General features: G+C 41.2%; 5 protein-coding genes and 6 long non-coding RNA genes across 49 annotated transcripts in view; 4 read left to right on the top strand and 7 right to left on the bottom strand.

Moving 5' to 3' along the window:
* SLC16A9 (solute carrier family 16 member 9) overlaps positions 1 to 19,300 on the bottom strand; it is a 20,464-nt gene extending 1,164 nt beyond the window's left edge. Inside the window, exons 1-6 of one of the 3 annotated variants that reach the window (XM_064430034.1) lie at positions 19,206 to 19,300; positions 12,431 to 12,486; positions 10,767 to 10,998; positions 3,408 to 3,551; positions 2,489 to 2,584; positions 67 to 975 (exon numbers count right to left, since the gene is read on the bottom strand). In XM_064430034.1, coding sequence (XP_064286104.1) covers positions 67 to 975; positions 2,489 to 2,584; positions 3,408 to 3,551; positions 10,767 to 10,962 — 1,345 coding nt within the window. In that variant the 5' untranslated portion in view covers positions 10,963 to 10,998; positions 12,431 to 12,486; positions 19,206 to 19,300. Of the gene's footprint in view, positions 1 to 66; positions 976 to 2,488; positions 2,585 to 3,407; positions 3,552 to 10,766; positions 10,999 to 12,430; positions 12,487 to 15,585; positions 15,866 to 16,513; positions 16,645 to 19,205 lie in introns of those variants that run through there. The other 2 variants (XM_064430032.1, XM_064430033.1) reach the window with 2 other exon arrangements.
* Positions 19,301 to 35,873: 16,573 nt separating this feature from the next.
* Positions 35,874 to 83,212, bottom strand: CCDC6 (coiled-coil domain containing 6). Its single transcript, XM_064430035.1, has 9 exons — positions 82,851 to 83,212; positions 63,426 to 63,575; positions 57,505 to 57,633; positions 52,392 to 52,495; positions 50,566 to 50,726; positions 47,920 to 48,076; positions 44,661 to 44,761; positions 40,816 to 40,940; positions 35,874 to 38,563 (listed from the first exon to the last, which is right to left on the bottom strand). The coding sequence occupies exons 1-9, from the start codon at positions 83,160 to 83,162 to the stop codon at positions 38,372 to 38,374; spliced, it is 1,431 nt and encodes a 476-aa protein (XP_064286105.1). The 5' UTR covers positions 83,163 to 83,212; the 3' UTR covers positions 35,874 to 38,371.
* A 7,641-nt stretch (positions 83,213 to 90,853) lies between these two features.
* ANK3 (ankyrin 3) lies at positions 90,854 to 429,105 on the bottom strand. Of its 14 annotated transcripts, none has more exons than XM_064430021.1 (44): positions 429,028 to 429,105; positions 228,407 to 228,508; positions 227,864 to 227,962; positions 227,388 to 227,486; positions 223,916 to 224,014; positions 220,500 to 220,685; positions 218,620 to 218,718; positions 208,631 to 208,729; positions 200,774 to 200,872; positions 196,079 to 196,276; positions 194,248 to 194,346; positions 192,492 to 192,590; positions 191,154 to 191,252; positions 188,943 to 189,140; positions 188,341 to 188,439; positions 187,518 to 187,616; positions 183,665 to 183,862; positions 180,742 to 180,840; positions 173,311 to 173,409; positions 173,127 to 173,225; positions 172,744 to 172,839; positions 169,503 to 169,575; positions 169,249 to 169,311; positions 161,846 to 161,969; positions 158,855 to 158,957; positions 153,498 to 153,604; positions 146,499 to 146,723; positions 143,251 to 143,405; positions 136,809 to 137,020; positions 135,053 to 135,260; positions 134,421 to 134,517; positions 133,057 to 133,285; positions 132,344 to 132,469; positions 131,395 to 131,517; positions 130,872 to 130,898; positions 129,103 to 129,184; positions 118,145 to 125,830; positions 117,432 to 117,506; positions 116,453 to 116,584; positions 115,303 to 115,446; positions 111,857 to 112,529; positions 109,630 to 110,008; positions 95,230 to 95,322; positions 90,854 to 92,265 (listed from the first exon to the last, which is right to left on the bottom strand). In XM_064430021.1, exons 1-43 carry the CDS (start codon positions 429,088 to 429,090, stop codon positions 95,254 to 95,256), a joined length of 13,539 nt encoding a protein of 4,512 aa, XP_064286091.1. In that variant the 5' UTR covers positions 429,091 to 429,105; the 3' UTR covers positions 90,854 to 92,265; positions 95,230 to 95,253. The 14 variants fall into 14 exon arrangements, with proteins under 14 accessions (XP_064286091.1, XP_064286090.1, XP_064286088.1 ...); XM_064430020.1 differs by lacking the exon at positions 429,028 to 429,105 and adding an exon at positions 376,124 to 376,971; XM_064430018.1 differs by lacking the exon at positions 429,028 to 429,105 and adding an exon at positions 282,714 to 283,201 and having other exon boundaries at positions 95,230 to 95,319.
* Positions 429,106 to 431,785: 2,680 nt separating this feature from the next.
* LOC135306333 (uncharacterized) lies at positions 431,786 to 435,764 on the bottom strand. Its single transcript, XR_010367138.1, has 3 exons — positions 435,670 to 435,764; positions 434,015 to 434,127; positions 431,786 to 432,237 (listed from the first exon to the last, which is right to left on the bottom strand). It is a non-coding gene; the product is annotated as an uncharacterized LOC135306333 (long non-coding RNA).
* A 252-nt stretch (positions 435,765 to 436,016) lies between these two features.
* Positions 436,017 to 444,944, top strand: CDK1 (cyclin dependent kinase 1). 3 transcript variants are annotated; one of them, XM_064430010.1, is made up of 8 exons: positions 436,017 to 436,100; positions 436,806 to 436,856; positions 438,214 to 438,370; positions 439,425 to 439,548; positions 439,935 to 440,105; positions 440,654 to 440,817; positions 440,934 to 441,075; positions 444,076 to 444,944. In XM_064430010.1, exons 2-8 carry the CDS (start codon positions 436,820 to 436,822, stop codon positions 444,187 to 444,189), a joined length of 909 nt encoding a protein of 302 aa, XP_064286080.1. In that variant the 5' UTR covers positions 436,017 to 436,100; positions 436,806 to 436,819; the 3' UTR covers positions 444,190 to 444,944. The 3 variants fall into 3 exon arrangements, with proteins under 3 accessions (XP_064286080.1, XP_064286079.1, XP_064286082.1); XM_064430009.1 differs by lacking the exon at positions 436,017 to 436,100 and adding an exon at positions 436,394 to 436,497; XM_064430012.1 differs by lacking the exon at positions 436,017 to 436,100 and adding an exon at positions 436,647 to 436,666.
* Positions 439,962 to 512,581, bottom strand: RHOBTB1 (Rho related BTB domain containing 1). 20 transcript variants are annotated; one of them, XR_010367121.1, is made up of 18 exons: positions 512,447 to 512,581; positions 508,036 to 508,131; positions 483,495 to 483,696; positions 483,047 to 483,150; positions 474,844 to 475,029; positions 472,154 to 473,121; positions 471,608 to 471,726; positions 469,565 to 469,715; positions 467,925 to 468,013; positions 466,715 to 466,820; positions 464,191 to 466,228; positions 463,329 to 463,435; positions 462,787 to 462,995; positions 461,150 to 461,253; positions 455,202 to 456,350; positions 454,893 to 455,106; positions 453,666 to 453,787; positions 439,962 to 445,085 (listed from the first exon to the last, which is right to left on the bottom strand). XR_010367121.1 is itself a non-coding variant. In XM_064430004.1 (11 exons), exons 3-11 carry the CDS (start codon positions 483,684 to 483,686, stop codon positions 466,059 to 466,061), a joined length of 2,085 nt encoding a protein of 694 aa, XP_064286074.1. In that variant the 5' UTR covers positions 483,687 to 483,696; positions 508,036 to 508,131; positions 512,447 to 512,581; the 3' UTR covers positions 463,946 to 466,058. The 20 variants fall into 20 exon arrangements, 3 of the variants coding, with proteins under 3 accessions (XP_064286074.1, XP_064286076.1, XP_064286077.1); XR_010367125.1 differs by lacking the exon at positions 455,202 to 456,350 and adding an exon at positions 454,246 to 454,386; XR_010367119.1 differs by lacking the exon at positions 455,202 to 456,350 and having other exon boundaries at positions 439,962 to 440,846; positions 444,970 to 445,085.
* On the top strand, positions 445,962 to 459,338 carry LOC135306334 (uncharacterized). Of its 3 annotated transcripts, none has more exons than XR_010367141.1 (3): positions 445,962 to 446,165; positions 447,002 to 447,118; positions 459,038 to 459,338. It is a non-coding gene; the product is annotated as an uncharacterized LOC135306334 (long non-coding RNA). The 3 variants fall into 3 exon arrangements; XR_010367140.1 differs by lacking the exon at positions 459,038 to 459,338 and adding an exon at positions 452,201 to 452,350; XR_010367139.1 differs by lacking the exon at positions 459,038 to 459,338 and adding an exon at positions 448,408 to 449,196 and having other exon boundaries at positions 445,989 to 446,165.
* On the top strand, positions 460,067 to 461,344 carry LOC135306338 (uncharacterized). Its single transcript, XR_010367144.1, has 3 exons — positions 460,067 to 460,395; positions 460,772 to 460,840; positions 461,142 to 461,344. It is a non-coding gene; the product is annotated as an uncharacterized LOC135306338 (long non-coding RNA).
* A 175-nt stretch (positions 512,582 to 512,756) lies between the features above and the next one.
* Positions 512,757 to 551,660, top strand: LOC135306332 (uncharacterized). Its single transcript, XR_010367137.1, has 4 exons — positions 512,757 to 513,020; positions 515,085 to 515,158; positions 549,955 to 550,052; positions 551,510 to 551,660. It is a non-coding gene; the product is annotated as an uncharacterized LOC135306332 (long non-coding RNA).
* Positions 515,827 to 525,424, bottom strand: LOC135306336 (uncharacterized). The gene is made up of 3 exons (XR_010367142.1): positions 525,221 to 525,424; positions 516,620 to 516,684; positions 515,827 to 516,098 (listed from the first exon to the last, which is right to left on the bottom strand). It is a non-coding gene; the product is annotated as an uncharacterized LOC135306336 (long non-coding RNA).
* Positions 540,447 to 542,590, bottom strand: LOC135306339 (uncharacterized). The gene is made up of 3 exons (XR_010367145.1): positions 542,258 to 542,590; positions 541,911 to 542,001; positions 540,447 to 540,563 (listed from the first exon to the last, which is right to left on the bottom strand). It is a non-coding gene; the product is annotated as an uncharacterized LOC135306339 (long non-coding RNA).
* Positions 551,661 to 576,716: the final 25,056 nt, after the last annotated feature.

Raw genomic sequence — 576,716 nt, 5'->3', positions numbered from 1 at the left:
ACGCAAAAGCATTGTGTCTGGTTGTGACAAGCTCATGTTCAGTTTATATCTACACCTGGTCCTTACCTACAATTGGTGGCCCGAGGCTGTTCCCAAGTCCAGCGAAGAACATCAATATCCCATAGGCATGAGTCAGTTTCTCAATCCCCACAGTCTTTGTTGTTACATACGGAAAAATTGACCAGTTCCCAGTCAGAAAACCCAAAATCCCAGAAAGCATCGCTAATGTAAGGTAACTTTTGGCGAATGGAATTGCAAACAAGGCCACTCCTGTCATTAATAAGGTAGTTACGTAGAGATATAAAGTGTTAACCCACTTGAAATCTGCCAGGATTCCTAAAATAAGTTTGCCAACAGTCGTCATAATGCCAATAATGGAAATAAGGGGCATGTAATAGTCATCTTCACTAATATTTGCACTTCTTGCTACATCTTCCATGAGCAGAGAAGGAGGAAATCCACCAATATCAAAGAGCAAGATGGCAACAAAGAGAGCTGAAAATACTTTGTTCTTGAAAAGAACCATGGTTTCCTTCCAGTAGGTCAAATAGAGCTGCCACTTCCTCTTGGCCAGTTGCTTGCAGAAGTTTGTCTGTTCTACAACTTTCTTTTTGTAAGTGTCTTTCTCATTTACATTTATTGAACTCAATGTATTCTTATTCAAAATGCTATCCTGTTTGCAATCAGGCACATTGTTCACAGGTTTTTCATCAATATAGCCCTTTTCAAGGATGCTAATGTTTTCTTCAACCGTCTTTTCCTTTTCGTGGTAAACAAAATATTGATCTGGGACTTTGTCTACAAACATTTTCTCTGGTGGAGGAGAACTGGACGATTCCAAAGGTCTCATTAGGCTGCCACATGCTAATATATTTAGAGACAGGGCACCAACTATTAGCAGACACCCATCCAGTCCATACAGCTCAATAAGCTCTCTCTGCAGTGCTGCATATATAAACAGTCCAACACTTGAGCCTATAAAAGAAAAATAAGTTTGGTTTAAACTGAAGAACCAAGATCATTCTTCAACTCTGGCAAAATTCAGCAGCTATGAATACACTGCCACAGGAATGGCAATTCATTTGTGTTCCTCTCTCCCAAGTTTAATGAACCAATAAGTCATCATCCCTCCTGAAGTTAGTTTCTTTGTTGAGTAGCCACAACATAAAAAAAGTCTCAAAATATCTGAACACTTTGTGACAAATAACCCTAGCAGACACTTCATAAACAAGTAGGATCAATAGTGTATCTGATTAAAAACATCAACTAATAAGCCAGCCGCTGCCCTGCGTTCATATACATGTATCCCTTCAGGTACCATTTTGGGTTAGCACAGTTAGGGGAAAATGCTGGAGTGGGAAATTCTTTCTTCTCTTTGCTGCCACATTCCTCTGCCCAGGCAGAAAAACAGACCAGGAGTTCACCAAGCAGCCCTTGACTGCCTGGTGTTTAAGGAGCAGGGTTTGCCTGGTGGGAGTTTACTCCAAAGTGATTTCTAAAGCTCTACAGGACTAAACATGCATTTGAGAAATGTGGCCATTCAGAAGAAAACACTGAAGAGGGAGAAATTACTAGGAGCACAAGCATTTAATGCAACCCCAGTCATTTAAAGAAAAGGCTCTTGATTGAAGTGAGCACATATCCATTTTAACTAGTGGGTGTCCTCTCACAAACACAGAACATTGGTTTTCAAGTCAATTTATATGAAAAACTTTAAAATTATTTGCTGAAGACTGTCTGGTGCTAAACAGAGGAAAAATCAATTACAAAATGCAAGCTTGTTTTGCCTTCCAGGTACTAAAATTAACCAGGGCACAATAAGATCAGGCTTTAAGGCAACCTACCTGGAATGCAAAACAAAGCCACTGTAAATGATCCCAAGGAACATTTCTGCAGAAGCTCCTGTTCACCCAGCTTGTGTGGATGTGGTATTAGTATCTCACACCACTGACTGTACTGATCCTGTGTCTCCTCACTGACAGCTACTCGAGAAAAGAGGTCAGAGCAGATGCTCCATGGCACACAGAAAGCAAGGCATGGCACAAGAGCCACCTGTAACCATTCTACCCGGGCCATTAAAAAGGGTAGAGGGACAGCTAATGTGAGGTAGTGGTGATGCAGCATTTATATCCTGTATCTCCAATCTCTTTCTCACCTCTGATCCTGGGTAAGAACAAAGAGGAAAAAGAGTTCTCTATGGAATGTTTCCCCTCTTTATCCCTGGCACGCAGCCCAAGCTACACGAGTCTGTTTTCAGTGAATATCCTTTCCTCATCTATATTGATGGCCCATTGAATAAACCTGCAAGTGTAGTTACTATTTTATCTGAAGCCTCAGTTTTTCCCTTCATTGCTACCGATATTTTGATCTAAGAAAGTAGTAACTTTCAGTTACTGAGAAAAACATAATCTTCTGGTTTTTATTGCCAGGGTAATGGTGACTGTATCAGAGTTGAAAAGCTGGAGAGAATGACAATAAAAAGTCCTACCTGTTGAAATCAGACCGAGTGCAAGGCCTCTGCGTTTGTCAAAATACTGGCACGTGATGGTAACTGTTGCAGTATACAAAAGGCCACATCCAAGACCTGGATGAAAAGAGTTAGTTATAAAAAATGCTATATCCTCTAGGAAACAAATCCCCCAGGTAATGCTGAGGCACCCTTTAACCCTGGCTCAGCACTGTGCCACCTCCCTTCCCCTGGCCATCCCTGCTGCTGATCCTGGGTGGAGCAGGCTGGATTGAGGAGCTCCAGCCGAGCTCTGTGCTCCGTGGAAGGGCAGGACTGCAGGGCTCTGAGCCCAGGGCTGGCCCCAGAGCTGGGCAGAGCTGCCTGGCCGTGGCCCCGTGCCCGGCCAGCACGGTGCTGGGTCCTGCTGGCCAGAGAGGGGCCCAGATGCCTGACACAGTTAATTTGATCAGCCACCCACGGCAGCACAGAGGGCAGGTCAGCACCTGCCAGGAGAGCAGCGCTTCCATGCCTCCAGCACAGCATTTTATGTTCAATCCAGTTCTGTGGAGAACAGCGCTGCTCCCTAATTATCCCTAATTTATCAAATTAGAATGAGTATGTGACAAAATTCCAGAAGAGATATTATTCCTTTAAGGTTGGCATTTCATGCCAGCAGAAGATCTGCTTGATTTCACCCCTTAGGTAAAACCTCAGCTACTCCATTTCTAACAATTATGTCAACAGAGGACAAACTGTTTTCAAACAGTGAACATTTACATTGTTTTTATCTATTACTGCATGGTAACAGCCTGCCCGTGCCCAAAAGTGAAGTATTCCTTGATAAACCAAGTCCCAGACTACCACTGCCTCTGTGAATCAGTTTCCCATTTCATATTCATAAACCAACACTCAAAATAATGAAGACCGAGTCTCAAAATGAAGCGAAGGTGTTTCTTACCAACAACTATCCCATATGAAACATATAGGAAGTATATGTTAGGTGCAAAACTGCTCATCATGAGGCCCCCAGCCACCATAAAGCCACTGAAGATAGCTACTGGTCTTGCTCCAAAAGATGATACACATATACTGCAGACAGGACCTAGAAGGAAAAAACAGGAAAAACATTCCAAGTAAACACCAGCACCTATCTCTGCTTCTCCTGTAAAACTATAGAAAATAAAAGTCACCTACTGGGAGCAGCCAGAACAACATTCAGGTTTATTCCCCTGTATTTCTTGGTTCTTAGCTCTCTTAGTTTTTCAAAACAAGAACAAAGTGAGGCAGAATTCACACCCTGCCTCTATTCAGCCAGTTCTCTCCTCACAGAAATTGTAGAACAAGCCCTTATTCTCAGCTGTGTGACCTGGAATACACCTTTTAGTCCTAAGTAGCGTGCAAGCTTGGTGCCCTGCATAAATAATCAACTCGTGAGGACTTGGCTTGCAAAGACAACTTATCTGAAACCCTGCAGTTCCAAACCTTCATACATAAACTTAGGTGTTAGCCTCATTTCTAAACTCGGCAACTTTGAGATTAGAAGTCAGATACACAGATGAACGCCATTATTTGAATACAAACAAACAAAACCACCTTACAACATCTGCATCTCGTTTGAAGTGATACACATACACACCATGGTGGACTCAATCTGCAAAAGCAGTAACTTTGGAGTCTGCCATTTGTCAAGGTTAGTGCTCCCTGACTCACGTAACAGACTCCCAGCAGATGGGAGGTGAGCCCAGAAAGGTGATACGAGGTAAACAGTTGGAGCCTGGGCACGGTGCTTGCCTAGGTTTGTAGACAGGAGAGAGCAGCTGGGAATGCAGGCAAGGCTTTCCTGTGGTTGCCAGCCACGGGACAAGCAGCTCAGGCAGGCAGGAGCAGAGACTCGTCAGCAGGTGAAATGATCCTCAAAGACAAGGCAGGCCAGAACTTTTGCCCTACATTAGAGCTATCTGCCCAGGGAACATGAAGGGGGGTGAGTCTGAGCTGGGGCTTATCCAGGGAAAGAGTCAGAGTTACAGAGGAATCAAGAAAATATTCCAGGAAAGAAAGGTTTAATTGGATTTTGGAAGCAATGTAAAAGGAAGATCTAAGCACTTACTGCTTCTCAAGAGTCAGCACACTGTGGGAATGAAAGCTGGCCAGCATAACCTGGGCAGAGTAACATGCTGAGAACAAAAGCTAAGAACATTAGATTGTTGCTGATTCTTAGAATTAATTACTAGAACTGGCACATTAAGATTGGTATGTTTCCTAAAACCACAGGATTTAAAAATGAACAAAGGATTGACTCTGTATTATATAAAGAATTCCTCTACACTAAAAGAACATAAGGCAGTGTTAACATAATACAATTAAGCAGAGGAATTTGCACTCTTTCTATTCTTTATTTCTGACCTACTACCTTGCTAAAACAAACAGCAATTCCCTTCCACCTGCTCTCTGTGTTTTATTCTGAGACCACTCTCAGAAGGTCTCTGTCCAGTCTGGTGGGGTATTGCTGGTACAGACATCACTGACCCCTACTAGAGCATCCCAGGTGAAACTGGACCCTCTGACCCCAAGCCAGAACAAGAGAGGCACAGAGCTGAAGGATGTGGCTTCATAACCTGACATGGACATCTCCACTGGAAAATGATCAAAAGCATCCCTGACAAGGCCCAAGGAGAGCCTCTTCCAGCCTCTCCACTTACAAAATCTAATCCCAAAGGAGAACAAAGAGTACAAAGAGATCTTTTTGCTCTAACATGGAAAAACAGCCTGCACAAAACTGAAGAACCTGCTCCAGTGAGCTCAGTATTAATCTGCCATCTCACACAGCAAGACATCTGGCAACTCAGCAACAGCCCTGCTTATAAGAAGGAGAGCCAGTGTAAACATTAAAATAATTATTATAGGTCTCTGAGCTGAGCAGAAAAACAGCTTCATCTTCCCATTCACACTAGGCATGACTTTCACACTCATCAGACTGCTAGAAAATGAGTCACAAAAGAAAATCCCCCAGATAACCAGCATCTTTGTCCTTTCCTGCCTCCTTGCACTGCTGCCCCTTCTCTGTTTCCCATAGCACTGGAATTTTTTTTTCCACCAGGCACAGCACCTTCAGTTATTGCCATGGTATTTGCCCAGGAGTTGACTGTACACAAACTTGTCATTCTTTACAAATGTTTGAAGCACACTGGGTTCAAGGCAGTAAATTCCAGTAAAAATCCAACTTTCGCAGAATAGGACTGAGACCTGCCCTGTGGATTTTGCTCAAAGTGGGCATTCTGAGGAAGGCAGGAGTCTGCATACAGCCACACAGGAAACAAATCTTCAGGCAGCACAAAGGTTTTCATTAGCTGACTCCCACCATAATATGAACAACATAAAAAAACCCCAGTGGCAATCCTCACTAGTAAGCATGAAAAATAGCTTTTAAGCCAGCATTTTGTTCAGTTTGCCAGCAGCTCCAGGGGTTAGCACTGGAACTAGTACAATATTTTATGACATTGATAAATATTTACCTCTTTTACAAATAAAATCCTCAGGGCTTTTTCCTTCCCAAATGATGTATCTTAAAACTAGACCAAACTCAATCAAAAAAAGATAGCACAGTTTATTGGAATGACAGCTAACTCTAGGAAGAAAGACTCAGCACAGGAACAGGCACTGCTCTTCTGCACACGACCTGTCACAGCTTGCAGTCAGCATCACAATTATCAGGGGATCAGTCAACAAGATCCCCAGACAAAATGGGAAGGAGAAACAGAAGGAAGATTGGTTTTCACAGGAGATCTTCATACAGAGGGACTAAGGAGGAAGAACACCTAGGAGGGATCATTTATACATTGGTATTTTTATTATTATTTTGAATTAAATATTTTACCCTCTGTGAGATCAGAATGTGTCAGTGAGTCCTTCCTGAACTATAAAAACAAGCCACCTGCTGCACTCAGAAACTTAAATCTACAGAAATATGCTGATCTCCTGACAAATAAAAAGTCGTTTTGTGGACGTCAGGAACTATCACTTTCTTCCTCAATATCTTCACATAAAGTAAAAAAAAAAAACCCTGCAAAACAACACTCCCTCCCCTCCACTCACTAATCTCAAGGGTCCTCCCTCCTTCACCTCATGCACGAAACCTTTTGCTAAACAAACTGTATTGGACAACTGAGTTATTTTTCTTATCATCTGCATTAATCTGACCCACCCTACCTGGGCATCTGTCCGAGCCTGTTGAAACTGCAGAGTACAAAAAATGCTCATGGACTGCATGTAAAATCCACTGGACAGAATACAAGAATATGTTTTGCATATTAAGCACATTTCTAAAACCTGGTTATAATAAATATAATATTCTCCAAATGCCTGTATTTTGTATATGAATACAGATCAGAAAAAAAGCTTTTCACACTGGGCAGCAACCCACCCCCAGCTGATTGGAAAGACAGCTCCCTTCTAAAAAAAGTTGTTCTATGAACTGGGCTTCTTTTCAGAGGAATCTTGGGGACACCCTTCTCCCCTGTGCACAAGCCATTTACAGCATCCATACCTTACAGTGGGGGCTATGTCTGTGTGAGGTTTGTGTTCAAAAGTATGTAGATGCTGCAAAAGCAGTTATAGAGTAGTAAAATTGTTGCTTGAAAACACAAAATTAAGCTTTTTAAGCAGCTAGCACTGAATGCCTCAGATCAGCAGAAACATCCCATCAAATTACCAAGGTGTGCCTTCCAAGAGAGAATCCTCCCTTTGCTCTCCCCCTCCATTATTGAAGGGAAGTGGGAATGGAGACATTGCTGATGTCTCCTCCTATGCCAAGGACTGTGAAGTCAACTCTTACTATAAACAGCTGTGGTGCCAACTACAGGCGCCAAGGTCTTTGTTTTGCTTTTAACAAGTGGAACACAGATTAAATTTAATTTCAGGCTCCAAATGGACGCAAAATTAAGAACATTTGGTGCAGAAGAAACACATGATGTTCAAGAGTACATATAATATCCTCCTCTGGCCTGTTTTAGTAAGGGAAATCTACTAAACTTTTTCAATATCTTCCTGTTGAACAAGCCCCAGGGCCATGTGCCCCATTTGCCACAGCCTGACCAGTCATAACACCTAATTCTGCAGAGCACAACAACACTCTGCCTTCCACAACAACACTGATGCTTGTCTTTCACTCTTCTAGGCACACTTCTTGCACTGCTCTGTAGGGTTTCATCACAGAAAGTCACGACCCAAGCCATCCTGTGAGGAGGAGCTCAGCCAGATCCCTGCCCCATTCCCTTCCCAGATGAAGAGGGGAACAGTCCAGCTCAGGCTGGGCACTGGCCTCAGCAACACCGTCTGTGCTGCGAGCAAAAGGACAGAAATCGAACACCAGGTGCCCAGGAAATGAATCCAAATAAACAAGGTGCTGTACTGGGTTTCTATGTCTGCAGTCTAAGTTTAGCTCTCACAGAAGTCAGAAGTAAACATTTTACAAAGGATACCAATGCAGCAAACGTGAAAGTGCTCACCAGCATCAGCGGCTTAAAAAGAAGTTTCAGACTGCATGTGCAGAAGAAAGGGAAGACAGAGAACCTTTTTCTGTGCCAGATGCCTTATATATCTTCTTGAGTTTGGTGAAATTACAGCACTAATACAGCAGAGTCACTGGTCCTAACTTTCTCTGGTACAGAAGCTGGTGAATGTGATTGCCAGTACTATCAATTGGAAAAGTCTTCCTAAGAAAACAGACTCTGATTTATCTCCTGTCTGTTGGCTGCTAATCTACCATGATTGTCATTCCTTTTCCAGTCTGGCATCTACAGCTTCAGAAAGGTGATGTTAAATTGAAAAAAACTCACAGAAGAGCCTTTGAAGAAAGCTCTCCAGTAGAGCCCTAGTTAAAAGTGTGGGAGTCTTGGCAAAATGACTGTATCAAGTTACAGGCTTTAAAGAAAATTTAGAAGTAATTTGGTTACATTCTCTAAACATCCATCACACTAATCAAGGGCCCCTTCAAAATGTACCACTTAAAGATAACATTATTCATCAGCTGAAAACTAAAACTAAACAACTTGTATCATAAGGCTGCATACTTTTAAGGAGGAAATTTAGTAGATTTATCATTAGGGTCAGATCCCAGCTTGACAAACAGCGGGATCTTTCATTTTAGGTAAAGCTGGGAACATAGGCTTTGTTTTCAGTCAACTCTGATAACATCAATGTAATTAAAAGACCCTCCCTGTACTTTCTTTTGAAGGCATAAGGGGTAGGAATTAAGCTTCTGAATGCCAAACTGAAAGAATAAAATCACATGGACAGACAGCACTCCTCCTAACCTGTCAAACTTGCATTTAATCATTCCATACCAAAATCAGTCACAAGAGCACCTTTGATTTGTATTATTCATCACAGGAGTTTCCATTTGCTGCTGTCATGGTTTAACCCCAGGCACAACCAAGCCCACACAGCCACGATCTCACTCCCCTACCAGCAGGAATGGGGAGACTCAAAGCGTAAAAGCTGGGAAACTCCTGGGCTGACATAAAGGCAGTTTAACAGGGAAGCAAAGCACACTTTGCATGCAGGCAAAGCAAACCAAGGAATTCATTCACTGCTTCCCATGGCAGGGCAAGTTCAGCCATCTCCAGGACAGCAGGGCCCCATCACATGTGATGGCGACTCGGGAAGACAAATGCCATCTCTTAGAAGATCCCCCTTCCTCCTTCTCCCCCCAGTTTATACACTGAGTGTGCTGTCACATGGCCTGGAACATCCCTTTGGTCAGCTGGGGTCACCTGTCCTGGGTTATCTCCTCCTGACTTCCTGTGCAGCCCCAGTTTCCTCATCAGCCTGGCAGCAGGAACAGCAGGAAAGACCTTGGCTCTGTTAGCCCTGCTCACCAAGAAGAAAAACATCTCTACATTATCAACCCTGCATTCAGCACATATCCAAAACACAGCCACTGAGAAGGAACTGAACTCTACCCCAGCCAAAAACCAGCCAGCTACAAAGCACACTGCTGAGAATTGCTCACAGTAGCAAGACAAAGGGCACTAAAATCTGGAAACTAGCACGATGTTGACATAAGGGAAAGGGAACTGAGGCAGAGACATCTGGTCTCCTAAAAGGGGGTTCTCTTGAAATTTCCTTCTGCCTAGTTTTTCCTTCAGTAATTACCTTGTTTATCATTATTTTTCTCCCACTTCACTCTTTCACTCAAGCATATTGAGGTCTTGTTGAATAGCAGGAGTAAATACCCATAACACAGGAAAATGAAAGAAGGATGATGGAAGAACAATCTACAGTCCTTTATCCAATAACACCCTGAGACTGAATACAGTCTTATTGTGGTTAGTGATCCACCTGCCTTTGCCCATTTCTCTTCTGCCTGGTGGTAAAAAACCCAGGTGTGACACCAGTATTTGGTCAGTTCCAGGGCCACACAAAGCAGTGCTCTTTATTCAGGTCTGTATTGCTATTGAATCAACTTTCCTTTGAGGAGGAGTTTCCTCAGGATCCTGAGCTGCATTTTGTCCATTAAACCACATTACTGCTTTTGCCTGTAGCAGCTGCCCTGCTGACAAGAAATTTTTTCCAGATCCAGTAGATAATAGTTCCCATGGTAAATCTTTGAAAGACGCAAGTTAGTGATATGACCCAGTAAATACCCGTGCCTGATCTTAAAACAACAACCTAGGAATTTTCAAGGTGGGGTTTTATTTTCCTAAAATTCTACTGTTACCCTCCAAGTGACAATGTCTTACTAGAGAAAATCTCCCAGTAAAGTTGCTTTATATAATGCTACTGTTTCCCATAACTTTCCAGCTTTCAAAGGAGCTTTTTCTCAAATAAAGAATGCAAAGGAGCCCTCACACACCCCTCACTGGTAGGATTACTGCTAGAGCTGAAAAATTGGTAAGAAGTTTATTGACTTTTTTCCATAAAGCACTTGAACCATTTCAGACTAACAGACTTGCTCTGATTTTAAGACAATAATGTAAATGTTAGTCTTAAAATCTCATTTAAAAAAAAAAAATTGCATCAACAAAATTGCTGTTCAGCTTCCCAGAGTGTGGCTTTTCTAGTTTATTCAAATACAATCAGTTTGAATTTTCTAAAGGGAATATTTTTCTTGCTCTTTTATCATTATATTCCTCTGGTTTATGCATAAATGTAACTATAAATGAAACCATAAATGTAATCTTCTTACCCATCCTGACCTAAAACAAAAATGCAGCACCCTCATTTGCAGCTATCTTTGATTCAATTCCAAAAGCACACACAGACAAAAGCACCAATTGGAAACTTTTCAATTTAAAACAGATCCTGCTTCTGCACTTACTGGCAAGCAATCCAATTCCATTGGCTAGCGACCCAACCCAAGCAGTCTTGCCCTTCCCTTCTCCAAAAGCATCCAGCCACTCCAGGTACAGGACTCCCACGGCCAGCGGCGATCCGTAGCACAGGAACTGGGTGAAGAAGGACACGAGAACAATCACCCAGCCCCAGCCCCCGTCCGGCGGCTTGCGGAACACCATCCTGGCAGCTGGGTGGGCGCAGAGGCAGGGCAGCACCTGTGCAGACAGAACCCCGAGAGAGCCGTGTCAGAGCAGTGCCTGCCCAAGGGCTGTGGGCACAGGGGAGCCGTGCAGAGATGGCACCTTCAGCCAGGGCTGGGTTCAGCCACTCTGCACGAGCAGCACAGCACACAGGGAGAGGGAACTGGAACTGCCACGCTGCACCTCTGCTGCTAACAGGACAGCAGCACCTAAAGCACCATGAGTTGTACATACACCTGCACTGCATGACAGAAAAGCATTTCATTTGCTGAGTGCTAAACAGGCTTTGTGAAAACTTCAGGCAATAATATCTGCCACGCTTCAGCAAAAGAGCCCCACGGTCACCTGCTGTTAAAGCCATGAATATCAAAAAAGGAGCAATAAATCTATACTCAGTACCTTTCCATTCACTAAGGTGTTTGCCACCAGATAGTGCACTCTGAGAGGGGCAGATCAAGAGGAAGACTGACATTTTGGCAGTAGTAACAGTTAAGTACTCTGCTCTGTCAACAAAGCAATGTGTAGAGCTGCATCCAAAAATCACTTCAAATATATTAGTGAAGTGAGCTCTAAGACTGTGTACAGGCGTGGCTCATATGCCAAGACATGACAGCAGCAAACACGCGTACAAAAATCTGCTATAACCTGTTAGAGTGTCTTCCCTCTGTGCAATTGGCACACATCAGCCTTCCCCAAACTGGCAATCACCGCCTGGACTCCAGAAATACCACCTTGCTCCTGGGCATGGCTCAATCCATCCCCTGTGTACCTATGGCTGCAAATAACCCACCAGCCTCACATCTTCTCAAGACTAGCGAGTGAATGTAGGGATCAATACTTCCAAAATCTAGCAGATTTAGAGGTTTTCCAGGCTACATTGCTCTGGAGTCTCCCTGTGCACACAGCCAGTCTGCCTTCCCTCTCTACAGGAAGAAATCTGCCCAGGTGATGAACACAAAACACATGCTCTGCCCCTGGCTCTGCCACTAACCAGATATATGATTCTCAATAGTTTTATTTCCTTCACCCTGGAAGATAGAAAGAGGTAAGATCTTACCCTGTTTTCTTCATGAAATATACCCAAAGACCATCTCCACACTGCAGCTTAAGCATTAAGACTGCTGCAGTAACAGCTCTGCTCTGGGAGACTCCCAAGAGGCAAAGCAGAAAAATAAATGCATTGCACTGCCTTTCTGACTTAGGAACCCAGAGGAAATGGAAAAAAAAAATTACTGCTGTACAAAAGCAATGGGGAAAACAAGCAGACAATAACAGAATTCCCGTTTGAGATCCTCACACCCTTTTCTTGGGCAATTTTTAAGAATATGCATGGAAAACTTAACAAAACCACTATAGTATAAAATTTTGAGGAATTGTATAGAGACATGAAAAGGCCAGTTCTAGTTTACAAATGCAGTTAAATGTTACTTTGAGAGTAGATACTCACAGATGATGGCAAAAATCCGTCAGCTTCCTATAAAGGTACCTTCATGTGACAACCACCTGCAGAAAAGAACAAAGCAAGTTTTCAGCCAACATATCACTGCAATAGTTAACACAACTCTGAAAAAATGGTGGCTTCACATGACATTTCTTCTTTTTAAAATCTTCTCAGAGGAACTTCAGAAGCAAACAAGTTATCTCAGTGGAGAAGTACTGATCTCCTGCAATTAATTAACATCTGACAGCAGCCTTGAGCCCTCAAATAACAAAAACATCGCCTACTAATGTAAAAAACATTTTGACGTCCTGGGTCCTTTGGGAGTGATTTACCATTTTAATATACTGACTGTCCTTGAAGATACAACATTCCCAGTTACAAATGCTACAAAGTTATTTGTTTCAGTTTATAAATATAAGCTGTAACTCACTGCAATGCCTGGCGAGTGTCCCTTGATCCTGAGAGATACAAGAGTGGCAGCTGGGATAGCCAGAATTCATAGGCATTTTCCTATAACAATACCCTTTACACAAAAAGGGATCCCTGCATTTCCACACCAAATATTTGAGTTATTTGAATGCAGTCCCCAAGAGCTGACCTATGCATCTGTCCAGGAATTAAGTGATTTTCACTTGGCTTGTTTTGTCCCTGCCTAGAGGAAAAAAATAGTGGAAATAAGTAACAGCTTTGTAAGCAGACAATGAGACAAAGCAAGGAAGTTTTCAGAAAAACTCTACAATAATGGAGGTAGACAGTGAATAGCCCCAACTCATATTTGTTTAAAAATAAACTTTAGAAAACAAACACATTTTGGCTGTTACATTGATTTCCATTATATTGGTGCCCTAAAATTTAGCACAAAGACAACTCTTGAGTTCAGTTCTGCTATTCTAAACATTTCATGGGAAGGAAGCAAGGACTGGGCAGGAGAGGAAAAAAGTTTTTCTAGTCTTTGGTCACGTAGTCTCTTCTAATAGAAAGACTAAAGCTCTGGATTAGTTTGTCACCTGCTGCAATGCTGCAGAGTGTAATTGAATTTAACCAACTGTACCCAATTTACAGCAGTAGAAGTGCTGACCTTCTACATGCTGACAACTCTGCATCACAGATCTTTTTTGCATCTTTTAGCTAAATAACAAAACTTTAGGTATCAACCATCTCTATTCTCTGAATGTTCCAAGCCATTCACAGTCCACAACTGTCAAGTAAAAAGTAACAACTACCATCATTTCCCCCCTAGAAATCATCCTCTGGGGTATAACAGGTCTATGAAATCCCAGGGTCAGTTTCTAATGACCTGGCTTTCCCTTCCCTTCTCCTCCCTTTCCTTCCCTTGCTGTTTTTGCAGGTAATTCCTTCACCTCACACTGCTGTGTGCCTGATACCTAAACTGGGGTATTTTCTAACTCCCCTGAAGGCTGAAAGCCACAGACAGCAGGGAGCTGCCAGACCTGCATGAGCAGCCTGTTCCCCAGAGCCCTTGGCTATGATAGTGAAAGATGTCCTGCACAACCAAGCCACTGCTGGGACCATGGAGGTCAGCTTTCTACTGGCACATTGTTTAATGCTTCTCCAAAAGGGGCAAGCTGTACTGTAACAGCTTGGTAGCAGGGAAAAGAACTGACAGGCAGAATTAAACCTTCATTTGCATGGACATCAAATCTGTGCATCGACTTGGGAGGGATCCAAAGTGCCTTTCACTATTTTCTGTCTGTGTAGAAGGAGGACACAAACTGTAAAGACAAATGTGGACACCAAAAATGAAGAAGCAGAAGCTCACACAGAAGGGAGTGAGGGGAGTCAACAGTTTTGGGTTTTTTTCTCAGAACCAACCAGGAAGTCTTGTGTGATCCTGGTAACAGATAAACAACTGTTTAAGATTCAGGATTCAGGTGGGAACAGTTCCACAAACCTTTCTGTTCTCTAAGCCTAGGGATATTGTTTTAAACTCCAGGAAACCAAATTAAATTAAAAATACTGAAAAAGAGACATGAAGCATAAAGAACTGAATAGTAACTTGAAATTTGGTGAGAAAAAGCTTTTCAGTGAGTTGTACTCACTGCGAATAAGAATCAGAGGAAGAGAGCTGCTTGATGAAAGCCTTTACCAACCACAACAAAAAGAAACCCTAGAGAACAAACTGAACAACAGCTCCAATGTGGAAAGAGAGAAGTGTCTGGCTGCAACTATTTGCTTTGCTCTGAGCACCATTATCACAACACTGAACTCCCTTCCTATAAATCTTAGAATTTGGCTTAAAGATGACAGATGAGCACAAAAAAAGAACATGAGCACCACTGAAACATTAGCCCTCAGCACAGCAACTTGTATTAATCTGTGGCAAAGGGAATCTTGAGAAAGACAGTAGCAATGTGATTGTTTCCAGTTTGTTCTTTGTGCAGCCAGAGCCGGGGTGAGCGTGTTGCTTTCTGCAAGCAGCACATGGCTGTGAAGAAAGCTGATGTCAGCAGACACCCTGCGTGATTAACACCGGGCTCCTCGAGTTTTGCAAGGCACTGGTGCAAATCAAGACAGTACCAGCCAGAAAAGTAACATCCCTCATTTTCAGCTGAATCAGACTTCTTGTAAATTTCTGTTTATTTTTCAGGCAAGTTCTTGCAATTACCATCTGAAATTTCTGCTACCCCTAGCTTGCAAGTAACATCTAGAGCAGGAGACTAGCTCATTATAGGTGCTTTTAAACACACTGATCATTTCCAAACACCTGCAAGTGTACTGACACACAAGCATTGTAATTAATTCTCTGGAAGATGCATCTGTACTTCCACGACATCAGACTTAAACTGGTGTTTAACTACAGTAGCTTCCTGTGTGACACTGAAGATATATATATATATATATATATATATATTTCTCTTCTAGTTCTCAGTTATTCAGGTCTGCCTATTTCTCTCACTTCTCTACCTGCCCTTCTGTGAGTTAAGTAAGAGAGGTGTCAATATCAATGTTTCCTCCTATTTCTCACAGATGACAGAAGTGTGAAATTTTAAACAAAACAAAACACCAGGACAAAATTTACCAACAAGATAATAACGTTTTTCTATTGTGCAAAATTAGTTTACATTAAGAAGCATCAGTGGGGCAGCACACAAACCAGCCAGCTTTGTACAAATCTGTCAGCTCAGCAGAACCAGTCCTACCTGTTTCCAGAGCCTCACTGCTCTAGAGCGGATGGAAACCCCCCGAAAGCACAACTTTGGTCCCTGTCGGCCACTAGCACGCATCCATGCAGGCAGATGTGAGCCGGCGCTGCTAGAAACCAGCAGCCAACATGATTTACCAGCGATCCCCTCTGCAAATCGAGAGCACGACGCGCGCCGCCTTACGCATCGCAACCTGCGAGGCTTCCCTGCAGCATCTCTGTCCGTCCGTGGGGATGGACGGCCCTTGGCCGGGGTCTCCGTGGGGACGGACGGGCTCTTATAGCCCCCTGCTCGCCTGGCCTCTCCCCACGCCCTCGGGGCCAGCCCACAGCCCCGCGTTACACATTGACGCTTCCAGCTGCGGGCCGGCTCCGACGGGGAGCGCTCACCCGCGCAGTGACGCGCACCGGGAGGCGGCTGAAGGTCGCGCTGCCGTCCCCATGCCACGCACGGCCGGGCCGCAGTGCCCCGCTCCGGGGCAGCCGCCGAGGTGCCCGCAGTGGGCACGGCCGGGGTCGGCGGACTCCCGCAGTGGGCGAGCCCCGATGGCGACGGGCGAGCACCGCTGCCGTGTGCCCGCGGCAGGTGCCGGTGCCCACACCGCCCGGTGCCCACAGGGCACCCCGGGAGGCACCACAGACAGCCAGCACCGAGGGGCGGCCGGCGACGGGCACCGCAAGCGATGCGCTCGCCCGGGCCGGCAGCACGATCCGCTCCGGCTCCTTTTCCCGAAGCCGCTCCCGGGGACCCCGGCCCGGCCCTGCCGCCGCCCGCCCCAGCCCCCGGGGCAGCTCCCGCCGCAGAGCGGAGCCGGGCCGGGCCGGGCCGAACCGGGGCAGCGGCCCCTGCGGGGGCTCCGTCTGTCCGTCCGTCCGGCCGCGCCCGCCCCGCTCCCCACCCCGAATGGGGGTCCCGGCCGCGTTACCTGCGGGCGGGGGGCGCGTGGGGCGGGGGCCCGGAGCCGCCCCCGGGGAGCCGGGGCAGCCCCGCATCGCGGCGCGGCGGGCGGGCCGCGGCCGGCACGAACCGGTTGTAACTCGGGCGGGGGAGGAGCTGCCGGGGGCCGCCGCCGCCTCCGCCCGCAGCCCCGGCGCGGGGGGACCGCCCCGACCCCCGCCCCTCCGGGCAGGCGGGGCCGCCGCTCCGCTCGGCCTCGCCTCCGCCACGGAGCACTGCCCTGCCCCGCGGGCCGACCCCCGCCCGGCCAGGCGGACACGCGTCCCTGGCCGAGCGTCCGTGCGGGAGCCGCCCCCGAGCCCCGGGCAGCGGCGCTCACCGCGCTGTCCCGCCCGGTGCCCCTGCCCGTCCCCAGAGCAGCCCCCCATTCTCCGGCCCCGGGCTCCGTGACCCCGCACCGCCACCCCCCGGCTCCCCCGGGCACTCCGCCGCGCCCCGGAACCTGCGCGGGTCCCCAGGGTCCCCATCCCCATCTCCGCCACCAGCTGCGCCAAAAGCCGCAAAGTTGCGCTGCAGACAGCGATGCGGGCAGCGCACACGCGGCACTGCGAGCCCAGGCTGCCCGGCCAGGGGAGAGAACTCACTCGTGTATCAGCGCAGCCTTCCGAGGCCGGCTCATGCCAGCCCCGGCCCGGATCCGGGTGCATGGCACGGCCAGCGCTGTCAGACATGCGGCAGGGCAGTTCTCAAGTTCAGCCACCTGCGATAGTCACCCTCCAGGCTGCAAAGGCTGTCGCAGAAGCTGACTGAACACTCAGCAAGTATCAGCCCCTACCTCGGGCGTGTTCAGCGTGACAGCTCTGCTGCTACCTCTGCCCAATTAGAGCTCGTGTAGCCACACACTGCAGGTGGAAATACAAACATTCCCAGAGCTGGGTGAAATTTTGAGAGCTGAAATATTCCTAGACCTGAAATTCTGATGTAACCTCAGATGTTCACAGCCTCTGCAGTTTCCGCAGGTATGGCATCACTCCCCTTTTCAGACCTGCAGTCCAGACTTACTCCTTCATGCAATGTTTGCGAGCTTCAAATGTCTTTGAAAATGTCTTGATCCACACCTCACAGTAAATAGCAAAATCAATAGTTGCTACTGGAAGGACTGACAGAAGAATGACAAACTCAAGCCTCATTTCTAAGACATCTCAGCTGGTGTTGGGTTGTGTCATGTATCCCATGTCGAAAAGGGCAGCCAGCTGAAGGGGGTGGGGGGGAAGAAAGGAGAACAGGAACTCCGAGAGCTCTAGAAAACTGTTCCAGGGAGGAGAACTGAAATAAATGGCATTTAACCTAGAGAGAAGGAAACACCATAGAACTTCAACAACTGTAAGAGGTTACTGTGAAGCAAAAGGAATGAAGTGTTCTGCATATGCATTAGACAAGTAAAAGAGGTGAGTAGGCTTACATTCCATCCCCAGGTAACTGCTACAGATATTAAGAAAAGCTAGGCTAGCTTGTGCTTGTACAGATTTGTTTGGGAAGCACAGAATTTTGGGAACACCTGCACTGGAGCTGCTGAAACAAATGACTGAAGACAGCTGCCCAGACAGTAAACAGCCACTGTTTACTTTGATTGCTTCTTGGGCTTCAGGACACAGGCTGAAATTGAAAGGGAAAGGAAATCTTTCCATAGCCACACAAGAGATGGCTGGGAAGCAACAATTCTGAATTAACTGTCCAAGATGTGCTGTCTCCTACAATTCAACACAAAACCTTTTTGCAAACATGTACATCTAGAGCTCCTGTTCCCATTACAGTGCTTGATACAGAAGCTTAAAAAACCATCCTGTGGGCTAAAATAAAATACTTCACTCTAGCAAAATTTGTTATGAGCATCTGAAAAAATCGGTGTATTCACAAGTTCATAGTGGTTTAGCTGTACAGAAATGTCCAGAAGAGTTAAGGCACACCAGTGACAGCAGGACATTAATACACACTGGATCCTTATGCAGAGGAAGCAAGGCCAGTCAGATGTAAACCAAACCAAGTTCAGATCACAGGCAGCTTTGGACCTGAACAAGAAACCCCACTTGAGAATAACTATGCACTTTAAGTGAATGCATATTGACCCTAATTGCTTTACTCTAACTTCTCTGGATGTCCTCCCGATGACAAGTCCCCTGTTTTAATCAAACTCGTTCTTAATAAGAACATGCCAGTCAAGTACATACCATAATTTTGAGAGGTCAACCTTGCTGGCAAGAAACAGAGCTGGGAAAACAAGCTACAGAAAAACAAGGTTAGAGGAAACAGACCCTCCTCCATGTCTCCTTTGTCCCTGGTTTCATAACAAGCAACGCAGCTCTGTTCAACTCTAGGTTTCTGCTCACTTGCCCTACAGTATTTTGGCAACTGCCATTTGGCTTAGATTTCACATCACTGGTTAACCTTCTCATTTCTTTCCTTCAGAAACCCTTCCTACATGCCCTTCCAAGGACTGGTGAATTGTACCAGTGCCATAGCTGCACCGTTTATAACCACACTTTCACCCCACACATCACCAGATTTCTTAAATCCTCATTTAAAATAGAAAATGAAGTAAAACACTGAGTAATTTCTATAAACCACTTTTTGCCTCAGCCTATGGGGGTCTAAGAATCCAAAGGATAAAGGTACTTGTGTAGCATGACCAGGGATGAGAGCAGCACCTAGTTAAATTTTACCTGCTTTTTGGTACACCATGGTTGCAGGATGTGCTGTTCTGGGTCACTCGCAGCTGTACCAGCGAGCAGATGATCGATGATCAGATGATCACTTCTCTACTTCACAGAGTGCGCACTAGCAGCAGCTCCTGAAGGTACAGAGAGGAAAATTAGAGGGTACTCGAACAGCCATCCTGAAAGGGGCCCTTCCCAGCAAGGAAGGAGCAGCTGGTGCTGAGCACCCTAAATCTGATCAAAAGGATTATCACCCTGGGTAGAGGCAGCAGGTTTGGAGGGTTTTGGTTGGGGTTTTTCTGTTTGTTTGTTTCCTTTTTTGACTTTAAAGAAGGTCCGGATTCTGCAGTGGAGGAAAATCTCAAAACATAACCCAATTCCAAATATTTGATCAACTATTGTCCTTTAAACTGTGGTCCAGGCTGGGGAGTATCCTTTTGTATCTTTGCAGTCAGTCCTTACGCAATCAGCGTAGGAGGAGAGAGTCTGGAGTGAAAGGGTAAGGATAACATGTGCAAAGTCCATTTTAGGTGTTTTGTTAACTTGCTTGTGGAAAATGTCCATTAATGATTGAAGGGGGAACAAGGTGAGGAGAATAATCAGTAGTTTGACTGGAGTTTAATTTAAGCAGACATATTAAATATTGATGCACTCACAGAGTCTAAAGGACACTCATTTGTCTTCAGCAGCCGCAGAAGACAACGCTTCCGAAGTTATAAATTAACCCTTCATGTGAGAAGCATGAGGCTTGTCAAGGGCTATTTGACCACTTTAAACAGGGTCACTACACCTTCTCTCAGATTTGTGTGAAAGGGAACAAGACTGTTTCAGCTGCAAGAACACAGATTCCTTAGGAGATGCCAGTAACGTACCACAAAGTTCCCTGGTGCCATCACAGCTGCGCTGACAGGGAATATTTCCTACTTTGTCTGGGAGAACGCAGATGTAGTAGCAGAGTTGTCCCTCCCACAGTGTCTGGCTGTCACTGATAACACTAAATCCAAGGTTTGCACAGCACCATCCTCTGCAGAGCTCCCCTAACAGGGGCAAGACCTGAAGTGTGTGCTCAGATGAACTGTGTCCCCACTCTGTGTCCCCAGTCTGACAAACCGGTCAGCTGCACACCAGCGAGATGGAGAGGAACTTTGTACAGCAGCATGTGGTGACAAGACAAGGGGGAATGACTTAAAACTGAAAGAGGGGAGGTGTATAATAGATAATAGGAAAAAAGTCTTTACTGTGAAGGTGGTGAGGCCCTGGAACAGGCTGCCCTGGGAAGTTGTGGATGCCTCATCCCTGGAAGTGTTCAAGGCCAGTCTGGATGGAGCCCTGAAAAACCTGGTGGGGTGGAAGGTGTCCCTGCCCACAGCAGGGGAGCTGGAACAAGATGATTTACGAGGTTCCTCCCAATCTGAGCCATCTTAGGATTCAAATGCTGCTTTGTAAATCAGTTTCCCATGTTAGTCTTCAAGTCTACATATGTGAAAAATAAACACCACATGCCATCCTGCAAAGCTTGTAACAAAAGAAAAGCAGCAGTCATCTAGCTTTAGAAAACTGCAGTCTGTAATTTCTCCTTTTTTGTTTCTTTACTTTTACATGACTGAATGGGTGAAGGTCTTTTAGGTTCTTACACTACCCATGTAGGTAATAAGGACATCACCTGTATGTTCTCATGAGGGTATTACCAAATGAGGGAAAAGCTATTTAATCAAAGTAATTTTAACTTGCTTATCACTTCAATGCTCTTGGTACACAACACAACCAACCAATGCAGCTGCAAGGAGTGTTTTTTGAAGATGTCTGAGGTACAGTTTCTTAGTAAAAGTTCATTGCAACAAACTAGAGAACTGCGAAAATTTTTACGCAACATAATCTTCTGAATCTGTTGCATATATTTGCGTTCTCTAAACTGATAAAGGAACTATTTGGGTTTGGCAAATAATGAAGTTTTCTATATTTAGAACATTAGGGAAAATCACAATATTTTAAGCTATTTTAAAACTCACATACACTTCAACTAAAACACAAAAGTACACAATGTAATGACAAGTAAGTGCTGACAGCATGAATCACATCTGCTAAGAGTGTAAAATGGAAATAAAATTAGCCCTGTATCTCTAAGCAAAGGGATTTATCAGTTCTATTTTCTTCCAGGAAATATCTAGCAGGATATTTTTATTATGGCATCGGTCCCTCATGACCTTCAGGTTTGCCATAAATTCACAAAGATCAATGCCAGTACAAACCACAAATGCTGTTTTTTACTGAGATACAAATTTTATGTTGTTCAACCCCAACTTCCCTTTCCTGATCCTGTTAACATGCCCCTCACAGTAAAGCTAATGCCCATTTAGGAAGGTGCATTATCATACTGGGAGAGTTCAAGAAAGCACTCACTGTTGTAGGAAAAAGATTCCATCTTCTTTAGAGATCAGAAGATTCATTACAGAGAAAGGCAAGAGTCAGAGCTGTCTCTTATAGCAGCAAATCTTGTATGTATGAGTATGTATGGTTACATTAGAGAACCAGATGACAGTGAAAATACCAGCATATTAAAGAAACCACAATACATAGATAAATCACTTTTTCCAAAAACAACTCAGTTACTCTTCCTTTCCCCCCATCACACAAGCACTTTATGTGCCCTAAATACAGTAGCTTTCTGAGGTATTGTATTTAGGGGACATAAAGTGCTTGTTTAACTAGAGGGAGGCAGACTTATTTATGCTATCTCTGCTTTTTTGTTCTTAATCTGGAATATCAAATCTTTTCTGAGTTCTATTTTGTATTAGCTTCATGCTTTAATGGGCTAGAATAACCACCTCTATAGAAGAATACCCTTCAAAATGGTTAAACATATTTTCACTTTCAGCAGTGGATGGACAGAAAATAGAGAACTGATCCTTGTTGCTGTTGAAAAGCACTGTGATCAGGAATGAGGCAAATCCCAAATGTCCCAAGCTCCAGTGAAGGCTGCAGTAACCAGAGCTGTGGCAGAGGGCCCGGTGAGGTGGCTGAAAGGCATTAAAGAGCATCCTAGAGGAAAATAACAACTCGTTTGTTTTACCCAGCATTATCTCCCACTCTCCCTGCTGGCACATGACAAGGAGGGGGCTGTTACCAACATCACACGCTGCTGCTGCTCCAGTGGGACTCAAACCATTCACTGCTGCTCCAGAAATCCCCAGTTCTCCCCCCATGGACAGCTTTTAGTCTTTGTAAAGATATACACAAAATACTTTGACATCTTTTTGCTCTGGATCTGAAGTCATCTGTTTGGCTCACGTTTGCAACCTCAACAAAATCAAAGGCAAGTGTTTCTGGTGAAGTGGGCACCAGGTAGGGCATCAGTCCTCGAGACAGCTCCTCAGAAGCAGTGTTTGCTTATTCCCTGCAGGAAATTCATCTATTTCTTGCCAACAGAGGGTACTGAAGTTTAATGGCACACATTTACCAGGGCAGGAAGCAGCACAATGCATTCCTGTGAGACTCTGCAGAGTACAGACATGCTCTGTTCGTCTTGCTTGAGTACTAAGTTCATTTAATAGACCTGAGTTAGCTTTTCCCTCTCTTATTCAACCATACTAAAGTATCAAGGAAGGGATTTATTTTCTGTCAATCAAATGGAGAGGATAACAGCAGCAGTATGAAACAGCCAGAAACACAAACTTATTTCATTGCTATCTCTTTCAATGCAAATGCTGTTAGTTTTTTTTTCTGTATAATGCAGTCCTGCTACTTCAGATGCAGCATTATTTCTAATGCTGCCCTTAGCCTAGTGTTGGGTCCTCACAGGCTGAGACCAGGATCCCAAATTACACTCCATTTTTCTGGTTATGCTCATGCATTGATCTGTTGGCAATACAGCATGTGCTGAAATAGTCCACAATTAATCACTCCAAATGCCTGTAAAGACGCCCCAAAAACCCACATCCTTTAACTTTGACTGCCAAGGCAAACTTGGTGAGTGCAGAGACCAAAGGGAAAGCAAGATCCCACAATGGGAGAAGGTTATTTTGAGCTGATGTCAAGCTGACACCCAGGGCTTGTCTAAATATAGATCTGTCCACTGTAAACACCCTTAGTCTGCATTTAGTGCAGACACATGCAGAGTTACTCAGCAATGACAGACAAGATTTGCATCCACACCCAGGCCCACAATAGCAATCAATCATAACCAGTTCCCAAAAAAATAGTTTGTAAGTGGGTTTCTGCTTCCAAAGAAAAGCATTAATCAGGAAAAGCTTATCTCCTGCTATTGGCAGCACACTTTTGCCATCTAAGCTCTCAAGGAGAGAAGCAAGCTCACCAAAGGGCTGTAGCTTTCAGTCTCAGCTCTTTTACTTACCATGGTTTGCAAAGAACAGGCAAGGAGGGGCTGTGCAGACACGTTCCTTGAGCCTCACATGTGGCAATGCAGGAAACAGCCTGTGCTGGGCAGGTGTGGGGCATTGTTCTGCCACTCAGAAATCCTGGCTTTCACACCGTGGTTTCCTGCTTCTTCCTGTCCTCCCCTTGTTAATGCTTGCTCTGCTTCTGAGCTGTCAATCCTTTTAGTCTGCAGCATAAACTCTGTGCTGTGCTGGACCCTCTGTCTCGAGCTCTGGGAAACTCACTGCATTTGCAAAGAGCTTGGACAACTTACAATCAGTAAATTAGCTGAAAACGTGCTTGATCTGACAACTACAATGTAAACATATCCAGTGTGTCCTACACTGCAACGTGATACTCTCTCCAAGTTTATGTGAATCATCTCCCCAGTGACTGTGAAGAGAACTGGAAACCATTGTCTGTTTACTGGTTATTAGAGCTTCCTTACCAAAAAAGTACAAACACAAAAAACCTGTCTTCACTGAAACAACTTGGGAACTCCTCTGTAATTTTACTGTAAACCAGACATAAACGTTTAACTGTGCCGATGTAAAACTTCCTTTGGATTTTGGGCTGTGCTACTTGAAGAGCTTACAGCAAAGATTGCCAGAAGAAAGGCTTGGAATGCTGTATTACAGTAGGTTTGCAGCCCAAGTGCCAATGCTGTGCTCCTGTGCTGATCCAGAGGCAGAGTTGTGCAGGGTCAGCATTTGGGATGGCTCCAAACCTCAGGGTAATAGCTGAACCTAGAGGGGCTTTCAACTCTGACATACAGCCTCCATCAACTGCCTTATGTAACAAGATCTGTCTTCAAAACCCTTGCAGTCTACTTCAAAATGAAGTATTACAGCTTATCCAATAGTCATCACAACAAGTAATGGAACGACTAGAAAAATCAGAAAACCAAATGTTCAGTAGGTAAACGTGTGTTACATCCCTGACCTGAAAACAGGACAAGGAAGGTTCCTTATTCTCACGTGACACTTCTAATGCCACATATCTACACAGCAGGTCATGCACAAGGCCCACAGAGTCCCTCTACCATCCTGAGAGCATAAGGATTTACTTTTGATTGCCACTGTCTGTGGCTTTTCCCCTATTTGAGGAAGACTCCAGAAACTTATCACAAACAACACTCCTTACCCAACATGGCCATGGCATTTTAACAGTCTTGCAGAGCACCTGCAGCTGAGCACAAATCAGGCATCAGATGTGTCCTGCTAGCAGCAGCCAGAGTCATGAGGAAGCACCGTGGTCATTAGCATGAACAGCTATTCACAACTGCTGTCAATATTCAGAAACATTAATTCCACATTTGAACAAGGCAGAAAGAGTTTCTTTCCAGCATTTGAGCCTTGGACAGCTGGTGTTATCCTTATTTCACAAGGGGTGCTCGTAACACTTCCCAGTACAACAGGCAAAAAAGACATATAAGGCAAGGAGAACCCTCTTCCTCTGCCAAATGCATCTATTGTGCACTGGTTTCCTTTAACCCACAGAATTCCTGGGCTCAGGAACAGTGGATGAAAAGGTCTGTGCATCACACATCCAAGCACGGCAGCAAATGGCAGATTCCTACCAGTCTGTTTCAGTCAATGCAATCATGAAATCGTTAAGGCTGGAAAAGACTTCCAAAAGTGACTCCAAGCTTTGACCAAACACCACCATGTCAGCTAAACCACAGCACTAAGTGCCACATCCAGTCATTTTTTGAGCACTTCCATGGATGGCAGCTCTAACACATCCCTGGTCAGCACAGGGTTCCAATGCTTAACCAACCTCCTGACACCAAACCTGGATCTGCCCTGGCACAGCTTGGGTTTATGTTCTCTCATTCTATTGCTGGCTGTCTGGGAGAAGAGGCTGACCCCCACCTGGCTACATCATCCTTTCAGGAAGTTCAGAGCAATGTGGCTTCCCTGGGCCTCCTTTTCTCCAGGCTAAAAACACCCCATGACAGCAAGAGCAGAAGAGAGAGGCTGAACCACCAGCCCAGTGACTTCAGTCTTAAAAAGCCCAGTGCTCTCTCACACATAAATAGAGCCCCAAGTGACTGATTTAGATGGCATTTAGACAATGTCACTGGAGAACTTGCAAGTAGCTCATTCTAATAGGCACAGACAGGTCTGCTTTAGAAATTTTGTAGTATGTGTGTGTCCAGTCTAAACTCATTTGGACAGTTTCTAGCTAGGGGTTGCTTTGATCCTCCTGCCCCTTACAACAGCTGAACCTCAAAAACTTTTGCTTTTTGGTTAGCAATTAGCCCACTTACCACATCTAATGTAGAGAGTAAAGCCTTGTCCTTGGATTCACAAGGCTTTGGAGAAGCCTTTTGTTGTTATAGCTGCTTAGTTTGGTGTCTTCCCCGAGCTAACTCATGTATTACAGACAAATACTGACACTTTCAGCAGGAACTCAGGGTGCTTCCTGAAAGGAAGCAGTCCTGCCTTGAACTGTGGGATTGCACAAGTCACAGAGTGACATGAGACCGAAGGCCAAGGTTCAGCAATGGGGTGGGATTTTCAGAGGGTTATGGCAGGGCTTGCAGTGAGCTTTTCAAATTCTTCTCTTAGGGATGAGCCTGCCCCAGAGAAAGGTTATTCCCTCACTGACTCATGGGGATTACTCTTAGGTAATGGAAAGTCCCTCAAATGAGGCATAGGATCTGCAAGCATATTAAAATGATTTGAGAGTCTTTGAGGCAAAGAAAATAGTGTTCATTTGAACAAAAAAAAAAATAGAACCTTCCTTACTTGATGATACTTACCTGCACATTGCATAAGCAGTTGAAACACTGGAGAAAGTTTGTTTTAAATATCTCTTAACAGCTTGCAATTAATTTTAACACACAGAGCATTCCTATACCGTTAATACTTGTGCAAACTGACACTTGAATTTCCTCTTCCACTTATTGCTGTTTTCTCCTCTCTCACCTCCCCATATGGTCATTAAAGGAAGTCACTAGAATTTGACCAAGAATCCAACTGGCACAGACTTCAGATGCAATAAGATGACATCCTAAACATCAGGTTAAGGTTTCATAGGAAATGCCATTGCTTCAAGTTGCAGAGATGTTTTTTCTTAAATATTATTTTCTATATCCACCACTAAGGAGAATAATCTTAGAGGAGATGTACCCTAGTCAACAGAGTTGAAGTAAAACAGATTTAAAAAGATGAATTGCAAATTTGAATATGTCAATAGTGAATTAAAGCTGCATTTGCAGAAGACAATTATTTTCCTCCAAGGGAAGTTTTCTTCTTTAGGCTGACAAACCACCTTAAGTTTCTACAGTCCAGAGATGGAAAACATCCTTAATGGCTTCCGCTAACCTATCTTTGAAATTGTGCAGTAATTATGTAACTGCTCTGGAAACAGGAGAGGAGCAGCCAGGAACCCTGCCTCTGAGCAGAGCACTTGGGAGGGAGGAGAAAGACAAACAAAAAAAGTCTTTGCCGAGTCCTTGATCTTTGTTGAGACTTCCCCCACCTCAGCCTTAGGCCAGCTTGGATTATAAAGCTGTAGCAAGCGTCAGGCTTTCAGTGTCTGTTCTATTTTTGGGGATTTGTTGTGGAAGAAGAAAGCGCAGCCTGAGCGCCATGTGAGCAACTTGAATATGAGGGCATAACTGCCAGGAAAAGAGTTCCCAAACAGTTCCCTGGCTCCTTCTGCCCCTGTGGGAATAAGGTTGCTGTGCCTTTCATTGAACTCTGAGATCTGAGGCTTGGAGGAAACATTCACTTTAGAAACCACTGTGACATTTTCAAAAAGGTGTAGATGTCATAGCTAATTTCACAGCCTACTCATCCATTTGGAATTTGCAGCCAAACTCGGTCCTCATTTCTGCCCTTCTAAGTCCAAAACAACTTCATTGTAGATATTTCATCCATGGGAACAAGAACAACAGCTGACCTGCAATGTCTAGGTAAGTGCCAATTTCAGCCCTCAACAAATCCAAGTGCCTTGGAAAACTTACCAAAGGTTGACTGATGTTTGCTGAATCACATCATAACAGATTCCTTGCAATAATAAATGTTAAGTAATATCAGGTGACAATTAATAAATGCAAGTGGCAGTGCTGTTAAAGCATAAAAACATTACAAGTTTTTTCTTTCTTTTTTCCCCCTCTTTTTTTCAAAACAGGTTTTAAACCAGGAATTTGGAAGAAAGGAAATAGCTGAAAAGTATCTGCAAGTAAGGAAGTTGTACTGTCAGCAGCAGATGACAGTAGAATCTTCTCAAGGTCATTATCACCTGTAAATTACAGGATGTTTGCACCATTAAAGTTAAAACTATGAAACATAATTCTGCACTGGTAAAGGAAAGATTTTACAACATTGCTAAAATGCAGTAGAGACCAAAGAACAAAATTTGTAAGAGAAGCAAGTAGTAAGAAAATAAAACTGGCACCATGTTAGCAAAAAACCCCAAACAGCCAAAACCCACCAAAAAAAAACCCAACCAACCCAATGAAACATCCAAATTAAATAAGAAAGGCAAGAGGATTAAATATATTTTCATGCCAGTATAAACTGTTCAAGATGTGAATTCTGTAGCCTGAAAGACTATCTCAGTCACAACCAGTCCTAACAGTGTAGTTTATTCAACATTCAATGGCTTGACCTTGTAAATCTTTATCAAATCTTGAGCAAACATTTCACTATCATGAGGCATCCTGACTCTAATCAATTAAACATTAGCACTTTGGGGGAAAGAAACTGGTTTCCTTTAAAGTTGCCTTCCAAAAGGTAACCTGGGAAAACAGAAACCTTTTTATGATTAACAGAAACACGAAACTGAGAAATAGTTTCAGCATCAGGATGAGAGTTTTGTAATGACTGAGTAAAGTAAAAGTATTTGGAAAACCCAAGGTCTTTAACTGTAGCCAAAGTACTGCAATCTGGCTCCTTTTCTGCTAGAAAACAAGCTCAGCTTCCCCCTCACTCCAGGCCATGCAAAGACAAGGATTCTGCTCACTGTGTGTTCTCATCACCCTTGTTATCCCTCTGGTGCACACAAACTGCCTTCATGTATTGCCATAATGATCCATTTCATTATCTGAACTAACTGGTAGGACATTAATGGCATTTCTAACCCCACTTGCACGTGCATGTAGATTTCCCTAGAGGGGAAAAAAATGCCTAGGAAAGAAAATAAGATTATGCTCCAGACAAGCTTAGCAAGGTTATTGCTGTCAAGAGACTATGTGCTCCCATGAATACAGGTAAGATTTGAGCTAGAATTATAGTTAGCATAAATTTTAATGCAAAGAGCCACCATTTCAGTTAGGTGGATTCCTAAAATACACCATAAAAGAGAAGCCAAAGCTTTATGGTGCAATCTTGATTCACACAAACTCCTCTTGCAATAAATTGTCCCTTAAGTCAGGGAGTCTGCTAGGACAAAGGCACAGCATTCCTGGGAGTAACTCTGGGAAGTTCTTGGAAAGTTTAATCTAAAAAGATAGGTTCCCCTCTGAATTCAGACATTAATTTCAATTGCATGGTGTCAATATGTATATATAATGGCATGAGATGCTTTAGTCCAGATAAAATTTTTGAAAAGAAACTGAATGTCTTTTCAAAATATGAAAGAGTTAACTTGAAACCCCTCAATTACCTTCAGAAACGAACAGCATAAGAAATGTATTTAATGAATACTCAAGACAACAGCCAGACTAATCCTAGAGGGCCTTAATAGTGTGAGGAATGCAGTAATTTTTAACAGGTTTAATTCATTGGTATGTTGTCGCAGCTAACACTTGTTTTGGACAGAAAACCCAGGCAAATAATTTAAATAAAACTTAGGGCTCTTACTGGTTTCTAAGTCTGTTGTATAAATATCTGTGTGCAGGAAAAGTGACTAAACAATTTTAAAATTATACAGAACTATGTCCTGATGACCAAAAGCAACACATAGTACATTAAGTTTAAAAGCCTTAATCACTCTAATCATTCATCCACAGAAACTCACTTCTACTGAGAGTTTCTGTGGAAATACAGATTTTGCAAATATATACCACTGCAGCTGGGGATTTCATCATACTTAGGAACTTTAATTTCTATTGCCAAGTCTGCTCCAGTTTCCACTTATCCCCACTGAGCTCCAAGGGTGGATGGTGGAGGGCCCCACTGCACAGCTCCCCACAGATCCCACAGCTTGGGATCCACCCTGGGGGTACCTGAGCTTGGTGCCACCAGCCCAGGGCAGGCAGCTACCCTGAAAGGGGAACAACACCCAGGGGGCAGTTATTAAAAAAATAAATTAGAATCATAGGATATTCTGAGTTGGAAGGGACCCACAAGCATCCTCAAGTCCAACTCCAAGCCCAGCACCCCAGAAATCATACCCTGTGCCCAAGAGCATTGTTCAAATGCTCCTTGAGCTCTGTCAGCCTTGGGGCCGTGACCACTGCCCAAACACCCTCTGGGAGAAGAGCCTTTTCCTGACATCCAACCTAAACCTGCCCTGACACTAAACTTTAGTGCCCTAAACTCCAGGCCACTCCTGTCAGTGTCAGCACAGAGCAGAGATCAGTGCCTGCCCCTCCTCTTCCCCTCAGGAGGAAGCTGTGACTGCAGTGAGGTCTCCCCTGAGCCTCCTCCTCCCCAGGCTGAACTGACCAAGACACTTGAGCCCTGCTCCTGGCACAGCTTTCCCTCTAGGACCCCCTCCACATCCCTCTCTTGGACACTTTCCAATGGGTTTTGTATCTTTCCAAACCATCCAATGTTTTTCATATCAAACTGGAAAAATTCACATACAAGTGACCCAAAACAATTTGCCTAATTTGGTGATGCAGATGAGCAATCTGAATATTCCAAAGAAAGTCAGGGACCAATCACAGCTGAAATGAAAACTGCTTCATATTATCAGCCTTAATTCTTTCCCCTGCTAGAAAATAAGCAGAAGTAGGTACCAGTGTTGAACAGGTATAGAAAAATCAGGTTGAAATTTAGGAAGTGTGGAAAAAGTCACAGCAGACTTAAAACTCCCATCTCAAGGCAGAAAGATAGAAGCATTTATTCTTGACTTCTTCGACATTTAATATTTGCTGTTGACAGCCAAGGTAGTGTTAAAATTCACTACAAAAGTAGTGAAATTCACACCCTGTTTCATTCAGCACTGTCAAAAAGCACCCAGATCCAGCATGGCAAGAGCCCAGCTCACAACACTGCTTTTTCACAGCAGATCAAGGGGGCCTCCAGTGACAGGAGGGAAGCCAGTGTTCCTACAGGGACTGAGGGAGAAAGGAGGTAACAGTGCACACTTCTCAAGTTCAGCCCCAAAAATGCCAGATGGTCACACCACAGATACCTGAGACTCCCACAGATCACTCTTCTGGTTTCATTAAATTCACATGCTGGGCTACGTTCAAGACTTAAGAGAATAAACTATGGGACAGGTGTAGAGCATTTTCACTGATACACAGAATTTGGAACACAGATGACTCTCATCAACAGCCCTGAGGCTCAAAAGCCTCAAGGTTCCAATTTTTTGCATCCAAGTGAACTAATAATCTTTATGAGTCTTTATACATACCTTCAGTCTCCATCTGGGAAATGCAGGACTGACCTCAACCTCTTCTTGCTGCTGTAGAAGGCTGTGCTGTGTACTTTGAAAGGTACAGAACAGTCTCAGAAGCATGTGAAACAGACTGAAATCCAAGCCAGCACCTTTACATTCAGGAAGGATTAGGCTTATTAAAATTGCTTGCTGTGCAATGCATCATTCTTTCTCTCACCCTCAGCAGTCTACCAGGATTTATAAATTAACCCCTGTAATGCTGGGAACTTGCTTTCCTTTATAAAGGGGTACAAGCACTGGAAGAAATAAAAAAGAACCATCTAAAGGGGTGATCACCTGGACGAGGCAACCTGAACTTAAACCAGCAATGTGTCACCTCTCCCTCTTTTTCTGCGACTCTGAAACTGCTCCAGTGGCTCATTTCTGTCCAGACAAATGCCAGAAAACAAAGGACATGCACAAAGGGAGCATCAGCTCGTTCCCCCAGTCCCCAGACCCACCAGCCATGGCAGTCAGGGACAGGCAGAACAACGGCTCGCTCAGCATGGCAGCAGGGCCCTGAGGAGAATAAAGGCTTTTAAGAAACACTGCCTGTGTTCCAAGGGCAGAGTAACACGGATCAGCTAGGTTAGCATTGGCTGAAATACACCCAGGGCCTGGTGCCCAGGAATTCACAGCCATCAGAACCCAAGGATTTCACAGAATGGAAGGGACACTTCCATTGCAGGCACAGGCAGAGCAGCAGCTGAACAGGACAGAAACAAGTGGATTCAACCAACAAGTTCAGCAACACTCAAGGCATTGAATACAGGATAAGGTTAAGAACCTCTGGGACTTTCAGATCTAAACCCAGAATCTTGGCAAACAGCCAGACACAGCAAGTAACACTTAGACAAGCTACTGAGTATGACAAATGACTGCACACAAAAAAAAAGGGACAAAATCAGAAACATCAAAAGAGATGGCACAACAAAGTACTCACAGAATTTACACAAATACACACAATCTATAGTTTACACTGGCTCATGGTCTAAAATAATTAAATATATAATAACTGGTTATGGTTTTAGTAAGAAAATGTCAAAACAGCAAAAATTATGGTGGATTCCTAAGACAGTTCTCCATTACAAAATAACTGAATCCATCAATCATAGAATGACTTAATTGAACCATCAGGTGTGACTACAAGACAATAAAAAAAAGCTGAAAGCCAGCACCTGATACTGCAAAGAAATAGCAAAAGCACTCTTTTCTGACCTACAGAATATACAGCACATCCCTTAGCATAGGCAAGGAAACATTTTTTGCCTTCTCTCCTCACATTTGATACCAGATTAGAGAAACAGCTGTCCTGCCATGTACAGCTTTTGACTCAGAACACGTAGGATGTTTTTCTGTAACTTTGTACAAATACGCCCCTCTGTTCCTATGAACTGAGAAAAAATGGTAAGATGAAACTCTATTATTTTCCTATTCCGCTCCACCCTCCCAAGGAAAAGTAGCCTCAAGGTAAGGAGGTCAACTAAGACCAAAAATACTGCAGCTTTTGCTGTGGCAAAAAAAAGCCTGAATTCCCATGGAAGGCAGCTGTGAGAAGTTAAACAGACATGTTTAATTCAGAAAGGCACTCTGGAATTTCCCTACAATAATAACTCAAGAAATGTAGCTACATTCTTCCAAGACAGAAACAAAACTGATGGAGTCAAGCATGCTTTGTACTTTGAATATCTACTTATGCAAAGTGAAGAGCACCTCCTATGCAAACTTTATTATGTGCACAGGTTATTCCCCAGGTTACACACTCAGAATTTAACACAAGAAATGGCCCAATGAGAATCAAAGACAGCAAAAACAAATACAAACGTGCAACTTTCTCTGAACCCTAGTTCTCATTTTTCTTCCTCTTTTTCCCAGTGATGACAGAGAAGAGAATATACATCCATCCAGTAGTCTTCCATACAAGTAAATACAAAAAAATCAAGTGTTTATTGGAAGTCTGCATGAAGGCACAGATGAGCTTGATTACAGACACATCATAACAATTACAAGAATATGTAAACACCTTGAGATATACAAAAAAGCAATAGTACAGCTAGTACAGGAATAGGATGTAACCTGCTAAAAAATCCAAACTTCTTTATATCTGAGGTTCTTACAATAAGCTCTGTTCCACACCAACACAGTGAGTGTTCTTAAAGTCACCACTTGGATTCATGCTCAACAAATCTGCACTTTGGCCATCGTTTGATCCAAATTGGAACAGGCTTCCTTCACTAGGATCAGAAAAACACAGGAACAATCAGCTAGACACCCAACCAACCTACAATGAGGCTCCATTGATTCTTTAAATATACAAGAGCAATCACCAAGGTACTGAAATTAAACATAAGCTTCAGAAAAGCTCAAGGATGCTTGTTCCACTTGCATTTGAGGAAATTGCTGTATTTCTGCAGGAAAGGAACAGTCTACAGCTGTCAGGTGATTTTTTTCTTCCTCCACAGGAGGCTTAGATTTCATCTGAAACACCTGCCAAAACAAAAGTCAGCAATCACAAACTAAAGTGCCTTGGAGAGCTTGGGTTTTACCACTAAAATAGAACATCTCAGTTTATAGACACAGAACTGTTTTATCATGAGTAAACCCACCTTTGCACACAGAAGACTGCTTCCAAATTCTGTGGAAAGGGGAATTGCTTTTTGTGATTTTTTGTTGTTATTTTTCAATTAGGTATCAACACCATAAACTTGAAGAACTGCAACACAGCATTTTTTCAATGGAAATCACAAAAAAAAAGCCCTCCCCAACCTCACCCCAAATAGTTTTAATACAGGCAATCTCCAGATCTAGAAAAAGAGCACTCTGAGCAGCAATTTTACTACAGGGACACAATTTTCAAACTCAATCTTCAACCATCTGTCCTAACTCTTCACTCCTCCTTTGCAAAAGCTTTATAACCTCTGGAGCCCCATTCCAGTGAGGAAAGACTCCCACCCAGGTAACACATGCAGAACAAAACCTAACACAGCCATGACATTTCTCCCACCCTGTGGCCACATCATCCCAGCTGAAAGATGAGGTAGAACTTTTCTTTGGAGCCCAGCTAGTGGAACAGGCACAAGCACTCTTCTCCCTAAAGTAGCAGCAGCTGCCTGTAATGCAGTGCCAAACTCCACAGTTTATCTCCTCTTCAGGGAGAGATAAACACACCTAAAATCCAAGACCAGCTGCTTAGAAAAACAAACCATTATATGAGCACACACTCCCATTTAACTGCACCATAAAGGCCATGGTCTGCCATGGTCAGTGACTTCCTCCTGTCACACAGTGGCATTGACTCAAACTCTGCTTCTACTGGGACTGATGGTTGTTACCCAAAATTAACATGAAGGTATCCTGAGTATTTATTATAGCGAGATGTGGAATTTAAAGTAGTTTAAAATTTTAAGAACCTTGATCCAAATAATAAATAGAAAAAAAAGAAAGGCTGGGAGTGGAATTCAGCTCCTCAGGGAACTGAGGAAACCAGATTGTCTCTATGCATACAGTCCATTTGGTATTTAGGGGCTCTGTTTGCCCCCTCTTCAAGAGGGGAGATCTTTCCTCTCAAGAAGGTTGTTGTAACATATGCATGTATTATAATTTCATAGCTTACACTCATAAACCTTCTGGTTTCTTATGAGATGGCTTGAACTGGAGAAATATGCTCTGCATAGTCCATGCTCTGTAGACTCCCAAGGATCAAAAAGAAATAGACTGCCATGACTGAAAAAAAGGAAACATCAGAAAGAGTTGAACAGTATTAGAATTTGTACTGCTTGTAAAACTAAGCATTAGGCTCAGGAAAAACACCGTAAAATTCAATCAAGGTCCCTGGCTGCATCTTCTTAGCAAAGCAATAATTGACACTGAGGATGAGAAACTGTTTCTTTGACTGACATACTATTTAAGGCTCTTTTACTCGTCTCCATGATCAGTTTCCATTTATTTAACAGAGTCAGCAGTGCAACTTGCACAGATCCCAGGAAGCTTTCTCATTTTCATTGCTTCCAAGACTTCATTTTTCATTCAGCTCAAGTGTACAGGGATTCCACCCAGGCAGCTGGATTCCTAAATGAAAACATTTTAACAGGAAAGGAATCCTGCTCTGCCCAGCTCCAGAACAGCAATTGCCAATAGAACAGCACTAACATTTTCTGGAAAAACTCTGATGTACTTTCTGCCCTTGGGAATATGCTCTCAGAAGAGTACATGTAATTAAAACAGTCTTATCTGGCTTTTAGCTGGAAGTCTACCTCTGAACAGTCCCACCTCTTCTTCCAAAGAACTTCTGTGGAACAAATCGTGGATAAAATAAACCCTTAATGCTCTACAGAGTATCAGCTGCATTCCAGTGCCCAAGCCAGATCCCTTGAGAGAAAACACAAAAAGAAAGCTGCTTGATTGTCAGAGAGGAAAGCACTGCTGAAAGAGCTGAAAAGGAGATTTTATTTTTTTCAATCTTTAGCTGTGAAGGGGTATGCTCACAAAATGCTCCACAGCATGAGAAATTGCTTCTGTGGATTTACACAGCCAGTGACAATGCAGTGTGCAACTGAGAGGCATCAGTGATGAAAAGGATGTCAGAAATGTCAGAAAACCACCCAGGTGCTTCTGAGAGAAACAAAGCACTTAAGTGAGCTGGACCTCACTGTCAAGTGAGTTTCTCCAGTCTATAGATCTGATAAAATCACAGCTGTAGAATCATAATTCATGACTATAATTCACAAGGAAAACTGAAAATCCATTTACATTTATTAGGAGATGGTTGTGCACAATTTCTCATCTTATTCAAAAAGTCTACAAATAGAGTTTAACACTTCTGATTGCAAGCAAATGTTTGTTCAACGTTCTTAGTTCGATAAGGCCAATTTAGTGCCTTTTTACACTTTCAAGGTTTAGTATACATTTGTCAGTTCTTTACTTTCTTCTGGTAACAGTCCCACTGGAACAGTAAGGAAAGTTGACTAAGACACTTTATAACAGCAGCTGAACTTGGGTTACACAAATTCAGTTTTGGAATATGCTTCAAATGTAAATTATTCTAGGCAATTTTCCATTTTGAGATCTTAAAACACCATCAAAGGCTCTTCCCTTTCCACCCACATTTGTGCTACCACCACCATGAGACTGCCCTCCACAGAGCCGTACATCCAAGGATCTCAAAGCACTTCAGAAAGGAGGACACCATTTCAAATTCTGGGACACTTGAGCTGAAATCCTACTTAATAAAGAGTATATTTTTTTCTTTGTCTTATGTTTACAAAAGGACAAGTGTCAAAGTAAGTTGATCCTGTCTTGACCCTAGTCCCACCTCTGACTATGTCACTTTCTCCCATTCAATCCTATCACTTATTCAGGAGCTTTGTTTAATTATAATGCTCAGAGCTGAGTTTCCTCTATGGAAAGCTGAGCATCTGCTATGGTCAATTATTTTCAGCTGGAAGCAGTGGTCAAATTTTAGGTCTGCCACAATCTTGAGAATCGTTTGACTGGAGAGTAACTACCATAATTAATGTAATGTAATTTGATAATGCACTTGATCCCATATTGGTTTAAGAAGTGTAATAGACTATATATGCATTTCTCTAAATTCTCTCAGAGCTGAAACTACATTGCTACGGTGAAGAAATTCTAATTTTGCCTTAAGCGGAACATTTTACAACATTATTTTAACTTACAACTTTGATTTAGAGCACTATTTTCATAAGGATTTTCAGTTTGCAATTCTGACTGAATAGGTGAGCGGCAAACATGACATTATATGTACAAGTGTTAGTATACTACCAGAATGCTGTACTTCCTTCCTAAAAATGTCCTTAATAAAGCATTAAGCATGTCAAACAAACTTTTGTAAACAAAAGATAAATTACTCATGTTCTGCTCTGATTATAGCCAGATACATATTCTCATAAAATAAACATTCTCTTGTCATTTTCCATGGCCCACATATCCATATATATGAGGTAAACCATTTAAAATTATCAATAATATATAAACCCCAGTACTCAACAGGAACCTCAGGAAAAATGTAACCGAGTAGGATGGCAATATCAAGAAGTGACACTTTGTTCCACTGCAAAGTGAAACCAATTTATTTGTGCTAAATGAATGGAAAGAATGTATTTGGAATACATTTCTTTATACATTGTACCGGCTTAGGCTGCTAAATAAGCATTCATTAGTGCCATGTTGTGCTACTTTCTTGTACTCTGTTTCTACCAAGCAATACAAAGTTTTGGCTGTTACGCCATTATATTCCTCTAGGCTCATCTCGTTTTCTAACAGACTTTTGAACATTTAAAATACCTGTTCAAACTTTGCTTCAGGGGAATCACAATGAATATATTTTTAACAAGAAAGAAATGATCATCAGCTGTTCTCTACAATCACGTCGCCTTCTGCAGCAAAAAAATCCAAGAGCACACACTTGAATCAGCTCTCAGTAACCTGCGGGCAGGACCACACTCCCCTACAGTCACTGTGACAGGGCACACGGTATGGGCAGCTTACAGGTTAGCAGAAATGTCAAGTGACATCATCAAATCTTAAGGTCCACGAATTGTACATTCCACAGACTCCAACAAGCCAGTTCCCTCAGTGTAAAGTTCTGACTGTACCATATGTTTGAGGTGCTTTTAAACAGGAGAAGTATGGATGTGTCCTCTGTGAATAAAGCTTATTTGCTATGAAATACCAGAGAGCTTGTGTCTTGGGCACTGATTAGGGTGTCTGACTCACCTTTGCACTAGAAGCTGATATTTTAAATGACTGAAACATAGTGCTGATCTTCCATAAGCTTGGTAAACACTGTAATATTTCAGAATTTATCACGTAGCCCATCATGCCTTTCATTTTCTGCAAATTGTCATGAAAAAATATAAAAAGGTATCCCTTTAATTTTACAAACCTAAAAGCCAGGAAAATGAAGCTTTGGAGCCAAGCAAAACGACATAATGCCGTATTACCAAACAGAGTAGCAAATGTTCCAGCCAGAGAATGGACATACATGTAGTTCAAGTAAACACTGATGGAAAACTTTGTTAAGTTAGTGTTGTAGACCCACAACACTGGCTGCATTTTATACAAACGTTTACAACACAATTAACAGTGAAGCCTATATAACCTCAGTGCAAATAAGTCAAATCCAAATATGCCAAGTAAGCCTTTGGCTTTTAGTAAACTGCTCCGTGTTATGAGTCCACTTCTGACATAGAGACTGCAGAGCACATGCACTAAGGCTGAGAGGAGGGATGCACTGAGTGTTGGAAATTGGCTGCCTGCGACGCCGCGGCGGGGCCCGGAGGTTGCACGGGTGGCGGAGGTGGTGGCGGAGGTGGCTGCACTGGGGTCTGCGTGTTTGGAGAAGGAGGAGGAGTGGGACGTTTAAATTTGTCGGGGCTGTTACTTCTTCGTGGTGAAGGCCTCTGCAGAACAAATAGTGAAATCATGTTTAACACACTCCTGAACAATGTTAGGTGCAAGTCCTCTAATCTTGGCAAAGGAAAAAAAAACATCACACAAAAAGTCTGAAATTTCAAAACATTGCAGGAGTCACAATACAACTTTTACATAAAATAAATGTTCCTCTGAAATGGAGTAGCAAAGGGGAAGTACTCTTGACATCAAAGAGAACATGCATTCCTTCCTGTCAGCTTGCAGGAAGTGAACACAAGACATGTCCTGCAGATATGTTTACCCATGATGACCAGGAACCTAAAAAGAAATGAGATGTTGCAGGCACAGCAGATCCCAGCTGTGCCTGCCCGACCAGCAGGTGCTGAGGAAACCTTGACTTCATGCTGCTGGCACCTGAGGTACCTGAGCATGGGTGGGAAAGTTGTGAGTATCAGAGTCTGCACAGAATTTCTAGCTCTCTGAAAGACTCTTAGCCCACACACTGGAGTAAAACCAGAGCATAATACAAGTTGGTCTTTGGAGAACAAAAAAATATTACAATGCTTTGAGCTGTAGGAGTGAAGCAGTTGTTAGAGAGACCCCCTCAACAGAAACCACAGATTTTCAACAACGGGTACATTTTAACAAAGATTGAAACCCCACTTTATCTTTACAAACTGAGGAGCAGGAGGGGAAGGATGACCTTTAATGTTAGCAATGCAAAAATATAAATTACACTCCACAACACTAACTTCTGCACTTTTGAAACAAAAATGCTCATTACTTACCAATCTGGTTAGCATTAATCAACAGCCTCATGGCATGACAAACCACCTACCCATAACTATTAATCAATCACAGGTGGTCAGCTCTGGGGAGAAGCATGATTACAGTTCTATACCAAATGTACTACAAGTAAAATCAAATTTATTTTGTAATGGAGACCAAAAATGAGGAGTCAAGAATGCAACTGCAGTTTAGTCAAATCAAATATATTGTATCCATTTTTCTGCACAACTATGTACAATAGATTAAAATTATATGTGAAACCCAAGAGATTCTTGAAAACTGACTGATGCTTCTGAAACATTTAATATCATATATTGCATTTGTATACATGTAATAAAAGGGACCTGATATCAGTATTGAGACAAAGCCATGAGCTGCTCGTCAATACCTTAGTATTTTGTCCTCAAGATGATCTTTCTCACAGTGACTCAATTCATTTAGTTTCAGAAAAAGTAGTATTTCACAGAGACTGAACAGAGGAAGTTCCTTGACAAACTCATTTATAAAATTAGTTTTCATGCTTTCCAGAAGCACAAAGATCTTCTTGTGACTAACTCATGGGCTAAGCCCCAACCAGAATTCTACTTTCCTGCTGAGCTCCAGCTTCCATTCTGTTCTACCTACCATTGCAGCATTCCCACCCACCATAGCTCAGTGAAATTTTAACAATTACCTTTGCACACCCATCTAAACCAGATGCAGCCATATTTCAGCATTGTACTAAAAATTCTATTTTACATCTGAGAATGACAAGTATAAGCAAAAACCTTGATGAATATTTACATACTACCATACCTGCTGAGAAAAATCAAAATGGTCTTGATACAAAAACCATAAGGGGTATTTTGCCATATGGTTAATATTTAGGCTTTGTTTGCTCATTAAACTCCACAAATATTTAGAAGAAACACAATGAAGTGGAAATGCATCAAACATCGCAGGTAAAAGGGAAATAAATCCAGTTGAAAGATATGAGAAATTTCCCTAATAAATGTTTATATTAACTTTCTTCTTTGCCAATGACAATAGAAAATAAGAGTTAACTGCCTGTTACAGTGACATGATGGTAGCATTGTGTGTCATCCTGAAGAAAACCTGAGCTTGAAGCAACCTCAGATGACTCATCCGTCAGATGGTGGAGACTAGGAGAAAAATGAAAGCAATGTTTTTACTTCCTGGGATAGGCTTAGTAGCTTAGCACATCACTTTTCACACCCTGCCTGCTGATCCATAAGATGATACCTATTACTGTCCTTAAGATGACAATACATCCTATTCTTTTGCAGAAAACAAGGTTCTCCAAAAAGAATCAGTTTCTGAGGGGTGAAGAGGAAAATCAGGGTTGAAGAAAGCAGCAATAGGTATCTTGGAGTAAGGAGACAAAAACAAACATTTACAAAAATGTTTTGTAAAAAAGCTTAAGGACAACCAATCATAACTTCCACAAACCAAACTATATTTGTAACAAGTATTTACTAATTTAAATACTTACTGTAATACCATGGGATGGTCCCATATGTTGCACATGAAGGCCTGGGGAATTGTAGTAAGACATTCCAGCTCTAGTCAGTGAAGTTGGTGGTGTGAAACCAACTGTGTGACTTGCATATGACAGACCTAAAATTGTTAAAACAAGGTAACATCAACATTCTTGGTTGGTATTAAAAACTTAAGTGCGAGGGTTTTTTAAAAATTTTTGGTTCTGAATCAATGATAGCCTAAAAACTGGTAAATGCTACAGATTAGCCATCTAGAAACTACTAATTGTACTGAGAAGTCTGATGCAAATTTATTTTCTTTTCCTGTAGCATGCTACCATATGTTTAAAACATATATTGTACAATGTTAAACATAACTTTTCACTTAAGATAAATGGTCTAAGACTTCCATAGTAGCTTAGTTCTAGTCCATAAGCATTTCCATTCAGCATTCCATTTCTCCATGGAGGAAATGACTCCCTGAACTACATACAGTCTGAAGAAGCAGAGAGGTTGTGCCTGGAGAAGCCATCTAGCACTGGGTCACAAAAAAGATGTTCCACAAAAAAACTGGATGCAGGTGGCTCCTCCAAGGCATACCAGATCTGCACTGAGCTTCCTTCTCTTTTTTTTCCCAGCATTTTAAAAGACCTTCAGGGCTGGAAAATTAAAACATGCTGGGAAATGTTACTAGCTGGACTAGGCTAGCAAATAACATTTAAAATTGCAACTTGTTTTATCTACGTTAAGGAAAACCCAATATTCAAAACTGCAAATATCTAATTCTTTCATCCAAATATTTCCTTTTTGTAAGAACTCAGTTATAAAAATGCAGAGTTCCTGTATAGCTCTATTTAACCGAGGAAAACAGAAACAGCAACTGCCAAATGCTTCAAGTTCACACCTAAAGTGTTCTCAACAGCTTGAGTTTCTCAAAAGAGCACATTTTCCAAAACCTTTTGCTCCCTTCTGCTTTTTGACAAAAATATCATAAGGAAGGAGACAGGACTTCTCAACTGTTTACAAACAGACTCAAGCAACTGCTTTGGAGAATAATGACTGAAGAACATTTCTGAAGGACTATTAAACTTTTATAACCACACTGGATTTAGCAGTTTTCACACTTCAACACCAAACCAATACAGAACAATGTCCCTGCAGAAACACCCAGCACCATCCCTGTCTGCATGCACCTGTGTTTCTGACTACAAGAGATGAGACAAGATCTGGATGAGAATACAGAACAAGCCCCAGATCACTAATGAAGTCATATAAACAAAAACTCCCTGTGCTTCCTTCAATTCTATTTGATTCTGTTACATTGTTAATGTATGTCTGGTGCAAATTACAAGATACTCCCATGGAATCCCTGCCATTACAGAGTAACAACAAAATTAATCTGCCTTTTGACTACAAAATCTAATTATCTGTAGAGCACCTGTGTTATATTTAAGTGCTTTTGTAAGCAATAAGGATAGAAACAAGTCAATGTTCAGGGAGGTGACAAGGCAGCCAGTCAGAGGTAAGAGCCTAGAAATAATGGGCAAAACAGAGCCACCTTTGTAATGTGGCAGTTCTGAACTGCTTTGGAGTAATCCAGCTCCACAAGCTTGACAAATACAAGTCTACATGGCAGCCAAAGAAACAAAACCAGAGCAGTGCACATACACTCAGGATAGCTCATCTCTGCAGCCCCACACATCTATCTAGCAGCAGCAAAGCACAGAACAGTAGCTACACTGAAGACTAACTGGTAATTAGAGCTAATCCCCAGCTGCCTAGGAGCAGCAGTAATTACACTATCTTCAAAGTTCTAGAAGATTTCTAGCACAGATCACTGTGCTAGAAATCTCAGCAACATGTCAGCTTCAAAGAGTCTTCAAAAGTAGTGTCCCAAGCCACGCAGGCACAAAAGACTCAGGGATTCAGAAGCCAGAATCTGATCCATTCAATCAGCTATCCACGTGAAATTATAGCATTTCTAACTGGTTACAAATTCTGCTTCCACATATTCAAGGCACGTCATTTCCCAAATGAAATATGCCAAGTCATACAAATACTTGATGTAACATACAGCTGTTTTATTATTCTGTGCTGATACTTCTGGCATCATCTTACTGTACTATTTTAGATACAAAATACTCTCAAAACCTATTTGTTTTCATCCATTACTGCATTAATTTATCCCAGACAGCTCTACAAAATTCCCTATTGATCTCATTAGTTCTTTAACAAACTGCAGCTTCTATTTTTCTGAAGCCTGACACTTCCCAACTGCTGATACTAATTTATCAGATGAAAAGGAGATTAATGCAGCTGCCTGTGCAGACAAGCTAGCCTGGAACATTTACCACACCAAAATTTCCAAACTCCTAAACTCTGTTAGAAACAGTAATTTCAGCTGTGCTTCAGAGTGTGTTTCAGTATCTCTGTCTGTGGGATAAAATTTTCACTCTTTTATCAACTACTGATGGGAAATCAAGTCCACAGGGAACAAGGAATGCACTTCAGTCTCAGTGTAGGAATAAACTGACAGAGTTCTCCTGCACTGACACATCAGCACCTAAACAGGGAGCGTTGCTAAACAATGTAAGATGCAAGCCTGTAAGTTAGCAGGTTCTCTGTCCCACAGAGCTGTAGTTACTGTGTGACTGCACATCCATCTGCAGCTGACACTGTACTGCTATAAACGCTGCACACGCAGAACATGAACAGAGCTGTTCCTCCAGAGCACAACTACACTTCTGTACACCCAGTTACAGGAAAGGGGTAAGAAAATGTGTATCATTTTCTTGGTAACACACCTAGACACCTTGAATGTCAAGTCATTTGGCTCATTTTAGAAATGCAAAAACCTTGTGAAAACTCATAGCCACACTGCTCATCTCTAATACCATAACATGTCTTACGGCCAGAGCTGGTTTTCACACATGCAACACCTGGATGAAAACTATTTATAGTCCTTTGAGAAACCACAGTCAACCATGAAAATTCAAGGAACTAAAGACATTTTATATGTTCTAGCAGACCTGTGTAACAAAACGTCTCATTCCCATCTTGTGTCTCACCTGCCTGGCAGGTTCTAGAGGTGAACATGGGAAAGCCAGGCATGCACAATTCACTTCTTTATGTACAAGGTGCTTGTGAGCACCAGGAAATACCCACTGCCGACAACTTGTAATCAATGTCCAAGTGCAATTTGAAGGGATTTTAAATTTCAGTCAATAAATGTGTTAGTAACACAAATGCATTTCATTTGACTTAAAATATATTCAATAATTAGAAACTCAGAAAAGGTTTGTTTGCCTCTGTAATACAAAGTATGTGAGATAGGAATTATTAATTTTACAGTTATTGTTTAATAATAGAAAATAGCAGAAGTACAAAAGCCATTTCTCTACTGAAGAGAAATGAAAATTGACTTTTTTTCCAATATGTTCAAGATTAATCTCCTCTAAGAAGTTTTGATTCAAAGCACAATATCAATCTCATTATTAGTTCTTCATCAGACTCTAGAAATCCATTTGAATTTTGTGTCCTGTTGAGCAACTTGTGTGGGAAGGAAGAGGGGGGAAAGACAGCAAGAGAGAAAAAAAGAGCAAAAAAGAAATAAAGTTCAAGTGATAGCTACTTAACTGATCTTCAATATCTGTCCACAGATCTGAAATATAGAATATCTGGTCATCATCCAAGAACATGCTGCACTAGAAGACACCTAAGGCAAAACTATTCTTGCATTTATGATGCAGGATTTTTTTTCTCCAAACTAGCTTTGAAAGGCTACGGACCTAAATATATTAATAGGGCACGTTACTATGTGATGCATACAATAATTTTAGAAACTGGGTTAAATATTTACCAGGTGATATAGGTCTGCTAGAACTTGGTGAGGGTGTATAAGGGATAGGACTGGACACAGTGCGAGGTCTTAATCCTTGTGCAGACATCTCATTAAAATATCTAACAAAAAAAGGCAAAGAATAATTAGATCAAACCTTTTGAAATGTGCCATGTTTTAAATGTTTCACTGTGATTTTTTCAATTCCCATAAGAATCACATTAGGAAGTCATGACAGGAACTCTTGTCATTGCTGACATTGGCTTAACTTTCCATGGAAACAGCTGGACTTCTCTTAGGCATTTGCAGTTAAAACCATATAATTTGTGTATTATTCAATAGTATATATTAAGGTCAGAGGTGTAAACCATGTCATCCAATCTGACCCATTCTACATTCTTGCACTTCACACATCATTTCTACATTGAACTTAAAAGCTTGGTTGGCTGGAGTGTATCTTCCAGAAAGGCATTCAGCACTAATCTGAAATCATGAAAAAGGGTGAAGAAATCATTAAAGCACTAACAATTTGTTCCAACAGCTCACCAGCCATAGCATAAAAACATGTCCTGTTTCCTACTTGAATCCCTCTGGTCCCAACATTCAAACATTTGCTCATCCCATCTTCTGTCACTGTAAGAGAGAGACCCTTTGAACCCAGGACCATCCCACTAAAGGCACTCCAGGCTGTGTTGCAAGACACATCCCACACTTCACTATGATAAAGTGAACAGTTCAGAACCTGAGGCATTTTTCCCCAGCTGTAATAATTTTATGATATTTATTTGTCCTTCATTCACTGACTCCAGTGAAGCCTCTTCACAGACATCAAGTGCTACATAAAAGAATAAAAATAACACCAATTGCTCCTAATTGCCACTCTCTGTTTTCACCTCAAGAAATTTTGTGGGTTTTTTCCCCACAGCACTAGGCTGGCAGTCTCAGGTTGAGTTGCTTAGGCACTCTCCACTTAGATTGTTCAGTCACTCTCTAAATTAGATGCCCCCCCTGCTCACCTTCTCCAGGTGGATGTATAAAAAAGTGCACATGGGTTTATATTGTTGGACCCAGCTGTGTTTCTTTACTGGACACAGCAGAGCAGCAGGCCAAATTTGCCACCTAACAGCCCTTTGACTTAATTGTCTCCTCTTCTACCAGTGTGTTCTCAGGAATTCTTAGAAGCTGCATTTATTTCCCCATCATAATAAAAAAGCCAGTAACATGGAACAGCATTAAAATTACTCCTATTTGATGGAACTACAATGACTACTTTGAAGTCTGTCCATAGACTATTTGAAACATATTTTGATACTGCATCTTGCTGGTTTTTAACCAGAATATTCAGAGTTAACAAGCCACATGCCCTAGCACAGGCAGTACACTGTAGTGATACCAAAGTTGGTTTGAATTTGGTTAGACCAGGTAATAAAAGTAGCTGCAATAGAGAGCAACAGAAAACTAACAAACTAATAAAATAGGGTTTAATTAAATATGCAAGTTTTTAAAAGAGCTACCAGTGGCAAGGTTAGTGAAACTGAGCTAAGCTACCTCTGCAACACACAGCAGGTTCCAATGCAGAGCAGTGTGTAAGATCTAATAAGGCAGCATCTCTGATTTAATCCCCTTGCATTCTACACAAATAGAATTTCCTTGAAGTCATGCCACTACCTGGCTCAGGTGATGTGGAACAGCAGCACCCCATTAGCATGTGTCCTGAATTACCCTGCTACTCCAAAGAACAGGATGGAGGGTTAAGACAAAGCTATTGCTGGTCTGGAGAAAGAGGCTTTGTGTCCTTTACATTCAGGGGATCATCTTCAGCTACAAGCAATAATTATCATCAGCTAAGAGAATGCAACTGAACGAAATTGATAGCTGACCCATCACCGCCACCATTTTTAGGAAGACTTAAGCTGACAAAAATTGACATTTTAAAATCATTATTGCACATAGCTCTGCAAGAATTTTGCATCTTCTCAGGCTAACTACTAATGCCTGCTTTGTCCTTCACTTTGCTTTCTATTACTTACACTGCAAATACTTGGAGTTATTCTTTGTAGTACCAAAAAAATCAAACATGACAATTTCTTAAAAGTACAGAACAGTTAATCAAATTTTCTTGCATTTTCCTGGTTACCAAGACTAACAAGTGGGCAATAAAAAATTATCAGGATACTCTAAAATTTTGGATTCATGCTGGTAATTCTCACAGATTTGGATTTTGACTGTACTTTCATTACACTGTAAGTAGTGGAAGAAAAGGTAAGGCTAATAAGAAAACATTCCAACCTCAGAATCCCCTATTTCTAACAATTTAATTTGTATAGCATTTTCTATGTCTTAATACCAGATGCTAATGCAATATAGGTCAAGTTGCCTTGGTGTTTCATTAGAATGAACACACAACTTTGAGCTTTAAGAGTACTCCTTAGCACAAAATATCTGGTACTTTGTTTCTGGTAAATTACATCTTATAACAAATATATTAAGGACCCAAGAGGAAACAGAAATCTCTCAGTATCAGAAAAAATACATAGCACAGAGTAACTCTTTTATCTATTCTAAAGGACCACTGTAAATCAAAAATAATAAACAACAATACAACCAAATAATGAGCATTTGATAAGAACTAAGTTTATCCAAAATGTACTTAAAATCCTCTTTCAAGATATAACACTGTCATGTTTCTATGACATGAGAAAGCACTAAAAGGCACGACATAAACCATGGAAGATTCAAGATTATCTGTAAGGTCAGGGCAAGCAAAGTAGCTTGCAATAAAGAAAAAAATAATCAAGGATGTTATGGTTTGGACATCAAGGACAACCCAACAGTTCTGGAAATGCATCCTCTCTCAAAGGTTTTACACAGTATCCCTCTGCTTTTGGCTGAACATACTTTACTTTCTGCAAAGGACAAATCAGGCCCAAGTGAAAATGCTGTCCCTACCTCACAGAATTCCTTGTATTTACCAAGTTGGGGGCAAAACAAAAGTGTTGTGATCAAATTATCCTGATTTTCAACTCCACAGCTGTATTTATTTCAATATATATTATCAAACCCCAAAACAATCTTCAGATATAAATATTTTCTGATACAAATTTACTCACTGATACAAATTGTGTACAACATCAATACATTTCCTGGACTATGCTGGAATTTGATATGCATATTACACCCACATACAAGTTACTTCTGAAATTATTCTATGATATTCAAAAAGTAGTATAAATACTGATAAATAAGTCCAACACATCTGGGTGGCCAAAAAAATACAAACCTTTCATCATCCATTTCTAAGCTGGATTCACTTTCTGACAGTTGTCTGCAGAGAGCTTCCCTACGTTCCATTTCCCTCTGCAATTTTCTTTGAAGTCTCAAGTTTTCTTCTCTCATATGTCGCTCCTCTTCTAAGTATTGTGCCATCTTCTCTGAATCTGAAATTCATCGTTTTGTTAAAAGTTGATTAAAATTCAATTTCTCAGGCAGCCAAGTATGTTGTGCCTAATTTTACTCCAACACTTCAAGATGAAGTGTAGAAAATGCTGAGGATAGATCACTGAAAATTTTCACCTCTAAGTCATTGGTTCAAAGCCTAATTCAGAATAGTAACTCCCAAAATAAACTATTGTTTGACATCAAGTTTGAAAATAAAATGTAAGAAAAACAAACAAAACTCACCACCACGAACCAAAAGGATTTTCAAAAATAAATTTAAAAAGAAAGAAAAATTTTATTAAGAAAACATTACTGAACCCATTAAGAAAAAATACTGATTCTTGCTCTATTAAAATAATCCTATTTAACATTTACAAAAATTTTCCTTCAACATATGGAAGAAATTATTTTAAAGGTATATTTTAATTTTGAAGGAGGAAGCACAACTGAAACTCTAAACTCAAACTTGTATTAAAATTACTACCTTATATATTACTCTATAGCACTCTTTCAATTACACGTTATCATAGAAACTGTCCAACAGAACATGTGCCAATATTAAAATACTAATATTAAAACAGTATTCAATTTTAATGTTAAAAGCCAACAAGATGTCTACTCTACATCAAAGGGCAATTTGAGTTGTCAGTTCTAAACAAGTACAGCAAACATCACTTAAATGGTCTGGTACCACAGATTATTTAAGGTGATAAAAGTCAAATTATGAAAAGTTACAAAGCTTTGTGACAGATTACTTGAATAAAATGGATTATGTGATGAAGACTTATGAGACACACAATGTATTTTGTGAGATTGTGTAACATGTAGGCAACCTTGCAGTTAAATCCCTGACATTAAGAAAACCCAAAACAATTCATCATGCTTTGTCATCACTCCTTTATGCAACAACCTTCAAGGTAAAGAATATTCCTGCTTTAGAAACCTGTTCCCAAACTATTAACAACATGTGATTTATCTCTCTTCTGTGGAAATATCACTATTAAATGTAACAGTGTCACTTGTACATTATTATCACACCAAACCAGTTCCTAGAAGTGCTTCAGAAATAAAAAATGTAATACAAGTATCAGAATTTCATAAGCAGATTCCATGAAGTACTTAAAACTACTGCTGGAGGTTCTCTAATGACCCTGTATTACAAACACCAATCTGAAAACTGCATTTCAGTTTCATCTTCTGCTTGCAGGCTGGCACATCCACCATTCCTACCAGCTCTGCTATTTGTACTGCAGTTCTGTTTAACCTGTTCACAAAGGGAGAGAGTCCTTTTAAACCAAGCTCTTATTTTCAATGTAAATTTGACATTAATGCTTTCAATTTTTTACTCTAAATCACAGTAGTTCAAAAAGAAACCACTTAAAAAATAGAGGATACTTGAAATGAAATTAATTAGGCTGGATTTGCACAAAGAGTACTTTTCATCTAAGGCCTTGCTCTTGTTCTGAACTTCAGTCAGTGAAGGCTGCAGTGCAGAATTTGCAAGTACAAAGATTAGCTGTCCTTATCTTCTTTTAACAGCCACAAATTATTAATGCCACAAACTTGTGCACAAGGTCTCTGCAAAAGAGCACTCTTGAACCATCATCTCTGTCTTGAAGGAAGGCTGCTGCCTTCAGCAAGCTCCTTCTGTAAATGGAGGTTGAAATATTCCAGCTAGCCTGGCTGGCCAGAGGGGGGCTGATCCTGACTGTTGTGCATTAGCCCAGATTTTTCTGCCCATGTGCTGAGCTATCTCCTCACTCACCAGCCGCACTGCAACGCTCCTGACTCAGAACCAGGCACAACTGCTGCCTCTCAGGCAGGAATTTCAGATCCAGCAGGAAGGAATGAAGGACTGGCACTGCCCACGTGCTCAGTGCACAGTCCCTTCCTGGGCAGGCAGGGCAAAATGCAGCTCCCACTGCTGGGCAAGGGGCCCCAGTCCTGAACAGGAACGTGATGACTGCTACACAGCTCCTTATGCTTCCAAGCCATCTTACACAGGAAAGGACACAGCAAATTAATGCTGCTATACTCTGCAACAGCTGCCTCAGGTTGCCACAATCATTAACAAGTGAAATTCTTATAGACAGCTGACCTTTATGTCACTAGCTGTTAATTCTTTTGAGTAATTCTTCATTTGCAACATGACACCTATAAAGTAGGCCATAAATATGTTTTGAAAAATTTGTATGCTGAAATACTGAGAAGTTTCTGACAAAACAAGATAGATACATATTTTTCTGGCATAAAATAGTCAAGGATTTTTTTTGTATTCTTTCAGAGAGCCTTTCAGTAAAACTAAAGAACCCCCCAAACTACAGTATAAATACATCAACAAGCAATAACACTGCAATTATAACAATGTTGTAATCCAAACCTGCCCCAGGTTTTCCCACTTCTACCTTAAATTCAAACTCAAGAAAGCAAATATAAAAATCTTACAATGCAAAAACTTCAGAAGATTTGAAACAAGTTGTTTACTCACGCTGTAACTGTGCAGCTCTCAGTTGTTTCTTTAACCTCTCCACTTCATTCTTTAAAAACCTGATATGTCTCATCATATTTTCTGGAGAGTCTATCTCCATTGATATGTCTCTGGGTGATGGTGGAGCAGACACCGGCTGGTCTAACTTCTCCTGCAAAATTCTGTATGAAAAATAGTGCAAACTTTACCTTCCATTCTAATGAAAACCTCTTGTACTCCCCAGAAAGTAATTGCAAGGATTCTGAAAGGTGTGCAGGGTTTATTTAAACTACTGTTTGAGGGGAGATAATTTGAGGGAGAAGTTATAATGCTTAGCTTTTAACTCAAAATAAAAAAGGTAAAATTTGTTGTCCTTGTAGAGAAGAATTTTCTAACATATTCAGACATCAACATTCCAAAATATATCAACATATAGTTCAGGAGAAACAAATTTTAGACTATAAATAGCTACCTCAGTTTTGTCCTCAAATGCTACTTATTACACAAAATTTTTGCTAAGAAAATTCCTTTAATCGCATACTAGTTTTTATATTTATGTTCTTGTAAAAAGGACACATAGTGAAGATTAATGACGAGTAAAGTATGTCTATCTTGAAACACAGGCTTTTCTGCATTTCACCACTATCAAAAGAATTTCACAAACATTTTCTGAAGGACAGTATAAAAGGCTTTTTTTTTTTTAAACTTCCAAACAGAAACGTATTGAAGTGTTCTGTATAATCAAGGTTTCAAACACTTCAAATAAATGATAGTAAATTCAGGAGTAATGAACTTGTTATGAAATAATCACACAGTAGATTAATTGAAGGCTCTAAATGCTGATTTTTGGAGGTAACATAGGAGTATGTTCTACCCTGAAAGCATGAAACTTTAGAAGGAACAAGCTGATAGGCCAACCCTGAAGAGCAGATTTGTGCCTCTTGCACAGTGCAGTATTCATGTGTACCACACAAAGTACTAAGGCAGGGGCTGACTCCAGCACAGCTCCTGACAGGCAGCAGCACAGTCTGAGATAAATCACACCATAAATGGATTGTCTTAAAGGCAGCTTTAAATCTAAGATATGCAAAAATCCTACCAAAGGCTCATCCTGCTATGGATTTACCACTGCTGAATATCACATGTAGCTCTTCAGAGCACCTTCCACACAGCAGGGCTCTGTAAAATAAAACTACAAAACCTGCAGTTCACTCAGGCTCAGGTGTTTTCTGAGGTCCCAGCCAAGATTCAGAGGGTCACATTAACATAACAATATACACATAAAAATATCAGGTATTAATAATCATTAATCATTATTCTCTCCTATTTCCTCCTCAAACTGAGTTCTTGTTATTATAACATTTAAAATATGATTGTTTTCATATGTATTTTTAATTTTAGCTGTTCCAATAATATAAAGAGTCGGTGTCTTAACTTCTACTAAAGAAGCATTGGGAGGTCTCAATGACATGAGTGCATACCTCTGAGAAAAAGCTTCAGTTTTCTTTAAGCAGACAGAAAAAAACCAAGAGCTTCTCATATAACAAACAAAGTAAAATACCATGAATATAAAGCTGACCACAAAGCAGCAGCTTTAAAAAGAGGCTATCAGCAGTTGAAAAAAATCAATAAATTCCTTTAAGCTTTCCCAGGTAATTTCTTATACTAGTTAGTTTTAGCTACTTTAAGCAACCAATGATGCTAACAAAGAACTTTACAACTGCTTCATCTTCCAGGTTTTCACAGATTAGACAACTCTTGTGGGACAGAGATGAGCATATTTAATCCAGAACATGATCTATTATAAACCTCTCCCACAGTAAGGAGTGCACTGTAACAAGACAAACCTTTTTTCTGCTTCAAGCTTATCCATCCTCTTCCAGAGACGATTCACTAGTGCTTCTTGTTCCTGTTCCAAAGTGTTCTCAAGATCAATCTTCTCACGCCTTAGCTGGAGAGGAAAAACAATTTGTGAGAATTATGGGCATGGATATTTTGCAAGGAACTGGTATTAGGAAAGCTCCAACAACACCATTTTACATAATGCTTCACCGGAGCAAGAAGAAGGGGAAGAAGAGACACAATCAGGTACAATGTGCTAGAAAAAAAATTCAGATTCAATTGTTGCACAGTTGTCATCTCCTTAAGACAAACTCTTCTCAGAGAACTTGCTCCAATAAGCAAGAGCATGAACCCTGCACATGCAGGCACTGATGACATGATAAACCTATTTAAAGGCATCTCCTAGTCCATGAATTTACTGTTCACTACAGCAGTGTTTATTCTTTTAAAAGTTTTATATGTTTTTTAGTGGAAGAACCAGAGTTAAGTAATCCAGAAATAGAAGAAAAGCCACGTGTGCCTAGTGTTAGGTAAAGGACATAACCAAGATCTAAAAAAAAAGTTACATGAACTGCCTGAAGTGTTACTGTATCAATCCTTACTAGGAAAACAAATGTAATTCTATCTTAGCAATGGCTTTATAAAATTAAGAGCTTAACCTGACATTAATCACATTCATTTACTGTGTGAACAAGCATTCTTGAGTCTACTAAAGTTAATAAAACATACAATGCAGAACCTTCTACTCTAAAGCTAATAAAAGGAGATATAATGTAGACCCACGCATGAAGAAACCTATTATTAGTGTTTAAGTAGAAATATAATGCAAGTATTATTAATCAAGGAGAATATTAAGAGGCACAGCTGATCTTACTCTGTAGCAATACAGCTGAAATCAAGAAGTTGTCAATAACAAAATACTTGAGAACAGATCAACACCTTTACAGGTAGAAAATAGCATAAAACCATTTTTCCAAGCCAAGCTTAGTTAACAACACCTTTCTACTGGGCAAATAATCTCACATTAGAAAATGGAAGGACTGAAAACAGAAATAAGCTTATTCCATTTATTATATTCCATTTATTACAGTATTACATTACTAGCTGAAGGGCTATTGCAGCATCTAAATCTGTAAACTATTAGTGCTAACCACCAAATTAATACTGAGGAACCCAAACAAAATATAAACTTACACACTTCAGGTACCAGCGCAAGTTTAATGAATGTACAACTTTCTCCTTTAAAGGTTAGAGGAATTAGTTACTGGGAGCAGAAGCAGACATATGTTGATGAGTAATAAGGAACATACTTAGAAACACTGTCTAGCAAATCTTTCCATGTTTGAGTTTCCAGATGTACATTAACAGCTCAGGGAACCTACATCTCAATAAAAGAAAAGTCAGGAGCAACACGCCTCAGCCTCCCCATGAGGATAAGAATTTGGATCCTGAGCAGCACTTTGCTCCCAGTGCTGGAGGTGGAGTGGTAGGACAGCAAAGGGCTCAGCCCCAAGAGCACAGAGCACTCTGCCTCAGGGCTCCTCAGCCAGCCTGGCCAGTGCCTGGGGCTGGGAATGTGCAAAGGGAAGAAAATACAGAAAACGTCCTGGCAATGTGCACACTGTGCTTCTACTTCAGTAAAACCCAGATCGCCACTATGTTTGCTCATCTATCTAGATAATCACATGATGAAAAAAGTGTTAATGCATAATAATGTTATGATCTCCGCAGCAATGGTTTTTACATCATTTCAATGCAGCATGGATTAGACTCACCTACTCTTAGTCTTTTTACAACTATTTTTTGATCTAGCAACAAACAAACCCACAAGAACATACAGGTGAAAAGAAATCCGTATCCTTTAATGGTAGGAAGAAGAGCACTCTGGAATTTAAAAACAGAGTGAATTATTTATAAGCCTGGATTTGAAAAATCTAAGATTACATTTAGTATTATAGCAACCATCACCAAGGCAGTGGAGTCCATTAATTATAAATCTGCTTGTAGGTGAGCATGCACAATGGCAAAGTCAAACCACCAGCAACAATACACAAATAAGCCTTGTGTTGTGCCCTGAAGCTGCTCTGACAAAACACCAAAGAAACCAGGTGAAACAGAACTAGAACTCCACATTTCCAGCAATACAAAAGCACACTGGAAACAAGGATCTTCTTTTCCTTGTCCTGAGTGTTGTGCCAGTTTCTCCCACTGTCAGGATTTTAAAGCTTGGAGGAAGAACACCTTGAATGGCACCTACAGCAGAAACAATGCAGTATCCTGTTGAGAGCTGTGAATTCAAAGAATCGGTGTATTTGGCTTGGTACTTGATATTTTCAGGTGTACTTTGAAACGTACTCCAATCAATGACTTTTTTAGTAATGTGGTAATATTCTGAAATAAAATAAGCAGGATGGGATTATGCTCAGAACCAAGGCAGTGGCTCTGTCATACTAGTGTCACTCCACAGGGGTTCAGAGCTACACTCTCATCAAGCATCACCTGATTTTGACCATTGAAACAAGAAAACAAGGATGTATTGCTTGCTTTTCAGACCTTAAACTTCCCTTCAGAGGACGAGTAAAATTCCTTTTAACCTTCCTCACCACCCACTTGTGTTTCTTCTTACTCTCACTCACTCTCTCTCACATGCACTTAATTTACTTCAAAATGCAACTAAAATATCCATTTTATCCGTATTCCTGTATTATTGATTTCTCAAATGTCTTGCCAACTTATTAAAAAGCACAACTGTTCGCTCCTGAAATGGAGGTCTTCCAAATCAAAGTTGAATATGCTCATCTGTGCCTAAGCCCACTATCCCAAATTTTACTTCTCTGCTTCTCATCTCCACCTTGCCCTTTGTAGCTTTAATTCTCGGCTGCTTTTCAAGAAAATTTTTCCCAAAGATTTTACCATCTCATATTCTTCTTTCAAAGCAGACATAGGAGATGATTATTAGCACTTTAGCTGTTATTTCTCATCTCCTAACTGCATCAATTCTACTTTCTCACTACACTGCATAAAACAGAAAAGCAATTAAAAATAGTAACAGCAAGAGCACACACACTTGGCCTCTCTAGGGCAATCCTGACAGCTATTTATTTCCTATCAAACCACTGAACTGGAACACAGAACATTATTGCTCGTTTTAACTGAGTCATTCAGTTAATGAAATAGTCACATGCTGTAAATTTCATCACCATTTGCCTTCAGAGAAGAATGCTTTGCTGAATTCAAGCTGACTTAAGAAATTATTTCAGGTCACATTTGAACCCTAAGATCCAATTTAATTTTTATTAAGGAATTATATTCTATGGAACCAGAAATCAGCCACCTTCTGATCACCTGTAATATAAGCAGTTCAGATGAAAAAAAGGAAAGGAGAAAGAAAGAACACAAAGCATAGATAATTCACGCTCTCTATTTTAGAAACAACATTTTAGTGAACATATGCTGTAATTATCTGCTCACTGATTAGTGACAGCTCTCAATGTAGCCCAGCTCAAAGCATTGTTGGAGTTCTCCTTGCAGGCCCTGTTTAACAGGTGTTCTGAAGGTTGTGCTGCAGATTGTGACAATCCCTCTTCCTTAATTCTCTCTGTGTGCAATAAAGGTAACATGACTCTCCTCACAATTTTGGGCTGCTTCTTGCTAGGAACAGCACATGCCCCAAGGCTGCTGCTTCAGCTGGTTAATTAGCACAATCAGCACTTTTAATTTGTGTGAGGAAAGAAAGTGTGCTGAAGCCCTAAGTAACCTGACATTTACTCTGCCTTACTGTGAGAGAAAACAAAGGCACACAGTGAATTACACTAAATTCACATGGCATTTCTAAGCAAGACCTGACAGCCAAATTTTAACATCTTCACAAACAAAGTTTTCAAAACCAGATACTAAAGACCTTTGTGCATCTATGCTTTTTGAACAGTGTAGCACTGACAATTAGATGCAGCAACAAGTTTCAATTTTATGATTTCACGAATCAGTCCATCTGTCCAGAACAATGAGACAAAAATAACACCATGAAGATTTCAACCATGGCTCATGATAACATTTCAAAGACTACAACAGCTCAGTATGTTAAGCTTACTTTGCATTTTGATTAAGTGGCAGCCACCACCACCTTGTGGCTAAGAGAGTTATTTCAACCTCATGCTAATTTCCATGCTGGGTTAGGATTTGTTGGCAACTACATATTCCTACCTTTTCATTTGTCAGTTTGTTCCATAGGTCTCTCCATATAGAATGTTACCATGAGAATCAAGAGAACTCACTTGATCATTTAGATAGCCATTAACTAATTTATCCATGTCAACAGGAAAAGGAGACTCATATAAAACTGGTAACAATTCAGATTACCAGCAACAAAAAAGTCACACAGCAGAAGAAATCACAGAGAACACACACTATATTTACACCACCTGAAATATTGCACCTGCACGTGCCAGAAAATCTGAAGTCCTTTAACAAGCCTAAAGATTTCACCAGTTTGCCATTTAAATCAGACATGAGCACTCCCAATGTCTAAACATCCTGTGGAAACACAGCCAAACAAGTGATGTTTTATCTCTGCAATCTTCATGACTGTCTAGGGAGGAAAGGGAGCTGGATTTAGTTGAACTTCAAGGCTTCTGAAGGATACACACCGCTGACAACTCACAGTTCCAGGCTGCCCTATCCAAGCTGCCACCAAAAGGTGACCTAGAGCACAACTAGACCACAAACAGATCATTTACTACTGTGCTAAACACCATCAGAAGTGACAGTCTTTTCTCACCAACAGCATGAGTGGAAGCTGATGAACAGCAACAAGCAGCATTATTTACAAAAAGCTGCATTTGCAAAAGTCACTGCTGTCCAGCAGACACAAAGGCCCACAAAAAAGCTATTATAATAGATATAATTATAGATACTAATAGATATAATGGCCAAGAAAAAAACGAATCCAAGTTTCTCATAATAAACTATGTTACTTTTCTATTGCTTTGGAAGCTGAATTGACTTTTCTATATTTTCAATACTGCCCAGTTTCTTACACACTTAAAACATTAAGTCAAATCTAAGACAAAAGAAGGACTTGTTTTTTTCTGCCATATAATTGTGCAATGAAAGAGTTACCTGCTCCAGGGTGAGCTGCTTCGAAATTGTATCATTTTCCAGTTTTTTAATCTTCTTCATCAGTTTGTTCACTTGAAATTCCTGCTCCTGTTCTAGATGCTGCTCCAGTTCAGCTTTCTCATGTTGCAGCTAAAAATTTAGGAGACATGTAAGTATTTTAAACAAATAAAAGCATGAACTTAGGCACCTTTTATACATTTATTCCTCCTGCATGTTAAATGCCCTACTGATGCTTCTCAAAAAACTTCAGAATGCACAACCCACCCAACAGCCCTTCAAAAAGGAGCATTTTAACCTGTGCTGCATATTTACAATGCAGAGAAAAGTAATTTCCAACTATTGAATATAGTCAAATTAAAATAGGTTATTTTATATACTATATTTAATGTATTATAGACATTCCCAAAGTAAAAATCTATCATAATGTTCACAAAAGCATTGATTTTAATCTAAATGCATCATCTCAAGAGCACCAAAAGCACAAAATCTTAGCACTTCCTTCTCCAGGCAGCTGAAAATCGTGACTGAAGTCATTGAAATTGCTGTGCAACTAGTTTAGAAACAAAAAAAGTATTTTCTAATTTACATTCCTACCCTATCAAAATCAAACTGTCCTGACGATATAAAAATACTGGTTATTTCAAATCAATGTTATACATTTTCTTGATACTGAAATGATTTATTTTAATTTAGGGTGTTCAATGGAGAAGAAAAATTTAACTCTCAAGCAGATGGAAACAAAAACCCCCACTCATTTTAATAAAAAGTATGGCTTGGAGTAGTCCCTCTGAGACAGGGATCTAAATCTTCCTGTGGCTAGAACAGTGTGACTGGCACTATGATACAAACAGGTGAACGTGACTCAGGAAAAAGCAAATGTCACCAACAGACAATGGTGTAATTACATTGTGTGCTCACCATCCACTGACAATTGCAAGCACCTTTTTTTTCCACCTGCTGATTTTTTCTATGCCAGCTCTTCTGGTTAGCACACAACAATCTGTAAGATCACAGTGTAAAATGCGTGAGGAAAACATGAGGAAATTGAGAGACACCTGCAGCCACAAACACAAATCAAGGTCGCTGGATAGCCACAATGAAGGGATAGACTTTGATTTTGAAACAAGCTGAAATTGCTCATTTGTTAATTCAGCTCCTTTTGCTCCTAGTTAGAGACAAAATGGTCTGTGAAGTGCAGCCTGCCACAGAGATCAAGGCAAAAGGCTCACAGAGGAAGAGCACCAGGCAGACAGCAACTACTTGGCAATATACATATGGGAAAAGTTTGGGGTTTGTGTTTTCAGGGCTTGTCAATGCTGAGATTTGATTTTTCACCATTTAAAACAAATACCAGAATAGCAAACTCTTGGAATAGGAAATACTGACTTCATTTTATAAAGAAAGAAAAATATTACTAACACCCCTAAAATATATGGGTGGTGTCTGCCACTCATATAGGGTAAAATGATTTTTCCCTTTTATTTCCTTTGATCACAGAAACAAACCCAATCAATCAAAATCCAGTTACTGATGAAACCTTAATGCTGAAGAATAGAATTTCTAACAATGAGAAAATATCACCTGGTACAATACAGGTGAATAGTGTTTATTTTACTTAGTAAAGAGTTTTTCCCAACTGTTTTCAATTATATGCAATTATAGTAACAATGATCTACAGATACACCTGCCAGCTAAAGAGGAAGAAAAATGTGTTAGAAAATGTCACCTTGATGTCAGAGTCTTAACAGACCTTGAATTGCATATGAAAACTGAAGGAGAATTTTCAGCTCTGCAAGATTAGAGATGGGTTTGGTGCAAGAGACAGGGGCTAGTTTGAAGTGAAAATGGGGCTATCAAACACAAAGCTCAGCAGCAGGACTGTGTGCCCCAGCTCCCTTCAGCTCTAAACAACTGCAGCAATACTCTCTCTCTGCAGAAACAAGTGTCCTCATACAATGTAGGACCATGTTTACCTTCCTTACTGTACTGGCTTACTTCTGGGAGAGTGGGAAGTGTTTTAGGAATTAATGGAGCCAATGGATGAAGTTCCCCCTCGGAAAACAAACCCTCATTTATCCTCCAGACTATGACCTTGTACAGTCTTTTTTTGGGTATTCCAGGCCCTCAAAAGCTGTTCACTTCTTCCCTTGCTGCATCCTGCAAGTCCTAAATATTAACAATTTTGTATCAGCAGTTTGCCTCCTCTTTATGTCCAGATGTTCATCAAATAATTGATAGATGAGCTAGCTCTGTTTATTCAGCACAATCCCATTAGCATCCCTGAGCTGATGCATGGTATTTTGAGAGCAGGAAGAGTAATAGCTTATGTTTACAGACTTACAATTTTTCAAAGAATTGTCAAGAATCAGACTTACATAAGATTAATTACTTAACTTGTCTAACTACACATGCTATTATCTTGGTATGTGGTAACATCTTACTTTCAAGGACAGCTACTTGGACCAATCTGCACTTCCAAAAATATAAGGGTGTTGAAAAAAAAATCTGAATTTGATTTTGAAAAGGACTAATGCACAATTTACAGTAACTGACTTTGTAAGATTAAGCAACATTAAAAATAAATTCTTCTTTGGAGCAGCCTTGCTTCACAAATGGTAAATTTTCTAGATTTACTACTTTAAGTTTCAAAACAGTAACTCAACACGTCCATGTCCACTGCTGCAAGAACAGAGTCTGTATCACAACACTTCTCATTATATTCTGCAATATACTGCTACCATTCTATAATGACTAAGGATTGAGCAGGCTATAAAAATTTGTTTCCATGCTTTTTAGAAATTTTATCAGGTAAACAAAAATATAATTACATGAAGTACATAGGAAAATATAGTAAATGTGTATAAGGCTTATAAGAACTTTATCAGGGATGCATGTGATAAAAATCTTCTGTTTACTGTAAGATCTCTGTTGAGATGCATGTGCCCCTTCATTCCTGCAACACTCAACCTAGAAAATTAATAATTATGCAAAAAAGGAAAGCTTTCTAATAAAATTGTACCCTCATTCATTTGGCTTGTAGAGACAGTGAAAGTTACAGTTATAAAAAGATATTATTAAGCAATGGCATGGCACCAGAAAGACAGTATTATTCCAGTGGAAACACCTTCCTTTATGGGCTACCATGCCTGTTTAGACTCTTGCATACAGTAAAAGGTTTCAAAATTAATTTCTCCTGATATTGCAAACCTGATGTCAGCCTGTGTTTTATAACAGTGATGCACATGGTGCTGAACTGGGGGATCCTTGCTGGCTGTCAGGAGGAGCACTGCAGTTCTGGTAGGCAGCTCTACATTTAGAATGTTTTAACGTTCTGGGAGCTCATTCCAGAGGCCAGGCTGAATGAGAGGCATAAGCCCCTACAATTGTGACAAACAAAGGTCTGACAAAGCAACAAACACACAGGCACTGTGGAAAAAAGCCCCTCTGCTAGGTGCCTTTCAACAGAGTACCATGGCAGTAATTTTGAAACAGGCACAGAGCTGCAAATACTTGAAAAATTGAGAGAGTGCAAATCATATGCAGTTTAGCAGAAGTACCTCTCCTCAGTTCCAAAATGCAAAGTTTTAGACAAAACAACAGATTTATATGCAATTTTTTCCCTTACTCATCCTAAAGGCAGGAAGCCATTTCATGTACAACGTCTGACAGCATGAATGCTGTAAGTCTAGTTCCAGGTCAGACCAACATTGCCTGGCAAACCCAGAGATTATGAGTTAATCCCAAAGAACAGTGGAGCAACAACTGGAGACTACTGTATTCCTGGGTAAGTCATTATCCAAAGTCTGCATCTAATTTAGCTAGAATTCCCTGCAGAGCAAAGATGCCAAAATAGGAAGTGGGCATTTATGACTTCATTATTCTCCTAATAAAGACAGAATTGCTACACTCTAGTGAGTAATGGTAAGTATTGGCACCCACAAATTTCAGGAAATTAAAAAAAAAGGAAATTATATTACCTTCCTGGTCTAAAAAAGCATTAGCCAAGAATGTAGCCCTACATCTGTATAATGGGAAGACTATCCAACTACAGAAAAGATACTCTAATAAACTAAACCGACCATGTGATGTGTGCCAATAATGCCCTCTTTCCAAAAAAATGAGTTTGTTTGTAATATCAGGAGTTTCTCTTCTCCAATTTTTTAACCTGCTGTTCGATGTGGGTATAGTTTCCAGGATTCAACACTGAAGAATCAAAACCTTCAGACAACAGATAAACTTTCAGAAAACAAAACCCATCAAGTATTATTTTCAGTTCTTTGCTGCTTAAAAAAGTTGCCTGCTACTCATCAATATTCTAATGCCAATTTACTAAGTGTATGATCTCTGAAGAGTTGAAAAATTACTTTCATGGAATCCTGTGGTAATACTGAAACGTTCCCTAATTCTACAGGTAAGCTTTTTAGTGGAAGGGACCATTTCTTCTGTATCATTTATAACCTGCTAACCACATTACTGATGTTTAGGAGAATGTATTAATATTCTGGTTTTGTATTTCACAGCAATTTTATCACATCAAAGACATAATCAAGCCATGAAATAAGATCTGCATTCACACATACAGCATACACACAAACAGAAAAACAGTTTTAATATTAAACTGTGTGCTTTAAAACAAATCAGATGTAATCCATGCTTTCACATTTAAAGTAAGTTTTAGTTTCCTCTTTATAATGTATAATACAACCCCACGTAACCTGGTTCTGTAACAGAACATCTCCCTTTCAATTAAACAACATTGTTCAATGTACCATTTCTCCCTTTACTGCAAAAGACTTCAGTGGAAAGCTTTTTCTATAGTGATATCCACATCTTACTTCAATTAGAAAAGAACAGTTGATACCCCTATTTTACTGCCATCTGCTCCTCTGTTTTTAATGAAAATGTATGGCTTAGAAACCAAACATGTCTCTTACTCAGAAACATCCTTGTCACTCCTCAAGAACAGCAAGGGGAAATAGTAATACCAAGTAAGGGATATTTTATCTTGCTACTGAGCTTCCTGTGTGATAACAGGCACCAAAGAGACAAAGTGAGAGAAGGCCCAGTTTTCAGGGACAAAAGCGCCAGATGGGATTAGCTCTGCTGGTGTTTCCAAACACTGTATTTCCTAACTGCAGGGTGAAACATGCCTTCAGTCTCCAGCTGCAGAACACAGCAATGCTTACAACATACAAATTAGCTTCTTTTGAAGTGCCTCGTTTCTCATGACAAAGCTTAGAACTGATGAAAAAAGCTCAGGCAGATCGCGTTAAACACCCCCCTAACTCAGCACCCTGTCTCCTACAGGGGCCAAAAGCAGGTATTTAGGCAAGACTGAGAACAGAGCAACCATGTAGACCACTTCCAACAAATAACCACTTTCTAAAAATTAGCAACTTGGTTAATGGGGAAAAGTTTCTCTGCCACAAGTTGTCCCAGCATCTTCAACTTTTTACTTTTACCATCAAACTGATGTGTTTTAATTCAATAGAAGCAAGGGTTGTTACAAATATGGGCAAACTTGCAAAAACATTTTCCTTCGAGCATCACTGCACATTCTTGTATATAAAGTTTAATACTTCATGACTTGTGTTAAGTATCAAATACTCCAGAAAAGAAAGTGTGTTTCACTAACATTTTAAATTAATCAGTAACTCTTGTCTGGAAGGCAGCTGACATTTACTGCAAGCTATACCCATTTTTTGCATCATTATACAAACGTTCAGGTTCTCAAAGCTGAGTTCACAGATGCAAACTTCAAAGCAAAAGAAAGGTCACTCACTACACTTTTTGTACTTTGCTTTTATCAGGAGTCAGTTTTCCAACCTGACCACTTCCCTGAGAGTGCAGCCACACAAACAGTTCAGTCACCAGTCAGTCCTGAGGCTCCTGGGAGAAACATCAGTAAAGGCACCAATTACCTGCATCAGTTTTCTTGAGAGCTCATTAGTGAGAAATTCCTCTTCCTTTTCATAGTTTACTGCAAGTGTTTCTTTTTCTTTCTGCAGAGCTTGAATCTTCTTAAATAGAGTATTACTGATGAATTCTTCTTCTTGCTCTGCCCTTGCTTGCTGTGAAATAAAGACATAGTTTTGAGAAAAAAGGGAGCAAGTTTCCTTTCAAAACAGCTGCAATTATTCCATTCCCCTTTAAATGCCCATCATCCTGGAGGCCTGTAGGCTGGACCTAAGTGCTGTTACCAGCCCCTTTTATAATGTTATAGCACCTTTTTTTGGTTTTTGTTTTCAACCTTTTGACTTGAAAAACTGCACTGGTGCTTTAAAGTGGCCTCCTCCCAGCCAAATGCACAAACTCCTCAACATTACAGACTTGTAAAAGCATTACAGATTCAGACAACCATTTTTACCTACTCTATGCCTGCAAAGGAACTCCCATCTAAATGTTCTCCATTACAAGCTGAAGCACAGCTCAGACTGCTGCATGCACCACTGTGCCTCCTTTTCAGATCCCTTAGACTGAGCTCTGCTTTCCAGGAGTCAAATAATGCTCCTCTTCTTTCAGCCCAACATGCAGAGCCACAGGCAGCACAGTTCTTCTCACAGGAGTTCCTACCCCACCACCAGGAAAACAGCTGTGGTACTCCTCACAACTGCTACTCCACTACACACAACAGCAACTCACAAAAATGCCATGGGCTAGCTTTACCCCAAGGTATTCTGGAAATCTTCTCCATGCAGAATTACTAGAAGTGACAATTTCCATTTCAGCTTACTGCTAGCACCCTGCACTGCTCCACAGAGAGCCAGCCTGGGACACTGCTCTCCAGAATTCCCTCCAGTTCAGATGTTGGTATGGTTTTTAAGCATAAAGTTCATAAATGGAACATAAAAGTGATCTTTTGAAAGCCTACTCTGAAAGGCCATGAAGGGTATTTCGTACGGGGAAATGAATGATCACAGCTACAAATTGATAGAGCCAACTCTTAATGCCACAGTTCAAAGCCTAGAACAACTAAATGACAGAAATACTGCATTTAATCAATGAGGCAAGTTAGTGTTAGGAGTGATTTTATTCCCTGCAATAAAACCCATTACTTGAACTGCACATATGTGACTGGCCCTGATTTTAATAAAATTACACCAGCTTACAGCTTATGCAAACATTCTGCAAGCTTTATTTCAGTAAACTTAGAGAGAGGAAAATTTAAGAACTGAAACAGACACATTACTGAAAGCTTATCTTCCATAATCTTTTGCCCCAAATATGCAAAAATAACAATCTCTTTATACTTATTGCACACTGGAAAATGCCTGAAATATTTCATTATGTCAGTGATCTTTTAACTGGAATAATACATTCCCTAGTGGTCCAAGAGCCAATTACTAAGACACCTTCAACATCTAGGAGAAAAGTTAATTAAAGAACATAACTGTCTTTCAATCTGGTGAAACAATAGGACAATTACAAATTTTCCTCATGGTATCACCAATATCATAAAATCTAAAGCAGTGGTTTGGAAACTTCTCAGTGGAGTCCTCCTTCCATCAAGTCCTTCTCTTCACGTCTTTGTCTCTGCCTTCTTGTGTCTTCTCCCATCTCTACCACTGCTTTCTTTTCATGGCCCTTTCCTACTATCTATCTGCCACAGCTCCCTTCTCCCTGTCACCACCAGAGATGGTACAAACCCAACCAGAAAAAAAACAAAAACAACCCAAAACAAAACAAACAAAAAACCAAACAAAAACCAACCAAAAACAAACAAAAAGCCAGGTCAGGCAGTTTGCTGGCTTAGCAACTTAGGTCCTGCACAACACCTCCTCTCTAATATATTGCATCTCCATAGCAGAGAGCAGCTACTCCAGCATCTTCAGTAGTGGTATTATTATCTGTCACATCAAGAAAATAGAGATTTGTCCAAGAGGTCTGAAGAAATGTTACATTGTCAGCTCACATCTCAATGGATTAAAACTCCTGGAATCTAACTGATCTGAATAACATCATCTAACAGCTTCTAAATGTGGCTTTACTTAGAGCTACTAACCATCTTATGTCTTCAGAGACATTCCAGAACAGAGTAAACAAGTGAAATTGCAAGGGCTCATTGTCCTCAAATCATTAAAATTCATGCATACTGTTCCAAAATCAACTCCTCCACTGCCTTCACTACATAGGATTTCTACTTGTGTCTGTTTTTCAATGGTTTAGACAACAGAAGACAGTAACACAGACCAAGCTTACCTAAAATTAAATTAGAAAGCACTTGGTTCTGAAAAACAAAAGAATGAGGGTGTTTCTGCTTCGATTTCTATTCATCTGTAACTTGCACAGATTTGTTCTGTTCATGCTTTGCACCAGTCAAAAGCTCTAAAATCACATTATTACAGCACCGAGCCTGCACAAGACTCTGTGCCAGATCCTGGTGTCACATTAACGCTGGTGCTCGGGCCAGCAGGAGCGCAGGCTGCCAACATCCCTGGCCTGGCCAATGCCCCTCCTTTGTGCCCATGAGGCCAGGCAGCAGGCCAGCACAGGCTGAGGAGACACCCAGGAACCAAGGCTGTCCTTCCTCCTCCTTTCCTGCCCTGCATCTGCCTCCCCAGCTGGCGTGGCACACGCAGGGACAGCGGCGAGCAGCCCCAGTGTGGACAGCCCCTGTGCCCACAGCGTGCAGCCAGGGCTGGGCAGGGTTAAACCTGCCTCCCTTGCACAGAAAATGCATTTCTCAACTGAACACCAGCGACCCTGCACATCTACACAGCAACTGTGAGCCCCACACAGCACACTGAATATAATGAATGTCCATTTAATTGCCCAAGGGTCAGCACTTTCAACACGTCTGAAAAACATCAGACATTAATTAGGCTAGGTACAAAACATGTAATTTATTACCATACTTCTTCTAAATTTCATACTGAAACTTGCCCTTTATCTTGTTACTCATTAATTGCTGATAGTTAAATTATCTCAAGTAATAGGATAATTCATGTTTACCTTAATATTGCCTAAAGCCTTGAAATCTGTTACTCATTTAGCAAATAATCAAACTGATTTTTCTGGATGTGAATACACTGTTTTTCCAAAGGGATAATTTGTCTTTTTATTAAGTAATTGTATTTGAAAAGAGGCCTGATATCATCACCAAAAAAAAGAGAAACAAAATACAGAAATCAAAAGTACTAGGTCTTCCACAAGGGTATGGAGTTCTTGGTTTCCCTCTACTATCCATATCACACTCGACATGCAAAAATACTAACAGCCATTTACTCTATGTACCATATTACAAAATAAATTGCCAAGGCACTGAGTGATACAAAATGATAACACCTGATCAGTCAATCTCTGGAAACCTGAAACAAGCAATCTACTTACACCACGGATTTTCTGCATAACAACAGACATATCCACCTGTCTCCCGTGTCTCAGAACTCCATGCACAGCTAACTTGGAGCATTCCATGGATGCATCCACTAAGGAAAATCTCTAATTATTGTGGTCAAGACTATAAATGCAAGAGCTATCATGTTACTTTGCAGGAAATAAAGAATAAAGAGGGAGATAAAAAGCACCTCATGCATATAAACCACAAAAAGGAAGAAAAATCCTATTATTTTTATTGCAGAAACTTGTGAAATTCTGATCACTAGTAGAGCTGATGCATGAAGTGTCATAAAAATATGTCCTTGTGAGCTTAGATTTCAAGTAATTTTAAAAGAACTAAGAAATGTATTTTCCTAAACTTTATGTTGTAACTAAGTATCATATTAGGAAGTGAGCTGCACTGAAGTTCTTTTTCCACCTGTTGCACATACTACCATAAAAGGTTTGCCATTAAAATATTTTCCTTCTCTCAGTTCCTCTTGCAAATACACCTTTAGCAGACCAGGTTCACACTGCTGAATCTCCCTCTGCTCTCCTGGTTCTAGCACCAGCAGCAGCTTCTGTTTCTGGTGGGATGCTCTTTTTCTGTACCACTGCCCCATGCACTGACCACACTGCCCTAGTGGCACTGGCACTGTATTATATGAAGCAGCAAAATCCAGTACTTCTGATGAGGCATCACCTTATACACACTCACATAAAAAAATAAACTGTAACCAAAAAAAAACTTTCAAAAAATCCCTTCCCCCCCACCACCATCTTCTAAACAAGCCTTCCTGATACTGCATAATGAGCAAGTTCAGCAATGCAATTAATACCTACCCTGTAGTCAGTATCAGCACATTATCAATGACCTGACATGAACATGTTCTTGCATTTTAGTGTCAGGTGTCATTTCAGACAGTTCAGTAGTAAACATTTCACAAACTGCTCCAGGCACCTGCACTCGAGCACCTGCAAGGCAGCTGCCAGGCATGCCCAGCCTGCATCACCCGTCTCCAGCAGCATCCAGGGTAAAGGGATTCAAGATTTCAGGGGATCTTGTTGGAAACAGCCTACCAAGCATTGCTTTGATCTAATCCACCCTTGAAGGTCTTTCATCTTTCTGTCAAGAGCCACCATGACCTCTTTACCTTTCATCCAACTTTTCCTGGTGCAGTTTGTAACCCTGTAGATGGAGCTGAAGAGCAGTTTAACCTGACACAAGAAACTCAATCTTTGCTACTGAATATAGACTGCAGGGTTGGGACGGCTTCGGGAAGAGATGATCTCAGTTGCTGCACATGTTACACTGAACTTAAGCTGTCACTTCAGAAAGCAGCCCTCCTGAAAGTCCTCCTCAATAGGATGAGGTAAACAGGGTAAGAAGTGCAGGAAGCTACAATGACACGATTTTTGAATATGCAGTTCTTGCATAAAATAAAACCTAAGCTTCCCAAACCTCCTGAAGTACACACTCCTCCTCTAGCAGTACTAACTCAAGTGATTGCTCTGGCCATACTTCCTGGCACAAGGTTAAAATGATCTACTGATCTACAAATGCATTAAACATTCCAGTGACCTGATACTGTTCCCTTACAGAAGAAACTTCTACAATGCAGCTATTTTTTCCTATAAACTTTCCAGCTGCATCTGAAATGACCACAGTGCATGCAATGCACCTTACAGACCTTGCAGAACCAGCACAAGAACAAAAGTCAACAGCAACTCAGAGAACTCCCACCACTGCCCAGCAGCACATTCCTGCCTGTAAGGGCTGAAGGACAAGGAATTCCCACCCAAGTCCCAGTAATGACGTGGGCACGGCTTTCCCCTCACCCAAGGAAAGGTATTTCAGCTGGGTGGCCTGTCTGAGAGAAAAAAAGTGAATGCTCTTGTGGTTGAAGTGGTGAACTGGAATTCAAGTTCTGGGGTCAATTTGTAGTGTGATTTCCTGTCTAATTGTGACAAACCCCCAGGGTAATTTCCTCTGTTCTGACATAAAAGTACCTTTTTCTTTTTCTTCTCCCTTCTTTAAGATGAGTTTTCAGGAGTAAGAGAGCAACAGAAAGAACCATGCATTTTTATCTTTGGGCACACAGTATTTCCTAGAAGCCCCAAACAAGCATTAATACCTTTGAATGGTTCCTTCAGGACCCCAAGCTGCAGGGCTGATTTTTTTATTTTTTTAAACACAGACCTGGTAGTGTAGGAGGAAAACATTTTTTTGGTTGGCTTCTAAAAACAAACAAACAAATAAATAGACACCACCCTCCACCAGAAAAATCACAAACTTCCAGGCTTACCAAAAGTTATTTTCCAAATATACTAAAGAAGAAAGAAATTCACTATTGAAACTCATCCTGAGAACTTCAACTACTTTAAACATTACCTATTGTGCAACATTAAAGCTGCTGAAGCAGAATTGCTTCAAAGAACAAGTCCTATTGTATTACAGCTATTCAGTAGATGAGTTCTGCTGCAAGAGGAGACAAAAAATATATCTTTTAAAAATTATAATAATACTACAATTTATTATTGTAATAATAAAGGAATAACTCTATGATAAACTACCATTTAAAGTATTAAAATACAGTTCCTGTTAATCTCCATTTATAGTAGGAAATTCCCTGTCCCCTTCATCCCCCACCCCTCTCCTTTTTAAAAGGTCAATCAGGTTTTGGCCAGACATGTCAAAATGCCTCTGTCACAGCACTCCTGCTGCCAGCTCCAGGCACAGCAAGCTTTTCCCTTGATGCCTACCAAGTGATCCAACATATGGCCTCACAAATCCACAGTGGATGCAGACTGACTACAGAAACAGCTGACTCAACGTAAGAAATGCATTTTTCTCCCAAGTCAGTTTTAACCACAGTCAAATGTTTACAGTTCATCATCACTCGTGCAGCCTGCTGGGACCTTCTCTCAAAAATTCAGGTGGATACATCTTGTGGTTTGGGAAGAGCACTTGAGAAAAGCCCTCAGAACTGAGCAGCTTCCCAAACACAAAAGTCACTGGTATTCTTTCATGCTGAATGATCTCATAGCATCAGCAATGAAGTAAATTGTTTGATGGTATTCAATCCCATTTTACACACTTCCTTCTCTGCATTTTGATGTTGACCTGAAAGTCTTGCACAACTGAAACATACAAGTGGTAAAAATGAAATAAGCAAGTTATGAAAACAAGCTCATTTGACAAGCATAAATATTTATAAAATGAATGCATTTGGCTAATTACAAACTAAGTGTAACAAGCTATATGAATTTCATAATTAATACAATCAATTCCTGAATTTACTTACATAATTGAAAAATAATTTAAACAGCTTTCTTCAAAACAGAAAAAAAAATTAGTATACTCCCTTCAAGAGTTTTTATTACATCAAAATACAGGCACATTAAGCAGTTAGTAAAAATGCAGAATGTGAAAAAGCCACATTTTCTGTGACTGACAACGTGTCAAGATAGAGCCTAGAAAAATGTATCAATAACTTTTACTGAGCACTTTAACCATGACCACATATTGCTATGCAATCTTAATGTAACTAAAGATTACATAGTAATAAAGCACCATAAAGGAAAAAGTATCAGGGTTGTACAGGCACATGGTAAACACTTCCTGTTCCGAACACTGAACACGACAACCTTAAGAATCTGACTATTCATTAGATACATGCTTTATAGCTCTTTATTTTTCATCCCCTTAAACATCATCATGTAGAACAAGCTCCCAGACGGTTATCAGGGCTGGAGTCTCTGCTGCCAGCACACAAGAGCTGTAACCTGAGCCAACAGAAGTCACAGGCCAAGGCAGGAATGACCCAGCAGGAAAATTAAATCTAGCCTGCAGACCTTTCCAAATGGCTCTATTTCATGAGGCCCTTCCTCTGTCCCTGGCTGCACAGGCTCCACACACTTCCTACACTTGCTGCATTTTCAGCAGCACTGATTTCCAGAGCACGTGTAAAGTAAGTATAATGTACATAAGCACAAACAAACCCACTGGCCTTAAGTCCTCAGGTTCATTGCATACAAGCAAATCCTGCTTCAAAGTGCACATGAAATGTTCCTCAGATGGGCTGTAATGACTGCACATGCAAACACAGCCAGGAAGGGACCCAGAATGGCACCCTGTGAGACAACTCCATCAGCCCAGCACAGGCAAGGGACCATTCCAGCACAAAGCTTCCCAGCACACCTCTTCCAGAGATGGTGCTTTGCCAGGGACCTCCCCATCTTTGCTAGCTTGTGCCCAGCTGTATTTGCATTGCCAAAGACAGCCAATATGGAAAATACAGCTACATCGTCACATCAAACTCTGAACCAGAGTTTGAAATACCTCTCTCTATTAATCCTTTACTGATGACTCCTAGAAAGAAATTTTTGCTTTATTCTTTGACTTCTAACCTGTTTTACTGCTGTTTTACTGCTGCATTTTTTTGTACTGGAAAGTTTCCTAGTTAATCAATAGTGTAAAACAAATGGAAAAGAGAAGCACATGGAACAAGTTTTGCTTTTGCTCAACTTCAGTACAAAAAATGCTGAAAAACATCACAGAGATGCACATGTACACATAACAAGATTTGTAGTTTTATGTTCAGTTTGTCTGAATTTTCAACTGCACAGACTTGTCAACATGAAAGACAGAAAAGGTATAATTTTGCTCTAATCTTGTGGCGCACACTGTTTTGTTGGAGGTGGTGTGTGTTAATAATTTTCCACAGCCTATGTGATCATTGGAATAACCATACATCTTAAAATGCTGTGGTTTATTTGACCTGCATCTACAATACTCAAATTTAATGAAATCTGGTTGTTATGCTATTTAGAAAATAGTAACAACAACTTAAATCTCAGCAACACCACCATTAGCTCTAGGAGCTACAAGCAATGTAGCACCCCAGTACAAATTATTCTGATATCAGATGTCGCATGCATAAACACTTCTTAAATTAACATATTTTAAATGGGTTTTAGTCTATTTTCTGATAAATCAACATTTATCTTCAATGTAACCACACATTAACTAATTCATTTTGCTGAACTGACCAATTAGGAAACTCAAAACTGCACACTCTCAAAATTTCAGAGCAGGAACAGCAGAAGATTTAGCAGAAGAATGGGCTATTAGGGACTAAATTAATGCCCAGCTTCTGTTCAGAGGTATGCTCAGAGGTATATTCAGCTAACAGGTACTGAATTATGTTCTAAAATAACAAACTTCTGCTCAAAATGCAACCACAGCAAACTCCTGTTACAAGCAGCTCTGCAGCCACAACTGTTTCTCTACTCAAAGGCAAAAGAGCACAAGTGAAAGCAGTGAACAGATTTAACAGTCACCCCCCCAAAAAACCTCCACAAAAATCCTACTTTGCTTCATGCAGTCCAGCTAACTCACTGCAAGCATGAAAAGATGAAAAACATGTTTTTCTTCATCAGAGTACACAATGAGATTGAAGTGTAATTCTGTTATACCCAGTTTTTTCCAGCTGCATGGCATGTGCCATGGAGTGCCACCTGCATGCCACAGGTATTGGCAGTGACTGTCCCTGCTCCCAGGCACAGACTGCACATTGTCTCATTTCAACTGGGTGCTGAGCACCAAGTGCCTTGTATTCATCATCCTTCCCTTCCAGGTAAAAATGGCTTTCAGCACTTGCAGATCTTTCTTTCAAGTGTGTATAACCTCTGGTACCATCTACATCAATCAGCCTGTTCTCCTTTAAGTTTTTTAAAACTAGGGAAAAAGACCACCAGATAAAGATCCATTAATGGGGGTTTTCAAACTGTAGATGCTCACCATGTAATTTCTTAATTGTCTTTAAAACTCTTAAACCCTTTTTATTTGCTGGTGGAGAGGCAGGAAATGGGACTGTTGTTGGCATTTTGTTTGTTTGTTTGATATGACAAATTCAAATGCAGCTTAGGTAATCATTAAGGATGACAACGTTTTTCCCCACAATAGCAAGGTGTCCTTAGCCACTCAACACAAACAACCTCTTAAGAGGGTTTAAATCTCCCCCAGTTTCCTCTTACACAAACTGACTTTCCAGAGAAGCACTTTCACAGTGATTAACAAGAGCGGGAGATGAAACTTGTTATTAATTATAATCATACCTTTTCCTAAACCAAACCAGCAAATTCACAAAGCGAACACAACACCAACTCACTGTTGAGGCACATTACCTTCAGCTCCATTACAGAAAAAGAAACGTTTCTGCTTACCTATCCTAGGAACGAATGAGTAGTTTTTTTTTGATTTTTTCCCTTCTCTACAGTTTGGATATCTTACAATACCTATCACAGTATTCCAAAGAGCAATCTCTTTCCAGGCTTTCGAGGCAAGACACAAGTTTATCAATGTGTAGGGTATGAAAGTATGATGAGGAATATGAAAAAATACATCCCTGGCCTTTGTAGTCTCTGTCTCTGGCCCCTACAAACAGAGATTTGCAGGATGTGGGGGAATGCAATCATCCTTGAATATTCCTCCTATCCAGAACTGGAGAAATCGGTCTGACACAGAGAAAGTTTTAGGAAATGCCTACCCACCTTTCCACTCACAGAGCAAGGACAATCCAGTTACAAGGATCAATATTCAGAGAAAAGAGATTTTCTGCATATCTAGATTTCAGGTTAAATTTACTCTGTGAAACTGACTTTGGGAGTGTCCCTCTTCTCAACCCAACCAAGATTTCATGGCCTGTGAGGGCAGAGGTTTTGCCTAGTTAATAATTCCTGGCAACCCAAGCTACGACAAAATGTCTACTGTTCATTTTTAACAGATGTGAGAAACACATACCCTTTAAAGCTCTTGCAAAAGTGGTGGTTAAAACACTACATTTTGCAAATTTCATAATAGTGGCTTTTGCTGTTTATTTGAAAATGAAGCAAAACAAAGTGGAAATCTCACCACCTGGTGAAAGTAGAAATTAAACTGTAAGTTACAGAAAGAAGCATAACTTTGTATTGTGGCATGCTAAACATTGCTGGGTTTTATCATGTCTGACTTGTTAAGAAACATTTATACTTTCACTCAGGACCAAAGGATATCATTGTGGGAATTATTTATATATGTGGTAGGAGTTTTAAGTATGATTAGCACCACCACCACCACCAAGGGAACTAAAAAGGCCTTAGCTTTACAGTAATAAGCAGAAACATCACATTTTAGGCAGTTGAAAGAATTAAAGCATTTGAGGAAACTTTACAGCCAGCTGGAACACTGCTAGGCTGTTTCCACCTACAGCAGGGTTGAACAGATGCTCATCCACCTCACTAAGCCCTCCCCAAACTAAGACCAGACTGCGTGTAATATTAGAAATTTCAAACTAAGTAAAATTCAGAGTTGAGAGAGGAAGAGAAGCCTTATCTGAAGAGTTTCTCCATCACTTAGACTATCGGCTGAGCTGAGGAAATACCTACTTTTCCAGGAAAAAAACTGCTGCAAGGGAATGCATGAATGGATAGAGGACTCTCAGGAGCTGAAAGGATCGTCCCCATAGACACCAATTAGCCTACAATGCCTGTATTTTAACTGAATAATTGAAATAATTACAACTGAAGTGCCAGGATTAGAAACTGCTTCAATATTTCTGTAAAAATTGCTTCAGCTTTTATCAAGTAACCCTTGCACTCCACAGAAAGAGATGTGAAACCCACACATCTGTAATTCGGAGTTCCCCACTTAAGATACATTTTTACTGTGGAGTACTTCACCTCAACTGTCTTGCCTGTCATTTTCACTTTGTTCTCCATCCCATACATTGAAATGGGACACTAACAGACTACCTAATTAAAGGTCAAGACACATCTTCAGTCAGACAGAAGGACCTGACTGGAGAACAAGAACTTGAGATGTTCCCTTCTGGCCATCCCCAGGCTGCTATGTTGGAAGCAAGACATCACAAGAATATTTCCTGTTACACATCCAGGGGAGCATGCTTTATACTGTATTTTTGCCTCTCTTCTAGAGCATGGCTTTGTCTCTTTTCCATTTATTCTGTCTGAATCCCAAACCCTGTGCATAATTCAATTTGTACATTTTGTCCCCATTCTCCTACTTTATTTTATGGGCTTTTTTTTTCTTTAAGAGGAAGACTGAAAGGATTCACCTCTTGCTCTCCTGCTAAATTCAGCAACTTCCTCCTACCCCCTGCCCAAAAAAGAGCAGCAAAGCAACTGTTTCTCTCACTGTTTTTACAAGACTATGCTGAGATACATCAAATGTCTACTGCTGACAATTTTCATTCCAGTGAAGGACAGCACTGTCTCATTTCTTCATTTCAATCACATTTCAAGGTCTGTTTGTGAGACACTGGCATTCCATTGTCCTGCAGCACCCCACAAGCCCAGCTGTGTGATCATCTTGTTTGCAGCTGCCACAGAGTCACCATTTCAAAGGCTTCCAATGCTCCCAGTCCCCACCTGGGACCCCACCCGAGCACTTTATGAGGGGCAGTGGGAAAAAAACCTTTTGTGAAGTCTCCAGCAGATGCATAAGCTTGCTCATCACAGATCAGTATTATTTGCTCAATTACTACAAGGAGCTTTGGCACTAAGAGCCTGTAGCTGAAAATACACCCCATATATACCAACACTTAAAACCAACGACTTGGAAAACACAACAGCTTCAACATTAAAGTCAGTATCAGCAGCAGGAGGAAACAAGCAATGGGAACAAGTAAACAGCATTAACAAGTGCAAGAAAACCACAGACGACCATGTACCCACCCTGGAAAAAGAAAGAGTTTAATGAAGTGAAATAATTTTCCTTCATCCTTTGAAATCAGTGTTAAAATTCAAACTCCATTAAAGTCAAAACCACAACTAAAATGAAATACAGAACTTCCAGGATTTGAAAACTATTCTAAAATCTTGTCTATACCAGCTTTCTATTACTGGGATCAGCAACAGCACTAGAAGCTCTAAAAATCTCAATACTGATTACTAAATCAGCTGATGTGAATAATGCAAAACTCAAGAGTCATTAGGGCAAGTGACTAAAAAGAAGGTTAAAAATGTGTGACAGATATACAGCAGGAGCACATATGACAATTTTTTTCTTCAACTGAAAGCAAACCTGTTGTTAGGTGAAAAATGCAGCGCTTTTAAGTCACTGGAGATACACCAAGCAAGAATGGCCCTTAGTCTCAGTAAATGTTCAAACCTGACAATAAGGAGCATTCTTAAAATAAAAGCTGATTAGAAACCAGTTCTAACACAGAATTCATGATACAACCTCAATGAGAAAGTTCATTAAGAAGTAAAATTACTTTCTATGCAGAATAGCAAGCCCACAGAAATACCAAGAACTTTGCCTTATTAAAAATTCCCAAATGTACTCTACAATTTCAGTTCTTATTTCACTTTCATCCCCAAAGTAATTCAGAGCAGTATACCAGTATGCCTACTGACTGAAGGCATTCCACCATTATTAAATATGGGAACGTCACATAAAGTAACTGATAAAAAAGTATAGTTGTTGTATAATATTTAAAGGCAAGCAAAACTAGGTGGTTATCAGAGTTTGGTATCAACCCAATGGCAACACTGCAAACAAATTAATTTACAGTATAAAGGACAGAAACATTAAACAGGCCATTCAGCCTGGTTTTATAGAGAACAAGTTGTGGCAGATAAGCAAATATTCATCTTTCAGCCAAGGACTATTTGTAATAAAGATAACCACAAAGGTGTAGGGTGTGTATAAGACACCCATATGAGTTTTTGATTTAGTAATACGTGCCAAACATTATTTTAAAATGGGTATAAAATAAAGTATACATCAGGATTTCCAAAGTGGCTTGCTGACCTCAAAAATACTCATCAGTGGGAAATTCCATTTCACCAACATGTACTAAGCAGAATATTGTTTAAAATATTCCCTTCACAATTAATTAATTCTCTGCTCTAAATCAAGCACTAGTGGACAACCCAGCAGTACAAATCAGACCTGAACAGGGCACAGGTGTGCAACTCTATTTCTGCCAAAATAGCCAAAACGCACAGCAGCAAGCTCATTAAAGACAACTGACCACACTGGATGAAGAAAAAAATAACATAAGTAAAGTTCCAAATTAAGCTATCAGAAATATTTGTGCTAATTTGAAGCAGGAAAGATGTTTAGACTAGACCAGTGCATCGTGTATAATTCAACACTTTGGATTTCCAGTATCTCAGAGCCTGAGAGCTTAGTTTAGCTTGTCAATGTAAACTAAAGTTGCCTGTTACAGCCTGTATCTTCATGAGGAGAAAGAAGAGGATTCTGAACACTCATTAACCCAGCCAAAAGGCACAGCAGGAACCAGCAGCTCAGCCTTGATGAAATTGATGGGAAGAACAGGAGGCAGGACACCAAAGCCTTTCCAAGCACAGTGATTCTTCAAGAGTCTTCAAATTAAAACTGGATACCCTTCTCAAAGACACATTTCAAGGTTAGTTACAAGGTTCAGTGTGGAAAAAAATCAAAAAACCATGTGACAAAAATTAAAGCAGATGATTAAGTAAACCTCTGAAGCTTTAAAGTACAAGCATTCCTGTTGATTAATATTTGAATTAAGTTCAGAAACATTGACTTTTTCTGTGGTTTTTGTTTGTATTTTAAACAGCATTCAAGAAGGCCTACAACACACCCCAGTGACATTCTGTTCATAGCACATGGACGATGTTTTTGATGTTTTTGTCTGGGAATTGGATATGCCAGTGGCTGTGTGTAACTACCAAAGGGAAGCAGATGCTGTTACACCTTCCTACTACTCACTCACCAGCCACGCAGCAAAAGCAGCAGTGCTCTGACCATGCCACCCCAAGGGCCAAGGCAGATAACACCAAAGGGCATTACTAAACTTCCTTTTTCTCTTACAGACATTTGTAGAAGTTCAACAGAAACTTCTTGAGAATCAGAAGTGAATGTAAAACCGAAATACCAGACAGTCATTTCCTACATGCCTGCTCTTGGAAAAAAGGTGCCTGAAAAATTTCGGATGGACTTTCACAGTGCATGAGTTTGGTAATCTTAGCAACGGTGCTGTCTTTACTCTAAAAAGCAGGTAAACAAAGCAATTCTAAAATCAGTTTCTGAGCCACTTTCAGCTTAGTCCAGCTACAAACTGGAATGATAAATGACACAGCAGGATACAAAAGCCCCAAGCAGGTTTCTTACACCTACAAAAGACATCACAGAACTGAGACTATTTTTCACACAAGCAAGACCTACTTTAAAATCAAGAGAAAATAACAGATTCACAGATACATTTTGTAAAAATATTTTCGCTTTCTTGCTTTGCTTTTTACCTCTCTCTGCTACTAATTGATTTCATGCCCTTATCAGCACCTTTTAAAGGCTCCTATTTCAGTTCAGACAGACTATCCTGCCCTTTTTCTTCCACTATTAATAGACACATTCTGTACTGGAACAGGTGTTCTGCCTTGAAATTCTGGTGCAAACTCCAGAAAAGAAAAAAGCATTTTTGCAGGAGATTTTTGACAATGCAGCACACCATTCACTTCTCCAAACTATCTGTCTAGGCTGACATTTTCCATGAAGACCCACAACAGCAGATCTCAGGCACACACACAGATCCCTCTGCACACTTCACTGAGAAAAAAATGCAAAATTTAAATTATTTCCAGCATCCAAATCTGGTTGGGAAAACTCTAACAGGTCACAATAGCACACAGGATTTTTCTGATCAGAAAGCCTGTTTGCTTTCAGGAGATGGCTGTTATTGAAAGCAACGACTTTGTTCAGGATTTAAGTAGGGGGTGAGGAAATAGGAGCTGAGTAAGGCTTTTTTTTCTATTGTTCCTCTCAACAGGTGGGAGGCTGTTCACACAGCTCTGCAGAATGGCAGAGGAGGCCAAAAAGCCAGGAAATGCAACTGCCCTCTGCCAGCTCTCCAGGAATGAGCAGAGTTAAGCTGGGAGCCAAGGTGCAGAGGCAGGTTTAGCTACAGAAACAAGGGTAGCAGAGGTCTCACAGTAAAATACTGCCACTCACAACCTGCAGCAGCCCCGTGTCCCAGGGTTCCCTGGCAGCAAGTGCTGCAAGCAGGCACTACCAGACAGTGATAACTCATGGCAAGCTCACAAAAGCCAGCATATGCCATCAGCACTTTGGATCAGAATGGCTCATCTGAATTGATGATCCTGTTGGGGATCCACACAGCACCACACATCGGGATTTCTAGGATAATTCTCACCCCTACAAAGCAAAATTGGGGAAAATTTAAGAGATATGTTCTTGTAAAACGTTAGAATCCATTAAAACTGCTACATCAGGCATTTTGGAGTGGGAACATTTTTAAATTAATGCTTCTCAAATACTCTAGCTTCACCTTAATTAAAGAACTAAGTAACAGAATAAGGCTTATTATTTTTTAATTCTCTAACTCTACAGAAAATGTCTTGGTGTAGTAGGTAAATTTACAGGAGATAAATTACCAAATCTAACATCCTAGAGAAAGTATGTAGCAGCCAGAGACTAAAACTCCTCTTGTTCTTAGAAGCATTCCCTTCCTATGAGGCCTGTCAGTTCAAAACAATAACAAAGAAAACCAAAATGCTTCCAGTATCAGCTAAAGGTTACACGGCTTTCACTGAAACAGGATGGCTTGGTTACATTAAATACTGAAGAGTAGAATAAAAGGAGCTAAGAATCCAAATTCTACCAACTTCAAAAGAAACTTCCTGACCATGACATACCTACACGCAACTGAAGTATTTCAGCTTTTATTACATGCAGCAATTCATTATTTTGAAAAGCAGTCACCCCACCACTCAGGTTTGAAGGTACTCTTATTTAACTAGAGAAGTTGTGCTGTCCCAGGCTCAGCCTTTTAAATATGACATCTCCTTGGCAGACCTTTTTGACCAAAAACCTAAGGAAATTCACACAGGAAATCCACTTCAGCACTATAACCAAAACTCACTGCTTCTCATCTCAAACACCCAGCATCTCAGATCTTCAGGCGCCTGTTTTTTCCCAACCTAGGCACCAGCCGTTCCATTTCCTAAAAAAGACCTTGCAGAAATACACCATGAGATCATACAATTGAGATTGCTAAATACATATAAATGAACCTTCTGCAAATGGCTCGAGTGATCTTAGTCATTTCTTCTTAATATCTGATCTGAAACTGCACCTTCTGAGGTAATGCTCCTGCACTGCCAGAGAACACTTGAAATATCCCCAGCTTTCTCCCTCTCTCACCGTTTGTTACCAATAATAGCAGGTGAGATAAAGTTATCACATATATTTACTTACTTTCACAGTCTTGCACATGAACAGCAGCATAACTTCATTTGCATTTCAGGCTACTGGAAGGAGTACAGCTCACACATATTTTTGGGCGTACGCTTAGTCCAAGCTGGCTTCACCAATTTCAGCTTGAAAGCAGCATTTGTTTTCACATGTTTCAGATGAGAGCACATATGAAGTTAGTGAGCCTACAAGCCTGCCAAGCCAACACCTTTCTCAGTCAGTTTTCTAAGTGCAAGTACTTAATGTAGGTCTCCTACGCTTAATTAACACTTTATTTTCAACTCTATGACACAAAGGTGAAAATACAAATAGAATAAGATCCTATGTGCAAGGAATTTAGGTAATTCCTAAACTGACTATATCCATGCTGACACCAACAATACTGCAAGCACAAAGAGATGTCATATTAACACTTACACCAGCATGGACACAAGAGGTCGGAGGAAGACCATCACCTTTTAATTGGCAAACTTTAAAGGGAAAATTTTCACAATCATTAGAGACAATGGTGGGAGCTGCAGAAAGCAAAGAGCCTCTGTGGCCTTGCACAAAAAAGCTCAAACAGGATCAGTGAAAGGTTTGCAGATGAAGAGCAGTGTGGTTCAAGGAGTCACCTTCACCTACAGCACACAGGTTTAGTCATTCACCTGCTATTCTGGCTACCTGTCAGGTCCACTTGTGCTTCACAGCTTGTCCTCAACACTTGATAAAAATCAAAGCTGATTTGTGTCACTACAATGCCCGCAACAGGAAACATACAAAGCGCCCGTCTGTCAGCACAGCAACGCTGCGAGGAGCTGGAGGGTGGAGGAGCAAATTGACAAAGGTTTAGAATCACAGTGGGGACAATCAGAAAATTTTCTATTCCTCTGACGTTTACATGCGAATGACACATATTTCAGCATTCCAAAAAAGCTCATCTCCAGTCACCTGCACACTAGAGCCTCACAACAAAGTATTCTGACTGCAAATGTGTTTACATTATGGACTATGTAAACCACAGCACAAGGTCTCACTGGCCTGAAAAAAAGTTATGTTTTGCATTCATTTTTTTGCTGCTTGCTGGATTAGAAGTGGTTTACTCAGTTGTGCACACAGTTTAGCATACCAAAGCCACAGCACCAGCTAAAGATGTCGGTTTTCCAGACAGCCTACAGGTTGCCATTAAAGTCTAACACCTCTCCTCTCTTTATCCAAGATGTCAAAAGCAGGCAGAGTTTCAAATTTAAGGAAAATACCTCCTCTTAATAAATTAAAATCTGATGAAAATGTAAGATGATCAGCCCCTAGAGACACTGCCAGAACTGTAATGCACACAAGCACTTTTTCCAAGTTGTTTACAAACAATACACCTACCAGGGGTTCAGAAAGATGCTGTGCCTTTCTAAGAGGCAGAGAGAAAATGTCTGACTGACAAGGCGCCTTAGCCCCTTTCAACATTAGAAGGCACTCCGCCGCTACCTAATTAAGGCACATTCTCTTCTCGTAAAGTATTAACAAAGCACACATCTCCCCGACTAGCACTATATTTGTCATCCTTGAATAAATTACTTCTGTATTGTATTTCATGCACTCTTCCGGCCCACATCCTGCTAGACACTGAATGCTTACTACCAGGAGAGGTATGCCTAGGCAAGCTCCATTTCTTGGCTAGATGTATTGACAATGGAAAAGCTGAGTATCAATAAAACACACATTATGCTCAGGGCGAAGTACCCCCCGTGAAAAATCAGATGAGATGAGAGTGCACACACACACACACACAGATGGGGTTGGTCTCTCCTACAACATCTCCACCTGCACCTCCACCTGATATCAGAGTTACCTTTAGTATCAGAGTTACCTTTAACAGGTCTTTGGCAAGTTACCTACTCTGCATGCAGGCCATGACCACTACAACACCTAAACAATCCCTTTAGCCCCTGAATTAGCAAAAATCCCTCGAATTTAAACTCCTAACAACTCCCAAGCTCATAGAGAACAGAACAATACTTTTGTAGTATTTTGATATGCACTTTTCTGAGGAATCATGCTTAACAGCATCACATAAAATGGTGTTAAACTCCAAGTTATCCTCACAGTGCTCATAAACCAGGAGCTGAGCTCTTGCCGGGACAGAGTGCTGCTCTACTCGCACTATTTTTAAGAGTCTTATTTAAATGAGTTTTCAAATCACCCGAAATACAACAGTTAACGAAACATTACAAACAAATCAGACTCTTCCTCATGAGCAAGACGCTATTCCTGCAGCTCGCCGCTTCTGCACAGCGGCTGAAGAGGTGACGGCTGGCGAGATAATCCGTAATCTCCGCAGATTCCTTAAACTCCAGGGAAATCTCCACTTTGAGAAACTTCAGGGGAGCGGAGAGCATCGCCCTTCCCCTCGCCCCTCCCCGAGCCGCCGCCGCCGCTCGGACCCCGGGCAGGGCGGGCCGGCGGGGCCGCTCCCCGCGGGGAGCCGGGCGGCCACGCGGGTCCGGGCGGCGGAACCGCCTCGGCTGCTCGCCGGTTCCGCCGCCGGTGCCCTCCCGGCGCCGGAGGGGGCGCGGGGTGACCCCACCTGTGCGCGTCCCCCGCGGCCGGGCCGCGCTGACAGCCGGGCCCTGCCGCCCGAGGTGGCCGGTCCCGGCGGGCCGGGAGGCGGCCGGGGGCCGGCGGGGAGGCCGCGGCCGGGGCCGGGCCCGCCCAGCGCGGACACCCCGCGGCGGGGACACCCCCGCTCCCCGCCCGCCGGGCCCGGCGCGGCGCCGCCCGCACTCACGATGGTGACGCTGGCCTTGCGCAGGTCGCGGTTCTCCTCCTGCAGCGCCTTGCACTTGAGCTTGTAGGTCTCCAGCTCGATCTTCAGCACCTTGTTCTCCTGCTGCAGCGAGGCCAGGCGGTTCGTCAGCTCCTCCAGCCGGAACGGCGAGATCACGATCCCGCCCGCTTTGCCGCCCCCCGAGGAGCCGCCGCTGCCGCCCGCCGGGCCGCAGCCGGGCCCCGCGCCCGGGCCGCCCCCCGACAGCGGCCCCGCGGTGCCGCCGCTGCCGCCGCCGCCGTCGGTGTCGCTCTCGCTGGCGCTGTCCGCCATCGCCCCGCGCGCGCCGCCGCCGCCGCCGCCCGAGCAGGGGGCGGCGCCCGCCGCGCGCCGGCGCCGAGACGGGCCGCGCGCCCGCCCACAGCGCCGCCTGGCGGCCCGCGCCGGCACCGCGCCCGCCGCCGCGCGCCGGGATCCGGGACACACTGGGATGTGCCGGGACACACCGGGATGTGCCGGGACACACCGGGATGTGCCGGGATCCGGGACACACCGGGACACACCGGGATGTGCCGGGAACCGGGACACACCGGGACACACCGGGATGTGCCGGGAACCGGGACACACCGGGACACACCGGGATGTGCCGGGATGTGCCGGGATCCGGGACACACCGGGATGTGCCGGGAACCGGGACACACCGGGACGTGCCAGGATCCGGGACACACCGGGATGTGCCGGGATCCGGGACACACCGGGACACACCGGGATGTGCCGGGATGTGCCGGGATCCGGGACACACTGGGACACACCGGGATGTGCCGGGATGTGCCGGGATCCGGGACACACCGGGATGTGCCGGGAACCGGGACACACCGGGACGTGCCAGGATCCGGGACACACCGGGATGTGCCGGGATCCGGGACACACCGGGATGTGCCGGGATGTGCCGGGATGTGCCGGGATCCGGGACACACTGGGACACACCGGGATGTGCCGGCAGCGGGGGTCCGGGACACTCCGAGCCCGGGACCGCAATGTGCCAGGAGAGGGGATCCCGCACAGAACCCGGGATATTCCCCGGGAGGGCTCCCTACACACCGAATGCTGCACCCGGGACGTGCCCGGAGGGTCCCTTCCGCACCGAGCCCGATGTGGGGATGTGCCCCGCCGGGGTCCGGGGAACAGCCCCGAATTACACACAGCACACAGACCCGCTAACTGGCATGTTAAATCAGCCCTCCATACATCGGCAAAGCTGCCTGAATTAAGATAGATGGACACTCATCTCTCATTACTGATAATGTATTTCCTGATTAGTAGGCGCATTGGTGTCTTTAATTTTTTTTTTTCTTTTGCCTTTTTACTATTTCTTAGCAGAGCAGCAGCAAGCTATAGCGGAGAATTTGTGCCACTCATTCTATGGCAAAACATGGTCTGTATTGCTCCTGGATAAATTAGTCCCCAAGACTGTATAATTGGTTTCTCAATTATTTATGAAGGGGTCTTTAACAACAGCAATTCTTCCATTAGTGGCAAGTAAGGATTTCATTATCTCTAACTGCATTGCCTTTTTGTTCCATGCCATAGTAAATTTCAAATTTTACCCTTTTTAATGGCTAGAATATATGGAGGAATTCCATCTCTGTAAAGTAATTATTCTTTTCACCTGCCTGGGAATATAAGTGCAGGTCGTTTTATTTTTGGTCTCTTAATCACAAGAAAAGGGCTGTTCCCAGTTCTGAGCTTTGGAAACTGTTTCCTCTGATCTCTGTCTGTGTGTCTGTCCCTGGCACATGATGCTGCTCCAAACAGGGCTCAGAATGGAGAAGGGGGGGAGTGGGAGTCCCCACCCAGCACCAGCAGAGACCCACAGCTCTTCCTCAGCCCCATCAGGAGGCGTCAGTTCAGGGCTTTTCAGGCTAGAAAAGGTCCTGCATCACTTTCCCAGCCCTGTGGAAATTGAGGCACGCTCCTGCACCCCATTACCTCCACATGATGGAGGTAATGTCATCCTGGTGATGACATTATCATGTAATAAAGACACCAAGCAACCCTCATGACCACCCTGGCAGCTGCTGCCCCTCATCTGGATTTCCCATCTCTGGGCTTAGTTAAGGGGGGATTTCTCCCAAACATAAGAGCATTGTCCTTGAGAGATCCTGCCATGGATGCCCAGAGCAGTTGAGGACGTCCATGAGGTCTCCTGAGACCTTTTCCAGTGCTGTCCTAAAATGGCCCTGCAGCAACCCCTGGCTCTGCAGGGGCACACAAGCCTGACCACCTGGGCAGCTGCCAGCCCCTCTGCCCTGAGGCTGAGCCTTTCCACCAGCATGGACTGTGGGATAAAAACCTTGAGGGAATAAAATAGGATCCAAAAAATAGCAAGCGCTCTTTAGGACAGGTAGTTGCATCTCACCAGAATTTCTTTCAAATGGGTCTGCTTGGGAAGCTCTCTGGACACCACAGGATCACGAGGAAATGTTCTTTCATGCACAGCCTCCACAGCACAGGTGACAGCTGGAAAGCTGATTTGTCCCTGTGCACATGCACATGTGCTCCTCAAATCAAACGAATTTCTAAACTAGCAGGTTTATACCTCAGTGTTCTTTCTCCATCCTGCCCAGCTTTGATCAGCCAGTTATCTCCACTGCTTTCAGCAGGGCTGCTCACATTTGAGCGTCTTGCTGAATCCAGGCCTAAATATTTTGAAAGCCTGAATCAGCAGAACTCGCATCTGCTCCAGGCTAATCTTACCCAGCAAGCCCCACGGCGTGCTTAACCTTAAGCCACTCTTCAGACCTATCAATGTTAATCTTAAGTGCTTTGCTGATTTGGAGCACTGTAATTTTTCAGAGGACATGTCCTCTGCTCCTTCAGACACTAAAATTAGCCTGGAAGCAGACAGGGAGGTGCAGGCACATCCTCAAGGCAGCAGCTGGGCTGGATTGGCTCAGCCAGGGGCTGCATCCCTGGGATCACACCAGGCAGCTGCTGGTGCTGTTGGAGTGGTGCAGCCAGCAGCTACAGGGATGAGGGATCTCGATGCAAGAGGGGAGCTTTGCCCTGGACACTTTCTCTCTGCTGGGCTGGCATCAGAGGTCTCACTCCCAGCCAGCACGCTGACTTTCGTAACAGTGAATTATAACTTGGCACTTCTGTGGCTCTCTCTAGTTCAAAGCCATGCTGAAACATTATCTAATTAATTCACACAATAGCCCTGGAAGGCAAGAAAGGGAGGTAGGAAGCTGAGTTACTTGCCCAATGACAAACACTGAGTCAGTGGAGGAGTGGGAGGAAAACTCAAGGGCCCTGGATGTTTAGAAGTGAGATGGCATCCTTCTTGTCGCAACAGCAGCTCTGTCATTTAAAAAATAGCACCTGTATATTTAATTACAATTACAGCCAACTACTCCTAATTAATAGATTAAAAAGGGAGAGAAAATGTTATCCTAATTAGCACCCCCAAAAAATTAAAAATCACACGCTTTTCACATCTGTAAGATGTTAACCAAATCAATTGCAAAGTATAAATATATGGTATAAGCAAAATTAGCAAAACTCCCTTTTGAAGACACGTACAGCAGAGGCTGCCCCAATGCCACTGGTCCTGGTCCCCACTGCAGGCAGCGAGGGGCTTGGCATCACAGAAAAGGCCACCACAACCAGCCTGCCACCACCACAGCACCTGCAGGACAAGGTCCCCACCCTCCTTGCCTCAGTATCTTTTTATTGCATGAAAAATTAATGCAGAAATGTAAGGGGGAAAGGAAAGGTGTTTGTAGAAATAAAGAACATGAAAATGTCACCAGCACCGTTATAGTAGGAGAGCAGACCAATCAAGAAGAAGAAATAAAAAATAAAAGAGGGATTTATTCACAGAAACTATCATTACAGAAGGTAATGGGCAATTAGAAACAGTGTTCCATAAACTCACATCAACAGCAGAAATATTGTATGAAATACATTTCTAGGTGTGAGGTATGTTCAGAGATTTAAGGTAATCCTTAATGTAATTCCAGAGGTCCATTAATCGGCTTGAAGACCTTCTATAAGAATACAATTTCATTTAAATATTCAGTAGTTATAGACTGAAGCGGAAAAGGCCAGCTGAAGCTAATTAACCTAAGGAAAAAGAGTCTGCATAGTACTCAGAGTACCTGACTGAAATGGGGGAATGGGGGAAAGAGGGAATGGAAAGACAAAGTTACAGGAAAATGCAATTAATGAAATATACTGCTAGGAAAATAAACTGAAGCAGCATTAAAAAGAACATGAACTGTACATATGGGAATATTGAAAGGGGGAAATGGAGTGCATATGTGGAGAGGTTGTAGAAGAGGAGAAAACTTGATTTAAAAGATACTTGTATGAGCAGAAGAAACCCAAATCACTACTACTGTGGATAAAGGCATCTATTGATGCAAGTTAAAACATGTTTTCTAACAAGCAATTCAAATTAAAATAATGTCATGCTGCTTTGCTTTTCTGACCAGCAATTATTTAATCAGAAAGCTGTATTAGGAAAGTCTTTTAGTAGGATAGAGTATCTGACTATGAAAATGTGCTGCGTGGTAGCCAGCCAGTAGCTAACGCATCTTCAGCTCTGGGGCTTTGCTTTTGTGTCCCTGTTCTCCTCAGGGAATTCTTTTTAGAGTTCATACTAGGTTGGTTCTGTTGGTCTGGCCATGTCATAATGACACCCAGCCCCTGGAAGCCTTCCAAGGGAGTTGGTGAACAGGGGATTGCTGTACTTTGCTGTTTTATAGCCCAAAGAGCTCTCAATAATTGAACATTAGCATGGTGGGAAAAGTACCAACAAAACTTTTATGATAAATCTTCACCATCCTCCAGAACTTAGGTCAAATAAATAAAGACATGCACAATTCACATGCTGTTTTTAGCATCAGCAGTTATGAAAAATGTGGCACATACATAGATTTTCCTTGAGCAGCTCGTTTTTCTGTCCTTCACTAACCTTTTCCTCTCCCAGTAATGGACTATTTTTTACATCAAGCATTTTGTGGCAGGCTGAGCCTAAAGGATCCCCATCTAAATCAGAAAACTGCTGTACTTTCTGCTTTCAACCAAGCAAGAATATTTTCTTTTGTACTAGGAGACCATTTTCCCCTCCCTTGCTCACTTGGGGGTTAGAGGCAAGCTGAGCCAGGAGCTCCTCCTCCTCCTCCTGCCCCAGTTTGGTAGGATCTGCCCTGAATACAGGGGTCCTGTTTGCATTCCCCAGACATGACCCCAAGGCCAAGAATGCAATGGGTCAGCAGCAGCTTTTTCATCCATCATGCACGTGGCTAGGACAACAACCAAGCCCCTTGCCTGCCCCTGCCCAGCATCCCTGGGCCAGCCTCAGCCAGGCAAGTCCCAGCCCTCTGGATTGCACCCCCTCCCCAGGGAGAGGGCTGGCAGGGGCAGGAGGGCTGCCCCAAAGCCATCGTGCTGCCCCTCCAACCTGGCACAGCTCCCCCAGGCCAAGCTGCTTGTGCTGAGCTTGTATAAAAAATGTTATAAAATTGCCACTGATGGACTTCATGGAGCTTCACCAAATATTATCGACTTGGTCCTGCTCAAAGAAGCCCCAGTTATAAACTCCTCCTCTAGAGGGCACGGAGAGGTTTTTGGGAGCGTGTGCCTCACATCCCAGGCTGCAGTGGCCGCCCCAGCAGAGCACCTCGATTTCCTACACACTATGTGCTACAGACAAAGCCTGTGTTAAACAACCCCTCAGGAAATTAGCATTAATTAGCAGGGTGCTGCAATCCTGCAAGTGACTGCCACTTATCCCACTAATGTTGGCTCCACACTACGGGAGCTCTTAGAATTTCTGACATTAAAATTGTTATTGGCCACAAAATGTAATTGATATTCTTTCAGAAATGGAAAAAGTACAGTAGGATACTCTGTGGCATTATTAATTAGTGCTAAATCAAATATCAAAGGATGAAAATAACGCTGTATTTAGCAATCAAGTTTATTTTAATAGATGCAATCAGAGTCTCATGACTTACAATTTTGCCTCTAAGGGAAACGCTCTCACTGAGGAAAATGTGAAAAAAAAAAAAAGACAAAAGTGCACATTTAGGTAGGGTCCTGTCTCACTCCAGAGCTATCTGTGCCATTTGCTAGTTCTGGCAAGATTTCTGTTTTCCTTCTCATATGACCATTTACACTTCAACCTTGTTTTTTCCCAAATATCCCGAGCCACTGTTGGAACCACTCAGTGCAAAACAAAACCAACACCCAGAAAATCCTGTTTGTGCAGCATTTAGTATGAAATCTTAAACTCTGTGAATTTAGCTGGAGAGTTCCCGTTCTCTGTTGTCCCTTTGTGTTTAAGGGGGAAGCAAACTGTGACACAGGCGTGCCCGTGCAGCAGCAGCTGGGGACTGGCACCTGCAGCAGAGGGACCTGTGCTGCTGGGCAGGGGCAGGGCTGGCTCAGGAGAGGCTGTGGGGCACCCCTGTGACAGGGCTGTGCCACAGGAGCACCCTTGGAGCCCCAAGCCGAGCTGGCAGCTCCTCAGCTGTGCTGTCTCAGGTGAGAGCCACTCCCGAGCTGCCGCACAAAGCAGCGGCAGGAGAGCTGTGAGACTCACCCCTGCCACCTGCACAGGCAGCCTCGCTTCTCTGTCTGCACAAAGAGCTCTCCTGCCTGCCAGAGCTGCCACTCCAGCTACAGGCACAGCTTCTTTCCACACCAGCACCAGGCACTAACAGGGAACCAGGCAGAGGAAGAGATGAGTCAAACAAAACACTGCCTTTTGGATGCTGTTAAGAGATTGAAACGAAGCTCTTCTACAGTACAGCTCCTGCCTTCCTGCTGGTTGTCACCATGGCCTTTGCTTCCAGCTGTACAATCATGGTATAATATTGTATATGTATACATCTCACAGCATTTCCTGAACACACTCATTCTCATTCAGCTGGTCTGGATGCTGGAGGGGAGGGAGGGAGGCGTCTGGATGGCGAGGCTGGATGGCAGGATGATCACTGCTGTCGGACTGTGAACTGCAGGAAGGTGCACTTGTTCTCCCATGGAGTAAGTGGCATTTGTCCTCCAAACCTTGGCATAAGGACCTGAACCACCAGCACTGTACCAGCAGTATCCCGACCTTGGTAAAACGTACATTGCAACACACACTGGCTGCTCAAACAAAAACTTAATTTAACATCACTGCTTCAAAAGCCAGTGGCCCTAATAACTCAGAGACACTGACAAACCAACCTGTTACATTCTGCAAGTGCTGTTCATCACAGTCAGGAGAGCTTTGCTGACTAACCCAGCTGAGGACAGGTCCTGTGGGGCTCACCAGATAACAGCAAGCAGACTGAGGTGGATCTGTAGAAGAGGCACTTCCTCAGGTGCCAGAGCTGGGGTGAAGTACCTCATCTTCATGTTGCCTTAAAAGCCAGGTAAAACCAATCCCTGAGTAATAAACTGTGTTTACTGCACCTGAGCAGAAGCCTGCAGCTCAGAGAAGTGTGTGTACTGATGCTGCCTAGAAACCTCTGTTTTGGCCACATTCTTTATACAGTGCTCCATCACCCATAATATACAGGAAGTGCATGCAACACAGGGGATGCACATTTTAATGTCCTCATGGGCTGTGGGTCTGTTATTGATCTGACTGGCACTGGGGAGAAAATTGCTTTTGGTAGTGCTCTTCCTGGTTCTTGACAGGGCAAAAGAATTTCCAGGAGGTGCAGAGCTCACACACGTTGGAGAAAGGGCTGCACACACCCCTGCTGCACCGTCCCTTTCCCCACATCTCCAAGACAGGGAGAGGGTTTTCCTTAGCCTTGCTGGGTGTGCTGCTGGCTGCTGTGTTTTCCTCCTGCCACCCCGACCTGGGAGAGCCTGCCAAGTGATGGCCTGTCACACTGAGAAGATGAAGAGGGGGATTAGACAAAAGAAACAGAGAGGAAAAGCAGCTGAAAGCCAGGGGCAGATAACTGCTGGCCTTGTGAAGCCTCACATCTGTGGGGTACAAGAACACTGCCAAATACACGTTATCCAAGAGTTTTAACACAATTTATTTTATGCTTAAATAATCAACTAGATCATCCAGTGTTTGTTGTTTTCATACATATGTAATTAGAGCTATTATCAATGAATGCTGTTTCCATATGAATATAATCAACAAATTAAAAGTATTTCACCAAAAACCAAATAAAAATGCCCTTTAAAACACAGCAGCCTTAACAACCTAATATTACACTGCTAGGATGATTACAGATGATTGGCTTACTGAAAGATTCTACATCTTATAGCCAGTACACAATACAGTAATAATTTTACAGCGTGCTGCCAGTCTATTAGCTAATAATTTCTCTTCAGTTCATTTAAAAATATCCCAAACTCGTGCTCCTTAGAGCACCAACCCACTTCTAAAGCTGCAAGCATTACCCCCATTATAAAGCAAGAACAGATAGCACCCCCCTCCCCATAATGCAACTACTGTATATGTTATGGGTCTTAGGTCATTTCATTGAAAAATTGGCAACAGCAACAAATATTAGATGAAGGGCTTTGTGTTTACAGATAAAATCTTATTTTTCATGTTGCGGAATAGTGTTTGCAAAACTGGAAAAGATTTAATCAAAATAAGGTGAAACACATGCATCAAAATATTAGTACTCTGAAGAAAAATTTTCACAGAACTACAGAATTCCTCATTTTGGGAATCATTTAAATTTGCAGCAGATTTTAAAGATTTTTTTAAAATCAAGCTAGCGATTTTGCATATACAAACATTATAATTGCTAATATACAAGAATCTGTGAAGATACACCCAGAATATCCCTGTAGGTGCAGCCATTTGAGACACCTAGCCTGCTCAATGCATTTGCAATATTCTGTTTGTGATCGAAAAGGCAGTGCCTTATCAACACTTATTCTATTTTGTTAGAATTTATACAGTGTTATTTATTTACAGCAAAACTATTGATGTTTAAAAAAGAAACAAATAGTGTTTTATACCCTGACAGTTTGGGTCCAAGAAAAATAAGGCGAGCTGTTGTGGATTTTAGTATTTTTAGTGTCTTTCCATGGTTTAACCATTTCGTCTTCGCACATCCTCTCTGGCCACAGGAATTTATTTCTTTTGAGATGACATCAAACTGCTTGAGAGAAGCTGTTAACAGCATGGCATCTTGTATATACACTGCATTGGTAACTGAGCACCCTCCAATCCTGTGAATGAACGTGAATTTCCATGCTCTGTAAATTGGCTCATGCTAAATTAATTTTTTTGTTTGGGATTTTTTTTTGTTTGTTTTTTTTTTTTTTTCTTTTTGCATAAAAACCATGCGGTTAATGTGGGGAAGCAGCAAACACACGCACACTTTTATAGGTGAATGTTTAATTCCTGTTGATTTTTCTTCCGTGAGTGTCCCTCTAGAATACTGGCAGTAAAAGCACACTGTGGAGAGAAAACAGAGAACAAATCATTTCAGAAATATCTTGTTAGAATCAGTTTCATGCCTTTCCCTGAGTAAGCAGAAAGGTAACTGGCACGATGGAATGCTGCAATAGGCTAAATCACACAGTTTCTAGGTAGGCAACGACATTAGCTGAGCTCCAACGTGAGGGGAAAATGCAGCTGCAGATGTCCACACTGCTCACAAAGTGATTTATAATTATGTTTGCAGCACACTGCATTTCATCACCCTGGACATGCCACCAGCTCATCTGATCCAATGATGATAAGGAATAGATTCTTTTGTTGTGGAAGGAACAGCATCATCTCCAGATGGAGAGAGCTTCTGCTTCCACAGCATGTTTTTCTTCATTGTGTGCAAGCATCCCCACAGTGATGGAAAACCTGCTCTCCTTGCACATCCACCTTTGCCAGTTGCTCAGGGAACATTGCTACAGAGCCAGGAATGCAGTGCCCAGCCTTTAGGAGCCTTGGTGAAGGACAAAAGCATGGAAAAGGAGCAGCACCATCCATCTCCCTCCAGCCTGGCTTGCATGAGTGGCACCGAGGAGAGACAGTCCAGCTCCTGCTCTCTCGCCCCTCCAACCAGAGCCATGCACATAAGGACAGCAAGTTTGTGGCATTTGTTGTACAACAGCAGCAGAGAGGGCAGGGAGCAGAAACACAGACAGAGCAGTGAGCAGGAGCTGGAAGCCCCGCAGCTCCCCAGCACCTGGGAGCAGGGCAGCCTGCTCGGGAGCAGGGCTGGCACGGACATGCCTGCTCACTAATCAGGTCACAGGTCCACACACATTCCCCAGGAGTGCTCGCAGGCTCTTCCACGCTACAGCAAGCTGTCCTTGCCCACATGTACAGTTGTCATAAATCTGTCCTGCTGCTGAGAGCCGCCTGCTCCCGCTGCAGCAGTCACGCAGCTCACACCGAGCTGTCCTGCAGAGCTGCACGCAAGGGGTCTTGGCTGCTCCTTTGCTAATAACCTGTGCTTATCTGCAATGGTCACAGGGACGTTTTCACAGCAAATCCTCGCTAACATCGTGATTTTTTTTCCAACACACCACCTCTGCCTGCCCAACAGGATTTTTTTTGTCTTTCGTGATTACAAAACAAACAGTTTTTCTATAAAATCCCCTGCCTGTGCAGACGCATCCACTTCTGCATCCAAATGAAATGTTTTTAATGGGCTCTTGACCAGACTCACAGTTACGTAGTGCACATTTGGTCACGCTTATTATATCAAAGTTTGGAGCACAGAGATTCATCTTACAGGACAAAGTTCCCCCCAGAGCAAAGGTTCATTATCTAAGGCAGACTCCCTGAGTTCCTCAGGGGCTCTAGCATGGAAGACGTGCCTACTGGAAATCACAGGAGAAATGCATCCGCAGTCATGGGAGCAGGTCTGATTCTGAGGAACTCAAACTCTGGCTTCCTGAAGGTCAGACTGTTTCATATATTAGGCAAAGACTGCCTAATTTATGTAATTTTATTTTAAAATGAAATGCATATCCCTGGTGTCTTTTGCATCAAACTCATATGCTGGCAGGCTCTTTAGCTGCATTGCGTATGGGGTTCAATGCCTCATCTTGCCTTCAATGCCTGAATTTACACATTTCTGCTGTTCTGCCCCTGCAGATTGAAGCAGCACAGGACCCAACATGGGACGCAATTTCATACAAACAGTGCCATTGCTTTGGCTTGCTTTCCTTCCACATCCTTGAGCTCCATAAAGGGGAAAGCTGTGCCAGAAGAATCACCTCCCTTTTCCAAACAATAAATATTTTATGAGTGTGTTGAGCACCAAGCCACGTGAAGCTGTACTATTCTATTAGCACACACAGGAGGACTCAGTAAAAGCAGGAATTCAGGTGGATGCAGCAGGTGCTTACCAGATACTGAAATCACACCAGTCACCTCACAGACCTTGCTCCTTAGGGTTTGATCCCATAAATCCCTCAGCCAGATCCCACACAGTGAGTGCTGTTTGTCTAAATGGCTCTACTCACATGCACAGAGCACCTGTAGGGCCAGGGGGCTGCATGAGCTACCTTACATTGCATCAGTTAGAAGGGACTGGTGACTCAAGACAGACTCTGCTTCTGTCTGTCCTTTTCCTCACTATCGGGTCTATTTGCCAGGTTTATCCTGTTCTTACAGTCAATCCTATACCATATGTACAGCAAAAGGATAATGCACAGCATTGCACTTCATAAACTATTCCTCTGTCCAATTCCTGAAACCCAGCAAATCTAAGAGAGAAGAGCAGAAAAAAGACATGTCCACCTACACACTTGGAGCTGTGACTGATGGACCAGCACTGAAAGACACCCAGGCACATCTCTGTGTGCAGCTGTGTCAGTGAGGCAAAGCAGCCTCTGGCTTCTTTTCTTCATATCTTTACAGAGTCCCCTGCAAGGGTGTCTTAGCCTGTGCATACAGGTTTAGCTTACACCATCAGCTGCTGGCTTGCTACAGTCGTTAAGGCTGGATCAATAAAATTCACAAGGAACAGTTGGTAGGGATTATTTGTTGGCAAATATTGAGACACTTCACTTACAAGGACTTTGACTTGCATAACTGCCCTCAAATCACATGTCTGACAGTGGAAGAAGCATTTCACTCCTAGGTTTATTTGTGTGCAGTTCCTTTACTATTTGTGTTTAACTTTTAGGGGTAGAAAGTTCTATGGATTACAAACACTAGACACTGTAAAACTCCCAGAAATCTTACACATGCCTGAGTATTGCTTTGCTTTATTTTCCAAGAAGTAAAAATTAATTTTTATATGTGAACACAAGGTCATTTTCTGCTTACAAGATCAAGGGCCAGCTATTCTTGTCTGCAGCTGGAAAGCAAAGGCAGGGTAGCAGAGGCAAGCCTTTGTGCAGCCCAGGTGCTGTTCCCCATGCTGGCAAAAGCTTTCAACAAGGGAAGAAAATTGATCACACTGACCGTTCAGTGGTTGGCTTTCAGCTTTCATGAGTAACTCTTCTTCTCCACATGTCTGACTTCTTTCTTTGTCTTAACCTTATATGCTTCTCCCTGCTTTAAAGGAAAAGTATAAACATTAACACAAGTCTGCAGAGAGCACTTGTAATTGTAAACCAGCTTCCAAAACAGGATACACATTTTGCTGCAACAGGATAAGTAAAAAGCAGTTAAATCACATTAACACTTCATTTCAAAGATACACACAATCTATTTATCCACTCTGCGGAGCTGCAAAAGCACAGGTCTGAAATATCATCTTCAAGTAGAAAACACAGCTCTACAATTTCAGCCTGACCCCTGGGCTGGCGTGCCCGGCTGGCAGTCAGTCCTTGGCAGAGCCCCTGCTGCCAACTGCAGCGGGAGCCAGTGCCACTGAGAGGGAAAAATCCCCTTTCCCAGCTGTCCCCCTGGGTCAGCCAAACTGGGGGGCATTCCCAACAGCAGAGGCTGTGGCTGCTCTTATGATGTTTCACAACGTCTGTGCTTCAAAGTGAGCAGGTTAGTAATGGAATAAAGGGGAGAGGAAGAAAGCCAGCAAAAACCACCACTGAAGCAGCACAGAAGTAAAACCAATGACAGTGACAAGCAGCGCAGGTTTCAGCACCTTTAAAACAGCAAACCCCAAAATAAAGTTCATCTTTGCTCATTTAAAAGTAGCTCAATAATAATCTAAAAATAAATTCTCCAGTAATCACAAGCCTCATTCACATCAGAGAAAAGCATCTGTTTATATGTGGCTATGGGCAGAATTTACCCCTCAGGTGATCTGCATTGATGTATTTGTAACTATTTGTAGTTTCCAACTAATCTAATCTGGTGCAGCAAATTGAAAATGTTTACCCCTTGCTGGGCAGGATTTTTTTACCTTCAAAAACAACCAGGAAAGAATGGAATGGAAATAAGTTTTTTTCCATTCTCTTATTTCTGTGACTTATGTGTCCCCAGCTTTTTTTTTCTTTTTTCATTTTAATTGCCAGAAAAGAAAGGGTATTTGTTATCTTCCTTTCTGAATCTGTTTTCACTCAGACAAGAATTTCATTAGCCCCAGTGACAGTTTTACTTGAGCAGAGATATCTGAGGGCCATGTGCTGGGGTAGAAGGCAGGAACTCCTCTGAAGCCTTTAAGTCCAGAGGCAATGCCCATTTTCCCAAGGCCTCCTGGGGACAGAGGACAGCTGAGGCACAGCCTGCCCACTCCTGCCCCTGTCACTGAAGCCCTCCCCCAGAGGGGCTGGGGAGTGCTGGCACACAATAGTCCTACTCTTCCCACTGTCAGGGTGATAAAGCTGGGCATAGTCCAGGCCTGCAGAAGGCTTCCAGTTTTGATCACCAGGGACAAAATCCTGTCTTGCTGCTTGCTTGTACAGGATACCATTACTTGGGTATGTTCTCACTGAGCTGAATCCTGCAAACCCTCAGTCACCAGCACCAGGGGGATCACACCAAGGTGAGTGAGAGGCCACTGGGATCAGACTGCAGCTCATTCCTTTGGGCTGCTGGAAAAGCCACACAATTCACCTACAGCTGCGAGGCACAGATTCTGCAAGAGCTTAACCAAACACATGGACATGGCTCAACTTGATGGCACAAAGCACTCCCCAAACCCACAGCTTAGACCTGCTGCCTGTTTCACAGAAACAGCCCTTGATGCCCTGTGCTGACAGAATTCAGCCAGGCCCCACTGATGCTGGCCCTGCCCCGTGATCCCAACGCACAACTTGCCAATAACTGCAAGCACCGCACTTTTTGCCAAGGCTTCTTGTCAAATGCAAACCTCCAGCCCTTTAGCAGCACTTTCTAGCAGTCAACACAACCCTCTGCTCCTACTGTTATTTCCTGGTAGTCCCCGTTGCATTACCATTTCAGCAACTTTCCTCTCATGGGGGATAACAACACGTCTTACTACCTTCCGGGTGATCTGTGGGGAGCAATACATGAAAAGTATTGATTTTTTTTTCCCCTAGATTCTAAAGGGAAAAAATATGTTAAAAGAAGTTACTTGAATGCAAAGACTCAGAGCAGTGATGCAATTCATGATTACTTTTCTCGTGATGACGTTGCCTTCTTCATCGGTAAACTGTTCCTCTGTTACAGATTCACCAGGAATGTTTTTTGCTTCCTCACCCTAAAGAACGTGTTATAAGATTAGCAATAGAGCCTATATTCTGTCAAACCCACACATATTTCCACACCAATCCAAGCAACAAGCACATGCTAGCTTCAACTTTATGTAACAGTTTGCTTTATGTCACACAAACCGTATGAAAGCCTTGTTCATTTAGCAATGCTGATACCTGTGCATTAATCCTACAAGATGTTTCCTTAAAGCCTGTAGGGAGCTTCTAGCACACTGCTCTTATTAACTAATGCATGTCAGGAACTCTCTGGGTAACAAAATCAGTCTGAGCCCTATGAGACACCCCTAAGCTTTTCACAGCTTCTCAGTGAAACTCAGCAGTGTTTCTGCTTTGGCACATGCAAAAACATGGTCTAAAAAAGGGGAAATTTGGGACTTAAAAAGACAGCTCTGCCCACAGCTTGCTAAACACAGGGTCTTAAACACAACACAGAAGAGAGACAGGACTTCTCAGCACTTACAAAATGAAGGAAGTTATCTTACGTGACACTTTGCCTGGCATGGTGCCACCGTGGCGAGGAGCCTCGGCAGCCCGGTCCGTGACTTACTGAGATCAGCAGCACTCCAGCCATCACTTCTTGTAGCACCAGCAATTTATAGCACCAGTGCAAATAAATGTAAAAGCAGTTTCCTAGCTGCTATGCCAGTGGACTTAATTCCACTTAAAGGAATTATTTCTCAAATCATAAATAAATGACATTAGTTTCGAGTCTGAGCCCAGCTGGCAGTCATGAACTTATGTTCCAAAAGAACTTTGCTATCTTTACCTCACAAAGTCATATTTCCAAACCTGGGTGCTGAAGCAAGCACTGCTTTTGTTGCTTCAAAAATATCCAATTGTTTGTGCTTATAACTTTCATATAAGAAAGGCAAACATAATGATGCTGTAGCTGGCCTACATATGAAAAATTTCCCTTGTAAATGAATAACCCAAACAAACAAAAAAATTCCTTACAACTTTTCTTCTCCCCTCACCCCCAACCCACTATGGAAAAATTACAAGTAGAGGGAAGAAGCAGAAAGAAAACATTGTATAAAACACACTATAACAATATTAACTACAAAACAATATTTGAACAGAGACTATTACAGCTTTTGTAGTGCTTCGATGTACTGAACAGCACAGGGCAAATATATTTTCTGTTTACTGTGGTCTGTACACTACATAGTTGTCTGCATAAGCTCCTGGCACTGCTTTATAATAAAAAAATACAGTGATGTCATGTGTATTTTTAAAAACAGTATTCCCTACTAATGCAGCTTTTTCAAGATGTACAATGTAATGTTGGGATTGCATGCTATTTCTAAGCTCTAAGCAAAACAAACCTTTCCTTTTGTTTACAAGCCATTTGTGGTCTTTTCTAGCCAAGCTTTTCCATTTTCCTTGCCTGGGAAGAATGGCAGCAGGCAGGAGCCAGGGGGGAGTACTGCAGAGCAGAGCCCCTGGCCATGTTTGTGTTCTTCACAAGTACAGAATTTCTGCTGGTTTCCCGTTGAAATCTGTACTGAAGTCACCACTCAAGCAACAGAATTCAGATATTTTACACATCTTTTTCCCCAGGCTTTCACAGACTGTTAGCAAGCTGTACAACTTGCTGAACTCGGGTGCTGCAGGAAGCACTGCCAAGAGAAGGAGAGGCTCCACAGCCAGGTGGATTCCACTGCACAGGGACATAAGGATGAGGTCCTGTGCCTCGGACACACCTAGCTGAGGGTCAGGGAATGTTGGTGTCCCCACAAAAGCTCAGCAGAACAAACTGAGGCCTTCAGATGGAGCCTGAAAAACTCATTCCCCAGGAGGAGAAAAGGCACACCTGCCCCAGCCCAGGCTCAGTGCAGGAGGAGGGAAGTGCGAGGCTGGTCCCTGCGGCAGCCGGCTGCTTCCTTTCTCACGAGAAAGGGACAGGACTGCTGCCAGGCAGGGCAGGGGCTGGGCAAAGGCTTTGGGAACTGAAACCTGTGGGGTTTCCTACTCACAAAGAGATGGGAGGGGGAAAGACTGACTCTGGAGACTTCACACTTTAATCAGATGCAGAGCAGATGGGGAACCAGACGCACAGTTTCTTTCCACGGGTGGGTTCAGAGACTCCCCAGTGGGCTCCAACACAGTACCCCAAGGAGCAGGAGGGAACCCTGGCACAGACATGGAGCACAGAGGTATGGAAAGGTTCCCTCTCATGAGCAGGGTCTCCAAAGCCACTACAATAAAACCCATGAAAACCAGAAATAAAACAGCATGGCCAGTAGCAAGGTCACCAGACTACTTGTGACACCAACACCACTTTCATGTGCTGGTTCTTTGACCCTTTACTGCAGCTTTGAGCAAGTGAACAACCTTAAAACAACCTAGAGAGAATTACTGTGTTCTGCTTCAAATGAAATAAAAAGTGTACTGCTGCACTGAAAGATGTCTCCTGGAAGAAAAAGCAGTTTTAAAGGTGTGGTGAACCTTGGGTTTTAATTAGCTACATGCTCCTTTAAGCACAATTTAAGGATAAATGCTGTAAATACTCAGCAGTCAGCGTGCATGAAATCCAGCTTTCACAATTCTCTTGCTGGTGGGTAGTTAAATTGCAGGAGGGCTCACAACTGGCAGGAGGTAGATCTGATTTACTGACTTTTCTAATCCTATGCAGTTATAAAGATGGATGTTTGCTAGGGAAAAAAACCCTACCCACTGGCAGTTTTAGTTGCAAGAGCTCAAACCAACATTGGGCTAGAATGGCACATTAGATGACCTTGTCAACAAAAGCTGTTTTTAAACACAAAGCTGGTGCATCTGCGTCACAGCTAGAGAATAAAATTCTTTCCACTGCATCATACTTATGTGGGCTTCATTTTACCCTTGACCAGTCAAAATCGCTGTCACAATACCAAAAGCTTTAGAAAGACAGGGAGAAAAGTTAATACTGTGATTACTGGAAGCCCAGTTATATCCCTGGGACTAAAGCACACAAAGGCTGCAGCCTGCAAGCCTCAGCTCCAGAACATGCCAGGAAGCTTTGCAAAGCAGAGTGCTTTAATGTCACCCTGCTCGCTGGAGTGTAGTCCTGCCAAAACCAGCTGGTATCCTCTCTCTGCTGCTCTCTAGGGCAGGAGAAGCAAAGAGCAGTTTCCTCAAAGTCTTCTGCCAGCTCCACTGATTTTGTTAACAGTTATTTGCAGATTATGGGTGTTCCCAGGGACCTTCAGATAAATGGAGTTATACAGTCAGTGCTGCAGTGCTGTGCCAAAGTTCACTGCAGATTTGTCAGAGCTCTGGTTTTCTTTCATGTTTGTTTTGTTACTACAGGGATAATAGTCCCTTTTATTCCTTCCATACATCTAGTGTTGTTGAAACAGCGAAGAAAAAAGGTGCAGCTGGATGCATCTTACTGACACGGATAAAAAGGAATTTAAAAGCAGGAGGAAATAAGCAAGATGGAAAGATCCTAAATATTTAATTTTGCCAAAGACCAGAGGCGATGCCGCAACGGGAACAGAAGCTGCACAGAGTGCTCAGACCTCTTCCCTCACTGGCCTAAGCCAGCATCAGGACGTAATCCCTTCAGTCCCGAGATCACATTCTTGTAATGCATGAGCAGCAGCTGCGCCTCAGTCTCCTTGGGGTCTCGAGCCTCTGTGGCAGCAGCAGGAGAAACAAACATCTTTCATTAAGGTCATTTTCATTAGCGAGTTCTGCCTACTCAGGGAGACCTTGTTAATCAGATGCCACAACTCTCCGCCTGCGCCCATGCTGAGTCTGTAGTTGCTTGTTTGCAGATGTACTGCTGAAGCCACAGGAGGGGGAGAAAAATCCCAACAAAACAGGCAAGGCAAGGAGACCTGAGAGCAAACACTGCTGCAAATGGGGCAGAGTGTATCCCACTGCTGGGAGCTGGTGCATGTGGCACAGAGGACATACCTCAGAACAGCACTTGAGGTCTGGGGATTGATTTACTCCAGGTTATCTTACTGGGGCAGCTCCAACCCTCATGGGCAGGACAGGGCGAGGGCACTTACCTGCAGCTCCCCCAGCCAGACAGACTGCAGTGGAGACACTGTGCCCAGCTGAATACACAAAAGGAAATGCTTCCCATTTTCCTCACACAGGGCACAGGCACTTAATTCTTATCACCTACAGGATGGCCACATTTTATTTTCCATAAATGTGCTTCCCCTGAATAGCAAGATCATGGAAGCTGCTGGCTCTAGCTCTGGCTAACTGCTGCTCAGGCCACTTCTCCCGTGCAGGCTGAACCAAAGCCTCCACGATCAGTAAAGGGGCATTTCATGGGAAAAAATGCAAAGAAAGGGACAGATCTTCAATAAAAATTGTCAAGAAACAGCAGAAGTACAAGATACTAAATTATCTCAGATGTGAATAACCACTGCTTAGAAATATATTTTATTTTCCACTACATTCTACCATAAACCTTTTGGCATGAATCTTACTCAAACAGCTTTAGCCAAAAACTTGTATCCATGAAAGATTTAACAACCTCTGAAAAAGCATGAAAAATTGGACACTGATTCCTGCCATGGCTGAATAACAGGAGCTTTGGATCAGGCTTTGAATGTCTGCATTGTGGCAAGCACTCTTATTTTCCCCTTGTGTGCTAATTGCTCACATTCCTGCACTACCATAAACCCATTTCTTTTGCAACGCCCCATCCCATCAATCCACCATGTGAATACAAGAGGGGAAAGGAAGAAAAACAAAAACATCTGCACTACCTTGAGGTTAGAATAGGATCCTATTACATGTGGAAATGGGCATCAGTCCTTGCTTGTCTGGTTTTATGGGCTCAGCCCTCTGAAGTGCTAAATCCCATGGGAATGTGCTCTAGAGTACTGAGCACTTGACAGGACTCAGCTCTTGGACTGCTGGGAAAACACCTCAGTGGGAGAGGAAAGTCTTTCCCCATATTTGGGCCAGGGCAGAGAATTAAGGTAGCAGTTAAGCGGAAGTAATGGTGTTAGCAAGACTGCAGAATGGCAAGGAGAGGAAAAACAAGTTGGGAAAGAAGAGCAAAGGTGATGAAGCAATTCAGCCCTGACTGTACCTGTGGTGGCACATGGCAAAGCCTTTTTTTCACAGGACTCAATTTATCCTCAAGGTTTTGGTGCCAGCAAATTTATGCCTGCTGGCTGTGTGAGTACCTCTGCTGCTTTAAATACTAGGAAGAGCAATTAACATTAGGAAAAAATTCTTTACTGTGAGGGTGGTGAGAGACTGGCAGAGGTTGCCCAAAGAAGCTGTGGATGACCCATCTGTGGAATGTTCAAGGCCAGGCTGGACGGGGCTCTGAACACCCTGGTCCACTGGTGGGTGTCCCTGCCCATGGCACGGGGTTGGAACTGGACAATCTTTAATGTCCCTTCCAGCTGTGGTAAATAGGTATGATTTGTGCTGACAAAATTGAAACAGTAATCATTATTGGTACGGTAATTAATATTTGGAAATAATAAAACAGTTAAAGGTGTAATGCCAAAAAAGAAAGGGAGAGGAGGGGTTCTCCCCCCACCCCCATCTCCTGCAGATGTTCAGAACAGGAAGAAGCAAGAGATAACTATTACTAAATTTAGTTGGAACAGAGGAAAATTTGGTTGGACACCAAGGAAATGTTAATTATATGAGATTTATTGCTTTGATGCTAGAACATAATATTGGCTTATATTATATTAGCTTTGGCTTACATTGTACCAGCTTGGTGCAGAAGTATAATCCAAAAGGTGAACTACAGGACACTGAGGAAGAGGAGAGGCCTTCATCAGGGACAAAGAGTGGGGGGACCCCCTAAAAATGGTGGAGCATGCGTGGTAAAGGTGATGATGAGGGCGGTGATACAAATGTGACAAATCGAAAATGGGAGGAGATGGTAATGACATACAGCACAAAAGAGGGAATTTTGGATTGGCAAGCTCCTACGTGAGGTGACGGGGGTCAAGCCCTGCCCTCCGTACCCCACATGGTTATTTTTGCTTATGTGCTATTATTAGAACCAAATTATCCCTTATTTTAACCAAATTATATTGTCAATATTTCAAGTGTATTCAATTTTATATATATTAAGTTACTTAATTAAAATTGCTGCTACATTTAATTTTGTTTGGGGTTTTTTTGAAGGGATGATTGGGCAAATATAACACAACCCAAGCCATTTCTATGACCCTATTAATAAAGGCTACAGTAACACAGCTCCCACATTTGGTTCTGCTCAGTGGAGGCTCCAGGCACACCTCATTCCCTGCCCACTGCTGCTGGACATGAGCTGGCTGTGGGGTTGGGCACAGCACCCACTGTGCCAGGCATTGAAGGTGAGACCCTGCTGCTCCTGGTCGCTGCTGGGGGCCCTGCAGCAGCAGAGTCAGCTCTTTTCCCTCTGCAGCCTGCGAGCATTGCTCCAGGCCTCTACATCCTGAGAGCTCTTCCCTGATGGAGGAGCTCTACCTCAGCTGGTGCATACTCTCACTATAATTTCAGTTTACCCAAAGTGAACCTCTGCTCTCGGGAACGTGCAGAAAAAAGGCCAGGTCCCTACCAATGTTAAATCTTGATTTTTCCATGTCATACCACCATTTCATGAACTTCACATGATCAAAATGGTTGCTTCCACTCTCAAATTCTTTCTCTAAGAGGCCTGATGATTGTTGCTTTCAAACTTTCTCTTCTTCTGTTTTGAGCTTGTCTTAAGATGAAGAGTGGGGAGATAAAAAAAGAAGCTATAAATGATCAGAAAATAACCAAAGAATCACGTGTATTTTCTAATCAAGAGACAGGTACAGCTCCAATGCAGCTGGGATCAGACACGTTCCCAACAGCGCGGGTTCAGCCGCCTCCACTCGCCACGTACGCCCTTCCCACTGGGTCTGCACTAGCTGCAGATTCCAGCACTAAATATGCTGCTTTACCACGGCTCTGTTAAAAGTTCTACCCCAAATTATACCACCGCGTTTAAAACCAATTTTCTGTGCCTTTCTCTAAACACAGGGGCTGTCAGAGCGAGAGCAAGAGAAAGCTGCCTTTGACACGCTTTCCTCTTTCCTACTCCAACACTTCCTGACTGCAAACCAGCGGACACCAAAATAGTTCAGGCATAAATTGGGTGGGGGCCCTTAGCCACAGGCCAACTGTGCAGCCTTTGAATCTGCAGCACACTTACACTCTGTGTGTTACCAGAGGCTCCTGCAGCACTGGAGGGGCCTGCCCTGTTTGAAAACAGAAACCACATTCCTAAGCCTGAGCTGTCGGGGCTTATCTGCAGGGGGAATGACTGAGGAAGGGTTATAGCCTGACAGGCCCTTCAGGAAGGCAGCAGGTTCTGCCTGGGGACACGGGGGATCAGACAAAACATTCATTTCTGCTGAGCTCAGTTTTGCCATTCCTGTCCTGAAGGAATTCGTGGTGAAGGCAGCCAGGAAAGTCACCCTTCCTCTTCCAAAAGCATCTGCACCTTGGACTCTTTGGCAGCTGTGCAGAGCAGCCTATCTGCCATCCACATTACACTAAAGGTGCAGTGCCTTTTGTGGTGTGCAGACTCCTCTACACAAAGCATGCAAGCAACAGTGATATAGATACGTGCAATTGAAATGTCACAATTTATTCCTAAAGTAACAATTACAGCTTAGGCAAACTGCACTAGTGCTGAAATAGCACTAAGGTGCCCTCCTGCTTTTTGTCAGGGCTTGACTGCATGATTTTCTAATAAGAATCTAATAAATCCTGTAAGTTACTGAGGAATTACATAATGGTTTATGTTAGAGACTTATTTTCTCATGCTGTATGCTGCAGGAAAATAATGTCATACTGTATGATCACACAAAAAATATTATAAGGGCAAATAAAATTACTTCAATGATTACACCATTGTTTTGTCAGTATATATAGAATACTGTACTGTAAGTAAAGGCTATCTGTAAATAAATATACTAAATGGAGTCTACTGAAGGCAATGCAAGGACTTTTATTAACTTCAGTAGACTTAAAATCAGGATCATCTGCTGCAGTGAGAAAGTTTTCCAGAACATATTAAGCGCTTAGGACCACAAGTTTCAACCAGAGCATGTGCCTCATATATTCCTATATCCCACTCATATATTCCTGCAAATGTTTAACTTGTAACCCAGAATTTTTTGAAGACAACAGGAAAAAAAAAAGGAAATATTGTTACTCATCTTTCTCGGTGGCTCATATTTGCTCTACAGGAGACCAACATGCTGCATCTAGCTGCAGCTTTTAAGATGCCATGCACAACAGTGGCAGTGAAGGACACAGCACTCCATGCAGCACAGTTTTTTTCCAACAAAGAAACCCATAAATCTGTGTTAAAGCAAGGAAAGGCAACCTAGCACTGGGTTATCAATCCATACTGGCCATGGAAAGCACACTGCCACAGGGGCTCCAGTATGCCAAAACTGACATTGTGACACAGCAGACCAAACCCACGTTCATGCCAACGTCACCTCAAGAAAGCAAATCACAAAGTACCTTCAGAATCAACCGCCGCCGGTAAACTCTTGTGGTAATTCTCTGCTCTTCACCTGAGCTTGAATCACTCTCAATCTCACTGTCACTGTCACTACATTCCTAATAAATGCAGTTTTAGTACATTTGAACAGCACGTTTGCAAGACAGAACATGCTGATCAGGACTAGGAGAAGAAAACAGAGGTTATCACGGACAGTGTTTTCCCTGTCCCTGCTGTGTACACAATGACTCGCAGTTTCTCTGCTGAAGTACATGATGGGAGGAGGCCTTTTTGCTCCTTGGCATGCTGTAACCTGATAATTACACCAGCCTTGGAATATCTCAGCAGCACTCAAGTCTCAGAAAATGCTATTTGGAATGCATCTGACCTGTGAAATTTCAAGATCTTACATAATGCTTTGAAATTTTATGTAAAAAACCCCATAACCTTGTCATAGCTTATTGATTTTTTTTTCCCCCTAAAAATTGTTCTTTCAAACAGGTTTTATTGTTTCAAAAGGTATGGGAAGCGAATTTCCTAATAAAAAAAAATGAAGACAGACACACAGATTCAGTGGAGGACCTCCACACAGAACATTACAAAAAGGCCTTCTGAAGAACTTCTCCATGTAAATGGCTTTCCTGCTCAGTATTTATCTGCTTTTTTAAGTGGTAAAACTGCAGTGTGAAGCAGAATCATTCTGCATTTTCCCAAGGAGGAGCTGTTGGAGCTCAGCTGGATGGGCACAGCCCGGAGCTGGGCTCAGCCTGGCAGGTACTGCAACTACACACAGGTGTTACTCTGTCCTGGCACCCTCTGCCAGCCCCGGTGCTTTCCCCTCCAAAACCCAAGGAGCTCAGCTTTGGGGCTGAGCAGCTGTGTGTGCACATGCTGGACAGAGGGCTTCCCACCTCTGTGTGTGACAGATGTAGGACACAGACCCTCTTCCCATGATATTCAGCTGAACCAAGCCTTTCCTGAACAGAGAAATTTGAAAATTCCCTCAATGTTTTGCACAATGATAGGCCCAAACTGATTTTAAAATAATGGATATTGTGAACTGCATATCTATTTCTCTTTCTGAATCTGCCCAAGACATCCTAAACAAGAAGCAATTCTCAGAATTAATGTGCAAAATAAGAGTGGGCATAGGTGGGTGGAGGAGAAAAAGAACTATATAACAAAAAGCATTTAGGGCAGGATGACAGAATTCATCTGCAGTCCTCTGGCACTAGTCAAATATAGATACAAAAAATTATAAGCAAATTTTCTCCTGAAGAAGTAACAATAAAGCAGAAGATTTCCAGAGGGCATGAAAGCTTTAGAGGAGGAGTTATTTTTAATAAACAGCTTTAAGTGGTTTATTTGTGATGGAGTTCTGACACTGAGAGTCACCTTGACCATGTGCTGGACATCATCCTCTTTGGAACAACAGAGCAACAGTGCTGTGTTCTTCTCATTTAAAAACATCACTGGAATCTGATGCTTGAGCATTTGTAGAGAATTATATGACCTACACCATTACTGCAATGCTTTTGGAAATGTTTATGTGGACTTGGAAGGAGGCCAAGGATTTGTTTCATCCACGTCACCAGGCGTCAGACCAGTACCAGTCTGAGTTTCAACTCTTGGTGCAAACTCTGTGCCAAAACACTGCTGCAGCCCCTTCTCCTGCAGATGGGTGACTATTGCTTCCTGGCTCTTTCCAAATGGGTCACAGATAAAAATATCTTACTTTGGCAAGTAGTTTTAGTTTGTTCCCACTTTCTCTCCACAGAAGTAAATCTGTTTCTTCCATACTTTTCTCTTTATGGAGCATTTCTGAAGAATGCCATGCAGAGACTGCAGTTGAAATTTTCTTTCTACTTTCATGATAACATGTGAAGTGTCTCACCATGAATTAGAGTGCACTAGTAATTAAACTTAGTGAATTCAAATTAGATTACAATGCATATTGAAGAAATATCAACAAGATAATAGAAGCAGTTCATGTCATTCTAACAGATGCTAGTTTCTTACCCATTCAGGCTTTGTGAGAGACCCACATTTTGAAATGACATTATTTTCTGATACCAGTTTATTCAAAGATCATGCCTATAAAAAAACTTGTTATTTAGTAAATAAGATTATCAGACTTTACCAATAAAGAAAAGCAGAGCAGAGAGCACGCCTAAGAAAAGCACTTGCTTATTCTTCTCAATCCAGATGGGATATCCAACAGTAAAGAGCACACAAAAGTGGGTGACAACTTCTCTTCCCACAGATGGGAATGCAGAGGGGGAAGTGCAGCATTCAGCACACCCTCAGCACATTACAGTGCATCTACACTCACTCCTGCATTTAATCAGAGCATGGCACCACAGACTGAGCTCTGCCCCAAAGCCTGCAAACACTGAGGAACTCTGCCATCTGCCTTTAGCTGCCTTTGAGGAAGGCGAGGGCTTTCACATTTTTAAAGTATTCCAGTAATTAGCAAACATTAGGAAAGATCTTACTGTGTCACGAACTAATAACAAGATAATAACAATCATATGCTGCATAACTGCTGAAACTGATTATGTTACCAGCTAATAAAAGAACTCTTGGTTGTATAATCAAAAGAATAGCTTTAAACGAACTAATTTAAACCTGAATGATTTACTGCAGCCCACCACAGCCAACATTTTTATTGTGCTACAATAAAAGAAAATCTATATCATGTAGAAACAATTCTACTGAAATATCTTGCTTCCAAAAGTTATAATCTCTTCCTGTATTTTACCCAAGAAAAGACAATCTCAGGAGAGAGAGGAATGTAAAAGAAACTCTGCAATTCCCTTTTTCAGCCTGGTTCCCTGCTGGCCCTGAGGTTTATTCTGTGGCAATCCTCCCACTGCTGGGGTGTGAGGTTCATGCAGCTACTGGACTACAAGCCATTCTTTGAGTCAACCTTCCTTCTCAGCTCCTGGTAAATAAATAGAAGCAACTGAGAAAGCTATCAAAATCTTTATTTTCAGAAAGCAACTTATAACTGGGGTTCTGCAGTTAAGGGTGTATGAGTCAGGCAAGGTAGAAAAGAAGGGGAGCCCCTCGGCAGCATTTTAAGGAGAAAGAATCACCACCTGGAAAAATGCTTTACACATTTAGAATCTTTTGATTTGTCTTGGCTGGGTGGACTCAGAAGTTTGGATGAACAAGGCCATGAAAAAGAAATTACCCAAAATCAAACTTTCTGAAATTAACAGAGTGAAAAAAAATGCAGGTAGTTTTGGGGGGAAAGAGCAGGATAGAGCCTGAAGGGTCCCTATATTTCTTTGCTCCTATAATTTGCTTCAATGTCACAGGAAGAGTGGGAAACCAGTGGCAACACCTTAGTGGGAACAGATGGAGGACAGCTGAGCTGTTTGGCACTGTTTGCATAGGTGGTCTGTCATGGCAGGGAAGGGGCTGTTCCCCAGCCACGTGGGACAGTGCTCCCAAAAGCTGCTCCAACCTCTTCCAGGGCTCAGGGCCAGGCAGGGAGGGGATTATGCAGCCCTTCTTGGCTCCCCTGCCTATCCTGACTCCACCCCATTCTATCCACAGCACAAATAAAATTTTCCAGTATTTTTCTCTACTTCATTTTTCTCAATTCAGTAATAAACTGAAAAGGCATAAAGCAGGATAAGAAAAAAAACCCAAAAAAACCTAACCCTGTCACGAACAACACTGCAAGTTGCACAAAAAAATTTGTCAACCAATATGTCAAGCAACAGGGACTCCTCACACTGTTAATTATTACAGGACATACTGTACCTTCTGTTCAGACATTACTGCTCCCTCCTCCTCTTGGATGCCTGTTCTTGGCTTGCCATCCTCAGAAGTACTCCAGCCCATCTTCTTCACACTGACAGGCACAGATGTTTTGCTGCCTTCTGTTGTTGGCTTGCTGGTCTCTTCCAAAGATTTCTGATATGCTGTTGATGATAATGTTTGCTCATCAGTACCAGTTGAGATCTGGGACTTTGTTTTCAGGGCTTCTTTGTCACTGTGTTTTCCCACATCATTTAAAGCTTCCTGGATGTAGGATTTAGTTTTTGCCTCTGACGTGGACTCGGATAGGCTTCCATTTGTTTCTGGCTTCCCTGCTTCTCCTTTGCCATATGAGGTAACAGAATCCCGACATTGGTCCGAACTACAAGGAAAAGAGAAAGGAATAGACAGCTGTTCAGGGCTTAAATCACAGGCACAAGGGCAGAGAACCAAGCCTCTTACTGAGCCTTCAGCCTGAGCCCATACATTTCACACAGAGAACAGTAAAATTTTAGACTCCACTTGCAGACATCAATCTATTTAACAACCTTGTCTTCTGCATCATGGCATCATTTCAGAAGCAATGAAAATACGGTGGACACTGGAAACAAGACCAAATGTTTTATGTTAATCTCCTTCCATTTGGTGGAGGGAAGCAAAATGAGAAAAAAATAGACAAAACCTACCAATTCTCTTGTATAATCATGAGCTAAAGCCTCGAGGCACTTATTTTTAAACTGTTCTCTAATCAAAGACGTGATGAAAGTATCTGGTGCCATGCAATTACCAGTTATTTTTCCCCCAAAGTACAGTATCTGTACTCCAGATAGGTCTTGCCTTTTAAAAAATCTGCAAATAAGTCCCTAGATACTGCAGAGTCTCAATAGTATGCAGAGCCAAAGGCAAGGAAGGCTACTAAGAGATGGAAAGCTGACCAGAATTTTGTGTCAAATTACTTATGTTTATCTGCACTTCTGATAAACAGTTTTCTTTTCCTTTGTATTTTTGCTCACTTTCTGTTAAAAACCATGACTGTGTAATGCTGACAGATGAATATATGCCAGGTGTTTGCAGGCAAAACTCTTACAAAAGACAGCAAAATGAATTCATCTAGCTAGAAATGGATATCTTCTTAAGGAAGCCCTTTTACTTCCAGAAGTGATCTATTTCACTAATTTAACACAATATAAAATGCAGAATACCAACACTTGTTTAACAACAGGAACTACATTGGTAGCAGTTCAAGTGCTTTACAGTGCTGAAAGACAATGAATTTGCTGAAATCAATGACCAAATTCCCACTAGACTTGATGAGAAAGTATCTAATGCTACCTTGAACCTTAAAACATCCTGAGTCAAAGATGCAGAGGATGTAAACTGCTGGCAGACAAATGATCACTGTGCAGATAATCATTCTGTGCTGATTTATAGTCCTGCAGACCTGGCTCCTTCAATTGGTGATCACAGGAACCCCTTGCCCAGTGGGCACCAGTAGGGCTGAACAGCACAACACATCAATTCAATGCTGGAAAAGCTTGTACAAGACAAATGCACTGAGGATAAATATATAAAAAGCATCCCTCTCAGCAGGTCATTATGCCACAGATAAGTGGAGCTTGGGAGAGTGCAGCACACAGATTCCCTCTCCTTCCTTGCAGCCACTGCTGGGAGACACCACCCAGGACTGGGCGGGTTTGGTACCACCATCCTTACCTTCTTATGCCTCATAACTTGTATTTTGAAAAGTCTAGTAAATTAGTATGAGGCAATACGCTTGAAGCAAGTGTTATAAAAAGTGACAATTCAAAAATTGGCTTATGGGAAAAGTAACAAAGAGAAGGCAAAGAGATGCAAATGGAAAGGATGACTGCTATAAAGGTGCTCAAAAATAAGAGTGATGTAGTATCTTGGTTTCAGATAATGTTCTTGATTCCAGTGACATCTATGCACCACTGAGATGAATTGCAAATAGAAATGCACAAGATAAAGAACATGAAAATAAACACTACCTGCCAAAGAAAATACTAAATACTTCCCAAATGCCTATATTGAGAATGAAACCTGACAAATACACATTTTTAAAGACATACATCTGAGGCCAAGTCAAACTTTTCTTTTAAATGCATATACAAGCACACAGCGATGTTCTCAGAGAGAACAGCAGCCCATGCAGTGCTGCTGGTGGCCGTGGGCAGCTGCTGACAGCACACTGCAGCCCAGGGGTGCTCACCTCTCGTCCAAGCGATCCAGCAAGCTGCCGCCTATCCTGCGCCCCGACGTCGGAGCCTCGGAGACGCTGGAGGAGTCAGGCTGCCAACCTGTAATTGAAGACATTTCGCGTTCTGCTTGTTGAACACCTTTAAGAATTGACCATACTCTTTCTTCCGTCATCTCCTCAGACTCAGCTCCTTCTTCCAGGTGAATGTCCTCAAACAGAGACTTAAATTTTTCTGCCGTCATCTCCTCATCAGTACCAGACTTTTCTCTCTCAGGCTGTTCAGTCCTCACTCCTCTTTTACTAGTCTCTTCACTCTGCCTTTGTTTAGCATCTTTGGATATCCCGCCATAACTACCGAGATACCGCGGAAAATCTTTAAGGTCCACTTCCTCCAACTGGCTCTCGCCTACGGAAATATCTTTAGGTGTTCCTTCTCTAGGCACTGAGAAATCAACTTTGCTGTCATCCAGGGAAGTGTCCTCTTCAGTCACCACTGGCGGTGCTGCTGCTGTACCATCTACGTGTCCCTGGGAGGTCACTAACACGTCACTCAGTCTACTGGGAGTTCTAAGGGGTGACTCTAGGCTAGAGGTGTCGCTAAGGAAATCGTCCTGGTGCAAAGGGCTGGGCGGCACGAAGCGCAACCCAGTGGGAGTTTCCAGTTCCACTTGGATGGAGGGATAACCTAAGGAAGACAGCACATTTGGACTGACTGGGATGAAACGTGGAGCAACAAATAAGCAAATGCCAAATGATTCATGGGTTACGTAAAGGATGAAATATATAAGGAGGTGCAGGTGTATAAGAACCAATGCAGTTCTGATAGATTTTGTTACTTTGTCCTAAAGAGATGGAACAAAGAATGAGTACTGCCAGTGAACGTTACAGTGAAGCCAGTACTTCTGACTATTTTTTAAATAGTCTGTAAAGTTTTCAGCAATTGCTTGTGCAGCCATTTTAAACATTTTCAAGCTATAGCAGATTGTCTTATGGGCATGCAGTAAATCAAATGTGGACAAGGGTGGTTGTCCCTTTACACACAAGACAATCTCTTGCAGTCATATTGTGTAAATCTTTATTTCCAAGTTTTTATTTATTTTTTTTTAAATTTGGATGTTTAATGAACAGATTTTAAAGACAGCAGTAGATCATAACATAGGACAGCCACTTTTTGGTCCATAGGTATTCTTTCTAAAACAGGTCCACGTTTTTAATATGCTTTTATATAAAAATACACAATACCAGAAATACAGTGTTACTAGCATATACCCCCAATTTAACCACAGAGTACAAGAATGGACTAGTTGAGGAATGAAGAACAGAAATGGATCCTAATGAGGATACTAAAAGATAGTAGATCTAAATACACAGCAGGATAAAAAAACTAAAGGAAGGAAGTTAACAAGGGGATAAAAGAACAAACAAGGGAGAGCTATATGAATATTTCAGGTACAGTGAAGTTATTCGGATGAGAGGACTGTGGTGAGTAAGGAGATCTTGGTGATCTTGAAGATTGAGGTGATCTTGGTGACATTGGTACAATCAGATACACTGATCAAATAAAGAGAAAAGAAAAATTGATGAAAACATTTAAAAGAAAAACATACAGAAGGATTAAACTGAATATACGCATAAAAAAAATGGCAACAAAACCTTAAGTTCGCATTCTGGCAAATGAGGTTGGGCAACCTAGGAAAGGAAAAAACACATGCTGTGGGGTTAACTGGACATTGTGCTGCCTGCCAGGGGAGGTGCATCAACAGGGCTTGGGGCTTTGTTTCCTGAACCAGCCGAGAGAAAGGCAAAGGAGGTCTGGTCTTGGTGAGGAAAGGAAGCTTGAGGAAGGTTCAGAGGAGAGGAGAGACACAAAGCAGCTGCAAAGAAGCGCTTTTTCATAAAAACATTGATGCTACTATTAAAAGGCTCAAGCAACATTTCAAGAGCAACTTTCTTAAAATGTCAACAGAAAACTATTTCTGTAGTGCAATGATTCAATGACCAGCAATGCTGCTCAATAATGGAGGTACACTGAGCTCATATGCTCTGAAGGAAAAAAAAAAGTCTTACTAAAATACAGAGAAAGCCAAAATATAATTGAACAAATTACAAAAACCAAAAGAAATGCTACTTACAAAAAAATCTTATTTAAAGAGCTATTTATAACACAAGTCAATAAAATCCAAGTAATAATCCAGTGTCTGTTATTTAACATTTTAAACAAGAAAAATTCAACATTTAGCATCTTCAATATATGGATAAATAATAAGCACTTTCATGGAAATTTTGTTTTACAAGGAGAATTTCATTTTTGGTTTTAATCTGACACAAATTTAACCTGCACAGTTCTGCTTTCAGTTGATACAGCTTCCATGAGGAAATTATTACACAACTTTATCTGTTAGCAGACTGAAAAAGATATTCACTCATGCACTAAAGAACCATTTTTCTTATTTTTCTGCTGTAATTGGAGAAATGGTCCAAGCGAAAATCATAAAGCAATTGATGTTCACAGGTCTCAAAGAAGCTTGGTAGTAAATTGCACATTAATTTATTCCATACAAATACTATGCACTTTTCCCCCCTTGTTGTTCCGTATCTAAACAAGAAGCCAAAGAACACACATATTTCCAGGTAAATTCTCAAGAATTAAATACCAAGTACATAAAAAATAGACATGGGCAAGCCTCAAAGGACAAGTGTTGCAGGAGAAAAGCTTGGTCTTGTGAGGTGACACCAAAGCTGGTGGGAACCAGTGTTTACTCAGGCACACATCTGTGGGACTCTGCACTTGGTGTTTGAGATATTAATGTGCAAGCTGCCTATCCCCATAAATGAAGGTGTACTAAGGAAGTGTGCTGATGATAGGAAACTGGGAGCAGCTGTGGACACCTCCAAGGCAGGGAGGGCTGGGCAATCAGCAGCCCTACAAGTTTAACAAAGACAAGTGCTGGGCTCTGCACCTGGCATGGGGCAACCCTGGCTGTATGTACAGGCTGGGGAATGAGAGGCTGGAGCAGCCCCGTGGAAAGGGACCTGGGGGCCCTGGTGATGGGAAGCTGAACATGAGCCAGCAGGAAGCTGTGTCAGGGGAGGTTTAGGCTGGATATTGGGAAGATTTTCACCCAGAGGGTGGTGAGGCATGGGAACAGAGGAGTGGTCACAGCACCAAGCCTGCCAGAGTTCAAGACGTGTTTGGACAACGCTCTCAGGCACACGGTGTGATTCCTGGGGCTGTCCTGTGCAGGGCCAGGAGCTGGACTTGATCTTCATGGGTCCCATCCAACTGAGGATATTCTGTGATTCTATTGTATCATGCTTTAGGAGAGGAAAACCCCTTTACACATTTTAAATTATTGTTCCTGTAGAACTTACAATCTTTCTTTAAAGTTTAGTTTATACAACATTATTGGATTATTGGACATGTCACTGAATTAAATATGACTACAGAATTCAATTACCATCAATGGGATCATGAAATACGTTATTTTCATCTGCAAAACTTCTGGTGCCTGAAATATTTCCATAATCAAATATTGGTCCTTCCAACAGGGTCACGATATCTATTCGATTAATTTTTGTCAATACAGAAGTTAAGGCATCAGCTGAAAAAAAAACAAACAAACCACATCAGAAAAAGGTTCAGCATTGCAGATCTGCGTGATCATTTTTCTCAATTATATTCACACTGCATTACTTACAAATTGCTGTCATGTCCCAATGCCTTTGGTTCTAGCAAACCCTAGCATTTGTCTGAGCAGTCATTCAGCTGCCTACTTATTCAAGATACACATCTATTAAGAGTCTACACTTTTTCCAGGTATAATTATATTACAACACAAAAGGCACAAAGAATAAGGTCAGATAGTTCTTAAAGAACATATTTACTTACTACTGATACAAAATATCCTTTTACTGGAGTGTAAAGGGAGAGTAAAAAATCCTTTTACCATTCTGTTTTGAGGAAGAATAGGCGGTCATGTAGGTAATAATGCATATAAGGCTATTCATGAAATCTCATTTACAATAATCCTGTTGTGAGAGCACAGTAATACTGGAAATCACTTCTACAGTGAAAGAGATCAAAGGAGACTCAAATGGTGTGTGGGAGTTTGTGGCTCAGAGAAGGGTAACAAGCACCATTCACCCCTCAAAAAAAAAAAATCAACCCCTCTCTTTCAGTTTGAGCAATTCAAGTGAAATGTACAGATAAATCCAGAATCATCAGCACAGAATCAGGGTCTCCATCATGTCTCACAGGAAGAAGTTCAGTCTTTTCCTATGATCTGCAATACTGTGAGACTACCTACGTTTTCCAGGCAGTCATTTCCATGTTCTACATTCCTTGCTATTGGAAAATTTTCCCTATTATTTTCTTTACTGGAGCTCAAGTTCATTACCTGTCCCATCAATTATAGATGTGGAGAACAGATAATTTCCTTCTGCATATATAATGAATAAATATGACATATTTCTGACTCCTGGTAAAAATGTAACTGAAACTTGTTTTTTCATTCATGGTTTGTGAAGGACATTGATGTTTTCTTCAACTTGGCAATAGATGAAATGAGCTATAACTTATAAACAACAAAAGTAACTACTTGAACTTACTTGTAGCATTTTTCCCATCTCTGGTAACCCATTTTTTTAATAACATGAAGCTTTGAGCAATAAGAGAATTTGGGTTTTCTACTCGGATTTGATTTATTTCATCCACAGAAAAATTCAGTTCTCTTGCCAGTTCTATAAAGACAAAAAAAGCAAGCGAGAAAAGAAAACAAACCCAAAAACACCAAAGAAAGCACAAATCCCTCAGTTGTCTTGTCAAGCTTAAAAAAACTAACTTTCATAGGTCACAGAGACATCAACAAAACTCCCTGACACAAACTTTACAGATAACAATGAATATGGCATTATATCCTCACACTTTAATTTCCTAAGACATCATTCTGAATTTCAATTACCTCTGGGAGCGAGTATCACACTTCTACTCAGTAAGCCACTCAAACATGATGAAAAAGCCCTCCCTGGAGATTGCCTCATCGCTGCTAATTGATAAACTCTGTTAATTTCCTCTGATTGTTATTCCCCTGGGAGCACCCTGTGCAGCTCAGCACTGGTGCTGTCGTCACCTGAGCCCGGGCAGAGCTGGCTGCAGCTGTGAGGCCAGGAAGGGCAGCTCTGCCCACCAACACAGGGGGACACAGGTGGGCAGAGCCTCCAGCAGTGACTTGCCTGGCTGCTGGGCTCCCTGCAACCAGGGCTTGGGGAAAACTGCAATCCAGGGACAGCAAATACCCCAGGAGCAGCCCTGAGCCCAGGCAGGTAGAGCCTCTCAGCTCCTTGGGAGAACATCCTGAGAGGAAAGCCATTTAGCTATTCTCTCTGCCTTTCTCTCTGATTTACTGAAAGATCAAGGAATAATTTCATATTAGGCATCTTTGCCCAGCAATACATTGCATGTTTTGGGAAGCTGGCCTGGCTGTGAATTTGGGAGAGCCTGATGCAGTCTTGCTGCGTCTTTTGGTAAAAGAATATCTAAAAATGTAATAGCATAAACTGATTTCAATATTAAAGCAGAAAAACTTACCTGTCCAGCTAAGTCCTAGGTGATCAGCTACAATTGCCATCCTTATATCTGTCCGTTCACATGGACTCTGTGGACCTGTGATTTACAATTTCTCAATTAAAAAGGTTTTGCACAGAAAACCACAATACCGGATAATAGTTTATTATAAAGAATAGCTTTAATTGACTAAGTTGACAGTGCTTATATTGTTTACTAGAATGGTTGTGTGACCTAATAACCTACAAAACAAAATTTTTCCACAGCTTTTAGATTTTCACCTGTGTAAAGCCAAAATGTAAAACTACATGATGTCGTGTAATGAAACCAAACATGCTGACAATCTAGCTGTCAAGACTTAGACAAGTTGTTCAATTACTGGTGAAAACCACCAAGGCCAGATTATCGTCTATTTTCTCTACTTTGACAGAACAAATACACTGTCACAAAAGACATCTTTCAATTTCTGCGTTACATCAATTTCTGAGTTACATGAATGTCTTTGGCATGCTTCACTAGCTTTCTACAGTACAGAATTTGTTTGAAGGAAGAAAAAAGAGAATAAGACAGCACATACAGATGACAATGACAGAATGAAAACTACAGTTAAGTCACTCCACAGGCAATCACAACAGTTCATGCACTAGGATCAACAAGTTGAAAGTTTTACAAACTAGGCTTGATCTCCACGAGGTGAGCCATGAGAGCTCCAGAAACCTGACTGCCTTCATTCTCACCAGTCCTCTTACTCCTCCTCCTCTCACTGTCGGCCTTTTCAATCTTTGATTTTATAGATGCTGCCTCTGTTCTCATGTCTCTAGCAGACTTCGGTGTAATGGAAGGCAGGTAAACTTGAGTAGCTTCTGATAAGGATGTGTTCCTTGATGTACTGTCTTCTTCATCATCAGAGACCTCTGACTGCATCTTTTTCTCTTCATCAGAAAGACGATCCACAAGCTTTAATGTCTCACCACTAATTCCCTTAAAATATTCAATAGAATGTTTACATACCTCCCTAAGCTGGTTTTTCTTTACTTTAACTGTTGTCATGGTGACGGAGGTAGATCTTACCTTTACTGGTAATTTAGAAGGAAGTTGTTTTGGTTTTTCTTTCTCTACCTGCTCTTGTTTTGGCAGGGCTGGAGTTCTTTTAGCTAGATTACTCCTATGTGTGTTTTTTACAGGAATCCTAGACCTTGCTTCTATACAGGGAGAAGAATTATTTTGTTTTGCTTTGTCAGGCTTACTAGCCTCTTTCGCTTTACTCCCTGTATTGCTTTGGAGATTATTTTGGGAAAAGACTTGTTTTACTGAGCTGGCCTTTACAGGAAGCTTTGATTTTCCTCTAGCTCCTACCAACTCTGTTGACTTTTGCTGCTCTCCGTGTGGCTTTTGCTTATCTCTTACTCTGTGTCCTTGTGTTGTCCCTGTACCTTTTCCTGAAGTGCTTTTCGCTTGATTAGCTTTCTGGAGGGAACATTTCGGTTCCAAATGTTCTTTTAGCACTACATTAAAGGTAATATCATCTGTAGGGACAGCAGATGAATCCAAATTGTTGTTGTTATTAAAATTATCTTTTGGAAAATCAGTGTTTTCTGTTTGCCTACAGCTCGTCTGGCTAGAAGCTGAACTCGCAATCACTGCTACAGTTTCATTTTCTAATCCCTCACCACTTGGCATCACAGCTTCTATCTTATCTGTCACTTCGCCAGGGCCATCTTTCTTCAGAGTCATGGTGGAAGCAGAAATTCCCATTTTAATTGGTGTGCGCAATTTGGGATCAACTTTGGAAGCGTTTACTGCTGCCGATGATTTCTCCAGTGAGTTACTACCAAGTGTTTGCTCCATGCAATCTCCACTGGCCTGGGTGCCGGGCTTATTTTCAACTGCTGTTGTTTCTATTGGTATCTCTAGGTTTGTTTCTACAGTGCTGTCCCCTGCCTGTGGCTGTGTGATGGCAGTGACTGTACTTTTATCCCCTTCCCCCTTGTCCCCTGACTTCCCTTCAGAAGTATGCTCACCAATCTGAAAAAATTGGAGTCTTTCTTCAACAAAATCCCTCTTGCTCATGTCAATTGCACCACTGCGAGTCATCTCAAACATCTTCCCCTCATGAAATGGGAAGGGGTTGGGCTCGCTAGTTGGCGTACTCTCATCTGTTGGAGTTCTGGCTGGTGTTGTGTCAGGTGTTGTTGCTTGAGATCTGTCTTCCACTGCCAGACCAAATGGCTTAGCCTCATCATCCCTTGATTTAGTCTCAAACACTTCATCGTCACCTCGGTTATTCGACCACGGGTCAAAATCTAGACTCTTGGTGGCCACAGTTTTGAAAGGTGTTGCGAATTCTTCGTCTACTTTGTAACTGAAATACGAGTCAGGAAATACAGTCCTGTCAGGGTGTCTGCCTTCCAAAGAGAAAAACTGTGCCCCTGACTTCTTATCGCTCTTATCTCCAGCTTTGTCCGAAGATGGACCTTTTGAAGGTGTCTTGTCTTCTTCAGGGCCTACCTTGCCTTCCTCCTCAATGACTTCAAGCTTACTCTGGCTAAAGCAGCGATCAGTCTGCTTTAGAATGCCTTCTGTAGTCCATACGTCCTTTTTGGTTTCAACTGCCGGACCTGCAAGTTTAGAATCACTCTCAGTTAAACCATCATCTTCATCTTGCAAATCATAACCGTCAAGAGAGTCAATCTCTGTCGCATCGGTATCATGGGAGAATTCTGCAGTGGTTGCTATGGAACACTCTGTGACAGACTGGTCATTGTTACTCCCATTTTGCACTACATCATTCTGGGGTGAATCAAGCCCAGTGTCAAACTCATTGGGTTTCCCAGAAGTGGGATGTCCTAACTCTTTCTGTTTCTCAATCTTTTCAGGGGCCTTGGGTTTTGAGGTCTCTTTCTGGTCATCTTCCAGCTCTTTCAGTTTGAATGTATACTTTTTAAGTGGAACAGGTTGATAGAGGGATTCATCATCACTGGAGTCACTGACATCTGCTCCCGGTGGCACAGGAGAAGGTGGCTGTACTCTGATGACAGGTTCAGCCAGCTGGCACTTGTCATGTTCATCCTGCAAGTTCACTTCAGTCATCTCCATTTCACTCTCAGTGGAATAATGAGGCTTCTTTTCTGATTCGCCTTGATCTGCATCCAGTGGTGGAGGAGGAGGGAATTCAATATAGGCAACCCTGTTACCTTTGGGTCTTTTGTTAGAGTCCTTATTTATAAGATTAGGTAATGTTTTGTCAATCTGTGGTTCCTCAACCTCTGCCTGTTTCACAGAGGTTGACTTAGCCTCTGCTTCCTCCTCTGACTCCTCAGACACCTCAGGTATAGGGCTGGGCTTGCCTGGGATATAAGCTATTAGTGAGTCAGGTGTTTTAGATGTAAACTCGTAACTCACTTCCTCTGAACTCGGTGTTTCTGGTGTTAAGGGGCTTTTACCAGAGCTGTCTATAAAGGACACTTGTTCTAGTGTGTCATCTTCTGGACTACCTTGTGGAGAAGGAGGTTGTTTTTGCTGCCTAGCTGTGTAAAATGTCCCCCTCGTCTCTTGTACTGTCTTACTTTCCTGACTGACAATTTTTTTAATACTGCCTTGTTGCACCTCTTTCTCATATTGCTTTCCTACTTGAACAAAACTGACATAAACAGGTAAGGTCTTAATTTCTTTTACTCCCTCAGTGCTCACTAGCGGTGCAACTTTATTCAAATAATCACTGGCACCGGGGTCAGCTATGTCACTTGAAGGAAAATCCTTTCCTGGGCTACATTCTAAAGAATCTGGTGATTTGCTAGGGGATAGCTCTGTTTCCTCAGCAGGAGGACTTAGACCTATTGAGCTCTGCTGCTTGGTAACTTTTCTGATTTCTGAATGCTTTATTTTTTCATCTTCCACATAATCAATCTGTCTTTCAACTTTCTCCTGAATCACAGCTGATTGGGATACTTTAGCTGAAAGTTCATAGACACCATCAAGCATGGCTCTCTTCTCCTCAACAATTCTGACTGGAATATGGGACACAGCAATTTCTTCTTTCCTTTTGGATATTTTATCAGCCACTTCACCATTACGTTCCCCCTCCCTGACAACAAATTCTCTGTACAAAACCCTTTTTGAGGGGGATTTTACAGTCAGTTCCTTCACTTCTTCTGAATGGATTCCATTTGAGGCCACTTTGTGCTCTGTCACAGTGATAAATTCACTTTTTTGGTCAGTTTTAGATTCAGCATGATCAACATGGTTTTCTTTTACTGTATCTGGAACCAGCACATGTGAAAGCTTTTCCTTCTGTGTTTTATGGTTAGAAGTTCCAGGACTTTCCCACGTCCTATAGATTTTTTTGTCCCAGTGTCCCTTCGTTGTTGAGTCTGAGCCATACGCCAGGTCTTTTGCCCGTGGTTCTGAAATGCATTCTTGCACGCCTTTCCTTATCTCAGCTCTTTGTGTGTCCGAAGCACGAGAATCTTCCACAGCTTTCCCTTTACCTGGAACAAGGTCTTCCTGTATTTTCACCTCTTTCTGTAAAGCTGTGCTCCCATCAATGACCTCTATTTGCTTTGCGTGTTTCTCTCTTGAATAGGACTGATACACTGGTAACTTACTTTCTTGCAATTTTTTTACCGGAATTTTGGACTGACCATCCAGCTTTTTTTCTTCTTGAGTTACGTCCTTACTTCTGGGACTTATACCTTGCTCAAATTTAAGCCTAATGGAACTGAGCTTTGATTGCTTCAGCTGAAACCCAGTCTCAGGCACTCCAGTCTGCTGAGCACTTCCTTTGTGTTCCATAGTTCGTTTAGAGTCCTCTGCAGGTTGCACATATATCCTTTTTTCGGGACTGCTGGGCAAACTGGATGCTTTCCTCTCATCCACCTTGGGAAAGCACTTCCCATCCTGTGCATACTGCTTCACCTTACTCCATTCATCCCCAGATGATGGCAATTCAGAGAGCAGAACTTTCTCGGGGCTGCTGCTGGCAGAGCTCTGGCTAGAATGTATTTCCTTGCCATTTTTTTTATGCTGCTTTTTCTCTGGAGACTGTAGCTCATCATTCAACTTCTCTGTTTTATCCCGAAAAAACTGGGATACTTCAGTCAGTTTTTCTTCTGCCTCTTTAACAGTCCTGTCCACCCTGTCTTCATATATCAACTTTTCTCTACCTCTGTCTAATCTGTCCTCAGTAAAGCGCATCCACATTGTATGTTTGTGACTACTAACATCTCCAGTGTAGTGTAACACTGTCACTTTATCAAAATGATCCTCCTTAGACATTTTACCTACACCATTTTCAGATACATCCTTATAGATTTTGGAGAGAATCTCTTTTTTGGGGGCAGTAGCTACTTTTTCTCTGCATCGTTTATCAGTCCCCTGTAACTCTGCACTAAGGGGTAGAGCATGGTCAGTAACTGACTCCTCAGTATCAGAATGAGACACATCTAGCTTTTCTGAAAGAAGCATTTTCTCAGCAAACCTGTAAGACTCCCCTCTTAGTTCTGACAACTCATCATCATGGTATTCTATTGAGTGCTGACTCAAAAGCTTCAGTGTTTTGTAAGAGTCATCAGACATGAGTTGAGCAGAACTAGGGCGACTGTCTTCTTCCTGGGACACGGGAGTGTTAACTCTAGAGGATTCCAGATAAGAAGGAAGTGACTCTTCGGCCGTGAGCTCCTCTTCTTCTTGCTGACCTTGTTCGTCTGAACAAGGAAAAGCATCATGTTTTTCCAACTCTTTTAAGTTAATATCTCCCCGAGGTAAGTCTTTCTGATATACATACATTTCTTTTTCTGGATGCTTTTTTGTTTCTCTAATAATGACTTCAGTAGGTTCAGCCTGATTACCTTGTTCAATATGGACCTCTATTATTCGCTCCAGTTTGGGTTTCATTTTGCTGTCCTTCTCTGCATGTTGTGGTGAAGTTTCAGCAGACTTGCTAACATCGGACGTTACTGATGATTTATGTTCAAACAGACCTGCCAGTTCTTTGGAAGGGTCACGTCCAGACTGAAAGGCTTTCATTATGTCATGAACAGACATTGTTTCCTCAATTCTTTCAGAGGTACTTTCTGTGCATGGAGGTTTATGATAAACCATCCTAGTTGTGGTAGTGATATGAGTTTCTTCTTTTACTCGGACACCTTTACTAAGGACGCACTTATGGTCGTCCTCTTCACTGCCACTGGCTTTCATTTGAAAAGCTTTAACCTTCTCTTTAATGGACCCAGAAGGTTTTTGCTCCAGCTCCATAAATGTAGGGGAAGGTTTTGAGGCTGGTAGCTCCTCTGCCTTCTGCTCTGGGATATCTTCCGAAGACGGTTCATAGCTGCGGATGACATGAACTACTTCAGTTCTTGTTTCTGTAATGACGGGAGGGATGGGCACATCGTGGAAAAGTGGTTTTGGCCCTGTGCTTTCAGCACTTTGTGGGGCAGAAGGTGTCTTTTCACTCCTCGTTTCAAAGCCACTGTCAGACAAGGGACTTTTATCTTGATCATGTTGAGAAAAGTCATCTGGAGACTCTAAAATAGTGTCTGTTCCAAAAAAGGAGTCTGCAATTTTACATAACTCCTTTTCCGATGTTGAAGGCCTCATGGAGGCTGGAGGCATTTTAAGTTTATGTTCCTGCAAAGCGATGGCTGGTTTTAAAATGCGCTTTTGTCTCTCTTCACCTTCTTTTTTCCCCTCTTCAAACTTGTACTTTATGTTTGTTAATGAACTGCTACCGATATCATTTGCTAAGTAATCAATAACTTTTGACAAGCTATAATCCTTTTCCGACATGGTTTTAGTTTTAATTTGGACCTTCTCTGGAACAGATATAGGAGGGCTTGTCAAAGCTTGCTGTCTCGCTTCATCAATCTCCTCTGTACTGAACTCTACCCAGTCATCCTCAGACAGGTGTCCTTGATCACTTTTGGGTACTTTAGCCGACCCTTTACTTTCTAAACACACATCCTTTTTCAGAATCTCACTAACTTTTACTAAGTCCTCTTTTACTTTCTCAACAATTTTAAAGGGCTCTTCATCATCAATTCTACCCTCTTTTGGTATGTCAGGTTGGAACGGCTTGTCCTCTGCAACATCTGTCTGCAATATTGCAGTCATTCTTATCAGATCCTCTTTCATTTCAGCAACATCTTTCAGTATCTCCTGACTGGAGGATAAGGAAGATGGTGTGGACAATTTGAGAGCAGAGGGTGCTAAAAACAAGGATGATTTTATTGGAGATGAAGTTCGAGTAAAGGTAGGCTGCGTGCGCGCCTCTGTAGTCAATGTTTTAATAGGTGACAGTAGCGCAGCGGCTGATTTTGTAAGCGAAGACGACTCTGGGAGCTTCTTTAATGCTGGTTCAGACAAAACATTGACTACAGAATATACTGGCACTGTTATTGTTGATGAAGTTACTGATGAGGTAGTTGCAGATATTGACCCAAGGGCTGTGTACAAAGCACCTGCAGGAGGAGTTCTCATTGACTGGAAAGCTGATGGTGCTGAAGACACAAATGACCTGAGTGGAGAAAATGGCATTGTTGTAGCTGTTGAAAACACTCTCTCAGCCGTGTCAGCAACTGCGTTAGCAGCACAAGTTGCAGAATGTGCAGCTGCAGAGATCTTGTCTTGAAAAACACCTGCAGCTTTGGATCCATTTATTAAGTTGGCAGAAGATGGGTATTTCAGAGGTGACACAGACCCATTGAGCAATGGTACATCTGTGTGCCCAGCTACATGTTTTGCTGGCGACGAGAGAGACGAGGCCATCATGACTTTAGTGGATGAAACGGCATCAACTGCTGACTTAGCAGGTGACACCACTGACTTTAGAGGGGACGATAAAAGTGAAGATGCTGATGTGATGACCGATTTAAGTGGCAAGCTTGAAGAGTACATGTTAATGTTGGATTTGGGGGATGCTGGAGGCGTCATGGTTATGGATGATCTCTCCAAGAGAGATCCTGCTGTAGTCACTGGAGATGTCCGAGAGGGGAATGTGGTAGTGGAGGCCAGCCCTTTGAGGCTGGCAGCTTCTGTGACTGTGGGAGCTCTGATGAAAGAGCCTGAAGTAACCTGCATGTTGTAGGGAGGCTGCGAGACCACAGTTTTTATTGGCGAAGAGATTGTCCGAAAGGATCTAATCGGAGATGCTACATCACTAACAGATTTAACTGAAGACGTGGTAGAAGCTCCTAACGTGGATTTGATTGGAGAAGTAGAAGAAACAGACCATATTGATTTTAATGGGGAAGCTGTAGGAGTGTTAGAGGAAGAGCTTGATAAGGAAGTGAAGCCTGATTTGGTTTGCCCAGGCACTGTAATTGGAGCTGTTGTCCATGACTGATATGGCCGTGTTGAAAAGAATGGCTTGTATGAGTAAGTAGCAGGTAGGGATCTTGTTGCTCCTGCACTCCGTTCAACTGTTTCTTAAATTGTTAAATTAAAATCAAACGTAAAAATCAACAAAAATGGTTGAAAAACAGAGAGACCAGAGAAGAAAATTGGTCAGTAAACGTTGTAATATTACAAAAAGCAAGTACAATTGTTTGCATGAGTTGGGATGAAAGAGGCAAAAGAAGATTTAAAAAAGAAAAGAAAAAAATTAGGAACGAGCCATATACTGATAACTGGTCCAAACCAAAAAGCAACATGAAATGGAAGACAGGAAGCACATAGCAACCAAATCTGCAAACAATGGAGAACAGAAAACACACAAAAGGAATCCATAAGGTAAAAATAAAGCCACATCAAAATTTCTTCTCTTACTTCCTATTGACTTTCTGATGTGCTACTTCTGAAATACTCATAACAGCTTTATTTTGCCTGTTTAGGTATGTCTCTGCTTTGTGCAACTATTAGAATTATCTGTTTAATAATTTCTATTGTTGTTCTGTTCAGATTTGATCCTATAAAAAATATAAACTTGCGTAAAATGACATTATGTAGCTAAAATATTTTTTTAAACCGCTTCATAACTATTTCATGCAGAAACCAAAATTCCTTTAAGTGACAGGCAATTGATGTGCAAACTGTGAAGCAACTGGAATAAATTCAAATCTATATCTCCCATGCACAATTCGGATATGCTTCACACTCACAAAGCCAATAAGAGCAAGAGCTTTTCTGAGTCAATAGTAAAAATAAAATAAAAAAAGAAGAAAGAAAGAAAGGAAGGAACATATGCATTTGTTTCTCATGCAATATTCCTTTTGTCTGGTAAAATTTAAAGTAAAACTTTTCATGAAATGATTTTAAGAAGCATATGTCGTAAATGAAATATGGCAAGTATGATGTATGATAGTTGTGAGCAGGCAAAGCAACTGAATCAGTTTTTATTCATGCACAAATGTCATGTCAGAACGAGCACACAGATTAATACATTTCATATGGTGTATTAAGCACAAATACGTAAACCTTACAAAATAATTTCACGAGAGGTCATTAAAAGAAGAGTACACTTTTTCTACAAGATGTAGTGTCTTGGTACCTTTTGAGGAGATTTCTTGTATCAGCTCAAAGACAGACCTGTTCAACTTTACAGTTCTCAAAAGGTAACATTAGAAAGGCAGTCAAAGAAAAATAGATTATGAAATGATTTCCTAGCAAGGACAAACCTGTTAAATGTTATCATCCCCCAGAACTCTCAGCTTATTCATAGGCATTTTGAACAGAATCATCATCAACCACATTTTGCATCACAGGAGGCACTCATGTCAGAAAGTATTTCTGGGAATCCCATTACACAAACATATCCTCTGATACAGCAATAACATTCAGAGAGTTGACACTGAAAGCAACTTTGAGGAATTTTTTTTTTCTTTAAAGTTGGAATTAGAAATGGAGCTAAAATATCCAAAGAACTTATTAAACATACCTTTCTCTGAAGTTACACTAATAATTTGTCAAACCTTCTTGATCTGTCTTATAGACAGACAGTAACTCACAGTGAAAGAAGCTCAACAAGGCTAACACTGAACTGTTGCAGCACACACACTCCTACAGAAGAGTGAATATTCAGTGCACCACAGGTCCATATCTTTCCAGGAGAAATGTGCTGGTCCTATAGAGGCCAATCAAAGCCCAGAAGTCAGTGTGGATGGCTGGTGATACTTCATAAAAACATTTATGTTGAAGAGAGCTTGAGTACTAGGCCTGACTGGCACAAACTAAATCAAGAAATGCTCATTTTCCTTACTACAATATTTTAAAGTGGAAATACACTTCTCTCTCCCCACCCGAACAAAAACCCCAAAATGTACTTCATTAAATCAACTATTATGAAGATATTATAAATACTATTATTTATTATGAAGATTTAATTAGCAGTAGCTACTAACATTCACCAGAAGTTCATAGAGTCTTGAGTTCAAGAAAGAAACCCCAAAATGATTCTGAAAAGAGCTAATAACTGTTCAGCAGTTAGTGTTAGGATGTGTCTTCACTGGAACCCCACTGCACCATCACGAGCTGGTCTGTCACAACAAACCCACAGGCTGCCCTCCTCACTTCTTTTTTTGCCTGTCAAATCACAGATTCAGGGACATTTAAGATGCTGCTGCTGTGCTCCTTTCTGCAGCTGAAGAGCTAAAAAATCTGCCATTTTTTTTCAAATGAGACTTAATGGACCTTTGGTGAATAAATAAGACTTTTTTCTTCCTTCCTAGTGAGGGGGGGGGGAAATTAATTGTGAGTGATATACACAGTCATCAATCTTCTTTCCAGCAATTTAATTTTCCCTCTCTCTCAGTTCCCATCAAGCCTGTGACAATACCTTAACAGTCCATCAAGATGTCTCAGCAGATCTGATAGCTTCTTCAGATGTTATATGCTTGGAGTCTTCTTCCCGGCCTGAGAAGTGTAACACATTCTGGAGCACATCTGATCCAAAGAAGCCACAGATCTTACAGGATAATTAGGCAGCAGCCATCCAGTGGGAACTCCCAAGACCCGATGAAGTTTGTCTATGGATTTTATGGAATTATATCAAAGGGTCTGTTGCAGGGTAGCAACTGAGGAGTCAAAAGGGGGGCGAAAAAAAGGCAAGAACAAGCCTGGAAATGGGGAAAAATAGCAGTTGACCTTAGAGAGGAGAAGTGAGGAAGAAAAGCTAAGCCAAATACATTATTGTATTTAACTGGGGAGGAAAGGAATGGCACAGGTCTGATCAAGGGGAACACATGTTTAGGAAGAAGCAATGTGTGGTGCCAGGGAGTAAAAAGCATCTGCAGGGAACAGAGGAAAAAGGGAAGGGGAGGAGAAAGAAGAGGGAAAATATAAAATATGAGAGAGTCTATTTTGGCTATGCATCTAAACATTTAAGTGCTTATTCGAGTGGCTTTCTGAATTTTTGTGTAACATTCCGTTCTACAGCACCTTACTCTAATGTCTCAAAGGGGAGAGGAAGAAACTCTTTTCAAAAGCAATTTGCAATCCTCCTACTCTGGAACTACATTGCATTTTTAAAAACTATTATGTTTTTCTTAACTAACACAGATAATTTGCCAGTCAGGATTCTTCAAGCTCTCACAACACATGAGTTCACAGACCATCCAAGAATTTTGTTTTAGACCGCTTTTATTTTTTCCTTTTCTATTTTTTTTTCCCAGAATGACACCAAATACAACGTTTATAGAAAAAATGTCTCTTCTTATGCACAATCACATCTACATGGTTTAGTACTTTGGTAAGAGCAACTCACTCATTCCAGGCTCAGTCAGATAGCTGTAGCGCTTACGTAAAGCAAGGGAGACGAAGTTCTGGCGCCGGTCGGCTTTCTCCGTCTGCAACAAAACACAGCAGCATTCAGGGCCCTGGCAATCTGAACACACCACTCCTCAAACCTCAGCAGGATGGGCCGCTTTTCGTGGCACACAACCCCACCAGGGAGAATGGGTGCTTCCATTCAGCTTCAGGATGGCATGCTGAAGCCGAATTTGGGCGAGCAGGCAGGGAGGGGGCAGAGCCAGCCTCTGCTCCTGGTGCTGTGTGATGAGTGCCAGGCACTGCCGAGCAGGGAGCGGGGCTGCACAGAAACCTGCTGTGAGTGACCACCCTCCTGGAGCAAGCAGGGAGGGACTGCCACCCTAAAGTGAGCCCTCAGGTTCATTCCGCTGCTTGTGAGGTGGAAGAGCTGAGGCAGCAGAAGCAGCTCATTATCCTGCCTTAAAGTATCTCCATACTGTCTTATTGCACTATCACTTAATAAACTGCTTCACACTACTAGAAATGGTGTGATACTGTTCATTCTCTGTAAAATAAACCGCCTTTGGCTAGAAACAGGAGGTCAACACAAAAGACTACAGACAAGACATTCATAAGAGTGAGTGACCGATTATTCCCCCCAGATTAGCTCGTCCCGAAAGCACACACACCACGATGTACAACTGGCTTTAAAGTGAATACATTAAGGACAAAAAAAGGCATGGGAGGGGATTTTTTAATATGCACAAAATGCAAAGATGTGGATTAGAAAGCAGACTACTCTTGTCAGCTAATAAATTGCCTCACAAGTTGCTGCGTTCAGCGGGATAGCTGCTGGTGTGGTGTCTTTAATATCAATAGTCCTTCAGAGATAAACTCACTTGAATATGTGGCTAAAAATGCAGTTTGTTTAGAAAGAGAACTATTATTTTAGCCATATAATAGCTCATTGGGAACAAATTCTGTGGAGGTAAAGTGATGTTTTTTCTATTGTTATTTTTTAACTTGTAAGGAATGTTCTGGGTTGCATTGTTTGGGGGTTTTTTTAGCTACTCTAACCAGCAGGTGACAACTGCTATTTATTTGCCACCAGGAAGAGGAAAAAAAGTTGCTGCTAGGTAAATTGGAAACACTTGTATAGTTTCCTTTACAAGATGATCTCATCTCTACCTCTAATGAGTAAAACCCACTCAGTTTTCTGACAATCTAATGTTGCAGTTTCCATGAAACAGTGGGTTTTTATGCTGCAAATATCTGAGGTAATTTGAAAATAGATTTGAACACAATATTTAGAAATTGCTCTTGGCTGGTTTACTTTTTTTTTTTATTTACAGAAGTAAGATATTAAAGGCCACTACTGTGGCCTCAGCAGTACCTTTTTCCTTCTCAGAAATACAAGTTACTATAACAGTGTCAGTGTCACTCCAAGAATTAAAATATTATCCACTAAGCTCTTCTTGGCTTTGCCAAAATTTGACTTGGTCTGATAGTCATAAATATATCCTTTTTCAAAAGAAAATTAGTTAAATATTAGACTGCTTTTATTCAGTGCTTAATTTAATTTTATAATTTATAATCATGGGATTTCCCATATTTGTGCAGCCCTACTGTTTTACAACAGCTTATCAGAAATTGAGCATATGGTTATTTTTCTGTAGGTATCATTTCAACGCCACCATAAAAAATAGTTTGTTTTTTTTCTAGAACATACTACTTTTCTTCACTAAATCTGAAGGAAATAAAAACAGAAGACAGTGTGTATATTACCTCATCATCTTGATCTGACTCTGTTTCCTTTTGGTCCCAAGATGCATTGCAGAGACAAGGAATATTATAATGGACAGCAGGGAAAAGAATATCAGGATATGAAAAGGACCAAATTGGGAGCACAAAATGCAAGCTGATTTATAAGGCAAAGCAAATCCAAAATGTCAACACAAAAGAAAAAAAAAATCTTACATCCAATGCAAATAAACACGTGACATTACTGAAAGCATAAATCTATGACTTGCAGGCTGAAGCATGAGCTGTAAACAGAATTGTAAAAAATATAGGAACTTGACACCACAGTAACAAGAGACTTTAAAAGCGTTCTACATACAAGAAACCAATAAAACATACATTTTAAAAGCCTTTATCATATTCCAAAGCATTCTCATTACTGACAGTTCACAAGGTTTCTTTATGACTAGCAGGAAATAAAAAAAAAAAAAAGAGAGACAAAAACTAAAGGAACAAAACCAAATCCAACCCAACCCTAAGGAAAATGTTTACTTTTCCAAACAAATACCTTTTTGTGTGCTGGCAGAGTGATATTCAAGTTGCAGACAGCTGTTTGTGGCAGTCCTTTTGTAGTCTTTGGTTCTTTCAAAAATGATAATCGACCGCAGGGTTCCTGGCTGGTGTCTCTTACCTGGAAAAGAAAATTTGCTTCAGCATAGCAATACATAGTAATTGAGACATTAATAAGATGTAGTAATAGTAATATAGTAGTAATAGTAATATAGTAGTCATTCAGAGTCCTAGAGGAGATTTCTGGAACAGTTCTCAGAATTTCTTTCTACAAGGAGCTTTCTAGTGGGTGAAGACTAATAACACAAAGCTGGAGCTCAGCCTGAGGTGCTGAAGGAGAAAATGTGTTACTGTGAAAGAGTTTCAGGTCAGCCTGAAGTTCCCTGATGGCAAATCCAAGCAAGGTAAGGTGCTGAGTGAGTCCAGCCTGAGAGTTTTGTACTGGGATGTCACTGACAGGCACTGTCTGCTCACTTCATTTTATTCTGCCATGTTTTGCTCTTGTGTTTACCAAAATGCTTAACAACCTCTCTAGCAGCAGGGCAGCTGTGACAAGGCTGAGGAAAGTGAGCACCATTCCTGGCCATTTAGAGATGAACAGCCTGCACACACCTTCTGAAGGCTGCTCTGCAGTGCAGGATGCTATTGAATGCATCTCCTCTGCTTAATCCCCCAGAAATTGTGACCTACTGGTAAGTGTGTGGGGGCTCCAATTTGAGATATGGTTTTGGGAAGAGGTTTCGAATCCATATTGTGGGTATTCTGTTCCCAGATCTGCCAGCAGCTCTGCAGTGGCTTCAAGCAAAGCCCCCTCTCCATGTTATTCACATATTAAAGAACTACACTTACATCCCAGGGGCAAGTTAGTCCCATAGGGCTGGAAAAGGGAAGAGGGACTGTGGGAAGGGAGGAAAGCAACTAGATTATTTATTTAGTTTTTCTTTTACCTTGATAGAGAATGGCAGTCTATTTTCTTTGAAAGCATAAAAATTAAAAACAAGCTGCTGTCCTCCTTTAGTCAAAGGGGCCAGATTTCCATAGCAATCAACATAAATAGGTTTTCCTTCAAGAACCTACCAAAGAAAGAAATAAAAGTCAATAAAACCTCTTTTAATAGTAGATTCATGTATATAAACATCATTATTTCCTCCAGCTTCATTCCTGAGTTTAACCTAAGTCCCCACTTGGTTACATACAATAACAAATTAGAATATCACTGTGCATTATGGCAAGGTATTATGAGTGCAGGCAGTTTGGAAAACCACAAAGCACTTGACTGGATTTTCTAAAGTAAGAGCATGTAATTTTCTTCAAGAAATATTAAGTCAGTGACTGTGATTTCACCACAAGCCAGTCCTACTCATGACTGTGTGCCTGCAGAGCCAGTGAGAAGGAATTCCTTCCCTCTGTCTGCAAAGCCCAGCCAGGGCTACCTGACAGCAGCGAGGACAAACGCCACTGCAGACTGCACTGGGGCACCCACAAGTCCTCATGCTCCTCCAGTCTCATCCTGTTTTGTTCTTCTTTTGAAAAGTTTCATGCCACGGCCTTGCTGTGAACCTTTAATTAACAGGGCCTGTCGTGGCTTTTGCAGGAGCTGCTGCTACTTGGAAAACATGCTGCCCACCTACAAGGAGGAAGCCAGCTGCAAGGAATGTACCTCAATGTCTTTGCTTCTGGCAACTTCCTCAAAGTTCTCTTGTTGCTCCAAGGTTTTGTCCACTTTGTCGTCAGTCATGCAGAAGCAGCGCAAATTGGATTCCACGGGGTCATTCATTTTGGCAAATATCACAAACTTTGCCATATAAGGAACGCATATTAATTCTCTATAGAGCTGTGTTGCCAGCCCAACAGTCTCTAGTACTTGGTGGCAGTCTGCGAGCCAGAATCTGAGTGGGAAAAAGTAAACCATTAAATCAACTTTTCATTGTGCTCCAACAATTGCTTAAGGCTTAAAGATAAACTGTGTCCTGTATCCTTGGTCATTTTGCATGTGTACTGTCCTTGCAGAATTGCTGTAATTTCCCCTCTACTCTCAATACAGGTTTAACCATCCAGACATGGGAATACCTGGCAATGAAATGCAGACATCTAACCCTTTTCACACTGGTGCCTCATAAAACTATCATAAACTATCATAACTAAGGCTCATTTGAAGCCAAAGTGAGGAAATTGAATTTCATGTGATCTTTAATTTCCTGTAGTGTGCTGATGCTTCACTATACATTTGATTTGCTAAAACAAACACCTTTATAACACACAGAAAGCAAAATCAGATCTCCCATTCAGGCTGAAACAAACATGCCCATGGTGAAGCCTCCAGAAACATGTGCTATATTGTTATTTTCTCATCCTATGATTAAGAGTTTGAAGACAAGTGTGATACAAATTACAAATATTTTATACTTTGTATCAGTCTTTCCCACATCTATTTGGTTTTCCAGCAATTCTCTCTCTTCTCATAAAGATTTTTATAGTTGCAATGTCATTTACTGATGGATAAACTCTCTACCTTCTATACCATGAATTTTCTTTGGTAGGATATGTGATTTGTACAGATCCTGTTAAATGCCTCCGACCAGCATGTAAGTCCATGAAGTCCATCAAGATTAACTTCAACTCATCATTTTTTGTGGATTATATTTTTATGAGAGCAATTTAATATAAACCCACAGCCAGAAATGAAACATCTTTAAATTTTTAATTTTTAAAAAAACACATTTTTGTTAATCCCCCCCCCTTTTTTTTTGTGATGGAATGAACATTTTAAGCCTTCCCTTTCTGTTGCCATTTACAGAAAAACCAAAGCCCTGTGTGGCATGGCCTCCTTCAGAGGAGCCCCTATCAGAGTCAGGCCAGAGCGGTGTGTAGCCCTGGGTGCGTGGGATGCTGATGGACAAAGCAGCACCTGAGCCATCACTGCTTCACCAGCCTCATAAAAGGCTTCCAGAAAGCCAGAACACAACCTCCCAGCCAGGCATGGTGCTGGTCAAGGGAAGGCAGCTGGCAGGTCTGCTCCCATACCTGGCAGAAACATTGGTGGTGAAGGAGACACAGTCGTTGGAAAAGGTCAGCGGCGTGGTGCCCGTGATGTCCTCCCACTGCGCGGGCGAAGTGCCTCCTGTGCAAACACACACCAGGGAGAGCTCCTTTCAAACACCAAGCATGCACAGACTGCATAAAGAGTATCTCTGTCTCCACACACAGAAAGAGAACCCAGACATTACTGTTCTCCAGCAGCTGAGCTCCATGTTATCATGGCGCATCAACAACGCCTCACGGCATCACACGTCACACAACAAAAAACAAAGAGGTAAGCAAAGAGCATACCTAAAAGTCAACAGCAACCCCCCCTCAATATAAGCTAGAACAGAATAACTTCTGCAAGCTACTTTTACTGACAAGCATGTTTAATAACCAAGACTGAAATTTAACATGTTTTGGGAGAGCTCTTTTACAATGGGACCAGATACAAAGCTCAGGAACTGGTGGGAGCCCTGGAAATAACCTCAATAAACTGGCTTTGCTCAGGAGAGCTGATCTGAGCCCCAGTGGCCCAGCACACCAAGGTTCCTTTACTGGAATGCAGGAGTAGTGAGAGCGAGCACAGAGCTGCTGCCACAGAAACCTGGGCAAAAAGCAGGATTTTCTCTCACCTGTAATGCTACATAGGAGTCGAAGGCTGGGAGTTGTATCTCCTTTGTACCCGTTGGTTACTCCTTCCCCTGATGGAGGTGGCACAGGAATTGTCATGGTTATTGGCTTATGGAATTTCCTTCTTCTTGGCTCCACAGTGACAATGGGACTGAATGTTGCTTTGTTTCCAAGGATTTTTTTGACAATCTCTTCTGGAACTGGTTGAGCCTGTCAACATGGGGAACATACTTAAACTAGAGCTGCAAACTCTTTATAGACATGCAGAATTATTTTCCAAATGGTAATTCCATTTTCTTTATATTTTCTGTAGATTTTTTTTTCCTCCCCAGGAAACCTTCTCAAAGGTGATCATTAGTGAAATTCATGTTTAGTTCTTATTCAAAAACTTATTTCTGATTTCCTAATCACTAAATGGTAAAGCTAAACTATGAATCTCAGAAGGTTCTCTGCAGTATTTGCTGAGTTTTTCAGAGCATGTTTGGTTTTGTTCTTAATTTACAGTGATTAATGACATTATGTACAATTTCAAAATGCAAAGACAGGCCTGTTTTGCACTTGAGAAGAGAGGAGTAGACACTGTCTACTGGAGGTAATAGACAATTCTTGCATCTCTGCAAACACAGATTCATGCTCTTGAGGAACACTGCACTCCAGCTGACTTCTGCACTCAGTGCTTCCTGTGATTATTAGAAATACTTGTTTGGGTCAAAATCACAAAGAATGCATGAGGATACAAAAGACTTATAGGTAAATTTCACATTTGCTACAGTCAAAAGTGACAGACATGGTAATGGGAGTTTGCATCCATTTGCCTTTTTTTTTTTTTTTTTTAATTTTCAAGTCTGTGTCAATCAGGGTGACCCATGACTTGCTAATATTCAAATTTCAGAGTGCACTGATATGCAGAGAACACACAGTTACACTGCAGTCTCAGCAGTCACAACACTGCATACAGAGCTGTCACTCACACTGGAGAGCTCTGGGAAGGCAACTATATAACCAGAACAGCACAACTTCCATTTTCTCAAGATTAATCATTTTGAGATGTGAAATATCTTTAAGAGAAATTAATTTCAAGCACTGCAATTCAAACCAGCATCTCTTTTTTCATGAACCCATCAGACTTGTCATACTATTAAGGGAATTTTAAGTGATAACTAACTGAACTCAAAGATGCCTCCTATTCCTACAAAATATTTCTTTCTGTGCAGTTAGTTTAAGTAGAATTTAAGCTATATGCTCTTCCCAGATTTCACCCCTAGAAATGCCAGTGGTGAATGTCCTAAGACACAGCAGATGTACATGGGAGGTTTTTGACCCAGTAACAGCTGGCAAACAGCTGCATGTAATCCCTCCCAAACACATTCCTGTGGCAGAGGGCAGCCCAGTGACCCCGTTCACAAGCTGCTGCTTTGCCACAGCAGACAGGGACTGCACCGTGGCTGGAGCTGTGATGGCTCCCGGTCTTTGCTTTCCTCTCTCCATTCCTGGGATGCTAAGCAATGACCATGGAGGTGATCCAAGGGGAGCTGGGCTTGTGCCACAGGGAGGAGAGCCGTGCACTGAGGGACACTGAGCGAGCCCAGACAGACCCATGCCAACTCAGAGCTCAGGTGTGAAGAAGCCCCTTGTCACACTCAGGTGTGACAAAGCCCCACTGCTAAGGAGCAGTGGAAGCTCCTGGAGGCTCCGTAGCTTCCCGGCTCACGCACCAAGACAGGTGCACGGAGAGGAGCTGCACTAAAGCACCTTTACCTGGAGCCCCACGCGGATCCTCTTGGTCAGAGCCCCCTCGGGGAAGGAGGCCTGGACCCGAGGCACCGTGGTGCTGCTCAGCACCCCGCCCTCGGGGCCGATCTGGTTGCTCTCCTGCTTGATCCGGGAAACTACGGCGAAGTACTGCGGGAAATCCTTGGTGACGATCCTGCAGATCCGCTTCTTCTCCAGCTCCTCCACGCTGTCCAGCTCTGCGGGCACAAGACAGGTCAAATGTTCAGCCATGCCCTGCCCACGTTCATCCCACACAGTCCTGGGCTTTGAATAAGCCTTAAAATGCCTAAGAAGGTTGGTTTATTATTATTTATTTACTACAGCAGCAAGAAAAAGCCATTCAGTACTATCAATTATCAAGCTTTGTTTTTTCCGTGAACTTCTGTGTAAATCTTGACAATTGGGCCAACAGCAATAGACAAAAACACCTGCTAGGACACCTAAGTAGTCAGGTGTGACAGTCTGCAGTAGCAGCTACCACAGAATGACAGGTTTGTCACACAGCATAGAAGTCCAAGGAGAGCTGAAGAATGGTCAAGCTTCTTCCCTCTCTTATTTCTATTTGATCTTTCCGTGCATAGCTCCACATTATTCCCAGCCCCTTCCCCCATACAGTTCTGACATAAGGAAAACCACAGGAGATCACAGCCAGTTCATGACCTATCTCCCTTCGTGCCAGGTGTGCAATCCAGAGCTTGGCCACCTGAGACACTTGAGACAGTTGAGACTGGCATCCAAAAAATTCACACCAGACACCGAGCTCTCGACGAACTGTGGAAGCAACAGAGCTGTCTCCCAGCACCACCAGTGAACCGAGAGCAGCTTCCCTTCCACATCAGGATTCCAGCCATCTGCTCATCTGTCCCAAAATAATTGCAGCGTGCCCCTCAGTTCCTAGAGAACCTTAGACAGCCTCATATACAACCGCAACACAGTCAGGTCTCCTAATAATTAGTTAAGCACATGACACCATTTTCCCCATATATGCACTGGGGAAAACACTGTGATACAAAAAAATATTACTTTTGCAACTATATATATGTGTGTGTATTTATATTTGCATAGGTGCCCTTTGCCTTTTTATCTCTTGTAATTGGATTTCATTGCAGCACTCCACAAATTTCAGCACTTATTTTCCTCCTTAAAAAGGGAATTTCTAAATAAAGTTTGTTCCTCAAAAGATGACATTTTTATCAGATCCAGCAAGAGAAAGCAGCAAGACCAGAAGTAATACTAAGGCAAAAGACACTTTTAAATACTTTATGACTGAAACATTTTCCTCCTCTAAACATGTAAGCTCAATTACAGTTCCAAAAGAATTAGAATGCAAATTTGGTAAAATGTCAGTTTTCCATGCAAAAACATTCAGCAGAAAGTTCGGATTAATCTCACTGTGTTGCTGTGCATCATATGTACCTACCAGAAGTGGATAATTTCTTATCATAATGTCAGCTTCCATTTACTTTGACTCAGAGATTGATATCTGAAGCCCTCTAATGAATTAGTCACTGCCTGCAGCCTCTGGAGGCAATGGCTTGTGCAGGAGACAAACTGGATTCCTAAACTCTCAGGCAGGTATCATCTTGACTAGTAAATCCTCATCATCTCCTGCTTGTTGCTAGAGAAAAGCCCCACTGTAAAATGCTCAGAGAGGTGAAGGATAATTAAAATTCTCCTGAAGTAGAAAAATAGTGATTTGTACAAGAACATTTCAAAGTCCTTTGAACCTGGCAGGCACCCTCCTTCAGAGGAGGAAGATGAGAAGACAGGACTGGCAGAGCAGCAGTCAGGCATAGACAGGAGTTGGACTACATATAGGGAGGTTATGTTTGGATAATATATATGTAAGCTTCTATATAAAGTTGCCCTCTAACAGAAAAAAAAAAAAAAAGATGATGAGCAATCAAACCATCTCTCTCACAGCCCTGAGAAATGCAGTGTTAGCATGACAGAATCAATGAAACAGGGAAAACTAGTCCTGGGAGAGGTCACGTTTCCCAAACACACCTCATGCATTTTACAGAGGGAGATATCATCATTACTATTTCCCTCAGCTGCTGACACTTCAGTGCTGGGCAGAGTGTTTCAATGATAAACCTTGAAGCATTTTTTGGTTAGGTGGCTGGGTTTTGGAGGGAAGGGGGTTTCAGCCACAGAGCAGTATGCTGTGCACCCCATCATGCAGACAGGGACAGCAAAGCATGGAGAGGCAAAGCAGAAAGGTCAGTGGCAGAAGTGGGAAGAATCTCCCAACGTCACTGTCTTCCAGGCTTGTGCCAACAGCCCAGGAGCTCGTACAGCCACGCAGCTTTAGTGAGTCAAGAGAAAGGTATTGTGAATATAATTGTGCAGAAGTCTTCTCCTGCCACCCAGGAGTGTGGTACACTTATCCTGCAGTGGTTTGGTGTCTGATCTTCCACAGGAGTGATGGAGGAGATGGACAGAGGGGAAGGAGGCAGGAAAAGAACACAACAGCATACGGTACACGCTGCCACATGAACATTAGAGCTCCAGGAGAGGAGAAGAGAAACCCAGCCATGTCCTCCAAGGTCAAGAGGGACCTCACACAGGCTGTCTCAGATCAAGGAAAGCAATCACACCATTCTCTCTGGTGAGAGGTAGTTGTGGATCAAGTTCATCCATGTCTAATACCTTTCTTTTTTTTACTTTCAGATAAGGTAACACAGAGCAAGAATCTTCTGATTCGAAATAGAGCAAGACAAGTCACAGAACACCTGGCTGTTTCATGAGCTTCAAGGTGTCTTTGTGTGGATCTGGTTTCCCTTGCCAGGGCCTCAAAAGAATGTTGCCAGCACTGAAAAAGCAGATCTCACCTGACTGAACAGCTCTCTGAGTTGTGCAACCCTCCCTCAGCCCTGTCTGGAGCAGAGCTGACCTTGTCACGGCGCCCAGACCACAGGGTGGGGTGAGCACAGGATCCCAGTTCTCCCCCATACAGAGGAGTGCCCATTAAGGAATCGCTGCACTAAAAGCATGGCATGCAGGAGGCAGCTTCCACATGGAGAAAAATCCAGGAGGGGGATGGAGGCAGGGAGAGCACATGGGAAGGGGCAAGGAGAAAGTGAGGGCAGGAGGATGCTGGTAACCAGAGCCAGCCTCCCAGCCTCAGCGTTTCACACACATAACCAGACACTCCCAGTGCCACCAGGATGTTTCACCCTCAAATAAGGCAATGTCCTTTACAGCTATTTTTGTGTAGTCTTTTATCCTGCTATTCACAACACACAGTTTAACAGCAATATGTTTAAAAAATTTTCTTGGAAAGGTGGCAAAATCACTGCAGAGTGACTTATGGTGGTATTTTAAACTTCAAGCATAAACAAGGTCACACTCTGGTTTGATCTGTCGATTCAGTAATGTAAAAACTCCTGCTTCCCATCTGAAACCACACTGCAGCTGCAAGCTTACTGTAGCCACAAGCATTTGCATTTCTAGGCTCACTCACCCAGTTTGCAAGTAACTTTTAAAAGATTGGCTACCCCAGTGTGTGCATTTGTGCCCACAATTTGTCTACAGGTACCTCTAAAGGGTGAAGGAATGTTAAAAGCAAACAGAGGTTATCTATAAAAGGAGCCTGTCTGAAAACATGTTGTATTTACCAATTACAAGGCAGAGAGCTTCTTCCTAAAAAAATAATAAATTCCAAAAATACATATATTTAATTTGATTCATAAATAAATAAATGTAACATGGCCACGGGCTGTGAATTGCTACCCTTGTGTTTGGAGCCACACTCCTCCTACTCCTAAAAATGCCAAGTTCCCCATATTTGCCTAAGTACAGCACCATCCTTTAAATAAAACCTATTTAAGCGGAAACCTGACTGCACCAAAAAAACCCAGGCTCTTTACATCATGGTTCATTGTTCTCTCATGATAATAACACAAAAGTTCTGCTGTTATTTAATGGTGCAGCAGCCCTGCAGCAGTGCCTCCTGCCCGGGATGATCTGGGATCCAGGACGCGGTTTCCCAGCAGATGGTGCTGCTTCCAGCACAGAGCAGGTTTTGGTGCTTGACAGAGGGATGTCTTTGCTCTCATCCCTGCTGGATGAGGGGGAGAGCAGAACAGGAACAACCAAACAGAGAGCAAACTGCACGGCTAAAACTCAGCCTATTAAGGAGCTGCAATAAAGGGCTGATTGCCCTCCTTCAGGGCACGGGTAGGAAAGGACTTGGGGTCACAGCAGGCTTGACAGAGAAACTGCTTTAACAGAAAATGGGCACTCCTGCAGCACCTCCTGGCACTCAGAGATGATTATGCAGATGAGTTCTCTTGCAAAGACACACTAAATTTCTCTAAATGACTGTGTGGCTGCTTTTTATTTAAATTAAAGCTTGCTTCTGCCTCCAGAGCTCATACCTGGAATAAAACTTCTTCCAAAGTTATGCCTTCTGAGATGCAAGAAACTCCCCCTGAGCTAAGTCTGACTGTGGTATTTTGCAACAAAACACCAAAAGTTCAGATGCAAAAACTCCAAACCCACTCAGGTCTACAAACTCATAATTTTTTTGGTCATTGCTTGGAAGACCTTTTATATTGCAAAGGTGTCATTTAACTAGAGTGGAATTTTGTCAAAACCTTCACACTATTTTAATGCAGGGTGGGTTTTTGGTTTTTTTGGTTTTTTTTTTCTTTCCCAGCTACAGAAGGATTAAGCTAAAACAAACTGAACAAATAATCACTACAGTGAATGTGTCTGCAGTATTTTTCACCTTTTCCTCTCACAAACAGATCGCATGGATTTGTAAAAGCCATTCCTGAGGTTTGGCTTTTAAGGTGTCAAATGTTTTCACTCTAACAGAATATTGTCCATCATACTTTGTGTGATTATTTGGCTGCATTTACACCCACCAACCTCAGACAGCAGTTCCCCAGAAGGAAACAGCCACCTGAAACCCTCAGTAGACCAGAAAATTGTCCTGTGGCTCCATATTGTGAAGCTTATTATTTTAGGCTCTAAGTACTGAGGGCTTCATGATCACCCCTCTCAAAGTATTTCTTATTAATTGATCTCTTCTCTGTAAATTGTCAATTTATCTATATGTGAGCTCTTCTGTAAATATTGCAAGCTGCAGCACTTCAGAAAAATATTTCTGTGCCCACATTTCCTATCCCCAAATCAAATTAAGCTCAGTTTGAAAAGCACATGAAACAAATAAGCAAGCTGCTAATCAGTGCTGACCACCTCACCCCTGTCAAGGCACCACTGCTTCACCCAAACACCAAATCATCACTTCTGATCCCATGCCAGTGTGCAGAGAAGGAGGGACAGTGGTGAGATTTTTCTTTTTCAAAGGCTGCAACTCCTGCATTCAATCCTGCAGCAATCATAATTCCTCAAGCCATACTATCCTGGACCATGTCCATCTTTTGCCTGTTCCACTGCTTTTAGGTACCCTTCAGTGATGAGGTTTATTTCATTTTTTCAAACCCACTGGCAAAACATTCGCAGTGTCTCCGCCCTCCTGTCTGGTTGGTTCTATTACATTTATTTTGAAATAAATAGCTACAGTAGATCATCACAAAGCAAGCAGATCTTTGCTGTTGCTTTGTGTTTGTACAAGCTCAGGTGCAGTTCAAATACTTCAAAATGAAGCGTTTCCTGTTGCCCCCATGTGGATATGTTTATCCTGTGGATAAACCCTTCCAGAAAACCAAAGCTGACACCACAAACTGTTTCATTCACACTCAGATGCAGAGAGCTCGAGCAATGGTTTATCAGCACAAGTTTTGGAAAATGCTTCCTAGGAAAAGAGAGCAGTGCTGCCAAGGAATCACTGCAGCCCCACAGCCAGGCTTTGCCCACAATTTGTCTTCAGGGACCATCTGTGACAGCATCTTCTGATGGATTTGTACAGCTGGGTCCCCTCATCTTGAGGGACTCTCACACCAACAGCAATGCTCAAGCTGAACAAGGGAGCCAGACTTCCCAGATGGGCATCAGCAAGGCAGGTTGTGTACTTGTGGGAGGCAATCTCCAACAATGCCACTTGAAATAAGAATGCTCTAGGGGCCAAGCTCTGTGTCCATGGGAACGCCCCATGGAGCTGATATTTACACTTCATCCTTGGTTTGGAATGACCTTCCCGTGGCCCTGCCCGAGCAGCAGAGACACGGGTACCTCCAGCTGGGTGTTATTCTCAATTCATGCTGGAAAGCAACTGTGCAAACTCTGCTTAAGCTTGGCAAGACTTCAGACCAAAATTCACCACTCATTCCAGGATGTCTCCAGGCCACTGCAGAACAGTTTCTCCTTCCTCTCTTTCCAGCAGTTTAATATGGAACACACACTGTACTCCCTGAAGTCAGACATCCCCTGCACTGTTTCAGTTTAGTTTGCTTTAGTCAGCCCACGTTAGCAAGCCTTCACAAAGGCAAGGCCAAAGCTTTGAGAAAATATTTACCTTCATCCATGCCATTAAGTATCTCAGTTAAGTCTTCATGCTTGCTGTCATACTGGTGCTCTTTCCACGTTTCACCGTTCTCGCTCCGCAGTACGATCAGCTCCCGTTCCTTGCCTCGCATTGATCCAAAATGTGGGATTTCCACTATGACAGGGCTAGGGGAAAAGGAATCGTGTTATTTTTAACCCTATAGTTCCTCACTGCCCTCAATTTCCTATGGGTCCTTAAGAAAACTACAGTCATTTTAAATAGTTAACACTGTTACGGTAAAAATGCTTTTAAAATTGCCAAAGCTGCACAATCCTTTATAATTTAAACTATATTAATGGATAAATCAAGAATACTAATATATAGCTTGTTTTTAGTGCAAATATTTTGAAATATCTGCCTCCATGAAAAAAATAGTGACAACTTTTAGTAAGGAGAGTTCTCCTTGCTCATTCATCCTAGGGTGTAGGTGACCCAACCTGCCTCCAGCACACACAGCACTGTTGACTTTTAACTGGCATTAGCATAGTCAAAGTTTGGATTTGGCTCAGAGAGTTTGAAGGGACAAAGTCAGTTCAGAAGCAGCCTGTCTATCCCAGTGCATGCAGCAGCCATTGACTGTAACAGGAACCATGCATTTATGCAGATTTTGAACTTCAAACTAAGTCCCACAGTTTTCAAAGCTCTCCCTGGCTCTCTGTTGATGCAGCTCCTGTGAAATAAAAGTGACTGTTTTTCTTTAGCTCCACTTTCTGGTTCTCATGCCCAGCATCACAGCTGCAACCTCTGCACAGCAAACATCACGGGGAATCATTAGATCCTTTCAGAATGGACTTCTCTGGGTTGAACAACATGACAACCACATTTATATTAGTTACTGTCAAACATTTTGGGGGGAAGGAAAGGGAATGAGAAGGTGGTTAATAATACACCTATGTCACCAGACAATGTACCTTCAACAGAGGACTGCAAGTGCATTACTGAACAGTTTGTATGAACAACCAACAGAAACCACCATTCACTTCATGTGCCATTCCTCAACAAAACAGACACTGTTGCCAAACACTTCACAGGCAGGATATGCATTTTAAAGTATGCTAAGACAAACCGACTGAAATCACACAGTAAGTGAACATTTATGGATTATGCAGCTTTAAGACATTTAAATAGACAGTATCATTATTTTCCTACAGAGGTTGTAAAGGGTTTAACTGCTTTGTAACAACTTGGTTAAAAGCAGTGTCACATGATGGGAGAAGGGTGCAGCATTTCTGTGGTACTGTAGTGTATTAAAATGTATTTAATGCAGTAGAAACACTTCAAATTTAACCAATCTAGCACTTGAGCATGAAATCATAACAGCCATCATGGGGAAAAACAAACTAGCTTGAGGCCCAGTTTGCACATTAAATTCCCAGGGAGAAAAGTTAGCCTTTTTTCCCCCATGAAAATGAGTTTAATTAATATATATTTTAGATGCTTTTAGGAACACCCAGTTTATTTTTCAAGTCTCAAGTCTTTTAACAAAAAAACAGGAATGTAGTTGCTCTCTCCCATTGTGCACAGCAAGAAAATACAAAAAGTTTAAATACATTGCTTAAGATATTTATTCTCTAGTTCAAAAAGAGCACAAGCTGAAAACTAAAGCTGTAGTACAATCTTTGCAGGCTAATATTTCAGATACTGTCTCTGTAAATATTTAGAAACTACACAATTTTGTGCATGACATTTAACGAGAATACTCAGTGAGAAGGTATTGAACAGGTTTGGAACACCAAACACTCACCAATATTTTGAAAACCCAATGCAATAAATTTCACAATATGGTTTGAAAACAACAGTCAAAAACATATGGAAACATCCTTACATGTTTAGACTATACACAGCAGTCCCTTTGGGTAGCATACTTGGCTCTGTAAATTTATTTTAACAAGATGCTTCTAGCAGGTTGAAAATATTAGTATTTCTCCAATCTTGCTGAATCAATTCATTCACTTGATTCACATTTTTTTCTGAATAATCTTTCATAAGTAATGGACTTTATGTGATCACATTTTACAAATGCTCTTCCCAAAACAGTCTCACTTGAGGCCTGTAAATACCTTCTCTACCACAGGGTTGAACTTAAAGGACTGCCACTGTGTATTAAAATGTATTTAATGCAGTAGAAACACTTCAAATTTAAAAAATTACAAAAGCACAGAAGTTATGAAAGCAGAATGCTGGCAGTGAATTTTACATGCCTATAAGCACAAGGTAGTAGCAGAGCTATATTAAATCAAGCCACTATGATTTTCTTTCAGTGACATAAATCAACTGAAAGTTTTAGGAAACTTAAAGAAAATAATGGGATTAACAAAAAATTGGAAACAAAAGAAAAACTGTAGACATTCTGTATCTTTTCCGTACATATCCTACCCAATAAATTTTGTTCCTTGTGGACCAAGCTGCAGGATTCGGCTAACCATGCTCTCGCCCTCATTTAGAGGGGGAGGACTTTTAGGAAGATGCAGTTTACTGAATAACATCCATGCAGCAGGAAGAGAAACGAGAAGGGGAAATTAGGAACAAGCTGTCATTCCCGACAGAACCAGCAGTTTACACCAGGGTGCCACTCACGGTAATGAACAAAATTTATAATTAGGAAAAAAATGGCCACATCATAGTGGATTGTTTCCCCTGTTTTAAGCTTTAAAAACAGTTCAGTTTCAGTGCTTCAGTTCCTAGCACTGGTACTACTTGTACCACCACTCCACAGCAGGAGCTCCACCGTCACTCCAAGTGGCTTTGCTCCACAAGACGGAGACAGGCAGCTCCCATCAACTCCACAGGGAGCCGTGCACATGTTGGGAACAGAGCTCAGTAGCTGGGTCTCTGTGGGTGCCCTAGACAATTCTTTGTGATAGTGCTCTTTCTCTACATACTCTGCAAGCAAGAGGGTCAAAACCATCTCTGGGTTTTCAGTGTGTGACTCCTCCTGACTTCCACGGCAGGGCTGCATGGGGGTGGGACCTGGCCTTCCCTGGCTTTCCTTACCTTCACCTCCATCCTGCAGTCATCAGAGAGGCAAGACTCTCCTTAAAACGCAAGGGTTCTTTACAGAAGGAATGGCAGGTTAGCATTTTTAATGTTTAAATTAAGTTGCCTGTGCTACATGTTCAGATGAGGTAGAATCAACGTTTAACTAGTTAGATCCACAGGATAAAGGGAATGAAAGGTGCGACATGAGCATAAACAGTTAAACTCACAGAACAACTCACCCTAAAAACTGTGCCCCTGCTGGCCCCATTTCTACAAGCCGACTTGCCAATCCTTCTCCTTCAACCATGGGTGGTGGGCTGGCCAGCTTGTGCCTCTTGACCAGGCGGCAGGTGATGCGGGTGGGCGCCGTGCACTTCCGCGGTGGGATGATGATCCTCATGCCATGGTGCCGACTGCCCCTCATGGAACCCCCGCGTGCATCCACCATGAAACTAACCAGGAAACTGCCCAGAAAAGAAAACAGTTCAATGAAAGGTGTCTCGAAACAAGCAGATCAGCAAAAAGTCAGCAGACACAGACTCCAAAACATTAGAAAAGTCATCCCGATCCCAGCTAAACTAAAAAGAACACAAAGATCCTTTTAAAACTTGTACTTGCATGTTAACTACTGGTTATCAAAAGCAGGAATTGCTAAAGCTCTGGCAACACTATGGTGAAATGACCATGTTTTACTGAGCAATTTGGATTAAAAGTGTACACAGGAAGTGTATTAGTAGTGGTTTGTTAGAATTTTAAAACAACCCTTTGTTGCTGTTAGCTCTATTGTCCACAAATGAGAGCAATTAGCCTCACATGCATAAAGCAACCAGACAGTGTCGAAAAAGGAGAATCAAAAATGCTTATTATTTTAGGAACCTCAGTGTTTAAAACCTTCCCACTGCCTCATTTGCAAATACTCTTGATGGCTGCCAGAGCAAGTGCCAGCACCATGGGTGAGAGTCCAGGCTACCAAGGGCTTCCACTGATGGGGTAGATATGTGATGACTACCAAGTACATAACTTCCTTCAGGCTGGTGGCTCCCTGGAGGAAATCATGCCATTACTTCTCTTTGAAGATCAGATTCATTAGCAAAAAAAAGAGACATTAAAGAAAAATCTCACTTGCTAGTGTCATTCCAATGCATAATATTCCATTTTTTCATAAGGGGGTAAGAAATGATATTTGTAAATGATGAGTGGTATATTTTTTAATAAAATCATTTCTATTAGCATGGGAATGATTAAAATTAACAATTCATATTAGAATAGCTTCAGGTAGAAGATGCAATAACAGGCTGGTATCAAGAGGGACACAAGTTACCAGCTCATTCCTGACACCAGCACAGATTTTGTTTGTTCCTTCAGTATGACAGACACTGACATAGCTGACACATCTGTCATGTAGCTTCACTATTTTCAAGGCTGTTGCCAAAACTTCCAGCTTTTAATAACTAAATCTTCACATGACTAACAGGTGAATCCATTCAATTTCCTGGCTCCTGATAGAAAAGTGAACTAAGGGTGTCAGCCAGTAATCCAGGGGATTGTGATGGCTCTTGGAAAAAAGCCCCCAAGTGCTCTGAAGTATGACTGGGAATTTGTGCAACACAGTTCCATTTGCTTTGAGACCAGCAGGACATCAACAGCAGCAGCTGACAGGCACTGGCCAGGCCTGAAAATAAACTGTATTCAGAAGTCTGACCAACATGGGTGGGAAAAATCTGCACAAAAGCAGGAGAGAAATCACCATTTGGAGTGATTTCTGCAGTCTGCAGGAGAGAAGTGAGTAGGGACACAAGCTATAAATATTGGAAGTATGATGAAAATATTGTCCAGCTGAATTCCAGATCAAGAAGTTGCTACATTGCCTTTCTTCAAATTAAAATCCATCAGTAAAGATGGGGAGCTAAAACTGCCCTCTGAGATGACCCTAGCCCAAATTTATAATTTCTCACTTGCCAGAATTTGTAATTCTCATCCCAAATTTATAATCTCTCATTTTACAATACTGAGGCATGATGTTTCACAGTAGTTCTCATACAGAAAAATTGCATCCACATTCCATGTTTGTCTCCCAGATAAATGCACTGTACACTCCAACAAATCCAAATGTTGCCACTAGGGTATCCCAGCTCCTCACAAGAGGAATTGTTTCAGCAGGACAGGATCTTGGCTAACCAAACACTTTCCAGAAATACTAGACCTGTGTCAGAACCAGTATGCTTGATCTTTAAATTATATACCCTATAAGTGATTATAATCTCAGCATTTATGGATGCTTAGCTGGCCTTTTAGAAACGTGCATGGTTTCTGTCTGCAGAGGAGCTGGGGCCCTTTCAGACTGGAAGTTTGTGGGGTGGAGGAATGCCTGGCTGGAGCATCCCCAGGGCTGAAGCTGCAGCAGCTGCAGGGAGGCACAGCTGGTCAGAGCACCATGGAGGAGCCTGGCAAGGCTGGGCTTGGCTGTTGGCTCAGCACAAAGCAAGGTTTTGGACAGCTGCCTATCATGTACATGGTTACTGGCTTGTTAAGCCACCTCAGAATTAATAATGAAAAGGAGGCTTTCATCTAGTTCAAAAATGCCAAAACTTACACTCAAATAAGATGCTGTCTTCTGCACCCAAACTACTTAAATGACAGAAAGTATGTAAGAATCTAGGCACCTAAATCAACTGTCTTAAATTCATAATGAAAAAAATAAATCAATAGAAGTCAAAACTAAGTGCCTACAAAAATCAGTCCCTGAGTTACCAGGGATGTTCAGGTTGTAGATTTCAAGGTTGGTCCAACCTCAGCAACCTGGTTCCTGCCCCTTCCAGCTTCGTGTCTGCACCAACTGCAGCCTCCGGTGCAGACAAAACCTGCAGCACACCAGCCTTTGTGCACATTGCTCCCAGAGAAAGGCAGTCACTGTCAGCAGCTCAGTAATGAATTATTTCCTTGTTTAATTTTCCGATTAGTAACTTACCGTGTAAAACAGTAACAACAATTCCAAACAGTATTTCATGCACTTTCTAGCTAAAAACATTAGTAGCTGATGCTTACCTAAATTAATGTTGCACTAACAATGGAAACTACAGTATGACCTCTAAAACACAATGCTAAAGGCTAATGAGCATTTCTACTTGGATACATGGAAGGGATGAGGATGTGGTTGGATGCACTACAAACATCTACACACACTCTGTGGGAAAAAAAGTTTAAAAAACAAAACAAAATGAGGATTCACAGAAAGCACCGAGTTATCACCTTGAATCATACTGGGGGAGTGGAGAGGAATAGCTGCAAAATAATTTAGAAAGCAAATGGGAAAATTAATGTAAGATAATTAGAGGCAAGCAACAGAAAATATCAATAATAAGTGCAAAGAAAAAGTAACAATCACAAAAATAACAAAAGCAACATGTTTGAAGGCCAGCTTTAGAAATTATTTGGCTTTTGCTTCACATATTGTGACATATGTAATATAAAATATGCTACACATGGAAAAAAAATCTGTAAGGGAGGGTTCATTTAATTAGCCAGCACAACTCTACAAGTTCTCTGGAAAATGCAGAAGCACAAGGAGAAAAGCATTTGCTGTTTACTTAATCAGCAGAGAATTTATTGCAACACAACTTCTTCATTAAATTCCAAAACCATGTTCCTGTGTGCCATGGAAAACCAGTTCTTGCACTTCTCTAAAGCAGTTTATTTTCCAAAGCATAATGTGCAAACATATGTGTGGCAGGATGCTTGAAAGGAGTATCAGTCCATGCCATCCACTGCACTGCTGTCAAAAATGAGTTCTGTGTGTACAGCAGATAAATTATACACAGTTAATATACTTATTATATCATGTAATATTTAATAATACTACTTATTAAATTATGTAGTTAATAGAATTTAAAATGCAGTAAACTATAAAGAATCTGATTTATTCCATTCTGCAAGACTGGATTCATTATTTCTGAGTTTTTCAATATTGGAAGGCAGTGTGGCACACTCCTTTCTTTCAGCTAAGAAAAGGAAGGAGTTAAAGGCAACATGAAGAGACAACACCCACATTTTACTTAGGGAAAGCTGCAGGAGTAAGCTCACATCTGACAGCTGGAGGTCATTTTGGTGAGGGTCTCTACCCTTCCAGAGGCCTCAAGATTCATGATGCATTTCAATGTACTGCTTACAATGGACCCTGTTCAAAACATATGCTGGCAAAACAACTTATCTGAACTCAAGAAGAAAAACATAAAACATTCTCTTGGCTTGAAAAAAGGAAAAACCAGAAGAGTTGAAATCACTGCCAACAATTTCTACTTTCTCCTCCTTTCACTGATACACTGCTGGATCTCCACATCCTGCTCCCAGAGCTCCCCTTCTGCCTGGGTGAGGAAATAAGAACAAACAGTGATGTTTTTTCTCCTGACAGTGGGCAAACAGGGGAAGAGTGACCCGAGGCAGCAGCGCTGCTCCTGGCATGGCACAAGGGGAGCCCTGGGATGATGGAGATGGCCAGGAGCAGTGGGGGCAGAGCCTGGCCACACCACGGGGGCTGGCAGCCCCTGCCACAGACAGAACTGGGGACAAAGACAGGGATGAAGCACCCCAAACAAGCAGAAAGGACCTGCTGTTCAGGAAAAGACTGGCAGAAGAGATGTGAAAAGTCATGGTCCTCTGCATATCAGATGGAAGATTAGAACATCTGTTGATTGCCTCCAGGTGAAGATAACCAGGAAAATCAAACAGGATATTATAATATGGGGACACAACTGAAAAGTAAATAAGCAACAAGTGAGATTTGTTTGGGTTGTTTTTTCCTGACAAAGGAACTGTATCCTCAGAACATCATTTCTGATGGATTTTCTATGTCAAATAAGAAATGTAATGGGCCAGAAAAGCTATACATGTTTGGAGAATATTTTGGTTTATGCCTATTTGGAGAGCTATACCTGTTTGGAGGATATCTGTCCCCTCCCTGCCATGCAGCCCCAGAGTTTGCTCCCCTCTGGGCAGCAGCTTTACCACCTCTGCCTCTGAGAGGGCCCATGTACCAAGGGAGCAGATCTCGTGTGAAAGCCCCCATGTCCACAGAACATATGTTTTGGAGGGCTGGAACCACTGGTGACCATGCTGAAGACCTAAGGGCAGGCAAGTATTGTCCCAGAGGACTGGCAGGATGAAAACATCAGACCTATCTTCTATCAGGATGAGAAGAAACCAGAAAATTTTAGACCAGTCTAACCCAAATTACCAGGAAATATTCAGGAATAAATTATTTAATCATCACTCTATAAGGGCCTAAAGGATCAAGGTAATTAGTCAAGATATTACACCTTTCCTACCACCAGTCTCAAAATAAAAACAAACCAAAGATATCAGTGGCAAGAGCAATTAATGCCAAATGAATTTGAATTCCTTCTTTGATATGTGGAAGTACTGCCTTGGTACCTCAGCAAGCAATAGAGGTAGAGTACAGATAAGGTAAGTGCAGGATCACCTGAGAAGTTACCTCAAAAAAGATATCATCAGTGCTTTCCTGGTACACTGACAGGGAACTGCAAGGGCATATTTCACTGTGCTGTCCTGGCACAGGTACTAGCCTAAACGTCATTAGAAAAAAGGTCTGAAAAGTCTTTGGAAATAGGATCAGAATTAAAAGCTCTCTTGCAAAAAAATGGAAAAAGGGGCTGGAATCAGCAAACTGAAATACCATAGAGACAAATGCAAGCAGAGGGGAAAAACCAAACACTTAAACACAACACCAGTAAAAATTAACCAAACTTCAGGGTTTCAAGAGGGAGCCAAGAAATTCTAGCAGATCACAAACATTCACCAGCACAAACTGAAATTGTCAAATGGATAACTCTCATTGCATACGTGTGCTATGTGTCAGACCAAGGAGGTGGCAATCCTGGCCTGCAAACAGGGCATGGGGAAAGCACCACCTAGGAGGGTCTGGGACATTTTAGTCTAAAAGGCAGAATTACATGTCTTCAGACATAGAAAACAATTGTTAAGAGACCAGTAAGATCTTGTTCTCCACGCCCACTATGGACATAATAATGGATACCCACCATGGGTAAGAAACAGGCTCAGTCTGCAGCAATGAAATGTTAAGCTCAGCATTAGGGGAAGAAATAGTAAAACAAAAGATAGTGGAATCCTGAAGCTGGGGGCCTATAGAATCTCTTCTTTTTAGTGATTATTAGGACATTAAATGTCTTTCAGGAATGGTTTGGCTACTTTTTATCCTACAGCAAAGGAAAGGGTTGGGCTACCAGCTCTCTGAGGTCCTTTGCTGATGCACCATTCCATGATAACCAACAGTCCTCACCTTTTCATGCTGCAAATCTTGACATTTTAATGCTAGCACTGACCATGTGCAGTGTTTTATCAGCTTGGGACCTAAAAATCCACTGCTGCATAGATCTGTTCAGCAGATGCAGGTGCAGATGTGCAGTGTGGGACTGTAGCTTTAGATTTGTGGGGCTTGCTGTATTGGAAATGAAATATTTTGGTATGAGCCACACTCATTTTTATGGTAAGAATGTAATTAGTCACAAAATGGGGAAGTAAATTAGAGCGGATATGAGATTTTATGTCCCGATCTCAAAAACTAAACAACAAATATTTACACTAGGCAATCTAATAATATGCAAAGATTACTTACACATTCATTTGCAAATTTTTACAATATGCATTCAGACATCACTACTACTGCATTTAAATCAAGTCTGTATGGCACTGTCAAGAAGCACCTAAATTACAGTGATGACTCACAAGTAAACAAATAGCACCACCAAAATCAAACTGCAGATATTGGAGACTAGGCAGGAGCTTGAAGTATAAATAAAATAACAGACCAAATTAAAGCCCCCCCATTTTTTTCCTCTATGAAAGAACAGAAAACATAACATGCTATCTCTGATTTCATATTCCAAATAATTTAACACAATGCAAACAAAAGCAAAGCATAAGCAAAAGAAAAAGCAAAACAGGACTCTGAAAGAGAAGCCTGCAGGATTACAGTGTTTAGGCATTCGGAAAACTAAGTTCAGAAGCAAGTTTTTGGTTTGATATTCAAGAATTCAGACTGCCTCCTGTTATTAAGCACCCTCCTTGAAGTCAGTGTGAACTTTGCCACTGGCTTCCAGTGGAGCAGGACCAGACATGTTATCAGCCATTACAGCAGGCTCTATTCTGCAGCTAACAATGCAGTTCCACATCTACAGATAAAGGAAAACTGTTAAGTGACCTACCCAGAATGGATGGGACTGGAAACAAGGTTAACATTGTCCAACGTGTCTGGAGCCCAGCTATAGTGCCTGAGAGAATCAGAATCAAACTCCCTTTGAAACGTCAGGTGCTTCAAAACAAAACAGAGAAATGGAAAATTAAAATTAACATTAGAAACATTTGTCTTAAATACAAGCTTGTTAATATAATTACATTATATTTAGATCTGGTCCTCTCCATTTAACAGTGCTGATACCTCCAGGGTTAAATTACAGGAAATCCCATAACAGAAACATGAAATACCCACTCAAACTCTTGTCTCTTCAAACATTCCTTTTGCCCATTTTTTGCACTTCCTCTAGTTTCAGGAATGTCTCTCCCCAGTCTTTACTTACTTTAATGTGCCAGGTTAAAAAGATTGGAAAAAAAAAAAAAAAAGAAATTACCATTTGTACTGCAGTCATACACCATATAGACAGGCAGTGTAATACCACCCCTCAGAGGATGCCATTGGATAGATCCTTATTCAAGCAGAACCTGGGAATAACTTCCCTGGGAGTTTCAGTGAGGCTGTGAAAGCAGGAGGAGGTTGGTTTTGCACAGCCAACATGAGCACTGTTTGTGGAGTGCCACTGCCCCTACTCATGTGGACAGAAATAGCTTTAACCCTGTGAGGCTATAATTAACTCCCTGAGGTGTGACTTGTTCCTCCTGCTGCCCACACACATGGACATTCACACATCCTCTGCCCCACAACATCCCTCACACTATGAATCCTCCTACTGGGCAGCAAAGCTATTCCAGCAAAATACTTGTTTTCCTTTCTTCCTCTTGTCTTAGGAAATTCAACCAACTAAACTTCAAATACTGTTTGCCCCTATTTCCAGCGTGATATGAAAGCATCTCCCCAGTTTAAGAATCATAAATAACATCAATACAAGAAAGTCGAGAAGCAACACAATCTTCACCCAAGATGGTGTTAAAAATGTCAGTGTTTCCTGTAAGTAGGTTGTTTGCTGCTTAGAGGCAAATGCAGCTAGAGAGAGCAGCCTGTTTGGAATGAAACCTCACGGGCTGTTTTCAAATCACTTTCAATGGGTTCAAGTCAAACCGAGCCAAGCACACTCTTCTAAAATCTTACTACTCCTACCTGGGGTTTTTTATATGTTGACATAGACTGGTAGTGGAAATTAATTATTCTCAATAGAAATATCAGCATTAGAAGTAAATGTGGCAAATTCAGTCATCAACACACAAAAGTACTCTTGAGAAGCTTCCACAAGGTAAGCAGGCAGATAGCTGCTGTGTTGCTGGCCAGAACGCGCAACACTCCCATCACTCTGGGGTTTCCAAAAAACTGCACTCTTCAGGCATTTCTTTCATTAGAAATGAGGATCCCAGGTTTCATTCCAAAAACTATTGACACTGTAATTTAGTGTTCTTTGACAGAAACCCCTGCAGAGTGCAGCTTTGCTCTGTCACTCCTGGCTCGGTGCCTCTTCCCCAGCTCAACACTTCTATGAAGCATCTTTTGTTAAACTTTGTGCTGTAACAGATGTACTTGAGGCCTGAGGCTCAAGCACAGACAACAACAATAGAGAGCAAACTTGAATATGCTAAACAGCAAAATACACCATCAGACATAAAAGGTAAAATGAATGCTGTCAAAACAATGACAATTAAGCATCCAAAGTGGACTTAATTAGTGCCATTTCAAATATGTGTTGTAATTTAGTTTAATTAAGATAGTTTTCTTAGTCTTTCCAATAAGATACTAGGGATTCTCCAACATTTTCTGGAGAGCCTGTGGTTCAGGCAGAAAGCCAACACTGTGGAATTCTGCTATTCCAAATGACTGGTAAGAGCTCACACTGAGCATGTTATTACTTTTGATACCAAACAGTGTAAGAGTCAGACAGGTTGTCCCAGGCATTGTAAAGATTTATATAAGTAAATATAAATGTATTGTTTTTGCTCAAGTGATAAACTTTATCATCAAAAATAGGTCAAAGCAAACAAACACAAGAAATGGGCCAAAAGGAGCAACACAATTTGGTGTTTGTCCCTGAAAGGCCTGCTAAGCTGTACAGCATCACTGCACTGAGGCCCAGGACACACATCAACAAATAAATGTGGGGTCAGGTTCCCTGTAACAGATGAAAAATGCTTATGTTCCCTTAGCAGTGGAATATGGAAAGCTAAACACAGAGCTATATAAATTCCAAGGAAACACCATCACTCCAAAATAATCTGTGCTAGACAGAGGTGCTCCTGCACCCATGGATGTGCTCTAGGTTTGCCTACACACCTGGGTGGGGTTCCTCAGTCCAGCTCCATGTCCTGAGACATGGTCTGTACACCAGGTGACTGGGTTTGTTTAAAGCATTCCTTTCTGACCAAGTGAAATCAAACAGATCTTTTGGACACGTGTAGAGCAAGCAAAAGCCCAAAGTCTGCAGCTAATAATTTTGGTGGAGAAACAGCGTAGGAAAAGCTGATAGCTGGACCCACTCATCTTACACACAGCACACATCTGTGAATCTCATTTTTTCAGCCTGTTGAGGTGCTGGATTTTCCATGCAGGAAAAAAAAAATCTTCCTGTATAAGTTGCAATATAAGCAGTCCAGAAGATAGTACATGGTCAGTGACACTAAATCACAGGAGCCATTCTGTGTTTGGTCAGGTCCAGTGTTCCCTCCCTGGACTGAAGGAGATTAAAAATGCATTGCTAAAGGGTGTGGCAGCCTTAGATGCAAATGTGTGTATAAAAATACTGAGGGTTCTGCTGGCAAGGATCCTGCTGGTTGCATAACTGAATATCCAGGCTGTGTAATATCAAAATTCAGCAAACAGAAAAATTTATGCTTCCTCCCAGATGAATTTATCCAGACTGAAGTGATTCAGCAAGCTGCTATTTAATGGACAGCCCGAGTCATCCTGCCTTTGGCTGACTAAATTCAGAGGTTGATGTAAATTATTCCATGGAGAAGTCATTTGGATTTAGTCTGAGTTGCTGCATCCAAGGTAACACGCCAGAACGCAGAAATTTTAACTTTGCTCCAGCCAGGTTATGAGGTACAGTGTGGCCTGGATTCAGAGTTCCCTGTGAACAGGGTCAGCAATAAACCACCAAATGCAAACAACAGAGAAGATAATGGCTTCTAAAGAATGATTAGAAACTCTTCTCTAACATTCCATGTGTTATGCTGGCAGTGAGGTTCGGTAAAGAATGGTTTCAAATCTTCTTCATTTGACCCTTTCCAGTCTCCCAAGTCTACCAGGGATCCTGGGAAAGGTGATGGGATCTGCTATCTTAACCAGACCAAGAGGCTGGCAAATGTTCCTTACTCTTTTGCATACTGATGTTTGTGATAAAATTAATTCCCAATAATTGACTTTGCTGCTGCCATGAACTCCAGACAGGTCTGAGCTGTACAAAAGGAGAGAAAATAGCATATACAGACAGGCAATGATCACTCTGCTTCAAAGTAGTGTGACTCCCAAAATAGCCTTAACTCCTCTCAGTTCCCAGACAGACATTTAGAATATTGATTTCAAACCACAAAGATCTTTGTTCCTGTGAATCCCATTGGTGGAACACAAATTGGTGCTTTTTTCCCCCTGCTCTCTACTGCCATAGCAGAGATTATCTAGGAGCCCATTAAAGTACAAAGGGATGAGAAAGTGGGGCAGGGATATTCTCCATCTCCCCAAACGCACTTCTCCTGTTCAGCCAAAAGCTAGGGCTGAGGCTGGGCAGAAAACCACAGGAATTCCAGAGGATGGATATATTTTTTGTCAGGACATGGAAGTTTGGAAAAGCCATGGCAGAAAGAGAAACCAGCTAAAACTTTCTCATGAACATAGTTTGTTGTTTTCCTATTAGTTTTGCACAGAATCATGGCTTTACCAATCTCTCAAGACAGGACTGGTATTTTTCCCAGTACCACATTCTTTGAGAGCTGGTTTTACGCCCTGTTATGTGTACCCTAGCTGCTCTTCCATGCCATCGACTTTAATGGGAATCACAAACATAGCCAGAATCATAAAACAATGCAATATATTCTCAGACTGAAGAGTCTTCCTCTGCTCTGAAAGTTACATCATACCAAGAACATTTAATGAAGTCCTAGTATTAGAAGTCATCAAAGCAGCTTTAGGTACTCAGCCCTGACCTAGGATTTCCAGTGCCAGTAGTTGCAGATTTTGTTTTATGACTTCAAACCAAGCAAAACCACAAAATCACTGCTATGCAAGCTTTGGAAACTCTCCTTAGACGGCTGTTGCAAATTAAGGTTATTGGAGGTTTACAGCATTTCACTTTAAAAGTAACAAGTTAATAACAAACATTCTGTTGCTAAACAGAATCCAATTTCTGCCATTCCCATAATACTACCAGAACTGTGTGTAAAAGCTGTAGTAAAACTGGATGGCTTATCCCACAATAGAATTTACAGACTAATACAATTAAGGTTTAAAATGTACAAGTCGTGTTCTGTGAACCCTTTTCCCCATGAAAATATCCTCTGAGATCAATAACCCCCCAGTGCAGGAATGCTCAGTGAAAACAGCAGCAGAAAAGCTCTATTTCATTACAATCCACCTTATGCTCTTCCAGGGCATAAACAACAGTTCCACTCCACAGTCCTTCCCAAGTAAGGGTTTTTACATGAATTTTTATCCAGCTTCCTAGCAGGTCTTTGACTTCTGTGTATCAAGAAACTCTTGAGTAATACAGTTAGATTTAGAAATCTGAAGCAAGTCCACCAAGGAAAATGCTGGGGAACTCAAAAACAAAGCATACTGTACTCAATCACCCCCAGCTTTTGGAAAGGCTTTCCCACGCTATCATCAGGTCAAAAGATGCTGCTTTTGTTGCATTAGTCATTGCACAAGTGTTTGGAAGATATATAAACTGAAGAGTCCATAATAGCTTAATCTTTACAAGGCCAAATTCTTCCCAAGAGTGACAAAACAAGGACAGCAGTTGGAGTCCCCTCCATGCAGACAGAGCAGGCAAAGTAATTCCCAGCCTGTGCAGTACAAAGGTTGCTTAGTGGAAAACTCATTGCTCCCAGCTTATCAAAGCACTCTGAAGACACATGTAAGAGGAGCCTCGCTGACCTCAGCCAGTAACCAACCCCACACTCAGAGACACAACTTTAAGAGTCCCTTAAAGACTCTTCTGGTTTGGGACCCCACCGCCTGCCCCTGGCAGGATCAAACCCAGCAAATGGTAACCCCACCACCTCTTGCTGACAGCTCCTCTCACCAGCTAAGAGAGCAGCCAGGGTCTCTGGAGGCACAGCGCAGCCTCCACACTGCAATGCCCTGCAAGCACGAAGCACAGCTGCCTGGTGGCAGAGACACAGCACGTACCTGGTCCTTGGTGGGCACCAGCAGCTCCTCAATCATCATGCTGTCCCGGGCATAGGAGCTCCTGTTCAGCGTGTAGGACCTATCCGAACTGAAGGAGCGGAGGCTGTTGTATTTACCATTTATCAGAGAAAGCGCGGGTGACAATGAGGTGAACAGAAAATAAAAACAAAAAAATTAATACATGCAACTTCCAGGGATAGCATCAAACGGCAAAATATACATAATCTGTGAAATAAATACAAGGAGGAAAATGGAATAAAAAGTATTTGACTAGAGTTAAATATTCCCTTCCCTACAATATGCATAAGCAAAATCTCAGCAGATGCTTACTGCTTTGCCAGTAATGTTGTGGCTTTAGAATAAATCTAGAAAGGTGTATTCAAGTATTTAGATGAACTTTGATAAATATCTCCATGCCCTAACCCTGAAGGCGACCCACAGGGCAGGTCCCAGGGGAGCTGTGGGTAGGTCACAGTGCCTGCCCACAGAGCTCAGGTTGCTGAAGCAGGTTTAACTAGGAGCAAGTTTTATGTGATGTCACTCTTTGTGGCTGAACCACTTCTGACATTGTTACAAATACCGTAGTTATCCCTGTAGTTAGAAAGGAAAGGGTAATAAGTTTGAAATGAAAGGAGAAATAAATTTGCTTAATGACAACTAAGTACAGATTATGATGTTTGGGAATTATTTTGTGCATGTTAAACTATTCAGAAATAACTATGATCACTCTTAACGTGTGTTGCAATTAAACCAACGTAGGAGTGTTTTACATTTAACCCTGGAAGGTACATTATGGTATGTGCTAAAAACATGCTGCAGGCCTAGACATGCTTGCTACGTGACAAAAAATAAAGTAGTAAAAAACGTGAATTAATACAAAGCAACATCCACCAACATACTACACTTTTGAACTAGCAACACTTTTCACACTCAGAACTCTACAACGTGTTTCATGCATTTAGTAGTTGCTAATTGAATTTCTCTAATCCCTTAGCACACGTTTCCTTCTTGTGCTGGAAGCAGAACAGGGATCTTAATTACACACTGTAGGCATATGTTAAGCAGACTTTTACATGATAAAGGGCATAAAGAATTTAAGTTGTATATGTTATAACAGAGGGATGTTTTCTAGGGCTGAACCCCCTGCTCCCCAAAATAAAAGCATGTCACTTTCCAATGCTAAATAAAATGAAGATGAGCAATGGCAGCAGCAGAAAGATGAGAGAGATGTAACACGATGCCATGCCTTCTTACCTGACTTTTGGACTAAAGCAATTTACATTGGAAAAGAAACAGGAGAAATAGAAAGCAAAGAATCAGACAAGAAAAGCAAGATGTTATGGCTGGATGGCTTATATACTTAATGTGTTCATTTCTTAATGTTACACTCAGAATCAGCAGTAAGATACATCCACAGAATACTTTTTTTTGTTTTTTTGCTAAATTAAATACTTCACAGAAAGAAAACCTCTGTATTTGTCTCCTCTGAGCATAACATGGGCAACACAAAAAATGAGCTACGCAGCAACAGATAGTAATGGCACTGCTAAAACCAGAAGCATGGGAATATTAGATTCCTCTCAAAGAAAAGATAACATGGGGTTGAACCTCAGATCTCCCTAACAGATGGTGACTGTGGAATCTGCTCTCCCACCTGTTCAGGGAGCACTCTGTGCAGGAAGAGAGCTCTGAGGAGTGAAAGGTGTCAGGTAAATCAGTGTGGGGCTCTGCATAGAGAGCATGTTCCCTCTGCATCCCCAGTGCCCTGCTCCAGCCCTGTGTGACCACCCTGCTCACACCAGACTGGAAAGCAGCATGTCAACTTTGTTAATTCAGTTTACTATGACACGAGATGCTCCCTTCAGATCTAATTTGCTGATTTTCTGGCTAATGGACTATTTAAAGCACCTTGGCGTTTCTCATGAATGTATTATCTCATAAATACTTATTAACTTCCCTAAAAATTGTAAATCAAGTACAACAGGGCTGGGGACTACTGAATAGCAACTTTCCACTGCATGCTTGCATTTCTAATACGACCATAAGAAACAAGACTGAAGGGTAGACATCTCAGCTTTACCTTATGGGAGTTGCCATTTGCTGTTAGACAATGAACTCACTTTTTAAAACAGATCTTTAAACTACAGCATAGGAAAAAGCCCTCAGGGCTCCAGCTTATGAGGTTTAATTATTAGCTTCAGTACAATTCACTGTCAGTAACTACACTGCAAATCCACAACTATGGAAGCAATCTCTGCTCACACAGTTTTAACTGTTTTGAGCAACACACACTGAAGGCTTTAGCCACATTCAAAAATAAAATCTAAAATGTTGATCTAGAAATACCTGCACTGAAATTAACATTAGTCAGACAGCACATTACTTTTACAACGTTTTATCAGGTTCACAGGAACTTTGGCCTGTTTTTAGTAACACGTAATCCATTCCCTGTCAAAATAAATCCTCCAACAAATTTAGGGGGAACCTGCCTTTTTTTTTTTAATGTTGTCTTTCTCAGTTGGATTACTCACTAGCACCTTTAAAAGAAATAAAAGCACCAAACAGCAAATGACTTGTCATTCAGTTTTTCTGGCATTTACATTCTTCAGCACAACACACCCATTAAGGAGCCCTCTACTGTGAGCATCAGTCTGGCCAGTAGTAGTCGAAAGAAACCAGGCTTTGCTGGCTGCTCTAGCTCAGTTTCTAGAGCAGCTGCAGACCACTAGCAAAGAGGTACCTTGGAGATGTTCAGAGCACGAACACAGACCAGAAAAAGTGAATAGCTTCAGTTTTGTGTATCACTGCCATACGAAGCCGACATGAATAAAGAATATGAAACAAAACTGCAATGAACATATGCTTCAAAGGATGTACACCCCCTCTACTCCATTCAAAACAGACTCCAGCGCTGTGTGGAAGAGCTCGCTTGGTTTGTAGGAACTCGTTCCTGGGGCGGCACACGAACACGAGAAGCAGCAAACACAGTACCTGGCGGAGCGCGCTCCCAGGCTGAAGCCCATGTATCCTTCAGCAGGCAGAGAATCATCGCCCAGCTCTTTCAGGTCCTGGGGTCCGAGGTATTTGTCTGTATCGCCTGTCATTGCATCCTCACCTGCCGGTACAAAAGCCAGGCTGGAATCAGAGCTACACGTAGGGCAGATGTTTGTGCGCTTAGTAAGTCATAACGCCCTTCCCTGCTCGCCAATAAGGAATCAATCCAGTCACCCCCACTTTCCCTAAGGCTCTTTCCACGCTGGATGTTAATTATCCACCCTCTGAGTGAGCCTGAGAAAATAATTTTATTGGGGGACAAACGAAAGAAGCAAAATTCCACCTTGACGTAAGCCCAATAAAGTTATACGAGGGATGACTTTTGCCCAATCGTCTCAGCAAGCTAAAGAGTTCCTCTGTACTTTGCATCATTGCGCTCACTTTTACTTTCCTTATGGAAAAAAAGAAAAAAGCCCGAACTGACAAAGCTGGGTCGTTCCGTGTGAAGGAAAAAAAAACCCAACAAAGCAACAAACCAATCGACAAAACCAAACCAAGCCCCGGCTGTGAGAGCCAGCTTGTTTGCCCACCAGCCCTGAAAAGTGCAGCAAGCTTGAATGGAGCCTGAGGAGGGAAGAAAGAGGCCCGCCTTCCACCTTGGGTACTTCTCAATGCCTTCTGGAAGTTTGAATGTAAGACGGGACTTTTTAAAAAGCTGGTTTTTTCCCTTTTTAATGACCAGGCTGGTTTCCGAAGCCCGCTCTGCCCGGGGGCCGTGCAGCCCCATCCCCACAAAGCCCGGGCACCGCCGGGACACGTGGGACACGCCATCCGCACGGAAGGACACCCTGAGCTGTTTTATCCAAAAAAAACAAACCCAAGAGCAAGGAAAGCTAGATGGTGGGAGAGGCGGGCAGGCGCCACAAAGGGTTAAGGGAGCAGCTGCCCTGCGGGGAGCATTTGCATGCCATTACATCATGCAAACCCACATTCCTGCATTGACAGAGCAAGTCCAAAATGTGCCTTTTGCGGCTGGAGGGTCCCCCCGGCCCCCGCCCCGTTCCCCAGGAGCAGAGAGCGCTCCCCGCAAACTCGCGGCTTGCCGACATTCGCTCTCCCCCTTTGTTGTGAACGCGTTCTAGGTGTGCTGCCTTTAAACTGCACGACACAGAAGTTTTAACAACAGCGCGATCCCGAAGGTAAGTGACTCCCAAGCCCAGACTCACGTTTCCCGCTTTCATTCAAGGAGTTTAGACTAGTTTCCATTCACTAAACTCAGGAAACCACAGGCGAGCTCTGGTTTTAAACTAACAATCAAGTCTAAAAATACCCCTCGGCTACTGCTTTGCTAACGGCAAACAAACAGACCAACTTTCTCCTCCAGCCCAGCAACAACCAGTATTTTAAGCAGCAGTTTAAAAGCCAAAATGTTCACAACACACCAGAAAGCATTCAAAAACCCGAAACAGAAACATCATACATCAAGTGAAACTTTAAAAAGTCTTACTGTTTTGGAAAGCCATTTTCATCGGCCTGGTCTATAAGATTTTTTCCCCTGGTGTTTCCAAGAATTCCTATTAGTCCTATTAGTCCTTAAGCAGTGATTTAGCCTTAATCTCCAAACCAGCACAAGCAAACTAATCCCTGTGGGTCATATTCGCTTTCCACACAACAACTGAGATCTTCTTAACATCTTGATCTCTTCGTATGTATTTTAGGACATGTGCATCTTTGTCCTCTCAACTCAGATTAAAGTTCTTTGCAAATATGAAACAAAACGAAAAGTAGTAAGTTTAAAAAAAAAAATAAAAATCCCCTTTTAATCACTCTGCAGACATCCCTTTAAAGCTTCTGCTGATTGGATTACAGCCTCCCTTGGCAAGCCTCTCGAATGGTGACATAAACGCAGGCACTCCAGTTATTTGTATGTAAATAGGGGTGCTGCGAGGGTGTAGTTTTTCTGTAACTTGATGCCGGGGCTGCGGGCAGGCGCTGCCTCCGCCCGCCCTCCCTCCCCGGGCCCGGGGGAGCCCACCCTCGGCACACCCCCTCCCCGGCGGGGGCTGCTGGCCTGGGAGGGAACCGGAGCGAAGCCTGGGAGCGTCCCGGGGTGCGGGAGAGATCCTCAATCCTCGCAACTTTCAGCGACTACCAACTGAGCCACTACATTTGGAAAGTTCTGCCCTTGCGATACCTGAAGACAAGCGCCACGCCACCGCAGAGGATGCATTTTCTTTAAGAGCATCGTTTGTCAAAGGCAAGCAGAATGACTAAAAAAGCCCCCCATTCAGTCGAGCTGTAAAATACATCAGATGTTATCCTGGTCTGCGGCTAATCCAGCCGGGGCAGGATGACTCTGATGAAATGCTCTCATCAAAGGAAAAGCTGCATCTAGGAGTGGTAATTTCAAAGAATTCCACACATTGTTTTGTGATCGTGGGAGGCTGGAGCAGAATGGGTGGTGCACGTTTCAGCAATCCCACACTGTTTAATTAGGTGCTGCAGCCTAATCCTCTGCGCTCCAGGTAACACTGAGCACCGTGTTTGCTCACAGCACACGGAATTCCTGCGGAGAAGGTCCCAGGGAAGAGTGAAGACAAAACTGAACACAAACAATAGAGAAATGCCCAACAATGAGGCAGCCATGAAAAACCACCAACAGATACCGCACTGCTTTGCTGCCTCTGCCATTCTTCCCTTCCCAACAGACTACATGTTGAAGAAAGGTGATGTCCCTGCTAGCAGTGGGTAAACACAGCTATCACAAGTAGAGGAGACAGCTCAAAGTCCAGGGAAAAACCACGGCAGTAGGTCACAGCAAGGCCCATCAGTTCTAGGGCACCCTGTCTCAGACAGCAGCCACATTTCACAGCAGAGCATGGGAACATGGACCCACAGAAGTACTCCAGGACATTTTTCTAGCTGGCACTGACTTGAGCACGTTTTCTAAACCTGAAAGAAGTTCATGTAGTCATGAACACGTTTTTGGTTTTTTGTTTGTTTGGTTTTTTTCAAATTCTTCCAGCTACACTTTGAACTCATGTAAATTTTTTATGCTCCCCACACCAAGGACCCTTGCAAGGAGTCATAAAAGTCAACTACCTCCTGCAGGAGGAGCAGCCCTTTCAAGCTGGATCTGCCTCTTGTGGTTTCACTGATGCCCCATATTTTTAAACTTCTGGAGAGCAGCAAGCACTGCTGCTCACTTTGCCACCCGTTTTATTTTCCAGCCTATCCCTCACACAGTTTGTTTGGTTTTATTTTTCTGGGATAGAAGGTTCTACTGGTTTTAGTCTTTTCTCCCCAATAATATTTTTCTTACCTCTTATCTTTCTCATCCCAAGTTTTCCCTGTTTCTCTGGTCCCCCAGCATGTCTCCTACAGCTGGGAATTGCAGGAGCACATGGGAGGTGTTCTTTTTAGAGGCCAGTGAGAAATACAGGCTCTCTGGCAGCAGGAGAGAAGGCATCATGTGGCTTGGGAAAAGTCCCAGACAAAATTTAATCATAGGCTGGGATCCAGATGAGCATTTGTCATTTGGCTCTGCTAAAGATACCTGAGGATTTTGCCACTCCTTCATCATAGCCTGTCCAGAGCTGTCTTGATGGCAGAAGAGGGAGAGCCACACGGAAAAGGAGCATGTTTCAAGTTGTAGCCAAGGTTTTGGTTTCACAAAGTATGGAGAAAAGCCAGTACCAAACCACTGAAACTTTTAAGAACCTGTGAAATTTTAGGGAGCCAAAGAAACTCTGAAAACTGAGCTTAAAAATATAATAAATCAACCCCTCTCAAAAGGACCAATAACAGATTTTCATGCATGGTGATGTTCTGACCTGTCTTAAATGCACTTAAAGTGTTGTATCTTACTCAAGGATCAGGCAGTGTGCATTCATGTTTTGTTAGGACATCTGTCTAATCTTCCAGGGATTGATTAGCATGATACTTATTCTTACTGAGGCAGGCATCTCCATTAAATGGGTTTAAAACTGTGTCCTGGTTTACACCCAAAAGTTTATTATCTACTGAAGGCCAAATAAAAATAAAATAAATTCAAAGCTCAAGAATAACTGGTTTTGGACAATGTCTGAACTCTCCACACCTGATCGGGTTTATGGATTGAATTCTTTTTTTGCCCTTCACTGCTCACAGTCTCTCTCCTCTTGGTATCAGCTCCCTTGGCTTGCTGGGACAGCAGCAGCAGCTTCAGGGGGGCTGTAGTGACAGGGCTCATGGCAGGGCTGTGGCAGGCACAGCGGGGCTCCAGCTCCCTGCACCAGATTAAAGCTCCTGCAGCTGCCCAGAGGGATGCTGAGAGGATGAGCACGGCTGCAGAGGAGGGGATTCCTCCCAGGCCTCCTGCAGACAGCTGGGTTGAGCTTTACCGTGGCTGAGCCCTGTTCCCCCCAAGGACACAGGGCTGGGACCCCCAGCTGCACGGGGAGCCAGCTCACAGCTGGAGATGGTGAAAGACCCAGCTCTCCCAGTCTCAGGTTTACATTCGTAAGATTTGCAATCTCTTCAAAAATAAAAGCACAGCACACACGCTCAGTGTGCATTACAATTGCTCTTCTACAAACTCTCTGCTGTGTATGAAGGTGAGCTCTCATTTCTTTTCCCCACAAAATCATGTTCACATCTTTCAAAAACACCATTTCTTTTCTGCGGTGTAGCAGTTTCCCAACACTTAACCTCATTTGGGCAGACTTGCCAGAACAGTCTAGGAAAAAGAATAAAAAAATCTCTCTTCTCAACCAGTTTGACTCCAAACCAAACTGTCCTCAGCAGGGAAGACAAATTACACAATTCCCATGTAAATACTTATTTAGTGGGCACAGCAAGACATAAAACACAAGGAAATGGTTTCCTGACATTTGTCCCCGAGCTCCGAGTCTCTACTTTCCAAGTATTCAGTTTCTCTTATGAGAGAAACCTTGAGGGTTGTGGCTCATTGAGAAGCCATTCAACAAGTCTGTCTCACTGAAGAGTTTTGGCTGATGATATGAACACCAGCCAAGCCAGGGAGAGCTTGGATTTGTTTGCTAAATTTGTGCCTTTCTCCCACTTGGAAATCAGCTCCGTGGCTCTGAGATTTGTCAGAGTGCCTTACCATCTTGAACAGATTTGTTTCGACTGGTGTGAGTGGATGCACTGTATATAAATACCCCACTAACACTGAGGGGCTGCGGGGATGGGCGCCAGTGACAGATCTTGTCTTTACAGATCTGCAGGTCAGGGGAGAGACACAGGCCAGTGGTTATCACCTCAAAGCCTGCAATTCATCACAAGCCTCGAAAAACACCTGTTATCTGATTTGTGAGCTCCCTTTCAGTGCTGGGTTTGAAAAAGACCCTGTCATCTCAGTGTCATAGCCTGGGTTGTAAGGCATCTTAAAGATCATCTTGTTCTAACTCTGCTGCCATGGGCAGGGACATCTTCCACTAGACCAGGTTGCTCAAAGCCACATCCAGCCTGGCCTTGAACATTTTCAGGGATGGAGCACCCACATCTTCGCTGGGAAACCTGCTCTAGCTCCTCACCACCCTCAAAGTGAAGAATTTCTTCCTAATTTTGAAAATAAATCTACCCTCTTTCAGCTTAAATCCACTCCCCTTGTCCTGTCACAACATGCCCTTGTAAAAAGTCTCTCTCAAACTTTCCTGTAAGTCCCATTTAGGTACTGCAAAGTGCTCTGAGGTCTCCCTGGAATTTTCTCCAGGATGAACAATCACAACTACCTCAGCTTGGCTTCACAGGAGAGGTGCTCCAGCCCTCTGATCATCTTTGTGGCCTCTTCTGGACTTGCTGCAACAGCTCCATGTCCTTCTCACGCTGGGAACCCAGAGCTGGATGCAGCACTCCAGGTGGAGGGAGCTGTGAGAGCTGCCCATGGTGCTTTGGATGCAGCCCAGGACACGGCTGGACATTTCTGGGTTGCAAGGGTACATTGCCAGGTCATGTTGAACTTCTCTTTCACCAACAGCTTCAAGTCCTCCTCCTCAGGACTGGTCCCAATCCATTTTCCACCCAGCCTGTATTATGCTTGGGATTGGCCCAGTCTGGATGCAGGACCTTGCACCTGGCCCTGCTGAGCATCATGAGTTTCACACAGTCCCACCTCTCCAGCCTGCCCAGGTCCCTTGGGTGGCATCCCTTCCCTCCACACAGCGGGGTGTCACCAGCAAACCTGCAGAGGGTGCACTGATCCCACTGTCCACATCGCCAACAAAACTGAAATGGCACCAGCTCCAACACCAGCCCCTGAGGAATGGCACAAACCACTGGTCTCCCCTTGGACACTGAGCCTTTGAACACAACTCTGAGTCCCCATCCAGGCAATTCCTTAGCCACAGAGCTGTCCCTCCATCAAATCTCTCTCTCCAGTTCAGGCACAAGGATGCAGAGCAGGGCTGTTTATGTATAAATGACTCTCTCAGCTCCCCTGGCAACAACAAGGGTGCAGAATACAGTCTGCAACATGCAAGGAACCAACTGTACTACCTGCATTCCTAATTGTTGTTTGGTCTTTGTTATACTGAGAGTTAGAAAAAACCTCCACAGATTTGGCTTTAGAAAGGATCCCAAATGTTACAATTGACATCTTTAGCTCCAGCACCCAGGCTCCCCACAGGGTGTTTCTGGTCTGTACCTCCTGTGCAGTGGGACAACAGCAAGTTCCTGCCCTGTTCACTCACACTGTTATGCATCAGCATTCCTGTCAGCTGAAACAATGCAGCATTTTGAGCAGGACAATGGCCTAGGAGAGCTATTTGGAAAACAGGTATGTATGGTAAGAACATGATCCATTTGGAACTGCACAATGACAGATGGGGAACAAACCAAAAGCCTCAATGCATGAATTAAACAGGAGCTGTGCACAAAGAACTGAAATATCTTTTACACCTTGCTGCTTGAATGCTATGAAAATTAGAAGTAAATACATCAATAGGGATGAAGAAAGAAAGATTGACTAAAGAAAAACAAGAAAATTGAACACAGTCATTTGTTTTTAAAAAAAACCAAGAACTTTGTTCTTTCTGCCATTGACTTTGACTATCAGCCATTTCTTCCAAAGTGTTTTGATATTTTACCCTCTTGTCCAGTATTTCATTTTTCAATTAAAACAATAAAACATTTATTCACTTTATAAAAGCATCAGAAAAATTATTATTCCAGGAAAGTGAAGGTAATTTAATAAAAAAATCGTAAGAAATTCAGAAAAAAAGTTAGAGGATTATCAGCAATAGCTCAAAGAATTTTTGAAAGCGCTCTTAATTGTAAAGCAGAATTTATTGTTAGTGGGATAATAAGAAAATTATCTGAAAGGATTAGTTTTCAGACAGATGAAATAAAAGGAAGAGGATTAAGTTAAATATCAGTGCAATACAAAAATGCACAAATACCTTCTTCAACATCTGACAAATATTCAGCATCACTGAGTATTTCAGGGGCATTGGCTTTACGAACTGCATGATTTAAATAAACAAAACAATTAAAGAAAAGCACATACTATTGATGTGTCAACAAAAATCAATGTACAACAATAACAGATGTGCAATGACCATATCCAGCTAATAATGTGTGTTAGTCTTGGGTTTTTTAAACAGACATTTCTTAAAACCACAAAGAGTGAAAAAAAAGTTTAAAGTTTTAATACCTTCATCATCAGACATATCAAGAACTTCATTCATGGTTTCTGGTACATTCATTTTGTGCTTTTCTGTAACAGTCTGTAAAATAAAAAGAGTAATTTTAGAGTGAAAGCATAATTTTTCTTAAAATTCTGGTTATTTTTAAAATTAAAATGTAAGATAATATTTTTATCTGCAGTTAGAAAAACAAGACTTAATTTTTAGCTTCTCAGTCACTTTCTATTTTAAAGACACATTGAACTATAAATTTAAAAGACTGCAGAAATAGGCAATATTGGATTTGTTTTTTAAACTATGTTCATATTGTCATAGCGGAAAAGGCACGAGCAGAAAGCTTAGATGATGATATCAAAAGAAGAATCACATATACTGAAATGAACTTTATTTTAGGGGGCTTAACTCTAGGAAGTCATCTAAATTTTGAGCAAGGAGCATGTCATCTCTAATAAAACCAAACTTTCCGAGGGAAGTATTTCTCCTTTGACATCAGAAGAATTCTGCAATTTGGGAGTGGCTGAACCTATGTGAATTTCTTTCAGAGGTGCCTCAGCATGAATTGTGCGTTTTTCCCACAAAAAAGAACAATTGTAACCACATGCAGGCTAAATGATACCCCCAAAGGGCTTTGTGCATGAAAGACACTCAGGAGTGGTTGCTTGGTTTTTATCCCAATGTTTATATTGATTCAGATTCAAAGACCAATATAAAGAAAAACAAAAGCAGGGGGAAAAGTTCTGAATGCACCTGAAATCTGTTCCTAGAATACCTGTATCCCAAGAATGACATACACATGCACTTTTTACTTCTCCAGCACAACAACCACTGGTAGAGGAGGTCTGGGTCAAACCAAACCAGAGATACCATTCATGGAGTGCAGTAGAATAAAAAAAAACCAAAACAAAACAAAAAAAAAAAACCCAAAAAACCAAAAACAGAACAACACCACAAAAAAAAACCCCAAAAAACCCCAAAACACAACACCCCAACAAAAACAAAACCACACACACAAAAAAATCCCACAAAAAAACCCAAACAACAAACAAACCCCCCCAACCCCCCCAAAACAAAACTAAACAAACAAACAAACCCCCCCCCCCAAAAAAAAAAAAACCAACCAACCCCAAACAAAAACCCACTCCCATCTTTATGGGGGTTTTAGTTTGTATTTTTTTAACCACCATTACTTCTCATGATTCATATGCAAATAAGAAATCATTAAGAAGTTCAGGAGGGCAAAAGAGCCTTTCCATTTTCACTTATTTTAAAAGATTTCAGTTTTTCTCTGGCCTTATGAATACCCACTTGGCATTTCATGATTTTTAGGCTACTGCCATCACTTGATATGGGCAGAAGAGCTCCTCCATGCTCAAACATTACAAAACCTACAAAAAAAGCCTCATGCAATTCATTTTGTGGGGATTACTTACAAAGCTTTTAAAAATATTGTTAAACCAGCAAAATCACTGGACTTTTTTCCAGGTACTACTGGATTTTTTTTTAAATTAGTATTTGAGTATAAATTATAGTAAAATTAGCTATGTTAATCCCTGCTGCCTTTAAATTTAGCTTTGGGAGTTGTTTTGCCGCAAGCCTCAAAATATAAGTCTCAGCAATCAATCTGAATTTTTAACACCCTCAATTGTAAATCAGATTTCATGTCTAGAATTCCAAGGTCTCAAAATAACACACTGATAAGTAGCATTTTCTGATTTTAATAGAAACGATTTCTGGGTTTCTCTTGAGAGTAGATATTTGAGGTTGTATATGTCTTTCAACATCTAACATTTCCTCCAGCACAATTCAGAGCCTGACCCACCATCTCTCCACTCTTCATCTACAGAAGATAAATGGTCAGTCATTTTATGCAGCACAAACATTCCCAGCTTCTTGGTTTTAAAAGCCAAGAACAGCCTTGTGATATGGAGAGATTTTAGCATAAATATGTGGTTTTCCTGCAGCTACCTAACTGAACAACAGGTAGTCATTCAAGTTTTGCTATCCTGTATAGTATTTTCCATCAATTTTTTTTCTGTGTGGAAAATGTTTTGGATTCTTCCTAAAGGGAAATTTATCCCTGAGAAAATATAGAGAAAATGTGTAAGGAAAAAAAAAATCAGCAGTACTTTCTAGCATATTCCTTTATATCTTATTGTTCTGAAATTTATCTTTTGTGTGGTGGATTTTCTGTAAACTACTGACAACCACAGGCAGCAAAGTCATAGGAAGGAAAGGTACAGCAGTAACAGAACTAAACCCTGCCTGTCACCCCAAAAGCTCATCATATTGCAGCCACCTGCTTGCAGAGAGACCACACAAAGGGCCGGTGACAAAACATGGAACACACACAGCAACTCTTTTCCACCCCTGATATGTCTAAAAACACATACATGTGCATTTTATCTTTTTAATCAGAAAAAGAAAAATAGCTGCTGAAAGCCAATATTCTGAATTTATGTTCTTCAGACCCAATTTGGGCTTTATTACTGTGGTAATGCATGGTGGTACCTTGCCTCAGAAAACTTCCTCAGAGAGCAATTTGGCAAAACATGAGTGAACAAAAGATCCTTCTGAGAAATATTTTGGATTCTGTGAATGTTTCTGACAGCAGGTAATGTTTGACCACTGGTAGTCCCTTCAACGTCTCCTGGCTGATGCTTCCTGAGAGGCAGGACAGAAAAACTGGAGTTCACATCCACATCAGGGAATGGGTGTTTGGGGTTGCAAGGGCTGGCTGTGGCTGCTTGCGGAATACAGCCTTTCACCATCCCATGGAAGGGGCCAGAAACCACACCAGGAGGAGCTTTTAAGTAAATTCCAACATTTTTTTTCATATTGGAATAGGTTCTCTTAGGTCAAATTCAAGCCATTAAGCATCAGATTGTTGGGAAATGCTCTCAAGCAGCTTCTGTTTACACAAGCCTGTAGGAGCATCTTTTCGGCTGCAAAATTGTTCCCTAAACAAAAAGATGTGTGGACAAACATTGTGTGGAGAAACAGTGCAGTTGTGACCAGTCCTTTACACTGGCCATTTTCTGCTCAGCTGGTGCTCTTTCTGTGCACATCCTCACAGTGTCTACTGCCTTAAAAATAGACAGTTTATGTTGCACTTAATATCAAGTTTATACTGCTAAAAGGAAATAGGTGACTGGAATCTTGGTAGTCACATAAATAAACAAATTTTAATTATACTCATAGTCTGGCTTTGGAAAAATTCTTCCATTCCCTGCTGAAGTGAGCTGTACTTACAATTGTAGTCATGGTCTCTTCTGTCACCACCTTCAGCGTGTCAACAACTGAAATGTAGCCAAGTCGCTTAGCAATGGCGAGGGCAGTGTTTCCATTCTAGCAATTGAAAGTTGAACGTTAGCAAGGGGAAGCGTCAGAGCTGCTGATTAATTACAGAAGAATGTAAAATAAAATAAAGAAATTTACATTTTCTGATGGAAATAAACATTTGGGTAGTAGGATATATGAGTGGGATGAAACGGGATGAAAACGAAGAGGTCGCCAGAAGTTTGTCGCTCTCGTTCTGGGAGAGATGATGGTACAGAGGATGTGGGGCTGATGGAAACAGGCTTCCTCTGCTCTTTTCCTGTCCCACCAGGACCACTTTGCAGGCCAGCACTTACCACAGTGAGCTCGTTGGGCGCGGCGCCGTGCTGCAGCAGGACGTTGATGATGTGGGTGTGCCCCTGCTGCGCCGCCTGGTGCAGCGGCGTGTACCCGTTCTGCAGGCACAAGCACAGAGCAAGGGCTGAGGTGGGCACAGCACACACAGCAGGGCACCCCCGCGGGGACAGCTGCGACACTCACCTTCGTTTTGGCGTTGACTTTTGCAGAATGCTGCAGGAGGAAGTTCACGACTTTTATGTTTCCGTAGTGGCAGCCAACGTGCAAAGGAGTGTATCCCATCTAGAATGAACAGCAGCGGTTATTAAATGTGGGCATCCCACACATGCCCTGACTTAAAAAAAAAAAAAAAAAATCAAAAAAAGCATACAGGCATGAAACAGGAAAAATGCCATTAAGCTTTATTTCTTAGGACTATGTGAAAAATCCTCCAGCCTTGGAAAAAAGCACATTTCTCACAACAGCAAATTAAAGTGGGTACTCCAAAGCTCAGTGGGTACTTCCACCAGCTCTCCCAGTACCTTCAGGTGGATCCCATCTAAACCCATAGACGTGTGTGTGTCTCTAGGTGTGTTGCAGGTTGCTGACCATTTCCCTTGGATTATGGAGTAGTTCACACAAGGCTACCTAATTTCAGTTGTATTAACACAGGCTAAATAATGGTACCTGTGGCAGTTACTTTAAATCCGGCTGTGCCATTAATTTCCAGTTAATGATATACCCTTTGCCATCTAAAGAAACTACTAACTTTGACAACCAGGATGAGTTAATCAGTGCCAGAAACAGCACTGGATTGAAATTCCATTGGCATCAGCAGAATGAAACTTTCTGCTGACTACTTATGTGAACATTGGATCAGATGCCAAATGACTACAAGGAACTTTTCCTGCACAGAATAATAGCCCACAGTGGTAAGAGCTGGAGCAGTAGCTTAAATGTAATCAAGAACTGAACACATGGACCTCATCTTACAGATATTGTTAGTTTAGGGTTGGCCAAATAACTTCCTGTTCCCTAGGAGTGCCTGGAGTCTGACTCTCTGACAGGGCTCCCTGGGCTGTCCAGAGCCTTGATTCTTCAGCAGAATGATGACTCACAGTCATGTACCTCAAACACAGCTTCTACAGCCCCTGCCTCTACATGGGCCAAAGAAAAACTCAGATTAAAGGATGCCCAAGCTATCAAAACAGTTCAAAAAGCAGTAAAAAAAATAAGGCTGTGAGACCTTGTCCTACAAAATCTTAATTCCCTTCTCCTTCTTCAAAATGCAGGCCTCTTAACATGACCAGCAAGGTCAAAAAAAAAAAAAGAAAAAAGTCAGCATAAAACCAACTGGAGAGATGAAATCCAAAGTCTAGGACCACCTGCCAAGAACCCCCTGTGAATAACCCTAAAACATTAAAATCTGGAGCATATCAGAGAGCCAAGACCAGCTGATCTCAGCTTTCCCTTTGAAGTGATCTGTAAAGGCTCCTCTCCAGGCTGTAACAATGAATACTGAAAAAGGAGCTCTCAAACCCCCATATTTACTGCAGTGCAATGACAGTTTCCTTCTAGAAATGGTACACACAGAGACTTACACACAAAAATGGCTGGAGGAGCAATTACTGATGCTCTTTGTCACTCCTGACCAGTCTGCTGTTTAAATCAGAGACCAAGTGAAAGCTTTTCCTCCTTCTCCTCCAACTAACAGTGGAAATCATGACATCTCCAGGGCCACAATTCAGCTGAATCTGATGGAGGCCTCCTCTGAAGCTGTGGTTGTGTGTGGCAGCTGGAGGGGTGTGCATTGAAAGGAGCTGGTTGTGAGAGGCAGCTCCAGCCACGGGCACCACACGTGTCCCCAGCAGCCGTGTGGGCACCTGCTGAGCCTGGTGGCACAGCACCAGTCCCCTCCTGAGGTCCTTGGAGGGTCCTGGGAGCTTCCTTTTAAGTTTTCTGTAGCCTGTGGTCACCCCGTGTCAGGTCCTGTTTGGCGCAGCCGCTGACAGCAGAGGGACAGAGATGTGACACCGCATCACGGCTGGCTGGCCCTCGGCACGAAGCACGGGACATCCTCCTGCTCCCAGCCTGCAGCACAAGCACTGCTCAAGGTAAAACTGCTTAGCAAAATGCTCTCAGTGCCTGAAACCCGGGGAGGATGTCCTTAACTGCTCAGTCAGAGCTCAGGTTCCTGCACTCAGCTCAGGAAGGCACAGCAATTGTATCCCAAGATCCCCACGTGAACCAAGGTATTCTATTGACTGCTCTGAAACACTCCAACTGGCAGATTCTGCCATTACACAATTAAATTAACAATAAAAGCAGCAATTCTCAAGGCTACTTGAGCTTGCTACTTTCATTGGCTATAGAAAGGTGCCTGGGAGGCTAAAATATTTTGCTTCAAAAGATATTAATAATTAACCCATCCACAAACAGACAAAACCCCAAAACAACAAAAACCCCATTAAAAAAACCAAAAACAAAAACGAAACATCAAAACCCAGCTCACAATTCTATACATTTCTACATAGCTGTTCAGGCTTAGTTATAATTACTGGCAAAGCACTAAGGGATTTAGGAGGCAGCCTAATATTGAAAAAGTTACTTCCAAGAAAACCAGGGCTTTTGTTTAACACAGCTCTAACAGACATCACCTTCTGGCTGTTTGAAAGAATGAGCAGCACCAGGGGAGTTAGCAGCTGGGAAGGGTTTATCAAAAGCTACAAGAATAAGTGCCAAGGCAAAAGAAGATCAGAATACTGAACTTTTCATTTCTAATGGAACACATAAAGAATCCCTTGTTCTCTTGCCCTTCAATTTTTACTTTTGAGGGGAATTATCACAAGTCTTGTATATCATGTCAGTGAATTACTTTAATATCCTCCACTGGCAATAACCATAAATCTTAACAGCTTGAATTACTGCATCTTTCTAGTCATGCTGACTCTCAAGCTGCTCAGCTTTTGTTTTTCTGCTGTAAATGTCAGACAATGAAGCTACAGTATTGTTGTTTACAGGGCTAGAAACTGCTTTAGATCCAAAGATCACAAAGGCCTGACTGAATGAAACAGGCAAACCTAGGTGCACACACAGAGACACTTCCCTGCTTTGCTGAATCAGGACCTAACATGCTGCAGTACCTTGCAAAGGTTCATTATTGCATATTATCAGGCTGGAAAGTTCCACAGAAATGCCTTGATAATGACTGAGCACATAGAGCCAAGGAGAGACAGTTAATGCACCATGAAGATATACTGAAGACACCTGTATTTGAGTGCTTGTTCTGTATGAAAGTCATTTTTCTCAATAGTACTTCCCTCCCTCCCTGCCTCCTTCTTATCTCTTCCTGCATCTGAAAATGAGATATTCCAGTGGAAAAGCTGGATCACTGTTATGATCTCAGGCTGCTATGGGGCTCCTGTCAGAACAAAGCAGGCAGATCTGAATTAAACTGAAATAAAAATCCCAGCTCAACCTGCAAAAGAACATCATGACCCCTCAGCCACCATCATCTCCTACCAAAACTACAGTTTTAGAAACAAAAGGCAGTTTAATACTGGCTTTGTTCCCCAGACAGTCATCAGCCACGGGAAGCCCAACACCAAGAGCAGTGTAGTGACTGTGTGACTGAAAAAACCTGCACTGAAATAAAAACTCCAAACCCTGCCTTTCATCCTTGACTGAACCAGCACTTTTCTCTCAGTCTTCCTTTGCCAGTCCATGACAGTACTGCTGGATCCTACAACTACACTCTCCAATGGGATAAACAGTGGAAAAATGACATGTGGAGACCTGCTGAGCCATGAAACAATATTTACTCGTGCCAACTACCAGCACAAAAGCCCTGAAACAAAAGCAACATCACATGTACCAGGACAGCTTTTCACACTCAGCATGACCACCAGAGAAGGGATATCTGCTCACAGCCATGGCTCCAGACTGATTTTCAACTCCCAGTATTATTGTGAATGGATGAACATGCCTTGTGTTAAGCATGACACTGCACAGTTTGTGGTTCAGCACCAAAAACTCTTTAGCATACCTAAATTCAGGCAAACAGATGCAATGTCAGAATGGACAAGAGCTGCTGCTTTTGCTGCAGGACACTAACATGCCTTCTGCAAACACCAAATTCAATTATTAAAGCTCTCTAAATATGAAGGATTTTGTAAAAGCTCAAACTTTACCACCTGAAGTGTGTTTTCTTACGTGGCTGAGTTTAAACCACATAACAAAATTTTGTTTTCAAGTGTAGGAGCAGCTTTATGGCCTCTCAGGCACTAGTTCTGGCCTGCTGCACCAGTGTTGTTTACATTTCAGCATTGATTTAGACTCCTGCAGCTCTGGGATTGGATGCTATTTAGTTAATTGATGCAGCAAAACCAGAAGGATCCCACAACACTATTAATAAATGCACTTCATAACCAGAAGCTATTCTTCCTTTCATGCCTTTTTCTACTACAAAGGTCAGGAAAAAAATTTCTTCGGAGGGAAACCACCCCAAGAGAGACCCACAGATGCAATTGTTCACTTGTGAGAGCAATTCTGAAAATGATAATAGCCAGAACTGATCCTAGTCATACAGACGAATCCCCTGTACAAGTGATTTTCTACAATACTGGATTTTTCTTTTTCCCTGATACAGCTTCAAGAGGCAAAATGTGTTTCTGCCCCATCTTCTCCTTTAACCTGAAAACTCCCCAGACTGTGAGCAGCGTCAGAACTCCCAGAACTGCAGACTCTAGATGTTTTCACAGGGAGGGTAAGTTATATATAAATGATGACTAAAGACCAGGAAGATGATAGTTCATTGGTCCCTACTCAGGAGTTCAGTGACCTATAGATATTAAGTTAAATGATATGGAGTGTTCTCCCCCTATTGACAGGTACTGTGCTGGAGTGACACAACCTATGCTTGCTTATCCTGGGAAAATGAGAAATAGGATAAGGAGGGAAAAAAAATAAATAAAAGCAACAACAACCAAAAAAAAAGCCCCAAAATCTGAGTTAAGAGAAGCACATGGCTGTGAAATGGAGGGAGGAAAACAGAAGGTTAGTGGTGACACTGCTGGTAGCAGAGATCCCCAACAGAATGTCACTCTGAGCTGTGCTGCTTCACTGACTTCTAAGGCATGGATGGCCACATCTCTGCTGCTGTATGTCCAAAGGAATGAATCCCAACTGGACATGCTGGACAGGATTGTGCAAACATGCAAGCATAGCAACAGTGCCTCCGAAGCCAACTCAGCTGTTGCTTATCTTGTCCCCCAATGCCTGTGGTTTTAGAGGCAGAACGTACAGTTAATCCATCTAAATGGGAGAGCTTGTAACTGCAGGGCTGCTCTTTTACAAGGCAATCATCTCACCTTCATCTGTATAGAGCATGAGGTCAAAGCATGGCTATTCTTATAGCATAGCATTTTCCCTTCACTGTAGAAATTCAGGGTTTTTCAGGAAGGAACTCGGGGTGATCATCAGTTTATCCAGAAACAATTCCCTGCTAAAACACCCAGTACGGCATTGGCCCTTTCCTTATATCACAGGAGATAAAAGAATATCTGGCAGACAGCTCCAAGTGGCTGACTGTGGAGCCTGCAGGGCTCACTGCTGCACAAACCCAGTAGATGGGACCCTGCAGAAGCCCGTGGAAAAGCACCAAGCACATGCCAGTGCATAAGCATCGAGCTCATTCCACTCTAACAGATTCCTGCTAGGCATATCCTCTCTTCCCAAGGACTAACTAGTAGGGGAAACAGGACAAGATGTTGTGGGTGTTCTTCCCTACAGCAGCCTACAGCATGGAGAATTTCCCAGACAGGTGACTTCTTACAGCCCAAAGCAGTCCTGCTTGAATACAACCTGACTTCACCTGACTTGTGAGTCCCTGAGCCACTTCCTAACAATTACAGGGCAGCAAAAAAGAGTGTACTGGGAAACTATTCTTTATTCACACTAGTTACACATACAACTGAGGAACAGGGGTGAACAACAAGAGATTTACTTCTATCTTCTTTAAAATTACATGACTATTACTGGTCATGTTGCACACATGGCTGCATTTTCTGGAGCTGAATGCAGAGCTGCTGCAGCTGCACCACGCTGTCCCTGGGACTCAGCAGACATGCCCTGCTGCCTCTCAGCTGTGGCAGTAGCTCAGATGTTTCCACCACCTTAATGTGACTAAAAGGCCACTGCAGCCCAGAATGGGATCCTGTTTGGACACTGGAGAGCCAGCAAAGCAAACACGTGTGTCTGCCTGCACCTGTCAATATAAATGTCTCCTCAGACTGTTTGCTATTTGTGGGATGGCCAAGAGCACTGCACACAGGGGCAAAGGCAAACACTCAGATGAGCTGCATGGCTTGGGAGGTGATTCAGCTCTGGCCAAGTTAAAAGAACAGGTTCTGCAATGTCCTGCTACTGAAACCAACACCAGGTAGAAACTACTTCTAGGAAAGCAACCACATTCATCTGAGGAAATTGTGCAAAGAATGAACCAGAGCAGATCTCAGCTCCTACTGGGTGATCTGGCAGATAAGAGCCCTGACTGATTCTTCTTTAAAATACAGACTGAGGATATGTTACAAAAGCATAAACCTGGAGCAGCTCCTGGGATTTTAGCAAAACTCTTTCAGGTTTACATCAGGATAATGTTATTGAAATCAGCAACTGGTACAGTTGGAATTACACTGTAGAGAAATCAGACAACAATGACTTTTCCCTCTGCCACAGATTATAATCAACTGAGCTGCAGCCAGACAGGATGATGGACTCAGCCCTTTCTGAGCTGTGATATGATAATATTGCTGGACAGTCTGACACACCTGGACATTCCTGGCATGCAAGCACAGCACCTAACTTGTGGCATACACCCAGCAGAGAGCTGTGAAAGCTACTGCTCTGCAAAAGAGTGCAGGTCAGATTGTGAGACCTGCTTCATTCAGCTGATTTAATCCACTACAGTCCAACTATTTGATCTCAACTGTTTTCTTGCCCAGCTAAAGGAATGCCTCCAAGATCTAGACAAAGCATGAGGAATGTAAGTGCAATCAACACAGAGATCATTATCATTAAATTCTGAGCACTGTACACTGTTAGGGAGCATAAAATCCCTTCTGCAAAGGGTCTTTGCTTCAGGACATGGATCTTAAAAAGCAATACGGTGAAGTGAGAGGTGTCATTTCTGGGGGTCTCAAAAGCCATCCCCAAGCACCTTGAAAATCCAGGTCTCTTACTTAGGAGTTCAAATATTTAGGCAAAACTATTTTTAGGCAAGTAAGTTTGAAATAGACCACCACTGCATATATGTATTTTACATTAGATAACAGTTTCCTTACTCAAAAAGTCGATCAATCCCACTTACCTTCAGTGAAGCACAATAATAGGATACAATCTAAACCTCTATTGATCTAAATATTTGGCAAGAAATAGGCTTACTGCTCAAAGGCTGAGCTTGACATTAAACACCCAAGCTTATATATCTTCAGCTTTCAGAATATATTCTGCAATAATTTATTACAAGGAATGTTTCCCTGCTGTGATTTCAGTTTCACCCTGAAATCAATTCCTAGCCTGTCTAGAGGCTGATGGCTCCCTGGATGGAAATGTTTCATGTGACAGTGGTGTTCATACCTTTGTCTGTGCATCAACAGCAGCTCCCTGGTTAGCCAGAACCTCTGCTACATTGACCCTGTCCTCTTGGGCAGCCAGGTGGAGGGGCGTCAGTCCACTCTGCAAATCAGAAACAACAGGTAACAATCTCCAGAGCAGGCACACGACCACCAAAATGCCTATTCAGGCATCAGCAAGACTCTAAACATCCGACTGAACTTAAAGAAGTTACACATTCCACTTTCACTGTGTAGGTGCTTTGTATTCACTGTTGATCAGCAGGAAAGTATAATTTAAAAGCCAGAAAGATGAGGTTTCTTTAAGACAAGGAACATTTCTCCATGCAGTGTTACATGTGGGATAGCAAATTATTGCTCTTTAAGGAAAAAACACGCAGTATTTTTTACCTCCTAATTTACTTCCCTATAATGAGTCAGACTTTCAAAGCAATATTGAATCATTGTTTACACTTCTGCAAGTTTTTTACAATCACTCAGTTTTATCCTTACCTTTTACACCTCTACTTGATCATTTTCAGACACAAACACAAAAGAATAAAACTGCATTTCTCTGAGATCAGGCCCATTTCTCTCTGCTCAGGGAGTATACAGACTTGAAAGCAATATAAACTGATAGTAATTTTTCTTATTTAAAACTCAAGATCTAAATATTTTTAGAACCTCAGAAAACTATACAACTTTCTGCCACAAAAAAGGGGTGGAAGATAAAAGGGGAAGGAGAGAGAAGCTGCTGAGGACATGTTGTTAGGAATGAGAAAGAATATCCTTTCCTTGCAAATTATGGTTAATTTTCTCTCCAGTTCCTACAGGAACAGCACCAAGGACAGAAGAGCAAGTGGTAGCAGTTGTCACGTCAGGCAGAAACACTCACTGCTTCCCACCCTTGAACCCAAATCCAAATCCACAGTGCACTCCCTACCAAGGCCAGTTATTTTGAGATGGCCCCACTGCATTTCACTCCAAGATGCAATCCTGATGATAACACAGCTTAGGTGTGACACTAACACAAATATGTAACAGTAACCAACCATAAATTACCTAATGGAGCCTGGATATTAATGGCCAAACCTCCTAAGAAGATTTAGTAATGGGGAATCTGAGTATGCAGCTCCAAACCATTCTGTGGGTCCTGAAGAAATAAATGCTCTTTTTACTCCCATTGCAAAGCTGCAAAACTCAGAAATCAGTGGGCTTTAAACATCTGGCTTTGAATGTAAAGGTGCTGTTCTCTGAGGAAATGTGCATCCCTAAGAGTGTGGAGGGGAATTACTCCCCCAAAGGTGGTGTTATCAGCACAATGAGAAAGTGGAGATTACAACTGAACAGATTGCTGGATGCTGCAGGTAATTAACCTCTGGTGGCACTGAATCAATGTGCCAAGCACTTCAATCATGCTCCCTGTGTCAGCCTCAGCAGCAAAATGGGATAGCCAATGGATGGAGAACACGTATATGGCAAATTTCCCTGTGGGGATACAAAGTCCTTCCTGCACTGCATAAGCCCACACACGATTGAGACTTGTGGGGGAAAAAAAAATAATCCACATCTGCAAGAGAAGCTTTCTGAAGGAGGACTCACAACTAATCAAATTGGAAAGTTAGAAGCAGGAAAACACAGCAGCCCTGTGCAGAACACCCACTGCCTCAGAGGATACTGACTCTTCCTACCTGCTGAGAATAAGAAATATTTTCCATGAATAAAAATTTCTATAGCCTCATCTAGCCACACAAATCCATTCTGAAACTGCACTTGACAATGTCAAATAAGAATGTCTAGTGGGGCATTTAAAGAATTAAGGCTGAACATTTGCTAGAAACATTACTATAGAGCAGACTTAATGGCCTATGAATTCACACATAAACTAAAATACATCAACTTTCCTTTTCTTCCACCACAAGAAATGATACCAAAAGTTACTGTGGGCTAAGGAACATACCCTGGGGAGGAAGAATCAGTTGTATTAAGGAACAAAATCTCAAAAATTTGCTGTTATTATCCCATTAAAAAAGTCACCATCCCTGAACAAGTCAGCTGTTACCATGAGGTGGTAATATTTGTTATCATTTGCTGGTACATGTTACATTTTTTGTCATAAAATATTATAGTGCTAAAAATGTTACAAATAAAAAAATACAAAAAAATAAAACAAATGTTACAATTACACATGTAACAATTGAAAAATGGGCAGGCATATGTGGCATTCACCTTCTCTGGAAAAATCCCTTTGAGCAGGATTTTCCTCCTGGGAAGCTGAGAAGCCTCAGAGAAAAGGAAAACAATTCTTATCTCATTTGCTTCTCCTGTGTTTTGCTCATGTGGAATGTGTTTGGAGATTGTTTCACTAGATTCTGCTGTGAGTTGTTTTGACTCTTTGGCCAATCATTGCAAAGCTGTGTCAGGACTCTGGAGAGAGTCACGAGTTTTCATTATTATCTTTTAGCATTCAGTAACTATCCTTTCTGCATTATTTAGTGTAGTATTCTTTAATATAACATAGTATCCTAAAATAATAAATTAGCCTTCTGAGAGCATGGAGTCAGATGCATCATTCCTCCCTGCCACGATGGACCCTGCAATAGGCATATTCCTAGAGGCTGATAAATGACAGGTGCCAGCCCCAGCAGCCCCTGTGGGGAAGAAGATATTTTCTTTCTGGCCAGGTTTTGGCAGACTAGCATAAATTAATGCTGGATTAATAAATTCCACTGCAGCACGTGTTATCACCAAACCTTGTGTACTACAAAGGTTCCTTCAGTGTGACATGGCACACTGCTCTTTGCTAGCAGAGATGACGATGTGTGTTCAGACATCAGCAGTGGTTTCCAGCACGTGCAGAATCCCAGGGAGCAAAATTTAACTGCAGGGCCCTCTCCTCCTCACCCTGTTTCCACACAGCCTTATCCCCAGGCAGGGGGGACGCCCACCTTGTTGCTGAGGTTGACGTTGGCGTTTCTGGAGAGCAGCAGTGACACCATGTCCACGTGGCCGTCCTGGGAGGCGAGGTGCAGCGGGGCGATGCCCTGCCGGGTGACGGCGTTGGCGTCGGCGCCGTACTCCAGCAGCGTGGTGGCGATGTCCATCTGGTTCTTCTTGGCAGCTATGTGCAGGGGCGTGTAACCATTCTGCCAACAGAAAGCGCTTCATTGCCAGCTGCTCATTCAGCCACTTTTCTGTACCCCCCCCAACTCTGTGAATAATTATGCCGTTAGTTCTAAAAATTCAAACACAGTCAAATACAATGTTAACAAGCTGCATGAACCAATGTACCTGACCTTTAAGCAATCTTTTTTTTCTAATGTACTGATAAAAAGAGGAGGATTCTGAAGTAAATTTTCAAATTTAGGAAAAGATATCTTTTCAGGAAAGGACAATCTATAGAAATAGGAGTTTGAATTTTGTTTCATAGACATTTGCTCCTTTTCCTTAAATGTACATAAAATCTTTAACCAACAGAAGAGCAGGATGTGTGTTCATAACTCAGAACAGCTGTTATTGTTTGGGGTTTTTTTCCCATTTCCCAGTGTGAACGAAAGCATCATGCACATGAAATATGGCCTTTGTTGCAGCATTTACCCTAAACCTTACTGACAAGCTGCTTTTTCTCAGATCAAGGGAAAACTGAAGCATATAACTTTAGAGTCATGCATTCCTTATCTTTTTATTCCTTCCAATATGTGTACCCAGGGAGCCCACTACTAAAAATAAAAATGCAGTATCTATTGCCTGATACAATTTTGTAACTCTAAAAAAGGACAGATAGGCAGAAAATAGATAAATGGATATAAAGAATAACTGATCAGCACACAAATACTAAAACTCTGATGGAGGTATGACCAGCTTTTGGTACAGATTGCAATGACTGTTTAGTCAAGAACTTCCTGTCTTTCAGAAATGTATTAGCCCTCATTTTCAAGTAAATGACAAATGTGCACACATTTGCACTTGAATAAGAGACAAGGTCAGGGGGGATGTGACCCAAGCTGCATAAATTTTGTATTTTTGTATGGCATCACAAGTACCATTTGCATCTCAGATTACCCAGCCCACTAAAATCTACCTAAAGGCACAAAGCATTCACCTGGCTGGGCTCCTCCCTGCCCCCACAGGGCAGCAGGGCTGGTCTGAAAAGGGAGAGATGCAGAGCAATGCAGCTGTGAGCAGGGAATAAATACATGGGGGCTCAGAAACGATTACAAGAGAGGTTTAATAGGAACCTGGCAGCAAGAGATGCACAGCACTAGTTTCATGTGGAAAAGGTTCTGTAACCTCCACATTCAATTCAGATTCAGTTCAGACGTTGGATACCAGGTAGTTGAAAATGACACTCAGGAAACAGCGCCACAATCAATAAAGGAAGCACATGGCCACTGAATTTTCACTTTGAAGATAAAGTGCTTCAGGAAAAACAAACATAATCCTCTCCATTAGACTTCCTGCATGATACTGCCATGTAAAACAACCACTGCCACACGAGCACCTAATAAATCCTAAATACTGCATGCTAAATCCTGCATATCTTCTACAACACAACTCCTTGAAATGGAGCTCATATTACATTATATAAAATAACAAATGCAGTCTCCAAGGCTCTTCCTCAGAAATATTTTGCTTTCATATATTGCTTTCAGTGGAATGGACAGCAGCATGTTGCCAAGAGAAGGCAAAAAGAGAGCTGAAAAATAAAAGCTGAAATTCAGCTCAGTCCCAGTCTGCATCTTCTCCTCATAAGGGCAGCACTCTGTCACTATGCACAGATGGAGAAAGCAACAGAGAAGTTTAGAAGGAAGGGGATTGGGTTATTCTGCTTGCCAGAGAAATGAGTGGAAAAAGCGAAAATGGTTAAAGATGAAGGGAAAGAGGAAAACTGAAGTTTTGGGGATGGCATGACAAGGAAAAAAGGCACTGTGAAGTGGATGCTAAATTCAAATTAGGGATAAGCCACACATGAAATTAGGCACAAGTTTTGCCTATGAGAGAGAATAATGGTTCATCAGAATAACTGTACCACAGCACCAGACTCTGACATGCTCATTTGCCATACCCTGTCACTTACCCCTCTTCAAGGCAAATTTTGCTGTGCTTGGCTAATGAACCACTCTTAAGTTAAGATCAGTGTTAAAAACAGTAGTGTCACAGGAAATGCAACCACTGATGAAACTAACTGTGGAGCCAGTGATGAGATATGACATAACATTTATTTACTGGACCACACTTACAAAAAAGCACAGGAAATCATCTGCTGTTACCAACATCATCTTTTGGCTGAGTGCACAGTGGGTGCCCGAAGCAACAAACATGTTCTGGTTAATTTTATTTAGTATTGATGCCCTGCTGGCTGCTGCCGTGGCTCACTCGCTGCAGAACACTAACAAATGCTTTCTTTTAGGCACACTTACAGCTGGCACTTGCAGGCCTGAAGTGGCAGCTGCAGAAGTGCTCTGTTACAGATGGGGAAGCTGAGGTGACCTGACACGTGGGTTTGTACCACACTCTGTAGGGCTTCCACCTTGCTTTGGACTTCCCAAGCCCTCGGCAGGGGCTGCTGCAATGCCTGCCCCTACAGAATGCACAGCTCCCACTGGCAGTTCTTTCAGTGAAAACTGGGTCAGTGCCTTCTCATCCTCTTCAGAAGGTCCTTCCTTCCCCCAGTGGCATTTGAGAGAGCTGTGCTGCAGTAGTGAGAGATCAGAGATGGCTCTGGTTGCCCCCCTGGGGCACTGCTCTGGCAGATCGCCACTATCGACAGCATTGATTCTAAACTGCGCCTGGCTGCGGGCAGGCCGTGTTTATTTAACTTTCCCCTCCTTGCACCACAAACTCTGGGACCCACCACTCCATCCTCTCCTGCGGCCATGCAGAAGGGCTCCAGTGTATGGCTGCGCTCAGCCATGTGTGAGAGGAAGGCAATCAAGGAGCACAGCCCATCTAACTACAATACTGGCTTTTCCATTAGCTCTCCTTTCTCCACATCACTTACTTTTGCAGTGATTTAAAAAAATTGTCTGGGTTGTTTCAAATTAGGTATTTACACTGCACTTTAACCTACATATGTTTCCATCCTGCTTTACCTAATGTTCCTGCCCAAATATCAATTACATTCTGATCGATTATAGTATTTATCCATCCCATACTTAAAACTAGGATCCACAAAAGAAATAGTTTAAGCTTCTCTAGATTCTCTTTGTTTTATGCACTACCAGAATAAATTTACATATTTATTCTTTCATATCCTCTGAAACCTTACACTAGGCATTGTCTTGCCTACAGTAAATTACAATCAAAGCAGGCCTGTGGCTAGTTGTATTTCTTGCCAGTCCATTTATGCTGGGCTAGAAATATTTTTGTGAAGCACATGAATAATTACATATATTGTGCTGACCAACTCATCTGGCCTCAGATGTCATCCTGTGGCACAAACAGAAGTACCCCTGCATAGCTGGGCTTCAACCCAAGCCTGGCCTGCACATATCTTAAGGCAAAGCTACAAACTTGTCTAGCTTGGAGAAGTTAATGAGGAGGCTGGACAAATGAAAGCAAGGCTCAGCATTTTCTGGGACTGAAACTGGTGATTTAAAGTGCTTCTGCATCTTTATTTGCTTTTTGCTGTTCTATTCACCTGCAGGATTATTCCTAGCAGCTTTATGTGGATGTGAGACATTAACAAACAAGGTCACTGAGCCTCCTGTAACTGCAAACACACACAGCCTAGAAAGAACAGGGAATAAAGTGACATAAAAAGCCTGAGCATTGCTCCCCCAGAGTGGCCAGTACTTGTACCTTGGCAGAGGCGTGAGGTGAAGCTCCCTGGTCCAACAGGAGGAGGGCCACTTTTTGATTATCGTAGTGTGCAGCTACATGCAGTGGTGTTAAACCGCTCTAAAACACATGCAGAACAAACAAGTGCTGTTACAGACCCTCCCCAGGGCAAACTCAGGAGTTTGGAAAATTCCAGTAGATAAGGTGAAAAAACACATTTGTTACTCATTCATGTATCCAGAGTCTTTGGGAACTTTTAGAATCAAAAAGTAAAACAAATTTAGAAATCCTTCCCGAGCTGTGAAAGCCCCATTCACTTTTCCCAGGGAAGATGAACAGAGAAGCACAAATCTGTGCTGCTCCCAGGGTAAGGAGGTCACACCCTTGGCAATGTTTTCATTTTACTGCAGTGGATAAGTCAACTGCCCCTTGGATCTGTAAAAATCCAAGCTGGGCTGCTTTAAAAAGCTTGAGGTCCTATTGGCCTTTGCTCCCCACCCCCATCATGAGACCTGGGGAAGCAGAGCCAGCTACCCAAATACTCTGATAAGAACTGTAAATAGTCTGGGGAGGAACACGGGGGAATGGTTTGTCTCCATCCCCCTGGATGTGAACGCAGAGCACATCACTTTGTTGTCAATTAATGACAATAAAAGTCACTTTGTCCAGAGTTTGCTGGCTCTTGGCAACCCCAGCAGGGACTGGAGTACCACATGAAACCAATTCCAGCTAAACCCAGGCTGTGGATACTAGTGTGATGGTAAGTAAGTAGGAGGGCATTAATAAATTATTATCTGGTTTGAGATATTTGCTGTGCAAGTGGCAGTGGTTTCTTCTGTCCTACCTTTCCAGAAGCATCAGGAGATGCATTCTTCTGAAGCAGGAGGTTGGCTACCTCAATTTTCCCGTACTTTGCCGCCACATGTAGTGGAGTGAATCCTTTCTGTAAGGGAAAGCAGGAATATATTAATATCCTTCTGTAAGAGAAAGCAGCCCTGGGCACACTTTCTGAGGACAAAGAAGGTTTGTCTCTGATCTGCAAGGATGCAGCTGCTTCCATCCACCCCCTTACATAGTCCTGAGACCAGGCAGCAAGTCTGCAGATTCCCAACTGCCCTGTGGGGTCTGGAGGCCCTTCCCTTGCAAGGTAAAGCACTATCTACTTTAAACAAGGGACAAGTCTGTTCCTTTCTTCACACTAGGAAAGACCCAAGGGCAAGCCTATCAACACCCGCCTGGAATTTCTGCCCTGCATTCCTTCCATTCCAAGAAAATGCTTGTCTGGTCATTGGGGTGTGTTAAACATCAGGGCCTGAGGTACAAGTGTGAAGCTTTGTACCCTTTTAACAAAACATAGCTCACACACTGCTTCTGCAGCATTTCATTCACAAGCAGCCCTTGCTGCAGGTGTGCCCAATGATTCTGCTTCTCCTGCAGCTTGCTCACCTTGGTGATGATGGACAGAGATGCACCATGATCCAGAAGAACAGAAGCCACATCCTCGTGCCCTTCCCGAGCAGAGAGGTGCAGGGGCGTGTAGCCCGACGTGGTGGCTGCATTGGGGGATGCTCCCTGCTGCAGCAGCTGCTGCACAATGTCTGCCTTTCCCAGGCGGGCAGAAATGTGCAGTGGGGTTTGGTCATCCTAAACACACAGGGAACAACACAGGCCTGCATGAGAAAACTGCCCCTCACAGTGGGACATGAGATATCTGCCCACATTCTGTCACTTTTCAAATTTGCAGACGAGCATTAATTCTGCTGAGGTCTTAGCTAGGGAATGTGGCACACTGGCTTTCATACCATAAAGATACCTATCTCTTTGTTAGTTCATCACAAAATATTCCAGACAGTGACATAATCCATAAAAGTTAATAAATTGATCCATTTTCTTCCTTATCTGGATTTGCCTCACTTTGCTTTGAAGACCTTTCCTAAAACAGAGCTAGTGCATAATTCTATTCCTCACATCTTGATCTTTTTTATATTTCACAGCAACACTTACTAGCTTAATCAATTATTGGCTGGAAACTTGCATAAACTATCATAATTTTTGTGTTTTTTTAACTGGTGAATGATTGTTTGGTATTTTGCAGTTAAATTTTCCATAAGTGTAACTGATTATAGAGCATGGTGTGGAAATTATTTGTCACTTTCTACCTCTCATTCAGAAGACAATAATCTGAATAGTTTTAAGTATGGTGTTTCCCTGTCATGAATCTCATGGTTTATTTCTTTTCTTTCTGAAATACTGAAAATATTAGGTGTTGTGATCTTGTTCTGAGCATTTAAGAGGTAATTTCTCACCTCTTCATTATCTTGGTTTTGTGTTTTTGTCCTCCCCCTTCTTTGTTGCTTTGTTGCTAATCTTTGGATTAAGCACGCTATCACACCAGTGTGGCCAAGCATCTTTCTCTCCCCCATTTTCCCCTGCTGAATTTCCTGCCTTTGGAGAACTATCTTGCAGTTCTGGGCTGCTCTCTGCAAGGGAGACTTCTGCCCATGCCCATCCTACAAGAGTGATTTTACACCTCTGGTGTAAATGTTGCTCCTCTGCAGGGCAACTCTCTGACTGGGGGAGCATATTTGTGGTTCTTAAATGATTCCAGTTTGTGCCTCTTTCCCACAAATTTCTCACAGCTGATGTTAGCACTGGTGTATAATCTACTGCTTGCATTTAGTTGTTATTTATGATAACAAACTGATCACAGGCAATGGCCGTTTGCACAAATTAAATAATTCTGTGAATTTACTAAGAAAATATTTGCATGACTGCTTCTGAGCATGAGCTCTTCACTCTCAAGACTGTCTTTGGAGATTTACAAACCACATCAGTCAGTTCTATTGTCAGGCTCCTTGCAGATAATAAAGTGTATCAGCTAGAAATATTTAGTCAGAGTTCCTTATAAATAGATAAACTTAACAGCAAACTTACTTGTGACCTAATTCACAGATAATTTCACAATGAAAAATAGTTTGTTTTTTTTAGGTTATATCCATTTAATGACCATTTGGGTAAAAAATATTTCCTGAGTTTACCTATTAAGACTGCTATTTATTGCACCCATTTATCTCCTTGCCCTGCCTGTTTCCTGGAACTCTGATTTCCATAATTTTGCATGTTCCTTCATGCCTCTTGACCATTTCTTTTTCCTCCACCCTTACCTTCCCCAAATGAAATTGTTTCTATAGGATCTGTTCCTTCTTTCCAGCCCTCTGCTACATCCCCTCACTGTGCCTCCTTCCTTTAGGTGGTGTTCTTTAGAAGTCTAAGTATTTTTAAATACATAGAGGCTGTTGCTTTAGGGACATGACAGGAGACACCAGAAGCCAAGGGTTTCTGATTCTGCTGAAATAAAAGCAGATTGAGGAATGATTGGGGAACTCCCTCCTTAAATCCCACTTCAAAACAAAACTCTTCAAAGACATGATAGTTCATATTAAAAACTGGGATGGTATCAACCTGACATCTTCTGCCTTGTCTCTTACAGATCACTCACGGCTACAGTAAGAGGGTACATAACAAAATATCAGTGGGCACCACAAAGGCTTGGCTTCACCTCTTCCTCATCCTGAAGGGCACACCAGGATGAAAGCGAGTCCCTGCTTTGCCCAGCAGGGATCACCCAGCTTTGTTCCACCCGGGCCATCTCCTCACCTTGGCTTTTGCCTCCACCTGGGCTCCGTTTTGCACCAGGTACCGCACGACCTCTGTCTGGCCAGCCCTGGCTGCCATGTGCAGCGCCGTCTCTCCTCTCTGCACACAGCAGCAAAAACAGAACACAATTAAAGGCACACTGCAGGGAGAACAAACACCAGCGTGTTTCACAAACACAGAAACACCGGCGGCCTAGCTCAGAATGATCTCCACTAGAAAACTCTGCTGTAGCTGTCTGTAAGATGTAAGATTAAATCAATATCTGACCTGACACTGTGTGCTGCAAAGCAATTTATTGCAGGGTCAGTTTCCCAACTCAGTAGTGCCTTTGTCATTATTTTTTGATGAAAAGAGACAGTGCAATTTTTATATTACTAGCACTTTATTAGCAATGTTAACAATTATATCCTGAATTTAGTAAAAAAATGTATTTCAAATTTTGTGTATTCAGGCACACATATATTTGGCTTTCCTTCTCTAATGCCTTATCCCTCTCCTATCATTTGTTATCTGACAAGCACTGAGGCGACTGAACAAGAAGGAGGAAAAAATCATTACTGAGTACATTCATCTAAGGTTTCATGGACTTAATGAAAGATAAATCCAATGAAACCAGAAAAATTCAGGAGGGAAAGTGATTTCTACCTTTTTGGGTGTCAATGTGACTTTAGGTACAAACATCTGCAAATTAACAAAAGGTGTTGTATTTTTACGTCATTTAATAGAATTAGCAGGTGAAGACTTTTATAAAATATTGTCTTCTTGCTGTACCTGTGTATGGAAAGCGAAAAGGAGGCCAAACTGATAAAGAGGATCAACATGCTTCTGCTTCTCTTCCATTTCCCAACTTTCAAATACCCATCTAAGAGCAAGTTCAGTTTTCACACATGGCCCGGGAGCCTTGGGGCACGCAGCACACAGCCAGCAGAGGAGAGCACTGGATGGACACAGGCAATATGTCCCCACAATCTGCTGCAATCTGTTGAACTTTCCTTAAATGGCAGACCCCCAGGGTCTTGGGAAAAGAGTGCTCAACAGTCAAGCACAGATCTCAAAAATCACATCTGAGAAGCCACGGTATGTTCTCATTCTTTACTTCAGAAAATCAAGAGATAGAGCCTGCTTAGGGTCAGCCCCTTTGGACATTTCCTCAAGCTGCCAAGCATCTCCCAGGTAGGAGTCAGCAGGCTGCACTTTGTCACGACTCCAGCACAGCTACAGGTGCTGTGGAGGTGGGTGGTGGACAGCAGAATCAGGCACTCCATCCCAGTGCTGCTCCCAGATATTATCACACACTCATTCCCAGTGCTGCCCTGCTGAAAGGAAACCCTGACTCACCACATTGGTAGTGTTGGGGGATGCTCCATGATGCATTAGCTGTGATACAATATTTACATGTCCCATGAAGGCAGCAACATGGATTGGAGTTAGGCCCGACTGAAAAAGACCAAAGTCCAATTAAAAAACTTATTTTCACCCACCTTTTCAAGAATGCCATGAGGAAAACATAAATTTTTTTAAAGCGAGTAAATCGAGCTGCTTGCTCTTCTGAGAGGGTTGTATCTTCTTAAAACCATATACATGTGCTTAAATGAAAGGGCACACAGGATTGGGAACACCTGTGAGTGTGGTTCATGAGCAAATACATAAATGTTCTAGGAATTCTGTAGTTCTTCATCAACAAAATCAACCATAGCTAAGCAAGATTAAGATTAGGCATATGCTAAATATTGTCTTGGAACATGGAAAAAAATTATATAGAAGCATTCCTGGTATAAAGACAAGGCTTTCTGAAACATTTAGTTTGTGCAAAAAAGATCACCATCATGAACCTGCACCACTGCCCTTACACAGGACAAGAAAGGCCAACTGGAGAGAAAGAAGAGAGGAGGAGAGTGGAAAAAAGGGAGCAGTCATTCAGCAGGGCATGACCTCAAGTATTTTGCTTTAAAAATTCAATCAGTAGTTAATATTTCCCCACGTAGAACCACCCTAAAGCCTCCTCACAGCTGCTTCTGCACAGCTGTACCAACAGTCAGCTACAGCCTTCAGAAGGGCCTTCTGCTACCAAGAGCAGGAGAAAGCTCAGTGGATCCCTGGAAATCCCCATGATTTCGGCAGCTTCCCCACAGACATATTCAAGTCCCAGAGGGCAGAAGTGAGGAAAGCACTTATCTTCCCTTCTCATGCAGAACAGCAAACACGAGCAGGAAGGCAGAATAACTGGCTGAGTGTATAAATTGTTTTACCTGTTTCAAACAATTTAGTAAATGCTTTTTAGAGTTTTTAAACACTAGTCTGGAACTACATGAACTGTAACCAGGGCAGACTCTTCTTCCTCAAGCAAGCCAGGAAGGGACCTGTACGGTTTGCTGCTGAATAGTTAGAACAACCCCACACACATTAAATCAAACTCCCTTTTGTGGAGGTGAACTATTCCCCTTTCCACTTTGTTTAATCCATGGAATTCCCTGTCATTTTCTAACATAGCCCATTCCACTGTGGTCATGCATTCATATATGTGATCTTTGCTCCTCTCCTAACTTGGTACAATATACATACATGGAAATAAAAATTCCCATAGGTACTTAAATAATCCCAGAATTGTTCCAAGAACTGGGTGCAGACTATCTCATGCTGACTGAAGTGACAGCATATTGATTTCTATCTAACTGATTTGTGATGTCCCATGATCGTGGGAGAACAGAACTTCTTTTTGGAAAGCCAAAAACAGTTCTGAATTAAACCACCTTTTAAAACAGGACTTGAGTGAAGCATAATCTTCACATCAATGTCTGTAAAAGAGCAAATTTCATCCTTTAGGCCTTAAATTACAGAAAGAAAATTGGCAGAAATGGTAGATTTTTAGGAAGTGCTTTTTGTTACATTTCACTTGTTATTCTCACTGTAATCCCAACATATATCAGTTGTTTGTGATTTATTGTTCAGTTTTATTATTTCATAATATGTGGTTGAAAATAATTGTTGACTTAATTGGTCCATGCTCTTTCAGCAATACTGAAATATTAATCAATACAGAGGCAATGAATTTTGTAAGAAAAGCAAAGACAAGCATGGAAAGACCATTTCTTACCTCAGTTACAGCTTGAATTGATGCACCGTGCTTTAAAAGAAGTTCCATTACTTTTATTCTGTTCTTCTTGCAGGCAATGTGAAGAGGTGTGAAACCATTCTGGAAATGACAAAAAACAAACTTTTTCATGCCTTTATGTAATTAAAAAAATAGAACTGAGTATGGAATTCACGAAATAGATTTTTCCATTTTAAATGAACAACTCCCAAATTTATTTCAGCATTACTACATTTTTCATGTAATAGAAAGTAGAAATTTATAAGAAGATAAAGATCTATTTAATATATCCAGTTTTAATTATGAAATATATTGCCCACTCCAATACTTAATTTATTTTAAAAAATCTCCATTCACACAGAACTGTCAAACCCTTCTTTTTTTGCTTACCATATTCACTTTTACCTGGCTAGGGTTTTCTGGTAGAGTTTTTGGGAAATTTGGGGTGGGGTTTTTTTTGGTTAGTTTTCCTTCAACCTTTTAGAACTTCTGGTAAAAAAAAAAAAGCATTTTACATTTTACAGGCTCTGGAATTGATATCTTCTAAACTATTTTTACTACTTGTTTTTTTTATTTTTATTTTTCCATTCATTTCCTGTCAGCTTACTGCAACTAGAAGTATTTCACCTCTTCCTTTAAAAAAGATGTGTGGGGTGAACATTAGAACTATCATCTTATTTAGTGTAGATAATACCACAGAAAAAAAGTAAACCAGGAAAACAGGCTGCCCAGAGCACCCACGATTGGTACAGCAACATCAGAGCACTGAATGCTGATGCTGCTCAGTACAAAAGAGCCTTTGCAGAACATTCTGAAAACAACTGGCAGAGCTGGTCCCTCAGATCTGATCAAAATGATCCTTTTTTGCCTGCCATATAGTAAAGAATATTGAATGTTTTCATGATGTGAGGTCCATGTCATTGTTCCAGTGTAGCAGCTCTCACCCCACTCATGGGCAGTGGACAATGTCCAGGGTTTGATGTGTTTCATACATCATGAAAGCTTGATCACAGACACCTGAATGCAGGCTGGTCTGCCACAAAAAGTTGAGAGAAGGAAATCTGTAGAGCCTGTGCTGCCTTCCAGAGAGTCAATCCCACCTGGCTGTGAGGGTTTCAGGAGCTCACATAATATTTCAGGAGTTGAATGAGCTAGCATCAGGCTGTGAAACCAATCAACCCAATTCATGGCAGAATGTAATTTGTTTCGAACAGTTCTTGAAGAACAAACCAAAGAGACATTTTAAACAGAATGGACTGAGATTGCAATTTGAACATAAAGACATTAATGTATTCTGTTTGTATGCAGTTTAACTGCACTAATGTATTTTGCTGCTGAATTTGTTTCTGAAGTAGAAAGGCAGAGGACTCCACTGAGATAGAATACCACAAATACTCATTAAGTAACTCATTCCTACCTTTTACTGTTTCACACCACTGAGAACTTAGAAAAATTCCCTCAGTTTTAATGGTCACTGGTTATTTTCTGCGTACAAACACTTGGTAAATAAGGATTCTCTCCATACCAAAAACTACTGCAGTTACGTCTGCAGCTCTTTCATCTACTCATAATCATAAAACCCTACCAGGAGGCAAAGGTGCTCTAGTTACACTAGAAATTCATAAATCACTGCTGACTGCCTGCAAGCAAAGGTCTTCTCTGATTGCAGGGCACATTATTAACACTTTGAACCCCGAGCGTTTGCTCTTGAGCCGTGGCAATAACAGCACATCCTCTCTGTCAGCCATCAGCAGGCAGAAAACAACTCCCAGGAGGTCCCAGCAGAACTTTGCAGGAATGTCTGGCTGTGGACAGCGCCCTGCTGTGTACTCACCAGTGCTTTGGCATTAGGATTAGCTTTCTTGTCCAAGAGAACCTTGGCGACTTTGTAGTGGCCGCAGTGGGCAGCGACGTGCAGCGCAGTCAGGTAGTCATTGGTGACATCGTCCACAGGCACGTTGTGCTGAATCAGGAGCTGAACACAGTTGAGGTGATCCCCTTGTGTTGCCATGTGCAACGGAGACAAACCATTCTGCCAACACAGAGACCCAGCACGGATGGGTTAGAGGATGCTCAGAGAAGGGAAACTCCTCCACGTCATTCCTGGAGTGTTTGAAGAACTTTACAAGGCCAGAGAGAATCCAAAATAAACTTAACATGCTCGGTGTAAGGATGGGGGTTGTTACTCCAGAATTTGGGGCTTGTTTGGTTAGAGTTTGTAGGCAGCCCCACATTGAAAAACCGTCATAACATACCAGAGATGCTCTAAATGCAGCTTCCTTCCGCCAGCATGTCTCAGACAAGCTGCTCAATTTACATGAACAACACTTGGTGACTTTTAACACTCCAGCCAGGGAATTTGCTGGTTTTTAAAGCTGAGTTAAACTCACCACTCTAAACACGGCCTGTATAAACCAGGCATGACAGCACAGGTCAGAGCATCACTCTGTGAGCTCTACAGCCTTCCTTCATCCCTCCACTCATGTTTTCCTGAATTTGGGTTGTACATGTGCTTACACCACATTATCCAGCTCTGGAGACCACTCTACCCAGTCCACATTGGTAAAACACCAGAAGTTTCAACTAAAAAAAGAGATTTTTGGGCTAAAAATCTCTGAATAAAACCTCCATGCTGTGACCTACCTGCAGCAGTGGTAAAGCTGTTCCACCAGGAAAACACCTGAGATTCATGCACCAGTGAATTGTGTCTTGCCATGTTTAAAATAGTGAACAAGCTGCCAAAATACATTATATTTCCAGAATAAAACCATGAGAGAAAATTCTCAAAAATTGAAAAGGACTGACACTATTTCATGATGAAAGATTAAAAATATACGGCAGAACGAAAGAGCCTTTGTTAGCAGCGGTACATAGCTCCTCCTTCCAGCTGCAGGGGCTTTTTTTACTCGATTCTTCTGATGCCAAAATTAGTTTTGAGTGCAGAATCTATTCTTGTAGCAGCACACAATAGTTTATAAGCTGTAAGTGACTGCCAGTACACTGTGTCTGCATGGGGAAACACAAACCTTTGCTCACAGACGCAGTGCCCTCGTGTGACCGCAGCCAGCAAAGGCAAAGGAGCGAGGCAAAGGCAGCCGAGACCTCGGGCTCTCACACAGACCCTTCCCTCGGCCGTGTGACAACAGCCAGAACTCGAGAAAAGGTGGAAATACGCGGTGGAACAATACTTTAAATCGAGATGGAAGCAGGATGGTGAAAGCGAACAGGCACGTCCCGTCAGAGCTGGAGAGCAGTTTACTTGCAGAGCTGAGACACAGATACTCTCAGACACAGTCATACTTTCAAGTAAGATTATCTCATGGGCATCTCACTGGTGATTTATGTTGGCTTGGATAAGCCTCTCTCCCATTCCCAAAGGCTACTACAGCAATTATCTGCATGGAAGCTTCATACCAGCAAGGCATTTTAAATGTTCTCACTGTCTTCTAGTGTAGTTAACAGTAGAACAAAAAAAGATTAATTTCCCTTGGTCACCAAATCCTCCTGGTAACAGTTTATAACTGATGATGCTTTAGAGGTGAGAGTAAAAAAATCATGAAACTTTAAACACCATCCTGCTCTATTTTTATAAGAATGATCTTTTGGGTGAAAAGCATCATTCTTCACAGTAACAGTCAATAAACCATGCTTACTAATGGAGTAAGAGATTGAGAAGATGATATGGGACTCCCTCATAGGAGAGACTTGTACCAAAGACTGACATGGAGGGAAAAGAAAGGAAGAAACAGAACCAATTTGAAAAATCAGCAAAAATACTTGATAAAAATCTGCCATGGACAAGAGAAGTGCAGCATCTAACCAGACCTCATGCAGAAAAGTAGAATATAAGACTGGATGCTAAAGAAGATAAAAAAGACAAATATAAAATTGGAAAATTGTATTTTGTTATACCCTAAACCAGGCTTAGTTCTGCTGTAGTTGATATTACTCTATAACCTTACACAAGTCAATATTTCAATGCCACATTCAAAATAAAAATATAACATGTAAGAGTGTTCTCCAGGCCCATATCCTTCTTGTGAGAGAAAACCCAACAATGGCCCTAAGAAGTGATCTGGAACTTTATGATGGAGACATTTCAAAAATACTCTTACATTACTGTTTTTTTAAAGATTGCCAAGAAAATATTAAAAGGGAAAGAAGCTCAAGATTAATCAAAGATATTGACCATTAAGGACCATAAGGTCACACCATACCTTAAAACAACCAAATAAAAAAACCTCAAAACAAAACAGGACCATAGAGAGGAAACAAAGTATCAGCTGTCTGACCAGATAAACATAAAATTACTGAGCTCAGTTTGTAGCTGTGTGCCATTAACTTTAGGGCAAGAAAAAAGACAAAGAGCAAAAGAAGTCTGGAAAATCAGTAATTAAAAAAAAGATGGATGTTTATTGACAGGGATGTAATTTCTTACATCCAAAATCATGTTCAGGACTAGAATTCCCTTTTCATTTTCCCCATATAATCCATTAGGTCACCACCTTCCCTGAAAATAAATCTAAGGTTCTTCCAGTACAAAAAAGGGTCAGCACTACACTAAACCCTCTCCAGCAGGAAATAGCTATCAAACTGGAGCCTGGTTATTATTCTGAAAGAGTTTTATATAACATGAGAAAACTTTGTGAAGTTCAAATTCTTTCAAAGATGTGTCCTATTTCCAATAATATATGACTTAATTTGAAGAGAATGGAGCCACTTATTTTTGCAGAGGACAGTACTGCGGTTTAGTGCCAAATGAATGAATTCATTTATGCCATTCAGAGGTACAGCTACTTCCTAGCTCACCTTCTGAAAGTGGAGAAATTAACACATCAGAAGGAAATGCAGGAAGCTCTGCACTTTCCTCTGTTCACTTTTTAACATGTAACAGCTCTCCCTCTTCCAGAGGAGGCTCTTATTTTGCAGAAGTTGTTTATATAAGCCTCTGCAGATCAACATCCAGTCTGTCTCTCAGCCTTAGGCAATTTCTAACCCACTATCCCATGTAATCTGCCTGATTTTGTCTAGTGAACTCTGGGCTAGGCTCTGTGAGTCTGCTTAGGAGGAGCAACAAATTCAAAACTTACAGTCCTTGAACAGCAGCTTCAGCTTAGGGGTAGCACCTGAAAATGCAGCATCCACTCAACAAAGAAATGTGGCTCCTTAGGAGAGGTTTTCATTTACAGTGTGGAAATGGAAGAAATAGGGTGTGTGTTTATGTGGGTGTCCTTTGGTTTGGTTTGTTGTTGTGAGGTTTTTTGTTTGGTTGGGGGTTTTGTGGTTTTGTTTTGGTGGTGGTTTGGGTTCGTGGTTTTGTTTTTTGGGGGGGTTTTTTGTGGTTTTTTTTTTTTTTCCTTTAAGTGATAAAAACAGCTTTCCAAGAGGGTGGCAGAGTCTTTCTCCCTGGAAAATGAGCTCCAGGCTCCAAGAGTGGCAGATGTGGCCCAAGGTCCTAGACAGCCCCTTGTGGTTTTCCTGTGCTCATGGAGTTTGCCAGCTAGGGCTGTGGGTGCCCATGGAAATTCCACATGCAGAGGATGGGTGAAAACTGTCTGTCAGATTACCCATGACAGCCCTTGCCAGTGACTCACTGAGCAGAGGAAAGCTGGTGCCAACCTCCCCAAACAAATGCCAAATATAATCCAGTAAAGGGGGAAAAAAAAGCAGAGAGGAGAAAAGCAGAATATAGAAGGGTGCTGAGACAGAATAGGACAGGATGACAGAGAGAGAAAAGAAATAACAACGGAACAGAAATGTTGCTGAAACACATTGGTTGCAGACTAAGGAAAAAAAAACATGTAGTGGAAGGTTATCTTTGGAAAGAACCTCAACAAACTGCACAGCCCAAATGTCACCCCTGAATGGGGAAGCCATGGATTGCAGTGGTGCAAAGCAGGCTGCTGCTCTGAGATTTGAAATCAGCAGTAACAGCACAGCAGAGACCACTGCCAGGAGGGTTCTGGCAAGCGCTTCCTTTAATGCCAGCCCTTGGGTCTAAAGCAATCTGTGCACCCTGGCGCAGGTGATTTGAAATTATCAGGAAGAATTTTGCATTATAAACTGTAGAAAGACAGAAAGGAGAGAATCTGATAATCAGGCTAAGTCCTCAGGAAATATGAGCTGTCTCTGCAAAGGGACATTGCTCTATTTTTATCTCTTGTCTCCTCTCTAGCCTTAGGGTAAATTGGTACAAGCTGAAGATTTATTGTAATCACCGTGTATTTATTCCAGGATAGACACAGAGTTCTTCAGCTACTGAAATTCTGAGGGATAGGGTTACCACACCAGCCTTTTTGGTTGGCACAGAAATCTTTTCTTGTATATCTCGATTTAACACATTTTACATATGCAGACGTGCTCTACATACGGCATTCACTTTGGAGAGCTCCCACACAGTTACTTTAAATAACTAAGAAATAGGAAAGTTATTGCCAAACCCTTAAATATATGAGACATACAGAATTACTTTAGGAAAAATAAAAAAAAAGGTACAAGGATTATCCCACCAGGAAAGAGTATCAGTTACCTTGGTTTTGGAAAGAATAGGGGCACCACGATCCAGCAGCATTTCTACAACCTGTTCATGGCCACTTCTTGCTCCACAGTGGAGGGGGGTCAGCCCATCCTGTGGGATACAGAGTTATAACTGATTAGTGTCAGACATGCTGAAGCCTTGCACACTTTTGTAGAGGCCCGTGATGTCCCAGGAGGCTCATTAATTCCTGCAAGGCACTGCTCTTCTGCAAATGAACGCTTGAGCCTGTTTGTTCAAACCAACAGAGCACATTCTGGCTCTGATTTTAGCCTGGCACTGATTTATACTCATATCACATTGGTGTTCATGCAATGGGCTCCATCCAGGCCCTCACTGCACATGCAAGAAAAAGATGGGATTGCACTTCAGGTGCTTTTTGCCTGCATGCCTTGGAGAAAACTGGGTCTCACATTTGTCAGTATGCATTGGAGTCAGTGGACAGCCAGTTAGTCTGGGAGGAAAAAAACCCTCCTCAGACTTTTTTATTACACTGAATTTGACAAGTGTACAGCAGATGAGAAAAGCATCTTAATCCCAGGTGATGGAAGTATGTTGGACTCACTTCTGTCTCGCTGTGCAGACTGTGCTTGTGTGACCCCCAGCTGAATGACGGGCCAGAGTCAAGGCAGACTGCCCACACCCCTTTTGGAATAGTTTCCTTGGTAATAGTCAACATCCTATTGCTTGTTGCAAATGATGATGTCAAAGTTTTCAGAAACTTTGGTTTTTCCATTTACAAATCACAAAGGAAGGGGCTTTTCTCTGGTGTCTTCCACTACTCTTAAAACACATATGATGTATTGTCTAGGATATGTATGTCACATCATTTTTATACAGGGGACTATCTAAAATTCCTTCTCACATACTCTCTTCACACACGTGCACTCCCGCCCTCAATTGCTGTAAGATAGCAAGTATTATTAGGTACCCCCTTAAAAATATTTTTCATGTGGAATTATAAAATTCTTCCTTGGTAATTCCTAAACCACACTCTACTGGAATATCAGCTTAAGCCCCATGGAGTGTAGAGGGCAGCCAGGGAGAGGGAGGACGTGGTTCAGAGAGCCTTACATTCTCCTGCTTCTACATTTTTGTCTGCTCCTGATAAACCTATGAAAGATAACAGGTAGAACTTTTAATGATAAACTTTTCCTGCTACTTTCATTTAAAACTTGTATGGTTCTCATTGTGCATGTCCTTGCATTTAAAGTAAGGCATATATTTTTGACATAGATGAAAAAAGTATTTTGGTTCAGACTTAACTCTCTTAACTCAGGGAGAGTCATTTGTTCTCACAAGATGAATGCAGCTTGGCCCACAATGTTCTTACTGACGTCTCTCAAGTCAATTCTATTGCAATTTCTGCTTCTTCCTGCTATTTCAGCCCATAAAGTACAGGGAAGATGTATTGCTCAAAACACTTAAGTAAAGACAAAGAGAAAAGATACCAAAACCCACAAATTATGTATTTTTCAGCTGAGTTGCAAATGTTTTGCCATAGCTTCACAAGTGTTTAAAATGAGTAATGCACATTTCTTATACCAGTAGCTCCCACAGGTGAGGGCATCTCATGTACTGAGCAGACATAAACATTTGATATGAAAATATCACTTCCAAAGAAAAGAAAACTTGTATGGGAAGGAAAATCAAACCCAGCAAGACTAGGTAACTACAGAGCTGTAGGCAAGAGCTGAAGATCACCATGTACATTAGACTGTTCACTCTTTTTACTTCCTATAATTATCACATTCTGCAGGTACATCAAAGCCAGCTGCTCAAGGAGATCAGGCACCAAAGTTAGAGACCATTTTCCAGATTTAACACTTCCCCAAGTCATTTCACCAACATACCATGGTTAGCTCACATAGAATGATGCACATTTGATCATCTTCCTCTACCAGGCAAAACACACAGACCCTTCCAGTGCTCCCAGAGCACAGCACCCACCCCTCTGCGGGTATTTCTGGCTGAAAAGGCTTCTGTGGCTCAGGAGGAGCAAGCAGTCGTGCTTGGCCAGCTGGACTTCATTCTGGGCCACAGAGCTGGACCTCAGCCTGGGCCACAGAGCAGTCACTACCAGCAGGGGCATCACGTGTGCCACAACAGGACAATGCACACGGGTGCTTGTTGGGACAGCTGATCTACAGCTACTGTTCACATGATGTCAGGTCTCCCTCTGCAAGGAGCAAATACACTCCAAGACAGATAATTTAGCTGCACTGATTTTTTTTTTTGGTAGTTTCAAAAGACACTATTCACTGGTTTAGTTAATTGGTACATGACACTCAGAGTAGGTAAAGAAATGTGCAGGGGCAATCTGAGATGCAGATCAGAAAGACTTCTTTTTAAAAAAGAGATTCTGAGATTGAAACAGATTGTTATGAGCTGAGCAAGACTTCACTGCCTTTGTCAGGAGATTTTCTAGTTGCTTATTTACTGTTCGCATAGACTATACTATGTGAAGCGTAAAATATTTTACATGTATTAGGAAGCAAACTTGCCTTAATATGAGTCTGCAATGGCTCAGAAAAACCATTACAAACGATTATGACAATAATCTGCAGATTAAGGACTCTGTAAGTATGCACTGACATGATAAATCATATCATCTGTATTATCTATCCCTCCAGAGAGCCGCTTCAGCAAAGCCAAGAGGACAATAGGAGGAGCTATGATTAGGTACAAGCTTCCCATTAGCATTGCACACCCATCTCTGGGGCTGCTGCCTGCTTTAGCTTTTCTTTCAAACACACACACACACAAATGAGACCTAAGCATTGTTTCTGGTCCCTACTGACACTCAGGTACCTGTGTAGCTCCCTGATCTTGTTACACTGGGGTCAAAACTGTCCTGAGACTGAGCCTTCCTGCTGCTGTGTGTTTCCTCTCCCCCATGCACGGCGTTAAGGGACCCCTGAGCAGTGTGGGGTCAGCACAGAGCAGCCTCCTTGTGCTCCTCAGCTACCTCTTCCCTGTCAATGCTCACCCAGGATTCCCCTTGCATCACAGCATCCTCTGGGCTGTCTCCCAAAGCCACAGCAGCCTCAGGACCACAGCTCTCACATCAGTGAGCATCACCTTCTAACCAGGTCTAAGATGAAACCAAGCCTAATATCCAGTAAAAACTGCAATGTGATGCAAATATTCAGCAAGAGCTTGTCAGAGTTGGAGCCAGCTCCCAGAGCCTGTCCACAGCCTTGGCAGGAGCAGCAGGCACTCCTGTCCCCTGGGCCAGAGGAAGCAGCACACATTCCCAGGGGAAGCATTACTGCAGCCTCCAGGGTTTGTCTGCTGAGTGACTCCATGCACAGCCTCAGCCCAGCAGGGCTCTGTCCCACTGCCCCTCCCTGCTCCAGGTCTCCTGAATTCCTCACTCCACTGGCAAACTACTGCAATCTGCCCCTTCTGGGCAACAAAGGAGGTTTGCTCTCCCTGCACGTGCAAAGCACACTCAGAGTGCCAAGGCAGTGCTGCTGCAGTTATTTCATATCTTAATGCACGTGGTTTTCCTGGAGCAGCTTATGCATGATCTGATGCATCTTCAAAGAGCATATCCCACATGTTTTCATGTAGATATCAGTGCTGGGACTGTTGTTTAGCTGCAAAATCAGTAGAATGATGATTATAAACACTTACTGTTAATCCAGGCTAAAACTTGCTTGCTGCCTGCAAAATTCACTTTGGCATATACAGTATTAGACAGCCAAAGCAAATCAAGCTAATTTAATCAACCTCTCTAATTAAATTTTACTTTTTTAAGTCTTTTCTGGAAGACAGAAAAAACATAATTAGGGCAACATTCAGTAAACATGTTACATGAGGCATTAACAGGCCTTTGCCCAGAATCTTGGCTAAAAACCAGAATGATTAAAGCTGCCCTGGCAGCACATAGTTCTTGAGGGGTACCCTTAAGAATTCAGTACCCAGCCCCAAATACCAGTTTCTAGACATCTCTCACACAAAAAGAAAACAGAGAAAAGATGAACAGCTGGTTAAAATAAACAATGCAACATAGCATGAACTAAAATGGGAAAAAAAAAAGGCATGTCTGAATCTCAAAGTAGTTTTAACATCATTTTTGGGATGTGTTTCACATGTTCTCTCAAGTCCCAACTACAGTGTGCAGGTGTGTAAGAATGTAATGGTGCTCATCAGATCCCAGCCCTAATGAATCCAGAGAAAGTGGGAGCTCCTGGATTACTTTTACAGTAATTGAAACAGGATAAGGATTTAGCCCTTCATGTTAACCTTTTGTGCAGTACTTCAGTACTGCAGTTTCCTGGACCATCTGTCAGCAGCAAACACAAATGTTCATGTAAATGACTAAGGAAAAGAAATCATTACCTCAACTTACTTATTACTCAGGAAAGGCTTTTTCTTAATTTATCTGAAAAACTATTCTTTTTGTGGCCAATTAAAAAAAAAACCAAAAAAAACATTATGTGGGGAGTATTCCAGTATCCCATACAGAGGATGGATTGCAGGAACAGACCACAAAATGCCAGCTGAATAGATAAATCTGTCCCATCTAAGAGTCAGAGCAGCAAATCCTGGCTCTGTTAGTGTTTGGTCAACAGCACAAAACAGCATGTTCTGCATTCTCATTTAAAGGTGAGATACAGACATGAAACAGGAGAAACAAAGGTCTAAGAGTTTCTCCCCGTGAGCAGTAGACACCAGAAATTTCAAGATTTTTTTTCCTTTCATAAGGGTACACAGAGCCTTTGCCATTTGTCTTTAAGGAGATATTTTGTCTTCAATAATCAATCTTTGAAATAAATAGCATCATAATGCCCAAGATAAAGAAAAATCCTAACAGAAAAAAAAAAATCTGCTTATCTCTTACATACAAAAATTCTGTTAATCTCTTAGAAAAAATGGGAAAAAAAGGAGAGATCTCACATTTATAAATATGGCACTAGGAGACTCACTTATTTTCACATGCAAATCCCACCTGTTATCAAGCTGTGTGTGCATTCAGCACCTGCCCCTCATAGAGCACACAAGGCTGGGCTCTGCTGGGGCATCCAGCTGATAAGCAGGGCTTGACACATGTATCAGAAAAGACAGCCTCAGCTGCTCTTTGCCTTTCAATGCATTCAGCAGTGGTGATGCTGTTGTAAAGGATATGACCAGAGCCTTTGTCATCCTGTATTTTTGTAGGCCCATTCTATATCTGGGACATTGAAAAGAAAAATAGTGATTAAAAAAAAAAAAAGAAATATCTGCAAAGTTGACCTATCTTAATTGTTCAGCCTTGGAATACAACACGGGGTCAGGTTGGAACAACAGGAGAGATTTAGCAGGAACATGTGTTGTGCCTGCTCAGAGCAATTAATCTTTGCTATTGAGTATGAGAACCAGGCAGGCAACCTGAAACAATGCCCTTCCCACCCAGCACCACGCTCCCCTCAGCCTTCTCTTGCTTTTGGTGGCCTGGAGCAGCCTCACCCAGCCCCTGTCAGAACCCAGGACAGCCCTCAGAATGCCCTGGATGGCTCAAAATCCCACCAGGGGCTCGGAGACCCTGGCAGGAAGCCAAAAACACCTGGGAATTCGATCTCAACCCACGGAGCAAATTACCAACTTTATATGAAGAATTACAAGTCACAAAAGTTTAAGTAGCATAACAGAAGTTGTCACAGGGTGAAAGGTGGAATTGTGAAGAATTTTACTATAGGGGTCTAGGAGGCAAAATGGAGGGATTTGGGCATTGTCCTGTCCTCCTTCCTTCTTCTTCCTAGCCTCCATCTTCTTGGTGATGGTGGCACTTCGGGATTGGTTTAGAGTAGCAAGTCACTGTCTAACGTAGATGATAGGTATTGGAACATAATTGTAAATATCAAATACATAGTTTATAGTATAAAAGACAACACCAGCTCCATGGCGGGGAGTGTGCCTCAGACTGACCTGCAGAACAGACCTTGGCAGGCCAGACAGAGAATGTTTTAGATAAGAAATAATAAACAACCTTGAGAATGACAGCTGAAGACTTCTGACTCCTTCGACAGCTGGGTTGGGGAAAAGAGATTTTTAACACACCTTGGGATCAACACAACCAGAGAGAAAAATCCCGAGAAGCCCCGACTGCCAGGAGCCCTGCCAGGAACCCTGCCTGTGCTAATGCCAGAGTGGCACACGTACAGCACGAGCAGGAGGAGCTGTGCACATCCCTCCTAACCTCTGGAGAGGATGGGAGCCTGGGGAAGCAGGCAGTCTCTGGGGGGAGCCAGAAAAACAAACCAGCTTCGTGAGCCACATTCATTGCAGCCTTTTGCCTCAGTGGGAAGCTGTGCCAGACTCAGGAGCTGTTAATGCTTCTGCCCTCTTCCTAGATCCTGTTTCCGTCCCAGCCTGTATTTTTAGTTACATAAATTATCCCAGCGTCTGACCCCGAGCTTGTGACAGAGGAAATGAAGCAGAGCACGAATTTTCCTAACTTAAAGAACTAACTTGGCTCCAACTATTTAAAGTACTGGTCCCTAATGATTTGGACCGCAGTGGGCCATACAAATACTTGCAGAGGGAAACAACTAATCCCCCACCAAGTCCCTTTCTCCCTGCTCTGACCAAATGCACATCTGTTACACCACCAAACAGTGTCCCTCCCCAGCACAAGGCAGAAGCACACCCCTCAGCCTGGTACCCCGTGTGGCACAGAGGAGGCTGGAATTTCAGTCCAGGAACTGCACCCACTGTCCACATTACCCATGAGAAGTCACCTCTTCCATGTTGCCCAACTAGAAAAAAGCTTAAGCATTTTAGAAATAAACCATCAGCTACTAAAGGTAAAATAGAAGCAATAAGGAAGAACATGTGGAGAGAAGGAAGAGATGACAAAATAAATTGACCCAGTTTCTGAATTGGACAGAAAACAAAACCACAAATGCGCCTAACAAGCACTGCAGGAAATCTGAGAGACTACAGTAACCAAACAAAAACCTGTGAATACAGGAACAACTGCGGAAAAACTATTCTTAGGTTACTCATTTCTTTTGCTTAGAATGATTCTGAATGGTAGAACTTATACAGATGAATTCAAAATGGAAAAGGTAGAGGTGATAAATTAGTATGTCAAGGGAATTAAAATTGTCAGAAAGTTACTGGGACAGTTCTTGAGAGTTACCTCTCACACACAGGAGTGTGTTGCAAAGACTGCCCTGACATCCCACAGCACCACTAGTTCCAGATATACTTCCAAACATTTGAACTTTTTCCTTCTCTCTCTCTCTTTTTTTTTTTTCTGCTGTATAAGTAAATAAAATATCCCTGGCTTGGCTGGGTTTTAACTACAGCAGTCAGACATAACCATATGCACTGAGTTTCTAAGTCACTGAGGGCACTGAGTTTGGTGTCAGCCTGATGGAAACCATCCCTGTGCCCAACACATGTGCTGACAAATCCCACACAGAGCCTGAGCTGCAGGAGGCTCTCCAGCCACACCACACTCTGTGACACTGCCTGTGGACAGTGAAAGGCAAAGACACACTGCAGCTCAAAGTTACCCTGCTAGCATTCCAATTCTGAAATATCTGACTTGAATTCTCGTCTTTAGCATCCTCCTGTACATTCACCTCTACTCCCAAGTAGATAAAAGCAGCTCCTAATGAAATACTGGAAAGGGAACATGGAAAATGGTTGGGACTGAGCTTTGCCATCCTTGGTGCTTCACACGCTGCTGTAAGAGATGTAAAATGTTAGTATCCTACTGCAATAATTTCATTAAAAATAAATGCAGTGCAGCTGTAGTAGCTGCTGGGAAGATGAATGATTTAAGCTCTACAGCAACACACAGGTCAGAGGCAATCACTCCACACAGTCACTTGCAGCACTCACACTTGAGCTTACCCTTGTTTTGGCATCAATTTTAGCTCCTCGATCAAGTAGGAGTTTGACCATATTTGCGTTTCCCCTTTTTGATGCAACGTGCAACGGTGTGATATCATTCTGTGGAAGAAAACAACATGAAAAATAAATATGCATATGTCTGTCTTTCATGAATTCCATTTTTGGTTTGCTCTCAGAGTGAATTATGCCCAATTTGCTAAATCATAACACAGCTTGTTTCCCTGGGAGCATGAAAGCAAAGGGAAGCTGTGTTCAGCCTCACATGTGAATTACTGGCCTGCATCTCAACATACACATGGTGAAGACAAAAGTCAAATTGTTGTTAGGGTTGTAAGATGACATGATTGTGCCTCAGCTCACAACTTCTGCTAAATAGTTGAACTTATGGAATTTTACTGAATCTTAGCAATTTAATCCAGCTGTGGCTGTTTAGGAGCCTGTAGTGATAAGGATTCATACCTCAACTTCACCGGCCTTGTAGGAGCCATAGAAAAATAAACAAAACCATTATATCTGCAGATCTCATACAAAAATTATGAGAGGCCAGCATAACTTATTTCTGAACATCATCAGCAAACTCTGAAAGCCTGGCAAGCACCTTCATTTCAGTTCCACCATTAATTTTGCCTACTCAATTTGCTCCTCTAATGGGTGCAACACCGTGCTGGAAGTGGGGCTGCAGAGAAGTGTGTGTGCTTCCCTGAGTGCTGCCTGGCAGGCTGGCACAGGCAGGGATGCTGCACATCCAGGACAGTTACATAACCCACGCTGAGCACACACAGGCAGCACTTCCTAACAAGATGCAGCCAGGACGTCTCTTCATGCTCTGCTGAATCCTTCATCTCGTGGCGTATGAAGGCCACGTCCTGTATGTATTTGATCATATGGAGCCAAGGAAAAACAAAAAGCTCTAAACAGAGCATGCAGCTGGTGTATGCAGACACAGAATTGTAAAGGATGTGTTCCTGAGAGCTGGGGGCAGCACAAACAGCTGGCTGTGTAAAGCAGCAACCCTGGGACCCAGCAGAAAGCAGCACACACGGTGTCCTGTGGCTGGCTGAACCAGAAAGGCACCCTGAGCAGCAGGGAGGGAGGGGTGAAGCTGTCTGACCTGGCTAACAGAGCCCCCAGCAGCACTGCCTCACAACCACAGGTGAGTGCAGTGATGGAGGGCCAGCACCAAGAAAAGATCCCCTCTCAGGTGTGACAAGCTGACTCACAGCCTAATGACAACACCAAGTACCTCAGGCAGTAACTACATTTTCATTTACGCCAAAGTTCACTACAAAGCAAACTCACAGCTACTAGAAAGTACTAATTAACATTATCACAAATGTAAAATACATGTTAGCAAGGTTAAATGACAGAGATCCTTTCTACAATATTCATGATCATTAGAGGATCAAAGTGATGACTGTGCTAGGCAGCTTCTCATTCCTTTAAAAAGCAAAGTAAAACAAGAAGATGCTTAGCACGTTAATCAGAAAGTGCAGCATGTCTAGTCCTTTCAGGGAGGTAAAATTATGTGATCACTTAAGTTTTCTGTGAGATGGTTTTGAAAAAAAGAGTTCTATTTGACTGGGAGCTGACACTGGATATAATATGGTGTCACTACATTACTGTACCAGTCACAAAGAGGACAGGAAAAAAAAAGGAGAAAAACAATTATGTGGAGATACTTTCTTTTTTTCTCTTCCCAGGAGGAAAGATGTTACTGAGGTCAGAGGGAGAGAGAGAAATGAATTCTACTTTCCCAAGAAAAAAATTGTAAAGGAAATAACTTTTGTGTCTTCAAGTAAAGAGTACTGCAGGTTATTTAGATTTAAGAAACACCTTTTTCTACTTGCTGATGTTAAGGGCTAAAGAGATTAACTCAGCCTAACAGACCCTAGTGCCCTGTTAATACATCAAAATAATGTAGTACTAATAATTTACTGCCTCATACACAGACAGGAAGAAAAGCATTTTCCAAGCATCAAGAAAGAAATGGAGGAGGAAGGGACAGCATTACAAAAGGCAAGACAAACACCTGTTAGAAGTCTGGTACTCATTCATCTCAACACTAAGCTGAATCTAGTGCAGCACAAGGGAGGGCATAACCACACTTTGGATCTATTTGCCAGTCAAAGCTCCTGCTGCCATGAATGAAGGAGAGTTGATTCTGAAACAGAGGGATGAGTGCTGGCAAATACACAGCTCAAAAATAGATGACTTCCCCTTAGCAATTAAGGGTTAGGTGACACTGTTTGCTTGCAATGGGGAAAAAATGAAAAATATCCACTTTCATGTTCAAAACCAAGTCCTGTTCAAATGACATTCAGACTTCTGGACTGCTACCAAAACTATTAGGACAGCATATTTCTCTCCCAGCTTCTGACAGGGGCGATCACGCTGGCTGGAAATGTGAGGAAATTCTCCAGCACCAAATAAGGGCTGAGCTTGGGAGCCAGCAATCCATCTTTGCTCTATCTGATCATCTGTCTTTACAAAAAACATATAAATTTAATGTCTTTAGCCTCTTGAAACCTGGAGTTACTTTTGGTTGAAAATAGGCAGCAAGCTCACATTACAAAGAGATGGATAGAGAAAGGATGTGATTGCACCAAAAATTTTTGTGTGGAAAACCAACTACACACAGCTTCTCTGAAATAATTAATGGAGCAGGAGGAATCAAGCAAATTAAACTCTGCATGTCCAGTGCAATATCTGTCCTTATGGATGACCAAAGAGCTTCTCTTTCCTTGGAAAAGGCACTAATTCCCTTGGAAGGAGTTTGCAGTTTTTGTGTACTTTACTAACCTGATCAGACAGTTCATAAAAAAATTAAGGGATGAAGAATTAAAAACACTTTTAACCTTTTTCACCTTTAACATCTCAGGAAAATACTGTGAGGAAAAGAAGGGGGGAAAAGAGAGGGGGCAAGTCTCTATTCAGAATTTAATTTTGCTGCTTAGCTATTTTTTAAGCTTTTACTGGTAGCAAACAATGCTAAGTAATAATTCAGCTGGCTGAGAGTTCTGACTCCAAACAGATGAAGGAAGAGATGCATTATTTGAATGCTTGAATAATTGCACACTGATGTTGAGGCCAAGAAACTTGGCTTTGGTCAATACTCTGTTGTATCAAGTCTTAAAGAATCACAGCTAGAAGTTTCATACGTACGGTCCTTCCCCATCTCTCATCTCACAATTAAGAACTCAATCCGAGAAGTGAAAAAACCTCAGACAACACCATCATTAATTCTTCTGATGACAAAACGTAAAAAAAGGAACTCAAAATGGAGTTATTTGTACTTGTCACAAGAAACAAGAGATAAAAAAAGCTTCATAATATGTGCAACTTTGTGTTGTTTATTAACACTAAAACTGTGGTATCAGCAAACAAAATAGCCACCAAATTTAAGGTTCTGAATTCTTCAGTGTACCAACAGCATCTGCTGTCTTTTCAGTCTATTTTTATCTGTTTGATCTTCTATAAATTCCTCCCTTTGTTCTTAAGATAGAATAGTAAATCAGGAAATTTTTGAAGATGTTTTCCCGCAGTAATAAAGCTGAAATGCCTTCCAAAAGTTGCCATCAAAATATGTGGTTCAGATGTAGAGTTCCTGCTGGAGTGCTGCATGCCCTTGCTGTTGAAATATCCAGTGTTGGGTAATGTCTCAGGCAGACCCCTTCACACTGAGGTCCGATTTGTGAGTGAATAAATACTACAAGGAATATGAAACATCATTGTGAGAACAGCAATTTAAAACTATGGAGAAAATGGCCATAGGGTAATCAACTAGAACACAGCCTTGCCTCTCCTTCTTGGCAGATTTCCTGGGACAAGTGACCTGAAGTCCTCTGAGACTGTACACAGCTCAAATACTGTACACAGCTGAAATGCCATAGATTAGGTGCATGCAGCTTCTTCTACACTTCACAGCTTGGTGGATGGTGGTTTCCCCTTTGTCTCCATCCACTGCCTGCTGCAGCCACCACCCCCTCACACAGGGCTCGTGCCTTCCTCCAGAGCCACACAACACCCACAAATGCCATGGGAGAGGAGTGACCTGCTTTTACAGTCAGTGGCCTGTGCTTGTTCCTGATCAGAGGGAACACCAAGCCTTTCCAGCTGCAGCTCTCTATCTGTAGCTTCACAAGAAAACTGAAAAACTTTTGGGTTATCTTGTGTTGAGAAACGAGCCACCAAACATGTCCCAGCTGAAATGAGATCAGCTGCCCTCTGACACACAGTATTACCCACCACAGCTGTCAGAATGGCTCCTTTCTGCTCTAATTTAGCCACATGAATGGCTAGGAAGTCAAGGAAAAAAACAGGGTTAAAATCATCACCGTGCAAAATAGATCTTCTATGGTTCCATTTGAATGCATTTAGAAAACCAGGAACTCCCCTTGAGCTTCTGGTGTGCTATGCTGTCCTACGAGATTGCCTCTTTCTCCCATCACAGCTGGAGTCTCACTAGCATAAGGATGCTAATAATAACCAAGAAAAGTAAATGTTTGCACTTACAGCTTCATATTGGGCTCTGAAATGACCTTAAAGGAAGGCACAAAACAAAGGGGAAACCTTTCCTAGTCATATGCTGCATTGATTTAAATGCTGACTGAGCAGCTGATCACATCAGGACTGTGAAAACTCACTGCCAGTCACATGGACTTGGCATTTCTTCTTGCTGCCAATTGGGAGAACTTACCTCCACCTCTGAGCTCTCCCAGCCTCTCACTGGAGTGCAGTTTTAATCAGAAAAATTACACTTATCTGATTTCAAATTTCACTTCTTTGATTTAAAACAAACCAGAACAGTCTCTTACCAAAATGTTCAGATTAACTTGGAGTTTAGTAAGACAGTTCTTCTCAATCCTCAAATGAGAGCAAACTCTAGGAAGAGCTTAATATTGACACGGATTGTGTGAGTAAAACAGAAGCTGAAAACAGCCAGACTGCTATAACAGAAATTTCTTAAACAACCTGGAAAATCCCTCCAGCATTAGAGGTTTTTAAGGAAATAGCATAATCGTAGTTTTTGCATACTGGAATTATCAGCAGCACCACTGCATTGTTATTACCACTATTACCAGATCCTGGAGGTATGGGAATATTGTGGTGTGCATTTGAAGATTCTCATATGCAATTATGCATCAACATCAACATGTTGAATGTTAAAACACTCAATATCCTCCCCTGTATTTTTCTGCAATTCAGACCTGGAGCTACAACACAGCAGAAATCCTGCAGAGAAAAGTCTTATATTCTAGTAGCAGTTACTGGGATCACTGAGGCTTGTATAGATGTTTCAGAAATTAAAGATAAAAATGCACAATCAAATGCTTTCCAGGAAACTCTCAACAGTACACAATTTTCCAGCTCTTTTCCCGTCTCTTCTTAATGGTAGTAAGTCTTATATTGTGCTATTTTAGTTCTTGTGTACTTATACACTTAACTTTCTTCAGGGTTGAGATGTATAAAATGAATCCTGGAAGAAAACAAGGAAGACTATAGAAAGGGGCTATTATGGCAAACTACCACTGGGGAAACAAAGATGTTTTCCTCTTATGCCACTGTCACTTAGATATTGCCTGCTCTTTTTGATGGGCTAATGGTGTTCTGCTTCCCAGCCTCAGGGTCATCATTAATGCATGTTGTCCTCACACCACCCTCAAAACTACCAAATCCTTTCCTAACCTTCCAGCAAGCAAACTTTCTGCAGGCAAAGCCCACTCCCAGTGGAACTGAGATCTCCTCTAGGATAAGGAGTGCTGTGGATCAGGAAGGCTTTCCCAGGGCTGGATGCAGTTTTGTGGCACAGAGACGAGCTCCTCCCATCTCCATTGGCAAGAAAGACCCAGGGAGAGGTCATCTTCACATACAGGATTCCCTGGCTACCTCCATCTTCCCACTTGCTCAAGCACAGAGTGATGTGGGGGTCACAGAGGTTTCTCTCAGCTGCTGCTCTGGAAGCTGCAGAGAATTTCATCCTTCCTTCCTTTCTAAGCACTGTTTTCCTCAGACAGGTGGAGCTTCCAAGGCATTTCCTCACCTGGGCTAAACAGATCTTTCCACTGGATCATCTCAGACAGAAAAAGGCTATCTGAAGACTGTGTGAACCCCCAAAAGATAACTTTTACCTAAATATAATTCCCAGTTTATTCAAAAAACACCTTCAAAATCATTAAAACTCTAGGTAAGACATCTGTTACAGTTTGATTTGAAGGCACAAGTGGCTGATAAACAATAGTTTTTAAATGACAGGAATTCGTTTTTCCTGTTGAAAAATTTGATAAAATAGATTCACTTAAGGTATCTGGCTATCTTTCAGTTTGTAACTAGGATTCATCACATTGTCAGCTAAGAGAAGGGTACCTGGAGGTGTTGTAATCCTTCAAAGCCCAAGCAGTGATTGCTTTAAAGTGTTAATCTGGCCAAGAAAGGAGGCCGACTTCACCCTCAATTACCCTTTATTCTCCTCCTCCACTTCTTTATTTTCTGTGTGATTGTCTCCCAGTTAAGCAAGAGGGAAATATGGTGAGGCAACCACGTATCTGAAGTATTTTGGAGAAGCTGGACACACGATAATGTACTACAGAAAAAGGATGATGATTAGTCATAAAATGCCTGTTACCCTGCAATGCATACCCTGCCAGTAATTGTGACAGGTCTTCTGTTGAGTTTGAGCCCAAGAAGTCGAGCAATTTGGAATGATTGTTTTTGCTTTGTTACAAAATGGCAAACATCCAGCTGAATAAGGAGATTTTGTTTCATTTGGAATGAGGTTAGGATGGCTCCCAGAGCTTCCTCCTTGTTTATAGGTGGAATAAACAAGCTGATTTACTGAAATTATTTCCATCCACCCCAATGGGGAGTTTGCTGTGCCACCTTCCCTGCACTTACAGCAAGGCAAGAGCAGAAAGCAGACACAAAATTGCTAATGCAGCTCATGGGAAGAGCTGACTTGACACCAATGACTTGGCTGCAGGAGTGCAAACCTGTAAAAGTAGGTACATTTCCATCCCCCCAGCCTCTACAGTCAGCAGGTACACGGGCTGGCAGGCACGGTGGCACCTGTAAGAGCTCCTGGAGCTGTGCCTGTCCCCTGGCTGCAGTGGAAGAAGGGACCAGGGGAATATGTGACAGCTGAGAGGTAGGCAGGTGTGTACCAGTGGGGCTGAGGGAGCAGCTGCTACTGAATATCACTGGGGACATCATTTACTGACAGTACAGCGCCACTGCTCATCCTGCCCACACACTGAGAGCCATCAGCAAGCTCATCTCTTTCCTTGCCGTCGCTGCTGGAGCCTCTTCCTTCCCTCAGGCTTCTTGGAAGCTCTCTGGAACCAGCAGCTGAGGAGATCTCCTTTGCCACAGGCCTGCCCTCCTTTTCCTTGTATTCTCTCACCAGCTCTTCATTTCACCACACTTGCCCTTGGCCTTACAGCTCTGCCTTCATCCTACACATCCATTCACATTCCTCCACCTTTCCCCAGCCTGACTGCACTGATGGCGGCAGATGGCTGTTTGTCACACATTTGTCTTCACATTACCCTGCTCACACAAGCTTCTTTTGTTACCATAATCCTCTTCTCTTCTTCAAACCCCTCCCTAGAATTCGTGCTTTCCTGAAGAGTTTGAACATAAACTGAGAGATAAACTAGTAGCGTTAGTTTGTATTTATTTAGTAAGAACAAAGCAAAAATGCAAAAAGTGCATTTGACACCCCGTCTTAAAAGTTTGCTCTTTGCACTTCTGAAAGCTACAGTACATATGGTAATATTTTATTTGGGTTACAGCCCTTCCATGTCTTTGCTCTGTTGCTCGTCTCACATTGTCAGCAACTCAAGTAAGGGCCTTTCCAGCAGAGGGAAGGCAGCAGACTGTGGATGGAATTACAGAAATTAAAACAAGAGGCAATGAGGTGGCAAGGAGCAGGCTGTACCTGTGGGTCATTTTCAATACCTGTTTTGCAATTTGGGTAATCAAGGATCAAGCAAAGGCTCTGCTACTCGGTGCTGATAATTGGAAGTGCTCTGTTAGCCTATGAATCCACTGCTCTGCCAGAACCTAACCCACCCTCCTGCGCAGTGCTTTCATCCCCTGCAGCCTGATAAGCACCAAGAACAAAATTCAACTCCATATTACTGTTATTTATGCTACAGTTCTTTCTGTCACAACAGCTTTATCTTGATTTGCAACTGCCAGAGATGGAGATGAGCTCTCTCTCTCTGGATGCCCCCACCCTGTATCACAAGCACAAACAAGAGCTCAATGCTCCTTGAGTCACAGCCTCAGCCCACTGCTCCTTCAGGCTGATGCCACTGCATCCCCACACTTCCCCAGACATCCCAGAACTCTGTCTGCTGATGACAACAATGGAGGCAGAATTTAGAATGTCCAGATCTTGAAGAGGAGGTAAGAATGGCCTTTTTACTCTGGATGTGCTCTCCACAAGTGCCCTTAATCCAAAACAGAGCTGCTGAAGCCTAAGACTTATTATTCTATTAAAACAAGCATAGGCAGATGGTATTTAGAGCACTGGTACTAAAAGCTGCTAATTGCTAATGTAGTAGCATTGCTAATCCCTAATCTTGTTTCTGAGTGGGAAAGGGTTGACCCAAGACCCCTTTTGTCTTCCCTGCTTCTGTGATTAGGGCTTATCAAATACGCAATGCCAAAGCTCAGGATGGTATGAAATGCCTTAATGCTCTAATTAGGTCAGCTAAAGGACTTGGAAATCAGAGGTCAATGCTATCAGTGAAAGCAAAGCAAGGGGTTTGCAATGCTTGTCATAAAAACTTTGCTGCATGTAAACACGTGCCTTAACTACAAAAGCATTCAAGTTTTTAGCCATACAAACTATCCAAAGTAGAATACTGCAAATTCACTTTTCCCTTTGTGCAAATGCTCTAAGCAGTGTTGTAGTACTTTTCCTCTTGCAAAAGTAATGAACATAACACATGATCAAAATCTCAGAAGAGGAGCTGCTGGATTAGCCACGTGACATAATTCCCCTCATAAATATAATCTTGAATTTACATTGGATTTTTTTTGCTTTTTCTAATTTAATTGAAAAATTGTTCCAGAAACTCATTAGTTATATTTAATATTCATTATTAAGCAGTTATTAATTAAATATCATTAATTACTAAGATTTAATAGGAAACATCTAAATTTCTATACAGCATTTATTCATGACAAATTTATGCATATTTACTCTTACATTAGCATTTGCCTTGACTTTGAATGACTCTTTTCCCCTTGATTTTTTCTCCCTATTGTCCTAGCTCACCACCACATCTCTTCCCTGGCTTTGTTTGGGTAAGGCTTGGTGAGCCAAAGCCTTGCAGAGCCTCAGTTTGTTTTGTTTTGGGATTTATTTATTTATCTGGTCTCATGCCTGGCACCACCACCTTTCCTTGCTCTTCATATTGTACCCCTATCCTTCCTGCTGTGCCCCTATCCATACACGTTTGGGTTTTTCTCCTTCTGTTCCAGCTCTAACTTCCCTCTATTGTTTCCTTTCTTCTGCTTACACTGTGGACTCCATTCCTAGTTCTCACTTCATTTCCTGCTCATCCAGTTTCTCAGATTTCCTTTATGAATCACCTGGCTTTGTGCATGCAGTGGAAGCACAGATGCTTCCTCCACCACTACACCTGATGTTCACTGGAAGCAACAGCACGGTGAGGAGAATCCAGCAGGGACACATCCCTCCTGCCATATGTCACAGCTACAGGTGGAAGCACTCGTGCCACTGGATCCCAGCCCACCTTTGGCAAGGCTGGAACCACGAAAACAGCCGCTCCTTTTGATGAAAGCAGAAGTTTTGGGAGGTGAGGTCTTGAGCAGCCCAGGGAAAGCCCCTTTACACCAGCTGGAAACAACAGCTCAGCCAGGTCGGGTCCCTAGGCTGGGGAGGCAGATGTGCCCCTCACACCTCTGTGCAGAAGCTGTTGCCACAAAGCAAAATTGAGCATAACTGGCTCCACACTCACCCTTGCAGTGAAGTCCACGGCAGCACCCCGATTTAACAACAACGTGGCTACATTGATGTTCCCATAGTGAGCAGCTATGTGGAGGGGAGTGAACCCACTCTGCAAAACAACAAAACAAAACACAAACCAATAGATACTTTTTAAAAAATATCGCACTAGCACTCCACAATTGGTGGCACATCACTGACAAAAGCTAGTAACAGGAGCCTGATGCAAGTCACCACTCCAATTCTGTACTAGTTTTCACTCACTGATGTTTATTTATAGTATCTCAGAGAATCAAAATAAAATCACATTGCTATGCAGGAGGGAAAAAATTAACATAATTATTCTAGAAGAAAAGAAGTTGAATAAAACTTTCAGTTATTCCAGGAAAACAGCAGCAAAACATTTAAGTATTAAAGCAATGATCTGACTTTTATAAGAAATTAGCTTCTAACTAGAAAAATATAGTTATTGGTATTATGTCAATCTTGCAAGTTAAATCTTTTATAGATTCTTTGCAGAAGTTCAAATACGAGTCATTTAATGATATTTGCTAACTGATTTTTATAAATTCAAAGTAGATGCAAATGAAAATAACATCAAAGACTATTTTAAATTATTAATATGGGGTTTTTTTTCCAAGGGTTAGCACCATAAGGACCAGTCTCCCACTGTGGGCAATCACACTGGGTTATGTTCAGACACCATGAGTTACCACCCTAATTAAAAGACATCTTACTGATAAAATTACTTCAGCAATTGATTTTCATATTTTAGTTTTACTTCCTTTTAAAATAATGCTAAAACATGCAGCAATTCCATCAGTCCTGCAAAGTATGAAACCTTATGGGAACTAGATGCATTTCTAAATTGTTAGCAAGCCATGCTAGCTGCCACTGCCTTGCTTTGGGAGTTTTGCAGCTGTAAAACCACTCTCAGATCATTCTGTTTGCTGACACCATCGAGGTAAGTGTCATGCAGAAGCCTAGAATCAGACCTGGATGCACAACAGGACAGGGTTGTCTGCAGCTCTTAGAACATCCCATAAATCCATGAGAATCCCTGAAAACTCCATCTCTCGTAATACAGCCCTTTTATGATGGCAGTTAGTTCCCAAGAATGCTTCACTCTCGCTTTTAAACCCTAAGTTCCAGCTGCAGAAAGCCCTGGTCTCTACACTACAGTCTTCTCTAGCACATGCTACTTCATTTCGTCTAAAGCAGGTGTCTATCCTATAATATGCGATGCAGACAGGAGGGAGAAATGATGCAGCAGCACTAAGTCATGGAGGAGGAGTGATGATGCATATATATATTTATATATACCTCTGTTGTTCTATTCACCATCATCTAGGTTAACACATTTGGAAGCAAAGAGGGGGGAAAAAATGAACGGTTAGTCCACCACCGGTGACATGGGTGCGGAAAGCTTCATGATGGCTGTGGGGCACGGCAGCTCGGGGGGCAGCACGCCCGGCACACACGGGAAGCTCCACAGGGTGGAAGCAGAACCAGCCAGTACTTTGAGTGCTAATTGTTACATGTTTACCAAAGTTCTCCGAGTAGCAATTGCACAGACAGCTGATCAAATGGCAGCTGCGCAGTACCTACAGCTGACCACTGCCTTCAGGAGTGGCTTTCATTTCCAAAAGAGTAATTCAGATAATATTTTGTTTATTATTTTCCATTTGCAAGGTTTCTACAAGAGAAATTAACCCTGATTTAAACAGAAGGGGAATGGGGGAGAAAGAGGCAGAGGAGGCAAATCAAACATTATTCTTTATCAGGGGTTAGAGGAGAAAGTTCTGTGTAACTGCAGCAGAACAGTTCGCACCGAGGGAGATCTCCCTGGTCAGCACCTGAGAGCATCAGAGCTCCTTGCTTTTCCCCACTGACCTTGGACTCCACATCAGCGTTGTGGTCGTTCTGCAGGAGCAGAGCCGCCGCCTTGGTGTCGTCCTTGCGGGCCGCGATGTGCAGGGCGGGCAGGCGGACCTTCCCCTTGGTGTCGTTTTCCAGCAGCAGGGAAACCACCTGGTCATGGCCTTGCTGCAGAGCTACTGCCAGAGGTGTGAAACCATCCTGCAACACACAACGGGCACCGTCAAGGCGTGCTCCAAACCTCCCACAGGGCGGGAATGGGGAGCCAAGAGACCTCAGCCTTGCGAACAGAGCTGGCCCAAATTCAACCCCATGTAATATGGTGCAAGTTAAAAGTGCCCTGCAATGACCCTGAAACTGGAGTAAAGTGTTGGTGAACAAGGTTCCAAATCCTCAAAAACACCTTTCTGGCACTCCAGACACAACATAAAATAGTAAGACAAAAATGACTGAGACTGGAGGAAAAAAAGTGTGAAATTACGCACAGATTTACAGTTAATTATACAGATACTTATTTATGTAAGTGCTTTATTATATAAAAAGCTGGAATATCAAAATTATACTTGCTAATGATGCCTCAATAGTAAATTATCATCCATTCCTGACAGATTATAATCTACATTTTTATGATTATCTTAAAAAATGTCAAACAACTAAACAAACAAAACCAAACAAAACAATCTCTATCCTCTAACAAAATTTATATGTACATTTAAAATAATTGATCAAGAACACCACGTTCTCCTAATATACTGATGTTTTACTACAATTTCCCTTTATGAAAATTTATATAATTTGATAGACAATCCTGTTACAAAAAAAAGTTATTTCCTTTCAGATTTGCAAATAACCAAATTAGTGTAGAATAAGAAACCTGAAAAACAGAAGGTTTTTATTTAACAGATTTTGGAGCAGATTCCTCCAACACATAAAAAGTACAGTCTGGGATTTATAGCTTTATATCTTAATTTTAATTTTATGTTATGGATTCTTAGAAAACTGAAGAATGAAGGAGTTGTCATTTACATTCTGCTCCATCCCAAACGTCTGTCATTGCAACCCAGGAGCACATCCAGCTTTGCCCAAGACACTACCCATAAATCACCTAAAAAATCACAAAGGCAAATTACTTTGGGTATTTATTTATTCAGTGTATCTCCTGAATATATCCAAAACCTGTATTACCAAACCTCATTCCATCTTAGCAAGCAAATATGTTCTCTCACTTTTCAACTACTGCTATCATGGTGAAACTGTGTAACTATGAAATAAAAGTGCAGCAGTGACAGAGAAAGAGGTAGATCCTCACTCCATGTCAACAGTGCAGAGTTGAAGTGTTAACTTTTTAAATTTTGGCATGAAAATTGATGTTTTCAAAATGGAATTTCTCCCTCTAGCTTCAAACCAAGAACACCTCAATCTAGGATGAGAAACAGGAGGGGTCCTGAAAAAGAGAGCTTTTTCAAAATTTTTGAGGGGAAGAAAATCCAAGAAAACCACTGAAATTCCTGGGTCCTAACAAGCAAGTTCCACCTCACCCTCCTCACCCCCCGAGGAGTTTCATGCTGATTTAACCAGGTTTCCCTGCTGCCTGCAGCTCCCCATGCTCCAGCAGCAAGGGCAGGCACTGGGCTGCAGTCCTGGGGTGACACGGCCACAGGTGTGAAAGATGCTCTGAAGGCCAAAAACCTCCCTGAGCATCCCCCAAGAGGGCTCTGGCAATATTGCTCTACTGTACGTGCAGAAATGCCTGGAGAAACCCTGGAGACCTTGGCTTCCTGCGCTATTTACACATCCCAAAAATCAGCCCCTTCACAGAAATGTGGCGTAGACACCCACAACACCTTTTCTTGTAGGGAAATAGAACCAATTATTTCCTTTAATTAGATTAAAACACCATGATTTGACAGTTACTTTTAAAGAATATTTTGCTAAGTGGCAATTCTTTAGTCACAAAAGTCTTTGCACTTTGAATGATAAAGAGAAATGAGATTTATAAGAAAACTTGGACCAAGAGAAAATGGGAAAGAACCCATAAGTAATTATCTCAAACAAGGAAGGCAATAAAGGTGCCACTGTTTTGTAGCCTGCTATCTTAAAATAAATACTCCATTGATAAAATTAGATTGCACCTTATCATCAAGCTGAGATGGAAAAAAGCTCAGCCTAAACTGACATACAGTGCTCAGAGGAAAAACAATACCAAACAAAAAAAAACCTAGTACCCCTTCAAAATTTTTTCTAAAATCTCTTTTCAGAAGATCATACAGAGGTAAGTGACAATTTTCAATTAATTTTCCAGATGTAAAGTATTTTATTTTGGTATATCCTGACTTTCATATCCTTGAGCATTTCCAGAAAGTAGTTCTGATGCACACTTCAAGTTATTACTAACTTCTAGTGACTTTGCAAACACTGTTTTGATCCATTAGCAATTCATTTTTCACAGTGGAACATGGAATAAGATTTTCTTTCTACACCATTATACAGTGACACTATCAGGTATAGGTGGCAATAAACTAATTGTGCATTTCATAATTTTCAAAAACTAGGCCTTTTCCAAATAAGCATTATATCCTTCAAGGAAGCAGTACTGGGAGTATTCAATAAATTCAATAAGTATTAAAGAGAGCACATACTAAAGTACCTTTCTGTATTTTGGTAGCAAAATCTTGCTAATAAGACAACTGAAAATTCACCAGATTCAACACCTTTCTCAATGCCATACGTTTACAACTATTAATATATTTGTTATTTATTTTCCTCTCGGGTTTTCTTTGAGTTAGAACTAATTCTGTATTTGAGTTAGAATTAAAGAAATTTCTTTTTAAAGAAAGAAATAGGAAGTGTTCTTCTAGAAAGATCACAGAACACCTTCAAGGATGGATCCTGCATCTTTCCGTCAGCTTGAAGTTCTCCCGGCAGCACCAGGTGGGATAAGTGGGTGCCACAGAGAGGGAACCACCATGGTAATGAAGCAGTTCAGGAAATTCCCAAGCCCCCAGTAACCCTGGGTTTTCTCTGATATCCCAGGGCTAGTCCAAAGCACAGGTGAACAGTTGTTCTTGCCTTATGGCTGCCACCCTTCTCATTGCTCACTATTTTTAATAAAAGCACAGAGAACTTTTATATTATACACACAGCTTCCCTGTGTGAGCACTTAACCTGAAAGATTAGCAGTTATGACTAAGAACACATCTATATTTAGAACTGTCTCTAGTTAAAGCAATTTTTTTTTTATTTTAGAAATGGCAAGAGACAGTTTAAATTGCTGAAAAGCCTATAACTCTATTCATTAGCACACTTCACAGAGACAGCTTTTTATTCGTCTTTAATTTTGTGTTTAAAAGACTAGTTTGATATAAGCTGGCAGAAATCACTGCTGAAACACATTTTGCTTTGTTCATAAAGTGCCAAATTCAAACTTTTACCTCTGTGGCAAGGCTTTGACTGGCACCATTGTCAAGAAGAAACTTAACAACCTCCAGGTGGTTTTCTTGGGCTGCCATGTACAATGGAGTGAAGCCATTCTGAAATATGAAAACAAGAGTGTAAACACCCCAGAAACATTTTATACATGAAACAGATTCTGCCAAACGAGGGAAGATTAGGTGAAAAGCAAAAAAAAACTTTGTTCAGAGATGAATTAATGGCATGATCTACACTGGCTTAAGTGAAGATGGGAGAAGGGTAATATTATTTAAAAGGACACAGAAGAATTTTTCAGCTGACCAGGTACAATTCCCACAGCTAAGCGAGAACAATTCCTTTCGCATCTTCTCACATCAACATCTGTTGAGAAGTTAAGCTAAAAATCAATCTGGACAGATGATTTGGTGACAATGAGTTATGATTCCTGATAAATACAGCCACAGCACTGGAAACACTAAACAGGACAGGGAAATACAATACAAGTCTGTGGTGAAAGCAAGAGCAGTGACTCTTCAGAGTAATTGACATTTTTTTTCTCTTCTTTCCATTAGCTTTGACTTCTCTTTCACTTGTGCCAGCTACTTCTGCCTCCCACCTCCTCACAGAGCTGCCTTCTGAGCACACTCTGCATCTGGGCACCGAGCTACATCATATTTCAGGCACCAGGAGATGTGAAGATCATTGGTCCTCAGCAGTTTGAGACAGAGGTTTATGAGTGTTTCTGAACACATTAGACCATCTCTCAAATTATGCTTAGGTGACTGATTTCAATCAATGCAATACAAGTATTAGAGGCTGCAGAGCTTAACTCGTTCATTGGTGAATGCCTTTGCCTTACAGTCAATGCTTTTGTCTTTGCCTTAACCGCAAACAGCCTGTGAGAAACTGAATTTTTTGGGATCAATATTAAGGCAATGTATATTTTACCTTTTGTTCTAAGAATTTTTGAAATCTCTCCTACAGTTACACAGGACAGATTTTGCAGAAAACCAATGGGGCTGAAAACAGATGAGCTGAGAGGAGTCTGCCCACATGTTTACAACGAAGGATAAACACCCACATTCGGGGCCCTGGAGAGATGCAGAGGGACACCACAGGCCCAGACCCGTGGCAGTGAAATTGGGCTGGGCTGCAGTGGGACAGCTGAGGGACACCTGAGTGTGCCAGCAGCGGGCAGAGGGGCAGGGCACAGCTCCAGCACCGAGCACAGGTGACCTGAGGCCAGGCACGCGGCCGCGCCAGCAGCAGGGACACGGAGGAGGTCACAACAAAGGACAGCTGGGGAGGAAGTGGATGTTTGACCCAAGAGGAACTTCACCAGCAGCAAGGCACCGAGCAGCTGTGAAGCCACATGTTTACAAGGCCTGCACAGGTGGCAGGGCCTGCTGCTCTTCCAGGATTTTGGTAATTTGGTCTCTATTCAGGCAAGCACAAAGCAGGTGCTGAAGGGCTCACAGAGCCCAAGCCCAAAGTCAGGAATGTGTTTAATGCACTCTCCAGAACAGAGGTTCAACAGCTCAGTCACCATACAGTCAAAAGTCTACTTAATTAAAAAACAGAGAAGCCAGGAAGCACTTGCTAAGGTACCTCATGCGTCACGCTAGAAGTTATTACAGTGAACAGTGGTCTGGTATTGAGTCTGGTATTCTATCATTTCATGGCATATTCTATATCCACTTACTAACTCAGCTGGGAACAAAGATCAATTTTTTAGTTTCAAACGTTTGCAATTAGAAAGGAAGCAGGAAACTCTACCAAATAGCTTCATGAAATAATTAACAGGCAAAAATTCTCAAAACCAAATATTGGAGGCAGAGCAGAACTGTTTCTCCTATGTTAAGTTTCTGTAGGGTTTTAAATATCTTTCCACACTTTACACTTGCTTCTCTCTTTAAAAAGGGGCTGGAATTGCCAGACAAACACAAGTCTGAAAAAAAAAAACATTTTGCCTTGAATAGTAATAAACAGCCCTTAGAAGAGGTGTAATATTCAGCCCCAGCACAAATTTCTGGCTTGTTTTTTGGCTTTTTTACAGACAGGAAGATTTGGTTAAAGAAGGTCTAACACTGAAACTGTCAGCATGGGAGAGCTGTCACTGTCAAGGAAAGAGGAGACAAAGCTCAGGTGAAGCTCAGCACCACAGACCAAGGTGATCCAGGGCAGTTTGGCCACAGAAAGCACCAGGGACCTCCTCAAAAGCTGAATCACTGCCTGGTATTGGTCTGGAATGGCCAATAAAGGTGTTACATGGGTGTTCCAAGTAAAGACATCAAAGGCCTCCACAGTGGGATGGGGGAGAAATAAATCTTTAATTCTGGCATGTTAACAAAGTAAGAGTAACATATGGCAAAACCTTAGGGTATATGGACAATGCAGTTATATAAGATGTTTACAATCTCAGATTATTTTTAGTTTCAGGGCTGAATACACAAGTTCTCAAACACAAGCTGAAAAGATCCTCTCAATCCCATGTTAAGTTCTTTAACAGGAAAACTATGGCAAATATTTCTGCTTTGTTTTACTTCATAACAGTCATGGGAGGTTTTACCTAAAAATAATGTATGTTGTGTTGTTTTCTTTAAATTTAAGTTATATAGTTCCTAGAATTAAATATTGCTGTATTGAGCTAGTATAAAAGAGTAAGAAAGAAGAACTGAGTAATTTATTTCTTCTGTTCAGGTGAAAAAAAAAAAAAGAAATATAGACCACAAATAACTAACATTTTCAAAATAGATCCTGTTAAGTGTTTTGTTCCTATTATTTGAAAGACCAATTAAAAAAAACACCCTCCTTCTTTAAAATGTATTTTTTTTAAACAAACATTTATCTTAATGCCCACATCTTTATAATACAGCAAAATTATAATCCTGGGCCAGATGAGAAGACTGTCTCTTCTCTGACACTGCCTGCCAGCCCCTGAGCAGGGAGAGCAGGAATGGGGTGGCATGCAGGACACTGCTGGCACAGCCACATGACTTTCAACAATCTGTAGTTTATGCATTTTTCGAGCCAGAGTTTTTCTGTTTTGTTCTACTGCTTTGCTTGTAGCACCAGTGCTGTTTTCTCTCATTTCAAATTCTCTATAATTGACCCAAACATTTATTCTAAGGACTTGAACCAAGCTTACAAACTCTGCATATGCCTGGAGTACCTCCCTGTACAAGGAAAGGGGATGGGCTCAGCTAAGCCTGAGACAGTGAATGATGTGAAACAGGATCCCTTCGAACACGTTCTCTCCCACTCTCCTCCTGTTCTATCCTTGTCTCTTCCAGCTCTAACAAGCAGCAGCTCATAGGGCACTCCTGGGGCAGATCTGAGGTTCATCTTGCTGACTGTCAACGCTATTTTCAAGAACCAACATTAACACAGTAAGATCTACCAAACACATTTGCTAAAATCAGAGTTCCTAAGAGAAGAACTTTAGTGTTAGCAGAGTTGTTGGCAGCAGCAAACAGGGACATGTGGCTTTACCTGAGACTGTGCATTGACGTTGGCCCGATTTGTAACCAACACTTTGACAACTTCTGCTTGTCCAGCGAGGGATGCTATGTGCAGTGCTGTGTTTCCTTTCTGCAATTAGAGACAGAGACATTTGAAAAGAGTACAAAACCTCAGCCTCAAAACATAACAATACAAACAAGAATATCTTCCACTTCAGAATATAGTACTTCTTGCTGAATACTTCTAATGAGTGTGTTATTCTAGAAGACATGGCATGGACAGAAACCAAAACAGGAATCTACAATTTGTTCAGTAAATCTCCTCCCTAGCAATGTGACATTTTACTATCATCTGCTGAATTGTTTCTATTAAGCAATTATTGAGACCCCACCCCCAACAGTGGAAAATGGACAATTACTGCTGCAGCAGTCTGTAATCACTTGGCCAACACCTCGTGGCCAGGCCAGCAGGGTGAACAAGGGAACAACCAGATAGGCCTGACTGACCTTTGTGGCTGCATCCACACTGGCACCTCGCTGGATCAGCTCAGAGACAACTTCTACATGCCCTTCTTTGGAAGCGAGATGGAGAGCATTCAACCCATTCTGGTTTAAAAAAGGGAGGGGAAAGAGAAAAGCAATTAGAAGGATTGTCATGTGTTTTCCAGCTTACCAAGCATGTGAGGAGACAAGTTATTACCATCCCACTGAGAGGACTGCTTACAAAAACTAAGGCAAACTTCACAAGAATTAGATTATAAGGACAGAGTAGGAATTAAATCAAGATATACTGGCTCTTGGGTTTCAAATTTTATGTGCTGTTCCATGATCTAATGCAATAGAAATGGAATGAAAGATAAGGTAGCACATTCTCCAAGTGCAAATGAAATGGTGTCTGGGTAAAGGGTTTAAAAAAAAAATTAATTGGATAAAATATGTAAATATGGTTCATCAAAAAACACGTAAACTATCTTTGACATGAAGTGCAAATATAATGAGAAATCTGAGAAATGGCAAGAAAGGTATTTATCAAGAAAATGTGACCACAACCTGATTTGAAATGTTGATGTCCACTCCATTTTTTAAGTAGTCAAGAGCCTTTTCCAAGTTGCCAGCTCGAGCTGCTCTCAGGTAACTTGCATTTGTGTCAGACTACAAGAAAAAAAGGAGAAGTCCCGTGAGAAATTATGGCACAGTATAAAAACACATTTCAGTGGCAAAGAAATTATTAATGATACAGCACATTGTACATCCACTTAACTAGACATGAAAGGATCCCAAACCACCTTATGAAATGTGGGTCAAATCCTGAGCAGGCAGCAGGAGGCTTGGCTTCACACATGAACATGAATTATGGAGCAGAGGCTCACACGCAAGGCCAGCGCCAGGGACACTTCTGGCACCCAGAGGGGCACACAGCCATGGGGGAGCTTGGGACTGGACTGCAGGGAAACCATGCAGCTCTTCCCAAAGGTGCCACACCACTTCCGATGCCCCGGCTGAACAGACCCAACCTGCACTGTGAGAACTAATCTGAGAGATTAAAAAAAAAATTCAGAATACTCAACCTCGAAGGACTAAGTTGGTGGAATTAAAAAACCCATGGTCCTACAAACATATTATAAAATCTCACATCTGCTAACATTTTGGATTATATTCCCCATTGTCCTTCATTTTATGGCACATTTTTATTGACAATGCCTGTTCACATTCAATGAAGAAGCCAGAAATCTCTAGGTACAAGGTCATTATATAAACTGCATTTTCCTTTTTTTCAGACCTTGCATTAAAGATAGTTACACAAATTTACTTTATGATGACTTCAGCTTGAATATAAGGACAGCAGAAATGTTGGTTAAGTCATGACAGAATCACTGAGAGGAAGTCCCATCCCCAGAGGGTTTTAACAAGTTATGCAAATATCCAGGGAGGACAGTTTAGATAATGCTGATCCTGCCTTGGAGCAAATGCAATGAACTGGGTTAGCTTTCAAGAGGGACAAATCACACAATCTTTGATTTTATCTGTGCCACAGCTTTCCCTGGCATCTTGGGCAGTCAACATATTTTTTGTGCCCTCTTCTAGACTGGTAAAGCAGGAGTTGTCTGGGTTCTTTCCTTCTCAGTACAATTTCCTCCCAGCCTTACATCACTGCAGCTACCAGTGCACTGAGATGTTTTAACATTTTGAAAGAGTGCAACAACTACTTTTACACTACACAATAAAGGCAGTTAGTGCTAAGAGAAATACAAACCACCCTGGCACCAAAGCAGTTATCTATCTGTTGCTCAAATAATTTTCTTTTTTTTTTAATATAAAATTTCAGGATTTGCTATACAGTTTTCTCCTCTCCTGTCTACACAGCCACTGCAAGCTGGATGTTTTGCTCATGAATTGCTCCAAGCCCACCAGAAGCCTCACTCACAGGCAGGATTGAAGCAGTCTTGGGCATGACGACAGCAAAATTATAAGTGAGTAGGAAATCTGCTTTTCTCCTTGTCCCCACAGAAGCTACAAGACCATTTTACTTCTAATAAAACAAGCTCTCCCCTCTAAGGGGAGAACCATTACTCATGAACTCCTCATTTTCTCCCGAGTTTTGCACACCTTGCATTCCACTTTGCAGTGGTAAGTCACCAGCTTACAGCCTTCCCTGCTCTTTATCATTCTTTTCCAAGCATGCCACGCTGATCATTACAAACCAGGTTCTGCAATGTCCTTCCCAACAGAACAGCCCCCCAATACAGCCCCCAAATACTGGTGTTCAGTTAGGCTTTCTCAAAAATAAGGTGCTGCTGCAAAGTTAGCAGTCATAACTGTGAAGATCACGGGGAAGAAAAGCTGCCTTGAGAGCTGCTTTCATTTGGGAGATCATCTGAGTTGTGCAATGCAGATTATTACAGGAGACAGGTCATATTCTCAGTGCTTAGCAACAGCAGTCACTGGGGTAAAAAAACAGGTCAGCATTTTATCAGCATTACTAAAGGTATGAGGGAGGGCTCAACAGAGCGGGAGCCTTTTTGTCAGAGGGCAATGGCATCCCTGTTTGGCACAGTCAGCAGGGGGACCAGAATTAACATCAGCTGTTTACAGCTGCTCCTGGGTGGGGAAGGGATGCGCCGGAGCCGCTCGCTCTGGAAAATCAGATTCCAGCAGTGGCATTAATGCACGCCAGACCAGGAACACTGCTTGTCTGCAGACACGTCCCAGCCTGTTTGCTCAAACAAAATGGAGGGGCAGAGGCAGAAGCAGCAATAAATATTTGATAATCACATTAATCTCTAACTGCGATTTCTCTGTGGAGGGAGAGCAATGCCTGTGTCTCTTACAGGCTTGGGCATGACTTTTGGACTTAGGGGTTCTGAAGACTTAACAACTCTTGGAAGTACTCGCTAACAGGAGGAAGGATAAAGTTCAGGTCACAGTCCCAGCCTGAGGCCGTATAAAAATGTCTCAAACCAAACTATCTCAGGTGCTGCTAAGTGACGCACAAATCCACTCCTGAAATCCCTCAAGCTAACAGCATGTCCTCCTTTGCCAGTCATCCCTCAAAACTCATTCCATGACAGCTACAAGTGTCCAGACACACCAGCAGCCATCCAAGCAGTGGGGCTGGTGAGGTGCTGGGCCCAGCATCCTGCTCACCTGTCAGCAGGCACTCCCAGGGCTCACACAGGCTCCCAGCACGAGGGCACTGTGCGGGAAAAGCTGGCATGACAACAGCAAGTGGGAAGCACCCAGAGGAGCTGCCTTTAAGAGGATCACCCAAACCCTCAGTCCGTTCAGCTGGTCTGAGTTGGCACTTGCAGTTTCCACCTTACTGGTTTCCAGTTACCTGAACGTGATGTGAGCCAGTGTGCAAGTGCACGGGCTGCCTTAGCACACAGGGTGTAACACATCCCTGTGCTCTGAGAAAAGGGAAAACCTTTCTTGTCTGATCTTGGCTGATGCTCCCAGGCCCACAGATGGGGTTAGCTCACCCTTTCTGGGCCACCATGCACAGGAGCTTTGAGATTTGCACAGAGGGATAACAAACCGAGGGTGTATAGCTGTACAAGAAGGTCAGCAGGGTTTCTGGGAGTCTCTCCATCCATTTCCACCTCTGCCATAAGCAGAAACAAGCAGTAACATTAGAGAGAAAACAGGGACAACCTTGTTGGAAGCCAAAAGCAGTTTCAGCCTCCTTAAAAGTAGCATTGCCAGCTTCCATGTCCCCTATAACTAAGGCATGACTTCAGACCTACCCACACAGAGGAGAGACTTTCAAGCTTTTTTCTGTCTCACAAAATGTCTTGAATATCCTTGTTAAGACACATCACTTCCAAAACCACGAGAACCAATGAACACTCTCCATCCAAAACATAAGGAATTGATCAAAAACACCAATCCAAAACTTCTACATATCTGAACCCGAAATTTCCCAAATTTACATTTGTATTTTAAGCCTAAATTTGTCTTTTTTTTTTTTTAAATATATCTCAGTAGTGTAGAAAAATGTTACTTGCAATTGGCACTGTTTTGTTTTAAAAAGAGCCTCTTAGAGTCCCCGTTAGAGCCTGTAAATTGCCTCAGTATTACAGACAGAAACAGCACCAGAGCCTAGGCTCAAACCAGTGCAGGATTTTAAAGATCACAAAAGTGCAATAATAATGTTAATAATTATTTATCTGGATTGCCATCATTCCTGGAAGCCCATCTCATAAACTGATAAAGGACCTGCTATACGAAATGCATTAAATCCACAGTGGGGGAAAAAGGATTTTGGGTTTCCAGCCATCACCCAGGACACCCATGTGCTCCTCTCTGTGGGCAGTTCTTCTGCATATGCCCATTCCCACCTTTCACACTAGCTGGCATCAGAAAATAAGAACCCCACACAGACAGAATAGACATAGACACTGTCTACAGGACATTCTCCCACCAGAACTAACAGATTTATTCCTCACTAATTAAACCTCAGCATTCCTGAGAAGCATTCTGGATGCTTGTGGCCATCTCAGATGAAGATGAAAATTGGCTTTTGATTTTCCAAGGCCTGGACAAATATTATGAGAACAACAGGTATGGGACACACATTAAAGCACCCTGAATCTCAGATGCTCTTGCAGTCAGCCACAAAGATTGCAGCCCTTCCTGTGCATTTGCACTGGATCCCTGTTGTCAGGCTGTGTCCCCAAAGCCCTTCCCAGCTCCCTCCTGGGCTTCCTGTGGCTGCTACCTTTTCAAACTCTACATGTAGATTAAAACTAAAAATCAAGATTTTTACAAGTGTTTTGATTCTTGGAGAGACAAACTTCAGGTCCTGTGCACAGCACTTAGCTCTGAAATGGCTATTCAGAGAATATTTAATGAACAGTGGATTTATGGGAGTACCAGTACTGGTGAATGCATAATACCAAGCTTTTTCTTCACAGATGACATGGTTTCTCCCCTCTCACCCCTTACCTTCTTGGAAGAAAAAGGGACTGTGTGTCTAGCTTTAAGAAATGTGCAAATGTGCTCAACTGGCTAACGAAGGGAGGTTTTAGATTCGTGTATTTGCCTTTAACGCACAATGCTATAAAAAAATCCCTTCTCTAATGCACAGCAGGCTGATGAGCTTGCAGACTGCCTGCAGCACACAACAGGTTTTCCAGTCTGGAGCTCATTTCCAACACTCATCCCAGGGACATCTCAGGAAAGGGCTGAGGCTGTATAAGCTGTGCTGGCAGCAGCACTCCATTTGCCAACTCTTCTTTACCTTATGGTCCCCCAGTCCTGCCACAAGATGAAGGGACCTGAGAACTGTTTCCCCATTCTGAGGAAAAGCTACATGAATTAAAAATATTTCTATTACAGCAAAGAGTAATGCCTAAGCCACTTGGATATTACCTTAAGCCTCCAGAAAATGCTGATGCTGACTCATGCTAGCAAATACATATTCACTGCTTCCAGTGAAGTAAGAGATTAAATTATCATGGCTAAAGAGAAAAAACTATTAGCAAATTTTCACTGACTGTCTGTCCAGGGTCTGGCCTGATTTTCCATGGCACTAGAGAGGGTCTCTGAAGAAAACAGAGACTCTGTATTATTGAGTGAACCCTCTAAAGTGCAAAGCCATTATTTTTAACATGCACAGGCCTCCTCCCATGCTGGTGGTATTTTATTATGCTCATCTCTCTTTCCTTTGTGTTCTGCTTACAGTGGCCTCTTTTTCAGATTAAAAATCCAGTCTTTTTTTCACATTGGGTTTTGTTTTTCACTCCATCTTTAACAGTAGCTGTTGTGAAGGGAAACCCCCAGCAGGTTCCCATTGTGCCAGAGCAGGATGCATTCTGGCTTGAGTCCCAACAGAAAGATGCTAACCATGCCTAACATTTGTTGTAGGGAGAGGCAATGACCTCATTTTAAGGGATGAACTTATGTTACTTCCATTTGGAAATGTGCTCAACAAAGAGAGTCTTTGCAGCAGCATGAGGTGACCTGAGGAAATGGATGATAACATTTTTGCTTATTTTGATAAGGGTGGGCTTACTGCAGCCATTGGCAATTTTTTTGCAGGAAGGCTTAACTCTGATGGGCACTAAGCATGACACCAGAAGTGGCAGGGCCTTGGCATTTCTTAGATTTTGCTCCTATGCTAATTTAGAATTTTCTTCCATGCAAATGTGTTACCCTCACTTGGTAAGCAATGAGATTTTATTCCAAATAAACTACAGTGCCAATTAACAGCAGTGTCTGAGGCACATGAAATAAACCAGCAACAACACTGTCAAGGGGAGACTCATCATTCATCCTCCAAGAGGCTCTAATCCCTTGTATCTCTCTGCTGCTACCTTTTAACTGTATCACTATTAAAATTTTCCCATTGTACCCTCTTTATTAGAAAGGGGGCTGATTGCACTGGGTGAATGATGTTCTCTGTGCAAACAAGTACTCACACTTTACATACCATGCCACCATATGTGTTCTCTTGTGATAAGGATGTACCAGCCTGGGGCCAACAGCTATCTGCACTTGTGCTGTTAATTACCCTCCAGAGACATGCTTTTGGGATCACAGCTCTAAACACAACCTCAGGGCAACAGGAAAAGCTCCACTCCTAGGGCCTGGCAATTCAGAGGACACATCTTTTGGCTAGGGAAGGCCAGCTGTTTTGAATATGATTGCAAAAAGAGAAACAATATAATTACTAGTCAAAAACCAAATTAATCCCTTTAATTGTTTGCCCTATCACACGGTTTAATCATCAACTTTCTTTGATCATATTATTGTATTGTGCATGACAAAGCAGACAAAGATATGATGCTGTTTGCAATGTCCCCATAAAGGGCTCTATTCCAACTAGGTAACTACAGTATGTTTTCCACAGGTTAAAAACCACACTGGTATTAGGCTGCACTAAACTTTCTTCTTGGTCACACTACTGGAGACTAAACTTCTTGTATTTCTGCAAAATATGCATAAGAATGTACAACCAGCTGCATTTTCAACTACTGAGGCTCCATCCCTGTACAGTGGTCAATCTTATCATGCTTGTAGAGAAAAATGAAATATTTCCTGAAAAATCACACATCTAAGGAATTAAAAACAAAAGTGGAAAATGCACTTTAGATGCAGGTCCTTCCTTCTAGAAATCTTTGGCCAAACTAGGAACACATTCATGCAAACAAGCCTCTTTCCTTACTAGACCACAGGACAAAGTGCAGGTTTAGTAAAAACCATTTTCAAGATGCCTCGGAGCTTTCTCAGAGTGTGTCTTGGCAAAATGCTGAATATGCACCCTGCTCCCACGACAAATGAACCACTTGGAGTGGAAGGTGGTTCCAAAGGACCCAGAGCCTGAGATGTCAAGGCTGCTAGATCCAAGAACATTTCACAGCTCCCAATCAGTAAAAGAGGTGTTTGTGACTGCCCTGAACAGCACAGGGAGCTCTAGAGAGCATTGTTTGCTTGCAGTGAAAAACACCTGCTGTGAAGCTGTGATGCAGCTTTCTCACTGTGAAAGTTGCTTAGACTTTGTGTATGCAGCCTCCTTCACTCAGTCCTGAGATTTGTGACACCACTAATCCCACCTGGATTTAAATACCTGAATGCTTGCTTCTTAAGAAAGCTCAAGCACAACATAGAAAGGAAAACCAGTTGTTATTCCTTTGATTTTCTAAGAATAGCAAAGGGGTTGTGATTTCCAAGGCACAAAAGACACAGAGTGATGGCAAGTTCTTGTCTAACATCCACATATAATATCTATAATATTATGAACATACCATTCAAAGTGAAAATGCCCCTTAAGATGTCATCTCCACATTATTTACTTGCCAACATAGATACTCAACAAATACAGAATAACTGAACTGCAATTCTATACAAAATTACGATCTGACAACCCAACCAAAACCATCTGAACTGAGATCAGATGCCCACAGGGACAAAGTTCAGACAGGAGGTGAAGGTCTACACTGTTTCCATATGCTTTGCCAGTCTGCACAGAGGAAGTTTTGAGATTTTGAAGCACAGGTTTGACGTGCCAGGTTCAGCTGAAGAATTTATGAAAACAATTACTGGTATGAATGTGTTAAACTAGTAACACCAAAAAGCAAGATTGAGGACTACAAAAATCAATGTACATCTGCAAAACACACACAATCTTTGTAAATATGCAAGACTAAACAATTAAAAGATTAATTTTAATGGGAAAACAACAAGAAGTCGTCTATAAAAAGACAATAAAGGTCTTTAATAGTGAGTTTTCAGATATCAGACTACACTGGATGAAAAGATGAATGACAAGGTAAACTGGGACACATTCTGTTCAAGCCCCTAAAACTGGGATAATCCCTGGTTTCATCAGTGAATCACTGTACTCCATTAAAAGTGACAACCAGTGTAAGAACCAGGCCCTTTGTGACCAACTCACACATACAAGTAATGAAAAGGATCTGATGCATTAAAAGGCAAAAGATTTTGGCATTTCAAATTCAAGATTCATTTTCCAGGCTGAAGGTCTCAGCAGCTAGAAGTTTTTTTTTTCAAATTCTGGGAAGAAACTCCTGAATCCATAATGACTCATCTCTCCCTCTCTTAAGTTTTCCTATCATACATTTACAAGTGAAAAATAAATCAGCGGCTTTCAAAACTGCTACCACAGTCACAAAGAGCCAGAGAAGAGCTGGATGTGCTTCCAGGGTTTCTTCTCATGTTTATATTCACCTGAAGATAATAACTCTCTCATATGCCAAGCTTGATGAGGTGCCATTGATCTCTTCCCTGCAGTTTTCCTCTCAGGAGCTGACTTTCCAAAGAGCAAGCAGATAATTTCAGCACATCTCAGGCCCAAGTTTAAAGCCACTTCCATGTTAAAGTCACTTTCTTCAGATCACTGCATGAATAACATCAGGCAGTCCACCTCCTCTTCTCTTTGTGAATACCATTTTGACCCAAAAAAGAGAGGAAAAGAGTTCTGCAACTCTTGTCAAAATATTTTGTAAACTGCTTTTATTCATCTATAATGTTAGAGGTGGGGGGAGTGTTTATAAACCTAAATGAGATAATACCATTGATTTTAGTGGAAGAGATTTTATTGACTATAAAAATATCATGTAAATATGCTTCAATCAGATGTGGTGAAATTAGTGGTAATAACATGGAGACAACTCCATGTCAGGGGAAATGTCATGCACGTAAGTTTTCCCTAAAAATACTGTAAGCAAATAAACCATAGAACTATAGACAAGCTACATAATCTATTAAGAGCTTTCAGTATCATAAATTTATAAGTTTCTACTTGATACCTGTTTTTGAATTCAACCCTCATTTAAAACCAAATTGATTCTGCCTTGGAACTTTGAAATTCTAACTATCGTTAAACAGAAAGATTTTGATGATAACTGGTCAAGCCATTTCAGAGATGGCAAAAATAGATGCAGATACACCAATTTACACTGCAAGCCTTTATAAACCCCACATAAAATTACAATCTATGCCTTCCTATGTTTTAAAGGCATTTGAATGGGTAGTTGTAAAGCTATCTACTAGAGAGGTAATTATTTTTCTTTTTGGGGTGGGGGATCATATGGTTTAGGATTCTTACAAGAATTACAAACATTCATCAGTTTGTGAGTGCCAGTGCATAGGTTTCCATAGCAGGGATTATGACCCCTATCAGGAGGAAAGAACCTCTTCCTTAACACACTTGAACACTTTGTTGAAAGGTTTCTATCTGAAGAACTCCACATGGCTGATGTGACAGAGAACCTGAAGGGCCAGTGGAAATTATCTAAAGAGCTTCTGAGTACTAAGAGGACTCAAGATTTGCAAAACAGTCAAACTTGCCACCACTAAGTTCTGCAGGGGCAGTCAGAGATATCACATAAGGTCTGTCATAGCAGCTCACCTCAGGAGTGCTTGTGACATTTACAGAACCAGCTGTCCTGACACTTCCTCATGAAATAGATAGATCCTGGTACAATGGCAAAGAATCAATGAAATCAAGAAACTAAAGTATTCAAACGTCCTCCTGGAGCTAAAGACTGACTGAGGTAATTTGGTGGTTGAGGAGGAAAAATACCCACCCAGCACTTCCCAATCTCATGAGGGCAATTTCACACAGCAGAGTTACCAGTCCCCCAGTGCAGGAGCTGAGTAACCTGCCAGGAAACAATTTCAATCTTGGCCTGGGGATGCATGAGACCTACTGGGGAATACCATCAGGGAACACTTCAGGCTGTGCTGGCTTAGCCACCTCCTTCTACAGGAGCTGCAATTCCCTGCTGACCACAGCCTGCTGCAGCTCGTTCTCCATTTGAGTCTGCTGCTGTGGACCTGACCCAGTAACTCCAGCCCCACTTTGTAGCCCACCACACCTCTGTATAAACCACAAAGGCATTGCAGAGCAAGCCAGAGCAGGTGTCACACACACTGTTAGTGCTGCAAACACAGAGGAGAATCCTTTCCCCCAGGCGTGGTGCCAGGGGATGTGGTCTGCACGGAGCTGTGGGGCTGAGCACAGGAGAGCCACCAGCCTCCACCCCTCCCTGCACACCCTTCCCCTCCTCTGCCATGATTAAACACTGGCATTCACTGCTGGGAATCTGTGCAGTGGCATGGAAAGCTCTGTCATAGCATTTGTTGGGGCTGCCTGGATGAAATGTACTCAGTGGGGTGCACAGCAAACGTAAATCAGTTTACCAAGTTTCTCACTCCACGTGTTCAGGGTTTGAGGATGAGCTCAGATTCCAATAGGAAAAGTGCTTTTTCCAGCCCAAGCACCAAAATCTGTGAGCAAAAATCAGAGCCCTGCATGTTATCTAAATTTTAAACTCTAGTTTAAAACTCTTAAGTCCTGTCCTAACTTTAAATACAAAATTCTGTTCTAAAGGAGAAGGAGGAATCTAAATTCCCTGTTGGGGCAAGGGCAGGACCAGCATTTACAGACAAAAACAGACTGAAAACAGTGACAGTGAGAACAACCTTGGCTGTATGGGATCTTTGAGATCAATGCAGAGAGAAAGAAAACAAGAGTTCAGTTTCATTCTGAGAGAGAGTTACCAAATATACAGATAAATCACTGCAGATCGGGTGATGCCATTTTCACATGGTGACTTTTCAGTTCAGAGCTGAACTAATATTTTTCTGGCTTTCAAAGCCATTGTGCATTAGACAGCCAGGATTTGGCAGAACCATCATGAGGAATTGAATATCTCAGGAGAGATTTCAATTTTTTAAACAAAAATACAAACAGAACTATTTTAATATTTTACTTCACCTTAACCAGATTTGCTAGTTTATTTTAATCCAAAATTATCACTTCCTCTTAGCATCAGAATGAAGTATGTTTGAAAAACACATAACAGTTTAATCAAGTATAATGGTATAATACTAATGAATTTAAAGTTTCCAAAGTGGCCAAAAAGACTTTTTTCCTACTGTATTTAACAGACACAGATTTACAACTTGTTGTTAGTGCTACCATTAAAGTGAAGATCAGTTTATCCCAGAAATAAGCTATAACCAACCATACCAGCCCTACAGAGTGAATCTCCCCTGGCATTTGATGGTAGAATGGGCCATTAGTGTACAGTGCTAAAGTATCACTCCTGAACAGCAAATCTACAGCATAAACACACAGTGAAATAGAGCTTGTTTATCTCTTGCATCTCAAATATGCAGGGCAGTCTATGTAAGATTTACATGAGGGATGAAAACAAAACTTACCATAAAGCAAAAAAAAAACTTATCAGCAAGGAAAATCTTAACACATGTACACTCTGCCCCTTCTTCACTGCTAAACCCCATTTCTAGTGCTGCTACACCTTCCCCAAACAACATACAAAATTAACAGAAATAGCAGTTTCTATATAGTTGGCAACAAACCCCTGGAAAGAAGAGTAAATACCATTCTGGTGCAGCAGAGAGGGGCAGAGCATCCTGCAGACCAGCACATTGCCAGGGCCGAGGCACGGCGCGCAGCTCGCTCTGCTCGCCCAGCTGTTGCACACAGAAGCTGGAGGGACCGTGCCTGCCCCGTTCTGAGCTGCTGAGGCTCACAGGAAGCATCAGCAAAGATGTTTATCGCCATGAAAATGGATACTGTTGTGCTGCAAAAGGCAGGAGAGAGTAAATAAAGTTCTCAGGACTGGACAATAGAGAGTTTAATCAAGCACCGTGAGATATCTGAATAATAAGAGCTTCTTCAAAAAATTACTTTATAAAAAGAAATATCCCAGTTTTGAAATTACTGGTGGAAATAAGCTTATGGAAAGAACATCTTAACTAGAAAACAGCCAAAGTTTTCAAAGATGCTTTTTAGCAGAGAACAACATCCAGTCCTGTGCTGGCAGCACGTAAACAACAACATACACATTTAAGAGGACTCACTGCAGCATTTTTTTTGAGAGCACAAAGCTATTGCTGACGTGGAAATTAGCCAGTAAACGGCTCTGTTCTGGCATCAGTAGTATCTCTAACTAAAAAAATATTGCCGCTAATTGACATTTCCACAAAGCTTGGCACTCATCAGTACTAAAAACACAAATCCACTTTCCTGGGAACCTGTTGGGTTTTTTTAAAATACTGCAGTAGAGTAGCCCAGAGAACTGTTTTGGCTTTGTGGTTTTTAACTGATGTGAATCACCCAAGCTACTGAAGACCCTCTGAACAAGTTCATGGAGTACAGGGATGTCCTTTCACAGCAGCTTCCTCACTTGAGGAATTTTGAAATCTCACAGGGAGCACCTTGAAGGTCACTGGGACTCTCTCGGAGTAAGAGTGGTACGGGTGCCTCCTCACAGATCACCACTAGCACACTACTAGCACTACAGCTGGCTCCTCTGCAAGTTTAATTGACCTGTGGATTGTCAGTAGAAGAGGTGTGCTATTTGAAAAACACATCTTTAAAGCACAGATTTTAAACTTTTTTCAAAATATACAAGATTGGCTAAAATACTTCAAGTGTTAGAAATATCTATGTTACTTAAGGCCCTGATCACAGAACTCAATGTTACAAAATGTTTGTGCAATTTTCATCAGAGTCTTCTACAAAGTGTTCTGAACACAATGTAGCCACTGGCAAGACAGAGAGAACAAATAATTGCAATATTCTACTTGTCTGCCACCTCAGCCTATACCATAATCCAGCCATCAGAAAACAAAACACACCAAACAATCCAAAACGTACCTCTTCCTACATCCAGCTTTGCCTCAAACAACCAAAGACTTAAAACACTAATACAAGAAACTCGATATGCAGATTTCACTCATTTCAGAATCCACAAATGCTTACTTGTTCTGGAAAGCATTCTCCCTCTTCCACTGCCATTTTCTGTGGCCAGATATGAAACCTGATGACTCAATTAGTTAACACTTTGGACACTGCACCATTGCTAAAAATAGCAGCCTCAGGAAGTGCTTTTCTTTTTTTCTTTTTTTTTTTTTAAAGGAACTAAGCACGGTCACTTGTTACACTTCCCTTGGCGATTGAAATGGCAAAGGACAAGAGAACACAAGACTATTAAGTTAGTAACAGAGCATGTCCCAGGATTCCTGGCTCACTTACCATATTTGCTGCCTCCAATCATTCCCCGTGTATGTAATCATGATCTGTGGAATACCCAAAATAGCTGCAGCATCAGCTGATCAGAAAACCACTGCTGCTTGGAATCACTCATGAAACAAGCTTTTGTCATTCTGCTTATCAGCTCTTTCTAATGCAGACTACTTTGAACTATTTCTAAAGGCAACAATAACATCATTTTACACTCCGTGTGTTTTGAATACCACATATGCCTGCCTCCCACTCCACGGTAATTTTATATTTATTCAGATTTTCTGATGACTAATTATGATAGGTTTGTGCTGCTGGTTCCAGAGGCTGTTTTCCTGAAGTAAAAGGCTGTTCTCAATGCACTTCAAGTTCCTAAACTATAGAGATTAAAAGCAACACCAGGGCAAAACAATTTTGCTTCAGAGGGAAGCCCAGAGAGAGGTTCCTGATTTTAGTAAAGCAGACTTCTCCCTTTTCAATGGAAGCTATCATCAGAAACAGGAATTTTCTTCATGCTTCCCCACAGTTTCTTACATCAGGAGAGGCTTTGAAGAATGCCCACCTTATGAGAAAGGGAATATTGAAATCTTCAATTCACAACGAGCTCCTGCACTGCACTTGCCTGTCACACGTCTCATCTCATACCTGTGAGCTGGGAACAGATATTCACTGGCAAAGAAGAACAGCAAAGAGGAAGAGGAGGAAAAGAATCATGGCCTAATATTTGGGTCAGACAAGATAGGCCTAATGTCTCATTTGAGACATATTGATGAAAAGGAATGAGCAGTATGTAAAACACTACTGGGATAATTTAAATTTTCCAGAAATACATCTCCATGTTTGCATCAACCTGAGCACAGCCACCAGGGAGGAGCTCTGTGCTCTTGAGTTTAAACACCAAATTTTTATTACACCAGTTCCCTATGTAGACATCTCTGTATTCAGAAGGTGCAAAATCTGAGGTCCTGGTGCACCAGCCATGCACTCAGGTGGACCTGGCTTGAAAATACTTCATTAATGTCACTGATGATGCATTCCATTAACAGCTACCCTGTGTTCCTGCACATTTTGCTGAGGGCATTATAGGATTCATGAGTAAGACCCACTTCTGCCACTGACTGAATACAGAGAAGCCAACAGCTGTCTGCAGGGTGGAGGAGCCTCCCACCTCAATTTAAGTACAGAAGGATGGCCAAGCCAGTTTAGATTAATTTACTTCACTGACATATCTGCACAGAGCTCCCCGTAGCAGAGGTTTCAATCATTCCCCCACAGCTGCCTCAGCAATGCTGTTACTGCAAGCCAGCACACAAAACAAAGAACCCTGAATATTCAATTTATAAAACTGAATTTTGATTTAGCATTGCTGTTAGTTTTGAGAGCTGCGAACTGTGATTTCAAAACAATAAATGCAAACATCCCATTTCTAGAAAGCCAAGACCACAGGGTTACTAATCAGTGTCTGAATCTTTGTTTCTAACTGAAGAAAAGTTAGCTCTGAATAAAGCCCAGGTTCCTAAATAGCTTTCTTCTGCCTTTGTAAAGGTGCTTGAGAACTCCTTTACAAAGGAGAAAGGAAATATGATAATTTCTCTAATAGGATTCAAGGGAATCACATGAAATTCAAAACTTGCCAAATAGCTCTCTTTAGCAGTTGAAAGGATTAAATGGGGCAGTTTCACAGAAAGTCACAAGTCCCTGCAGAAGACCAAGGCTGCTGTGGGGTGGTGCCCCACACCCCTGGGCTGCAGCCTCCTGGCACGGGCTGGGGACACAGAGCTGGCAATCCCAAAGCTAAGCTGGCAGAGGAGCAATAAACATTTTTAGGGACCAGGACTCCATACAGTCTCTCCTGTTTTGCTGGAGGGCTGTGGCCCCTGTTCCTCAGGCAGCCCACGGCTGTGGCCAGGGCCAGCTTGGTCTGGGTGCCAGCCTGCTCCTCCAGGAGCTCCTGACACCTCTCTCCCCACACTCTGCCTGCTCATTTCTTCTGCCACGGCTGCTTTGCCTTTCCAGACCCTGGCTCTTGGCTTTTTGAGTTCACAGCAGTGCAATGACACCAGTGCATGACTGACCCAGGCCACTGCCTATTAACCTCCACAAAACCAGCCTGGTTTAGGCTGTGACATTCCCACAAGAGCAGTTGTCCAATTCTCTCTCCATTAATTTTACAAGAGCAATGATCAGAATTACAAAAGAAAAGCACAAAGAAAAATTAAAATCTGCCAGCACCAAAAAATCATCTCAGCACATTCACATCCATCAATTCAGCTCTGATTACTGACTGCCATAAATCATAGTGACACTGTATTTTCTTTTTTAACCTTGTGAATCCATTTTAGAGCATTCAGTACGATTTCTCAACGCATACTATTAACAAAGGGTAGTAAGAGAAAGGCTGAATACTAATGGCAAAATCAATGACTTATAGATTTTGGGTAAAATTTCCAGGATCCCTTTATTCCTTTGCATCCTGAATTACATGATCTGCAAATTCCTATAGTAATTCTTAGCTTAGGAAAAAGAAAGGGCCCTGGATACAATCATGTAATTAGTAGATACGCAAGGAAAAAAACATCCCAACAATCAATCTCCTCCCCTCCAGAAAAGAAGCAACAATACCCCTTTACAATCTCATTAAAATGGCAGATTTGGTACAGATGGAGAATTCTTTTAAACAGAATAGTGGAAATGTCCTTTTACATTATCACTACGCTGCTCCCCAAGCAGATGGAGTGCTTATGATTACTGGCTTGGAAGCGACTTGCAAACAAAGCAACACATGGCAGAATTCAGCAGAAAGAAAAACATGGTTTGACATGAGATGCAAAACAATATAAATATCTCTACAAGAAAGGGAAAGGCAGGCTGCAATAGTTTAAACCATAATCTGGATTTACTGGTCCAGATTTTTCAGGTAGAATTTTTTTTTTTTCCTGAATGAGTAGTGGATGACATTTCAGACAGTTCAGGAAGATGAAGAGTCAGCTGAAGCCCACCAGTGCAGGGGATTTCTATCTCTGTGATATTTCAGAAACCCTTTACAGAGAGAAAATGGTTGACAAATAGGATCAGTACAGATGTATGTTCATGCAACTTACATCTATGAAGGGCCCTTAGTTTTAAAAACTTCTTATATCAGAGAAACCAGTGATAGCATCTGAGATATTTATTTATATAAATATTTTTCTAGTCATTAAAATAATGGGAAATGTGTGTCCCAGATGAGACTTTTGAACACGAGTTCAAGTGCACACCTCTGTGCACATCGAACAGGCTTTTACTACCAAGATAACATTTGCTTACATTTACATCACATTTACTCATTTATACTGCTAACTGTTGAAATTGTGGGCATGCAGAATGTGCAGCCACAGGAACAAAATTCAGAGTTATAAAATGCCAAAAGGATCTGTGCAAACTGTATATGTCTTTTTTTTTTTTAAATCTGCTCAACCACCATCCCTCATGTAAATACTTTGTTTGCTATATTGCCATTTAAATTATGCCAGCTCAGATAATCTGCTAAAACATCCACAGAATTAGAATTCTATAGCCAGAAGCATACATTCTCTTTCATTAATGCAAAAAAAAAAAAAATTAAACATAAAATGAGGATAGGAAAACAGTACTCCAAACATTAAATAAGTCGAAGTCACCGAGCCCAACACTTCATCCCCAAAAAATCTGCCATATGCTCCTCTGTAGTCCATTGCTCTTGAATAGAAGATATCTACCAAATCTGTAAATCCTTTAGTTAACTTTTTTCCTTTACTTTGACAAGGATATCAGCTGTCATACAAAATTTAAAACAGCAAATTCTGTAACTTCTGCTAGAAGATAGTTGAAACTTCTCTTTAAAAGCTTTCCAAATGAGTGCACAGGACAGCCTGTGGTCCAATCCTATTCTTTAGCAGCACATAAGATCAAACCTCAAAGACTGAAATGCAATCACTATAAAAGGATAGCCTGCAGTAATTTTTCAGAAGTCTCCAAACCCTTGCAAACAGCAGAGCTCAAAGCCAGCCCTGCTGTGACCTGTGAAATCCAGCCCTTTACAGACATTCCAAAAGCCTGTGGAGGACACACGGAGGTACTGCAGTGTTTACTCTGCCAGGATCCCTGGCAGCTCCCCTCACCTCACCCTCAGCACTCCCCAGGGCATGCCTGTGTTTTCAACAGCAAGGCAAAGGGCTCTTGGGATGAAGGACTAAAATAAATGATACATGCAAGGTATGAGTGGTATGCCCACAGCATCTGATCCACAGATCCGCTCCAAGTTCCTTTTTTTAACCCTGCATTGTTCCCTTAAGATATCAGAGTAGAATGTAGGTTTCCAGTCGGCCCTCATCAACTCCAGCTTTCTGAAAGAGCAATTTTTGTTTCATTTTCATCCATTAGCGGCAGTTTTCATGCCCAAGTTCTAAAGCTCCTTTAACTTCCAGTGACCCTGGGACTAAAACATAACCCTGTTCCTTGGGAATAGGAAAAAATTGTGACCAACTAGAAAATAAACTGTTAGCTAAACCCAAAAAAGGGACCATAAGTCAGTCACAGCTTCCACCCCTGAGACTTCAGCAATTTCTCTTCCCCATCAATGCATCGACTCAACGTGGAAAAGCCTCTTCCACCTGTTCTGTTGAGAAGTGTGTGATTACTGTGGCAAAACCACTGCCACAGTATTACAGAAATCCCACAACTGTATTATCTTAGCCTCTATCTTCATTAATGTGTGAAAATAGAGGTTAAGATAATACTCATCAAGGCTGTCAAGACCACTCTACAATCTTCAGATCATGAAGAACTAAAAAGTGCAGCAGAGCTTCATGACATTATCCTGTAAGCACCAGGAGAAGCAGCTTCAGTGAAGCCAACCAAAAGCCCGTGGCTTTATTAAGATTTCTTTCCCTCCCACTGATCACCCTAGAGGACATCCCTGTCATTGATTTGCTCTGGACAGCACCTTTGGAAAATACCGAGGTAATAAAGCTGCAAACTGGAAGAAGTGTTTACATAAGCATCATGATGTCACATGATTGACTCCTGAGCAAATTGACTTGACACCATCATGCTTGAAAAATAACCAGGAAAAGCCAATTAGGAAGGCAAAAAACAAAAGGCAGAGACTCCAGGCAGCAGCCCTGTGTTCAGCCAAACTACAAACCTCACATGAACTCTCACGGAGATGAGGGGAAGAGCAAGGGCAAAGATCTATATATGGAAAGCACAAGGAGACACAGTATCAGATCTTCCTATATCATCTTGAAACATTGCTGATGTGTGCAATTTCTCTGCTGATTAATCAGATGGCTTGTTGCATGCCATGCATCTTGTTCCACGTCCTACTGAAAACTGGGATTTTGTAAAATTGTGTGCAGCAGCTGCCTTGCTCCTTCTCTGAGATACCTCACTGAGGCACAGGATTCCAAAAAGTAGAGATTCCCTGGATATGAACAGCAGACCTCAGCATTTTCAGTAAATATAGAACTTCTATTTGTTAACAGAATATAATTCTGGTGCACTTGGGAAATTGGTGGCTGTTGATTGGTCTCCATAGGCGTGTGAACACATAAATAGGCACATAAAAACCACATGCAAATCTTATGATTTCACCACAGCACCGGAGAACAATGAACAGCTCAGAAATTAATGTTTCATTTTTTAAAGAATATTAAAAAAAACCCCTTGCTGAAGTGTTAGGGGAATGTTATATAAAATATACCATCCATTTGTATATGGCATCCATGTGACAAGAAGTTGGCTCAGGCTCACCCTTTGTCTGGATCGTATTTCTAGCAATTTTCAATATTCCATGACTGCCAGAAGCAAAGAATTAATCATTAAGATTCATGGTGACAACAGCAAAGTATTTCATCGTGAAGTTGAGCTAAGCACCAGAAATGTGACTGCTGCCAAGTTACCCCTTCCAAACACTCCCTGTCTCTGTTGTCTATCTTTTAGTCTTATTCATAACACAGGCATGATATGAAACCACCAAACTGCCAGATGGCTTCAAAATGTTCAGACATGACTTTTGCACAGAAAAAGAAATTTCTAGCATGTAATATGTTCCAAAAGCAGCAGTTTTTGGGACACTGACAAATTGACTGTCTGCAAGACCTTGGCCAAAAAACCCCCAACCCACAATTAAGATATTTGACTATGCACCTTGATTCTGTTCATTCCTCAAGGACCTCTAAAGGAACAATTCAAATGAAAACAGAAGGAGGCTTCGTTAAAAGATAAATACAGTAACAACAGACAAGTATATCCACTCAGCACAGGCACGTGTCCAAAGCCCTGGGAAATGAGCACAGCTCTCATTTAGTGTCTAAGTTTCATTTCTAGATGGAATAGGGCAGTATTCAATAAAAAGAAAAAAGAAAACACTAAACTAACTATAACTAATCCCATGAGTCTATTCCCAAATTCAATGGAGACAATTCAGTGGAGCAATATTATGACCAAGGCTTTTGAACAACATTTAAGCTGTAACTCCAATGAACAGACTATGGAAAAATTATTACAGTGTAAAAATTACCTTGTGTGCAGACACAAGGTAAAAATTTCATGAGAAGACTAACATGAGAACAGCTTGCCCAGGATTTCTATTATGTGCAGAGTTAAATTTAAAAAAAAATAGAAAAAAAATAAGAAATTTCAAAGTACTCTCAAATTTCCTCATACTTTGGAAGGACTTTCCAGGAAAAGTGCAACTTTAAAATTTTAATTTCTCATGATCATTGCAAAGATGCAAACCCAAGATGTTACAATGCAATAAACACAAAGAAAAATAAATGAATGTAACTGTGGTTGATTTCAGCACCACTCACAAGTTATCCCCAGTCTCAGTAGTAACACAACCCAGTTGCTGAGGCGCCAACTGGTCACCAATAGCCAGAAGATTGCTGTAGGTTAACCACTCAAAGTTACATGGTGTTGTTCCCTGTTAAAAATTAACCTGCATTTCTTCTGCAGAATGACTAAAATCTAGTTTTAACTTAATCCAGTTAAATTCTCTGGTCAGTAGGTTCCTCCCTATCAACTTCCTTTCCAAAGGCACTATCATTTTCAAAGAATCAAGGGGAAAGCTCCACGAGTTACACATTCTGAAGTTGAACTGTTGCCCTTAAACACAGTCACAGCAAAATCTCAAATTATTTCCTCTTACTGAACCTGTACTTCGACCTCTCCAATGGCATAGAATTGAGGCATGGAAAATTTATAAAGCAATCTATATAAACTCACTGAATTTTCATCTTCTTACAGGTTCAGTGTTCTGAGCTGGTACAAAACTATCTCAGGAATTCCACACTGAAAGGTCTGGGGAGCAAACACAAGCAACTTCCACAACCTTTTCCTCCCAAATATTAGGTATAGCAATAACACTGGGCTCATACTGCCTCAACTTTGTTATTGCAGCAGGGCTAACACTGTGAACAGAGCTTTCCAAGAACACTGGGAGCATTCAGATGCAATAACCTCAAGATATCTTAGACCAAGAAGGAGTAAACATTCTTCTGCATTGGGGTGATGTAGGAATTTCCCTAAAACAGAGGAAAATTAGTAAAATGAATATAAAAATGATCTCATCAAGATCATTTCTGACATGCTGCTGGGGAATGAGGACAGCTGCGCAAACTGCATTCCAAACAGGACTTCTATTTGTCAGCACAGATGTATAAAAACATCTCTCAGCTCTCACTGGAGTGCTGGCAGCTTGGCTAAATATTAATGCTGTCCCTGGAGCGCTGCTACTGCTTCTGTGTGTCTCACACACATGAGAGGCTGGCCACAGCTAAGACAGATGCTTTCTGATGTTGCATTAGAGCTACAAAAGAACAGAAGATGGCAGCTTCAGAGACTGCATCAGCCCTCCTATGGCTCCCCAGGAATTAGGGATGGGAGGGTAAGAGGGAGCTGCAGAATGGGTCACTCCTGAAGTTAGGCTGAGCTTTCCAGGTGCACGGGAATTCAACGCTGGGTTATGCTGGGGTGTAGTGCAATTCTTTCCTGCTACACAGCAGGTATTTCAAGCCACAAAACAGTAAAGCAGTTCTAATTCAGAAATGTAGGGCTACTTTTCCATCTGCATAGAGAAATACAAGAGCCACAGCTGTTGAAGATCTTCCTAAAGGAGTTCTGTAGCTCTCTTTCCATCACACTCCATCATACCTGGCAGTCATGCTGCACTTACCCAAATGCATTTCAAACTGCATGAGGTCAGAATAATACTGGGATTTTCTCAGTGCTACATTAGTGAAAGGGGTTAATGAAGCTTTTGTCTCTTAATTTCACATCAAACATTTTGAGCAGATCCAGAAATACACCTTGGAACGACTGCATGAATAATGCAGTCCATTACAACAGCACACATGGCCATAATCTGTTTCTTCCTAACCTGCTTAGTTAGCACTGCATTTCTTTTCCTTGGGAGAACCTTTAAGCCTGTAGCTATTATTGCAGCTAGCTCTCACGTTTCCTTTCTCTCTGTGAACTGTTTTTTTTTAATCTGATGTTAAATAGCTTTCAAAAGGCTTCTAAAATTACTGTATAGCAGTAGTATTCTTATATCTGTATTATCTCTACAATGCTTCATGAAAAAGCAGTCCCTTGGCAGGACAAGCTAGCTAGTGTTCACACTGCATAATGGAGGAGGCAGCAGCTGCTATTTTTAGGGTGCTGAATGCTATCCTCCATTGTAAATCTATTTATTTTACAGATATTTTACCGTTACAGCTATGCCTTTTTCGATTGATGAAAATCCTATTTATAAATCCCAGCTTCAATTAACAACCCAATAAATTGGTATTTTCCCTTAGTTACCTATCAGCCTAAAATAAAAATTCTACAGAGAAGCAGCCAGAGGAGCTGGTGCCTCACTGAACAGCATCCCTGGCTCGCTGTGCTGCGGATTCACGAGCAGCCATCAGAGGGAGGAGGGCATCTTGCACCCTGCACAGACAAGAGCTTTCTCCTTTTCCATAAAACCCTTTCATTTCTGAACAAGACACGAACAATTAAAACTTCACAAATAACACAGAGAAGGCACTTCCTAATCCTCTCCTCCCCACCCCAGCAGGCACTGGTATTTAGCATAAATTTAGTATTCAGTATCTCATGTTGCAGCCCAGAGCTTTCTCCAAAATTATTAATGCATCCAAATAGCATGCTGGATTTGCTAACTGCAAATGTAGTTATCTCTCATGAACTGCCAGGACAAACCATCAATCCTGTAGTTACACCTTCTGTGAATAATCCCAGACTCCATAAGTTTTTTGACTTTTCCCAACTTTTCTCCCCGTGCCAGTGGCTAATGAGGCCATGTCAGATGAGCCAAGGCTTTAATGTGCTTTTTAGAAGACATCTAAAGCACATTATAAATGTGAACCCACATAATGTTGACCACTCTGGCTAAAGTAATCTCTCCAATAACTCACCTATGTTTTTGTACTGGTAGGAAAGGTGACAGATCTTCTCAAAGATCATTTCCATGTTTAGACAAGCAATACTCTGCACACACACAGAATTTCTGTTTTTTAGATACTCATAAAGGCATTCCCCAGTCCAACACATTGGAACAGGCAGATGGCTGCTGAAAACCACAGAGAATGGTGTGATCCTGGATGTAAAACAAAAGGAAGCTGTGGACCTCATCAACTGGATTTTACTGACTTTAGCAAAGAGGAAAATGTAAGTAACATGCTCTAGAGACTCCAAGCAGTATAACCACTAAGTAAAACCCATCTTTTTTCCCACTAATAATGAAAGACTGCTTAGATTTGCACATGTTCCACTCCAGCTCAAAGTTAGGACATGGCACTTCTGAATCTGAATTCAAAATTTGACCCAGCTCCTGCATAGTTTATTAAGGAATCGTTTTTAATTACCAGGCATCATAAATTGACTGTATAAATTAATGTGACAAACACCATGAAAAGGGTAAATGAGTGCATCAGAAACTGTACTTTATTAATGTTCTTTAGTACCTGTGCTTCAAATTCAACTGGATTTATTACATACTGTCTAACCAATATGATGCAGTTTGGAGCATGCAAGTAGTCTCTACAGTAACAATGGATCCCATTTCAGGTTTAACAGAAGAGGAGGAGAAATACTTCCATTTTGATTTGGATTGTAAGCACCATCTTGTGGAAATCTGCAGATTAGTAAAAAATTAGTTTGGTTTATAAATTCCTCTCATGAACTGGCTGGGAATGCCACCTGGACATGACACAAAGAATAAAACTATTTCTCTCATCTCTTCCAGACCCACAATAAAAACAAAAAAAGAAGCTCTCATTCAACCCAAAGCATTAAGGCAATCTTGCCCCCACTTTCATACAAAGCCCTGTGGGCAGCAGAGCTGATACTCATTGGCAAAGAATTGTAGATCAGGATTCCTGGGGCTGTAATGAGAAACTACAGTCCCTCCATAATGTAGAGTTCAGCTCCATTTCCCTCTCCTCCCTTCCCCATCTCTCAGCACTGTTATAAACTGTCATTTCTGATTTACAGACCAAACCTCTTTCTCCAGAGAAGAGGGTGCTCATCACAAAAGATCCAGCACTCAGTAAAATATTACTCTGGCAAGATGAACCTGCACTGTGGGAGCACAAAGCTGACCTTCACCTGGGGATAATTGGTGCCTGGGCCATGGGGGATGCCAATGCAGAGTGCATGGGAGGGCTTTACTACTTCAGAATAAATAGCAATAAACATCTCGTAAATTAGGGAAAAATACACAGCTGCAGGACTTAATAGAATAAGGAACATGCAAATTTCTGTGATTTACTTATTTCCTTACCACTACTAATGATATTATTACTATTAATATTACTGCATCCATCAGCATTCAGCAGACAATTCTCTTGCTCCCACACAATTCCATGGAATTATTTGAAATGCAAATAGAAAAAAAAAAAGCAGAAAAGCTCTTCTAAAAGGGCTAGTTCATCTATGAATATTAAACTAAAATGAACCCTCCTGAGAGCCCTGACAGACTGCTCCAGGATGGAAAACCATGTCATTACTGACATTAATCATATTTCCTAAAAATTAGTGGCAAAAGAGTGCTCTTTTAAATAAGCACCATCCACACATCTAATACCCCATCAGTATATGTATGACTCGAGTAAAAATTCATTATTCTTGTCCTTATGATTAAGATTGTTAATAGAGATACATGTGGCACATAAATAACCAGTCTCCTGTATTTTTGTTATTGACTACATTAGTGCTTGGATCTAACCTTACCATATGCATATAAAACTGAAAGATTCCTTTTAAAAGCCTACAAAAGAAGCAAAAGAGGCAGGCAGCAGCCTTGCTTTTTGTGACAATAGTGATGGTGGATGTGCTGCTCCTGGTGATGTCCTCCTGCTTAATTCAGCACATCATGTAAATCTGTAATGTGTGAGAGCACTGTGATAGCTGGAAAATATCACTGGACTGAGAACAAATGATGAAAACACAAAGAGGGGGAGTACTAGGATGAAACATCAGCAAGATTTGGGAGTTAAGTGTGTATTTATTTGGGAAAAAAATCACTGGACAGGGATACACAGAGTACATGGCTCTCACTCTACCACAGAATCATTTGGGTTGGAAAGGAGCTTAGATCCTCAAGCCCAACCATTAACCCAGCACTGCCAAGTCCTCCACTAAACCATGCCCCTAAGTGCTACATCTGCACATCTTTAAACACCTCCAAGGATGGTGACTCCACCACTTCCCTGGGCAGTTTGTCCAGTGCTCACACACCTGTACGACTGCACAAATTTACATCAAAAAGCTCCCCCATGTGTTTACACTGCTATAGTTCACTTATTTATTACCACTCAGGGCTTGGATGAAGCACAGTCCCCCTCTGAAGTGTACAGTCTGCAAAGATCCCACGGTGCCTTCTGCAAACTTGGAGGTAAATGGATGTCATGACAAAATTTCAGCTCAGGGATTTAAGCTGTCCCTAGCCCAGCTCCCAGAGCAGTGGCAATTACCTACATTAGGAGCCTTTATCTGCTGGCCTCAGCTCCTGGCTGCATTTCCTACTTTTTGAATGCCAACATTAGAGATTTCTTACACTACTTTTTTCCCCTCTTACTTTTCACACACAGAAACATATTGGATATACAAAAACATATTAATTATTCAGTTTGCAAAGCCCTTCAGGATTCTGAAAATTAAAATAAATGTCCTTTTTTCATTAAAAATACAATACAATAGATAATGATAAAAACCACAAAGGAAAGATGCAAATAATAGCAACAAGTCAAGGCCACTAAACACTCAGTATCAGGTATGCCTGCAAAATTAATGCAAACAGCCCCAGTTTGACTAACATTTTCCACTGCTTTTTCAACTCACTCAGCCCATCTTGACTACAGCCAGTATTAACAGAAATTATGGTTGTGCAATTTCAGTTAGAACAATTAGCCAGTAAACTAGATACTAACCCTAAATGGCTTAGATTTCCAACAATAGGGAACAATGTACTCAATATTTTTTGAAAGACACCTTTAAAGCTATGTAATATATGGAGGCCAAGGGAGAATATGGAAAACCTGGGAGGATTAAATGCAAAAATAGTGTACCCTCTTCTTTTGGGACAGTTTTATTAACAAGGTTCAAGAACTGCAGAGTAAAATACAGCTTAATAAGAGAGATTTGGTTTCTTCAGACATACTCTGCAGATAAGTGCAAACTGGAAATTCCAGCATGTATTTATGTAGATATTTTATTTAGTTAAACACAGTCAGGTGACAGCAGTTTAAAGAGCATCCCTGCCAAGCAGAATTTAGAGCCCTCCTGCACAGGTGTTCACTTCCGCTACACTGAACAACAAACTCACAGCCATAGATCACAGCATTCTGATAAGCTCCCTCCTAGGCCAGCAAGGCCATCAAATACCCACTGGCAGACAGGATTTGACCTCATGGGTATGAGCTGGCACAGCTTGTGCACGGGGAAGTTGAATACCAACACACAAAAGAACAAGGTCTGGCCAGGCAGACAGAGCCAAGTGTGCCCTGGCTGACCCCAGGGGTGCAGGCAGGGTCACTCAGGGAGGTGAGGGACAGCCACGGGCATGGAGACAGGTCACCTGAGCTTCTCTCAAGTGGTGCCCACTCAGCTTCTGGAGGTGTCACTCTCTTCCCATGGACTATTGAGGGACACGAGGATCCTAATTCAGGTGCCATCAACCTGATCCCAGAGACAGCTGAAAGCTGGGACAACCTTCTCATTTTAGCATCAAAGATGTTCAAAACAGCCCCTTTCCTCATTTCTTTCATGTGCAGGTCATGGACATCTGACCCAAGCTTTCTCTCCATTTATGTTTTACCACCACCATAACAGCAGCAAATAACAAGTGCTGAACTGAAATATCTCATAGGGATTTACACATTACATTTAACAGTCCCTTTTAACTGTTAAATGGCTAATGGGTTAATTCCTGCTTTGGCACAAAGCCTTCACTCAGGGAGTATGTGAGTCTTTGCAAGCTGTTTTCAACAAAAAACATATGGGAAATAGTAAACTCATCCAGGTTAAGTTTAAAATAGGATATTCCGTTGGAGTAATATTTTATATAGTCCCTTTAGAAAACAAAAATCAATCATGATGGGTTTTAATGTTCCATTGTGGACAGCAGCTGAGCACATAGCATAATGATTCTCTTTCCTTTCCACTTAATCCTGCTGCCTTCCCAACCACTGAATCATTGCTCTCCTCGTTACTAAAATGCATAACTGAGATGCTGATTAGTGTCCCAGATGCTTGATAACAGAGACAGTAATCAATACCACTTCTTTAATCTGTCTGTGGAGGACGTTTTGTCCCTTTGCTTTTGGACACAGGCTCTGTCACCGTGATCCACGGCTTTAATATCGCCTCTAGATTGGATTAGTGCAGGGCACTCTTCTTTAGCTGTTCCTTATCTCCCCTCAAAACTTAACATCAGTGTGCCACAGCTGTTGCCTGTTTGCTGAGTTTGAAAGCTTGGAAAAACTAAAGCTCTGAGTAGTTTTGGATCGTTCTGCCTGAGAGACTTGTGCAGCCATCCCACATGCCACAGGGAGCGAGCAGAGCTGCAGCCCTCTACCACTGACACTCAGCTTCATCAGCTGCTCTGGAGTTTTGGTGGGGGCTTCTTGTATTTATTTAAGAGCCACAGTGGAAAAAATACTTCCTTTCAGCAAATGCAAAGCTGCAGCTGGACTTCCCTTTGGGCAACTGCAATGTGGATTTTGGCCTCAGTTTTGCCAATAACACCATGCAAATTCTGAGCCCTAAAGACAGGAGCCATCTCTCTGAAGACAAACAGACAAATGCAGGCACAACTCCTATTATTTACTTCCCAGATGCTCATTTTAAACATATTCTTTTGCATGTGCTCTGTAAAAAAGCCACGTCTCTTTAAAAATATCTTTTGTGTACCTCTTAAAAAAATACTGCACAGTGATATCACAATGTGACTACAGCTAAATATATCACATACAATGCAGCTTTTACTGCACTATAAGGCAGCCCATTTTAAGACAATATCAATAATTTAGAAACTCAGCTATGGCAGCCATCTAATTGGATTATCTTTGCTTGGCAATTTTTTCAGTATGATATTAGCTTTTACAGGAATTCATTGATGGAGATCTTTCAGCAAACTCATGTAACACACAATCAATACACATAAAACTACATGCAATTATAAAATATTTTTTCACCAAGTACTTCCATCTTCTCACAGGTCTGGCAAGAGGAATACGCTGTTCCAAATTAAGCTAACAGCATAAATATGATTTTGACACAAAGCATCTCTGGAGACTGAGATTCAGAGAGCCTTCTCTAGAGAACAGCAGAGCAGCTGCCACAGCCACCACCTGCAGACACCAGAGAGCTGCCAGGACCCCATTTCTGTGGTAGCACTTCCTCACAATGCTTCCCTCCAGGAAAATGCACTTTTACCTCCTGCTGGCTGAAAAGGTTCCTTTCCACTGGTGAGCAACTGGGCAAGAACAAAGGAAAACATCATTTCTTCCCATGCTACATTCTGTATGCTGTAAGGGATAGAAGCAACATGACTTCAGACTTAGGTCACTCCTTGGTGACTCCACAAAAGGCAGCAGAGGCAGTAAGTCCCTGCCCCTTGTGTCAGCCCAGAGCCAGCAGCAAGCACCAGGATCAGAGATTTAGGTGGGATACAAACTGCCCAAATAGAGCTCAAAGCAGCCAAGAGGATCTTCTGCCCACAGAAAAGATGTGTGGAGGTTTAGGGAGTTTTTGCTTGCATGCTTGTTTGGTTTGTTGGTTTTTTTTGCTTCGGTTTTGGGGTTTTAATTTTTTTTTTCTCTCTATTTGGTTTGGGGTTTTAATTTTTTTTTCCTTATTTGGTTTGGGGTTTTTTGTGATCTGCAGCTATGACTATATCTCAAGTGCCTCTGAAATATCTGATTCAACCAGTTAGAGCATTTTTGAGGCCAAGTTGTCTATACCAAGACTTTAAACAAAAATCATATGAAAAAATTAAAAACTACCCAAAATCCAACCAAAGAACAAAAAAATCCAAAACATGCACGAAAACTCCTGGCTTAAAATGAAGCTGCCCTGTTTTTAGGGCCCAGAAAAGGACAGATATGAGACTGAGATGTTTCCTTTTATGCACAAGCACTACTGCCCTATCCTGACATTTTCATCCGACGGAAACTGCACCATGCAGAAAGGATCACCACCATCACTGTGTGAGTCCACACTGTCCACCTGGTTCACTTCTTCTTGAGATGGGAGGTGACCCCAAAGTCCCTGTATGTTCTGTGATTCCATAAAGAAAACTGTCAGACCCAAGGGTTATCCCACCAGGCCGCACTGATTCCCTCCAGAGCCAAGGACACACCCTGCTCACGCGGGCTGCAAGCCAAGGACATTTGCCACACTGGGGGGCATGAAGCTGTGCTTTTCTGGGGGCTGACAATCTCTTCAGCAGGGACAGGGGGAAGGCACACAGTCCCTCTGTTGCCTGAATCCAGAAAGGATTATTTAGGCTGAAGACTTTAATTACAGCTGACAGCGCTGGCGTCCTGCTGATGGCAGCCATTTTACTGATGCCACGGCATCATCCCTGGTGACACCAGCAGCAAGGAAGAGCTGCCAAATGACCCACATTTGTAGGCAGGACCTACTGACCCTGAGGGAGACTGCAAAAGCCCAGCATCAACTGAGGCAAGGAGCCACTGTGGAGGGGGGATTCCAGTGAATGCACCATCCTGCAGCTCCCCAGCACAGGTGGCAGGATCAATAGTGGCTGCTGCACAGAGCAGCAGGTTGGGAGCCTGGCAAGGGAACCACTCGTGCTGCCAGGTCTGCAGTTCCACAGCCCATGTGTCTGGGGCTGAATGGAGCTTTCAGCAAGGCCTGGCTTCCAAGGCACAATCTGCCCTGTGCAATCCATCCTTTTCAAGCTCAGCGCCATGCAATGGCAATCCCTCACTTAAAACAATATTGTGGACCTTCTTTTATTGCTCAGATATTCCTTGTCTTCCTGTGTGTGACCCAGCTCGCTCTACAGCATCTCCCAGATATCAGGTATTTTCCACTTATTTTCTTTTAAAGCAGCAACAAAAGGGGAAGATCACCTCAGCAGCAAATACTCTGTGGGCCTCTAATGGTCACAGATGAGTGAGTGAGAGCCATTAACCTGCAGACTCAGTGTGAATCCTGGGTAAAGGCAGGGAGGCATCAGTAGAAGTTTCCAATACGGACTATTTGCAGACTTGGCCTTGAGACTTCGACTTGTGAGAGACTGCAGTGAAATGAAAGGAGGGAGTTCATGCGACAAGAAAAAGCCTGGTTTTGACAGATGCACAGCCAGCACACAAAGATGTGTCTTAACAGCAGACTCCTACCTTACAAAATGCCCTCAGGGGCACACAGTGCACACACTTTGCTCCTCAAAATGTCCAGGGAAGTATTCTCAGTATCCTCTCTGAGTGCCTCCCTCAAGCTTAGGGGCTCACGTGGAAGCTGACATATAAGCAGTGTTACCAGAAGTGCCTAAAGACCCACTGGCAGAGAAAGGGGCTCTTTTTTTTGGGTCCACTTCCACCCGCATTTTTTTTAAAAACAATTAATCTATTTTTAGGAACATGGTTCACTTTGAAAGGTTGCATCTCAATGCTGTTTTCTTGCACAAAAGTTAACAGAGAAGCGTGTACCCGAGAGCTATATGTTGCTGCTATGTCTGTTGTCTTGCATCAAACCCTAATGGCCCCCTAGAAAATTTAAACTATTTCTTGGAAAGAAACAGCAGAGGAAAATTATCACAAATGACATTCACAGCCACGCTGTAAGATTAACAAGCCCCAAGACATTTTTGAAGACTGGAAATAAATTCATATTCAAAATGACAAACTCTATTATGACTAGTAGAATATCTGTAGTTAAGCTGTTTAGAGGTGAAATTACAGATTTTTTTTTTAATAGTATTATTTTAAAAACAAAATTAAGCCAAAAGCATCTTTAAAAATATTCAACTAGTGATGACACCAAAGCTCACAACTATCACAAAGATAAGAAGCAATCACTACAGAAATTGAATGTTTTTGTATGTGCTTCTAGGATTCCAGTCCCTTGCTAAGCATTTTCTTTTGGCCTCACCTCAATATGGAAAATGCCAATGATATACCAAGTGTGACAGCCTACCACAAAACCAGGTATGTTCTCATAAGCCTATTAGAAGAGCTTTTCTATGAGCATTTGACTTGGCATATATTTTACTCTATAACTGTTGTACTTTACATATAAAATACAACATACAGCAAGTGTGTAGAGGGAATAAGATCATGCACAGCTAAAGAAATTACCCTGGTATTTGCTTTCCCATTAAAGATGAATACACTCCATGAACGGAAGTGGATACTGCAAACCCTGTCTCTGACATTGCCCAAGGAAGTCAGAGAGATTCAATTCCAATGCCATGAAGACTCACAATTGAAATACTAACACATGGAGCAAAATGCTCCATATCATAAGAAACATGCTCTTCCCTAGACTAAGTCCATATTAAAATTGAATCTCTATAAATTTCAGCAAGAGGAAATTCTGAGCCCAAAGATATTCATGCCTTATTGCATGTTTAATGGCCTGAAATCATCCCTCTTTTCACCTCGGGCATGAAGGCAAAAAAACCACAAATCCAAATGCCATCTTTTTGACCTGTCCTAATTACAACTGGAAATCTCCTTCTCAGAAGAAAGCCATTAAGGGGAAAAAAAAGAAAAAAGAAAGAAACAACGGAAGACAGGAGGAATGAGAATAAGCAGACAGAAGAGAGTATCAAATAGTCCCCATGCTGGAACAAGCTTTGGATGAAAGAAACAAAAAGAAATCTAGATAAAAAACATCTTGTCATTGAGGTAGTAAAATCCTCAAGATGAGCATAAAGCAGGTGTTTGTCCCCATTTTGTTACTGCTTAGTTTTGAAATCAGGAATAATTGCACACTTACATTTGCAAAACAGCAAAAATCAGCAAGGGTTCCCTTATATCCTGGAGCAATATTTTATTTACCCTCCCCAAAATTTCAGGGGGGCTGTAATTTGTTGGTGCCTGCCAGGTGAGCTGAGGCCCTGCACCAGCCCAGGAGAGCAGGTGTATTAAGGGCACACGGCAATTGTACCTGGCTCCACCACAAACCTTGGTTTATTCATGCAGATTACAGAAAATCTCCAGGCATTTGACAGATCCAATTTCACTTTTCAACTACCCTAAAAATTCTCTCTAACTTTTAGTCACACTCAGCACAGTAAGAATAACGAGCTAAGAATCCTTTGCAAGGATTTCTTATTTTTCTTCAAATAAATTAAGAGGTTGCTGCTCTAAGTGGTTTCAGATACAAATCTCCAAGAAGCAGGGCCTGCACAACATTCTACAAGGCTACTACTTTGGAAGACAACTAAATATTTGAGAGATGTCAAGGGTTGTTTCTAACATGGCAAATCTGAGGAAGGAATGTTGTGGAGCACCTCAGAAAATTAAATTAAAATTAGAAGAGGCAGCATCTTTTCTTTTTCCCTTCCAGTCCAGTATTTTCAGTAACTAGTAAATAAATTCCCAGATGCACTAATGGCTGCCATCCAGGAAATGCATCTGCTGTATTTATGAGAGCTGCAGTTAATAAATAATTGCCAAATATAGAATTATTCACTTCAGTGCTATCAGAGATTGTTTTATAAGAAGAGAGAACATACCGGAATCACACTTATGAGGTGGATCAATCAGATTGATTCAGAATTCACATGTGTGAGTGCCAAAGCTCAGCTTTTGTGGAACAAGACCATTTACAATTTTTACATGTACTGGTAACCGAAGCCTTCTGAGCCTGCCATGCTGCCATTGGTACCCCTTGTGTAGTTGGGTCTGTGTGGATACTCTTTAGTCCCTCAGGACATGAAAACCCTAACTGCACTTTGTCAGTGATTTCTTACATCCATGTGCTGCGTAACAAAGGAGCCATTTCCAGGCTGTACGTGCCAAGCACCACACAGCCTCTTTATGGCTCCAGACAGAAGGCCAAGGCTCCATCAGCCCCTGACAACCTGAACTGAGAACCATCCACTGAGGAAAGTGTAAAAAAACCCACTGGGTGATACCTGAACTGATCCAGGAATGCAAAGGTACAGTTGGTTGTACGAAGCCCACATATTTAAGTAAGAAAGAAATTTCCCCAGTTATGATCAACTTTTATAAGCACTAAAAAGATCATGCTGAACAAAAAATACAATGAAGGTACATCTGTATAAGAATGACAGCTAAGAGAAAAAGATGTAAATGTTTCTTAACTGAGTAATCTGTCCCTCATTTCTCCTGAACTGAGTTCATATTTGCACTAAGCTGGCAATTGCAGAGTGGGCAGTCTTCTGCCAATAAACCTATCCTCACCTTTGGTTCTGACAGGTTGGTTCTGAATAAACTCTACTGTGAAGGCCACCTCAACTCTGTAGGTGCTGCTGTGCTCCTAGCATGGCACCTTAACTCCACCATTATTTTAGGAACACAATGCCCAGGTAAAAATCCACAGAGATACAGTCTAGAATACAGACAGAAAGCTTGAGTAAAGGCTTCACATGGAGACAAATCGAGTTCTGGACACACAGGCAGCAAGAGATGCAGTCCCAATGCATTTTTTAACTAAAGGGTTGGCTGGGAAAAGAGCTGCAACAAGTTCCCACACACATGTGGGGAACTAACTCTAACAGCTAACTCTTTGCAGAGGGCTGAGTACTTCCAAATGTCTTCATCAGCCTGGACACCCACAACATGACATCCACAGGAGCTCCCAGCTGTGTCTGGCCTGTGAGCCACAGGTCTCTGGTCCCTTGCAGGGTACTAGGAAAAAGCAAAGCTCTCCAGCTCCCGGGCACTGGGATACAGAGGAACATTTAAACCAAGAGGCCAACAGGGGTCAGCCCAGCCTAGCACTGAGGCTGTGACATCCACTGCCATCCCCACTGCCCCTCCTGTGACAAGGGCAAAAGCCACATTTCAAAAGCACACAAGGCTCGAATAATTACTGTTACAGACTATCTCCATCCATGAAAAAGCAATGAAACATTTGGCAGCAAGAACCTTTCAAAGGAAGCTTCTCAGCCCCTAACATTAGTTCAAATTAATCTCAGTTCTGGAATTTTGTACGTAAAAGAAGCACAGAAGAGATCTGACAGGCTCAGCTCCCTTCTCCTGTGCCCACAGACATTGAGAAACAGAATGAAGCTCTGTTCCAAGGTCACATCTAGTGACTCCAGCACCACCTGGACATGGGAGCTGTAATACCTGCTGGCCAGCCAGGGATGGTCCTCCCAACAAAGGTTCAGTGTGAACAGTGCAAGTTGCACCTTCACCAGTTGTAAGCCATCATACCAAGAAAAGAGGAAAATCCTTTTTGGATAATATCATCCTCAGTCATCTTGGAAAGCACAAACGATGCACAGACATGCAAGGACTCTGTGCAGGCCACAGAAATGGGAAGGACAGGCTCAGCCACTAAACCTAACATTGCAACCAGCTGAATGTACAAGCAGCCAAGGAGTGGCTGTGCTTGGGCTGAATGTCCCCATTGCTTATCTGATGTCAATGATGAAATGGGGCGAGTGTTTCGGACACAGCAGCGTGCCTCAAACAGGCACGCACAGCTCCCGATGACTGCAGCAGGAGCTGCACGGGCAAGCTGGAGAGGAGAGAGGAGCCCTTTGTGTCCCACCAAACACTGGAGCATCCACCAGATGATCTACTTTTTAGTCACACTTTATCTCATGATCAGCTGGGCTGGAATACTGAATGCATTGTCAATTGTTTAATGATGGACAAATAAAGCTGCAGGCTGCAGTTGATGTTTACTGAGGTGTTGATGAGCTATTCATTTTATCAGGGCAGAAATCACTGCAGAAGAAATGCTGGGAAATTTAATCTAGTGCTGAAAAATATTTAATACTCTTTCTGTGTCATGGTGGCCATGTTATTTCATTGGCATTCTGCAGTAACTACAGAGGGCACTCAATAACTTCAGAGCGTGCACACACACATACACATAAACTCAGACAAATTATAATGGACCTTTGTGTGTGAAAAACATTTACCATTTCAAAGAAGCTGGCTAATGCTAACCCTCAAAAGGAGTATAAACATTATGGTTTGCCTTAGACTTACTATGCTTACTGAGACATTGGGAACTGAATATTGCACTAACATAAAGGAGAAAAGTGAGACTCAGCCCTGTAAAGAAAAGTTCTACTAATTTAGTTTTAAAAAACCCCCAAACAATGAACAGCCACAACACTGGCAACATGCTGAATTCCACAACAGTTCTGCAGCCAAAGGGGTCTCCCAAGACGTGCTACTTATTCCTACTTTCTGCTCAGTCTCCTGAGAAGCTACAGGCAACAAATAACGTTATCTGTGCAATGCACGTCGGGCAACAATTCAAAATCCTCCTCTTTCATTCTAAAATGAATAAACCAACAAAGAAACCAAAGCAAAAAACCCAGAAATCATTCTTCCCTCTAATTGCTGTGAAGACCTGCGGCCAGATCAGGAGCAGAGCAGAAAGGTTTCTAGATTAATTTGCCGCTTTCATTTTCAGTTTCTGTAGTCTTTAGGAGTTTATATTTGCTCACCCACAGGAATGTGTCTGCTTTTACTGCTATGCTATATATACACTCAAAAGCTTCCATTTGAAGGGTGCTTTCTTATGATACTGCAAGAAAACCCCACCTACACAATTTTCTTCTTTGAGAAACCCTGGAATCACTTGTTCCCTTGGAGAAATGTTAGTGTGCATTATCAAAAGAGGATGCAACTGAAATTAAATGTATCGATTCTTTTTCATACATAGACTTGTGTCTGCAAGTAACTAACATACTTTCTCCATAAGTAAAATATATGTATTCAAAGAAATCATTCCAATTGATTCTAAATAATGACAAGAAATCTCTGTGTTCAGCTTTTCTGATTCTTCCTGCCCATGTGTATGCTTGCTGCTAGATTTAAATGGAAAGCTCTTAACTTCTCCTCCTTGAAACATTAAATGGGATAAACCTGCTCACTAGGGTCTGTTTCTTTGAGGTTTTACACATCATGGAACTATTTACATCTGAACCAAAACAGGCGAGAGATTAACCATTAACAGAGCTGAATCTTGTAACACTCCTTTCAAACCAACAGGTCAACACACACATAAGGCACAACATAAAAACAAATTAAGCCTAAACTCTCCTCTTCTTTAATAAAAATGACCTGAGCTAGGGGTGAATTTTTAAACCACTGCTCATGATTGTTTCTTTTCTTGTACCACTGTTAAGAAACCTCAAGCCATCCTTCTTCAAATCTCTGCTTATGTTAAAACAACATTAAAGTGTAATAGCATTAGTCTACCTGTCCATTTGCCACAGCAGAGCATTTTCTGGCACTTGGAAAGCCATTCCTAGAGGACTTGTTCTGCCTATGGCCAACTCTTACATAGAAAGGTACCCAACATATGTTCAGAGTGATGGAGGAAAGGAGGAGGAAAGTGCAAAGTACTGGTAAAAGTCCGTCTCTGGTAGCATTCACTTTGTTCTCCATGAAAGATTAAGTCCTAAGATTCTCTGCCTGTGTCTTCAGCCCTGCTGCACTTGTCAGTAATGCTGGGAGAGGTTACACCTACAGGGCCTGCAGCTTCCTCTGGAGCTCAAACCTCCTGATTAGTCAGCACACTCCGTCCAGACAGGGAATAGGCAGATCACACCTGCCTTTGCTCCCTCCCAGGCATTCCACTTGTACCTCAGCATGCACACTTGGATGTTACTGATGCTGTGACTCATGATTCATGTGCAGCAAAAGCCTCACCAACCAGCTCTTCTTCAGTTTCTTCTTAAGAAGAAATTAAAATATTTTAATGTTAAAGCTCAGAGATTTGACAGCAACATGACTTTTAGGGTCAGATTTTGAAAACTCACAGTTCTCTTCCGCAATTATTTTTGGGGCCAAAATTGCAATCAAGTTTGTGGAACAAAGATGACTGGGCTTGAAAGTTCTGATGCCTGCATAAGCCACCAAAGAAACAAGAGAACAGTAGTGAACTCTACAGCTAAAAGCAAATCACTGCCAAACCATACCCTTCTGTGACTCCAGACACCAACTAGGATAAGCCTTCTATGCCCGAGTGTTAAACTCTCAAATCTCACTGCCTTGGGACTCCCTGATACTGTGAGATGGAAGAACAAGATCTCACTGTCACTCCTACTGAAGGTAAAAAAAGTCCTTTCTAATGGCAACTTTTGACATCGACAACCACTATCAGAAACTGTAAATCTGCTCAAGGCAGGGCAGCCAACAGTCAAGCAGCTCTAAAAGAAAGCAGGTGGGAGGGGATATTCCAGGCCCAGGGAGCTGCTCTTCTCCAGTCTGTGGAAAGCTGAAAGAACCAAAAAGGACAAAGCCTGCTACCTCCTGTACACATACTCTTGCTGTGCCCTGGACCTCCACCTCAAACCTGTTACACTTTTTCCCTCCCACTTGAACACAGTGAGCCAGGCACCCCTGGCACCCCTGTAGCTCTCTGCAGCCAGGCTTCTGCAGTGTTCCCTCTGTGATGTCCAGCTGGGACTGTGCTCTGTGACCTTCAAACAGGAGCACAGTCCCCCAAGGGTGCAGGGGCCAATTCACACTCACTGCCAGTCTTCAGTGGAAGGCATTCATCTACAGGGCCAGAACTGCTGAGAGCCTGCACCAAGTGCCCACACACTTCACACCCCCCACATTTACCTTTGCAAAGGAGAGAGAGACCAAAGCCTGCAGTACAACAGTCAATGTCATGAACATGAATGGCCTCAGAACTCTGAGGATTTTGCTAAAAGCTCTCCAGACCAGTTATTTACTATTTGGCAGGTAGCCCCTATCAGCACAGAATGCTACTGGTACAGAACACTCAATAAGCATTTTAGGCATATGAAAAGTACAATTTGAACATATCTTTGTTTAATTCAAACCAACCATTCCCACACTTACAGTGTTGTACCTGACTGACATGTTCCTACTTCAGAAAGAACTTTTTATAATTTGAAAACAAATTATTCAGATAAAATGGTCTCTGACTAAAGAACTCTTTAAGTTACTGTCTAAGCATCCCTCAAGTATACATATTTTGAGAAGCACAAATACACATAGAGCACACATGTAAAACTCCACCTCTCCTTATGTAATAGATATTTTGCATGCCTGCTTCCTGCAAATGAAATTTCCTAGTTTCAAATGCACTGCCCTTGAGGGTATCAAGTATTGCAATGGAATAATGAAGGGTTTCTGCTGATACAATGAAGGTCAGTATACAGTGGGCCACTTCTTTTGTCTCACTTCTCAGGATGATCAGAGCTCTGAGGTGATAAGAGGGAAGCCAGTGCTTTTGTGTGATGCAAAATCATCAAGCTGTGTGTCCAGTCATTGCCTGGTGCTGCACTGCAGCTCCTGAAACAAATCCTCGCCTGTCCCCAATGACATTAGGAAAGCCCAGGGCCTGCTCCTATTTTAAAATGCCAGAAGCACCTTCACTTTAAGGTTGAAAATAGCCACAATCACAGTATCTGACATCATGGTTTTGAAAGCATCCTAGTTTATAATGGTATTCTTTTATTAAACACTTACATGTGGAAGTTAAATAAAGTGAGAGGGAAGAAGTGTAAATAGCATTCACGGAGCCCACTGTGAATTCAGATGGAGTTTGTATGCTTCACCTGACTCTTGTCTGACTAAATGAAGACAGTAAATTGCACAGTGCAGTTACTGCATTCCATGCTGCACTCACCACTATGCAGCTGCAGCTACTGGGGACAGATATTCCCTTTCCTCCAGCTCTGTAATATTCTGATTTATCACATGTGGGATATTGCAGAATGGTCTCCAGGTTATAGGAGGAAGTCAATAACTTAAATATATTAGACAAATGGATATGAGGAAAACATTATTTTCCGCTCCCCTACCCTCCCCACACATAGTAAGTTGAAGATTAGATTAATTCTTTGTCTGGTTGCCATGAAAACTAAGAGATGTAGCCTTACCTCAGAGGAAATGATGTTATGCTCACACAATGAATAAGAAATGAGAGCTGTGTGGTCCTATCTCAGCAACACAAAGCAGAGTCAAAAAAGAGTCTTTCGAAAACCCAGGCATGCGTGGATTCTAATCAGCTCTGTTTATAACGTATGATCACAGTTAATTGTTCATTAATTCCACCATGTCATTTGTTCAGAGATTATACCCTCCACATAATGAATGTTTTGGGGTACACTCCAGCAGAGAAAATTAAAATAGATAATAGCCGTGATTTTAAACAGTCTTCTTTGCCATCTTAAGTTTGACTCCATTGACCTCAATCAGTTTCTAAAAGGTTTCAAAACACAAAAAAAATTTGTCTATTATCTTGAAAAAAGGGAAACGCACAAATGTAAATCAACATGCCTACAGAACTGATGTGTTTCTCTCCAGCCCTTGGCCTCCCCTTGACATCTACCTCTGTACAAAGCCTTCCCCTCAGGGGCTGGGAAGGTGAAGGACCTTGAACCTCCAGATGCATAATTCACCCCAGTTCAGCGGGCAGCCCAGATTTTAGTGACTTGTAATTAGCAAGCGCTGAATGGAACAGTGGCTAGAGAGCACACAGCGTGAAATGCCTGTATTAATGATAATGGAGATGTTCATCGTTCACCCCTGGATTTGGGAAAACACTTTAGAAAATTAATTTGCTTTACAAGATGAGCTCTACTTGTGCAATGTCACCAAGAACACACTCTTCTAAATATCACTGATACTTAACCATTTTACTGCTTATTTGAGTCTCCAGAACACAGATGTGACAAGAATGACAGCACATGCTTAATGCAATCACCTTGAGCTCAGGTTTCATTTCACTTGCAGACTTAGGGTAAGTTGATCCTCAATACTTTTCACAAGACTGATTTTGCTATCAGGTCATGATGTATTTGAAGGGCTGTCACAAAGAGTGCAGTGTGAATGATTGAAAAGGCTCCCTCTGCTCACAGCAATAAAAAAAAAAATCTGTGAAAAAGCCCCACCAGATTACACTGAAACTATTTCAGCAATCACTCTCTGAATTTAAATGACATGTTGTAATCCAAATTTTCAGCTTCCAAAAACACTTGCAAAGAAATTTCAAAACACAAAAGAACTAACAAACAAACAAAAAATCCTTTGGTTCAACCTGCCAAGACAAAGCTTTCAATTGATGGAACTTTTCATTTTCAGAACTTAATCAACATTTTATGGGTTGTTTAGTTTGGTGTTTGTTTCTTCATACTTTTTCAGAATGTGTTCAACTTGTTATCAACTTAAATGCTTTGTTGAGCCTAAATTTGTGACTTTAAGCCTATTAAACTCTGTATTTTTCAAATTAAGAGTCTCTTAGCTGAAAAAATTGGCCTGAATTAGCTGCTAGGCATTGGCCAATATCTCCCAAATTTACAGCTGTTTGTGGCATACAAATAACTAGCCAAATGAGAATTTATATACTTACACTTTACATATAGGATAAATACCTCTGTAACACTATCTATATAATGAACTGCTTAATAAGCATGATTAAGTCAATAATAAGAATAAAATTTTCTACTGTGACTTAGTGCTAGATGGCCTTCCATGCCATATATAATGGGCTTATCACTATTCTCGTTTTCAGGGTTTTCTCACAGCGTTTGACCACCTGTGTACAAATATTGCTAACACCGGGTTTCAAAAAACATCTATGAATAAAATAATGTCTTTAAAATAGCAAGTGTTTGAATTGATCAGATTTCCATCTACTAGTCAAGGTAAAAGATGCCAACTCCAGCTCTTGGGTGCTCACACACATCCTTCAGAGCTGGGATCACCCAGAGCATTTCAGGACAGACCTTTCCTCCTGAAAACTCTCTTCTGATAAGGTAATCAAACATCACCCCAGACTGGTCTCAGCTTTAAGCACACAGTGCTCCCTCTGTACTCACCCCAATTACAAATAGGCTTGAGTGCAGGCTTAGGAACTTGGCAGGATTAGAGCCAGAATATTTGGCACTTTTGACTAACCAGACCCATGACAACAAAAGCAAAGATAGAATGCACTTTGCTTAGTCATTTCTGAGCTCTGAGAAACAACAGTGCACCTTTCCACCAGATGCTTTTCTGACTGAAAGTAGAAGTAAAAACTAAATATTTCAAAACCAGAAGCTGCCCAAAGCTTTTCTTTGCTATCAACTGAACACATAAAGCTGATCAATCTATCTAGTTGCAAAATACTTGTTTTCTAAAAGCCAAAATCTATGCCTAGCACACAGCATCATTTTCTCCCATGCATTTTAACTGCAATAGCACATGTATCTGCAGCAACTAGAGGGTTTTAAAAGCAAAGTTTTCCTTGCTCTAATGTAAGGTTTTCTAGAGGGAAAGATTTAAGTCCTTCCTTTCTGATGAGAATTCCCCCCATTTTGCAGGCTGTGCTGCCAGTGTGGACTCCCATGTGCACTCCCACTGCCTTTGCCAGCTTCACTCAGGAAAGGCAACAATACCCTGGCTCACGGCTCTAAGGTTTTTGAAAATTCCATGTACAATGTAACCAGACTGAGGAGACCTGCAGCATCTTTTAAAGTGAAACCCTGATGTTTTTAATATAATCAGAAGTGAAGAAAATCTTTCTCTAACATATCAGCAGTACATGAACAGTGCAAGGCTGAAGGAGCAGCCTTGCTCCCCTAACTGCCGAGAGTCTCCCAAAAAACAACTCATCCTTTTCTCATCACAGAAGAGAGTCCAAAATCCTGCATAATTGTTATTGCTCTGCTACTAAACATTCTGTGTGTGCCATTTACAACACGTGCACCTTGTCATCCTCAGGCTGGTTAATGCAACCCCCCTGAGTTACCTCTGACCTTGTCCTCTCCTGCCACCAATGTCTCTTCACCAAACAGCAGGATGTACCCAAAATAAGGTCACCACATGTGACACCTAAATTTTACTGCTAGAAAATGTTCCATAAAGCTACACAGCCCTAATCTGTAATTGTCAAATACAAGAACTACAGATAATGGCATTTATAGAATTGCATAGCTGGCTACCTGTGAAATAAAACCAGTTCCTGGCAGCCCTCATGTTAATAAAGCTTCATATATTCAATTTATGTTTGCATTAACAAAACTATCCGAGGCACAGGACTGAATAGCCATCTGAACAATAAATGCATAAAATAATTGATATTAACAAAATCAATTACCACTACTAAGCACACGTGTTTATTTAAAAATGCTATTTTGAATAACTAAAACAGACAAAACTGAATGAACAGGAAGACCCAATGTATTGTAAAGTTCCAGTCAGAAGCCTCCAGAAGCTCTGGCAGGGATTTTTCTGGCTAGTTTTGCCCACTCTCCTCCTGCTTCTCCCCTCAAGTTTTATTTTTTGTTTTTGTGTATTTCCTCAATCTTTCCTAAAGACATTGTTAAGTTTGAATATTAATATAATCTGTGACTTCACTTTCCTTTTTGGGACATGACCTTTGCTCCTTTCTGAGACAATTCATTTGGACAACTATTTTCTAGGAAACAGGCAGGCAGGCACAGAGAGCATGTCTTGCAAAAACTAGGACACAGATTTTTGACTTGTCAGGAAAATGTGAGAAAATTTTACTGCAAATGAAAAAGAAACACACAGAAAGACATTAAGCTGAATTTCATTTTCACCACTAAACTTTAAGAATTAAAAAGAATATATTTTGGTTAGCAGACTACAATTTTAGGGAACAATTGTTATTTTGTGGGCGTACATTAATTGTTCAACACTGTACCAGAAATATCTTAAATCTGACAAGCCCTGATTAATTTGTGGTTAACTCTTTGCATGTGGACCTCGACAAAGCACTATATTCTATACCCCTGTATAAATTCATGCAACCAGGTAACAGATATTATCTTTTCAAGGACTTAATCAGATGCAATTGCTTGGATGTCCTCCAAACAATTAAATTTCTCACCCTGCTACACACACCTAGAGGGTTTTTGTCATTTTGCCCACCCTGAGGCCTGACTCCCTCCCCCAGCAGCTCTGCCTGGGCAGGGGGGGCTCACAAGCACCACTGCAGTCCCCCTGCAGCCAGGCACCGAGAGCAGCAGCCCTGCAGGCAGCTCCCTGCCTGCTCACGTGCAGTGCAGAGGATGCTCTCATGGAAGAGAGATGTCCCCCTGGCCATCCTGCCAGCCAAGGACTGCCCCTGCTGCCCAGAGAGCCTGCTGGCTCTGTCCTGAGAGGAGCTGCAGCCCTCCCTGAACTCAGCAGGGCTGGGGGCCCAGGCCCCAGCAGAGGATGAATTTTTGCTGACTTTGTCCTTCCCGTTCTGCTTCCTTCTCTCCCAGGTTTCACCTACTGACTTGGCATTGGGAAAACATTTCGAGTTAATAAGGAGCTCCTCAGAACGAGGAGTTCATCTTCCAGCACCTCGTTGCAGCCAAAACAAACCCAAACTTCTGGGTCAGCTGCCTCAGTCATTCCTTCCCTCTCTGCCATTGCTGCTCCCACCCAAACGCTGCTCCCATTTCAACATCAAGACTCTTTCTAATCCTTTCTTCTCATCTTGCCTCAAACTGACTAGCTTTAAAAGTGCACCAGCCCTGTTTGCTCATTTGCATTTGGTAGTAAACAAGGAGAAAGGGGCAACTTTGCTGCTGGAAACAAAGGGCTACAATTCCGAACAGCTTTCCCTGCGGATCTTGTTTGGTCACAGCATCTCTTGGCTTTCCAACCCAAGGCAGATTGTGCATGTGGCCTTTCAAGCTGAATTTATTGCACATGTTCAATGGTTCTGCTAATTGGACCTCTGACTTGACCACAATTCAGTGAGTTTAGCTTCAAGGATAACATGCACATAGGCCAGCAAGAAAACACATACAACATTATAAAATACACTATATTTGGCTGTTTTAGATTAAACTTATGCACTTCTAAAGCCAGGATTTGGATAACTTCACTGTATTTTGGGTGGGACACAAAAAATTCTAAAGAGCTTTACAAAATCTTTGTAAAAAATATGGGTTTCTATCTGCAATTTACCTAACATGATCAGTCCTTCTAAAACAGCCTTTAATTAAAGGTTTGGTATAATATTAAAAAAATTAATCTAAAAACCAGTAAATTTATACTGAATACCAGGAATCATAATTAGAACTGTTATCATGCATGGTTCCTCTCCACCAAAAGCTTTTCAGAAAGCACAAAATTCTTTAAAAAATTTATTTCTCCTCTAGAATTGTGGTAAGACATCAGCAAAAAGGTTCCTGATAGCTGTGGACACAGCCAATAGGTCACACACCAGGACAGCACTCACCAGCCCAAAGGTCATTAAAAACCCTAAACTCTGCACAGGGTTTTGTATTTTGTGGCCATGAACCTTATGCAAGACATACAAAATACATTCTAGATCAAGAACAGAAAAACAGCCAGTGCTTGACATTTGAAAAGAGATCCTTAAAACACACAAGAACAAAAACATGGAGATATTTTATGGACAAAAACCCCAGCAATTAAATAAACTGTTTATGAAACTAGCAAAGTCAGTGGTGAACCCCCTATTCTTTCTTTGTTGCTTGGATGACTTGGAAATTGGCATACTTTTCCTTTTTTATGTGGGCAGTGTGTGCTGAGTGTGCAAAACATTTATTAAGCCTTCTTTGAGCATAAACAGACAGTTTGATAGTACAAAAAAAAGGTAGAAAGATATCAGATAGGAACATCAAAAAACATACACTTTCCCATAACTGTTAAAAAGCGTTGGCTGCTCCTCAGGCTGCCCTACTTAGAAACTTTGATTGTGCACCCACTGTCATGAGACATGTTTTCCTCTCAACATCTTTTTAATCTTTTCAGGCTGGTAGAAAAACAGCAGTCTTTAGTTATCAGAATTTTGATGTTTAACAGCTTCAAAGTGGTGGTGGTTTCATATTAAATCAAGTGGCACGAAAAACTAGGACTGCAGGTATCCAGTGTGTTCACCAATTCTCCTTGAAGATGTTTTTTCTGCTTAGATGGTAAAAATGTAATAGAGGAAACCTTTGCCACCCACTTCTTAGAAATATTTCACTATGCAATGTTTTAACTTTTCAGAGTTTTGTTTTGTAGAAGCCATCCATAGCTACGCTCCAGAACATACTGTCTGCTACTGCCTGGCCAAAAAAAAAGCCTGTTTTGAGAGAGGCCTCCTCAGCACTTCAGGAAAATGCTGCATTTACTCACTCACAGACTGAGCCTCTTTCCTGACTTGCTGCACCACGAGGTGCTTGGTGCACATCTCTCTCCTCTGGGGAGATCTATTCCCTTGGGCATGGCTCGTCCACCTGCACTTCAGGGACTAGCCAGCAGTCTGTCTGTGAAAAATGTCTGCATTCATTCTTCCTACAGTCTGAGCATGAAAACACTGGCCTCAGCACCAGAGGTGATTGCCAGATTCATACAAATCCAAAGGGAGCAGGAGAACAGGTCACTGAGAGCACCCAGACATCACTCTTTCCTCACAGGCCAATGGTACATTCAGCTCTTGGGGTGGTTGCAAATGCTCACCATTCAGCCAGTGACTAATGGAAGGGAAATGATTGCAATTTCAGAGATACCCCAGTGGGGTCCAGAAAGAGTGATAATGCAGTTATGGGAGAAAGAAAAAAAGCTGTGTGGGAGGAAATAAAATTATTCAACCTATGAAGGAATTTCATCTAAAGCTCTGAGTGCCTGTATTGTAAATGCCTGTGTATAAGACACTCTGATTCAACACTGGAAAGGTGACTGTACCTAACTACAGTCAGTGCCTCAGTTCCACCTTTGCCTTTTGTCAGTAAAATGCTCCATAAATTCATGTTGGGGAGCAGAAGGATCAGCTATCCAATGGATATTGCACAACTCTGCTTTTCTACAAGTTCGCAGGGAGCACATCCTCAAGTTCACCCATCTGGAGAGAACACAGGGAAGGACAACAGCCCAGCTAACTGTGAAAATCTTGTTTAACTAAAGGAAGTCAATGATGGAGTTATTCTGCATCCTGATATTTACAATTCACCAGAAAATGAACCCATGTGTGGAACAGAAAGTGAGTTCCAATAACTCTGTCTTCTAACAACGAGAAACAGGGCAGGTAAAAGTAGCATTTGTTAGAGGGTACATGCAGGACAGTGTCAGATAGTTTCTATATACTATACCGCATTTAAGGAAAGCTCTTTAGAATATGCAAACAAGGCTGCTCTAACTCAAAGATTAGATATCAGCAACTACACTGGCTTGTGAATTGTTCTGAGCTTTGTGAACTATGAATGTGATGCAGAAACCACTGGTGATACTTTAATTTGAAGAATTTTAAAGGAAAAGAGAAGTTTAAAAAGACCATTAAATTTTTCATTTTAACAACTCGTTCATTTCAAATTTTCCATTCATTAAAAACAGGATTTATAATTCCTTTTGCAATCAATGTCAGCAATAGAACAGAATCACTGTAAATTACAGAAATGAAGAAAAAATATTCACACACTGTCCCTATAGGACATGAAATAACACAACGTGGACACGCTGCTCTTCTCATGGTAAAAAAAGGTACTTTTAATTTCTGACTCCAATATTTATAGATTTCCAAAAGTGACAGTGAATTGGAGAATGACAGTGCCACCTCTCCAATGACACTGGACAAACCAACAGTCCATCAAATTTCTCTTCCTCCATAAAAGAATGCAAAACAATAAGTTATTCACATAAAGAATGTAAAAATCAGAAGGCTTAAAAAATTCAGGGCAACAACACACAGCCACAGCACTTCTGAAAACACTGTTAACAACTTTGTGGACAGCTTCTCCCTAAGGACCCAGCCTGGCCAACAGCTCTGGCACTGGGCTGAGCCAGGCTTTCCTGGAGCCATGGGAAAGGGAACACACTTCCTCTGGAATGAAACCCCTTGCAGCACCACGCCACCTCTCCCAGGGTCAGTGGTCCCTAACACAGCAGGAGGCTTCCTGTGGGAAGCAGGGACACCCTGGAGATGCCCAGCTCAGGGCTCTGGATGCACTGGTGCAAAACACACAGCTGGGGAGTCCCAAGAAAGGCCCTGACCCCCATCTCCCCCCCTGCACACACAAACCCATGTCATATGTGCATTAAAAGTGTTTTGCTGTGCATAAATCCTGCTCTTGTAGAGGGCAGCAGGATTGGTGCTCAGGCTGAGGAGGGCACAAGGATGCCACACAAGCAGCTGTGTACCAGAGCACCATCCCAGCTTGACAGGCCACATCATCATTAGTGCAGGGGTGGTTTTGTTACACCCTGTGGTTTCTCCTCACCAAATGTGCAAGTCCTTGGATTTGTGTCAGTTACCAGCTGCCCACAGTCCACCAGAGTTCAAGGATCTGCTTTGAAAACACGATAATGCAAGAACTGCCTCTTCAGCAGCTCCAGGAAATCCTTTCCTGGCACTCACAATTCTACTACCTTTCTCTGACTCTCCTCTCTTTCTCCAGCAGAGCCTGGGTACTTAAGAGCATCTTAGTTCAAGAGGCAGCAGCTTGGAGGGTTAAGGACAGGCCTGTAGCTCAGAGCTGAGCTGACAGGATTTCACAGAAAAACCATATATACTTCACTGCTTTCAAAAATACAAACAATTGACATATTACACCTTTATCTCATCTGTGCATTTGTACTTATAGGGGTATTACAAATGAGTGTGGAATACATGAATGTGATTAACAGAATCATAGAATGGCTTGGGTTGGAAATATAATAAATATCACCCAGTTTTAGCCTCCCTGACTTGGGCAGGGACATCTTCCACTAGAGCTGGTGTCTCCTTCTTCACTAGGGAAGCAAGTGACAAGGTCACAGAGGGGGTTTTCTTTGTATTTTAAGCTATGAATTTAACAGGTGAAGCACCAGGCACAGCTGGGAGCCTGCCTGGCTCCTGGTAGAGCTGGGGTGAGCAGAGACATCAGGCTTAATGGCACTGGTGGAGATGCTGTTGAGGCAGTTGCAGCAGGCTCTGTGAAATGTCACACAGCACCCATGAATTAATTGAGATCTTGTGTCCAGGTACCCTGCCAGGATGGGGCTGTGGATTCCTGTTAAGGTACAGACCTTCATTTCCTGCTTGCACTCATCAGTGTGCTATCACAGGACATGGGTACCCCACTTTTACCAAGATGCAACTTCTTCCATAAAACCCCATGGATTTCAACTGGATAAATATGGACTAGGGTAACAGAAACATAAGCAAACCCTTCTATCTTGTGCTTTTCTCTCTAAATTATTTTTCAATGAAAAAATAAAATATGCTGAAATGACTTCTCAAACTGAGATTTAAAATTGACAAATAAACTGTGATAGCACAGCATTTGGCTGCCCAATAAGGTGAAATCCAAAACTGTGAATAGAACACTGCTGAACAAACAAAATGTTGGGTAAAATACATACTTCAGGTTTTTAAAACAAAATCATATGAAGTTGTCTAAAGTTTTCAGCTGAAGGCAGCTATGAAGTAGATCATGTCCTGTGTCTTTCTGCAACTAAAAAACCAAAACAAAGTTTTAGTTCTGGTACACAATACAAAGGCAACTTCTTGTGTAAATCTCAGTGCAATAAATCTTTTATGTGACAAATTCATATTACTAAATTGTCAGAGCTTTCAGCTTCTTGACAAAATTATGATTTATAAAAAAATAAAATACCTCCCAGAGTGAATTTTCTTTTCAATTAACAAGACAATCTTCTTATTTCAATCTAATTCTCCTTTCTACATTAGTCTTCCTTGAATAAATACTAAAGAAATATCATGCTGAATTTCTCTTCCTAGTTACCACACAGTGATCTCTGTAATAAATAAAAGGAGAAGCTGATCTCTTCTGTGGTGGTCAGTAATTATCCACCCTGTAGAGCACTGGCTAACCAAGCAGAACTCCAAAAAAATACAACACCAGGCAACAGACACAAGAAGAAGATTCTTTTTTTTAAGTGTTATATGAACCCAAAAACCCACCAGAGATACCATGCCCAAAGCTAAAGCTGCAAGGCTGGAGAATACTCAGTACTTGAAAATGAGGGCATTCCTTTAACTTGCCCCACACACACTGAGTTTTCCTCTGAAGACACCTAGAGTTTTGGCTTTAAAACACAGGGGTATAGCCTGGGTTAGGTAACTGGAGTGAGGAACAGCATGGGGCAGCTGTGCCACCTTTGTTGAGCTCATCACCTGAGGTGATGGGTGACCCCAGCACGTCCCAGTCTGACAGGAAGGGATCATTCTCCAGAGCGCTGAAAGGCCTCCAGGGTTTCCAGCTGGACAGGAGCACTGGGGCCCATCAAAGCCTGGAAACCCCATGCTCTGCCCTCACAAGGCAGATCTGTGCTAGTCCCACTCCTCAGCCACTACTCCCTGATATGACTCTAACAGTGGCCTGCACAAACTTCTGAACAGCAGCAAATCCAGCCTTTTATTGTCTGAACTTCAGGCAAATCACTGTGAGAATACATCAGGCTTTGTCTGAGAAGCAATTTTTCTTTTTAATACAATTTACAACTCACAATTTATTTTCTTCTCTATTTCTCTCCTCTGTCCACGTATGTTCCATCACATCCACCAACAGCATAGTTCTCAACCCACCTCCTCCCCCCAGCTCCCTGGTCCAGTCAAACTAGATCTGAATGAGTCTAACACTCCATTTTAGCAGGTGCCCAGTCAGTTCCACTAGTTGACAAGTATTTTGGCTCACAGTAACAAATATTTAGTGAATGCCCAAAGGGAATAGCATCAAAGTATGCATCATTTATCCTGAAGCCATCCATTCAGGCAAGTTAAGAGCTTGAAATTAGCAGAGTTTGGACTTTTGGCACAGGGTTGAATATTCATACACTCATAATCATACAAGACTTTTTTTCCTTCTGAAATCACTGTTCACTAACCATCTTTGAACTTACTTTTGCTTTCAACAGCATCCCATTTTCCCCTTCCCTCAACTTTCAATTAAAAACAAAACAAAAAACAAAACACAAAGCCCACCAAAAAACCAACCCAGCCTGGGTGGAAAACCCCGAAGGATAAAAGACTCTGTGTTAACACCAAGCAGGCAGTAGTAGCAGTATTGATTTACACTGCCTGAGAGTCCAGCTGTAAATCCAGTTGTGGAGCCACCTCCCTTTAATGTGAGGCTGCTGCCCATAGTTGGTCCTCCCTCCTCTTGCCCATCCCCTCCCACCACAAGCTGGGAGCATTTGGCACAACACAGGTTTTAACCCAAACTGACACTTGCACAGTGACTAATGGCCATGCCTTGTGACAGCACAACCCCGAGGCATCAGGAAGGTGAAAAAGAAAAGGTAAATGTTCTAAACCCCACTAAATAAAAATGTAACAGCGCAAAATTTTGTTGTGGGTTTATAAACAACGAAGTAATGCTGAGCAGTGCCCACTTCAAATGATGCTGTAGTGCTCCCCACACAATACAATGGAATAGTTTCATCCTTTTGGGGTCATCTTCAAAGAAGGAATTGTTTTTCCAGCTGAATAGAAACACTCTTTCACCACCAAGCTCCATGCTGGTAAGAATTCAGCATTGTTAGCAGATATCCCATCCACCAGTGCCCCATAAAATCTATCAGAAATAACTTTCTATTTAATTTGATTTGCCTCTGACAGAGCATCATGTCCAAAATCAAGGACATAACTGAAATTTTTCTCACACTTAGAAAAGATCACAGACTTATCAAATTTTCTTTCAGACACAATCTCTTTCCTTACCATAGGTCATGTTCCCAGATGTTAGAGCAACATCTGCCTTGTTTGTGCTTTAACACAAATGACAGAAAGAACAATCACTTGTACTCAACATATCTAGATTCTACAACATTCAAGCCCAACTGTCCAGAAGCCAAGAAACAGATCTCTGATCAAGATTTGTTTAAAAATAATGAAAATAGATGAAATAAAAAAGAATGGGGATTTTTAGTTATTATCTGAGTTTAGAGCTTTTCCTGGTAACTGGTAGACTTGTTTGCATATGAAAATTGCCATTTGCACTAAAACCTTCACACGGCTGAGGTCTGTAAAACATTTGAGAGCCCTGGGAGTGCTGGGAGGAAAGGAAAGCCCAAGACATCTCTCACAGGCCCTTGGAGCTGGCAGCAGAGCCCAGCCCAGAAGATGCACAAGCTCCTCAAAGCAGCTGCAACACCTACAGGCTGATCATTCCTGACACAGCATTTCCATTTATTTCCAATAGGAAACTGCAAGGCAATCTTTAGTAAACCTGAGAGTTTACTAAAACCTTCAAACATCATGAGCCTTATGAGGAAATGAGCAGGATTTGTGACATTGACATGGATTACTTTCCCTGATGGCCACAAGTTTGCAGCGGCAGAGGCTGTGACAGCAACAGCCTTTAACATCTCAGGGACAGCAGCAGCCAGGCTTTGCATTATGATCAAATCATTCTGTGTTCCCAAAGAACACAAGAGCTCCTGAGCACTACACATAAATGGAAATCACTTCAGTCCTACTAAATATTGTGTAAAACATAAATCATTGACTGTGTGCCAAGACCTGTCCTTCTCTTGTGATATGTACTGAACAGAGCACACAGAAAACCCTTCAGAGGTTTCACCTTTATTTTAGAAAAGGCACTGACTAAGCAACCAATTTCTGTCCAGACATTATTATAGGACAAACAATTTCTAGTTTTCACAAACAAAACTACACATGACAGAGCTGCACTGGCTAGTATCAAGCAAGCTATCCTATCAATTACTTATTTTTAAGAGAGGTTTGGCTTGTTCTGTGATACCATTAAAGGCTCAGGTCTGCCCTTGGATGTACTCAAACTATTTTCAGTCTAGGACACTGCACAACCATCCAGAGGCAGAGCTGTATGAAGCTGTAATATAAACTTGAACAGAATAAATGGGAAACCTGTATAATGCAGATCTTTCACTTGCTGGCCCTATCCCTTTCTCTTGCCTGAGTTAAGCCAGGTAAGCTCTGAACCTTCAGCAAAGGCCTGGAATGTCCTGAATGCCAGCAAACAGGAGTGTGGTGGGGCCACAGGGCACAGAAGCACAGCCTCTCCACAGAGCTGAGAGAGACAATTTGAAAATACTTCACCTTGAAATCAAATGGGATGGGACAAAACACAGGTTGTGTTCTGTGTGTCTTTTTAAAAAGGTCATTTCTCTCATACAAGTCTTGAAGCAAGCCTTCACAGGAATGTTACTGCACTGCAAATTGCTTAACCAGTCAAAAGCAGTGAAATATTCCCCTCAGACTGCCATCCTCCAACTAAACAGGAACATAAATCAGCATGACTGTTGCTAGTATCACACAAGACTGAGACACTGGCTGATCCCACCAGCCTTACTTTCTAACCATTGGTTGCCTTGGGCTCTTTACTGTATAAATTATCCAGAAGCATTAGCATTCTTTGTTGTTCCAAAGTGATTGGAAGACTCTAAAGGATATTTCTGCATGCTGCTTAAGCAAAGGGTAAGCTTTGTGCAGTATCATGTGATCAACAAAAAAATCCCCGAGTACTGCCTGCTTGTGGGTGGTGCAGAGGAACAAGAAGTGACTCACTACTCATAGTGGAAAATTTGGGGGGAAAATGTTTTAAATAGTCAGGAAAGCACAAAATGGCAAACCAAATTATTGGACTTCCTACGCCCTATGTACTGGGTAACAAAACCATGTCTTTGATATGAGAATGTATGAGAGGTAAGTGAAGCAATTGCTGGGTTTTGTTCCATTCTCCTGCTAGACAGGGCCTCTACCTGTCCTGAATCTGCAGAGTCCTAAGGAAACTCAGAAAGAAACTGGAATAAGCTACCAAATTCTAAAGTGGGGGGAGAACAAAAAAAAAAAGCATTTGGTGGAGCAAAAGCTCTCTATTTTATCTCATTCTTAAGATGCAGAAATAAAACACTGAGAGAAATCCATATATTTGAGGTTAATAGGCAGATATTTATCCATGTGCCACTCTGGTTGCTGAGAGATTTCCTCGCTACAGCAGTGTTGTATAAACAATAAAGCATTTTTGTCCACAAAGCAATTGTCTCACCTCACTGAATCGAGAGCCTCTCACTGCCACATCCCTTCTATATTGTTCTAATTCTGAGCTGTGAGGAAGCTCCCTTACACAAAGACAGTGCATGGATCTGGTTGGGCATGCTATTGTTAAACTTGAGCACATCCAGAACAACGTGGGCTTCCTGCAGCATGAGTAGATTCAGCTGAGAGACTATACATTTTAGCTCACAAGCCATAGGTAAACTTGGGCTGAGGGGACAGCTCCTACAATTAATTCCTTACTGCCATGGTCTTTTTCAGCTGGGGGGAAACCCACCCTGACAGCAACATTACAAACCTGCACATAACCCAAACAGCAGCCAAGAAAAATATTACTACTTCAGGCTGCTTTCAAACAGCAGCACCTCAAAATTCACCTCAAAGACAGAAACTTATCTTCATGCTGTCCTTTATGCTGGAAGATGATTCAAAAGACCTACACACTGACACAGAAAAAATGCCTCCAGTGTAGCTGGCTGCAGCAAATGTACTGCAGCACGTTAAGAGTCTCCTAACGTGCTCGCTAGAACAGGAGGCAGTGGGTTTCTCAGTGCTTCTCATTAGCTATAGTACTGCCAGGGCAGAGGAGAAAGAGAAAAGGGCAGGGAAATGCTGACTCTCGCCCAAGCAAAAGATGCACATATGTTAGAGGAAATCTACATGCCATTTAGGAAGCACATGCACCGCTTCTCTGAGCATATGAAGATTACCCAGTCCCCCCCTCAGGGGGATTTCACAAAGGCACACAGAAATACTACATGCCCAGGTTTCTCTAAAGGCAACTGGCTCCTTGATATGTTCTTGAAAAAATTATCATGAAATACAGCCAAAGACAAGAAATTGTGGCAGGGCCTTATTTCTATGGAGCAGAGTACAAGGTGTCATTTATAAGGACACATCCTCACAGCTGCCAAAGTAGCTGGCCTCTTTATCTGTCATTATGCCACAAACCATAACTATTTTGCTTTATACCTTAGAGAGAAACAGTAAGCCTGGAATCACACAGAGGCTCCTGACCTGAACAATGAGCAATGCAGTGCCTACTGAATTTTTCAGATCCTAGTTTGCTGAAGGGTTTTCTGCAGCTAAGACAAATCTACAGCAGAGAAAAACCAGGCTCTGTAATCTCAGCCACGTATTTTCCTAACAAAAGAAAGTTGCTAGTAACAGACTGTTACAGCTCAATTCTGTTAAACAGCTCACCGTTAAGAAAAGGAGAGAAACACTGCAACACCTTATTTCTGTAACATTATCCCAAAAATGGATGTTTCAGAAGCCAAACATGTGACACAGTCCCAACACAAAGAAAAAAAAAAAATCTGCCTCTACACACATCCCTTTTAAGTAACCTGCATGTAAGACTAAACTATTATGCTATGCTTTGCTATTAAACCCATGAGAAAGCTCAGCATTAAACCCCACATGATGGTTACAAACTATTTTCAACTCACAGACAGTTTGCATATCACAGTAACATAAGTGGGAAATGAATGCACACCTTCTGCATCATCACTGCAATCAACTAATATCCAATTAAACATTCAATTGCTTTGCAAACCCCACAGCCGTGGTTACAAATGATATTTTACAATGTTAACAAATTACTCCGACAGCTACCAAGTTACAGGCAAGAACAAGCTTTTAATACTTCAATTGCAAGGTAAGAAAATTAAAACAAAAGAATCCCTGTTCAGAATTTGGCACAGAACTAGATACCTTTTTCTTCCGATCCCGGGATCTTTTCCTGTGTTTTCTTTTTTTCTCAGTTTCTTCCTCAGCATTTATTTCTAAATCCCTGTTTTTCTTTAACTGTGATGCTGCGTGAGCCATAGTGCATTAAAAATCCTTTACAACAATGCTCCCTTGTAAAAGGTGATTTCCTCGGGCACCTTTAGCCAGCCCTTACAGCAAATGTTCCAGTGATTGGAAGGAGATCTGTGACCAGAGCCAGGAACACATTCAGGATTCAGAGATCTCGCAGAAGCTTGCAGTCACTACAAAAACACATAGTTGCAGATTTCTTCCTATACCTTTCTGCACCTGAGCCTTTGTGAGGCGGTGCAGCCATCGTAATGCATTTAACGTAATGAAAAAGACAGCTGGGACAGAGAAAGCTGTATTATGGCTGTATCCCCTGCCACCAGCTGGAAGTGTCTAAGTGACTCCACTGAAGGGGGAATGCTGAAAAGGAGCGCTTTCTATTAAAAAAATTCCAGAACAATAACATATGCTGCACTGTTTTTTCTTCACTGATCTTCAAGCACGTTTTTAAAACCTACTAAAAAAATGCAGCGTTAGCGCTGTACGTCTCTCAGCTAGTTTTGTATAGTAAGCCATTTAACCTATAATGAAATGGAGCAGCTCCTACTTTAGGTTAACTGCTGATGGTGACAAAAAAAAAAATAAAATAAAAATTTCTTTTTACCATGGAGACTCTGACTGCATTATGTAGAAAACAATGCATGCATTGCCGTATCTTAACAGTGTGTCCTTTATACCAATTTTTCAATTCCAATACATTTTGTGACAGAGGGATTACAGAAAGCCCTGTTGTATTTTTTCCCTTTTTTTTTTTAAACATACTTATTACAACACATCATACAGAGAGAAAGATGCAATCACACTGGTGTGTGAAACAGGCATTTAATTCATGGGAGATTTTCTGGCACTGTTCATTTACGTGGTCAGAAAGGGAAATCGGCATTATTTCCATGTAGTTGGAAAGGTACTTTTAGGCTTTTATGTCAAGGCTTGCTTCAATCATCTTACTATTTTTGCCACCTGAGTCCTCAATGACTGCAGCTTTTGAATATTCATTAGGGGAGGTAAAATAGCAGCAGTATTAAGGCCTGCAGGAGGATCTTTTACTAGGATGAACACAGAGCAAGCATCTAGTAAATAAGGAACCATATTTTTTCTGCACAAATATGAACAATCAGCAGCTTGCCTCAAGACTGCTGTTTTTAACCTTTCCCAGTATTCCTAGCAGCATGCTTCACTGTAATGAAGAGTAGCGTTTTAAGGGAGTCTGATTTCTTTCAGATAAAACCCAAAAGTCTCTCCAAGCAAAACCAGTGTATTTAACACAGTATTAGCATTTCTTTGCAGAAAGAAAAAAAATAGAATCTGTTGTAAAAATTAAGTGAAATTTAAATTTGAAGTGCAGCTAGCCAAATCAGGCTGAATCTTCTCAGGGCAACATAAAATCCAGAAATGTCTTGCACGTTTGTAAATATTCTTCCCCTGAACTTGAAAGACATTTTTTGAATTCTGGTTGCTGAGGCCCAGCAAGCAACATGCTTTAGTTTTCACATAACATGGCTAAAAGAAAAATAATCTTTTAAGTCTCCAAAACAGAAACTACTTTGAACACATCATATGTTGTCCAAAGGGCAGCACACAGTGCACGGTTTGTCTCCTTTTCACAAGCTAAAAAATCAGGCTTGAAAAGTTGTTTATTTTGGAGTGATTTTTAAGGAATGCTCAAGGATGGAGGCCACAGTTGTGTGACCTTAGGGATTTTTCTTGGTGGTGCAGTAAAACCAGGGTTTCTGTGTGCATGCAAAGCTCCTGTACCGACACACCACCATGTGACTCTCCACACTCCCCCTCCACGACTGAGGGGCTTCTGAAGCCTTTTGGAATGCTGCCTTTGGAAAGCTGTGGGAAGAGGAATGCTGCACTCGGGCAATGCCTAGATGTGAACCAGAAGCAGTCAGCTCCCAGTTCTCTATGCTCTATAGAGACCTGAATAAACACATTTCTGAAGATGTAAAGATAGTGTCCCAAGGACGCCCAGAGCATCAGGGCACCACGGCAAGCTGTCCAAGGCCAGGTTCAGGAAGGCATCTGGATTTTGGCCCAGTTCTTCAAGGAAGCCCAGGGCAGCAGTGAGGAGACTCTGCTCTAGCACAGGAGCTCTACCAGAGAGAGGAGCTGGCCAGGCTGTTGGTTCATGGGGGCTGAAGAAGGTACCTCATGCAGGACAGTGATCTCAAATTTTGGTGGGAAATGGAAGTCTGCATTGTGCCTATAAAAAAAAATGATTAAAAGGCACCCAAAGCTTTACTTTCTAGCCTACAATCTGCCTGCATGACCTTAGCAGTTATCCTCTTGGAAGTTCAGATCTTTGTAAAATAAAGTTGACATTAGTTCCCCTGTCTGACAGAACACAGTCATTAGCATGGAAGTGCTTAGAAAATACAGCAGAAGCAGAACTGAAAGTGGATTCAACAAAATTCAATGGAGTTGGATCCCTCTTATTCCCAGCATATTTCCATCTGGATTGGAAAGACTCATGAGTCTTTGCCTTAGGAAACCAACTTTTATTTGAGCCACAGCTGAAGTGAATGCTGCTGTCATTCACCGCTTGCTGGCTAATCCTGTGACGTCCTATAAGCCTTTTAACCATACAAGCCTGTAATTTATGCCTAAATAACCTCATTAAATGAAAATACAAATAATGCATTATCAAGTGTTAGGTGTTTAAAATACTTGAAGCACACTTTTAAAAATTCTGGCACAGAGAATAACATGCACGTATCCAGCTTAAACACTCAAGTGCCACCCTATGCACAGGTTGTATTCTATGCAGGTAGAAAGCAGCCCAAGCTTTTATTAATGAGAAAAAATGCTAAGAAATGAGGATAATAAGTGAACTCACCCAATCCCTTGAGATATGCATAAATTGGAGGATTTTATCTGTCAGCCAAGACTGCTTCATCCCAAGGATCTTTTCAGCTAATTAATCAATTGGACATAACATGCAGATGTTTTTATTATGTGGATTACAATCCCTGATTGAACTACAGAGTCCAAACTCCTCCAGAATTAGATTTCAGAAAGAAAAAAATGCCTTTTCAAGCCACAGTTTTGAGAAATTATCTTTTAGCTATGATTAAAAAAAAAATCAACATAAGAAAAGAAAGAACCCTTATAGCTTGTAGGCTGGGATAGCCTCCAACAGAAAAGAGGTTACAAGAAAAGTGTGAGTAAAAGATTCAGACTCCTGTGGAAAAGCAACTGTATATGTACAACTCCTGCTTCTGGGGAAATGGTGAAGGGGCACCATTCACTGGAAGGTGATTGGGCACTGCCAGATGAAAGCTGGGTGAAGTGCGAAGGTTTTCATGCCAGATGTGTCATAACTCACTTCAAGGGAACTGGGTACTGAAAATCTTCATTAAGTGCTTCTTTTCAGACTTCAGTAAAATAATTAAGCTATTTGATTTCACCCTTAATTACAAAGTTAATGAAATGCCAATGAGTGTTTCAGCACAATCCATAGGGTCCTGATAAAGAGCGATAAACTGTATCTTACTTGAACAATAGGAAATTTACACTTTCTGTTAGCACAAGGATAATGTCTACTCAGCTGCATCTACTCACAAAGTCACAATAATAATGTCAGGAAGGGATTTTATCAACTTGAAAGTGTGTCATTTGGTTTAGGTTAAGATGCTAGTCTCACTGTTAAACTAGATTCAAGAGACTGCAAAACAGCATTAGCATATAACATTGAGATGGATTTGGAAAAAACCACAAAAAGTTACAGGAGGAAAAGGTGTTCACAATCTAATTACTTGTGTTAATTCATCAATTGGTCAGCAGCTTCTAGAGCACAGATAGTACTGTCATTTCTACAGTTGTTTTTTTTTTAACAAATTATAAAAATTAAAAAAAAAGACACTCATGAAAATATTAGCTTGCTAAGAAAATGACAAGAAATAGATTTATGAAAATCGGAGGGGTTTTAGGTAAGATGGAACACCACAGAAGCATTGAACATTTACACCTCTCAGATCACTATGGATCCAAAAAGGCTTCTAATCACACACAGTGCTAGAAGGTCACTCTGAAAACTTTTACTGGTAAACAAACTATGCTACATTTTCCCAAAGGTGAAAAGAGCATTATAGGTAGACTAGAAATAACAGAGAGCAAAGCAAAGGAAAACACAAAGAGAAGTAAACCCAACTCTTATTAGACTACTCTTGTATTCTTAATTTCTGAGTTTTCTGGTACAGAACAAGTGCCACTATTGCCCTGCTTTGGATTATGTTGAGTAAAGCAATGGAAATGAGAAGGGGGGGAAAAAAAGAACAAGACTTACTAGAAATTAAAAAAAAATTCATGAAAATAACATTTGGGGAGAAGACTAGGCAGAAGAAATTTTTAAAAAAGTTTAAATGGGTTAATCATAAAAAAATATCTCATGAGTCTTTTAAGATTCATCTGCTCATTAGTTAGACTAGCAGGCCTCGTGTCTCAAAATCAAACAAACAAAACCAAACAAGACTAAAAGCTTATTTAGCATCTAGTTACACTTTTTAGCTCCTCTTCACTATTTGATGTCCAGGATAGGATGGACCCATCTCCAAACATGCAGAAGATCAAGGTCACTAAGCAGAAAATGAATGGAAAATAAGAGAGGTTAAGGCTTGTTTGCCTCTTTTGTATTGCTGCATTGAGTTTCTCCCACCACCTGCTTCTTCTAGCAGAATTCTATTTTGGCAGTAACAATCCCAAAGGAACTGGGGAAACATGACAGTCAGAAAGGGATGTATGCCCTACACTAAAAAGCAGGAAAATACTTAAATTGCATTTTGTACTCCACTTTTACAGTGCTAATATTTGGAATGGTACTGAATTATGTTCTGTTTCTTATTTGACTTCTTTATGGCACAAGAGCTTAAAAATGCTTTGGAAATGACACAAATGCAGTGATAAAGGCCAGAGGCTTAGTACTTCTTAAATGACCCTTCTTAAATTTCCCACTGGAAATTTAAGTAGAAATTAAAACAATTGTAAAAACAAAAACAAGCAAACAAACAAAAACCCACTCCCAAACAAACCACCACAACAAAAACCAAAACTAAACCAAAACACCCACACAGAAAACCATCATGGAATATGCTTTTCACTGAGCCCTCCCCAGACACATCACCTGCCCTCTGAGCTGAAACAAGATCAAAGCAGCAGCCACTTTTAAGCTCTTAGAATGAAGTGAAAAATTACTATTTCTCTGTGCAAGGATGACACATTTTGGCATAACTGATGAAATTACACCTCCTGTGGTCCAGCTTACTCAGATATGAGGATGGCTGACACATTTGTGAATTTTAACTTCAGGCTGGAGACACAAGTTTTAAAGAAAACTGCTACAGGTTCTTGTTTGCCCTGAAGACTTGCACAGTAAATCTGGACAGTTCAAAAGCTGACTCAAGGCTCATTCAGCCCACGGGTTCAGGGGCAGGGGAAATGGGAAAATAAATGTTCAGCTGTCCCAGGCCATCACACAAGCATGGCAAATCCTCCTGCAAACAAACTGGGAGAGGGAAGCAATGTGCTCATGCAGCAGCAGAGGAGAAAGGACTTGAGAAGACTGAAGAGCACCCAGGACTGGAGATCACCAACCCTGACTTTCAAATCAGGGTGATTTTGTTTGAGGCCTACACAAAGGGAGCTCACAGTGACAAATGAACATTAACTTTTCTGAGAGGATGGTGTAAAGAGTTTCATCTCTGACTCATGACCAACTAAGGAAAAGGTACTGATGTATCTTATTTATAGAGGCACACTAATTGCAAGATAGATTTTGTGGGGGTTTGTGGATGGAACTGCCGAGCAGCCCAGGAAATTTATCCAATGCAAAAAACACTGGTAAGAATTTCATACTTTATATATAACTTCTAAATGGTTGCAGAGCAAACACACCAACAACTTTCTTCCCATTCGTCCTCTGCCAAGAATAATATTGCTGAAACTCTATATTTATTGGGAACCACTGCAAGTGCAACAAGCATGCACTTTTAAAAAATAATTTCTTCACCTTTTTCCCCTGCAATTCAAATACCATACTACAGTCTGGACTGAAACTCTCATGTGGAATGTCAGCATCTTAGGGATGCTGAAAAAGATCACGAGGAAATGGCTTCACACATCTTAAGGAGTAGAACTTATATCCCAAACTGACACTAGGTCACAGTGACACAGTTTTCAACCCTCATTTGGAACTACTCAGTGGTGTTCTGAAACTGTATATTCAGAATATTAACCTCCTACTTTGATCATTTCTCTCTGCCTAGTTCACCATGATCTCCTAGCTATTGCAAACTACAGCAGGGTGACCAGGAGGTCAGTGGAATGGTGATACAGGGCATCAGACTGAGTTTTGATCTGGGAATTTTGTCTATATTGGTATCATTTGCAGACACATCTAACAGGAAAAGCTACCCCTGTATATATAGGAATAAGTGCAAAAGCAGGCTTGGTATCAGTTTTGCACTCCCACACGCAGAACTTGAACACTGTCTGTGATATGATAGGAGGATCAATCCCATCCTGGTGAGCTTCAAAAAAAGAAACACAAAATGCCATTCATCAGGATTTTATGATTCAGCTACAAACTTCACCCTGAGTGGTCAATTAATCACTGCTGCATCTGTTCACTTCTGCTCCAACACAAAAAAGCAATCTGCTCACACATCCAGTGAACACTGAGCCCGAGCTGGGGTTTCCTCCAATATAAGGAGAGCAGGTATCAAGGAGGTGGCTCTCACAAGCTCCTCTGCCAGGTCATCCAGTCCCCAAACAGACACCAGATGAGTTATTCCCTGCTCATCTCAGATGGAAAACTCCCTGTCTCAGAGTGGTTTAAAAATAACCCAAAACAGCAGCAGAAAATGTCTTTGTGGTATTTCAAGTTTCTCGGCATCAAGTCCCCCCGCCTGCTGTCTCTTTTTTGGAGCAGTAGCAGTCTCAGAATAAAAAGCTTTTATTAAAAACCACTGCAGAACCTGCAAAAGGTGCCAGGAAGTGAATGTGCTTCAGCAAAAGAAGGTACCAAACAGAGTGGGATGGCATCAGTCACAAACAGATGCAGCACCTTTGCCTGTAGTTAGTAGATCATTTTCCAGTACTCTTTAATTAATACTCTTGATTTCTGTTATGTTTGAGTCAGAAATACATACTTTAGGCTAAAAAGGCATTTTGACCAAGTGAGACTTTCCATAAATGACTGCACAATGTGTATCCAGGGGCAGTAGGCCTCTCTGCTTTAGCAAGATACTGCCATCATGAAAATATCATTTAACCTTCCCTACCACGACACAGCCCCAAAAGGAAAAGTACTTTTAACTTTGGACAAAGGCAGCACTTTACCACCTTCTGGAATGGGTTATTCCCCCCTCCCACTGCCAACAGTAGGGAGTACACTGAGTGACCAAGTGCCCGCATATTTTTCCTGTTGTCAAACTCTGCACATTATGAGCAGCTTACTTGTTTTATTTTGAAATAAAAAGTTGCTGAGCAAGTCTAACAAAGGACCCATGTGCAAAGGTCACAAGAAAGGCTCTTTGAAGTTGCCAGCATTTCCCAGTTCCCCCAAGCCTGTATAACTTCTTTTGTTGATCTTCTGTGGTGCAAAAATGCAGAAATTATAAGAAAGGAAGAAAAAAGGCTCTTTGGCTTGTTTGTAGGGTAGGTGATTTCTTTTTTCCTTTTAAATTTCCCTGAACTACTTGGATGCACAGAAAATCTACTTGTAACATGCAGTATTCCTAAGACAAGGAAAACAGGTACACGTGAGCTGCAGTTTCTCCCTGATCACTGCCAGATTTTGTGCTGGACCAAGGCTCCCTCCTCAAGTACACAGAACATATTTACTCACTCTGACTTTCATTGCAGACTTCCCACTTTAGCCAAAATAAGTGCAGAATTTTCAGTGAAGACACTAATCCCTGCCCAGTATACACACAATTTCTTAACCTTTAAGGAAACATTTGAAATGAAAATATAAATTCAAAAAGGAAACCTCCAACCCACTCCAGCATAAGAAACTCGTTTAATTAGATTCTTTAATTATTCATTATTCCTTTTCCTATGTTGAAATGGCCATTTTTGCCTCATTCCCAAAGGACTGTCTCCATAATTAAGTCATGGAATCATTAAAATCTCAACATGCTGCCCGAGTGAGATTTCAGTGCTTTAAGTGTTCTGCACACTCCATGCAGCAGTAAGTTGACTTTTATAGGGAAAAAAAATGCAAAAAAGCAGGATCATTAGCAATCACTAACAAGAGGCAGAAAGATATCAAATGCATGTTTTTCAGGTGACATTTTTCTCACTTCCCTTAAGTAAATTCATATACCAGTCATAAAATCCACAAGGTTATGCTTGAAGCATTTGTATGTGGAAAATTCTCAGTTTCCTTAAAATAATGACCAGTATTATAAAAACCCCCTAAGGGTAATTTTAGAAACAGAGATGTATATTTTACCTCAAAAAAATCCCAAAAACAAAACCCCAACCAAAACCGAAAAAACCCAAACAAACAACAAAGTCCAGCCATTAGTACTTTGATGCTGAAATCCTGCTGGAAGAAACCCTTGAAGCAAGAAAGGTAACTATGAAAGATTCATTAAAAAATTAAAAATCACTGCCACTAAAAAAAGTAAAAATGTTTTGTTTCTTTATAAATTTCACATAAACCTATTAATAATCATAGGAGGCCAAGTTCTCTCTTGGCCTAGCAAGAGCAAGTGGGCGTAATAAAAAACCCACTTACCTGTATAACAATTATAATTATCACAGAATAGGTGCACTGATGTGATGCCTGAAAGCCCAGGTAATGTTAGTGCCCTATTCAGAACAACAGAATGTGGCAATTCCTGCCCAGATCTGCCTGTGAGCTGAACACACACTACACAGGGGTGGGAGGGGTGTATCCTCCTGCTTTAGAGGGGGTGACTGCAAACAGCAGAGGATGAAGTTGGAGGGAGCTGTTGAGTTTGTATGGCATGGCAAACAACGTACACCAACACAAGTTTGTGCACTGGGGATGTAAACACAAATGTAACAGCCTGGAAGACACTGGAAAGAAAATCTCTCTCCTCCACAGCTCTGCTTGGGTCTCTTCTGGAACACTGTGTCCTATTTCAGGCACTAAGTTTCTAGGAAAAAGTTGTCAGCTGGAGATGGGAAGAATTTATTGCTTTAACTCTGAAATTGCTCTTCTTCAGCCTGAATGCTTCCCTGAATCTGTGGTTAGTAATAAATAGCTTTGGACTTGCATATCCATACACTCTAAGCAAAGACAAATAACACTGAACCTTGCTCATTTGCCTCTCCCCCCACACAGCCCTCTCGGCTTTTCCTTTTTCCCCCCAAATTAGCCAAACCCAGATGATTGGAGGCAAACCAACATAAAAACTGAAGATTACTATTTTTCAATTTTTTAGACTTTTTAAAATTTCCGCTCCTGTGATTTGTTTTATTTTACATTAGTTTATAGAGGGGCTGAGAAGGAGGAATGTTGCATGGAAATTCTGATCAGGGATAAGGCATTGTTCCCTTTTAAAGCTAGAATAAATTCTGGCTAAAATGTTTAATGAACCTAAACTTTAAATAATCAATACTTCACACAGCAAAACAGAAGAAAATGTAAAAAGAACTGTTGCCCTGAACAGCTCCAAGGGTGATAACAACAAGGGGAACAACAACAATAACTCCATGCAGTTCATGCTAGGACATGGAAATTATATAGGCTTAAGATAAAATTTCAGCCACTACAGTTTTTTGATGTTCTGGGTTTGGTTTTGTTTTTTTTTTTTTTTTTGAGACTTCCTGGAAAACAAGCAGGATAGCAAAACACTCTTGAAGACCAAATTAGTACCAAACTTGAAAGAACACAGTGGGGAAAGAAAACTCGAAAAAAAAAAGGGAGATAATAAAATTGTACACTGGTCTGGTCAAACTTCCAGTCCTAGAGATCTGTGTCTGTATCTGTCACCGTCTGAAAGTTATTGGGAGGAACTGCAATCAATCTGGATTTGTCAAGACGACACTGTATAAAATTAATTTCATTTTATTTCATGTAAAGGTGACAGGCATTGGAGACTGGAGAAGAGCCATACTTGTACCTGACATTCTCATAAGCAAGGTAAGGAACATGGTGTTGATGAAAAGATTGTTAGATTAATCCAAAAGGGATCTGGTAACTGAACTCAGGAACAAGATATTAACATTCATTGTCAAAAAGGATGGATGTTCTGCAAGAGTCTGTCCTGGACTTGCTTCTCTCCAATGTTTGATTAATGATTTGGGCAAAAAGAAAAGTTTATTACCAATGCAAACATGAAACTACAAGAAGCATGTGCATGTTAAAGAGTGAAACTTTAGACCAAAATGATAAGTAAGACCAGAGGAATGGTGTGGGGGGAAAAAACTCAACCAAAACAGATTAATTTCAGTGAAAATAAGGAAAAAAAAAATTTTTCACAGGCTAGACAAGTAAGGACTGTTCTTCAGCATTGTCTTCAGGGTATAAAACCCTGCAGGTCCAACACAGGCCAACAGACAAGCAGCAGAGTAGAGTGCAGAAGGGACAGGCTGCGCAGTGAAATCACCTTTCTCTTCCATTCAGTATTTGCAAAGCCACAGGTATACTGTGACTGACTTCTGCTATTCTTCTGCCAGGAAAACACGGATATTTGGGAAACAACAAGAGCAATCTGAAGTCTGTAAAACACATCCTCGTTTTGCCTGAAGAAAAGACGGCTGATGGAACATGGCAACAGTCCTCAAGTCCATCAAAACCTGACAAAACGCAGAAGAAATTTGTCTGTTCTCCACCATTACTATGGATAGTAGTAGGAGTAGAAAGTTTCAATTGCAGCAACCAGATTTGGGTGAGATACTACGAGAATTTTTAACACCAAGGGAACTCTTAAACAGCATGCAAGGGACCAGAATGGAAACTCTACAACTCTCCTTTGTAAAATATGTATTAGGATCCACTTGGTCATTCTTACATCTGTGCTGCTTGTGACCATCCTATGAGCACTGTATCAAGAGCTACCCCAGCTTCCAAAAGTCTGTTCCTAATTCAAGCTTACTGAGACAGTACAAAACTATTTTATTGATTTCAGTGCTGCATACCTTAGTAAGGTTGATGGTAAGAAATATATTTTCTTAATGTAAAAATCTATGACCATTAGCTGCTTCACGTTATCAGAAGCAGAGCTCCAAATGAAGATCCAAATCAAAGGAGAACAGTGATGCGTTTGAATTATTCTGGCAAGCTTGAAAAATTATTTCTCTATGTATCAAAAATAGAATTTGAAAAAATCTACTTTTATTCCATACATCTAAAAATTAAGATGAATTAAAGAAAATAAACCTTATAAAACTATAGAGAATGCTGAGAAGTCTGCTCTAAATGACAGGCACATAAATGAACTCTAAAGAAAATGCAGTTGAAGATCTTTAGGCCAGTAAGGATGAGCACAACAATCTTTGGAGAGCAGGCTTTGGCCTCTTCAGGGATCTGCCTAGTGGGATAAAGCCTCCAGAGGGAAGAAGGACCTTGGAAAGCTGGTGGATATTCAAGGATCACCTCCTCCACGCTCAGAAGCAATGCATGCCACCAAGAGGAAGCCAGACAAAACCACCAAGAGCTCCGAGTGGATGAACAAGGAATTAACTCAAACACAAAAATGAAATCTAGAGCAGGTGGAAGCAAGGACAGGTGGCCAGGGAAGGATACAGATAAATTGTTCAAGCAGCCAGGATCAGGTTAGGAAATGTAAAGCCCTGATAGAACTAAGCCTGGCCAGGAACATCAAATGCAACAGGAAAAGCCTCTCTAGGTACGTTGGTGCTAAAAGGAAGACTACAGGACTGACTGCAGGAGAAGAGCTTGTCTGAGCCCATCAGAGGGACCCAAAGGTGCACGAGCCCATGGGACCTGAGGAGATGCAGCTGCAGGTCCTGAGGAGCTGGCAGCGGAAGTTCCTGAGCCATTATCCACCATATTCAAGAACCTGTGGTGGGCTGGTGAAGTTTGCACAGGAAAAGGGAAGCATAACCCCCATTTTTTGAAAGGAAGGGAACTACAAGGAACCCATCAGCCTCATATCAGCGCCTGCCATGAGGAAGGGTCAGAGCCAGATGATCTTTAAGATCCATTCCAGCCCCATCCAAAGCATTTGATAATCCTAGGAGTCCTAGGCACCATTTTTTCCTTACACATTAAGATGCTCTGTTTTACAGCACACATAAAAATCAAGACTTTGTATGGACTCTTTAGAGAAATTGCCACATTTTTGGCATTAGCTTACAAAACCACTACATAAAATTACAGCTATTTAGAGAAATCAGAGTAATTGATAATACATCTCTTCTAAATATATATCACATAGCTTAGAAGAGCAGCAAAAATATTAAAATCTGATTTTTAGCCATAGAGGTGCTTTCTAAAGTTACAGTGTATATTCTGAAGGGTATTCACAGACTGTATAAAGACAAATGTTCAAGTTATAGAGGCCACAATCCAGTACAATTGCAGTTTGAGTAGCTGTGTAGTTTGGCAGAGGCTACAGACACAGCGACAATGAAAATCAAATTTCAGACTGCATCACAAGAACTGTGTTTGTGAACAGCAAATGAAAAACCTACATACTATTCAGAAAAAAAAAAAAAAGAAAAAAAAAAAAAAAAAGAGAAGCACTAATCAGAATCAGCCAGTTCTCACAGGCTCCCACTGTGTAGGCTGAGTAATTGTCTCATCATGATAACAGCCTCTATGATAACCATGATCTCACCAGTGCACTCAGAGATCCAAAGTGCTGCTGGTACTCTCACACCCACAACAAGGCACACTCGCTCTTTGCACTTGAAGAAAACCCTACTCTGCAGCTCCACCCCTGGGCTGCTAATGCAGGCAGGTGTAATCTTGTTATTTTCTATGCTTTGCCTTCAAGCCACTAAACCTATAGATTTCCTTTGCACACAGACTGGAATTCCTATTCTTATGAAGACATCTCCCATTCTGCCATTAATGCAAAACAAATAGCAGAGTTATCAGCAGTAATAAAAACTAGCAGTATGCACCTTATAAATAAAATTGAGATGCATTTTTATATTCTGTAGCTCATTTTCTCCATTTAATTTTTGCTTCACAAAGGTAGCACGTTACAGTCTATTTTGCACTGAGACCAGGGCATAAAACATGCCTTTTGCCACCACTTCCCCTTCCCTCCTCTCTTACTCTCCATCTGTTTTCAAGCACAGTTATATTGTTTTCTCTGAGTCAACAAAGCAGTGAAAATTAGCAGCAGCCACAGGTCTGGTTAAGCATGTAAACTCTGGTAAAAAGGAAGGGAACATTGATCAGTGTTCCACCAACAACACCCACGGAGAAAGCCAAGGTACAAAAAAGAACATCAGATGGGAGATTTCCATTCCTGATGGACAGGCAGGAAGAGCACCCTCACTGCAGGGTGCTCTCTGTGAGCTGTCACTGTCTCTTCTGGAAAGGGCAGAAATTCCTGCCCCCATGACATGAGTATTACAAGCAGCCCACGCACAGAGCTGAAGCATCTCTCTATCTGCCTCAGTAAGACATTAATACATTTGTGGTGAAGCAACTGGGTTCACACACAAGGATAGGTGGTCAAGGCAAAGAGAAGCACTTGCAACAACTTAAAAGTGCCAGCCAAGATTTATCATTAGGACAAACTAGTGTCAGGGATGGCTGTGGACTGCTTCCAGCTGGATTTCCACCCTACAGACTCCTCCAGTCTCATTCCCACCTGTTTTAAGCACCAGACACATAGTGTCACCCTCCAAAATTTCACAAAAGTGTGTCTATCCTTTTAAGTTTTTCCAGCACATGAGGTCTCAGCAGCCCCAGTGCAGAAGAGAACAGCTGCCACAGCACCAGTGTGTGCCAGCTCCTGGAATGCTGCTGGAGCCAGCTCTGGGACAGCCCGACCTCCCTGACAAAGCCTGGCTACTGCTGTACATGGGAAAAAAGAAAAGCTTTCTGGCAGTTTGTCGTCATGCTGCCTGGAGTAGGGGCTCTCCTGCCAGGACATGAAAGATATGAACAGAAATCTCTCTGAAGGACACTTCTATTCCTAAGAAAAAATAAACAATTGCACCATGAGTGCCACACTCGGTCTGATGTGCACATGAATTTATTCCATCTGTACCACCGGTAAACTGTCCCAAATCTCACATTTAAACAAGCTGCTCCCCGAAAAGCAGAGCTGATTAAGTCTGATTTTCCATGTCCCTGTGGGTGAGGTGTCTCCACAGCACTCACTGCACACCAGCTTTAGGTCCCCACTGTTTCCTTCAGGCTCCTGCCAACGCTCCCCTGCCAGCCCTTCCCTGGTCCTTGCCCACATCCCTGAACCACCACAGCATCCTGTCCTCTGACACACTCCCTGTGGCTCTCAAAATGCCGTTTATGATTGCAGAGTCTTACATTTTCTACAGGAAATTAGAGTTAAACTGCACACACACACTAACTGGAAAGCAGAGGCGCTGTGGAAAACTGTAGGTAGGTATTTTGTTACAAAAGGTAGGAAGGACAAGTGTTTCTCTGTACTTCAATATCTCCCCACCACAAAGCACAGTGACAGCAATATCAGAGAGTTTGTGGAATAACAGCTCCCTGCACTTTAAAAATTTTACTTAAAATTAATTAGCCCAGTAATAGGTAAACAGGAAGATGAATTTTCAATTTTGTGCTTGGGTAATCTTCAAGGTATCTAGAAAAGATCACAGTGAGGCTGAAGGCCTCAATGTTCTCCCTCAGTTGACACATTTTTGGACAGATCTTTATTCTCTCAGTAGGACAACTTCTAGTACTTGAGGCTTTCAAAAATAAAAAAAAAACCCCTTACATGATGACAAAAATGCAAAGGCCCAAAGGGGATTTTGAAGTCAAAACCGATGGAGATTCAGAATAATGCAATCCGTCTTGTACAGGAAAAACCCAATTTACTGATACAGTCAATATTACCAGATAATACAAAGAACCTGATAAGAAAAATTAAGTCTACCTACAAAGGGCACTCCCTCCATGTTCTACTGCTCTCCAAATGGAAGTTGTGGAAAAAGAGATTATTACTGCCTTAAAGTACATCAGTAAAAAGTGCAACAAATTAAGTCAAATGAAGCAAGGTTTATCAACCAGAACCAGCAAGACATCTCTGCCTGCCTGACCCACAAGAGGAAAATAATAATAGATTTCTATGTTCCTTATTGTGATGTTTTTTACGGGATGTTTTGACAAGAAAGAACAAAAGAATCAAAGAAAAATTATATACCAGAGACACCTTTCTGAAAAGGTATCCTATGTAAAGAATCTTTAAAGCTGCACAGTGGAGTATTGAATAAGTTTTAAATTTTTTCCCCTTTTTAAGCTCCAAACACAAATTAGAGATGTTCTTCACCTTTGTTATCAAGTCTGCTGAGGAAAAGATCAGACTCATAGACCCAGATGTGGTGAGTAGCACCCAAGTGCATTGATCAGATTATTGAATTTAGCTCTTTTTAGAATTACAGATGAGTACATAGTTTATTAGGAGAGTAATCTGACCCAGCAGAATAAACCTAAAATTCTCGAGAACTTTCATTTCCAAAGCACCAAAATACTTCTGTTTCTTTCATATTTCTTAGCACTGAAAATAATTTGCTAGGGAAAAATGTATTTCCCAAAGCCATGCTTCTCTGGACAGTTTTTATAACCTTACGCAAAAATCTGGTGACCAAAAGAATTGGGATTTCAGAGAACAATTTAAAAATTTGGATAATTAACATTATCAACATCACAAACAAAAAATAAATTAGCTGAATTATATCCTTTTTACAACAAATGGTTTTGATGAACAGCAAATTTTGAGGCCTGGGCTATCTCTCTGTGCAGAAACTACACCCTTAAATCAAGGGAGAGCAAGAAGTAGCTGGATAGCACTTTTGTCCAAAATTCCTTTCCAAGAAAGGAAATAGGAGCTATGTTCACATGGTTTAAATTCCATCTACATGCCTGTACCTAGTGTATCCTTCCCTTCAGAAGGGCCTGGCCAGGAGACCACACTGTGTTCAGGGACTTGAAACAGAATGTTGCCACTCTGAAAATGACCTTTGGTCCATTTCTCCTTAACCTGAAGTGTGCAGGATACAATAAAGGCAAAAAAAAAGCTGGGGTTTGAGGCTGGGGTGGGATTTTGGCTTCACAGGAGAGCATCCAGCAAGACCAGGGTTGAAGAACAGGAAGCCAGAAAAGACAAACCTGAGTATACGTGCTGCCACCTGGATTAGAACCAGAGGTAATGAAGAAAAATTTCTCTAGGATTCCATGGGAGTCTGCCAGGAAAAGCTGAGAAAGACCAACATGGGCACAAAAAAAGCAGGTACTCCTTTTTTACTCTCCATTTGTCCAGAAGGTGTTGGTTTATTCTCAGTTTTTTAGCTACAGGGTAACTGAGAGGTGTTTTAAAAGATTGTATTCTTAGTCTTGATGAAGGGTAAGATATAAGGGATGTAAAATTCAATGCTATTCTATTAGAAGTCAACTTATTTCTTGGTTACAATACATTATAAATGCTTTTTAGCTTATTAGTTTTTGCTACACAATTTTATTATTACTTCTAACACTAACCACTTACATTTTTTCCTCATGTAGTCTTACTACAAGTACCTTTCACAGTTCTAATTCTCTAAAATATCTAATCTTTTTGTAAAGTCATATTTTAAAACTTATTAGAACTTATTTCTAATTCAATCTCTCTCTTAACAATATCATCTCTATTCTACAGGCTTCTTAAATCAATACACCTTATCTTAGTATTTACATATAAATATACAAAACTGTGTGAACTTTTTACTAGTTTTTAAAAATTCCTTACAAATTTATTTCCTACAAGAAGGGATGGCAGCCTCCAGTACCCTGCAGGGACAGGAAGCCTGATGCTGAGGCAGGGCTTTGGCTCAGGTGCCCGAGAAGGACTTTGAAGGTCTGTGTTTGTGAAGGGTTGAGTGAACTGACACCTGGTGGCTCTAAAGTGACAGATGTGACCACAGAGAGATAAGCAGGTGATAAGGCTGGAAGCAGGAGCTGCTGCTGGAAGCACGGACACTTTCTCCATTCACACCCATACAGCAGAAAGCCCCACAATTTAACTGTACCTTGCACATGGAAATGCTGTTCCTTTAAACTGTGTAAAACCACCAGTGATTCATTCGTTTCCTCCACATCAGGCACAATTTTATTCACCTTTATTGTACTCCCCTTTCTTAATTCCTCTTCAAGCTGTATAGATCTACTCCATTTAACTTACCCTCACACAAGAAGTGATTATTTTGCTCCTCTTTAGACCCACTCTCGTTTTACATTCTTTTAGTAAGTAGGGCGTGGGCTAGTGGAGAAACAAAAGCTCTTCTCAATTCAAGAGTCAACAAAGGAACATAACTTTGTTTTGTCTTCTTCCAAACTATTCCCAGTGTTATTTCCCCACCTTCCTGATCATACTACTGGACTCTGAGCAGACACATTAAGGACCTACCTGCATGCTCTAAACTGTTGTTACTAAACCAAGAAGTAAAGAAATCCAGAACACCAAGGCTCTGTTGAAACACTGAAATGTAGCAGATGAAGGAAGACAGGTGCTAATCTTTCCCAGTTTGCCTTTCAGGAAAGAAGTGTTATATATGTTTACACTTCATCTGCTTTATCCAATTCTGATTTAACTGATTGATTTTCATCTTTTCCCCAAGAGTACAATGTATTTCTTAGCAGCAGTCAAACTTCACAAAGGATTTGAAATCACTGGAAATCCTTAAATGCTTTTATGGACAAAAGACACAATTCTGATCTTACTCCATGGGTGAACAAATCAGGAGTCATTCTACTGAGGCAAATGAAGCAATGGCTGAGTAACTGATACAAAGTAAGGCAGGGCAAGCCTAAAAGCCTGTTCCCAGAAATGCCACCAAGACAAGAAAGCCATTTGCAAATGGCATTACAGAAGAAAGGGTGAGCAACAGACAAATGAATGCTCATTTATTTCAGGACAAAACTGAATTAGAGTTTCTGGAAATGACGTAACAGGAGCTAGCTCTCGGCAGAGGCAAGAGCAACAAGATATTCCCTCATCCAGGGGTCTGGCAGAATCCCAGTAAGGGGCTGAAACTTGCCTGTATTGTTAAAACCCAGTTTTAAAAAAATCAGTTAAATACAACCCAGATGGAAAGTCACCTTAAAGTTTAAAAGCCTTCCCAATGATCTGCTCAAAGAGGCAGCAGGGTACAACATGTCTAAAAGAAAAGGAATTTAAGCATTTCCAAAGGTAAAGTGATAAATCTTGGCCCCTAGTCCATGAACACTCTCCTTGCTTCACAATGATCTGATTTCTGGATGATTGAGCATAAAATCATTCTGAGCTGCTTATGGTAAGGTGCTGCAGCTTTATTATAATGACCAGCCATTCTCTTGAAGTTTGAGACTGGTCTTTTCATAATTGCAAAAGCCACCTGACACCAATGCCAATTAAAAAACACAAATCAACAAAATACAAGTGTGAAAACACAAGTGGGCTGAGACTAATTGTTAGTAAAACATAGAACAGCATAACTGAGTGGATTACTGCTGAGATTACACCTCAGGTCTTCCCTCAGGTGCAAAAGAGAACCTTGCAATTCCACTCCAATCTGTTTAAACCCATGTGCTTCACTTCAGCCTTCTCCAGTATGAAATCCTTCCTACGAGCCTAACTTCAGCCATCATGGATCACAAGACACAGCAAATTCCAGCTCTGTATCTGCAATTAATAAATCCAGCTCAGGATTGATTTGCTTCATCAAAGCAAGAAATAAAGTTCTTTTCATCACTGGGATTTTGAACTCTTTTCATAAAAGAGCACTGTAGCAATAAGTGAATAAATCCAGCTCAAATTTCAACGCAATATATTTGGGTTGGGTTTTTTGCTTTATTATTAAAACAAACTCGCCCAACTTGGATAAGCAACAGCTTCATGTTTTACTCATATTTTAAATCTTTCTCAAGGAAGTTGTGAATAACCCAAAGCATCATTTATCACCCTCTTTTTGGCAGAGGGTAAAGTTATAGCACAAGCACAAATCCATGCAGAAGACACATTAATAAATGCAGGCAGCCCTGTGACTACCACTGTGTTTTATGCATATGATAATGGAGAAGGCTGACTTCACCCAGTCCTGGGGAGTATTTGAATTTTCAGGTCACCTGTTCACCATGCAGATGAAAATACAGCTCTAGGATGAGAAGGTAAGCACTGGGCTCCTTGAAATAAGTAAATGAATGAATGAATAAAAGTGAGGCAAAAGTCTCCCAAAGAAAAGGTCTTCAGTCAAGAATATACTGAATGCGTCTGCAAAACTACTGCGAGAGCAGAGACTGGATTCAAAAAAGCCACTCAAAACCTGGCCCCAAGCAGAGCATTTCCTCCCCTTTTGGATCCTGCTGCTTTCAGGACATGCTGTTCACACTGGCAAAGGGTTGTGTCATACCTGGCACAGATGAAGCCATAGGCAAACAGGGCCATGCAAGAAGAGGCAGCAAAGGGAGTGAAGCATGTAAAAATACGCCTCAGGGGCAGACTCTCTGAACAACAACACGAGCAAAATACTTCTAGTTGGCACTGTAAATTAACCAAAAGTAAGGAATGCCACCCAGTTTAGGAGCAAAGCTCATTAAAAAAAAATCCAACAAAACCAAGCTGGTTTTACCACAGTCTTCAAAAAGCTGTACAAAGGATATGGTGAAGTTACACACCATACCAAATACCTCCTGTCAATATAGATTTTAAGATACCTGTGAAAAATGACTTTTCACTTTGATGGTTCACATTATTGTGACATCTGGCTGGAAGGGCTAGAGTTAAATGTCTGTTGCTATTTTCATTAAAGACTATTTTATGCTTCAATTGCCAGAAAAAATGATTTTACTTTAAAACTAAACTTGGCAGGCAAATGCTGTAGCCAAACGTGGTTTAATAGATTTGTCAAAGTGAAAAAACATCTAACAAACAAAAATGAAATGTAAGGAAGCTTACACAGTATCTGACTCCTGACACTAACCTGATCCACAAAGTTGACATTTAATCCAGCTATCACCTATTTAGAGAGACACAAACTGGTATTTATTAACCAGCTGCCTTATCCATCAGCCATCTCCTGATTTTTCCTTAAAATTATGAAAATTCTGGCAGGTTTAGAAATCAGCATTTTTCTTTCTGTAGTAGTATGTGCAATCATTACATCCTTTCAACAGCATGTCCACAGGCTTTGGGATGACTAAGATTTCATCTCCCCAAACCTGCAACTCCAGCACTTCAAGACCTCAAACCTTTTTGCCATTGAATGGAGCACATGGTGGAGCACACCACCCTCTTGCTGCTCCCAAGCAGCTCCAAGAAAGGGTGTGGAAAAGCTTCCCTAGAGCACGTATATCCCTGTCCAACCCATACAAATCCTTTTCTTGTTGCAGGGGACAACTGCAAGCTCAGCTGCTTGGAGGAATTGAGATAAATGCAAGTTGCTGAGAGGGAGGCAGTGCTTGTGAGCAGCCCAGAAGGGAACTCCTGCAAGGCTCAGCAGGACCTGCTGCTGTGGGACAGCTGGATTGGACAGCTCAGCAGTGGAGGCAGCAGCCTGGAAGCTGAGAGCAGGGACCAATCACACCAACATCACCCACGGCCATGCTTCTCCCTGAATCAAAGCTGCTGGAGAAAAACAACTCCAGTCTTTAATAAGATGGGATTCCTTTTCTCCATATCCACATTAGACAGAATGAAATGCCCCTTAGACCCAGCGGAGGCCCAAAAAGGGACAGAGGTGCTGCAAGTCTGAGGGCACCTGTAAGAGGCACAGACTGTGAAGAAAAGAATTGGCTCCTTTCTTCCAGTGACAGCTTAAAGCATAATCACCATCCATGACACATGCACAGATCTGTCAGGATGGAGAGCTGCACTGAGGATCAGCAAACCAGTGCAACACAATTCCAGCAGCCAGAACTGGACAACTGGGACAAGCAGAATGGGACAACCAGAGCACCAATGGAAAATGTTGGCTGACTTCACCGGAATCACCTGAGAAAGCCAGGATCAGCTGAAGCAGCCAGAGTAATTAAAGTGTAGAAGAACAAGAGAAAGCAGAGGGGTTTACATCTATTCATTCCTTCCATCCCAGAAAAACAATTTCTAGGAAACTAAGCACACAGAGTGAACAACAGTGTTTCCCAGCAAGTGGAAGTTACAGTCAACAGAAACCAGTGAAGTTATTCCCTATGAAATTTTTCATACCCATCTTGGCATCAGGGAATTTGATGAATATTTTGGAAATTAATAGTTTTGATGAACATGAAAAGAAATAAATAAAAAATATTATCAACACAAATATTTACTGATTAAAGTTCTGACACACAGAGTGTGCAAGAGCAAGAAAAGTGAAATTAGGCAGTAAATACTCAAAGTCCCATCAGGTGCCTGAAGCTTAATCCTTAACTCTAAGTTTTTCTCCCAAAGGCATAGAATAGAAATCCATCTCAGAGATCACACAGCCTTTTGAATTGATGTATTTAACTGCATGACAAGCATTAATAGGAGTTACCCAGATAAATTCCAGCATATCTACTTTCAAAATATATTACTTAACCTAGCTGAACCCACAATCTATTTTTTGTGTGCTGAATTGCCAGTGAACTGATAGGAGTTTTAGATAAAATTTTTATGCAGCATGATATACAGAAACATGACTTTGGTGCACTACCATCTTGTGGACTATCTAGGAAAGACAGTAAGTGGAGTTTTATACATATACAACCAGAGTCCATACACTAATCTGTGAAAAGAGCCCCAGAACTGCATGGGGTAAATACTACATAGAACAAGGAATGGCTCTTTTATTTCTTACAGCGTGGCAGATTGCATCAAACTTCTTTTTGACAGCTTAGCACCAAGGTGTGGTGTCACCAGCCTTTCCTGGGAGAAGGCTCTCACCACAACTGCAAGCTTACACAGAGCAGCTGCAGAAGATAAAGTTAAATACTGTGCTGGCCCCAGTCCTCTGCTGCACAACTTCAGGCTCTCACCTGCACAGGTGAGGAAGTTTCCCTGCAGATGCAGTTGCACTTTGTGGCCTGAAGAATAAAACCTCAGCCTGGTACTCAATGCCAGTGTTGGGAGTTTGCTTGGGTTGGTTAAGTCAGCAATGTTTTACCACACATTCTTGTGTATAAACATGTGACTGTATACATGCTATATTTGTGAAAATGCATTTTAAGACATTATTTACATGTATGTACATATACAAATGTTGTGTGTGTGTAAACACACACACATATTGTAAACACTTAAAATATGATAAGTTGCCTTCTGGAACTCATTATTGTGGGTGTTACTTCTCTGCAATACAGTCAAACCTCCATCATGATTCATTCTTCTGCATCTCTCTCTCATATTTCTTGTAAGCATCCAGAAATATGCTAACAAATTTTCAACTGTGAAGAATGACATGATCTAAGAACTTAAGTCAGTGCAATGAAATAAGTACAAAAAGAACAAACCCACATCAGACTTTCGGTTCACTGCCTGGTTATATTCACTACCAACAGCCTGCTCCCAGCTCAGTAGCCTTAACAGTATCACATGCAGGGATATAACAGAGACAGCACATTTCTTTCCCCAGTATAAAGGTGATACCCTAATCCTTTATCCCTTCATGATAATTCCCTAATCCAAAACTCTCTCACCATTCTAAGTATCACTGTTGAGAGCATTATCAATTTTTAAGCAAGACTCTGGCTTCCCTCTCACTTTATTTCTAATAAGTCCACTGCCAGTGCTCCCTCATCCTACTTGCCACGATCACATTGTTCTCTGGAACCCACAACCACAACCAGCCCTCCCTTTCTGCCAAGCCCTGTTTCAGGGGAAGAGGACATCCTTGAAAACAAGCAAAACCTTCAAACTGTTGACCTACACAACTTAGATTAATTGATAAAGTACAACAGAGCTTTCATTGCAAATTTTATAAAGCCAGTGATGAGCAGACCTTAACCCATAGCTCCAGGAACACCCAGCATTGGTGCACGCACTAAAAACAAAACAAAACTCAACCCAAAATGTTCTCGTTCAAAAATCCCATCACCTGTTGCAGTAGCACCAGTTTCCTACAGCTTTCAGACAGACCCCCTTAAGTCAAAACAAATTTCAAAGAGTACAAATCCTATTAGGAGTCCTTGAACAGAAAGGTGTGAGGGGGAGGTGTAACACCACCTATCTCTGTGAGAACAGCTTTCCTAGACTTGCATCCCTTCAGATTATCTAAAAAAAAAAAATCATAAATAGCATAGCTTAGTAAGAAAGAAATGAGCATTAAGCAGAGTTGAAGTCAGGAACAAAAAAGTTAAAATATTTATAAAGAAACATTAAAAGATACTGCATCAACATAATAACATTTTGGTGTCCACCAAAAATAAAGAAAAAATTATTTCAGAGCAAATGCAGATGCTCCCAAAATGACATTTAAACCACATTGTAAAAACGTTTCTCAAGGCCAGGAATTAAAACCATACCTGGCAGCTCTTCCACAGCAAGCAAAAATTGTTCTAGGATTAGCATGAGTAATGAGCCATCTGACAAGTCCTACAACTGATCAAATGTTTACAGGGGTCACCAGCTGTCACTAAGGTACTGCTGCAGATGATATTTATGGGAGTCACCATTTCTGATTAAGGTACTGCTACAAGGGCTAACACACAGGTGTGGCTTTCTGCTTTTAGTGATGTGCTGGGCACCAATCAGTGCTGAAGACCAGACTGAAATCACAGATCGAAAGTTTAAACTACCTTGTTGATTTTTCACTTTATTTGCAGGGAAATATAGCAACAATTCAAAATACAACCACCACCAGAAGAATCAATGCTGCTGCAAGTTACAAGATGCTTCAATTTTTGTGGAAGAGATGACCTTTAAAAATACTCGAGATATCAATATTGTTAAGGGAAAAAAGTACAGCTTCACTCCAAAAACTTACCCAAGACAGAAAAAACAATGGCCACCAACATACATTAACACTTGACTAAAGATATTAAAGGAGGGGGGTGGGAGGAGCTCAAATCCACCTCTTAATGAAGGAGTGCCTTCAGCACTTACAGATAAAGACCAGAAAAGATAAACTGCTCTCCAGATTGAAAATCACAGACATGAAGACAACAGAAAGAGCCTGACTAATCTAGTCAGCCTGGTTTTTACCAAAACTGAAATGAAATTGCAGTTCTTGTTGGCAGTTTTATACCTGATCCAAAGAGGGATATGGGCCTGTGTGTTAGCAGGGGAAGAGAAAGGCTGGGCAGCCCATGGGAGCCTTGACTGCTGCTGGATGTCCTGGATCAGGTCCGTGAATCAGCACGGCAGGACGAGCCAATCCCAAACCCTGGTTTGCTCTTGCCCATATTTCCAGCACCCCTGAGAATATTTCATGGCATTTCATAAACCCACACCCTTATGGGGGTTTCTATCGCGGATGTGGGCGGATAAAAAATACCCTCCTTGGAAAGCAGCTTTCACAGCTCAGTCATTAATGCAGAGTTAACAACACGCCTGCTTTATGAAATGCTCTCTGAATTTATAAAAACGAGGGTTGCTTAAGGGCACCCTGAACTATCCATGACACGAGTTACTGCAGTGGAAGTGATGGCCTGCCCTTCAGCAATCTGTGTTACAGCCAGTGACAAATGTGAGAGTGCCCGAGAAGCTCCTTCTAATTTCAGATGCCTGGAGTCACCAAATTTGATTTAGCTGGAGAGATGGTGGGAAATGCCACTAGAATTTATATTTGTATCTAATGAGAAAATTACATGTAAATTTTAGTTTGGGATTTGAACCAATGCCTTGATCTGATTTCAGATTTTGATGCTGTTCCACTGAGCTCTGTTAATAGAAATGCCCTTGAAAAACAGAAATAAGTAACTGAAGTAACATTTATCTCAGCAGTTAATCTAATCCCTTGTGTAGTGACAAAGCAATTCCAACATGTCCCATAAAGCAGGGAGCCTTGGAATTGTCTTGACAAAGAAAAATAAAAAGATAAATTTTTTTTTTTTTGTTAAGAAGAAATAGTCCTTCCATTAAAATATTTTATGTAGAAATGCCCATAAACTAAACCACAAGAAGTTCCACTTCAACATGAGGAAGAACTTCTTTCCACTGAGGGTGGCAGAGCACTGGAGCAGGTTGTTCAGGAGGGTCATGGAGTCTCCCTCCCTGGGGACATTCCAAGCCCAGCTGGATACACTCCTGTGTCACCTGCTCAGGTGAGCCTGCCTTGGCAGGCAGGTTGGAATGGATTATCTCCAGAGGTCCCTTCCAACCCTAACTATTCTGTGACTCTGTAACAAAACAAACAAACAAACAAAAAAAACCCCACCAAAAACAAAAACAATCTTTTTCTTGTTTAGGGATTATTTTTTAAGCGCTGCTAGAATTTGCCATCTGCAATATCCTGCCTTTTGCAAAACATAATTGATGAGTTAAGTATGTTCTCTTAAATATTTTTAAAGATTTTTTTAACATTTACTGTATTTTAAATAGAAATTCAGCTGGGAGTGAGATCTTTCACCCAAGAGTTTACAGTATGCATTAGCTAATGACATTTACAGCAAAGAAAATTTTCAAGTATAAAAATTAACGTGTGTATCCTTTGTGCATCCATACTTAATAGAGGGTATCAGTACTATGAGCTCCAGAGCACAGACATTTGTCACCATTAACTACAGGCAAATACAGATGTGAAGACATTTAACAGTTTTCAAAGAGCTCAGTTCCTTTGGTGTTCTGACATTCAAACAAAATGGTTGAAGTTTATATTTAGAGTTGATGCATATTTGTAATGGCTTCCTTTTATAAATATTTTGAAAACATACCTTTGAGAGTTTAAACACTTGGCCTATTAAGGGGTTTAGTAATAAATATATCACAATAACAATATTTAGTTGAGACATCCAATAATACATTTCCTTAATTTTCATGCAATATCTGTCTTTAGGAAGGGAAAAAATGACTGCTTGCACTTGACAAGTGCAAGCAACAGTTACTTCATTTCCCCCAAAAGAAACGGCTTGTTAGTAGACAACAACAACAAAAGAGGAAATAACTTTCATGTGAAAATAATTTTTATGGCGATAATAGTATTGATAATTTTTAATGGAGATAATATTATTCTCTGTTGAAAGAAAACCACAAAATGTCCCATTGCCAATTATCCGGCTACTTCGAAACCCAGTCAAACAACAAGCAGGAAGATCACAGGAAGTGCACATGGCAAACACATCCTGACATCTGATAGTCCCACAACACAAAGCCTGGCTCCCTGATGAAAACACGGCTCCCACTTCCCAGGAAAATCAGCTCTCGGGTGCTGAGGGACAGGGGGTGTTCCAGAGGGAAAGCAGTGGCCGTGAGCAGGGATGGCAGGAAGTGACAGAGCTGAATCAGCAGGTGACAAGCAAAGCAACACCAATGCACCATCAGCAGTGCTTCCAAGAAAACCAAAACCACATGGGGAGTTACAGGAGAGAAGAGTCCAGCTAAAACCTGCGTTCTACCTAAACACCTAAAGCCAAAATATTGGCAGCTTTATTGGCAGTCACCAACAATGTACTACTCTGCTTTGCGTTTAGCTACATATTTTAGCAATATTCTTGTATATCAACACATGAATTTCAACCTTTCCTCTAGGAACTACAACTACATTTAACTAATTACTGACTTCTTGGGAGCATTCCAGTGAAACCTCCACTGTGGCAGCATTATAGCAGCAGGCTCCCAGAGAGCACAGGTTCAGAGAGGAAACTGCATTTCTAATGCATGCAAATAACCCAAACATGGCTTGTTTCTCTACAGGAAAAATCGCTGTTGCTTACAGCACGCTTGACACTCTGTCACATTACACCACTCAAACATACAGGGGGTTATTAATGATATTCCTAACAAGAGGTAAGGTCTTTTAAGCAGTAACCAAAAGCATGACATGACACATTGACAAGTAATGTGACAGCTCTTTTCTAATCAAATGTACTCAACGTAAATAGCAATTCATGGTCTGACACACTGTGACAAGCTAAGCCGTCCATAAAAGCAAAAGCAATGCTCTGAGAAGCTCATCAACACACTTAAAAAATAAATAATGCTCTTTTTCCATCAAAGGTGGTCTGTTCTGTAACGTGAAATCTCTATTTCCTCATGCCATACCACAGTGCAAAGGCTGCTTTGATCCCCTGGTACAGCTCCATCTGTCACTAGAGGGTGCAGTCGTTCTGTGTCTTAAACCCAAATCACCGATAACATTTTTGAATAATAAAATGCTCCTGTATGACTCAACTCTTTCAATTATTTTGCTGAGCCACATACGTACGGCACGGCATTTTTAATTTACATTCAGGGGGATTATTGCCCTTCAAGCTCTCCAAATAACTAAACTGGCAGACTGTGTGCATGCTGTAGAGCAAGGGAGACTGTCTAGCTGCAGACTCCAGCTGGTTTCAATACTTTTGACTCTATATTAGTGGCAGCTAAATATTTGCAAAACCAGAAGTTCCATCACAGGATTTACCAAGCTATCCAGGCTCAGCAATTAAGTTGTTGCTGTTTGCAGGCTTGTTTTTACAACAGTGGTATGACTGACTTTCTACCATTGCCATTCTTTTTTGTTCAAAAAGACATGATGCTCAAACACCAGCGTGGCTTCAGCCCTGGATCTGAAAACTGAAGTGAGCATCAGAAACAGGCAGTAAATATGGGTAACAGTTCAAGAGAGCTCTGAGCAGCATTTCTGTGCCTGGAAAAAACAAACAAGGGGGGTTCACAGTCAGCCCTGGAGCAAGACTCAACTGCAAGTGACCTGAGAACCAAAGCACTGACAAGTCTGGGGTGGTGGCCACAGCCCGGGACTGCAAGAGATCACAGACCCAGCGGTTCAGTGCCAGGATTTGTAATGGAACTCCAAAACCTGCATTTGGCAGCAGCTTTCAAATGCTTCCTCAAAATAAGGAGCAGGGGCACCTCTGCTGACACAGGTGAGCATCTGGAAGAGCAGCCCCAGGGCAGGGAGAGGCACAGGGTCACAGAGTGGGCAGGCAGAGATACATCCCCTCTGAGGCTGAGGAACGGGTTCAGGGTTTGGCTTCTCAGAACAAATCATATAAAAAAAACAGTGAGAGGGGCTCAGGAGCAGCCAAATGCCAGCAAGGGCTGTGACTGACATTATTGCACAAGCCTAAGGTGAGAAGTGTCCCACAGCCAAGGCAAAGGGTGAGGCAAGGCAGCTTCCACTTTGGGGACAGCATAGTATATGCCCTCCAAATTTATAACTATTTGCTTCTGAGCCTCATTTCCCTCAGGTGCAGTCCTGCTGTTAGGATGGACATGTGGCCTATTGAACAGGAACTAAATTCAGTTAAATTTACACTGCTGAGTGAGTGCCTGAGCAGCACCCCACGGCTGGCAACAAGGGAGAGCTCCCAGCTGCAAGCTCTGGCAAACAGCAGCAGCAAAGGCAAACTGGCATGGGGAGCTTCCAGCAGACCCACAGCACTGTGAACAGTGGGGGATCTGAAGTGGCAAAGTTCAAGAGGTGCAAGTATCTCAGAAAAGTTTAATCCACACAATCATCTCAGTATTCAAGATTTAAACAAAATCCACTGTAAGACTGTACTGCAGCTTTACAACACTTAAACAGGGCTTACAAGCAAGACTTTTTAGAAGGGTAGTGGTAGGAGAAAGGTGATGGTTTCAAACTAAAAGAAGTCAGATTTAGACTAGCTATGAGGAAGATTTTTTTGCAATGAGGGAGGTGAAACACCAGCATGTTGTCCAGAGAGGTGGGGGATGCCCCATCCCTGGAAACATTCAAGGACAGGGCTCTGAGCAGCCTGGTCTAGTTGCAAATGTCCCTGCTCACTGCAGGGGGTTGGACTGGATGATTTTAAAGGTCCCTGATAAATCAAACCATTCCATGGTAACACAGTCCTGAAAAGTGAGGAGAGCTCCTAAGAACGCAACCTTGGTGGGTGCAGTACCCCAAAAGAGCACAGCATAACCCCAGGGAGCAGGGAGTAGGAGGAAGAAGGAAGATGCTGAGTCATTTTGGGGCAGCAAAAGGGAAGAAAAACAGACTGTCATTTCAACTTGAAGTAGACACCCCAAATCAGAAAGCTGAGGGGTCCTGAGAGAAGAACCAACCCACAGTTATGAAGATGGATAAAATGCAAGTGGGTTTTTTTGTTTGTTCCTGAACCTGGTTAACATTTGCTTTTCACCAAAATGCTGCACTCAATCATGTTATTTTCCACAATTTATTCAGTTAAATGTTTTGAGATACATTTGCAGCATACCGAGCCCAATCTGAAGGCGTGAGAACCTGTTAAGGGGATGCATCAGGTAGCTACGATAAACAGCAACATCCAGGGTGTTTGGTTTGAACTGCATAAAAAAAGTAGAGATAATCTTTCACTGTTACTTCCAGATAGAATTAAAATTAGGTAAAAAAAAATCTAGCATGCTGGAGAGGAAGAAAGGAGGGAAGAAAAATTAACCTCCACTTTGTTTTCATACATATATACACACAAAACCCAGCATGAATAATGAATAATTAATGGCAATATATCAAGTAAGACTATTTTTGAGCTCTGTGCTAACTATTCACATATAGAATTATTACAGTTGTCTGTAATAACAAACTGGTTTTTTACCAGCGTTATTTAACATTTGATGTGATCTATGAAAGTCTTCAGACAAGAGGTTGTTATTAACTGAGGAAACTGGCAATCCACTGAGATTTCATGACAAGCCTCATTAACCTGTAAACACCTGGCTATTAAGGCACATTGATTATGTGAGGGCTTTTTTTCACAGAACTGTCATTGGCTTCTGCTGAAACAGCTATTGAGAAAAATATGTGGCAATGCAAAATGAGAACCCAATCAACTTTTATTTTTTAACTTGTCCAGGATATGAATGTATTTTTGAATCTTGTATGTATGAAGTAATCTAGGCTTGCAAATTATACCTGACATTTTTCAAAAATGCTGAAGGGGCAGCTATAGAAGCCACTGTCATTAGCTAAAATATCTGTAAAACCTATCAGAACTTTATTTTTTAATGTTATAAGCCACATATGTATTTTAAATACATATCAGGGAGAAAAGCAAGTGAACTGAGAAAAATATGGAAGCCAGCTCCAGAAATTGGCAAAGATGAAATTGACTATTTTTATCACGTTCAAGCTCATTTAATAATTCTTTCTACAAACAGCAGAGATGAAAGCAGCTGATCAATAAGAAATAATCAGCATTTGAGTGAGCACAGCTAAAAGAAATTTTGAGAAAACAAGAAACTCAGTAGACTGAAATATGGAAAACATTGTTAGTTAAATATAAATATTGTCAAGGGCTGCTAAGAAGCAAGACCGAAGTGATTCATGTTCATCTACCAAAAAAAAAATAAAGTGAAAAGCCAGTTTCTACTGCCTTATTTTCTTTTTAAAGGCTGGCTAGGCTGCAATGAAAACTTTCTTTTTTTCATTAAAGCATCAGAGAGGAAGTCATCAGGTTCACAAGATGTTAGTGGCATGGTTTCTGCCTTCAGAGCACAGACAGAAGGGCTGGCCTGTGGCCTCCTGGGCTTTGCTGTAGTGTTGGAGCCAAATGTTTGTGGGGGCAGGTGGCAAGAGGAATTAACACTTGCTTCATTCAAGAGCAAAGTCTATTTATCTGCCTTCCAAGCTGCACTGTTGTGAATAAGGACCTAAGCCACCAGCATAACTGAAAAACAACATATTTAAATTTAAGGTTATATTTTTAAAATTGAACTATCCCTCTTAAAAAATAAATCACTTGATTAAAACAAAACAAAAAAACCTAAAACGCCAGCTGCAGTATTTGATGTGTTGTTCCAAAAGTAAGTCACTGCAATCACAATCAAACACTGAAAGTCGAAAAAAAAAAATAAACACTTGGGAAAAACAAGAGGGGAGCGTGGATAAATCAGTGCCAACATGAAATACAAGACAGCTTGCAGAACATGAGAAATTACAAAGAAAAGGTCAAAAAAATCCAGGGTGAAGGGAATAATTTCTACAATCACAAACAATATAATAGTTGCACATTTTTAGAATCTTTAAGTACAAATGACAGAAAGATGCTGAAAATCCACCTTCACATTCATCTTGGGTAATTTTCACAAATTTTGTCTCGGTATTTATATCCATAAATATGTTCAACTTTATACTGAGCAGGATTTAAACAAAAATGTCATTTCACACCCCTGCCTCTCAGGAAAGGCACTGCAAGCTTACAATAGCAACCAGAAGAAGTTTCAGAGATTCTAAACAGATGAAGCATCTGAAACCCTGCAGCCAGAGTCTACAAGAAAATCTATCCTGAACCTATTAATGAGAAAGGGGAGGGAGAAAAGCTTGGCACCTAAGGGCAACTAATAAACAGCAGAGAGACGCAGCTGAATTTATTCATTCCTTCCCAAACAGCAAGGTCACAGGCTAAGCTGAGAAAAGGATAAAAAGCTACAACATGGATGACTGAATGCAATCATGGACTCTCAGTGAAAATTGAAGATCTAGATTGCAATACCCACTCTCTGTCTGCAGACCAGGCTGTTCATTGCATTGGAGTGGGGAGAAACTATGGAAAAAATGCAAGATAAACCAGATAAATGAAGAACTTGCATCCATTTTTAGAGAGACTCTATTACTTTGCTGTACTTGGGATTCATGAGACTGAAATACGGAAAAAAAAGAAACTGAACTTTTCAGAACAAGTTGGTTACCCAAAGGATTGTTTGTTTATTTTATGGACCTTTGCACATAAGGTCAAATCCGAATGCTGATCACTCAAAAGGTTTTGTTTTGAACAGGAAGGGTCAGGATGTTTGAAAAATAAAAAAACCTTACAAAAACAGTAGATTTAATCCCTCAGCAATAGCTAACAACTTCCACATTATTTTTCTTTGTTTCTGTGAACTACCTGTTAACTTCAGCTACAGGTAGCCAGACGAAACATCAAAAGGCATCTCAGTGTTACAGAGCACATAGATGGCACAGGGGAACCAAGGTGATGTGCACAGATTGTCTTAAATGATGCTGTCACTGTTCAGATATGTCAACTGTTAACAGCTTTCTGCATGTTATTATTTTCTATAATAGCAAAGAACTTTCCTTTAGTAATATTAGAAAATAATCCTTTTGATAAATAACATGACTGTTTGCTACAGAGAGCACAGACACCAGACTGCACACTGCAGCCATCCCTTGTTGTTGATATCTTCACCAGAGAGGAGTGGCTGTGGGACCTGAAGTGACTGCCAGACTTGCTGATGTCTGGACAGGAATAAAGCAGCACAGGAATAAATAACTGCCTGAACAACAGCTTGACAAGTGAAGTAGGTCTGACAGTCCTCCTGGGACAGTGTGACATTTGAAGGAGAGCAGTGTCCATGCTCACTAGCTGGGGGTTTAACCCAGAGGATGCTGAGACTCTCCGTGTGCACTCTGAGCTGGGTACAGCCTTCTGGGGTTGGAGACCACCAGCACCAAATGGCAGCATCTGAACACCTACATCTGCTCTGGAGAAACACATCACACACATCTCATTACCACATCATTCTGCTGCTGAGCTTTCCTGAGCACTGCTCTTGAGTGAGACACTGCACAAGAATGCCCTCAGTCCTGAGCTGAGTGGAACTAAACAATTACCAGCACCTCAGGAGCACACCCATGGGCTCAGCTGTTCTTTTATTGTTCTGACTGCCTACGAGGAGGGGATCTTGATCCAGCTGGAATACTTTGTGCTGGTCACATTTTGAAGCCTGGTTGGGTTTTTTTTTTTTCACCCTTAAAGTCTAACCCTCCTCAAGCTGCTGGCAAGCCAGTTCCACCAGCTGGGGCTGCCTGCTAGGGCTTAAGCTCCAGGGTCCCAGAGGAATAAAGACATTTCCCTTTGAGCTCTGCTTTTTCTGCTGCATTTCTTATCCCCACCTCAGCCTCCCAGTTCCCAAACTGCTTGTGGGAAAGAAATCCGGTCAGATCTAAACATCCCATGCAACATGGGCATGTGTCCTACATGTCCTACAACATCTTTTGGTCTGGCTAGGACTACAACTGAAGCTGCACTTGCAACTGTAAATTCTTGCTGGTTGCTAAAAAAAATGTAATTCAGATTGTTAAAAAAAATATCATTCTCACCACCATCCCTCTTTGTATTGCAAATATTAAGAAGTCATGTGCAAAAGAGCTGAACTGGAGATGCTGTCTGGCACAACACATTTTCCCACTTAATTTTAATTCCGTTTTCACCTGTATATTGGCCCAGAGCTCCATTTTTTCTTTCTCTTCCTACTAGCCATAAGTCACCATCCCAAGACAAATGGCATCACTCACACAGCATTTTTCACCACTTTACAATACTACCTTCATGGGAATGAATCATGCACAATAAAGAAGCAGAAAGCAAAAAAAAAAACATCAAAAAGAATGGCCAGCAGCATTTGCATTTCAGGGCTACTGATACACTTGCTATGACACAGCAATAGCAGAGGTCAAAACTTGAACAGTGCATGGAAAGAACTTGAACAATCTTTGGTTTGTTATGGGAATATACATAATTATCATGGTGAAGTATTAAACACCTACCCAAAACTACAAGAAATGGCTATGATCAGCAAGCTTGCAAATGTTAAATTTAACAAATTGAGACAAGGTGGATGCAGCTTTAGCTGCACATACCTCATTGGTAACTGAACAATGCACTTTCCTTCAAACCTGCTAATGGAGTTGAGAAGTTTAAGTAGATCAATACAGATAAATTAAATAATCATAAAAAGCACCATTTTATCACCAACCAGACTGGGCTGAGAGAAGACATATCTCAAATAGCATCCACCCAAACTTCAGCATTCTGAACACTTATAAACAAATGGGAATTACACCAGAAAAGAAATGCAATGCTTCCCCAGAAGCCCTGCTTCACTCTCCCTGATTTTTGTCACAGTTCTTCCATACTTCAGAAAAACAACAAAGAAAAGCAGGATGCATCTTTGCTTTGTTAGCCAAGGTCTCCTTGCTTTCAGGCAAGACCAAAACTGGGATTCTATTTGGTGATTATTATAAGAAAACAGCCAGAGACATCTGTCAGGATGGAATTTGCAAAACCACTCCCCTGTTAGTTTTGAGAAACAGCTCTGTAAAGGGATAGCAATACAATGATTGGCTAAGCATGTACAATATTACAAATAAAGAAAAATTTTGTTGCTGTGGCAGGGGTCTGGAGAGAAGGCAGGAAAATGTCAATGCAGAAACATGTTTATAACATGCACTGCTTTAAGATTGGTGAACCTCAAGCCCAATCACCACCTTCATATTTGCATCATGCCCTCAAAGCCAGCCAGACAGCTGACACTTCCTCAGAGTGAGTCTGATTTTCATGTGCAAACATCAGCTTGAACACCCCGCAGATATCCGGGAAAGAGGGAAAACACTACTGCTGAAAAACAAACAAGCTGCAGCATTGGGGTGCCTGGGGCAAAGTGCACCCATTGCACAGGGGCAAAGGCAGGGAAATGAACAGGCACAGGGCAGGGAGGGACTGTCAGCAGCCCCAGCAGAGGAGGAGGCTGGCACTGCCCAGCCAGCAGTGCAGCAGCAGGTGCTGGGCAGAGGCTGCTGCAAACATCTGGGGCAGCGCTGCAGAACAGCTCAGGCTCCGCACGGCCAATTCGGATTCGGCACCGGGGATTCCTGAAAGGGAGCTACGAAAAGGAGGAGCAGGGAGGGAGGAAACGCAGCATTTAACCTGCACCTGCAGGGACAGCTCTAGCTGCAAGGAGCAGGGCAGGGAATTGCCCTGGGCATCGGGCTGATGAGAGAACAGCACAGCCTCATTGCAGAGGTTTGCCGGAGCAGTGTGAATAAAAACACCCAACTGCAAATTCAAAGCGTATTTAAGATACTGCAGAGCCTGTGGTTCTGAATTTGTGGACATAACTTGCATTTTCAGCGATTTCAGCCTCTCCCACCTTTTAGAAAAACAAGGAAAACCCGGCGCCACATTTTCTGTCCACGGGGGGGCAGAGAGGGGACGCTCATCAAAACCCTTCCCTTTCCGGCCAAACAGGTTTGTCACCCTTGTTCTGTTTCTTTATTTCTAATCAGGAGAATGTATTATCCAATTCTCCAAATTACCCTTAGCTCTTTATTGCTAACATAACAATCTGATCATATTCTCATCAAGCCACTTTAACTAATTCAAGTGTTCCTTTTCTTTGCTCCTCACAATGCTAAATTTTCCCCTTTTGCTTATTTCTGTGTGTTCCGTGAACTAATGGTTCATGGAAGAAGGGCAAAAATGGTTTCCTCAAATTGTCTGTGAAGCGCTTCAGCAACAAGATGTGTTTATGGAAGGCTTTAATTACCCAGCAACCTAAACTTATACATTATTTTTGGGCATAGCTTACAAAAATGCACTGGACTTGTATCACCATATAATCCTGAAATTCCATTCAATAAATTGTACATTATGTTTACAGAGTTTAAAGACATTTAAGAATATTTTTCCCTGAGTGTTTACTTCCAGGAGATTTTTTTTTATTAAGGTTCTTTGAGGTTTAATCATGCATGTATAGCTGCACATAAAAGAGAACAGTTTGTCTCCTAGCTATCTAGGAGTTAGAACTGATCTACTGGCCTTCCTGATTACTCTTGACTCATAGACATGAAAGAAGCTTCTCAAGAACATATTTACTAAGCTTTCCTTACAAGTGAGTAAAGATTTGCTGTTGATGCTAAGATAGAGAACCAAAAGGTGGCTGAATTTCAAGACACTCATGTTTTCCACTGCACACTGGTACCTGAGGCTCACTCTGTACTGCACAGCACTAGGTACAATATGTTAACAGTTCACAAAGCTGTGGCCTGTAGCAAAGGATGCTGTCCAAACATCTCAAAGCATGAAGCACACTATAAAGTAAAAATAAGGGCAGAAAGACTCTAATTAGACAAACAGCAGCTTGCCTATTCACAGGTGATAATTTCAATGCACTGAATGCCACTAGATGAAAAGAAAGCAGTCAAGTTCAGACAAAGAGAAAAGCATAATTCCAGTCTCTTCCCACAGGACTGTACTTTTCAGTTCAGGAAGGGAAGATGACAGCCAGAAGTGAACTTGTTTGCAAGCTGGGACCTATTTAACAGCAGGTGTTGTCATACTAGGAGACTAAAGGTGCTCTATTCATGACTGGTTAGAGAATTACAGCAAAGCAATCTGAAAAAAGGAGTATTTTCTTCCCTTTCTCCCAAGCCAGTGACCTTAGCATGCAAAACCCTTATCACTTGTCAAAGGCTGCACCAACTGCTTGACCACTCCACCAGGTGCTAACCTGGTGTCCAGCCCAAAAGTTGAGCAATGGCCCTAAAATTAGACACTGCTCTGCAGTGGAAGCACGAAGACCGGAATTCAAACTCAAAAACAGCTGAATTGCCATCCTGCCACAAGTCCTTACCCCATACAGAGCCCATCTGTATCATCAACAACTGTCTACAACGCAAAAGCCCTTCCTCTGACTAACCTTGGCCTCTCTCTGAACAAGTAAATCCTTCTGGGTTGACACCACCTACAATTCCTGGGATATTTGTGGAGCTACCAGAAATTCAGCAGGAAGGACTAAGACTAAACTATGCCCATGCAAGCCCATGGATGCCCATCATACAGCTCTCCAGGTCAGGACAGGTGATAAGACACCACAGTGCTCTTTGGTGGTACTGAAATGCTAAGCAAGAACTGAGGTGTTTTTTGCAAGACTGAGTTTTAAACACATCTGCAGTCACCATTAATGCAGCCAGTAATATTTCATTGTACTGTGGCTCACAATGAAACATGAAGATGTATTATCCTAATCATCATCTCAGTAAACTTCCAGGGTACACTGATGCATGTTGTCAATTCACATCATTTTCACTGACATTTCTGGTTAGCAAAAAGAAGTCTTCAGGCAAAAAATGCACACTCACAGACACATCAGTTATAACAGTATTTTCCCCTGAAGACCCAGCACCATGTAACCATTATATTTGTTCAAGGCATCATTTCCCTGAATTGGCTTCCAGAAATAAAGCTTGATCTTCATAGTGACTTCCCCGATCAAGTTTCATCTAGATCACTTTTGCATGATGTGCAAACATTAATTTTACTGGATTATTCAATATCTATTTTCAGCAAATTTCTCTGTACACAGAAGAAATGCACTTAGCTGAGACATCTCCAACAGCATTTTGATTGTTGATTAGTGAGATTTAGCACTAGCAGAATAACAACACTCCAGCTGTGAATCTCAAAGCAAACACAACTGAGACATCAAGATGAGACTAAGCTCACCTTAAGGATGCAGGTTCTCTCAATTCCCTTAAAAACACAGATATTTTGAAGAATTGAAAAGAAGCACTTAAGCCTACAAGTCTAGAGCAAGTCTCAAGTCTCCATCAGATCTCAAGTCTAGATCTTCCCTGCATCCAAGCCACAGAAGAGGAGCAGCTGTTCTGCAGAACCTAGTCCTGCAAAGAGTGACTCACAAAAAGCATTTCACTTGGAAAGCAGTGGGACTTCCACATCCCCTTAAATCTTCATAGGAGTGAAGTCTACAGGGAATATAAAGTGTGTTTCCCAAGGAACATATCCGCCAAAGCACAGGGATCCACCACCAGACTTGTTCGTTCAGGCTTCCTCCTCTTTGCTATAAAAACCTTGTCTTCGGGTTTGGTTCTCTTAAAAAGTATGACATGTACTCTTTTCCCAGAACAATTTGTGACTGAAACATTTGAAATGCTGTTCTGCTAAGTGAGCTAAGGCATCACTGTACACCAAAACCACAGTGCACTCCAGTGACTTTGCTTTGCCAAGTTGCCTTTGCTGATTTTTGCTCCTGAGCAAATCAGGGTTGAGAATCTTTTCCCCATTTCATGAGTGAAGGAAATACTCTTGTTTTGTAACTCCACTCTACATTTAGCACACAGGCCATTAACTCTTAGTTTCCATCACAGCATTACACAATTGACTGGATCCTAAAGTCAGATTAAACTATGTAGCTGTGATACTACCAAAGCTACATAATATTCATTACAGCATTTGGACTAATCCTTCCTCAAAATGGCATTATTCCCTAGTCTATCTAGGATAGCAATAAAGCACATCTGAGTTACAACAGTTCTTGAGTTCTCCCTTAGCTGAATCTTTGCCAATACTTCTCATCTCTCACATAAATATAGAACCTAAAAAATTGGATGATATGTCAAAGAGTAAAACCTTCTATGTCATTTGGATTCCTTATCCAACACAGGGTATACATACTGATATCAGCTAGTCCAAGGGCTAGAAGTGCTATCAGTCTGAGCAGGACAGGTGGTCCCCTGAAAATAGTATTTGGATAGAGGGAGAGGACAGAAGCATGGAGCCTGACCTCCACAGTTAGTTTCCCTTTGCAAATGACATAGCAGTTTCAGAACCACAGATCAGTTCAGTCTCTTTTCGTGTCTAAACATCCCTGATCTTGGAGAACAAAGTGCAATATAGAGAGATGAAGGTTTCCTTGAGAATGAAGCCAAATGCAGGCCAAAGGCAGTCAGCAGGAAAAATCACCAGAAAGCTGAGTCTTACAAATACATAGTGCAAGATAGTTCAAAGGCACCCTGTTCAACTTCTTACCAATGTTTTCCTTCCATAAAATACATCAATATTTTCCTTAACGAGGCATGAAGTTAGTTATCTTTCACCCAACACTCGAGATTTCTTTGCTTAACCAAAAGCTGCTGGTACAGAGGAAAAATCATGCTTGAGGCTATCACAGTACACTGGGTTTGTTTGCTCAGTCTCTGTGTAACTGCTGAAATATGTTGCCATCTTATTACAAAGGTTTACATACCTTCCTGGTCATTTCTCATGGGCAGCTCCTCTCAGCACTGACTCCTTCTCAGCACAGCCAACAAACTCCATCTAACCTTCTTGACCAGCCAACCTACTCTTTTACAATACCCCTCCTAACGGGATCCAGCTGTGGCCTATTAAGGGCAGGCCTGTTCCTAATTCCTGATAATTAGCACAGCTGTAACTCCTTAGGGGTGAGATTACCTTCACCACTATCTCTATTCTCCTGCATTCTATCTATCCACAGAAATACATCGAATTGGGGAACATTTTGTAGACAGCAGATTGAAGCAGTAAATTACAGAAGTAGTGTCCACACACCTGTACATTCTGCAGATGTCCACATTCCCATCCAACTTGGTGCCCACTGGTTCTTTAGTTTAAAGACACCATGGGATGTGTCATGGAAAATACCAGGTGTGAAGACCAAGCAGGTTCAAGCTGCAATCTTTTCCCAGTAGCCATTCATTTTGCCAGCATCATTTTCCAGGTGACATTTGGCACTGCAGTGTCCACAGAGGGAATGAATGGGGCAAGATGAAGCACCTGTATTTGTAGTGGTAAAGGAAGCTGGGTTTGCCTGGGCCACCCAAAGAGCTTTCAGTGCCACGTACCAGGGATGGAAGCAGGGGTCCAGAGAGTTTATCTCAGCAGCATGATGGGGAACACACAGCACTGGTGCTGGGCTAAATCAGCTCAACACTGCACCACCAGCAATGATGAGATTTCAAGTTTAGCTCTCTTTAAGTTGCTTACTAGACTATGACTTGATGAAACCATTTCCATAGTATGGCCATCTCCCAGGTGAAGCCTTGCTGCAAATACACCTGCTTAGTGGAAAGTCAACATTTTAAAAAGACCACTGAACAGCAATGCTTTAAACCTGTTAAAAACAAAAATAAATACCTCAACTGCTTCGAATTCACATTTTGTAATAATCTCAAACTGGCAGAAGGGGATCATTTAATATATTTTTGCTTTATTCCTTTCTAATGTAAACAATTCAGAAACACTTAGAAACAATCTGTACATTAACCATTTTGAAGCAGATTATTCAAATATCATTAAACAGATGTAGGCTAGGTATGTTAACAAATACTGCTTCTGTGCAATTTATTAAGTGAAAATACAAGCAAAAATAAAAATTTGAAATTTAAAAGTCAGAAATTAACTACCCTGTATTGGAATAGAAAAATGCATTTCAGCATTTTTCAGCCTCTCTAAAAGAAGAAATAAAAAAAAATATTGCGTTTATTTTACAGTCACTACCTCTTTTACATATACAAGTAGCTCTGGCTCCTCTGCAAGCTGTGGTGAGGACTATGGTGAGACAAACTGACTCCCTGTAATGCATGAAGTCCATGGGGAATGCAAAGATCCACTCAAGGAAGCCTGTGGGAAAAGTGCTCATGCCAGAGCAGTATGTCAGAGAAAGCTGTGATCTAGTGGGGATCCAAATGGAGAGAGAGGGCCCCGGCTTCCAGAGACAGAGGGCCCTTGCTTCCAAACTAGAGCAGCCTGTCCTTAAAAGATTACACCCCATGGACAAGTGACCCATGCCACACCAGTTTTGGGATGACTGCTTGCCTATGGGAGAGACCCCATGGGATAGCAGAAAAAAACTCCTCTCCCGGAGTGATTGGAAAAAGATCTCAAGTGAAAACTGACCAAAACCCCCCCAGCCTGTCTCCCTGTGCTGTGGGAAGGAGGGAGGGGCCGGGGGGAAAGCGGTGTTTTAAAGGCTTCTTTTACTTCTCATTATCATCCTTTTACTCTGTTGATAATAAATTTACTTTATACCTTTAAATTTGAACCTGTTTTGCCCTTTGAATGCTTTCCTCCCAGTCCTTAACTCATGAGCCCTTCATTAATTTTTTTCCCCTCTCTTCTGCCCAATTATAACAAAAGAGAGTAAAGGAATGACTTTCATGAGCACCTGGCATTTAACCAGCATCAAACCACAACAGATGTCAAGATGTGCAAGTATTCTAAATTTGACTGAACATCTGGCCCCCTCCATATTCCCCTCATCCCTTCAAAAAACCAGAAAGAAACAAAGTAAACCACCAAGGGGTTCCTGCCTTCTATCCCAGCCTGAACTGTGTAATTGATCAGAACAATAAACTGATCAAAATTAAGCAGAGAGGTAATCTTTCTGCCTGATCATTTCCTTCCTGATAGGCCAGACAACACAAACAGTGATAACAACATAAGGAAGGCAGGAGTGAGGGACCAGAGAGTGGAAGAAGAATAAGGGCAGAACTGCTGCTTTCAACAGTAGCCAAATCTCATTAAAATGGTGCTGAAGCTCCAAAGTGAGTGCATTTGAAGGCAGAACAAGGCTCCGGGTTGTGTACCTGGGACAGCTGCAAGGAAGAATGCACAGGCACACGGAGCTACAGGAGACAATTCTCTCCGTGGGGATGTGCCAATCTCAGCTATGGCCTCTTTCCCCCTCACTGAGCCTTCGGGTGTAACAGTGGCAATCACTGAGTGTATCTCACAGTCCCGCCTCCAGAAGCTGAATGCCATTCACAAAACCTAGAGGCAAAGCATAATATTCCCTTGGCAGATGTCAAACAGTACCTCCCACAATATCCCACATACAGCAGCTCCTCTACACTCTTAAAGCCTCTTACCAAGTAGGCTCCAACACACAGAACACCCAGAAACTGCTTAATCAGTGACTGTGTAACTTTATTTTCTGACCTTCCCACAGCCAAATTATTAGGCAAAGATCAAGGTAAGTCTTCACTTGACAGTACTGTGTTGTTTAAGATGTTCTGAGTGCTTGCTAGCACACACTCAGCTCTCCCAAATACATGTTCATTATAACACAAACTGTTTTCTTCAAGCTTCTGGACTGGACCAGATAAACAGAATATATGATTCCAGGAACTGTCAGAATCATCATGGGAAAGGTGAAGGTGGGTTAGCTGGTGCTAAAGAACACACAAAAAAAAAATTCCAATATGACAAGCTATCTTTGTATTATTTAAATTTTTGACTTCTCTTTCCCTTTCTCAGGAAACTTTAACAAATTCTCACCCAAATTAAGATGAAACTCTTCTACTTCATTTGCACAATCACTTAGAGTGCAGATCCACAAAGTTTGCTAAGCCCTGAGTCATTTTCAAAGAGCAAAAACATTCCCTAGCCCCTGAAAACCATTCTTTCAAACTCCATCACTGCAGAAGAGAAAGTACTTCTATTACAAGCAGAGACTCAAAAGCCCCCTGATAAAAGAACTAGAAAATAGCAAAGAGAAGGCATAAAACACATGATGTGCATTTCTGAAAACAACTCTGATGCAGAACACTGGACATCTGGGAAATAAACCTTGATAAAGAAGGGGAAGAAGAGGAAAGACAAATACTGCAAAGAAGGAAAAAGAAGAGCTGAGGGATTTGCATCTAGAAAGGAGTACAAGAGAGAAGCCTGAGGCTATTGCAAAACAGAGAGAAAGCAGGGTGGGGGTTTAGGGTTAGATAATTCAATTTAAGCAGAAAGGGGGGAAAAACCCACCATGCCTTCCAAAGCAGACCTGGATTTTATAGGACACAAACAGTAAAGAAGAGAACCCTAAGCATGTGATATGGGAGGATTTTCCAAAACTGAAGATAAATTAGGATCAAAGGGAGATGGGCAAGGCAAGTGGTCAGTACTGAAGCATGAGACAAGAAGTGGGCACCCAGGAAATACTTCTTGCTTTAGGGATATCATCTTTTCTTACTGAACACACCACATATTTCAAGATTCTACATATTAATCTCCCCATATATATCCTGCTGTGTCCTCCATTATGAAGCTATCTATTATATTGCCCCTTCACTCATATTTAATTCACTTTGCCAAATTAATCATGAAAAGCATAATCTTCTTACATATTTTATATTCTGTTATACAATCTTAAAGTATCAATCATCACTACACATATATAAATAAAAGTTACAAATTCTAAAATGAGAACTTTATTCTTTTGCTTTGAGTTGTAGACATCTGATTTGTCCTGACTTTCTGTTGCACTAAATAACTTGCATGCACTTTCCTTTATTTTTGGTTTCCTCCATAAGCAAATGTTTTCTTGTGAAAAGGACACGCTACATGCTGGTGGTTCTGGGTATGTAAATTTTGTGTGTGGTGGGTTTTTTTAGATCTTTCACTGAGTGCTGTAAGTTTATTTTCACCAGACATGCTCTGGTTTTCTGATTACCACATTCGGCAGAGAAGAATTTCCACCAGGCTAGAATATTTCATCGCTCTTCAACATATTTCATCTGTGACTCTTCTATTTGTAGATTTAGTAACTGCAACTATCAGAAATTGTCTGAAATTAACTAAGATTTACTTGTTTAACATATAATACTTCCTTCTCGATTTGGAATTAACAGTGTGATCTAAACAGTGTCTTTTGGGTGGCATTTGGAAAGATAAGTTTCCTGCAGGTAGCCAACAGCAGTTTCTCATGTTTGGCAATCACTCACCATCAGTTGCTATTAACATGAAGCTTTCCCTACAGCATTACTCACAAAAAACTCCCAAGGCAGTGTTTGATGAACTGGTTGCAATGTAGTTTCTCTGATTTTTGAAGATTTCTTGAGGAAGAACACAGAACAATACTGATAACTACCTAAATGTTTGACTGGTCATGGCAAGCTGAAGCTGCAACATGCCCAAACTCACAGACCAGCTTCCTGCCCACCAGTTCACTTGTCTGCCCAATTTTTGGTGCTCGGTGTCACTGTCTGACAATGCTTCCCAGAAGTGCCTCTGAGTCACAGAGCTTCCACAGGCACGGCTCTGGCCACGTGAAGACAAGCACTTGGCCACCTCAGCATTCGGAGGCACGAACAGTGGCTCCAGCTCCAGCTCTTCTCCTCCTGTCTGGCAGAATCTCTATCCTTGATTTTCAGGCCAGACACCACTTTCAGCTCAGAGGTGCCCCTGTTCTGCTGCTGTGCCAGGACTCTTAGCACTGCTCCTAGCCACTGCCTCAGCAGAAGGAAGCCAGCACATTGTTAATTGGTCTGATTTTGCTTGCAATTTTGCCTTCTTTTCTTGCCCACCGCTGAGGAAGACTCTGTAACACAGCACAGTCACGGATGCCCTTCCACATCTTTGGCATTCAATTTCCTGTTTGCTTGTGTGTCACTGAGTTGTCATTGCATCTGATGCTAATCTGAACTTGACAAGTAATTTAATTTTGCTGTTTTCAACTGCTTTCATGTCACATATATGCTACCTCATCCTCATGAGTCACCACTGCCTGCCTCCTGAAAATAATGCACTTCTCAGTGTAATGATTTCTTCTGCAATTACTCTACTCTGCTACTCTGAGAGCTATCTTCAATTATGTTGTTTTTTCTCTGCTGGAGCAGGTTCCAACTTTAATGCATTCTTTGTCTGTTTTGCCCTGTACTTGTACTTTTACAAAGAAAATAAGTCGTGCAGTAGCATTTTCATCCTCATCCTGCAGCATTTTGTGAAATTCCTGTCTGCCACAGATAATTCATGCTTGTTGTCCCCATTGTCTTTTGCTACAGCTTTCCTCTGGAGTTTCTCAGGACCTTTAGAATTATTTTTGTTTCCTTCCTCAGCCATGTTTGTGAATTTTTCATCCTTACAACTTTCCATGAAGACATAATTGCCTAAAGCAGCTACCTTGCCCGGAGTAGGGAGCAGTAGTCTATTTCCTATTTGTGGATTACAGCAGTTCAAAAGGTGCCTCTTGGATACATTTACATAGGAGTGAATATTTTGTTCCAATTTTTCTACTATGAACCTTCTTGAACATAATATCTTTCTAATACTAAGACATTTGCAGAAAGCTTCCTGAATTTTGTAAAGCTTTTCCCAGCTTACTGCTTGTGAATTGCGTGGTGATTTTAATCCACCTCAACTAGCTAACTGTTCTTATTCCTTCTGTTCTCCCAGTCCACCAGCAGTTCATAGTTCTTATGGCTTTTATTTCTCACTTAGCTATCTGGGTGTGACCTACAAACTGCTGCCCATATCAATTTCATTGATAAGTAAATTAAAAATTATCCTTTTTTAATTTCACAGGCCTCTTTTGGGAACAAAATCACAGCTAAAAAGAGCATTTGCTGTGCTGTAGCAGAAAGTTTGTTACAAGAAAGGGTTTTAGCAATATTTCAAAGAATGTTTTGCCTTTCTTCTGCTGTTTGATATAAAATCCCCCAAAGTGGCAGCAACTGCAAGAGCATTAGTACACAAGTATAAATTCAGATGTTTTCAAATCACAGCCAAAGCAACACTACTGTAAATTTGAGCAGTTGCACCCCATACCCACGTGATTATGTTTCTAAGCAAACAATTGCCACTGCTGAACTAATTATTGGTCAGGGTTTAAAGATGACAAACTGCAATTGCAGGGAGTGAGTCCATGTGGGAGCTCTCCCTGCTGCGGGCAGGTGCCCCGTGAGCGATGTGGCACCGTGTCAGCTCTGCTCCAGCAGCCACCCCAGGGACAGCGCGGGGATCCAGCAGGATCCCTCACCACCCACACCAGCCAAGCTCCTCGTTCACACTCACCAGCCCTGGAGAAAACTCAGGAACTTGTTCAGATAAACAGAAATGTATTTATAGCTCCATACAAACCATCCCAACGTTACAGAGGTTTCAGGGGCTAGGACTCCCTGCCTCATCTCATGCTCTTTTCAGCATCCTCATGAACATCTCAGAGTTCATGAGGATGCTGAAAATGTGAATGAAAGCAGAAACACATCAAGCAGGGAGGAGGATTAAGCTAAAATGTACATAAGTCTTCGGGGAATAAGCATTAGATAATTAAGACTATGGCACTGAACCAGCACAAAATTTGAGCTGTAACACTTTGTATCTATGTTTGTGGTGCCTTTTCAACTCCCCCTCCCCAAATTATATTAGCCTGTGATTCAGATTCAAGGAGGTAACAGACACATCTCAACACAAAAGGAGATGGCCTAAACCCCATGTAGCAGTACTCGAGAAAATCCCGCACCATTTACCCTCTACAGACTAATGGAGACATGAAGACATAAATCAGGACCTATTTTAAAGAAGCAAATGTGCCACACTGATAAGCACATTCACTGACTATAATCCTTATCACCCAAATACATATGGTGTGAGCTGAGACAAGACCACTCTTCCGCACTTGTGTATAATTCCATGTTGAAAAAAATAAAATCACATCACACGGTAGCCATGGTTACCCACAGAAGATAAGAGCAGCGTTTTTCATCCAACAATGTCAGAAATGTGCATAAATTCAGGATCTGCACTTGATGTTTTTTCAGGCCTCCCCATCTGCACATTTATTTTATGCTGCCTGTATATATCCTTTGACATACCAGGATTCTGGGTATTTCAAGGAAGAGTTCTTTTTTGCTCTCCTTAGTCTAAAAAGCAGTTCTCAGTTATCCTTGAAGCACAAATTAATTCAAATCTATTCTGAAAATCAGAATCTAAGGCTTACAGAAAACCTTTTAAAACAATTGCCATGCTGATAATAAGTGTCAAATGTTAAATGGAGCCAGCTATTTACTGAACAAAAGTCTACTGGCACCTTAACAACTGGTTGAGCACTGCTATCTCTTGTCTTCACATTATTTAAAAAAAAGCAAACCCAAAACAAAAAAAAAGAGCGCCACACCTAAAAAAATTCCCAATCCCACAAACAGTGCTAAAAGAAGACATTAAGTTATTTCTTCTATCAAAACCATGTTGCTCTGTTTCACACTATTTAGTAAAGCTCCACGTTGTTTCATGGCCTAGCTCTCCATAAAAGTAAGAAAAAAAAATTGTGAGAGATTAAAACCAGATTAGGCTGCTGCAAATTTTACAAAAACAAAAAGTGTGGTTATCTAGTCCAGTGCTTCCTTAATTTTGGCTGCCACTTCCAAACCTGGGACACAGGTCATATTCTTCTTGTGCATTTCTGTAGGGCTCTTCCCTTTAAAACAAAATAATCTAATTCACTAAAAGCAAAAACATCCTGCAGAAATGGACAAGCTGCAATTACCATTCTAAGGACACACAGGTTAGAGAGTTTGTGCCAAAGAAATGTTAAATAAGACTTTGTAAATGTCAAAACCTCACCTGTCAGGGAGATCCACTACCAGCTCTCCAGTTAAGTTACTGAGATCACCACCTTCAAATTAAGCTCTCAGTGTTTCTAAGGATCTCTCATGAAAATAGGATTCTCAGGATTTAAAAAAACAAATCAAACCAAACCAGGCAGTCCAGTACTCACTGGCCATGTGAAAGATACTGGCAGTCCCGTCTCCAGGCACCAGGGACACACACACACAGCTGGCCATGAGAGGGATACAAAACACAGAATAAACTCCTCTGCCAATAGCAGGAACAATCCCCTGCTCCCCTTTTCAGGTTGGCTGTGTACTGTCACAGGATCCCTGATGACAATGAGCATAATACATTTAGCAGTGCAGTAACATGCAGATGAACAAGTTAAAGGTATTGGAGAGACTTGGTAATTTAAATCCAAACAATCCTTATTATATGCACAGTATCCCATGCCCAGATCAGACTTCAGAGAAGCAAAGCAAGCCCATGCCTGAATGGAGAATTCTTAGGAGTGAAAATCAGCTAATATCACACTTTATCTAAACTTGACTAAATGATTATCAGTATTGGTGGGGTTTAGAAGGAAAGAAATCCAACACAATTAAAACAAAGCTGTTTCAGTGAGATACATGGACATAAAACAGAATCTGGTTTGGCCCAGGGCAGCAGGGTGCAAATGAAGAGACAAAGCCTACAGCCAGTATTATTTGCCAAAGAAAAAGAGACCCACAGGAGCAGCAAAATCTCTCAGTGAGGTGTCCCCCACACTGCTGGGAGCCCAGCATGCAAGGGCTCCTGAAGGACATCCTACTGCCACACTTTACAACAAACACCCAAAGGAGAAGGGTGTTGTTCTCACTTGTGCAGGGCTGAAGATGCAAGCTGTGGAAGCCAGAGACTTAAATGCTGGCTTGGATAAGATTTCACTTCAGAGTTTAACCTCCAGAAAAGGAATGATGGCTGTAGCACAATGCTGCTCCCCTAGATGTGGTGATATTTTCACAAAATATTAATTTCTACACCCTTTTGTGTGGCCCTCTGTTGGTAAAAGATCCCGAATTCTTCCTACACTAACATTCAAGTATATATTGTTTTATTAGGCCTACTAAAGAAAAAGACATTTTTTAAGAAGTCAAAATAAAGAATATCACAATAGAAATAATTTCCATATTTTAGACCTGCTGCAAAAAAACTGTGTGTTTTAAGGATACCTACTTTAAACTGGAGTCATCATTGCTGGAAGAGAAATCCATTGAACTATTGGATAACAATTCCTGCACAACATTCATTCTCTGTCTCACAACTGTGGAAGTGAGGTTCACTCAACCTATGGCATTTGTTTTAACTGAGCAGATTTTGGTGAGAGACAAAGCTTTGTAATATATTTTTCTTTAAAATTAAAATACTTGTAGTCTAAGCTTAAACTCAGTGGCATTCGTATCTATCAATAAAAGAGATGCAGATGAAGATGGGAGGGATAAATATGAGTGTTAATACCCCTATTTCAAATGGCTAGTCATATATTTTCTGTGCAACAGAAATCAGAACAGGAAACAATTTATGTAGCAATTGCTACATAAAATAACCTGATGTTAAAGATGATGTCAGAATGTGGAACAAAGTGTTCACAATAATTTCTCAGAAACACTACCAATTGCCTTAGTCTCTCTCTAACTCTATTAGAGATAATACTCCATTTTTAAAAATATTAACTTAAATGCCTGCAAAGATCTGCCATCCACTTAAAGAAATCAGATATCTTTAATTTAATTTGCACTGTGGGATTTTTTTCCCTCCACTGATAAGACCTTTAAAATATTGTCTGTATATATTTACACTTTGGATATTTAGGGAAGTTATTATTTGTATTGTGCTGATCTGTGCATTGCTATGACAGGTCTGTACTGAAATCATGCAGGGACAGAAAAGCAGCAGTTTATTGAGGTGGTGGTAGACCAGGAACTCTTTAAGCCTGAGCACTTCTGTGTAAGATGCCAGAGGGATAACAAACCAAAACCATTTGTACTTCTTGGAAGCTGACTAATGGTATTTATTATTGTAACAATGGCATTATGCTACTGAAATCTAACAAAGGGGCTCTAAAGTGAAACAATGGTAAAACAAATGTTACTATTCTTTCAGATATAGCTCTCTAAGGGATGAGTCAAATAATTACCTGGTCTGTTTTTTGGAGAACAAAAGGCTCTTTACTGACTCCCCTTAGAAGCTGCTGCCCAAATCTCAGTGGTGTATACACACAACAAGGAGGGCTGGAACAGCTGCCAGAGGCTTTGACACAATACACTGCAGAGTATAATTTCTAAATCTAGAACAATACCTTAACATGATCCTCCCCCAAAGTGCATTCTGTGAGCTGAACAAGCAACTTCTGTAAGGCAGTAGTGTACAGCAACTGGAGAGCAGCAAAAATACCAGCAGAACTGTCTGCTCCACAACCAATTCCTGCTGACTGGAGGAGGAGAGAAAGAACTTCTGAAATCCCACTGTAATGAATATACTTCCTTTAGTTTTGTTCTGGAGAAAGCTTTAGTAAAACATATAACTGAAGTAGTTTGAAGGTACTGTCCCTGCTAGAAAGCACATTAGCCAACATTACAGCCCTGAAAACTTATCTTCAGGAGCCTTTATCAAAACACATTCAATGATAATAACTGTAACACTGGCCTCCAAAAATACAAATCACAGAAGTTCCTTTAAATCAGTGTCCCCAAGACCGCAGTTTTCAGACATGCATTGGAAGCATCAGGTGCTTCAGCTGTGACTCATTGCTATACATCAGGGTTTACAGCTTGTCAAACTTTATTTGTCAGGATCTGCAAACACAATAGCCACAGTACAACCAAAATGTTAAGCAGGAATGAGTCATGATAATGTCAGAGAGTGACCTCAGGTTTTTTTCTCTTTGACAGGTCATACATATGGCGAGTCTGGTTTTTATGATGAAAAATTATTTCAGAATAATTTGTTCATTCAGAAATAACATCCTCATCCAGAATGGCTGAACTGGGAATGGAATGGCTGAAGATTTAAGACACAGCAGTACTTGAAAGGCAAAAATAATGATTGTTCAAACATGCTTAACAGCATAGTACACCGTGTGCTGTGATCTGTTCCCCCTGCAGGGTTTGCTGGGTTAGTTCTTGGGTGTGGCCTGGAGGAACACCTGGACACTGAGGAAAACAGAGCGGGTCGGTGCTGAAGCAATTCCTCAGTGCAATGTCAGCACAGCTACCCTGCTGCAGCTGCAAATTAAACACACAAGGTCCCGACCATCTGTGATCCCACAATACCTGAATGCCACTTTCAGTAGCCAAGATAAATTCCAGCTTAGGAAAATCCAACTTATTTTTTACACAGCCTCACTGATGTTTCATTAAAGTGTAATAATCTTCTTCCCTCCTTGCTCGAGGTTAACGTGTACAGTGCCATGCAGGGTAGCAGCAGTTGTTGCATTTTTGTGGTGAGTGAGGTCACTGCTATACATAGCTCCCAATCAGGATGCACAGCACCCAGCCCCAGGATAATACAAGTACAAGGTGTTACAATAATTCCATTTTCAGAGGAGTGCCACAGGAAACTAGCACGACAATGATTTAGCGATTTTCTTCCTGGCTCTATTGGTCATAGAAGAATCATTCTATAATTACATTATTCAGATTTACAGATCTCTGCTGACATTTTTCTAGGACTCTTTTTTAAAGTTGGACACGTACAAATAAAATGTTAGAAACCACCCTCTCTCTCAACACCATGCAGAAGTAATCAACTATAAGATACTTTGCAGAGAATTAAAAAGTTAGAAATACAGCAAAGCAATTGCATACAGAACTCTCCACCATAAACTTACAGGGAGCAACCAGAAACACAGAAATCCTTTTTTTTTTTTTCTTCTATGAACCACGGTGTCTTTCTACTGTATCAGGAGGTGATAAATGCCTCAGGGCTCAGAAATACACAGGGTTACAAGACAAAGGAGAGAGCTGAAAGGTTGCCAAAGATGTTATAGATCAAGAGCAAGAACACCTCGAAGCCACTCAGACCAAGCCTTGCTGGCAAAGAACTGCAGTCACCCAGTTCCAGTTGGCACAAAGACATCAGAGTTCAGCATTTATAAGTTGCCAGACTGGATTGAGAGTAGTGGGAAATGTACAATGAAAGCAAAAACTCAAAATCAGATCACAGCAAAACACAAATCAAGTACACATACTTGATAGATAGAAATATCTGCTTTAAAATCAAACTACAAATAAAGCACAGATCTCTATTAAAAATGCCCTGCCTTAAATGAAGAGTATGATTCAGCCCATCTCAGAACTCCAGGACACTCTGGGGAAAAAGAGCACTAAACTGAATAGGTTTTTAATGTATAGCCCAAAATGTTTGCACCTAATTGCCTACATTAAATTTATATCCAAGCACTTTGTATTTTCAAAGGGAGGTAATCAGTGAAATGTTGTTTCACTGCCTCAATTAAATAACCCAGACAGGCCACATTCACATGCTCCAACAAATATTGCTTTGTTGATTCTTTTTCAGTTTATTTATCTGCAATAATTAAGGTGCTTTGTCTAAGCCACTCAACCCAGGAATTACATGGAGTTATGTTCTATAGGCTAAATAAAGGACATAGCCTCTGACCTGCTGGCAAATTTTAAGAGTGGATCATCCTGACCCAATTAACTTGTCCTGTTAGACTGATTGTTTTTGCTGAGAGATGCAGACAAGAATAGCTTAAAGCCAGGCTGCACGAAGCAACATGTGCTGGCATCCTTAGCAGTGAGGATTACGAAGAAATGCAGAAATCTTTGTGTATTATATATGTCCCTTAAGGTCATGAAAGCAATGTCCCAGTCAGCCACCTAAAAGGCAGAAATTACAACAGGCAAAGTCCAGGCTGTATTTAATTTTGCAGTTCCACAGCAAATGAGCTTGTCCATCTTCTTTCTGCCAATAACAAGTGGGTGAGTCACACACAGCAGATTTGTGCTACAGAGACAGACGTGACAAAGGGAGGCAGCTACAGAGCCCATTGTGAGCTGCACAGCACCCTGAAGCTACAGCTGAAACACGTACACAGGAACACACACATACAGAGGGGAGATATTTGAGATACACATATGCCTGGAACTTAGAACTGACTGGCATGAAAGCAACCCTGGGGTCGTCTTACCCCATGCATACAAGAGGGAGCTGCTGTATGTTGCCAAAGTTTGGTTGACAAGGAGAGTTTTCTCCTGCAGATACTTGTGAGAGTGTGAGCATGAAAAGTGTCATGACAAGTGCAGTTGAATGGGCTTAAAATGTAACTTCATGTAATACCAAAGGGAAGAATAAAATCCTGGAACAGCTTCTCAGCTGCTGTAGAGTTATCTTTGATCCACTGCCTGCACCAGGCAGTGATTTTGAACTCAAGCATCTCTGCTGTTGCAGGGCTCACTCCTGTGGGAGATGCTGCCAAAGGCACTGTGTGCAGCCAGCAGCACAGCTCGAGGTGCTGCTCACCCAGGACAGCACCACAGTACCTGTGATCCTCAGCTACACCCAGCACACCTGGAAGGAAGCTGGGGGTGGCACCACCTTGGTGTCACACGGCACAAACCAGAGGTCAGGTTTGTGCTTGCCATGAGCCTGGTGGCAGTGGCTGGGCTGCCCTTGCCCACACTGCAGCCCCAGATCTCATAAACCTCACTCCAGGCAGGGCTGTAGGGATCCTGTGCAGGATCTGCCTCCTGAGCTGACTCCTCTTCCAGATGGACAGAGCATCTGTGCCCAGGGCTGGCAGCAGAGCTCTGTGAGGAGAGGTGAGGGCTGCCCCAGGTGGGCATGGATATTCCAGGCAATTCCAGCAGGTTCTGCAGGATCCCAACCCCTCAGCCCCCCAAAGCCCTGACAACGTGGGAGGTGACTCAGGGGAGCAGAGGCAGAGGAGAGAAAAGCCCAGCAGCAGCAGGGAACAAAGGAGGGAGGCTAAGGTGGGGAAAAGGGGCACTGCCCACCCACTCCTGCCACGTCAGGTACTGTTGGGAGAGCCATTACAGACGGATGAGAGTAATTTCTGCCTCTATCCATTTTGAATCCACTCTTTTTCAAAGGCAAGCAGCATATGCCATTTGTACCTCAGATTTTTCACATCTTTTCTGAGCACAAATGGAGCACAATGGCATCTCTGAGGGAGGAATTCTGCTTTCTGAAATAGAAGACTGTTTTTAAGAGTGAGAAAAGCTCTTTGTGAATTCATGCTCACATAGGAGACCTGAAGCTCTAGAGAACAAAAATAATAAAGCCAAATCCTGCCAATAAACATACCTTTTTCAGCATGATAAAACAGGAAAGGAATTAGCCGAATATTTTAAGCAAAAACAGATATTTGAGTAAGACAATACCTCTGAGGTGGTGAACATTTAAATTTCCTTTGTTCTTTTTTCCCTGAAGAGCAACCTTTCCAACATACACATACTACTTTTGTTTCCCGAGTAATAAAGCACAGAAGACAGTCAAAAGCCTTTGGATAATTTCCATTAATGATACACCTTGCTAATGTCTCAATTCAGATCATACATGCCTGGCAAAACTATAACAGCAAGGGTATTTCTTTGACAAAACGGTTTACCAAACCATGTAGTGAACTTTGTCACTTGAAACTTCAAATGAAAGCTAAGATTTTGTAATAATTGTCTTGCCATTTAACCAGCCTTATGTACAGCTGTTATTTTCTACTTTGTAGAGAAATCAAGACAGGTTTAATATAACAATCTTTGACTAGTTTTCATCATCTTATTTTCCAACAATACAACAATCTTTGCCTGGTTTTCTTCATCTTATTTTCCAACATGAGGTGCTGAAACACAGATTTTGCAATGATAATAGATGGTCCTTTTACTCCTGCCTTCCTTCTCCCTTTCTGCTGTGAACTCCTGCCCATGTGGTTTTTAACCTCAGACATCTTTCCATGTCAGGTTGAAGAGTTCAGTGGCCTTCCCCCATCACAGGAAAGCTGCACAACTTATGATGAGGAGCACAAATCAACTTCTCAACCCCCTGGGAAGCCCAGCAGTATTCGTTCAGGAGAATTTAAGCTCAGCAGTCATAAACATTGATCCCTTCAGTAAAGATTCATTGCACTGCACCCTCTCAGCAAAAGGGCTATTTTCACATCCACTGCATTTGCACCTCTTTGAGAACGAACCTTTTAAAGTATTTATAACTCATTCCCAAAGCTGAGGGAATTTCAGAAAACACAATGTTCCTTCTAGCTTTGCATAAACCTGTCCTGTATGAGAGCCCTCCAAACCTCACAGCACAGCTTGTCCATCACAGCTTCAGCAGCAGCACAAACACCATCACATCAGTCTGAACACTGTACTGCCCCTTCCTCCAGAGCTTTCCCCCACGTCTGACCAGGAGATCAATTTTAGCAGCCCAAAAGCACAGCCAACAACAAGCATATTTCCAGCATCTTCTTGTAAAGGACTTCCTCTGCTGAGAGGTCAGGAAAGCAAGTTATGCCTCTTCCATGGCTATTGATTCCCGTGTTTTGCTGCTCTTACTTTCTAGCAAAAATTAAGAAATACTGCTGTCGTGAAAACAGTTCCTTAAAGGAACAATTCCCTGAACTTACATTTTTCTAGCCAAGCTAAAGCATATTACTGGAATAACAATAACACACACAAACCACTGCAATACTAAAAATAAAACACCTGTAAGGATATGCCTCCTCCACCTAACTGCAAACAAGATTAGACAGTGTATAATCAATATAAAATTGTTAGCTGCAGAGCCTATTTTCTACCAATATTACCTAAATGAAAATGCACATTTCATTTAAAAATCATTGTGTTTTTATGTCATCACCATGGAAAATGCTATGCCATCATTATAAAATTAAATTCTTCTCACAGCCAGAAATGATGGAAGAAAAGACAAAACCAGTTGCAGCCTGTAGTCATGCTAATTAAAAATCAATCCATTTGCCAGTGTCTTACACCAAATTAAATCAAAAAGTTAAGATGGTGTGATATGGTAGCGAGACAAGAACTGCATTAATTAAAAAGTTAAAGGTGAGGCAAAATTCCACAAAAACAGGGTGAGAGTCATAACTGTCTCCAGTACTGCAGCTGAATGCTCTTCACACATTCAACATGAATTGACAGGATTTTCTGAAGCTCTGTGAGGGATCCCCTTCCTCTGTGGGGATCCCCCAGGGCACCTCCTGAGTGACACCTGGGGACAGAGCTGCAGCCCAGAGCAGCGAGCATGAGGGAGCACAAGCACAGATAATGCACTGCCTGTCCTGCTAAAAGCAAAGACTGAGTGTTAATTCTCCTGCATTTTCAGTCCCACTTGTCCTTACAGCAATGAAGCCATTAACACTGTGCCTCGGGAATGAGGGGTAAACTTAAATAAGACAGTCTCAGGGGTGAAAATCAGATTAATGTGTCTTCCAAGCCTTGCCCTGAACATCACCCCAGTCCCCAGCCTACACTGTGAACCACTCACCTTTATCCACTCCCCAATCTCACGGGGATAAAGGGTAAGGCTGGAAGGGTTTTGCCATTTGGGTGGATAAAGGTAGCCCTATCTCTTTTAAAAAAAAAAAAAAAGTACTTTTTTTTTTTTTTTTAGATCTACTTTTCTATTTTTATAATTATCGCCCAAATAAGCAGAATACACACACACACAAGTTGCTGAGAATATACAAGTCATATAATCATTATGTTAAGTTTATAGCTGAGATTTTCCCACCTCAACAACTTTAGCAAACACCCACATGATTCCCAAACAAGGACTTGCCAGTATTTTTACTGAAGGCTAGAAGTTTACTGGAAAACATCCTGAATTGGCTCCTCCTGCTTTTACCCTACAGAAAACAAGAGGATAGGGTGCCCATTTTTAGTATGGGCATCCCTCTAATGAAATAGCAAGGATATAAACTGGTAGCTATGATGTGATCATAAATAATGGTGATTTTCCATATGCAAATACCATTAACATAGAGGAAAAGAATCATGAAGTAACCAACTGCAGAGACACTTTCAAAAATAAGATTAGAGTGAAATTCAGCTAAATGGAACACTTGCAAATTACCTAACCAGCCATTTACACCTAGAGAGAGCTGGGTGTTATTTTTCTAGAATGAAATTTAACTACTGATTTATTCATTTATCCTTGAAAGATCAGCATCTGCGGGGTCCGGTTCCCAGTCTGAAAATTTTGTTCTGGAGCTCCAAATTAAAAATAGCAAAAGAGAAAAATAATGAGTCACATAAAATCTCAGCCTCGCCTTAAAGGGCATGCATGACCACACAGCCACAGTAATTCACAAGCTACACCACCAAAAATCTCAGCTAGGACACAGGTGACCTTAGTGAAGGTTCCACTCCCAAGGCAGACAGTGCTGACATTCAACAACAATTGAAAGAACATTTCACCACCAAAAGAATCTATTTTCACTGGAAATTAGCTATGGAGTTGACAGAACACATAATGTAAATGGCCAAAGTTGACTTTTTTTACGGGGGGTGGGAACCAACCAAGCAAAAATCCCAACCACAAATCAAGATAATGCAACCACAGTTTTTACACTTTTATTGATGACAGCTTCTCAGGGTTTTATTCTACCAACAGCTGCAAAGTCTGTGTGGACGTGCATGTTATCAGATAAGTATCCTGAAAAAAACCAGATTTCCAAATAAATCTGTCAGTCAGTTCTGATGCAGTTAATGGGTATCCAGGACACACTTATCAGTCATTCACAAACAGAACTTTGCACACATAAGAACAGAAAATGGACAGAGATAAAGAGCAGGCAGAGCCTCAAAAATAAGTGCTCATTTACAATTCTTAATGCAAATAATTGTTTCTACTAAACTCATGTTACTTATTAAAAATTAATGCTAAGCCAATAAATTAGTACTTTTTACAAGCACAAAACAAGCCAAAGAGGATGAATATAGACTAATTTCAAATCTAAATAGTCTGCTTGATTATATATTTAGTACTAAAGAGATGTATTTCAAGCACATTTACATATATAGTCATGAAGCAAAGCTGTATGCCAAATGACCATGACCAGAGCAGATCATCAGAAGACTTAGTCCCAGAATTGTGAACACTGTTCTAGAGGTAACCAATGAATACCTCCAGAAAATACTCAATATTATTGTTTATCTATTTTGGTTCCAGGGATTTGCCACTTTGCCAGGTCCTTGTAAGAAAAGCAGGGAGCAGTTCAGACTGGTGACAACCCAAATTCCTAATGTGACAGCTGGGCAGGTGAGCCAGAGATGCTCCCCAGTGCAAGATACTGAAATACAAATACTGAGGTACAAATCTCTGTGAACCAGACACATCAGCTCAGCCAGACAGACAGACACTGCTGGTGGAGCCCAAGAACAAAAATGCCCTGTCACACTGCCCCTCCATCATCTCCTCCACTTGCTTTTCTCCCTTTTCCTGTACTACCTCACTCATGCTCCTGTTGATGAAGCCAGCTAGTTTTCTACCCACACACACCCTCGAATGGTTTTACTCCATCAGGTGTTTCCAGCTGGATGTCACACTCGTCAGCCTCACAGCCCCTGTGTCATTGCAAACCCTTCCCTTGGCATGATGTGCACATCACAGGACAACTACACAACTTCCTGATATGTTGCAGGAGAGTAATTGCCCCTAGCTATACTTGGGATTTCTTGTTCCTTTCACTCACCCTCAAAATATTAAATAAGTGAGAACAATCCAAGCTCCAGGAAAAAAAAAAAAAAAAGAAAAAGAAATCAAGGTAGCTTTACAAAAGTGAAAAAATTAACCTTTACAATCAATCTCTAAATCTTAACTGTTCTCATAATCCTGCCACAGACATGACTTATGCATGTACTAAAAACAAAGCCCTAAACATTTTATAGCATTTTGTGAACCATACTAGTTTTCAACAAGGAGAGATTATAATAGTAAATAGCAAAGCCTTTCACATAATGTAAACCACCTATTCAACCGATGCAGATGATGTGATTAAATATTCCAAAACTATAAATATTATTTACTTTATATCCCAGAGGATGGTTTAAAACCCACATTAGTACAGAAAATACTATATTATACAAATTCATTCACACATACATACATATGTCTATTGACAATAGAAAAAAACATTATGTAAAAAAAAAAGGCTTAGAACTATAAGAATTGCAGTAAGAATTATTACCCCATAAGAACTGCAGTAAGGCATTCAGGGACAATGAACCTGGGTATTTATTTCCTCTACTTTTTCCTTTACAAATCTATTTTATATTGCATTTGATACTCTGGTATTTTATGTCCCATAATGACTCTGGAAAATGGTTATGTAAGTAGTTTTAACTAATGTTGTAAACAGGTTTTCAACTATTTTACCATATGTTAAAGATGACAGAAGATGTTACAACAAGTGATGAAATTCATTCACAAAGAATTCATAGGGTTTTATGCTCTAAGGGAAGGAAATCATTTTGGCTGTCTCCCAGAATGAACTGTTTAATCAGAAAACAGTTGCACTGAATTAACTAGCAGCTCCATGCAGCACAACTCACTGACTCTTCCCCTCATCAAAATTTTCATTCAAGAGATAAATCTCTTCCCAGTTAATTGGTAGAAATAAGGGTTTGTGCAGTTGCGACTGCTGAGGCTACACAATATTGTGACAGACACTGATGTATCAGCATTGCAGGAGTTCCTTTTAACCTCCTGAAGATCCCAGGAAAAGTCCCCATTTGCCACTGCCACTAGACTGTGGAGGAAGCATCACAGTAGTGGGCAGACTGGCCTCTGCAAGTGTGAAAGGCAAAGAGGAACTAGGAATTTTTATCGCTAGAGGAGGAGGAGGAGTAATTTGTCCCTCTAAAAGCATAAACTCCTTAGAATCCCTCTGAGCAAAACAGGGACCTTTAAAGGGGACATTAGCTTTTAAAGGCACTCACACAATATTACTGCTTCCAGAGATACCTGATGTAAAACATGGCATTTAAAAAACCATCCTGGTAACAGCCCTCATTTATAAGGATTTAAACAAACCTGCTCAAAGGCATTCACATGTCAGGCTATGAATAGGTGCTGCTGTAGACAGCAAAATACATTATGGCCTTCTCTGGAATTGCAGCAAAATACTGAGCTCGCTTGGAACTCCATCTGCCTTAACACTGAGATGAACAGCTCATTCTTTTATTTTTCCTTTGAATATCAGTAGATATTGGTACATTTCCATTCCACCAAAAATCTCCCTGGTGTTTTGCACCTCCTCCAGCACAGTTAAAGTATCCCCGTAAAACCTGACTAATTTCCAATTTATAAAAAGTAATGCAATTATCTTGTTCAAATTAGATTTAATTACAAAGCCTCTGAGCAGTCTAAGAATATTTTTTGATACATGCTCAGTTGAAAACTGCCATCATTTTCAGCAGGGAACACAACGTCCATTTCTGGTTGTGTCTCTCCCCCCTTCCAGTGTGATCATCTCTGGTTAATTACACCACTCTGGCACATCTCCTCAAATGGTATCTGGTTTCCAAGCTGAAACATCCAAACCCAAAGGAAAATGCTAATAACCTTTCAGAGACAGTACATCCAAACCCCCTGCGATCCAGGAAAAAAACAAATCCACAGAGAACTGGTATCCACCAATCCAACAAAACACCTCCTATGTTTTTCCTCCTTCCACCAATGCCACCGAGAGCTGGTTTCCAAGAGCACAACAGGCTGCTGCTACATGTCAGCAGCAAATAATCAAAATGCTACCAGGATGCAGGTGAAGATGGAAAACTTTTCACTTACCATCTCTCTCAGAATACACACTCCGACAGCATCCACAGTACCTGCATGTCAGTATTCTCCTGCTGCCTTTATTGTTTTCACTCCATAAATTGGCATCAGAAATAAGAGCCAAAGAAAGTGATAATAATGTAGATAGGGATGCTGAATGCCACATTCACTTACCTGCAAAAGGAAAAGGACAGGGTTTGAGCTCACTAATCACACTAGTTGGCTAATCTCATTAGATGGCTGCTAATTATCTCTGACACAAAGAAGGATTACACGAGGCAGGCAGAGAAATTGAGGCTTTTTAATAGATATAGAAATGTTTTTATTAGACATTCATTGGTTATACTGGGAAAAGAAACAAATAATATATTTATCCAGAGATCATAAACATTTCCCTTTCTGTTTGCTGAAGAGCAGATGTGACAATGAAACAGGTGGTGGAAATATAAACCCTCCTAAAACCTCCAGGGTGTTTTCTCAGGAAGTGTCTAATGATTGTCACTGGATCTGTTGCAGTGCTTGCTTTATAGGCTAACGTGGTGCAGGGAGTTGCTGGGGTTTTGCCAGTGATCTCCTTGGCAACTGGCTGCTCAAAGGAGCCACAAATAGAAGCAGTAAACCCCACTCCCGATTTCAGTCTCAAAGCAGTTTGCACTTCTAATGTTCACCGACCAACAAAATCTACATCCTACAAAGGCAGGGTGCTCAAAAGAGCATGCATTCCCTCTTAACATACTACAGCCAGAGATGTGGGAACAGCAACCTGATCTGTGCACCAGTTATGAGAAAATAACGGAATAAATGATTTTTAAAATAATTTCCAAGATGATCCATTTTACAATGAAATTCTTAATTAACAACAGCACGGTGTTCACAAAGATTTCTCATTAATACAAGGTACTTATTTGGGCTCCTCAAACATCAGAGAAAATAAGGATTTATTCTCATCTATTTTAAAGATTTATTATAGTGACTTAATATGATTACTTATTTCTGCTTAGCCTACAATACAAGCATAAATTTATTAAATGTAGGTCACCCGTGTATTTTACACAGACAATAAATAGCAAACAAAAACCTAGAAAGAGTAATTTGCTGTCAGCTGTTCTGAATAACCACTTCATATATTATTTAAGTGCATCACTCCAAGGATAGAAATTAATCATTCATGCTCATTAAATATAAGTTTTAATTTCTTCTGCATTTTTCTTTGTTGCTCCGTGGTAAAAAAGAAAAGGGTGTTTGCTTTAATAAAAAAGTATTAGTATGACAAAAGAATTATGATCTTTTATCTGCATAGCAGGCTTATTTATACAAATACACTGGAAACTAAGATATAACTTCATAATATTTTTCAGATAAAATGAATCGTCTTCTAGGAAGGATTTCTAGAAAAGAATTAAGATTAATCCTGACAAATCAAATGAATTTTAAAACACATTTCGATATAAAACATGGATGCTTTCAGGAAAAGATATTCCCTGAGTTACTCAAACACAGAGTGCGTGTGTTAGATAACACCATGCATAGATTCCCCAACAAAGTAAGCACAACCAAAACATAAGAAAATTGCATGCCACTAACTAATATCAATGTCATAATCAAGGTCAAAATTCATTTTAAAGCCTCCTGCAATCTCTTAACAGAGAAAACACCAAAGAAATGCCTAAGTGACCTCATTAGTCACATACATGCCTTTATAAAGAGACACAAAGTACATGCTGTGTTCAAGATAGGTATGATCCCTGAGGTCCCCTTCCAACTTGATATTCTTCACATCTATGTAATGGATTTAAATAGTTAAATAGTTTTCACTTGAGGAAATACATAGCTCCATTTTAAAACTTGAAGCAGCTTTTCAAGTCTGTAAAGGTTTCACAATATAAAAAATGTCTTGTAACATCTTGTTTAAGCTAAGTACAGAGTTTTACCAGAACTTGGAATGTATTATTTATCTTTTTAATTAGAGTTAAACAAAGATGTGTGGTTCAAAACAGCTGACATGATGAAGATAGAAATAAAGGTGCACATGAGCTGGCCCAAGTATCAGACACAGCCCAGGGACATCACTCAAACCCAAGCTCAGTCCAATCTACTTTTCAGAGGTGTTGCTTTTGAGATAACTTGCAGAGATCCTTCTGATGTGCATGCATAGTGTTGTACTGTGTCACACAGAAAAAATGATCCAGTGTCACACAGAAAAAGTGATCACAGCCAAAGTGATCCATGGGATTGTCTCGTTCAGCCTCTGCCAACGCAGGGTGTGCAGCCTGAAAAGAGGCAGCGTATTTGGAATTGAACTGCCTTATAATGCTCAGCTGCCAAGCTGGGGAGCCAGTCTGAGTAGGTACACCCTGTCTTTTGACTTTTTACTCTGTCTTTTGACTGTTCCTCAGGTGGAAGTGTTGAGCATTTGGAGGCTCATCTTTGTGTGAGCAAATGAGTTACGTTTGTTAGTGAACAAGCATCTCATGAGGCAGCTACCTCCCTTTCTGTGTAAATTCCCTTCTGTTTGTAGTCTGGGGGCAATATACCAGAGTTAATCTCTGTTTAACATCTCATCTGAAAGCTTCCTCAGCTGCTGATCACATGAAGCACCTGGGCAGGTTGAAAGGAATGGGAGCAGCGAGTGCCTACTGGCTTTGAAGAGATCATACAAAAGGTTTAAGCTTGACAAAAGCAATGACTAAAGGATTTAAAAGCTTGGCCTCAAGTTGCACAAGGTGGATGATAGCAATTTCTGTAGAAGAATAACAGATTTGATGCAAGTCCTTACAATCAAGAGCAATTGCTAAGAAAAGGACAAGGTGTACATATATTCTCTATATCCCTTTGAGGAAGAATGCCAGCAAGGAACAAAACAATCTTTGCCATGTGTTATTGGACTGGAGAGAATACCAGCTACCCAAAGAAAGCACAGCACAACATTTCTTCAGTGTTTAAGACCAAGTGTCTGTGACAAGCCCACAAATGGTTAGGAATGGGAAGTTGTTCTTTGCTATCAAATTGCTGCTAACTGAAGAAACCAGAGCATTATTTAGCTAAAAAAAACTCCACAAACCACACATGTAGAGATACAGATCATTGTCAAAAGTTGTTTTAAATTACAGAAGAAAATGTACTCATTGATTCAAGGAATAATTTATGAACAGACATTTCTCATTAAAAGGACTAGTAATTAAGTTATTTAGAACTGTTGCAACTCCAAGGCTTTGTTGCTTGTAGGGAATTATAAAAACCAAGGGCTCAGGTTATTTCTTCAGCTGCAAACAAGTTACCACAGGATAAATGAGAAGACTTGCCACAAGAAACAACCCAAGAATTTTTGTTTTTCAATGCCCAGTTTTCCTTAGCAAGAAGACAGTGAAAAATTACTCCAAGCTTGTCATATGCTTCCACCAGGCTGAATGTGTTCTGTAAAGGAGATGAGAGAACCACCAGAAGAGCTGGCTCCTGTTCTGAACCACAGCCAGGCAAGATTAAGAGGAAAAGAAGCAAAACCAAATCAGCTAAAAAATTATGCAGGAGATCTACGCTAAAATCGCTGAAGGTGTGAAAAGCAGAATAAAAGATACTGCATCATCTGAAAAGATACAGAATGGGATAGAAGCAGCATCTGAGCTGGTCAAAAGTCTTAGAAATCACGACACAGAATATTAAGTTCATATGGAAAGACAGAGATTAAAAGAGCAGCATGACAAAAACACATGCCAAACACACACAAGTCTGAGGGAAATAAGGTAGTCAGAGCTGACAGAAGAGGGATGAGCTTTGAACAAACCTAGCCAAGAGAAAACCATGGCAGAAGCCAACTTTGCATCAGTGGAAGTGAACAGATAGTGACAGATTTTAGAACCCCGCAGTATGAGAAGCCAAGCCAAGAGACTCAAGGTTAGCAGAGGATCATTATTTTTTTCCCTCTCCACTTAAGTGCAACCCACTATTTTATAGTGAGGTGATATTAAGAAGGCAAGGAAAGCTACACCTGTATAAGGAAAGCACAGTTATTTAAGGGGTAGAAAGAAGAAAAGTACCAGTCAGCATATAGGTAAGGAAAAAAAAAAAAACAAACACCAAAATAGGAGGAAATCAAGGAGGACAAGTATGAACACAAACCAAATGCAGGATTTGAACCTACAGTAAACAATTTCTATAGACTTGGTATATATGTGTGTATATATATGTATGTATGTATATAAATATATGGATATGGAGATAATAAAGATATGGAGCAGGAAGGATGTAAGTGAGGAAGATTTTGAATAGGATGTAAAGGCAGCATGAAAAAGTCTGGTCGTGTGACAAAGTGTCATATCAATGTTCAGTGAAGGACCAGCACAACTTCCAGCTCCATTTATGTGTCGCTGGCACCCAAAAGTCAAAATTATGCCAATGGCATAGTACCTTCTCTAGAAGTATGCAGGATTCTGAAAATCAGGACTTTTGCAAGACAAATAGATGCTGGCAAAGACAGATGTGATACTCTCCGGAACAAGGAAAAAAAATCCAATACAGCAAATTAAAACTTGATACACTTTAGGGGAACACATCATCAGTCCGCAGCCCATACATGAGCAGTTAAATTTTACGTGGGTCAGTTCTAACATTGTAACCCTGTTTTCCTAAATTCGGTTTTCCAGGTGATACTGTTACTTTCTGTTTCTAAGATGTTATCTTTATTTTTAAAAAATTAAATAAAATTATCTTGTAGACAATAAAGAGGGAACCGAAAAGAATCATTGCACTAAATACACAGTAAAAATCTCATCAGCAAAACAGTAATTCCCCACCTTGTATCTAAACTAAGTTGTCTGAAAAGGACTGTCAGCTTCTCTGGTGTGCAGGGAAGGTGTGGGCAGAGGTTGGCATCAGCACTGCAGCTGAGGCTCCAGACACCTCAGAGCCCTGGTGCTGATCCCACCAACCACCAGTGAACTCTACCCTGTGCACCAGCTCCTGCTGGCTCTAAGAATGCCTGGAAGCATTGACTCTCACATAAAATTTGTCACAGGCTTTATTAGAAATGAACAAAACTGTTGATTCATTAAGTAGATTTGGGATCGGATCTCTACCAAACAATTTAGGTTTCCTTCTGTTCACTCCTTCTGATTTTATGACATCAACACAGTATGATTCCAGTTTTTACTGTCTGCAGTCAGTCAAGAAACAAATCTGGGAAGGTTTTGTCTATACAAAAGTGAATCTAATATTGTGAAGTGTCCCTTTACTCCATTTATAGTTCAAAATTTATAAAAGTGATCTATGGCACCTTTCAGGCACCATTTTCCATGCCCTGCAATTCAATGTTAACAAAGACTGTTGAGAAAAAAAGGGACATCTAGAAGACTTCAAGACACAACCCCCTAGACCTTTAATGTTTAAAATGGTCCATGACATTTTTTGAAACTATTTCTGTCAGTAGAGGAAGACTTGCATTTGCTTGAAAAGAAAAATCCATTATTCTTTAAGGAGCAGGGATTTCTATAGAACGTGAACACTGTAACTTGGGGGTCACGTAATTCCCTTCTGATCACAACTGCTGGAAGCAAAAAAAAAAAAATCTCTAAGCCATTGTTTTGCAATCAGATACAAGCAACTAAACTGAAAATGACCAAGGCAGCTGTTTTAATAAAACATTCCACCCACAGTTAACTGGTCTCATGCTGTTTAACAGCTAAGATAAGCTGCAGTTAAAGCATACATCTACTGTGTATGTTATTTTCAATCACACATGAACACGTTCACATCGAGCAAGAAAAAACTCAAAGGCTCCATTAACAAGACCTGACATGATACTTTATTCTCCTAGAAGAGCAACTGGTAGATCATGAGTGCTGTAATCGCAGTAAAGTCAAAATACCTTGAAAATACCCAACAAAAAAACCCTAACAACAACACAACAAAGAACCCAAGCCCAAAAGAACCAGAAAAAACTCTGACTAATTCCTGAAAACAGAAACTCACTCCATATATATAACTCCATTGGCAGAAAAAAAAAAAAGTCAGCAAATGCTTTTCTAGAGGAAAATGCACTCATTCCAATTCACAGTAATCAGCGAGGGCAGGAAAGTGCCTGTCCTTACCCTTTGGCTAAAATGAAACACTTTTTCTGCCCAAAATCCTGTGAAGGAACACTACACGAACAGATGTACAAACGAAACCAATGTAGTGCTTATCTCCTGGAGTTTTAATTTTTCAGCAATTGCAAATGGCTCCAGCTTTAGTTTATGCAAGGTTGTGACAAGCTGAAATGATGAGAAATTGGAAAAAAAACCCAATTTATTTCACAGTGAAATCTCTGACACAGTGAGCATTAATTTGCATTTTAGCAGAAATTCATCATCTGACCATATCACAGATATCCCCCACGCACAGTCTCTCTCTTCCCTTTGCTCTTGGCTGGGTATCTTTAGGTCAGAATTTTGGAAAAAAAAAAATATAAGGTGCCAGTTGCGAGGGTTGTATCAAATGGAAGGAGTGAAGAGAAAGCTGTGGCTGGAATCAGATTTTTTCCATATGATCCCAGCATATACGGCCTGAATCCCAAGAGGTCCCTGAGCAAACCTGATGTCTTTTCACTATGCAACTCTTGGGTATAGTTTTAAAAGGCAAAGACTGAAAACACAGTGCAAGGATTATTAAGGGCTCTCCAAAACCCACAGGCAAGTGCTGCACTTACTGACAGCAACACTCACCTGAGAAGGCTGATAGAAAACACAGCCCAAAATCTGATGAAAATAATAAATTCTGCACATTTGTCAAAGTTTTCCCTCCTACACTTTCTCTCTTATTTGTTTTGTCAGAAAAACAGTAAGTAGCTCTACAGTAGTTTTAATACTTTCTTCACTAAAATAATTCCTACTGCTTTTGGTACAATTCCAGCAAATTCCACCGCTGAGAAAAAAAAAATCAAAGTGATTGCTTTTGATCCAATATTTATTTCATGAAAGGAAATACCCTTTCATCACAACACAGACATTATTTTCTGTTTAGTACTGTACCTTATTTGGCATCCAGTCAACTCTTGGCACTTTATCCAGAAGTACCAAATCTCACCTCATGGAACTGGCATTCACAAGTGTTATATATCCCACAATTATTTCAACAAATACCAAGTCAACCTCATTAAACAGCAAACATAAGCACATCATAATGAATTACAGTAATGCAAGAACACAAAAAAACACCCCCAATGGACACTTAATGGCATTATTTGGTAGAAGAGACTGATTAAAAAAATATAAGACATACTTTCAGAATTTTAAAATCAAAATCAGTCACCCTTCTAGAAGAAACATGCTTCTGTTGAACTACAAATTATGGAGCTGACTAAAGAAATCAGAGAGCAATTCTCTGCCTCATGCTGTGGAAGAGTTTAATCACCATGTTTCTTCCCAGCTCTGTGTGCTATGAATTTATGAATTTCAGGTAAGTTAAGCATGCTTTACAGACCCTGGAAGAGCCTGAAACATTTTCCAGGTATTATCCCTAATATCTGAAACCAGCTGGAGCCCAGGCAGTTGCTGTACCCATCTCAGAAATTTCAAACACAAAGGCATCAGACACAAAGAGAGGGCTGAATTCAGGCAGTCAGCAATCTAAGAGTCCTCAAAAATTAGACCTGGACATCTCTGTACCTGACTTTACAAGAATCTTCCTGCTAAACGTTCCCCAAAAGGTGAATTCAGCTCTGAACATTTATTCACATCAATAGTGCTGCTGAGATGTTATGAAGTAATAAAGCACTTGTGCTTTTGTGCTATTGTCAAATGCACAAAGGCAATTGTGCAGCACACCCAGAGCAGGGCCACTCATTTATTGACTGTATTTTGCCATGGTTACCTGGACTCATGAGCTACAGGAAAGCAAGTATTTATTTTGATGCTGTAGGAAATCCAGGATGGCAATATGCAATATTGATGAACTAGACTAATAAGAGTATTACATGAGGACACTGGAAGTTGCTTTGGGAGGACTTGTGGAGAAAAAACCAAAACCAAGACTGCTAAAGAGTTTTCCAAAGAACTGACCTTTACTATTAATAAAAGCAGAACACACAGCAATGAAAAATGCAATTCTGCAAAAGCTCTGCAATTTACTAGGATTTTAATATCTTTGACTTGGAGCACCTTTACCACAACTTTGCCAGAAAAGTCCTTTAAAAATGAACTAGTTTGCAACCCACTGTGATAAACAACTTATCTAGGTCTCCTATTTTCAACTCTGATGTACATTCCCACACGTGATTTTTTTAAACAGTTTGCTGTTGTTGGTTCTGTGTAGATTAACATTCCATCTCTCAGTTCCCAGCTAGGTTATCTTGTTTCTTTCTCCAACTTACTTAGACTGTTACACTTTTTTTTCATACACGAGCAGCAAATAATTCCAATTCGGCAATGCAAACGTTCTGCAGGTGAGATTCAAATTATTGGCACCATTAGTAAAAGGTGACACATCACACATGACAGTGCAGTGCCACTGGCAAATGTATTTTGAGTGAGTCAGTTAAGAGCTCTGCACAAATCAAGTGATCCCCACCTGAAGAAAGTACACCTACATCACCTTCACCTACCAGGCAGCTTTGAGAAAAAAATTTGCCAAAAGTATGGTTTGAAGGCAGTGCTAGAAGGTGTGGTGGAACAGAAAGTTACAGGTAAAAGTCACGCAAAGTTTCCAGGTGCAGCACCTCACCAACACAGCTGCAGAACCTCGACACTACAGCATCCAAGTCAGACTGAACAGAGCTGCCTACCTCACTCTGTGCAGACCCACACACACAGAATCCTAAAAAAATTCGGAGTAGAACAACAGGAAGATAGTGAATGTTGACAAAGATCATTAAGCCACACAGATTCAGCCCCCAGTGTCACACTGTTCTTTGGAAAGTTGCAAAGACTATTTGGGAAGCTCCACAGCATGTTCAAGAAGTATGGCTGTACGTGTCAAACCAAGCTATGCTGCTTCTAGAGGGACCTGGCAAAAGGCTTGCATAGAAACACAACACCAGGATACCACTGCAGCAGTCCACTCCAATTATTTACAGGAAAGAAGAAAGTGTCACTGCTTTAAGAACTTACTTCCATTCTCCTGATAGCTACTGGTTCAGTGATCACAGCTTGTGAAACAGCTTGCTTTTCAGCTTATAGCCAGAATGCAATTCAGCTAGGGGTAATGTAAGATTTCATATGAAAAGCTACAGCAATGACAATATGGGCAAAGTTTGTCTCCCCTTTATTTCCATGCTCACTGCTGACAGAGGTTAGAGCTTCCCCAGGGGCTCTGGACAGCAGGTCAAGGTCTGCTGGGTAAGCAGGAGCACACATTTGCCTAGAAACTGCATAACAGATCAGGAGAAAAATAATATCTAGTGATCCTCTTCATCCTCCAGATTCCCTTCTAAAACTCTCAGCCTTTCAAAACACCAGGATAGTACCAGGACTACCATGCTCAGTTAATGCTGAACTCCAAGCCCTTCCAGCAGCTGGCTCACCATTTCCTCCTCCTGACCCCTGGGAGCTCGACACACAGGTTTCCTTTTTGTTACTATTATTACAGCCTCCCTCCTAACAGGCCTTCCAAATTTGTGCCTTCTGTGCCAAAGACAAGTATTTAAAGAGTAAAAATTAGAGACAAAATGGAACCATGGTTATGTTCTCCTTAAACACATAATTTATTGTCCAATTTCATATCATTTAGATGGTAAAAAGGTTGAAGCAATGAAGACAAGACCAGGTCCTTAATTCATGTAGAATGCAGCATAAAAGGCCTCTGAGGATAATTGTGGATTCTTTACTACTATTAAAAACCAACTTTCAATTCAACTTTACTACACAGAAATTTCTCAGCTCAGGCTCTTCAGCATCTCAAAACAGCAACTGAAACTGAAGGTTGTTATTTTTCAGACTGTCTTTTCTTTCTTGACTGTTTTCTCACTATAAGCACACCATCCTGTCCTCCCAAAGGCATCCCTACAACCATCCTGCACTGACATTCAATATTTCATGATGACTGTCCAGTGAGTGGCATGTATGCAAAAGATAACCAAGACAACAAATAATTAGCAGGTTTTGGCTGGCTGAATGCCTCCTGCAAAGAAAACAGCAATTCATCTCCTCACAAGAGACAAAAGAAAAGACTGAAGGAGCTCTCAGACATCTTGCATTAAGCCATCATATTCCTTCCCTACAGTGTAATTGCTTATTTAAACACATTAAGAGAACTAAGAGTTTCTGTGCAGTAAACAGAGACAGTGCCCCACGCCCCCTCCCTTTTCACTCAGCTTTAAAATCAACTGAAATAATGCAAAAGTAATTGGAGTGATAAGTCAGAGCTATGTTTTATTTCTTTTCTCAAATTAAACAGTTTCAGCTTTAACTGGTGACAAAAACTGGATTGGATTTTTCAATTTCCTAGATTGTCATCAATCGCTTTTTCACTGTTGTACCCTCTCTGGGCTTTCTTCATTTTGCCTGGACATGATTGAAAATTAACTGGAACACAAAATGGAACTATTCCTCCTCTCTATTAGGAACATTTGCCAGTGTTAGCTGGAAGTCTGCATTCCCTCTCTGCCTGTCATCCCCTCATACTGAAAGTGGAGACAAAAATGCTTTCATTTCCATCTCAGGCAAGAACACAGCCCTTCTTCTATGTGGCTGCAAATCCCTTATCTCCCCTCACCCTACTGCACAGATGGAGAAACCCATTCCCAAATCCTAGTGGAACCAACAGAGGGAGGACATTTGTGAGTTAAGTTGACCTTTTAGAAACCCATGTCAGAAACACCAGCAGAGAACCATGTAACTGAATAAATACAACAGGGTCTCCCATCTTCTTCCCATGCTGGAGCCCCAAGCCCAGTGAGACCACACAGGGACATAGCGGGATTGAGTTGGGGAGCAGTGTGTCTCTAACACTGAATATTCCTGAAATTCTGCCTGCACTGCCCAGCTCAACTTATGGAATAAGTAGCTGGAAACAGCTGGGCCCTTCCAAAGCTGACCAACACAAGAGCAGGAGGCACCTTTGGGCAGGCAGCCACTCCTGCTGCCAGCAGAGCCCTGCCAGCCCTGCCCACCTCACACCAGTGTCGCAGAGAGCCCAGCAAGGTCTGCAGCTCAGACTTGGTAACTCCTGTTCCCCAGCAGCCTTCACGCCTACAGCATCATGTGCTTTAGAGTTCTGGCTCGTCAGCCACTTGAGGACTGTTCCCAAGCCACATGTGGCTGCAGAGAGGAGGCACTTTCCCGGAACAGGAAGGCTAAGATTAGCCTCCTGCACCCAAAATGCCTGCCTCTCAGACTGAGTGGCACTCTCTGAGACATGGCCATGGAAAAAGAGGCCAAGCTGCTATTTAAGTCCCCAAACCTCTTCTAGGAACTGCACTGAACAACAGTACCTTTACATTGAAGGAAGAGAGGTGTTACATTGAGTTTTCATTGAAATTGTGTGCAATATTGGAGAGCAATGAATGCAGAAAGTGAGGCAGAGGAGTGAGAAGATGGGCAAATTGTTACTGAGTGCGTAAACACTGCCAAGTATTAATCAAGTGCGTTTCTCCCTATATTGAGTTCATGGCACACAGAACAACATAGTGTGAAAGTTTTCACATTAAGTGCTCTTCATATCAAGAGAGAGCAGCAAATTCTGCTTCCAGTGAGCAGGGTCTTCTCTGAAGCCTTTGCATCTGACAAATTATCAGTCAGAGAGAACAAAATTACTTTCCATCCTCTCCCGTATTTCCACACTTACACATCTCCACAGAAAGCCAGTCATTTCCAAAGTGTTTCCAGTGTTAATACACCCAATTCTTTTAAATAAGAAAATACATATGTATTAGCCACATTAAAAGCTTCAAAACCATACATAAAATCTGCAAAATCTACAGCAACACTTGCTTATTAGCACATCTGTGCCAGTTAAAGAGGATGCCATTGATTTAGCTCATCAGATAAACGTGTTTACCATCAGCTATGCTTCTCCCATACTTCCAGTAGAAAACCCAATGACAGATACACGATGCAGAGTCTTAAAAAGGACAAAACAAGCACTGATGACTTGTCATCAGTGATTTCATGCAGAAGCTTCCAGTCCCAAGTCCCTATTTGCATAAATTCGAACTCATGAATAAAGGAGTTCTAAGAGTACCTCAATAATCAGTTTTTCCACCACTGCCATTTTTCAGCAGCAAAATAGACTTATTTCACCCTGGTCTTGAGGAAAATGTGCTCATTGTCCCATGCATCTGAGGAGGTAAGCACAGATTATCCTGAAGCTGGTTTAAATATCTTTTTTTTTCCCTTAAAAATTCTATTGAAAGGGAAAGAGAAAATGCAAAGGGAAGGAGTGTGCCGAGTTTCACATTTTTCATTTTTCTTCCCCTCTGAAAAGATCATCTCTAGCATTTTCAGATTGATTTTTGAGATGCCAGCGAGGGGAGATATCCAACATCCAGGCTTACATCCACCAGTGCCACCAATGATGGAATCCACACAAGAAGCCAACAAAGGCAAACCAGGCACTATGAATTCAAGTATTAACCTGCCATAGCAGGGATACAGCAAGGTAACTAAATAGCCCCTGAGCAAATGCAGCAGCTTTTTTTGGCTGCTAATCCTGAGATGGTGTCAGTTTTTGATAGCTCGTGGTATGAAACACATCAGTGCTTGAAGTGTCCTCCTGGCTGGCCCCACTCTGTGTTGCTGCAGTTAGATAACACCAGAAACCCCCTGACCAGCTTTATTTCCACTTTGCTACACTTTCACTTACCCAGCTCAGCCTGTTTGTTGCAGACTGCACTGGATCGAAACTGTGACATCGATATTATAGGGGGTTTGCTTCTGCTAAAATTGTGTTCTTGCTAGAGCACAAACTCACAATCAACTACTTACAGAGCATACTCTTGCAACCCTATTAAAGACTAACCTCTTTGGAAAAATGTTTTACATTTCACCAGTTTACCTCCAGGTCAGTAAACTGCATTAAAAAACATTGGACTAAGACCTCCAATACAGGAAACAGCTTCACACAAGCTCTGAAATACATCACCTTCAATATTGTGTGCTACCTTCCAAGCTGCCAATCACGAAGCATCCCTGCTGGTTGGTTATATTGTGTATGAAAGTGGTTCAGAAGGTACAGCACAAGACTACAAATTGATCCTTCTTGGGTTTATTCCCAGCTCTATTTGTGAAACAAGGAGTACTACAGCAACCCTGAACTAGCCAAGGCTTTGAGGACGCAGACCAAGCAACGTACTCAAAAGTGTGGAGCACTGGAATTGCAGGAAAAACTGATTTTAGCTCTCTTGGCTATTTGTTACTGTCTAAATCTCAGTCAGGCAATCCAGATTAAGTCAAGCACATGGAAACCTGCCCTTTGCTGCAGCAGGACATTTATCAATGACCCCTTCACAATGTTCCGAGAACCAATCAGTAAATCCTGTGCATGACGTGTACTACTCAGTAAGGTTGCAAGCAGCATCCTATATTGCACTTTAAGGTAGATAGGATGAAAATTTGTTAATGATTTATAAATCTCGGTTTGTGTTTGCCCACTGCTTTGCCTGTGTGTTTTGATTGCAAACTGGATGTTTTTTATTGCTACCACATCATCTCTAAGCTTCCTCTTGCTGATCAGAGCCCTCTTGTCACTCCTGTATTCCCCTGGTTCTCAAACCCTGTCTATGCCCTGCTACTTTAGACTTCCTGTGTTCTGTTCTGTTGTCATTTTTCCTTCCTCTGTTCTCCTAGGAAATCTGCCATATTTCCATTTCTGTGCCCTATCACCTCTATCTGACAGTCCAATCCTGCAAACACAGATTTGTGCTAGGAGGCTCAAGATGGCAAGCTAGCTCATTCAAATCTGTGATACTTAAGCTCTTATTCAACAAATAACCAAGGCACTTCTTTTTCACTTTGGTGTTAGCTGCTCTTGCTATAATTTTTATAATTCTGCTATCATATTTTAGTTGCATTTGGCAAGTAAAATAAAATGCCCCTTTGGGGAATTTGGTAACAAGTATAGTGAAGAAAGTAGTGCCATTCAATAACATTAAATATGCTTATTTTTACAGAGGCAATAATGCCATATATATCACGCCATCAGAAATAATGTATGCAAATATTTATCCAATGTACAGCAACTTTATTTGAAAAGGCTGTTTCAGCCTGATCACAGATGCATTTCAAATTTGACAAGTAATTCAGCTGGAAAAATAATCATCATGCTATACTGACATGCTCTTCTTGCCTTGTCTGCCTTTGGCCTTACAGCTCCTCGTCCTACTTGTGTGGATTTGAGAAAGACAAGTACTCGTTTTCCTCTCCATGAAGGGATGTGAACCCCCACATCTCCAGATCACCAGCCAAAGGCTTCAAATCTCTGAAAATCAAATGTCTGTCCTGAATCAGCAGATTGTGCATTAAGTGCAGAATTCCATCACTGTGCTGAGGTGGGTTCCCTTTGAGGTCTGTTGCGAGGATTATTCTGTTTTGAGAAAAACATTTCAGCATGGTGGGGGGAAGGACAGGGTGGGGGGGTAAGATGACATTTGACTTCGGGAACCCAGAATAGAATGGAGAATCCCTATCATGTAATGTGGAAGGAATTATCATGTGCTCATACCAATAGGCAACCAAACATTGATGAATATGCGCTCAGCTTTTTTTTTCTTTTTTTTTTGTCCTATGCATGTTTCTGTGGTCATCTCTCCCAGAGAAGCAAATGTTCCTCAGCAGATTTATAACAGCCCAGTCACACCCTGCACTGGCATCTCTGCAGGCAGACTAATCAGCTCTGCTTCCTGCCTGCAGCACATGAGGTCATCCTTCCCCGCTCTCCAGCCACACTGGGCACCTCAGGCAGGCAGCAAGGAGGGCAAAGCTGCTCTTCTCCAGCCTATCTATATTAAGGGGCTTACACTGCAAAGCAAAGGAAGTGCTGAAAGAGGATACAAATAGATTAATATTACAGCTCGTAAGCAATCCCAGGAAATTAAAAACAGCCTGCCTGAACAACACAGAGACTGGTGTGCTACAGGCATCCTCCCCAGCTCTCACCATAGTAACCAGGATAGCCAAACTGTCTGTGTCTGTTAGCTCAGGCGTTTATATCTGGGAACATTTTCCTCCATTTCTGTAGCGTAACTTGTAATTGAGAAAAAAAAAACAACTTCAAACAGCTGAAAAATAATAATTAAACCCCAAAGGAAATGTCATCTTTTTAAATTATATATACAGAGAAAAGGGAGGAAAAAAGCTAAGAGCTGTCTAACATGGTTTCCTCACAAAATAAAGCCTTCTCACTACAGAGATATCTTAATAAACAATATATATATATATTACTCTGAACATGATTGATCTTGCATTCCATCACACATCACAGATTTTTTGTACTTGTGTGCAATGAGATAATTTATTTTGGTAGCTATTACTTCTAGAAAAACGCTTGTCTATATTTAGGTATCACACTGAAATGGTATTTTCTCAAAGTTCTTCTGCTTGAAATGTACATAAATAATCAACAGCTAGTAGCCAAAACAAGCAAACTGATAAATTACAATGAATACACAAGAAATTTTTTTTATTATTCTTTTCAAGCTTTATGGTAAGCTTTCAATATAGAGCAAGTTGAGCAGATAAGAATGGTAACTGCTGTGTTTATGCTCTGTGGTGAACCAACTCCTTTAAGCTCCCTCTGGAAGGTCAGGCTTCAATCACACCCTCCAGCTTGCATCTTTCCGGCAGCTCACACGGATTGTTTTGCTGATACCACCATGTCAAAGGCAGCAGGCTTCCATCTGTACATTCCCCTAATATACTTCAAACTCCTAAAAAAATACCCTGCTCTATTTTTCATTTACAGCTCCTCAGCTGTACTAAAGTTAGCCAACGTGAGGACACAGACAAACACCGAGTAGCTGTACAGCAATCCCCTGCTACAAAGCACAGAAAAGATCATTCAGGATCATCCTCTCCGTGTCATGTCAGAGGAGGGAAACAAACCCCAGGGCCCCACCATCAGACCTGCTGGCTGTTCCAGGAGATGAGAACATGTGCATGCCACAAATCCCATGCTGAGGCCTCAGACCAATGCCAAGCCCCTCTGGCCACACCTTGCCTCCAGCACTGTGGCCCTACATTGGCATAAAGGATTTCTGAGGTCCAGCTATACATTCCACAGTCAGAGAGAGATTTTTTTTTTATACACCTGGGGTTTGATTCCTACATTTCAACTCAAATAGAATGTACCTTTCTTGCTTCTCCGTGAGCACGCAGACCTCATTTCTCACAACGTAATCCATCACAAAAAAGGCTGCCAGCACTGCCATTTTGTGCTCCCTGCCACACAAGATTTTGCTGAGATAGCCATTAGTGCTAATGCTTATCCTGGCAATGGATCACTCTACTGAATAGATTTGCTTGCTGTAATTATTTGAATTACTTAAAATTAGTGAAGTGCCAATCATTTGTTCAGCAGGGAGGAGATGAATATATTTTCTAGCAATAATCAACACAAAGCTGTCATAGTCAACCAAAATGGATTCCTGTCCTTAAATTCCTCTTAGGGTTACAAAATACTTTAAATTAAAAGCCACTTGGGGCTTAGTTAAGTAGTCACTTAAGAAAAGTTATGAAGAACTCTTATGAGACAATGAATATACAGCAATTCTAAACACAGACATGCAAGTACATGACTCACATAATTCCCCAAAACTACCAAAACTCACTAAGCACCATTGAGGAATTCGAGAAGCCATTGGAATATACTGAAAATCTAACACCTGGGAAGAGCAATTGAGTTGTGCACTTTGGTTACCAGCTCTGACTGGAGCCTGCAGTGCCTCAGATGCACACCCCTGTCCCCAGGAGGCAACGGAAGTGCTGGAGATCAGTCAAAAATGTAAATCCTCACCGGATGAGCCACCAGCTGAGCGTAAACCCACTGCTGTTATGCACCCTCATATCATGTTTACATGTCATAAGAGGTCCTGGTTATAAGCAAGCTACAATTTTCTGGGGTTTAGAGAACCAAAAAGCTGCAAAGGAAACCCCACAGATTTCCCAGCAGACAGTGAGTGGCTGTTCTCTACTCATGGCTGAATTTTTAACTGACAATTATGAACTTAATTTTTATCTGACAATTCAGATATGAAGGTACATAAACACTGCAGCAAAATAATTGTAAAGAGTCTTACTGTCCCTATTAATTTCCACTGAACACAACTATAAAAAGGAAATGAAAGTAAAATTACAGCGATTGTCGACTATCCCCCACACACACATTTTAATTTCTAGATATTTTTACTTTACAAACAATTACAGCTTGCCTTGAAATACTGCACCCTCTCAGGACCTTGCCTCTCCTTTTATGAGTGCTTGTTTCCCCATCATCAGGGCAGCAAACACCAGTACTGATGTACCAACCCTTGTGTGCCTGGTAGGTTTGGTCACAGTTTATACCCATTCAGAACAAGTACAAAGGAAATGAATGGCAAATTTGGGTTTGGAAGCAGCATGTATCCACTTTTCACTGCAATAAATATAGATGACAGAGAGACAACGGCATGTCTGGTATAGATGATAACCCACTTTCAAGGCAGATGCCCCAAATCTCCTTTTTTGCCCTTCCCTTCTGTTCCCGCCCCAAATCACTGACAGCATTCTTCTCAACGTTGATGTCTTGCAAGGACAGATTTGTAACAGCTTCTGTTCAATTTAGGTGAAGTTTGAAGGTCCCACAAAACCTCAAACCCCCCAAAACTGCAAAAGCCTCAAATACTAACACTGAAGCTGGAAGAGAAAACACAAAATGCTGTACTTTAGGTTACACATTATACATATTACCCAAAGCATGTTTTATTTTTGCCTCAGTATCACAGATATAAAACTATTATAGATAAGAATAATTTAAACTCATTCTGTGAGCTGTGGATGTTGCATTCACTTCCCTGCTGGAATGGCAGTGACATTTCTGCAATGGGAGTATGGCAGCTGCCTGAGGTTTGGATTTGGTAATGCTTTTGTACAGGGAACAATGCAATCAGATGCAGATAAAGACTCAGTTCTATACCTTCCTCACAATCCCATGATTTCCATGAACAATCCTTCTGAATCAAAGTTTGAAATCCAGGTGCCTACTCCATCCAATCCTTGATCTGAGTTTTTCAGGGGGGTGTTAAGCTTGATTTAGACTTTTTTTTTTATTCCCAAGAAAGCAAAACAAGGACAGATTGCCTGTACACCCTGCTGAGTCACAGAATAACAGCTCAGTATTTCTTTTATTCTTGATGGTGTAATATGCTAGACGTGTTCCTGGTTAGGGATAAAGACTCATTTTTCCTCCGAATTATTTGATAAAGGATGAAGAATGATGTGTTTATTTGCATCATACTACCATTATATGGAAACCTGATCTTAGAAGAAATGTATAACGATATTGAGTAAGATGACATTTCTTTTTTGGACCACTTCAATTTCTGCATTAGTGACTAAATCCAAGCAGGGTACAATATGAACCAAGATATGATTAATTCTGCCATGAATTAATATGCATTAACTTAATGAAAAAATCCAAAGGTTACTTTAAAATCCCACCAGGGTGTTCATTTCCCAAGGATAAAATTAATCAAACTACATAAAATTTCAAGACAGTCTCAACCCTATAACAATTGTTTTCATCTCCTCATGGCTTTAGTTTAGACACGAGGGTTGAGGCCCTGGCACCACTTCACATGGCTATTCTGCACATTGGCTGTAAGGAAACAGGAATTCTGACCAGGAAGAAATCAGGATTTCTCTACATGATGTCCTTAAGGGATCTCCACAAGGCCCAAGTTGCTCTGCAGAGTCCATCCTGCTCCACTATCAGAGCCTCACCACTACCCCAGCCTCAAAAGCAATGGAAAACTCCTCAAACATTCTGACACAGCACCAATTTTATACTTTGACAGCTGTAACTAACTCAGCACAGGGGGCCATCACTTGAAATATTGGGGTAAAGACCACAGTGCACCAAAAGGTTCAACTTGCACTCTCCTGAACCCTGACAGCCCTTGTCACCCCCAGCATAAACCACACACTCATATGCAGTTGTCACTAATGCAGCATCAGGAAGTTATTTACTTAAGAAACCTGCAAAAATAATACAAAAAGGCTCTCTCTTCTAAACAGTCCTAAAATGAAGTGGGCACTTGCATTCTGGGCCCCTAATTAGCCCACAGAACCAAGTGGGGGTTTTTTTCTTTCAGTTTCATCTCATTATACATTCAGCACCATGATTATATAGAGGGAACAGTCCAGATATGCAACACTTGGGGTAGACTTTTTAAAATACACTTTGTATACTAAATATCCAGGTCTCTGAGGCACTATTCCTTTCTGCTGAAATGCACACCCCGGTGATGAGATGAACCATAAAACGCTCACAAAATCTCATCCAAGAGTGCTGAAATACTTAAAAAAATTGCTAAAATTTCTGAAGAGAAAAATCAAGCCAACACTATGACTGATTATTTCAGTCTACCCTGTGCATGACCAGCTCTTAACTGCAACAGAGACCAAGATGCAGTTCATGAGAGTATGACTGCTACAATCAAGAAAGGGAAGAGCTACTCCTGGTACAGAAGCTGCTGTGAGAAGAGGATTTGTCAGAACATTCCATCATTCTCTTCCCAACCGACTGAGCACAGATATTGCCTAGCTCCAGATGGACATATCACACATTTTCAGAAATAAAGACAAAGCGAAAATATGTTCCAAATAACTTTCTCTCCCCTTCCCCCCTCTCTAATTATAAACCTGTTCCTAGTTTTGTGGGGTTTATCTCAGCATGCACCCTGCAGTATGCCCATCATTATGAATGGCAAAGAATTGCATAATGGCATTGTTAATAGTCATTCACAGAAGTGTGCTGTAATGCATTTAAAAAAACCTCACAGGCTAAGTCGGGCCAAACAAGTAGCCTGATTTTAAAACTGCTGAACAGACAAGCAACTCCCACTCTTCAGTGAAGCTGCTGAGTGCTCAACACTTGAGAACTGGAGCGCTCTGTAATCTCTGCTCCTAGTTTGCCTTCTGAAAATTCTGGCTTTAGACAAAAAGTCTAGTCAATATTAATCCTTGCTGCAGGAGTAAAATAAAGAGTCAGGACTACTCCTGGACTAATTCTAGAGCTTTGACAGGAAATGTGCTGGCAGGTGTAAGGGACAAAGATTTGGGTGCTCACTTTCAACAACCTGTATTATAGATGTAGATTTTGCCCAGATCTGGATGTTTTCCTTCATTGCATTAAGGTATCCTTCACAAAAATTATTGTACATCCTTGTTTCATCAGACATCTCAACTGTCATCCCTTTAGAGCTCCAAATCTTAAACAATAGTTAATAGTCTTTTTTGACATTTTGCACTACAATCCAGCCCTGCATAGATTAACATTTTGTTTCCTATTTTAGAACTAGTCCTGTCCCTCACAGCTGTGGAATAGCTTCAAGCACCAGTAACAAACATCAAAAGACAGAACAGTAACTGCATTTGACAAAGCCCTCAAACTATATTTTACAACCTCACAGGCAAAGTGTTGTTGTCTATTTATTGTGTGGGTTTGCAATTAAAGAGATTATATTCTGGGTAACAGGAAAATGCCCAAGTTCAAGTATTGTGGAGTTTTTCCCCTTATTTTCCAGCACTCCTTATTAGACTGACTGTACAAACACCCCAAAGTAGTTTTTACACCTATTTAAATCCTTTTCTTGTTTTCAAACTTACAAGGACTTCTGAAAAATGGACAAAAAAGGATGACATTTTCCTGCTTAGTTCCTGTTTCAGAAAGGAGCATGAACTCCTGTTTTTATGAACTTTGCTTAATAAAAATCAGTATTCCTGTCAAGACTGAAAAAAAGGAAAAAAAATTCTACCACCCCTAAATAAATCCCAAATGATTACAAAAGTGATGCTGACTTTAGTAACTCAACATACTCCTGCTGTTTACTGAACTTTGCTGTCTTTTCAGGGTGCCCTCCAGAGACCTGAACAAGATGAGAAAAGGACACTATTTCAGGACCACTAAGGTTGTCATTTTGATTTCTCAGTATGCTCACAGCAAATTTAAAAGGTGAGAAAAAGACCTAGGATGTAATACATAATTTATTCCTAAACTTGCTGTAAGCAATCTTACTATTGCTGTGAATACATTTTATATATACTTTAAACTCTGACAATACTATAATGTAGCAAACTGATCCAGCAGTATCCAAAATCTATTGGTGTCTAAAAAAACTGAGGAAAAAATCTGTAAGAAACATGCTGACCGTTCTTTAGCCACACCATTTACAAGCAGATTTCCCCTTCTATTTTGGAGTACACTATAAAACAAATGATAGAACTTAAAAGTATGGGCAAGACCTAAAGAAGAGAAAGAAAAACAAAAGAAGTGAGGTGAGCTCTATGAGAACACTGGCTCTTGGCCATCCTCCCCATCCCACCACCAAACTGCTCTTGGTCATTTTGATAAGTGACAAAGACCAAGGACTAGTAGGTGGCTAGTGCCTGTTCCTCCTTTTCCACAGTGCCCTCAACAGCAGCTGGAGGCACAGCCAGCAGCTTCACAGGTCAGGAAAGCACCGCTCCTCCTGCACTGCGTGACCTGCCAAAAATCAGAGCAGCAGATCCTTTAAAGGCAGCCAGCTTGCCTGCCTCATACTCAAACTTTTCTAGATTGCTAACCTCCTTTTCCTTACTGCTGCTGAGGTTTGCTGGTATGCTCTGGAAGCAATCTACCAAGTATCAAGTAGGTAGGTTCCTTCCATTAAATGCAATTTCCAGAAAATGAGCCATGCTTAGCCCTGGTTTACAATCAGGTGTAAATACCAGGCTCTGAAATTTGATGATAAAAACACCCACTCCAGAAATTAGGCAGAATCTGTGCTACTTTCTTCTCACTCACAGTTTCCAGCACAGGGAACAGTTGGACGCTGCAGCCCACGGGAGCTCTCTTCCTCTCAAGGTCATTGCAAAGGGCTGCTGACTGCCCCTCCAAACTGGCCCTGCCTGCTTTGCATTTCATTTGACATCAGGGTCAGTTCTGCCACAATGGAGCTTCCTTAAAAATACATATGTATGCGTAGAGAAGTGAAAAACAAAAGTGATGAGTGGCCACATCTTAATTTTGTTTTCAAGATCGTATTGCAGCCAACACCTAAAAGCAGAATTATGAGTGAATACAGAAATCAAAGGCTGGCTCTACAGCTCAGAGTGAAATATTCCATTGTAAAGGCATCTTTTCATTTAACACAGCTATAGATTTTCATAAATGAAAAGCCTGAGACATGACAAGGAGTAGGAAGGACACCATTCTCAGCTAAATGCATGTGTGTGTGTGTACTACAAAGAAAAGGAGAAAGCACGGAGAGAGACAGAAAATCCCCGTATTAGGAAGTCAAGCCATGTCTGTAACAAAGATGCCTGGAAAGGATAAGTAGAATATTTGTAGTTGTGGACACCTACTTTCCATCCAAGTAAACAGGGAACAGAGGCACCCAGTTGAGCTCACTACATAGCAGACATCGCATCAAGAAGAAGAGGTTTGGTGCAGCAAGAGAAAATATGAATGTGGAAGCAAATAACTCCTCAGTTTTGTTGCATTTGGGGCTTTTTGGGTTCTTTTGGTTTCTGTTTTAAAGGCAACGCTAGAGGGCAATGCAGAACGAACCTGCATCCTGCATTTAAAGCCCAGCTGGGGCTGCACCAGAGTCTTCACCCAGCACCCGTGGGCTCGGGAACTTTTAAAAGAAAATTTCAAATCTCTCTCCTGAAACATAATTTTTACTGTTTCCAGATATTTCACTTGGTTTTTATTTTTTACAATACTAAGCTGCTGAGTAATGTGGGTAATGTTACCAGGCTCAGCACAAATCTAGGCACCCCACCACTTATGTGGCTGCTCAAACTGGTACATCTGAGGGCTGGATTAAAAAAAAATATTTTTGCAGTTCTTGATTATAACTATTCTCCTAAATTCAATAAAAAGTTATGCTCCTGCTTAAGAGTTACTCTGAAAGCCAGCCTTGGATATTCTCTTCAATTTCGCTTTAATAGCATCATGGATTAGAATGTTTCAGGCCACTATTTCACCTTTAAAAGTTCAGCTTTCAGATAAACCACCTACAGCCCTTACTGCAAATATGATACTTCAATATTCCTGACAGCTTCATCTATACCTGTGGATGAACAGACATCCTCTTTGGTTTTATTTTAACTGCCAGCAGTTGATCTTCACATACTTTCATTTATTGAGTTACTTAGTTGCTAAATTTAGTGCATTAGTTATGAGGCTCCATAACAAAATTTTGATATCTTTTTAAAACTCCTCATCATTTTCACATTTTTAGAATATTTGTCCCATACCGTATATTAAAAAAAAAAAAGAAAGAAAAGAGGTGCCTGCTGAAATCTGCTTAAAGACCAAAACTGTGAAAACTCTATAAACCATAAGCACATAAACACAAGATTGCTACATCTACTTGGGAACCTTTTCTCTCAAATAGTTTGCTAGTAGGTGATTACAATATTGTAAGCACCACCCTTGTAATACTTTTTATCTTCATGTTAATAAGTAAAATAAGCAGGCTTGAATCACCTAACTCCAGCTGTACTTTGATTCAGATCCCTGTCTTCCTTGCTATACACATTATCTGCCTGGTTTCTGCTACTTAAAACTATCACTACACTTATGCTCACAATTCTCCTTTCTTTAAAAAAAAAGAAATATCAACAATTCAACAAATGGAATTGAGTTGAAATATCAACAAATTCAACAATATCCTTTTATGCCCCAGGGATCCATTCTAAAATAATATATAGCTTCATTTTCAGCTGGGACTGAATGATGAGTGATAGAATGATTCTTCTGCTTTAAAAGTGAAGCTATTTACTCATTTCACCTGCATAAGAAATACTTTTTCCTATTTTTGCCTTCCGAAACTATTTCAGCTGATGCTCCTAATGACAGAAAATTGTTTCTTACCAAGTGGCAAGGAATGCCAGGACTTCGCATGTAACTGGTGTGGAAGGAGCTCTAACAAGAGACACAGTGCAGGATTGGTAGTAATAAAAGCAAACAGGTTAATTGCTTCCATTGTCACTTGTACTCTTTAGTTCATTTCTTCTTTTGAAGGAGCTGTACAAGATGTATGCAATGAACACATATGAAGTGCAAGAAATGCTCTAAATGAAACTTGTTTGAAAACTGAATTTAGACAAGAAAAGTGATTGAGAAACCACTCTGCACCAAATAGGCTTAAATTTGTGGTGCCTGAATGAAATAGCTAAATCTCACCATGGTTTAGGGTGGACTGACATGCCCATATTTAGGTTTTCTAAAATAAAAGGACTATTAAATAAAACCCCTCTCTGGGATGTGTCCTTCAGAGTCAATAGAATGTGAGTGGAACCAGCTGCCAGAATTACACAGACCATCTTTGATAACAAATTTTCAGCTGGAAGACTGTTCCAAGTGACATCACTCCATTTGCTAAGGCTTTCCCCTGTGATAATGCCACACTAGCATTCTACTGCAAATATTAATTACTAATTAGTAGTGATACTGCCTCCCAAGCAAACACACACAACGGTAATTAAGTAAATGAAATTACAGGTCTGTTTAGGGGAGCAGGGAAAAGGGGAAGAGCCCTCTGCATCATCTGCACAGCATTAACCCCATCTGAGGAGAAGTACCTGTGCACCCCAAGCACTCTGCCCAAGGGCTCTGCATTCACATCCTGCACACCAGGCTGAGATTTTGCCTGGAGAGGACCATCTCTGCCAGGATGAATTTCATCCCCACCACATACAGCAGCTCCTGGTTTGGAGTGCTCAGCAAACACCATTTATTCTCGCAGGCTGCAAGACCGGTATATCCATATCTCTTAGGAGGCACCACCCCAGCCAAAGGAAAAGGCTGGAAATGAGCAGAAGAGGGTGAGTGTCCTCTCCCTGTTGCTGCCCAAGGAAATGCCACCACGGATGGACCTTCTGCTTCCACTTCCTCCACCACCACCTCCCTCAGTTCCCAGATTCCCCCACTCACCCCTCTGACACAAATTCCAAGATAATTAGCAACTCCCAGCACACCAGAATCACTGAGATTAAAAGGGTCTTATCAACATGTTCAACAGCTTTTCAGAAAGATTCTTATTTTCTAGTTTAGAAATTGACTGACAAATTAGTGATTGGACCTTGCTTAAAAAACCATCAGCCACTCCTTGACTAAGGAATGACTTAAAAACACCATTGAGGACATCACACAAATACCACGCAGTACAACCAAACCATACTGTTGGTGTTCTTTTCACCTTTTGGGTTTTGTATTATTTCATTAAGACCAAAATTGATAAAATTGTTCACTACAGATTATTCGATGAATGACACACTCAAAACCAGGAAGAACACAGCTTGCAGTGATCTATTTGACACATGTATAAACTTACACCCAACTAGAAGACTACACACACCTCAGTAATACATAGAAGTTATTTAGCCATTTTTACTCTAAAAAGCATTATTCCCTTTAAACGAAACCACGAAACAGATTTAATGGTGAATATGAAGAACCACATTTCTTTATATTATTCCTTTTCTCAATGCAAGATGCTTTAAAAAAATGATTCCGACAAATCAATCCTTGTTTACATTCACAAACTGCTAATGTGCCATAGAGAATTCTCATAATACACAATCTCTTGTGAGCACAAACCTGAAATAAGTTTCTGGTGGTAACACCTTAAGTGTCTTAAACATACTTATCTATGCATTCAATTTAGGCATAGTAAGACATGGGGCGTCTTACATCACAAAGAAATGCTAAATAAAATATACATGTGTAGTTTTACCCTACCTAGCCAATTAATTCCTCACCTTCCATGCTAAGGGAAAAATGCCAAGTTTGCCCTGTGCTGGTCTGGAGACGAAAGGACAGGAAAGTTCATGCCTGTTGCCATTTATCCAGCAAATACTTTCAACTAACTGAGCCAGCACCTGGCAGCCAATGGAATGCAACAACCTGCATCTCCGTTAGCAAGTTAGGAAATAACTGGGAGACAATGTGGCAATTATTGTTTCTGTAAAAATACAGTACTATTACACATACTCCAAACTTCAAGTCTGAGCTCTTTAGAAGAGTGATCAATGAGAATTCATTACATTATTGGCTTGATCAGATACCAAAAAGCTTCATCACTTGAAAAAGAACCTTACGCCAATTTAATAAAATGTTTTTATACAGCGTTAGGATTTAAATCCTGAAGGTGAACCTTTCTGATGAAGGAAAGATCCAGCTGCCAGCACGGTGTCCTGTTTTCAGCATGTGAAGCTAATAGGGAGCCTCAGCAACATCTACTTTTTCAGCTTAAACTCCTTAATTGCCTACTTCTGTAATTACCTCTTCCCTGCTAAGCTACCTTCCTATTTTCAACAGAAAGAAGGGATAGAAGTAGCTCCCTCCTAGCAGGGTGTTGGCTCTCTGTACCCTAGAACTCAGCACAGCACCATCCCCATCGCCACCTGGAGTCAGCCAGAGGTGAAGGAAAGCTGCAGGTTCCAACACCACCTCCACAAGCTGGAGATGAGGTGAGGAGGCTGAGGAACAAACCCATGCTCAGTCAGGGTTATGCAGATGCACAGGCTCTTGTTAGGAATTCAAAGGGGGATGCCCAGATGTAGTTAGTTTTCTCAATCTGTGATTGACAGATTGATCAAAGTATTTTTAGCTTAAGTGACAACCATTACATAACTGTGATAAGCACTTCAACACCTACCAGACCTACCTAGGCACTAGCACTGAGACCTACTGAATTCTGTGGCTGCATCAGTCACAGGGTTTGGAAAAAGGAGACAGAACAGAGCCACTCAGGTTCTAAGGAAAGGTCTCCATATGACCCAAACTAATTTGAAGTTTACAGAGGGTTTTAAAAAAGACTGTTACAAAAACTTTCATGTTGGTCCCTGTGGCACTGATGGCTGCAGAACTGCAGGATGAAACTGGAGCTGATCCACTGTGCCTCTTGCAGCCCAAACCCACTTTCCGTAATCAAATCTAATTGTAACCTAATTGTACTTAAAACAATTTACTGCAAAGGAGACAACCTGGCCTGGACACTAAGTGCCCAGCTTATGGAGGAGGAGACACTGGAAGTCCTCCAGCAACCAACCAAGTCATGCTGGAACCCTTCCCACTGCGCTCCTGCTCTGCCATCCTGCACCCAGCAAGGAAATGGACTGCTCGGGGTGCCTCAGTCCTGTGGGTGACAGGTGTGAAAACACAAAGACTCCATTCTGGAGAGGGAAAACCTCTACAAAGGGGCACTGCAACATGAGGGAAGTGCTGAGAGAACAGAATGTTCAACCCACACCTGGACACATCAGCTTCCTGATGGAGGACATGCACAGACAGGGTCATTCAAGGGAAGGAATAGCTCAGAAACCCAGTGAGGAGATGCTGAAATTTAAAAACAAAAAGGGAGAAGGAAGCACATCCCTTAGAAAGAAGGCACCATGGGGAAGTGAGTGGTCCTACAGCAGCTGGAAATGTGGCTCCTTGATACAAGGGGGAAATTGCCACAAAAGGGGCAGAATTTGGTGAAGAAGAGAAAAAAAAAAGAAATCAGCTGAAGCACTTTTCCACAATTATGCTTCAACTTCTTAGACCTATCCATCAGAAAGATGAGAACTATTCACACATGAATTTTTCTGGGAAAAGTTCAAAACTGTAGGATGAACTTGTGTCACACGATCCAATAATCTAACTCGGGTTTCATGTTCTCTCTGCAAGATTCCTCTGCTAAAAAAAAAAGAGCGTTTTAAAAAAACCATTGTTTTTTCAGCAGGAGTGGTAATTGAGCAGCAAGGTGGAAGGACTGTCACTCAAGCTGCAAGTTGTGTCACTTATCCAGAGTGAATTATGTTAAAAACATGAGTAACATAACACACCATGCTGTTTCATTTCACATAGACTATAACAACCTCTCCCTACAATTTCTGAACCATATATGCCCAGGGGCCAGGAGCTGCTGACTAATATTACCAAAGTTGGATAATATCAATTAGAGTATTTTCCCCAGGGAAAAGGGATATTTGAAATGGGTACTTTCAAAACAGATTTGTACCTTTCCATTCCATCTGCTTTCTTTTGTTCCAGTATGATAAAAGGCAAAGGTATTACCATGTACCAAAGTGATTCCAGTCAGAGTGACAGGAATCAATACATTTTAATTTTTCTGTGGCAGTTCAGAAAACTGAGATGGCAAGAAAATGTAAATGTATTTGATTCAGGGGAAAACTGTTTTCAAGCCTGAAGTCTCAAAAAACAATTAGGTTTAAGAATAGTTATAATAACTGAATACTACTCCATTCCACTGTTGCTGGGCATTTACTATTTGGATATGCAAATGAGGAGTATCTTCTAGAAGTTCCAGGGGCTCTTTGTTTCATCTTTAATATATGTGCTTTGTTTCCTCTTTAATATATCTGCTGAAAACATGAGGTTAAAAATCTATAACATCAATAAAATAGATCCTAAAGCCAAACATGTAGAAATTTGCAAGCAAGGCCAACCCAAAGTTATTTATCATGCACCAAATTCAATTTTCAGCATAGGATGTATTGACATACTAAGGATTAAGACTATCACCATATAATTAAATTTAAATCTATAACAACCATTTCTCATCCACAGAAACTTGAAATTAAAACATAATATAAACTTTATTTACCAAGACAAGAATAGATATGGTTTCCTTATAGGGTCTAATTGCATTTTGTTTCACAAATCTAAGCAGATTTTCATTTCTCAGCTTGTCAGGAAAAACCCAAATTTAGAAATCAAATTACACTCCACATAATAATTTTATGAATAAATTAAATGCTGCAAAACTCTTCAGAAAAGTCTACCATGAGATTTTGCTTTACCATCGGCAATGAGCTCTTCTCCAGTGGGAGCAAACATCAGCAAATGCTCTCCCCCAAGAACAATAACATGCACGGGAACTGAAGCAATCACATTAGCAAATCTGGTAGTAAAAGACAGCTCTGAAAGAAGCAACACCACCACAAATCTCAGAACCAGAACGGGACTGCTCATCTGGTCATGACAAATGCTGGTGTTCACAGGTGCTGAACTACGAGCACCAGAGGATCCACTGCCACCACACACACACACAGGAATCAATTGACCACATAACGATGAAATGCCAAGAGCTCAGGCCCCCTGATCTTGGCCCCACTGAAATCAGTGATGTTCTTTCAGGAGAGACAGGCTTTGCTTGCAAAGGACCTGCTCCAGCTCCACCAGAGTCGTGGGCAGCTCTTCTTGCAGACCACTGCTGAGTGTGCAGCAGGGAACAGCTCATCACACCCAGGAGCCTCTGATCTCTCAGCACATCCCCATGCAAACTGAAGTTTCTGCCCCTTGAAATTTCCCATCCAAAGACACACTGCTGACCAGACTTTCAGCAGTGTGCCACAACGGAAGAGTCCCCTCTGGAGACTGCCACTAATGGTGCTGAGTCAAACCTTGGAGCTACAACAGAGCAAATGTCCCTGGCAGAGATTGCAAAGTGTGTTCCCAGTGCAGTGAGCCCAGGGTGTTGGCTCAAGAAAAGTGGATTGAGCTAAACTGCCCATTAGTCCAAAAAACAATGCTGGCTGCCCTAAGCAGCCTGACCCCAAACACTGATTTTTCACCTGCTGCATAAACAGCTGGCTCTTCCCTGCACAAGGCATTCAATTTTGATAGAAAGCAATGGAACACAATGCTGAAATCATGCTACAGTGATCAACTAAGCAAGGCAGGTGAATTAATAAACAGATTAGAATGACCTTAAGAGGTCAGCATGAGCTCTCTCCTGTGTACTTTAGGAAGAAACTCTATTTAGACATTTCTTTTAGGAGTTTCCATCACTGATTTACGCAATACATACACTGAGAGACATCAGCAACAGTAATTGTGCAGGTTTTTTAAAGATCCTGGAGGAGGCAGAGGAAGAAGGGGAAACAAAATTGCTCAAAACAAAAAAATATGCATTTTCAGCAAAGCTTCTGGTATGAGAGTTTAATGTGAAATTTCCCACTTCTCAGAAGTGAGTGATGCCCAGCAAATAACCATGAAATGAAGTGGAAAAAAATTACTACAGAAGTTTTGAGCTGATCTAATTTTGTTTTTTAATTCTTACACGTCTGATTATCTTTTAAAGCTTCAGAGGACCAAGGCATTTTCATGGCTAATTTCATTCTTGCAGTTTGAAGGGGAAGAGGAAAGAACACACTTTTGTTAAAAAGCAAAGCATATCTTGCATCTCTAATGACAGCTGAGTTCAGTCCTCTCCTATAACTGAGATTCCAAAATTTACTGGAAAGTGATGACACAAACATACAGGATAAAGTCCCTCCATAACACCTTGGGATTCAACTTGGCAGTTTCAAAACACTGACACTGTAAAAGTGTGGCTGGAAATTGCAGGACAACTGAAGCTCAGGCACAAGAGGCACAGGCTGCTGGTAGGGAGGAACCCTGAAGGATGAAGCAGAGAAACTAATTAGGCTTCCAATTCCATCAGAGCTAATCCTGCCCAGTGTAGCCTCAGCAATAAATATTGATGTGATACTTTCATCATCCTTTGAAAGCTGTATCCCCACTGAATACCACATTGCTAAAACAAAGTGTTGTTCTGCTTTCATCTAAATTGTCCATCCTTCATAACAAATCTCAGTGACACCTCCTGGGTGGTTTCTTATCTTTATCCTCCCCACCATGCTTTATTTTCAGCATACTTACTGAAAATCTATTTCTTTGGCCAATCTGTTCTAAATGCAGAGCTACTGCAGGTCTTTATGCTCAGAAGTGAGACCCTGTTTGCCAGGTGAAGGCTAATTTTTGAGGTACAACCTAATCACACAACTCTGGAAGACCTGAACACACACTGGAGATCGCATTTTCCCTACAGCAAAAGGTGTGACCTTTCCCTTGCTGCCCCTCCTGCATATTTATTTCAGAAATTGTGTAAGAACAGGAAAACCAAGAGTGGATGAAGAGGGAATGGGAGGTGAACAGCAGTCAAAGAGCAGAAGGAAGACTTGCCACCACTCAACTCTAGAGATAAACGAGACAGAAGGCGAGGGAAAGGCTAAATATGGAGAAAGCACAGCTGCCAGGAAAGGAAGTATCTAAGGAGAACAGGAAGGCAGGAAATACCCATTTCAGGGTACCTTCTTTAGGATGGACAGGTGGCATAACTCTCTGGAACCACAGACCCAGTTAAGTTTTCACCTGGCTCAGGAGTTTACAACCAAATACCATTTGTTTATCTAACTCCTCTTGGTTAGCTTAGTAATGCTCTTCAAGTACACCTTCACTGGCCATTCAGGGATTCATCTTCTGAATCAAAACAACACATTTAAAACCTTCCCCCAAACACACTGTGAAAAGAAGGGTAAATTTCTGCCAAGACCAGAAAAATTATTTAAAAACATTTAAAGCAGAGCAGTTCCCTTCCCATCAGGCCATCCTGGGTCAAGCCCGTGTCTGACACTCACATGGAAGCAGCCTTAACGGGCAGCTAGGCACGAGAGACGTGCTCCAGCCCAACACAGCACATCCCAGCTCCTCCAGGATTCCAACTGCACCAAGGAAAAGCCAAACCGAGGAGGGGACCACGGCTTGCTGCAGGTTTGAGCAGCTGCAGGCAGCCCATGCTGAAAGGCAAAGGTCTGCAGTCACACCCTGGCGCTGGCTGCAGCTCGTGCGGCAAGGGCTCGAGGCACCGAGGGCAGCCTTTGCCATCACCTCACAAGACATGGAGCGCTGGGGCTGCGCCCTTGGCATCCTGTGCTCACAGCAGGAGCTCACAAATGTAAACGTGTCCCCTTGTTTCCTTCACCTCCCCCCAGAGACCAATGACACCGCTCCAGTCACCAGAGGGGAGATTTGGGCAGGGCAGCTGTGCCCACAGAAACATCACCTTCTCTAGGTGACAATACAACCAGACTGTGACCAGCCATTGCTGGAATAGCAGACTCCAAAGTTTGCTTATTCCTAAATGCCCTGGGCTGCTCTGTCTTGTTGGCAGTTGGGTTGGTCCTCCAGAATACACGGATCATCTGTATGAGCTTCAGCCACAGAAAGTGGTGTGTGCTACAAAATGATACTTACATTGCTGGACACCATAAAAATTGTTTCTATAACATGGTAAAATATTAACAGTCAAAATTCTAAAACCACCCCAGAATTTAGGTGTAAATGTATCTCCTAGTCCCGAGGCAACCTATCGCCCCTGACAGAAACATATGTCAGGAAGGTATCCTAATTTACCATTAAAAGTGATTTCAATTACACCCTTCCATGCCTCCTTCCAAAGCTGCTCTTTGCAATTCTGGAAGAATAGAAGGGCCAATATGGTTTAATTTGCTTTTTCAACAATCTGTACTGAATCCTTCACCAAGGCAATGGATTAACTGTGAGGCTGTCATACACTTTCACATGGTAGGAAGGCAAACACATGCTCAGAAAATAAAGGGTGGGAGTCTGAATATATTCTCTGCAACAATGACAAACCTTTCAGATGTCTTTTTCTACAGCAGTCAAGGGAATTCACATTATAAATTAAGATACCAAGTTAATATTTAAAACAAGTAAGAAAAAGCTGAAGAAGTGTACTTCCTAGATTTAGCCATCTGTTTTTTAAGTATAAACACATGAAAATCATCCATTTCCAAGTGGGAGGTAGAAATTACATGGATATCAGGAAAGAAAAAACTGCAACATAGAAGGCAATAATCAAATTTGTCTTCTGAGCACAGTTTCAGGCAAAAGGCTTACGCCATAAGAGAAATCAGTCTCACTGAAACTGGAATTTTATTCCAGAATTTAATTGACCACAATATTTTCAAGCCCCAAAAATATATAAAACTGATCAAAGTGACACACAGCAAAACTCATAGCTTTCATAAGATTAATGCTTATTGTAAACTTGTTTTTCTTAGCCATGTCCAGAATATTCATTTTCATGAGCACATGTTGATTATCAGTCTCTCCTTTGAAAAAGGCTTCGTTCAGATACCTGTTTATTTGTAATCCCGTGTTTGGAATACACTATGAAAACTGTAATCATATTGAAATACTGTAACTAACATGTATTTAAGGCCAGGAATACTAAAATAATGCAAAACAACTGAGTTGCAATGGTAATACCGATTCCAGCAAAGAACACACCCATCAGCATCTAGCATAAACAGAACCATCCTGATTCTACCACCATCCTTATTCAAAACAAATTACCAAACCAAAGCCACCACTCCACACCCAGAAGCAAATAGGTCGAACACAAAATGAGACAAAACCACAATTACAGCACCCAGTCTGTACAGGGAGTTACCTTTTTTCCTTTCTTTTTCCTGTGAGCTGGTTTAGCATTTTTCTCCTTTGCTTCCTCACTCATTTTTTCAGCAGGTAAATGTACAGGGGAAGGGGAATGAGAGAGATCACTGCTTGTATTCCAACATGCAAAGCCACTCAAGTATTCAGAGCGCTGGAACCAAAGTCCATCTGCTGACGCCTCTCAGACAAGTGACAGGAGAGCCGCTCCTCAAGGCAGCGCCGGCTCCTCCTGCTCGGCCGGGAGCCGCTCGCTGCCTGCTCTGCCTTCCCCTCCGCGCTGCTCTCACATCAGCCCGGCCCTCTGAAGAGCAGCGAAGGCGTTCTCCTCTCCGCTCCTTATCCAGTCCGCGCTGCCGAGGCGCGGTGCGGTGCCGGCCGTGCGGGGCGGGCAGCGGCTCAGCCCTGCACCATCCGCCGCTGCTCGCAGAAAGGCAGCCCCACTCGCTCCCGCTGCCGGCCCCGTACAATACCGACATGTGTTGAATGCATCAGGGCACGCCAGAAAAGGAAGCCTCTCCAAGAGTGATAAAAGATCGGGTTACTGGATCTTAAAGCCACTCCCAGGCAGATTCGAACAATAAAAGGCACAACACGCTGCTGAAGAAATTGCTAGATGAGATGTTTGCGCTTCCAACAGCTCCAGATCCCCGTCCAAAGGACCTGAAAATTGCCGCTCTGAACAATAAGCGTCGCAATATTAATTATTCATCTCGTAAAAGCAGCAGCGGCATTTCAGCAAAACACACATTTACAACTATTCCTGCCTGTGCGAGCTTGCTCCTCCCTGGTTCGCCTGTTCTGTGACAGGATTTGCAGGGTCTCTCACACAAGTGTTACGTGCCTCATGTATGTGCACGACTGGCAAGTCACAGATCATGTTTCCACATGCTGCCACCTACTCCGCTGAATGCTTTGGCTGCTTCCCTACAAGTCTCATGGAAAAAAAAAATACATAAAGCAGGAGAGGCCAGAGACTTCAGAGCAGTAATTCTGTCCCCTCTGTGCCCATTAAGACACAACCCACAGGTTACCAACAGCCATGACAGCAGCCATCCAACACGCCTGAATGATGTCACTACTATATTTCAGGCTGTGCGCCTCTTTAGGCACAGCCACACATTCCTGCATTGCCCCTCAGGATCCCCTCCAGGGCAGGTGAAGGGTGGAACAGGTATCAGACATCCTGCAACAGCCCCATCCTCTGTGCTCCCACTGCAGACCCAGGGTAGCAAAACGCTGGTTTGCCCATTTCTGAGGTGAAGTCAGTCACATCAGGGGTTGTTGACACAAGTGACAAGGAGAGGGTTTGCTGTGTTGTTATTTTCCTGGGGGGGGGTAGGGGATGGGGGTGATATTTGGCTATTTGTTTGCATGTCGAGGTTTTCCTTAAACAGGCAAGGACCAATTGATACATGCATTTTGGGGGTGGTTGAGGTTCATATCAGGATCCTCCTGCCTTGCCTCTTTCAGATCTTCTCGCCCTTCACCCTCCTTTCAGCAGCATTCCGCTCACGACAAACAACATGCATACCACAGACTAAGAAAAGAAGAAGATGTAATGCACTGATTCATAATGCTGTTTGCCTGAAAGCTTTCTCCTTGGATCATTCCCTACAAGTGAATTTCAGTGAGCCACCACAACAGCACCATCAGATGGAAGCTGTTTTCCGTGTGCTGGCAACAAGTCCTTGTGCTCGCCGTCTCCATGGGCTGGAAACAAACTGGCATCACCTGACCCTGGGGCTCCAAACTGGGGATTTAATTCCCCACATCACCCTGGCAAGGTTGGCATTCTGAGGAGCTGCACCTCATACAGTGCGCGGTTTAAGTAAACACTGTCAAAACACTACCCAAAATTAACCTTGAATCTTCATTTCAGTCACTGACATATAATCAAATTCATACTTACAGGCAATATTTTGGTACAAAACACAAACACTGTTGATAATGAACAGGAATTGAATTTTCACAGGCAGTTTGTTTTTAATGGCCATCTCCGAGAATGAAAAAGCACCCCAGCCTTTGACAATTTCACTTTTTCTATATGTCATGTTACAAACTAAACTGCTCTCTGCTGGTTAACAGTGGGTAAAACAATGCTTAAACAATCAAAATAACATCCCATCCTTAATGCATGTACAAAGCAAACCTCCTCTCTTCAAGACAATTTCCTACCACGTGTGCATCCACCTGGACAACACATTGTTTTCTGAATTAAGTCCATATAGGTAGAGCTCAAGTACAATTAACTGTGTGTTCTTAAAAGTAAGTTTAAGCTTGGATCCCTTACACTAGCTAGCTAAAAGAAAGCCTCTAATTTGTGGCGTGCTTAGCTAATTGTATGCCCAGAAAGCAATTTTGTATTACTTTTTAAATTAAAATGTTGTAAACAGTCATGCTTCTTCAGGAATAAAAAAAAAAAAAAAGGAAAAAATGGCCTCTTCCCAAAATAACTTGTTGGCTGTCAGATACTGACAAATTCAAACCATTCCCTCATCTCAGGCAGCCACTGAACTTTGGTTTTTCCAGTGGGTACCTCCAAGTCCAGCCCATGAGATGGAAACTGGTTTTTAGGGTTTTTTTACACATTACAGCCTGTCCATAACTCAGGTAGCACTGAAAATATTGAATTATCAGTGCCCTACTTCAGAACCCCTTTAATTTTTCATGTTTTCTCTCTCATTTTAACAAAAAATGAGTAATCTCCCAAGAAATGGCATATTTAGAATGTGAAGGAAAAATCTAGATAGGCAAAAGAAGAATTTTATAGTCACAAGATGCTCAGAGAGGTAGGAAAAGCTCTCACACTCCTCTCCTCCCATATTGCTCAGCTAACCATAGCAACCCTGCTGAAAAGAAATGTAATGAATCTCTCTTCTACCACTTGAAATAATCATTCATCTGTCAACATTTAGACACTTTTATGAGGTCTTGTTTTTCATTTACTCCTTACCTCAAAAAATTTGTCAAGCTCTTATACTCTAGGTAAGGAGGCAGAAGAGGCAGCTAAGTACTAGACACTGGAGTACTTAATAGAAATACACAATAGATTTCTTAGGAAAGGCTTTAGGAAGGAAAAAAAAGGAAAGAATAAACTATTTTTCCTTCTTCAAATCATGCCTTTCAACTTTATTCCTCTGCAGAGCCACAAATTAACTTTGATAGTAAAACTACTATCAAGTGACTGGAGACATCAGTCCGTCTCTAAATTACACTATGGAAATTATTCAGATTATCCTTCTTCTATCCCTAGGCTTTTGGCATGCTCAGTGTAACTCTGTGCATTTAGATGCCTAAGGCAACTGCAATGGAAGGAGAAATGCCAAACAAGACTGTCTGGAAAAATTAAGATTTTCAAACATCCAAGAAAAGTCTCTTATGCACATTAAAGTGTGTCACAAGCAAAAAAACCTAAACTTAAAAATACTCTGCATTTTTAACCAACAGAAGACAAGGAAAATTTAGTTTTAGAAATTAGCTTAAATGAAAAATAACCAAACAACACTAAGAGCAAATACCAGGGCAGAATTACCTTAAAATATGCTAAGGAAGCATTGGCATTCAGGAAGAACATATGCTTAAAGACACTGCAGTAATGCTATGATCAAAGCAGCAGTCCAATAAATTACAAATTACAGCTCTTATCTACTGTCTAGGTAGCCCTCACCCACACACACATTTCCATCTTTCCAACATTCACCACATTTCCTTCTTTGTGGAGGTGCACATATTTTGGTGTGTTTTGTGTATGATTTGGTAAGCTACAGCAAAGGAACAACATGCAGAAATCTAACCTAATCTAATCTAACAAAACACACAGTAGCTTGGAAAAGTGAAGTTCGTGCTCCCGTGCTTGGAGATGTTTTGACTGGTGATGAGAGCACACATGCTGCTCCCTGCAACTTGCTGCTTAATCACAGCAGTGTCTGGAAGTGAACTTTCCCAACCTCCTCGATACGTATCAGTTCTAGGACAGTTCTATTTTTAAATCAAAATAACTCGCATAAGAGGACAGGAGGATGGGCCAAGTTCTGTCTATCAGGACAGTTCTATTTATAAGTTAGAGTGACTTGCAGGCGAGCAGCGAGGGGGACACAACTTGTTTTTGGGAACCTGTTTTGTAACCGCCTGCAATGGGATTTAAAAGCATGGCCATGGTGGTTCCTTGCTTTAGCAGAGCACCACCCAAATCCAAACAGCCAAGCAATTCCAAAGCCCTACTACAGGACTCGGAGCATGGAGAAAGCAGGCCAGCCAAAAAGCCAGCTTGCTCCTAATACATGTAGAAACCCACAAGCTTAATTTAACAAAAAACTTATGGCATTCAGCGTTAGCTGCAGGATCACTTTGCAGATGGACTGCTTAGTGCTTCCTTGAGCAATATCCTACACTAAAAGCAGCCAAAACTCAAGGTTAAACCAAGTATTACCCAGACAGGAATGGAATTTGTGCTGACAGTATGGAAGGCAAATTAACTTGACTCCTCTTTCTCTTACAAAATTAAAACCAAAAGTCAATGTACAATGTCTATTTTCCTTTCAAATATGAAAGGAAGTACTTCATGAAAACATTAAAAGCTATGAAAAATGTTTTCAGCTCAGTTTGGATTGCTTTTCCAAATCAATAATTTGAGCAAAACAGCAGTTCAAGAAAGTTACAATTTAAATATTGGCATTACTGACTTCATTAACTTACACTAGACATCTAACCCGGCCTGTTTACCAGTCTGGTCTTGTTTGCAAACCTGCACGTGTGAAAGAGTCCATTATCCCGTGTCAACATAAAACCAACCCAAAACCCCCTCATCTTCAGGCTGAGATTATAGAATAGAGTGGTAGTTACTACTTAGCCACCATACCCAGTTACTGGCACAGTCCACTACAGACTGAACTACCAACCTGAAGATTTTCTTGGCCTAAAATTCCATGCTGTAGGTTGGATCTGCTCCAGTATCTCCTCCTTCCCTCTAAATGGAAGTCCTGGAACAATATTCCAGGGTAGAAGCAGAAATCAACTAAATAAGAGCCCCCTGACCAAACTCTCAATTTATAGGAGCTACACTCTCCTCTGAAAGGAAAGAAGCAGGAAAGAAGTTATTACAACTCCTTCAGGAGGATAGATACTGATATTAGATAAAGGATTAATTCTCACCTTTAAAAAGCTCACTGAGAATTAAATACAAGCAATGGCAAAACAACTCAGGTTAACGAGATAAAATTAACTTTTGTATTAAGTCTAGGGATGAAGACGAGATGCTAACATGAATCAAAACGAAGCTGTCTTGCCTTCACAATTACTTTAACATGTTAGCTAACTGAATTGAAGAGCCTCGAGGACAAACATCCCTTGAGGACAGAACTGAAGGGAGTCTGGGAGTGAAGCCCAGAGTGGCTGGGAAGCTCCTCTCAGGGAGAAAGCAAGCTAAGAGATGAAATTCCTTCCCTCACTCCCTTCAGGGGGTAAATTAGCTTGCCTAAAAACATCCTTCAGTAGCTGAAATTTGCAAGAACTCCAGTCCATTAGCAAGGGAATACCAACCCAAAAATTAGGTAAGGAAAAAAGAAACATATCACAAAAGTCCTGCAAAATTTGTTAGCACAGTTAATTCTCTGCCAACTGCATTTGAAAACACAGTTACATAAAGAGAACATAATTTATATCCAAGCTCTATAAATTCTTATTTACCAGCTAAGATACTTCGTGAAATATTCCGGTTTTGATTTCACTCCTCTAGTGTTTTCCAAAACCTTTTTTTTTTTAACCTCCTTTTTCTGGAAGCCTTCTTTGAAGTGTAGGCCTAGAAAAACAGACCATTTTGCAAGTTTTATACTGAGCACACATATTGCTGTCGGGCAAGTCCTGCAGAGGAAGGATGGGAGTGAGAGCAGCCCATTTTGGACAAACCCTACAAAGCCCCACCTTACAAAGCAAGATTTCAGACAAGGTATCTCAGCGTCCCTTTCCTTCAGCACCTTGGCAGCACAGGGTGCTTCTCAGCATGCAGTGTCTCCCCGTGTTTCCATCTGGGATGCAAGAGGACACCACCCAGGGCTGTGTGGCAGCTGCATGGCCAGGGGCAGGCGTGTGTCACCTCGCCGCGCTGCCACCACGCCGGCTGGCCAGGGCTGCTGTCATCACAGGGCTCCACCAGGCTGTTTGTCAGACAGCAGAGCCTCACAACAGCTCATCTGTGGTCAGAGCCTCTCAAATCCTGCCCGGCAGCACCCCCATTAAGGCAAGAATGTGGGGCACTGGGAGGTGGGCACGGAGCAGATGCACACACACTGTGAAAGGGACAGGAGCTTCACGAGCCAGGGAAATGGTACCAAGCCTTCATGGCAGATAATTCACAAATTCACTGAGCTAGTAAGTGCTGAACGACCCAAATTTAGCTTTGGTTCTAAGGCCCCAGGCTGCAAGATTTTTTTAAGCCAGACGCTCCTCCGAATTTTAGTGATGAAATCACAGCAGCAAGAAAAGCTGTTCCTTTAAACATGGGGGGAAAAGCAATGTTGGAGCAATTCCACTTTGGGAGCACTTTTGGAGCATAACAGCACAGTAAGCTATCTAGCAGCTTTTTGCCTAATTAGAGAGAAAAAATGGGCCTCGTGACATTTTGGTTAGGTGACAATTTCTTCATTTTTACCTTTTAATTTAAGTCATAATATCACAAGTATCTACTGTAAACATAAATTTAAAACTGCAAGAGAAGCACTTAGTCTCAGCACTAACTGAAAAATGCTTAACATCAAATCCTGAAGTTTCCACTGAGGGATAAAACAAAAATTATTTCTAGTTTCATGACTATTATGGCCCAAGAGCTCCTTAAGTGTGTATAGTTTCTCTTTAACAGTCATCTGCCCAAGTGCCTTTTAAAGACAAAACCCCCAAATTTGATACCCCAGTCTGCACTGTTAACAGTTATTGCAATATTACCTACAGAAATCTGTTTATATTTGCACATAGACAGCTATACTACAATATAGTCCTGGGGTAAATAAGCTTATATAAACTATCAAATCAGAATTTTTGCCTTCCAGTGATTAAATTTTCCTTAGATGTTTCAGTTATTTTGCATTCTGACAAAAAACACGACCAAGGAAAAAACATTTATGGGCAGGGGAATTAAAAAGAGGGGTTGTCTGCACTCCTGCCTCTCATAGAAGATCTTTCTCCTGCTCCATGTTTTAGGAAGGAAAAGGTGCCAAAAATTTAGGCTGTTTTCATTAAAAACTTTTTGGGGGTTTTGTTTGTTGTTGGGGTTTTTTTAACTTCTCCAGCAATGAAAGCAGTGGTTTTTTGGTCAAGCTACAACACATACAGAGCCAGGTGAAATGATGGCCATAATTATTTCACAGAGCACCAGATGATGGGTCATACCCTATTTACATTCCAGGCTGTGTGCTGGCCGTGATTAGATTTCTCTCATTAGAAGATCCGTGGATGGGAATAAATTCACAGATAATGGAGAGACAAGAGAGACTGAACTGGTGGGAGAGTGTAAGAGGTCAAACAGCAAAATGCATTAAATGTCATCACTCAGCAACATAAAGAGAGAGACTTACATTTACTTTCTCCCTCACCCTGTGCCCATAATTTGTGGTGCCCCAGAGAATCTAAACATCTCATAGCAACAAATGTTTTCAGCTTCTGTGTGTTTTTTATTTTTTTAAGTCTCAAGTAAAGAGTAAAAGTAGTTTGAAGTTTCATCTCTTCCCAACAGGAAAATAAGCAAGATTTTTCTTTTCAAAAAACAACAATCAATCAATCATTTGATGCTGCTGCCCTGGGTCTGTGCCTGTCATTAAAAATACACACTTTTAATTGAAATTATGAAGTTAATTTACACACAGCTCAAAAGGAACAACTTCCATCTATCAAGATCTGTCAAATATTTGCTTCAACAGACCTGAATAAAAACTAAGAGTTTCTTCCTACAATCTGTTGATTTATAACATTATCATAATGTACAGCTTTGTGCCTAACACATTACAAAGATTTAAAACAAACATCAACAAATTCCATTTTTCTACATCTACAGAACTTTAAAGAACATTTTCAAACCTGGAACTACACAAAAAGATTCTCTATTAAAATGTACAAATTAAAAATACCCCAAACCATGGAGAAGCACCACCTAAAACTGTCTTTCCTTTAAGCTCAGACTAAGGAACAAAGTCTACCAAAAATATCAGTGAAGCACTTAGTGGTGGGGCTGTGAAAGTGAGGGGGAAAGCAGGTGTACAGGACTCTATTCTTGCCTGGTTTCTGCAATAAAAAATCAAATTGGTCACAAAGAATACAAATATTCCATCTCAGCAAGAAAATTACCTTCCCCAACTCATGTTTTTGCCCATGATGGTAATTGGTAAGTGATCTCCTTGCCTTTGCCTCCATCCACAAACTTGTCCCTCTTTTTCCTCCCCCTCTGCTATTGAGAGGGGCTGGGTGGGCATCTGGAGAGCACCAACCAAGGGCAATCCCTGCAGTCTGGAACCAGTGCCCAGGGCTCATGGTCAAAGCCAGATACTCATGCTGCAATATTATGGTCTGTGGAGCTGAGCATGGGGGAGGACTCACATTCTAAAATCTTCACCATGATGATTAAATGTTTTTTTTTAAATCGGGAAATCCTAAAGAAACAGGAAAAAAAAATAAAAATATTTGGAGGAATCAAAAAAATTGAAAGGAAAAATGTCAGTGCAAAATGGCTATAACCAGCATGTTTGCTTTATCCCCAATATATTTTTCAATTCCTCTTATCAGCCAGAAGGCAAGTGGGAGAAAGAAAACATTTTAGCTGCTCGAGTAGAGGCAAGATGCACTTTGTCATTATGGCATGCACATCTCATGTATGCAAGAGGAATGTGGAACGTGCACTTAAGGCCTGGAGCCTCACATCTGCACCTTTCACAGTGCTGCTGCAGAAGTGCTGAGGTGGAGGAAAGCAGCAGGAAAGGAAGAGAGCTCTGTCTGTGTGAGAGCAGGGGAGGTGCTGCTCAGAGCACAGCAGGACTGTCATCCTTCACAGCCTGCTCGAGGTGCAGCTGTGACAGCAGCCACACGGCTTGGAAGGGATGCTGAGGGTGCTGGCGTTGCCAGGCTGATAGAAATAAGTTTGTGTGCTGCACTTGTACAGCCTCACCCTCTCCAGAACTGCTCACTTTCAAGTACTCAATAATCTGCTGAATACAGAGCTGAAGAGCCATGCAAGAAAAGAAACTGTGCAGCATGACATTGCAGAAGGTAGTCCTGGGGGAAAAGGGCTCTCCTCTCATTATCCACACAAAACAAATAACCCTTGCTGCTGCTGAACAGCTCTTTGTAACAATTCAGCTCATTTTCACTTCAGATTAATCTTTACTGTTGCAAATATGAAAAATACAGTAACTCTAATGTAGAGGAACACTTGAAATCTATAAATGAGCATCACACAAGTCAAAGAACCTTGTGAATTATGGCAGAGAATTAAAATAGAAATAAAGGCCAATTCCCTGAATCCAAAAGTCCAGTAGTTACAACTCAGATCTCTCCAAGAAGCTGGGTTGAGGAGGATAAGGTTTATTTAAAAGCACCCTTCATGATACTGTATTATTGAACTGGCAGCAACCAAAACGCACAGCAAGTAATATTGATGCATTACATGCAGAAACCTCAGTGCTGGGACTCCAGACTCTCCATAGACTCTGAAAAGATTCCAACACTCCTTTTAGGAAATACCTGAAAGGATACAGTACCTTAGCCAAAATTTGAGATAGGAAAAGATCATTACACCAGACCTTACAATCCTACTGCCAACTTACTGTCCTATTAAGGGATAATGACCTCCAGATTCAACAGGTTTGCAGGGTTGAAGAAAACTATTTCTGCTACAAACACCAGGTAACAGTGGACATAGAAAAGTTTTCAACACCCCCCCAAGGGAAGCCCTTCTGGTCAGAAATTCAAACTTAAAAAACATTTATTTTCTCAAATACCAATTCACTGCTACAATCTTATTCAACCAGTCTTCTTCCCTTGGGCTCTAAGCTGTATTTTACTCTGCTGTACAAAACACTTACTCAAATACTCTTCAGTGGTCACAAATTATCTATGGATAATCATCTATTATTTATGGACATAAGTCTCCATTGCAAATTTTTTTGCAGAGCCCATCCTAAACTCCCGTGAGGAGTCTCAGCCATTGTAGTGGTCTAAGTATCTGCTGGAAGGACAGATGCTTTTTTTGCAAAGTTTTTTTGCAGAAAAAAAAAAAGAAAAGTTAACATAAGGGCAACATGCATCATTCTAAGCTCTTCAATGTGCCTGTGGAAGTCAAGGGTCTGCCGAAGAAGAGTATGACAGCAACAGCACAGCAACCTCTGGCTGCCAGATAACTTAAAGAAACTGACTGGAGAGGTAAACAAGGGGCTGAAAAGCTCTTTCCTTCTCCCCAGCTCAGGATCCTTATCTTGCCCCACCTCTCCAAGGGCTTTCCATCATCTCATTTCTGTATGGAGAGCTGCTGAGCATCACCTGCATCTCCTGTCATACCAAACATGATTCATACATGAAATATTTGGAAATATCAACTCATCTGGTCTCCAAAGACCATTTTACCATCACATTTGATAGCATTTTCCATGGCAAATAAAAGTCACAGCGTTGCCTGGAGCACATGATAGTATAATTTGCTGCTTTCTAGCCAAAGCTGTTAAAAACCTGTAATCCACAGGTTCAAGTAATCCATCTGATGGCCTAAGAACACTGGCATTGGCTTCAACACCACCAACACAGACTGAGTTTGAAAAACCAAAACACTTATAAACCTTTAGGGCTGCCCAATCTTTCCTATTAATTCAAACTAGAGTGCTCACTTCCCACTACTATTCTAAGTAGCTTCCTTCTCTAATGACTTTTAGGATCAAGATGATATTTGGTCAACTTTCAGTTTCATGTGTAAGCTCCTCAAAACAAACACTGCTTTTCTAAAACTTTAGATGTGGGAAATTAGCATGAAGTTTTATAAAGCTCAAAATAGCCATAAAAGCACTTTAGATAAAAGAAACCTCTCTCTACATTCATCAGCAACTGAAACTGACATTTCATAGAGCATTAAAGGAGACCTACTGATACAATGTTTAATATAACAACTATGAACTAAGTTCTTATATTTGTTTCCCTATTTTTCTCATTTCTGTTCACTGTTTTGAACTTCATTGTCATTAATCTGGAAGTTCTCAAAAGAAGCAAACCCTCAACAGTAAACTTCACTGTAAAAAAAGAAAAAGAGGTGTCAGAAATTTCTTTTAACTGTTTGGTTTAAATGTATATTTCTATTGTAAGCAGGAGAAACAACAGCAAGAAAAGACTGAAAGTCGTAACATTGTGGCATTAACCTTGAAACAATTTAGCTTTAGTATTACTTTTCACTTCACTAGTCAAGCCCTAACAATGCAGTGGATCATTACCAGAAGGAAAAATATTCCCATTTCCTTGATATTTTTCTGTGCCACATTCCTGTTTAAAAGACCTTTTCAACTCTGTTTTTTCCTCACGACAAAATCTTACACATTATCCACATGCCATTGCCACATTGTTTATGCAGCCACACTTACAGGATCTCCTTGCTGCAAGAAGGACCTCAAGTGCCTTCAACACCAAAAACTGCCTTCTGGTAACAGGAGGCAATACCAAGAACAGCTTCCAATAAGTTGCATCAGGAAGGTTCATATTTCACTGTCTGCCTGTGGCCTTGTGCTTCAGAGCAATTTCATACATCATATTTATATAATTATGTTTATTATATTTATACAATTTTGTTGCCAGGAAGGCAGTTGAACTTACATCAAAAGTCCCAATGACCATTAGCCAGAAATGTTATACTTAAGATGCCCATTTTCAAAATCTTTACAAAATCAGTAAGTGATTTGATAAACTCCACCTGATTCTAAAACTCCAGGGGAGGTCATAAATGCTTCAGGGCTACATCATTATTACTAACATATGTAGAGAAAAGTGAAAGTTTTTAGCATATGCTGTGTATCCAACACCTTTAAAGCACTGAAACAGTTCCAATTTACATAACTATTTCATTTCAAGCTGCAAGAATTTGCTAGCAAAAACTTTTTCAAGTTGTCAGTATTTTTAACAAATTCAGAATGGACTGCATTGATCGCTTTTTGTAACAGCTTATCTGATGGCTGATTGATTGTAATCAGGCTGAACACAGTGGAATTCCTCTAGAAGTACAAGCCCATGTTTCCCTTTGGGCCCAATTACATTATATGCATAAAGGAGAGTTGCCATCATATTTTTCATGTTCCATACAGGGATCCATTGTGTCTCTGACATTCCTACTTCTAAGCCAGTTCAGCCCCTTCTGCAGCTTGGACCTTCTTGCCCCCCATGACAGATCACTTCTTGGTCACAAACTACCACTGCAAGGGAGTTACTGCTTGAATTTCTTCCACACAGGCTCCAAAGCTTTGGGTTCATCCTCCTTTAAACCCCTCTGGGACAATATTTTTTTCAACTTCTCATACTTTTTGGATTAGCAGCAATCTAGTTCCTCAGCTTTGTCTCAAGGGATAATAGGAAGGAATGAAACCCTTTCATGATTCTGAAAAAAAAGTTGCAATAAAAGTTACACAGCTTCTCTCTCTGTTTTTAACAGAAGATGTCCCTGATGACAGAAGATGTTCCCAGTCTCCCACTCCAAGGAAGCCAGGCAGTTCTGCTGCTGGCAGGATGTGAGAATTCAGGGTAGTTTCTATTCATAAGAAGTACAAAGTCATCTGCTTGTCTAAAGAAGACTGCCCCAAAGTGACTGACACCCCTGAATCTTCAGGCAAACTTCCCTAGCTCTCGTTCCTCCTTCTGGGTGATCTCTTGATGTTGCTAAAGACAAGGTTTGTTACAGTCCAGGGCTGTCCCTGTCCTTTGGGGGTTGTTTCTGTGAGCAGCCACTGCTTATTACCTGTCCAACAGGTGCTCCAGATGGAGCAAAGTGATCACATAATGCAAGTTTGGAGGCCAGCCCAGAAGCTTTGCCATCTTCTGCTGGGGCATCACTCTGCCCTGCTACCTCAGAAGCCAGGAAAGTATGTTGGAATATAAACCTCCTGCCCAGCACTCTGCATATGAAATGGCTGCGTTAGGAAATAAAAACCTTACTTGTAATTAGAGGACAAAAACTCAAAATGGCAATCTGTTTGAAAGAAAGGCAGAAAGTGCTAACAACTGCTCCTGGGTTGGGGTTTTATCCCTACTGAAAAAAAAAATCATACAGGAATACAGAAACAACCACTAGAAAACACTTAATTTCAAAAAGCCAAATAAGTTAAAAACCACCAAACCATAGGTCACTGATACTAGGAGAAAATAAATTGTATGATTCTGTTGATTGCTGATACTATTGATGGCCACTACAACATTTCTGTGGTACTTAATTTTACCAAGGGGCTTTGCAATTTCTGTTCCTATTTACGATATGATTGTATGATTGCATGGATTAAGACAAACCGTATCTAATTAAAACTTAAAAGAACAGCCTGTCTTGCTAAGAACCATTAATTTATGATTTATGTATTTATGAAAATGTTCTGAAAGGAATAGTGTACACTAAGTTCCCAGCTAAAGCAATATTCAACTGTCAGAAATAGCTGTGCTAGTTCACTGGTTTATACTCCTGAATACTTAAAAAAAAATACCTTCCTTTTCCCCCATGGTTAGGAGTTTTCATATTTGCACAGCAGACAAAACTTAATTTGGAACTCACAGTTATGATAATGCTTTTAAACACTCACAACTGTGGAACATGTCTCTGCTTTTCCACCCAGCAAATTGCATTTAATTACTCCACCTGTCCCAATGCTCACATATGATATACATACAATTTTGTAACATTTTGAAGTAAATTGTCCCTTTTACATCAAGTGAGGCTCACATATTTAAAACTAAATCCCTAACACTGCCTCTACACTACCTGCAACTGCAAACCAGTACATCTCTGTCTTCTGTGCAGTGCTCTGAGTAGAACTTTACACTTCATACAATGAACATTTATTTTACAACTGAAAATCTTGCTTGAAGCTTTTACGTACATAAACATGCAAATACCCTCTGTGTTAATAGCAGCCTCCTCTGGGACTTCAAATAAGCATAAGCACAAAAAAGGCAAAACCCATTCATTTGCTATGCAGTTGCATTATATTTTTGTCTCCATACAGGAGCTCAAAAGACCTCTGATGCATGTCAAGGCTATGTGTGAGCACAACTAAAAAGGCAATATAAAGTGCACACTGCTAGGAGCAGTTTTACTATCAGCTGGAGAACAAGTGCTGACACTGAATTTTTCTTCTTTCCACTGGCTGACAATAAAACTTAATTAATTTTGCCCAGGCACAGATCATAGCTGTAACACACTCTGTGGCAAAAGTGTGAAAGACAAATACTATGTTTTAAAAGTCATCATCTTTTTCTGAAAATTATTTTGGTGGGGTTTTTTTGTCACAGATTCCTGAACATAGACTCCAAAAGGCTCCTCAGTGACTCTTAAAACTGCTAGCTTCAATGTTAAAAAAACAAACGACAAAACAACTTTTGCATTTCCCAAATTCCAGGATCTGGCAGTGCATATAGCTGGATCAGCAAGCACCATATAAAGGTTAACAGTGCTCAATCATTCCACAGGGTTTCTGCAAGGCCCATTTATTCTCCATGGCCTTGGACACACCACGCTGTGCACCACTACCCCCAAGTGCCACCTCATGCCACTGCCATCCAGCTCCCAGCCTTGCAGGTTGGCTTGGCTTTTTCCAGCCCTTCTGGCTACTTCTATTAACTCAGTTTAGCTTTAAACAGAGAGGCCTACAGATGCCAACTCTAATTTCCAAGCCCTTATATCACAGCCTTGACCAGACAGATAACTGGCACAAAAGACTGAAGTGGTGAACTACATTTCTAAAATGCTGCCATCTGATTCTCATCCCACACAAATATGTAATTTAAGTAATGAAAAAGAAAAAAGCTTTCATCTCAAACATCAGCTTGTTCAAAGCTCTTGAAATAAGTAAAATGCTGGAATTTGCATTGAGTCATGACACGATAGAGGTGTAAAAGTAAGAGATAACCTTCTGAACAATAACAAAAAGAACATCCTTAATGCCAGGCAAAGAGAAAGCAATTACATTTTTAAAGACTGTCAGTTTAAAAATATACAGCTTAAAGAACTAAAATGGTTTTTAGCTCTTTTCACAATTTTGTGAGATCTTGATATTTTTTAAGCTTTGCCTTATTTATAAAATGTTTTATATTCCATTTTACTTTCCTCACAAAAAAACCCCTGAAACTAATTTGTTAACATAAACTTCTGTCAGTGAAATGTAAAGGAAAATGTATTCCCCTCAGCTATTAAGACACACAGTAACCCACATACTGGAATAATTTCTACTCTAAGCCCTCAAGGGAACAAGAACAGGAGCTGAATATTACAGCAGAACTCAGGACAAACACAGGCCCAGTGCATGGTGACAGTGTGGGCACAAGGCTTGGGAAGAAATCCTGACCAGTGAAGGCCATCTAACTTGGAGATTCCCACTATAAATAGCTCCCAGTCAGTTGTTCCCCCTGGTCAGTGCTACAAGGGGACAAGCAGAAAGCAAAAGAAGAGAAGTGATTGCTGAACAGGAACATTTCTGGCTGTTTGCTTGCCAGAAAGGAAAATCCTTCCTTTGCCCCCTCAGTATAGCCGATGTTCAGTTACAGTTCAGTTTCAGGTTGGGTGTGAGCACAACACGACAGGGAAGCAGCAGCACAGCCTCACTGCACAGCTCTGCAGCAGGTGCAAGGCCAGCAGCCAGATTCAGCTTCCTTAATTCAAAATGCTTAATTCTTGTTGCACAGAATCCAACAATTATACAACCAACCTTGCAAACAAACCAACAAAGCAACCCAAATCCATCAAAAAACCAAAACAAGTTTTAAAAAGGCTTTGCTCTTTCTTCCTGCCTTTCTCCTGGGAAGTGGATTACCAGAGCATTCAAAGGGCTTCCAGTCCCCAAGAAGATTAAAAACAAGAGCCATGCTTCTTCCATTACACGCATTAAGCTCAGCAGAAGGCATCTGAGATTGTCCCAGTTAGAACATGGAAAAGGGATTAAAGGCAAATAGTGCCAGCTTCAGCCATTTACTCCCTCCAGTTCCTCTCCAGTTCACACTGCAATATTCCTGCCTTATTTAAATATATGACACTTTTAAAGTTCTAGCAGGGTTGCCAAGAGACTTTTTGTACCAGTTCATGTCACAATGTCAGTGTGAGAGCTGAGTGCTGCTGCTTGGAAGGTTTGGAAGTGATCAAGAATGTTTCTTTTCTACTGAGATGGTGGCAGCTGCAGGGCTAGTCTTCATCCTTCTCAGCTGAATCAGAGCAGGTTGGGTGACCACATCCAACGTTCGTAACAGCAAAATTCAGGCCACTTCTAAACCTTCATACTTAAAACACAAAATAAAAACATAGCATGGAAAATTGGGTGACAGACTTGCCCACTGAAGCCTGTTGCATTGCTTGATACTTTAAACATGCCACTAGGTCCAGCAAATCTGAAGCATAAGTGGGAGACAAATGCTTTTATTGAAGAAGAGCAATGCATCAATACAAGAAAAGGCAGAGAAACCAGAGAAATATACCTTGAAGTACACCTCACTCTCTGTGCAGTAAGTCATCCTCTGTCTTGCCTTTTAATTTGCCAAGAAATACAAGATAAATGCTACCCAGGCAGAAGGGAAAAAAAAACCCAAACAGATGAGGGAAAAGAAAATTAGAGAGGTAGCAAACACATTCCTGTCCAAAACACCCTGGAATCTGGTGATTTTGTTCACCTTATTCAAACCTGACATAAGAGAAAGTGGTGTCTACCAGAATATTCCTGGACTAAACCCAAGGGAACAAGGAGGGAGTTGCACATTTGCCAACTATAAGTTTCTCACACATTTTCCAGGTGGTATTTTAGAGGGAAAGGCAGTAATTATTCAAATGCCAACACTCAGGCATAAGAGTATAACATACTTTTATTTCTCTTCAAAGGGAGGAATAGTTGCACATTCAACCAATAAGGACATGGCTGAACACCAAGATAAAACTGTATGACTGATATTTTCTAAGCATGGAACAAAATTACTTTAAACCACAGGTGAGCACAGCTCAAACAACTGACAGGATTTTTGTTTAAGAATAAGCAAACTCTGTGACAAGTGGTCTTTAGTCAGGATGTTCTTGTTATTCAAAGGTGTGTAAAGCAGCTCTCCTAAACAACAGTGTCTTCCATGGGGTTCATGCTGCTTATTTGTTCACATAAACAAAGCAACATCTATGATGTGGGACACAACAGCAATGCAGATCAATTACAAGAGGCTCCAAAATAGTGAGGACAAAAGCATAAGAGTGTAGATAAAGACATTCTCCACAAGTATTTGAAAAGATCAGGCAGCATCAAAAATTTTACTGTGTAGCACTTACCACGGTTTTCCAGTGGTAAGCTCAGCATTATAACAGTACATTGAGGATAAAACCAAAACAAACACTATTTGTTTAAACATTGAAAACCCAGGGAATGAGCAAAAGTGGGATTTTTAAAGTTTACCTTTCTAGGGTTTCCTGGAGGGTAGAATTTGTGGTATATCTAAAAATAAAGAAATTAGATTGAAAAGAGTTAAAAGTGGTAGACAGAACAATGCTGTAGTAGTACAAAAACACAGGGCTTAAATGCAAAGATAACATTAGTAGGGTCTGCTGGGGAGCAATCCAAAGGCCATGAGCACTCTGCAGCAAAGATCCCAGGAATGCACACCTTACAGAAAATACAGAGTGGAGCATCACTGTCTGAGGTATGAAGGCACAATTATACCATACAGCTGACTAATGTCACCATAAGTGTTTCACATCCCATTGAATGATGATGTCTCATTTTGTCACAGGGATATTGCACAAGCCAGGGTCCTACATGAAAAAAAAAAACAACCTAAATCTGTGTGTCCTGTAAATCTGTTCATACAGTTTTTCTGAGGAGATCCACACAGTGTCATAGGGCAAAAGATTAAGTCCCTCAAAAAGGAAAAGAAAAAATAGTGTGAAATATTGAGATGCTAGGCAGAAGGAAATGCCTGCACAGCACCAAAGAGAGCGTGACATCCCTGCAGCTCTGCCAAAACCTACAGAGAGGCAGAGAAACTACAAGATCAAGTTTATAGAGGAAAAAGAAACCAAAAGGGAAAAGACCCCACAACAGTCTAGAGACAAACCCATGGTCTGCAGCACACTCTCCTTTTAAGCATCTCTGTGCTTTGCATTTGAGCACCCACAGAGCTTGACCAAATGCTTTCCAACACAGGGAGCTGTCAGAGTTATGACTGCATAAAGAATTTCTTGGCAGGGGTTGGGAAAGAGGCCAAGCAGATATCATGGAGTTAGGACACAAGTCCCCAGAACCATTCTTGGATCTCTACAGAATCAGGACTATCCAACTGCTCAGTTCCTCAGGTGAAAAAGCAGGAAGTTGAACTTGCCAATCTAATGAAGCACTGGCTTTTTATGGAAGTCCATCTGTTCCAACTCTCTGGCTCAAAATACAAGGAAATGTAAGAATCAAAAAAGAATGCCAACACAATTCCAGCAGAGAACATTATTCTACTTGCTCTCCTAAACCTATTTGAAATATACGGAGATTATTTGATCAGTGCAGCTGTTATTATGAAAAACAAAGAGGTTTTTGGTGGTTTTTAATGTTATTTCAGTTGTCTGGAGTTTGTGGTTGGGTTTTTGTTTGTGTTGGGTTTTTTAAAATAGTATCTATGCATTCCCACAGTATAGCTGCTCACTGTGAGGTGTTTAATTCCCATATCCACTACAAAACACTTAGCCAAGCTTTAAATTGCAGACACATCTCTGCTTTCATTGTGAAAAAAGCATGCAATGTGGCAAAATTTAGTCGGAATAAGAATGTTCTCTACTGTCCCTGATTGGCCAGACTGAATATCATCTGAGCAAAAATCCCAACTCTATTATAGAACCAGTCCCACTGAGAGAACACTGCCTAGAACTGCTCATTTTCTACTACTCTTCTACAATTTACTTAAAACTCCTTTAAGAAACTAAGCTCAACACTTGCTTTAGTTTTTGTCACAAGTAGGATCATAGCAGTTACCTTGAATTGGTGGAAATTCAGAATATACTTACTTTTAGCACTATCTATCTAAAGATCAGCTAATTCTCTGTATTCATGTGAAAATACAAGCAGCTCAGGGTATTCTCTTTCCCAGATAAATGTCTTATGTAGAATAACGTCAGTATTGAAAAATAAAATATTTTCACATCATGTCTTGAGTTTTTATCCCAAGATTTAATTTGAATACAAAACACCTTACTAATGATCAGCAAAAAACCAGAAGTCAAACAGCATTGTTGAACAACTCATTACAATTTTCTCACTACAAAGACAAACAAGAAACCCTTTCAGCAATTATTTGGCTATAATTCTAAACAAACAATAGGTTTTGCCTCTATAAACACTGACCTGGCTCTAATTTATTAGTTATGCAAAATATTACACAGATCACTCAACAATCCATCCTTAATGTACCTGAAGAGGTCTTTACAATCCCTAGTGAATAATGCATGTTTCCATTTTGCTATTCTCCCACAGCATAAAAGGAGCACCATTAATTCAGCTCTAACTTTGAGATCCGAACACCACCAAAAACCAGTCAAAAAGCTTAAGGAGAAATTGCTTTGCAGCTCCAATCTATTTCCCAAATGGAAGAACTAAATAGTCCTAAATATATTTGAAATAAGCCAGCATCTGAAGAGACTGGCCATATGCTAAACTGTCACTCTCCCATAGTGAGTGATGAATTAAGCTGGTTGTGTAGCTGGCTGCTTACTACAATACTGTTCATGTCACTCACATATGCTGCCTTGGCAGTTATTACAGCTTTTTGTAAACCAAGCTGCACGTTAGACTTGAGAACAAATTACAGACCAGCTAAAAGCACTGAACTCCTGACTGATTTCCAAAGAACTGGAAGAAACACTACTAAAGACTGGAAAGGTATAAAGAGAAATTGCAGTACCTTTGACACCTGCATGATTAAAAGCATGAGAAAACTCCAGCCAGCTAGACAAGAGTCCAGTATTTGCTGGGATCTGTGCAATCTGTGCAGTTTTCTGTCAGCTGGGAAACTGTAAAGTCTATGGTAAAGAGACTGCACAGAGGGAGGAGAACACTCATCCACAGCACCTGGGGAATATATACCAGGAATTCAACTAGCTGGTTAGCACAAGTTTCTCACTGAAGTGAGCACTTGGAGCTTTTCTCCATACTTGGCACAGAGGTAAAAGAATCCTTATGTCAGTGGCCTAATAGCCAAGAGGCTGCACAGGAAAATCAGCAAAGAAGCAGTGAAATGCTTCTAGTAGGTATGTCTGAATCCCTAGACAGGATTCTGGTTACTCAAGGGTTGCAGCACAACAAAACCAAGCAAATCAATCCTTGGAGCATTGGTATAAGAGGAACAACCCATCACAATGTGTCTGTGGCCAAAAGGAACAAGAACTCAGCTCTTTACTGTGTTTCTGAAGTTCCACAGGAATATAATTTTCCATATTACCCAGAATTTGCATTAGGAAGAAAGTGTTATTTTGACAGCTTTATAATTGAGATTCCCAGCATTGTCACATTATCTATAAAATCTCTTGTGAGAAATTAGAAGCTGAGGGATTTGGGTTGCAGATTTGTGGTGAGGGGAGAAATGGAATACATCTTTACTTTCTGTAAACACAAAAGTACTTTTAAGGCACAAGGAGTCCTCTGAATTACGACATTTTTCATAAGCTGGACTTGTCTTGCTCTTGATTCATTATCTCTTCATTTACTTTTAGGCTGCACTGAAGCTTCTGTAAATGACAGAACTACAACACTCTGTTCTCCCCACAGCTGCCTGTGTGCCTTGTCTAATAGCCAAGCAGGGTTTGACAGAGCACAGATGTGGAGATCCTGGTCTCCATGAGGCACTGGGCAGCAGGCAGTGCAGGGAAGGCACCCAGTGCAAGTCCTTGCCCATGGTTACCCTGCTGAGTGGTGCTGCAACAGCCAGGGCTAAATACAGTGTTAAATGCAGAGATGAACACGGCTGTGAGTGCTGCTTGGTGAAATACTGGTTTTAGGTTGAAACTCAGGAACAGGCACCTCAAAGCCTGGCCCAACACCTTCACTGATGTCTTTATACTATGTTTTCAGATAGTGGAGATAGCATTTTTGAGGAAAAGAAGTTAATTGCTTTCCATCTGTAAAGAACCTGGCTCCCAAACAAGGTCTACCCTGTTATTTGCTCCATGATCAGAAGGAATTTGAAATATCCAAAGTTTCCCATTACCTGGAACAGTCACTACATGCCAGAGAATACCAGTTACACTGAAATACCCACTGTCACACATAAAAGCTTAGCCAACCCAGCAATGAGAAGACCATTTGGATAATAGGAAGGCTTCACCTTTTTAAGATGCAGACAAGAAAAATATCCATCTATTTCAACAGCAATTCCAAATAAACAAAATATTTAACTGCACCATTGGTAGAACTCTGGAATTTTTATGCTAGGATAAAAGTTTTAGACAATCATCTCAGTTACTGCTTTCACGTTTCAAAAATAATAAAAGTGTAACACTTCTGGGAGAGGTTTTAAGAGTTTTTTCCCTAGGGCCTTTTCTGTCACATACTCCCTGTCATACCCCTCAGTCTTTGTTCTGAAATCACACGGGGGCTCAGGTTAGCCCCATTACTCACTAACACAAGTAGCCAGAGAAAACAGATATTAACAAATCCTCCTGAAAATCTCTGCACATTCTACAGAAGATTACTACTTCCCCTCTAGGTCAGCAGCAGCACCTTCAAGTGAGGGATGAATTCTGAAGGGATCTTTCTCACTTGGAACTGGTACATTTTAAATGTTGAAATGATGTACCTGGTCCCATTTCAACACAGGTTTTTGTAGCATTTTAATGTCTTGCCATTTAGTAGCTGGAATCCAGCAAAGGGGATATGAGTGCTATTACTGGTAGCTAATGGATATTCTTCTGGAGTTCAATTGCTGAACTACATTTTGAATAAAGGGCTCAATTGCCAGAGGGAGCAATCTCCTTCATCATTGCCCAGTGCTTAGACTAAAGGAGAATTCTCTGCAAGTATTAAGTAGGGGCAATGTTCATATTTCTATTTCTAGGTTCCCACACAGATTGCATTGCACAATAGTAAGTGAATGCAGGTCACATCCAATACCATAAGTTCTATAGCTGGACATGTGAATATGTAATATGAAATGTATATGAATATGAAATGTAATATGAAGATATTACAGTCCTTTCTTATTCCCATTTTAAATAGCCTTTTATTCAGAGCATTCTTCTGGATAAAAACAGACTTTAAGCAGTAACACCAAAAAACTCTACTTTTTGAGCTGTCCCACCCAAGATGTGCCACAAGCTGCCAGCTGTGTGCCCACAGAGTTTATGTGCACCTTGGTCGCCTGTGCTGCACTCACACTGCTCTGAGCCACCACAGCACATGCTACCAGACAAAGTTTCAGGGTTCCCTCAGCAACAAAAGCCGCCCTCGCCTGATTATGCTTTTTATTGATGTGGAGACACCCCCACAGTTCAGCTCAGCCCTGTTTAAAGCAGCACTCCTGCAAGATTCCCATTGCTTCCAGTTTGTCTCTGCATGCACGCCTGCCATAAGAAAGGGTTAAATCCCCACTCCTGGAAAGCACATCCTGCAGCTCCACTGGCTGGAATGGGAGAGGCCAGCCCTACCAAGGCTGCCCTTGGCACAGGGAGTCCTGGGCACCAGCTTCAAAGCATTGCTCCCCTGCCACATGTCTGCAGCCACTGCCACAACTGCAGAATGAGAGTATTCTCAGTCACCCAGCACTGCTGAGCACGCTGCTGCAGATACAGGGCAAAGTTAGGAAAATGAGTCACCTGTTTTTGGAATTCTCTCTGGATAACTGCACCATAACTAATGACAGATCCCCTCAACACTCCTCTCAATGCTCTTTCTGTTCCTCCATATATATATGCAGTAAAACACTTCACAAAAGTCAGAGCCTCAAGTCCAAGTCTTTGAAATTCCTTTATAGGTTTTTTAACACCTTTAATCTCGCCCCAGCCAGGACTAAATGACAATTTTGTTTGTTCAGGCCACACATTCAGGGAAATCCATTTTCTGTCTCAGCAGTGCTCAACTGGTTGAAGTGCCCCTAGAGGCACCCATATACTTGCCAGGACTTTGAGTTGTTGACACCTAATTCTAACTTGCATTTCAGTAAGGCTTTTCAAAACATGATTAATATTTTAAGACTGTTGATGAAATGGCATCATGATCTCACAAAAAATATTTTCTCTTAAAAATATTATGAAGATAAAGAGCAACTTCTGTCATAGTATTGTAATAATAAATGCATAAAATGCTTCTTATTTAACATATAACATGACTACATTTCTGGAATGTCATAAGATTTAAGTTGTCTGGGTTGTTTGGCTTGGATTTAATTGCTCAGCCAAAAATGAAAAAGTTCTTTAAAGACAGAAGCTGCTGCCTTCCTTTGTATTAATAATTTGTAGAGAAGTGCTGTGTGCATTAGACAAACTGCATGTTTGCTCAGTTACAGACCTTCAAGCAGGCTCAGCCTACAGTTTAACATTTCATTGCAATCTAATGGCATGCTAATTAATAGCTAATAAGTTCCTAGTAATAATAGCCGATATTTACATTCAGACTCACTATTTTTAAAAGCTAATGACTTATAGCATTTAGAATGGTGAAAATAAATCAAAGTCATCCCATGCCACACAATTTACTTTCAATATTTTTCAGAAAAGAGTAATTAACTTCTACTCAAAATGCACTTGTATGAGAGTATCATCAATATTAGGACAGCAAAAATAATGGCCAACATGAAATTCCATGGGTATCATTGCATAAGATTTATTTTACCAAATCCCTTCCCCCTCTCCCATGCAAAATTAACATTTATATTAAAAGAAAATGCTGACATAGCATGTTAACAGACTCTGTCTGATGTCATGCAATTAACCCTCTACTCCCATCAACAGTAATATTTATTTAGATATCAGAGGAATAAAGCCAATGGTTCATTCATTGGTGAGGAGAAAGAAGGAAAAAAAAATTAGGAAAAGCCAAACTAAAACCCATAAAATGTCTCAGCAAACCAACACTGACACCAAGCTGAATGCCAAGCCCCCCTGTCAAGGTGCCCTGCCCACACACGACTTTCAGCTGCACCCATGAGACTTCAAATCATGGAAGTGACAACTCTGCCCCTTCCCCCTCTTCCAAGTAACCTTGACAGGCACACTCTGGACTCCCCAAACGGGCCAGGAGGAGAATCACTGACCTCATCTAGTATTCCACCAACACTCAGCACACTTTCAGTTCCATTAAAATGTGACTGATGAAGAAATGCCACAATTATTCCACTTGGCAGTAAGACTCTTGCCCATGCTGGAAGTGGATAAACAGTTCACAGGAAGTGTTCACACACTGTACTTGTTTTTATTTGGTTTTATTTGTTATTGGCAGGTTCTATTTGGCATTCCCTGGTACCTTCACAGATGATCACTACCAACAAACAACAGACAAATAACAGACATCTGCAGCAACAACTAAAGTCATCATGAGACTATTCAAAAAGTGTAAGTTATGTAACTTAAACTTAACTTTTCATGTGAATGCTCAAGGGTTATGCTCCTCCTGGTAGAGAACAGGATCACTCCCTAAGAGCTGCTCATGCTCTGAGTGAGCACTTCAAATCAAATGCATACGAACCACCTACAGACTAACACTATTTCAAGACTGATTTTTTTTCAATATATTTTTTTCAGTCCATCAGAAGAAAACAAAACTCAAAATTCCAAGTTACCAGGCAATAGCTTGGGTTGTTCAGTCATGCAATGGTTACGTTTCTATGTAAAAGATCACAATAGATTTCCTAGTAGCCAAGCATCAGCTCTGCTTGCAAGGTTAGGTTAAGGACACAAGAAGGCATGTTAAAGCACAAGTCATTCTTGTTATCATGTCAGATATTTTGGACTGTTTTTCTTTTGCACATTAATTCCAGTGCTTCAGGGAAAGGCCTCCACAGGCAGAGCCTGAGCATACCTCTGGTGTTTCTGACAGAAAACAAAAACTTGCTGAAGCTCTCTTCAGGGAAACTCTTAAGCCTGAGCAGTGTTTTCATCCTACAAACAACAAACATCAAATCTGCAGGCAATGACAAGTCTCTTGGGCTTTGTGTTCCTATACCTGTGAGGATGACCGAGCAGCTTTATACTCTCCTCCTGTATCCTCCCTCTTCTTAATCTGATTGGGAATAAAGGACAGAAAGGAACACCAGAAATGCCCCAACACCAGAGGTAGAGCAGAATTGTTACAGCAGGTGATGCCAGTTAAAAACTCCCACAACCCCAGTGCAATTCTGGCAATTTATTCCATAGTCTTAATTCCTTTAAAAGTGTTGTTTCCTGATTTCCAGCAGCTATTCTATATTTCTTTAAACTAGTTTGCCAGGCACTGGTGGGGGAAAGAGGGGAAGTGACAGACAGAAAAGAAAATATGTAAAAACGAGCTTCCCATCACTTTTAACTGATCAGTTCGAGATTTATATATATATATCTAAATCTTAAGTGTCTGCTCATGTTAGCACAGCTCTTCACTGAGCAGATTATTCATACTCCACTTCCTGTCTTTTAATATAAATCAGTGTTTTAAAATATTTCTGTTTATTAGAAAAAAAAAAAATCCTAGCTAGAATAAAAAAGGACTCCGCAAAGAATCAATGGCAATCAAGACAAAAGCAAAGCCTGACCTGGTCATTGCCCGTCTTCATTGATTCAAGGGAGCCATGTGTTTTAACTGCTGCCTCACCCACATACAAATTACAATTATTAAACAAAGACAGCAGCTGCTTATCACAAGAGAATCTCAATCCGCTGCAAACAAAACTTCAAGCTGAAGATATTTTTTAAATGGATTAGCATATTTATAAAATAGAAGTGCATTCTCTTTCCCCTCTCACAGTGGTTTTGTTTATTTTTAACCAAGCACTTAAAGCATGCTGCTCTTAATCAGGTTTGAGGGTACAGTGAGATAGCATTTTCAGGAGGCCTGGAGTGATTCAGGCCATGCTGTCTGGCGCAGTTGGAAGCCAAACCCAATCTGAAAAAACAGAGGAAATACAAAAAGCCTTGGCCTTCCTGGCTCTCAGCTTTTAGTGTGTTACAAGACAGCATTGCTTGAAAACAAACTCAGCCATTTGATTATCAATTCACATTTAATTTCATGGTGTTCTCTAAGCAAGGGTATAAAAAAAGTCTTTTTCAGCACAGACATTTGAAAAGTGAAACAGCTTACAGAAAAGACTCCAAGAAGCATCTGAAATTCTAAATTCAGTTAGGAAAGAGGCCAAGGGATCTGCACAAACCCACTCTACCAATTTAAAGAAGAAAAGGAATATGACTTGCTGAAGTAATTTTGAGTGTTTTAAGTTGAATAAAATTCTTTGAAGATTAAGATCTTGAAGTCACCATTTTCATCTGCTAAACACAACAAACAAACCATCAGAACCATGACAGATTTAACCCCCTCTAGGGCTGCAGGAGCCTTGTGCTCTGTGGCAATAGAGAATGAACTCCCCCCAGATGTGTCACATCGCCACTTTCCAGAACACCACATTATCAGTTTTTGATATTTGATTTTTCAAATTGGACAGGTTTCTACATCCCATCCAACTGTGTATTTTTCTGTGACTGAAAGCAGAAACTGGATGGACATCTCCTTAACTGTCCCATCTAAAGAGGCTCCACAGGCATATTTCCCCTTCCAAAAGCATACCAGTCCACATCCTTCACAGCATTTAAAAGACCCAGAGATTTTTCACCAGTTCCCTGACTGTGTACATTACATAAACCAAGAAATGTACTAATGGGGAACAGAATTTGAGACAAGTAAACAGCCTGTCATTAGCAAGGAACTGACAGATGTTAATTTGTCTGTCACTTCTCTAAACAACTCCCAACATCAGAACAGATTCTCCATCAGTGGCTAGGAAACTTCCCTGATCCAAAGCTGACCACCTGCAGTGTTGTTCCACACCAGCAGTACTTCAGTTCCTAAAAAAACCACAGCAAGCCATGTGTCAGAGGGTAATTTGCTTTTTCTGCCCAATAAGAAAAAAAAAAAACTTGCGTTCAAAGAGCACAGCTCCCAGATGCAGGGGGATGTATGTACACAGGAATGTGGTTACTGCTCAAGGTCATTCAAGGAAGGAGCTGCATGCTCAAATCCAGACACATGCAGGATCATGTGAAAAATGTAAACAGTCTTAACCCCACCATTTTGTTTTAACCCATTTAGAGGTCAAGTTATCCCTCGGTGCTGCTTTTTGAAAACAACCCTCCTGCAGTTTGACACTGTGCTGTGTTACACTGACCCAACCCTCACAACCGAACACATCTGCAGTGAGAACCACCTCGGGACAGCATGGCAGTGTCATTTAAAACATTAATGCTACCCTGAGATCATCTTAGATTTACCCAAACAGATTTGCTAGCAGATCTGCTCAAGGTACCTAATGGTGGAGGTTGCCATGGGAACACAGTACAACTACACACTTTGCCATGGCAACCAGGCCTCCCTGGAATACTAATGAGTGCCCATGGCAACGGGAAGCTAAAGACAAGATGTCTGGAGACCAAATATTTCATGTATCATTTATAACAAAAGCTATAAATATATTTGTACGCTTCCTATGTGAGATTGGACGGGTTTTGGTACCCTGCAAAACGCCACATATGGGGCAATATCTCAAAGTGTAAAAATTCTGTGGCTGCAGCACAAATGGAAAATCCTATTTCAAGGCAAGGCTGCAGTTCAATCCCACAAACAACAACAGAAATATCTGTATCAACACACCCCACGTGTGCATTGTCCTGCACATGAACACTACTGCCAGCCCATGATGGAAGAGTTACCTGCACACACTGCTTTGTTTGGGCTGGGCCCACCAAAAAGACGCTTCCTACCCAGTGCAGAAGCCTGTACTGAGCATGGATCTGTTCTCCAGATGGCAGCTACTGCAGCTCGTGTTGTGAAGGCAGCAGAAAGCATTGCCTTGGTATTTCAGAAAAGGCTCATGACAAGATGCTTGTTACTTTATAGGAATGTTCCAGCAACTCAATCCATGAGCAGTGTATTTACATTTATTTGTTTACAGAAAAATGATGCACTATAGCAAGTTACACATCAGAACAAAATGTTGGCATTAAAAGTGAAAAAATCATCAGTTAAGTGACAGCTGCTGCCTTTTTTTTTCAAGTGCTCTCTCTACAGATGAATTTCAGAACACTTTCTAGATATTTTACACAGATTATCAAAGTCTATGATATTCTCAGGCATCCTGCCAGAAACCTCCTATCATTTTAAAAAAAGAGGCAGCACCAGCTGGAAAGCCAGTGCTGCTTGTCCCAAAAACACTCTGCGTGATAAGTCACACCCAGAGACAGCAAAATTTTAGGTCCCAGGGATCACAAGTGCCAGGATTCAGCTCACACCAGCAGTGCAGAAACCAAAGGTAATAAGTCCTTTCTAAGAATTTTCCTCATATTACTTGGTTTTATTAGGCTACAAATGTTTATTAGGCTGTAAGTCTCCTTGCATGAGCTCCTCCTCAAAAATACAAAAAAAAAAAAAAATCAGGAAAGCATGAATAACATAAAATTTGTTTTCTTCTCTCCCTCAGCATCTATGATTTGTGATCTGTATTTATTAGCCATCTTCCAGGTGTAAGCTGCTGCATTTCCTCAGTGACAGAGCACAGAGCTCAGCACTAAGGGATAAAGAACTCTTTGGGATGCAGATTGGTGATGGACTTGATGATCTTAAGGATCTTTTCCAGCTTAAATTATTCTAAGATTCTATGTTTACATCTGAGGCCAGAGTGTTACAGAACTAATACCTCAGCAGCAGTACAACCTGGGACATGAGATTACCTGGACTAATCACTGGCAAATCTCTTTTCTGCTTCCAGATGCTGCTGGCTGAGGCCACGATGCTCTGAGTACACACAAACACAATATTAAGCCAACACCATCACATTCAGAGTCATCAGATCAGCAAGCACTGGCCATGATCACATTAAGGGTTTTTAGTGAATTGCAATTCAGGGTTAATGTGCATGTTTGGAGAGACCTCAGGAAAAGGTGTGGGATAAAACAGCAACACTAAATACTAAATGCAGGCTGTGGCCTTGGCACTGAATTAAGATCTAGTCTCTTTAAAGAGTATCCAAGGACAAAGAAAATATTATGAGGATAAATTATCACTTTTGTTTCATAAACTTCAATTGACACAGATTAAGTCCTGAACAAAAAGAGGAAAAAAAAGGCAAACTGCTTTTTTAAGTGGTCTAACACAGTGCAGATTAACACATCCAACAAACAAATTTAGCCCACAGTGGACCTTCAAACAAAGTTTCTCAAAGAGGAGCAAAACTTGCTATATTTTTGTGATATTATTTGCTCTAACAATATTTGTCGTCTTGAATCTAACCTGTTTGCACAGACTGATTCCAATTATTAATTTTCAACTATTTTAATTCCCTTAAATACCACAGAGCCCAACACACAGCCCAGCATTTCTTCTGCCAGCACAGGAATCCAGTTTTCACAGGAGCTGATACAAAGACAGGAAAAGCACATTTGCATTAAATTTCAAGATTACACAACAGCCTATCTAGGCATGTATGGCAAAGACTACTTTTTTATTGTAACCCTATTTTTCTGTTAATAATTTGGGTTGTCATTGGTTGGTTTGGGGTTTTTTCCCCAAGCTGGTATTTTTCACTCTCTTGCACTCCTCTTTCTTTGGGACTGTTTTATATTGTGTCAGGGGACATGACAGGTGGTTCAACAGTATCTCCTACCAAGAAAAATACAGAATTTAATTGATCTGTGGCCAGCAGGGGCAATTACTACTTAGAAAAAAAGAATGCTGGGATAGGCACTGAGTGATGAACACTGTGCAAATGGATAAGCTGTCCCAGGACAAAACAATAATTTCAGCATGACTGGGGCTGGAGGGCTGGTTGCATATCTGCATTTTATTTCCTCCCAATAGCAAATGCAGTGATATGCACACAGAAAAATAGTGTTTCATACGTGGAATGCACTTGCACTGTGACAGTGATGTGGCGACGTCTCTGCAGCACTGTGAAAAATGCAGGAACCCATCTTGTTCAGGAAGGACTGGCAGCACTGCCAACGATGGCAGCCAGGCAAGCAAGGCAAGTTAAGAACAGCAACAAGATGCCATTTGCCAAATAAACCAAATAAATTCCTCCCTACGTAACTGACAATTAAAAAGGTTTCATCTCCTGGAAAATATGGGAAGTCCCATAAGTCCTATCTAAGAAATACACATTAAGATCCACCCCAGTCAGTTTGGGTTATTAGAGCCTTAAATCCTCTTAATCCTTCCCATGCTATTACTTTGTGTTTCCTTGTGAAAAAATAAAATTAAAAAATAAAAAATCAACACCTTTCTGCATGGCTTTTATCCTAAATCCCTTTTCTCAGTTAATATACTTAGCTTGCAATAACCTCTCACTTCCCCCCTCAGCCCCCCACACTACAGATATTGAATAGCTGTGTTGCTTCAGAGAACAGTCATAAATGTGAATGATGGCACTTGAACCTGCTAAACTGATTAAATGCTGAAAGGAAGGATCAATTACCAGAGAAAGGCAAGCTGGGGAGCCATACATAACACTGCAGGCAGAACAAAGAGCTCCCACTGCCCGGACTGAGCACAATCTGTAGAGCAAAAATGAAAGGAAAAGCATTTAGAAGTGCAGCTCAGGGTATCCACCTTCCACCAAGACTGTCAGCAAGAGCAACACAAACTCACAAAGTGAAAACTTCTCTGAAGAAAGAGGGAGAGAAAGGAACTACATGTTTGGGCAGAGGCAGGTGTGCTTTGCTGTCTCCAATGTTTCACTCAGCATCTATCCATCCATCAGGGCATGAAGAGTCTATTAGTTCTGCATTTCAGATAAAAAGCATTCATTTCTAGGAGCCCTTGTTTAAATGCATGCAAAGGAAGACACAAAGCTACAACATTTCTGAGCACAGAGTTATCCCATTCAGCAAAGCACAAGATTATACATGGGAATAGCCCTCAGGAGAAAGGCTTTAAACCACACACAGCAATGTCATTACTTATTTTGAGATGATGTTCTGTAAAACAACAGCCAGTGTAAAAGCATAACCTTTTTTTGGAGCAGGGTCAAAAAAAACCAAACATATATCCACAGGGAAAAGAGAAAAAGAAAAGGGGTGGGGGGGAGGAAGAGGGGAAAAAAGGAAAGGGCGAGGGAAAATGGGGAAAAAAAAAACAGAAAAGGGAAAAACCAAGAAAAAACAGGAGAAAAAAGGGGGGAAGGGGGGAGCAAAAAGGGCAAAGAGGGGCAAAAAGGGCAAAGGAAAAAATGGGGGGGAAATGGGGCGAAACAGCGGGGGGAAAAGGCAAAAAGGAGGCAAAAAAAGGGGGGCAGGGAAAAAGGGGCGGGGAAAAAAATAAGGGTGGGGGAAAAAAAAGAAGAGTGAGGAAAAAAAGAAGGGTGGGGAAAAAAAGAAGGGCGGGGAAAAAAAGAAGGGCGGGGAAAAAAAGAAGGGCGGGGGAAGAGGGGAAAAGGGAAAAAAGGAAAGAAAATCTTCATAAAAGCTGTCACAACCCAAAGGGAATTTCCTGACTGTGTAGCAGTCACTGATGTGACTCAATCACATTCAGGAACCAAACCCTGCCCTCCCTGAGCTTCTCGGTACAGCAGCCCAAACAGGCTGGTTCAGGCAGGATGCGCACCCCGCACACAGAGGGTCCGAAATGGAACAGCAGAGCGGAGCACACGCTCCGGCAGCTCCGGGGCTCGGCTGGCCCGAGCGTGGGGACCCGGTGCCACCTGGTGGCCGCTGGCACTGCCACTGCTGGCCCAGAGGGGCTCCCAAGGCGATGAGGAGCCACCGGGCACACCAACCGGGACCTCTTTGCTCTGCCCAAGCAGTGACAATGGGTTATTGCTCACTCCGGTGCCTACTGTTTTCGCTTTTTCCCTGAACGAATTCTTCTCTCCCCTACGCTTTTCATTCACGTCCCAGCTGTACCAGGTTCAGAGCCATTATGTAGCTGACGTCAAGAGGTGTTATCTTTTATTAAAGTGACTGATAAAGGTGGGAGAAGAGAAAGGGAGAAAGTCATTTCGCACAAGAAAAACCTCGTGCGGTTTCCTCTCCTCCTGACAGATTATAAAAGCCAAAGGTTATGCAAGTTTATAGGAGACCTTTTCTTTTTATATCTTGAAATTACTACTGCTAAAACACTTCCACTAGAATTACTAACACCACCCACCTACAACAGCTCCAGGACTCTGGCTTCTTTTGCTTTCTCTCAGCGTATGTCACCCAGCTCCAGGATGCTTCTTTTGAGGTGAGCACCTACATTGCCATCATACAGAGGTAAAAGTGCTGTGCAACATCCCATAACACGAGTGGTACTTACCAAAATATCACAACTGTCCCCTACACTCCAAGAGCAATGCCATGCCATTTGCAACACTTGGGCACAGGCTCCAGGGAGTGGGTGTGGGAAGCAAGCACTGGCAGCTACAACTCAGAGCCTTGCTGGGAGGCACAGAGGTGGATCTTCCTTAACACCACTAAGAATGGAAGGAGTTTGTAGCACATGCTTGATGAATAAGTTGTAAAACAGTCACAGGCAGAGGGAGAAACAGTAAAGTCAGGACTTGAAGGATAAATTTGAATTTGGTCACTCCTGTTTCTAGTTTTTTCTTCAGGTCCACCAAATACTGACAAAGGTGATGAGTCATGCATGGGGTTTTTTTGATCTCTCAGTAAACTATTCACAGAAAGATGAATATCTTGCAGGAAAATAAATGCTAGAATGCTTGAAATAAAGCAAATAAGTGTAACTAACAAGTGGGACACAGTGCCCAGACTGTATTCCAGTGTTTGTCTGGAAACAGATATACATCTCTGTAGCCACTCTGCATGACCTGAATCAGTGAAACGTGGCACAATTATACCATACAATGATTGCTGGGAAGAGTGATAGAATGGGTGATTGCTTCTAGCAAATATGCAGGAAATTAAAGTACCTTCCTTCCTCCACTCCCAAAAATGGCCTGAGTACATGGAGCAAAATTTAGAGGAAGCACTTAAGCAGCAACAGTGGTAACAGGACACTTTGATACTGACAGCATGCATAGAGAAAAACAGAGGTGAAAGTGTACTGAAGGAAATAAAACAAGGAATAAGCTTGATTTTTGGCAAGTAAGGGGGGGGTTACCAATGCAATTCAAAAAAGAAAATTCAGAGATCTACAGAAAAAAAAACCAACAAAAAATCAAAAACAAAACAAAAAACCCCCAAAACAATTAAAAAACCCCAAACAAACAAACAAAACCCAAACCCCACCTTTATCCAGGCTTTATTATAAAATAATTAAGGGCTAAAAAAAAATTAAGGGGAAGGCAATTGTGGTAAGCACATCTTGCTGTCCCACGTGGCTCTGGCAATGCAGGGCAGCACAAAGCTTTAAGGGTAGCCCAGCTACACATGTTCTCCCTCACTGGGGTCTGTGCTCTGGGAAGCCTTGTGCTCTGCAGAAAGCATCAGGCCTACAGCACAGACTGAAAGCTTCCCAAGCTGTGCTGAAATCCTGTAATTTTGGTTTGCAGCAAGCCTTACTACACACTGGCAGAAAGGTGAAAGAACGTAAGCATTCCAAATCTGCTGCCTAGAAGCACTGATTTAACACACAAAACATCTGTAACTACAAACATTCGTGTTTCTTTACAGAAAATAGTGCTCCACACATGCTCCTGCCAGAGAGGAAAGGCACACATGGCACAAGAGCCATCACATCCAGCAGCTGTTGGATGTTCCCCAGTTCTGTTCCCTGGTTTTGACATGGGTTCTGAGCCTGCTAAGCCATTTCAAGCTCTTGCTTATCATGATCAGTTTTACAAGCCTATCCACAGACCTTCCCATGGTTTTGAGAAAACATCTTTCAACTAAAAAATGGCAGAAAAGACTAGAGTCAACATGTTTTAACTACACCATTAAAAGGCTACAAATGAAACACCCTCTCTCTGATCACCTTTCTTGTTTCCACTCCCACACCCCACCCCCAATAGAGGCAATGGCAAATCACCACTGGCAAATTGATTAAACAAGTAAATTTACTAATTCAGTCAGGTCACCTGGGCAGGACTGACTGCTTTTGGTGAAGGTTAAAAACACAGCAGCCAGGGTCATTACGCAGAAGGCTTTGTCGCTGTGAGCGTGCAGCACATACCAGACAGAGGGCGGAATGCCTAAAGGCACAAGGACAGGTGATGAACATTAACACCTTTGGATCAATTCCACATCCCTGCCTCTGTAAAAGTGTTCTTGCTGGTGGCCATTCTCCAAAACCCTTCTCATTTCTAAGTTCTGTGGTATAAGACAATGCTCTGCCACATAATTACTCTCTCAAATATGTTTTTAAACTACAAACCCCATTCAGGGCAGACCACCACAGGTTGGTGTGATGACCCTTGAAGTACTAATTCTGAAGTATTATGAAGTGTAAACCCAAAATGTTCTGCCTTGATGTGTCATGGTTCACTAAATAAACATCATTTTAGTGCACTGCACACGGAGAACACTGCACTTGATATCGGTGTTGTGCAATCCCAGTTGGAAGCATGAAAATATAAGCTTAGCGGGACAGCCACTATTTCCTACTGCTGACACTAGTGTTTCCCCTAGTAACAAGTATTAGAGATCCCAAATTTTTCATTTAGTAATTGAGCTGTATATTTTCTTCATATTTTCTCAGTGGGCAGAATCCTGGAGGATCTAATGAGAAATTTCCTGTTCTAGAAAAAATCTCTTGTGAAGTTTCCATGCATTTAGCAACGTCCTTCTCTCTAAGAGAAAAACAAAAGTGTCAGTCACCACATGAACAAATTTCCTGCAGAGAACTGATATAATCTGTGGTGATGATATACAAGCAAATGCTTATGAGTATTTGGAAAATAATTTCAAAATGCACAAGTTAAATACAACTTCTAGCAAAATGAAGTTCTCTGAATAACAATATCATTGATGCAATTCATGGCCCTCACAAGAGAGGAGTATGTTTTTGGGTATATGAATTGATATATATTGCACGCACCAGGACTGAGCTCAATCATGACCATTATGAAAAGTGATTTTTTTTTTTTATTTCACAATTCTAAGAGCCTTCTTATACTAAACAAACAAACTTCTGTTTTGCAATAGCATTGCAAAACAACAACAGTTAACCTCCAGGCTAATAATCAAGACACTGAAGGATCATTGACATTTGGAGGTTTGGGAAGCTGGAAGACCTTCATCAGTTCCATGAAGAACTGCTATCAGAATTGAGAGCACCACCAGATATGCAGGCAGTCAACTCTCTAACCAAATTTCTTAACATGTTTGAACAACAAAAACAAATTCTATAAAATAGTTGTATTTGGGAACTAGACTAAGATCTAAATATATCCCTAAATCCATAGGTCAGGTTTCACATACAAGTTATGAGGTAAGTACAAACAGTAATTTATTTATTAATTTTCCATTTATAAAAAGTAACATGCAAAGCAGAAAATGCAGGCTGCAAATCTAGCAATTCAGATCCTACCAAAAAGTGGCACAGAAAAATCATCATTCCTTACTTTCATATCATACATATTAACTACTGGAATACTTTTAAACTGTACATAGCATGATATATGAACACACACGTTATGAAATAGGGCACATAATTAGCCTGAGTGTCTACAACCATCACCCTTACGTGCTCTTGTCCATGCAGAGACACAGCTCTGCAGGCCACAGTGTTCTGATCCAACACTACAGTTTTAATACATCACTTACTTACAAGTTACTGTAAAAGGAAAGTGTTTTTCTTCCTCATTCTTTTCTGAATGCTTCACATGGCCTTTATATATTCAAAACCATGTTTATTTTAAGAACAAATAATGCAAAACTACCCTTCTTCCCTATGCACTTGCCCAGGGAGCTCAGGTTCAGACTCAATGAAAGCATACTCTCTACCACACCCACTGCTTCAGTACTAGTCTATTATTCAGGTTTTTTAGGACTGAACTCAGAAATTGTAAATAAAAGTTAAAACCCAAAGCACCCACCCTGTCTTTTTCCACTATATAGCTTTTTCCAAGTGGTTACAAAGATGACAAAGGTAATTGCAATGAAGATGGTGCCTAGAGAGTCTGTAAGGCTACAGAGGACTGCCCAGGCTATGGGCAAAGTTAATGAACTTTTTATTATATTAGATAATTAGATGAGAATATTAAGAATACTTAAAATTAGTCCATTCAATAGAAAGGCTATTAATACTTGATTAAATGATCGTTTTAAATTGTAACTAAATTTTGGCATTATCTTGATCTACTAGGTAGATCTAGCACAGACCGGCCTTATGCAAATTGGTCACTTCAGTTTCTAAAAGGCAAACAGCTGGGAGAATGAATAAGTGAGTGAAACTGAAATTGCCAGAGGCAGAAACTCTTGCCATAAGTTGTTTGTAAGTTACAACAAGAATGTGCACCTAAAAGGCAAGAAGAAACTCTTGTCCTTTCTACAACTGTATGCACAAAACAAGAAATGCTTGCCTTTTTATCTTTGGCTACAGAACATTCTTCCGGTTAATTTATCCTTCTCCTCAACAAACAGACACATATCAAAACATCACAAAGAAATAAAGAAAAAGAAAGAGAGTAGGCAGAAATTGGCAAGGAAATGCAACCATCAGAAAGTCCCAAGAGCTGACCCCCAGACACTTGCTCCAAAGCCTGGCAGCTCCTGAGATAAGGTCTGGAGACCACAGGCAGGACTGCCTCAGCTCCAGAGCTACTGGAAGACCACTCCACAGGCAGAACCATGAAGATCCCATGATTTTCTTTTTTAGACTTTTTAGGACTGCCTGCCTATGTCACAACACTATTTTTGTAAGGATGAGAAATGCATACCTGCTGGGCACATGGTCCTGCTAACTATATAACACAAAGGGAACAAAAAAAACCTCTTTGGTTTCTTAAACACATTCTGCATCTTTGAACCGTCTCCAAGCTGGATCTCAGCTTCATTTTTGGTAAACTTTAACAAAGGTTGGTGGCAAAGCTGTTTAACGGGCATGTGACACAATTAAGCAAGTCATTTTGTAAGCACTGGAACTTACCCTGCCTGCTCCCCACCCCAGCTTAGATTCTTTGCTGTGTGGTAACACAGCTAAGCCCACACTACAGTGCACAAACTGGGAATGTGAATTTGTCTGTGCACCTACTTTCAAGAAGCTTGTGGAAAACTAGCTTTGAACTATTTCTGCTCTGTCAAATTTAATCAACAGCAACCAAGAAGTTAAAAATGTCTTGAGAGTCAGTAGAGATAGTGACAGAAAGGATTACCGGTGCAGGAAAACCCAGATGAAAAGTACAACCTCTCACCAAAAACACTCTGTCAGCTCATTGCAGAGTTATATATTTAATAGGTCATAGAGTAACACACTTGGCAGATGGAAGTATATAAATTATTTGCCTGGGATCTTTGTCTTCTCAACCAGCCACCCCCAGATGATTACATTCTGTTAGCAGAGCCACCACGGGCAGTTTCAGGACTCAGACTTCTTCCCATACTTGGCTCTGCTCACAACTTCTGCCTTACTTCTTGCAGCTGTCAGCTCCTGCTGGAGTTCTTACCAGCCAGCAGAGGCTGTGAAAGTGAGAAATAGGACAGCAGGTCGCAGTAACTCAGCATTGTGTGCCCTGTCTCTGCTCCAGCTCTCACCAGAGGCGCCTCTGTCTGTGCCTGCTGCCTTCCCAGCCCAGCTGATGACAGCAGCCACATGGACTGGAGAGGGCTGTGGGAACCAGCAAATCAGCTGGACACAGGCAACAGGAATGCGAGCAGAAACCAGGGAGGTTCACAGCTTTCCCTCACCCACCTTCCTGCACATGAGCTATGCTGCCACCAAAGCTCTTCAGACCTGTCCAGCTTCAGCCTCTGTGGGGCACTGGGCAAGTAAAAGAGCTTTGCATATCAGATCCCATGCATTGATGCTAAACCCAGGCACAGACTGATCTAATCTTGGAGCTAAATCAATTAAATGCAAGTGAAAATGAAATAATAGCTCCCCTTTGACTGAATGCAGAAGTTTAAATAGCTACAAATCACACCCTTCCTTCAATACCTTCCCCGCTTTCCCAAAACATTCCAACAGCATAAACTGTTTATAGTTCAGAGGCAAGCGCATACAATAGGCATAGAGCTTGTTTCCAACACAGCAGAGAAATAATTACACTGAACTTTTTACCTCCCACCTGCAATGCCTCCCCAAAAGAAACAATTGCAAGGCTAAACAATGATTTAGCTGAATGTTGACGCTGTGGTTCAACAACCTCCATAGAGCTCACATGAAACAATTTTTATGCATCCTCAATAACCAACAAAACCTTCAGCAGCAAAAAACAATAAAAGGAATATGCAATTTCTAATCCTGAAGCTGTTAAACCTTTGGAAGTACATACACTTTGGGGAAAATTATTTTCTTTCATTCTCCAATGGAGAGATTCTAATAAAAACAGAGAATTTTTCACACCTAAAATACTTAGCCAAGCCAAGCTTCCTTACAGTAACTGATTTACAGACCTATTTTTTACCAAGTGAACCCAACACAAGATTTGTGTTTTAGCTTCAGCTTTAAGGTTTCAATTCAGTTTTCTGCATCTTGCACTGAGTCTTCCAGGCAGACTCTGACTCCCCTTCACAACAGTGCTACTGATTCCTGCCTCTAATGCAGGACTACACGCCTGTTCTGAACAGTAATTCATCAGGTGCTACATAGAAAACAATAAGTGCTCCCTGGAATTGTCCTGAAATACATTTGAAAGCAAGAAAAACAGCACAATGTTAGTATAAATTGGGTAGAAATTCCTTTACTTTCCCTTTTTTTTTTTTTTTTTTGCCAGGGAGTAAACAAAAATGTTATACTGAAGGGCACTGCAGTGGAAGGGTAGAAAGTCATCCAGACTTCATTAATTTCAGTGTAAAATTAAACATCCAGTCCTGACTCTGAATAACCACTCAGGAAGCAAAGTTGTAAACTTGGATCACAAAATCAGGTTAAAAAAAGCACCAGCTCCAAGGGGGCAGTTATCCTGTAATTTTTTGTGGTTTTCCCTAAAGACTGAGTCCTGCAAAATGCTTGTGGCTCTGCAGTTGATATTCCATATTTGATTTCCTATAGGAAAGAAATAATCATTGAATTTATATATGGAAATATAGCCCAACTCCCCAGAAGAAATTAGCCTGCAAATAAAACTGAAAAGAGAAATACAGCTTACAGAATTTTTCTTAGCTCAGAAGGTCTTCAGTGTACAGGACTGTTCACACAGCTCCTAAAATAACTTATTCCATCCCCCACACTCAGGGATCTCACAGTTCTGCAAGACAATTTCAGTCTACAGTTTATGAACATGATGAACTGACCACACAGAATACGCTTCTCAAATCTCTGTCTGCTTGCTCACTTTCTCAAAATGATCCCCAAAATCTTGTGACTAAAAGTCATCAGATTAACCCAAATAAAATAATGGGGAGGTGGGAAGTGTTGGCAAGTATAGGAATGCACATATTTTATCCTTTTCTTCCATAAAAGTTGATTCTGGGAAGTCTGACTTGACTTCCAAGCACACATAGTATTCATTTGTATCACTTGTGATTCCCGAAATGCCCTTTTGTGCAGCTGTTGGAGGGAACTCTAAGCACTATTTGTAAGTAGATTAAATGCAATGAAAAACAAACCAGATCTAATTTGGGAAGATCCACAGTCAAATATCTTAAGGCCAAACTATTAAATTTAAGATAAAGCAGCTGTTAACATCTTTGCAGTTTTTATGTCAAAATAGTCCCCATTTCTCAATTAAGGAACTTTCTCTCACTTATAAATAAGTATTGCACTTTTCAGATTCTGTGGCCTGATCTCTTTAAGCCAAGTTTAACACAACCCCTGATCACAGGAATTTACAGAAACTCACTCAGCTCTCAGGCCAGGCAGCATCAGAGCTCAGCACTGAGAGTAAGGCCTGCACTAACCACATCACCACCAAAATCCTTCTGAGGAACAAAACAAAACACACAACCTAAACATAAAAAACAAGGAGCCCAGCCTGCCCTGCAGTCATGCCAGAGTGAACTCCAGAGGATGAACCTGAGCTGTTTGTGACCATGAACACCATTTTCTACTGGCTGGGGTAATCTGTGCCCTTAAACACCCTGAAGTCATTTGTTTAGAACATAACTGATGCTCATGTCCTAAGAGCAGTGGAAAATCTGTCAAAATTAGCACAGTCTTGGACAGCTTATAATTCCTACCAAAACTAGGTAGGAATTTATAATTCCTACCAACGCTACAGAGATCCTGAAAGGACCGGGAAAACATATAACAAGCCAAAAGCATTTGTTCCCATCTGATACTCACCAGTAAGTATTGGGGTGGAAGGAGATAAGCAACGAGAAGGGAAAGAATACCCAAGATATTTGACGTTTATATAGTTAAAAGATTTCCAAACAAGAACCTGAGCAAAAGTCCCCCAACATTATATATGTTCTGAATGTAAAGAGTTATTTTCACTTGTTCATTTAAGGACAGGAAAAAAAGATAAATCTGTATACAAATGCAAATTAAAGAACTTTCTGCCAGTCCTAAAATACACCATGAAATACATGTTTCTTCCATTTCAAACTATTTTACTACAGTTTAGGGAAGATTATTATTACAATGTTACCCTCTTTAATTTCTCTTTTCTACTGAGCATGCAGTTTTCTACTTGGCTAATCACGTAGACATCATTACGAAACAAAAATATACACTTCATTGAGTCTGGGCAGGGAGCTCATTTATTAGAAGTTAGCCACGTCAAAGAAATGAAAGCAGATAAACGGAGTTTTACTGCTGACTAGCATCAAAACAACATCAGTTTTCACACAGGGTTTTTTCCCCCCCGCAAGCTGTGGCAGGGAATAGGGAAACGAGAAAAATTATTGCAGCACTGTATTTATTTAACAATTGTTATTTAGATTAATTGTTGTTTATGGCAATCATTATTTAAAAATAAACTACACTACTTCATAATGAATGAATGAGCTGAATACAGATTAAAATATCCTTATACCATATTAAAAAAGATTAAGCAATTGCTACCTAATTTCTTTGCTCTTAATTGATTTAATTGGTAATAAAAGAAAACAAATCTCTGGATCCATTTTCAAATTAAACTAATTTTTTACAACTAGCTGTTGCAGAAGTGGCCTTTCCATCCTTAACAACAGCATTTGTTCACTATTAGATATTCCAGTGAATTCTGCACACTTGGCCCCATCCACTTACTGCACCCAGAGATGTGCTGTGCATTTCTTCATCTTCAATTCTACATCCTCACAGGGCAGAGTGCTAAAAACCCTAAAATGCAGTGACAGACATTTGACAAGTGCCAAGAGAGAAAAAATCACAGTTAAAAACAGACAAGAAGAAATAAATTTCAGATGAATGATTGACAGCATTAGTGCAAATCCCCAAGAGCAGAAAATGTTTTTTCACTACAGATTTTCAGGAAAAAATTTAGGCTTTAGGGGAAATCCAATATCAATGCTAAGGATGATTCTCTCTGGTTTAGCAGTTCAAAACAAGACTTCAGAGCATCCAGCAGTCCCTGAAAGCAGAGAGCTCACTCACAGTAGGACTCAAGAGTTCCCTGTAACACTAATGGGGAAAATGATCAAGATCTCAGAACAAAAATGAAACATTTGTTTCCACGGGTGTTTGGGGTTTTATTTAGTTTTGGAGTGTTTTTTGTTGTTGTTGTTGTTTTTTTTCCCCTTGGAAGACAATTCAATGGGCTTGGAATACAGCTTGTTCCACTAGAAAAAAAGTATTACATTTCACTAGAAACTGGGCGATTCTGAGTAAAAAAAATTCTTGGATAGTCCTTCTGTAGTATTAATTATTATCTTTTATTAATGGATATTTGAACACCACAATCAGTTTTCAAATGTGCTTTTATTCAAACAGAGAACAACAAGCACTGCAAGTTTTACCATCATCTGCCTAATCACTATGAAAAAGAACAATCAATTGATGTTGAAGTGGAGAAGGTTGCTGTAGTGTCAGTTGCAGAGAGAGCCACTCCTGCACCCATAACCAGTTCAGGGTTTCTATCCATGTCAGCAGGATTTTGAGCCCCAGCTTTGCTCGGCATGGCTCATTAAAGCAGAGGCTGTTTTGCAATGTCCAGTTTTCTGTTCCACATCCATTGCCATCACACACAGACACATTTGTACATACGGGGAGAACAGCAACACCTGCATCACACACAGCAAGAGTGATCAATAAATCAGCATTTGTAGGGGATGGACCTGGACAAAACCTGCAGCTGAGCACCTGGCCCTGACAGAAGTGCTAGCAGAGGGTGTACTCAAAACTGCTGAACGTGGTCACATACCAGCAGTCACACATTTTCTGTTCATCCTTTATGACAGTCATGGGAACATCAATTACCATTTTTTAACTGTTCCACTATTGTTATTTTAATTTTTTTTATTCAAGAAAATCAATATAATGCACAGATACATTCCCAGGAAGGCCAAACTCATTTCTACATAATACTTTAAAATACACAATTTATATCAGTGCTTTCCAAGGTGCTTAAAGAGTTGTGCTGAAAAGTACTGTATATAATTTTAATTGACCAAAACCCTAACAGGGGCACTGAGCAACTACTGCAGCTGGATGTGCTGCACTTACATCAGCAACAACTGATATAAACAAGAACAAAGGGGCTTTACATAATAAAACACAATGTTGGAGTGTTTATTTACACTACTATTGAAGTGTTTTTCAGATACTAGTCCTTCATGCAGAAGGCTTACTGTGATTATCATGCTGAACTGCCAAAATCACCTGCAGCATTTGCAATTGGCACCAAAATAAGCAGATGACAAAATTACAGGTGTCCAAGACCATTATTTCTCTTAATTGATTTAAGTGGTAGTAAAATGAAACAAACCTCTGGACCCATTTTCAAATGAAACTAATTTTTTACAACTAGCAGAAGTGGCCTTTCCATCTTTAAGAAAAGCACTCGCTCCTGATTAGACATTCCAGCGAGTTTTGCTCATCTGGCCCCATCCATTTACTGCACCCAGAGATGGAGCAATCTGAATGACACCGATTTTTGTTCCTAAATGTCACAGTCCAGTTACACATACCATGTGCCTGACTAAACAAAATTATCATACTTTAGCCTCTTTTATTATACTACACTGTGTTTAACTGTAGGGAAAACAGAGTATAAAAGAAACATGAAACTTTAAATGCAGAACTTGCTCTTAGGAGTACCTTTTTACACATACTCATCTTCAGTGAATATTATCTATAGTGGGGACATAAAGCCGTTTCTGTTTCTAAACTTCTTTCTCCGCAGCATTAAACTTTTGTAATATTTGGAATATCCCCTCCCAGCAGGGAACAGATCTGAGCTCAGTGTGAGGTTAATGATCTTTGTGCATTCACTTTTCAAGCTATAGATCACCACTGAGTATTGCATTTTCCTCTGCTCCAGTTCGATCAAGGGAACATTGTTTGACACTGCCACATTCTTTGACAAGTTCTTTAGGAAGATGGGCACATTAAAGACAAGAGAAAGAGAGACTGGAAGAGACATGCACTTCATTAGAGTTATGATGGTTGGAGCAAATGCAACACAAAATGAGAAGCCCTTAATCGCTTCAGAGCCATGTTGCTACCTACTTGTATCACTGTAACAAGGCATTCTAAACTCCTTATAGCAATCCCGTGGAATTCATTTCCAGAGCAAAGTACATGGCACTTGGAAAGCAGTTTAAATTCAGCCAAAAAATACAGTTGCTTCTATTCTGTGAAACCAAAATTCACTATACTAGTATCAAAGCAAACACAGCACTATTAAAGTGGTAAGAAAGAGCCACATAACAGCATTCAAGGGGCCAACCAGGGACAAGACAGGGTAGTAACAGAGAACACTACCTAAAATTATGATTTCTTGGACAAAAGCTGTTTGTTTAGCTTTTTAATATAATAGACATCCTGATGGGCACATGAATGCAAATAAAATACAAAAATACTAGTATGCCAGCAATGCAATTGCTAAATCAATCACAATTCGTAACAATCATCCAAAACTGGGAGCTGGGTTATTGCCCAGATAAGAGACAGAAATATTTGGAAGAGCAGTTAGAAGCAGCACAGAATTCCACTGTCCTCTCCCACACGAGCCCAAAGGACTGATATCCACTGAGAGCTGCTGATGGTGATGGAGAGGGGCAGCAGGAATGTTAACAATCTTCCCCTTTTGACCCACATCAGGCTGAGATCACAAAGCAGCTTTGCAGGGATGGAGCCCATGAAAAGAAACACAGGCCACCCACAGGAAGGTATGCTGAGCTGACACAGACTGATGCATCTGCATTCTTCTCTCTCTTTTTTTTCCTGGACCTGTTTGATTTATGATTCAATTAGAACAGCAGACTGTATATCTTATCTTTATATTGAAACATTGCTGTTATCCATGAGACTTGATAAAAATAGCCTCATTTGGGACTTACCAACCTTATTATTGCTGGTCCCAGGCATTTCCAACCACTAAACCAGGTGCAGGTGAACATGTCACAATTTATCATTCCCCTCCAGAAAGATGCTGCTTCCAGTGAATTTCCCTGGAATGCAGGATTAGCTCCTGCAGGAGGACTGCTGGAAAACTGTATCACTCTTCAGGCTTGTCCCATTGTTTCTCAATGGGTTTGGCTTGCTGCCTCTGACACCTGGGTTTCCAACACCACAGTGCTTATTTATGAAACATCACATCACAGAAATCAGAGGCAAGGCTCAACCTATTTCCATAACACCTTCTGCAGCAGTGGAACCAGGTAGCAAAGCACCTGCCCTGCTCCCTGCCACAACAACCCTACAGCCCCTCTCTCCCCAACTACAGCAACAAAACACTTCTCAGAAATGTGCTGTGAGCACAAAATCACTAAAGGCTGCAAAGTTTAGCCTGTATCAATTGAAGGATAAAGCAAAAACTCTAAGAGCAAGAGCACCTTACTGAATTAAAATCTTCACAGAGCTATAACAGAGAGATGGAGGAAAATAAACAGGGTTTTTTTGCATAGGATTGCAAGGATCAGCAGAGTTCAGCAGGAGATTTGATGCACCAAGGGAGGGAGGGAAAAAAAACCCCAAAACAACTAAACAAATAGCATGGAAGGGAAAGTTTTGGCTGTGTAAAGAGTATTTAGAACTAAGGCACCTGAATGGGATGTTGAAGACACAGGTTGAGTTCCCAGCTGAGGCATAAACACCAAATCTAAGACCAAGCAAGCCCCAAGATCAGCCTTGTGAGCTGCATATGACCCCAATTGTAAAAGCTGAGCCCCTGCACTGCTTGCTGCTGTTTTACATGACAAATGTTTACAAGGTGGATGCTATTTTAGAGGCTCTGGCCTTGTTCTCCTTCACTGTTACTAGTTCCCACCAAAGGCTCCTATCACAGAGAAAGGCTGTCTCATGCATTTGCAAAGTCATGACCTGTGAAATTATTTGCCTTCTCAGACAAATGCATATGTGCTCTCTCTGCAATATTCTTTGAACAGGAGCAAGCAGAATCCAGATATAGAGAGGAATATGAAAGGAAATTGGTTCTGCTATTGGAGATTTAAAACACTGAATCACACTTACAGACCCTTCACCTGCACAATGGGGATCTCTGGCACAAGAAGTCATTAGTATCACTAATTTAAAGCCCAGTTAAAATTGAACACAATCTTTTTGTAGATATTATGCCTAAAATCTCCAACAGCTTCAAGAGAGCAAGCCTAGGTGTATGTAATGCTCTCAGTTAAGTGTTATAAGAGGCTGTTAGGAACATATTCCATCTTTATTTTCCATTATCTTACCACACTTTAAAGACAACTTGCTCCACACTTCTGGGTGATACATGTACCAGTTTATGTACCTGGGATGTTGCACCATGCAGTCATATGAGTAAAGATGGGGTAAACACACAATTACTATGCCTGAACTCTAATCTCTGCTGATCTTGACTTACAGAAGTGGTCTAGGACATCTACAAAAACCAAACCCACCAAAATACAACACAATGCAATTTATCTGCTTGAATAAAATACAAAAATACTCATACAGAGTGCCCCTTGTCAGTAAGCTGTTTGCCTTTACAGAACAGCACTGTGGTCACTGGAGGGCAAAGTAATGAATCATTTTTAAGTTCTGAGAAAGTTACCAAATTTATTCATTCCTCTAGTATTCCCTTGAAAGATTATGATAAAGTCAGTACTACTCCTTGTTTGGCCAAGTTAATTAACCTCTCCCTTAATACCCATCACATGATAACTAGTATATGTTACTTTTTAATATTATAGCATACTTACACTATAATTAGATGTCTTTTTGCTCTCCCTGAATGCAGTATTGATTGTCAGAACAGAAGACCAGCTGACTCACCCCTTCTGCTCAGTTTCCAGGGTTCTATTCCACCACAAAGACACAATTTAAAGAGCACACTGGCGTCTCTCGACCTTGCACACTCCCCCCTCACCACGCACATGAATCACTCTTAACCTCCTCACCCATCCATCCCTAAAACACTTCCATAAAAGGGTCAGTCCTGCAGAGCAGAAGGAATCAGTTTCTTGGGATTCCTCCACAACAGAAACAGAAAGCTCCCAAAGAAGAGGAAATTTGTAAAGAAACAAGGAAGAGTCTAATTAATTTCTCAAATTAACTGCCAATAAGCAATACCTGCACCTCCCAGGAGCCTGACTTCTGTTCTTTTAAAAATCACCTGTGTGTTCACATGTAGATCAGATTATCTCAGTGAGAAAAGGCTAACAAGCAATGGTCATTTTTCAGCATTGTCAGACCCCTTCTGTGGTGTGACCAGGAGTTCTTTGCTCAGCTAAGTTCAGCAACCTGAAGATGAGTTTTCTTCAGCCTAAAGCTGAAAGATGTTCTGAGGAAACTGAACCTGCACAGAAACCACTACACTGGGCAAGGCAGCACTAAAGTATTAAATGGACAGAAACAAATTTGAAATTACAGGATGGAAAGGAGAGCTTAAATAAAATAATCCCCATACACACCCATACCCTCCCCCTCCCCCCCCCCCAAAAAAAAAAACAGGGCAAGAAACAGAAAAGCAGATAATCTTCTAAGAGTGAGACGCATGCAACAAAATTCTACAGATTAGTAAACTGGGTCAAAACCAAGTTAGAGCTGTTTGCATAACATTTCTTTGAAAATGGAGGATCCCCACCTCCATTAGATGGCTTCAGACTTCTAAATTTTAAACTCAGAAGAAAAACAGAGACAGCTGCTTGAACATCTTCCTAGTGCTAAGGAATTCCTCACGAACTACATCATCAGCACCCTCAATATGGGAACAGGCAGGAATTCTGACCCCACAGAATAAAAGCAGAGGAACTCCTGCTGGTTATGAGGCCAGGGTGTGGTCATTCATAATCTTCTTAATTTCTGCTTGTTAATAGAGCAAAGTAATTGTCATGGACCTAGATATTCCATATTCTTTTCTTTAAAAGGCACACATGCTTAAATTATGGTACTAGTAACAACAGCATGAAGAGATCATAAAACTAGCTCACACCTGTTCTGTGCATGTCATCTGAAAACTACCTTTATTAAAATTCCTTTTAAAGTATTTTCCAAAACAGATGGAAAACATCATAGAGGTTTTAAAACCTAAAAGCTCAGACTCCATGAAGTCTCTGGTAAGAAACCAGCTCTCCTACAACACTCACATGCCATCAACTCCTCTGTCATTGCAGAATGTTACTTCAGATTCTCCTATTAAAAGGAGCTGTCATCACAGCCTGTTTTCAGTAATAACAGCAGGTCAGTGCAGAAGCTCAGCCAGGCCTTGCTTCAGCAGTGGATCACAGGGCAAAAGGAAACACTCATGGTTTTGCCATGCCAGACTCCTTTCATAAGCTCACAGCTTTTTCCAAGTCATGATCAGATAGGATCAATAAGGCCTCCCTGACAAAGTCATGATGCATACTCCAGATATTATATGGAAAGTTTGAAGAATTTCTCCTCTGAAGGGCACCAACCTCAGAATGCCCTTGGAGGAGAACAACTTCCTGAATTTTAAAAAGTGATTGAAGTATGGTGCCCTTTCCTCTTCACAGAGTCAGTGGGAACTGAAGCTTTAAATGCATTTAAGCTAAGAAATTACAATATAATCAAGCAGCTAATAGTAGATTCATTTTTGTGGGATATCCCAGGGGAGTAAAGGAGAAAGAACAGCCACTGCTCCAAGACTAAACAGGGTGGGTTCTGCTCAAGAGGACACTAAAGCTGGGCAAATCTCTAGGAGTGCACAAGCACCACATGAACAATGAGGCAATGACTGACACAAGCAGAGCGAGGCTTCGCAGAATGTCACAATCACGCTAATAAACACTTGATTGAAGCAATTTTCTTTGCTGTCCTCTTCATCCTCCTCAGAGTTACAGAGCCTGTAAAGCATCCCCATGGCAAGGGCAGCAGAAACACACAGTGCAAGCAGCTATTATTTTCTGTGTGTTTTATGTGCACGCTGATGTAATTCAACAGCTGAGAGGGCAAAAGTGACCAGAACCAACCAGCAGGCAGCACATGCAACTCATCAAAAGGGTAGCAAAGTTCTGGCACTTAGTAACTATGGACTAGGAGAGTAACAGTTCCTACTACTCTTCCCCCTCACCCCTACCTTTAAAAAAAAAAAAAAAACAAAAAAAAAAACCCAGAACACTTCCTTTCCCAATTTTTCACCCATTACAAACATTTTTCAGAAAAGAAAAGGATGGAATCTAAACTAGCTTTATCAAATTAAAGAAAAATATAAGCTTAAAACAACCCTTTTGAAGGATTTGTTTCGGAAACTTCAAGCCTCAAAACTCTCCTCCTTAGGCATGTCAGCATCATAAATAGCTATTTAACACTACATATCAGAAGTCAAACTCAAAACCCACAGAAATAGAAAATATTACCCTCATGCCTCTGATTCCTCATCATAACATGCCTCTGGAAAAAGCCAACAAGTGCCACCAGCTGTTAAAGTTTAAAAAAATCCCTTCCTTAGGCCAAGAGTAAAACTCCCTCAAAGAGCTAATGAAACTCTGCCTGATTAAAGATTGCAAAACCATGCTTTTCTCAGAATTAATGCAGCATGCCAGGTCTTATTTTGTCATAGCAAGAGCCATGCCAGCAGGAGCATAAGTACCATTGTCAACAGCTTATCACAAAACCTAACGTATATGGGAAATATTCCCACTCCAGACGACAGAGTGGCAAAAATAACTTTTACTAGGTAATCATCGACTGGATTAGTATGTCAATAGTTTTTACATGGTCTCAAGAGCACTGAATTTTGAAAAACAGAGTATATAAGAACAGAACTCCAAGAGTTTGGAGTGGAGAGAAAAAAAAATAAAAAAATAAGCTGATAAAAATGTAGGATAAAACCAGAGTAAACTGCAAGGACAGGAATTTGCCTGTATTGAACAACAGTCTGGAACTGAGGCTCATGTGGCCTGATCTGTATGCTACCCAGGGAGGGGCTTGGGAGGATTGTTTAGTTCTTGTTGGGGTTTTTTTTGTTTGCTTTTTTTTATTTTTTTACTGCAAAACTGCCATTTTCCCCAGAGTTTTCAATGCCCGAATAACATTTGCATGTATTATTGTTTTTCAGAGTAGCTATGATTGGACTTGCAGTCTCATAGACCACATTTAAAAGCTTACTCTGTGAAATAAGCTTTCCAGTTTAGCAGTAAATTATTTCTTTTTGTTATTATTTATGTGATAACAACATGGCTGTCATATTTGACATATTTTAATATATATTTGAACTGCATTTGGGTTTTCCTCCCCCTGCCCCACAACCTGACCAAATGTCTCCTCTCTTTCCACAAACACCCCAGTTTTAAGCTAAGTGGCAAAAATCATAAAAAGTTTTTAATTTCTGAAGTTCAAAGATCTCTTTCAAGCCATAAACCATCCCCAAATTTTCAGCACCTTAAATATATCAAATAGAAACACTTCAGAACACAGCACAGCACTGTAAGTGACCTACAAGCATAATTAACTTCTAGGCATTGACTGTAATAGTGCTCACGGTGCTGAGGCCAAGAGCTGTCAAAACAAAAGAACTAAAACAAGAAACTAACAAAACTAACTAAAACAAGAAAGTACATTCTAGTCTTCCTGTCACGTTTTAGAAACACAAGCTTTTGAACAAGACATGTTAGAAAACACTGAAGTGAAATAAAGACCAAAGGGCCATCCAAATAATCAACAGCAAAGTACTGCAGAACTTATAAACAACCTTGAATAACAAATTATTTTCTTATGCCATTAACAATTTTAGCTCTGCAAAGCCTGGAAATTGTCTTAGGAAAAACCATAACTAGCTTTTTATTTTAAAAAGGAAAATATTTAGCCACACACAATTATTCACATAAGTTTGTAAATCAGTGCATTATAACAGACAGATCTTATTATCTGCAGAAAGAACATGAGCAATAAATTAGGATCTGGAAAAGATGGGAGAGGTGACAGTTTTTCAATAATGGAAATCCCCAACCTCATCCTCTGGCAGGCACCAACAGAGTAACAGCATATGATAGTACAGTGTCATTTGGAACAAAAATCATGCACTGAGCATTAGTCAATTCTCACAGAAGTGAGAGACAGATTAATGGTGGTAAAATATTTCTGTAAAGAGTTCACTAACAAACACTGACTGTATCAAAGCATATCTCTATTTCCAACACCCAGCCCTAACAGTGTCTCGAGATCTGAGCATCTCACATGCCCACCACACAGACACCCTCAAAGTTTAGAGCCTGACCTAAGAATCTTCTCAAACCAATGGGAAACGTGCTGCCCCTGATGGATTGAAGGATCAGAGGACAAAGCTGCGTCGCCACTGATCCTGAGGTTACTCCAAGCCCAAGATTGTAACACACAGTTTGGAGAATGAGAAGAGTCACCCTCTTTAGGAACTCAACGCTTCCAGCCCAGCCTAGGTTACAAACCTTTCAGAGAATAAGTTTCTAAGCTACCCACTTTGTGAACACACAAGGTTGTATTTTCTCTCTTTATCCTTGAGACAATTGATGAAAGAGAGGCAGAAATGCCTGGAGCTCTGACAGCACAGTAAGCAGCACTGTCTTGTTCAGGGAATCTCCTTCAAAACACAGGGCTCACAAAAAGAAGAGGTGCTGGGCAGCGGGAACAACATCTTGCCCAACCAGAACTTAGAGGGCCTGACTGCCAGAGCAGTGACTTATTTCCAGCTGATCAGTTCTCCTGGGGTGTTAATTTACATTCCATTTCAAAGCATGAACACCACACAGATTTGAGGGAGAAACATGAGAAGCCATAACAATCTACAGTAAAACAGATACTATTCCATCTTCTGTGTCCAGTTAAGTGTTTCAAGTAGTAGCAAAAGTGGTGTTAAAAGCAGGAAAGTTTAATGATTCAAAAGATACCAACTTCAGGGAAGGAAAAAAAAAAACAAAAACAGACCACAAAGAATAAAGCTTATTCAGCCTTGATTAATTATACCTTTAATCTTGAAAGTTTTCAGTTTTAGTTTCAGGAGTTCTGGGCATATAGCCCAAAAAACAAAAGGGGGGGGGGGAGGAGATAATTCAGTTACCATACTTTCCCAATCCCTTTTCCCTAAACTTACTTCCAGTGGAAGAAGTGTCATTTTGCCAGTAATAAGCCAAAATACACTCTTTCTTTGCCCTGAGAACACAAATTTTCACAGCTAAAATGGATTATGCCATTTATGTTCAGCAGGAAGAACGTGGGACCAGTGCACTCACTCACAACCCAGGGCAGCATTTGTGAGAGCAATAAACAGGGAACAAACACGTTGAGTACCTGGGGCAGACAGAGCACAGCAGCAAAGCTCCTTCACCTGACCCTGTGGCCTCGCTCTGACCACTGCGGAGGAGGGAAGGCCGGGGAGAAAAACAATTCCTGTGGCCGCTTGTGCCACGGTGAAGCCTTCAACAGCATCTTCTCCTCACCTGCCCTGCAGCAAGGCCGAGGGTGGCAAGGCTGTGTCCCTGCGCAGGGTGCTGGGATGAGAGCCGGCCCTCACCGTCCCCTACAGACACCGGGGACGGGGCCAGGCAGGGACGTGGGAGCCTCCAGCCCTCACCTGGGTGGGTTTCCAGCCTCCGTCCCACCAGCACATCGCTGCCTCATGACCGCGGTGTGAAACACAGGCGGGGCAGCCACGCAAAGCACACGCAGCGCACCTGCACCCCAAAACGCCACAGTCCCAACAGAGCGGGGGGCTCGCGTGTTGCTCGGGGAGGCGCTTGGCCATCGCCGGCCCCGGCAGAGGCACAGCCCCGCCATCACGGGGAAGGCGCTCCGGGCTCCAGCCTCGCACCTGGGCGGGCCGGGCACAGCCCGCTCCCGTCCCGGACCCGCCGCTCGCAGCGCACCCGGAGCGCCGAGGAGGAGGAGGAGGAGGAGGAGGGAGGGAAAAGAAGGAAAAGCAGAAAGAGCCGCCGGTCCCGCGCCCGCCTCACCCGCCCGAGGGCTGCGCGCTCACCTGGTCCCTGCCGCCCCGTGCCGCGGAACGCGAGGGGAAGGAGCAGGAGGAGGAGGAGGCCATGTTGCTGCGCTCCTCACCTCGCCCAGCCGTCCCGGGCTCACCCCAGCGCCGGGCCGTCCTGCCCGCGCCGCCGCCCCCGCAGGTGGGGCCGGGCCCGCCGCGCTCTCCTCCCGCGGCGGCAGGGCACGGGGGGCGGGCGCGCCGGCTCCGCCACCGGCACCGGCACCGCCGCCCGGCCCGCCCCGCGCCGGGGGTGCCACAAGGCGGGGGCAGCGCCCCGAAGTCCGCCCCGCTGGAAAACCGGGAGAGCGGCCGCTGCCGGGGACTCCGCAAGGCCGGGGAGCCCCCTCGGGCGCCCGCACCTGCACCGCGGCTCACCTGGGCACGGAGCGCCCACAGCACGGGGGGAAGCGCAGCTGAAGTTTGTTAAACAAAACTGCAAAGGCAACCGAATAACGCGCTGGGCGCTGATGAGCTCGGTCCCATCGGGAGCGCCACAGGTGTCGTGCGTTCGCGGTAATGCTAATGCAGAGCCGCTCGCAGATGAGCGGCCGTCGGGAGCTGCACCTGCGGATAAGGATTACCTGGCACTCCCTCACAACGCGCCCGAGCCGGGGGAGTCAGTCCCGGTTTCCTTCCCTCCCTCCCCCAGCCCCAGATGAGAGCTGTGCAAACCTCACAGGTGAGATTCCACGGTGATCAAACCAGTTAGTTCTGCTTCTACTTTTTCTTAGTTTAAAAAATGTTTTAATCAGTCTCATTAAAACGTGTTTTATCACAACACAAAATTGTGAGAGTATTGCAAAAGCAATTAAGATTACTTTAGTGTTTACTTAAATTACTTTATCCTATCATTACTTCTCACAAGGCTGTCCTGATGCATCAACCCCTTTTCCTGTTTTAATTAGAACCCATTCGTAACAACAAATGCTATTAGGCACTAATTTACCTAGGAATATTGGTGATAACAGCTTCATCCAGTTAGTTGTCCTACCGTGGGCCTTAGTGCTGTAAGGTGCAATTTGCAAAACACTACCCAGCTGCATAAATTGACTATAGGTGTTTATACATCTTTGGATACTGTGTAACTAATTGCTTGTCACTCCCTCTCTCGTGTAAACTTTTTTCTTTGTATACAGAGCCAAATAAAAATATTTAACCAAATACTTTGGCTGTGTCTCACATGGAGAAGGTGATTCCCCAGAATGTTTTTATCCTTCTTGTTTTGGATGTGACTCATTTCCTCAGCCCACTTGGTGAACTGGGAGCCAGAGCAGATGGGGGAAAAGGATCACAAGGTCCCTGTGGGCTAAAAGCAAGCGTGAAGCAAGGCTGGTCACGTCCACTGATGGGCAGTGGCCATTAGCAGTTCTGTGCCTGTGTCACACACTGTTTTTGTACAACTCATGGACCACACCATCACTGCACACCGTCTTCCATCGCTCCTTGGGAAGGACAGTTAGAGAGACTTAAATGGGATTTGCAGATTGAGAAAGAAAATAACACCTTAAGGGGGAAAAAAAAAGTTTACTTGAAATGAAAAGTGGTTTTTAAGTTACTCTTAAATTGCTAGGAGGATGAATATTTAAACAAAGTCAAGCGTGATGTGTACATGTAAATCCATATTGTATTTCCACAGGCTCATAAACCTCACTTGTTTCATCTACACTCCCACCTGGAAGAGTACAGCTTTTTTTTTTTGGCAGCGGGAATGATACCTGGAGGGAAAGAAAAGTTGACTTCCCTCACTTCAGGAGAGGTTTCAGGTCAGGCTTCCCTGACAGAGGTTTGGAATTTAAATGCGCCGTTGCAGTGCATTTGATCTGATGAGCACAGTAGTGGGTGGTTGGTGTAAGATGAAAAAGGATAAACAGCTAAAACATGAGGTAAGTTGGAAAAAAGGAGCATTACGTGTTGAAATGAAACAGCCATTACAGGAAAGAGATTTTTAATGTAACTCTCCAAGTGAGGAATGTTGCTGATTGAGTTACACTGCTGCCGAAAGACAGGGCCTAACATTTGTGTTCAGCCTCAGGGAATGGAATCCCTCTTGTTCCCTGGAGGGATGTGCTCCCATCCAGCCCTCCACACCTACCTCAAAACCAGCCCCCTGCAGCCAGCAGGCGCTGCTTGCCTGCACATCCAGGCTGAGGGAGCTCCAAGTGTGCCCTGGACTGCACCTCCCCTGCACTCATGCACCCCAACAGAATTTTAGAAGCAGTTTATTGGGTTCTACCATTTTATTTCCTGAATTGTAAGTTAAGTGAAATGCAAAAACTAAAATCAGGAACCAGCCACCTGACCTGGGGTCAAGAGTGAAGTTAATGGGAGTTTTGCCAAAGACTTTGGTGGAGCCTGGCTTTTTGCCCAGATGCTCCAAAGAAACAAAAACCACCTTTTTTTCTTTTCTTTTTTTTTTTTTTTCCCCTCTGCCCCAGGTTTGATACATGTATGCTGATCACTTTTCTCACTTAATTACAATTATTAAAACAAAAATCCAGGTCGGACATTTGTAGGTTTTTCTTTGAAGGTTTTTATGAAACCAGCTGTGTGTCCCATGATGAAGGAAGATCCACAGTGACAGTGGAGCATTCCCTGCTGTGGGAAAGGAGTTTGGCAAAGCAGAGCTGGGGGAAGATTTCAGCCCAGCAGTCACAGGTTCCAGCCCCTGGAAGCCACTCCCAACAGGCTCAGCAGGGACTCTGTGCACCCCTCTGCTCCCTCCCACAGGGTCCTCACCCTCTCCCCTCTCTTCTTTGTGTGCTGCAATGTTTGTTGTAAAACTTTCCCTGATTTTCAGCTGAGTTTTCCTCCAGGAAGGTACCAACCCATGAATAACCAGTTATTTTATTTACAACATCTCTTTATTTGAAATGAAGGGATGGTTTATGATATTTTCATTATTGCAATCATATAAATACTCGGGATTTTCAGGTAAAGTGATGTAGTGCATGTTACAAAAAAACCCCCAAACTTTAAAATAATTTTAACCTAAATTCAAGTACTTTAAGTGCATTTAAAATATTTATATTAATGTTGTAAGGAGACACTGAGAATTTAATTATTTTTTCTAAGTAGCTTCCATCCTTTTGTTTTATTTTTAAACAGTTCTCAGGAGCTTTTTGTTTTCTGGCATCCTATCAAAATGCTAATGCAGAAGGAGAGCAGCAGAGAAGTTCTCCATGTTTCATGATAGTGGGAACTGTCCTGCATAAGAAGAGATTTAACAGGTTAAATGTATCATCTGAGATATGCATTAGAGATACTATCCCTCTAATATTACCTTGCATTCCTAGGTGGTAGTACGTCTCTCCTACTGTACTTTTGCATTTGTCATCTTAACAAAATAATCTTTGAGTTTAAATAAATGTTAAAAGGAGCCAATCAATGTTTGTACTTATCTGCTTTCGAGCACAGTGAACACAACCTATTTTAGATACTCTCATTAGTATTCACCAACCAGTTGACCTTTTTAGTCCCATCATTATGTAAAAGACAGAGTGCACTTTTTCTCTTCCTTACAGTGAAGTTATTGCTGAGGAGAATATGATTAATATATGAAAGACAAGACGATATTGACTTTTGCAGCTGCCCTCTAGTCAGCAGAAAAGGAGTTGTTCAGAGCATTACACTGGGTTCTCAGCCATGAATACAACTGTAATGCCATAATCCCAGCTCGGCATTGTCGGCCTGATCCGTGTGCCTTGCACAAACAGCGCTGCACTTCAGGCAAAGGGAAGTCTGGGACGCCAAAGAGGTTTTAATATATGTGCTCTTTGGTCATTTATATAAATAAAATGTAATTAACATCGTGTTGTTAAGAGTTCTTTGCTGTTTGCCTTGGAGTTTTCCCTCAGTTCTGCATTTCACCGTGTTTTGCTGTAAAGGGGAGCAGCAGTCCTAGGGATTCCCACATGCACCCCTCTGTGACTCAGTTGTCAGCAGGCTCACTGCTGCTGCTCCTTCAAGCAGAACAGTAAATCCCTTCAAACACAGAAGTCACTGCAAATGCACTGGTATTGCTTGTCTCAAGCAGCATCATTAGCTCCTGCATGTCCAAAGCAATGATCAACCAAGATAAGCACTACCTGGTCAGAAAGGAGATGTGATTTATATTTTATACATAATCTCTCTATATTTTAATATAATTTATAATAATTTATAGTACTGAATGATTATGATACCACCACCAACATCTGCAAATCAACTAGGGTTACCATATGTCTGGGACTTCCAAGAAATTGTTTTTTTTTTTCCTCTAAAGGGAAAGCTGGACTAAGTTCCCTAGGCAAGGACTGGTCCAGCAGTAGCTCCAGCCCTGTGCTGGCCATAGAAAACAACTCCCCAGAGGTGCAGAGCCAGGCCTGAGGGACGTGTCCCACACTCTGTCTGAGCTGTAAGCTGATCCATGGGCATTGCTGTGCCCACACTGTCCTGGCTGCTTTGGGCTTGTTACACACACAGGGTAGAAATTCTCTGTCACTGTGCAGGGCAGAGCACATCAGGCTCTTTTCCTATGAATTGCACAAGATTGCACAAGCCACGTTCCCGTATGGAATTTCCCAGATATACAAAAGCCTTGTTCTGGGCAGGTAAATCCCAGCAAGTGTTGAGAATACAGGACTCAAAGCAAACAGAGACCCGCAAGCATGCGCACCATATGCAGCAAAAATTCCCCAGGAGGGAGGGGAAAGTGGAGGAGCTTTACCCCTGAAACACACTCTGGGGGAGGAGTTGGACAGGCTTTGCCATGGGGTAGGGATGAGAAAAAGGAAGTGTACCATAAAGAGCCCTGCCTCCTGGAATCACCATCCCAAAGAAATGCTTTAAGGGAGAAGCCACATGTTTTTGTTTGCAGCACCCTGCCCTGCTTACATTTCAGACAAGCAGCAAAGCCATCCTTCAAGAATGTTGTAAACCAGTGCAGAGATGTAATTAAAAAAGGCAATAACATCAGCAGTGTGAAGAGATGCCTGTGTCTCACCCTGCAGGGACTGTAGGTTTCCACAGGAGCTGTTGGTCCAGGACTGCCAGTGCTGATAATAAATTGATGCTAGAGTGGGTCAGCAGCACCACAGAATCCACAGTGGAGCTGTCCTGCAGAGGAAAGACTTGTAAAACTAGAAACGCACGACTTTGCTAATCTATTTAGCATTTCAGTTTCTCAGTAACAAAATTTATTTGGAGCAGTATTTTCCCAGTATTTTTTGTTAGATGGTGTACTGTAGCACCACTTTCCTGGGTAGCAGTGCAGGAAGGGTGCACTGGCAGAGTGCTTGCTGAGCAGGGCACACAGGTGCCTCTCTAGTTACATCCCCGACCCTTCCTTCAGAAGCTGGGATAGCACAGCAACTAATCTTTCTTAATCTGGGAGGAGGCATGCAGAACTTTAATTTGCCTACAGACACACATCCCAGCTTCTGGGGAATTAAGTTACCCAATGACCTTTCATTAAGGCATATGCCTTAAAAGCAGCTCCCAAGGCCACGGCAGCACTGCCCAGATCAGCGCCAGAAATAATGAATTTATGCTCTGGCAGGCCATGGGATCCAAATCTAAGACTTGATTAAAAGGAGAAGCTGCAGCATCCAAATCTAAGACTTGATTAAAAGGAGAAGCTGCAGCCAACACCCAGCCTGCTCCAAACACGATTATACTCCCCAAACCATGCCAACAGCCCAAAGGGTTATTACAGTGGTGCCCAGGGTCCAGGGAAGCGATATAAAGTTCATCAAGTAACTGGAGCATCTCTCCAAGGAGGAAAGCTGAAGGAGCTGGGGGCTGTTCAGCCTGGAGCAGAGACAGCTGAGAGGGAACACCATCCCCCTGTGTGTCCCTGAGAACGAACACCGTCCCTTGTGTCCCTGAGAACAAATACCATCCCCGGGTGTCCCTGAGAGGGAACACCGTTCCTGTGTGTCCCTGAGAACAAGCATCATCCTCGTGTGTCCCTCAGAGGGAACACCATCCCCCTGTGTGTCCCTGAGAACGAACACCGTCCCTTGTGTCCCTGAGAACGAACACCGTCCCCGTGTGCCCCTCAGAGGGAACATCATCACTGTGAGTCCCTCAGAGGGAACACCATCCCTGTGTGTCCCTCAGAGGGAACGCCGTCCCCCTGTGTGTCCCTCAGAGGGAACACTGTCCCTGTGTGCCCCTCAGAGGGAACATCATCACTGTGAGTCCCTCAGAGGGAACACCGTCCCCCTGTATGTCCCTGAGAACAAGCATCATCCCCGTGTGTCCCTCAGAGGGAACGCCATCCCTGGGTGTCCCTCAGAGGGATCACCGTCCCTCTGTGTGTCCCCATGAAGGAACACCATCCCCGCGTGTCCCTCAGAGGGAACACCGTCCCTGCCTGCAGGGAGGGCTCAGAGCAGGGACCAGGCGCTGCTCCTTGGGACCAGCAATGGCACCAGAGGAATGGGCAGGAATTAATGCCCAGGAGTTCCACGACACAGAACGTCACTGTGCGGTGACCGAGCACGGGGACAGACTGCCCACAGAGGATGTGGATTCTTCCTGGCTGGAGACATTCCAGAACTGTCTGGACGCGATCCTGTGCCATGTGCTCTGGGACGGCCCTGCATGAGCAGAGAGGTGGGAGCGGGTGACCCACGGGTGTCCCTTGCTGCTGACCCATTCCGTGACTCTGGGATCGTGACCTGTCCGCCCAGCAGGGCCGGCCCAGCGCCACCGTGTCACCGGTTCGGGGATACGCACACCGACCCGCCCGCCCCGCCAGGCAGCCTCCACTCGCGGTGACGGCGAACCAAGGGGACGTCCAGTGCACCCTCAGCTTGCCGCGCCCGGCCGCGCAGCCTTTCTCTATTTCCTTCCTCCCCCCCCACCTCGCGGAACCAAAAGCCGCCCTTTGGGCCTCGCTTTGGCGCGGAGCGCGCTGATTGGCCGCTTTGAACGGGCCCAGCGCGGCGCCATTGGCGGAGCGCGGCGGGCGGCCGGTTCGAATGCGCGGCGGCCCCGCCCCCGGCTCGCGCGGCGCTGCGGACGTGCCTGTGCGGCGGCGGCGGCGGCGGCTCGTGCGGCGCGCGCGCGCGGCGGCTCCGCAGGTGAGGGGCGCGCGGCGGGGCCGTTGGCGCGCGCGGGGCCTGGGGCCGGGGGGTGCGCGCTCCCGAGCCCGCGCGGGGTCCCGCGCCCAGCCCGGCCCGGCCCGGCGTACGGCAGGGGCAGCGCCCCGGGAGCCGGACACGGAGCCGGGCAGCGCCCCGGGAGCCGGACACGGAGCCGGGCAGCGCCCCGGGGCTGGGCCGCACCAAGCGGGCGCTGCCCGGAGCCGGCACCGCCCGGAGGCGGGGGTGACCGGCTCTGCTCGGTGCCCGTAGCCCCCGGGGCTGTGCGGGCACTCCCCGGTGACACGCCGGGCCCGTGGCGCGGCTGACACTGGTTCCGGAGCTTCGCACAGTGCCGCTCCTGGTGCTGGCTCGTTCCTCTAGAGCCCGTAGTTAGGTAAAAATGATGAGCAGGGTGCGCTTTTCTCAGCTCCCCGGAGGAGTTTTCTTCAAAGATTTTTTAAATTTTTTTTCGCCTTGAATCACTGCCCTCTCGTACCTTGGGGTGTAGTTTTTCTAGCTGGAATTGGAAATAAATACGTTCTGTGTTTCTGTTGATGAGAGCAGTTAAGTGTCTCACGTTGCATCTTAATTATGTGAGGCACAACTCGCTTCTAAAGACTTGGCACGGGCTCAGTGACTTGTCTGTGTTCAGGACAGCAACTGTTCACCCTCATCTTCTGTTTCTTTTCCCGTCTATTTCAGGGATAACCACAACCATGGATGATTATACGAAAATAGAGAAGATTGGGGAAGGTAAGTATGGGGAACAGTGAGCTTTTAAATGCTCCACAGTATGAGCTCTAAAGCATCCCAAAAGATCTGTGCACTCTGCCTGAAACAGGAAATACTGAGATTCAACCAAGTCGCTAAATAAGCCTGTGGCTTAATTACTGTGGTAGTTATGTGTGTCTGTAAAAACTTCCAGCCTGCCCCTTTTTTGGAAAGTGATGTGGTCTTTTTAAAAACAACTGACCAGTGTTGAAAAGTGTCTGCCTTCATTTTGATGTCTAATGGTGTAACATTCCTTCGAAAGGGAGAAGAAATATGTTCAGAGTCCTGAGAACAGCTTACAGTTTAGGAAGCTCCCCCATGTCTCTTGAGTGTGAACTTAGCAGTTGCCCCTGAAGTTGTGCAATGTGTTGTTTTGCTCGGAGCTGCTGGTAGGGAGTAGTGTTTTCTGGATTGTTCTGCTCTGATTATATACAGGCAGTGCAGGTGTAAAAGGAAAGCAAGATAGCAAAGTTCTGTGGAGAAGGGATTTTTTTTAACAGTTACTTCACACTGAGGCACTAAGAAGATGGCTTCAGTGCAGGTGTTGGTCACAACCCCCCTGTTACTGGAAACCCAGCCTGTGATCAGTGCAGAAGTCTGTGTTTATAAATTGAGAGTTTGAAGTACATTATTCTGAGGCAATAGCAGAAGGTGTGCTTGGATCTTGCAACAAAGCCTTGTGCCTGAATCCTTCTGAAATAAACTAGTTTGTGCTTCATGTGAGGGATTAATGCTTCAAGAAGGGTAAAAAAGAAGGCTTATACTGTCTTGGTTTGAATGCTCTACTTCTGTGAGCACTGATAATTAAGTTGGATTGATTTGAGATTTACTCTTGGTTCCAGTTTCTGCTCAGACCCACAGCACTAGCCTCTGTCCTGCACTGAGCATTGTGCCAGAGGTGTTTCCACAGCTCACACCCATGGATGGCTGGATCTCAGACTGCAGAAGGAGCACTGCTTCCATTTGCAGCTAAACCTTTAGCGTTTTAATATGATATATCAGTGGCAAAATCATAGTCCTTTATCATGATCTTGCCTGAAAGTTAATCAACTTGAAATTCAAATAGTATCAGATTTTATAACTACATCTTCCAAATATTCACCTTTTACACTTGGGCTTCTAAGTGCCCTGTCCTAACAAATGCTACACTTCATGGGTGGCATTCCCTAAACAAACAAAAATATTGCTCAGCTTAACTCTACAGCTAAGTAGTAGTTTGTAATCTAAACCAATACTCCATTTTTAAGCACTTTTCCTACATAGCAGCTCATGTTTGCAATAATTCATTTGTACCTGAAGCTGGTACTTCCTATATTTGTTTCACTGTCTTTTTGTTCAGGTACCTATGGTGTTGTGTATAAAGGTCGTCACAAAACCACAGGCCAAGTGGTTGCAATGAAGAAAATACGTCTAGAAAGTGAGGAGGAAGGTGTTCCAAGTACTGCTATCCGAGAAATTTCTTTATTAAAAGAGCTGAATCATCCCAATATAGTCTGGTATGCTTATACTGGTATTTGGCTAAACTCTTGGAGGGGCACTAGGTCCCATCAGATCATAAATTATTTTTCCACTCCTCTAGTGAAGTGAGAACCTCTCTGCTTAATACAATGTCTGCTTTGCAGCAAATATTTTAAATTCCATATTTATGCCAGTTTTCTAATTAAACCTTCCTCATGCTGCCTCTTCTATATTATCTAACAATTTTTTTAAATTTAGGAATTTCTGTAAATTCTTTTCAGAGGTTATTGTGAGAATGGAGGCATACCTCATGAAAACTGGCTGCAGCTGTTACTTCAGGCAGACTCAGAAGTTTATTTACCACCTTGGAATACTGTTTAAGTGTTCTGGTGTTCTCCCTGCTGTTCTGGAGCAGGAATTTAGATGTGTTTTGATGCTGTCATAGCTGGCACACCTGAGCAATGAGTGAAACTTCCATCAGTGACTGCTTGACATGTAAAATGATTGCAGCCATTGTCTTCCCACAACATATTTTCTTGCTCTTTGATGCAGCAAAATACTTGATCTTTAATGTGCCTTAAGACTGGCCAGGTTCCAGCCAGGTAGTGTCTCAGTGTGTGTATGTTTGGGTTTAGGAACCCTTACACTCCAATAAGGATGGAGAAGATACTTAAAAATGTGTGCAAATCCTGCTGTGTCTACTGGATTCCTATTAAATATTCCCTTAAGTTCCTAGTAATTCAGGCTCTGCTGTGCCAAGCCAGCTTCAAAGAGAAGCTAGGCACCAAAACCTGCAGGGGTGGCTGGTTTTTTGTTTTTCTTTTAATGGCAAAAGTATTTTTTCTTCAGACTCCTGTGTCTGATTTGAGAGAACATAAGTTTAAGAGGAAGCTTATGGGCTTTTATCTCAGTTGGACACTATTTTAGATACACTTGATTTTCCAGATGACAGTACAACTCAAAGTCTGTTATTTGAAGACTTTTAAGACTTCCATAATATGAACCTGGAAATATCAGTTTGTATCCCTGTTGAGAAAAGAAATGGGAGTTCTTGCATTTTGCAGTGGAAGTAATTGTATACTCAATTTTTAGCCTTCAGGATGTTCTCATGCAGGATTCAAGACTGTACCTCGTCTTTGAATTCCTTTCCATGGATCTCAAGAAATATTTGGATAGTATTCCATCTGGCCAGTATTTGGAGCGTTCACGTGTCAAGGTAAGGAGGACAATTTCTTAACCTAACAGGGAATTTACTGATGACCTACTAAACCATAAGCAGCTCTTATATTCAGTATAATTAACTCCTTGAGGGGAAATGAAAGGTTAAATAAGCAGCAGCAGATAATAAGAAGAATGTGAGTTTTGCTTTCAAATGCCACTTGAAAATCTTTTCATTGGTGAGATTAAACTGCCTTAAACTAATCTTCAGAATTAATTTGTGTAGCTTTTTGATTGATATTAACCCAGTATCTGCAATGCTTTGGATCTCCATTTCCTGCTGCTGTGGGGAGAGCTAATGAAGGGAACACCTTTGTGTTGCAGGACACTGACATGTACTAAAGGTAACTCATTTCTTCTTTCCTCCCACCTCATCCTTTCTAGAGTTATCTGTACCAAATTTTGCAAGGCATTGTCTTCTGCCACTCAAGAAGAGTTCTGCACAGAGACTTGAAACCCCAGAATCTCCTGATAGATGACAAGGGAGTGATTAAACTGGCAGACTTTGGATTGGCCCGAGCCTTTGGAATTCCAGTGCGGGTCTACACGCATGAAGTGAGTTGGGACATACCTCTGGTGCTTTGGATAGTGTGTACTTGCTTCCTGCTAAGAACTGATTCTGAAACAGCTAAAAATTAGCTTTTTTTCAAGCCATAAGCTAACAAAACTATGAAAAAGTTATGTTTTGTTTTCCAAAACAGTTTTCCACTTCTGACTGTGGTTTTGCTCTAAGGTTCCAAAACATTTTATGAATCCCACTCAGTGAGTCAGATGGACTCAAACTTGTCGCTCACTTTCTTATAAAGGCATTTTTGCTTTGCACAGCACTTGGGTCGGAGGGGTTTTGTGGCTGGGTGCCAAAGGATTCCTGCTCTTAGGGAAGCTGTGCAGGCAGCTGCTTTTCTTGAAGTAGAAGCTACTGCAATGGAGTTGGTTTGTCTACAAATGAAGCTTGAAACTAGTATTGCACCTCCAATAAAACTTACAGTACTGGCTATTTTTAGCAAAACCCTGTGAATGCTGCTTAATAACAAATGAGCCATTTATCTTGCAGTCAATTAAAAGACCTGATTCCACAAACTGAACCTTTCCTTGTTGCACAGGTAGTGACCCTGTGGTACAGGTCTCCAGAAGTGCTGCTGGGATCTGCTCGTTACTCTACTCCTGTAGATATCTGGAGCATAGGAACCATATTTGCTGAGCTGGCAACTAAAAAGCCACTTTTCCATGGGGATTCAGAGATTGACCAGATCTTCAGAATCTTCAGGTGTGTAAGGCTGAACCTCTGCTTGCTGCCTGTGTGGCACCACACAACAGTTGTGTGTAATTAAAAGTGTAATAGCACATAACAGATTTCTTAACATTTTGCTTATGCTTGCACAGAGCTTTAGGGACCCCCAACAACGAGGTATGGCCTGAGGTGGAATCCCTGCAAGACTATAAAAACACATTCCCAAAATGGAAACCTGTCAGCCTTGAAACACATGTCAAAAACTTGGATAAAGATGGACTTGATCTGCTGGCTGTAAGTAGTCTGTCCTAAACTGCTGATTAAGAACCTGAGTGGGCTGTGTGAAATACTCTAGGATACACAAAGCTGTACTCATCAGTCATAGCTAGAAGGAAAATGTGGAGATCTTCAAGCTATCAGCAGTGGTATGAGCCTTCATTCTTGTAGAACTGATACCTTGTGTGACATTAATTCCTTTCACAAGTAATACCAGACTATTTTTCACATGAAGCAATTATGCCTCAGCTTTTTTATAATAATAAACCAGGTACAACTTAAAAGTGAGGATGAGTCTTTACAAAGTGGTTTAAGTGAAGGCTTCTGCCTATAAAGTAGCTGTCACTTCTCTGCTGCCAGCACCAGTTGTGATGTGGCTGTGTGACTGCTGAGCCAGTTGGAAATGTTTATTTTATGGTAGCATGTGGATTAATCTTGGTGGGCTCATCTTGGTTAAACTTTCATGATGTCTTAACTGAATAAACAAGGATAGAAACAGCTGAATGTATTGATGAGCTGAGACAAGAAACTTAGTTCAAGTCTGTCTGTAGTGTCTGTCTCAATTGTCCTTAAATTTGGAGCTAAATGTTCTCGGCTGTGGTGTATTAACTTACAACTGGTATCTTTTGTGTTTAGTGTGAGTTTCCTTTACTTCTGTAGCCAGGCAATTAAACTACCACACCAGGCTTTTAATTGGCAAGCTCTTCATCAGTCTTTTCCATTTAGTGCTCTCCAGCTCATGTGCTGCCACTGAGGGCTAATTTAGGTCACATCTTAGATGTCCTGAGGTATAATAATGTACCTGGGCTGTCCTTTGGCTGTTCTAAACTGCATTTGTACAGTGCAGATTTACAGACGGGGGTGTGGGTTGGGTGCTCTGTGTCTCAGGACAAGCTGACACCTCAGAACCCCCTCATACAGCAGTACCTGTGCACCAGTGCATTACCCATACTGGTAATGTGGCAGAATACTCTGAAGGAACCAGTGTTACCCAAAAAGCTCAAATGATCACAATTTCTCACAGTTTTTTGGCAGGACAGAGCCCCAGCTGACACTGACAGCCTGAGCATTTGTTGAACATGTAGTTGTCCTGGATAGCTCTGAACCTTGCAGCACAGTTGTCTTACAGAGATAAGACCCCTGACAATTGAAATAATTGTTGCTGACTGTATTTACTAACTAAAATGAAAAGAACAGCCAGGAGAATCCTGTTGAAACAGCTGCATGAAAAGGACCTGCCAAGGCCTCATCTGAGCCTGGGTGGGGGCTTCACTCTGAAGCCAGTGGTTGGGGCTGCTGCTAATAAAGACAAAAAAAAAGTACTAGTTCCTCATGGTGTTAACATAATTCTAGTCTCAAAGCATATTAAATTCTCTAAAGTCTTGTACAATTCTGCCTTAATCCAAGTTAACATTTTAGTTTCCTATTAGTGCCTGGTGACATGGTATTCCTGACTGGAATCCCTTTAAGTTTCCCTATGGCACTTTTAAGCTTTTAAACCCATAATATAACTTTAAAGGCAACAAAACTAAATAGTTTGTTCAAGCTTATGTATGTCAATGAAAATGTTTCAATGTTTAAATTTTTTTCTGTAGACTATTGCAGATGTATGTAAAGGAGATGTCTTTGAAAATGTCTTAACACAAAAATGTGTAATTGAAATTGCATGAGTGAGGTGGTGAGTTTAAGACCATCATTAGCTACATGACTTCTACTGCCAGCATTTCAAAGCACTTGATGGCTGTCCTTAAAAACTTTGAATTACCAGGACAGTAGGTGCCAGGGAAAACTAATGTTCCAGACTGCTCAGAGAGGTTTCCTTCACTTGCTCTATCAGTTGTGGTGCTGTAGTCTCAGTGTCACAGCATCCCTTTTACAGAGAAATTGCTCTCTTTGAGTGAATTTTGAGAAAACTTCTGATATCAGAATTAACTACAGGACACTGTTCTAGGTATAGGTAATGGGAACCTGCCACAAGGTAAAACTGGATGTGCAAGGTTAAATCTAGAGGCAGCATTGCATTTGGCAGAAGTTCAGAGAATATAAATGCAAATTCAGTGGTTTAAATCAACCTGGAAGACTCCCTGTAGAATGAAGTGTAAAGATAATTAAATGTCAGGACTGAGTACTGGGCAGAGTAAGACTGGTTAAGTTTTGTTCTGGAAAACAGATTTGTTGTGCAGACAGGGGAGAGGCAGCTGGTAGAATCCTGATTACTTGAATTTGGAATGGTCTGTCCTTTAGTAAGGAGAAATAAAAAGACTTTGCTCATTTTGGGTCTAGTACAAAACTGCTGAATGCTTCATTCCTGTTTTGACCCCTTGTATAAGCTATAGATAGTTTCTTTTTAATGGCTAGGATAACAAAATTTCCTTCTGTTTTAGGAATTTCTGGGGGTTATTTTAATGATGGTGACACCCCCTCTTTTTGCTCTTATCACCTTTATTGAGGTATTCAATTTAAGTATTTTATTGCAAAGAGACTCAAGTGTTAACTGTTTTCTTCAGTTCTACCTCCTTATACTCTGCTTTCCAATTTGGATTTTAAAACTGAGTGTGCATTCTCTTATTTTAATTGTCAAGTCACCAACCTGAGCTGAAGCCATTTGACATCACTTTGCTCAGTGTCAGTAACAAAACAAGTGTCAGACCACTTGTCCTTGTAAACATTTAGGGCTTCACCAGCCTAAAGCTTCTTAATTTCCCTCAGTAAGAGGCTGAGACAATTATTGCAGCTTGGTTGCCTGGTTCTGGATTTCATTCAGTGGATGTGGTACCCAGACACAGGCAAGGGCTTGGTCATTGAACAGGGGATAAATGGGATTCTTCATCTTCTGAGGTGTTATACACTGCTACTGACTTGTAGGGGAAATAACTCTCCAACTAGGAGAGCACGTGACAAAGGGGGGGAAATGTCTTTGTAGTTACTTTATCATTATTATTGTTAAATATCTATTTAACATGATTTTTGCTCACTTTTCCTGAGGAAGTAAATGTGATTTTTTTTTTCTTCTTCCAGAAAATGTTAATTTATGATCCTGCAAAAAGGATTTCTGGCAAAATGGCATTGAACCATCCATATTTTGATGATTTGGACAAATCCACTCTTCCTGCTAATCTGATTAAGAAATAGACCTTTGGACTAAGTCATCCAGAGAGAAATAATTGTGATTACTTTTACTCTTAAGTCTGTCCATTTGTATGTCTGCCTTTTTGCTCTTAAGATCGGCTGTATTCAGTTTGTTTTGGTTTAAGTGTTATCTAAATGTAAATATTAACCTGTTAGTCCTGAGTTCAAATACAATGCAAATATTGCTGCAATTAATGCAGTCCACTTTCTATAAATAAAGCTTTAACCCCAGTGAAGGACTGAACTTATTTCCAGGCCACAGCTGCTCTACAGAAGGACTCTTGTTTTCTTTGGAATGCACTGGAAAGGCACCACTTGGCTAAAAAAGGTGCTAACCCAAACTTCTAAATGGCTGTTCCTGATATGGTAGGAAATTCTCAAGTTTGAGTTGTTTCAGTGTCATGTCAGTTACAGTTTTACTTGAGCATGTGCCAGAGGACACTGTGAGATACGCTGAAGAACAGCAGCTTACAAAAGTATGGATGGCCAAACTGATTTTGAGTTTTTCAAGGTAGCTGCAAATCATTATTTGAGATAAGTCCCTTGCTCTGTGTTTTTGTTATTATCTTGGAGGCCCAAGAATTTGCCAAGATGTTGGCTGTTGTGAACTCCTAGGAATTGTAATCATAAACTGAGATGCCACATGGCTCCAGACTTTTTCATAATTAAAGCAGAAGCTTTTTAAAGCTCCCTGGCATTTAACTGAACAGGTGAGAATATTGTTAAATGTTCAAATAAAGTTCAAAGGTGTGTACTAATTGTGTGTTAGTTTCCAGTTCCTACCTTCACTGGCCTTCAGACACCTCACTAGGGATGGGGTGTACATCTGGTGTAAGTTTTATTGGCTCTAGGCACTGTTGTGCTCCTTTCCTTGCTGCTTGGGGCCAAGGCTTGCAGCACTGGGGAAAGTATTGAAAGTGTTTAGATTTCTAAATCAGGTGTGTGGAAGCACTGATAGGAACTCTATAAACAGTGAGGTTTGTAGGAACCCTGTCCTACAGCTGCTGAATCTGGACACTAGAAGCAGGGGAGATGATGACATCCATCCAGTGCATTGTATCTTTGTGTCCATGAGTAGCTAAAACTGTGTTAGACCGTTTGTTAACAAGCAGCATGGTGACAGGTAAATACCACTTGGGCTGTTACCACTGTTCTCTGCAAAGTGCTTCTTAATCTCCAGAAATATTGGAAACTTGGCCTAATGGAGTCATTTGATAGCAGCGAACTGAGAAGGAGAGGATTTTTGAAATCATACAGGTAAGTTACTTAACTGAAGGCAGTGGGGGAGAAGATTGTGATGGCTGGCTCCTTTCTGTTAACACCAGTGAAAGGATTCTATTTCAAGACAAAGTGGGACCTAATTTGTCTCCATTTGCATGCAGTAACTTGATACAGGCCTTACAGGCCAAGAGATTTGTAATTGTTGCTGCTAATTGGTTACCTTGGTGTAGAAAAAGAGGGGAACCTGCCAGTAACTGCATTAAAATCAGAAGTAATGCATAGACTAGGTTCTCTGTGTGGAAAAGATTTCAGCTGAGCAAACTAAGTATTTTTTGTTGCAGTACTGGTAAAGCCTTATTTTTGTTTTGTAAGTAACTGGTGTCTGTCTCAGCTTAATGTGATATGGGGAATGCTTTAGCCTGTCTTAACTAACAACTGAAGTACCAAAATTTCCAAAGTGTGCTTTTCAAACAATAACTTAGCCCAAGTCTGCAATCTTTCTTGTTCAGCCAGGCACTGTAACAGCTGCTGTGACATCACTGTAGCTCTGAAGGAGCTATTCTAGTGCTCCTAGAAAGGGGAGGGGCAGGGGAACACAATACTGCCTGTGCCTCAGTGAGATCAGGTGCTGAGTATCCCTGAGACACCTGACTCACTGGCACAGCTCCACTGCCATCAGTGAGGCAAATCACTTCCTTTACTGAAAATATCATCTGCTCCTGCTAACTGCCCTGCTGCCTACACCTAGTGTGTGGAAGGTTTCTGATCTTCAAGCTTTAGCCACCTAAAAATTTTTATTCTAGTGAAAACTGGGCATGCTCTGCACTTTGGGGATTTAACCCTCTGTGGGTGATAATCCAACCCATTTATTGATACCTGTTGCAGTAGCTTTCTTCTGAATGTTGTAAGAACTGGGGATGAAATTGCTTTATTTAAAAGCAATGTGCTCCTGTCTAAAATGAAGTTCTCTAATGCAATGTTGCATTAGTATTGCCTCTGGTAGAATGGCTGCTCATTATCTTGCTTTCTACTAGAGCACAAGTAAATCCCAGCTGAAAATGATAAATTTCATTTGGTGTTTGACTTCATTTTCTTGTCCTCCATACCCTTAAAAAGTAATGTAGGTGAAAAAATTTTGTGTATACAAGAATAGGATTTTACACAGGATCAAATTGGGGTTTTGGCAGTGGGTTGGGCTTTTTTAAGTTGCTGAGTGCTAGCAGGCTGCTGAAGTGTGTGGTAGGTGTAAGTTTTATATTGGTCCAGAGGGCATGGGAACTGCACCTGCTGAGTCAGAAAGAAGACACCTACTCAGTCCAATTGCATTTGCTACACTTAAAATTACTTTAAAGCACCAAATGACTGGGAACTTACCAGTGTTCCCATGTTGGTATCTGGGGTTACTTCTGAACAGTCAGTTTTGACCAGCACTATTTCCTTGTTGGTGCCCCCAGACCTGCACAAAGGCACAGCACTGCCACTGCCTCTGTTTGATTTTATTTTATATTGGGTTTGTAAAGACTGAGTGGGAACAAGGAAACACTGATATACAGGCCCTACTTTCATTAAGCCTGACTCTTTCTTCTCCACCAAGCTCCTTGCCTTATTTTCTGACAAGCTGCATCAATTTATGGAGCAATCTAAGAATTTCCCATTGCTCTGACCACCAGCTGCTCTGGTTTACATCTGCTGCATCAATGGCTCATTCCAGGTAATGGCTTTTGATTTTGTTCCCACTGTATTCCTGTGTAAAGCATTGTCTCCTCATGTGTAAATGCCAGCAGGGTACTGGGTGTTCTCCTCTGTTGTTGGGCATATTTTACTTCTGCCTGGCTATTTCAATATATTCTCGTTGTGTTTGAATCAATAGCAGGCTATTGATGCTGCTGCTAACAGATTAATTGAGTGATCTCAAACATGTATCTCCAGTACAGGTGCCTGGCTGCCTTTAATGCAGGAATTGGAGGTGAGAGCTGGTCTCTCCAAATTGCTGAAGTGACAGGCATTATGCCCTGGGGAATAATTAGTGGCTTTACAGCAATAGTTATATTCAGTTCCTTGAATTTAATGAAAACCTTTCTGCTGGCCTCTGAAGGGTTTAGATTAGACTGCTGGGAGGGCATTAAAAAAAAAAATTCCCCAACTATTTTAAGTGACAACAAATTGAATTCTTAAAAAAGCCTGCATACAATTCACAAAATACCTGGCCAAATGCAAGGCAAAGTGTCTGAATGAGAACCAGACCCAGGGATCTGGGTGATTTCCAGCATGGATCCTTGGGGCTCAGGAACATGGTTTTCCCATGACAGCTTGGACTTGCTGAGCAAGGCCCATGGGCCCTTTTAACCCACGTGGGGCTAAAAGACCTTCCCTCCTTTTCATTTGCTGTCTATCTACTGCTTTTCTTTGCACAAGGCACATCAACAATTGGCAGGAAAAGTGATAGTTAGTCTTTCAGAAGCAGGTGAGGTTTTTCGTGTAAAAACTGAGAGATTTTGTGCCTGTATCATTACCAGTCCTCATTGCCATTTCCAATTACACTTCAGTGCTATTTTTATTTAACTAGTTCAAGGCAGGCAAGGAAAAGACTGTGACTCTTGGTGTCCCTCTTGGTGGGGCATCTTTGGTAGCTCCCCACAGCATCTCAGCCCTTTGTGTGTGATCTCAGAGCTCACCCAGAGCAAGCCAGCCCTTGACTTTGCTTCACTCCATCCCTTTGCCATGTCAGCTCTGGACAGGAGTGTAAATATTTCACAGCTGTTTGCTGAACTGTGTGTGATTTGGGCTCTGAGCAGATGACATTTTGCATTACAAATGTGCCTGAGACCTATCAATTTTTCTCCCCACAATCCAGATATGTTTCTGAAATATCCATTAACTCACTGGCTGCAAAAAAGGAAGGGGGGGCTCTCTTCTGTTAGATTTTTCTTGATTGTTTTTTATTTTAAAACTATCATCTGAGGATGAGGAATTACAACTTCTATTAATTACTTCACCCAGCTCAGAATCTCCTCCTGAGGTTTACTGGAACTACTGAATTCCTGGAAAACTACTCAGCATCCTTTGGTGACAGGCAAAAGGATAAAAAGGGGAACCAAAACGGTGCAGAACATATAAAATTGGTAGATGGATGAGAAAGCTTAAGTTATTTTGTGTTTCTATAAGGGAAAAAAGTTTTCTTAAAAATGGTTAGAGAAATTATCGTGAAGAGTAAAATAATATTTAAAATACTCCAGGAAAGTGTAATTTATTTTTTTTAAATCTCATTGTATGAATCTGGTATTTTTAGTAGATCAGCAAGTAAATAAATTGTATTTTCTTTCTTAGTATTTGGGGCTTAATATATACATGTATGAAAATAAAAACAATGAAACTGTAGCAAAGATTATTTCTGAAGAGCTGCAACAAGACATTTAAAGTCCTGATGTGTATTTGGGATAGAAGTTACACTTTCTTATTATTCCTGAAGTTTGTGTTGCCTCTCCCTTGGCCACGCGGTGTCACTCTGGCACCTCGGTACCGGCAGCCAGGCAGGGGGGCAGGGAAGAGCAGAAAAACTCGCTCAGACTCTCCTGGCTCCATGAAAAATTGAAGGGTATTTATTTTCTGGTAGGCAGCCAGGCTGAAAATAATATCTGAATTGAAAGCCTTTCATGAAACATCTGGGCAGTTAAATTTTGCAAACTTCAAAGATGTCCAGTACCACACTGACATACTGATTTCTCTCTTTAGTGAAGAATCACTTAGGCTAATGCACAAAAGCCTCTGTAAAAACCGTTTCATGCTGAAATTAATGATCAAAATGACTATGCTTAATAAAGCAAGTATCACAGGAGTGCCAGTCAATATAGTTAAACTACAACAGGCTCATAATCAGTCTCTCAAATCGCTATCAATTGTCCACAGTGGCCAGTTCTGCAGTGATTTTTTTGAGGTCTGCATGCTTAATCTCCAGATTTTCCATTTTGGATTTGACACGTGTGTGCAAAATTGCGCCTGTGGTTTTCTTTTGCAGGCTGTCATTTTTTAAGTATCTTTCATAAGCTTGACTAGATTTTCTGCTGGTAAATAATAATAATAATAATAGAGTCACATTTATAGTAGTTGAGAAGCTGGTCCTCAACACTGACTTCAAATATAAGGTCTTATTTTTACTTGTTGATATGTGTTCTCCTAAGTGCAAAAGCTAAAAGCAGAACTATGTCAAATACTTCCTAGATGACTTGATCTGCTCTTAGAGCCATGGGATTACACAGTCACATGCCTGATAAAATTCACCCCAGTGCTGGTACATGAAGCATTAGGATTTTCTTCTCTCCTCTCAATGCACAGAGTGATGTACAGCTAAATAACCACCATAAGTTTATATTAATAATTCTGTTCACTGAGCTGCTTGAGGCAGAAATGCAAGTGCTAATGTGTAGGAGCTGTACTTTGATAGTTATTCTTGGGAATGAAAAAACACACTAATAATTTCCCAGTTCTCATGCAAGTGCTTATAATATGGTCTAGGTAAATTTGCATTTTACACATAGTAAAAGATCATAAATAAATGTAAATACTCAGCAGGTGTCCCTCTGTTATGCCATGAGGACCTGTCAGAGTACTTGTTCTAGTAAGTAGGGAAAAATATTAAAGCAGCAGCTTTATACTGCAGCATTTTCAAAGAGAAGTAAAAATCACACATAGCATCCCCATTTCCATAAGTAACATTAATTTTATAGACAGAGATGGAGCACAAAGAAAAAGAAAGTCTTTAGCAGAATCTGTCATTGGCTTAACTCTGAGAGTCCCCATACATCATTGCTGGACTCCTGGAAAGCCCAGCCAGGGACTGACTGTGGTTTAACTCTTAGTGCACATCTCCAGCACCCCAGGCCATGCCCAGGAATGCTAAAACTCATGTTCAGGAGGCTCAGCATGGCTTGCAGTGCAACACACACACTGTCAGCTGCAGGAGAGGCACCTGCAAGCACTGCAGTGCTGGAATGGCCCTGTGCTGGGGCAGCTTGAGACACCACTCAACTGCTTGCTGAAAAGCTACAGGAAGGAAATCTATGGAAGATGCTAATTTTTTCCTTAAAAAAATTATTAAATGTATCCTAACTAGAGTCATCAGGTGGCTACTGCCATGTACAATTAAAACAAGACTGGTCCCCTCAAAGGAAAAATTAGAGAAATAAGGTAGAGTTTAATTTGGTCTCATGTCAGAGAATAAAATAATAGAAAAATAAAAGAATAAAAAAAAATAATGAAAAATAGCTCTAACATTATGATTTGCTGCAATGAAAAATTATACATAGCATTTTATTCATCTATGTAAAATAATTTTTTCATGTAATGTTTTCTTAGTTAAGAATAACCCTGACTTAGAAAAAAGACAAGTTCATGGATAACAAAAAGCAGTGCTTGTCCAGGTTTTTCCTTCTTCAAGCTTTGAACAAGTATCACCTGTTTTAATTAGCTCTCCACACCTTTGTACTGTCATATGAACTGGGAGTACTCTGCATACATGTAACAGTTACTTTAAACAGGGAGCATTTGCAAAGCAAATTATTGTGTTGGAATCTCTCTGCAGTGAAGCAGCATTAAAAAATGGGTGTGCTTTTGTTCCATTGCTTGTTTGAGTTGATTTCTTTAATTTCCTAGGATAGGAGTAAATGGACTTAAAATCCATTTGGTATTTTGAGATATGGAGAGTATCTCCCAGCTGAGGAAGCCAACAGGTTCAGCAAGCTGCCTTTGTGTCTAGGCAGGATGGACATACCTGGGACTTTGACCTTTGGTGTTTCCAGCACCATTTCTGCAATGAGTTTTGTGGGAATGTGGCTGATTGCCTGAGAGAAGTTAAAGCAAAGTTGCAGGTTCTAGGCCTTCCATTTGTAGATCTCACATGATAATTTTCCTCCTGAATGTGATTATTACATTTACAACACAACACTCAGCTGAAACTTCAAGAGAACTGGAAACTAGTGTTACCTCCAGCAGAGAGCAAAATAAACACATTCCTGCAGTGTGTTTTTCCATGGCCAGACTCAAATTTCACATCAAACAAATCTAGCAAGTGACAGGTCACAACACATGCCTTTAAAATACCAGAGGAAGGAAAGCTTCTTCAGCAGCAACCAGATAAACAAAACCAAACCCCCAAAGTTTTGAACAGCCTCAGAGCATATTAAAGGCATACCCCAGGCTGTTTTCACTTCAGTAGCCAGCCCACAACCAGCACTAGTTATTCTGCAGTCCTTCCTTGTGTTAGAACAGGGATTGTCCTGCTGTCTGGATCTCGAGCCCTATACTGAAAGGATTCTGTTACTTCAGGTCTCCTGGGGGAAAAAACCAAACAAAGCAGAACTAACATGCCACTGCATTACAATTGTGGCTTGCTAAGACTGAGGAGGAACACATGACAAGGAATAATCTCACAGGCTTCCTTGGTTTACCAAAGGCATGGTCAAAATGGAAAGGTTATTCTGGGACATGACATTACCCTCAAGCAGCTGCCCTATACCAGGTGATACGTGCTGTTAGCCCCTGACAAATGAGAGGTAATCCAAATTTAGTTCTTACAGAAAACATATTTAAAAAAACACCCAAAAACCAGGCTGGTCTAAGTAGCTGAGCATTCAGAAAGTTCCCTGACCAGCAGAAAAGTTTCTCACCATCTGGCCCTACAATTTCAAAGTGACAGGCTCAAAGCATTTGCCATGATTTTCACAGTGTTTGACCTTGCCATTTTAATAAATTGGCTTCCAAAGGAAAGATTTTTCTATTCAGTGAATTCTCTTATAAGGGCCCAGAAAAGACTTTCACCTATTGAGGAGTTCAAGTCAGCTTTTCAGATTTCACTCTTGGGACTGTGGAACAACAGCATGGGACTCATACAGAAGAGTTTCAGGCTATGGGAGTTATATGCAAGCTGGAGGAATTGTCAGTCATAAAGATTTGTCATTAAAGTAAGTGAAGGTTTATTATTATTACTTTATTGTTATTATTTTAATAATTTCTGGCTATAAAATTATGAGCTATGTGATCTCAATTGGCCCCATAAGACTTTCTGACCAGATAAATGAGTCAAAGTGAGACATCAATACTGGAGGCTTAATGTCCTGTGGCTACGTGGGATTATCAGTGTCTGCTCTCATTTAAAAGGCTTGTTTCAGAGAAGTGGTCACAGCACCAAGCCTGCCAGAGCTCAAGAAGCATTTGGATAATACTCTAGGGCACGTGGTGTGGTTCTTGGGGATGGTGCTGTGCAGGGCCAGCAGCTGGAGTTGATGACCCTTGTGCATCCCTTCCAACTCGGCATATTCTGTGATTTTAAAGTCTCTAAGCCTCTAAGAGGGACTGCAAGATAAACAGCCCCACTGTTACAGGGACTAGCTGTACTTGATTGTGGCCTGTCAGCCTGCATCTGCTGGAAGAACACAACCACTGCCTTGTGCAGAGCACCTCAAAAAACTCCACATCCGCACACCAGCCTCCTGCAAGGGCCCAGAGGGAGGGTGTGAGGCTTGGCTCAGCTGTCCCCACCTGTGTGCAGGGACTGGTTCCCCAGAGCTCTCTGTTGGTGGGGGCAGGTCCATCCCAGGGCCCACCCGGGCCTGTCCCATGTCCAACAACCATGGGGAGGTCACTGCCCCAAGGAGCAGCAACAGGGCTGGCAGGAGCACGTGAGGGGAGCAGACCCACATCTGCTCTATGAAATACCCATCACTTCCCTGGCAGGAGGCATCTCCCCTACAGCAGGTACAATTACAGCACCAGGAGCGTTCACCTGAAGAGATTGGCAGAGCATCCCCAAGAGCTTCATCATGCTGGAGAAAACACACAACTCCAGAGACTCTCTGATGGACACATCCAAAGCATGGGAGTATCCCCAGGAATTTCTTCATACATTTAGTCACGTGCACCTATTCCCTGCAAACCCACAGGCTGTCACCAAATGCAGTGTGTAGGGCATGGGCACATACAGCACCAAAGAAAGGCTGCTCCAAGGAAGGGTGAACCTCTCACCTCTATGGGAGGTCAGGGAGCAGACACAGAGGAGTGTTTGCCTTCTGTTGTGCAAAGGACAACAGCACTGAAACACTGAAATCCTTCCTCAGGCCTTGCTGCCTGATGGAACCAAGGAAGAAAGGTTCCATGTGAACAATTTCAGGAAAATTTCAGCTGCAGACTGAAAGTGAAGCAACAGCATGCACAAAAGGATTAAACACCACTAGCTCTTTCTCTCATGAGCAGCAGAATTCTCTTACCTTTCTTCCTCAAGATCCTCTGAGGAGATGCCCTCTTTGAGATCCAAGCTCCAAATTTCAGACAGGGCTGTGGCAGATGACTCCACAACAGAAGAACATGTCAAAGTGTATATCATAGTACACTATGATATGAAAATAATTTCATTAAAACTCTTTTCCTTCCGAAACAAAATCAAGAAGGCATTATTGCATTTAGTAGAAATGGATATAACAATTAAAACCTATGCTGAATTTTGTAGGTTATAGCCCACTGAAATAAAGCCCAGGGGGTGAGGAAGAGGAAGGGAGAGGCTGCAAAGGCTTCTGGGGAACAGGAGTGCTATAGAAACTGAAGGTGCTCGTTCAGTTTGTTGCTAGAGGGCAACAGAAGAGTGCTTAGAGCTAAAGGAAGTAGAAGGTGAACTGCTTCATGCTTCTTGGGCTTAAATGGATATTTTTCTTCTATTATACATGAAGTGTAAACTGGAAAAGGAGATTTTTATATTTCAAAACCTATAGAAACCCTTTGCCCAAAACCTTCCATCCCATGGCACTTCAGTGGTTGCCTGCTCTTAGCAGTTTAGGTCTGTGTTTCTTTAACCTGTTTGCTTCTAGACTGAACTAAGGGCTCTTTACAGCTTCATCTGTCTGGTTCTGGCATCCAGGACCTCAGCTGGCTATGAGCCTTCTGCTGGTTTCACTAGGGTTGGCTTGTGCTAGTTCATGACACTGCTGGATGCCTCTGGTAAGAAAATAGTTGTACATTCCCATCATCTTTGGACTTCAGTCACTGCTCCCTGCTGCTACACTACACTACTGTGCTAAAGAAAGAGGTGTTTAATTAAGGAATAAGTAGTAAAACATCTAATAACTGTAGGGATGAGCTGCCATGTGGGATGTCTTGACCACAAATCCCAGCTGGTCACTAATAGCAGGGCAAATGCTTTGCTCAAAACTACAAGAGGGAATTGTTGTTGTAGCTTTATACAATGAGTATAAAGCTACAAGTAGGTGAGGGGCTCTGTGCAGCTGATGTACTTCAAATTAACTTCCACAGAGTACTTTTCTATTACTTTTTACCTATTCAGGGATGTAATCCACCTACTTATGAGGTGTTGTGGTGCTAGATTAATTAATCTTAGTAATATGCTTTTATGGCACTGCCTGCTCTGCTGTGGAAAAGTTAATGATCAACTACTGCTATTGCTTGAATTAGGCTCCCAACAGCCCATTCAGATTTTAACTTACCTTCTTTAGATGTTGCAATGCATTTTGTGTTTGACATGTTTTCCTCTTCTCCTGGCAATCCTCAAAACCCTTACAACAAGCAGGTAAAAGATCTCAAAAGAGGAAGGGAGCCTCCTATTTCTCAGGGAATATGCTGCTCTTTCACAACCAGCCACACAGCTCTGTTCTAGCTAGCAATGCAAAGGCAGATTTGATGGGAGGCAGGCTCCAATACCTACAATTCAGCAGAAAGCAGAGCCAAAGTGAAGCCATCTGTGCAGGTGGCACTCATCCAGAGGGAAGGGTGGGAAGGTTGTCCTAAGGACTCACCTGTGGCCCTGCCTAATGAGCTGCTCCAGTGCTTCCCTGCAGCTGGAGGTCAGAGGGTGGTGGGACCAGGGGAGCACCTGGAGCTGAGTGTGTGCACCAGGCTTGCAAAGACCCTTCTCAGCTGAGGTGAATGCAGGTGAATCCTCTCATGGGGATGATTCTGCATCTACTAACAAGGCCTGGTTTCTTCTCCTGCTCCCTACCATGAGCACTTCAGCCCAGTCTCAATATTATTTTTCTTTTTCTTCCTACCCGTTCAAAAGGCAGTAAATGTCACAGTAGTCTGCCCAACAGGATGCCAGTGAGGCAGGGCAAGGACAAAAGGTGCTATTCTCCCTGAACTTTAAATCCTCTGAATCTGTCTTTAGGAAAAGCTGTGGGTTTTGTTAACCAGATTAGTTTAGCAACAATGGGCTCCATATATACTCCATTGACAAATATATGTGTTCTCTCTAAGGTTTGGGTCTCTATTAAAAAAATCCTGGTCCTAAGCCTCAACATGGCTCTCAGCTGAACCTGGGCACTTCCCAAAAGGCATTTATGGCAGATCAAGTGATGTGCTGTGACTGAAATCTGTTTATCAGCATATCTGGGAGGATATGCTGATCCTTTTCATCCTTTCACAAAAAAACAGGACTGGGGCAGTGTCTGATGGCTCAGACTGTGCCTTGTTCTGTCCTACTTGAGGTGCTGCACAAGCTCTCAGTCACTGATGGACTTGCACAAAAATAAGTGTGCTCGATGTGAGCACACCCACAGCTAGATTTAATCACACTTGTTGCCCACACCTTATAGTTTACAAAAAGCTTGTGTTCCAAGAAGGAGGAGAATTTATGGAATAGAAAGAACAACTTCAGTTTTAAAAGCAAGAGTAGACAGAGCCTAAACTTCTAAAAGTATATGTAAGAAATACATGGAAAAACGTCTGTAACTTAAACTAAGGGCACAAAGCCAGAAAACCCAAGGACAGCACCTTAGAGGGACAGTTGCAGTTTGCTGTTTAAAGGGTTCTCAGCTACTCTGGACAAAAGTGAGAAGCTCCCACTACAGGGAAGGTGCCAGGCAGTGTCTGCTGGAGTTGAGAATTGAACTGGTGTGAAGTGGCAGAAGTCAGCAGGTCGGGAGTCTCATTTTAGGTGAAAAATTGCACTGTGAAAGCAGAAAGCTACAGTAAAAAAAACCCCACTGCACTGATCCACTAGCCAGGAAAGAGCTCATCAGAGACATATAAATACAACTTCACACACTTCAATGTGTAAACCACTCAACAAAATAAATTATGCTATGCTGGCAAAGTAGTAAAAGGCCTTAAGAAAATTGAAAAAGCTTATAGCAATGAAGGATTATTCCCAGTGCAATAGAAGGAATGTGTATCACACTAAGTAATGGTGCTTTGTCTGTGAAAATCAGCCAAGTGAGGGAGCAGCAAGGCCAAGGGCAGGCAGAAGTGATGCTGGACACATATTTACCTTGGCTCTCTGCAGTCAGCAACAGGCTCAGGGCCATATTAAGGCAAAACATATCTCCCTCTTTCCCTACTATCACTGCTCACAGCAGGGATTTCTTCTGTTAATATGCTACTGTGCAGCTCTAGAATTGGAAACTGATTAATTCCCAACAGGCAGAAGGGATTCCTAGAGAGCAGGGCAGTGTAGGTGACCCCGGGGATCACAAGAGCTGAATCTACAGCATCACTTAGGGGTGCTTGCTTAGGGCAAAATGATTCAAGATTATTTAAAATCCCTGGCAGACACTATTTGTGCTGTGCATGCCCATGTGATTTAGCATTATCCAGAACAAACACCAGCATTCACTGAATTCTGAGGGCAGAGTTCATCATTAGGAGTATTGGGCAGAACTTGTACATGTCACTCCCAGGAGCTGATGCCTGGGTGTGGCTCCTGTGCCCAAAGGGATGTCTGTTTTGCAGTCTCACTCCACAGTCACTTCATGGATCTGAGCTCTTCTGACCTCCTTTTTGGCACACAGCAGTGCAGGAACATTACAACATTCCAGGAACAGATAGAAGGGATGGAAGGACAAATCCCTTTGCTTTCCCTCCTCCTCTTTCATGGGCTGAACCTGTACTTGCCATCAGGCAAATGATGAGCTCCTGAACTGACACCTAGTAGAAGTCCAACCTGTGCAACTACAAGGGGGGGGAACAGCAGGTTTGGGTCTTTGTAGCGAGGCAGGGGAGTCCTTAATCACAATTTCAGGAACAGCCACAAGCAGATAACCAAAGGTCTGCTCTGCCCTGGTTCCTGCTTCTGACAGTGGCCAACAGCAGATGCTCCAGGAAATATAAAAAAAAGGTAATTCACAAAATTATATTTGGTACCATATACCCAACTTCCAATGCCTTGGGCTTAAGTTCTGAAGTAGAGGTGATGATCTGTATTTGATAGGTTTCTTCCCTAAAGGTTTCTTTTGGGAGCTGTGTAAGCTTCCAGCCTGTGTTTTCTGGCAAGAAATTTTACAGCTCAGCTCACACTGGTGTGAAGAGGAGCTCTTGGTTGTGAATCTGCCTAATGCTAGTTGCATTTGATGCCATCCAACTTTCATGCTAATGGAATGCTTAGTTTCTCCCTGAGAGCCTTTCTACCTTCCTTAAGTTTGGGGTTCTCTGCTTTTCCACCTCAGGCTGAAGACAGCCCTCCATGCGCTACAGATGCCTGCTTTCTTGGCTGCTTGCTTCCTACAGTATGCCAGTGCACAGAGAACTCAGAACTGATACAGAGATTGTGCCAGTCTGCCCTCCCTGTGCCCAGCTAAAGCCTTGTCAAAGAATGGGGATGCTCAGGAAATGCCAGGTGCCCGTGCCAAATGGTTTTGACTTAGTACTTCACTCAGCTGATGCTAAATCAGAGGATGATGGTGTAGGTGACAGCTGAAGGGACAAGGGGAAAATGTGGTGGCTGGGTTTTACTCACTAGGTATTGCAATTGAAGGTAAAATGGAATTTAAAGAGATCTGTCTTATGCTTACGTGTCCCTGAAAGAAAACAGCGGATGAAGCAGTCAGAGAGAGAGCAGCTGAGCCTGTAGCTTACACCTGACAGTCCATTAAGCATTGATCATGATCAGTTGTGCACCTAAAAGAAAGGAGAGTCTCTCCTCTCCTCCCTAAGACCAGGGACAGGTCTTGATCATTTGCATGACTCTGGCAAAACCATTTCTATTTCAACTCTGCTGAGCAATAGAGATACAAATCCCAAGAGCAGCCCGGTACAAATTTTGGATAAACTTCCAGGAGGTGGAAAGTGTGCTAGAGTGGTTATGGGTGCTTGTGGATGTTGGTCAGCCTGCCAAGAGGTGGCTTAGTGGATGTGCAATAATCCCATTCAGTGAAGGTGGTGCAGTGAAAGCACACTGGAGTGCTGTGAGTTAACCTGCTGCTATCAGTGTCACCTGGATCTATTATTAGCATTTACCACAATAGCATTAGAGGATCATGAGAACTTTCAACAGAGGAAGGTGATCAGCCAAAGGGCATGGAAAGGACCCTGCTGGAGAGGGTTCTTAGGCAGGCTCGTTGCAAAGGAGCACATGGTTGGGTGGGAAAAGCCTCTTTTGCACTGAATTCTTCATCCCAGCACTTCTGGAGCAAAGAGATGAGCACTACTGGGTCAGACCAAGGATTTGTCTGTCCCTTCCACTGTGTCTGACAGTGGCCAAAACCTGATGCCCAGAGAACAAAGAACAGCATGACCAGTTAGCAACAGCCCTTCTGCAACCCCCCAGCCATTTGTTTGAATTTGGAAACTGCTCCTTCAGGCATGGTTTTCTACGCATTTACTAACCCCCAGAAAACTTCTCATCCATGAACCTGTCCAGGTTACCTGGGAACTCAAAGCTCCTCACACCACCAGTGTCATGTGGCAAGTTCTGCCCCTTGACAGCTCTGCATGGGAAGTCTGGCTGAAAAACAGCTTAGAAGGGCTGAAAGCACAGTGGGTAAGATTTCTGGATTTCTATTCAGTGTCTGGGTACCAAATAAAAGGAAACAATCTTTTGAAGCCCAAGAGGAGAATGTGGTTCTAGGATGACACTCTCTGGCCTAAGTCTCTGCATTAATGGACTGGGCAGGTGAGCAATGTCAAAACAAAAGCCAAGGATCTAGGACAGAGCAGCAAGGCCATTAAATCCTACCCCTACAGCTGCAGCAGGTGCCTGCCTTTTACAGATGCATGGCACATGTGCTCCCTGTACCCCCACTCAGTGCAGGGCACAGAACACTTCCAGGAGCCCTACAGCACCTACTCTAGTGCCTTGCCAATTAAGTAGCAGAAATAATTGAAGGTGAATAATTTCATGGATTCTAACAAACTCCCAGGCACCAGCCTCCCTGCCCCTCTGTTCAGCTACAGAGGGGCAATCTGTTCTGTTAACAGGAAAATTCTGCCCAGCAATGCCTGCACTGACCTTCAGCCACCCCCTCACCTTCAGACATACTGGAGGCCTAAGCAGAAATGAAGACAAGTCTTTAACCTAATTACCCAATTATCTTGAGGTAATCACCCAATAGTCTTTGGATACAGTAATTTTTTCATTTCTTATTCCTCCTATCTTCTAAACAAACGGCTTCCAGAAAACAAACCTTGCTGTGACTACAGCAAACAAACAAACAGACCTCCACAGCAGATAAAAAACCCCATCAATGACAGACATCAGTCTACAGCTTGTTACCTTTCCTTCCCTGGAGGGCTGAGAGGGGCAGGGCTGTGCTGCTGTGGGAGCTGCAGCACCTAACAGAGCTGCACTCTGCTCAGCAGGCCAAAAATCACCCCTGCATGCTCAGACCTTGCTGTCCTTGGCCAGCCAAAAGGAAGGGGGAGGCAAAGCTGGGGAGGACCTGCCTCAACAGAAGAGCCTGAAGGAGCCCTTGGGAGATGGGCAGTAAATGTGTGAGTGGGCACACCTGGGGGAGGCTGTTCAGAGTGCTCTGGGATGTCTGACAGACTGCAGGACTGCTGACACTTGATCACAGCCCCTGCAAGCTGATGCAGCTCTTCCTGTCCTGTTCCTGCAAGAGCAGGAAGGATTCACGGAGATCCTCCCAGCCCAGAGACTCCTCAGAAACCCTCTGTCTTTAGACTGCTTGTGAAAAAAGGCACCATCATCTGATTTTCAGTTTATGATGAGATCCGCCAATTATTTAGAAACTCACCCTACACACTCTATAACTGAAAAATGTAAATGTGATACAAAGAGCACAGGGATCCACAAAATTTTACTACTAGTTGTAATTAAGGACCCAGGGGAAATATGTAAAGAACTTTCTTTGTAATATGTAGTGCATAACTAATATTTAAAATACTGGGTGGTGGAGGCAATCACATCTCATCATGTCGGCAGAATGACCAGCTTATATTTAATGACTAAGATGCAAATTTAATCATACACTCATAAACTGCTAATTGTAGGGTTTTTTTATAACCTGTGAGGATAATTTGAATACTCAGTACTAATACCTGGAATGCCATGTAATCCTTATTATACAGCCATAAATTAAAAAAAATATATTAATCCCAGTGGGGACTAAAGAATCCTTTCTTTTTTATGTCAAAGGCAAGAAAATTTCTTATGAAAATCTTCACTGTGAAGAGTAATCACCTGGCTGCTTATGTAAAACTTCAGGTAAGTGTGAGGGTGAGGGGTGAGACAGCCCTCCATGGCCTCAGACCTGTGCAATAGAGAGGGATGGCACCCAGCTTGCTAATTCTGTCTAGTGGTGAAGGCTGCTTTTCTTTAGAGCTTGACAATCAGAGCTGCTATTTCCAGGGCATATCCCCCTCCCAGTTCAGCATCTTCAGATGGCACCTGAAGTACTCCTGTCCATGCAGGCACACAGCTCATGCTTGTGTTCAGTCACTCAGTCTTTGAGTGTTTTTGCAAATTTGTTAATTTATATTACTTTTATCTTGAAATCTCTAAACAGGCCAATACCTGACTGCCACAGAGCCTGGCTCCAGTGTCTGCTGCCACTTGGAAGGAAACTGGCTGGAGATCCTTCCTGTGCTGGGGTAAGGTCCTTGTTGCTCTGGAATATCCTTCAAGATGGCACAAAAACATATATACAGATCCAACATATACAAAACAGATATATGATGTCCAGGAGGTGGTACTGGACATCTCTGCAGGCCAAAGGACAGACTGGGAGGTACCAGTGTACAGGAAAGGACTTGAGGTGAGTTAGCAATGTACTGTAATGTTTTCACTGCAACCTGTGCCCCCATGCTGTGGGGGTGGGATGCAGGACCTGCCTCTTGGGAATGTTTGCTGCTGCAAACATGCCAGTGGGATGTTGCAGATAGGTGGCCTGCTTACAAACCAGCTGGTGAGGCTGAAAAATGATAAAGGAGCCATCACAAGTCTGTTGTCCTGTGCTAGGCTCGCCCTGAATCACAGCTTTACCTTTTCAGTTTCTTTTACCTTTTCAGATCTTCTCTAGAGCTGGGATACATTAGCATAACCATTCTTGCATCTTCTAATGTTGAAATTTCCATCTTAGCCTCCTGCAGCCTTGATCCAAAAGCTTTTCATATTTATACCAGAAATCAAGGTTTTTATGTAAGCAGCAGTGAGGGATTTAGTTTGCATATATAAATATACAATAGACTCACTACTCCAGCTGCTAGTGCAAAGTGAATCCATGACATGGGTTGTGTTCTCTTAGCTAAAGGCAGAGGCATAAGTTAACTGACAATGAATTATCCTATTGTAGAGCCTTCAGGATGGGGATTATCACTGCTAACACACTGTCTTATCCTGCATGCAGTACACAGAGCTAACTTCTTTGGGAGATTTGGAACACAGGCAAGCGATAACGTGGAAATTCATTAGGCAGCACCTCAAAGCCCCAAGTGTGTGTGTGTAGTATCTCATCCATTTCAATGGGAATCTTGCCTGCAGGAGAAGTAAACTCATGCAAATGCTGTTAGATCATTTTAATAGACCAAAAATCTAAGGGGATTCAGGAGTGGCAAGCATACCCCTTAAAGACATCTCACTGCATAGTACACACTTTGGAATCCAACCCAGAGTAAATAAATGCTGGCCTATCCAGTGACAAGAGTAGCAAGACTGTGATTTAAAAAAAAAGGGACAGAATAGGGACAAAACTGTAGTTTCATCTGACAAAGTAAATCTCTTCACCAGACTTTAATCCTAAAGTCTGGAAGAATTGAAATATGTCACCATCCTGGAGTTTGTGTACCAAAATTAATCCTATTTAGTACATTAGATCTTTATCTAAACCTCTTTGTACAGAGGATGAGAGACCTGACCCTGAGAGAAGGATTTCCAAACACCTTCAGTTGCTCTCTCAGTGCTTGTTATTTGAACATGGAAAAAAAATCCCCCAATTTTACAAATCAAACACTTCTAGGCATAAGTTATTCTTGGGGGCTATCTGTAGGCAAGCTGCTGAAGAATTAGGGCAATAAATCACTGTGCTGCTTTTCCTTACTCCCTCTGTTAGAACCACGCTTTCAGTGCTCAGAAGGGATTTCCAAACTACTCTCTTCTACTAGGCAACCCTTCTTAACATAACATACCCACATTTTTGGTGTTGTCTAGCTTACCTGTGCTCGCTTTGAGGCCTGATCTGACTAAAGGACTGTGAAGAGCAGGTTTTCAGTGAATGAAATCAGGGAGTTGTGGCTGAAGTCTGGCCACTCCCATCTTGCACAACAACTGGCTATTTCTGGCTTTGGTGGGCTACTTGCAGGTAAGAAGCCACAGAAACTGGTTTCTGTTCTGGTGCAGAAAAATTTGCTGGCAGAAATTCTGTCTTAAAAAACAAATAGGAAAACATTGTTTCTAAGAGGTAAGATGAATGAGACTCCCCAGAAACAAAGACTTCTTAATATTGGTCTTAATATTTCAAACAGAATACCCTGGAGAGCAATGCTTCTGATTTGCTCCTTCCTCCCATGCTACTGCTTTTATCATAGACTAGAGAAACATTTTTACACCTGACATCACCACTCTTTCTTTTGAGCCCATTACCTTTTACTAATGGTAAGTTCAAAGAAATAAAATTTTACTTCCAAAAGTAAATTAGATATGTAACATTTTCATAAATTAGCACTTGAAAAACAAACACTGTACTGAATGTACTTACTTTCAGTGTCAATGGCGTTGCTTTGTGGATTTTTTCAAAGCTCTTAATGTGGCATTCTTTGCATGATATCTTGCAAAAATTGTCTAGAAAAGACCAGCTTTACACATCTATCAATTAAATAAGCTGTATTCAGGAAGTTGAGTGTTTGCTAATAGGTAATGAGGAATTCTGTAAGATGGTTGACAACTAAGGCAGTGAAAAAGTGGGGAAAACAGTGTTTGTACATATTTTAGAGCATACTGAAAACCTCACAGACATCCTGCTGTTTACCTACATTTTTCCTCCCTGTGTCTGTCATGACCAATTAGTTTCATGTCCCTTGGGTAATATCATGCTAATTAAATATTAGAAACCATGGGGAAAAGAGGCAAGAGGTTTGTTTTTCTTTTGCTGTGCAGTTTAACAGTAAGTGACAAGCACCAACCTTCCAATATCATATGCAAACTGTAGGATTTCCTTGTGACATTCCCAACCATAAATCCTAATGTGCTACACAAATATGCAAAATTTCAGTAAAATCAATGAATGACAGCAGAACTGAATGCTTACAAGCAGCACTAAAAAGGGAAGGATGCAAGGCATAATTAAGGAAGTTTCTTCAAAGAGCTAGGAGACAATTTGTAACTAAACAGTTTTATTTACCTTTTTTTTTCCAAAATAAAAAACACAAAATAACCACCAAGATTAAAGGCCATAGACAGCATTAACCAAATGAACCAGCCACTTGGTTATAGTAGCTGATAACTAGAATAACTGGATATTATTGCATATACCTCAGGTTCATTTATATATCCATTATAGTTTGGCAAGATTACAATCATACAGTAGCTTTGGTTGTGTAAAACCTAGTAGCAATACTTACTTAAAATGTGACTGGTTAACATTTTATGACAACAGCTATTTTTCTGTCTTGACATGCCTTCTCTCATTCCAGGTTCTTGTCCACATTGTCACTGACCAAGAATTAAGGAGACATATTTGCAACCATCGTTTATAGCCCTTCTTTATCACCAGGTGGTGATGGATCTCAGAGGGGTAGGAATCTCTCACTTGCTCTCCTCACACAGGTTTGTAGAGCAGCCTCTCCTCCCGTGCTGGTGACCCAGCTGTGGTAGCCTCAGCCTGGCAATGAGTCTGTGCAGAATGCAAATATGTCGAGGTGTTTATGGCTTTCAGGCCAAAGCCTCTCCTGACCTACAGTGCTGGGGGGTGACTGTACTGCCTTGCCTTTGGATACAGAGAAAAAAACCACGAACAAACAAACAGCTTTTCACATTGGTGTGCTGAGCTGCCAGCACAGAACAGCATTAACAAACCTAATACACAATACTACCTTGGTTACAGAGTTGTGCCTGAGACACTGCACAGGATTGCATGTGTATCTTCTACAGTCTATGTATTTTAGTTTTGGTCTTTTAAAAAATGCGCTCATCCTTATGTAATCTAGTGTAACACTGCAGCTTTAGAGTAATGGTTGATAAAAAGTCATAAACACACAGGCTATTTGGAAACACTGGAAGCTTTTGCTTGTCCTGCACCACTTGTGCAGAATTCCTGCCTTTCTGCCATCAGTCTGCCCCCAGCATTCTGGGAACATCTACTTCCACAGGAAATGTATCACCTACTTAAAAATAACCTAAAACCCTCAGTTCTACCTGGGAAAAGCTATAAAAGAATTTGAATCAAACTGAAGTAATCTTGTGTGTGAAGACCCTTCTTCACTTACAAAATGCTGGAACACTAGATAACATCTACTTGTTTGTGCAGCCCTTTCATTTGCTTGCACTGAAGCAAAAAGGAATTCAGCATGAGGAACGGCTGCATGGTGAAGATCCTGCAGAACAAGGTAACTGCCATGCAGTAATTCAAATGCAAGCAGTGTAACTGCTTTTTGCATTCAGATCCATACTTGTATAAGGATATAAATTAATAAGCCCTTCTAAATGATTTTAGAAATATCCTCTTTGATCTAGACATATAAAACCTCTGAATACTTAGAATCACTAGATTTCACATGGCCCACATAGTCATAATTATTTGCACTTACATGGCAAATATTAGAAATACATTTGCCTGCAGTTGAACAGGTAATTATACTGTCTATTATTCAGCTGAGCAAAGATCAAGCACTCTATATCTTGCAGTTATTGGATCTTATTCTAACCCTTTGCTTTAGAAAGGGGAAATAACCATCTAATTATATTACCAGTGCACAGTACTTAGTTTGAAAAAGACAACCTATAGTAGACAGCTAGATTTTTTTTCCTAAGATGACTTTTTATGAGATAATCTAAAAGCAGTCTCTTCTGACTGAAGATTGTCTATTCCACTGTACTCGCATAGTAAAAATAGTTAAAATCTAATTACAAAGCTGCTACATGGTTATTTTGTGGTCTGTAAAACAAAACAGTATCCAGAATTTTATCCGAACAAAATACACCAGACAGTATAAAAATATTTCCCAACTGGAGATTGAAACATTAATGCTGGATTTGGTTTTTTTTGTATAAAAAGTAATGTAATAATGGTTGACATTTATCTGCTTACCAGTCAAAAATATACATATGACTTCAAGGAGCTGTTCCAGGCTCATTTTCGGTGAGCTTGTGCTTTTGACCCTAGAAGTAATAAATGCACAAGTGGAACACAGTTTCCTGAAAACCTGAACTTTATCTTATTTCTAACAATAAGAGTAACATCTGGCTAAGGATTTCCACTTATTTGCTTTGTTCAGGCAACTACAGCAGAGGAATTCCAGAAGCACCACTTCCGCTTTGAATGATGTTTGTTCAGTGCAACATCTTCCTTTTCTCTCTCCTTTTTAACTCGCTGGTAGTGATCTTCTTCCTTTAAATACCACACAGGCGGCCACCGATGCCTCTCAAAATATTCTTGATTATCTGATGAAAAAAAATCAATTAAAAAATCCTCAAAGATGCCAGTAAGATACACAAATCCCAGAAATCACTTGCAAAAAGCTAATCATTGATCCATTTTCTATGCTGGCTTACATATCAATGATTCACCCAGTTTCCTCAAATGCCTTATGTGTGAAAAGACTTTGAAAGTGGTTACACAAAAGAGGCATTAGTTTACCAAAAACCATAAAAGAGCAAGGCCTTTACAGAGTGTATTTTTCATTGCAGAGCCTTTGTTCCTTTCAGCATCACTGAATTAGGTAAAGAACACAATGCTTGCCCAACAATCAGGCTAATGATTATGACCTTTTTCTGCAGATAAGAATTTATGAATGCTGTTCAAGATAGCACAGAGGTTCAGTCTCATGGCTTAGCTATGTGAGTTCATCTTTGTCTTTATGTTTAATCAACTGGGTGGGGAGAAAGAAGGGGAAACCTGATGAAAACTGGCAGGGAAGTTGCCCATACCTGAAGATTTAGCTTTGATTTCCTTGCGGAACTTGGAGCAAACGCTGTTGTAATTGGTGCAGATGTAGTGCAAGCACCAAGCTGCCAGCTGGTTAGCATTGTGAAACTGTGAAGAAAAACAAAGAGCTTATTCCATTTCCTGGGGTTATCATTCATTCTGCAGCCCCTATTTACAGCTAAAGCTGGAATGGTCCCAGCAGATGGTACCTGGCTGTACTCTCCCAGGTGATCATCCTGACTGCCAGCTCAGATCTCGGAGTATAAACATGAGCTAGGTGCTGGCCACAGAGGATATTCTAACAGTACCTAGAGATATTGCTTGTCTCCAACCAGGAGAAGGAAATAAAAGAAAGATTGCCCTTCCTAAGACAGAAATTAAGTGAAGTGAGATGCTTTCTCTTGGGAGGGGTTCAATTCTGGTTTTGCAACAGGATTACAGGTATTGCACAGAGGGTCTCAAAAACAGCTGCAGGGAATCTTGCATGGTGGGCAGTGTTTTAGTGCTACTTTTGTGCAGTGTTTTAGTACTACTTCAAGCCAAGCTGCAGCTGACTCACTGTTAGTGTGAAATCAAGAATAATAAAATTTACACAATATTTTAGCTTGTTCCACTGTAGCTGGGAGTCTGCTGCATTTTGGGAAACAGGTGTGAAGTTTAAATGTGAGCTGGGAGCTCTCTCTTTTAATTATTTATGGGACTCAATAAATACTGAAATGCACTTGAACATAAAGAAGATTTGCACATACTCTGAATTATCAGATGATTGATCAGATGATTTTAAGTAGCCAGTTTAAGGATTCAAGAAATGTTGTCTTTGCAGTACAGGTTTAAATATATCTCCAAGAGCTGAATTGAAAGGAACGCAAGAATCAATCACCATTACAAAGCTGAACAGCTTCATTACACTGCTTTTCATGTTAGTTAGTGCACCATGGTCATGAGAACATGGAGCTTGGAAGTTCCACAATCAAGACAAACTAAAATATATATCTGAAAGACAACTCCTCTGAGGTTACTTAAAGGGATATCTTACTTTTGAACTAATGAAAACACCTTCTTTAGAACTGAAGATAAAACTAAGTTTTATTGTAAGTCACTCTCAGAAGTGCAGGCTTTAAGCCACTTAGAAGCAGTGCTCAGAACCAGTAGGGAGCTAAAAGCAAGTCCTGCAGCTGACCAGAATCTCTTCAGAAGGCTGTGTACACTCACCTGTGCCAGTTCCAAATAGGAGAGGACTTCTCCATCTATTGCAACGCCGCTCATGGAGGCCTTTGTCAGCTCTTGCACTGCGTGCTGCTCTGTTAGGGGAGAAAACTCATCACTCACAGGGCAAACAGCCATTGCAAGGTCACACCATGGTCACAAAGAACCCATGCAGCATGTTCTCCCTCCTCCTGGTGGTAACCAGCATTTTGCAGGGGCCACATTCACACAGGTATCCTCAGCAAGTTGAGATTTGGGGGAAGTCAAATTCTGACCTGTAGAGCTGTGGCTGAAGATGTGGTTAATAACCACTTATAGAAACACAAAGTTCAGCAGCCACTAGTCTTTCTCTGGCATGGGTACAATATTCAATTTAAATTAGAAATATGGATCAGCTGTCTCCTTTCAGTCATACAAAGTTTTTAATCAACATTGCACTTGCCACTGAATTATTTATTAATGAGTATTCACACAGCACTGATAGAGAAAAGGTCACTTCAGGCCCTCTTTAGGTTTTCAGATTGGCTGTTCCTAGGGATTCAGATGAAGGCTGACCAGCCCCCCCAACAATCACCTCAGTTCAAGATTCTCCTTAACCCTTTCCTAGAATCTTAGAAGTCTGAGTATTTTTTGGGAAACACTGGCATTTGGTTTGATTCTACTGGGTTCAGTTGTTGGCAGTAGCCTTTGGACTCAAAATTATTTCACCAACAATTAAATAGAATGAAACATTCTTAATACTGTATGTATGTTTACACTGCAGTTATCTTAAAAAATACCTAAAACTTCAGCTATGTGCAAATAAAATCTGGCAATAAAGATTTGGTCTGTCAGAACCAGTAAAGACAACAGACACAGTCCTGATGCACAGCTGAAGGAATGCCAGGGTTTGGTATGTGATTAAATTCTGCCTAAATGAAGTCCTGTAGCTAGGTGTAGCTTTGTTTCAGCTTTCTCTGAGTTTTTTGGTCATGTCTCCAGAACAACGCCAAATGACTGACATAGAGAAAAACAAATTAAACACAACACAACCCAAACAACCCCCGAGGTCGGGGTTGTGTATGGATTTATTTTTAAAACTTTAGTGGTATTCTAACCTGTAATTTTTCTTTAAATATGGGACTGAAAAGTTTTCTTCCTGAAATGAGGGCTGAATGCCCAGGGATATACCAAAATATCCAATTCTCATCTAGTGAAAAGGGACCTAGACAGCATTTCTGAAAACATGATTATCTAGGTAAGTTTTAAACTGACTCTCTTTGAACAGAAATATAAAGCGGAGCACTTCATTCATTACTTAATGGAAAACCCAGAATCCTTCCTGGTTTTAGGTAAATTAACAACAACAGAATGGATATTACGATCCACAGACATTATCCTCAATGCTAAAGAGAAGGTTTACTCTTTCTGTTTTTAAAGCACAGAAAACTTCAGTGTTCTGAGCTGGATTAGCACAAAACTAAAAAAGGCAAGAGAGAGGCAAATACATTTCTCTGTGTGAAAATATCAATTTGCATTACAACAACCCCTCTCAGAAAAAAAATATTTCTCTGACACTCAAGAAAATCTTGTGTTCCAAAAACCATTAAAGCAAATTTCAGCTGTTGCAGAAGATAGTGCATCGGACAAGGCCAAAAAATTGTTACCTGCTAGAGCAATCAGGTGAGGAAGGCAAAACCTATTTGCCAATGCAATTAATTCAAGGGTGTCCAGTTCCTGACTGGAGGACAGTTGCTTGGTATACAAATAATCTAAAACTGCTTGCATGGAGGTCTTGTTTATGTTGGGCAGAGCTACCTGGAAAAGATATTTAAGAAGAGAATTTATAATTATTAAGGGATTTTCATATAGCAGCTATATTTCACTTCTCTCACTTTGCCTGACTTTTTCTCTTCAAGGCATTTCAGAAATGCAGGGAAAACATTTTTCAAAGCAGAAATTTCCCATTCAAATTCAAGACATTGCCAACAGGTAAGCATTGCTCCAGAGTCAGATCCTGTGCCAGGTTATATCCAAGCTGGAATTGGATCCAGATCAAACAGTGACTCTGTTCAATGCTCTCTAGCCTACAAATTGACAGCTACACATAACAGTTCCTGAGCACTTCCCATGCCAAACCTCCCTTGGTGGACTCCTTGAGGAATGTAATCTATCTGCTCCTGGCAAGGGATTTTCTGTGGATTCTGAGAATAACAGAGAACAAAGGATAACAGTAAAACCACCCCTCTCAGTCTTTTGGTAAATAACCAAATTGTCCAGGTAAACAAGGTTGAGAAGGAACTGAGAACTGAAGGGATGAGGCAGAAAAAAAAAGTAAGCCCTTTCTGCCCCACACATGTAGTGAGTGTAACCAGCATGGAATGAAGCTACCAGAACTAGGACAAAAACTGTCTAATTTCTCATGCTAAAGCATAAACCTTTCATGTACATCAGCCACTCTGGGAAACAGCTCAGTTCTCCAAGTGAAAGCAGCTAGCTGTGAAATTCATTCATTATTAATGTATTTTTGTTAATGCAGAGAACTGTAAATTTAATGAATGAGTTTATAAAATTTGCCCCAAATACAGAAAAGGTAGTATGTAAAAACAGATGGTTTTTATTATTTGTAAACCACTCCATTCATACCTACCTATATTTTATTTTAATATTTTAATGCTTTCAAAAGCATTACTGAATGCTTTAAACTCTACAAAATGGAAGCTAAACATTTTAAATTGGAAAGATGAGCTAAGACTGTGAAGCTAATAATTAAAAACAGGCGGGTAGAAAACTGAATATTCTTCATTGCCAAATGCTGTATACTAGAATCAAATGATGTATTTTTATTGAACCACTTGTTGAATGTGCCTCTGGGAAAGGAATTATGTTCACAGCTGTATTAGAAGAAGCCAGAAAAATCGAAGTAGAAAAATATCTATCAGGATATTAAACACAAAAAACGTAAACACTTCATATGAACATTAACTGTACAGAAAGCAACAAGAAAAACAAACAAACAAACAAAACCCCAACTGGGTATGGCACAAGAAAAAGTATTAGCAGAGTGTTTGGAATTTGAAAAACAGACCATGAAGGCACATGAAAATACAGGACTTCTGCAAAATCTTATTCAAAGCACTGAGATCTTTTAAACTGCATTGTACACCTGCTTAACTCCAAAGGACAAGATGATGCATTTCAGAATCTGTGCTGCTGCTGCTTTCTAATGAAGTTAGTAGAACTTCTCCTGAAGTTAGCTCAGTTTCTACTGTGAAAACAGCTTCCTTTTCTAGTTTAACATTCATATGTCTTTAACTCTTTTTTACCTTTAATTTCTTTATCAATGTCCCTGCCCCAAGTATTCTTTGCAGTGATTTTGATAATATAAATATATATTCACAAAATCTAAAAAATTATTTTAGAGAAATTCAGAAATTCATACTTAATTTCCTTCCCCATATTTAATATTTTACAGGACTTTGGGTTTAAACACACACTCCAGTGCTGGAGGAAGACTTGTGCATGAGAGAAAGTATGTTGTCTTCCTGGGCAGCCTTATTTAATACCTTAAGAAGAAAAGCATCACAGGTTTGCAAGGAAGAATAAATCCCTGATTCTAGGGATTGTTGCAACCTTTCAAATAAATGATGCTTCCATCATCCTAAATCCATCAGACATTGTAAACAAAAGAAACAAAAATAGACAAATACCTCACTGTTGGAGCTTTCAATAAATGATCCTCCAAACATAGCAGACATCCACTCACAGCTGCAGATCAGCAGTGGCTTGTGGGCCTTGATGCTTCCATCGTCCAATTTAAATGTCACATCTGCCATGGGAACAAAGGCACAGGAGTGCTGCAAGTCTGTGTTTAAGGTGTAACCTGCTCTCAAGAATGTGTTTCACTTGAACTCTGTTAACCAAGGACTTCCTTCATTTCCCATGATCTCCACCTCCAAAATAACTCTTGCATTTAAAATAGTTAATAAAAAGCTTTAATTGTAAAGGGGGATACTGAATGTTCAACATTTCTGAGAATTGTGTTGCTTATTTAAAAGCTGTGAGTAGATTTTGAGAAATGAAACTGCAGAATCCCAGGTTGGAACAGTTGGCCTGAGTAACACTACAATTTTGGGGTCATCCATCCTCTCAAAACAATGTAAGCTGTCACATTGTTTAAAGTCTATGAAGTGACAGTAACATGGATGAGAAAAAAAGAAATAACTCTCTTCCTGCTTAAGCATGTATTTACTTACCAGAAAATGTCCCTTTGCAAAGGCACTCTTTTATCCGATTAGCTTTTCTGACATGAAATGCTTTAGTAATCTCTTGATTCATGAAGGCTTCTTTATTCATAATATTCTCCACCATCATTCGCAAGTCAAATACTTCCAAGATTTCAGCAATCTGAGCCAGTCTGGTGAGGTCTTTTTCGTTTTCATCCAGTTGGCCTGTGTATAAAAACTGCAAAACAGTTTTAAAAGGTGCGGCCTGCACAGAGGAATCCATTTTTACCACAGTTACAGGACACGTCCGCTTTGAGACAGGATTCACTTGCATTTCCTTGTGCACACTAACAAACCCCTTACCCCAGGAGGACAGAGATCTTGCTGCAGAGTTTGTTTCACCAGATTCAGCTTCTAGCGTGTTTAAAGACTCACTGCTTTCTGGTGGGGGAATTTTAACATCAAGAGATTTCAAGGATGCCTCGTCACTGTCACTGTTTGTCTCAAGGTGACTGGCCAGAACATCCTTATTTGTATTTTCTTTATTACACTGTGTTTCATCCAAGTATGGACTTTCCTCACATTCCATTAAGAAAAGGTCATAAAACTTTGAAGAGGAGGTAGCTAGGTAAATCTTGTGAGCAAAAATGCAGTCCTGCTCCTGAAGAACAAACATGACATCTGCACACAGTGGGCTGTCCAATAAATATCCAGCTTCATTCATGCTCGGCGTGGGACACTCAGGAATTTTGATAACTGGAGGAGGGGCTTTTGGAGGTAGGAATGGAGCCTGAAGCAAAGGTTTTTGGACCTTCTTCAAATGAGATTTCCAGAATTGCAGGTGTCTTCTGGAGATCAGGGCAGCTCTAATTGCATTGTCAAACACATCTTTAATTCCAAACTGGTCAAATACACTGGTTTCATAGTAGGGTATCCCGAGTTCCTTGGCAACCTCTCTGCCTCTTTCTGGTGGCAAAATGTCTCCCCTTTTTATTGGCCTAGGGTTAAACAAAAAATGAACCTTGTCACACAAAGTTACCCTAGAAAGCATGGAATTTTACCAAATATTCAGCACTAAATCTGAGATAACTATCATTCAAATGAAACATAATATAAAGCTAAGCACACAAAGCCCTTTGGAAATCTACAATAATGACTCCACAGAGTTTTAGAATAGCACATACTTCTAATTTCATTTAAGTTTGGTGATGTCTTTGCAATGTTACTAAATATATGTGGAAATCATTTAGGCAAAATGGAGCTGCCCCTTACTTCAAGTAAAATTTACAGTAAAAAAATTTGATAGGATACTCGAGAACTTTCATTATTTAAAAAACCTCCCACCATCCCTTACTACTCAGATATTCTGTCACAACCATCATTTAAACACAAATAGAAATTATCATGACAGAAAAAATGCCAGAAATACAGCTAAATATGAAATAGAAATATTTCTTATGCTTTTTAAAGAAAATCATAGTAGCCTATAATAAAAGAGTAACAATACACAATGCAAGAGATAGGCTTGTTTTGGCTGCAGAAGTATTATGTGGGAACTCATGAATTTACAGAGCAGCTCTAGTACATGATGCAGGGTAAACAAACCAGTAAAAAGTCTGGGCTGGGATCCATTTTCCCAGCAAAAAAAATCACCTCCCCAGAAGCCACGACCCAGGAGTGTGTTCTCTGAGCCCACCACATTGGGCAGACACGAGCTGGCACAGATGGAACACACCCCAGACAACAGCTTGCTGAGTGCCAGCTAATAAATAACCAGTTCAGGTGGCAGGAGTCTGTGCCAGACACAGAGCTCTGACTCAAACTTACTAATGGTGAAATCAGGGAGCGGGATTAGGGCAGAAGAGGAGTTTTGAAAAAAGACCATTTCCTTTTAAAGAGTCAACCAAAAAGCCCACCCCACCCTCACAACAAAGAAATGTTTAATAAACAAATAGACCTATAAAAATCATATTGCTAAGTCAAGAGTTTGACTGCAATGCAATTCAAAGGGCCCACAAAATATTAATTCAATTTCTTTACGGAAATTTGTTACAATACAGTCATCAATTACACAATCATGGATATTATTTCCGTGAATCTGGTCTCATTGAAATTCCCATAAAAAGAATAAATTAGAAGCAAGCCAGTTATTGTGGGACTGCTGTGGCCAAATATGTGAATGGTTGTATTTTGTATCTAGGAGAAACAAAGCTTCTCTAGAACAACCCCCAAACTCTCTTTTAATTTCAGAACTTTTAGAAGTTTAATTTGCAACCATTTCATTTTCTGCTATGATCTAGGATTAAATTTACAAAAAAAGAAAAAAAAAGAGAATTAAGAAAATTTGGGTAGAATCTGCCAGTTTAAAACAGTACCTGTCAATAGTGAGAGGGTAGGACATGATACACATATTCATGGATAAAAATACATAAGAAAACATTCAATAATCATTACCATCTCTATCTTACTGTAGTGTTCTGCCACCCAAATATGTTTAGATAGCCAATGTACAAAAGTTTTGTGGGAAACTTAATAACTGTGTGTGTTAAAGAACTAGCCAACTCAGACAACATAATTAAAAAAGAAGAAAGCACATATATTCTCATCGTACAAAAAAAAAAAGAAGGAAACTAGGCTCTCCGGTTTCTCTTTTGCAAGTGCTGTACCTGACTACCAAGGTGATTTTTTTTAAAAAATTCTCATTGTTGTTTAAACTTTACCTTGCCAGAGGCCGCCTGGCTCTGTTAACAGCCTCGAGGTCTGCATAGCGGAGATCCAGCTGGCAGCCCACCAGAATGACAGGTGTGCGAGGACAGAAGTGCTTGATTTCTTGATACCACATTGTTTTCACATGATTCAGGGAATTAGGATTAGCAATTGAAAAGCACAGAACAACAACGTCGGACCTAGAAAGGTAACAAGAAAATACCTGATGAAAACCCCACAAATGATTTTTGCCGCAGTTTCACCTGTTTCTGTTACTGCTCCGCTCTGCTCTTTGACAAACGTGCTGACACCAGATGTCAGAATACATGTTGCTCGTGCAGAGGTGTGAGAGAAGCTACACATTTCACCACAAAAGCATGGGAGCACAAAGCCACATACCCAGGAAGCACTGCCCCTCCATGCCGAGATGATCCCAGCACGTGGGAGCGGAGCACTAAGAAGAGAGGTAGGGCTTTCCATTCTCTACTTTTACACAACAGTTACTCACAGGCTGCCCCTGCTCCAGCAATTCTGCTGACTGGACACCTAAATTGTAGTTCAAAGATCATTGGTGCTTAGGAATTAGAGAGGAACTGTGCAAAACTTCAGAACAGCCACACAGGCAGACACAGGTCACTTGTGAACTTGTCATGGAGAAATACCTGTACCGCACTGTTTGAAGTACTGAGGTGGCTGCCTTCACAATGTGCTTTGCACAGCAATTCTCCAATGTCTTTAATAAATAACCTGTTAGAAGGGCAAACTACTGCAAAATGACCACTTCTACAATATCAGCAAAAATAAACATTACAGTGAAAATAAGGTCAGTAAACCATAGAATAGGACAGTGGCTTAAATTAAGAGTAAGCATGGCAATATTTGCAGGGTTTTAAAGGTTTCTAAGAAAACAGAAACTACTTCACTAAATGAACTTGCCATATAAATTATAAGTGTGAGGATTAAGGTTGACAGTTCATCCACTGAACCACAGCCTAACTCTTGTCAGAGCTGGCACCCAAAGGCAGAGAAATGATTGAACACTTGTCTCAGGGCATACCTAACTAGGGGCAATTTCATTATTTATAAACAAGCAGTTCTCAAGCTCTTGGGTCTCTTATGGGAAAAAAAATAGAAAAGAAAAGAAAAAAAAAGTTGAATTTAAACTCTTGAGAAAAATGGAAGAGAAGGGACATTTTGAGGAGGCAACTTATTGCTACAGAATTGTCAGCAGGGTAAGCTCAGCAATACCATCTCTATCTCAGTTCTATTCTATTACTCTTTAATTTAGCACCAATGTGTTGTATCTGCAGTTTGTGCCATGTACAGAGCATCAGCAGCAGTGAATCTTAACGTTCACCTTTTAAATAATGAAATACCTCCTCAGTAGTGCTGCTTTCTACATTTCACTGAGTGCACAGATATATCCAGCTATTTCTAAAGATAGCTGCACACAATACGGAGACTGCTGTGAGCATCAATTTAATGCAAGAGAAATGCTCCTGCTCCAAATTTCTGTCTTATATAAACTGCAACACATCTGTCATATCTAGGAATAAGGCCTTTTGAAACTGGAAAGTTCTCTGGTAAATAGTGAAGGTCTAAGCAGCCAACACAATGGTCTGCTGCACAGCTGAGGCAAACATGCTTTAAACTCAAACTTGCTCTATTCAAGGTCAGGTAGGAGTAAAACCTAAACCCCAGCAGACATTTGCTCAGCTCCCAGAAAGAGAAATCAATGTACAGCTAAGGTACAAAAAACTCTGTGTTACATGTATTCTAACAGGGTCAATTGTTGTTTAATTCAAGGCCATCACGACTGCTGGAGTGGCAAGCGTTGGCTGCTCCTAACTACAGCTAAGCATCTTACAGAGACAGCCTGTCAGCATCCTTCAGAAATTAATACCTAAGCCCAGTAATTGCAGTCACGAGGACCCAACCCTCCTGACTTTACAAGCCACAAGACACACATCACATCTCCCAGAAAACCAAAAGGAAACAGCTCCAGCAGGCGTTCACAGGCAGGACACACCAGTTCCCCCAGGTGCCCGGTGCTGGGCTGGGCACAGTCTGTGCTCCGGAGGGAGCCAGGGTGAGCCGTGCCCCTGGGCAGGGCAGCCCAGAGCACCCAGCACAGCCCTGCATGTCTTAAAGCCCTTGCCAAGGGAGTATCATGTTTTTGCCACCGTGGTCCTTGAGCAGCTCCTCGCCTCTGACCTTTGCTGGGCAATGGTAAAATGGAGATGAGCAAAGCTGGGTTCTTCCAAAACTCACTGCACTGGACATTGTCACCTTCCTGCCTTCCACATGAAGGGAATAACAGAGCAAAGAGGAAAAAAAAAAAGTGATTTTAAAATTATTTATCCTGTGTTAAAACCTGGACTTCTCCATAAAACAAAGATTCCTGAGAGTTCTGCAGTGGGCAGAGAGAAATTAAAGGTTCTGTGCCATGAACAGGACGGATGGGAAAGCACTGGGTAGTGGCAGAGTTCACATGCTGAACCAGCACCACAGCTGGCTCTGCTAGCTCACAAAATACAGCCACTCTATCATAATAAATTAAGTTTTCATCCAAGTCATAAGCACAATTTGCACTCAGTACCACCTGGAGACAGAAATGTATGAGGAAGATTAACCAGCTACATAGAACTGCGAGCATTTGAGGAAAGGTGTCCTTTGGAAACTTTAATTAAAGTACCTACAATTCCTATTAATGTCAAAGGCACATTTATAACTTGCTAACACCGCAGTATAAAGTTTGGTTCGACATTTGTTCATAAAAAGCAGACCCTGTCAAGTTAAAATAATGCATGAATATTTCCTAAACATTAAAAATTTACCAATGTTATTTTAATATTCTCAGGGAATGTAAAAGGGTATGATTTTTTAAAATGCCTATTTTACTGCCATTTTCGTACAGTTACTTTTTGTGTTGGTTACCTAGAGAATGAGAAAGAAGAAAACACAAATAAACCTGATTTGTCCTTTCTCTCTGCAGCAACATATTCACAAATACAAGCTGCATTTATCCTAAAAACACAATTTCATAGCCATTTCCCAGTAAAATTCAGGAATAATTCAAGAAACATTTTTATAAACCTGAACGCCAAGAAGTGCTTTGTAGAATCATTGAACAGTTTGGGTTGAAATAGACCTTAAAGACCAATACTTTCCACCCCCCTGCCATGGAAAACCAGGAAGCCCAGACCGAGATCCTGAGACCCAGGGAGTGGAAAACAGCACAAGAAATCTACCTAATACCTATTCACAAAGAAATAATTCACTAAGATCAAGATTTTGACAGAAAGTAGCTTCCCACACTTATCATTTCCAAAAGATTTTCATGTTGCCTTGCAGCCTTTCAGTGCAGAGCCCTTTCCACCCAGCCCCTTACTTAGGAAAGCAAGGCAAAATATGAAATTATGTAATACCACAAAAAACAACTGCCACACTTTTCTACTCCTTAAGGAAGGCTTAAAGCATTGGAAGTGTCCTTGTATTATAGGTAAATTACATATACATCAAGCTGAGCCTCAGGCTCATTAACAGCACCATTTGGCACACACCTTTCTACAGAAGGAAGGATGCCTAACAGAAATTCCATAGCAACCTCTTTCCACTCACAGTATGGAACCACGGTGGGATGCAGAGGAGGGAAGTAGGTCTGCATTAATTTCAGTGGCCTAAGTATATAAAGCATTTACTTCCCCATCAGCTGAATGAAAGAGCCTCAAATGTCCACACAGGTAAGAAAATAAGAAAAAAACCAGTGCATACACACAGCATATCATAATAAAGTTACTGGAGAAAGCTGTCTATGGGACCCTCTCTGCTTATTACAGTCTTTCTTGGGCCTAAGTCAAACTCAAAAGAGAAAAAAAAAATCATAAGAAATATATGTATATTTTGTAAAAATGTTTTTTCACAGTTCCTCATGATCATATGATGAAGAACCTGAATAGGTTATAAACCACTGTAAAGCAGAAGGGGAGGCTCACAAAATTGGGTAGCTGAAGATGATTTGAAGATACTGCCTATTGCTTTTTTGTGGCAGAAAACATAACAAGAGGAAGCAGCAGAGCTGAGAGACACCTGAAGGTGACTGGATTCCCCATCAGCTGAGCCTCTGCTAGTGAAGCAAGAGATTGTCCTGTGTCTGTGCAGCACCTCTGCTCTGGAGACATCTCTGGGGATCATTCCAACCCAGGCCAGCAATGGCTGGAGAGGCACAGGAATGTGTGAGCTTTCACTCACAAGGCACTTCTGAAACCTCAGACCTCCTCTGAAGAAAGGAGGGGAGCTGCTGGCCCAGCCTCAGCTTAGGCACCATGACAGAGGGCACTGATCTAACTAAAGGCAGACCAAGTAACTCTGTGAAGCCACAAACTCACCCTAATCTCACTGCAAATACCCTTTTACATCAAAGCTACCTTGGTTTTGTTCTTACAGAAACAGCATCATCATTATCCCTTGGAGAAAAAAATCAGAAGAAGGTTGGTGGAAGTCTTCAGATATCAGTGACAAAGCCCTGTTCTCATGGACTCCTTTCAGCAGCATTCCAAAGGTACATTTTTAGGGATTCAATTACATTGGAGTAACTGGAAAAGGGAATTGTAATCACACAGAAGAAGTTAAATGCATGTGTTCCTCTGCATACACACAATACCCACAAGGCTTACAAAATCCATTCACAACGGAGGAAATATTCTAAAGATATTTTAAGAGGCTCTGTCAGCAGTCTAACAGCAAGACTCATTCACATTTGTAAGTCATGAGGAAGAAGCTGTTTTCTGTCCATGCTGTATGAACAGATTTTGTTTGGTCTACAGCTCATATTTAAGTTGCAAGTAAATAAGTCATCCTGGCTGAATTAGCTAACAACTCCCATTCATGGTACTGAGAATAAATATTTGATTGAATTAACTCTTTTCAGGTTTGTGCTTATGTGTACACATACTATAGCTACATGCTAAAAAAACCCAGGATACAGAGGTGATTTATCAAATTAGCCACACATGTTCACCTGAGGGAGAGGGAAGGAAAAAAAAAAAGAAAAGGATGCAAAAAGCGAGAAAAAGAGCTACAAGCCAGCTTCTAGAATTAGCTTGAACATGGTGATATGTTGACACTCATTCAAAACCAGATTGGACAGGAGGGTGGGAGATAGTGAATCCTGACAAGTTGAAATGTAAATTAAGATGTTTTGTCTTTACACTTGCCTCCCAGAGAAACTGCTACAGAATAACAACTTGGGCTTTAAATGAAGTTCACACCTCAGCTGCAGGCTTAGAGAATACAATAGCACCAAGGGTAGATTGTTATTAAACAAAGAGGTGGCTGGGAGCTGGAAATCAATACATTAAATCACAACCAAGACATTATCATTTTACAGAATTTTGGGATGATTGTGCACCAAATGAAACCCTATGGGAGATTATCAATAAATGGTTGTTTGGCATCACATACTGCCTAAGCTGGACTGAACAGGATATTTCCAAAACTAAAATACACACTTTAGTCTAAGGTGGGGGGGGAAATGTCATTCTGTAAACTGCAGCAAATATCTCCACAAGTCTCTGCAGCCACATCCCCCTCACTCCCTTAAGCTGTCAGGAACTGTTTCCCAAAGCTCCCAGAGGAGTGTGATTATTAAACTAAACACCACAGAGCAGAATGCAAGCTGATCTCACTCTCCATACTCCCATTAAGGGATGGCACAGAAACATTAACTATTCCATTCCCAGTGGCATTTAAATGTTCCTCTAGCTCTGTCACATAAAAATAGTGGAAAACAGATTCCTTTTCCCCTCCTTTCACATTTCTGTCTGTGAAAAATAAAGTTAAGAAGGATTTAGCTGTGCTACAGGCCCTATTAACTGTTCACCCTGTCATCTATAGCATAATCTACTTATGTAACATTTTCTAAAACTGTATGGAGCAAACTTCTCCAACGAGCAGCAGGCAAGTTAATGACTTGCTGGTTCTTGTTACACCAGGTTTAGGACAATTAGAGGTCTTGGCTGAATGTTTGCTGGAGTAAGCCTTCCCCTGCATAAAGTGCAGATGCATAGAATTTTTTTAAGAGAACGAAAGGATTATATTATTATATGATCCTTCAGACAATCAAAACATGGGGCACTTGCAGGTATAACCTTGAGCAGTTTGGCATGAAATAGACCTTTCACTGTATTGCAAGATTTGACACAGCTGAGTAGACTGCAGCTCAATGTACAGAGGTGATTTAAAATAAATTCCTGTAAATATGAACATTCAGCATTGAAAAACTAGTTTTAAAATGTCAACCCAGATGAAATACTAAACAGTCTGCTTTGAATGCTACATTAACATTGTTAAAACACCCACAAAAGCAGTGGTTACAATCACAAAATCTTAAAACTGAAATTCTATTTCAGTCTATTTCATTAACAGACTTGCAGAAAAACCACTATCAGGAGAGCAGGCTTCCAGAACAGCCTTTTATAGCTAATTAGGATATAGCAAACCTCATTCTACACAAGTTCAGTTCTGCAAACCTCACAAATGAATCACTGTGTTCATATGCTTAATCCTCAAGATCTCAAGTTATCCACGTCCTCCTCGGCGTTTGCAGGATTAGAATCTAAGTATGTTGTTTCCTCCCTCTCCCATCCTGTCAGTAAACGTGGGATCAGGGTTCAGAACATGCCTGATTCTGCTCTCCTAATCTCCAGTAATCTTCTCAGTGACACAGTATCTGTTGCAGAATATCAGGAGGCCACATCAAAGCGGAACAGTGAGTGGAAACATGAAGTTACATCCAAATTTATCAATGCAGGCTCCACATGCTGCCAAAAGGTAAAACAGTATCTATGGACATCTTCCAGTAGCACTAAATATTACGGTAAATATTACCCTAAAGACTGTAACTTCTCTCACAAAGCTTATTTACAAATAGAACAGGTTGTGCACCCCATATGTGTTGCCCCTTTAGCTCCTGACAGAAAATTCCAGGTAATTAATGAAATCTCTGTGAAAATTCAACTAACAGTGCTGTACACAGAGGAGCGTTGTACAAACACACAGAGTTCTACAGCCTGAAAATTTAATGGGTGGTTTCAACCAGCAGAACCCTCTACAGCATTTCTAAGGGGTAGAGAATAGAAAAGACCATCCTCCTTCAAAGTCACTTGTGTCATCAGGCAGCACAGAGAGAAGAAAAACAGCAAGACAGTACATTTTGGCCACATGCAATAGAAAGCTGGGGCTGACACTATACAAAGGGCATTCATTCCCAGCTGGAAAAAAAAAATGTGTCTGTCTGTGAAGGTCTGATCAACTGCAGTGACTGAAGCAGATATGAAAAGGTTATGAAAAAGTTCAACAAGGTGAAAAAATGTGTGAGGACTGAGACCTCTCAAATGTGAGTTATGAAAACATATGTCCAAAACCCACCTTCAGCTCAGTATTTGCCTAATACAGCTGTTCTGCTGTCTGTACTGCCACAAGGTCAGATCTAATTAAACAAACCAGAAAGACTATCACTGGCTTCAGTCCTTGCTGAAACTATGCTGAACTTTTCCAAACATATGCATATACACACACATATATAATACAGTTGGAAAAATCTAGATCACATTCATTTAAATATATATTTATTACACATGTATTTTTTAGAATTTCCAGGGTTAATTGATTCACTAACAGACATTTTATATTTATAGAAGAAAAACCTCAGCTTTAATTAAGGAAGTAGAGAAGAGCCTCATCTTTCATGAATCTAGCTCTGCTCTCAAGAGGTTAGCTGCCCATTCAACATCACAGCTTTTAATAAAATAAATATTTCATTGATTGAGAGTGGTATTTCCCAACGCCTCTCCTTGTTTGTTGCTTGTTAGGCAATTATATCAAACACTGCTTATACAGGGAGAGAGTGCCCATGCTCAATTTTCTGAAACTACAATCTTATTTTGGAGAATGTTCTTTAAAATTCAAAATAGGACAACAGTTGTTGACAGAGCTTAGCAGGCTGTTCAAGGAAATGTAGCGTAGTAAAACTATGCTGCTTTTTAAATATTTATATCTTTTTAATCCTTGTAGCAGATAATCCTCTTTGCAGTGGGCAGGAATATGAATACCCGTGATTGTTAAGTCCTTGCTTTCCAAAATTCAGATTTGCAATTTATGTCTACTCCCAAAATTTGAACGCAAGTATTTCTTAAAATTTTACTTGGATCAATTTACCTTCCATAAGCAAAGCGCCTGTCTTTGTGGTGGTCCCCAAAAGTATCCCACAGCCTGAGGGAAACACTCACTTCATCCACAACATCTCTTGAGCGTTCAAGGACCTAGAAGAGAACACACAAAACATTCTCTTTCCCTCCATCAGACAAATACTTTGTAATTCACCCCATTAAAAGGTCCAAAACATACTAGGTCAAAGGTCTATCTTATGCAGTTTTTACCAAATGATGTATCTTATAAAACAGGCAGAATACTTACATCTCTAAAAATAGGTTTGATAAAGAAATTACTTTAGAACAAGAGGTGTATCAGAGCATGGCTGCAGTAGAGGTCACTCATAAAATACTTGTGAGCTCATTGCTGCATCCTGGCAGGAGAAGGCTTGCCAAGAAACAATAGCAGCACCTCACAGCATGTGCTGCACACCTTGCACACCTGCAGCCCTTACCTCCTGGCAGACACGGTACTGATCAATGGCCCAGACGGTCGGGACGTGCGTTGCCAGCAGCTGATACTGAGTCAAGGTTGTGTTGCAGGCTCTGGCACAGATCAGACGAGTCTTTCCCACTGCATTATCTCCAACCACCACACACTTGATAGTTTCAACGTTGGGTCTTTCGTAGTCCATGTCAATGTCCATTCATCAAAAACTGGAACAAGACAGTTAAAGTTGTTTTCTACTTCTGTGTAGAAAGTAGAAATTACTGTTTAGAATCAGAGTCTTTAACTTCCTCTTCTTGAGAGATGCCTGGAGACAGCAAACTCTTAAGGAAAATTGTGTAGTAAACTGTCCCAAAGTAGGCCAGCCAGTCCTTTAAATACTGCTCAGTTATGCAAATACACAACTATTTGGACTACAGTGGCTTTATGCTGCTCACATGCTATTTTCACTTTGGTTTCTGTAAACACAAGCCTGTTTGCAGAAGACAGATCTTGGTGAAACAAGGGCAGCTAGCATAAACTTACCTCTTGCTAATACTTTTTATGCCATGAGGAAAAAAAGCCTGGGCATCAGTGGGTTTAACCTGAAGGATACCAGTATAAACCTGCCCTCTGCAATCCTGCCCATTCAGGATTTGATTTAGGGCTGTCCAGACAACATTGGTAACAGCAAGTCACACAGATGGCTTTAACACACAATAAGACTCACTTGTAAGACAACTCCAGAGACTGTTCGCTACAAAACCACAATTCCATTACATCCTGCAAGTATCACACACTCTTAATTGTCCAAGGAGAAGTTTGTACAGATCATGGACTAAAAGGAAACCAAAAAGCCAAGCAGGAACTTGCAAATATACTTATCTACACCTTGAAATTCTTTTTGATGTGAAATACAAAGTGAAGAGAAGTAGTTTTTTGAAGATACTGTCCTCATGGAAAGATATTATTGAAACTATTTCCTTAAATATTCTATGGCAATATATTGAACAAATGCCTGGATACAAAGAGAAGCTGGAAAAAATGGATATTTGAAAGACTAAAACCAACTCATGCTTGTTTACTACAGTCTGTCATTTTCATATGTGGGATCATAGTTTGATATATCTGAAGTTGATTTTCTAATGTCTAGCAGGTCTGATGAGCAATCTGGTCTCTGCCAGGAAATTGTAATCAAGGAGGGAGAATGCAAGTCACAAACCTTTTCAAGAAGGCTTGCCTAATAATTATTTCAGCAAGAAACCTACAGCAATTTAATTGACAAAACACAGGTCATCATCTGGAGTGATGGTGTCCTCTTTTCTGAGAAGAAAGCACTACAGATAAAGAAATCCAATGACTTGTTTTAATACCTTTTTTAATATTCACATCTCATTCACACTTAGATATAGACTATATATTAGCTGTCAGGCTGTTTAAAATAACAGATTCAAGCTATTTTGGTGCCCATTTTTCACTGTCAGAGGCACTATGTTCTGATTTAAGAAAAAATCCTGTTTAGTAACTACTAGTCAAACAGTGATTTTAACTGTATTCTTTTCATTATTTAAACTGATGTACACCAAGAAACAAAAGTCTTTGTTAGAACTGAAGGCTACCCATTTAGGTAAAATTTTGACTAAGGACTGTGTGCTAATAACTATAGTGGCTAAGACACATTTGTAATCTTTATTTACATGTGGAGGGACGAGTTAGGGACAACACAGACAAGGTGCAAGAGTGATTTTTGCCACCACTGTGTCCCACTGATGTCTCCACAGACACTGAATGCTTCTGGAAACGCTGCAGTACAGACTCTCAAAATGAGAATACATTTTGAAGTTATCCTACCCGAGACTGAAACGTGGGCCCAGACACCTGGCATCCTGGCCCAAGAGCATGGCTGCACAAGCAGAGCTCTGCAATGTGAAGATGCAGAGCAGAGAACACTCTTTGAACACGCAGACACACATGGAGCACTGGGCACACGTGAGCCCTCAGCGCCTCGTGACTCCGGCCCGTGGTGCCAGCACTGGGGTTTGGGCTGCTGAGGACACAAAGCTCTTAAGAGACAGCCTTGATCCCTTCACCTGGCTTGTAACCTGCACCCTGAGAGGTTACTGCTCTGGAGATAAAGCATCCAGAGGCTCCCAGCTCCCTTCTGTGACCAGCCCCAGCTGCCTGCTGGATGGAAGCTCCCGCCAGGCCGGTACCCGGGATGGCCAGGGGCTCTGTACCCTCTGTGTGATTCCAAACACAGGAAGAGAAACACGAGCTAACTCCTTGTTCCTCCTCAGTCACAATATAAACAAAAGTACAAAAAAACCCTTTTTTCCCTCCACACTGCAGAGAACGTGGCATGTTCATACACCACGGCCTCATAGGCAGGGCCCCAAATGAGTAGCAAAACCCCAAGAGCTTTCAGCACGTGATCTTAAAAAGCTTCAAGTCTGAGAATAAACAGCAACCCCTTTGACATATTATGGGGTATTAAATTACTTCATATTTTATTCATGCATGGACTAGACATCACAGATGGAATGTGGAAATGTTTACAAGGCTAGAAAGCAAAATGAAGGAGCATGGCTAGCCAATGTGTCTGGTTGGTTTTAAACTACCAAGCAGAGATGCCAAATCAATTTTTCTTCCAACCCAATATTCCATTAAAAAGCTGTTACACAGATTAGCTGTCGTATTATATAACAATTTGATTTAAAAATTCTTCCAAAGTTCTTAAATGGTAGTTCTACATAAAACATGCTTCAGTAAGTCACAAAATATGTATTAAGTACAAAGTCTGGAATCTTAAAAAATTTCCAACAGGATAACAAAGCCAGTTTAAAATTAACAGGCAAATTTAAATAAAAGTAACTAGATAAATCAATGCAACTATTGGAGAATCCTAGAAAAGGAACACATAAAAAAAAATTTAAAATTACTAGGGTTTTAACTTTCCAATATACTTAATAACTTAATTAAAGCAAAGTTATCACAGGACTCAGACACAGCATGCCTGAATGCCCTGCTGTAGATCAATGGCAATCTAATGAAGATATTTTTAGCATGACTCAATACTGCACAGGACAAAGATTAAAATAAACTGGCAATAAAAACAAAAGTAGAGCTCTGTGGCTTAAGCTGTATTGCTTAAGGAAAGTTCTTAAATATCCTCCAGTATCTATAACATAACTATGTGTTAAAAATCCACATAATTTTAACATTGTTCACTAGTTTTCAGGAAGGGATTAAAGCAGAAATAGCTCCTGAAGAGACTGAGAGACAGAAACCCAGACAGATATTTAGACACCTCAAGTAAAACCAGATGCTAACAACAAATTCCAGTATAAACAATTAGCAAAACAAGTTGATTAAGTGCTTACAAATGTAGCCAGATGCCTTCTGGCTACTGGAATGATTAAAGCCAGGAATAAATGCAAGGTCTAAAGAATACAGGCACAGTTAGTTTTTTTTAAGGTAGCTTCTAGGTTAAGCTGGTGCTAAATCTATTATATAATCACACTGATTAAAAATGCTGAACATGTATTTACAAAACTAGAATTAAAAAAAAAAAAAAAGACAACTAGATTTGATCTCTGAAAGTCTGGTAATATCTAGAATGACCAACTGGAACTGAAACTGAACTGGTTAGACAAGAACAAAGCAGCATATATAAAGATTTTTTAAAAAAAGGCATAACATTCTAAGATCAACGAAAAACTCGCTAAAACCAACCTACAACCAGCAACAGCTTAGTTTACCAGCAAAACAAAGCAGGGTAAAACTATGAGGAAAGTTACTGGAAGTGTAACCAGTCCCAGAAAGGGCACTGACACAAAGGCCAGAGAAAGACAGAAAGGCCATCAAATGAGGGCCAGCAAGGAACCTACCAGGGAAAAGGTCTGATCAGAAATCACCGTTTCCAAAAGAAAGGAGCAAAAATTCAGCTGCTTAAACCACTTCTAAAGAAAGATGAGCAGATGGATGGAAAAAGATACCCGTAAGAATTACACAGGATCTCAAAAAATCTCTTAGGATGTTCTATTTTTACATTGTCACCTGTGATTGTTTGCAGATGAAGAGAAGACAGAGGCAGCCAAAAAAGCAGGAGATGTGAGCAGACTCAAGATCTAACATAAAGCCATTTAATTCATTCACTTGATTAGCAGTTAAGAAATATTCCAAATAAAGCTGATTTATTTCCAAATAAATATAAAGCTACTGTTTTGAACCATGCCTTGCAGATGGTTATGGTTGCCAATTTTTTTTCTGCTGCTTCACCTCAAATTGCCGTGGGCTACTTGGTTTTTCATTTAGTTTTTTCCTCATTACTAAATGAGTTGTTATTATAATCACCATAAAACAGTTGTGGTTGCCATAGCATGCGAGCTGGTCAGCCTCAATAATGAAACACTCCCTTTCTGGAGAAATTTTCCAAAAGATCTGTAGATGAAGCACATCACCTGATTATTGAGTCCACTGGTACACAAATTAAACACAACAGACACACACAATCTCTGATTTTTAAAATCTCTGATGTTTAAAATCCTCACCTAGCATATACAAAACATAACCAAGATTTTTTTTCAAAGAACAGTAGCTAATTATCCACCCTTTTCTCTTCAGCACAAACCAATGACAAACATCACAAACAAACCACAGAGAGTGTCTACACTAATCAGTGATTATGGGGTGATCCTGCAGCCATTTACTTCTTAGCTGTGTACTTACAGGACCCCTCAAAGAAAGCATTTTACTTAGCTCTTGTGCTAAGAGCAAACTTTTCAGATGACAGTTCAGAATGACAGCATGTAAGAACCTTACCTGTTCAGTGGAATTTTTTTTCAAGCTATTCCATGAGAAAAAAAAAAAAATTCGACCTGTGTCAAGTAATCTGACCAAACATGCAAAGCAGGAACTCCTTCAAACAAAGGGAGTGACAACCACAATTAAAATGCCATAATTATACTAAAGAAATCTAATGAAAAGAGACACCAAAGTCTAACATCACTTAATATGAATGGTGGGCATGGGAACTATCTGAAAAAGTCAGGCCACCAGTAAGGCAAAAAGATTATCAAAATTATCCCCAAACAACACACTTCCCTAAAACTATGTGAAAGTGCATTTGTAGCTCCTCCATACTTCAATCTATTCTGGAGATGTATTTTTTAGTATAACTTTGGAGTGACTCCTTCAGAGAACCATTAGGCAATAACATGTTGAAAAGAATATAAAAAAAAATTACAAGACTATGCAACACTTTTGCCTACATCCCCAAGTTGCAAAATTACTGCTTGCAACCATGGAAACTGGAAAAGGAGATACAAAATGCCAAGTTCTTCAGGCACTGAAATCACTACCTTGCAGTGCAGAATCCCAAGGCACCAGCAGGCTGGCAGGGACCAACGAGTACATGAGCCAGAGTAAGTGTGTGAAATGTTCTTTCTCAATATATAACCCACCATGTGGTGTTTCAGAATCTTTGGGGGATTAACACAGATATGCCAGGGGACAAAGCAGGAGGAATTTAGTGTTCACCTGTGCAAGAACGTAGAATTCACAGAAAAATCTGATTTGGGGAAAAGTTAAGGGCTAAAAGATTGTGTTGTGGTTTGGCTCAACTTAGTCAAAGAATTTAGGACTCCACCAAGTATATTTGTAAGGTTAATCACAACATGGGATCAACCAACAGATAAACTACCAGGAGCTGAAAGAGCATCACAAAACATTTTTCAAAAGGTGTACATTAATATTTTATTAAATCATAGGAGACTGGTTTCAAGAGGAAAACTATTCCTGGTCAGCATCAAAGAACTAGCTGGTGACAAAGGGTAGTAAGACTCAAGGTGGGATCAGATCATTAGGTCACCAGGGGACAAGGTGGACATGATGCATATCAGGCTGAATTCTTGTCCAGGATGAAGCAGCATTACCCTTTTGCCATTATTTCAAGTTCTGGCAGTTTACATGGAAAGACTGAAGAGACTGCCTCAGAAGGAAGAAATTCAAGATTAACTCTGGAATTTATCACCTATTTGCCCTACCCGGTCCATGAGCAGAAGAAAACAACAGATATATCAATGACTGGGGAAGGAGAAAAACCCTTATATCCTAAAGCTGACCTGATTGCAAATGTGAGACCCTGGGCTCTCCCATGGGTAGGAAGACAAGGGCAGCTGATGGAAATGTTTCACTGCACAAGGTGATAAATGAGATAACCCTGCTGCTGCTGCCCACAAGAGTACAGGTCAACAGAAACACCTTTATCTCCCACATTGGCAGAACCTGCTTCTACCCTTTTTTCTTTTGTCCTGGGATAGCTTAGGGCCAGTATCAACAAAGAAATAAATCCCTCAGAATGCTGCTAAAATGTGATACAGCTGGAGAAGCTCAACACTGAGGCTTTCATCAAGAGAGACTCCATTTGGCTTACCTGAACCAACTTCTTTCATGTCAGCTTTTGATCAATAAGCATCAGATTCATTTCTGGATGCTACCTCTTACCTTAAAGACAGAAGTCATCACAAGCTTCCAATCAGCTGCCATAATCCCCACTCTATCCCTCAAGTTTTAAACGGAGTGAAAAATTGACCATGGCTTCACACAGAAATGAAAGGAGCAGCCCCTAATGATGATGTAAAGTTGAAGACAGAACAGATGTCTCTAAGTTTGCTAGAAAACTTCTCAGCCAAATGATCACCACAACCCTCACAGAAATTGCAGAGACAGGGAATAATAATTCCTGGTTTGCTGCGTCAGATGCCTGTCACTCTGCTCCTTCTCTGCCTGCATGACTCCAGATTTGTTTGTTTCTGTTAATTATTAGGATCCTTTGTCAAGCCTAACCTACCTCTGTGATGACACAAAAACTTTTGATTAATAAGAATGAGCATTTCCTCAGATGCTCAAAAATCAGGGACACTAGTAAAACACAAATTCTTCCCAGATAACAACGTGTAAAACAGACTGCCCTCTGCTGAGGGCAGACAGCTCAATAGCTAAGAATGAAAACATTCAATTTTAGGCACAATAACAGATTCTCCTGAGCCTCCTCCAAAAAATGCAGCTCACAAGGACCTCTTTTTGTGTTATACACACTCAGTCTATCAGACCAAACAGAGACCCAAATTAGACTCAGCATTAGACTTGAGCTATGTCACGTATCTGACAAGTTCTTCAGGAAGACCTGAAGGGCAGAAATCAAAAAGCTGATTACACTGAGCAGCTTACATATTGTTTTGACCTGTGACATACCTTGGGATATCCTTTGAGATGAGATCATTGCCCTAGAAATTAACCCACATGGCAGGTGAAGGACATTTAACCATTTCAGAAACCTCATATGTAGGAATCTGGGATGAGTGATTTTTACAGGGTGGCAGAGCCTGCAGCACTGCCACTCCTCCCTTCACCAATTTTCCAGAGTCTACCCCAAGAACAAGCCACTACACAAGGCAGTCCCCTGTGCCTCTTTTTGCTTCTTCTTTCTGGGTGTGCACAGAGATGTGGAAAACAGCACTCATAGTGGAACCACCCAGGGTCCACTAGGGCACTTCAGCTTTTGCCTAAGCATCTTGTGAGGATTCCAGATATACCTGGCCACAACTGACTCTTCATTCCACCCACCAGAGATAATCACAGCAGACACAAGGGACTAGGCAGTGACCAAGATCTGGCATTGCTGTGGGTCATAATCTATCACATCATCACAAACTGAAATTAACTGGCTGACATGAATAAAAGTGGCTGAGAACCAAGTACCTGAAGAATGGACAATACCCATTGATGGTGATAACCATCACCAAACAGCTGACACCTTTTAAAGCAGCCACCCATAAAATGCACAAAGTCCTCAGATCAGTCCTCCTTCTGCAACAGGAGAAGAGCATAATTATAATTATGCTCTAGAGCTGCTAGAGATGAGTAAGGGTGCACTGCTAATAGCATGTTAATTCAGCTCAAGAGTACATTTTTTGAAGTAAGTATTCCATGGTTTGGTTCACATCAGGTGCAGCCAGAGTGCATAAACTGAATTTTGAAAGGGAAGGTGTGCCACCCACCAGTGATAAGCATTCAGTCCATGGGACCAGATCAAAGGCAGTCTGAAGTACTGCCCTTTGTCTCTGAGCTGTGTGCAGTACGGACACTGGGTCCTCAGCACTAATTTTTTCATTCCCAGATCCCCTGCTACTGATTCACATGATCCATCAGTGTAGACAGAGCATCAGGTCTCTGATTCCTGCTCTGGTACTTGCATTAATATAACTGAGCCAAAGCTGCAGTGGAATCCTTAGTGACTGCCATGCCCAAGAATACCTGGGATAACACACAAAACTTGAAGCTCAAAGGAAAATGGGTCCCTGGAAAAGTCTGACTCAACAGTTTGATGATAATAAACTCCACAAAATGCCTGATTTTACTCTTGTGTAATTAAGATGCTTGTGCAGTATTAAAGTACTGATAGTTTAGCAGAGGTTGTTAGTGATTGTACACACACAAAAGAGGTGTTGACGCTGCATGCTGCTCCTAAGCAGTGTTCCCAACAGTACTGAAAGAATATCAACAATAACCACCAAATAACGCATTCTCACAACTTTTGTGCCTTTCTGTGGGGAAAATATTTGCTGAGCTTCACTAGAGCTACAAACATAGAATATTCCAGAGACACTGGTGACCTTCTAGCACAGAGAGCTGCTGAATTCACTTTCTGTACTTGTTCTCTTTCCAAAAGATAGAATCAGGCTCTTGCTTCTTGAACTTAATGTGACATTTCTTATGCATTCTCTTCTTTGTTAATCAGTGATCTTAGAAAGACATTATATGGGATTTTATTCATTCCCAAAGACTATTACCACTAGGAAACTACCAAAGGAGAGTGAGACCTCATAATGACAGCAGGAAAAACCCACCCAAGGACCTAAACACTCACTGGAACAGTAAACACTTCAGGTAAATGCTATTTTCAGACCATGGGTCAAGTTCTGCACTTATGTCTCAAATGCAAATCCAGCAACATTAACAGAGTAGTGCAGGAGGCACACAGATGGAGGGTTTACTTGTGATGTCTAGTGCCACAGAGAGACTAATTTGCAAAGAAAAAAATAATTTAAAAATAAGAAAGAAATTGCTATCTTGTGTTTCATATCAGACAGAAAGGAGAGGAAAACAGAAGAGCAGAATAGTGTTGGATGGGAGGCAAAGGGAATCCATATTTTTATTTCATGACCTGCCTGTAATGCCAAAGAGCCCCAGCTATGACCACACACACTGCAGGTGCACCAATTACAGCTCATGCACCACTCACTCCTTCAGCAGAAAGTTTTGAGCTCTTTTATGGAAACCAAATCAGTGACCCAAGGATACAATCACCCAGTCTCTGAGCTGCTCTGCAAGTCTGCTGTATGCAGCAAGGACACCTGAGCTTTTCCTTTCCCCCTTCCCTAGCACATCCTTTGCTCTACAATGTTTGTATACTTTTCTGGCAGGAAGGAAAGGAGCAAGGGAGGAGCATGTCAAACACCTGATAATCCTTTGCTTCTCCTCCTTTTGTCCTTTCATCCCCTTTAGCACAGGGTAACATCTGGATAAAGGACTTAAGTATTTTTCCAGCAAATCAAATGTATTAACAAACAATCAAACATCAGGATTTACTGGTCAAGTGATCAGCTCTTCCTCTCAGCCTAATGCTTTACAGTATTTATGAAGCCTGGAGTTTTAAAAGGACAAGAGTTTTAGAAAGCTTCCCAGAGCTAAAAGTGATGTTTATTTCTTCTTGGATAAAAATACTTTTGTGAATCTGAGCCTGTCCCAGATCTTATGCTCATTAAGTATTATGTCACTTAGATAAAGAACCCTAGTACAAATACTGAACTCATTTTTTTTTCCTTCTTTAATAGTGTGTAGATGCACTGAGACCTAGAATCAGGTGTGCAAATGCAACAGACACAGAGGGAAAAGCATAACCTAATGGAAGAGGACCTCAGAAAAATACTGAAAAGAAATGAAGCCATTCCATTCCCATGAGGTGTGACTCCTGATCCTGAAATACACCCTCTACTGAAATATTACTACTTACACTGGGCAGTCATGACAACTCTTCAGCATAATCCTAACAACAGTGGGTTTCTCCCCACATGAATTACTTTTGCCTAGAAAGACCAGCAGCTAAAGGACTCCCCTTAAGCACACTGGAAAAGCTAATTTCCACCTCAGCTTCTAGTAGAGCTCAAGCTATTACAGCTCAAGCTGAACATTTGGCTTCAAGTCAGCTGTGTGTCCTGAAATAGTACACAAACTGAGGATGAACAAAGTCATTGAGACTATTCTGGCATCACTTCCTTGCTCTTGCTGTGACCATATGCAGAACCTCAAGGGATTTCTTTTATTATTATCATTTTTCAAACAAGTATATTGTTGCCTTCAGAGTAGTGTCTTGACCAATAGACAGCAACTCCTGCACCTAGTCTGCCTCGGTACTTCCAGTGATTGATTTCTCTTTGCTCTAGATGTGAGATGCCACAATACCTACTAAAGGCTGACTGAACAGATTAAAAGTCTACTACTGTTTGTCTCTACAGCCCCTTTCTATGGTCCACAGAGAGGTCCTGACAGAGACACCAGATAATCTGTGCCACAAGACACCCCAACAACGTCCTGCTGTTATCACAGCAACTCACAGCAGACTCCACAGCCAAAGCACGGGGAAAGAAAGGGGAAGGGAAAAAAGAGGGGAAAAAGATATCCTTCGGGTTTTCACTAAGTGACACTCAGAGGTACCAAGCGCCAGAGGTTTGTGCTTCCCGTACACATCATACTGTCTATTTTTGCCTTGCACCTCGTGGCCTCGCTGGAAAAGAAACCAGACAGATCTGCTTCATCAAGGACTCAGCCCTCTCCGTCCTCGGAGGAGGGGAGGATGCCACCACCTCCCGCTCTCTCCCGACCAGGCGGGAGAGCACCTGCGGGCAAACGGGACGCGCGGGGCGCCCCGCGCACCGGCAGCTCGGAGCGCGATCGCGCCCTGCCCGGGCGACGCGGCACCTACCCGGGAGGGCGGGATGCCCGGCGGCCGGGCTGCGTGCAGCGGGGCTGGCCCCGGCCCCGCGGCACCGGAGGGGTGGCGGCCGCCGCCGCGCCCCCGTCCCGCTGCTCCTCAGGGCGCGGCTGGGCAGGGAGGCGGCATCGCCCGCCCGGCCCCGCCGCGGGGTCCCGGCCCGGCCCGGCCCGCCCTGCGGCGCTGACTCGGGCGGCGGCAGCCGTGACGTGCCAGCCCCGCGGTCTATTTTTAGCGCGGCGATTGGATTTCATTCATGAAACCGCGGCCGCGGCGTAAAGGGGCGGAGGATGGAGCCGCCCCCGCATGCCCGCCCGGCGGAGCGACCCACGGCCCGCAGCGGGGATGGCCGGGCGCATCCCTCTCTGCCCCACGGGGATCACCGGGCGCATCCCGCTCCTGCCCCACGGCCCGCAGCCGGGATCACCGGGGATAATCCCTGTCCTGCCCCACGGCCCGCAGCCGGGATGGCCGGGGACAATCCCGCCCCTGCCCCACGGCCCGCAGCGCAGGTTTTCCGCCATGGAATCGCACGGTAAAAGCTCGGACACGAAACAGCTTGAAATCAAAGCAACACCCCCCCCAGGCAGTCTTTATACACTGTAAATACTGTTAATACATTCACAGTGCAAAGGTCCTGAAAGCCTCCCTGAATGATGCCCTAAGTTGGGGCATCATGCGATTTCTTACTGCAGGTGCTGCTGATAGTTTTGGAAATCACTTCTCTCTATTCTCACTAAGTTTTGAAGCCTTCATGTAAAATACACACGTCACAATTAAACCTCAACCTCCCTTTCTCTTACAGCGACAATCTGGACTTGGTGTTTTCAAACCAGTGAAAGCAGCTCCAGGCCCTGTGTGTTACAATCCAGACCTGCTCCCTGCTAAAACAGCACTCTCTGGCTCTGTGTTTACCACTTCACATCAACAAAACTGTCACTGACCACTAAGGGGTATGGGCATAATTGCACAGCTAAGGACAGTTTTTGGCATAGTTGTGACTATTTAAAAAGTAGTCAGTATTAAAAAAATACTCTCTTGCAGCAACCTGGTCTCATACATTGCACAGTCTCATAGCATTAAGACGGTAATTTTTTGGAAAACATTACAAAGTTGTTTAAAACCCCACTTACAGGAACAGTTATCTGTACCAGTAACAGGTTAACAGTATCCAAATGCATTTGGTTATAGTCAATTACTTACATTTTTCAAATATCCAGAAGCCAAACTTACGTTAACCAGGTCAGACTGCAACAATTTTCAGTTGAGTACATCTATGTCAGGACAAATTACAGTTTGCAAACTCATATCAAAGGAAGCTATTAGGGGCAGGAGAACGACATGAATCATGGCAAATATTAAGTGTTTTTCTCCTGTCTTTGCACAGTTTGGATGGACAACACAATTGCATCAGAAAGTAAAACAACTCTCACTCAGACATCCACTTACAAGCAATATCAAATATCATAACAGAAATATCAAGTTGATAATGCAGGCAACAAAAAGTAAAAATAAAAGCAAACAGATTTAAAATTTCTAGTATAATTACCTTCTGTTTTTTAAGTTTCAAGTTCTATGGGAATTTTTCTTCTCCACAAATGAGAGCTAAATTTTTCATTCTGTGCAAGAACAACAACCCCATGTATTCACTTGTCTCTCAGATACACAGTTTTTAGGAAAATAAAAAAACCCCCTCATGTTCACATGTTCATCCCATTCAATTCAGGAGGCTGGGCAAAGCAGTGTTATACAAAAGGGATTCCTTTTCTAAGCTGTTTCAGTATGTCAATTTTTAATTCCTTATTGGTACCTTTTCCCTAGAGTCTAAATGACCATTTTTTGGAGAAAAATCAGAGCTAGAACCCATGTCTCTATTAGAAATACCTAGACTATCACTGCTGCAAACAGTGAGTGTTAATGTGAGAACAGGTAAGTTAGCATCACATCAGAGAAAACTGATACAAAGCAACCAGACTTGCCATGATGCTGACTCCAGAAGTGTTGGACTGCAATTAAAAAAAAAAATTCCAAACCAAGCCAATAAAAATCCCAGAAACCTTTGGATCTGATTCCCAGCTCTTTACAGAGTTTTTCTACAGAGAGAAAGAAAAAAAAAAAAAAAAAAAAAGGGAAGAGGACAGGAAGAAAGTGTTATTTTTAGTCTACAATAGTAAATTTAGCAGAATACAGCAATGACAAAGATTAGTCAGGTGGTTAAAATGGGAAAAAGAGAAAGAGGGCATTGCTTTTGATGAGGATAAAGAAAAGGTCTCAAGTTTCTCTCTTTTTTCCTGTTTCATCAAAAGGTGATAAAAGCTTCTGCTGCTGTGGAGATAGGTACATGCTACTATATCATTTCAATTTTAATGACCATCTACAGCAATTTTTACCATTCAGTGCTTTCACACCACAAATGTAAAACTTCTTAAATGATTCAGATTGCAGCTTTTCCAGTATAAAGTATAAAATAAAAACCCAGGACAACCAGAAATTCTCTGTTCTCTGGTACTTAATCCTGTATGGAAGCGTATTTACATTTTCCCAAACTTTTAAAACAAACAGTTTAGTTCTGACCATAAATTTGAGTGACACATTGAGAAGTGGTTGGAATGCATCTCTAATAGGGTGTGGAGCAACTGACAGCTTCTAGGCTTTGGTACAAGAAAGCACAGTAATAAACCACAAGTATTCCCACTGACTTTGCATAAACATTAAAAATACACAAATGGTAAAGTTTTACTCATTTGGATGTTTAAGGATTCCAGGTAGCCAGCTTGGATTTTTCATTTTCATTTGTTTGTTTTCAGGGAAGAATAACAGCTAGGGGGAAAGGGAGAAGGGAATAAGCTCTGTCTTTGCAAGCAATCCTAAAGGACATGGCATTGGACCACGGTAGCATTTAACTACAGTCTGCTTTTGCCAAGTCAATACAGCTTTCCAAAACATGTTTATGGGCTGCCAAGTGAGCTCTGTCACTGCAGCTCAGTTATGTGCTTTAAACACTATCTCACAACCGAGAGAACAACTGGATAAAAAAAGACTAAAATAATAATTTAAAAATGCATTCACTCCCATGGAGAATTCTACTTAGAATTATCTTAGTTTTGCTAAATTATAAAATGCATTTGAAAGCACAAATGTAAATCCACATCCCCATATGCTCCAATGTATTATTTTTTACTCTGGGGCTAAACTAACCTTTTGGTTTTGAGACTATATTTCTCAGATTATTAAAAAACATCAAGAGAGAGCATCAATTGTGCATAGACTGTAACTGAGTTTACAAATAACCTTTCTACTCCTGGATCTTGAGAGTCAGTTTAACTCCAGAGGCTGTTCCAACATGCAGTGTTAGCAGAACTCCTGAAGGAACTTTCTACCAGCTCAGAAATGCTGAAGCTCAGTGCCCTCAGGCTCTTCCATCCTCTGCACTTCTGAGACACCAGAGAAAGGCTCAGGTGGAGACAGGTTGAAAAAATACCAGTCAGGGATATCAGGAAGTGCAGGAAGAAGGAACTACAAGCATTTGTTAGAGCTTCTTTGACAAACTCTTCTGGAAGGGGAGCCTATGTTTATCACCATCCTATCATGTAAGTCTGCTGCATCTGCAGAGGACTGATAGTCTAAGCATGGTGACTGTGGGGTGTAGATTTTACATTTCTGTTTATCAGCATTCTAAGAAAGTTTACATCCCAGACCCAAGGGCTATGTGGAAGGAAGAGGCTCTTCCCTGTATTAGACATCTAGGTACAGTCTGCTTAAAAAAAAAATTAAGCTTTTAATTCAGGACAACTGAGATTATTTCTCTTCTGCTTTAGGTTGCAACACCCAAGCACAAATGCAGTTTCCTGTGACAAGCTGACCAACAACACTCAGCAGGAACACTTACAGCACTCACCTTGTTCACTAAAAGAGGGCAGGTCTGACATTTGCAGAGACCACCTGGGACTGTTCAAACCCCAAACCAAATCATACAGGACATCCTAGAGTTTCTCTCTCTCCCTTACCCGTGAATGCAGGCACCTTTCATATTAGAAGACTTTAGGAGCATGTTTGGATTAATCAAATGTTAGTGGAAATAATTTAAACGCACAAGGAATGAAGTAAAACAAAGTAAGTTAAATTGTCCTGTATGGGTTCCACATTGGATATGGCAACCTCACAGGGACAGAAGGAGCTCTCTTCAGTCCACGAAATTTGCTTTCAACAATAAAAAGAGAACATGAGTGAATGTTGTACAAACAAAATAAGGAAACGTGGTACTTCAGTTATGGACTTCACCATCCACGCATTGCATGTGGTATATGTAGTCTCAGCCAACTGGCAGCATGTGAATTAAAACATCAGAATTACCCAGCTCCTATCATTGTAGTCTACTTTTCCCCACAATTAGGCTTAGAGACTTCAATGACGTGGGTAGATCAAAATAATTTCTAACTACTTTCATTAGTTTAATGGTTTAGGATATATTTCATTAGGTTTTATCAATAAAAAATTCATAAAGAGAACAAATACCTTAAATAAAACTACGTAAGAATATGCTCTATAAACACTGAAATAAAATTCAACTCATTTCCTGTCAATACAATTTTTTGTATTAAAAGGTTTGCATTCAGGGCTGCAATGTACCCTTGCCAAATGCTCATGCATTCCTAATTAGCTTTCTTTTCAAAACTATTGCACATTGTACCCAGACTGTTCTTCTCTTTGGTTAGCATTTGACGTAAGGTGTCTCTATTTAGTGACATCAACATCTACTCTCAGCCAGCTATGCAAATTGATTAGGGCACTTGCATCCCTTTTTCTACAATCCTGCATTTGTCTTAATTCTCAGAGATGGAGACGTGTAACACATGCAGTGATACCTTCACTGTTTTTGTTAGACACCAACATAGACCACTATACATTTATTTGTTAGGTTTATTTCCAGTTCTTCATTGAATGCTAAATATAGTGCAAGACCATTGTCGCTTAAGAAGCCCGCAGTGCACCAGATTTTATTAGAGCATTCTGTGAATGATATATAGCACCAGTGGTTTGCCTTATGAATTATATTTCCCCATTCTTTTTCACTAGAAAAGGGATATAGAAGGCTTAATATAGGCATGTATTTTAAACAGCCGAGTAAACAGGAAAGAAACCATCTACAGAAGGAAAATACCAATACTTATAATGTGGAATAAAAATTAAATATCTACATTTTTTCAGAGTGTTATATTTCGACTATGCTTTAGTTTTCAGTCTAATTGTGTGGAGGATATTGGATTTTGCATTTCCCTGCTTCCATATTTAATCCTGTTAATGACAAGACCCTGATTTTCTCCACCTTACTCCAAAACAGAATACCAATTTAGATGGGAAGAGTCCTCCAGAGGTCATCTAGTCCAACCTCCTCCTCAGTGCACAGCTAACTTCAAAGCTAGATCTGGTTAAGGACAGTCAGTCCACAATCTCCAATCCATGTTCCATTGCTTCCACTCACTATGAAAATGGCTTTTTTTACAACAGTGAGAAAAGTTTTTCTTTACACCTGCCTTGCTGCTACTTGTGACTGCTGCCTTTTGTCCTTTTGTTGCACAGAGAAGATCTGGTTTCCCCATAACCCCTTGTGACTACCCGAGGTAGTAATTAGATGCCCTCTTAACCCTCTCTTCTCCAGGCTGGATAAGCAGCTCGCTCAGTGTGTCTGTGTATATCCCACATTTCAGTTTCCCCACAGCATTAGTGGCCCTTGGTTGTGCTGTCTTCAATTGGTCAATCTCTCTTTGGAGCAGTGAAGCCTGAGCAGAGTTTCTCAGCAGCCACCTCACAAGTGCTGAGCATGGGGGGGAAGCCCTGCCCTCGCCCTCCTGGCTGCCCTCAGCCTCAGGCAGCCCCGGACCTGGCTGTCCCCACTGCTGGAAGGGCAGGTATCTTGCTTAAACTGCGATCCCTGGTGCGAGGACACGAGGCTTGACTCTATTTTCATCAGAAGGCTGATTTATTATGATATATGTTATACTAAAATACTACATTACAGCTATACTAAAAGAACAGAGAGAAGAAGATCAGAAGGCTACAAAGACAAGAATAGAACAGGAATGAATAACAAAAATCCTGTGACCCTCACAGCCTTGGCACAGGTGGCTGTGATTGGTCACTGATTGAAAACAATCCACATGGACCAATGGAAGATTCACCTGTGGCACTCCACAGCAGCAGATAGTTATTGTTTACATTTCTTTCCTGAGGCTCTCAGCTCCTCAGGACAGGAAAAATCCTAGCAGAAGCTTTTTCACTAAAAATCCTGGCAACACAGGTATGTCCCAGCCTGTGCACCTGCGCTGTCACAGTCTCTCTGATGGCCCCTTAAACTCTGATAAACTGCCTTTGCTGCCTCCTTCTCCTTCTACAGACTGCGGGGTCTGGTCTTAAAAGGGAGTGGATCACTTGAACAGTCCCAGTCTGCAAAGTTAGGTGTACAGGATACAATTAAGCAAAACAAAATTTTGGCTTAATAAGAAGAACAGCAAGAGAAACAGCTGAGCAGTTATGTAAGAGCATCCCAAGGGAAGAAGTGGCAGAGTTATGGCTCACTGCACTCCCAACCCAGAGAGGATAAGGCTGTTTTAAGAATTGGTTCTATGGCAGAGTTTTGTATCACATGTGTAATCTCTTCTAATGGGAGCAATTTTGCAACAGCTTGTATTTGCTATATTCCACACTTCTTGCTCCTCAGGACTACAACATGGATACAAGATCCATGATTTAATCAACTTATAAAGACACATCCAAAAAAAAAAAAAAAGAAAAACCTAAATAGAAAAAACTGACTAGTAGGAGGATTTCTTCTTGACTGTGTCATTTTGCTGTTTGGCAAGGGAATGAATCTGGAAGTAATAGTGCTGGCATCTGCATAACTGTTCAGAGCTTCTTAAAATGTTTCTGCCATCTAATCAGATGTTAATGGAATGGAAAGAACTCCTTTGTGATATGAAATAAGAGTCATAGCAAACAGTCAGCTGGGGAAGATTTTCTGTCTGTCTGACCTTGTGGCTAGCTGTCAGTCTCCATCTCTGCTCTATGTAGATCAGTCAAATTTCACTTGTCTCTGAGTGGTGGGTTTCCAAGAGACTTGAAACATCTTTGTACTACAACTACAGGAGGTTTTCAATGACATACACAGTCTTTGCTTCTCACTCTTATCTAAGCTATTGAGCTTTAAAAACCGTACATAAATGGATCAGCCCTTTTTCTTCCAAGCATTATAAATGCTCTCTGTGCCTTTTGAGGATTGCAGAAATCACCTATTAAAAGCCTAGTAGATTTATACACAGAAGGATACAAAATATAGACCAAATTTTAGAAGCTAAAATATTGGTCAAAAAATTCAGAAATTCGACAGGAGCAATACACAAATAGAAATCTCTGCAACCATGTGCCATCCCTGCTTGGAGTTGCTTCTGTTGGTGGTATAAAGAGATGATGAGGACAAGTCTTGAACACAGATCTCCAGTTACAGGAACTGGAAACTCGGGTAGGGTGAGGGGGAGAGAAACAAAGTGGATTTTGTCGCCTTTTTCACAGTTGCCAAAGCCTAGCATTATTGGTCTCTGAATCACTGCTGATATACAAGAACAGCAGCCACCAGCCATACTCTGATCTTTATAGGCTGCCAAACCAACAGAGCAGGATTAAGTAGAAGAATCAAAGGCAGCTTAATCTCATCATCACTGATCTTAGAGAAACAGCCTTATTAGCTACAACTTACTCCTCTGTACCTCTGTCCATAGCGAGCTAGACATGAAAGTAAGACCCAGTTATGGTTTTAAGAGCCTGATACAAATCCTCCTGAAAGTGTTGAGGAAAAGCTTCTAGTGACTCCTCTGGGCTTCAATTCAGGGAGTAATTCAAGAAGAAAAAGTCCACAGAATTAGGTGCTACATGCCTGTCTTAGAAAGATGATAAGGCAGCTGAAACAAAACAGAAATGAATGAAGCCCCTGTAACTTCACTATTTTTTCACTAGGTTGTTCAAAGGGTGTGCTTATTTGGATTATAATCCCCCCCAAGATTACAGTACAATTCCTCATTTATTTTGAACAGTGTGATTCTGCACAGTAGCAACGCTGAAGGATTTTATGAATTCAAGACCAAAATTCAAACTTTGTTACATTCTCTGTATTTTATACCTTGGAACCACTCATTTTTTGAAAGAGAAAGCTTTTCCAGGAAGGTAAGACCTTGTGCCTCTTACCACCACCTTACACCAGTTTATTGGCATGATTTAGTCACTCTAGCAAAGACTGCCTTGCAAAGCCTGCATTTTTGCAACACAACAAATTCAGCGGGTTAGACTGGATTATATCAACACAAGGTTTCTACTTTCCAAATGCCACTCATGTATTTTAGTGGTTTACTTCAATATGTCTAGACAAATCTAGTTTCTTTTTTTTGTTGTTGTTGGGTGGTTTTTTTGTTGTTGTTGTTTTTTGGTTTGTTTGGGTTTTTTTTTTGTTGTTGTTGTTGTTTTTTTGTTTTTTGTTTCCCCAGTGAGTTAAGGTTATAAACCATATGCAAAAAGAATATTACCAGGGTTGGTTCTGATGGATATCATTCACTTCCTGAAACACTTCCTATAAATTCTAGCAAAACGGCATAACTGAAGGATAATGGTAATTGCAGAAATTGCAGAAGAATGCACACAAGTGATCCATACAAGAAAACACACACGACTGATTCCAAGTCTAAGCAGCGGGCAATAAAGACAGTTTGCATGTTTCACCACAGGCTGCTTGATGAGACTTCCCTAATTATGTTTATTAGGAATAGTTTCCAAGAAGGATTTTGTTCTTTTAAATGCTACCATTCAAAAGCTATCAACCATGAAATCACATACTTCTTGCATATATTTGTAGTTTCCACAGAGAGTGTAGGACTACTTCCAGGATCTGCCTGAAAAGTATCACTGTTACAGGTTTGAACTACAGATTAGCACAAATCAGAGAACTTAAAGGAGTGTGTGTATACCGTGTAATTTGCAAAGTACTGAGTAAAAGACATCACTTTCCAATTACACTTGTAAGTGCAGCATTTAAATATGTCTGGAACAGAATATACCTTTGTAAAATTAAAAAAAACACCAAACCCTAGATCCAGCAGCAGCAGTGGTTTTGAAGCATTCAGGGAGCTTTAACAAAATCAAAAATATTCTAGTGCCTTGGAATTTCTCATCCACTCATTGCTTGAAAGTCATACTGCCAAAGCATCACGAATTCTACTAACAGGGGTTTTTTTCCTCTTTCAACAAAGTAGCAAGACACATAGCATTCTATTTTTAAACTTTTCTGAGTCAGGCAAGAGTTCTTTTCCTAGGTAAAGGAAGAAGAGAAGAACTACAAAGGCATTGATCTTATTTACTCCCATACGTATTGACAAAATTGCTAGAGCAGCGTTCATTTTGTAGCATTATAAAATCCCCAAGAGAATTAAATCTCTCCCGCACCTTGTCCCCAAAATATTTTTGCAGGAAAAGGTACGAATTATTTACAGAAGGAATTGCCAATAAAATGTCATCAAACTGCATCTGTTACAGAAGATAAACATTCCTCCACCATTCCAATTTTCTACATTAGGCTTCTAGCTGAAATTGAGATCTACAGCTAAAAGACTATTGTACCCTTATAGTAAGTTAAAAGTTCCTTAATCATTGTGTTGCCAGTGGGCGCACTGTCGCAAACACATTAGAGAATTAAAAGAACGAAATTCACCCCTGAAGAAATTCAATGGAGACAGCTGGATTGCTTTAAGGAAAGCCTGACCCACAGGTATTTTCCTTAGAAGACTGTATTCTATGTAATATTCTTCTGTATTTAGTGACCAATAATCTACACTATTGTCATAAGCTCACGTGACAGTCAAAAAGATGCCTCTGAAATAGAAGTGGCAAATTCAGGAAGTTCAAGTGTTATGGAACAGCCATAAATCAAGAACTGAAACATGGACAGCCATAAGGCCCCACAACACGTACATCCATCTCAAGTGTAAACTGCACCAGTTGCTCAGGACAATTACTGGGACACCTGCCCATGCTGAGCACTTCTAGGAGCCCATGCAGAAGGAAATTTCACCCCTGACAAAGCAGCTGAAAACAAAAAGCAGCTAAAGCTCAGGTACTGTTACCATACCATGTGTTTGTTACTGCAAATCCTCCTTTTGAGGGTGCTGGACCCTTGCTTCCAGAGGTGTGAGAGGTAATTCCAGCTAGCAAGAGAATGTTCTGATGTGACAGCACTGATTTTGTATCCCAGCTTGGATTTCTTATGTTGGGTACCTTGATACTTAAGCTCCCTGAATTAATGGACATTTCAGAACTGCATAATTTCTTTCTTCCTTTCCCACCTAACTGTAACAAATTGTTCCTTATTCTGCATAGGTGTTGTGAAAAACATTCTTCTTTATGTAAAGCACAGCAAATCTCATGAAAAAGTTAGAAACATGGATTTCAACAGTATGAAAAACAGTGCTAGAGAACATAAATTTAACTACAAAGATCAAAACCAACAAACAGCAACACTGCCCTTCCTCTCACACCTGAACCACCCACACAAGGCAGTCCTTGTTTTTAATCTCTAGTCACAAGTAGTCTTAAGTCTGAGAAGTAGTTCAAGCAGTTTTAAAATTTCCTCTGATAAATTTAATACTGCTGAAGGTTACTGTTGCACACACACCCCTCTGCTGGCTCTGCACAGTCCAGAACTTTGTATTTACCATCCTGAATTGTCAGATACATTCAAGTGCCAGATTGCACTGTAGAGGCAGTAGCTATTTTATTCCATTGACTGTGAAGACACTAATCTCTGAGAGAGCAGTAGCTTCTTTACCCAGACAGCTAAATTTACTACTACTTTGTCTCATAATGCCTCAAGTGACACAGAATCCCAGAAGCAAATAAGCTTTGACTGCGATATTAAGGAGTAAATAACACCTCTACAAAGACACACCTTCCAGAAATGTAGCATTTTCTGATTCAAGCACATACCCATCCACAAGTTAGCTTTTTTCCAGACCTGCAGATATATTCACTTTGAGAAGTGAGACCAAATCAGAGAAACTACAGGAACTGGTATGGAAACAGCAAATTTCTGAGAATACTGTTCTGTAATTTAGCTGCATGAGCTATACATGTCACTCAGAAATTAATTTAAAACAGTCTGGGAAGCAAGGCTTGACACTGGGAGCAGAGGTGAAAAGAGATATTTGGATTCCTGTGTGTACCATTTCCCTCAATAGGTACTTTTTGATGGTGAGATCAGTCAATGCATATTAAATAATTCATAGCACCACTGTCCTGATTTCAGCTGGAATAGAGTTAATTTTCCTCCCAGTTGCTGGTGCAGAGCTGTTTTGGACTCATTATGAGAACGCTGATGACGCACGGGTGTTGTAGGTGTTGCTTGGTAGTGCTCACTCCAAACTGAGAGATTTCAGTGCGCTGCCAGTGAGCAGGTACACCAGAAGCTGAGGGGGAGCAGGGCAAAGGGATATTCCACACCCCAAAAGGTCATGCCCAGTATATAAACTGGGGGAATCAACTGGGAGCTGCCAATTGCTGCTCAGGACTGGGCTGGGCCTCAGCCAGCACATGTGCACCACTTGTTTTTCTGGGGTTTTATTTCTCTCCCTTTCTTTTCTCTCCTTCTTAATTCCAATGATTATCATATTTTATTTCAATTATTAAACAGTCCTTAGCCCACAGGTTTGATATTTTTTCTAATTCTTTTCCCCTTTTATGTACTGGAGGTACATAAGCAAGCAACTACATGGTACTTAGTTTCTGGCTGGGGTTAAACCATGACAATCACAACTTGGATATGTGCAATATTGTATACTGGCTTTCAGGAACTGCATTACCTATAAAATTACTTCTATTTTTATTCACAAAGAATCTGTTTGTCTTTGATGATGTCCTGAAAGGGGCTCATTAAATTACTAATGTAACTATTAAAGCTATTAAATTACCAATTTTGAGGGATCAATTCAAAGCACATTGAGATAAGCATAAATCCAAAGTAAACCAAGTGTCTCTTCACTTCATTGACCCTCCTATGAGGCTCTGAATGCTAAAATGTCTTTCTCCTGACAAGATTAACCCCTTCATTGAATAATCCTCCCTGGCCAAAACAGTGGAAGTAGCTACTCTTAGGGCTCCCAAAATGTTCTGCTTGGTAGTACACAATGATGTGGGGAGGAGGAATGCTTGGTTTGTGTTTACTTTTAGAGCCCAGGGGGGAGATAGCTCCCTAAGCTTCCTGACAAGATGTTTATTTTTATTCACATTGTCACTATGTTTTCCCATGAACAAATATTTATACTTCAGAGGAAATGTTTCAGTAACATGTTTCAGACAGGATAAGCCATGTTAACTTCCCTTCCTTTTATTATGAGAAAGCAATTTTGCTTACCGGAGGAAGTAAATAAATCAATTCCCCAGAGATGCCTGGGAAGGGGTAATTCTAGCAGGGAACCCATCTTGAAAATACTGGCAGCATGACATTAGGTCAGTGTTAGCTGACCTGTGGAGGTTTCGTTTGCAATTGCAAGAAATGAACACATCAGAGATTTATTGTTTCCTTTGTTCAGAGAAACAGACCATTCTTGTGCAATCCTCTCTTAATTTAAACATTCTCCCTTCTGACAAATTTTAGTAGCATCTTACATCCCTATCTGCATTATTATAATGTACATTTAATACATGTGGAAAGCTATGAATCTTTTTTGTTAATACATCTGAACATATAACAGACTGAGAAGGCCAGTGGATGAAAATGACCTAATTTCATTGACTACTCCAAATTGTGAGCAGAGGGTTTGACTCTATGATCTCCTGAGGGTCCTTATAACCTGAATTTTCCCACAATCCTAAATTAAGGACATGTATTTGGTTTAAGTACCTTACATATTTACTGCAGGAATGGTGAAGATCTGGCTGTGATACTTGACAAAAGCAGTATAAATATACACCTGTAACCCAGGCTGACCAAAGCTCCACTTTTCCCTAGTCTGCCTAAAGCAAGAACTCAGAAAGCTGCCTGGATGCATGGAAAAGTACCTACATGTCTGTGGTGCAAACTCTTCCTTCATCCCAGGATCTCACTCATTTCCTGCACCTGCAGTTTGTCTGTCTGAGTATTCACTCTTGAAAATCAGACTTTGCAGCTTCCGTTTCGCTGATGCTTGGAAAAAACCTTGACATTGGGTCAAAAGCTACTCTGTGCAGAAGCTGCTCATTACCAGCCCTGCAACACCAACATTTGTGTTTATCTGCAGGAATATCAGAACAAAGCTGACTAATCCTGTAAATGAAACTATTATTTGTACGACTTTTCAGTTAAGACTTTTGGTACAAAGTTTGCCAAGACACAGATGTTATAACTCTAAAATACTTGACCAAAAGCTGCTGCTCAGAAGAGCAGTGGTGACAGGCAACACTAAGTGAAAAAAGTCAGGGTTTTTTAATTTCTTTCTGTCATACTTACCTCACAGGAGAAAATGTTCACATCCATTTTTAGCAGCTTGATCAAAAGCAGAATTTCATTAAAAATACTTCATGTCTTTCTCTTAATGTGGTACTCCTAAGGAGGAAAGAAGGAAAAAAAAAAAAGAATAAACTTTACTATTTTCAACCTAAAATTACAACACATGCAACAACAACAACAACATCTTTTATGATGCGTTTTATATTGTAAAACAAGCCTGCTTGGTCAATAAAACAGTCTTTTGAAGTTTCAAACAGGTAAACTGTGTATCTTCACTAAAACACTCTTTGCTCCAAAGCAGTGAAGAAATCATGGGTAGCTTGATGAGCTTTCGGGCATAACTGGAGATTGACACAACTCTGTCAAATTAAGCTTGTTCATGAATAATTTCACTGTGGATTTAGATTAAAAAAAACCAAACCACCTTAGGTGTCAGAACCTAACACTGCTGTATCCCAGTTCACCAGCTCCTCTCTCTTAGGCAACAGATTGAGGAGGGATTTTTTGGCTACCTTCAAGGTGACAAGACTAAAATATGAGCTGACAGCCTGATGACACATGAACTGGGAATTCTGTGTGGCTTCCACCCTTTGGTAACAAATGAAATTAACCATGTTTGGTAAATGCCTACTTTATTGTGGCTTGGTTTCCATCCAGGAGCAAGGTGGAGGTTTTGCAAGAACCAAAGGTGGGAACAACATTGATTTCACCTCAGATGCTGCCCTAAAAGCAAAGCTCAGGGGCACAAGAAGGTTTCAGAGGTTCAGGCTAGTTTGAATAGCAGCAGTGAAATGCAGAGTCTTCAAATGAACAGAGTAGTGGCCCACTGGGCACTTCTCCCTTCTTATCAGGATCATTTCAGAACTGAATTTAGGACTGAAGTTAATTTCTCACAGAAATGACAACCTTCTGTAGATATCCAGCACAACACAATAGAGAGAGCAAACAGAAAATGAAGTAACACTTTATTTCACCTTTGTGAAATAGACAAGCCACAAGAATTGACACTAGAGCTAGAGGCATGATGTTTATGTCCTCTGAGTGTCCTGCCCTTCCCTTTGCTACTTATCAATAAGCATTTTAGTGGCAAAGACATATCAATCTTCCTGAACTGCCATGTTTCATGCAGCTACTACTGTGGAGAATCTTCTCACCATCTTTTCTACTGTGCTCACCCTTACTTCCTCCAAGGCAGGCCCACACAGCTCCCTTCGTAAACCCTACAAATAACAGCCTAAAGCCACAATTAAACAGCTCCCCAAATTATTAATTAGTGACATTCGCATATTCAGGGCTCTAAAACTGTTTAAACAGATACCTTATGTGATACTGTACCATTTGTAACTGCACTTGTTTCTCGAGTATTGATGGCAGATTAGAAGTTAGTTGCCGTTTCTTTCAGAACATTTCTTTTCAAAATAGCAAACTAAAAAAGGGCATCTGGTTTATCTGATCAAAAACCCAGAGCTTTCTATGTTTTTACTTTTTTGAGATCTCATTTGCTTCTAACAGCCTTTCTCTGCTTCACCCTCATTGAAATCTACAGACATGACCTCCAAGGATACATCAAGATCCTTCTTACTCTCAAACAGACATGTAAAGCCCTTCCACAAGCTCATTCACAATTCTTTTTCATCAATCATTAATCATTTACATTATTGTCCTATTAAAGGCCACATTAAGACTCTCCTGCTTGCTGAGATATTTTTACATTGTTATGCTGTAAAGTGAGAGCAGTTGTTTGAAGAATGTAAGCAGATAGAAATGTAGCTAAACCTGATTTTCATCATTACTAAAGCATAAGCCTAAAAGTTCCACTTTACAGATAAAAGTTTACGGCCTTCATCTCCCACGCCCTCAGTCTTCCACTTTCTGGTTTTGAAGATAGTTGAGTTTTTAATTAGCATTGTTCTACTCTATTGCAACTCTAAAATACAAACATCTCTCATACCACGGTAGTGGAGGCAGATGTCTCTCTGTGATGATGATCTGCACTCAGAGGAACAGAGCAACTAAACCTTACATGCACCTTCCTTACCAGAGTCTCGAGGAGCTCACAGCTGGGAAGAAAGCTGCCTTGCTGTGACCCTCACCCTGTGTGCCTGCAGAGAAAGCATCACTTCTGATGGTGGCAGTGCACTTCCTTCTCTCTCCCAGGTGCTCTGCACCCAGGCAGGCAGTGCCTGAACTAACGCTCACCCACGACAACAAGCACACCGTGATACTGTGTGCAGGGCATGCAGCAAGGTCACCGTGGGCTGAGGAAACCAAAACCTGCTGGAACACAGAGTAATTCACTGAGGGGTGTACCTGCATGGTGTAACTTTCCAAAGTGGGGAATTTCTTTTAAACAGGCAGGAAGGTGAGGAACAGGAACACCTGCTGCATTTTGGCAAGAACATTTGCAGTGGAAACCCAGAAGGATCTCAAAGGAGGCCAGGTGGAACACTGGGCTCTCTGGATGACTCCTTGTGGCCAACAGTCATGTCTAATCTGGTTTAGAAGCCTCTTCTGTGACAGACAAGACACTCCTCATACACACTGACACTACAGAAAACTCAAGAAATCTCAGCCCAGTTTTCCCCTCAAATGCACCTCAGCTTTTTGTTCAGAAGCCTTAGCTGATCCAGTCTTTGCCTCTCTCCTGTTTTGTTTGGTTTGTTGGGAATTTTTATTATTATTATTATTACCAAACAAACAATATTGCAGAATTTTATCCTCTCAAGTTTTTTTACGAGTTTCCTTTAACTAGCCCATCATCTCTGTGCATTGGTTTCAGTTTCTGTAACGCCACAAATTCACAGTACATCTGCCCGAATGTCTTCAACAAACCTTGAGGGATTACATGGAAGAAAAGTGCTTTTAAGCCTTATGTTTCTGACTTACTTAATATGGTCTCACTTCAAACTTTTGCCTTTAAAAGCTCAATACTGTGAGAAATTTAAGTAAAAGGAAGAGCAGAACCTTAGTTCACTGTTGTAATCTTTACTGTGACACACCTCACTTGCTCTACATTACATGGTTGAACAGACAGTAGAAATGTTACTTCCCATTGATACCTAAACCAACATTTCCTCTCAACATACATTCAAACCTTTAATGTTGTTGGATCCATAGCAAATGCAAGTGTTTTGCCCTTTCTATTTCAGTTTTGGCAAGTATGTTTCTTTCTGGGGTCTCTCAGAGAAAAAGGAACTTTTTCCTGTATTGATTACACAGACAACAACATGATGAAGTGTGACACAAATATTTCCATTTAACTAAGTACAAATGACAACATTCGGTATGAACTTGACAATCAGGTTCTAAAAGAAGATGAGATATTATGATTGCCACTAGCCCTATCTTAAGGGCACCCCCAACAACTCAGTCAAACAGCTGCTAAACGAAAGTGCAAGTAACTCTCAAGCTCTACTTTCCTATGCCCCCCAAGTAGAGAAAAGGTTTTCCCTTTTGTCACTTCTTTTTCCCAAGAGCTGCAGAAGAGTTGGGCTAGGTATGGCCTACTGCTTCTCCCCAGAGGTTCTCAACAACTGTAAAGAAGAGAAAGAGCTCTTGAAAGTCATTCTCCTGCTAGGTCTTTTAGGGAGACACATCCTTCTTTATAACCAGCTCCTCTTGTATTCAGCTCTCTACATGTATTTGCACTCTGTACCAATTACAAATTTCATTCTTGTAATGCAGAGGACCATTAATAATTTAAGATTAAAAAGGAACCTAAGGGCAGGAATATTCCATTTTTGCTCACGAGATAGATGGTACGCTGCTAGTATGTCAACTCAAGTTATCTTTGTGCATGCTACGTTAATTCAGCAAATTGCTTTTCAAACAAAGTGCATGCAGAAAGTGCCTGGAGGTTCTACACGAGAAGAAAGTTTCATTTCTATACCAAATGTGCCAAGAAAGTGAAATACCCAGAAAGTGAAATAAGAACAGATTTTAGTTTTGCCCATTTAGTTTTCACAAACAGGCGTTAGCCAAGATGAATTTTGTGAAGGAGCCCTCTGCAAGAGCACGTAAAAGTCATGCCAGGTGTGGCGATAAATACCCAGCCCTGCCTGCACCGTGAGAAGCCGGAGGATCAGCGAGCCCGTCTAACGGTACGGAACGGCTCGGGAGCGATGCAGCAGCACCGCCTGACACCGAGCGAGCCGTCAGCACTGCTGACCTTACCGCGGGAGGGAGCGGGACATCAGGGCACGGCGGCAGGTGCGGCACCCTCCGGGGGCAGGAGCCGGCCCGGAACGGGCAGCGCTCCCGGCCCGCCGGTCCCAGCCCGCGGTGCCCCAGCCTCCCGCCGCTCCTTCCTCCGCCGCGGCTTCCCACGGCGTCCGGCCCCGCCGGGTCACCGCAGCGACCGGCGGCGGCGGCGGCGTCTGCCCGTCCCGCGCCCGCCGCCGCAGCGTCTCACCTGAGGGCGGAGCGGGACCGGCTGGGGACGGGGCACAAGTGACGCTCAGCGGGGTGCGGAGGGCGCTGCGGTGTCTCAGGTGCCGTGCCGTTCTGTTCTGTGCCGTTCTGTTCTCTGCCGTGCCGTTCTGTTCTGTGCCGTTCTGTTCTCTGCCGTGCCGTTCTGTTCTCTGCCGTGCCCAGCGCGGAGCGGGCGCGCGCGTCCCAGCCAACCAGCGCCGTCACGTGAGCGCGCCCCGGCACGCGGCGCCGCCGCCGCGGCCGTTACAGCAGCGCGCGCGCGCTCTTCCCGCCGCCGCCGCGCGCGCGCTGCCCTGCCCTGCCCTGCTCTGAGGGGCCGGGGGCCGCCGCGCCCCTCACGGCGCTCCGGGGCGGCCGGCGGCGGCGCGCTCGCCTTTCCTGCCCTCGGGAGAGATCGCTTCCAGGAATTGAGGGGCTGCGGAGGCAGGAAATCCTGCGGGGCCCCGTGCGGGGAGCGGCCGCAATGGCATCACCTCCGTGCGCGGGAGGGTGGGGTCCCCAGCCGCCTCCTCCCTGCTCCGCGTGAGCATCCGCACGACGAAATGTGGATCAAGGTGTGTGCGCCTCCCTGAGCTGTGAATGCTCCTCTGTTTAACACTGCTGACGAGTAAATCCCACCGCACTGCTCGCCTCAGTTTCCCCACACAGAACTTTCATGCTGAATCGTAGCTAAAAAAAAAAACAAAACAACACAACACGTTGAGCTTGTTTTCCGCTCAGGATGCTTTCCACTTACACTGCCCTCAGGGTGTCTGACCTCGCTATCAATAACACGATAAGAGAAGTCTTTAAAGGGAACAATAGCGGGACACCGTAAGTAATCCAGCTCCGTCAGGCATTAAAAAGGTTGTAGAACATGCTGCTGAAATGCTTAGGTAAATTTGACGAACGGCCCAGAAGCCCGGAGTTAAAGGAATTTTCTGCTTACTCAGGGTCTTGGGCTCAATTTTCCCCCCTGGGTCACCGTGTGCTGTTGAGGAGGATTTGGGAGGGCTGTGGGGGCCAGGCACTCAGCCCTTGTGGCAGCGCTTCACGTCGGTGATGTTTAGTGGTGGTGGCAGGAGTTTGTGACAGCACGGCCCTTCTGGAAGGGAAGGGCTGAGGCAGGGCCCAGGGACAGCAGGGACCAGCAGCTTTGCAGGTAGAGAGGCAGGCCGGGCTTGTGGCCAAACTGCTCTCCCAGCTCCATGGCAGAGATCAGGCATTCTGTGCAGAGCTAATGAACCTGGCCCCCATATCACGAAATCCGTAAGGGAAGCGGGGTTCGTTGGATCTTCTTTCTTCTTTTGATGATTTTCATTTCATGTGCTTCCCCGTGGAGTTGTGAAGGCTTGAAATGTACCTGCTGTATACTGTATGAATAGGGAAATATACATGCATGCTGTGTCAGGATGCTGAACTGTGCAGCAGGGGGAATTAGCCTGTGTAGAGATCTGTGATGCCATGAACAGACTGCCTTCAGCACATAAATCAAATTTAGACTGCCATTAAACACTAGCATACCCTGTGTTTTACATTTGTAAAAGAAATGTGGGAGAATGATCACAGGATCTCAGGAGCTGAGCCTTTAAAATAAATGGCACTTGTATTGTGAACCCCTCATTAAGTGGACAAAAACTATTAGCAACGTGGCTACATGTAAAGTTTAGAATAAATGACTGCAACCTTTGTTGCATATGTGGTACCAAGGACAAAGAAAGATTGCTAGGCCATAGTTACTCCCTAGAACTGGAAGGATCGTTTTATTTGGGAAGAATTTATATAGAGTCCTGGTAACTCATATTTAGAGCCCCAACGAGGAAGCTTCCACAGTATTTGCATGCAGAATTGTATAGTTGTGCAATTTCACTCTGTACAAACAAACTGTCTAAATTCCTGTAATTTGTGCTGGAAACACACTATCATTTGCAAGGCAATTGGAGCAGACAGCTGAGCTCACAAGGGTTATCATCTGCATCTGCTCAGAGGACAGCCTCCAACCTTGTATTGGCTAATATTTTTAGCTTTGCTAACTAAACCCACATGAGATAAAAGTCCACCCACGCAACAGGTTATATAGTTTGCTTTAAATCAGCTGTGTTTTGTGAACACTGAATGGCTTGATTCTGTTTCATGTATTTCCTTCAGCACTTCAGAATGAATTTGGGTTGTTTGAAAGATTGACTAACAATTTAAGAAATTGACCTCTCGTGTTTAATCTCAGACTGAGTCCAACACAAGTCAGCCTCTCAGCTGTATCAGAGAGGAAACTTTGCTAGTCTGAGGATAGTCTTATTTATTTACTTTCTCATGCCAGCAAAGGCAGGATTTCCTGTTTTTTCACTGATCTATAGTTACTGGGTGTAGGATATTTTCATTACATTAAAATTATACCTTGGATACTAAGACTGTATGTTTAATCAGGGGGAAAAATGTGCAAGTATTTAGTAAATTATCTGCCCTTTAAGGTATGATAATTCCATTTCAGGCTTAAATTAATTAGGCAGTAGTATGGAAAGCTAATGATCATCACAGAACACTTGCTCTCTTTCCACCAACTTTCATTTATAGTCCTTATGGATTTTTGAAAAATTAATTTAGGGTTTTAATACTGTGCTTGTTTTTGTGCAAAATTACAGGTGTTGAATCTATAAGCAGAGATGCAGTGCTATTATCCTTCCAAGTGCACATGGACTAGATGAGGAGAAGCTATGTAAGTTCTAGTCTCCCAGGAATGGAAGACAAAACAATTCATGAAATTTTCTGCTAAGAATAATTGTTGGCTGACAGTTGTGTAACTTTTATGACAATATCTCTTGAACCCAGACATAAGATAGACTGATACCGGTCATGATGTCAAGACTGTGATTTTTCTTCATTCACAGAAGATACTGAGGTGACAAAAATGTTTATGATTGTGAGTCTTTTCATTGCTACATGGTTATCAAGCTGCAGTTACGTTAGTCTGACTAGAGTAGCTCCAGGTGACTCATGGCTTTCATTACATGTCTGAGTTCTTAAAGAGTAAAAGATTTGGGAGAGGTTGATTTTTTTTTTCTGCAGAAAAATGAAACAAAATTTGTTTTGTGATAGTAAGTGCATTTGTACTCTTCAGCACTCGCTCCATGTGATAGGATGGAGGTAGATTGTGACTTTTCTGGAAGTCCCCTCAGCTGTTTTCAGCCAATGCCTTGGAGCAATAGGAGTCGCTGACAGTGAATCGAGCACAGACCTTTGTGCCATGGTGGAGCAGGGAGTGTTCACGTGTGCAGTTCTGCCAAGTGAGCTGTGGTGACACAGGAGGTCATGTGGGACATGGGGATGAGCAAGTCCCAGGCTTCCAGACAGGCTTGGAAGCCAATGGCTCATTATGCCACAATTTATTGAGATGTTTTTAATGTTTTATCCTCTGTTGTCTCAGGATTATGATTGTAGTTACTGTATCCCTTTATTGCCACACATGTCTGGAGCAGGCTTCAGACAGTGGCAACCTCTTGCTGAGTATTGTCCTGCTCTGCCCACAGTCCCCAGCAGGCTGTGGCCAGCTCTGGCTTCCATTCCTATTCCTTGTCATTCAATGTTGGGGCAGGTGGAGCTCCTGTTCTCCACGTCTGTGTGTGGCTTGCACTGGCTTTGAAGTCTGCTGCTTTGTCCTAAGAGACATCAGAATCACTGTCAGGAACCTTCCTGAAGGCTTTCAGAGCCTTTCTTAGAAGGCCTTATTAAAGCTTTAATACAACAAATCAGAGGAGTGAGAGGTTTTAGTTCTTCCCTATGAGGATTTGGCAAGTCCAAACCTAAAACATTATAAATAGTTCAGTAAGAGTTGTGAGCAGAACAAGAGTCAAATAAAACATCAGGAGGTACTCTAGAACCTTCTGGTGGAGGTTTATCTCGTCCTTATAGAGTGTTATAAAAATAATCTTGTAAACACTGAAGCCATCACCACCATGAATCACACTGTGTTCATACTAGACAAACCTACGTAAGGCTGGCAGAGGTTTATCTGGGTGAAGATGCTGACTTGGAAGCTGTGAGAATGAAAAGACTTCACTGGCAGACTGTTGTAATAGTAAAGTATTTTATCCTGAGGAGAAATAGGTTGTGGAAATGTCAAATCTGTATTATGCAAAAGTAATCCACAGTAATCCATTCCTGATTTTGGAAAACCTACCTGAATCTCCCATTGCTTTGGGCTCATAAATATCAGGTGTGAAGTGACAGCAGAGCTCCTGAGTTCTAGTGGTTCAAACAAATAAACATTTATTAACTCTCGTTTGATGGACAGTTCCTGTTTATCCAGCATTGCTCAAAATCATGTCTTAATACAGTTTGTTCTTTTTAAAAAAAAAAAGGCTTATAACTAGCTTGGACAAGCCTTTGAAGAGTACATTCCAAAGAACACTGGAAAGAACAACAATGGCATGGAAGGAGAATAAAGGCAAGCCTTTCCACTCATTTATTTTCACAGTTTTATTAAATGTAGTGAATATGTTTAGCCAGACTGAACTAGTCTTTGGTAAAGCACAAAATTCATCAAGAAAAGCATGCATGACTTTATAATTACACAAAATTGATCCAGGAAAAAGAGATCATGAACTAATTTAGAGTGTTAAACTGTCTGGAGCTTATCCAACCTTATGTTCAGATGTAAAACTGTGGCAGTACAAGAACAGACCAAAATATTCCTACCCCATCCCACTTCCCCTGCCCTCCCCTCCCCTCCTTTTTCTACACTTATGACTACAGAGCTATTGGATGAATTTGCAGTGGGGAAGGAGAAGTGGCTAAGTCCCTCCATTTGTGTGTGCTCCTGCAAGGTAAGGGTTTGTGGCTATATAGTTCCCCTGTCTAGTCTGAGTTGCAGAATTTAATCCCCACTTGAAACCCAGATGGATTGCAACACTGCGTAGTGTGTGTGGTTGTTTGCTCTGCCAATACAGAGGATTTGCACCAATGTAGCTGCTTTCCTAACAAATCCTCTGTACAACGAGCCAAGACCTGTGATACCATGTAGGCTTAGTTCTCAACAGCCTTTCACCATAGCCTTTCACCATGCAGCAAATGTGAAATGCTACCAAACTAGAACAGCACAGTTTTACCCCACTGTAACTCGAGGAGAGCAGGCCCACTGTGAATTAAACACTGTTTTGCTGAAAATGTGTATTGGATTTAATCCTATTGCTTGTTTGCTGGCACAAATTCTTGTGGTGACCATGAGTTCCCAAGAAAAAAGATACAATTTTATCTCCCTTCCTAGATTTAGCACCATCTAAATGTCAAATTGTTTTGTGTGTTTCCACTCCTGATGTTGAAATCTGGACCAGTGTAGAAGATAGAATGAGCACACCACCTCCAAATCCTTATCATCTAGGCCCAAACTCCTCCTGTGCAATGTGTGTGGGAATCTCTCACAAGCATCACACTCAAAAAGCATATATTTTTGTGATGATTTATGCATCAGTTCAAACATTGGTTGCTGTAAAAGAGTTCCTTGTTTCTATCCTCACAAGTACCATTTACAGTACCAAGGGACTTTGGCCAAAACTAGCCAGTCTATAGAACTACAGGAAAAAGAGTGCCTTCTGATAGCTCAGATTGTTATATGCCTGCAAAAATGGATACTCATGTATATCTGAAATGTAAACATTGGCAATTTTCATAGTTCTCAAGCCGATCCAATATGTTACAGTAAGTATGCTGTGTTGTTGAGTGTTGGAACCTCATGTGAACGTGTTTTTCTAGACCTTGTAATAGGTGGCCATCCATAAAAGGATATTTGACTGTAAGTAGTTACTTTCTGGTTTCACTTCTTTGTTTTGTCTCCCATTTATCAGCAAAAACAAAATGTAGGTGCTTATATGAATCTTTTCAATAAAAGTTTTTGCTGCTAAAAAGGCTCAAACTCAAACCTCAGGTTTATATGCTACCCTCTGCTGTGGGCTGTAAGCACCATGGTTCCTCAGAAGCCAAAATCAACACAGCACAAAGCCATTTCTGAAACCACGGAGGACCTGAGTGTCAAGTAGAAATTCAACTTTGTTCCGTGTGCTTGGAATCCTTATTTTGCTGTTAGCTTCCAAGACCCTAAGAGAAGTTAAGAATTATGACCTTGCAGTGTATCACTAGTGGAGACCAGAGTTGTCTCACTGGAAATAAGAGAGGTCTGCTACAATGGCAGTCAGTAAATAATCCTTGTGTCTGGATTCAGATTCTGACTTCTTTGTTCTAGCAAGTTGTTGGATCTGATGGTTTGGATTTTAATTCTTTGTGGAACTGGAGAGTTAAAGAAGATCAGGAAAGAATTATGATTTTTGTATTGCCTCTACATGTAAAGATTGTGGTATACTGCATGAGGAAACTTTCTCTGCGTTTTCCAACAAAGAGACATTGAAAATATGCCAGATGGATTTAAATAAACCTATTAAAAAGTTTGGAAAGTTTGGAAATATGAGGAAAAAATAAAGGGAATACTGATTATTGCTTTCAAATTTTCAGACTTACATTTTAATGGAAATAATTAATTAAATGATGCCAAACTAGTATTTTATCTGCAGAGCTTCACTTGGAAGATATGTGCTTAAGATATGTGTCTTGATAATCACAGAAAAGTTGTCTTCTGGATACATAACTAGCTCCTGTAGCTCAAAAAAAACCAAAAATGTGAAGACAATTTTAGTACATACAGAAAATTTTGGCAATGTCTTGTGCTTTGTTACCAATTACTTACTCTTTTCAGACTGAGTGCATATGGCACTAAACTCGAGACAATTTTTCATTGTCTCTAATAAGAAAAATCACTATCAGTGATCCATCATTGTTTCTAGATACTGATTGATCTATTGCTAGAACTTTCAGAAAACACCAGAGTGTTTGAAGAATCATAGTTTGAGATATTTCAGGAAAATCCAAATGTCTTGAAACCTGATAAAGGAGCTGACCAGTTGGTGTAGGCAATGTCGTTATGAACTACTTGCTCTTAGGCAGGTTCTTTTACCAGTTTATGAAGAGTTATAGACATCTTTACAAGTACTTGATAGTTTGTTTAAGCCTTTACCAGATAATACTTTGTCCATGACATGTTTAGAACACACATAAATCATTCAAAGAATTTTTAAGTATTGTGTTTGGATTTCTGTACAGTTCATAAAATATGAACTATTTTGTTTTCCATTTAGGGAATTCTATAAATTTAGTGATTTTGTCTAAGTATTTTTTGCTCCTTCAGTTAGAGTCTATTATGAAGAATGTGAGTTTTGAAAACTTCTTGACAACTTCCATAAAGAGTTCTTGGCTGTATTTTCATGTTCTGAAGATGCAGAACACTGTTTGTGACTCACTCTTTGTAGCCTGGCATTTGTCAGTGTTTAGGGTTAACCCTATCCATTGGCATAAAAGCCATAAATGAATGTTTGTGCCTCTCAACACAAGTGTGCATCATTTTATGCAGTTGGGAATGTACACTAAGCAATCCACAGAAGATACAGGGGAAAAGAAAGAATTAAATCTGGTCAGAAATGCTGAAACAGCAAAATAAAAATAGAATTGTAGAATAGTTTGTGTTAGAAGTGACATTTAAAGTTGCAACCCACCTGCAGTGAGCAGGGACATCTTCAAATAGATTAGGATGTTCAGAGCCCTGTCCAGCCTGACCATGAATGTTTGCAGGAACAATGAATCCATCACCTGTGGCAGTGTTTGATCACCTTCATGGTAAAAAATATCTTCCTTGTATCTAGTCCAAATATTCCCTCTTTCAGTTTAAAAACATTACCCCTTGTCCTATTGTACAAACCCTACTAAAATGTTTCTCCCCATTTTTATTATGAGTCCCATTTAAGTTTTCAAAAGCTACAATAAGGTCTCCCCAAAACCATTTTTTCTCCAGACCAAACAACAACAACAACCTCAGTTTTTCTTCATAGGAGAGGTGTTCCATCCTTCTGATTATTTTTGTGGCCCTCTTCTGGACCCACTTTAGCACATCCATGTCTTTCCTGTGCTGAGAAACCTAAAAGAAGCATCCTACCAGTTTAGATGGCAGCACCTAGAGTTTCTATGAGAAACTGTTACAAATTATCTGCATAAATGTCAGTTATCCTAATGTCCCTAAATAAACTGAGTCACAGAGCCAAAGGGCTTTTAAGGCTGCCAGTGAATCTTCAAAACACAGTCAGTTGCCAAGCTTCAAGGACCAGGCACCTCTGGTGCTACAATCACCATCAGCGTCTACAGGGCATCAAGATTCAGTTCTGTGGAGAGGGTTTTGAACTTGCAGTGATATGCACTTTCCCTGCCTAGTACAGACAGGCAGCACTTCTGCAGGGTCTCATTCTGAGACTCCTCATCTCATCAGCAGATCAGAGACCCTGCTACTGGTAGCAAATCAATTGCAAGGTCCTAGCCTGGCAAGTAAGGCAGGAATAGGAAATCAGTGTCAATACTTCAGACTATAGAAATTTCCTTTCTTTCTAACCCTGAATCTATTTTGGCTTTTAAAAGATAATATGGTAATCTGGCCTGTCATCTGTTTATCACAGCCCTTGTACTATTACATATTGTGGCTCCCAACAACAGAATATAAAGTGGAAAAACCTGACAAAATCTACAGCTAAGAGCCAGGCTATTTTTAAATTTGGGATTTGTTTTGTGGAAAATAGATGTCTTTGTCTTAGTCCAAAGTTGATCTGTGAGGCAAAAAAAGCTGTAGCCTTAGTGACATGACTGACTTTCTGAATTGCCTGGCAAGGACGTTTGTGTTTTGGTATTAGTCTAGGCCATTAGAGAAATAAACAGCAGTTTGCATTTGGTGACTGTAAAAAATTTATACACAGAGCACATGCATTCATCTGAAAATATTTTAGTTCTTAGGCTGTATTTCTGAGCTTTCAAGCACTCTTAATATTTTTTCATTGCTTTTTGATCCCGACAGGAAATAAAAGCAAAGACACTGCTGCCCAGATAGTGAGAATAAAAGGGATTCATATCTACTTTTTAGTGTCAAAATAAAGCAATGAAAGTGAAAAATCCCATGGCACAAATTGGTGTAAATCTGATAAATTCTGGAGCATGGGGTTTTTTTTCATCTGGAATGACTCTGCTTGATAAGCTCAATGTCATCAGAAGTTGCTGTATCCAACACCTGGAGAAGAGAACTGTAATTTTTGAAACTAGAAGGCTACCAAGGGAGAAAGTCAGTGAGAACTTTGTTGGATCTGCCAGGGTACCTTGTCCAGTTTATGTCTCTTGGATTACAAATAGATCTGCATGTAGCATAGCTGAGGAAGATACAATTTCATGTTTGCATCTTCTGTAGATCTAATAGTGTCTGCCCCATAGCTAAACTTTACTCAACAGTTGACATAGGCTTAAATGGTGAGATATTTGGATAGGAATAGGTATGTGCATATAGAGAAATTGTCATGCCATAAGACTGTTTATTAAGGAGTTCTTTTCTTACTAGCCTGGTTTTCTGTGAAACGCACCGTGTCTTACTTCTCTGCTGCATAATGGATTTGGGCATCTGGGACAAAGCCTTTTTTTTCCTTCTGTCCCCTCTTAGAATGCAGCAGCAGCAGCCTGCCAAGTAGTTTAGGTATTAATAAGGGTACTGCCATAGGCTCCATTTGCCATTAGTTCAAATGCTGTCTTGGGCCAATGGAGTTATGTTGCTTTTGGTACTGGAAAAGTGTAGTCTTCCTGGAAATGTGTGGTGCTGATTTGCTGTCTGTGTTCTGTGGGAAAAACTGGCCTGTTCTTAAGGCTTTTTCTTTTTTCAGCTGATGCACAATTGCAGGCATTGTCTCAGCCCTAAAAGATTTAGCAGGACAACTTTTTCAAGGAAAGATTTACCAATATGAATAAATGAAGTACACTGGGTTTGTGAGAATTTATGGCCAGAGTTTACAAATGAAGTGTGATAAAGTCACTGTTGGTTGAAGGTAAAATAAGGTGTATCATAAACAAGGACTTTACTGTTTAGTAATGTCTGCATATATGAAACATTTCATTTCAGTTCATTTTAAGCCCTGCACTTTGCTGCCTCAGTGTTCAGTTTTTCCCGACCTGTAAATCATAGGGTGAGTGTTTGAAGAAGATCATATGTCTCAGAGCATGCAGGTGAATGGAAGGTTAAACATCGTGACTGGCATTCAGGTGACTCTTGTGTAATCAATCCCAGTGATATGATACTCAGTCAAAAGACCTGGCAGTCATGGGGAGGAAAAAAAGGAGGAGGAAGATGAAGAGGAGGTTCTTGAATATGTTTTCAAGCACTGCATTGAAAGAAAAAAACATAGCTGGTCTTAATTTTTGGCTGCAGCTGGGTCCCTGGCAGGTATGAGGATGTGCTGAGTGCTTACCCAAACATTCAGGAACACGGGGGAAAGGGCTGCAGTCCAGAATTCCCCTGTTTCCATTCTTCCTGAGGTGGAAGGACGAGGGGGAGGAAGCCAGGCTGTATCCCATCAAACAGTGACTGTTTCTTTGCATGGTCACATAAGAGCCAAATGTATTTGCTTTATGCGTCTTGTGCTGCCTGGCAAAGCAAGGCAGTATAAAAAGAAAGAAAACATGGTATTTTTTTCTGCAGTAAGATGCTGAAATGCATCAAAGATTTTGATCTTCATAAATACACAAGGAAGCCAATGTTTAGATAGTCCAAGGAAGATTCTAAGGGGGATTTATAAATTCGATTCAGCATGGAGCTCAGGGTTTAATGGGCCAGTTCTAGCAATGGTATCCACATAGGTATCTTTGTACAGTGGCTAAAAGAAATTAGTTTAAACCTTAACCTGAGAGACAGAAAACCTTTACATTCTTTTCCAGTTACTGTTTCAGTGAAGTGCTCTCAGCATATTGGTAGCTTCCTAATGGTTAGCACAGATTTCATATTGTTGCCATTATGTTCACAAATGTATACTTGATTGGGAAAAAGTCTTTCTGAGGGAGAAGAGGTAGTGGAGGATGTTAATGAAGGAGATATGAAACTTTATATTTCCATAGGCCTTTGGAGGGGATACCAAGAGGGATTTAAAATCTGAGGAAAGGTAGGACACAGAGACAGAGGCAGCTGTGGATGACAATGCACTCCTAAGCAGTTTCACAGCTCTGTACAAGAAGCAAGAGGTACAAAATAAAGGCATGGATCTAAAGTGATGGATCATCAAGTATATTATCCTCTGAAAAGTGAAGGATGGCATATGCCCTCCTTTGCTTTCTGTCTTGCTGCTGCAGCGAGTGCAGCTATCTGAGTACCTCTGCTGTCACACCTGACACAGTTACTGTGAGAACAGTCAGGCTTCAAGGTCACTGTGCACCAGACACTGGGGAAATGTAAATACAGTTTATTGTAGAGAGATGGTAGAGTGGCTTGTACCCCTCAGCCAGCCCTGCCCATCCCCACCCTCCAGTATTCCACTCACCTTTTTAGCACCATCACAGAGGAAGTCTTTAATTACATTTATTTTATTTGGTTGAACATAACTAGGCACAGAACAGCAGGAAGGACACATAAACTAACTAAGGGAATGACAGTATTCTCCTCTGTGTAGGTCTTGTGACATAGCTGTTGCTATATCATGATTTTAAGGCAGCTTTATGAAAAGTTCTGTCTACTTCAATGGACACAGCAAAGGAGATTGTCCTCTAAATACAGAAGTATAATAAAGGTATTTTTTGTAAAATTTACTTTCGGATTTCATAACTGTCAGTTTCCTTACAGCTGCCTCTTCTCATACAATCATTAAATCACATAAGCTTTGCAAATGCTGGCAGGGTTTTTAAGTGCCCAATGCAAAATGGAAACAGGACATTTGTCCTTAAAATTTTTTTTCTTCTTGGAATAAAGCATTTATTTTCCAAGATTTACTGGCTCATTGTTTTTGGTGGCACTCAAGCTACCTTCTTTCTGAAAACAGTGGATCACTTGTCCTTTGAAACCCCAAGCTTCTATGATGTGTCTAATTTGATATGCCAAAATAAGGCTACTCTACATAATCCTGGCTGTTATCTTTACGCAGCCCAGGTGATCTCACATTGCACCATGGGGAATTTCCTTATCATGAATTTCTAGTTAAGTCTTGAATCTCTCAAGTAGAGCTGCTACATTATTGTTCTATTCTATATTAAAATACAAAACCACATTAACCAAACCTAAGGCAATGCTTATGAATCCAGAATGAACATGGCAAGTTGACTCCATAAACTTGAAATTACATATCAAATCAAATTTTTCCAAGTGGTGCTCTATAAAACAGTACGTAAGTTCCTCTCTTACACATTTGATACTTCATGATCTTGGACAGAAATAATATTACCTGTTATAATTATAACATAAAGAACTTAGTTCAAAATAATGAGGAAGGGAACTCTCGCAGTAGTGGCTCAGAAAGCACTTGTGGCTGTGGGGATCTCTTGTCAACCTTATTTTTTTTCTCAGCATTATTAATATGGATGAAGCTAATTAAATATCTTTAGTGCACTGGAGATATATAGAATACATACATGCTTTGTACCTGTAGTAGCCTTCTCCTCACTTGCTTAATTACTGATACTAAAGTATAGTTGTTCAGACTCACAAAGGCCATTTTTATGCAAAATAGCAAATCACTTTGAGCCCAGGAGCTGAACAAGTGAAATATAGTCCTATTCCAATAAAATATGGCCTTTGGGATCCACTGGAAACAGGAATGTCAGACTAAGAACATAGCTAGTACTTTCCTTGAGATGCAGGTCTTGCATCTAATTCTGTTCAAGTTAAAGTGACCATTTTTACCTCTGCCATAGTGAACAGGCCATTTCAAAGAAGAAATTGAATGTGGTCATGTGGTGTTCCTCCACCACAAAGCCTGGCTGTGTGATCCCTTGGTGCTGATACAATCACTAATTCCTGGCTGTGATTCTTAGGGCTGATCTTCTATGCCTGGTCCTGCCCTTTGCATATGAGCACACATGTTCTATGTATGCCTCCATGGAATCTCCTGCTGTATTCATTTGAGGTTCTACGACGTACACTGTTATGTAGGAATAGACATACTGTGAGATCACAAGTGCATTAAGCCTTTAAGAGAAATTATATGGAAAGATGTAGGTCAGTGAACAGGCAGTGGAAAATTGAGCAAAATTATCAGATCAGAATCTGGGTTTTGTGAAACACAGTGTGTAGCTGCAGTATGTAGCAACTTCCAAAAAACCCTACATTTGAAGTAATTATGTAAAAGAAAAATAGATCCATATACAGAGAATCCAGAGCTTCCTGGAAAAAAACACCTGCAATGCCACCTTTTTGTGTGCCAGTTTCAGTCACTGTGCTCTGGCTGTGCAGGTGTGCCATAAGTCATTCCTGACAATCCCACCTGCCCTGATTAATATCGACCGAGTATAAAGGCGAACTGGCTCTGTGGCAGCTTGCACAAACATTGCAGCAGGGCAGTCCAGAGTCTGGCTGCAGCTGGCAGAAAGCTCCACGCTGTGGCTGCAGAGCTGTGCCTGTCCCAGTGTCAGCAGCACACGTGGGAACAGCCATGGCCCTTGGGATCTGTGCCAGCAGGGAGTGCACACTCTCTGCTCCTAGCTGTGCCTCTTGCTGGAAAAGAGGCCCATTGGAGGAGATGGTGAAAGAAGCTACTCTGGTAGCTGCATGCCTTCTGAGAATTCCCTCTATACAACAGAGACCACTCAGTCAAATTCAGCAGACTTCAGGATGTTTTGAGCATCCCAGAGAACAAATTGATCAGTAACCCAGTTCTTACATTCCATTTGATTGCTTTATTGAGCTGGGATTCCTGATGCCAGTGGCTTCCCTGGGGTCTGATAAATTTGGTGTGAAAAGAGGTGTTTGAATTAAGCACTTCATGGATGAAGAGGGTACAACAGATTTATTTAGAAACTGTGCTAATACTTAGATCCATGGGTTTAAATGGAAAGATTGCCTTTCTCTGCTGTAGTGTAATGTTTAATACATTATATATAGTAGGCATATAATGCAGTTATGATACTGTTATGTGTAATTCACCTTTGTAAGCAGATATGAAGAAAGAAAGCTCCTACTTCTGTCATGTTTGTAGTTCAAAGTGTATCAAAAACCTAGCAGCAAAAAAAAAAAAAAAAAAAAAAAAAAAAAAAAAAAAAGAGGCCCTGTGAGTGGAAGTGGCTGTAGGAGTGTGTCCTCCATGTGGGATGGAATGTGAGGATTTTTCAGTGCTTTGAAAGGAAGTGCCTGATAGAGCTTTGCACTTCTAATAGTGGTGCCCATATTTGCTGGCTTTATTTGTGATAGCAAACATTTGTATCTTGCAATCATATTCCTCAAGTGTGGATCATTCTCCCTCAGTTCATAAACAACCCTCTATTCAGAGGCCCTCAGACACAGCTCTTGCAATGGGGGAATTTTGTTTTTCTTTTTTCTACCTCTGTTTGTACTGTTCCCATGCACTAAAATTCATGGTGTAGACTGTTGCTGGTGTCCTTAGGAAGTAGCTGCAGTATCATGAATGTCAGTGCAAACTACTAGTTTCAATGAAATCTTCAATCATCCAAATGCATTAGCAATCATACAGATATAAGAGTAGTCCTAGTTGAGTGAGAATAAGATAGGAGTCTAATGAGAACATTCACACATATAAAGTGATGGTGATCATGATTATGCAGAACACCAGCTTTGTCAGAAATTCATTGTTCTGCCATCAAAAGATATTAATACTTTCATAGTAATTTTCTGCAGCAAGCACTAACAAGAAAGCAGTTTGGAAAAAAATGGTTGAAAGACCCATTTTACAGCTTGGGAATGTGAGAGATTACATCAGTCTGGAGGTTTCTGATGATTACACATAGCAGTTGAAAACGCAAAATGTAAAGGTTAATACCAAGTCATTAACGAATCACAAATGCTCATTGTTTCTGTGTATTGCTTACAGCTTCTTCTAATTCTTCAGGACTTACTCATGGATGACTTATAACTCACGCTGGAATGAATACTGTGTACAGTAAATTATGTAAGAAGATTGCACAAGGTGCCTCTCCCATGATGTAACTAACATTAAATTGTTAATCATAAACCTAGGGCTTCTCAGCTTTCACGGAAATGCAGCTGTTGTACAGCCAGGTGAAACACTCTCTGAGGAGTCTGGTGAAGTTGCTCTGTTCTTGCTGACATTTATTGAAAGCATATGGCTGCACATAAACCAACAAGACAGCACAGCCTTGCTGCAAAAAATAAAACCTTTGTGTATGGAAAGGATGCTGGATTTTGAAAAACTGCTTTATTTTAGCAAGGACATGTTTTTATTTGGTCTTTTCCGGACACATGGCAAAACTGAACCCTAAGGGAAATCATTTTCTACAGCTTAGTGGTGTGTTGTATTATTCTCTGACAAGATTTGTTTGTCAGTTTTAAAAGCAGTTTATAAACCAGTCATGTAGATCAAATACAGAAAACTGAAACATTCTTAAACATTCATCGTGCAAGAGGTTTTTTCCCTTAAAACAAATCCTCTTTCCTTTTTGCTAGCTTGACTAACGTAAACTTTTACTCTAATGATGACTGGGGGAAAAAAAGGTAATCTTTTAAGCTGGAGTTGTGCATGTCAGCTGGAGTGTACCGTTCCTGGAGTGTTATTAATCATAAGCCAGTCTATAAAACAATGTTTCTCTGCATGGGGTATGCTAACTAGCTTGCAATGTCACTGGGTTTAGCCTAGCTTTATTCTCTAGTGATCGAAATCTACAAGTAATGCCTATTTCACCTTGAGAGGTGTTTTTCACATCCCATCTTCCATTTTATTGCATCTTTTTTTGGTGCTCTGACATTCTTGTCCTTCTGTAGATACCTGTTATATCATGTTTATGGAAGGCAAATGCAGATGCTGGGAAAGTACCAGCATGTTGCAAATTGCCAAAGAATAGCACTTTATAGTGTATAGCTTACACTATAGGGAACCTTAGAAATATGTAGGAGTGGTCTGGATCAGTTCCTAACAACTTGAATGTTCTGATAAGGAACTCATTAGATAGTGACTGTGTCTCTATTTACTGCTACAGTCACTGGATGAATAAAATACTGATCCATTAAATCTGTAGACCCAAGGTTTTAGGGCTTGCCAGTGAAAATGAAATGAAGTATAAGACAGTTACTTGTTATGGTAACAGTTTCTTGTTATGGTACTCATAACTATGAAAAAGCCACTTCCATAATTTGTGCACTGAATTATACTGAAGGGAGCAAGGGTCATGTACCTCAGTGATTAGCATAACACCTTAAGAAAGGGAGAGGATAATTCCATTTTGCAGTGTAATGATTATTTCTGACTAACATATCTTTGAGTTACAAATATTAAAAAGAGTGAATCCACCTCTATTGAGTTTACTTTGCATATGGTCCAGGTTCTCCAGTCCAAATGCCTCATAATGCTGCAGTGACAGAAAATTTTTTCTTTACTCCTGTGAATTTTCTAAATTTCATTTCTATTTCCACAGCAGGTTTCCCCAGGATGTGCTGTTTACCCCACAGGACTAGAGGAAAGAGTATGAAGTAGCCCATGAACCAAATATTTCTGGCTATATTTCTCTGAAAGAGACTGGCAATAGTTGATGAAACAGTACATTTTTCATGTCTGCTCCTGTGTTTTGCAAGGCCTGGTAGAGAGTCTGGAATTTTGCTTTCAGGATGAGGATATGAGGAGTGGGATAAATCACCTCCTCCTCTGTGCTCACATAACCTGACAGAAAGTTGAGCACAGTTCTCTTTCTACTCTGGCAGTACCCTAACTAACTAAACTGAGAAATTTAGGTTTTTAAAGAATAATTAAAATCTCTCATGCAATATATGTGTTTTAAGAATGCATCAGCTAAGGGAGTATTTTATGCAAGTTTCTCTCAACAGTAAACTATGGTTGAAACTTGCTGTTTCTCCTTTCTGTGTCCTGCTGGGTGTTGAGTTTTCTTTGGTAGCACATCCTTACCTGTCAGTCACTTGCCCAGGCAGAGCTGAGTCAGACCTCAGCTCACAAGTCCAAGTCTAAAGTTGCCCCCAGTGTCCCAGTCCTCTTTGTCTGGCATTGGCACTGGCACATTTTGCCTGGGGCTGCTGGTGGCTGAACTCTGTACTTGATGACATGGTGGAAAGAGGCTTAAAATATTGCCGTAGGTGTAAAAGCCAATGTGTCACTGTCGCTGCCTGTAATGGCCTTACGTCAGTGCAATGTTATGACATGCCACACTGTTTTCTTCCACTGCAGGCCATATATAGCCTGTTACACTTTGATCTGCTCAGCAAAACAGAGTGGATTCCTTTTGTCTGTAAACAGCAGCTGGGTGAAAGGCAAGGCTAATGGAGCCTGAAGGTATTTGATGGATTGGCATTAACTTTGAATATATTTGCTGACCGGATAACAACCCATATGTGTGTTGCCAGGGTCAGTTTGTAGTTGTCACTGCTTCTAGAGCACAGTTGTGGTGTAAGACAATCTGCTCTGATTTCACCTTGGGAGGTGTTGATTCTGGAGGAAAAATGTGGCCTGGCTAAACTGGTGTCCTGTGCCTTCCTGTGACCCTCTTGTCACTTGAGCTATTTCAAATAAGACTCTCCTTGTTCTTGGCAAAAAGGACATATTCTTTGGTGGGTGGCTTGCATGCCCTGTTACTGCTCAATATGGATTTTCACATTTTTGACGTTCCAACTACGCAAATGGAGTGTCTGTAGTGTTCATCAGATGCAAAGCTAACTTAAAATGAGCATATGGAGGCATATGAAAGGTTTGCACTGCAGTTAAATCTGTCTGAGGATCAAGGCGCACCAAATAATTTAGAATAAATACTTGCATTTCAAAACATCTATTCTTAATCTGGGGCAAGGGTGCCTGAATCTTTACAGATAGCATCATCTTATCCTACCTCATCTCACATTTTCTAAGTAAGTGTTCATGGTTCACATCTGCTTTATTTACTGTCTGTTAGATTTAATGCATTCTTATATATTAGAAAATGAATATATCTTCAGAGAAACATGGTTTAAAAATGGGATTATAATCCCAGGGGCCTCAAACACTCATGTTTCAGTGAGTAAAAGCAGACTTTTCTGATATAGTTGGGGCAGAAATGCTTATTATATGGCTCATACTGTGTAAAATGATATAAAGCAGTTCTCTCTTTCAGTATTAAATCACATACAAGCATGGGTTTTGAGTGCAGAATTTGTTAACTCTTACAGTAAAGTGTAGAATGTGAAATGTATTAAAATTCTTAGCATACCAAAGGGTGTGAACCAGATTTGGAAATAGGACAGTGGTTTTTAACACCTCTTTTAAAATGAGGCAGATGCAGAATAATCTAATCAAGATGTGTATCCAAAGTATGAAATGAAATCTCTTCAGAACCCAACTTTCTGCAGTCATGAAGTGTACGTCCATGAAACTCTCAAATAAAGCAATGTGCAACCCATGCTTCTTCCTCTTAGAGAACAGAGAAAATGTGAACTGTTTATTATTCAACAGCGCTCCTTTTTGTGTGTGTACTGTGTACGCAATCCTGTGTTTTTTGCAAAATCCTGTTCTAAAAGTAAACCTTGAAAGAAATTGCAAGCGCAGAGGCAAATGTGCCATCTCATGTGCATTCACATCAGGTCAGATGATTACATGTGATTACAAACACGCTGTTGTTTGTGGTGGAGGGGCCAGACCTCATGAAGGCTTCATTTTGAATTGTGGATTTGCAAGTGCAAAGTTTCTGAAGCCACTTGCAATGATAGCGAGACTGCATAGGACACAAACACAAATTTTGTCCTACTCCTGTGAAATTACAGGCATTCCTCTCTTTGGTTTGAACCTGGTTAAAGCAGGTTGAAACAAGGCAAGCTCTTTCCTTAGCATCCAAAGTAGGGAGTGCTGGGGTGAAAGGCAGGTTGAAGCCTAGAAGTGGTAGGGGAAAAAGGCCTTTTGCCTTAGCAGAAAGAGAAGGAACCACCTTCATTGCTTTCTATGCTTTTTTCTGTCTCATCTTTACACCATTTACCTGAAGATCTTTTAACATTACTAAGTTCACTAATTTTTCCTGTTGCTGAAGTTTTATTTAATGTAACTGCTTTTAGTTAGCTATCTGTAACAGTAATCAATTGCCTAAACAGAGACATGTATTGCCATTTGAAATGCCCTTAGGTTCTGCCACAGGACTGGCAGGTATGACACAGCATCTAAGGCAAATTGTTGCTCTTCTAGGGCAGCAGTTGTTATATTAAGGCATCTCACATGGGACCAGACCCTTGCATTTAGTCCACAGCCTACAGAATTTTCTTGGCTTCTTGTGTGGCCACAGGAGAGGCTCTTTCAGCAGATGGTTGTGAGTGCCTGCCTTAGACATGGAGACTAGTAAGTCATCCCTGTAAAATATTTGTCTGTTCTTTTACCAGGGAGTCCAGGCAATGAGGTAAGTTTAGGATTTCTCATTTGTGGAAGACAGAAGTCAGTTATGGTGAATCTTGTCTTTGAGGGAAAAAAAAATAAAAATTATGGGCTTTTAAAACGAAGAGCTTGATTTCATAGTATTACTAAGATTTATTGCTATAGATGAACTGTGGGAAGTCCCAGGGATGAAACTAGCTAAATCTCATCTTTAATTCGAGGTGCAACTGAAATATAAATTATTATTTTTTTTCCTAGAATTAGTTAGTATTTAAAGAATTATGGAAAGGCATTTATTTGTTTAATCAACCAGAGGAACTTGACTCTGCAGTGTAACTGGAAGATAAAGATATCTCTTTATATTAAGCCATTGCTCTCTGTTTTAAAATGGCTTCTCAGTTGTCACCTTTCTAAAGTAGATTTTTTGCAGCTGTGATCTAGGGATACAAATGAAGCATGGTTTGTGAGTGGTAACATTATATTATCTTTTTATTAGACTGCTACTGTAGCAGAAGAAAACAGAGGAGTATTCAGCACACAACCCGCTCCTTTAGGGTCTGCAATCTTCTCTGTTTTCTTCCATTATTTCAGTACAGCTATTAAAAGATACTACTCTCCTTACAAGACTAGCCTCATTTATTACTGTCTTAAGGAATGCAAATCTATTAATAGTGGAAATGAGGTAAGGAGGTCAGGATTGTGAACAGAACACAAGATATAACCTTTTCAGTTCTCCCTGTCTCATTTCAATTAGACACAAAACGATAAAGATTCCATTGACATTCTAAAGCAGCACGGGAAACACAGCAGTGCAGTTTAGTGTGATAGGGTTTTCAGTGCCATTTGAATGCCAACAGCAGGATTCTGAGGTTCAGCCAAGTTATTCAGCACAAAGCTCCAAGAGGTAGGAAAGGACTGTTTATGCCACTGTCATATATCATGACAGGTTCACACAGGGTGGACAGACATATCCCTTACCAGAGAAAAGTCCCTTCAATGTCTTATGGTGCAAGGCCTGTGGAGTACAAAGCACAATGAAGTCCCAAACTGGAACTTTCCCAACTGTATAAATACACCTGTGGATAGATAGAAGGTAGGAGACTGGAGATAGTGGTGAAAGTAATCTCACCCCTAAGGAGTTACAGCTGTGCTAATTATCAAGCATTAAGAACAAGCCTGCTCTTAATAGGCCACAGCTGGATCCAGTTAAGAGGGGTATTATAAAAGAGCAGGTTGGCTGGTCGAGAGGTGAGATAGAGTTTGTTGCTTGTGCTGAGAAGAAGAAAAAGTCAGTGCTGTGAGGAGCTGCCCATGAGATATCTCCAAGAAGGTATGAAATCTTTGCAGCAAGATAACAACATACACCCCTTAGCTTTATTTCCTATCACCTTGGTTTACCCTTTGAAATAGACATCATTACTTATACAGAACCCCTCATTGTAGATTTAGGGTATTCTGGCATTTTGAAACAAAACAAGAATGGAAGCAACATATTTATTGGCTTGGATTTTAAAAGCTTAGGGACCCTTTTAAAAACAAATTTTACTGTGACCAGCTTTTGAGTTAGCTCTGCCAACAAAGAATTTACAACTAAGGAGACTGAAGGCATTACCTGGTGAGGCTCATCCTGCAACACTGAGAAAAGCCTGTACAAAGCCATCTGTATTAGACATTAAAATGAGATTTAATCAGCATGTAATGGCTTAATAACTGTCTTTTGGGCTTAGAAACTAAAGTGGTTTTCTGCCCCGTGGCTTTTTTGACATTGGTATTTTGATACTGGTATTTTAAATGTGTGCAACAACAATATTATTCTCCTCATACTGGAAAATCTTCTGTATAATGGCCACAACCTGCTGAACTATGAATATTTATTATGTTTGCTTCTTCCCTGTGCTTATTTTCTTGCTTCCTTGCACATGTGAGAATATGTATATATAGTTTCTTTTGTATTCTTTAGATAGACTACTTTAGGGCAGGTTCTGGTCTGCCAGTGATTTCTGGCCCACAGGGTGAAGAATTTGAACCGTGAATACTGTCTTGTATGTGCTGTGGAAGTTCTGAAAAATGTAACTTTTTTTTTTGTTAAAGTGAATTTACAAAGTTATTTGCTGTTGAAAAAATAATTTAAACTAATAATAGTATGGCATGGTAACGAAAATATACCTTCCCTAAAATGTGCCACATAATAAAGCATAATTTATTTTTAGTTGGCTCATATATGGCTGTTTATATTTATTTATATTGCTGTTTCTTCTCTAGAAGAGAACTTGTCACCATATCTTGATATTCTTCAAGTACAACCCGTAGATAATAATGTTTGCTGTGGAAACAATTTGAGAAAAGTGACATATCTTTTAAGTGTAACCTGTTCAGCTGAGATCAGTGCTGTGCACCTGAAAAATCTTAAAGATTATTGATAACAGTAATGTAAAAAAAAGTTTAGGTACCATAATAAATAGCATTATGAATAATATAATAATGATATAAGCATTCTTCTGTTATTTGCCTCCTTGCTTTCTCAAGCAGGAACATCTCAACTAATTGATTTTTTAAAGAATGTTGCCTTTCTGGCGAAGTCTTTCCTTGACCATTGTAGCTGTGGGGCTTCAAGATGCCATTAGAAACTGCATCAGGGCATGAAGTTTATATACAGCCAGTCTAAAAGGCCACTTCAGAAAAATCTCTCTCACATGGGGTCCATATAGTAGAGACTTGCTGTGGCAGGAAGAGTTCAAACCACTGAATAGTGATTATGCTCATACATTTTCTCCTATAAAAGTCAGTAAGTTTTGATCTAAGGATGGTAGGACTATTTCCTTATGTGGGTATGCGTGTGTGTATATATATATTTAAGTATGTAATAATCCTGGTAAAACTGGTGCTTGTATTTGAATGAGCTAAATGAGCAGTTCAAACTAACTCTAAATAATCCGAATAACAGGTTTGTATTGCATGTCTGTATGAAAACCTTCATCAGATTTTTTGAGCTCACTCAGATGATACAGTGAAATCAGATGAAATATTGTGTATTGCTGGTTGTGTGTTGCTTAGGAAAGGTTAATTTATTGTCTTTTGGAGAAATTGTCTAATCAATATATCTAATTAATAGACCAATGGATCCTAACATATAATTTGCTCAAAACCCTTGCCTAACGCAGGTTCTAATCCATGACCAGTGATAAAATTGAGCAGAAAGTTTAAGTTTCTGCAGAATCAGTAAACTGATATAAATAAAGTGGCTATTAGCATTTTTTGTGTCAAAATATTGGCACAAATAAAATCTTCCTTTATTATTGCAATTTCTTGGTAGCAAATGTATCAATTAAAGCTTAGGAATCTTCAACAAAAGTCAGCTCCTGGATGATGAGAACACATTTCTCTGGTCTGCTGGCAGTAGAAGACAGCTCAGCAGTGACATTGAAGCTATTGTTATCCCACAGCTTCATCCAGATCTGATGAGGAAACATAGAACAATCAATGACTTAGTGAGCTGGAAACAAACTTTAAAAATTAAAGTGAGCCAAATACAGTAAAATACTGAGTAAAGTGATGGATTCTCTATGTCTTGGTAAATGTAATCAAGTCTGAATGCCTTCTGGGATATATTTGGGCAAACACCAGTGTTGATAGCAACACAGAGGTAGGAGGGGAACTGTATGATTATTTCAGTTTATTTCAGTTACGTATTAACTGATCTTTGACACCGCAGTCATGAACATTATGTACGTCAGAAAAAAGAAAAGCTCAGCTGCTTCTGGAAATCCATCTGTAAAATGCACAGTAGTACAGCAGATAATATCTCAGTATGGGGCACCTTGTTCTCATTCACAATTGACTGTTCCCATGTATCATCCTCAAAATCTCATGGGCATAATAGAAATAGCAGGAGTCAGAGCTTATCATAGCATAAAACCATGGTCTTGTGGTCATGACTAATAAACTACCTGTGTGAGAGTATTGAGTCATATCCTCTGCAGGGCTCTGCAAGACAAGTGGTTGTTTGCATCGCAGCAACTGCCATGTAGCCAGCACAAAACAGAACAACACAGTTGTCATCTTAACTGCCACGAGAATATCTTTTTCTGATATGCTGAAGGTGTCAGCAGAGCTGCGTTTAGGTGAAAAGTAATAGATTGTGTCATGGAAGACAAGACTGGATGTAATTACTTTATTTAAAACTTATGAAAATATGAAAGGTAGTATCAAAGCTGTTCATTTTTTACAAAGAGAAAACACAGTCTGCTCTCATCAAAACTTTCATAGGCTCGGTGACAACTGCTAGGCTACTGGGCTGGTTCTAGCAAAAGCTTTGTCTTTCTCTTTAATGTATGATCCATACAGATCCAGGAGTTTTTCTAGGGAATTCATGGTGGCATGGGTGGTTCAGTGGCTCTTGACCTTTGTGGCATTGCCAGTGAGATAAACACTGCTTAGACAGATTTCAGATAGAGCTTTGTATCCAATTTTTTGGGGGGCTTTTTTGTCTCCAATTGTTATGTATTTTTGTTTTGTTTTTCTTGCTGCTGTCTGGGGAGCCTGAACTCCTCCAGTGACAGCTATGTCAGCTGCAGGTTGTTGGCTACAGCTGCCGAGATACTTGCATGGAGGGGCAGGATCTCAACATTGTGTCAAAATCTCATCAGTACTTTAAGAAAAAATACCTCTATCTGGAAAATCAGATCTTTATCCTGATTTTACGCTCCAAGAGTGTCCCTGGAGAGGGAACAAAAGTCTGCAAAATTGCACCAGTACTTGATTTGCTTTCATCATCTACAGGAGTGCAGACTTTTTCAGAACAACCAAAGACCAGCTGCATAACTGTCAATGGTGCAGAGTCTCAGGGCATCCCCTGAATTATTACTTATCCTGTAACAGTACCCAATCTCCTTCCACAGCACTGTTCTTTTGATCAAAGAAATCACATACTAGTAGAGAAACTGTTCCAGGAGCTTACTAGAAGTGGCACAATTTTGATGGCTTTAAGAGAATGTTCATGCATTACATATCTATGCAGTGCTTTACTCAGAGGTTTTTCTTCATGCAGCTTGCAGAAGTAATGATTGTTTAAAACTGTGCCAAGTATGTTTGAATTAACTACTCCTCTAAGGAAGCCACTCTGTAGTTATACAAAAGAACTGAACTTTCCCATAATACCTCAATAAGAAAAAATGCTATTTCTCTACTTATTACCCAGCTGTAAGTTGCTAAAGATGTTATTTGCAAGTTTGTGTATAACTCTTGCCTTTAGGAAAATTTTCCCTTCTTTCTTCTGTTACACAGCTGAGAAGCATGGAAAAAAAAAAGAAATACATTTGGTATCCATTCTCTGCTACTCAGATATTCATTTTGTAGCATACTATATTACTTCTCAAAGTTTAGCGTTCATTGAACTAGCAAGAGTGGTTATAAATATGCTTTACTGAGTGTTTATGATCTCATGGATGGATTTCATATGCATAGATGCATATGCAATATGCCTATGTATAAATTATGACTGAAATATAGATGCTCTGGCATTTGTTCAGATACTTAAAAATCCAAGAAAATTCATATATTCCTGTTAATATTGTTTCATCTGTTTCTATACCTTACAGTAGATTGTTCTACTGATGTTGTTCCACATTGAGAAAACAGCTATATTGCTTAGGCAGCTGCTTCAAGAATCATCTAAATGTGGATCAAACAATGACTGCCCTATCTAAGTGTTAAATAGAAAATTATTACTCACACGCAGCCTAGCATGTGAGGTTGGCCCAGGCTGCATGCCAGGAGCCCACCAAAGCTGCTCTATCCTCCCCTCAGAAAATATTATGAAACACACATGGGTCAAGATCTGGGGAGAGGTCACTCACCAGTTACTGTCACAGAAAAACAGACTTGACTTGGGGAAATAATTTTAATTGATTATAAATCAAACCAGAGCAGGATAATGATAAATAAAACCTGAATCCAGTATCATCTTTTCCCCATCCCTCCTTTTGTCCTAAGGTCAACTTCACCTCTGAATTCTCTACCTACTGCTGCCCCAGTGGCAGAGTGGGATGGGGTAATGGGGGTTGTGGTCAACTCATTACACATTGCTCATGCTGCTCCTTCCTTCTCAGGAGGACAACTCCTCACACTCTTCCCCTGCTCCAGCATGGAGTCCCCCAAATTGGAGACACTCCTTTAGGAGCAGCCTGCTCCAGCATGGGTCCCCTAGGGGGTCATGAGCCCTAGCAGGGTCGCCTCCTTTCTCCATGGAGCCACAGGTCCTGCCAGGAACCTCCTCCAGCATAGGTTTGCTATGGGGTCACAGCCTCCTTTGGGTATCCCCTTGCTCTGACCTTGGGTTCCCCAAGGGCTGCTTCACCATGCACCTCCATGGGCTGCAGGGCGACAGCCTGTCACCACAGGCTGCGGGAGAATCTCAGCTCTGACTCCTGGAGCATCTCCTCCACCTCCTTTTCCACTGCCCTGGGTGTCAGGGTTGTTTCTCTCACATATTCTCAGTTCTCTGTCTGTTTTTCTGCTCCTTCTTAAATCTCTTATCCCAGAGGTGCTACCACCATGGCTGATGGCTTGGTCTTGACCAGCAGTGGGTCCATCTTGAAGCTGGTTGGCATGGCAGATAAGGGAGAAGCTCCTAGCTGTTCCTCATGGAGCCGCCCCTGAAGACTCTGTCAGTGGTAGCCACTGCTACCAAAACCTTGACACACAAACCCAAGACACTGAGAAAAGACAATTTTAGTGTTGGCCTCTGGTCTTTAATTTATTTATTCTTGTTTTTCCAAGACATCACACATCAGAGAGGTTTCCTCCATGTGCCATCTGTTTCCTTGCAATTGGGAATGGTAGAATAATTTTCTGAAAAATTGCTGACAAGATGTGGCAGGGGAACAGTAATCCATAAGAACAAGATTTCTCATTAAAGTCACTCAGCTCATCTGTGATACAGTAAGCTCTTGATTTACACTGGTCACCTCTGGAGCAGGGAGGACAGTGACTGCTAAGTTACATTTTTTATTGCACAGGCTTATGGTGAGGTTCTTGACAGTAACTGGTATTGCTGTCAGATCAATTTTCATGGCACAGACACACTTATCTAAGTGAGATTATTCTAGTTAGACAGTTTCTCATAATAACAGATGTCATCATAAATGCCTCTTGACCTTAGTTACTTCATGATGTCTTAATGTTGGCTGGCTGTTGTCATATCATTCCTTAGGCTTTTGCTAGGAAGAGCAGGTGGACTGCACAAGATCCCTCGTGAATTACAGCAGACCTCTTTAATTTCTTTCCTGTGTGTGCCTCCTGGTCTCCTCTCATGAACAGAACCTTAGTGTACATCACTGCTGCTACTCTTGCTGAGCAGCCAGTTTATGACATACTGGCACACCAGATATGTCAGCCAGCTGATAATAGTTGCAAGTAGACAAAGGAAATTTCTCTAGGACAAATATTTAATTTACAAATTAAATATCTGCCATAGAAGCTTGGGTGGGTGAAGAGGGTAAGGAATAATATGAAAGAAATGAGAAACAAGGTCACAGAGCTGGTGGTCAGGAGTGTTGCAGGTCACTTAGTCTGGCTTCTTGTTCAAAGCAGCACCCTGGAGACCTCAGACCACAGGGGAGCATACATGAACAGGAAGTTTACCTGGACTTAAACAGGAAACAGAGATGTCCTCTTCCAATGGCAGAACCAGGCCTTTCCACAGTACAGTGAAATCTACTTTTAAGTCATGATCAGCTCTTCCCTGCCCCTGTATTTCTATACATTATTTCATAATAAATGCCACCTGTCTTTTCAAGAGGGTCCTCAAAGCATTTGAAAGTACAGAGAAAGTTAAGCTTCTATATAATGTGAAAAAAGAATCCTATACAATGTGAAAACAAGAAAGAAGAATCCATGATTATTGTGTAAACCATCACCTGGAATAAAGAATTTATTTTTCTGATAAATGGCAGCTCCTATGCTAATTTCTTTATTCTTAGTAAATAAGGGGCCTTGGGGTAAAGATCTTTTCCTATCTTACACAAATCTGAGTAAAGAAGTGTAGAAGCTCATCAACTTTCAAGCAGAATCATGTTTAGTCTTGAGCTGCCAGTATTGTCAGGTGAATTTCAGAATGTAGGTCGGTGTGCCTTCTGGTTTAGCACTGTTAACAAGGGAAAAATGAAAAATCTAAAGTTGGACTTCTCTCCCTAACCCTGAAGAGACTAAGAGATGTGCTTAGTTTCATATAGAAGTGTAGTTAAATGATCTCAGGACATTATTTCAGCTGAATTCCTGTGTTTGGAGTAGCTCTTCCCTAAGTATCCATGCCAAGGTTTGGTAATGGGGCACTACACAGGTTTTAACAAGAGTGACTGTCTTTTAAGGTAAGATAGTCTGTCTACTCGACAGATCTGAAAAATAAAGTTTTTTTCATAATGTTTCACTCCAAATTTTGCCTTTAAAGTTGGTTATATTACCCCTTTCTTCTCACAAATGCGTCAAGAAAAATGTGAAAATACATATGGATACTATTAAGAAAATGAAGATCACAGCACAAGGTAGAATATCTAATCAGAGTAGCTGTTAGTTAAAGCGTACACACCTTAAAGCAGTGAGATCTCCGGCTCTGTCATGAGGTGGTGGATGTACTGACCCATATTAGGGTGTTCTGCTTTGCATTCTGGCATGCAGATTTGCTTTGTTTTGTTGCAAACCCTCTAGTTGGGATCCTCTGGAAACAGGAGCCTAGAGGAACAGCATTCAAAGATTATTTTGTTGTGATTGCTGAACCAGCTGCATTTTTCCACTAGCTCACCATGTCAGATTCACATAACCATGCTCCAGTGCCTGAGCACACTTGTAAGATGCTAAATTCAGCCAACCATCTCTTCACTCCTTAGGGGCTGAAAGAGGAGTGTGAGTGGCAGACTGTGGAGGAAGAGACTAGCAGATCACACAAAGCCAGGCTGACTGCTGAGTTCCCAGTCACTTAGTCAGAACCCCTTAGGACCACCTTAATAATTCAATAAGGCAGATAATATTTTGAATTAGGTGAATAGCAATGAAAGACTCTATAGTAGTTACCTCATTAGCCTTTTTTCACAAGTATGAAACATTAGAGCAAACTGTGGTTTTGTAACTCCAAGTAACTCTCAACGAAGCAACTTGAGAGAATGCTCCCAGAGAAAGTTCTGTGGTCACCTATCCAGCATAGTCTTGCTGCTGGCTAATAACTCCCTGCTGGCTCTTCCTCTAAGCAATGTACCCATATGTGTGACCTCAGTCTGAATCTCTGCTCTGTTTCCCAGTATACAAGCTCCATGAATTGAGATCCATAACTCTCTCAAAAGGTAATAATACAAAAACCCGAGTCAGCCCAATAACTTCACTTGGATAACACCATGTAAACAGAAAAATCCTTTTTTGTGGCTGAAATATTGCCTAGAATCATTAGAGTCAGTGCACAGACACTTGAATATGCTGTTATCTAGTCTTTGAAAGACTGGTAATTTTTTGAACAAAAAATATGCAAAACATTTAAGATATTGTATATGAAGATGAAAGATGTGTGGTTTAACTTGAAAGCTATGGGAGTAACACTGGAATGAAGGCGCTGCATCTAAAGAATGAATTAATCAAATTATTTTTGCCAAATTGTGACTTTTTTTTAGAAATAAAAAGCAGAACTATCTACTTGCAAATAGACAATTCTAACTCATCCATAAATGCTGTTTGTGTAAATTACATATGGGTTGTTCAAAACCAAATTCTTCCTGTGTCTTTGTTTACTTGCTTTTTGCAATCCTTAGTATTTCCAATGAGTCTGCTAAGGAAGCCTCCAGCCTGAAAGAATATGAGTTTTGACTCATAACTGTGAAATAGGAATAAATTAAAAACTGTCTTCAGCTTTTTTTTCATCATGAACATAATGTGAAAATTTACTGCTTCTTATGTGATCACAGCTATGTGGATATTTGCAAGTTACATGAGGTCTCAGGAGCCTTGAAATCATCATACATGTGAAATTTTAAGAACAAAACAGTGGTCACTGACAATATATTTATCACCATTGATCCTTTTGCTATTTCTTACTTGTCTTGCATAGGCAATGCCAAGGCTGAGAGGAGCAGCTGGTGATTTCTCTTCATCTCTGTACCTGGGCCTCTCATCACAGGATCCTTTTCTACATAGAAAGAGGGGAGGCTACTGCTGTTACAAATGTGCTCATTAAATCAGAATTATGCTTTCATTCAAAAAAATATTTGCACTTATTTGGATGTTTTTCCTGATGTATTTTTTCTGTCTGTGTTGGTGGATGCATGCACTTCAATACATGCAAAGCTTAAATGCACTGAGTGGAAGCCCTCAAAATGCAAATCTTCCACTTTTTGAAGCTAGATGTTAGTCTCATATTTGACAGTAAATATTTAGATACATACCCAAAAGGAACATATTCACATTGCCTTTTGTCTTAATAAACATGGTCCTTCTTATCCTATGATTTATGATGATTATAAAATGATAAGACAATGTCTGCAATCTGAGAACATGCTGAATAGCTGATGCAAGAAGAAGTAGTTTTGAAGAGATTTGCAACTGAAAGGTCACCTGGCAGTATGGCAACATGTTTAATGAACCAAGAGTAAGCTAGTTTAACATGCTTTTCAAGGGTTCAGAAAAAAATGCCTGGAGTTCCTCTGTGCCTGATATCATGGCACTGTGTTTGGAGGCCTTTTAAAACAGACAAAGCCCAAGCACTGATAAAGCAAAAGTGCCCCATTCGATGTTCTTCACAAAGATAACTTACAGGATTACATCACAAATGGACACGGACTAGAACAAGCATGTAAGGTTTATGTAGAAAGCTTTACCTCATACCAAGCGTGTACAATGACAAATACATGATGGCATCAGCATATTAGCATATCTAGGAGTTTGGGCTTTGATAGCTGCTGGAGAGAAGGACTCTGGCTTTTTATCACCTACACAGCAGAAGGATTTTAAATGTTACCTTTGGCACTTGCTAAAGCATTGACTGCCTCCTGCTTTGATAGCCCATGCAAGAGAGAAGGTGTTCATCCCATGCTGCAGCTTCACTTAGAGTCTTCCAGTCCTTCAGTTTACAGCTTGGGGACTTAAAGAGAGCCAGCGTTTCCTGTTACTAGGACATGCCTCCAAGAGATTTATAATGCCTTTCTCAGTTTTTTGGGGTTTTTTTCTCAAATATGTGGGACAAAGAATGTCTTTCTAAATAACATAATAGGAAAAACTTTGTCACAAGCACAGGCTAAGTACATCTTATTCACTTAAGTTCTTGTCCCTAGGAGAGACTTTTGAAAGTCTCTAAAATGCATGTCCTTAGGCTGATGTTGCTAGACATCCTTAATAAGTGTTTCCTTACCACTTATTAAGGATGTGCTGCTTTGATTATTGGATATGGGGAATGGGATTGCTTGCACTTTGCATAATGCAACTACAGTATTTGCTGAGACCAGTGCTACTGTCTTTACTCGTTGGCTTCTTGTTGTCAGCCTTAATTAAACTCTTGCAGAAATACTCCATAGAAATTAATGTACTGCCAAATATTAAGAGAGAAGTAATACGGCTGAGGCAGAACATTTTAATTCATTACAAACAAATCTTTCAAAAATCACATCTTTATACAGCCATGAAGGATAAAGAAGAAAAGGCAAAGGATCACACCTCCTTAAAATCCTACTTTAAACTGTATTTTTATACTTTGCCAAAGAATTATTGGTAGCTTCTGATGAGTTTTCAGAAGAACAATGAATAAAAAGTTGAATTAACAACCATGGTCCAAATGATGCCATGGTATTTGCAGTTTGAGCACTGTAGAACTTTCTGTGTTCAGTATTTTCTTCTTAGTTGTTCCACTGGGTGGCACAACTCCTACATTGCCTTTTTCAAAGATATCACTCAATATTTGAATATGTTAAATTATTTTACTGTATTATTTTGTGTTGACAGCTGCAGCCTTGAGTTGTGATCACATTGCCTAGCCAGAGGAAATAGGTAATTAAAGTAATTGGGAGGCAATTGCTACTGTACTGTCTTTAGTCCAAGACATAACCTACACCCTCCCATCCTCTCTCTCCCTTCCCATCCCCCCCTCCACCCTCTTCCAAATTGTGGTTATCTGACTTGGAACAAAATCTAATGTGGTGGGAAAACACATAGATCAGACCTTAGGAGCAGCTAAAGCTTTCCACAAAGTGCATTGATTTCCAGACAGATAACAAAAAACTGTTAGCCCCCTTAATGAGACAACTTTGTCAACTTGTATTTTAAAAATTTCTCCTGAGACCCTCATGCTTCCAGGGTGGAAGGATAAGGAAATTGTCCTGCATTTTGGATACATCCACCCACAGTCTTTTATTTAATCCTCACGAATGGCAAGGAAGAATTCTAGACTTCCAAATCCTGTCTGCTCAGAGAAATGGCACTTAGGACTCATGACAGCATTTCTCACCACGTGGTTGCCTTGCTGATACAGATTATCTGGGTTTGGCCTTCAATGTTATAAAATGTTCTGACAGACTCACAAGACTCTGTTGCTTCACAGCTTCCCTGATTGTTATTTGCTCTCCAATTCTTCATCTCCTTAAGGCTTTCCCTTAAAAATAAAATTTAAAAAATCAGTGTATTCCTCACTAATGAGCCCACTGCAAGTCCCATTTCTAACCCTATGAAATACTTCAAACCTTCAAACTGGATGACTTCTGACATGACCAGGCTATCCTGTTACCTCAGCTTGTCCTCAGGCAGGGGACATGCAGTGGCAACAGCAGCACAAGAAACTCCTTTGTGGTTACACATTTGCTGCCTCTCATTGTGGTTGAATATGATTAAGGACAGAAATCCTGCAGTGTTTAAATGAAGGATTTTGTTGTAGTGACAGGGATTGTGAGGTATTTCCACATGTTATCGTTCATATTTGTTCATCAGGTGCCCAAGCAAAACCCTTCCATTGTGCAGAGATTGTCAGTTCTGCCTCCACCTATATTGAGGGCAGGAGGTAATTTCAGTGAAAACTGAAAGAGGAATAGGTAGGACACAAAGGTGTCTAAATGGGTAAAAAATCTGGGAGACTTGGCCTGTGACTAGAAAAGAGTTGTCCAAAGAAAGATCGCCCTGACAGAACTCACATTATATATAACATTTGGCTATAGCTAATCAGTCAAAATGTACCTGACCATCCAATTAGCATTTGTGCACTGTCAGATTAGCTATAACTCTGCTTTCTAGCTGTCTCTTGCAGGATGCAGCTGGAAATATTGCTGCAGGAACTAGGTCATGACAGTAGGGGACAAATCTATAAGAAAACCATTTCATTAGTTATGCTACTCATGCAGCAGCCAATTTTAAATGAAGAAAATGTCATACTAGTCAGGTTCATGTAAATCTTTTGTGCAGGAGGTTTATTCTTTTATCTTTAAATACACTGTGTTTAAATTTTCAAATAAATATGTTTGGGCTTTGTAGATTTAATTTTCATTTGCTGAAATCCCACTACAGTAGGGTTAGCTCCTTTGTAACTGTAAGACAAGCAAGGCTGTGAGGATATCCTATATGGCAGGTGACAGCTTCAGAGCAGTAAATCAGGATTATATACTGAAGCTCATTAATTTACCCATTTAAGCAAACTTCTACAATTCATTTTTGTGTCTGGAGTGCTTTAAATTTTCTGCTTTCTTTTTAAGCTACAGCTGTGCCCCCAGATCTTTATACGCATGGGATAAATTCCTCTTGACTTCAGTAGAGTTCTACCAGTCAGAAATTTTGCTTCTGGCCTTCTTTGGGATTTAAATGGTGTGTGTTTGGAAGAAAATGTCAGATTAGACTCAGGAGAAAAAGAAATATGAAGAATACCCGCATGTCTAAGTTATGGACAAAAAAAGGAAAGTAGAAACTGCTGCTGAATTATTTTAGCTTAAGCTACATTTTATATTTGCTGGGAAATTCAAATGTGTCTTTAGCTTTCCCAGGTTAGATAATGTATCTGAAACATTGTTTAGGATAGCAGATATTTATGAGAAAGCTGATTGGAATAGAAATTTTTAGCATCTTTTGTGGTATGTGTGGGGTTTTTTTGTCCTAAAATAAAACATGGCACTTTTAGAAGAAATAAGGAGACTATTTTTAAAAAAGTCCAGTAAGTATCTTTCTTTCTTTTCAGTAAGAAAGTCTCAAAGGACAGTTTTGCTTTCCTTTTACGGAAAAAAAATTGCTGGAAATTTGAATTTTCTTGGCAAAGAGCTTTGTTTTCTTAATTGTATTTAATATCTGTGTTCCAATATCCTGCAGTTCCAATCATACTGACGTATCCTGATGCAATGTCTGTTAATCAATGTCCTTGCTAGCTCTTGCATTATTAGTTCCCAGTTCCTTATTAGTGTTATTCACAGTTCATTATTAGTGCTGCAGTCCTGCTGAAGAGCTGGGGCTCTGCAGGGCTTGCACTTGGTTAGGTTGCCCTTGCAGATGCCAGGCAGAAATGTGGCTCTGTGGGGGCTCTGAGAAATGACAGAAATGAAGTTGTTAGGACGTGTGTGTCTGTGCTGTGGTGAATGATTAAAGGGTGACCGAGGGGTGGGGCAGATGGCACCCTAACTCATAATGCATGTCTGTGAAAGAGGAGCGTGGCTGGGCTGCCAGGGCATTTGAGAAGGAGAAGAGTATTTCCCCTGTGAGCACTCCAAGGCTGTAGATACCCTGGACAGCCTTGTTCCTCTTTTGAAAGCAAGACCTGCAAAGTGAGGAACAAGGATGTGTGTGTGAAAGGAGAGGTTCTGTATGAATGAGAACCTGCAGGTAACATGAGGGTTCCCCTTGCTAGGTGCTCACAGAGGAAAACAGGAGATAAAGTTGCTTGCCACATGTTTTCTTTGTTCTACTCTGGTCTGGTTTTTTCTCTCTTATTCTTTTCTGAGAGAGAACAGAGCTTCTCATCCCCTTTGTTTTTCAAAATGCATTTTTCCTGCTGGCAAGTACCAACTGTGAGCATGATTGTACCAGTAGAACCCCCTCTTAGTGATAGTTTTTCACTGTGTTTATGAAAAAGATGAAAACTATGCTGGCCAAAACACTCTTTCCAAGGAAAAGTGTGTCTCTACTAACTGATCTTCCGAGCACTACCTGCAGCTTAGTTCCTTCCTTTAGAATCTTTGTTGGTTTGGAAAGGAGGATCAGACTTTCGCTCAGTGCATACAGCAATCCCAATGACTGTAACTTGGAACTTTTTTTCTACTAAGAAAATGAAACATTTTGTTCTATTTACTACACAAGACATTTTCTTTATGGACTATTATCTAAAAACAACATATTCTTATCCAACAGAATAGCAATGAATGCTCATAAAACAAAGTGAGAGTTCATGATTATTTGTGGCTTCTCATTAGGGCATGAATCAAATCCTTTAAACCCTAAATTGTTGATTTATTTCTTCAAGCTGTTTCTCTAGCTCTGATACTCACACATCTAGCTAGATGCATCATTGGTTTAATCATAAAGTCTTCAAATAGGGCAGTGCTGTGAACTGGGTTGTCTGATTCCTTCTAAGTGCTTGCCTACTGCAAAACACAGAAAGTGTGGGGTTTTCCTTCAGATTTTAACTTTACACTCTGAGTTGCACAGGTGGCTTTAGTATCAGTAGTAACAAAGAAAAACAGTAGATGATTAAAAATTATTTTTAAAGAGAAAATTGCACAACGTCAAACTCTGTTTAAGAATAGTTACTGAAGTGCTGCTGCTATCTAGTTCCAAGTGTGCAATTTTCAACAGCAGAATTTGTATGAGTTACAGAGGAAGGAGCAAGTAATGGAAAATTCATACAATTAAGAATAACTGTTTATAGAGAACTTTCTGCACGGAACTGAGCCATTGGCTTGTGCTCTCTTGGGCTGTTCTAGTGTCATCTGTAAGGAAGGAAGGTTCAGGGTTCAAGAATGTCTGTCATGAAGTGAAAGTTTAGGGTATGTTGGGTGTGTTATGTCTATAGGCTATGTTGGGTTTGCAGTTAAATGTAGAATTTTCTCCTATTTTCTCACTAACACTGTTGTTCTTTAGGCCATCTAGCTCAAAGCTAATTTTATCTACATCATGTCTTTGATGGCAAGCATTTCCAAGCAGAAAGTCTATTTCTCTGCAGCAGTAGAAGGCATATAAGTAAGTTAAATTATGAAAGCAAAGATACAGAAGGCACATGGTAAACCTTGAAATAAATCCAGCCTCCATTGCAGCAAACTGATGGTATCTAGATGTCTTATCTGCTGTACTAACCTGTAGAAGGCTTTTAATGCCTGCAGCTTCGCAAAGTACAAAGTGAAGACTAAAACAGGGCTGTGGCTAAAAGTCCAGCAAACAAACAGAGGTGTTAATGCCAGCCATAAATGATAAGGAATATGGAGGTTGTAGTGATTCCGGTCATGTAAGGACTTGCAGGCAGAGATACAGAGAGGAACTTCACAAATGTCAAGCATCAGAATGTACTGAAGAGAAAATTGAAAAAAATTAAAAAGCTTTGATTGATATTGAATGATGGATTTGATGTCAATGACACCAGAAGAGCAGAAACACTTAGCTTTTCCTTTACTGGTGTTTTTACTGTTTTTAATTAAAAAGATAAGTAAAAGTAGTAGAGTTGTTGAGAAAAGCAACTGACATGGCAAGATACCTGCTTACTTACTGGAGAGGAGTTCTGAAACCAATATTTGAAGGAGCAAGAGGTGCCTTGTTAAGGTATATATTATTTTTTTGAAATGTATTTTTTAAATGAATGGTACTTCCTCAGTCTCACATTGGCTTGTGGCTACTACCAGAGGTAAAAAAAAAAACTCCAGACTGCTAAAGGACACAAGGATGGCTGAAAGAAAAATACTAAACTGTAAACCAGTCTCTAGAGGAATAGACAGTAAATGAAGTGGGACAAAACTGAAAAGAAAATTGCTGTAGAAAACTTCTTTAGTCCTGCATTTAGTAATGTAAATGGTGCTGTATGTGGATTCAGTGTTTTTCCTGTACATATCTGCTTGAGAAATGGGGAAGAGAATGAACTAATGCGTGTCTTCTATTTCCATATTTTCACAGCAGTTTAACTATCCCATAACTCGCAGAAACATTTTTTCCAGCACTGTTCCCCAGTGGCACAAGACACATGACTTGAAATGTACCAAGGACTATCTTTTTGTATCAGTATATTAGGTGAACCTGATACTTCATTTAAAGAAAAAAAAAGTGTGTATGAAAGAACTATGAATTCAAGATGTTAAGGTTAACAGGTCACAATCTAACCTAAGTAAAACTCTCAATGAGAATTTAGCCTGGGCAAGGACTGTGGGATTTAGCCTTAAGAGAATTAACAAGGTATATCAGGTCTCCTCACTGTTCTGATTGCCAGAAGCCTGTCTGGACAGTGTCCAGAAATACATTCTCAATCACAACAGATTAAAGCAGCTAATGCAGGAAATTATGTGTGCTGTTTTACATTGTCTGTTCTGTTATCTGGACAGGTACAGTAATAATCATGGAGAGAAAATAGGAGGGAAAAATCCTGAATTATTTTAATCAGCTGATGTTTTCCTCATATATTTCTTTTCTGGGAAAGTAATTATTTTCATGTAATTGTTAGCTGAGTTTTAAAAATCCCATTATAGTTCTTTCTTCACCTTGGGAATCCTTTGTGATTTTTTTAAAGCTGTTGAGGATACCTCACGCTTAAAAAAAAACCCCTCATAAAATGTTTACAAGTCTTGTTTATATTCCCATAACATTTTTCATTATGCTGTGACAGCTTCACTGAAAAATTATTTTAATTATCTCAAAATGAATCGCACAAAGAGGGAATATGAAAATATAAATCTTATGTCTGACTGTACTTTAATTGCTTCAGCTAATGAAAGAGGCATGAGATATCTACACAATGCAAAAGCTAAATTGCATGAACAATATAACCAGTATTTGAAATGTGCTGAATTCATAGTACTCACTCTGCTTCAGTGGGAAGTTATGGGGGCTGTACCTGGTTTGCAGAGCTTGTTTTCTGCTTCTGGTATGGCAAACTAATTTCAATGGGAAATGGTGCTGAACACACCTAATAATTATCTCTTCTGCTCTCTAGGTCAGCAGCATGGAGACATTAATGAACATAATGAAGTAAATTTATGTTCCAGAAGCTGTGGGTCCTCTCCTGCAACCTGTCCACAAGAGTTCAGTAATGTGAGTAGTTTTTATACAGCTGTAATGTGAGATGATGCTTGTATATGGTATTGAACCACATCCATAAAATGTCCATTGATGATAGTAAGTAACCTAATTATACAAAAAAATTTGACAAAGCAAGATAAAAATGGGCACCAGGAGGCAATAGAGTGATTTTAAACATACACACACATAATGGATCAGATCTGTAGGTCTAATTAAGTATTGTTTGTTCCTATAGGAAAAATTTTTGCCTCATCAGATCCTAACCTTGTGATCTTTGACAGAATTTTATCCAAGACATTGCACATAGGCGTTTTATTTTTACAGACTTCTGAACTTTCAGCTGTTAGAAGTTCTTGGTTGAAGGTGATGAATTTAACAAAGAACAAGGGTATGACAGAAAAGCAGTGTTTGCACTGTTACTTTGTCAGTGACTCTTCCACCAACATAATGCGGGAATGCTGCAAGGTTATTAGCCAACAAATCTCTCCTCTGTAGTCTAAAAATATCTCCCAATGGGGTGCCTCAGTGAAATGCCATGTGTTATAAATGGCAAAGCTGATTTCCAACTTACAGGGATAGTGAGGAAGGACTGCAGGAGCTTTGATATTTAGCAGATAGGTAACGGACATGTTGCCACACACGTAGCCAGCCCTAAGTAATTGTTTTCCTCCCTTAGATGTGATGCTTCTTATCTTATGATAATGTCATAAGTCAAAGTCCTGTCATTGCTCACCATTGTCTTTAAAGGGTTGTGGGGGGTTTATTCTGGGTATTTTTTTAGTGTTGGGATAACAGTGCTTAATAATCCTTCAATCTCAGAGGGTTTTCCTTTGGTTCACAAATATTGCACTGAGTTGTAAATCTGTGTGATTAGTGGCAGGCATTAACAGAACATGCTGACTCAGGAAATTAGTAATGATTAGGAGAGGCTTTCTCTTAGGTCAAATCAGCAGTGACAGGACATTTTCCATCTGATGGCTGATTTAGGTTCATTCAGCTGGGGATGCTTTGAATTCATGCAGCACATTGCCTCTGCCACTCGGAAGTTTTATCTGCTATGTTTCCTACAGTAACAGTTTTAGCCAGTGTAGCAGTGGGCCAGATTTGTCAGGAGTGTAAATGAGAGTAATACAACACTCCTGCCAGCAGTTCTTCTCATTGCCTGTCTCTAATACCATGACACTGAGGCATTGAGCCAAAACTGGCAGACTTTTTCTGGAAAAGCTAATTTATGTGTTGTTCATGGGAGAAAAGATGCGGACATTTGTAATAAATGCTTTCTCTCACATCCAATAAAAACATGAAAGACAATATTAATTTCTCACAGTACATAAGCAAGATGCACTATGTAACCAGGATATAAAGTGCATTAATAGCCAGATATGTTATTTATAACTGTTGAATATTTTTCTCCCAAAAATGTCTTTTCTCATTAAGATTTTTTTTTGTCTCTACTTCCCACCTTGCAGTCCAGCATTGCATCACTTTACTGTATTGCCTTAACCAGAGTGATAATCTGGCTATTTGTCAGTGTGAACCCCTTGCTACAGAGAGCATCATTATCTTCCTCTCTTCCATGGTAATGTGATCCCTTGGGAGTAACCTCTCATGTGCTATTGAAGCAATGCTTAGGCTGCTAATGGATCTTCCTGTTATTTTGTTGGCTTCATTTAAATATCAAGTATTTTAAATACAGAGTTCATATATAAGTCAAATGAACAGGAGTTTCAGGAGTTATGTTGGTGACAACAATTACATATACATGTCAGATTAACCAGCTGATTTTACAATCTCATTGAATGAATATTAGTAGATTTTCTTCAATTGAACATCTACCTTGTAAATTTGTTTCAAGTTGTTGATTCACCTAAGGAATGTCCTGCCAGTGAGCAGCAACAACTGCATTCTTCTTTCTAAATATTTAAACTAGCTTGATATTATTTTCTGTTCGTCAAGCCTTTCAGGGCTTTATAGTCTTTCTAGGCTGTAGCTTGGAACAAATAGTTTAGAATCTGTTATTGTCTGCTCTTGCTGCTAATTCTGTTTAACCATAATTGATGTGTTTACTTAGCTCCCTCCAGTGACTTGATGAGCAAATAAGTCCATGGTGTGCTATCATTCTAGATATTGCAAAACAAGTTACCAGAAAAGGCAAGATCAGTTCTTTAAGATTATATTATATGTAGCATTCTGCAGCATGATGACTGAATACTATCTGCTAAACCCATTTTAGAATATTATAAACAGAGCATCTAAGATTTACCACATAATTCTACTGTTATTTATTATCCATACTTTTTTATCCTTGGCAGAATTAATGCATGAATTTCAACATTAAGTGGGAGTGGAGAAGCTCCACACTTCTAAAAGAGGATTAGTATTTGTAGGAGAAAAAGGAGGAGGTTCAGAATCTGAATTCCTTTTATAAGCTGTATTGAAGAGGCTCCTTCAATCTTTTTAATGATATGCAGAAAAACATAGCTTGGAAACGAACACTAGCTATGGAAACAAAGTATTAGGGACTGTATCCTGAGGAAAATCTGTCTGCTTTTACTAATGTTAGACAGAAAAAATTTTACTGAGCTGGGGTCTATTTGTGAAAATGGTACCATTATGAGAAATATATTGGAAGAACAAAAAATGTAGTTGCTTATGAGCTAAATTAAATCAGGAGTGCACTTGGAGCTGGAAAGCTATGGAGGAGTCTGTGCAGACAAATTGCAGCAGTATTCATAATAGGAGCAGGAAAAAATGACAGTATAAAGAAAACTGATTAGATTCTCAGAGGGAACTTTTAGTCCCATTGAAGCAATGGAAATTTTGCAGCTGATTTCAGCTGTACCACAATTTAAATATGTGAGGATGAAGATTTGGGAGAGTTTCTTTAGCTTTATGTCTCCTCCACTGAAAGTACATCCTTAAAGACTGTAATTTTAGAGGATAGTGCTTCCAGTGTGAAAAAAAAAAAAAGTTTTAAAAAAATTTCTTAATACTCCACCCCAATTCCTTAGGTACATCAATAAAACCAAACCAAACCCAACCTAAACAAAAAGTAGCCAAATTGCACGTGCTGAGACACATTCTCAAGAGTTATGATTTATTTGATTTACTGTAGAATCTAGGAGGTCTCCCTCAGGACCAAGTTATCACCATCTTAGGCCAAAACCCTCATAACATAGTGCCTGTCCAAAGAATTCAGAGGATATGAGAAGTTGGTGTAATACTTCATGAAGTGCAGTAAGTCTAAAGGCAATGGCAGGAACTGAAATTCTGGCTAAGGCTGTTAGCATCTCATTTTCATGCAAAATAAATGAGAAAAAAACCCACAAAGCCAAGGAATTTTTATTTTCATGCTTAGTTCTCTTTTCTACACTTGGCTTGTCCCCTCTGCCTTACAACTGTCTGTATCGTCAGTGGAAAAAAAAAACAAAGAAAGCAGAAAAAAAAAGAATGAGGAGGAGAGGAATAATATGAAAACAAATTTACATTATCTTCAAACTATAAAAAGATGCCAAAATTGCTAAAAAGCAGAAATCACACTTCCACAGTGATATAAGCTGCGGGAAAAGAGTTTCAAACAACTCCAGTGCCTAGAGAGTGATCTACACCTGATGTGTACTTCTGTAGAGTTTGTACAATCAAAGTTCAGAGTACAGTGACACAGGAGGCAGAACAAGGTCTGTTCCCTGACCACTATTTTTTATAATTTACAAGAACCAAAGCCAGTTTTAGAAAGTGGGGAAAAAGCTAGTGAACATATTTTACAAAAAATATTAACTTTCTTGTGGAGATTAGATAAAATAAATTCAAACAAGCAATTGTCAGGAAATAGTGTCCTGAAAACTTGAGACTGGATATTTGTTTTTTTAAAGTGCTTAATGATAACATTTTACTGATTTTCCATACTAGAAATTTTATAGCATAAATTATTTCCTTATGAGCTACACAATTTTTTTAGTGTGCAATAAAATAATACAAAATACACTGTATTCTTATTACAACTGTCGGTGAAAGGGTTTGACTATTTAATGAACTTTGAACCATTCAGTGGGAATTTTTATCTGTACCTGCATGGGGGAATTTGTGTGTGTATGTGTACGTGTGTCTATGTCTATAAAGTGTAACATCTAGTTCTGCTGGAAATATACTTATTCATCATTTCACTGTAATTGCCATAGACCTACATATTTTACCCAAAGAGAAACACTGTCTATAATTTCTATGCTTTTATGCAATCTGTAATAAATTAAGCAGGAAAATCTGGGTCAGAAAGGTTGGCTTTGTGCTCTGCTGTGTTCATGACAAGAGCACTGCTCATTTTTAACTCTGGCTCCAGAAGGAATATTTTGTGTTTTGTGTCATTGTTCCCAGAGCTGGAGAGTCACTGCTGTGCTCAGAATATCTTGCAGCTTCAAGCTTCCTACTGCTGCAGCTCAGTCCTTACAGCTCTGCAGGCCAATGGCAGCCACCACCAGTGTGACCTATCTGCTGCCCCTTAGGGGGATATTGGGGACCTCTTTCTCCTTTGCTTTCTGGCTCCTGCTCTTCTCCCATCAATTTAATTATTCAGGCAGCACAGAGCTGATGCTGGCATTGTACTTGGGCACTGAATGTCAGGCCAGGGCCACAGAGGGCTTGGGAGCCCAGAGTTTGAGAGTATGGCTCTAATCCATGAGATACAAGTTTGGAAATCAGATCAGCGATGAAGTGGTGGTACACCTTGTGCCTCAAGAAGGAAACTTGTCTTTTGTACTGGTTCAAACTGAATCCCTAGGACAGGTGGTCTTATTCCTGCTTAGACTGAGGAACTTCACAGCAAACTTTGTGGGCAGGAGCACCCCTTTACATACAGCCAGGTCTGTGATAGGTCAGATGATGCAAGAGCATAACCTTTTCATCAGCAAGTGAAGAAAAATAAAAATGGGCCTGCAGTTTGTAGACCAAACTACACCTGTGTAAAAATAGCATAAATGCTTTAGTTCATTGGGCCAGTGAGGCAGAAGAATTGTTTATACTAGAGTTGTTACAGATAAGAGTTTAGGTTTTGTTTTTTTAAGGCTGACAAATCAGAAATGTCACCCATCTGGAGTATTAATTTTGATCACCGAGTCAGAATGCTGGAGTCCTTTTGCTAGATCCTCTGAAATTAGAATGTTGCTCTGTTGCTAGGCTAGGTCTCTCTGAATCTGAGTTTCTGCTTTTATGTTATAGTTTGCTCATGATTAATAAAATATTGTCTCTCTTTCTGGGCAGAAATGAACAGATGGGGGAATCAACTGATCTGATTAATTCTGTGTGTACATATACTCAGTCAACAAATACTCACAAAAGTAGGATGGATCATGCTCAGACGTTACCTATTTAAAAATATTGCAGAATCACATAATATCTATGCTGCCAAAGGGGTGGATTGACTAAGGAAAGTATATTGTTGTATGCATTATATATCTGCTTTTTCATTCACAACAGGTTTAATTTAAAAAATGCAGTTTTTATAAATATTTATTCAGGATGCTGTTATTAAATGTAAATGTGGCATTTTGCATAATGTCAGTGTTAACATTTTGGATTAAGATTTTAAAGAGAAGTAAACAAATCATGAGTATTTCTTAGGAGGCATTTATGTGCTTTTCATTTCAATAACATCAAGTCAGCTGGTAAAATTGTGTAGAAAATAAGTTTCTGTGACGTGTAAGAAATGGCTCTGGAGCACATTTCAGTGTCTTTGACATGTTTAGGGTTGCAAAATCCAGCAAACCCTAAACATGTCAAAACCTCACATAAAGTAGCCTGAACACAACAAAAGATTAAAAACAAAATAATAAAATAATCCTTGGCTGGTAAACTGTATAATTATCTAGTTCAACATGCCATTGTTAGAGGGGAAATGTCTCACAGAGCAGAGTCCAACACCTGGAGCACAGTTGTCAGCTTTGGGGACAGAGAATGACCCGTGGGAGGTGTGAGAAAACAGAGGCACTGCGAGGGTTGCACTGAGCCACCAGACCAGCAGTGACAGAGTCATTAACCCTGGATAGGCCTCATGCACTTGGGGCACTTTAGGCTGGTGGCTCTGCTGGGAAAGCAGGCCCAGACAGGGTTCTTTGGCACAGGACTGCATGCACAGAAAAGTGCAAGGCAAAAAGAAGCCTACAAGGAGGCACAGTGGCTCTGTGCTATGAAACCATTGCAGCCCACTTTGAGCTCACAGGAGTTTGGCTGGATGCTCCTATCTATTTGGTAGCAGGGCTCTCAACACCCAGCTTTGCCCCTGAGGTGCCCATATGCTGGCATGGGCAGTTCTAAAGCTTCACCTTGTGGGGGTCTCAAGGACACAAGAAGCACAGCCCTGTTGAGTATCCAGGAGTAGAAAAGGCATGGTCCAAAGGAAGATAATTCCTGGGCATCACTAGGTAAACTGTGATTGGAGGACCATGACTGAAAGAAGGAATGCTGTGTTCAGAGGGCAGTTCTGAAAATGGGATTTACACAGCCTAGACTACCCATGATATTGCTTCTAACCTTGAACAAGAACCACCCACAATTGATTTAACACTGAGCACAGCTGGAGTCATAAAAGACATTTTGCTTATCTATTTCTAACTTCTTTGCATCAGCCCTGCAGAAAGGTGATTTCCCTATTGAATGACAATCAGGCTACATTGCTATTAATAGAATTGAGGAAGAACACATCTGCTCTACCCTCCCCTCTCACTGTCAGGGCTAAGCACCTAGGAGACAGCAAATGTTTCTGTTTACTAATGGAAAAGTACCTGGACAGACCTCACTTGCCCTAGGAAGACTAAAAATTGGACCACAGGCTCTTTATAGATCAAAAAGAAAGCCTAGATAGGAGTCAAACAAAGCCAGCTATGAACCAATACAGAGAAAAGAAAGGAAAAATGTGTATTTTCGCTGCTCATCCTTATGAATTCTAGACAAGACAAACTTTCTAGACAGCTTTCCTCTCTTCCTCAGAAGGTCTGTGGTAGAGGAAATACACAATTTTTCCCATCTCAAGCTTTCTAAGAGGACAGGAGTTTCTGGGGTAGAGAAGTTGCCTCTCCTGTCTGGCCTGTCTCTCTCCAGGTACTCTCTGTACTACAACACTGAATCATTGACAAAACACCTCCTTTTGTGTATGCAAGGAGATAGAAGCCACTTGGAAAAAGATGGTATAACAAAAACTGAACCTCATTTCATGATAAATGTCTCTCAGTAACTCTTTCCAGAAGCAGACTTCAGAGAATGCAATTAGTGAGGTCATTATCATTTGGAACAGGGAAACCGAGGCAGCACTTTTGCAGTCCTTTCAAGCAAAATCACAGAGGGATCATTAAAAATTACCAAACATGAAAATTGCTGTTTATTCTTTGTGTTGCCTGAGAGCTATAGTGATGAACAGAGCTCTGCTTGTGTCTGTGCAAACACTCTGTGATCTTACAAACACATTTTGAATGCATTATGCACAATGATTTGATTCAAGGACAATTTAAGGCTTTCACCAGCTTCTTCAGCAGGCTTGGCTAAAGGTTCCCTGATGTCCCTGGGATAGGTAGGATTGCAGAGATAGTCAGAAATTATATGTAAAATAACAGAAAGTGTCTCATGTGCACAGTTTCTAAAGGCTCCCATATAATGTCTTGCTTGGATAGAATGGAGTTTGAATTCAATATGCTGCCAGTCTTTGAGAGGGCTCAGATTAATGCCCAAAATGTCTCTTCATTAAGAGGGACCTTGTGTAAATAGTAAAAAATATTTAGCTCATACAGCAATTGTTGGACTTTCCCAACAAAACAAAGGAAGTGTAAGAATATAAATATTTAAAAATACCTTCAGAAAATAGAATCTTGTATTCTTACTATGTAAATTGTTTTATCAGAATATTGATAAAAGTTAGTAAAATCTCAGATCTCATCTTTGTAAACTGTAATCTATCTCTGGGCTGCTCTGTGCTCAAAAACTGCCTCTAACTCTGAGGGAAAATGTGATCCAATGAATTTATGAGTGTCTCTGTGGAACAGATCCAATACCACTTCACCTGGTGTCTCTTTATTTGTGATACCACAGTGCCATCACAGCCCTGGCTTTTGTAATAACTTTGATTATTAGAGTAGGCAGAAAACGAAATTTGCTGAAGTGGGAAGGTTTCCTTTGATGGTGCACTCAAAGTAGTTTGCTCCCAGTCTTACTGCAGCTGGCTTTGTGGAACCACTAAGTGTCCAGAGCTGTCTCACTTGCTGAACACACTATGAAACATGGCTTGATAAAGGCTATGTGAGACCATGTCTTGGAATACTTAAACACAGCTGAAACTGTGCCCATACATGGTTGCTATTGTGTCTGGAGTGAAGAACTAAACCTTTTGATGGAGAATCAGATGTGAAGGTTTTATTTCCTTATCAACTCTGTGATTTGTGCGTGGTCAATATTTTGGGCCAGGTATTATCAACATGAACTGGTTTTGACTGGATTTCTGCTGGATAAAAACCGTGAGGCAGATGTGCTTGCAGCCAAGTATTATCAAATGCTTGGAAAGATCTTAGGGCATGGGAATGACTTCAGTCCTTCTGTGAACTTGTGCTTGTACTTTAAAAAGGCGCCTCAGCATTTTCTGCACATTGCTGAGGAACAGAACCCTTGAAATGGTTGGAATTGTGCCTGTGAGTTCAGTACAGGTCTCCTCCTCTAAATAACATGCTTTATACTCTGGAAAAACTTAACACTGTTGTAGTCAGCCTAGTGCATCCCAAAACAAGTCTTTGTAAATTACAGAGTATAAAAGCTGTAATTTCCCCTACTCCCCACAGGCAAAGGGTAGTTCATACATAACATTATTTTAATGGAATCTCCTGCTCTATTCCTTGGTGTGGGGGAAATAGGTAGAAAGTATCAAAGTGGCTAAATATTTCTCTTAGGATATTTATGTGGATGTTTAAGTTGATTTTTCATTTGATTTAACACACATACTTTACAATCTCAGGGGAAATTATTTTACTTCATATTTTCAGTGTTCCTGTCTTTCAAGGACTAATTTGTTACATGCAGCTGTTCCAAGGTGGAGGTGAAAAAGGAATGAAAGGAGAAGAAAAAAACTAAACTTTGTTAAGAGTCTCTCTTCAGTAAGAGAGAAAAAAATCCAAAAACCCGTGGAATATCATAGGACTTAGCCAAGTCTTGTCTACTGCCCACTAGGCTAAGTTACAGCTGTTCTGCATGCTTGACTCATCTGGGAAACATTTGTATTTGAATAATTTTCACAGTATTTATAAATCCTTCTCAGAAAAAAATCCCATTTTAGCTGCCTATGTCAAAATACCATTTCATCGCAGCATCCTCAGCTCTGTACAATTTCAAATGAGAGCAGAGTCTAACTCAGTGAGGATATTACACAGACCTTTATCAGACTTTTTGGGGTGAGAGTTGTTGCCATTAGGGATTACATCACTGTTTTAGGCAAATTGTCCCAGATGTGCTGCTCATTAAGAATATGAATCTTTTTAGAAGAATAGGTGAAGTTATTCTTTAGAAATAATAGTGAACTGACAGACAATGATTATTTCTAAATGTAGGTTTCATGTAACTTGCAGCTCCTGAAGTGGAGTAACGCAGGGAAATTAAAAGTCCCGTTTTAGTAGGCAGGGAAAGGTTGAACAGTAAATCACTTATTGCTGTCACTGCAACTTGGGCTGAAGACCTTGCCTTTCTCAGTGGAGGGGGGAAAAATGTGTTTTTAAAAGGTTTCATTTATCCTTTTATATCACTAATTAGAATTTGTCTAATATATACGCCTAATCAGGTTTTGTAAGGATAAAGCTGAACAGATGCTTAAGAAATGAGAATTTTCTCTGCATGACAATGAAAGACAGTCCTTAAAATCACTGGTATGTATGAATGGTTTTGTTGGAGTTGAAATGCTGTGTAAGGGTATTAAAATGCAGAGGACTGTACATGCGAGAACTCAATTCATTCAAGCCCTGCTATGGCTTGCAGTATTGTGCTTACAAGCCCATTTTCCTTTCTTAACATTTACCATCTGTTAGAAATGACCCGAGAAGCCATAACGTGATGTAGGCAAATTCATAAATAAAGTACATGATTCCCAAACCTGAACATAAATATTGTTCTCAATTATGCACCAAGAAGATCTGTTCTTCACAGAGATCCTTCAGTGACTATGCCGTGACTGTCCAGACTCTTGTTTATACCAAAATCATAGCGAACACTGATGACTTCTAGTTAACAAAAACTACTCATTATTTCCAGACAATTATCTGCGTCTAGTTACAGATCTTTTGAGAGTCACAGCTTCCACAAACTGAGCACAACCAGACCTTTTTAAAGAACATAAGACTTTTCTGATGAAGGACCATGATAAATAGTCTTTTGTGTTAGGAAGAGAAGCTGTACAGAAATGGAAATCTTTGGTGTTACAGCTCTGATATTCTCAGAGCTGTATTCCTAGAAAACATTTGTACTTCCATGTATTTCAGAGTTAGCAGTGTGATAGTTCTGATAATATATTTCATGGAATGTATTTTAGTTGCTTGTTTACAGGCACATGCACTCAGTAGGTCTGGACAGTATTTTTTAAACATGGATAATTTTTCCTTATTTTTTTCCCAGTGTTTTGACCAGCTTGAGATACTAATTAAGCTTTTGGTGGATTGGAACAGAAAATAGGTAATTAAAAAGTGTATACTATAGAAACATAGGACAGCAGAAAAGAATGTGTAAGATCTACAAAAATTATGGTTTGTAGGTGGAAATGGAGAGTGGGAGGGAAGGGAGAAAAAATGAAGAAAAAGAAAGGACAGATTTATCACATGTGCTATTGACATTAAGAAAAGAAATAAATAATATAATCTGTCTGCAGAAGTTATGTGATTCATTGTGATTTTTTTGGCTATACATAATAATATTTCACTATCTCTTCTGAGTAGGTACAACTACACATAAATGCTAGTTCTAACTTTGACATGGCTTTAATAAAAACAAAATTAAATCCAGCCTTTATGACAACATTTGGTTTTGGAATCCTGGAGAGATGAATTCCATGGGCTAAAATCATATTTTGAGAAGTAATGTGACCAAAATGAGTGAGGTGCCTTATTACCATTGAATGTTTGTAACCTTCAGTACTGAGACATCTGGCCCTCATTACGCACAGGGCAATTAGCATAACTTGTTATTAGTGAAATCAGTGATGCCTGGGAGATTTACAGGGGTGTTTAACACGTTTCAGAATCTGAGCATTCAATGTCATTTATCCTTAAGGTGCTTGAAGAGTAATGAAGAAATTAGTGCGCTGTGTGGAGCTACACTTCTTTTGTACATTCTACATTTACAGCTATTAATTCCAGCTGAATTCCTGTCAGCAGATATAAAAGCAGATCTATCAGATAGCAAAAGAAATACCTCTGCAGCTATTTCAATTATGATATAGAACTCAGAGAATAATAGCCTTGATGTATTTCCTGCTTAATGAAGTAACATTCCTGTCAGATGGGTAATTGCTGCAGCAGGGCTCTGTTCAAAGAGATTTCTTCTATCTGCTCTCATTCCACTCTCACTGCTGTGATACCTCATCTTCTTGAAGTTTAGGATGCTACTTTCTTTTTGTGAGCTGCAGTCTTAATGAGGGCAATTGCTCTGTGTTGGCCAGCACTGATTATTGGCAACAGGTCCTGTGTTGCAGGTATGCTCCCTGTGATCCCCACTGAAGACAATGGGGCTCTAGGCAGAGAGCTTGCTGAAAAGCACTCGCAGTCAAATGAAGAGACTGATCTTGCATATAGTGAGATAAAAGACAGAATCTCCACTGTATTTGGTGGGAGCAGGGCAGGAAAGAGTCAGTGGCATAAAATATGTCTTGAACCAGGAATCTGAGGTTCTGAGAGCACTGGCCCAGCAGAATTTCTCTGTGTTTGTAATTGTACTAAGTGAATATCATTATTGCCAAGTGTGTAACAGGAGCCCTCCTACTAGCAAAGTTCAGTGACCCCTCCACTGGGGAACTGGTATGGTTCCTCATTAGTCGAAGCTGAAATGAGAACCAGCATAAAGAGAGAACAGATTTTGGAAAAAGAAAACCCAAAAAATAAACAAAACCTCAAACTTCCTACTTTTGTCAGTCTTCTATCAGCCTCCAAGTTGCATCAGACCTCTGGTCTGAACCGAGTCCCCACACTGATGGTCATGGAACTATGAAGAAAAATGGTGGCCAACATGAGCCACTCAAAGGAAGTGAGAAGCAGAGAAACATGGATCTTTCCCTGATTTTCCTGGTTGCTGTTATCAGCCTGTGAGCAACTAATGTACCTTAGGTAGAGAATTGCTGCTGGCCCATTTGCTGTCTTTGTAATGAAAGCAACTGTGCAGGTGAATGCTTAGCCCATGTGTTACATTGTAGCAGTACACACAAAGGAATGTTAAGAAAGCATTGGGGGTTTTGTAATTCAGAATGATTTCCTATCAGCTTCCATAAATGTGGGTATCAGAGGCCTGTAAAGACCTCTGGGTTATAGTCTGCACTCATGTTAAAATGTGATTAAACCAGCTGAACAGAGGATGTCTATATTCTTTGAGCACCTACATATATATTTATATACATATCTATATAAGTGACAAAGAACAGGGAACAGATAACAAACATTCTGCATTGCTGTCAGGCTTGGAAATCACATTATGCTTTGTCTGATATGGCTTGCTTACTTTCCTCTTACACTCTTTCCCAGTATGTTCAGGGCAGCCACATCTAAACACTTGAGGCAAACACTGGCAGAATTTATTGAGCTGAATCAGCTCCATAATAAAGGTATTTCTACAGAATATTTCCAATTGGATGTTAGAAATATTGAGGTCATTGGCATTTACATAAGCAAATCCCATTCTTTCAACAGACAGGGAAGGGTTAACCTTTTTGTGCGGCTAGATTGAATCCAGTGGAGATTTTGCTCAGAACAGAGGAGAAAATTGAAGTGCATTCCAAGAAAATGAGTTCTCTTCTTTTCCTTTTCTTTTTTTAATTCAAAATGGTTCATACTTGTAGAATATGATGTTTTAGCCAATTCCAATGACCTTTAATGGTATGAGGAGATTTGTTTGATTACACATCTAAAGAGACAATGCCAATTTCCCTTTGATTCAATTGCTCACTGCAGTAATACTTGGGCTTGTGAATCATGAGCTGGATCTCTGCAATTTACCATGGTTTTAGTAATTTCACTGATGATGAGGACAATGTGTTCTACTATTTGGAGAAAGAAAACCACTATGTGCTTTAATGCTGTGTGCATTTTAGATGAGGTAGAGACCTGAGCTCATTTTTTCTCCAGGATCAGCTGCCACAAAACACATCTCCACAGCAGCACTAGCTCTCTGGAATCAGGAGACTTGTCCTAGTGGAACCTGTGGTTGGTTCCATGGGCATCATGGCAATGTGAAATAGTGATTTTCCTCCTTTTCTGGGCCTTTTCCTATTAGCCTCACAAGAAAAAACAGAAATCCGGTCACTGCAAAATATAAACAAAAGTAAGGAACCCGTGTTTAAATGATCCTTAAAGAAACTGTAATTAGTAAACATGAATTTTCAGGATCAAAATACATACAATAGAATGTCATTAAGAGAGACTGGATAGCAAAAAACAACAACAACAAAAAAAGGCCATAAATGCACAAGTAATTCAGTTTTCTTTTCATCTGCCCCTTTTAAATTCTGTCAATCATTGCATGCTCTATATTTCCATTTCAATGCATTATTTAATGGATAAAGGGAGTTTGTGGGAAGGGAGGAATATAATTTGATTTGGACAGACATTAGAATTTCCGTAAACATCTGGTTCTGTTTAAGAGGGTTTTTAAAGCATTTAAAATGAGATGCTATTAGAAGGTAGTAAATGAATGCTAAGTGTTCTCACTGTATAAGAAGGGTAATTTTGCCCTCCTGGAAGTTTGCATACAAGTGAACTTGAGTCACGTTTGTAGATAGGTTTTGCAAAAATGACCTTGCATTATCTACTGTGGGTGAGAGAGATTTGCAAGAACAACAGTTAAAGTCATTAAAGACCTCACTGAAAAAGAAGTTCAAAAGATGATAAAGCCCAACTGGATACATTTCAACCAGCTGGATTTCAGTAATTGAATGAACATAGTTGAACAAGTAGTTAGAGATGAAAAGAGTGTAGAGAATAAAAATGGAGACAATGAAAAATTCATGTCACAATGGTCTTGTCTTTTTCTCATTTGGACAGGACTCAGTAGATCGCTTGGAGAACTGCCTGTGTCTTTGATAGTCTCATATTAAGTGATATGCTCTTATGATAACAATGAAGAGTATGTTTTTAGCACAATTCATTATTAATAGCATGTTTTTTATTGTCTTGAAACACTTCAATCACATTTTTTATCCAGTAAAAAGAAATGCTCCAAAAGATATAAATAGGATTATTGTCACATCTGCAAGTAAATACACTTGATTTAGAGATTATATTGAGTAATTGTGAGTTTAAATGTGTTCATTCGGAGAGAAAATAACATAGTCCATGAATGAAAGTTATGGTTTTGGACCCTACTACTCAGGCCTTCCTATTTTGCAGGTCAGCTGTTGTTGATGCATGCTGAGCAGGCTGTAGTCAAGGCCGTCCTTCCTATAAGGGTTATCCTTGGGTCAGGTTTTCATTTTACAACAGAAACTCTAAATATACCAAAATAGACTAAAGACAGCCAAATTCCTTTCATTTTCAAAGCAAGGACCTCAAAAAGGTACCTGAGGCCTGAGTAAGCATCTTGAGACAGCTTTAGGTATGTAAAGTGTAGATAACATTTGGTACAAATCTGAACAAAGCTCTGAAAGGGGCTGAGCTTAGAGAGGGGACATTTTAAAATCTATTTCACTCTTAAGACCACTGTTAGCTTGCTTCTTGCTTTTTCTGAAGAATCTCCCCTCAGGCTTGCTGGTTTGTGCCTCTGCCTTACATTTCATGTAACTGGTACAGTTTGACTCAGATCAAAGGACAGGGCAGATTTGTTTAACATTTACTTTTAATCAGCCACTGTAAATAAGATTATTTGTGAAAAGAATACTCAGAAAAAATGTTTAGGTTTTTCTTCAAGTTTACATGCACCCTTCATCCTTTCTCTAAATGGACTACCAGTCTTCCTCTTTCACACAGACCTTCTGACACAGTTGTTTCTTTGATCAATTCTCATCCTCCCAAGGTGTTTCATTTAGAGTTAATCAATATCTAAAAGTGGCCTAAATTAAGGACAAATTTGGATTTATTTATGCTGGTGAAATTGCACTTCAGGAATAAACAGCTCCTTTCTGCTTAGCTAGATGGGAAATATAGGCCTAGGGTTTCGCTGTTGAAGTACAGTCTTGGTCATATGTACTTAGCACTTCCTCATCTATTTTAATTCAGGTTTTCTTTCATGGTTACTCAAAACCTGAAGTGCCAAATCATTACTTTGTCACACAATCCAGTAATTTGGCAAGAAAACACTGCAACAGCTGTTAGAATACTGAGCTAAAAAGAACTCTCAAAATCAAAGAACAATGGCAAAAGACAAAAGCGAGCTTGTATTCCAAGCCTCAAAATGTAGATGCATCACAACTGTCTTCTCTTAACAAGGACATCCTGTGTTTTCAGAGTGCTTGCACAGTACAGCAGCACCATCTTTCACTGGGGAGAAAAAGGATTCTGTATGCCACTGGCACTGAGAGCCCTGAGAGCAATACATTTGTAACACAAGAAACATTTGATAAGATAAATGACCTAGCTTGGTCTATTTAAATTTTACAATCATGAATACTGGGAACAGCACTTTTTTACGTTTAGAGGTAGGGCCAGAGGGAGAACACAGACAGAACGGTTTGCCTAATTCATAACATGACAGATTTTGGACCCAGTTTGTCTCACAATGATAAATCTTCCAGGGACAGTTTAAGATATGTCTCTGTTCTCCACCTCACCTTCGGATGGAGGTTACTGAACTTGAAGCAGGAAAAGTGGGATGAGGATCATGTGTCTTAACTCCCAGTGCAAAACAAATTTCATGGTCTGCAAGGCAGGGATTCAGCCCTTCTGCTGCTTTTGCACTGGGAACAGTAATGGTCATGAGCTCAGAAATGGTAGTGAGGAGCAGTGCCTTCTTAAATCATCTTAGGAAGTCCTGCTAAATTCAAGGGCATTGAAACTTCCTCTGGGAGCAGTATATTTCACTTGAGTCACCTATTATACATGCTGTGTGGATGGTGAATACTAAATGGAATAAAAAAAATGTGGAGTAAGAGGAGGGTTGAACATAAATTGCTGCCCATCCCCATCCAGGGCTCCTGACTGGCACCACACTTGTGCTGGGTGTAGTGAGATGGTATGGTGTCTCAAAAATGCCACTCACAGACTTCAGCTTTGCCCAAGTAAGGAACTTGCATGACACCAGCTTGATTTATTAAGCCAGTAGTAAGTTGCTACTTTTATTGTGAGACACTGGGTACCCGCGACCAAAGAAATTAATGCGTTTCTGTCTCCATTCCTGAAAATGGCCTGAAGACCAAGCAGTATGCAAAGAATCACTTTTCCCACCTCTAATTTGTGTAAAGGTCATTTGGGATAAACTGTTTCAATGTCTTGACACTCCAATTATCTGCTAAGAAAATTTTGCTTTCATTACATGAAATAAAATGTTCAGTTCAAAATATTGTTTTGAATACAACTAGTGAGAGCAGCAGAAAGTAAAATCAACCTAAAAGCAATGGCTTCATTTAAGGACAGATTCACCTCAGCTTTCTGGGGTTTCTCTTCTTTCCACTTCAAAAGAAAAAGCATATTTGCACATCTGTTAAACTGCAAATGGGTTTAGTTTCTGTACAAAACTTCTGTATTATACACATGCAAATACAGTACATGATTTCTAAATACAGTTACATCTTCATTAGGTGGTTTTGTTGGCATGAGTCCTGTGGGGAGTTCACAGAGCTCTGGTCTGTTCCTGATAGAAGGATACAGGTTTTCAGGAGACTGCATCCTTTGTCCCTGGGAAGAGAAGTCATGCCTTTTGGTTTTCAGAACAGTTCTGTTAGCTCACTCTGTTGGTTGTGGAGTAGAGAGCAAATCCTGCTAAACTCTCCTCAGATGTCAACTGATTTTCCCTCCTTCAATTTCACTGAAGTCATATACATTTATACTACTGCAAGTCCAGAATTAGGATATCTTGGTACTGCACCTGCTATTCCATTATTATATTTATATTATTCTATTTACAGAATGCTCATGCAATATGAATCCCGGAATTACGTTGATATGGGAGATGGCACAGGCAGGCATCTAGCCCACAAATTATAGTGTGTTCTGGCCTTTCAGTGCGGGCTGCTCTGGAGTATAATGCCACGAGAACTGTATAAACCAACTGCAATTCATGGCTATGACTGTTATTTAGCTGTTGTAGTAATACTTTCAGTCAAAGAACAATTCTGCATCTGACCACCAATTAGCAAGGGGTACCCAGGTAGAACATGAAGGGAATGCAATCTTTGCAATGAATTTTTCATAAGACACCCCATAGATTTCCTTAAAATCATAAATTAATAAAATCATAGATTTCCTTAAAAAGAACATTTAGGAAGTAGACAAGAGGACTGTACAGTACATTGTGTGTGAGAAATTTTAGCATTTCCCCTAAAATTATATTCTCCTTTGTCTGCTTCTTACAAAGAGTAGATAATTTCTAGTAAGGAGATGCTGCACTGATACAGGTAGAAACCTTTCCATTTCTGATTGTCTGAATTCATAGTGGCAGGTATGTTATCCCTGCAGAAAAATACACTAAAAACAATCATGTCACTCGTTTTCACAACTCTGTTCTGGAAAAATAACTGTCTAACCTATGAGAACACAGAAGTATTTCATCTAAACCACACTGACAGTCCTACTGCAGCTACACTTTCATCACCTGTGCCTGGCCCTTGGTGAGAGAAATCTCAGCATCTCTCCTGAATGTGTTGTATAACATGTGTTCATGTTCTGGTTACATGCACCCTGGATCATAGGAAAATTTAGAAGATATTCTTTCAAGCAGTTGTTAGTGAGCTACATGGATATATAATTTGTTTGCCACATACTTACAACTGTAAATATATAATTAAAAAAAAACTTAGAAGCATAAAGAATAAGCCAATGACAGTAGCTATTATAGTGGGAATAAGGGGTTTGGAGTTCCTTTGGTTGGTTTGTTGGTTTTCTGAAAAATAATTTCTTAGGATATTTTTTAAATTCTTTGTTTCATTCAATATGTTACATACAATAAACTTGGGTATCATGCACAGCTGAGATTGAGCAGGGAAAAAGGGCCTGACTTTTCCAGCATTCACTGCTATTGGATGAGTGTGTGAACAGGAAATTATGAAAAAGTATTTCTTTTCTATTTAAGCCTTATGCTGTAAGACTCTGGATGGTTCTTTTCAGTTTTTCCCTGCAAGTCATGTTTACCTCAATTTTTAACAGGGCAAAGCATAATCTCTTGGAAATAAAATGCACAAGAAACATATGTACTGGAAGATGCCATAAATGTAATTACTTTGCAACTGCTTATTATCCTCAATACACTGTGATTGAGAGATCTGTCTTTGAATTTTGGAAACTTTTGCAAACTGTTACCTCTCCAGTTCTGAGTAGTGCATTTAAAGGGTGTTAAAGACTCCAAGCTACACACTTGAAATCTGTACTGAGGAGCGAGGGCTGGACAAGTGCTTACATTCCTCCTCATGATCAGAACTTCCACACAGCTGCCAACCTCGTGACAGCCAGCTTGGAATCCTGACCTCCATGGATGTCCTGGAGCCAGAAATCTTTGCTATCCCTGGCCAATTGTTGTGGCCCTAGGGAGGATTTGTAGGAAGTCTGTATTGGATTCATTGGAAATTTGCAAATCATAGATGATTAGGGAGAAGTAAGTAAGCATTTGCCTGGTTGACACCATTTCATGAGTCTGTTTTGGTAATTTTCAGATTTTTTTTCCTGGAATTCCTAATATACCTTACAAGTTCAACAGGAGGACTGAGAAATGCCAGCAGCTCTTTCCTGCTTTCACCCACAGGTGCCCCATGCTGTGTTCAGATTGCTGTCTGTTGTGATTGTGCAGCATTTCCATTTACACTGATTCTGCATCTCCCCATGATTTAACTCCTCAGTATTAATTCTCTAAAATAATTAAGGAGATGTTTTCAGTGATATTTTCCAGTTCCCTTTTTCCCAGGGGATTCCTTATTTAAAAGTTTGGGGTAAGTGTTTGGGGGTTGTGGCACAAACTAAGGATATATTTTACAGTACTGTATACATGGCAGTCATAAAAAGTGACTTTATTTAGCTTTTCTGAAAAGCCAAATAAATTTCTGAGTAACTCGAACTCATGTCTTCTTGCAGTCTGACTAGCAGACATAGTCTTGGGCCTTTAAAAATGTCAAAGCATTGTCAGGCTTTAGTGGCAGAAAAGAAGAGTTATTTATTTTTAGTTCAGATCCAGCAAATTTCTGTAGAAGCCACAAGAGGAGCTTTGATTTTTTTTTAATTATTCTCAGTTTGAAACTGCTTGCACTTTATTATTTTTGAAATAGCTGATCATTAATCAGAACTCCTTGCAGCAACCAGTTTTGTGTAGCTTCTACAAACAGGGGTTTTTTACATTTTAGTAAGTTTCTAATCTAATTTCTACATCCTGTTTTTCTGTGGCACTTACCTGCTCCAGTGAAATTGTTCAAGGAAATTTCATAATCATTAGCTCTCTATCTGCATTTCCACAATGATTCTTCATTCCTAGAAATTGAAAGAGGACCACAAAACTGGTTCAACGCTGGAGAGTCCTCATTTTCTTTTGGCTACAGAAAATTGTGTAGAAACATAAATCCTAGCACTGGTATGTACACCCTGGAAAGAAAGGAACAGTGTTAGCACATCTCCAGCTCATCCCTGATTTCACTGTCACCTGCTTTTGTAGCTGCCACCAAAATGGAGTGAGACACTCTGTAAGATTGCCCCAGACTGATGTGACATGCCATTCATATCACATTGTCATGTCAGGGTTGGTGTCTCATATGATAATACAATATCAGTAATGATGCTTGGCAGCTGTAAAACTTCCTGCATTTAAGAGCTGCCATCCAAGTCTGATCACAAAAGCAAAGTATTGCCTATTAAGCCTCCTCAAGTAGTGTTATTCACAAGAGTCAGCAAAGCCATGGAAAATTTATTATCACATCATCACCACTCTTTATTTGTTTTTTTCTCTCACCTGCCTCCTTCATGCTTTCCATTGATTACTGCATGCTCTTGTTTCTGATTCAGGCATATTGGAAGCTCCCTGGATGAAAAGGTTGCATTGCAAAACTTTATTACCTGTCCTTGAAACTGATAATGAAAAAGAGTTATGAAATTTTGGTTCTGATTTGTTGCAGGAATTTCCCCCTTTAAGTTATCACCACAAAGAAAATCCTGCATGTTTATTATGACGCTTATGTTAAGATATTTTCTGTTTGTGCTAAGGCTTTCTCTAAAGTTGTATGTAAAGATATATGTGTATATAAAGATTTATGCTTTAGAGAGGCAGAAATTTTTGGTAGTTCTTATGACTTACAAGAGAGTATTAGATCTTGAACAGTAATTGAAATAAATACATTAATATTTAATTTAACATGTTAACCAGAAAGGGCACCTGGTTCCTGTTCCTGAAGTAATAGGAGCACTTAACTTGGATTACATTTAGACTATTGTTTAAAAGGTTTGTAAACTAAGTAATGGGAGATATTTTATGATTAGCTATCCTTACACAACATTTATGAAGTCAGACTTGTTTTCCAAGACAGTTTCAGTGTTAATCTTTAACAACTCTGTAATTTGGGTAATACAGTAATAGAAACGTAATGATAACCAGTAGAATGAAAGTGCTGAGGATATTTTGAAATACCTAACTGATATTTATAAATGAGCATTAGGAATTATCTAGTTTGAAGTTATTTTCAGCTGAGATTTTAGTATATGACCTTATCTTACATCCAAAGATTTAGCAAAATAAAAATAAAAAATTGTAAGTTCCAGAGTTGGAAAGGTTGGAAAGGGTTTGGTTTTGCTTGAAGGCCTATGAAATAAATGGACCTTACAGGCTTTAAACAGGTATATCTTAATGATTTTATTGTGAGTGATATTTTCTATAATACTTTCCATTTGATTCTTCACAGGGGTAAACAAATTTTAAAAAAGATTTCACTGGACTCTTTATCCAAAAGTTTATAGTTGAAGGATGGCTTTTGAAAGATTGTATATCCTACAATTAACACATTGGAAATTATGTAAAATTTATAAATTAGAGTGAACCTCGTGGTTCCAGTTTCTGAAGTTGTTCTCATCAGAAAAAAAAAATAAAATAAAATCAGAAATTGTAATCATATCAAAAGTCAGTTTTAATAAATGAAACCTGCAGACTTTCAAGTAGCATTTTTCCACTTGACTAGTCTGTCCATTCAAGGGTAAACAGAAACAAAGGTGTTATTTAAAAGGGAATAATTTAGACAAATAATCAACAGTGTTGGATAGATATTTTTCACTTCATAAACTTCAAATTGGTGTATTTTAACAGAAGATTTCTCTTTTATGTTTCTTACAATGAGTTTAAAGTTAATCTAACTAATAATACAAAGAATGTCTCCTGAAAAAAATCATTGCCTTTGTTCCTTGCTGATCTAATAGCTATTATGCAAATAACTAGTCTAAGTAGGGTCTGCCTGTTAGCACATGGCAGTTTTTGCACAGAAGTGATTGCAGATCTTACAGTTTGTATTTTGTTCTAGGGATGAGTGGAGTTTTTTATAAATTTCCTGCTAATCCTGAGTGAAGTTCAAGGCTGGATTTGTAGTGTTTAGTAGTGACCTGATTAGGAGGACAGCACATCTTAAAAATAGAACCTGTCATTCTTAACCTGTCATCCAGAAATTATCCCCTTTATTTGATCTAGACAAAATGTTTTCTACTTTTCCTGGGTGGACCTTGTATTTATCAGTTTTAGATGCCTTAGAGAGTCCTCCTGAACAGTAATGCAAGAAGACCCATCAGGTATAACTAACATTTAACCAGGTTTGTTCTATGGAGAAATATGGTACAGCTTCTATACAAAAATGGCAGATATTGGTAGAAGTGTGAGTCATTCCTGAGTTCCAAGTGATCATCTTTTTAGAGCTGGAAAATATTTATGTGTGGTGTTACTATTCAAGAATGGACAGGATTTGTAATTCATATTATCAAAGGCTTTTAAAGGTGGTTTTTTTTGCTGGATTTTTTGTTTGATTGGTTTTGGTTTTTGGTTTCTTTTTTTGTCCATATTTGCAGTGATTAAAACACCAGAGATTCCAGGAAATGTCCCCAAGGATTTTGTGTGTGGACACTTCTCAACTGAAAACAAGCTAGAGTGGTCTCTGTGGCCAAGGCATGGAACCAATCTGTTTGTTTCAAAGAACCTAAGTTTGTTCTTTCCACAACTTTTGATACAGGTCAGTGATTCCATTAATGTCACCTGATAAGCAAACCACGGCCTTTATAAATTAATGATCACATGCCCTTGGAAACCTAGCCCTTGTTTTAATTTAAAACAGAAGTTCTTTAATTCTGGGAGTTTTTTCCCCCCTATTTGGAAGCAGTCAACTGTGTATTGTCTTTCTGCCATGGCAGTTCCTGTGTTTGCTCTGAAAAAAAATCAAAGTCCTGTGTTAATTCCTATATATGACACACTTATTAATTCCACTGTGATTTGTTGGATGGAAATATATGGTATATTATTCCAGGAATAAAAAAGCCAACACAACACAAGGAAGCAGAGCATTAGAATCTCTTACTTTTAGAATAGCAGTTCTGGTATTAAACAGTGAAACTGCCACTTCTTCCCCATGTTTTATCCTGGATATTGATAGGATTGACAGACATAGCCACCTAAGAGAATGTAAATATGGAGTTTTTTATTATTTCTGCATTATAGAAAAAACCCAGTACAAATAATAATAATTGAAAGTGGCTTGATCCTTTCAGGAGAACTAGCAGTTTTTCTAACATCTCTCACAGCATTAGTCTACCAGTGTGCTTGAGGCACACACACAGGCATGCAGCCCCTGTGACTTTTGCCTGTACTTAAAAACATATCAGCCTCACTAGGCTTATCTATTCTTAAAGAAGGAACATAAAGCTGCTTTAAAGGGAGAACCTGAGTTATAATGTGTGAATTAATTTAGCAAATCTACAACCTCAAATTCGTAGTGATTTTGGCAAATTAATTTTCATGAGATCTGTCTTCTGCATAAAGAGAAAGTTAAGACATCCAATAGATTGGGGTGGGAAAGTGAGGTTAATGTTCCCAACAGGAAAACCTAGGCACAGGGATTGTTCCATTCCTGTCATGTAGGAATTCAGTCAGACTGTTTCACACATACCTGTAGTGTACAATGTACTATCCCAAACCTGAAATTTGGGCTGATTTGGATACAGCTTATGAAAGGAGGAGTTAAATTCAGCTTTTTGATACAAGCCATAAAACTGTGTAACTCAAAGATATAATGGATGAATGCAGTATAACGTTGAGGCATACTGAGAGCCCTGAGCTTCCTCTGAAGTGAGCTTACTCTAGGAGATTCACCATCTCCCTGTGGGTTTCCTAGTCCATTTTACACATCAACAAAAAGAATTGTCAAGATAAGAACCAACACTTTAGCTGAGAAATTGCCAGGGACACTAAAATCCAGTACATCCAGATTAATCCCAACCACTTTAGGAGGTAAATGTGCTATTTTAAATCTTCCCTGAAGTGGGAGCTTTTGAATTTGAAACTATTTTTCTTTCAATTAGTGAGGGGGTTAGGAATATTTTTCTTGATTGTGAGTTGGTACACACTTTTGAAGATATTGGAAAGTCTCTGTAAAGCCCAACCCCTCTGTCTCTTTCTCTTCCTCTCAGCTGGGGCTTTTTTCCCAGGGCCTGTGGCTATTTTTTGATATTCTTCCCCTAGACCTTAGGGCTGTAAGAGATGTGGTAGTGTGACTTTTTGCTGGCTGTATGTTCTTCTGCTCAGCATGAATTTCCCAAAAAGGAAAAGCATTGTGCAGTTAGCATGAATCTGGTAGCTTTTTCTGGCTGCAACATTTAATATCCTGAGCAATTCTAAATGTGTATTCAATCTCATTCATTTTGCTGATTGTTTGTGAAAAATGAACATTGCAGGAGCTGAACTTCCCAGCTTGAAGTAATAAATAATGTTCTATTACATGTTTACAGGCTCATAAAAAAAATTAACCCCCTGACTGCTCTGAGAATGGAACAAACCTGAGGATGAAATGGTGGAATTGAGCCTCATGCTTTTCAGGGTAGCCCTATTTACTGAGCAGACTTTCCAATCCTCCATTATATCTATATTTATTTATGCTTGACAGTATTTTATTAACAACTTGAAGGGTATTCAAGTCAGACTCATGACTGAAATGTGCTCTGTGGGCAAGGAAAACAGCTGTACTATGGAAGGCCAGCCTTGCAGCCTGCATTGAACAAGCAGGGTAAAAATGATGCACAACCAAGTGTGTACAAGTATCTCACAATTGCTGAACCTGACTGCAGATTTAAAAATGGTCAAGTCTCCTACCAAAGTGTTAAGGTGCAAAATATTCCTTCTTACCCAGTAGCTGGATCCTCATTAGAGCCATGCTACTCCTCACACCTAATCCTGGGGTGTCCAGTCTTCCTAAATCTCACTGAATCTGAGCTCTGCATACCTTGTGCACTGGGGTCTATACATCCATGCTTTCAGACTGTACAGGCAAGTTCAAAATAGAGCAATTTCCTGTGTAAGGCATTGATGAGACAATAGATCCCTTTATGAGGCTCTGTTTGACTACAGAAATGAGCAATTGTTCACATTATGTTTAATAAACCCCTTGGCACTCTGTTAAAAGGACCTATGTTTAGCTGAAGTCTTGGCATGAATGTACTTCCAGAGGTTTAATGACCTTTCACTTTTCGAGGTGTTCTTTATTTAAACTAATGAAAATGAGCTCCACTTAAAAGGCTTTTAAATGCTGATTAAAAATTAAATCAGCTGTTCATTATCCCCAGGTGGCCTTGTTCTAAGAACAGTAATTCAAAGTGAGTCAAAAAAGTAGTCTTTTTTTTATGTAGCTAGATCTTTATTTGGGAGAACTTTATTAAAGCTGTTTATGAATCATCACCAACCTTTCAACTTTCAATGAAAATGGATTCTCCCCTCCATTTCTGTCCCATTTGTTAGAAATGAAGAAGAAATCAAGCACATTTCTAAAGATTCCATGTGGCATGTCTAGCAGAAATGTAAATAGCTGCAGTATTTTCAAACAAGCCAAATGTTGATGTAGTCAGTGCCATCACATTAATAACAATATAAACAATATTAATAACAATATAAATGGAAATATTAGCTATAGAATGTCTTACTTTACCTAACTTTTCTCCATGGCTGAAAAAGTTTCAGAGACATGTAGACACAAAGGAACAATGATAAAACCTCAGTGGATTAACTTTCTTTGGTTGGGTGTTGTTGTTGTTGTTGTTTGGTTTTTTTGGTTTTGGTGGGTTTGGGGTTTTTTTCTGTTATGGATGGTGAGAGCACTGATGTGGGATTTAAGTAGTTAAACATTATTTAAAATGCTGGGAGAACAAAGTTTTCAAGTTTATAAAGGATAACTTATCTGAGAAGCGTGAACACTCACTGCCTGAACACTACGATAGTTTGACAGAACTTTTCCTGTGCTTTTCAGTTAAAAAATTTAACTTTAGATAAAGAACTTCCTGATCTTGGAATGTAAGTTTAACTAGTAAGAGATACACTTGGACAGTGCAAAATATTTGTGATCATTTTGAGAAAAGATAAGGCAGCACATTTATGAGAACAATTAGATACAATGAGAAAGAAAATACTGTTATCCCATGCAAACCCCTGTGTTCCACCACAGATAACACTTTCCTTGTTGTTTTTTATAGCCCATATGACTCTTTGCTCATTATTATAGCAAAATGAATGCCCAAAGCTTGCTGGGTGAAATATGTTGCAGAGTATTAGGGGAGCTATGCAGCATTGTTCCTGCTGCAGCAGGAAAGATGGAAAAAACAAGCCCTTGTTGGCTGAAGTGTTTGAAATTACATTTCTTGAACAGATTATGGCCTTGAATCCTGTACCTGTCTCAGTTATCTGTTAGCTCCTGTTACAGTGACTGCTCTGGGGATGCTCCAGGAGCACATCCTTATAGTCACACCTTGCTTGCAAAGCCTGGCAGAGCTGAACAAAGCTGTGTATCCCAAAGAGCTGCAGGGAAAGCTGGCTCAGTCTCATACCCAGCTGGTCCTTCTCTGACCCCCACTCATGAGTGCTTTGTCTGGAAAAACTTGTGGGTGACCAGGACATTGCTGTCCCCAAGTTTATGAGCAGAGGCAGAAGAGACTGCTCAGGGATGTTATGAAGACAGGGCTGCAGAGACATGAAGGTGTCCTACCAGCTTGGGTGGGGGTTATGCAGTCACACTCACGCGCCTTTTCCCTCGTGACTTTCTAATGGCTTCTGGAATTGGGCACATGACACCAGGGAATGCAGCGTGTGTGTCTGAGGTAATGAGCAAACATCCCTAAA

This window comes from Passer domesticus, chromosome 8 (assembly GCF_036417665.1).
Source record: "Passer domesticus isolate bPasDom1 chromosome 8, bPasDom1.hap1, whole genome shotgun sequence".
Taxonomy (NCBI): Eukaryota; Metazoa; Chordata; class Aves; order Passeriformes; family Passeridae; genus Passer; species Passer domesticus.
Note: the sequence above shows the minus strand (reverse complement) of the source record. Positions and strands in the feature narration are given on the sequence as shown.

Bases quoted from the DNA above. Each gene is read 5' to 3' on its own strand.
- CCDC6 (XM_064430035.1), bottom strand. From the start codon at position 83,162: ATGGCGGACAGCGCCAGCGAGAGCGACACCGACGGCGGCGGCGGCAGC. The intron at 44,762-47,919 runs GTTTGTATTTTT...TTTTTTTGTTAG, and splicing joins TTAGAAATGGATGATGAAAG to ATATTTTAATGAGATGTCTG. The intron at 38,564-40,815 runs GTAAGTATTTAA...TTTGTTCTGCAG, and splicing joins GACCATCCCATGGTATTACA to AGGCCTTCACCACGAAGAAG.
- ANK3 (XM_064430017.1), bottom strand. From the start codon at position 282,827: ATGGCTCACGCAGCATCACAGTTAAAGAAAAACAGGGATTTAGAAATA. The intron at 110,009-111,856 runs GTGAGCACCCCT...TTTTCCTTGTAG, and splicing joins CTGGATCGCTTGGACGAGAG to TTCGGACCAATGTCGGGATT. The intron at 95,323-109,629 runs GTACAGTATGTC...TTTCCTTTAAAG, and splicing joins CAGTAATGTCTGAACAGAAG to CAGGGAGAAGCATATAAGGT.
- CDK1 (XM_064430010.1), top strand. From the start codon at position 436,820: ATGGATGATTATACGAAAATAGAGAAGATTGGGGAAG. The intron at 436,857-438,213 runs GTAAGTATGGGG...CTTTTTGTTCAG, and splicing joins AATAGAGAAGATTGGGGAAG to GTACCTATGGTGTTGTGTAT. The intron at 440,818-440,933 runs GTGTGTAAGGCT...ATGCTTGCACAG, and splicing joins CAGATCTTCAGAATCTTCAG to AGCTTTAGGGACCCCCAACA.
- RHOBTB1 (XM_064430004.1), bottom strand. From the start codon at position 483,686: ATGGACATTGACATGGACTACGAAAGACCCAACGTTGAAACTATCAAG. The intron at 483,151-483,494 runs GTAAGGGCTGCA...GTTCTCTTCTAG, and splicing joins AGTACCGTGTCTGCCAGGAG to GTCCTTGAACGCTCAAGAGA. The intron at 466,821-467,924 runs GTGAGTGTACAC...TTTTCTTCACAG, and splicing joins CCTATTTGGAACTGGCACAG to TTTCACAATGCTAACCAGCT.